The sequence below is a fragment of the Mesoplodon bidens genome (assembly GCF_964165515.1).
Source record: "Mesoplodon bidens genome assembly, chromosome: 7".
NCBI lineage: Eukaryota > Metazoa > Chordata > Mammalia > Artiodactyla > Ziphiidae > Mesoplodon > Mesoplodon bidens.
The window spans coordinates 102,990,135-103,557,743 of record NC_138164.1 but is presented as its reverse complement, the minus strand read 5'-3'; the positions used below and the strand labels follow the sequence as shown (position 1 = coordinate 103,557,743).

At 45.9% G+C, this 567,609-nt stretch overlaps 20 protein-coding genes and 2 long non-coding RNA genes across 108 annotated transcripts in view; 14 read left to right on the top strand and 8 right to left on the bottom strand.

Annotated features, from left to right (window-relative positions):
- Positions 1 to 9,701, top strand: part of MTCH2 (mitochondrial carrier 2) — a 21,178-nt gene extending 11,477 nt beyond the window's left edge. For 2 of the 3 annotated variants that reach the window (XM_081239524.1, XM_081239523.1), the window contains 8 exons: positions 952 to 1,009; positions 1,271 to 1,322; positions 1,997 to 2,056; positions 3,420 to 3,513; positions 4,489 to 4,536; positions 5,455 to 5,522; positions 7,463 to 7,538; positions 9,492 to 9,701. In XM_081239524.1, coding sequence (XP_081095650.1) covers positions 952 to 1,009; positions 1,271 to 1,322; positions 1,997 to 2,056; positions 3,420 to 3,513; positions 4,489 to 4,536; positions 5,455 to 5,522; positions 7,463 to 7,538; positions 9,492 to 9,578 — 543 coding nt within the window. In that variant the 3' untranslated portion in view covers positions 9,579 to 9,701. Of the gene's footprint in view, positions 1 to 951; positions 1,010 to 1,270; positions 1,323 to 1,996; positions 2,057 to 3,419; positions 3,514 to 4,488; positions 4,537 to 5,454; positions 5,523 to 7,462; positions 8,000 to 9,491 lie in introns of those variants that run through there. The other variant, XM_081239522.1, reaches the window with a different exon arrangement.
- A 17,666-nt stretch (positions 9,702 to 27,367) lies between these two features.
- Positions 27,368 to 31,701, top strand: C1QTNF4 (C1q and TNF related 4). Its single transcript, XM_081238565.1, has 2 exons — positions 27,368 to 27,637; positions 30,643 to 31,701. The coding sequence occupies exon 2, from the start codon at positions 30,648 to 30,650 to the stop codon at positions 31,626 to 31,628; it is 981 nt and encodes a 326-aa protein (XP_081094691.1). The 5' UTR covers positions 27,368 to 27,637; positions 30,643 to 30,647; the 3' UTR covers positions 31,629 to 31,701.
- Positions 31,702 to 32,252: 551 nt separating this feature from the next.
- Positions 32,253 to 34,718, bottom strand: FAM180B (family with sequence similarity 180 member B). 3 transcript variants are annotated; one of them, XM_081238568.1, is made up of 3 exons: positions 34,441 to 34,718; positions 33,540 to 33,610; positions 32,253 to 33,345 (listed from the first exon to the last, which is right to left on the bottom strand). In XM_081238568.1, exons 1-3 carry the CDS (start codon positions 34,511 to 34,513, stop codon positions 32,950 to 32,952), a joined length of 540 nt encoding a protein of 179 aa, XP_081094694.1. In that variant the 5' UTR covers positions 34,514 to 34,718; the 3' UTR covers positions 32,253 to 32,949. The 3 variants fall into 3 exon arrangements, with proteins under 3 accessions (XP_081094694.1, XP_081094695.1, XP_081094696.1); XM_081238569.1 differs by lacking the exon at positions 34,441 to 34,718 and adding an exon at positions 34,031 to 34,120; XM_081238570.1 differs by lacking the exon at positions 33,540 to 33,610 and having other exon boundaries at positions 34,441 to 34,526.
- LOC308619596 lies at positions 33,621 to 37,773 on the top strand. The gene is made up of 3 exons (XR_014016210.1): positions 33,621 to 34,051; positions 36,862 to 36,972; positions 37,639 to 37,773. It is a non-coding gene; the product is annotated as an uncharacterized lncRNA (long non-coding RNA).
- On the bottom strand, positions 36,274 to 41,086 carry NDUFS3 (NADH:ubiquinone oxidoreductase core subunit S3). Its single transcript, XM_081238564.1, has 7 exons — positions 40,960 to 41,086; positions 40,786 to 40,851; positions 39,538 to 39,635; positions 39,059 to 39,208; positions 38,036 to 38,161; positions 37,784 to 37,903; positions 36,274 to 36,525 (listed from the first exon to the last, which is right to left on the bottom strand). The coding sequence occupies exons 1-7, from the start codon at positions 41,030 to 41,032 to the stop codon at positions 36,358 to 36,360; spliced, it is 801 nt and encodes a 266-aa protein (XP_081094690.1). The 5' UTR covers positions 41,033 to 41,086; the 3' UTR covers positions 36,274 to 36,357.
- A 42-nt stretch (positions 41,087 to 41,128) lies between these two features.
- On the top strand, positions 41,129 to 46,758 carry KBTBD4 (kelch repeat and BTB domain containing 4). 2 transcript variants are annotated; one of them, XM_081238563.1, is made up of 4 exons: positions 41,129 to 41,212; positions 42,133 to 42,753; positions 44,328 to 44,434; positions 44,882 to 46,758. In XM_081238563.1, exons 1-4 carry the CDS (start codon positions 41,194 to 41,196, stop codon positions 45,740 to 45,742), a joined length of 1,608 nt encoding a protein of 535 aa, XP_081094689.1. In that variant the 5' UTR covers positions 41,129 to 41,193; the 3' UTR covers positions 45,743 to 46,758. The 2 variants fall into 2 exon arrangements, with proteins under 2 accessions (XP_081094689.1, XP_081094688.1); XM_081238562.1 differs by having other exon boundaries at positions 41,160 to 41,316; positions 44,882 to 46,757.
- A 139-nt stretch (positions 46,759 to 46,897) lies between these two features.
- PTPMT1 (protein tyrosine phosphatase mitochondrial 1) lies at positions 46,898 to 51,251 on the bottom strand. Of its 2 annotated transcripts, none has more exons than XM_081238567.1 (4): positions 50,795 to 51,251; positions 50,626 to 50,706; positions 48,540 to 48,678; positions 46,898 to 47,183 (listed from the first exon to the last, which is right to left on the bottom strand). In XM_081238567.1, the coding sequence occupies exons 1-4, from the start codon at positions 50,966 to 50,968 to the stop codon at positions 47,011 to 47,013; spliced, it is 567 nt and encodes a 188-aa protein (XP_081094693.1). In that variant the 5' UTR covers positions 50,969 to 51,251; the 3' UTR covers positions 46,898 to 47,010. The 2 variants fall into 2 exon arrangements, with proteins under 2 accessions (XP_081094693.1, XP_081094692.1); XM_081238566.1 differs by having other exon boundaries at positions 48,487 to 48,678; positions 50,795 to 51,243.
- Positions 51,252 to 55,812: 4,561 nt separating this feature from the next.
- CELF1 (CUGBP Elav-like family member 1) lies at positions 55,813 to 130,341 on the top strand. 22 transcript variants are annotated; one of them, XM_081239150.1, is made up of 17 exons: positions 55,813 to 55,989; positions 93,939 to 93,979; positions 98,284 to 98,350; positions 99,602 to 99,753; positions 108,209 to 108,396; positions 110,109 to 110,209; positions 110,561 to 110,609; positions 113,418 to 113,552; positions 114,097 to 114,176; positions 114,500 to 114,661; positions 117,105 to 117,180; positions 118,642 to 118,770; positions 119,479 to 119,592; positions 120,326 to 120,511; positions 123,262 to 123,405; positions 123,849 to 124,015; positions 127,367 to 130,341. In XM_081239150.1, the coding sequence occupies exons 4-16, from the start codon at positions 99,683 to 99,685 to the stop codon at positions 123,974 to 123,976; spliced, it is 1,563 nt and encodes a 520-aa protein (XP_081095276.1). In that variant the 5' UTR covers positions 55,813 to 55,989; positions 93,939 to 93,979; positions 98,284 to 98,350; positions 99,602 to 99,682; the 3' UTR covers positions 123,977 to 124,015; positions 127,367 to 130,341. The 22 variants fall into 22 exon arrangements, with proteins under 22 accessions (XP_081095276.1, XP_081095278.1, XP_081095277.1 ...); XM_081239151.1 differs by having other exon boundaries at positions 55,814 to 55,989; positions 110,109 to 110,191; XM_081239156.1 differs by lacking the exon at positions 98,284 to 98,350 and having other exon boundaries at positions 55,962 to 55,989; positions 117,117 to 117,180.
- An 11,958-nt stretch (positions 130,342 to 142,299) lies between these two features.
- Positions 142,300 to 151,956, top strand: RAPSN (receptor associated protein of the synapse; the record flags this gene model as incomplete). 5 transcript variants are annotated; one of them, XM_081239632.1, is made up of 8 exons in its annotated part: positions 142,300 to 142,491; positions 143,068 to 143,406; positions 148,681 to 148,839; positions 149,358 to 149,456; positions 149,533 to 149,655; positions 150,154 to 150,207; positions 151,236 to 151,435; positions 151,884 to 151,956. In XM_081239632.1, the coding sequence occupies 8 exons, from the start codon at positions 142,300 to 142,302 to the stop codon at positions 151,954 to 151,956; spliced, it is 1,239 nt and encodes a 412-aa protein (XP_081095758.1). The 5 variants fall into 5 exon arrangements, with proteins under 5 accessions (XP_081095758.1, XP_081095761.1, XP_081095759.1 ...); XM_081239635.1 differs by lacking the exon at positions 148,681 to 148,839; XM_081239633.1 differs by lacking the exon at positions 150,154 to 150,207.
- A 5,182-nt stretch (positions 151,957 to 157,138) lies between these two features.
- On the top strand, positions 157,139 to 163,097 carry PSMC3 (proteasome 26S subunit, ATPase 3). Its single transcript, XM_081240345.1, has 12 exons — positions 157,139 to 157,394; positions 157,656 to 157,739; positions 158,369 to 158,494; positions 158,936 to 159,040; positions 159,149 to 159,211; positions 159,479 to 159,616; positions 160,058 to 160,201; positions 160,312 to 160,460; positions 161,345 to 161,441; positions 161,665 to 161,810; positions 162,681 to 162,762; positions 162,909 to 163,097. The coding sequence occupies exons 1-12, from the start codon at positions 157,368 to 157,370 to the stop codon at positions 163,017 to 163,019; spliced, it is 1,272 nt and encodes a 423-aa protein (XP_081096471.1). The 5' UTR covers positions 157,139 to 157,367; the 3' UTR covers positions 163,020 to 163,097.
- A 2,177-nt stretch (positions 163,098 to 165,274) lies between these two features.
- Positions 165,275 to 173,270, bottom strand: SLC39A13 (solute carrier family 39 member 13). 4 transcript variants are annotated; one of them, XM_081238971.1, is made up of 10 exons: positions 173,063 to 173,264; positions 171,275 to 171,583; positions 169,286 to 169,399; positions 168,858 to 168,979; positions 168,368 to 168,472; positions 168,167 to 168,256; positions 167,339 to 167,389; positions 166,884 to 167,012; positions 166,609 to 166,708; positions 165,275 to 166,515 (listed from the first exon to the last, which is right to left on the bottom strand). In XM_081238971.1, the coding sequence occupies exons 2-9, from the start codon at positions 171,573 to 171,575 to the stop codon at positions 166,646 to 166,648; spliced, it is 975 nt and encodes a 324-aa protein (XP_081095097.1). In that variant the 5' UTR covers positions 171,576 to 171,583; positions 173,063 to 173,264; the 3' UTR covers positions 165,275 to 166,515; positions 166,609 to 166,645. The 4 variants fall into 4 exon arrangements, with proteins under 4 accessions (XP_081095097.1, XP_081095094.1, XP_081095095.1 ...); XM_081238968.1 differs by having other exon boundaries at positions 166,880 to 167,012; positions 173,063 to 173,258; XM_081238969.1 differs by lacking the exon at positions 168,368 to 168,472 and having other exon boundaries at positions 166,880 to 167,012; positions 173,063 to 173,270.
- A 23,476-nt stretch (positions 173,271 to 196,746) lies between these two features.
- On the top strand, positions 196,747 to 212,566 carry SPI1 (Spi-1 proto-oncogene). 2 transcript variants are annotated; one of them, XM_081239363.1, is made up of 5 exons: positions 196,747 to 196,941; positions 199,286 to 199,382; positions 210,354 to 210,541; positions 211,317 to 211,479; positions 211,853 to 212,566. In XM_081239363.1, exons 1-5 carry the CDS (start codon positions 196,897 to 196,899, stop codon positions 212,170 to 212,172), a joined length of 813 nt encoding a protein of 270 aa, XP_081095489.1. In that variant the 5' UTR covers positions 196,747 to 196,896; the 3' UTR covers positions 212,173 to 212,566. The 2 variants fall into 2 exon arrangements, with proteins under 2 accessions (XP_081095489.1, XP_081095488.1); XM_081239362.1 differs by having other exon boundaries at positions 199,283 to 199,382.
- A 1,947-nt stretch (positions 212,567 to 214,513) lies between these two features.
- Positions 214,514 to 232,793, top strand: MYBPC3 (myosin binding protein C3; the record flags this gene model as incomplete). The annotated part of the gene is made up of 32 exons (XM_081240718.1): positions 214,514 to 214,538; positions 215,690 to 215,956; positions 216,533 to 216,646; positions 216,724 to 216,798; positions 216,881 to 217,029; positions 217,982 to 218,099; positions 218,590 to 218,638; positions 218,837 to 218,866; positions 219,042 to 219,095; positions 220,360 to 220,380; positions 220,654 to 220,817; positions 221,721 to 221,853; positions 222,217 to 222,341; positions 222,422 to 222,527; positions 222,622 to 222,788; positions 223,142 to 223,307; positions 224,091 to 224,197; positions 224,296 to 224,325; positions 225,210 to 225,349; positions 225,606 to 225,686; positions 226,394 to 226,553; positions 226,870 to 226,974; positions 227,064 to 227,252; positions 228,566 to 228,700; positions 228,894 to 229,061; positions 229,804 to 229,892; positions 230,024 to 230,219; positions 230,475 to 230,614; positions 230,813 to 230,972; positions 231,074 to 231,210; positions 231,489 to 231,675; positions 232,783 to 232,793. The coding sequence occupies 32 exons, from the start codon at positions 214,514 to 214,516 to the stop codon at positions 232,791 to 232,793; spliced, it is 3,798 nt and encodes a 1,265-aa protein (XP_081096844.1).
- Positions 232,794 to 233,557: 764 nt separating this feature from the next.
- On the bottom strand, positions 233,558 to 274,896 carry MADD (MAP kinase activating death domain). 37 transcript variants are annotated; one of them, XM_081240515.1, is made up of 35 exons: positions 273,636 to 274,896; positions 270,220 to 270,379; positions 268,666 to 269,262; positions 267,946 to 268,249; positions 267,292 to 267,423; positions 266,534 to 266,647; positions 265,758 to 265,838; positions 263,708 to 263,886; positions 263,119 to 263,354; positions 262,763 to 262,919; positions 262,397 to 262,500; positions 261,630 to 261,820; positions 260,999 to 261,252; positions 260,608 to 260,747; positions 259,671 to 259,772; positions 257,719 to 257,778; positions 257,257 to 257,359; positions 256,488 to 256,674; positions 256,240 to 256,390; positions 255,681 to 255,887; positions 252,792 to 252,892; positions 252,097 to 252,207; positions 251,630 to 251,788; positions 249,046 to 249,154; positions 248,709 to 248,771; positions 248,350 to 248,470; positions 248,141 to 248,246; positions 246,952 to 247,062; positions 245,188 to 245,295; positions 239,684 to 239,848; positions 239,366 to 239,438; positions 239,122 to 239,228; positions 236,850 to 236,919; positions 234,977 to 235,023; positions 233,558 to 234,632 (listed from the first exon to the last, which is right to left on the bottom strand). In XM_081240515.1, the coding sequence occupies exons 2-35, from the start codon at positions 270,279 to 270,281 to the stop codon at positions 234,528 to 234,530; spliced, it is 4,917 nt and encodes a 1,638-aa protein (XP_081096641.1). In that variant the 5' UTR covers positions 270,282 to 270,379; positions 273,636 to 274,896; the 3' UTR covers positions 233,558 to 234,527. The 37 variants fall into 37 exon arrangements, with proteins under 37 accessions (XP_081096641.1, XP_081096652.1, XP_081096663.1 ...); XM_081240526.1 differs by having other exon boundaries at positions 252,124 to 252,207; XM_081240537.1 differs by having other exon boundaries at positions 252,127 to 252,207.
- A 149-nt stretch (positions 274,897 to 275,045) lies between these two features.
- Positions 275,046 to 292,785, bottom strand: NR1H3 (nuclear receptor subfamily 1 group H member 3). Of its 10 annotated transcripts, none has more exons than XM_081240557.1 (10): positions 292,695 to 292,785; positions 280,810 to 280,889; positions 280,108 to 280,296; positions 279,429 to 279,695; positions 278,959 to 279,167; positions 278,673 to 278,852; positions 278,407 to 278,506; positions 275,840 to 275,953; positions 275,527 to 275,621; positions 275,046 to 275,341 (listed from the first exon to the last, which is right to left on the bottom strand). In XM_081240557.1, the coding sequence occupies exons 2-10, from the start codon at positions 280,850 to 280,852 to the stop codon at positions 275,195 to 275,197; spliced, it is 1,344 nt and encodes a 447-aa protein (XP_081096683.1). In that variant the 5' UTR covers positions 280,853 to 280,889; positions 292,695 to 292,785; the 3' UTR covers positions 275,046 to 275,194. The 10 variants fall into 10 exon arrangements, with proteins under 10 accessions (XP_081096683.1, XP_081096685.1, XP_081096684.1 ...); XM_081240559.1 differs by lacking the exon at positions 292,695 to 292,785 and adding an exon at positions 282,167 to 282,243; XM_081240558.1 differs by lacking the exon at positions 292,695 to 292,785 and adding an exon at positions 281,992 to 282,013.
- A 115-nt stretch (positions 292,786 to 292,900) lies between these two features.
- Positions 292,901 to 301,029, top strand: ACP2 (acid phosphatase 2, lysosomal). Of its 2 annotated transcripts, none has more exons than XM_081240569.1 (11): positions 292,901 to 293,068; positions 293,665 to 293,760; positions 294,093 to 294,179; positions 295,287 to 295,439; positions 295,549 to 295,647; positions 295,727 to 295,816; positions 296,286 to 296,415; positions 297,210 to 297,292; positions 297,407 to 297,513; positions 297,601 to 297,776; positions 300,076 to 301,029. In XM_081240569.1, the coding sequence occupies exons 1-11, from the start codon at positions 292,955 to 292,957 to the stop codon at positions 300,207 to 300,209; spliced, it is 1,269 nt and encodes a 422-aa protein (XP_081096695.1). In that variant the 5' UTR covers positions 292,901 to 292,954; the 3' UTR covers positions 300,210 to 301,029. The 2 variants fall into 2 exon arrangements, with proteins under 2 accessions (XP_081096695.1, XP_081096694.1); XM_081240568.1 differs by having other exon boundaries at positions 292,905 to 293,068; positions 296,283 to 296,415.
- A 148-nt stretch (positions 301,030 to 301,177) lies between these two features.
- Positions 301,178 to 322,841, bottom strand: DDB2 (damage specific DNA binding protein 2). Its single transcript, XM_081240567.1, has 10 exons — positions 322,497 to 322,841; positions 321,226 to 321,359; positions 320,621 to 320,812; positions 305,806 to 305,951; positions 304,412 to 304,511; positions 304,142 to 304,319; positions 303,671 to 303,813; positions 302,003 to 302,167; positions 301,811 to 301,856; positions 301,178 to 301,509 (listed from the first exon to the last, which is right to left on the bottom strand). Exons 1-10 carry the CDS (start codon positions 322,621 to 322,623, stop codon positions 301,460 to 301,462), a joined length of 1,281 nt encoding a protein of 426 aa, XP_081096693.1. The 5' UTR covers positions 322,624 to 322,841; the 3' UTR covers positions 301,178 to 301,459.
- LOC308620681 lies at positions 302,164 to 304,627 on the top strand. Its single transcript, XR_014016354.1, has 2 exons — positions 302,164 to 302,920; positions 304,433 to 304,627. It is a non-coding gene; the product is annotated as an uncharacterized lncRNA (long non-coding RNA).
- A 13,946-nt stretch (positions 322,842 to 336,787) lies between the features above and the next one.
- Positions 336,788 to 345,120, top strand: PACSIN3 (protein kinase C and casein kinase substrate in neurons 3). Of its 3 annotated transcripts, XM_081241486.1 has the most exons (11): positions 336,788 to 336,911; positions 339,846 to 339,918; positions 340,164 to 340,250; positions 340,408 to 340,564; positions 341,322 to 341,557; positions 341,672 to 341,827; positions 342,419 to 342,594; positions 342,735 to 342,855; positions 343,029 to 343,165; positions 343,577 to 343,698; positions 344,336 to 345,119. In XM_081241486.1, the coding sequence occupies exons 3-11, from the start codon at positions 340,200 to 340,202 to the stop codon at positions 344,449 to 344,451; spliced, it is 1,272 nt and encodes a 423-aa protein (XP_081097612.1). In that variant the 5' UTR covers positions 336,788 to 336,911; positions 339,846 to 339,918; positions 340,164 to 340,199; the 3' UTR covers positions 344,452 to 345,119. The 3 variants fall into 3 exon arrangements, with proteins under 3 accessions (XP_081097612.1, XP_081097611.1, XP_081097613.1); XM_081241485.1 differs by lacking the exon at positions 339,846 to 339,918 and having other exon boundaries at positions 344,336 to 345,118; XM_081241487.1 differs by lacking the exons at positions 336,788 to 336,911; positions 339,846 to 339,918 and adding an exon at positions 337,086 to 337,607 and having other exon boundaries at positions 344,336 to 345,120.
- A 419-nt stretch (positions 345,121 to 345,539) lies between these two features.
- On the top strand, positions 345,540 to 356,483 carry ARFGAP2 (ARF GTPase activating protein 2). 2 transcript variants are annotated; one of them, XM_081241016.1, is made up of 16 exons: positions 345,540 to 345,659; positions 345,830 to 345,948; positions 346,468 to 346,540; positions 347,058 to 347,189; positions 347,274 to 347,354; positions 348,167 to 348,248; positions 348,539 to 348,595; positions 349,633 to 349,685; positions 350,133 to 350,269; positions 350,370 to 350,501; positions 352,900 to 353,028; positions 353,108 to 353,242; positions 354,175 to 354,301; positions 354,428 to 354,554; positions 354,653 to 354,771; positions 355,246 to 356,483. In XM_081241016.1, the coding sequence occupies exons 1-16, from the start codon at positions 345,588 to 345,590 to the stop codon at positions 355,264 to 355,266; spliced, it is 1,596 nt and encodes a 531-aa protein (XP_081097142.1). In that variant the 5' UTR covers positions 345,540 to 345,587; the 3' UTR covers positions 355,267 to 356,483. The 2 variants fall into 2 exon arrangements, with proteins under 2 accessions (XP_081097142.1, XP_081097143.1); XM_081241017.1 differs by having other exon boundaries at positions 345,542 to 345,659; positions 354,461 to 354,554.
- Positions 356,484 to 357,998: 1,515 nt separating this feature from the next.
- On the bottom strand, positions 357,999 to 558,701 carry CSTPP1 (centriolar satellite-associated tubulin polyglutamylase complex regulator 1). Of its 3 annotated transcripts, XM_081241019.1 has the most exons (10): positions 558,563 to 558,643; positions 537,908 to 537,974; positions 519,592 to 519,694; positions 474,376 to 474,506; positions 380,884 to 380,968; positions 364,342 to 364,427; positions 362,180 to 362,375; positions 361,405 to 361,514; positions 358,996 to 359,059; positions 357,999 to 358,740 (listed from the first exon to the last, which is right to left on the bottom strand). In XM_081241019.1, exons 3-10 carry the CDS (start codon positions 519,669 to 519,671, stop codon positions 358,566 to 358,568), a joined length of 927 nt encoding a protein of 308 aa, XP_081097145.1. In that variant the 5' UTR covers positions 519,672 to 519,694; positions 537,908 to 537,974; positions 558,563 to 558,643; the 3' UTR covers positions 357,999 to 358,565. The 3 variants fall into 3 exon arrangements, with proteins under 3 accessions (XP_081097145.1, XP_081097144.1, XP_081097146.1); XM_081241018.1 differs by lacking the exon at positions 537,908 to 537,974 and having other exon boundaries at positions 558,563 to 558,701; XM_081241020.1 differs by lacking the exons at positions 519,592 to 519,694; positions 537,908 to 537,974; positions 558,563 to 558,643 and adding an exon at positions 493,021 to 493,075.
- Positions 405,859 to 408,884, top strand: LOC308619978 (ubiquitin-conjugating enzyme E2 D3-like). Its single transcript, XM_081239308.1, has one exon. It carries the CDS (start codon positions 406,816 to 406,818, stop codon positions 407,257 to 407,259), a length of 444 nt encoding a protein of 147 aa, XP_081095434.1. The 5' UTR covers positions 405,859 to 406,815; the 3' UTR covers positions 407,260 to 408,884.
- Positions 558,702 to 567,609: the final 8,908 nt, after the last annotated feature.

Below are 567,609 nucleotides of genomic sequence, written 5' to 3'. Positions count from 1 at the left end.
ATTAAATAAAGCCTGACATTTGGCTAGTGTAGATAACAGAGTATCATAGTCTCTGAAATCACTCACAATGAGAGAGCAACTTAATAGTCTAAATAGAGGCCTTATAGTTGTTTGTTTGTTTTAATTTATATTTTTATTTATTTATTTTTGGCTGCGTTGGGTCTTCGTTGCTGTGCGCGGGCTTTCTCTAGTTGCAGCGAGCGGGGGCTACTCTTCGTTGTGGTGCACAGGCTTCTTATTGCGGTGGCTTCTCTTGTTGTGGAGCATGGGCTCTAGGCGCTCAGGCTTCAGTGGTTGTGGCATGTGGGCTCTGCAGTTGTGGCTCGCAGGCTGTAGAGCGCAAGCTCAGTAGTTGTGGTGCACGGGTTTAGTTGCTCCACGGCTTGTGGGATCTTCCCAGACCAGGGCTCGAACCCGTGTCCCCTGCATTGGCAGGTGGATTCTTAACCACTGCGCCACCAGGGAAGCCCCAAGCCTCATAGTTTTATTCCAGCTAGGTTACTGTTTGCTGGTGACTTCCCTGTTTCTTTTTTTTTTTTTTTTGGCCGCACCATGCAGCATGTGGGATCTTAGTTCCCGACCAGGGATCGAACCTGCACCCCATGCACTGGCAGCATGGAGTCTTAACCACTGGACCTCCAGGGAAGTCCTTTTCCCTGTTTCTTTGCTTTTGTTTTTCTCATCTGTAAATTTGAGAAGATAACAGAAACCTGCTTTGCAGAGAAATTTTGAGAAGTAACTATAACAGTATTGAAAACCCTGAGCGAAAGCTGTGCTAGAATGATCGTGTATTGTACTGCATCCCATTCAGGCTGCTGCTCCTGACTCCAGGAAGGGCAGGAGTGCTCTGTCCCTCACTCTCTTAGTCTGCAGTGTCCACCCACACGACTTCTCTCAGGAATTTGAGTGTCATTTATTTAGATTTCACAAGTGTGTGTTGATTGTTTCTAGACAACTCGAGAGATGATGGCTCGTTCTGCTGCTACTCTCATCACACATCCCTTCCATGGTATGTTTGCAGTTGATAACTGAAATCTGATTTTTTATCTTTCTTTTATATCACTATCTCTCCTGACTACTTAGATAGGTTGACATGGGAGTTCACTAAAGTGCCTTGCCTGTGTGTTTTTTGTTTGCTTGTTTGGGCTTTTATCCAATTTATCCAGATAGCAAAGTGTCTTTAGATGGGAAAACCTTTTTTTTTTTTTTCCCCAGGGCTATGAAAATTTATCTCGATGTAGCTTAAAAATCTTTTCTCTGTGTTCTGTAGTGATCACTCTGAGATCTATGGTACAATTCATTGGCAGAGAATCCAAGTACTGGTAAGTGTTTCTGTTTTCAAGTATTCAAGGAGATCTATTGAAGCCAAAGTATTAGAATAATAATACTTTACATTTTTATGATGCCTTAGAACTTACAAAACAAATTCATATATCTTATGTCATTTGATCTACACACAAAAAAAACAGTAAAATAGGGGCCTCCCTGGTGGCGCAGTGGTTGAGAGTCCGCCTGCCGATGCAGGGGATACGGGTTCGTGCCCCGGTCTGGGAGGATCCCATATGCCGCGGAGCGGCTGGGCCCGTGAGCCATGGCCGCTGGGCCTGCGCGTCCGGAGCCTGTGCTCCGCAACGGGAGAGGCCACAACAGTGAGAGGCCCGCATACCGCAAAAAAAGAAAAAAAAAAAAAAAAAAAAAAACAGTAAAATAGAAGAAAAAGGCCCAGACAGGTTTAGGAGCCTACCCAGGATCTCAGAGTAAGTTGCAGGACCACTGAAGCCAGAATTCACCCTGACTGCATGTGACTACACTCTTAGGTATTGATATCTTCACTTCTATCTCTAAATTCAACTGTCTTTGCAGAGTGAGGGTGGTAGAAAAGGGAGCAGGGGTGGAGGTATAAGTTTCACCTTGTCAAAAGTAGTAATTGAACATTTTTTTTTAATAGCTCCAAAATAATCTTAATGTATTTTATGTTTCTTTCTTCTGAACCTAGTGGACTTTGTGACTCCATAGCAACTATCTATCGGGAAGAGGGCATCCTAGGATTTTTTGCGTGAGTAAATTACTGATTTGTGCTTGTTATTTTTGTGTGAGTAGAACGCTTTAATGAGAACGAGGACATGACTCCTTGTGTAAACCTCAGAGAAAATGTACTCTCTGGGTTTAATTCATGTTAAACTCCATTTAGGCCCATCTGACTTAAATTCTCTTGTAGAGATCCCAAACTTCTGCTCTGCACATCTAAAATGCTTGAAATTAGGGTTTGTTTTTTTTTAACAAATAAATTCATTGAAGTTTCTACCCTTACAGTGAGTTCTCAATTACTATATAGTTGATAAAATGAGGAAAGTTCGTTTTGAAAAATGGAAAGTTATCTAACATGTATCTTCCTTATCCTGAGAGCATACGTTTCTGCACTGTATTCGTTCCCTTGAATTTACTTTGGAAGAACTTAGGCTACTACTCTTGTTCTTCTGCTAACAACAAAAACCGCATTATTAACTAAATGGTCCTTTTTAATTTTCAGTGTTTCCGCATAGTTGATTTTATGCTTGAGTATCATAAATACTCTGGGAAATAGGCAAGACAGCTATTATTATTCTCATTTTAGAGATTTAAAAAAAAGTGATGCTCTGGGAAGTTCATTTGCTGCCCGTCACATAGCTGATAAGTGGTAGAAGTGGCATTTAAACGCTGGTCTTCAGTCTGTGAGGTAATGTTTGTCCCACTCTTCCACACTGCCTCACCTCGGTTAACTAGGCCCTGGAAGCATGTTTTTTTTTGTTTGTTTACGGTACGCGGGCCTCTCACTGTTGTGGCCTCTCCCGTTGCGGAGCACAGGCTCCGGACGCGCAGGCTCAGCGGCCATGGCTCACGGGCCCAGCCACTCCGCGGCATGTGGGATCCTCCCAGACTGGGGCACGAACCCGTGTCCCCTGCATCGGCAGGCGGACTGTCAACCACTGCGCCACCAGGGAAGCCCTGGAAGCATGTTTTTTGATGCCTTTCACCTGTATCTGTGTTTGGGCCATTCATTTTGTAATTTTTCTCATCTTTTGCCCTGCCAAATTTGAATATCAAGTAGTTTAGCAATAATCATATTTAAGTCTCTTCTCCGAAATAGGCACATTTTTTGCCGCCCTGCTTATAGTTATTAATAGTAAGGTGAACCATTGGCCATATCTTAGAGGGGTACAGCCGACCTGCATTTTTTAAATGAGAATAAAAGTCCTTAGAGATTAGCCTCAGGAACAGTTATATTAACTAGAATGAATTGGTTAGGTTCTCGTATTCAGTGTCTTTTCAGTTCTCTAGAGTGTTTTGAAATTAATTCTTTGAGAAGTGTTTATATTGAGTGAATTATCTTTTTACTGATCACATTTCTTGGTGCTTATTTTCATTGTTTCTTCATGTAGCGGTCTTATTCCTCGCCTCCTGGGTGACATCATTTCTTTGTGGCTCTGTAACTCACTGGCCTACCTCGTCAATACTTATGCACTGGACAGTGGGGTAGGTTGTGCCCTTGATGAGATGTGCTGGTGCTGACTTCATTGTATCCACCTGGCAGCTAGGTTAGCTTTAAAGTAAGATGGCAGTTGGTTATGTGCCAGACTCATCATTATATAGCTATATATTAGTAGTCAAAAATTTAAAGGCTAATGGAATGACCTATAGTGTTTACTATAGAGAGATGCACCTAGAAAGTCCCTAGGGTGTGGCAGAGTGAGCCTAAGAGTCTACCTTTCTCCATGCTGCAAGGAGATCACTTCTTTATTGATGCCTAATGTTAGGGGACACCATGAAGCAGGATAGTTTTATAGTGTATGCAGGTGTTTCATCTAATCTGAAGTGTTAAGGGGACTCCTGTATTGGGCTTTCTAGAAACGTTAGCCTGGGGGCAGGGTGGGGGGTGAGAATCAGCCTTCCCTAAAAGCAGTGTTTCTCCAGTCTCAGCAGTTGTATACCTCTTTGAACACAGTTAGCCCCAGAGCATGGTGGGAACTGGGACACACCCAGGCCAGGGGTAAGACTAAAAATCCACGTGCTTGGTTTCTTGAGTACTGAGACTGATCTTCCCCACAGCATCTGGTACACAGCTAGGTGTATATGGAGGGAGTGACTTGTCCCTTAGTAGACCAACCGTCAGTGTTGTTTCCAGGGATTGTATCAATATTTCTAGGACATCGGAAAAGGTTACCAATCTCATTTCTGTTGTTTTTGAAATCCTGACGCTATTATATTTGTTCCTAAGCCATCCTTGTCTAATATGAACTTGTCTGTTAATGTTGAATCAAGTTGATCATTTTGACCACTGCCTTTTTATGCTCATAATGTTTTATGTTTTCATCCTCTAAATTAATTTTCAAGTTGTCAAAGAAACTAATAATGCAGAGATAGAATATATTAATATGGTTGGGGACAATTAGCTGTTATATCAGCTTAATTTTCTTACTCGTTCTAATAAAGGTTTTCTTCCTGGTCTAGGTTTCCACCATGAATGAAATGAAGAGTTATTCCCAAGCTGTCACAGGAGTAAGTTTTTAAAAATCCTTTTAGCCTTTTAGGAGTAGGTTTGTTTGTTTAATATTTATTTATTTGGCTGTGCCGAGTCTTAGTTGTGGCACGTGGGATCTTCATTGCAGCATGCAGGATCTTTAGTTGCGGCATGTGGGATCTCGTTTCCTAACCAGGGATCGAATCCAGGCCCCTTGTATTGGGAGCGTGGAGTCTTAGCCACTGGACCACCAGGGAAGTCCCTTTTTAGGGGTAGTTTTCTTTTCTTCTCTTCCCTTCTCTTTTCTTTTCAATTTCTTTGTTGTCACTGCTTTAAAGCAACCAGCTGTCTCACAGGAAAGTCTCTCAAATTTATTAATATTTTTCAGAGGTAAGAATAACCCAGAGTCCCTGCATCACAGTAACAGTAATAACAAGCCTACATAGTTTGGTGCTGTTGGGCTTTCAGAGGGGGTTAGTGGGCATTTCTCATCACAGATCTGCCCCTGCTTCTCGCTGTATCATGCTGAACCTATATTGGAAACTTCACCCTCTTGAATCATGTGGAGTCTTCCAGTAGTTGACTTTTGAAGTAGTTTCCATTGTCTTTGGAAGGATGTTCATGTTGTCTTGTTTTCTTCAGGGCTATTTTGAAATGCTTATTGTATTTAGTTGTATTTACTTTTAAATGATGAAGTTCAGTTTTATTTGAATGAGGGCTCAATCACAGAATAAGAGAAGCCTTCTGGTCTTTGGTTAAAAGGTTGCATGTAGTGGTATGGTAAGAGGAGGAAACATCTGCAGGCTCAAAAACGTGTAATTTAGTCTCTCCTGGGATGCTGAGAAAGCAAAACCAGTGTTGGAGTATTTGACCACAGTGGCACTAAGACTAAGGGAGAAGAATAAAGGAGGCTAGGAAGGACTTAGTAACTTAGCTGTCTTTTTACTCTTTTACAGTTTTTTGCCAGTATGTTGACGTATCCCTTTGTGCTTGTCTCTAATCTTATGGCTGTCAACAACTGTGGGTAAGTGCCTTGCGTTTCTTATCTTAGTAGTTGGCTGCCTGTATGCCTGACAGGTAGGGCAGTCCTGGTAGAAATTTGGGGATAGTACAGTTGATGCTGTTAATAGATTTCCTAACTTTTTTCTCTGTCTGCCCCATGTACCAACAGTCCCATCAATTTGTATTATAAGCAGCCACTTCATATCCTCTTTTGGAATAGAGAAGGGCACAAATAATATTTCTCAAGCATTTATAAATAACGTGTGCTTGCCAGTAGTCTAGGTTCTTTTCTGAAAAGGGTGGGAAAATTACCAAATTACTCTACTTTCCCTTTTTTTTTTTTAAAAAAAAAGAACTTTTTAATTTATTTTTAGCCACGAGGTGTGGCATGCAGGATTTTAGCTCCCTGACCAGGGATCGAACCCATGCCCCCTGCATTGGTAGCGCAGAGTCTTAACCACTGGACCGCCAGGGCAGTCCCTCCTTTATTTTAAGTCCTTATCCTCTCTCTCGAAAGTTACAAAAGGTATGTCAGGGATTGAATGACAATCTGTACCTGTTTTTCCTCAGGGCTTCATGGAGAAAGTGAGTTTTCAAGTAAGAAAAGTAGGAAATTTGGTTGAAAATGGAAAGTTTCTTGACCTTTCATGTACTGGCTGGGGAAGGGGTGGGTGTGGTGTTGGACACCACTGATTTCCAGCTTCTAGGCGCCATCTGACTCTACCAGGTTGGACAGAAGTTTTGCCTCTTTTTTTTTTTAATTAAAAAAAATTTTTTTTAGCCATGCTGCGCGGCTTGCAGGATCTCAATTCCCCAACCAGGGATCAAACCCGCAAGCCCTGCAGTGGAAGCGTGGATTCGTTTTTCTTTTTTTTTAATGTTTATTGATTAATAAATATTTATTGAGTATATATGGTGTACTGCTATAAAGTGAATGGTGTTTTTTGTTGTGTTTTTTTTAAATTTATTTTATTTTCGGCTGTGTTGGGTCTTTGTTGCTGTGTGCGGGCTTCTCATTGCGGTGGCTTCTCTTGTTGCAGAGCACGGGCTCTAGGCGCACGGGCTTCAGTAGTTGCAGCACGCGGGCTCAGTAGCTGCGGCTCGCGGGCTCTAGAGCACAGGCTCAGTAGTTGTGGTGCACGGGCTTAGTTGCTCCGCAGCATGTGGAATCTTCCTGGACCAGGGCTCGAACCCATGACCCCTGCATTGGCAGGTGGATTCTTAACCACTGTGCCACCGGGGAAGCCCAGAAGCACAAGATTCTTAACCATTGGACTGCCAGGGAAGTCCCAGAAGTTTTGCCTCTTGATTTATTTCAAAACTCTGTTCCTCTGGAGTACCTGCCACAATATGCCATTATACATGTCATTGTTTTCAAACAAGATATCAAATTGATAGCTGTGTGGAGTTTGTTTTGTGATTTGTGGAGCAGCTGCCACATTTCAACCCAGAGCAGGCTTGAAGGATTAGTTAAATGTGTTGTTGTTGTCTTTGTTGTTGTTACTATTATTATTTGCAGTTTTTGAGAGAGGAAGTGATAAGGGGTTATACCTGAGTAAGAGCATGTAGTCACCACCATTTCACACCACTGTCCATTGTCATGTTTGGAGTCTTTTGAATACTACTTAGTTTTTAAATTCCCTTTCCCTGCTTTTTAATCATATAATTACTATGTTCTAGGATTTCATTTGTCCACAAATTTAAACCTAGATGTTTTAGAAAGTACATAACTGGATGAAGTTTCTGTTTATGTTATGTTGATTCAAAACCTAAATGTAAGGGAGGGCGATCCGTTTTGGATGCTCAGTCTTTCCCCTGCTCCAGTAGAATTTGTTTCTTCAGAACTAAAATTGCTTTTCAGGGAACTTTCCAGGAAGAATATTTTGACAAAGATTTACTGAGCTCTTGAGAGAATGTTTTATAAATGTTGACTTCAGTAGCTAACCTTGTATTCTATTTCAGGCTTGCTGGTGGATGCCCTCCCTACTCCCCAGTATATTCTTCTTGGATAGATTGCTGGTGCATGCTACAAAAAGAGGTACTTCTCTCTCATTCTCTCTCTCCCTCCCTCTTTCCCTCCCTCCCTCCCTCTCCCCTCCTCGTATTTTATTTTGTTTTGTTTTTGTTTGTTTTCTTAAATGTCTCTGGAATCCCAGGTTAATTCTTGTAGGTTATCCTTTAGTTATCAATTAATGTACCCTTTTCAGTGTTCCATATGTCACTCTGGCATAGTAATAAAATGTGCTGCTTGGAAATCAGGAGAGGTAGTGAAGAATTAAGAATTCCTAGATGTGATCTGGAAGCCATTTGAGTGATCACATTCAAATTACAAATAAGGTCTGGGTAGACAGTTATCCTGGTTGTTAAAATGATGCCCTTGATTTCAGATTATTTTTTCCAACCTCACCTTTTTGTAACTTTTCAGAATCTCCTAATATATTCAGGTGTTTTCCTACAGTATTTAGAGAAGCTGAGAAATAAAAAGTTATTTATTTATGACATTATTTGTCACAATGTTGTTGAAAGGGCTGATCTCTTACTTCTAGAGTCATGTTAGTGGATGATTTTGTCCAGACTCCAATTGTGAGGTGTAGGTCATCTCCAACCAAAAATTCTTGATGAATCTAGGTAGAGCTTTATTAGGAACCAAAATGATAAATGGCTGTGGGCTAACTTTAACATGGAATCACTAAAATGGCCATCAGTTGAAAGCTGTTTTTGAATGGGAAGCACTTTTTAAAGGATTGTAGAAGAAATTGTATGAGGAAGCTCTTTGTTGCATTATATTATAGCACTGGTGACACATACGAGAAAGGCCTTTGTTCACAGGGCTCAGGCTTCCCAGCCTGAAGTCTGAATGCAAAGGCCTAAGTGCTGCTGGTGGGGTGGGTGGCTTTTGCTCAGCATGCCCAGCAAGCCCTTCTGTGAACCCGGGCCAGGACACTTGGATGGTTGCCAGACAGACCTAACATGAACATTCTGGGTTTCATTCTGAGTTTTACATTCTCGGTGTTACAGTCTCCTTTTGTGGTCCCCATTTAAAAGGAAAGGTGGCCCTTCTTTCCCCACTTCCTAACCAGCCCCCTGCTATAGGAAGAAAGCAAATAGAAAATTATTATTAGGGTATCAGACACCTTACCTAGGGAATGGTTAGTCCTTTAAACGCTTAAGACAACAGCAAATCTTAACTGAGCACTTACTGTATATGAGGCATTATGCCAAGAGTTTTTCATGTATCAGCTCACGTAACCGTCAGAACAGCCGTGTGAGGATAGGTACCGTTCTTTATCATCCCACCTCACATATAAAGAAACGGGGACTTTGAATGGTTAAATAATGCCAATTATGTAACCCAAGGTCACACAGCCAGTGTTTGGGAGAGCAGGATCTACATGCAGGCTGTCTAACTTCAGAGTGTACTCATTTAAACTCACAACATTACTACTTTAGTTATAAGATTTTATAAGTACTCCCTAGAGATCTACCATTCCATTCAAAACAAATAAAAGCTGGCACAGGGACTTCCCTGGCGGTCCAGTGGTTAAGACTCCACACTTCCACTGCAGGGGGCACAGGTTCAGTCCCTGGTCAGGGAACTAAGATCCCACGTGCCACGCAGTCAAAAAAACAAACAGCCAAAAGCTGGCACTTAACTGTGTGATAGGACTGTTCCCAACACTTTATATGAATTGACCTGATAATCCAGCTAGCTAGCAAGTGGCAGAGCCAGAATCCAAACTGGGAATTCTGTCTAAATAGGTAAGAAATACTTGGCTTTATCGGTGTTTCAGAATTATAGTTGATTCCACAAAAGCTCAGCTTAAGTCAGAGAATACAAATTGCTACTCTGTAGTGATAGTCCCGGTTTTATCCTGGTCATTTTAGTCATGTTTCTCAGAAATATGTCCAGTTGTCTCTGCTGATTTGGACTGGCTGACCTCATTTTCACACTAGACTTTATTTCTTTTTGTTTTTTTTTGTTTTTTTCCAGGGAAATATGAGCCGAGGAAATAGCTTGTTTTTCCGGAAGGTCCCCTTTGGGAAGACTTATTGTTATGACCTGAGAATGTTAATTTGAAGATGTGGGGCAGGGACAGTGACATTTCTATAGTCCCAGATGCACAGAATTATGGGAGAGAATGTTGATTTCTAAACAGTGTGGCACGCTTTTTTAATAATCATTTAATCTTGGGAAAATGGAGGTGTTTGGTGTCTGCCTTTTTTTGTTCTTTTTTCCAGCACAACATAATTTACCACTGATATTCCCCCTTTAATTATCCTGAAACATTTTTACTCCAGATTATTTTACTTAAAGAAAGAAGTTGCATTTACCTAAAGGTACAGGCAGGTTGTCATGCAATTTGAGTCTTAATTTAAGGCTTTGTAAAGTGAAGAGTACAGTCCTGTGAAGAAAGAGAAATAATTCTGTGAAACTTAAGAAAATTAATAAGGCAAATGATATGGGAGGTTAAAAGTTAACCTTTTTTTTAGTAGACCTTAAAAACTCAGCAGCATCCACCAGAATCTGTCTCCCAGTATATTCTTCTAAGCACATTTAATTAACCCTGTCTCTCATACTTCAAAGAAAGGACAATACACTGCTAATCTACCCTAGAAAATCTCTGCATGAGGCATCCATGCCTTCAGTCTATTATTGCAAAGCAATAAATTGTGTTGCCAACAACAACAAAAAAGGACAATTAGAATAAGCAAGATTTGAAAAGGAAGCATAATGGCTTTTTTCCCCAAAAGAAATTCTTATTATCATATAAAATATGAAAAGCAAATACTGCGGCATTAGTCCCCTTCTCTAAGAGCTAAGTCTTTGCCAATCCCTAAATTACATCATTATACAGTTCTAATTGTATATAATCTTTTGTGCTTCTGTTTGTTATTTTGTTTGCTTTTTGTTATTGCAGAAGGTGAGTAGTTTGTTTTTCATTCCTAATGACACACTTGGAAGGTATACTTGTAACTTCACGTCTGGTAATGCAGACGTTAAGTCCACAAGATTCTTAGGATATTGACCACCTCGCATGTCATACCCTCAGTTAGGCATGGTAGCATTCATAGGAGGGGGAAAAAATCATTTTAGAAGGGCATTAATTTCCACTCAAACATAAAGATCTTATTTACTCAGGCCTTTTTAAAGCAGGTTAAAATGCTCTAAAATGAGAAAGCATTTGGTTTCACTTACTTAAATCCACTGGGTTGTTGCCAAATGAATAAGCACTAAATTTGCTCTTTCTCAGAAGAATTTGCTACTTCCGTATCAAAGCTGCAGCTCCCACAATATTAGAGTGGGCGTGCAGGGTCTCCTCCCTCCCCCGGGGTTTAGGAATGTAGCCTGAAGCTCCTGAGTAGCTTACCTTGAAATGTCTTTGATGTCTCTTTGTCTTAAAAAGGAGTGTAAATTTTATATTCTATTCAATATTATCTGCATTTGTTTTAATATAAAAATGTTTTGCATTACCTACTTTTTTCCCCCAAAAAATCTTCAAGTAAAGATGATCTAGGAAAATGTGCCATGTTTATAATCCTGTGGCTTCTGTTCGCATACACGCTACTACGCCTGCCTAGTTGAGAAGCTTGTCTGACTGTGAGAACCAGTCTACCACCAGCGGGCGCCAAGGCTTTGGTTTTGCCTATGAAAGTCGGGCTGTGGAAAAATTTCACCAAGGCCTGGCATTGATTCAGAGTACTGGCTGATCAATCTAACTGCATCCAAGCTATAAGTCCCATAAGAGTGCTATATCCGTGGTCCTCCAAAAAATTTTATAAGCCGTTAACATACTCAGAGTCTGAAATTTATTCAGGGGCTAGTAAATGCAGGTAGGTAGTAGGTACTCTTAAGATACACATGCAAGAAATACTGAACTGACTCATTATATATGTAAATCATGTAAACCTAGATAAGGATTATCTAGTAAGCTGCACTTGTGAAACTGGGCAAGTGGTTTGCTTTGGCAGTACTGAGCTAAGTTGCCAGGAAATATTCCCTCTGGGGACTCTGCTGGTCATTGAAGCTTGACTGAAGAAAAGAATGTGGGGTTTCCTGGAACTTTGGGGTGCTTGTAAAAGTATCAGTGTATACAGGCAACCTTAGGATGAAAGAAACTTTAAACATAGTCCTATATCCCAGCTAAACAGACCCTACCTTGCCTATGATTTCCTACTTGAGAAATGTCCTCCTTTCCCTCTCCCCATTGAAATTTTTTTTTATGGTAAAATTCAGTTCTAGTGCCATCTCTTTGTGAAGTCTCTCTTAGTCCTCCCAACCAGATGAGACCTTTGCCTTCAAACTTCTCCCCTAAGTCTCGTAATTATACTGCAAACTAAACTGACAAAACAAACTACATCCAACACCAAGTTCAAGGCTTACACAGCAGTGGCATTACTTCTCTCTGATCTGAAAATCGGTGAAAAAAATTATATTTGGCCCTTTAAAACAGGCCCACCAAAACAACCTCACTGGGCTTTATAGGAAAACTAGCCGGTGAAGTAGCAGTGCATGAAGTCAGGTCAGTTGAAGGCACTATGGCAGGTAAGGGGGAGCAAGAAGAGAGAACAGTAGGGAGGAGTGACTGCCACACCTGTTGTATAAGCTTTAGTTCTCGTAATCTTTGGTAGAGTAGGTATACCCACTTTAGAAATAAAGAAAATGAGACTCAGATTAAGTAACTCATTCAAAATTATACAGCTAGTAGGTTTTAGAGGAGAGTTCAAACCTGAGTCTTTCAAATTCCAAGGCATGTTTACTGCTTCACAGAAGCAATGAAATGCTGAGAATAAAGTAGCCAGTGAACCAATGATAAGTGATCCGTCTGAGGACAAAGGCCCTGCATTTTAGTCAGATCAGTGAACCAAAGAACAAGCCTCCCACAGAATAAAGTAGAATGGTCTTCAGTCAGGAAAGATACACTTCACTTTTTGCCTCTGCAGAATGATAAGTAGGTGAAGCAACTGAAAATAGAGATGATCACCATTACTTCTCTATGTATTATGATTTATGTGGATGGAAAGCTAAGTTACTGTACGGGAAGGATTTTTTCCTAGGAGCACCATCAGTCCAATGTATTGGAACTCCTACTACATTTGAAGGTTAACATTTTTTGAAAGTGATTTACGTGTCAGCTCCTCAATGGATTCTTTTTTTATGGCCCTGCCCGGCGACATGTGGGACCTTAGTTCCCCAACCAGGGATTGAACCTGAACTGTCAGCAATGAAAGCATAACCACTGGACCACCTGGAAATTCCCTCAATGGATTTTTCTAGAACATCCTTGCATATTGGATGGGTTCATTCAGGCTGCCGCCCTAAGTGCCATAGTAATTTGTATCTTTGGAGATTTTTTTGTTTTTTTTGGGGGGGGTGGTTTGGTTCTTTTGGCCATGCCATGTGGCTTGCAGGATCTTAGTTCTCTGACTAGGGATCAAACCCGTGCCCCGTGCAGTGGAAATGCGAAGTCCTAACCACTGGACTGCCAGGGAATTCCCATGGAGTTTTTTTTGTTTTTAAATACAAAGTTGTGTGTTTTATCTCCCATGGAGAGATATTTTCAGGCTTGTTTAAGGATGTCACATTTTATGTTTTCCACCTCCATTGATCCCTCGTCTTATCTCTTCAGACTTGAGAGAATTAGAATCTTGAACTCTGATTTTTGTCCTAGAGGGAAAGTTGCAAATGAAAGGTTCTTTTGCCACCAACCAAAAAAAAAAAACCACACACACACAAAAACAACCTTTTTTTTTCAGGAGAATATCTTAGAGAGTAACAGCAATCAATTTTCTAAAGCAACTAAAAGTGTTTCCCATGGGCTTCCCTGGTGGTGCAGTGGTTGAGAGTCCGCCTGCTGATGCAGGAGACGTGGGTTCGTGCCCCGGTCCGGGAAGATCCCACATGCCGCGGAGCTGCTGGGCCCGTGAGCCATGGCCACTGGGCCTGCGTGTCTGGAGCCTGTGCTCCGCAGGGGGAGAGGCCACAACAGTGAGAGGCCCGTGTACCGCAAAAAAAAAAAAAAAAAGTGTTTCCCCTCCAACCAGTTTTGTCCATATGAGTCAGTTTCCTCATCTGTTTGCTGCCTCCCCAGACTGTCTTGGGAGGCAAGTCTTCCACACACACTGCCATAATTCCATGGCCGTGAGATGAAATGTTGAAAAGTCCATTTGCCTCGCTCTCGTAAGTGGATTCCTCTGCAGTTGGGGCCCCAAATCTGTCTGGGACCAATTAGCCAGATTTTGTATTAAAACCACAGTTGTTCCAGAGCCGATTTACTGCCACCCTGAAAAAGAATGTTTTCAAATAGATTCAGATTAGTACCACTCCAAAATATGGCTGGAGAAGTGCTTTGGAACGTGTCAAGGAAAAGGGGAAGAAACAAAAATGTGACCTGAAGGAGCTCTTGAAGACTTGGCAACTTCCCAAGAGGGAGAGCAAATAATGATACAAACCATGCCCCCTCCCAAACCCATTGCTGAGAGAACCTTTTCTAGCACCAGTTTTTAACTCACTAAGGCAGCCAGAAGAAAGGACTGTTCCCTGGTAATGCCACATTTCCATGGAAAAATCTATTAGGCTTTGCAGTTTATTTCCAAACTGAGGAGCCAAAGGTGAGATAAGGACAAGAAACAGAAGTGCGCCTAGTCGCTTTCTATCCCATCTGCACCCCTGCCCTCCTGGCATCCCAGAGACTGGTGAGAGTGTCCTTTGGCTGGAAACAAAAAAGGAGGGTGAAAATGGAAACAACAGAGCCGTACCTCACTTCAGACTGCTCACCTCCTCCTGGAATTCAGCATTTCATGCCCTTCCTCCCCTGAGGGGCCCACATTTAGAGTTTATAAATACAACCCTCAGTTACTGCGTGCAAAGCCCTGGGTTGTGGGCAGTGGAGGCTGCAATAAATCTCTGCGTCCTCCATGGCATTACTGGGAGCTGAGGAAGGGACGCAGTCTGGCGAGAACATAAAAACTAAGAATGTTGGGAGGATTAAATGGAACCATGTGTAAGAAAGCAAAGCCTGGTACACTGAAAGGGGTCTCACTGAGTCTCCCAGACACGTGCTGTGATGGGTGTTGGATAGGCAGGATGTGCCAGAAGTTAAAACCAAGCTCCCTGGGATCCACAAGAAGAAAAGCTGACATCCAGTTAGGGGAACTCAGGGAAGCCTTCATGAAGGAGTAGCACTTGAGCTGGTTTTCTAAGGACAGGGTACTGGGAGGCAGGATGCTGGAATGGGAACAATTTCCAGCCCTGTCACTTAGCAGCCATGCGACCTTGGACCAGTTATTTGATCGTATTAAGCCTCAGGCTCCTCATCTCTAAAGTGAGGGTAATACTTCTCTTATTGGGCCACTAAATTGAGTGCAGGGTCACAGCAGATATTTGGAATGTGGTAGCCGTTAATGGTTATTTAAGAATTAGAAGGTAAGGGGATACTTTATAAATATAGATAATATGGGCAAAGTCATGGAACTAGTAAAGGCCAAGAGTTGAGGGAAGTGGAATTGCATCTCTAATGACAGTCCTAACATTTCTTCAAAGCTGTTATCTGCCATATACTGAGCACCTGGAACAATACCTAACACATAGTTCTCAATAAATGTTTGTTCAGGATCCTCAAATTCAATTACATCGCAACCCTTCTCCCCAAGCCTGCAGTGGTGCTTGCATTCTCAAATTTTATTAAACACCTCATGATCACCCTGTTTCCCAAGCTAAAACCCTGGAGATGACTGAATCCCCTCTACCCTTCACTATTCTAAGAAGTCACTGCTAGATTCTCAGAAATGCCTCTTGAATTTGTCATCCTCCCTCCGTCCCCAATGCCTTGGTGCATCATCTCTGCTCAGCTGTTGCAGCAGGCTTCTATCTTGTCTTCCTGCCACCAGCGCAGGACAGTAGGCAGTAGATAAAGCTGGAGCTGTGTGGTATGATCTGGTTATGGAGGATGGCTACAACTTTTCTCTGCCTATACAAGCTTCCTACAGGGGATAAAATACTTTCTTCTTTTTTTTTTTTTTTTTTTTTTTTTTTTGCGGTACACGGGCCTCTCACTGTTGGGCCTCTCCCGTTGGGGAGCACAGGCTCCGGACGCGCAGGTTCAGTGGCCATGGCTCACGGGCCCAGCCGCTCCGCAGCATGTGGGATCTTCCTGGACCAGGGCATGAACCCGTGTCCCCTGCATCAGCAGGGGGCCTCAACCACTGCGCCACCAGGGAAGCCCGATAAAATACTTTCTGACCTAAGTTTCTTAAGACTTCTTGCTCTGACATCCTTAAATCCATGCACCTTAAGTCATGCAGTCCCAGTTCTCCTCCTACAGCCTCCTCTGCTCTGCATATTTTACCCATTAGCAGCTGCTCTTTGTTATCTTCTGCTGGAGCCTGTGCAGAAGGAGCCAAGCCGAGAGACAAGGATATTTATAAATAGAAAGTGGGTGTAAAGTTCTGCAGTTGCAAACGTTTTTTAAAAGGCTAATTCCATCTCTCCTCCATTTGAGCTTTGAAATTCCTGTCCACCTCCTCATCTTCCCTCTTTTCCCAAAAGTTCTTACCCTCTCCTTGGTCCCGGCCATGATAAACCTGGAAACCCTGGTGGTTAAGAGATGTCACCTGGGCTTCCCTGGTGGCGCGGTGGTTGAGAGTCCGCCTGCCGATTCAGGGGACACGGGTTCGTGCCCCGGTCCGGGAAGATCCCACATGCCGCGGAGCAGCTGGGCCCGTGAGCCATGGCCGCTGAGCCTGCGCGTCTGGAGCCTGTGCTCCGCAACGGGAGAGGCCACAACAGTGAGAGACCCGCGTACCAAAAAAAGAAAAAAAAAAAACAACTGCAACTTGATGAAAGAGAATTTGATTTTATAACAGTGAAAGGGTCAAGTTGTATATCATGGTTGCATACTCAGAAACCCAACAAACTGGCTTAATTAAGAAAAGGAATTTATTGGCTCAAGCAACAGAAATGGTCAGTTGTTAATCTGGTGGTTCAAAGGCATCAGGACTCCCACTCACCCCATCCCTTGGGCCCACCTCTGCCTGGTTTCCCTCTCAGACAGGCTCACTCCACTTGGCAACAAGATGACAAATGGCATCTTCACTCAATGGCTTTTTAGACCTTGGAATTTCAGAGAATGAGTAAATGTCTCTTAGGGAAGTTCCAGCAAGAATCCCCTGGAGGACTCTGGCTTGAAACACATCCATCTGTAAACCATTCCATTTGGTGTGTCTGGGGGATGGAGTACTCTACTGGCCAGACCTGAGTCAGGTCCAGCCTGAAGGTGTCAGGATCCAGAGTCAGCTCCACTGGAACCATATACGGCCCTCCATATCTGCAGATTCAACCAAACAGATTCAAGGGTCTACTGTACTTGGGGCTGCAGGGGCATGGCTCATCAAAGGAAGGTTCACCAGGCATAGACATACACTGCAGCGTGTCCAAAAGAAACAGCTAGACCAGAAAGGGAAAGAAAGCAGCACAGTCCGCCAAGAACATAACCTGTGAAAACCGTGAACCTGAGGTGAGCACAGGGGTTGATGGGTACTGAAACCTATGCACAATCACCCCATCAACCACATAATATCCCCATTTTTCAAGTCGGGACGGCCCCAGGCTGGGTGACTGCCCCCACCCTGCCCTGGCAGCCACAGTTCCACACAGCTTCACATGGATCAGCGACCGGTTCCTCTTTCAGTGGACAGACATGACTGCCAGGGAGCAGTTCCCTCGACCTTAGCTCTGACCGTGGGGAAGAACTGCCTGGAGCTGTCAGTGGCACAGGAACCACAGGGCAAAGTCGAATCAAGAAGGAAGGGCATGTTGGCCATGGAATGAGTGGGTGAGCGAATAAATAGTCCTAGAAAAATAACTTGAAGAGATTAGAGTTACTATCGCACGTTTAGAGACTTAGATGGGAATGTGGAACATGAGACAGGAGGCTCTGAAATAGAAAATGAGGGTAGCCCATTTGCAGAAAATCCTTGGACAGGAAAAGGGGTAGAGCTGAAGAAACCAGCGTGGCTGTACGAAGAGCTCCCTGACAGGCTCACAAATGAAAAGGCAGGTATAAGAGAAGAAAATTGAAGTCCTTGATAAAATGAGACTCGGAAAAAGTGCAGACAGTAAAAGACGTTGTTGGTTATGTTCAGAGCAAGAGGAATAAAGACAGGATAGGGTTCCACTTGGGGAAAAGGTGCCAGGTTAGCAGTTGTCGGAAAGCAGAATACTCAACCCCGCTTCTCCTCACTCTCCATCGAAGAAAAGCATTTCTAAACTGGAATGGGTCAAGCAAAACTTCAGATAGAGGAAATTGAAACTCCAAAGGGAGAGAAGAGAAGTAAACCTAAGCACCCAGCCATTTAAAATTAGTTGCAAATCCCAAGGTGTTAAACCTTTGCAGAGAAGATTCTGGAACCCTTGCCAATGTAGCTGATAAAGCTGTGGACAAAAGGAAAGGGGCCCCAATGCCCGATGGCTGCAAATGTCCCGGTGTTAGAAAAGAGGAAGAGGTAGATTCTGGAAACTCTAGGTGGGTATACTTCAGGTGAATTTCCAAATTTATTCTAGAATATCATATTAAACTGTGGGTTTGAGAACACCTAGAAAAAGAATTGGTACCTTCACTAAAAACAAGATAGAGTAAATAATAATGTCAACAATAATATAGTTTGTTATTATTTATTTGGAAGGCCACTAGGAAAATTTCCTTGGACATAGCATACCCCGTTTCCAGTTAGACATCAGGTGCCTCCCAACTGAGGAGACAGCCAGGAAAACAGTGACCTCCAAGATTGCCCAGTCGGGTGGATTTCTAGCCCGTTTAACCACTGTGCCCCTCCCCCCAAGTTGGTTATTCAGTTGATGTAAATCTGGGGAGAAGTCTTAAATTTCATGCTTCTAGATTCTGCATTTGGTCAGCTCAGTAGTTGATCATGTCTGCCACGCTCACAGTGCAGATGGCACCACTATTGGATGGAAAAGCTAATATTTGGATGTCAGAATCAAGATTGTAAAATACCTTGAAACAGTGGTCTGAAACCCACGGGATGAATTTAAAAGAAGTGGAAAGACCTGCATTTGTACGTATTTTAAAACATCAGCTGCACCAGCACAGGATGAAGGAAGTTTGGCTTGACGGTGCTTGTGAAAAAGGCTGAGGGCTTTCAGTCGACCTCAGGTTGAATAGAAGCCAGCAGGAACCAAGCAGCTGCTCAAAAAGATACTGGTTCTCCCTGCCTTTTTAAAAATAAATTTATTTATTTATTTATTTATTTTATTTTTGACTGTGTTGGGTCTTTGTTGCTGCGTGCGGGCTTTCTCTAGTTGCGGCGAGCAGGCTTCTCATTGAGATGGCTTCTCTTGTTGCGGAGCACAGGCTCTAGGGCACGCGGGCTTCCGTAGTTGTGGCTCATGGGCTATAGAGCACAGGCTCAGTAGTTGTGGCACATGGGTGTAGTTGCTCCATGGCATGTGGGACCTTCCCGGACCAGGGCTTGAACCCGTGTCCCCTACATTGGCAGGCAGATTCTTAACCACTGCACCACCGGGGAAGTCCCTCCCTGCCTTTTTTAATTTTAGGTGCAAAAGGGTAAAACAGTGGAAAGTGTGTCTTTCTCCTATAACCATTGCTCTTCCCAGGAGGCAACTGTTGTTAATGGTTTCTAGAAGATTCTCTCAGAGGTATTCTATGCACATAAAAGCAAATGCATACTTTAAAAAAAATAGAAATGGTAGCATACTGTACACCTTGGTTTTTTTGTAATCAAATCAATATTTATTTCATAATTCATGAACCTGTTTGATTCATTACTTAAATTTCAAAGATGTGGACCCAGTGCATACTCCGAAATGGTCGTAAGGACCTCTCTTGCCTAATAAAGTATTACTATTTACATTAGAATTACAAAAATAATTATTATACTAACTAACAGTATAGATATAACTCTTACAGCATGGTGCCCTGAACTTAAAGCAATTCTCAAGTAAGTTTTGAGTATAAAATGTATAACATCTAACAGATTTTCCAATATGTTGTAATGGATTGGTCCTAAACTCCTCTTCTTGTTTAAGTGTAAACTCAAGGGAACTCTTTCAATAAAGCATCAATGGAAAAATGGAACTCTAGATTAAAAAAATAAATTGTAGGGAATTTAAGAGTCAGAGGAGGGGGACTTCCCTGGTGGTCCAGTGGCTAAGAATCTGCCTTCCAATGCAGGGGATGGGAGTTCGATCCCTGGTCGGGAACTAAGATCCCATGTGCTGCGGGGCAACTAAACCCCCAGGCCGCAACTACTGAGCCTGTGCGCTCTGGAGCCTACGTGCCACAACTACAGAGAAGCCCGTGTACCGCAACAAAGAGCCTGCACGCCACAGCAAAAGATCCCACGTGCCGCAACTAAGACCTAACACAGCCAAAAATAAATAAATAAATAAATACATAAATAGAGGAGGAAAGAGGTCAGCTTATTGGGAAAGCAAAGGAGGTAAACTTACTTCCTTCCATGAAACTTTCTTTTCTCCATTTATAAGAAGCTATGGGGGCTTCCCTGGTGGCGCAGTGGTTGAGAATCCACCTGCTGATGCAGGGGACGCGGGTTCATGCCCCAGTCCAGGAAGATCCCACATGCCACGGAGTGGCTGGGCCCGTGAGCCATGGCCGCTGAGCCTGCGCATCCGGAGCCTGTGCTCCCCAACGGGAGAGGCCACAACAGTGAGAGGCCCGCGTACTGCAAAAAAAAAAAAAAAAAGAAGAAGCTATGACTTTGAGGGCCAAGTACAGTTGGAGTGGACTTATGGAAAAAGAAGCCTGATGAGTAGTCTAGTCTGTATGGAAGTTTAGATCTTACACTACAGTGGCAAAATTAATTTTTCAAAGAATACATAGGAGGATTATAGAGCAGAAGACTTAACCAACATTCTTTCAACAAATATTTATGGAGGTCATATTCTAGAGTGGATAGCTAAAAAATATGTTAGAATAATAAATGCCATAATAAATAGAAAATGGCAAGTTTTTTGCTTTATTTTTTTTTAGGGGAGATGGGACTAGAACTGGGTCATAGCCAGTTGTTAGGAAATATCCTCTCATATGGTGATATTCAAGCTAACACATAAAGGCGGTAAAAGACTCTCATGTAGAAAGCCAAGAGTAGAATAATAATGTATTAGACAGGGGAGTGAATTGTGAGGTGGAATAGAAAAGGTACATTTAGAATGAACCTGCTATAATCAGTGATTTGAGGGGTGCATAAAAACATCTTTGAGAGGCTTCAGATGGCTACAGCTTGGCTGGGCTTTATTTCGGCTACATTCCAATTCCCTCAAAACAAATGTACACCTTGTTTTTTTTTCACTTAACAGTAAATCTTAGAGATTATTTCATATCAGTATACAAAATGACTCCTCATTCTTCTGTAAAGGGTAGGTAGTATTCTATGTATCAGAATTTATTGGATGGGTCCTCTATTGCTATTACAAACAATGCTGCAATGAATAACGTCATTTCAGACATGTGGGCATATATCTGAAGAACAGCTTTTCAGGAAGTGGAATCATGGAGTTGAAGGGCATGCACATTTTAAAACTTGGTAGATATTGTCCAATTGTCCAACGGTACCAGTTGACCCTCCCACTAACAGGGTATGAATGTTTCTCCACCTCCTCATCAATAGAGTGTGTTATAAATCTATAGATCTTTGATTACCTGAGAGGTAAAAAAAACATGATGGCATCTTACTGTAATTGTCTTATTCTAACAGTTATTTGTATTTTTTTATTAACTGTTTATATTCCTTACCCACTTTTCTACTCAGTTGTCTTTTTCTTAGAGCTCTTTGTGATGTGAATTACAAATATATTTTCCAGTTTGTAGTTTGTCTTTTGACTTCGTTTCTGGCAGTTTTGCCATGTTAATATGTTTTTCTTTTAAGCTGTAGTAAAAAGTATCACCAATTTTTTGGAATGAATTCTGGATTTTATGTCATACTTCAAACTTCTTTACTCTGAATTTTTTTTAATATCACTTGATTTCTTTTAGTACTTTTTTGGTTTCATTCTTACATTTAAATATGTGATCCATTTGGAACTTGTTTTGGTATCAGGTATGATGTATGGATCCAACTTAAAGTTTTCTAGATGGCTACCTAGTTGTTGCCATACAGTTTATTAAATCGTATCTTTTCTCCTCTAAGTTAAGCTCCCACTTTTATAATATTCTAATTCTAATATGTATTTAGATACATTTGAAAGAAATTAAAGTTTTTATTGATATTTCAGATTACTTTTCACATGAAAGGAATAAATATTCATTGTAGAAAGTTTGGGAAATAGAAAACATTTTACAGAGAAAATAAATATCATCCCTGAACCTACCATAAATAACAATATTTTGGTGTTTATCCAGTCTTTTCCTGCATTTTGGTGTTTATCCAATCTTTTCCTGCATAATTATATTCCCTACCTAATTGATGACACTATGTAAGTCCCCCCACCCAGTTTTCCATCCCCCAAATCTAGTGTGATCTAAATGCCCAAAGTGGAACCAGTCATCATCGGACCCAGACTGAACATTCTTCCTTCCCCGTTCCCCCCCAGATCCCAGTGCAAGAGGTGGAGTAAACACCTTCTGACTCTTCCAGTTCCTTCACTCCCCCCTCTCATTCTAGTCACCAAGTCCTCTGTATTTTCCCTCCAGAGACTCACAGGCCCTAGATGATGAAGTCCTCTCAATATACATCCGAAGAAACCAAGACCCAGAGAGGGGAAATAACTTGTAAAAGTTGGAGTGCTTTTAACTGCAAGAAACAGAGGACTCAAAATGGCTCCACCATCTTCCATAGTGAGAGGTCCATAGGTAGGGTCTGGAGTTACCTGTTGCCTCCTCTGCCAACATGGGTCAAGGAGGACCAGCAACAGTAGCTCAGGGAATGAGCCTGGATTGGGGGGGAAACTCAGTAAGTGTACTGCATCTTCAGTCCAATTTTGACACATTCTGTTTCCCCCAGTATTCCAACTATCTATTGCTGCAGTAACCCAAAAGTTTCTGATTTAAAACAATAACCATCAATTCTGTCCCTAGTGGGTCTGGACATACACTGGGTTCAGCCAGGTAGTTCTCGTTCAGAGTCCTTCGTACAGTTGCAGTCAGACAGTGACTGGGCCCAGAGTCATCTTGAAGGCTTCCTCACTCATACTGCAAACAGTGGATGCTGGAATCTCAGCTGCGGTCAGGGCCAGCTTCACAGGATGCAACTTGTACAGCTACACAAGGTCCCACACTTAGAAGGGCTCTATGCATGGTTTAATGATGTTGTGACCCTCTAAATTCTTAATTTTTTTTTTTTTTTTTTCGGTACGCGGGCCTCTCACTGCTGTGGCCTCTCCTGTTGCGGAGCACAGGCTCCGGACACGCAGGCTCAGCGGCCATGGCTCACGGGCGCAGCCACTCCACGGCATGTGGGATCTTCCTGGACCGGGGCACGAACCCGAGACCCCTGCATCGGCGGGCGGACTCTCAACCACTGCACCATCAGGGAAGCCCCTAAATTCTTAATTTTTGAACAAGGGGCTCTACCTTTTCATTTTGCACTGGACCTTAAAAATTAGATAACTGGTCCTGACTGGGGCTGTTGGCCACAACATCTGCACATGGCCTTTCCATGTGGCCTGGGCTTTCTCACATCATGATGGCTGGATTCCAAGTGTGAGTTTCAAGAGAGAGCGCCAGGCAGAAGCAGCATCACCTTTCACGCCCAACCTAGGTCTTCCTCTTAGAGGGGAGTGGCATGGTGTAAGAAGAGCAGGGTGGGATGGGAGATGCTATCACGCTGTCTTTGGAAGATGCAATTTGCCACACCTGGTCAGGAGCAGGCCACCTCCGCATTTCCGGCCTCAACCTCCCCATCTGCAGAAGGGACCTGGGGGTTCCCTTCTGGGAAAAGGGCCAACAGAGGGGAACTTGCTCCTCACAGCCACTCCCAACTGCCCCCATTCGGCATTGTTTACCAGGTGCTCAGAGGGACTGGAACCAGGGACAGGGGGGCCAGCAGCCCAGCCCAGGAGCTCTCAATGTCTACTCCCCTGGAAAGCTGAAACCTTTAAGGAAGGCAGGGACTCAGCGCCCTGACATCTGCTTCTCCTGCCAGCATCTCTGCTTGGCTGACGATTCCTCCTGTTTCATTTCTCTCTGGGGCTTGTTGTTGTCCTTCTTATTAGCTTCCCTTCAACTCCGAGCAAGGTCCCTAGACTCTGAGCTCTGCTAATTCCCCTGTAAGCCCCTGGCAAGCCAGGAAGCTAATTAAATTGTGAGCTGGTGCGCGCGCACTCTGTCAGTCTCTGCAGCTCTTCTTAGTCTCTCTTCCATCTGTCTCTTCCCTTTCTCTTCCTTAGAGATCTCCCTGCCTCTCCTCACCTCTTCCGTCCCACACTTAGAAGGGCTCTGTGCATGGTTTCATGCTGCCTTTCACTCTGTTGTAGGAGTAATCTTTTTTTTTTTTTTTTTTTTTTGCGGTACACGGGCTTCTCACTGTTGTGGCCTCTCCCGTTGCGGAGCACAGGCTCCGGACACGCAGGCTCAGCGGCCATGGCTCATGGGCCCAGCCGCTCGGCAGCATGTGGGATCTTCCCGGACCGGGACACGAACCCGTGTCCCCTGCATCGGCAGGCGGACTCTCAACCACTGACTGCGCCACCAGGGAAGCCCAGGAGTAATCTTAAATACTGCTCTGAGCCCTAACCCCCTGCTGCAGGATAAACCAAGTTCCTTAGCTCAGCATTTAAGCCCTACAACACCTCACCTGCCAGGCCTCCTTCACAAACCCTTCCCTCCTCAACTGAGCCACATACAGGCTGATCTATGCTACCTCCACACCTTTACTCACACTCTTACCTTAGACTGGATCCCATTCCCTTACTCCTCTATCAGCACTATGTAAAATCCTCACCATCATTTTTTTTTCTTTGGCCATGCTGCGCGGCATGTGGGATCTGAGCTCCCCAACCAGGGATCGAACCCGCACCCCCTGCATGGACGCGCAGAGTCTTAACCACTGGACCGCCAGGGAAGCCCCTCCTAATAACTTCTGCTTACATCTCACTGACCAGGCCCAGCTGCTGGAGACAATGGCTACATTGCCTCTCTTCAAGCTCAAGAGCCCATTCCTCATTTTACAGATGAAAAATAAAGCCAGAGAGGATCAGAGAATTCGGGAGGCCGCAGAGCATGTGGTTAAGGACCGGGCTTTGGAGCCAGACAGACCTGGCTTTGAATCCTACCTCTGCATTAACCTCTCTATTCCTCATTTGTAAAATTGGGTTAGTGACATCTACTTCAGGGGATGTTAAGAAATTAAATAAGGAGACTTCCCTGGCAGTCTAGTGGTTAAGACTCCATGCTTCCATTGCAGGGGGACGGGTTCGATCCCTGGGAACTAAGATCCCGCATGCCTCACAGTGCGGCCAAAAATAAATTTAAAAATAAACAAACAAATAAATAGAAATTAAATAAGATAATGGGCGAAATGAAAAAGCACTTAACACAGTTAGCGTTCATTGTCTCAGTTCGGGTTCCCCCCAAAAGGCGACCCTGAGACAGATTTGGATACAAGTAGTTTATTTAGGAGGTGACCCCAGAAGCAGGGTGAGAGGGTGGGGGAGTGAGACAAGCAAGAGAGGAAAGCAAGCAAAGCATACAGGGATAAGCAAGCTTTCCCCATGGACAACTTAGGTTCCATTCTGCTGTAGTCTTTCTGAGACTGGAACAGGCCTGGGAATTGGAAATTGTCCCACTTTCAGAGGGACTGAAAGCTAGAGGATTTATCCACTAACTCTGGGCCCTCCTTGGTGGAGGGTTACTCTGGGGGCGTTAACTCCCCACTTCCAGCCTGCCCCACACTCGACGTCCAAAGCTGGGAATGCCACAGGAGAGACACAGGGAGCAAGTTCAGAAACTGTCTGCAGATGACCTCCGAGTAGGCCTGGGGGCTTGACTGGGGGCACTGGTAGCATCTGCTACACCCAGTGAAAGGAACTTGCTATGAAAATGATCACTGTGTTGTGGTAGGAGCAGACAGGAGCTACAGCCTAGCCCTAGGGCTCTTCTCTGAACCTTGCTGCCTCCTAACTTCATTCCGGTGCACCCCCAGCCTGCCCTAGATGCCCACCAGTACATGGCATCCTCCTGTTCTGTATGCCTTTGCCAGTGGCCTCCACCTTGTCCCATCCCTTGAAGCAAAAACCCTGCTGTCATCTGCCTCAGCCACCTGTCTCCAGAGAAATGAAATGAACATTTCATTTCTCTGCTGAAATGCTTTTGTGGACCCAGGGAAAGCATCAGATGGCTTTCAGCCTGAGACAGACCCCCACTGGCATTTAACTGTTCTGCCTTGAGAGTCCTGCCTTCTTCCCATTCCTCCCACTGTTGGAATCACACCTTCAAAATGCACCTTCAACATGGCAACCCCGATCTCCTTGTCCAGAAGAAGGCTTGTGGCTGCCGCGGATTGGCTTCCTGCCTTCCCCAGCCCTCCTAGGCCTCCCCCCACACCCCACCTAGGCCTTTACAGGCTGGTGAAGGAGGCAAAAGATGGTCCTGAAGGGCTAGACAGGTGCTTCACCCTCTGTCCCCAAATGCCCCCATGCCCAGGCCAAAACGCCTCCACCCATCCCTTTCTATTGAGGCACGTATCTATTCATTTTATCATTCCCTCAGCACCCTGGAGAACATTTAATGAGCTCATCATCACCGTCAACACCTTCAGGAGGACTAACCCATGTTAGATTAACTGGGGTCGTGTAAGTTTTGAGAGTTCCAGAAGGAGAGCTCCAGGGGACAGGGGATTTCACGGGGCACCAGGCTTCTCAGAAACCACACAGAGGGTCTGTGGCAGAGCCAGGACTAGAGCTCAGGCCCCCTGAGTCAGTCGGGGGTGGGGGGGTAGGCAGAGGGGTCCTGCTCTGGCAGCTGAAGAGTGGGGCTCTTCAAAAGCCATCCATTTGGTCAGCATCTACTGAGTGCCAGGCAGGTCGTCCCCTGCACAGCTGTCAGGACCGCAGCCTCCCTGGTGGTGCCAGAGCCCAGAGTGGAAGCCATGGAAGGGCCTCGGTGAGTGCTGCGGTGGGAAGACAGCTGTTCCCAGCCCTGGTGTCCTGCTGGGTCCTGCCACCGCGGCCCAGCTAGGCAGGGTGTCAGTGTCCCTCTGCAAACAGGCCCTTGGAGCCCTCCCATTGCCCTTCTCAGCCCTCTCCCTCCTTGCGGACACTGTGGAAGCAGCCTTTCTGCCAACACTCAATTCTGCCCCAAGGACTCCCCTCCTTCCTCACCCCCTCCCCGGGGGCACAGGCTGACCCTCTGATGTCTGGGGGTTTTGTCTTCCTCCTTCCTTCCTTATCAACCATAGGCATTTTCCGATTTGGAGGTGAGATGACGGTTAGGTCACTGTAAGCCCTTCCTTTACTGGCAGCATTGATCCATTTATCCTTCTCTTCCCTCAGACCCCCTCCCCCGGTGCCACTCAGCTTGGACATCTGTCCCAGCCAAACTCTCACCTTCCACTGTCCTTGCAGTCCAGAGGCTAGTCCAGTCTCTGCGCCCTGCTCCAGTCCCCTCTCCTCAAACCAGGGAGAAGGCTGGTCTGTAGAGTGCTCTGAGCCACCGCTAGTTTGGGCTCTGCCTCTGTTTCCCCATCTGCTAACTTGGATTAATGATGCCTGCTCTCCAGACCCAGAGGATGAAGCTTTAGGGAGGTCACGGAGGAGGAAGAGCCCGGTGCTCGCGCTGCCTGCGCGGGGGGCCTTCTTCGTGCGGTGCCCCTGGGCCCTGCCGCTCGGCTCCCCGGCCTCGGTGCGCCCCTCCCTCTCGCTTCCCCTCCCGCCTCTCCCCGTGCTCGGCCCTACCCCGCCTCGCCTCGCGCGGCCCCGGAGCCTCGCTCTTCAGCAGCCCTTTTTCCCTCGCTGCCCCGCCACCCCGAGCCCACCCCGGGGTCCCAGCGCCCCGCCCGCCGCCGCCGCCGCCGTCCCCGCCAGGCCCGGCCCCGCCGCAGCGCGGGCGGTCAGTGCGCAGCCCAGCGCCCGCCCGGAGCCCAGAGCCCGGAGCCCGGAGCCGGATCGCGGGCTCGGAGAGAAGCCGACCGACCGCCGCCCCCAGCCAGGTGAGAGCTGCTCTGGGGCGCAGGGAGCCAGGCTTTCTCCTTGACTGGAAGCGGGGGCCGGGGAATTGGGTCCTTTTTCCCTGAAAGGAGGACCTGGGAGCTTTTTTTCATGAAAGAGGCTCAAGGGCTTTTACTCCGAAGGGATGGATAAAAGAAGGTCTGGGGGAGAGAGGGTCTGGGGTACCGTTTTCCGAGGGTTTTGGTTTTTGGGGTTTTTTTTGTTTTTTGTTTTTTTTAATGAGAAAGGATTAATTGGCTTCGTCTGTGAAAGGGGGACTTATCTTCTTGGGAGCCTGAGGGGTTTTCAGGGTAGGTGGGGAGGGAGGTTTGGGCAGAGCTTGAGGGAGGGGGTGATTGGAATTGAGGTTTGGTAGGGAGGGGTCTCTAGAATCCCCTTAGCCTGACATGGCTGCACCTCCACCCTCGGTTCCAGGGTTCCGGGTCTGTCCAGCGCATGTGTCCTAGTTTTTTCTCTTTGAGGATGATTATTTTGAGCCTCACCTGGATGGAGCTAGGAACAGCCATTTCCTTCCCTGGAGCTGTGATGCCCACCTGACACCCGCTACCTCTGACCTGCTCCGGGAAGGGGGTTTAGGGAAGGATGGGGACCCACAGATCTGAGAAATGGGCAGTGGTGGGTGAAATGGAGGCTGGGTACTGGACACACAGGAGGACCCTCTGGCACTGGCAGGGTGCACCAGGCTTGGCAGGAAGATTACTGAGGGTCGAGTGGGCAGGTGCTCCTGGGGCAAGACCTGCTAGGAGAGCAGCAGTGTCAGGAAGAGTTGAGATGTTCCCAGAAGACAAAAACATTAAGAATATTTTTTTGGTTGGTTTTGCTTTCTTTCCCCTTCACCCTAGACCTCAAGACTCATTCCACTTCTATTTTTGCGAAAAGTGAAACTGAGGCAGATGACAGGTTGGCTGGAAATAGCTGTGTTCAGAATGGAAAGGTGGTGGAGAGGAAAGCTCACTGAATTTGGAGTCAAATAGACCTCAAGGCTTGCCTCAGTGCTCCATGAGTGGCCTTGGGCCAAAATGCTTCCCCTTTTTGGGCCTTGGATTTCTCCCCTATAAAACAGGAGAAGGCCTTCCTGTCTCGCAGGTTGGCTGTGACACCAGACGTGTCCACAGAGCTCTGTGAAAGGGATTGCACTGAATACCGTGACGTGTAATCTTCACTACTGCACATGCCCCCCCTCCCTGCCCCTGCCCTCACCAAGGGTACTGGCTAGCCCATGGGGCACCTTTGTAAGAATGAGAGAAGGTACTTCCTGTGTAAGGAGAGAATGTTCAGCTGGGCTAGGGACTTGGGGGTCTTACTATGAGAATTAGAAAAAGGCACACTTTCCCCCAGGGGCAGCAGTTCCACGCAGTTGGGCAAGTAAAATGTGGGTTGGACTCCAGCACCCACCTACCCTCAGGTGAACGTCCTTGTTGTGTGCAGCACATCACAGCTGCACCTGGCAACCCTTCTTGGCAGGTCCCTGGTGTCTCTAAGAGACACAAAGATACACACACTCCCCGGGCATTTCCCAGAGGCCCACGGCCTAGGCTGTTACCAGCTCATTTTCTTTTCTGCTTTGCCTCCACTTCAGGCCCTCAGGGTATTCAATCCCCAAAGCCTATGCCCTACTAGGAAGCATTATGTAATCCTACCCTTGGAGAGTTAGCCCTCTGAGTTAAGTAGTGCCTTTACCAAGTTTCCAAGGGTAGGAATTACTGAACCCTAACCCCTTATGTCAAGAACTTGATCTTCAACTATACTCCAATATAAAATTTAAAATTTAATTAAAAAAAGAACTTGATCAGATTGATTTTCTCAAAATATTGATTGCACTGCCATCCAACGAAGGTGTTCACACCTGCCTTCTCAGAGTATCCTCACAGTAAGCTTGTGAGGCAGGTCTCCTCCCCAATTACACAGAGGGAGCCACGCCCAGAGAAATTAAGGAACTTGCCTAAGGTTTCACAGCGTGTAACGGGTAGAGCCGGGACCTGGGCCCAGGTTTAGCTGTCAGTCCTCTCCACTCCACCACTACTACTGAGGAACCAAGCTGCTGACCTCACAGACTTGCCAAAGCCGTGCTGGAATTGTTGCTCTCCCACTGTATCCCCAGCAGCCCCTGGCTCTCTCTTTCCCCTCAGTGACCAGCCCACAAGCCCAGAGGAAGGAGTCTCTTTCTCTTACACTGATTTTACAGGGGGAGGGAACTACCTCAAAGCCCATCTGTTCTGGCCTCTTTAGTGCAAGAAGGGCCCCTGGAGAGTCCAGAGGTCCAGTGTGGGAGCTGACCCTTGACTGGGTCAGAGGCCAGGAAATGGGTCAGGGAGCGGCTATTTCCTTTCCGGCCAAAATGGGGGCTTAACCAGCAGCCATCATGGAGGATATCAGTATAGAGAGCCAGTGCCTGAGAGAGGGGCAGGCTAAGTAAGGACCATAGAATAGACACAGGAAAATGCAGCAAATCGGAGGCTGAAGGAAACTCAGAGACCCCCTGACCACCTTCTGCGTTTCCAGGGCCCCTGGGTGTCAAGGAGGAGGGGATGTGTAAGCCCAGCAGACAGGGCTATAGGACCCTCTGACCAGAGCATTTCTGCTTGCATCTATGGTATATGTCTGTGAGCTTTCACTTGAAAAAGGAGTTCGGTGGTTACAAAAAAAGAAGAGAGGAAAAAAAAAAAAAACTGGCCTAATCTAATGGTCCCCAAAGTGTGGTCCCTAGACTAGCAGCATCTCTGCATTACCTGGGAACTTGTTAGAAATGCAAATTCTCGGGCCTCATACTAGATGAGGTGGAGGTGGGAGCCAACAATGTGTGTTTTAACAGGGTCTCCAGGTGACACTGAGGCCCCATGAAGTTTTAAGAACCACTGACCTAGTCCAAGTGTGTAGGAAACTAGGAGTCCTAGTTGTGGGTCAAGGGCGGGTCTGTGAAGGGAACCCGTCTCCAGGCCGCCCCTGCCCAACCCTTGTCTCCTTCCCTTCGTGCCTCCCCTCCCAGGCGCCATGCTGCCTCTCCTGCTGGGCATGCTGGGCCCGGCCGCCTGCTGGGCCCTGGGCCCGGCTCCGGCTCCGGGCTCAACAGAGCTGCGCTCGGCCTTCTCGGCAGCACGCACCACCCCCCTGGAGGGCACGTCGGAGATGGCGGTGACCTTCGACAAGGTGTACGTGAACATCGGGGGCGACTTCGACGCGGCCACAGGTCAGTTCCGCTGCCGCGTGCCCGGCGCCTACTTCTTCTCCTTCACGGCTGGCAAGGCCCCGCACAAGAGCCTGTCGGTGATGCTGGTGCGCAACCGCGACGAGGTGCAGGCACTGGCCTTCGACGAGCAGCGGCGAACCGCCGCGCGGCACGCTGCCAGCCAGAGCGCCATGCTGCAGCTCGACTACGGCGACACGGTGTGGCTGCGGCTGCACGGCGCCCAGCAGTACGCGCTCGGGACACCGGGCGCCACCTTCAGCGGCTACCTGGTGTACGCCGACGCCGACGCGCCTGCGCGCGGGCCGCCCGCGCCCCCGGAGCCGCGCTCGGCGTTCTCGGCGGCGCGCACGCGCAGCCTGGTGGGCTCGGACGCGGGCCCGGGGCCGCGGCACCGGCCCCTAACCTTCGACACTGAGCTCGTCAACATCGGCGGCGACTTCGACGCGGCGGCTGGCGTGTTCCGCTGCCGCCTGCCCGGCGCCTACTTCTTCTCCTTCACGCTGGGCAAGCTGCCGCGCAAGACGCTGTCGGTGAAGCTGATGAAGAACCGCGACGAGGTGCAGGCCATGATTTACGACGACGGCGCGTCGCGGCGTCGCGAGATGCAGAGCCAGAGCGTGATGCTGGCGCTGCGGCGCGGCGACGCCGTCTGGTTGCTCAGCCACGACCACGACGGCTACGGCGCCTACAGCAACCACGGCAAGTACATCACCTTCTCCGGCTTCCTGGTGTACCCCGACCTTATCCCCGCCGGCCCGCCCGGCCTCCGGCCTCCGGAGCTCTGAGCCACGACCCGGAGAGGAGCCCCGGGCGGCCCGGGGCGTGCATGCCAAGCCGGGACTTCGGCCCGAATGTCCCGCCGGCGCGAGCATGACGGCCCGCCCAGCGTGGCTGGACTCTGCGAATAAAGTGGGCCTGCGCCGGCGCCTGTCTGCCAGGGTTCTGCGCTTTGTCTTGACTGCGACGCTTTTGTCTCGGGTGGGGCGGGAGGGACTGACTACAGCTGGCCCCGGGTGGGGGTCGGAGGGCAGAGGGCAGCATTCAGTCAGGCCTTGGGAGGGCGAGGAGGTGGGAATTTGATTGAACCCGAGTTGCCTAACCCCGTTGTGGGCCTCCCCTTCATGTCCCTTTCCAGTCAGTCCCTGTAATTCCTCCCCGTTGACCTACGACGTTACTTTTAGGGCCCATCTGGTCATTTTTTGTGACAAGGGACTTCACCCCGCTGCCTCACTGGGGCTACGGGATTGAAGGAAACGGTACATTCCTTTTCCCAGTAGGGCGTGCGCATGGGACGAGCAGCTGATATCTGGTTGCCCTGATTCCTGCCCTCCCGGGATGGGGAGGGTGGTTTGCCCAAGGCACGAGTTAAACAGCTTACTCTGACACACAAGGACACAGGGCTGCAGGAGGCTAGAACAGAACATTTTATGGGATGAGCTACACAGGATCAGGACTACACCAGCCAGCCTCAGTCCCCTTCCAGCCTTACTCCCTCCTCTGAGCCTTGTCGATATGGGCCAAAAAACACTTCTCACTTCCCTGCCCCGCAGAAGATAATGTTCCTCCACCGCCTCCCTCCATTCCTCCAACAGACTGACCTAAAGGTGTCCAGTCTATTCTCCTAGCCCACACGGGGTACTTGGAGGCTTAGGGACCCCCAGAACCTTGGCTAGGTTTAAAAGAGGTATCTACATTAGGACTGGGCACTGAGCACTTAGGAGTTTCCTGTAGATTCTGCCTCTCATGGGACTGCCAGGGTAGGAGTTGGAGGGTCTGACCTGGCCTTACTTGGGAGCTTCCCTTTCAGCATCTCTTAAACACACTTCTCAACCCTGACCCCTACACCCCCCGCCCCCCGCCTCACTCACACTGCCTGCAAGTCCTGCCCTTAGGTCTGTGCCTGCTGCATGGGACCCAGAGCCTGGGCCCAGGGAAGAAGATGGGGGAGGGGTAAGCTGGGGTCCGGGGTACAAGCCGAGCCCAGAGGCCCGAACACAGTGGGAAGAACCAGGTGCCAGATGGAGGCCCCTGGCCAAGATGGGTCTGGCTCAGGTAGGGGGCGGGGTGGAGGGGGCTGGGGTGGGAATGACAGGCAGAAGGGGAGGGTTAGGGGAAGGGGTCAAGGGTAGAGGCCAAGGGCCCCAGAGAAGGGGGCTGGCCCTGGGGGCAGAAGCCCTTGCACAGGTCCCAGAGTGTTTCCTGTGCCAGGAGGGTGAAGACCTGGGCCCAGCGACCTCTCTCCTCAGCCTCACTAGCCACAGGGAGCCGGTAGACACAGGACAGGCCTGTGAGGAGCAGATGTTGAAAGTCCCAAGGGCTAAGAGGGGGTCCCTTCCGCAGGTCCTGGAACTGCTGCAGCCGCTGCTCAGCACCCTCCAAGTCACTGGGCACATGGTGCTGCAGGAGGAGACTGAGCCGGCGGCCTGGACGCGTGGATGCCAGTTCCTCGTCCTGGATGTGCAGCTGCCCCATGATATCCAGCTCCAGCCCAGACCAGAGCAGCTGCAAGGGGAGCCATGTAAGGGGTGGGCTGGGGCCTAGGGAGCGGGGCCGGGGGGGCATAAGCAGGCAGTAGGACCCATGCTGGGTTGGCTCCCCTCCCCCAGCAGCCCCAGCTTGAGGCATCCCCCTTCCCAACCCTGAGCTTAGGGACATCTGGACACTCCCACCCCCATGTCCCAGGCTGGAGGAAAGACCTCAAACATCACTTCCGGGGCCTCTGGCTCCTGCAGGCCACCTCCCACGTTGGTGCTGTCCATGGGCTGCCCTGGGGCAGCAGAGAGGAGTCAGGGCCCTGCCAAGCTCCACCCTGAACACCCCAGCCTCCCAGGAATCCCCTCAAGCTGCCTGGTAGGGGTGCCTAGAGGTTCTTCTATCTACAAAAGAACAGGAATGCCATCCCATGTCCACCTCCCCCTACACACATATGCACATTGACATTCACTCTCTCATTCACAAGGCATAGGCCTTGTGATCCCAAAAGCATCATCCCAAACCCAGATACTGTCTTGGCAAATGTCCGGAACTCCTCCTTGAACTTCTACAGTTCACTTGTCCAAGAGCTCCATGCCAACGGGTCACAAGACACTTCACTTCCCATTTCCCCTCCCTATAATCATCTAGGGAGTGTGACCTAAAACAGTGCCAGTGACCCTCCCCAAAGTTCGAGGACCCCGTTGAGAAGAACCTGTTTCTTTCCTGCTCCTCGGTAAGTGACCGTGTGCGAGGCAGGGAGGCCAGGCAAGGCAGGATGTCTGTTGCAGCTTCCTTCACCCCTCTTCTGGGGTGCAGCCTAACCCTTGGAATGATTGTCCTAAGCCCAGAGCAGGTTAAGAGGTCCTCCTTTGCACACCAGCCAGAATAAGCCCCAGGCCCATTGAGAGCACCTAGGGCTGTCTCCCCTCACTTCACCCGGACCTTTCTGGTTCTGGGTGGGGCCCACACCTTTCCCTCCCCCACCCCACAGCACAGGTCAGCCTGCTACCCATCATGCTCTCAGTTCCTAAGCCCTGCTAGGCTCAGATAGGACCAAGTGTAACTGCTGTCAGCCAGCAGCCTTCCTTGGCTCCTGTCCACCCCACCCTAAGGCCCCGGTACCTGTACGGTGCTGGGTTGTAGTCACCCCAGGGAGGAAGCAAATGGCTACCATTAACCAAGCCAGGAACTGCATCGTTCCAGCCGTGGCGCACCACGTCCTCTGAGTCTTATTCTCCCCGGCTGCTCTCTGCACCTCTGTCCGCCTGCCACACACCAGGGCTCCAACTTTCCACTGCAGGCTCTAGCCGTTCCCTGCTTTGTGTGTCATTCTTCCGTGCTTAACGGAAGGGAGGGGCTGGCTCTGGCTTCCTAGGGGCCCTCTCCACCCCACAGAAATGTGGAATCTGTGGTTGCTGGCAGTAAGAGCCTGGCTCCTGGCTTGTCGGGCCCTTAGCCTATTCCTGCCCAGATGGGCGGGATGCTTAGTTAATAGGAAGAAGGTGTTTGGTAGCAAACAGCTGTGACTTAGCCCTCCCAAAAGGTAGGCGAGAGGGGGGCTTCCCTGGTGGCGCAGCGGTTAAGAATCCGCCTGCCCATGCTGGGGACACAGGTTTGGGCCCTGGTCTGGGAAGATCCCACATGCTGCGGAGCAACTAAGCCCGTGCACCACAACTACTGAGCCCACATGCCACAACTACTGAAGCCCGCACGCCTAGAGCCCGTGCTCCGCAACAAGAGAAGCCACTGCAATAAGCCCGCGCACTGCAACAAAGAGTAGCCCCCGCTCGCCGCAACTAGAGAAGGCCCGCGCGCAGCAACGAAAACCCAACACAGCCAAAAATAAATTTTTTTTTTAAATTAAAAAGATAAAAAGGTAGGCAAGAGCCCAGGCAGTTACACTACTATCTGTCATCACCCCCAAAACATTCTGCAGCTGAGTCCAGCCCCTGACACCCAGTCCAGCCCAGCCCAGTCCGGCCCAGCCTCCTGGGAGCCCCTCAGTAGCCAAGAGCAACAGCTGCAAAGCCTGGTCTTCCAACTGCCTGGTGTGCTGGCTGAGCGGCCCACTGACAGGCAGAGAAACACTTCCACCTCAGGCATGCAGCCAGGGGCTGAACAGACTGCACACTGGCCGGGTGCAGAGTGCTGCTTCCTGGCAGACAGATCTGCAGCTCCTGATTGTCTTGCCCCAGACTGGGACCCCCTTTGCTTGCTTACGGCATTCTCAGCTCAGGCCAGAGTGCAGGAAGATTCCCTCAGCCCAAGCATGATGGGCTGTCAGCTTGCAGGGAGCAGGACACAGGGTTCAAAATGAGCTGAAGCTCTTCTTGGCTCTGACTGTTGGCCCATGGAACCCTGTGATTGTTTGCACAGGATGAGGATGAGGGTGGGTGGAGGTTGCCCTATTTCCACCCAGGCCCCTGGATCCATCAGCTGCCACCAGACAGTATGCTGTGACAAGGGGCTTTCTCCAGCAGTTAAGACCCCTCCAATTCTCAGGAGAGGCCCCGCCACACCCATCCTGAGCCCTGTGGATTGTGAGAACTTTCAATTTCAGCTCCAGAATCTCTCTCTCAGAAGTATATCCAGGCCTGCCGGTCACCGCGTCTGCAACTGCACTATTTAGTCCCATTAAAATAGACTCCCTGTTTGGAAGAGTCTAAGGGAGTTGGCAAAACCCCTGCCTGCACCTCCCCGCTCTCCTGAGTCAAAAGCCTCACTTCTCATGAAAAGCACACAGGAAGGGCTTCCCTGGTGGCGCAGTGGTTGAGGGTCTGCCTGCCGATGCAGGGGACATGGGTTCGTGCCCCGGTCTGGGAAGATCCCACATGCCGCGGAGTGGCTGGGCCCATGAGCCATGGCCGCTGAGCCTGAGCATCCAGAGCCTGTGCTCCGCAACGGGAGAGGCCACAACAGTGAAAGGCCCGCGTTTCGCAAAAAGCACACAGGAAGTGGTGAATCTAAGTAGGATTTTATTTACAGGGACACTCAATGATAGATATGGCGCTTTCTAGGATACACATGCCTTCCCTGAAACTACTTGGTTTCGGGGTTCTTGTCTCCAGCTTCAAGCCTGAGACTCTCAGGGGGCTGGCGATAGGCAGGGAAAGTCTCCCAGGGGCTGTTCAGGTCAAACTTGCGGAACTCTTGGGCCAACTCCACCGGCTCGGCCACCACCCGCTTCACCTCATCGTCATAGCGTAACTGCAGAAGAGAAAGGCAGGCTTGAGCACTGAGGAAGACCTTGCTACAGCCACTAGAGGCCCACTTTCCCAAAGCCTTCCTCAGCCCCTTTACTTCTCTGTCCTTGACTTCTGTCCCAGCCTCTGTAAGTCTCCATCCTCATCTGTGTTACCCATCAGATCACAACCCAAACAGTCTAAAACGGCCTCTATCTCATGCCCTGCCATCACCCAGGCAGGCCCCCCTGCCCACCATCCCCACATCATGAGGTCTGAGCTCCTTTTCCATCAGAACTGACTTTGCTCACCCATCCACACACACTTTTTTTTTTTTTTTGCTGCACTGTGTGGCTTGCAGGATCTTAGTTCCCCAACCAGGGAATGAACGTGGGCCTGTGGCAGTGAAAGCGTGGAGTCCTAACCACTGGACCGCCAGGGAATTCCCTCAACACACTCTTATAAATTGACGGTAAGCATTTGCCCATGATGAGGGAGCAAGTCAGTGGCTGGAAACAATAAACCTAAGCTGGCAAGCACTCAAGTTCAGGCCCTGTGGCCTTGGCCTTATCACTGCCAAGATGCAAGGCAATAAATGTGGCATGGCTTTTCTTGTTATTGGACGATCAGTTGGATAAGGTAAAGACAACTGGGTGCTGGGAATGGGACCATGCTAAACACTAAGAAAACAGGAGCATTTGGGTATGAAGTGATGGGCTGGATTGCCACTATCCCAACATTTCTAAAAAGTTTCTTTGCTACAAAATCACGTGTGTGTGTATACAATAAACCATCTTCCTGCTAATAACCTGCAACATGTTGCAATGGTAAAGTAAAGCACTGAAATTCTTTATAAGGCTCTTACAGGCAATTGTTACTGGTCTTGCCTCTGGCCATTCTCAAGGGCTGAACATGTAGTGTCTTGCCTTCTCAGACATCCAGGGCAGGGTGAAAAGATACTCCAATTTCAGATCTTGGTGACAAACTGTGTCCTCAAGTCTGCCTTGGTCATTAAAATGACCATTAAAATATGGCTAACATCAACTGAACATTTACAATACTCCCCTTTTAAACATACATCAATTCGTTTTCTGCAAATCTACTATTGTTAAGTACTATTATTGTTCCTATTTTGCAGATGAGAAAACTGTGTCAGAGTGGAGCTAGGATGGAATCCAGTACTGATGCTCTTAAGCCACCACAATCCAATGGCCATAATTCCTGAGCAGGATCTCTACCAGGTCCTCCCTGCCCAAACTGCTGCCCAGTTCCAAGGCTCCTACCTCAACATAGCCAGACAGGGGGAAATCTTTCCGGAAAGGATGTCCCTCAAAACCATAGTCTGTTAGGATCCTTCTTAGGTCAGGGTGGTTAGCAAAGAAGACTCCAAACATGTCCCAAATCTAGAAAAAAGAGGCACTCAGGCAACCAGCCATCACAGCCAACACAGGGTGAGGGGCTGCACTGTATCCAGTAATTTCAATCAGTTCTGCAACTCCGGCCCAGAGGTGGGTCCACCACGTCCAGTAACTCACCTCCCTCTCATACCAGTTGGCTGCCTTGTACACAGACACAGAAGACTCAATGGGTGTCAGCTCATCTGTATAGGTCTTCACACGGATCCGGGAGTTGAAACGCAGAGAGAGCAAGTTGTAAACAATCTAGGGAGAATGGAGGGAGCTGGAGGACCAAGAGGACCACAGGCTGAGGGGTCTGGGACCGAAGTCCCCGAGTGGGAGCATAATAATGAGGATACAGGGTGGGTTAAAGTCCCACCCCGTGAACCTGCCTTCTGTCCCGAAGTTCAAAACCTCAAGATGCTCTTTAACTCGCAACGACTTCCAAAGGCCTAAGCCACACTATAGCTCAGCCTGTCAGGATGCTTGTCTTTGCTCATGCGACTGGATGCCTGCCGACCTGCCCTCCCTCACTGGCCTAATTCCTGGTCTCCTAGTTATCCATTAAGATTCAGCACAAACTCTCTCTCTCCCTTCATAAAAGCCTTCTAGACAGGGCTAAGTGCCTCTCCTGTGTTCTTGTAACATCCCATGAATTATATTATTACAGTAAACTGTTTTATGTGTCCTTCTTCCTCATTAGAGTGTGGGGGACTCCTGGAGGGCAGATATTGGGTGTTATTTCTCTCTCAATCCCAGGATCTGGCAAAAAGTAGATGACCATACTAACAATAACAATAGCTATATGTATTGAGAACTTATTGTGTGCTACAGGCTACCCGTACTATCTCATTTAATCCTCACAACCACCCTATCAGCTAGGATGGTTTTATGCTTTTTTTGTACTTACTTTGCACATAAGAAAACTGAAGCCAGAAAAATCAAACAAAATGTCTGAAGCCACACAGCCTACTAATGGCAAAGCTACAATTCAAACTCAAGGTCTGCCTGATTCCGAGGCCCTGGTTTAACTGCTGTGTTGTATTGTTTGACCTGAACAGAAACTAAGGAGGCTATGGTTCCCAAAAGTAGCTATCACCCTAAAACTGTTCTGTCCCCTTTCCCTCCTTTACTCTCCAAACCTCAAATCTCCTGACTGACCTCAAAACGGTTCTGCCGGGTGGGGATATCCACCGCTGTCAAGTCAGCCAAGGATTTGAATTGTGCATTGGTGTGATCCCTGAGGAAAGTCAGCACTGGGATGACTCCATCAGGATGGATACAGATCTCTAACTCATTGAAGCAGGACACCTGCAGACACGGAACAGGAGAGGAGAAGGAACAAAGCTACAAAGGGAGCAGCTAACTTCAGCTGGAGTCTCCTGGTTTAAGGCAGAGAAAAAAGACCGAGTTGGGATGGAGGAGTCTGTGGTTTGATTCCAGGCCGCCCACTTTCACATGCCCTGAGAACACAGTTCTTTCTTTTACTGTTTTTTGTTTTTGGCCATGCCACGTGGCATGTGGGATCTTAGTTCCCCAACCAGGGATCGAAAGTGCGGAGTCCCAACCACTGGACCGACAAGGAAGTCTCAACATGGTTCTTTCTTGACCCAAACCCGAACAACAGTAGTGAATATTACCTGAACTTGTTGGACATACTTGGGCAGGATTTCAGCCACATACTCTCCAAAAGCTGAGAGCTGCTTGTGGGCCACATCATTCTGTGGTCTGACAGTGGCTGGAAAGAGAAGGCATATTTAAGAAAGGAAAGTAGAAGGCAGCAGCCAGCCCTGCATTCAGTCTCTTGAGCTTGTAAGGGGTGCTGTTTCCCAGTCAGGACTCCCTACAGAACCTTGAGGAAGGTGAAGTGGAAGCTTCCTCTTCCATGGAACAGGAAGTGATGAAAACATAGGGAAAATGCCACCTACACAGTCCACAAAGACTCACCTTATTACTGCAGCTGGGTTGTTTTGACTCTTCTCAAAACTACTCCACGGTTCTTCCTTCACAATGCCTGCATTTCTGCTAAAGCAGCATTATGTCTCAGCTCTCTTACCACACTAGAAGCTCTTTAAGCATGAGGACCAGAACTTTTGCTTCTCTTTATCTCCTTAGCATCTGGCTCATAGCAGGTTCTCCAGCTAAGAACTTCAGGGCTGAAGAGCCATCACAGATTATGTAGTTGAAACCTTTTTTTTTTTTTTTTGGACATAGATGAGGAAACTGAGGCCCAGAAAGGGGGAAATGTCAGGTTTCCTGACTCCCACTTGTATTATGTTGACTGTAACTTATCTCCGTACCCTCATTCGTACAACACTAAATCACTGGGGAACCACACATCATAGGCTGCAGAGTAACCGTTAAGTTTTCTCTGCTTTTGGCAGCAGGCAGGCCTACTTTGTCACTTACTAGTGCTGTGATCCTGGGCAAGTTACTCCTCTGGACTATTTCCTGCTCTACAGTAGAAGAGCATAATACTGTCTACCTCATAAGATTGTTGTGAAGACTATAATCATTCATTAATCGCTTAGCAAGGTGCCTGGCACACAATAAGCATTCAAGTAACGTGGGCTACTATTATAACAAGACTCAGAGGCCCACAGTTTATGTTTCCTGCTTTCAAACAGCTGACAGTTTAATCAGAGAAAAAGGGAATCATGGAAATGGACAAGGGGCAACAGGACCATAACAGAGAGGCCTAAGGGCACAGGGAGGGCCCGATTCTGCCTGCAGAGTGAGGACCATTGGAGTCAGCTCTCTAAGGACAAACAGAGACTTGCCAGGAAACGCAGGGGAGGGCAGCCCAGGACAGGGGCAAACATCTGACAAAGGGAATGAACGGGGCCCCGCCTGTAGTCCCGAGAAGGGCCGGACCCGCACATACTCACGGCGCGTGTCTGCCGCAACGCTTTCCCTCCTCACCGGCAGCAACAGCACCAAGGGTCTCCAGGCCACTGCATGGGAAGATAGACACCGAAGCGCAGGGTGAGGCCTGAGGAACTCCCTGCGCTGGGCGTGTAGCCGTTCCTGCCCCGGGCCTCAGCCGGCTGTCCACTCCTCACCTCTGGCCAACTTAGCGGACCCCACGAGCCCCAGCCAACACCCCCGAGCCGCTGCCGCCGCCGCCGCCGCCATGTTCCCCGGATGCACTCCAGGTAGCCGAGGGCAGACCTATAGGACACGGAGCCCCAAGGGCACGGACCGGAAACGGAAGTGTACAACAGATCTTCTTCCGGGCGGACGCGGGGTCGGAAGCAGAGGTTCCGGGTTCCGGATTCCGGGTTCCGGGCTTCGGGATGAAAGGAGGGAAGGCAGGTGAGAAAGCGAAGCCAGCAGGTGGGGAAACCGTGAGGTGAACGTGCCCTAGCTTGGTGTGACAGAGGCTGGAGAGAAGGCAAGGATCCTAAGGAACCAGACTGGTGAGAGAAGAAGGGGCGAGCGGTCTGGGTTCCACATTCCACACCCCTCCCCCGCTCCCTGAGCTAAGCTTTTGATGAGGGCCGGCGGGCAAGGCTAGGGGGAGGGGGAGAGAAGAATGGTTTCCCTAGCGACCGTTTCCCAGGCGCCTCCAGGTGGAGCGGGAACACTGCACGTGGCGACGGGCTTCCTCGGGCCCCGTGCTAGGGACGGCTGGGCTCCGTCTCGAGTTCTGGGAGGAAGCCTTGGGGAGTCATTAGGACGAGCAGGGAAGTGCCGGGGAGAGGCTCACAAAAGAGCAAATGTGCATCTGAGAGATGTCCCAGGACAAACCTCAGATTGTAAGGTCTGGATTCCCTGCGCGGGGAAAGAGGGGCCTGGCCACAAGGACATGGGGATCTTTTTGTCAGGTTCTGCTGCCCCGAGCCTCACAAGTTTTATGCTAATAGTTATTTGGTTAGTAAGGTTTTTTCCCAGGCTTTTAAAATCATAGGCTTTCTCCAATCCCTCGCTTTCATGTGTTGACCTAAATACCAGGCCTTTTGTTACATAAAGGAAAGGAGTATTCCGTGTTTTCTCAGGGAAACACCCAGAGTATGAAATTTTTATTTCATTAGGAATGTGATGTCACTGCAAGAGAGTGAGTCCAGCTTTGGTTGAAGGAGAACATAGAGATGTCATTAACAGGGCCAGGACTAAGGCTAATCTGGGCCGACTGTGAGCTCACTTTTCCCTTCTCCCTCCCTGCATTGGACAATTGGATTCATAGACTGTGGCTATGGATTACTTAAATTATTCAGGGTGGTGGTGTTTTGCAGACAGCTGGCAGAGAGAGAAGTTGGCTACTACCATGGAATCACCAGAGGAGCCTGGAGCATCCATGGATGAGAACTACTTTGTGAACTACACTTTCAAAGACAGGTCACACTCAGGCCGTGTGGCTCAAGGGATCATGAAACTGTGTTTGGAGGAAGAGCTCTTTGCTGATGTCACCATTTCAGTGGAAGGCCGGGAGTTTCAGCTGCACCGATTGGTCCTCTCAGCTCAGAGTTGCTTCTTCCGGTCCATGTTCACTTCCAACCTGAAGGAGGCCCACAACCGGGTAATTGTGCTGCAGGATGTCAGCGAGTCTGTTTTCCAGCTCCTGGTTGATTATATCTACCATGGGACTGTGAAACTTCGAGCTGAGGAGCTGCAGGAAATTTATGAGGTGTCAGACATGTATCAGCTGACATCTCTCTTTGAGGAGTGTTCTCGGTTTTTGGCCCGCACAGTGCAGGTGGGCAACTGTCTTCAGGTGATGTGGCTGGCAGATCGACACAGTGATCCTGAGCTCTACACTGCTGCCAAGCACTGTGCCAAGGCCCACCTGGCCCAGCTGCAGAGCACAGAGGAATTTCTCCACTTACCCCACCATCTACTCACTGATATCATCTCTGGTAAGTTGAGAGAGGGGGAACATCATACCCAGCTACACCGGTATGATGTTCAGTGAATGTTCTAGTTTAGGAGAAGGGTACCCTCAGGCTTCCTGGTGTTAGCTTACATTATTATTCTTGATAAGAATTTAGATACCTTCAGAGAGAGAGTGAGTTGAGATTTAGTAGCTGATATCAGAGACAGAGTCCCTTCCAGACAAAGAGGCTAGGAAAACAAAGCAACATTTCACAGTATATACAAATATTGGATTGAAAGGAAAAAGAAAAAGCAGCACTTAGCCACAAAAGGTAGTGAGGAGCTATCTGCATTTATATTCTAATCTCTCTTGTGCATAAGTGGTCTCATCCATTCTGTACTTTGCATGTATTTGTGGGACTAGTTACGTAAGTAAATTGACAGTGAGTCAAGATACCTAAATAAGAAGCTTCTCGGGGCTTCCCTGGTGGCGCAGTGGTTGAGAATCTGCCTGCTAATGCAGGGGACACAGGTTCGAGCCCTGGTCTGGGAGGATCCCACATGCCGCGGAGCAACTAGGCCCGTGAGCCACGACTACTGAGCCTGCGCGTCTGGAGCCTGTGCTCCGCAACAAGAGGCCACGATAGTGAGAGGCCCGCGCACCGCGATGAAGAGTGGCCCCTGCTTGCCACAACTAGAGAAAGCCCTCGCACAGAAACGAAGACGCAACACAGCAAAAATAAATTAATTAATTAATAAAAGCTCCTACCCCCAACATCTTCTTTAAAAAAAAAAAAAAAGAAAAAAGAAGCTTCTCGTGATTTGCCAACTTTTAGGTAACAGTCCTGAGTCCACAAGCGAGGTAGAACCATACTTCAAGTTTGAGTTTTGTAGCCTAGTAGATTGCTTCCATGGCAAGTAGGAGAATATCAAATCATCCATTTTGATTAAAAGAAACAAGGCAGGGACTTCCCTGGTGGCGCAGTGGTTAAGAATCCGCCTGCCAATGCAGGGGAGACAGGTTCGAGCCCTGGTCCGGGAAGATCCTACATGCCGCGGAGCAACTAAGCCCGTGCGCCACAACTACTGAGCCTATGCTCTAGGGCCTACGAACCACAACTGCTGAGCCCGCGTGCAACTACTGAAGCCTGTGTGCCTAGAGCCTGTGCTCTGCAAAAGAGAAGCCACTGCAATGAGAAGCCTGCACACTGCGACAAAGAGTAGCCCCTGCTCACCGCAACTAGAGAAAGCCCGCATGCAGCAACGAAGACCCAATGCAGCCAAAAATAAATAAATAAATAAATTTATTTAAAAAAAAGAAACAAGGCAATTTGGGGGAATTCCCTGGCAGTCCAGCGGTTAGTATTCCACGCTTCCACTGCAGGGGGCACGGGTTAGATCCCTGGTCGGGGAACTAGAATCCCGCATGCCACATGATGCTGCCCAAAAAAACAAACAAAAAAAGAAGGCAATTTTATGTTAATTTCTCATACGCATACATATACATACATGGTGGTAGTCTGACAAAGATGTTCACGTTTTTAAAGCCACTTGTTCTAAATTTCCCTTTTGGATTGTCAGATTGCCATTGACCATACCTTTCCTCTGGTTTTTACAGATGGAGTTCCATGTTCCCAGAACCCAACAGAGGCGATAGAAGCCTGGATCAATTTTAATAAAGAAGAAAGAGAGGCTTTTTCAGAGTCACTCAGGACTAGCTTGAAGGTAAGGCAGATATCTTTAGGGTTGGGACACCATGATATCCATGCATTCCAGCCATTTATTGGCCTGGCCTCTTTGATGCTGGTAAATAAGTCTCTGGCTTGAAACTGATAAGAGCTGGGGAGGAGGATGTGTGTGAGAGACCAGAAGCCACCAGCCTCTGGGCTCCAAAGCTCCTTGAGAGAACTACTCTCATCATTACATTAATAATCCGAAGTACCAGCTCATGATAATTATAAAAAAGGCTGGAATGAGTGTAACAGGTTTTCTGTTCCAGCATAAGATGCCTGAAAGTGATTAGAGGAGAGTCAGGATGACACACAGTAAGTAGGGCAGAGTAGGTTAGAGCAAGGTACAAGTGTGTGGCCTAAGACCTTAAGGATATGTGTCTCAAGTGAGCCTTAGCCTAGAACTGATAGATACGATTTATACCTTTAATTTCACCAACAGGAAATTGGGGAGAACGTACACATTTACCTGATCGGGAAAGAGTCATCTCGTACCCACTCGTTGGCTCTGTCCTTACACTGTGCAGAAGATGACTCCATCAGCGTAAGTGGCCAAAACAGCTTGTGCCACCAGATCACTGCAGCCTGCAAGCATGGCGGAGACTTGTACGTGGTGGGAGGGTCCATCCCACGGCGCATGTGGAAGTGCAACAATGCCACCGTGGACTGGGAATGGTGTGCGCCTTTGCCCCGTGACCGACTCCAGCACACCCTGGTGTCTGTGCCCGGGAAAGATGCCATATACTCACTGGGTGGCAAGACACTGCAGGATACCCTCTCCAATGCAGTTATCTATTATCGGGTAGGTGATAACGTCTGGACTGAGACAACCCAGTTAGAGGTGGCTGTGTCAGGGGCCGCTGGTGCCAACCTCAACGGGATCATCTACTTACTAGGGGGGGAGGAGAATGACCTGGACTTCTTTACCAAACCGTCCCGACTCATCCAGTGCTTTGACACAGAGACAGACAAGTGTCACGTGAAACCCTATGTGCTGCCCTTCGCTGGCCGCATGCACGCAGCTGTGCATAAGGACCTGGTGTTCATCGTGGCTGAAGGGGACTCCCTGGTGTGCTACAATCCCCTGCTAGACAGCTTTACCCGGCTTTGCCTTCCTGAGGCCTGGAGCTCTGCCCCATCCCTCTGGAAGATCGCCAGCTGTAACGGGAGCATCTATGTTTTTCGGGAGCGATATAAAAAGGGGGATGCCAGCACCTACAAGCTTGATCCTGCCACTTCGACTATAACTGTCACTACAGGCGTTAAGGTGCTGCTTACCAATTTGCAGTTTGTGTTGGCCTAAAGCTGTGAGGGGAAGAGCAGCTGACTTTTGCCCTCCCTTTCTCCAGCACCTACCCATCCAAACTCAAAGTCCCAGAGGCCCCCATTCAGGTACTATGTTATTTTTTTGGCACATGTTAGAAAGGCAGCGCCTCAACCCTTGAACTCATAAGGGTGTTCCGTTTGGGGCTTTTTAGACTGCTGCTTCTCAGCTGGCTGCTTGAACTGAGAGTAGGCCAGCCTGTTCGCCATCCCCTTGTAATCCTGTGCCTCCCTGCAGAGCACGTAGAGCAAGCCTCTTCTCCGCCCTTAGGCACAGCCTCCCCTCTTCACCTGATCAGTGTTACATAGAAGCACCCCTGATCCCGGGACAGAAGGAAAGATGCCCAGTCTTCCTTTTTTTCCGTAGCCTGTTAAGTGGCTAATTGGTCATTTTTCCACGAAGAATTAGGTGTTAGAGTTCTCCTTCAGGCTTTGGTTGGGAGAATGGACTAAGCTGAAGGTGTCCTTCACCAGCAAGAGTCTACCCTAGAATTCAGGACGTTCGTCTATTGTTTTTCATCTATCTGTCAAGAAATGTATATTTTGGTTTTATTTTTGACTTATTCCAAGGAGTAAGCCAGAAAGAAGTAGAAAGGATTATTTCTGATTAATCGCAGAAACTTTTTTCAAACTCAAATATATGTCTCTACTCTTTTAAAAACTCTAAGCTAAGCCAAGAGCTAGGAACTTGCTTATTTCATACAAATAAAAGTTTTTGAAGGGATATGTGTGTCTGTTTTGAATTCTGAAGGGGTGACTTCCTAAGGGAAACTAATTACATACCTGCACATTTCTAAGTCAGTCACAATACTGATTGAATCCCATACTTCCTTGTCTGCATACAGGATGACTGCTCCAAGTGAGGAGAGCCCCATAGGGCCAGTGAATTAGGATTCTGACAGTGGCAAAGAGCCATAGCTGAGTACTTCTCTTCTCTTTTCCTAGTGTTAAATGTCTTTGAGTTGTGGGGTAAATACCATTAGGCACAACATCAGGTGCACGACAGATTTCTTTGACCTTTGGAAATAAACCCTTATCCCTGTCCCATATCCCCAGGCCCCACGAATAGAAGCCACACTAAATCTTCCTAGTCACACAACAGTGTTATTTCAAGAAAATGAAACAAGACACGGAGTGAAATTAACCATTACTTAGCACATTTCTATTATGTCAAGTTTGGGCTTATGCCCCTTTGGTCCTGTTAAACATTTTCATTCTGTAGCAAGCCAGGGTTGTCCTGAGTTCTTTCTAATCCATGTACTTCACATCTGTGATGTGTGACAAGTCCCATTCTTTGCTGCTCCTGCAGTGATCACCTTGTGGAACTCTTTGAGAACTTCCAGCTGGCCAGGTCTGATGTAGATGTGTGACCGGATATTGGTGATGGCTCTTACGGCCTCCTCTGGAGTCCAGTTGTACACCTGAAGTGCAGGGTTGGGAAATCAAAGAAAGGACCAGGTGTTAAGGTGTCCCTGACCCAATAATAAGTGCTAAAGGGCTCTCAGAATTTCATTTTTTTAAAAATTCCACTTTGCGGGGAGTTAAAAGCCATGCGCCACATATTATAAGTGGGAGAGCACTTTAACTCCTTCAATCAAAGTCCCACAATTCGATGCAATAGGCTGGGGGAGGTAAGGGGGGGACACAAATCAGTCTTTCTATCTAATTTTTATTCTGCCAAACCCTGGAAATAGAAGGTTGAACACATGAAGCTGAGATCCTAAATTCAAGCGGGCCTAGGCCTACTAGACGTCCTCTCTGAGCTAGGCTGTTGGTTACAAGAGTTTCCTGGAAAGAGTACACAGTCGATGTTTTTATGCAACTTGTCACCATGTCTAGAAAAGAGTACTTTTAAAATTTTAACTAGGAGGGCTGGCTATCTTTGTGTCCTCAGGATACTTACTGGTTTAGAACTCAATAGAACCAAGAAAGTATAGATTTTTAGCCTGCTGGTTCAGTTCTCACTGCCCAAAATATCTCCTGACACCCAGTTTCCAGCAAAACAGAGTCCTAATGACCAAAGCTTTAGTATTGTTAAATCATATATTCACCAGTCCACAGTAACACAAGGCCAGGCTGTTTATCTTTACATTTCTTTTTTCCTTAAACTATCTATATTACTTAGTAAATGCTCTGCAGGGGCCTCACAGGTAACAAAAATGAGCCGGGGGTTTGTAAAAGGAAAGGATGGACTAGAGTACTGGCTTCTAAAAGTTTTTAAAAGCATCCCACCTGCCGATCATAACAAATTGATAGGCAAAATTCTGTTGGAGCCACTGTTTCTAGAAATTAATGTCCAGAACTTTACTCTGAAATACTTAAAGAAACGTGAGTCCTATAGAGCTGTAAGTGACCAGCACTATTATCTACAGAACTAGATTTCCTGACATGTTTATAACAAGTGTTTCTAGGCTTTTGCTGGTATTAGCATCCTTTGCAACTCCATTTTTTGAGTGCTTGTTCTAAGTCGGTGCTTGACATACTTTCTCATTCAAGCTTCACAACACATTTAGTTTGAGGAAATTGAGCAATGGAGAGGGGAAGCCACTTTTGCCTAAGGTCACACAGCTGGCCGGTGACAAAGCCAGAGGTCATCCTGTCTGCAAAGTTCAGGTGCTTTCCACCTCCCAACAGCCTGAAATTGGGAACATGACTCCTAGCAAGGTCTGCCAGTAGACTGGAGATCTGCTGTAAAGGGGACCGGTCCAGAAAGACCTTTTCTACCTGAATCAGATATGCTGCCACCATAGTGGCACTTCTGGAACGCCCAGCCTTACAATGCACGTAGACAGACTGGCCTAGCGACTGGTACTTGAGAGCAAACTGGACTCCTTTCCGGAGGTTAGCCAAGGTTGGGACTCCAGTCATGTCTATCGTGCTGAGCCGCAGCTGCTCGACTCCTACATTCTTCCACTCCTGGAACGAGGTCCACCAGCATAGAAAAGAAAATGAAAAAAGCCTGATGTGAATGGTAGGAAGATGGGCTCCCAAGAGGCAGCAAAACAACAAGGAAGCTTCAGGGTTTACAACAATGTGAATATACTGTTTACTGTTTGCCTAAAAAGAAACTTCTTTTCAGAAAGGTCTTTAAAATGGCTGACCTACATGGCTGGTCTTTCAGCACACAACAGCAATGCTACTGAGTTAGGATTATGTCCAAGATTTAAAGTGTTCTTAAAGTACCATTAGTAGCTTTAGTACCAAAGCTAAAGTATTTGAATCTTTAGCTACAAAATACGAGCTGTATAAAATTCATCTACAAAAGCTGTGTAACTATTTTTGCATGATCCAGCTGCAAGGCTGGACTACTACGTTTTGCAAGAACTTTCTGTTTGTCCATAAGCCTCCTCTTTTTTACCACTTTTTTTGAGAGGGTATGTGGTAGAAAATAGAGTTATTTTAAAATTAAAATAATGCACCTACTTTTGTTAGTGAAATATTATCACTTAGAAGGAAGAAAAGAATAAACAGGAGAAATAAGGCCTCGGGCAAACTGGGCAACTTTATTTTTTATTTTGCCTTAAGACTTCAGGTAGGCTGCAGCTACTCTTGATATTAATCACTTTAGCAAACCAGAAACGTATGACTCTGAACTAGGGTCAATATTTTATACAGCTCATGAAATTAACAAAAAACAGCAAAATCTGGCAGCATGGGGCTTATACATCAATTACATCAGAAACAGCTAGGGAGCTTGCTAAATGTTCAGATTCCTGGCATCCCACCCTAAAGTTCCTGAGTCAGAATCTCTGGGGGTTGTACCTAGGAATCTGCTAGTTTAACAAGACTGCCAGGTAATTCTTAGGCATATTAAAATGTGAGAACCACTGCCTTGGAGATTTCTCTAGGCTAGTGGGATAAGATAGCTGCTCACAAATGTCAATTGCCTCACACCCAGAGACGAGCACTTTCTGTGACTTGCTCCACAGGACGGACCACGTTAAGGAACATTCACCATTTTGGCTAATAACTCCTGAGGTCTTGTGGCAAAATACTGTGGGAAATCCAAGGAACTGTTACCCATTCTTTAAAAATGTGATCATCATCACTGATCAATATATTTTAAATGTGAGTCACAATTTTTCAAGATTTCAAAAAAATCTACAGTTGAAAAAACTGCATGTTCATTAGGCTCTATCAGTACAGTAAACAAGAAAGATAATTGTGCAGTGCTAATAGAAGTCAAACACTATAAAGATAGGGCAACATCTAATAACCATTATGAAGAGTTCCACAAATAAGCATTCACATCTAATGAAAATTATGTTTTAGGCCTGAACTTTATTTATGGCAGTGCTTTGGAGTTCCACTATCATCTCTAACATATATATAAAATTCTCTCAAATCAAAACCAAATGAACCCTATGCAGTTTTTGCAATGGGTTGTTTTATGATAAATTTACCGGGGATTGGCCGTAGCTTTTCTTTTTACAGTTTATAGGGCCTTCATCTTGAATATCTAACAGTGTCTGATCCATACTTCGTGCTGAGTAAGTGTCAAATGAATGAAAGTAAGCCATAGAAAAGTTGCCTTTCAGTTCTGGTTACTGATTTGAGTTACCGAAATTAAGAATACATTTGTGCACAAAGGAATAATCAAAGTTTGTCAACTCTACTTTTAAATGCCTTTCACATCAGTTTTTATTTCACAATTAATTTCTACCCCCAGCCGCAGCCATTTAAGCTTAGAGGACCAGATCCTCCTCCTGAGGAGGCAAAAAAGCCTGGGACGCCTGTCTCTGCGGCAAGGTCACCTACAGCACCCCCTCCCCCAACCTCCTCCGGCTCGCCAGGCCCTGGGTGGTGGGCGAGGCCGGCGGGGCGCCTCGGCCCCAGTTCTGCCCACTGGCCCCGGCGCCTCACCTTTGGGGAGTTGCACAGGAACCTCGTCTCATACTCCTCGTTCATGGTGATCAGCCCTCGCACGTTCTCGTCCTGTACCAGCTGCCGAGGCAAAGAGGGGGCTCAGAAAGGGCCGCCGAGGCCCGGGCGGCGCTCGCCTAGCTCCCAGCCCCGGCGCGGCCCGGCTCACCCGACGAGTCATGTTCCGCAGCGGCAGCGCGCCCAGCAGCACCGTGTTGTCGATACGGTTGTACCAGTCGCGGTGCGCCGGGCCCGGCATCTTCCCGCGGAACAGTGTGTACAGCAGCGTCGGGTAGAAGAGCACCCGGGCCAGGCCGGCTTCCAGCAACGTGCCGGCCGCCATCCTGCCCTACCCGGCCCGGCGCAGCGACGACCTGCCCACTCCCGGGCTCGCGGGGGCGGCCGCGAGGAGGGCCAGAAGAGCGACGAGGCCAAGGACTGCGAGTCTTCCGCGGCCTCCAGCGAAGGCGACACGGCCGGCGCGGGCCTCTTGAGCACCGAGACCTCGGGCCCGGCCCCCAGGGACACTTCGGGAGAGCCTGGGCCCCGTGGGACCGGCACCATGTCTCGGGAGGAGGGGCCGCTGGCCTCGGGGGAGGGACCAGGGCTTCCCGGGCGGAAAACTGGGACCCCTGACGAGGGAGGGCGCGTCCTCGGTCCAAGGTTGTGAGTCTGCCGCGTGTGAAACTGTAACCGCTGCCCGTGCCATTGACCCCCCTCCCTCGGGAGGGGGCTGTGACTCCAGGTGAGGAGGTCTCTGACCCCTGCGTGTGAAACTGTGACCCCGATCGAGGGAGGCGGGGCCCTGGCCAATGGCCAGTGGGCCTGTGACACCTTCCCCAACTACCGGCCAGAGGGAGGGGACTGTTATCCCAGGTGAGGGTGTGACCCACCAAAGGGGAGACATGACAAGGAGACTCTCTGGTAGGGGGAGCCCTGAAGGGGAGAGTGGAAGGGACTTTGAGCTTTTAAGTAGAGAGGCTTGTTGGAGAGGCCCTGATCCTGGACAAACAGGGGACCTGGGTTCATCTGGCCCTTCCTTCCCAACCCATCCCCCATCTGCCTGAATTCATGGCTGCCTCCTCCTGCACAAACTGCAATCAGTGTGTGTGTGTGTGTGTGTGTGTGTGTGTGTATAGTGAAATATATATATATAAATGTTATCTACACTATTTATGAAAATATATTGATATTAAACATATTATGATAAACTTAAATATAAAACCCATAACCTGCAAATAGGCGAGAGGAATACTTGTAATGCTGATTATTTATATTTAAATAGTACTCTGAAACGTGCATCTTGTGCTTTTTAAAAAGGTTTATCTCCTTATAAAGTAATACATATTCATAACAACTGGAAAATACAGGAAAGTAGCATAATCCTACCACCTCAAATACATTTGTTTTTTCTTCCAGTTTTCTTTTCCATGTGTACCATTAAAATTTTTTTGTAACAGCTTTATTGAGATATAATTCACATACCATACAATTCACCCATTTATAGTGTACAGTTCAATGGTTTTTAGTATATTTGCAGAGTTGTGCAGCCATCATCACAATCCGTTTTAGAATATTTTCATATCCTCCAAAGAAACCCCATACCAATTAGTAGTCACTCTCCATTTTCCCTCAACCCACCAGGCCTAGGTACCCATTAATTTACTTTCTGTTTCTATAGATTTGCCTGTTTTGGACATTTCAAATAAATGGAATCATATAATATGGAATCATATAATCATTCAAATAAATGGAATCATATAATATGTGTCCTTTGTGTCTGGCTTCTTTCACTTAGCATAATGTTTACAAGATTCACCCATGGTATAGCAATATCAGTACTGTATTTCTTTTTATTGCCAAGTAATACTTCTTTGTATGGATATACCACATTTTGTTTCTCCGTTTATCAGTTGATAGGCATTTGGGTTGTTTCCACTTTTTGGTTATCTTGAATAATGTCCCTGTGAACATTCATATACAAGTTTTTGTGTTAACTTATATTTTCATTTTTCTTGGATATCTATCTAAGACCACTGCGCCACCAGGGAAGTCTGGAAACAGAAATTTAAACCACAGTAAAGTATCACTCCACCTCTACCAGAATGACTAAAATTAAAGAACTGATAATACCGAGTGATGATGAGGATGCACTGTTAATATTTTAATAAATATTCTTTCTGGGTTTTGTCTCTTTCAACGAACACATTCTCTAACAAAAATGGGATCGTTCTGTACCTGTTAATTTGTTACCTGCTTTATTCACTAAGCATGTGTCATGAACATTTGCCCACAATTAAATATTTTTCTGTATCATTATTTGAAAATATATATAATATTCTAGGCTATGGCTATATCATATACTTTATCAAGTATACGATATATTTGATAAAGTATATCAAGTATATACTTTTGTATCAGATTTTATGCTATTCCAACAGTGTTATGATCCATAATACATCAGTACATCTCTGCTTTTTTTTTTTTTTTTTTTTTTTGCTGCATGGTGTGGTGTGTGGGATCTTATTTCCCCGATCAGGGTTGGAACCCATGCCCCTGCAATGGGAGCGTCCAAGTCTTAACCACTGGACCGCCAGGGAAGTACTAGTACATCTCTGCTCTTATCCTGATTATTTTTCTTAAGAAAAGCTCCTAGAAAGATATGTAAGCTTTCAAATTCCTCCAAACAGACTATCTGAATTTTACTCCCACCAGCACTTTTAAAAGGCTTGCTTCCCTGAACCCTTGTTAACATTTTTAAGAACAAATCTTAATCAATTTGGAAGGCAAAAAATGAAGCAGGAAGCTTTTCATACTCATGTATGTCTCACATCAGGCTTTTTTGTATTTGGACTGTTTAGTGTTTTGTCTATATTGGGAAGCCCTTTGAAGTTAGAAGAATCTGTGTTCTTCATGTAATTGTTCTTCCACCCGACTCTGGGGTAATGGACTCTGGCCTTCCTTCGTAACTAGATGCAAGAATGACACTAGCGCCCTGCAAGGAGTGGCCCTAAGTCAAGGGGCAGGTAAAATGGGGAAAGTTACTGGTCGCCCTTTGAGAAATATCTGTTGAGCTGGACACTGTGAAAAGCATTGGAGAGACAAGAGGATAACAAGACAGGTGTGGTCCCCGCTCTCATTTAGCTCATGGTAGGTTGCAGGAAGTTTCTGGATGCTAAACAATTCATTCTCTTTTTTCATACTCAGCACCAAGATATGTCTATTCATTAATTCAGCAAGATTTATTGATGAATTGGGGAGTTGGATGAAGGTAGTCAAAAGGTACAAACTTATTGTTATAAGATAAATAAGTACTAGGGATGTAATGTACGACATGATGACGATAGTTAACTTAGCTTTACAATATATTTGAAAGTTGTTAACAGAGTAGATCTTGAGATTCTCATCACAAGGAAAAAAAGTAGCTGTATGAGATAATGGATGTTAATTAAACTTATTGTGGTAATCATTTCACAATATATGGAAATCAAATTCAAAAAAACCCCCGTATTTATTGAGCACCTACATGGCATTATTTTAGGCCCGGAGGATATAAAACAGACAAGATCCCTATCCCCATAGAGTTTACCTTCTGGTGTGGGAAGACTACAAATAAAATATGTAAAATATGAAGTACAAAATATACTATGTTAGATGGTGATAAGTGCTTTGGATAGAAACAAAGTGGCAAAGGGGGACTGGAAACACAGGTGTATGTGTGTGTAATTTTAAATAGGGTGGTCAGGGAAGGCCCAACTAAGAAGGTGACATTTAAGTCAAGACCTGAAGGAGGTGAGGAGGTGAACCACATGGATATCTGGATGATTCTATGGCACAAAAAGAACAGGACAGATTCTCTGCTTAAAAGGTTTTTACAGTCTACAGCAGCTGGGAGACAAATATAAAATTAATTGTGGTAATGTATGTGACAACATTCTATAAGCTATAATGGTCTATAAATGTAAGATGTTTTCAGTAAATTACACATAAAACTATTAACAAGAACAAGAGCATATATCAGTATTACAAATGTATATAAAATGATAAACTACACAGTACAACTAAGGAATATGATAGTGTACAATTTAGGGGCTAATTGTTCAGATTTATATGGTACCAGAAACACTGTGGTTAGTTTTTTTCCCGCCCGACAGGGGGAAGAGGTGCTTCCAACACACGGGAAAGCCTTTGAGGCTTCTGCTTGGGAGTCCACTTATTTTTTTGTGGTAGGGTTGGGTATAATCAGTATTTGTGGGTAGAAGAATTATTTGCTCTGAGAAGCCAGAGGTTACAGAGAAATCATTTGCAAACCTATGAGTTATTTGCATGTTTGAGGCCAAAAGGTCCCTGAACTAAGTTTGCTTTCTCTATCTGCATTTTACTGTCCCACAAGGTGTAGAACTTGTGGAATAAATGACCTTTTAAACGAACGAACGAACGAATGAACTACTGTACTGTTTGCATTCCACCTAGATCCTGGGATTCCTGGGTCACTCTGAAGGAGGTCTTCAGGGACCTAACCTCGGTTATTGAATTTTTTTTTTTTTTAGTCGGGGGAGAAGCAGGTTAGGGCTGGAATATCAGTCTCTTAACAGAACCCTTATGAGCTTCCGGGCGCTGCAAGGGTTTTTGCAAGGTTGTTAGTTCACACAGCTGATCATGCTGCTAGAAAGCATTCCCCTAACTCTGAAAGCTTGCAATACACTCGCATTCCACATCTCAGCAGAGAAGGAAGGCCTGGATACTGTTGCTTATCTGCTGGGGTAGAAAGGAGGGTGTGTCATGTGCCCAGCGCTGGCCAAGCACCATCCCATTCACTCATTCATTCATTCATCAAATATTTTATTATGCGCATATTCAGTGCCAAGTAGAGGTCCTTGCCCACTAGTTCATCCAGAGCTCCTGTGGAGAGCCGAGAACTTCAGGGTCTCAGGTCGGGGGTCTTCCTCCAGCAGAGCTCCGAGACAAAGAGATGTGCCCTTGCCGCTCCTTGAGCTGAGGTTTCCGCCCGAGGCCCCGGGGGCTCCTGCGGAGCTGCTTCTCCACTCCCCAGCCCGAGGGGGCGCTGCAGCGCCGGGCGCTCGACCCGCCCCTGAGCATTGCTCCGCTCGGATCGGCGCTGCCGGCCGCACCACGGTGGTACGTTCCCTCAAGCCGCCCTCCCCCTCCTCGTCGGCCCTCCCCGCCTGTGGTAGGTGCCGGAAGTGCCGCCATTTTGGGGTGTTCTGCTCGGGCGGCAGCGGCAGCGGCGGCGGGACGCGGAGGCTTCCCCGGGACTCGGCCTCAGCAGTGAGGAGGCGGCGGCGGCGGCTGCGAAGGCGAAGGCAGCAGCTGAGGCAGCGGCGGGCTCAGGTGCAGCCGCTGGTGAGTGCGGCGGCCGCGGGATAACGGGCCGCGGGTGGGAGGGAGGGAGCGAGGGAGCGAGGGAGGGAAAGGGGCAGGAGGGAGGCGCCGCGGGGCGGGTCCGGTCCGGGCGGCCGTGGGTCACAGGGCCCTCTGGGCGCGCCCGTTCCTGGTTCCCCGCGCCTCGGAGGCAGGTCAGCGATCTCCTGCCTTGTGTCGGGGTCCTCAGCTACCCGCGTCCCGTCGCGCCGGCCTGGCGCGTGCCCCCGCGCCCAGGGAGACCCGCCCTCCTCGTGGCCTTGCTCCTCTCTCCGCGCCCTTTGCCTTCATTCTCCGGGCTCTGAGGGCTCCGTTCCCTGCCCAGGGATAGCTCCGTCCTCCTTTTTCCGGCCGCCGTGCCAGACACAGGCTGCCTGCCCCGGACACCCCTTCTGTGCTCCTGTCGCCCCACGTGTTCTTGGTGCTTACCCTTGGAGGGGGTCCCCAGGACCCCCGCCTCAGGAGGCCTGCGCTTCTCCTCAGGAGCTTCGAGAGCCCCCCTTTCCTCGTCCCACATCCGCTAGGGCCTTGGCTTCCCCCCCCCGCCCACGTCAGGTGCTCACCCGTTATGGCCTAGTAGCGGGGCTGGATTCTCGCACCCGGGAGCGCGGAGAGCACGGTGAGGAGCTTTCTTCGCTAAGGACCTGGTTTTGGATTTAAAGCCTCTGGTGTCTTGGTTGTGGTCCTCGGAGCAGGATGTTGTTTTAATTCCCTCAGACGGTTGCACTGGCTCTGAGCAGCTTCTCCTTAGTAGTTGAGGGGAAGGTGGTGCGATTTTGGTCGGAGCCTGCTTTAGCAAAATGGAATCTTTTTCTCGCCAGCGAAGTTAATGCTGTAGTTTTATTACCTTCGAGGCAGAAGGCTGTATAATAGTGTCCGATGGTGTGGAGTGCTTTATAATGTCTGCAGTGTAAGAGGTAACAGGTACCCGATGAATTGTTTACAGGAACTTCACCCTTAAGAAGGGTCTCTTCGCTTTCTTTGATAATCTGTAGATCGAAGAGGTTTTAATTTCATTCGTTCACCTTTTCCACAAGTGTTGGGTTGGCTCTTTTCCACAAGTGTGGCATCTCTCAGAGTGGTACGCAGTTTCAGTTTCTCCTTAAATTCTTGCTGAGGAAGAGTCGTCTCTGAGAATCACCAAGGGTTTTTTCTGTTTTAACATTAATGAGTCCACTTGGAAAACCATCCAGTTACCATAGCGTGCATAAACTATTGCTACAGATCCCTCCCCTCCCCCCGTGTCTTTATATTCTTCTAGCTTTACTTACAGTATGTGGTTTCTAATCATGAGTTAGCCAGGATTGAAGCATTGCTGTTAGGAAAGCGAAGCAGGAGCTTTCAGCTGTTGTTTTAACCTGGAAGTTTATGGTTTCCCCAGCGGTTCTTTCGTCTTGACTACTACTGTCCACCACCTGTTTCCATTAAGAATGGCCCTTGGCCCAGAGCATAGGCCTCAACTTCTCTCCAACCATTCATTTTTGCCCACGGGGTTATTTTCTCCTCAGATTGTATCTAGACTTAAAATCCATTAGCTGGTGAGGCTAGATTAGCTGGTGAGATAGAATATCTTTTCCAACCACTTCACTTTTCAGATGAGGAAACTGAGGCTCCCGAGGTCATTTGCCCAAGATTATGTAGCAGGTGCTCTTAAAACAGTTTCAACATAGGGTTTTTTTTTTTTTTTTTTTTTTTTTAAATACAATATCATGAACAATAATGCAAATTGCCCTTTAAGATGTGATGGAATGGAAAAGGCCCCAGGCTTGGAGTTGAAGGCCTGAATTGTAACCCTTGGTCTGTTACTAGCTATAAAACCTTGACCAAGTCACTGTTTTGAGCCTCAGCTCATCCTCATCTGCAAAATGGAGGAAATCGTGTCTGTTTCACATGGTGCCAATTCAGCTTCAGTGCAGTAATGTGTGAAAGTGTCTGTAGTATAAGAGGTAGTGAAATTTTGAGCCAGAATGATTTATTTTTCTGAAGATTTCCTGTTATTTTTGTTATTACAGAAGTTACAAATTCATTATTAAAAATGCAGATAAGCCAGAAGAAAGAGAGAAACTCACCTTTAGTCCCACCACTCAGAGGTGATTGTTAATATTTGTGGTCTTTATCTTATTATCCTTTTTATATGCTGTAGAAATGTTTATTATTTTAATAAAATATGCTTATCCTAGTTACAGTTTTAGGATATGTTTTTAAGTTTAGTAGTAGGTGATAGGCATTGACAACCACATTTTAAATGATGCCCTGTGTTTAAGCTCCTAACATATATGAGTTAGGCCAGTGGATATCCCAGCATGGGAGCAGAGAATTTGCTGTTTTAAACATGCTGGGCTTGAAGAAGAGGAGAGGAAGGGCAGAGACCTAACGTTTATTGTACGTCTACTGTGTGATTTTTTTAAAAATTTATTTAATATTTGGGCTCTGCTGCTAAACGTGGAGTGTGAGTCGTGAATTCCATGCCCCCTCCTGTGACTGCCACTGCAGCTTCTTTAACTTAATTTTCCTGTGAGGCCAGAGGTAATAAGGAACTGGGAAGTTACAAGGTGGTGGTGGTGTGCCTTGGAAAGGGAAAGAGAAGAGCTGTCACCTGGAGGCCAGGGTGAAGAAGTTGGAAGAAGTAAGAGCATAGGCTCCTCTGCTCAAGGCTTTGGGTACTTCCAACAAATTGCTCTGTTTTCTGTAAACCAGTGAGTGAAGCTCACTGGATTTGGTGAAACTCTGTGTCCTCTGCCTTTTTTTTTTTCCTCCGGTATGCGGGCCTCTCACTGTTGTGGCCTCTCCCATTGCGGAGCACAGGCTCTGGACGCGCAGGCTCAGCGGCCATGGCTCACGGGCCCAGCCACTCCGCGGCATGTGGGATCTTCCCGGACCGGGGCACGAACCCATGTCCCCTGCATTGGCAGGCGGACTCTCAACCACTGCGCCACCAGGGAAGCCCCTCTGCCTTTTTTTTTAACAGCTTTATTGAGATATAATTCACATACCATGCACTTCAACAGTTTTTGGTATATTGCTTAATTAATTTTTAAAAATTGTGGTAAAATATATATAACAATTTTCCATTTTAACCATTTTTTAATATTTACATTTTTTTAAATGTAAAAAACACATAACCTAAAATTTAGCATCTTAATTATTTTTGAGTGTACAGTTTTGTAGCATTAAGTGCATTCATATTAATGGGAAACAGATCTCCAGAACCTTTTCATCTTCTAAATCTGAAACTCTGTACCCATTAAACAACTCTCATTTTCTCCCTCCTCCCACCCCAGCCTCTTATAACTACCATTCTACTTACTGCTTCTATGAATTTGACTACTTCTAGGTATGAGTGGATTCACAACAGTATTTGGCTTTTTGTGACTGGCTCATTTCACTTACTGTATCTTTAAGGTTCATCCATGTTGTAGCATGTGACAGGATTTCTTTCCTTTCAAAGGCTGAATAATATTCTATTGTATGTATATACCACATTTTGTTTATCCATTTATCTGTTGATGAACACAAGTTGTTTGTACCTTTTGGCCATTGTGACTAGTGCTGCTATGAATATGGGTGTGCAGATATCTCTTTGAGACCCTTCTTTCAATTCTTTTTTCTTTTTTTTTTTAGTATTTATTTAATTAGGCTGCTCCAGGTCTTAGTTGCAGTGTGCGGATCTTTAATTGCGGCGTGCATGTGAGATCTAGTTCCCTGACCAGGGATCAAACCCGGGCCCCTCTGCATTGGGAGTGTGGAGTCTTAACTGCTGGACCACCAAGGAAGGCCCCCTTCTTTCAGTTCTTTTGGATAATATTCAGAAGTGAATTGATGGATCATTTGGTGGTTCTGTTTTTAATTTTTTGAGGAACCTCCTCCATACTGTTTTCCATAATGATCCCACTATTTCACAATACCACCAACAGTGCACAAGGATTCTAATATCTCTGCATCCTCACCAACATTCGTTTTGTTTCTTCCTTTTTTTTTTTTGGCCGTGCCACGTGACATGCAGGATCTTTGTTCCCCAACCAGGGATCGAACCCATATCCCCTGCAGTGGAAGCTCAGAGTCCTAACCACTGGACCACCGTGGAATTCCCTTTTCTTCTTCTTTATTTTTTATTTTTATTTTTATTTTTATTTTTATTCTTCTTTAATAGTAATGGTCCTAATGGGTGTGAGGTGATCTCTCGTGGTTTTGATCTGCATTTCTCTGACTAACGATGTTGAACATTTTTTCATATGCTTGATGGCCATTTGTATGTCAACTTTGCAGAAATGCCTATAGAAGTCTTTTGCCCATTTTTAATTTTTTTTTCTTTTTTTTTGTGGGGCTGCATTGGGTCTTTGTTGCTGTGCGCGGGCTTTCTCTAGTTGCGGTGAGCAGGGGCTACTCTTCGTTGCAGTGCGCGGGGCTTCTCATTGCAGTGGCTTCTCTTGTTGCGGAGCACGGCTCTAGGCGTACGGGCTTCAGTAATTGTGGCACGTGGGCTCAGTAGTTGTGGCTTGCAGGCTCTAGAGCACAGGCTCAGTAGTTGTGGCGCACGAGCTTAGTTGCTCCGCGGCATGTGGGATCTTCCTGGACCAGGGCTCGAACCCGTGACCCCTGCATTGGCAGGCAGATTCTTAGTGCCACCAGGGAAGCCCCCTTTGCCCATTTTTAAAAATCAGATTTTTGTTGTTGTTCTTGTTGAGTTGTAGTTCTTTATATATTCTGAATATTAACCCCTTAATAGATATATATGATTTACACATAGTTTCTCCCATGCCGTTTCACTCTGTTGTGTCCTTTGATGTACAGAATTTTAAGTTTGATGGAGTCTCATTTGTCTGTTTTTGCTTTTGGTGCCTGTGCTTTTGGTGCCTTATCCAAGAAACCACTGCTTAGTCCAGTGCCCTGAAGCTTATACCCTGTTAAGCTTCTAGGAGTTTTATAGTTTTAGGTTAAGGTCATTTTAACCCCCCCACTTTTTTTTTTTTTTTTGGCCGTGCCATGCTGCTCAGCTTGCAGGATCTCAGTTCCCCCAACCAGGGATTGAACCCGGGCCACGACAGTGAAAGCCTGGAATCCTAACCATGAGGCCACCAGGGAACTCCCCCATTTTAACCGTTTTTAAGAGTACAATTCAGTGGCATTAAGTACGTTCACAGTGTTGTGCAGTCATCACCACTCCTCTGTTTGGAAAATTGAAGTTTTCTTCACCCCAGTCAGAAACTCTGAAACCATTAAGTAATAACCATCCATTGCTCCCTCCTCCTAGCCCCTGGTAACCTCTGGTCTGCTGTCTGTCCCTGTGAATTCTGGATATTTCATGTAATTGGAATCATAATATTTGTCCTTTTGTGTCTGGCATAGGTTTGTCCACGTGTAGCATGTATCAGGACTTCGTTCCTTTTTGTGGTTGAATTCCTCTCCTTATTGAGGTCAGGGATGACTCTTTCATCTTGGTATCTTGCCCTCTCTTGGTGCTCCATAAAGGCTTTTGAATTGGTTAGAATTCATGCCCTTCATGTGGATTGCCAATTACTGGGGGATGTCCACTGACATGCTCAAATCTCTGGAAAAATTCAAACGTATCAGTGTGCTTAAAAGTATGTAACAGTAACGCAGATCACGGTTAACAGCATCATTTCTAATTTCTAATCTAATGATAATTTCTAGTCATTTTCAAAATACAGATTATGTACAGAAGTGTCACATAAAGAGAAGGTATAGGCAAGTTTCTGCTTTTGCTGTATAATTAATATATGAGTATTATACAGCTTTTGCTGTATAATTAATATATTTTTTGTTAGAGGGGTGGAATGATATCCAGGTATTCCATATTGTATAAAGTTTATAAACCTGGCATTTAATGGCCTGCTTAGAATTAATAACGAATACTTTGAGGGTAAGAGCATTTTGAAGGTTATCATAAGCCTCCCAGTTTGTTTCAGTATATTCAGAGTATTCTCGTGCATGAAAGGCTTTCTTCTCTTTTTTTTTTATAAATTTATTTATTTTATTTATTTACTTTTGGCTGTGTTGGGTCTTTATTGCTGCACGTGGGCTTTCTCTAGTTGCGATGAGTGGAGGCTACTCTTCGTTGTGTGTGGGCTTCTCTTGGGGAGCACAGGCTCTAGGCACGTGGGCTTCAGTAGTTGCGGCACACGGGCTCAGTAGTTGTGGCTCACAGGCTCTAGAGCACAGGTTCAGTAGTTGTAGAACATGGATCTGGTTGCTTCGGGCATGTGGGATCTTCCCGGACCAGGGATTGAACCCGTGTCCCCTGCATTGGCAGGCAGATTCTCAACCACTGCACCACCAGGGAAGCGCCTCAAGGCTTTCTTCTTAAGGTGAGCTTTTACTTAATTTTTTGGAAGTTCATAACTGATTTTGAGCTGCTTGATTGTCTACTTTTCTTCTCTTTGCTTTTTGGACCTAGCCTCCAACTCCCATTTTCCTCCTCCCCAGTAAGTAATAAAGGGAGTTTAATATTAATCCTTGGGACATGGGATGAACTGAAAGTTTAATTTGGTTAACCCTTTTGTCCCAAAGAAGTATAGTAAATTCCCTACATACGAACGAGTTCCATTCTGAGAGCACGTTCTTAAGTCCAGTTTGGTCGTAAGTCTAACAAAGTTAGCCTAGGTACCCAGCTAACACAATTGGCTATACAGTACTGTACTGTAATAGGTTTATAATACTTTTCACACAATGCATAAAAAACAAACACAAAAAACATTTTTAATCTTTCAGTACAACACCTTGAAGAGTACAGTGGTAGAGTACAACAGCTGGCATACAGGGGCACGTTCACATCTTTGAAAGTTCGCAACTTGAAGGTTCGTACGTAGGGGATTTACTGTATTACAGGCCTCACAGTACTTAGCACATGGGATTTTATTTTAGTGTTAGGGAGGACTTATATACCTCTCTTTTTTTTTTTTTTTTTTCTTTTTTTGGCTACGTTGGGTCTTTGTTGCTGCATGCAGGCTTTCTCTAGTTGCAGCGAGTGGGAGCTACTCTTTGTTGTGGTTGCATGGGCTTCTCGTTGTGGTGAGGTAGCTTCTCTCGTTGTGGCATGCAGGCTTCAGTAGTTGTGGCTCACAGGCGTAGTTGCTCTGCGGCATGTGAGATCTTCCTGGATCAGGGATTGAACCCGTGTCCCCTGCATTGGCAGGCGGATTCTTAACCACTGCGCCACCAGGGAAGTCCCTGTATACCTCTTTTTCAAACAACGTGAACCATTCTTTTGTCCAGAATTATTCCTTGATTCTTGATTATTTTTGGTAATTAAAAGTAGAATGGGGCCTCCCTGGTGGCGCAGTGGTTGAGAGTCCGCCTGCCGATGCAGGGGATACGGGTTCGTGCCCCGGTCCAGGAGGATCCCAGATGCCGCGGAGCGGCTGGGCCCGTGAGCCATGGCCGCTGAGCCTGCGCGTCCGGAGCCTGTGCTCCGCAACGGGAGAGGCCACAACAGTGAGAGGCCCACGTACCGCAAAAAAAAAAAAAAAAAGTAGAATGTATCATGAAAGTTCAAGTGTTTCACTATACCTTTTTTTTTTTTTTTTTTTGTGGTACACGGGCCTCTCACTGTTGTGGCCTCTCCCGTTGCGGAGCACAGGCTCCAGACGTGCAGGCTCAGCGGCCGTGGCCCACGGGCCTAGCCGCTCCGCGGCATGTGGGATCTTCTTGGACCGGGACAGGAACCCGTGTCCCCTGCATCGGCAGGAGGACTCTCAACCACTGCGCCACCAGGGAAGCCCCTCACTATACGTTTGAAACAAGAATTAACTTTCTATGTACGCTTTCTGAGTGGAACTTATACAGATTCTGCTAGTTGGTTGCCATTAATATAATCCTGTATTTACCTGCACACTGTGCTATGGCATTTTGAAATGGTCAAAGAGCAAGTAAAATAGAAACAAGAAAATATTTTATGCTAATTTCTTTATTGGGGTATAGTTGATTCACAAAATTATATAAATTTCAGGTGTACAACATAGTGATGCACAATTTTTTAAAGGTTATACCCCATTTATAGTTATTATTAAATATTGGCTATATTCCAAAACAAGAAATTTTGAACAGAACCTACAGAATTAGTCTTCCCATAATTGAGAGTTGATTCTAGGATTTTCAAGTTCTTAAAATTGGTTTGAAACCTGTGGTTTGAAAGAATGATGTGACTTGACTGGGGTTTATAAGCATTGCTTGGGAGGGTAAGTTTGACAGCTCCAACCTTTGGGCTTAAAAATTGGTAATATCACTGAGTGACCTTAACATTTCTGAGTCTTTTTTTCCATCTTTAAAATGGAGATAACCAACTTGGAATGTAATGTGAGAATTAATTGAGATAACTTAAGCTAGGCAGTGAATAGTGCCTGGTACAGTGTTGATAATGCTATTTCCTTTTTTCATCTGTAAAAATGGGCCTGCTACTTATCTCATGGGTCAGTAATGCAGTTCAACCAAATAAGAGACACTGTTAAAATGAGTAGCAGTGCCATACATAGACAGTAGCTACTGTCAGTGTTCCTTTCCTTTCCCCTTTTAGGTGTATTTTGTTTTGCGTTTTCCTTTGTCCATTGTGGCTTAGGGATAAGATTGTTTCCTGAAGTCCAGTTCTTGCATCTGAATTGTTTTTGTTTTTGTTTTTGTTTTTGTTTTGCGGTACGCGGGCCTCTCAGTGTTGTAGCCTCTCCCGTTGCAGAGCACAGGCTCCGGATGCGCAGGCTCAGCGGCCATGGCTCACGGGCCCAGCCGCTCCGCGGCATGTGGGATCTTCCCGGACCGGGGCACGAACCCGTGTCCCCTGCATCGGCAGGCAGACTCGCAACCACTGCGCCACCAGGGAAGCCCCATCTGAATTGTTTTGCTATGAAGAGTGTCCTTTCCCATAGAACCTTTAAGCTTGTTGTTCCCTGTGGAATGCTCAGGTAATGTGGTTTCCTAGATTAATCTTCACTGTCTACACTTCACGTGGGAGTTTGTTGATAGGGAGTCTTCTATGTTCATAGGAAACTGAAAAATACAGATGAATATATTACTGGATTTGCTGTGGGGACACCTGGGTCTCTTCCTAGTTATAGGTAACTAGTTTTAGGCTTGGAGAGAGGGTGGGCTCTAATATTTAGAGTTGTAAAGTAGGTGAAAGAGTTAATCAGTTTTAGCTATTTGCTTTGTAAACTATATTGTATCAAGAATCTTTATCTGAGCTTTGTAATTTGATAAAGACAGTTTTCTTGATGAGATCTTTGTAATTGTAACTTGTCCTTGTCATGAAATTGGCTTTAGAATCTCCTTGAAGTACTGGTTTCCTTACAGAATTAATCAGCATAGCTGTTCTGTAGGGTTCTTTTTGTTTTGGTTTGGTTTCTTTTGGCCGCACCACGCAGCTTGCGGGATTTTAACTCCCCAACCAGGGATCGAACCAGGGCCTGCTGCAGTGAAAGCGCCAAGTCCTAACCACTGGACCGCCAGGGAATTCCTGTGTTCTGTAGTTACTTTTTTTTTTTTGCGGTACGCGGGCCTCTCACTGTTGTGGCCTCTCCCGTTGCGGAGCACAGGCTCCGGACACGCAGGCTCGGCGGCCATGGCTCACGGGGCCAGCCGCTCCGCGGCATGTGGGATCTTCCTGGACCGGGGCACGAACCTGTGTCCCCTGAATCGGCAGGCGGACTCTTAACCACTGCGCCAACAGGGAAGCCCTGTAGTTACTTTTTTAACCTCTGCTATGCTATGGAAGCCACGAGCATAAATTTGTTTATTTTTAACTTCTTTGAGTTCCAGACCTGTAAAAAATTTCAAGAACGTTTTATATTCATCATAAACTGCACATTGACTTATTAACACATTCTTTCTGCTAAGGAAATCTTTAATTCTTCTAAAAACATTATCTCACAGGCTAGAAGGATAAATACCAACATTTTCTCTGAGCCTTGGGACGTGAGCAACTTGTTTTTCTTCATACTTGCCATTGTTTTTAAATTTTTATACAGAGAACATGAAATTCATAAAAGTTACATTAAAATTAGACTTTGTGCTCAAGAGATAAGAAAGCCTAGTTAGGGGAGACTGTGATTATAAAATATCTTAATAAACGATTTAAAGCATTTTAACTCATAGAGCTTTGTGAAGTTCTGATGTGACCCTCAGTCAGCCAACCTTTTCCCCGCTTTACAAGGAATGGACTCACTTTCAGAACAGCTTACGGATTGTAACGTTTTGATTTTTCTGTTCCTCCACTTAGAAAATTTGGCAGCAAATTTGAAGAGGAATGGTGAGTTCTGGTTTAGAGGCTGCAGTGCGATCTCACTTAATTGATTTTAATATGCCACTTTTGGGATGTGTTCATAGTTAGGAGTGTAGCTTTAGAAAGAACTCTTCACTAACTTTCTGACTTCCATAGCTATGTTCAGCTTTGACAAGATGGAGTTAAAATCGCTCCCCCCCCCCACCCCATGTTGAAACTCCATTGAAATTATGTTCCCAAATTGGGAAATGTCTTTAGTTTGGGGAGTATACAAAATGAAGATTTTTGGTTCTAAAGCCGTTTAATTTTATAGTGTTATACTTTTAATTTTGATAGGTCAGTAGTTTTCATTTACATAACATTGCTACTTTTCAGCAAAGGAATCACTGAATTAGAAACTGTCACCACTTTTCTCATTGTTCTTTTTACCTTTTTGTTTCCTGTGAGATTGAAGCAGGCTCTTGCAGAGACTGTGGGAATGTGTGATATTTTGGTGATAATATGGGGTAACTAATTGTCTACTGTGAGTAGACTGTCTTTTTTAACCCAGTATTATTTGGACATCTGTTCAGTTTTTGCTAGTTTCTGTTTTGTACAGATAATTTACTGTAGACTTTTCCCAGTTTTTTTGTGCTTGTAGCTTTTGTGTGTGGGAAACATTCTTTTCTGCTCCAGTCCCCCCGCCCCACTACTATTACATGGCTTAGCTGGTGTTTCTCTCTTGCATGAGTTGTCTGCATGATGTTGCTAACTTAACCATGCTAGGTTGGGTGGGATATTACCAGGGAGAAACACCTTTGCTATCCCTGCTGGCTGCCTGCCTGATTCTGAACACTGCTGTCTGATCAGGAGTCTTAGCGGGTCCAGGGAGTGAAAGGAAGTCAGGGTGGTGGTGACAAGCACCTTGAAAATGTATGACTGACGTTCATCAGCGAGTTGGTTATTCCTGCACATTGAAACAGTACTGCTTTGTGGTTATATAGTCATTTTAAACCTTATAGCAGGCTTCCAACTAGGTATTTCACTGGAAGCTGTTTATGTGGTAAAAAGACTATGTATTCCTTAGGTCCATAATTCTTCGATTTATGGCCAAAGCAAGAGGAGCAGGCATTGCATTTTGTGTTCTTCAGCCCTTCCCTGCTCATGGTTCAATTTCTGTTTGTCATTTAGTGAGTGCCTAGCTAATCTTTGTCATGAAGCTTTTCATGTCCATTCATTCTAATACTGTATCATAGGATGTTATTTAGTATTAATGATTTTTTTTCATTTCAGTGAGATTTTAAGGTTTTTTTGAGGATGGAGATTGCCTTATTGCTTATTTAGTGTATTATGTATCTTCTAAGGAGTCAGGCATGCAGTCCCTACCCTAATTATACTCTGTGATCTAGCCCTTCTTGTAACAGTTCGGTGGGCCATGGCCCAAGCTGGGCACATCAGTTTCTTCTAGGAATTTGAGATTAGAACTGAGAATCGTGTCTTTAGGGAACAAACAGATCACCTCTATTCAGAGAACTTGAAACATATAGACTCAGATGCTGGGGCACAGCCAAGTTCAGGCTTAATACATGCAGAAGCAGTGAAGGCCAGTCTGCAGGGAAGGAGAATTAAGTACATTTATCCAGAAAGAAGCATTGATGAGAAATGTAGCTCTGGAGAGAGGCAGACTAGAAGCACATGCAGAATAGAAGCCTGGGTGCAGAAAGGCTTTGCAGGTGTGGCCCTGTTGTACTTTCTGCCTTTGGGTTCCATGAGATACTCCAGTATCTTTTCAATTAATGCCTTTTTTTTTTTTTTTTTTTTGCTTAAGCTAGTTGGGAGGAAGTTCTCTTAATTACAACCAAAAGAGCTTTTAATAAAATGCTTAGTGCAGAACTCTGCCCAACGTTGCTTAAATTGATTTGAATTTTAGAATAGTCAAGCCTGGGATCATGGCTCTTTGGAAGATTGCCCTTTTCCCCCAGCAGCCTCCTCACCCTCAGGCTTAGGCTGCTTGGGGTTTTGGCTTCTCCATCTGTAGTGTAGACATTCATCTGTGTTCTCCCTTTTGGTGCACAGAGTGCTTCTCTCTGGTGCTTTGCCAGCTCAAGATTGAGGGTTGGGTTTTTTTTTAAACAAGTTTCTAATGATTATCTGTGTACAACTAGTTCTTTTTAGGCATGTAAGACTGATAATAAAGTATAATACTATTTCAGGTAGGAAATTTAAAGCGAGCCATCATTTTTAAAGAATTTTGTGAGGCATGTGAATTAGGTCCTTTCTTTATTTCTAAAGTAGCACATTTGCTTGTTTCCTGATTGTTTCCTCTTTAAAAAAAGTTGATGGACTTGAGTGGAACACAATAATGTGGGTTGAACGGCAGTTGAGACTTTAAACAAAGGGTAATGGTGAATGGCTGTGTGCCCAGTTGATGGAGTCTGTCTGGTCTCAGCTCAGTTAGTAACTTCATGAATGATCTGTAATAGGAGCATCACAGTGGTGTTTTTCTCTTTGAGAAATGTTAATGAGGGAGAGAGGGAAGCTCTGAGAAGGACAGTTTAATGCTTCTAATTTGATTTTTTTTTCTTCCTGTGATCATTTGGTTTCTGTTAAGTTGAAAGACTTTATTCCAGAGAAATGTAAAATTTCTCTGGAATATTAAAACAGGAATTAAAAAGAAATGTGGATTTGTATACTACTAGGAAGGAATAGATTTGCAGGGTAGAAAAAGCTGGAAGTCGTTATTTTACATGGGAGGTCAAATTGTTGAGAAAATAAACCTAAACAGTGTTATGCCTTTGTACTGTACTGTAGTGTGTATATAGTATTGAACCAAGGGCTGTTCATGGAAGAAGTTATACGTTTTTACAGTCCATAGTGTTTACTGGTATGGGGCCCTTGCACAAAGTAAGTAATTGATAAATATTTCTTGAGTACTATATGTTGAATGGCACTTAATTTTATGTTTTGAGACAGTTCAGTACTAAGGACTAGGAATAGGAAGAAAACTTTTAAAATTGAAATTCTGTGAATCCATTTCTTCAAATCATTGTCTTTTGAAAATAATCAGTACTTTAAAGCTCCAAGGAGTTTTCTGGGGAATAAAATGTAAGCAGCTCTCCATTGAAAGACATTAAGTTGGCTAAGATTTGTACTGTAAAAGCCTTCATGTATCTTAAAACCTCATATTGTATATTGCCTGGACAAAATCAGAAGGCTCCTAGACAACCCTGATTCTGGCTCTGTTTTCTGTAGCTCCAGAAAATAAGAAAAGGAGAATCTGATACTACTGGCAGTCTATGCTCTCTTTTCTGGGCCAAGACATGCATTTAAAAATAAAATCAAGGAAATCGTAAACCAGTAGTAAAAACAAATAAAGCACCCAAGAGTTTGCCTCTTCTAATGTCCTGTGCCCTGAGTCTCTTAGACTGTCTAATATTAAACTAAAGTGACAAAACTATGCTCTGGGCTTGTCCTCTGCACTTCCTATTTAAAGCTTATGGGAAATAATCATGAAAAGACACCATATTTATTATATCATTATGATTTTTATCATATGCCGTTTTTGTTTAATAGCGTCTGCATACATTTACAAGTCCAATTTTTTTTTTTTAAGCTTGCAAACTTCTTTACTGAACGAATTTGGGTTATAGATTGTGGTGATGGGATTGGGAAACTACTTAAAAATAACCCTTTGGGACCTGCTACAGGAAAGCTTAGGTGAGTAAATATATGAAAACCAGATACAATATTTCTATGGAATATCTTTTTTTTTGATGTGGACCAATTTTAAAGTTTTTATTGAATTTGTTACAATATTGCTTCTCTTTTGGTTTTTTGGCCGTGAGGCATGTGGGATCTTAGCTCCCCGACCAGAGTTAGGAATAGAACATGCAGCCCCTGCATTGGAAGAAGTTTCTCTCTCTCTTTTTTTTTTTAAATCTTTATCTGTCTATTTATCTGTCTGTTTGTTTATTTTTGGCTGTGTTGGGTCTTCGTTGCTTCACGTGGGCTTTCTCTAGTTGCCTCGAGGGCTTCTCATTGCAATGGCTTCTCTTGTTGTGGAGCACAGGTTCTAGGTGCATGAGCTTCAGTAGTTGTGGCTCGCGGGCTCTAGAGCGCAGGCTCAGTAGTTGTGGCGCATGGGTTTAGTTGCCCGGACCAGGGCTTGAACCTGTATCCCCTGCGTTGGCAGGCGGATTTTTTTTTTTTTTTTTTTTTTTTTTTTGCGGTACGCGGGCCTCTCACTGTTGTGGCCTCTCCCGTTGCGGAGCACAGGCTCCGGATGCGCAGGCTCAGCGGCCATGGCTCACGGGCCCAGCTGCTCCGCAGCATGTGGGATCTTCCCAGACCGGGGCACGAACCCGCGTCCCCTGCATCGGCAGGCGGACTCTCAACCACTGCGCCACCAGGGAAGCCCCGGCAGGCGGATTTTTAACCACTGTGCCACCAGGGAAGTCCCTTTGTGGAATATCTTGATGCCTGTTGTTTACCTTTAGCTGACAGTATATCTTGTCTCCTTAGGTCCTTTTTTTTTTTCTTTTTAGACTTGTGAATTTGTGATTTGTCTTTTACTTTTATAGTATGGTTATGAATTCGGTTTCAACACGTTTTATCTTAGTGGCATTTATATTTAGAGTTTTCAGTAATTATTAGTTTGAGATCAGGGAAAGATTTTTATGAGCACAGAGACACTTCTTGAGCTTTGTTCCAGCTGCTTTCTAGCTCTCAAGTTATTGTGGATCAGGCCTAGGAAAGCTGAAGTTTTAGATTATTACTATGAAATCAAGTTCTGTTTTTATTTATTAATGTTAATTTGTCTGGTGTAACTTTGCTCTGGGCTAAGTAAGACATAGAGGAATGTTTTCTTTTGAATTCTGACTGCTCCACTTCTCTGAACAAACCAGATCCACAGATTAGACTTGTAAATGATCTGTTTTCTTAAGGTATCTTCTAACAGAATGGGTCTCAGGGGAGCTGAGCGCCAGCACACATTTAGCTGGGAGTGACAGTTCATCTCCCTGAATTACATCCCCTTTGTCCATACACAGCAATTTTGGAGGCAAGACTTGCAATTTAAACTCTGTTCTGGTCTAATCAGTGTGATTTATAGTCAGTTTTATTTATTATAATTATTTTGTGTGATATGTTTCTGACATAATCATGTAGGGAAGCTGAAATTTCTTGAGTAGAAACTTGCTTTGGAGAACTTTGAAGTCTTGATAGGAAAATACTGAATATAATTTATGCTGTATCATGATCTGGAAAGATACGGAAGCATACATAGGTCACTGAAACTTTATTGAGCTGTATTTATTTAATTGTTTTTATGAATAGGGAGATTAAAACTTGAATATATTTAACTCTTGCAAGAGAGTCACTAAAACAGTTAATATTTCTTCAGAATTGTATACTATATGGGAAATAATCATGGAAAGACACCAGGTTTATTATATCATTATTGTTTTTATCGTATGCCATTTTTGTTTAATAGCCTCCAGATGATGCACTTACAAGTCCTTTTTTTTTTTTTTTTTTTAAGCTTGCAAACTACTGAACTAATGTGGGTTATAGATTGTGGTGCTGGGATTGGGAAACGACTTAAAAATAACCCTTTTGGACCTGCTATATTTCTTGAAGGCAGCTTGCTGAAGAAAAATTAGATCAGGCTTTCTGGATTGCTAGATCCAGACCATCAAAAAATGCTCTGACCGGGCTTCCCTGGTGGCGCAATGGTTAAGAATCCTCCTGCCAATGCAGGGGACACGGGTTCGAGCCCTGGTCTGCGAAGATCCCACATGCTGCGGAGCAACTAAACCCATGTGCCACAACTGCTGAGCCTGTGCCCTAGAACCACAACTCCTGAAGCCCAGGCGCCTAGAGCCTGTGCTCTGCAACAAGAGAAGCCACCGCAATGAGAAGCCCGTGCTCCACAACGAAGAGTAGCCCCCACTCGCCGCAACTAGAGAAAGCCCGCGCACAGCAACAAAGACCCAATGCAGCCAAAAATTTTAAAAATGCTCTGACCAAAAGAAAAAAAAGCCTGCTGGATCCACCCCCAGGAATCCTCGTGGGTCCCCATGGTAACAACCTCCTTGCTTACAACTTGTCACTGTGTAACTGTCACTGGGGTTCAAAGAAAAGCCAGTATATCAAGAACTGTGTGGCATTAACTACTCCTTGGTAAAATGCTGTTGCACATTTGCAACAAGCCAGAAATAGAAAGTTAAAGTTTCTGTGTTCCATTAATTAGATGCTTTAAAAAGCTGCCTAATTATGGTAAGGTGCAGTAGTGGGAAGGTGGTGGGTGGCCAAGGCAGGCATAGGAAGAAGCCATAGGCTCCGAATGTTAGGACCTTCATTTTCTTCTCTAAACCTTTCATTTTGCAAATGAGGGAAGTGAAATGTGTTACTTAAGTTCACATAGAAGCAGAAGCAGGATTCCATCTCAGATCTTCTCATTTTCCAGGACGGTTCTGCTGTCTGTGGACGGTTCTGCCCACACCACATTTGCCATGCCTCTACTTTTCAAAAACCAAGTATCAGTTTCTGAGGTTAGGAAAAGACCTTAGAGGTCATGCAGGGGAATTTTCTATCCAGTGGAGGAATCCCTTCTACAGCATCCTGGGCAGGTGCTCTCTGCCTCTTCCCTCAGGTGGGGGTTACCTATCTAGTTAACAAAAACCCCACTGCCTGACTTCAAAGAGAAGGTAGTTTTACATTGCTTTCCCATTTAAAAGCTATAAGCTTTGTTTTTCTCCCCTTATAAATTAGCAATTGAAAATCAGACCGGAATGTTTTTCATTAGCCTGTTTATCTCCGTTTAAGTCATGCTTGTCAGTCATGACAAGGCAGATAATTCGTTAAAAGAATTATGTCATGCCTAAACTCTAGAACTTTGAAAAGATAATGCCATATTTGGAACAAGCTAGTCCTTTAACAGCTGGGAGGAAAGAGATGATAAATGCTATATTCAGCTTAAAGTATTTTATAGCGTGCTTAATAAGATGAGATGATGGTGAGCTAAAGAGTATCAAAAGAGGCCTCAAGGGGCTTCCCTGGTGGCACAGTGGTTGAGAATCTGCCTACTAATGCAGGGGATACGGGTTTGAGCCCTGGTCTGGGAGGATCCCACATGCCGCGGAGCAACTAGGCCCGTGAGCCACAACTACTGAGCCTGCGCGTCTGGAGCTTGTGCTCCGGAGCAAGAGAGGCCGCGATAGTGAGAGGCCCGTGCACCGCGATGAAGAGTGGCCCCCCCTTGCCACAACTAGAGAAGGCCCTCGCACAGAAACGAAGACCCAACACAGGAAAAATAAATAAATTAATTAATAAACTCCTACCCCCAACACCTTCTTAAAAAAAAAAAAAAAAAGGGCTTCCCTGGTGGTGCAGTGGTTGAGAGTCCGCCTGCCGATGCAGGGGACGCGGGTTTGTGCCCCGGTCCGGGAAGATCCCACATGCCGCGGAGCGGCTAGGCCCGTGAGCCATGGCCGCTGAGCCTGCGCGTCCGGAGCCTGTGCTTCGCAGCAGGAGAGGCCGTGTACTGCAAAAAAAAAAAAAAAAGAAAGCCTCAAAAGCTCAGCGGCCATGGCTCACGGGCCCAGCCGCTCCGCGGCATGTGGGATCTTCTCGGACTGGGGCACAAACCCGCGGCCCCTGCATCGGCAGGCAGACTCTCAACCACTGCGCCACCAGGGAAGCCCTCATGAGGTGTTTTTTTAATACCTTTTAAGCAAAGCATAAATGCATATTTTCTAATAAGGTATACAGAAATGTTTTCAGTTTCTTATAACCACAGATACTTTTTCCTCGAAGAATTTACCATATTTAAAAATGGAGAATTTGGCTCCAATGTTAATTTTTCTTTCTGTCTTACCGGAAAGTTAAAGTGAAAATGCTGTTGGCAGTCTTTTGCTGTCTTGACTTCAACACAGTAGAGAATGCTATAATGAAAATGTGGCTGAGTTTTTAATATTCTGGAATTTCATGACCACCAGCACTTCTTGTTGTGCAGCCAGGGTAATTAAGGTAATCAAATATTTTAGTCATTAGCGGGTGTGACCTGGCTCTGAAAGAAATCTCTAATTGTAGCCTCAACCCAGTGCCCTTTTCCCTCATTTACTCCAAAACATATTTATTATTTTTGTCATTATTCTGGTTCTTAATTTGACCAGTGAATTTTTGCTTAAAAGTTCATCATACAGTTTTTCTTGATAAGAAAGTATGCTGAATTACAGTGTAATGACGGAAACTAGCTGTTAGACTTCACGTTTTGGGTGGGAGGTGTGGGGAGTGAGAGAGAGAAACGAAAAGGAGAGGAAGGGAGGGAATGAGAGAGAGGAAGAGAGAGATGGTTTCATCCGTACCATTTTGTAGACAAGGAAACTTGAGGTTAGGAACCTCAGGGAGGATAGTAACTTATTGGGGGCATCCAGCTATAAAGTGGTAGGTCAGGGCTGGGCTTTGAGTCCACACTCCAAATTCTGTGCTATTTTCCTTTCCTTTTCTTGCTTTTAGAGGCTAAGCCTCATAAAAATAATGAAATAATTGGGCTTCCCCGGTGGCGCAGTGGTTGAGAGTCCGCCTGCCAATGCAGGAGACTCGAGTTCAAGCCCTGGTCCAGGAAGATCCCCACATGCCGTGGAGCCACTAACCCCGTGCACCACAGCTACTGAGCCTGTGCTCCAGAGCCCGCGAGCCACAACTGTTGAGCCCAGAGTGCTGCAACTACTGAAGCCTCGCACCTAGAGCCTGTGCTCCACAACAAGAGAAGCCACTGCAATGAGAAGCCTGAGCACCGCAATGAAGAGTAGCCCCTGCTCGCCGCAACTAGAGAAAGCCCGTGTGCAGCAATGAAGACCCAGCACAGCCAAAAATAAATAAGTAAATATTAAAAAAAAGAAATAATTTATTTTTGTAACCACTCCTTTTCATGTGGTAGTATAATTTTTAACTGTTAATCAGTAATGTAAATTCATTGTCTCATTTTAGAAGTTCTTACCTTTGAGTTAGGAAAAAATGGGCATATCTTTTAACTGCCCTGGTAAGATACTGTTTGTGTACCTTACCTAAACTGTTTACCTGTTTTCTTGTTGAAAAGTAGGAGTGATTTAACCCTAACGAAAGTGGCGTGGAAATGTGGTTTTAAAGTATGTAGCATTCATAGCATCTTTGTGTCTTTAAAAAGAAATTCATGGGGCTTCCCTGGTGACGCAGTGGTTGAGAGTCCGCCTGCCGATGCAGGGGGCACGGGTTTGTGCCCCGGTCCGGGGGGATCCCACGTGCCGCAGAGCGGCTGGGCCCGTGAGCCATGGCCGCTGAGCCTGCGCGTCCGGAGCCTGTGCTCCGCAACGGGAGAGGCCACAACAGTGAGAGGCCCGCGTACCGCAAAAAAAAAAAAAAAAAAAAAAAAAGAAATGCATGGAGTTCCTTTGGGCAGATAGGTGGGGGTATCCCTCCCACAGGTCATTTAGTAGGTGAGAAAACTGGATGTTACATCTTTATTTGGTTCCTTAGTGAGAAATGATGTGACATGAAAGACTGCCATCTCCCTTTTTTCACCCTTCTTCTTAAAGTCTGGTCCCCATCTTCCAACCAACTCCCATGCCCCACAGCCATCCTTTTGGCTCTGACGTTGCTTCTTAATTCCAAACAGCCATATTCCATGAGCTCCTAGAAAAGAGAGAGAAAGAAATCACCAATCTCTTTTGGCTGCCTTGCAGTCAGTGCCATTTTTACCAAATGGTCTGCTCTGTGACCATGTCCTCTTTTGACTGGGCCCACATTAAAGTGTGTCCCAAATGCTATCTTGATATATGTCCTCACTAGCAATCTTGTTTTTTAAGTCTCCATTTACAGGTTGATTCACAGTGGGAGGGAGAGCCATGTTCAGAAACTTTCTGATAGCCTGATTTTTCTTGTCTTTCATTTCTTTGCTTCTATTTATGTTCTTTGTACCTCTTCCTTGAGCTTGCACCTTCTGCATAGATGACTGTATTATATCATCTTTGAGGCTGCAAAATAAAAGTTGGAAGATTTTAAAGTTCCCAGAATAATGTTGTCGCCCACATTGCACATATGTCACATTTTGAGTTTACTAGTTAAGCCTCTAAATATGTACTTTATATACAGTATGTGCAGTGTGATGACTTAGGTTGCCATGAGAACCTAAAAATTTTAGGCTTAAATGGTTCAGTAACAGACACATTTTTTTTCCTTTATTGTCTTAGAGGAAGGCTAGGTTTTTGTTTTATCTAATACACTTTTTACAAATTGAGATATTAGGCAGTGGCTATTCTCAGATATCACGTCTTGCTGACAGGATGGGTAGCTTCTTTGTTTGCCTATTATCGGTCTTCTTTATTCCAATCTTCCATGCTCTAGTTTTTTCCCTCTCTACCTGTCTCCTATTACTTTCTGTGCTACAGGATAGAATTAGAAGTAGGAAACTGGAGGCCTTAGCTTCTTAAAAAAACAAGTACACCTGGTAAGAGAGGAAGTATCTAGTGGGATGTTCCTAAGCACATCTACAGAATTCCACTCTCCTGTAAGCGTCCTGAGATGAGCTGTAGTAGTAAAATTTGCTTGGGAAAAAAAAATTTTTTTAAATTGAGGTTATGGTTGATTTACAATAGCTTGAGAATTTTTTTTGAGAAATACTTATTTGTTTATTTAGGCTGCGCCGGGTCTTAGCTGTGGCACATGTGATCTTCATTGCCACGTGTGGCCTCTTTAGTTGCGGCACGGGAACTCTTAGTTGTGGCATGCATGTGGGATCTAGTTCCCTGACCAGGGATCAAACCCAGGGCCCCTGCATTGGGAGCTCGGAGTCTTACCCACTGGACCACCAGGGAAGTCTGAGAATTTTTTTAAAAAGGCATTATGTTAGTCTGCATCTAAAACAATTCAGGTTCTTTTGAATTGGGATATATTGTTTTGAATAATTTCTTGGCCAGGGTGACTTGTTTATTCTTGACTAGGTTTAGTCATGAAGATTCCCTTCTTATTGGACTAGGAAGTGCAAGAGGAGATGACAGAATGTTAGAGATGAAACAAACTATATATTGTTTAGTCTTTGGTTCTTAAACCTGTTTTGGATCATGAACCCCCTTTGAAAATCTGTTAAAAAGCTATGGACCCATTTCCCTATAAACATAAATTAAGTACATAAATATATTTTACATATATATAAAATTTTGCACATAATATAGTGGGGTTTATGGGATCCATGAAATATCCGTGAATTCTATAGGTCTGTGGACCCTAAATGTGGACTCCTGATCTGGTCCAATACCATTTTTCACTTGAGGAAGCAGGTAACAGGAAAGAAATGACTTGCCAATGGCCATGCTATAGGTGTGTATAGCCATTTTGATTTTGTGGTTATACTTTAACCACCCTTGGTGTATACAATTGTGGTGTTTTGCATTGTGTTGTTTATCTTTACGTAAGTAATCTTAATGGGTAATTAAAGCTGTGATCTCACCCAAAAAATAACATAGTAGTCCACAATAAAATACATTTTGGGAAATCAAAGTTGCTATAACAGGCCTGCTCAGAAAAATTAAATGTATTTTAAAAAATGTATAAGACACTAACACAGTTAAGAGATTTTAAATAAAATGTTGAACACTTGCATGTCTGTGTTTTGTGGGACATGAAAATGCCTCTACTGCTGGAATTCTGCTGTGCTCTTTTCTCTCTGTCTCTCTTTTTTTTTTTTTTTTTTTTTTTTTTGTGGTACGCGAGCCTCTCACTGTTGTGGCCTCTCCCATTGCGGAGCACAGGCTCTGGACGCGCAGGCTCAGCGGCCATGGCTCATGGGCCCAGCCGCTCCGCGGCATGTGGGATCCTCCCAGACCAGGGCATGAATCCGTGTCCGCTGCATCGGCAGGTGGACTCTCAACCACTGCGCCACCAGGGAAGCCCTCTTTTCTCTTTAAAAAAAAAAAAAAAAAAAAATTTAATTAATTTTTGGCTGCGTTGGGTCGCCGGTGCTGAGCACCGGCTTTCTCTAGTTGCGGCGAGCGGGGGCCACCCTCTTCATTGTGGTGCGTGGGCTTCTCATTTCAGTGGCTTCTCTTGTTGCGGAGCACAGGCTCTAGGCATGCGGGCTTCAGTAGGTGTGGCACTCGGGCTCAGTAGTTCTGACTCACGGGCTCTAGAGCGCAGGTTCAGTAGTTGTGGCTCATGGGCTTAGTTGCTCCGTGGCATGTGGGATCTTCCCGGACGAGGGCTCGAACCCCTGTCCCCTGCATTGGCAGGCAGATTCTTAACCACTGAGCCACAAGGGAAGTCCCTGTGCTCTTCTTTTTCAGCACGTCAAACAGAGTGTGGACAAGGCTCTGCCTTGCACCATGAGATCTAGGTGGTGGGATTGAGAGATCAGTTTTGCTATAATTTGGCATCCTTTGCTCATCATTACTACATTACCTACAAAAGGTAAAAAGAAAATTTCAAATGGTCAATTTGCCTATAAAATATACTAAAGTAAATAATTATGGTGAACCAATTAATTTTAAGAATTTGAAGTTTTCTTTTTTTCAGTTTTAGAGAAAGCGTTTTGCTGGGGTGCAACCTAGTATGTTTATTTATGCCCCATAAGCTGGAGGATTGTGCACACACATACACCAGACATGTCAGTGATGGAAAGGAACTAGGCAATGCTCTCCTCTCTGGAGCTCCCCTTCGTGACTGGGTGACTTAGCAAGTATTTTGTAATCAAAGATCTCAAATGCACAGTAAGTATTGGTTGATTCATTGAGAACTAAAGTACAGAATCATTTGAGCCCATCAACCACGTATTTTCTTTCCTTTTTTGATTCCCTGCCTTTTTTTTTTTTTTTTTTAAACCATGCATTTCTTATCTTTGGAGAGTTCACTCTGGCCAGAAATTAAGCTTTTCATATATTTCACATTGAGATGAATCTGAATGAATTGTTCCAAGCAAAGTAATTTTTAGAACATAAACATTTGACTTCTGATTATATAAGCCAGCATCCTGGGAAATATATTTTAAAAGTTGTATCAAATTTATTTTAACTTGTAAATCAGAAGAAAAGAAAAAGAGAGACCTAAAACTGTCTGAGAGTTGGAATGAGACCTTCATTCTGAAAGCAGCAAAGGGCCCGTGAAGTCTAGGACCCTTCACACACATGCGGAATAACCTTTTTTGCATGTTAAGTTCCAGGATTTAAATGATAAATTAAGCCTCATGGCTGCTGCTGGCCTGGTAAGAGTGCAGCCTGCTGAAGTTCTCACAGTGTCTTTCCTGTTTGCTGTGGCAGAGGGATTCTTGGTGTAAGTGACTGAAATTATCGGGAAGTTCCTTGGCCAAAATAGAATCTCAAACCTTTCTTCAAGTACCAGCCTGTGTGTTTCTGTTTTTTGTCTGGAGCATGTGAACACAGTGCATGTGTGTGAGATAATTGGGCTTTCACTAATGGCCCCCTTTCAGCAACCATGTATGGATAAAGCTGTTCAGGTCCCTGCTCCTCCCTCTCTGAGCAGGGAGGAGGACCTATTTTGCTGAAGCTGCTGTTCCACTTTTCAGCTTTCTATATTTGTACAGCAACAGCAGGAGCAGCCCACTAGCTCGGCCGCGTGGCTGCCCTGTGCGCCCATCCTAGCTCTGGCCTGCTCAGGCCTCAGCCAGGGCTTGCAATTTGTGTTCTTACGTGCGTCCATCTGTCTGTCTGTGTACATTGCTGTGGAGGACTGAGGTTTTCAAGTTGAAGAGGTGACCTGTTTGTCTTTTTTGTTTTGTTTTGTCAATTATAAATGGTAAAGAATGTTTCAGAATCTTGGGGATGGGGTGAGGAGACAAGATTTGTATTATTTAACAAAATATATTTTAGGGAGAGGATGCCAAACTGGTAAACATAGTGTCAGAAATGGTCTCTGGGTTCTCTTAGAAACTTTTCTCATTGAAGTAGTAGTGTTTTTTCCCTTTTGTTTTTCACTTGTCACAAAGCCCAGTTCTTAGGGGTGGAAATGAATTCCTTTCCTGGCACACAAATTTCCTGATGTAAGATTTGAGTAGAAGAGGCTGAGACACGTTTACCCCCTTAAGAAATGACCTCATACACATCTTTTTGGAAGAGGGTACAGTAGGGGCTAAGCCTCTTCCCTTGGCCTTTTGCTGGGAAAGGAACTGTGGGAAATGCCCCGTTGCTTTGGGCTTTGCAGTGGCCTATGCTGTTTGCACAGATTCAGAGTGCTTTGTAAAGTTTGGCCTTACCAGAGGGCTTGTAATGTTTTTTGGTGTCATGTCTATTTAAGGAATAGTAGGGGACATGACATGCAGACAGATTTCAGTTTATTTCCAAAGAGTATTGGATTTGTTACATTTTTAAGGAGTACTCTCGGGCTTTGTTATGAGATATTCTGATTAGACAGAAATGAATTGCTCGATCTTGATCAACTTAAGTCTAAATTCAAGTTGGTTTCTTTGTTTTACCCTTTCCTTTTACTCTCCTCCCCCATCCCCCCCATGAGTCATAAGCATGCCGAGTTGGGAATAGAACTTGTCAGCTGAGTAGGGATGAGACAGTTCTCTGCACATATTTGTAACTGTGGCCCATGAGGAGAGTAAAGGACTTAAAATGCTGGAGAAATACATTCACTGAGACAGCTTCTTCTGTGGCTGTGTGGTATGGTTGCAGGGTTCCATGTGACCATTTACTGATGTATTCTCCCTTTGAATCACTTAGGAGTCTGTTGTTCTGTGACTTGTCCATTGTTGGCTTCAGGTGTATGTGTTTGTGTAGGGCCTAGGACCTGGTGCTGAGTCTCTCATGGGTCCTGCATACTTGATGACTTTATAAAATACTGTTGAGTGTGGCATTAAGTGGGCTTCAGCTTCCCCTTGGCAACTCTTAGTGCCTGTCTCATTTTGCCATTCTACTAATGTTTTCTCATTTATACCATGAATCACTATACACCCTCTTTAGGGGCTATCATTGGAGATTAAAATCAGTGGCAGCTCTGATTTTACTGCTCAACCTCAATAAAGGACACTGTGGTTTTGCACATCTCTATTTCAGCTTTCCCTTTGTTCTTGATCTTTAAAAAAATTTATAATTTTCCTGGTCTCATTAGTTGTTATTTTTTTCATTGTGTGCTTTTTGAAAGCTTCCATAAATCCTTTTTTGATATGACGCAGGAGGGTAATAAATAAATGTTTATAAATAAATAAGTGCTCTTAGAACAAGTGGTTCAGTATTTCGTAATGAAGGTTACACTTACACTGGATGAGAACAGGCCCAGTTGAAGATTTATCAGCCAGTCATTGCCTTCTTATCTACACCCCTCCCTCTCCTTCTAATAGGAAATATTTCTGTATAATCTTAGGCACTCCATTTTGTTGGGATTGACATTTACACACTGCTGTATTTAAAGTAGATAACCAGCAAGGACCTACTGTATAGCACAGGAAACTCTGCTGAATATTCTGTAATAACCTTAATGGGAAAAGAATTTGAAGAAGAATAGAAAAAAATTAAAGTCTTAGGTACTCCTTTTTGAAGAGAAACAATCCTGGAATAATAATGACAGCAAAAGTTTATTGAGTGGTTTCTGTGTGCCAGGCACTGTTCTAAATGCTTTTACATACATGAGTTTTAAAATTCTAACAAACATCTTCTAAAGTAGATACAGTTACCATAACCATTTGGCAGATGAGAAAACAGGTATAAAGAAGTTAAACAATTTACCCAAAGGTAAACCTGGCTAGTAAGCTCAAAACTGGGATTCAAAAGCAGTGGTGTGGGAGCTTCCCTGGTGGCGCAGTGGTTAAGAATCCACCTGCCAATGTAGGGGTCACGGGTTCGAATCCTAGTCCGGGAAGAGCCCACATGCCACGCAGCAACTAAGCCCATGCACCACAACTACTGAGCCTGCACTCTAGAGCCCACAAGCCACAACTACCGAGCCCACGTGCTACAACTGCTGAAGCCCGCGCGCCTAGAACCCGTGCTCCGCAACAAGACAAGCCACCACAATGAGAAGCCTGCGCACCGCAACAAAGAGTAATCCCCGCTCGCCACAACTAGAGAAAGCCTGTGTGCAACAACGAAGACCCAGTGCAGCCAAAAATAAATTAAATTAAAAAAAAAAAAAAAGTCGTGTGACTCCAGAATCTGAGTGTAGGGTATATTATAGGCTTATAGTCAATATTTGACTATTAATTTTATTAATACATTCTGAATTTTATTTGGGGATTTTTGAATCATGAATCAGTTTAACCCAGTTTCATTTTAGAATTTCCTTCTGAAAATGACTACAGTATATGACTTTGGTTTTGCAGGTCTCTGTCAACTAATTCATTTTTTGATGATAAAAAGCTGGAAGGCAAATAGTCTGTGAAGCATTCCCCAAATTACTAATTTATCTCTGCTAGTGCCAGACTGTTTACTGAAGATATTGAAAGCAGAGTTAATTTTAGTTTCTTTAACTCTTGGTCCCTGTGCTACACATCTTCAGGAGAGGCCTTCATAGGGGAGCATGGGAAGGGAAGACTGGCAGATTTTACCTAATCCACTAGCTGTTATCTGTGTGAGTGTAACAGGATAATAGGGAGATGTGTTTAAAAGAAATGATGATGGGACAATTATTGGTAGGCTGAGTAATTTCAGTGGAGGGTAGCAAAAATGTTATTCCATCTTAGACAATGTGATTAAATAGCACAAAAGTTTGATTTAGACAAGGAAGAATCAGTTCTTCTAAGGTGTTTGTCTCTCTCAAATTGATGACAGATTTTCTCTAACCATAAGTGCTTTCCCTTGTGTATATGCTGTCCTATGTTTTTTGTTTGTGTAAATCTTGTCTTCTGAACAGGGATGGGGATTGGGCCTTTTTTGTACCCTCTGCTTCTAGGTATAGAGTTGGATGTTCTCTATGTGTGTTTTTTGATGGATAGATCTCCCATTTTACAGAGAGCTTGTTTTTGTAAAAATGAAATCAAAGCACTGACAAGTTTAATTTTGTGGAACAGTGGGATTTTTTTTTAGGAGTGATTTGAAGGAGGTGACAGAGATCATATAAATGGGTATTTAAATGTGAGAAGCACTTTTAGAAGCACAGTTTGAGAGTGATGAAAGCATGATAATTGAAGTCACTTTTTTTTAAAGTGACAATATTAAAGAGATATTTAGAATTTGCCCTAGGACTGCACATCCTTTGGGATGAATCAAGTCATGCTGAACATGCGCCCTGATTGGCTGAAGCCAAGGTGTAATTTTTGTATTTTCTGGCATAAAACCTAACTATCTCAGGAAGCGTCTCTACAGAAAGAAGTGGTTTCTGGTTTTGTAGAATTATGACCTTAAGAACAGAAAGAGATTGAGTAGAGTTTCCTGCTTTTCAACAGAATAGGACAAACCTCCTGAGACAAGACCATATGGAAGCATCCTGCTGAGTGCCCATGTGTTTAGGGTGAGGTTGGGGCAGATGGTACAGGCAGGGTTCCTGGCTGCTTGGTCAAAGATTTTGGAGATGATAGAAGTTAGATGTTAGGTACTGTGGAAGAACTGTTGTATGTTGTGTATACTGGGCATGTTAGCCTAAGAGTTGGAGTGAGCTCAGTGAGAGGATACTGATGTATTTGGTAGTGTTGGGGGTAAGATAAGGGAAGAGGTGGGGAGATGCTGACCTGGAATGATAACCTGCAATTCAATCTTAACCTCCTTCTGAGATTAAGGAGGGGGACACAAGATACGGTGTGAGAAACAAGATTCCAGATCCTTGGCCTCTTCTGTTCTCTAGAGCCTTCAAGTAAGATATTGCAGGACTGTAGGATTTTTCTATTTAAGCTTGAAGCTGTTTTGATTCCTTTTTGAGGTACTAGGCCAAAAGCTGTATTTATAGAACTTGTTTTGACACATTATCTCACCCTGTCCTTTGCCTTCCTTACTGGAATCCAGCTAATGTTGCACTCTGCCTGGCAGGAAAGGTTGATTGAAGAAATGTACACATAGATATACAGCTGAGTGATTGAAAATACCTCCAAACTGTGTAAATAGTCCAGCTGTAACGTTTGCCGTCAGTTGAGTTGCTGGGATGATTTCAAATGGTATAATATATTTACTCAGCTCACATGTGGTAGGTATACTGCTGGTTAACCTGGACATTGCCTGTTTCCACACACAAGTTTCTGGCAAAGCAGGAAAAAAAATACAAAAACAACGTGCTTGTTTTGTAACAGAGCTTGAATTGGGATTTTTCTTTGTCCCTCATAATTTCAAGAGTTTTCTTTAAAAAAAAATTTCTGTAGAATAGTTAACATATCCATATGTAGACAATTCAGTCAGTATTCTACTTCTGCAACCTTGTTAGCAATTTTTTCTTTATCCTTCCAGAGATATTCTATTTGTGTACAAGCCATGTGTAAACCCTTTCTCTTTTTTTTGGCTGCGCCACACGATGCTTGAGGGATCTTAGTTCCCTGACCAGGCATCAAACCCGGGCCCCGGCAGTGAAAGTGCTAAGTCCTAACCACTGGACCGCCAGGGAATTCCCAATCCTTTCTTATATAAATATATCCTCCTGATCAGTCCTTAGTGGTACATTGGAACTGCCTTTTTCTCTTTAATAGCTACAGAGTGTTCTATTATGTCTCTGTACTATAGTTTATTTAACCAACACCCAACTGATATGCATATATGTTTCCAGTTTTTGCTATTATAAACAATGTTCTTAGGTATGCCCCTTTGTGTACATCAGGTGCAAACTTATTTGAAGGCTGTATTTCTAGAACTGGAGTTGCTGAATTGCTGGATTCAAAGGGCATGTGCAGATTTCAATACTGATAAGATATTTAAGATCATTTTTTATATTTTGCAAGTGCTATTATCAATTGAAGACTAGAAAGATTTTTTTTAATTTTATTAAAGTATAGTTGATTTACAACATTGTGTTAATTTCTGCTGTACAGCAAAGTGATTCATTTATACATATATAAATTCTTTTTCATCTTCTTTTCCATTATGGTTTATCACAGGATATTGATTATAGTTCCCTGTACTATACAGTAGTGCCTTGTTGTTTATCAGAATAGAAAGATCTTAATGCGTGGCAGTCAAACTACTACCCCAGGGCTTCCCTGGTGGCGCAGTGGTTGAGAGTCCACCTGCCGATGCAGGGGACACGGGTTCGTGCCCTGGTCCGGGAAGATCCCATATGCCGTGGAGTGGCTGGGCCCGTGAGCCATGGCCACTGAGCCTGCGCGTCCGGAGCCTTGTGCTCCGCAACGGGAGAGGCCACAACAGTGAGAGGCCCGCGTACCGCAAAAAAAAAAAAAAAAAAAAAACTATTACCCCAAACAGTTACTGGAATGAATATATGACCTGAAAGGAAAGACCTACAGAGACTGTCCTGAGATAAGTTGAACTATCAAAACCAGCAACCATTATTGCTGGAGAAGAGGCATGTTGCCTAGAGGAGGGAAGAGTAGCCCCTCCTTTTAAAAATTTTTTTAGGGGACGTGGTGATGGTAGCTGAATCTGCAAGCCAGATATATTTCTTTTACTCTCAAAATGTTAGTTCCACCCATTTATGATCTCTGCCTTAGAAAAACATTTGTGGTCCATGTCTCATTCAGTCCTTTGCCCTTAAAACTACTCAGATGGATATCATGAGACCAGTCATCAAAATCAGCCTATAAATTCCAAGTACTTGTTATGCCTAAAGTTTAATAATCACCTCAGAAAAATAAAAGCAAACTAATATTTTGAGTTCCCCTCCAAAAAAGCATATTACAGACTGGTTTATTTTACCAAATAGAGTGCTGTGACTCCAGAAAGTAAAAATCTTACTGGCTGCTTGTGGAACCTGGGTCACTTAGTCCGGTATCTTCACTTTAGTTCCCTCATCTGGAAAATGGGAATGAAAATGCTGAAGAATCTCCTTTGAGCACTCAAGAGAATAAAGTCATTTCCAGAAGGTTATGTATTATAGAAATGACTCTTCAGAGACATCAAGATTATAAGGTAGTTTTAAAAGTAACTCTGACAGTGTTTTAGAAAAAAAAATTAGTCACATTCTGCCTACATGGTACTAACATATGGTGCAGCCCTGATGAGCTGCACAAGTGGGCTGAAATCAAAATGCATTTGGAGAGAGGAGCAGTAGTGACTCACTAGATGAGACAGATTTGGCCTTATGGCCGGGCAGTGAAACTAAGGCGGAACTGGTGGTCTTTGAACATGCCAAATTTTAGCAAATGATACATGAATATTATGGGAAATTGGAATGACTGAGCCCTTGGGTGTGGATTAGGTGCTTTGTCAGTGTCTCAATCCTTGTAGCCCTCTGTATCTTTAGAGCCTCCACTCCTGCCACACAGTGGGGAACCTTTGCTGCCTCTGACTTCTGTGCATGGTTCCCTGTGTCTTTGGGAGGTAGAAGCTGCTAGGCAAATATTTAACACTGATATGCCTGGAACATTGGGTTCAAACTAGAAAGATACATAGGACAGTTAGCAGTTCTTCCCAGAGAAAGCTGCACATTAGCTTAGCTACCATATGTAAATTGCTGCTGCTACATCCAGCAATTTTGTCGCCCAGGGCTGACAGTGCTGCCAAGGAAACAGGAGGAGCTAAAGACAGAATGAGATTCCTACTCCCCTCCCCCCACAATAGAGAGCTGTATGGGGAGGAGAGAGGGGATACTTAATGGGGATTTGAGAATTACTTGGAGAGTATAGGCATTTTGGGAGGAAGTAGGAAAAGAGATTTTTTAAAATGTATTTTGCATTCCCTGTCTGCCTCACCTGAGCACCTCCAAAATGGAATGCCTCTTAAGTGAGATGAACTCTTGTTTAGCTGTGTACGTAGTCATATGGAAAGATCATATAACTAAACAGGAGATGGCAGATCAGGGAAAGGAAGAAGAACAAAGTCCAACTCACCACAATTCAACTTTGTGAACCACTTTTTGTAGCAGTTTCAGAGGATTTAATAATTATGTTGGGGCTTCCCTGGTGGTGCAGTGGTTAAGACTCCGCCTGCCAATGCAGGGGACACGGGTTAGATCCCTGGTCCGGGAAGATCCCACGTGCCACGGAGTAACTAAGCCTGTGCGCCACAAGTACTGAGCCTGCTCTCTAGAGCCCGCGAGCCGCAACTACTCAAGCCCGCGTGCCTAGAGCCCAGGCTCCACAACAAGAGAAGCCACCGCAATGAGAAGCCTGCACACTGCAATGAAGAGTAGCTCTCCACTCGCGGCAACTAGAGAAAGCCCACGCCCAGCAATGAAGACCCAACTCAGCCAAAAATTAAAACAACAAAAAAATTATGTTGGCTTTGTCAGATAGGTGTTATATTTATTGTTTGTGATATACAGATAAGGATGATATTGGTAAAGTCAGGCTTTATGCCAGTTCTGACTCTTGATTTTTTTAAATAGATTTATTTATTTAATTTATTTATTTTTGACTGTGTTGGGTCTTTATTGCTGCACGCGGGCTTTCTCTAGGCATGCGGGCTTCAGTAGTTGCGGCATGCGGGCTCAGTAGTTGTGGCTTGCACAACTAGCCACAACTGTGGCTCTGGAGCACATGGGCTTAGTTTTTCCATGGCGTGTGGGATCTTCCCAGACCAGGGCTCGAACCCCTGTCCCTTGCATTGGTAGGCGGCTTCTTAACCACTGCGCCACCAGGGAAGCCCCCTGACTCTTGATTCTTAAATATGGGCTGCTCACAAGAAAATGTTTATTATTGTCACATGAAGAAAGTGTTGTCATTTTGCATAACAGTGTTAACACTACTGAACTGTACACTCAAAAATGGTTAGATAGTAAACTTTTCTCTCTTTTTTTGGCTGCACTGTGTGCAGCTTGTGGGATCTTAGTTTCCTGATCAGGGATCGAACCCGTGCCCCCTACATTGGAAGTGTGGAGTCTTACCCACTGGGCCGCCAGGGAAGTTCCTGTGTATTTTTAACCACGTTTTTTTTTTTTTTTTTTTTTTTTAAAGCTGGGGGAAAATTGTTGCCTCTAAAGAGAGGATGAGCATACTGGCCAGTGGCGAAGGAGATGAGGTTGAGATCTGTTTATAATCTTCTCTCCTAGGGTCAGGGAGAGAACACACGTATATGACCCAGTCAGTAAAGAATCAGAAGCCCCAGGGGCTTCCCTGGTGGCGCAGTGGTTGAGAGTCCGCCTGCTGATGCAGGGGACACGGGTTCGTGCCCCGGTCTGGGAGGATCCCACGTGCCGCGGAGCGGCTGGGCCCGTGAGCCATGGCCGCTGAGCCTGTGCGTCCGGAGCCTGTGCTCCGCAGCGGGAGAGGCCACAGCAGTGAGAGGCCCGCATACCGCAAAAAAAAAAAAAAAAAAAAAAAAAAAAAAAAAGAATCAGAAGCCCCAAACTTAAGAGTGAATCATGGAAATAGTAGCCACAGAGCAAGTGTCGGAAGATGGGGGGGGGAACGGTTTTTATATACCCCACAGAGGAAGTGTCACGTTTTATCCCTGCTGACCAAGACAAATCAGAGCTAAGCCTGATGTACAGGACTCAGGCTGTTTAACATGGAACAGTTTACTACTGTGGAAGGAGATGCTCTGGGAATGATAAGAATAGAAGAACGGCATTTACTGTGTGTTTCAGTGTATCTGTTTAATCCGCCTAATCACCCCCATTTTACAGATGAGCAGGACAGTTAGTAGTTAGTGTTTCAGTCTTGAGTCCACCTATTTGTTGCTGAATACTTTTACACATTTTATTTCATTTGATGCTCTAGTCTTTGAGTAGATTCTACTCACTATTAGTTGTGGAATCTGGTGGCAGCTGCCATTCCCTGGCTGCAGGTTCCTAGGGAAAACAGGTAGAGTGGCTAATCCAGACAAACTCAGCTGGATTTAGCACTAATCCCTGGTGGAGTTCTGCACATCATGAAGAGCTTGGCTAGCTAGGATAGCTTCCAAAGTTGATCCTTTTATCTGGTTATTTGGCTTTCTAGGGTATGGGGGTGGGAGGACATGCAGTTTTCCAAAGCAGTAAGCCCAACCTTCTTATCGAGCCAGCCATATAACAGGAGGAAAAAGAAAGGAGTGAGGGCGTTGCAAACAGTCTAAAAGGTAACAGACTTTTTTTTTTTTTTTTTTTTTTTTGCGGTATGCGGGCCTCTCACTGCTGTGGCCTCCCCCACCGCGGAGCACAGGCCCAGCGGCCATGGCTCACGGGCCCAGCCGCTCCGGGGCACGTGGCATCCTCCCGAATCGGGGCACGAACCCGCGTCCCCTGCATCGGCAGGCGGACTCTCAACCACTGCGCCACCAGGGAAGCCCCAAACATTTTTGAAAAGCACGATTTTCCTAAGTTATTCCTATTATTTGTCTCTTCCAGTTAGAGATTTGTACAGTGGCTTGAGTGTATTCTGGGCATCCATTTGGTTCCTTTTGAGATAATGTGTATAGTTAAGTCCCCTTTTACAGGTGAGGAAATTGACACTTAAGAGATGTTAATGAACTTGATCAGAGTCACACATCTACTGAGTAACAGCAGGAAGTTTTCACTACCTTTAATCAGATCTCTCTCAGGACAGTTGAGACTTTGGACATTTACCTGCTTACAAGAGTTGCCTAAGAAAAAAGATCAGATTCAACTTTATGGCGCTTAGCATTTTAAACAGTCTTTTCTGTGGTTTGTGTGCATTATCTTCCTTATAGACAATTTTTAACCTGATGTTCTACAGGACCCAGACTGTTCCTTGTAGAGCACCTTATTACAGTGTAAGGAGATGCTCTGGGAAAGATGTGGCTAGGAGAAGGGAGTTTACTGTGTGCTTCAGTGTATCTGTCAGGCTTTCAACCAAGGTTCCAAATGCCTGGCATTATATTCATTCCATCCAACTCGTTCATTGCCTGGATTTATGTGATCTTGAGAGTTACTTCATTGTGTCTTTTCTCATCTGTAAATGGAGATAAAATAGGTAGGAGCATTAAATATAAAGGACTGAAAACACCGCATGGCGTACAGTACTCAAAACATGTTAGCTTTTATAATTGTAGCCACTTGTAAATGACTGGACATTTCTCCCTACTTTCCGGTGATAAGGTGTGCAGATTTTAAATACCATATACCATCAATTTGAGGATGCACGCATTTACCATTGATGGCATCTTAAATTCCTTGATTTGTGATAACCTGTTAGATTCGAAGAGAAAAATCTGCAAAAAACTATTCATCTTAAAGCTGGATATAAAATCAGTGAATTATCTATTATTTTGAATTATCCAGGCCTGTTTTCAAATTTCCCAGGAGACCTATGGTTACCCTGAGGGCCAGGAGAGGCAAACAGGTAGGATCTGCCTTGCCCCCCTCTATCTTCAACCTGAACAGCTTCACCTTTGTGTTTACGGGAAAAACACTGCATTTAAAAACATTTCAAAAACCTCTCATCTGGATAGTTCAGTTCTTCTTTAGCTCCCTGCTTTATATCCAGGTATTATTGAGAGCACTTACTAACAATTGTTAGTAAGTTAGTGAGTCATGCTCATGAGGCTAGGGTCATGGGTTCAGGCCTTATGTAGGTCACTGAGAGTTACTGTGCCTGTTACCAGCCTCTGTATCTGGAGTTTGGTTCAGTGCATACTATGTAAGAGCTGTTGATGGTGACTGAGTCAGTGACCATCTATCTTCCTGTAAAGGACTGTGTTTTGTTATTTACTCAAGATACAGGCCAGCAGAAAACTCTGAAAAATAAGAAAGATTCATTACTTTGCCTACGCTAAGGGAGGTGTGTAGGAGATCTGAGACCTTTCCTATCAGCCCTGAGAGATGATACCGTTCATTCACTCTTACATCCTTGAAACATGTAAGTTCCAGGATATATTCCAAAACCAAATATAAATTAATTCCAGATTATTTATTGTGGCATAGGTACTTTGCCTTTCAGAGTCCCCTGTACCATTGACTTGCCAAGTACAATTTTAATACATCATGGCAGGTCATGTTTGGAACATCTAAACATATCAGGAGCAGACAGTCCTGCTCGTTTCCCTCCATCCTTGTCTGTTGCGTTGCTCCCCACCCCTCCTAACTTTTTGGTGCTCCTTTCCCCCCCTAACTCTTTTCACCCCTCTTTGGAACCGCCTTTATGCCACAGTGATTAAGAACATGAAGATAAGATTAATAGGAATAGACTCTGTGGAGCTCCAGGGAAGTACAGGACAAAGGGAGTTCAGGCTTCCTCACAGATCTTAATGCATTTAGTTTGGTTCCCCACAGAAATGAAAGATGTAAAAAACTCAAACCTGAAGCTTTTAGTTTCCATTTAGCTTTCCTCTCTTCCCAAAGCATTTCTGTTTTCTTACAGACAAGGCAACAAAATTTAGGAAAATTAAAGCTGGAATGACAAAACTTTTAAAGAAAATACCTTCTTGGGACTTCCCTGGTGGCCCAGTGGTTAAAAATCTGCCTTCTGGGGCTTCCCTGGTGGTGCAGTGGTTAAGAATCTGCCTGCCAATGCAGGGGACACGGGTTCGAGCCCTGGTCTGGGAAGATCCCACATGCCGTGGAGCAACTAAGCCTGTGCGCCAGAACTCCTGAGCCTGCGCTCTAGAGCCCATGCTCTGCAACAAGAGAAGCCACTGCAATGAGAAGCCTGTGCACTGCAACGAAGAATAGCTCCTGCTCACCGCAACTAGAGAAAAGCCCATGCACAGCAAGAAAGACCCAGTGCAGCCAAAAATAAAATAAATAAATTCAAAAAAACCAAAACACCATTCACTTAAAAAAAAGAAAAAGAATCCACCTTCCAATTCAGGGGACGCGAGTTCGATCTCTGGTTGAGGAACTAAGATCCCACATGCCGCAGGGCAACTACTACTGAGCCCGCGTGCCTCAATGAAAGATCCCACATGCCGCAACTAAGACCCGATGCAGCTAAAAAAAACTAAATTAAATTAAACTTTTTAAAAAAGAAAATACCTTCTGTGTTGTGTATTAGTCTTCCCATTGTCCTCTGCAAGTGACCTAGGGCCTGTGTGGAGGAAGACGGTGTGTCCTTTTTTTGTGTGCTTAAGTTTTCTTTAAAAAGTCATTGGGTGACTTAGTAGGGTGATTAATATCCTACTTATGTGTTTGTTTTTTAAATAAATAATTCACTTTCCTTTTTCTCTTGGCTATGCAACTAAGGTTGTTCCTTAGCCCCCTATATATAGGGCTGCTGTGTTCTCTGGGACTTCGATGTGTGTCCTTCATACTTAATATAATGGCCCTTCTTAACAACCCCAAGCCTCTCTTTTGCTCTTTGTATCCTGGAGATTCCCCAGCTAGCATGCAGTATGAGTCTGGTCTCACAGGGTCACACACTAGCAGTGTTTCTCAACTGTTCCATGCAACATATTGGGAGACATGACTCCTTGTTCTTTTATTTACCCTTTATATCTTCCAGAATAAAACTAACAAGTAGACATTTAACTTGTTCTCTACCCTCCAAGGTAACAACTACTTCAGAGCCCTCTCAAGACACACTGTCTCAGTAAAAGTTTATACTGCCTAGATGGTCACATTTCTCAGGAGAGATAGACCATGGGCTCTGGAGTTAGAATCCCTCATGTAGATTATTTTAGCATCTAAATTCGTAGAGTAATCCCCACCTTAAATGGTTATAATGATACAGGATTGAATGAGGTGTTGTGAATTTAGAAAATGTAAGTTCCTTTCCACTTAATAAGTTGATGATGGAGGCAGGTCCAAGAAAGTGCTTGTAGAAGTTTTTTTTGTTAGTGTAGACTTTGCATTAAAATGGTTGGGAGCGTCATTACTTCATTAGCAAAATTGAAGACCAATTAGGTCCATATGAAAAGTCAGATTAAGTACTCAAGCACCCATTTTATGTCAGTCAAGAAATGTCTTTGTGTTCACGGAGGGTAGGTAGAGTGCAGTGTCTCACAGTGAGTTCTGGTTCTAGCTTTGTCTTTGAGAATTCTTAAACTTTCCAGAGTAGACTTGGTGACTTTCAGCAGTTCTCTGTAGACAGGGCCAGGCAGAAAGTACAGTTGGCAGGAGTTGTAGATGGAAGTTTGTAGGAATTTGGGCAGCTTTTATAGAATCAATCTTGCAAGATTGTTCAATAATATTTAAAAATGAAACAGACTGGTTTTATGGTTCCTCTGTTTGCTTTTACCTTCAATTAACTTCCCCGTCTTCCGATTTTTTGTTGGTTTCAGTGGTTCACCACCGTCCTGGGGCCACCAATATGCATTTACAAGGCAGGAACTTGGGGTTGGCTTTGAAGAGCTTTATACCTGGCACCAGCCTATTCAGGAAGGTTGGTTTGGGGAAATATCATGGCCTCTTCACATTAACAATATGATCGTTAATTGCTAAAAGGATTATACCTTTAGCTTTATTGTAGTTTCCCACCCAAAAGCAGATGCTAAAAAATGATTGTTTTGGTGACCTAGCTGTGCTACAGTTCAACTTCATAAATCCTAGTCAATGTTTTGCTGTTTGTTGTGACATTTTGTGGTAAGCCTCTTCTTAAGCCTTTTAGTACTTTAGTTCTCCATTTTTAAGTTGATGGTGTTCTTAAATTAACTTTGAGATGTGAAATATAATTTATCGTTAAGGTATTGTATACTTTAAAAATGGGAGAGGGAGAGTTTGTTTTTTATCTTCAGTCTTGGTGACAAAGGGGCTTTTCCTTGGAAAGAAGTTACATATCTGGAATTATGAGAAGTATAGGCATGGGCCACTTATTTTTCTTTCCTTGGTTTTTTAGAGTGAAGACAATAGTCCAGAGAGGGAGGTGGAAAGCTACAGGTATGGGCTAACTGCTGGATGGGTGTGCTCTGTGGTTTTCTTTTTAACCTTCTTGCATGAGGCCTGTTTTGCAGAAGTGAAAGAATTGCCTTCAGAAAGGTGATGGCTTTTTTCCTACATTATGGGATAAATTTCCTGTTCCTAGGAAGCTAGATTTTTTTTTTTTTTTTTTTTTTTTTGCTCTTTTCGAACTCTTTCTCCTTAGCTGTTTCCCAAGGCAGGCTTATCTCCCATTTGAACTAGCTGCTGCCTAGTTCTAACAGCTGGGGCTGGACAGAGGGTGGAGAAGGAGAGGGGAGAGGGGAGGGGAGGGTATGTATGTGTATGTATGTACATCTACACACAGCAGCTGCCCAGCTAGCTTTCTTTCCCCTTTGCACTTCATAGCTGGAAGATCCCAAGTAAACAAGAACAAGGATGAGGACAGAACGTAGTGGATTTCACACAGATAATATTACCCTCCTGGAACCAGAAGTTGTTCAACATACTGATTTTTAAATCAGCACTGGAGCCTAAATAAAGCTTAAGCTTACAGTATATTGTTATCAACTAACAATTACACTTAAGTTCCAGAACTAGTTTGGGACCTGAAAATATGACCTGATTTGAATGGTGGTCACAATTTGACAGGACAGTTTATTTGGTCAGGGTTAGTTAGTCCCAGAAGCTCCAAGGAAGGCTCTGAGCTTAATTAACACTTTTGCTGAGAGCACTAAGCATGGAAGAATGTCTTTCTGCTAGTGCTTTGACACTGACTGGGGAGAAGATAGTAGTGATTAAGGATAGGGAGAGGAAATGGAAAACTTAGATTTCAAAAAAGGTAAATTTTCTTCCCTTCAACCTTGTTCTATCTTCTCATATACCATATATGATAATTTTACAGGCAAACCAACTTGCACACGATTACTAAACTTAGTGCTTTTTGTCTTACAGTGGTTTTAGATTTGGAATGGAAGTTTTTTTGTTTTTTTTTTAAACTGGAAACTTTATCCAGAGAAGATACGCTTTACAATTCTTGGAGGTATCTTAATAACCTAGAATGAAACTCCTGTCACAGAATTTGGATGCATTTGCTCACAATCTGGAAATAACATAAGCCCTAGGGAAGGAGGAAGGGGGCTTTCTGCCCACATCCTATCAGCAGGCCTTAATTACCAGAAGTGGTTGAGCCTAGCCAGCAGGGCACACAAGACCAAAAAGCAAAAAATGCAGGCGGGAGGCCCAGGAACAAAATCCAACTCGCAGAGATCCTTGGTGGGCACCAGTGTTTTTCAAAGTTTTTAATTTATTGCCAGGTTTTAAACATGGGGGGATTTCAAATAGAAATGGAACTTTAAAATAATAATAATAATAATTCTATTCCTTCTTTTCTTTAAAACCCTCTCCCCGCTTTCAGGAATTTTTTCATTTTCATTGTCTAGATAGATTCTCATGGAAACTCAACAAAGGTTTTTTGTTTTGTTTTAAATTATATTTAACTGTCACATTTTTGCAAAAAGTCTCCCACAAAGTGAGATGTCACAGAGATAATTAGCAATTTAGGTCAGTATATTTTTGCATATGCAAGGTACTAGCTTGGGAGTTTTAGGAGACCCACTAATTACATTAGAAGTACTAAATTTTGGAAATGAAATTCAAGTCCATAAAGGTTTTAGGCTAAATTTTAAGTTATTCTGGTTGGTTATTTTCAAGGGGTATCAATTGGTTGCTTCTTTTCTACATCCCTTATGTACCATTTAACTGCCAGAAGCTCGGGGCGGGGGGGGGGGGTTGGGGGAGGGAAGCCAGTCTACTTAACTGCCTTAGATAACCTTATGACTTTTCCCTAGGTTTTTGTACTTTTCCTTAAATAGACTAATGATGGGGATTTTTAATGACATAGGCTCTCTTTTCTAATTTAGTAGTAGGCTCTAATTTCCTTTATGCTCATATAACCAGACTTCAGATTTTTGCCCTTTAAAACACATTTAGATTATTGAGATGGAAGTATAAAATCCCTTCACCTGTCACTGAATTCCCTGGTTACATCAATCAAGATAGACAGCCTGTCGTTTGCACCTACCACCTGGGCTTTTTTGCTCACCTATGCTTTACTTTGCTCTTTCACTCTTTTAACAAAACAAATGCTGTGATTTCTAGCATTTCTCTCTTCTAATCCAGTTATTCCCTTCTGATATTCTTTTTTTTTTGGAATTTTTGAATTTTATTTTTATTTTTATTATTTTTTATTTTTTTGCGGTATGTGGGCCTCTCACTGTTGTGGCCTCTCCCATTGCGGAGCACAGGCTCCGGACGCACAGGCTCTCAGCGGCCATGGCTCACAGGCCCAGCTGCTCCGCGGCATGTGGGATCCTCCTGGACCGGGGCACGAACCCGTGTCCCCTGCATCGGCAGGCGGACTCTCAACCACTGCGCCACCAGGGAAGCCCCTTATTTATTTTTTATACAGCAGGTTCTTATTAGTTATCTATTTAATACATATTAGCGTATATATGTATACACTATGTATATGTATGTATATATGTATACGCAATCTCCCAATTCACCCCACCCCTTCTGATATTCTAAATGCAGGGTGTGCTATTCTTTTGAGGGTTTCCCTTATCCTCTGATCATTTTTAATGATTTGGGTTATTAATGTTGCAGCAGGCTGATTGCTCCTACCCTCATACAATTAGACTTTAAATTGTTTCCCTTAGAAAAAAGTAGAATATTCAAGGCAAAGAAAACTGAGACAGCCAACCAGGGACAGAAGAGAAAACCATGACTGTAAATTCACAGACGTGGTAAAAAGAGACTGAGGAAAAGTTAAGGCCTTCTTTTGCAGTGGACCCTGGGTTATAAGCCTGGAATGTGTTTCTGAGCAAGAAATTTTAAAAAACAACTACTTACGGACAGTTTTCTGTGAATAACTTTTTAATTTCTGCCTAACAGCTGCATTTTTTGTATTTCCATAATTGTTTTTTTTATCATCACTTAACTTTGTAACCCTTTTCTAAAATTGAGTGACTTGTGATTAATTTCTGTTCTTTCTTTCCACACAAGCATGTTGAATTTAATCATACTGAGATAATTCTTGTGACCTGCCTAAAGAGAATCACCCTCCCTCATGTAATAACATTTCCATCTTGTAGGTTTTAAAAACAGTGCAGGGCTTCCCTGGTGGCGCAGTGGTTGAGAATCTGCTTGCCAATGCAGGGGACATGGGTTCGAGCCCTGGTCTGGGAAGATCCCACATGCCGCGGAGCAACTAGGCCCGTGAGCCACAATTACTGAGCCTGCGCATCTGGAGCCTGTGCTCCGCAACAAGAGAGGCCGCAATAGTGAGAGGCCTGCGCACCGCGATGAAGAGTGGCCCCCACTTGCCGCAATTAGAGAAAGCCCTCGCACAGAAACGAAGACCCAACAGAGCCATAAATAAATAAATAAATAAATAAATTTTAAAAAGGGGAACAAACCACTCAAAAGTCATAAGGAGAGTGTGTTTCCTAAAAAAAAAAAAAAAAGTTTAAAAACAGTGCAGCCATATAAATCGTAAAATGAATTTTAAAACATTACAACCTTTGGCTTGGTAAAGATTACTGTAAGGAGCGCACATCTTTCCTACACTGAGCAGTGCTCTTGTTATAGATGTGATTCTGATTACAATAGAGATGTAATTAGTAGTCATGTATTTTTAGTGAATAATAAAAGCATAACAACCAGTGGCCTTCCTGAAAACTTGATTCCTTTTTAAAGGAATCCTTGAACTAAAAAATCTAATTTGGTTGTTAACTGGCCTCACAAAGTTGCTCCTTAGTCTAGGTAGTTTTCTCTAGGAAGAGGCTTGTGATCGACTCCAGTGTACTTAGAAACAAGGACTAGCCTAACCAGTAACTCAGCCAGCCCCAGCTTGGGTTAACATCTTCTTTTTGTCTGGCAGTCAGGGCTTGGTGAACTGTGTGTACTGTGTGCCAGTTGCACAGTCTCCTCTCACTTGCAGCCTGTTTTTGCTTCCTCTTTTAATAGGGTGGAAGAGAGCTCCTGTCTCTTCTGTCTCTAAAGTAGTAGATCACATGGGCAGGGTCTCTGAAAAAAACAGAAAAGCAGTTATCTGCTATTTTAGTTCTAAATTTTGCGTGGTTATGTCTGGATATTGGACAGAAGACACAGTTTCTACCTTCCTCAGTCAGATGCAGACAGGTGTCAGCCATTGTTACACAGACTAGAACATTTAGGCCTGTGCCATGACATTACTGCCTTTCATTATTTTTTGTTAAAGTCATTCTGTATGTTTAGGAGTTCATCTGTTTACCTCTTTACAGGCTGAACATAACTTCTTTTTTTCAAAGTTCCCTGTATTGTGAACTGAGCTTGAGTGAAGTCTTTGAGGTAAGGCAACCCTAATGATAAAAATGGAAAGAAGGCTTGTGAAATTTGGGAGCCTTCAGAGATACAGTTTTAGAGTCACTGCCTAAATATTGAAATGCCACCATTTGTTGTTTGGAGGGATGTGGAGCTAAATTGAGAATGGCAGTACCACATCTGCCTTGACTGCTAAATATATCCATCTCTGCTGCTCACCCATAATAGATTTTTTATGTGCACATTCATTAATCTTGGTTTTAGGAACAGTTTAAAAGAGGGCAGCCACTGAAGAGACTAGTCTACATTCCTGTTTCCTTCCTTTAAGTGTTTGAGTATTTGTCCCTGGTAGGCCCCAGTTCTTTTTCATTATTATCACTGTGGTGACTTTTGTTTAGTTTTCTTTTGTTTTTTGTTTCTCTAGAAAGGTCAAACTACTGAAAGAACAGTGTTCCTTAGTACTTTATCAAGAGGCAGAATATACTATTCCATTTTTTCACTTTTTAAATTTTCTGGCAAATTAAGATTCAGAATTAGTAAAGAAGTTTTGCCCTGTGCTACCTAAATGAATGTCAGTGAAACAGCAATTTTTAAAGTTTTCACTGTGATGAGGAAGCATTAGGTAGCATACTTTGCTCTCAAGACCATCAAGAAAGCAAGGCTGGTCCAGTGCAGGTAGTAGTATAAGAGCAGTGTGTTTCTGGTGGCCAGTTCTTCAGCCAGCTTGCCTCTGGCCTGCTTCTGATGGATGGTCTGAACCATTAAATGACTCTTCTGAGGTTAGTTTGGCACCCAAATAGTGCGTTCGTTGCTGTCTTTGGCACGTCGAAAATAAGCTCAAACTAAGGCTAACGACCCAGTTCTTTCTAAAAACATTTTCAGACCACATGAAGTGAACTTGTTTTTTCCCCCCTTTTCTTTTGCTTCAGGTAGTTTCAGGCTTTGGGGGTCCTCAAAAACTGATTCTCAGGGAGGAGTTTGGAAGATGTGAAACAAGCTTGTGTTTCTTCTGCTCTGTTAGCCACTGCTATCTTCATGGATCTGACACTATTTATCTGACAGTGCACTTAGTACTGCTTCGCCAGGGAAAATCACACAAAACAAGCCTGGCGCATCAGCACTTTCATTGTGTGCTGGGCTGAGCCTCCCTTCACATGGTCACATCCCCCTTTTAATCCAATACTCCCTTCCCCTTCCCCAGTCCTGCCTGTTTCTGTGGCACTTATTGCTGGTTTCCCTGAGCTCCTGTTTCCACTTTGTGTTTTTTGTGGGGCCCAGGAAGCTAAAGCTGTGTGTATTTGTGGATCAGACAAGTGCAGCAAGTTAATAACATTGGCTTCTGAAGGGGAGAGTGAGGTGATGGCTGCGTTTAAGTTGGATTTCCTTCCAGAAATGATGGTGGATCATTGCTCTTTGAATTCCAGTCCCGTGTAAGTATTTTTGTTGTCTCATTTTTATCATAAGTAGAGGAACTGGGCTGTTTTCTTTGTTATTTGATAAAACTGGTCCCTTTCCTTAAAAGAGGGAAGAAAAAATTGGGTGAGGAAGCCAAAGTCCACACTATTGTTATTTTCTGTTGTAGTCTGATTCTCTCTCATTACTGCTGATTTCCTCTAGCTATAAAAGTTTTGTACATAAGGATGCATTTGATATATGACCAGCAACATCAGCTCAAGTGTGCTGGCTCCAGTCCCTTTAAGCTGTAGTTTTCCCATCTGATAGATTACAGGGTATTTTTTTAAACCATAGTTTTATTACTTTGGGTTGGGTATACAACTTCAGATAATCTTTTGGGAAGCTATTTATTTGTATGTTTGTTTATTTTTAATGATCAAATTCTTAGACTCCTATCACAGAGGACTGGCAGCTAGGGTGTATTTAGTAGTATATACAGAACGCTGTATTGACATGTAAACTAGTCCTGAACCTTGACTTCCACACCCCCCAGTCTAACTGAAAATGCAACACAATACATGATTCTGGGGACATCAGATGTGCCCCCCCAAAGGGGGGCAAACTGGATTAATCTTGATTGGGAATTTGCCTTAATAAATTTTGAATGTGGAAATGAGAAACCTAATCAGTTTGCAGTACTACTGTTCAAGAAGTGACACTGCCATTGTATGCAGCTAAAACGCCAACCTGGCTCTGAGTTATACCTATAGGGGGCCTGAATTCTGGGCTTTGTAGAAAAGAACACACTTCTAACTCTTGATTTCAGTTTCTTTAACCAGGCTTCATAGTACCTTGGAACCTAAGTAAAAGAGCCTTAGGTTATTCAAAGCCAAGAATATTAGATGGTAGACTACTCCCTAGATAACAGTAGTGCAAGTCTTTGAGATTAGGCCTCCATGTGCAAATCAGTCTGCCCTGGGATTAGGTGTAACAGGTGTTGTAATAGCAGATTCTCAACAGTTCTTTGTGGAATAGTTTGGGGGGGGGGGACTCAAGGTTAGGTGGCTTGCTGATTTGGTATGGATCCTATGCCTTCTCTATAGTCTCCAAAATAATGGTAATTTAGATGTGTCTTTTTATGAGAGTTCTCTTTATTGCTAAAGTAAAACTTTAGCAGTAGATTACAGGTGAAATCACAATGAATCCCATCATAAAGACTTAATACATAATAAAAGTATTCCCATGTACCAGATATATGGTCCCTAGAAATAGGACTTTGTGGCTCAAATTATCTTTCATTGTAACACTTTCTTTCTATGCATTGCAACTGCCTAGTGTTCAGTCCTTAGATACAGCATTTTTCCTCAGCCTGTTTCTCATCTTTTACAAGATCGACCTAATTCAGTATCCCATGAAATCTGGATCATGGACCACTGTGTGAAAGTCACCTGGAGTATAAAAATGCAGGTTCTGGATCCATGCCCAGATATTCGCATGCTAGAATGGGCCCAAGAATCTATTTTAACAATGTCCCATGTGGTTTTTGTGTACACTTAAGTTAGAGAACTAATGGACTGAATATAATGCTCATTCTGAATACAAGTAATCAGGGAGTACACTGTTGTATTATTTTTTCCCAAGAGCTTTTGCATTTGTTTTAGTCATCCAGCTTCACAAAAGCTTTGTGAGGTTAATTGGGCATAAACTATTGCCCCTATTTTACAGATGAGAAACCCAGTTGAGAGAAGCTATACCTGACTTGACTGAGGACAGTTGGTATCAACCTTGGGCCTAAAATGCAAGTTTAATGATAGCCTCTTTATTTTTGCCCCCTAGACCTGGCTGCCTCAGGTGTCACTAAGCAGTTAACCATCAACACTTCTCATTATTGCAAGTCCTCTGGCCCACTCCTATGGGCACCACACACCCAAACCGCACAGAGTTGGGAAGAAGAAAGTTCTACAGAGTGGTGTGTGCTTGCCACCTCTTTCTTGGACTCTCAGCCCTTCTTTTCACTCATACTACTTTAGCAGTAAGCTTGATAATTATTAGTTTTCTCTCTGAAGTGATATTGCCTGGGAATATGATCTAGCAATGTATCTATTCCAAAATTTCTTTACAACAGAGAAAAATTGCTGGAGGAGCTGTGGAAGGGCTATGGGGACCTGATCCCTAGTTCCCTTTCTTATTTATAATAATAGATACTACAGATACTTATTATTTGTAATAAATAATACTCTTCAGTTTCCACTGGTTCCTTTTACTTTGCTTGCACACTAGGTCATAGGTGTTCTGTAGGGATTGTATCTCAGACCTTTTCCTCTTAGCTTTCCCATTGCTTAAGGGGGCACTGATGTGCTTCTCTGATTCTCAGATCTTTATCTATCCCCCAGATGTCCCTCGAGTTCTATGACTTTGTTCTAAATACTGCCCATTGGATACCTCCATCTGGAGGTCTCCCCATGTAAAAACAATTCCCCACACTGTCTGTAGTAGAATCCAAGAGTGGTCAGTAATTTCTTTTCCTCGTCTCCTTTATCGATTATCTCCAAGTTGTAGTGAGTCCTGCCGCCCAAATTTCTCAACATTGCGGGAATGGTTCCTAATCTTAGGATCTGGTTTGTGCAAGAGCCTCCTGATCTGCATATTTCCCCACTTTATTCATCCTCTCGATTATTGCCAGATGTCTTTTAAAAGACAAATCTAATCACCCCTTGTTTAAAAATCTTGGAATAAAGTTCAGGCCTATCAGTATAACATGGAAAGCCATTTCCTGGGTCTCTCCAACCTCTTTATTCTCATCAATTTTCTCTAATTTTAAAAAAATGTTTTTATACCCCCCCCCCCCGCCAACTTTCTCAAGTCCTTTTCCTACCTTTCTAATGTTATCTCACTCTTCTCTCCCTTCTGAGTCCTTACCATTTCCTCATCACCCCTTAGACTTTCATACCTCCATGCTACATAGCACTTTTTCCAGCTGCTTACTCCATTCAGCTTAAATCCCTGTGCACACACACACCGTGCCCCAAATAAATTAAACCATATTAGCCACTTTTTTCACAGAACTTTTATAAATCTGTTAAAGCATTTGTAGCATATTGTAGTTGTGTCCTTCCACTTGTTCAGTGCCATTGTCTACAGGGCCGGTATTGCTCAGTCCACTTTTATAGCCCCTATAGTGTGTAGTATCTGATACACAGCAGGAGCTTAGGAAGTACAGTTGAATGAATGATAAACCCTGTGAGGAGGTTTTCTTTCTTAATAATTAGAGATGATTACTGAGACATGGTCTTCAGACGTTCTCTTTCTTCCTCAGGGAAGAAGGCTGAAAACCTTCACAAGCAGATTGTTACTGTTCTGTTGTTGAATGGTGACTTAAAAATCTTTATTGATAGCTTTTTCTAGTACCTAACACCTCAACTAACAGGAAGATCTCCCTTTATTCAAATTAAAATTCCTTCCTTCCTTCTAGCATAGATGCATCTAGTCTTGTTCCCCTAGAGAACATCTGGTAAGTAACTTAGGCCAGTGTTTCTGGGTCCTTTTCATTCTGATGTTCTTCTGTGCCAGTTTTTCCACAGCACATTGTGAGCCAGAGGACCTGGTAGGGGTGGGTGGTGGCTGGAGATTGGGATGCAACAAGTATTTATGCCTGCTGGGGAGGTGGAGGGGTTGGTAAGTATTTGAAATTTTTCTGTTCGTATAACGAGCAAATGGAGGTCAGCAAGTAATGAGAAGGGGAGAGTTGAAATGAAATGAAAAAACTGAGTTATTAAAGGTTTTGGAAATGATTTTTAACCAGATGTGAAGGTAGTATTTGCCAACCCGTCTGACTGCAAGGAACAGATACCACTCAAGCTAGCATATATGAAGGGGTTTTCTTGTAAGGACACAGGTGGACTGGACTATAATATAATCAGGAACTCTACAGCTGAAAGACCCGGAAACTCCATCTTTTTGACCCAGGGCACACGTTCTGCTCTGTCTGCATGTGCTGCTGCTTCTATTCTTCATCTACCAGATAATTTTGGTTGCAGCATGGCTTGGCTTTGCCATTGCCCTTCCAGGCTGTCTTGACACCCCCCCAGAGCGTTTTCATCCCACAAAAGAAACCCTGTACCCATGAGTAATCATTCCCTCCCTTTCTCCCTACCCCTAATCCCCATTCCTAGGCAACCACTAACCTACTTTCTGTGTCTATAGATTTGCCTATTCATTTCACATAAATAGAATCACACAATATGTAGCCTTTTGTGATTGGCTTCTTTCACTTAGCATAATGTTTTCAAGCTTCATCCATATTGTAGCATGACTCCTATTATCTCTTGCCACTGCCCTTTCATCTTTGTCAGCTTAACTCGTGCTGTCCCGAGTTGCAGCTTTTCCTCTTCCAACTTCACCGCTGACTGCCTGTTTCTGTTAACCCATTCTAGATTCTGTAGAGCAGTCCTGTGCAATAGAACTTTCTGTGATGTTAAAAATGTTCTTCTGGGAATTCCCTGCTGGTCCAGTGGTTAGGACTCTGGGCTTTCACTGCCGAGGGCCCGGGTTCAGTCCCTGGTCGGGAAACTAAGATCCCCACAAGCCATGCGGCTAGAAAAAAAAGAAAAAAAAAAAACAACTTGTGTCTCTGCTGTCCTATGCAGTAGACACTGGTCATATGTGGCTAGTGCAATCGAGAAACTGGATTTTTAAAATTAAATTTGAATAGTCACCTGTGGCTAGTGGCTATTGTCTTGCTCACTGCAGCTATAGAGGATCTTGATTAGCCAGGCCTATCTTTCTGTTTTAAGCATAGGCCACAGTCTTAGGTTTCCAGCCAGCCAGTGAATCAGCTTGTTGGGTTAAGATCCACCTCCTGGTCTAGTCAGCTGGGGCCAAGGAATGGGAACGAAGTGGGATAGAACATTAACTCTGCCCTCTGAGCTGGGCCTGGTGCTGGGAAGTTTTGAAAGGAGAAAGAGAAGAGAGGGTTTAAGAGTTTTGAATGGAAGTGTGCTTTGAAAATAAAGCTTTGTTTTCTCTCCCCCGTCTCTTCCAAATTGGTTGTTTCATTTTCCTATGGCCTGTTCCATCGAGAATCAGGTAGACAAGGCAGCCTCTGGTCCTGATCCCTCATAGTTTCTCATTCTTAATGATTCGCCAGTTGCTGGGTCAGAAACATAAAAAGAAGTGGGTTGGTGTCATGCCTCTCCCCTAAAATACTTGCTGCCTTCTCATCTCCCTTCTTCCCTCACTGCTGCAGGCCATGCTTTTCCTCTCTTCCATCCTACTCCCAGTTTAATACTTCACTGAAGTACTGGCAGTACTTCCACAGAAGATAAGAATTTCCACAGACTTGTCCCTTAGGAATGACAGGGACAGTATAGATACTTCTCCAGGGGCTGCTGAATTCATTGGTTCTTGAGTGAACATAATAAATGTATATAATTTATGATCACTGACTGAGGAGCTCTCCATCAATGGGGAGGTAAGGCACAAATTTGAGAATGTGTCCAGTGATACGTAGGCTGAATGCCATACCCGGATGTTGTGGGATCCTTGGCATATCACACTGGGAGTCTTGTCCCCAGGTGACTCTTTTATGCAGTGGTTACTTTTAAGGACAGCATGCATACTGGAAGTATGTGTGGAAGGTTCAGAATGGAAGAGCATTGTTGCTCATCTCTTCAGACACAATAACAGTTTATGAGAAAGTTTGTGACTGCTTATTACATATACATAGGTACACATGTGGTTGCTTTTCTCTTTTTTATCTCTAGCTGATATTGGCACTAACTGTGTCTTCATGTGCTCCAAAGAAATACCCCATGTTTTCCTTATTCACTGATATATACCACATCTAACACAGTGCTTGGCCTGTATAAATAAGAGCTCAGTATTAATTGGAGGAAGAAATAAGTCAGTGTATAACTCCAGTTGCATGATGTCCACTGCGCCTTGAGCCTGGCCTGATCATTTGCTGTGCTGTAGAAGTGCTTCTTAAACTGGTGAAGGACCATGTCCTGTCCCTCCTGCCACCCAACTTGTTAAATACAATACGATAATTTCATAGAAAAAATAATGAGGTGTAAGCTTGCATTTTGCGTATCTTTTTAATATTCGATTGAACATACGTAAAATTATGCAGTGTGATTGCTGTAAAAGTTTCTAATGGTTAAGTTTGAAGATTGACCCTGGTCCTTGGGGGATTCTTCTGGCTCTTGAATTGGTATACACGGCGGGAAAGGGTGATTCATGGAGTAGGTGGACGTGAAGAAATGGAGAGGGATTTGGAGAGTAAAGAGAGAAAGGAAAGGCACTTGTCTGGAATGCTGAGTCTCCGCTGAACTTTTGGGTAAATCACAATTCACATATATTGACTGTGTTTATGCTTTTGCACTAAACAGTGATATATTTAGTTTAGAAACAGCACACAAATACAGAAGGAAGGGACAAATTGAGCACGGTTGCCTCCAATGTAATACAAACTAATAAACTCCTGCCTCTTTTCAGAAATAACTGTTTCCTTTATAGTCAAAACATTCTAAGCACCATTTATTTGGATTCTGTGTTAACCCTCCCTAGAATAGAAATGTGATTAAACTTAGCAACATTTTAATAAAATATTAAAACTGGTAATTAAAGTTGTTGGGAATGGGTTGTAGGGAGTAACTCCCATTTTTTCACTAGTCATAGGACTTTTTTAAAAAAATTCATGGTAGAATGATTTCTGTTAGAATGTTGGGATTAAGCTTCTAGAAGCAGCTATATTGTATTTGTGCAACAACTTACCATACATGGTTTTAAATTAATAAAGGAAAACCAATAAAACAGTGTATTCCAAAATACTTAAAAAGGAAAAAAAGAGTAGGTTCATCTTGTGACAGTCAAACAATCATAGGAGATGATATCTGCTCTTTAATTTGTGAGCCCTCTTTGTGCACAGCATTCATTTTTATCAAGGTTAGTTGCTTAAATGGGGGAATTGTTGAGAACAAGAAGTTCTTCCCACCCCACATCTGAGTAATTACTTTGAATCAGGCACCATACCAGGTGTGGCTATAAGAATGAATAGGAAATAAAACAGTTTCTGCCTTCAAGGAGCTCTCAGTCTTGTTGGGAGAGGTAGACAGAGCCAGATTATGCTAAAATGTGTTAAATACTACAGTGAAGTTGGAAATTTAGTACTATTTGAGTCCTGATGAAATTGACTAGTTAACCTGAAAGAGTATGAGGAACCTTCACAGACTTAGCAGCAAGGGTTGATCTGTATGACATTTGTCTTAAAGCTTTTGATGTTTAGTTAGTGCTAGATTCAGCACAGGTGACATGAGAATAGCCCTGTATTCAGTTACAAGAGATTTAGGAATTTAACAGGTTGAACTACTGGATTCAGCATTCTCAAGGATCTTCAAATACTATTCAAAGGATAGCAGTGGTGAAAAAACTATTGTTTTTCCTTTAAAGAAAAGTGGAATTTTATTTGGGATTGAATATTAGAACATGGCACATTGGAACATGATGATATGATGTCTGGATTTAGCAAACACTAACAAAAGTTAAACATGCTAACTATTTGGAATTTAAGTTGTTATTGGTTTGGATACATGCTAAGAATAAGATCCTGAAAGGTGGTAGGCAAAGGACTTTGATTCATTCTGAGTGGAAACATTTACAGTGCAGGAGTTCCCCATGGTTCTTGGCAGTGGCAGGGGTAGGAATGAAGGTATTTAAGTAGGAGTGTTAACAGGTTTGATGTGATGGGATTGGAGGAATTTGTGGACATTATAATGGTTACAGTTGGTAAGGGAATTAACTGGTAAAATCTTGGAGAAATAGCAGTAAATTGGATAACCTAGACACAAAAAACCCTAGAATGATGACATCATTGTTTTTGTTTATATAACAGTCATTTGTGAAAGTTTAAGAGGCAAAGCTTTGTTTTGATTTGGGGGCTCACTCAAGAGCATCAGGATTATGCATGAGACAGCAACATCCAAAGGCTAACATTCTAGTCAGTTCTTAGCTTAGGCCTTGGAAATCATGTGCTTCTGCTCTAACATCTACTGAAAGAAAACTTTTCACCCATCATCGTGTAGATTGAGAATCCTGAATCTTATCCATAAGCAGTAGTTCTTTGTGATTTTATGGACATTTTAAAAAGTTTTATTAGCTATGCTTAAAAATGATGAAAATCTGCTTTAGGAACTTTACTTCTTAAGTTCTTCTGAGACTTCTCTAGCTAGACAAGGAATGACTGACACGCAGTTCCTTAGTTAAAGCCCAGGGTGTCCTAGTCAGAATGGTGACTTTAGTTTGGGAATCTAGTGGAAGGGGTGGCGTAGTGAGGGAGGACCAGGGAACTCTGGTAAATTGAATGGAAGTAGTGAAAGGAAGTAGAATTTTTCCCCCTACTTTATCAGGAAGTAGTTGAGACCTTTAAGGAAAAGAAGATTCTCTAGGAAGCAACATGAATACATAATAGAAGTTTTATTTTATTTTACGCAGCTCAAAGAAAATGAACGGCACCCTGGACCACCCAGACCAACCGGATCTTGATGCTATCAAGATGTTTGTGGGCCAGGTTCCAAGGACCTGGTCAGAGAAGGACTTGAGGGAACTGTTTGAACAGTATGGTGCTGTCTATGAAATCAACGTCCTAAGGGATAGGAGCCAAAACCCTCCTCAGAGCAAAGGTAAAGGGCTTTGACTTTTATATGTATTTTCAATCATGTGCATGTTCTCTCTCATTGCCAGATACTCTTGTGGTCATATGGGGGGGGAAGAAACCCCTGTCATTTTGTTGTAGCTATATCTCCGAGTCCAAACACGTTTAATGGCTTAAAAGTAAAAAATTATGGTGACATCATGAGGATAATTTGTAAATTGGATCTTGGGCAGTCCTTTTTGAGATCTGTAAATTCAAGAGACAGACTCATGTGAGTCTCTCATTTGTTCTTGGGAGTGGAATGACAAAAATAAAGTTGAAGTAAACCGACCATATAGGTTTTCTTTAGTATTTTGGCTAGAGTAAGTGGAGAGAGAAAGACTGTCCAGGTACCCGTGGGTTTCTGTTAGTGTTACAGAGGCCTTCTGGGATGCCTTAGCAACTAGGAGCAACTTGTTTGTAGGTGACCTGTTATAGCCTACAAAATGAACAGGAAGACTTCCCTGGTGGCACAGTGGTTGAGAGTCCGCCTGCCGATGCAGGGGACACGGGTTCGTGCCCCGGTCCGGGAAGATCCCACATGCCGCGGAGCAGCTAGGCCCGTGAGCCATGGCCGCTGAGCCTGCGCGTCCGGAGCCTGTGCTCCGCAACGGGAGAGGCCACGACAGTGAGAGGCCCGCGTACCGCAAAAAAAAAAAAATAAATAAACAGGAGAAGAAAGGCAAGCTGCTTCCAGAAATACCCAGCAGAGTGGAAGTTTTATAGGCCTGATAGTAGATATGGTGTTAGCTTTGCCTCATACCACATAGACATACACTTGTTTTCCCAAATGACCCATTTCAGAGTAATTTTCTGTGAAAGCTGTTCTACAGTGCAGATGTTCGCAAGCATGATTTTATGTTTGAAACCAGCTTAATAGCAGAGGACCTAGAAGCTGAAGAATTATTTTCTCTTTGTGGCATTGTTAACCAAAAATATAAAGTATTATAGTCTCTGAAAATGACTGTCAGTATAATATGCAGTAATTTAAAATCTTAATTGCAGGGTGATTTTGAAAGAAATCTGTACCATATCTTATGGGACTATGGACTATGGACAAGACATACTTGCCCCCTCCGATCCCCAGTAAAGATACAGAGCACAGAATCTCCAGATCTTCTCAGTCAAGTGCCATGTGCTGTTAGACATGTGATTATATTTGATGAAAACCAGGAGTCCAAAAAAAGATATTGAGGTCCTTGCTCTTAAGTCATTTTATAATTTAATAAATGATAATTATATTTGAGGCATATGGTAGAAATTGGCTACAGTGTAAGGCTTGTTCTGAGAAAGAAAGATTTGTAGACTACAGGCTGCAAGAGTGCAAGACCTCTGTCTGTCTGGTTTGTAGCTCAGTCTTCTTGCCCAGCACACTACCTGGTGCTGCAGGTAGGGCAGGTTGAATGGCATGGTGCTGTGACCTTTGTAAGGAAAGTCATCTTTCCCAAAGAAGTTATAAGAGCAGTTAAAGAAGAATTTTAATAAAACCAGGAGACTATAGTAATGAAGAAAATGATAGAAAATCTTTTCCCCCCCATTGCTAGGTTTTCTCTATCTCCCTCCCTCCACCCCCACCCCCCAAGTTTTAATAAACCCAGCCCTCTCTTTTAATTTTCAATATATACCTGGAGGAGGGAGTTCTCTAGGAATTATCTGCTTTCAAAGGACTGGTTTGATTTCCTGAAGTGTTGTTTATTGCAGGGTGCTGTTTTGTTACATTTTACACCCGAAAAGCTGCATTAGAAGCTCAGAATGCTCTTCACAACATGAAGGTCCTCCCAGGGGTAAGAAAGCTCCTACTAGTAAGTGGAACTGTGGTGGTTTTGACATATGGAACATACTTATACATTTCAGGCACACACTGAAAACCATTTGGGGAAAAGGGTGACTGCCACAGGAATTGATGTAAAGGAGGACATAAAGGGAATGTTTCAAAGAAGATAGGCTGAAAGTAATTCTCTTTCAACCAAGAGAATTTTGACTTGTTGACTCACATTCTATTTTGATATTTTGTGGAGGGGAGATAATGAGGCAGGCGAGAGTTCAGAGACAACTCTTAAGGTCAGTTTTGGTATTTCCTTTAGAGTCTTCATTTATGTTTCTGAATTCCTTTGGTGTGTTCAATAGTAATATTCATGTGTTTTCCTTTTTAGATGCATCATCCTATACAGATGAAGCCTGCCGACAGTGAGAAGAACAATGGTAAGCAAGTATATAAAGCCCTCCCCTTATAAGGTTTCTTCTTGTGTATTTGCTGTTCTCATGGCATTTGGATTTTATTGTGCTCTAATTAATCTTTTGAGATATAATTGACATAGTAGTTTCAGTTGTACAAAATAATGGTTCAATGTTTGTATATATTGCAAAGTGACACTATAGTAAGTCTAGTTAACATCTGTCACCATAAATAGTTACAAAAATTTTTTTTTCTTGTGATGAGAACTTTTAAGATCTACTTTCTTAGCAACTTTTAAACATGCAGTACGGGGCTTCCCTGGTGGCACAGTGGTTAAGAATCCGCCTGCTAATGCAGGAGACACGGGTTCGAGCCCTGGTCTGGGAAGATCCCACATGACACAGGGCAGTTAAGCCCGTGTGCCACAACTACTGAGCCTGTGCTCTAGAGCCCTCGAGCCACAACTACTAAAGCCCATGCACCTGGAGCCTGTGCTCCTCAACAAGAGAAGCCACCGCAATGAGAAGCCCGCGCACCGCAATGAAGAGTAGCCCCCGTTCGCCGCAACTAGAGAAAACCCGCGTGCAGCAACGAAGGCCCAACACAGCCAAAGATAAATGAATAAATAAGTTCATTTTTTTTTTTTTAATTTTTTTTTTTTTAATTTATTTATTTATTTTTGGCTGTGTTGGGTCTTCGTTTCTGTGCGAGGGCTTTCTCTAGTTGTGGCAAGCGGGGGCCACTCTTCATCGCGGTGCGCAGGCCTCTCACTGTCGCGGCCTCTCTTGTTGTGGAGCACAGGCTCCAGACACGCAGGCTCAGTAGTTGTGGCTCATGGGCCCAGTTGCTCTGCGGCATGTGGGATCTTCCCAGACCAGGGCTCGAACCTGTGTCCCCTGCATTGGCAGGCAGATTCTCAACCACTGAGCCACCAGGGAAGCCCAATAAGTTCATTTTTTTAAAAAACAACATGCAATACTGTATTAACTGTAGTCACCATACTGTACCTTATGTCCCCATGACTTAACTTACTTTGAAACTGGAAGTTTGTGCCTTTTGACCCCCTTTACCCTTTTTGCCTACCTTCTTCCCCTTGCCTCTGACAAGCACCGGTCTTTTCTCTCTGTCTCGGAGTTCAGTTGTTTGTCTGTTTGTTTGTTTGTTTGTTTGTTTAAAAGAGTCCGTATTTAAGTGAGAGCAATACAGTATTTATCTTTCTCTGTCTCTGACTTAATTCACTTAGCATAATGCCTTCAAGGTCCATCCATGTTGTCACATATGGCCAGATTTCATTCTTTTTTTATGGCTGAATAATATTCATGTGTGTGTAAAATACCATATTTTCTTTATCCATTCATCTGTTGATGGATACTTAGGTTGCTTCTGTATCTTTGCTGTTGTAAATAATGCTGCAGTAAACATGGGGGTGCATAGGTCTTTTCAAGTAAGTGTTTTTGTGTTCATCAGATAAATATCCAGGAGTGGACTTGCTGGGTCATATGGTAGTAATTTTAATGTTTTGAAGAACTTCTATACTGTTTTGCACAGTGGCTGCACCATATAGTCCCACCAACAAGTGCCCAAGGCTTCCCTCTTCTCCACATCCTCACCAACACTTGTTCTTTCTTGTCTTTTTGATAATAACCATCCTAACAGGTGAGATGATATCTCGTGGTTTTGATTTGCATTTCCCTACAATGCAAATGATTAGTGCATTGATTAGTGATATTGAGCATCTTTTATGTCCCTGTTGGTCATCTGTATGTCTTCTTTGGAAAAATGTCTTTTTAGATCCACTGCCCATTTTTTAATCAAGTTGTTTTTCTTTCACTGTTGAGTTCTGCAAGTTCTTTATACATTTTAGATATTAACTCCTTATCAGACACATGATTTGCAAATACTTTCTCCTATTCAGTAGGTTGCCTTTTTTTGTTGTTGACAATTTTTGTTTGTTTTTTGCTGTGCAGAAGCTTTTTAGTTTGATATAGCCCCACTTGTTTATTTTTTGCTTTTGTTGCCTTTGCTTTTGGTGTCAAATCCAAAAAAATCATCGCCAAGACCCATGCGAAGGAGCTTACCAAGCCTTATGGTTTCAGGTCTTATATTCAGTTAATCCATTACTTACTCAGAATTAATGCATTTTGAGTTAATTTTTGTGTATGGTGCAAGGTAGTAAATCAGTGCTGTAAATAATCTGTCATCTAAATTGTCTGTCCTTTTCTTTAAAATAAGTATGGCAAATAAGTCAGATAGAGTTGACAGGGAAATATTACAAGAACATTTTAGAGTGAACTGGAATGCCTTTGATCAACATAATTTCTTTTGAACTGGAGTGAAATGGGGAACTGAACAAATTAGGAAGGAAAACTTAGTCCTCAAGAGAATAACCAGAAAATGAAAGTGGACAGTTACATTCACTGAGATGTGTGTTCTGTTTCTCTTGTCATATCAATTAAGTATGAAACCTCGTCCTTTGGTACAATAGTATTGCTAATGAGAGCAAACTTTGCTAAGTGCTAGGCAAGATGCTGTGTACTTGGCATTTAATACCTACAGCTACCTTTGAGGTAAACTCAGTTATCTCTAGTAATCACATGAGGAAACAGGTACAAAATGGTTAAGTAACTTTCACAAGATCATGAAGCTACTATATTTCATCTAAATGGTTCCAATTATAATTTTAAGATACCATTGATTGTAAGTGTAGGTGCTAAATTATGGGGAAAAAATGTGTATCTTAAAATCCGTGAAATCTGGTATAAAGGCACAGAGCTCTGTGCTGCACTACCTCTTGTAGTAGTAATGTTCAAGCCTTTTGTTCTTTACTGTCTTAGCAGTGGAAGACAGGAAGCTGTTTATTGGTATGATTTCCAAGAAGTGCACTGAAAATGACATCCGAGTCATGTTCTCTTCATTCGGACAGATTGAAGAATGCCGGATATTGAGGGGACCTGATGGCCTGAGCCGAGGTGGGTACATTTTTAGCCTTTAAAAGTACTCATCCTAAATTTGGAGTCTCTTTTTAATTGGATCAGTGGAAACCAGTGATCTCTAGCCAACATGGCACTGTCATGATGGAGAGGGTTGGGTTTGGTGTTGTATATTTAGGTCCTGTCACAACTCCTATCAGTTGATCCCAGTTCCCTCAAGGAGTCTACATTCTGCACTTAAGTGTCATGTATTAAAAGTCTCTGCTTCAGTCCTTGGAGAGCTTCTCCATGCCAAAACGGAAACACTTCTTTCACAAGAGAAGCTAGAGAATATGATTCCTCCTTTATCCCTCAAGCACTTTTTCCCCTGTGTGCATCCCTGGTTTCTCATTAAAGCACTTATCACTCTGTCATAACATATCTGTATTCTCCACTGGATCATGAACCCCTGAAGGCAGGAACCATGTTTGTATTGCTAGCATGGTACTTGGGCACACAGTAGGTGCTCAGTAAGTGTCAGTCAGATAAATAAATAAATAAATAAACAAATGAATGGACGAGTTATTGATTCTTCTCTTACCAGGTTGTGCGTTTGTGACCTTCACAACAAGAGCCATGGCACAGACAGCTATCAAGGCAATGCACCAAGCACAGACCATGGAGGTAGGGGCAGATGAATGAAAGGGGGAAGTTCCTTGGACCGAGAGCGGTAGGACAGTTGACAGTTGAAGCCCAGTAGCATGTATAGCATTTGATTGCCCTAAAAGTTAAGAAGGCCAGACGTCTTTAATTTAAAAACTGGTGCTTTCTTTAAAATTAGCATATTGGAACTAAACTGAATTATATCTTGCCACTTGTGCCTATCACGAAGAGAATCATTTGACAGTGAATGGAATTAGAATGCAGCCGACGCGTCACTAGAAAGGAGGATTTTTCCCTTCACCCAGAATGAGGATTTTGACCCTTTGATTTTGGTGTTTTCATAGGGCTGCTCTTCCCCCATGGTGGTAAAATTTGCTGATACACAGAAGGACAAAGAGCAGAAGAGAATGGCCCAGCAGCTCCAGCAGCAGATGCAGCAGATCAGCGCAGCATCTGTGTGGGGAAACCTTGCTGGTCTAAATACTCTTGGACCCCAGTATTTAGCAGTGAGTCTTTGTGGTTTGCTTTCTGCAGGCTGTGCAAGCTCCCAGCTGTTTCTTCTTCTGCTGTTCCTAGCTAACATACATAATGGCAGTCACAACTTTCAGCATATCAGAATTTTACATAAAAATTCAGGCAATGAAATGTTCTTTGTCACGTTAGTCTTGCGTGCACGCACACGCTCTCTCTCTCATCGCATATCTTTGGTTATATCTTGAGCTTCTGCTCAAATTACAGTGAAATCCTAATTTTCTAATAAAAAAATTTAGAAACATCTCATATGTCCTTGCCCCCAAGAAAAAAAATTCCTGAGGAAATCTTAGCTACCAAATATTCTTTCTCTATATCTCTTTCTAGTAGATTGTAGAGGGCATCCTTAAAATCCTTATTGAGTCTTCCCTGTAGAATATGATAGTAAATGTTTCCGCTGACTGAGAGATCAAGAGATTAACGTGGACATTATTAAATGAGTATTACAGGTGTATATTTGAGTTCACTAAATAGTAAATAGATTTCCTTTGATTTCTCTCTTGTTGAGTTTGGAGTCATGGAATCCAAAAGATGGGCAGACTCCAATTGGTTAGATATATTAGATCTGCAATGTATATTACGGGGGATTATCACTGCTTTAACCCTTAAAAGAATTGCAGATAGCACAAGACACTTAAAACTGTCTCATCTTTGAATCAGAAAGAACAAGTCATCTGTGAAGTTACCAAGGAAGGAAAATAAATGGTGAAACTACTAGATTAGTATGGATAGTTAGAAATATACACATAGAAGTAATTATAGCCATTCACTCCTCATCCTTTAAAATATTATTTTATATGGAAACAGAAGAAAGGCAATGTTTTCTATCCCCCAGTACTAGGTTTTGGCTAATTTGATGCCCTCTGGTTTCCATGTTTCTAAAATGTTAGAAGAAATCCCAGTTTACCCTCACTAGTAATTCTCTGAAGTCAAAAAGTATAGATGGTTGTTATATTCCTAAAAACTAAATTGTTTCTTGGTGCTAGAACATTGCTTGTAAGTTGAGAAAATTCAGAGAGATTTTAGGTCTTCTGCCAAAATGATAATGCCTTGAAAATTATCTCCATGATGCGCATTTGCTTTTGGAGAGTTTTGGAGCCTTCTTTTAGGGAAGACCCCCCATTTTGTTGTCATTGCCACATCTAGCAAGCACATGATGGTGTATGTTGAGAGCTGTGGTCTCTTCGTTTCAGTTAGACGTGATCCCCTCCCTAAGAGCTCTTCTCACTTAGGGAGGAAGTGAAGTGCCTGGTACAATATGCACAGTCCACCAGTTGGGACTGAACTCGTTGCCCAAGGTATTTAAGAAGACAGAAATGAAGACATGTGAGTGCTAATGGACTGTGAAAGTGATAGTATATCATCATTAATTATGAGGTACTGGACTATGTGGACTTAGAACTAGAGCAATTAGTTCTTAATCTTTGAAGTAGCAGACTCCTTTCAGAAGCTGGTAAAAATTCTGTGTATGGACATTTATTCATTCTGCCTCTGGAGGTTTGTGGACTTGCTGAAACACATTTGGAATAGAGAGATTCCTGATGACAGAGGAACCAGGTCAGATGTTTATGGGAATGAATAACAGATTGAATAAAGAATCCAGAAACGAGAATACCAGCTGTTCATAAGGAACAGTGATTGGGTTTGAATGGAACAAAAGGTTTCAGCAGGTTGGTTAGATGAGGGTTGCAGTTTGCTAAGATACAGAGTAAGGTCATGGAGGTCATAAGCTCATGGACAGGTCCTCTTGTTTTATTTGCTATGGAACAACCATTGAAAGAGAATGTACGCTGAACAGATATGGACTGATCCAGCACTCACTTGGTCATCTGCAACAGTGAGATGAATGGGGCTAGATGAATGTGTAGCATTCTAGTTATGACAAGATTGATCTAGTCATAGGTTCATTGTGGCTGGTAAAGGATGACTCCAAGAAATACTCTGAAATGGTTAGGTTTGGTATTTTAAATAGTTGTGTTGAAGCAGAAATTAGGTCTCCAGGTGGGAACAAGTTACAGAATAGGATGTGTGGACCTAACAAAGGAGAATTTGGGAGAGGAGCTAGAAATGGCAGTCACTAATATGCAGACACTCCTCTAAGTGGACTACATGGCTGCTTGAGTTGAGTTGAGTTCTCTCCTCTACCTCTGTCCTCTGCTGTGCTGCATTCTGTTGCCAGGGACTCGAGCTTGGCTTTGTACTCAACAAACACAACTGTCTTCTGGGCCAGGGCTTTAGCTGTGTTGTGTTGTCCTGTGCTGTCATAAGCCTTGTTTTTGTTGTGTTGGCTTGGGTTCTTGTCTTTAACTTTCTTCTCTGGGGGCCTCTGCACTCTCGCTTTGCTGTGCTGTAGAGTTACCCCAGATGCAGAACCAGCCCTCACTCTCACTCTTGTTCTGTTTTTGGTGTAATGTCTAGCTTTATTTGCAGCTCCTTCAGCAGACTGCCTCCTCTGGGAACCTCAACACTCTGAGCAGCCTCCACCCAATGGGAGGTAAGTGTTTCACTGCTGCGGAGGAGCAGCAGCAGCCAAGCCAACAGACCCGGCTGACAACAGTCTGAGGGTTTTCTACCGTTTGTGCAGAAAAAAAGTTTTTTTCCACTCATTACATAAACCTGACATAAGATGAACATCCTAGGATTCAACTACCTTGTCTGTAGAAGGTGGCTCTTTTAGCTGTTGATGTCATATTGCTCTGCAGTTGTCTGCTGCTCCCTACCCCCTTAAGTCTCTGTTAAGGAGGAAGATGGAAAAGAGCTGTTAGCATCTGCAGACTATCTGCAACTACTTTGATAAGGAGAAAATTGCAGGAATTCTTTATTTCCACAATAAAGTAACTTTTTCAGTGACTCTCTGAGGAAAAGTCTAAGATGGCTTCTATGTGCATGGCTTTCCGTGAAGCTGCTAGAACCCAGGCAGTTAGTGTCTTACACATGTTATTTCTTAGGTGAATTACCTTTTTTGGTGTTAACATGCACAGATAACTTAATTGGCAAATACCTGAGTTTATAACAAAAGGAGGCTCCACAGACAAACCTGAGCCAGGGGCTGTCAGGAAAGTTAAGGAGGCAGGGAGGGGACCGTTCCAGAGCTGCCTGCTTCTGCCCTGCTGCAGCGAGATAGGGATAGGCAGGTGCATCTGAGGAAGGGATGATCTTAGGAAAACTGCATTGTGCCATTGAGAAAAGTTTGACAGTGGTTCATTTTTGTCCCAGGGACTTAAAGTTTGCTGTGTTTTCAAAAAGTTGCTAGGTTGTAAATCTGTGTTGTAGCCTTTTTATTCTCATTAATTCTCCACCCTCACCCATCTGCCTTTCCATTATCTAGTAAAAAGCTTGCCACACATTGTCAGTGCAGTTCAGATTTCTTGCTCTCCTTCTACCTGTGTTGCCTAGGTTCTACTTGGAAGTCTTTTCCTCAGTGTTTTTTCTCTCTTCTTTTTCTGATAATTAATCGACTATTCAGGTGGTGATTTTTTCTTTGTTCTCTCTACTATTGCTGTTTTCACGTGTATCCCCCTGTCATCTCCTCCATTGCCTTCTGGATCTCTACTACCGTTTCTGCGTTTTCACCTCCATTGCAGAGAACAGATCCCCTGTAAAGTGTGAGCGAGGGGCTCAGTTGCAGACTCGTTCTCTGCCACAGGGTTTGGCATTGCTCTCTTAGATACTGGGCTCCATGGTAGAACACAGAATCCACCCCTCTTTTCTGGTTTCCTAGTTGCCCATCCATTTGGGCTGGCATGCTCTTGGATTAGACATCTGTTATCTGAGGAAATGTTCAGTTTCTGAATGAGTTGAGTTAGATCTGAATCTTTTTGGAGCTTTGTAGTATTGCCTGTATCTAGGACAGTTCCTCTTTGGGACCAGCCTTCTGCCAGTGTGCACGGTCATTGCTGGAGTGGATATGAGGCACCCTTATCTGCTGGCTGATCTCTTGCTTTGGATGTTGCAGGGTTAAATGCAATGCAGTTACAGAATTTGGCTGCACTAGCTGCTGCAGCTAGTGCAGCTCAGAACACACCAAGTGGTACCAATGCTCTCACTACATCCAGCAGTCCCCTCAGCGTACTCACCAGTTCAGGTAAGCATGTATAATAGGGGCCAGTGTGCCCTTGTGTGCCTTGGGCAGAATCCCAAGAGAGGAGTATGTCATTCTGGAGAGTAGTTAACACCCATTTCCAAAGGGGTCAGATCATGAACAGTAAATTTTCAAATGTCTTTTTTTTTTTTTAATTAATTAATTAATTTTTGGCTATGTTGGGTCTTTGTTGCTGCACTCCAGCTTTCTCCAGTTGCGGTGAGCGGGGGCTACTCTTCATTGTGGTGCATAGGCCTCTCATTAAGGTGGCTTCTCTTGTTGTGGCACACGGGCTCAGTAGTTGTGGCACGCGGGCTCAGTAGTTGTGGCTCACGGGCTCTAGAGCACAGGCTCAGTAGTTGTGGCGCACGGGCTTAGTTGCTCCGTGGCATGTGGGATCTTCCCGGACCAGGGCTCAAACCCATGTCCCCTGAACTGGCAGGCGGATTCTTAACCGCTGCGCCACTAGGGAAGCCCTCAAACGTCATCTCCTGACTTAAGAGAAATCTAGTAGTTTTTAGTTTGTTGTAATCATCACTTGCTTCTATGTCCTGCAGGGACAGTTATCAAAATCAGTAGCTGGGGGGAAATATCAGTAACTGAAAAACCTCTTTATAAAGAGAATACTTGAGTAACATAACTTGTGCTTTGGTTCCTGTTGACCTGAGAAGGTAAGTGTTGGTCTGAGTTTAACTCGTGGATGTCTGACAGCAGGGTCCTCACCCAGCTCCAGCAGCAGCAGCTCTGTCAATCCCATCGCCTCCCTTGGAGCCCTGCAGACACTAGCTGGAGCAACAGCAGGCCTCAACGTCAGCTCCTTGGCAGGTGAGGGCCAGTCCCTGGATGTCATGGAGCCATTCTTTGTGCAGATAGCACATTTTAAACAACTCTGGTAGGGGTGCCGTTAGAATGAATGATTGGGGTGGCCCAGTGAAGTTAGAAATGATCATGGGAGTTTGAGTCAGACCTGAGTTAAATCCCATCTCTGCCCCTTAACTACCTGTAACTTAAGACCACCTTTCTAAGGTCATTTTCTCATCTATGAAGTGGGAATAGAATACTTTGAGCGTTATTAAGTTAAATGAGAACATAGGTAAAGTGCTGAGCACATTACTTAGTACAGTGTCTGGCAACTAGTACATGCTCAATAAATGTTAGCAGCTATTTTGATGATAGGATTTGCCCACATCTTGTCATAGACTATATGTATCCCTTTTAGTCTCCAGTCCTGGGACTCTTATTTTACCACATTACAGCTCTTTGTGAGAAAATGGCAGCAAAGCCAAAGAAAAAAATGGGGCAAGTTGTATAAGTGGTATCACTTCTCGCACAGGTTGGAAGAAGATATTGGGGAGAGCCGCACCTGGGTGTGGCATTTTTGAATGTCCCCATTAGCCACAAGGCCTGGTGAGTGTCCTAAAATCTGACCAGTCAGAGGAATATTCCTCCTCAGGGAGAAGCTAAGGAGATGAAAGGGTGTACTTTGGCATTTGTCTTTGGCATCACTTGAGTCTTTCCAATCTGTTAATCCTGCTCTTCCTCCCACCCTCACCCCAAGGGATGGCTGCTTTAAATGGTGGGCTGGGCAGCAGTGGCCTTTCTAATGGCACTGGGAGCACCATGGAGGCCCTCACGCAGGCCTACTCGGGGATCCAGCAATATGCTGCAGCGGCGCTCCCCACTCTGTACAACCAGAACTTGTTGACACAGCAGAGTATTGGTGCTGCTGGAAGCCAGAAAGAAGGTGAGTGCCAAGGGAAACTGGAGTCAGGGACATGGGTGGGTGCTCCATCTGACCAGCTCTGAAAAGCAGGGCAAAGCCCCGGAGAGCCATGTAGGTGGTCAGGCCAACACTTCTCTCTCTTTTTTTTAAACACTTCTCTTTGGCAGTGTCAAGGGTAGAGTGAGAAACTGTGGTCTGCTTTCTGGATGCGGCTCAGGTCAGAACCTCTGTATTCTCTCCTGAGATGGGGCTGCAGTTCTTAGGTGAAGAAACATACTGGCTTTATTGTGTCTGACACCATTTGGCAGTCTGCGGTCTATTTTTTTGTTCGTTTTTGTTTTTTACTGGGGTGTAGTTGCTTTACAATGTTGTGCTAGTTCCTGCTGCACAGCGAAGTGAACCAGCCATATGTAAACACATATCCCCTCCCTTGTGGATTTCCCTCCCATCCAGGTCACCACAGAGCACCAAGTAGAGTTCCCCGTGCTGTACAGCAGGTCCTCACTAGTTATCTGTTTCATACCAAGCGGCGTACATATGTCAATCCAAATCTCCCATTTCATGCCACACCCCTGCCCCGCCCCCCCAACCGTGTCCTCACATTTGTTCTCTACATTTTGTCTCTATTTCTGCTTTGCAGATAGGTTCATCTGTACCATTTTTCTAGATTCCACATATATGTGTTGATATACGATATTTGCTTTTCTCTTTCCGGCTTACTTCACAAAAATGTGGAACACTTCACGAATTTGCGTGCCATCCTTGCCCAGGGGCCATGCTAATCTTGTCTGTATCATTCCAGTTTTAGTATATGTATTGCCGAAGCGAGCACTGGCAGTCTGTTTTTGTTAGGAAGTCTTCTCTGTGGATTATAAATCTGTCAGAGGATATCTTCTGTCTAGGTGTCCCTTTTAGCTCTGTCATTTGGCATTTTCCTCACTTTCTGATCTATGCTTTTCCTAATTGAGGACAAACTGAAGGGTGATGAGACAGGAAGAGTTATGGCCCAAGGGTTGATGGAGTGGGAAGTGTGTGCTTTGACATAAATGGTATTAATTCAGGAGAAGCTTTTTAAGCAGAAAGAGGCCTGAAAGTGGTTTGTATGAATAGAAGGTGCTGCCAACATCTCTGTGCTCATATATGACTGGGTTTTCTTAACCAGGAGCTGGCAAGATTTAAGCACTAATGTAGGAAAAAGACAAGTATCCTCTCTTGCTTTAGCAGCAAGGAGCCTTGGTGCAGTGCATCCTTACCGGCTCTGAATTGGACATTTATGTGCCCTAGGATGTGGTAGTGGGGGAACTGATGGAACTCTGGAGATAGACAGTAAACAGAAGCATGAGGTGTTCCAAATGGTGCTCTGGAGAATGATGAGCAGGAAGGAGGAATAGAAAGTGCCAGAAAGGTAGCATTTTATATAGAGAAGGAGGTCTCTCTGAGTTGACGTTTAAGTAAAGACCTGAAGGAAGGAAGGAAGGAAGCAAGCCATGCATGTATCTAGAGGAAGAAGAGTAATGGGGCAGAGGAACAGCAAGTGCAGAGACCCTGAGGCAGCAGTGTTCTGTCTGACAACAGCAGGGAGGCCAGGGTGGCTGGAGACTGGCTGGACTGCGATTTTCTGAAGATGTGCTACATATATACAATGGGATATTACTCAGCCATAAAAAAAGAATGACATAATGCCATTTGTAGCAACATGGATGGACCTAGAGATTATCATACTAAGTGAAGTAAGTGAGGCAGAGAAAGACAAGTATCATGTGATATCACTTATACGTGGAATCTAAAAAAATGGTACAAATGAACTTATTTACAAAACAGAAAGAGTCATAGATGTAGAAAACAAACTTCATGGTTACCAGGGGGAAAGGGGGTGGGGAGGGATAATTTGGGAGATTGTGATTGACATATACATACTATACATAAAATTGATAACTAATAAGGACCTACTGTACAGCACAGGGAACTCTACTCAGTACTCTGTCATGACCTATATGGGAAAAGAATCTAAAAGAGTGGATATATGTATATGTATAACTGATTCACTTTGCTGTACAGCGGAAACTAACACAACATTGTAAATCAACTATACTCCAATAAAAATTTTTTTTAAAAAAGGCCTCTTCTTTGGTCAGGAAATCACTGAGTGTAAATGGTTGAAGAGGAAAACATATTCTAGTTTTAAGCTTAGTTGTTTATCATAGGCACATTTAAAAAATATGTTTTTACTGAGGCACAATGGTAAATGGTAAATGGTGGCACGTAACTGCCACCACAGATGTAGAACATTTCTATCACCCCTAGAAATACCCTCATGTTTCTTTGTAGTAGGTCCCTGCGCCACCTGCCTCTGGCAATTACCAATCTCTTTGCTGTCCCTATAGTTTCTAGGCACAACTTTGAAACCTGTTTTATTTATAATCTCTACCTCCTTTTCTGTTGTTCCTCTACAACCCTGTAGTCTCTGGTTTTATTGCACCACACGCAAATCTGCCTACTTACTGTCCCAGCACACCATCCTCCCACAAGGTCGAATTCTGACCTTTGTCAATGAGACAGAGCGTGGGAATGGTGAACGGGAAAGAGGGCAGGAACCTGTTTCAGGGATCGCCCTTCAGCTCCCTGCTTTGTATTTAGAGAATCTGTTTAGTTCTCCAGGTGAATTTCTGTTTGTTGGGATGCTGAGAGTTTTAACATAGGTGGAAATGAGAGTCGGTGCAGGGGATGAGTGTGCTTGACACTGACCTGTTCAATCAATGGGGATTTTGAAGGTCCAGAAGGAGCCAATCTGTTCATCTACCACCTGCCCCAGGAGTTCGGAGACCAGGACCTGCTGCAGATGTTTATGCCCTTTGGGAATGTCGTGTCTGCCAAGGTTTTCATAGACAAGCAGACAAACCTGAGCAAGTGTTTTGGTATGTTGGTGTTTCTTCTGGTGTCGGGAGGGTTAAGTATTTTTACCAGCTAGAAAGAAAGAGAAGGGGCTGATAGCAGAAAGAGCTGAGTTTGAGTTTATAGTTTAACTTAGCCTTTGGCAGGTTACATTACCTCGTTTTGAGCCTCAGTTTTTTCATTTCTGTAGTGGGAATGATGATTTCTACCCACACTGTCACTCCAGAGGTAAAAATAATGTATGGAAAATGGCTTGGCCAAAAAAACTTTAAGGTACTGTGTAGATGTCAACTGCTACTGTTAGGAACCTGATTTATTTCATGTGATATAATTTCAAGAATTCTTGTCCCTGCTGAGAAAAATTGGGATTTGAGACTAAGCTCATAAGGTATCTCTTGCATAAGGAAGACTGAGAACCTTCCTGCCTCGTTATGCCCCTCACCTAGGCTTCTGCTTGGACACACAGGTTTTGTAAGTTACGACAATCCTGTTTCGGCTCAAGCTGCCATCCAGTCCATGAACGGCTTTCAGATTGGCATGAAGCGGCTTAAAGTGCAGCTCAAACGTTCGAAGAATGACAGCAAGCCCTACTGAGCGTGCTCCCCTCTGAGACTGGAGTGAGAGGGTCTTCTGGTAAGTGGGGGAGGAGCACCCTTAATGATTCGAAGCCCTAAGGCTGTGTGTTGACAGCCCTGGACCCTGATCCCTGCCACTCTCGCAGGCACAGCTTGCCCTGAAGACTCGGCTACTGCCTTCTGTGGGAATTTCGCTTCGTACAGAGGACAAGTTTGTGCTTTGGTTTCCAGTGTTTTACTTTGGAGTTTAGGTGCCATATCCTGAGTTTTTTTCCTTTATTTAAAAGTTTGCTGTGTTTGTAACCAGTGTGTTGAGAAGGACCAACATCAAACTGCCCTGGGGTGGGGGAGGGGGAGTGGAGAAACATTAAAGAAGAAGGTCGGAATTTGCCCCAAACTACCCAAAGAGAGAGGACTGAGCGAAACAAAAAAATGACCCCCAGAATCTTCCTGAGCACGAGAGTGGGTGAAATGAGAACTGACATCCAAGAGCTTTTAGGGGGTGGAGGAGGTGGGGTTGGCTTTGGAGAGTGACAGTGACTTGACACCCAGCAGCCCCGGGAGCTGGAGGCTAAAACTCCTCCATAGCTGCCTTCTGTGGAAATACTGAGTTCTTGCCACCTATTTTTTAGATTCTTGTCTGGGATTTCTGCCCCTCTTTCCTAAGAAGGGGCTAACAATTCTCTGGAAATAAAGCACCTGTTAAATTAGCCTGACATAGGCAAAAAGCAGGGATATATCACCCATTATCAGCTTTCCCAGCCAGCCGTTGGTGTTGGATTGGCCCTGCCCTCCTGGCTGGTGGCTGTTAGGAAGCAGCAGCCGGTCAAAGAGGTCGTTTTTAGTTTATTTCAACACCAAACTATTAGACCGTGGCCCATTTCTACCAGGTCCCTTTAAAGAAGCCCTCTGGGGAAGACACTGTCTGGTCTCTTCTTTATAGTTGACCACAGCAAGGAATGTCTCTTCCATCCCCGGCCACAGGTTTCTCACGAGGGTAGATCCAAGAAGGGTTTACAGCATCTAGTTGAAGGGAGCACCTCTCCTGAGCAGAGTGATCAAAAGCCATCAAGCTGGGGGAGGAGGAGCCTGCTTCTTGGTGTACCTGAATCCTAAGGTCCCTTTAAGCCAGTGCTGCGTTTACCAGTGGCCAGCACTCAGTACTTAAAAGGATTAAGAAATCCATGTTTGCCTCCTTGGTTGAGATGTCCCAGATGTAGTGTCAAAACGGAGGCAGGCCCCTCTTCTGCCCGCTCCAGCCCCACCTTCTGCTCTTGTCGACAGAGGAGACAACAGGACGTTTACAACCTCCATATGGATTTAGTGTTCATTTACCTCAGCATCACCTTGTTCGTTTTTGTCCTTGTGCTTACAGTTAGCTCCCTGCTGCCTCCCACAGGTCTCACTGCAGCCCTTGCCTGTGACCCACACAGCCTCTGGGCTCTGCCTCTGCTCCCGGAAATGCTGCGGGGGTGGAGAGCCAGAAGGGACACGCTGTTGGGAATGTGTACCTGGGCAGAGGTGGCCCTGTTAATATACGATCTTAGCCAAGGCCAGGGGCCGGGTCCCTGGGATCTTAAACCTCACAGACATCAGTCCTGACCCCTAGCAGCAGAGGTGAGATTAAAGGGGTTGGTTTGCTATTAAGTCAGATGGGGGCTCTCTCCTTGTCATGCTGTCCATTTGGGCCACAGACAGGGATTGACTGTCTTGCTGTTGTGCAGGTAGTTGGTGGTATTGGATTATCCCATTGAAGCTGGGACAGCTGTTCCCTTCTCATAGTGATAACTTGGGTCTGTTGTCCTCTAAGAAACATGATGAAACATACTTCTTAAGCTGAACCACGTAAACTTGAATTCCACGCACTGGGAGAAATGTGTCCTGTGTTTCAAGGATAAAACTGTTCCAAAGGCTTCCAGGGTCATGATGGGATTTTTTAAATAAATGCAAAAAATAAAAAGAAAAAAGAAAAAAGACAACAAAAAAAGAAAAAAATGCTAGGTTGGGGAGGCGCTGTTCTGAATCCCAACCAGCTGGAACCAAGAATGTCGTTTCTATTTTTATAGAAGTTTTATACAGCTCCGGGGTGGAGAATATTTATTACCTAAATTATATCTCTGGAAAAGGCCAGGATTTTGTAGAATCCAGAATGTGATTGTTGTACACACAGGGTGCTGTGTATGATTGAAACTACTGACTTTCTGTGGCCGTTTGCAGCCCAGCTAATCTGCCAGAGGGGGAAGGAGTTAATGCTGTGAATTGGCGGAGGAGAGAGCTGTGCTCCCCAGGGTGCTGCCGGTGCTGTGATCGCTGACCTGTTCTGTCTTCCTCCTTGGCCACTGTGGGGTTTTCCAAAGCCCAGAACTCCACTCTTCTTCCCACTTTCTTCCCTTTCTCTCCCCCCTCCCCCAGTTCACTATTATTTGTACACGGATTTGCCCTGGGCTCCGGGACCTTATGAAACCCCTTCCCTATTGACATGAAAGGTAAAGGTGTAATTAGCCCACTTTGATACCACACTTTGAGGTTTCATACCTGCTTGTGGGTTCTTGTTTCTAAAAGGAGCGTGCACCTCAGCAGGGCCCTGGGCTGCCACAGCGGCCAGCTGGTGATCCCAGCCACTTCCCTCTGTTCTCTTGTCCCCCGCCCAGCGAATTCCCACAGCAGTGCTGCCCTTGAGCACAGTTCTCTCCCTAGGCCAAAGATGGTTTTGTGAAGAAGCTGCTTCCCTACAAGTTTCATGGTGTGAAAGCGTCAGCTCGGAGAGTGGAGACTCGCAGTCAAGTCTTAAGCAGCCCTTTTCTGTTGTGTGGGGGTCTCACGTGTATAAGTGTGTTTTCTGCTGTAGTTCTGTTTCTTACTTGGGTTTCATCATGAAAGTGATTTGCCTTGAATGCAGCCAGACACTGTCTCCTGGGTCCAACATGAGCAGCCAGGGCCTGCATGGAAGCTAAGAGCTTGGATTTCTGGGAACAAAGGGCCATCCCCATAGGACTGAGGAGAAATCCTGGCCCTCTTCCCTGAAGAATTCTCCCCAGCCCAGCCTGCAACTTTGACTTTCTCCCTGAGTCTTGAGCAGGAGTTGAGGGAGAGGCTGAGGCTCTGCTGCACCAGAGAGACCTTTTCGGATGTGTTTGGGCGCTTCTGGGGAAATCCAAGCCTTAGGTTCCCTGTGTCTCTGGCAGTTGGATGTTTTCTTGGTGTCCTCCATGTCCTTTTTTGACTTTTCCCTGTGTCCATTGTTAGCATGTGCAAAAGTTCCCTGTCATTACCCAGCCCCTACCCCGCCCGCCTCCTCATTTCAGGGCTGTACAACAGTGAGTGTTCCTGTTCTCTCTCTCTTTGTTTAGATGTATTGCTCTGTGTAACTCAGTGGGTCTCCCTCTTTCTGGTTTGTTTTTTTTTCTAGATTCCTGCCGTTTGTTCATCGTTGTGCCTAAAGCATGTCGATGTGGCGTCAAGTACATCGTCCAAATCCCTGTCTCTTCAGCTTCTCTGATGCTTGAACTCTCACCTTTGACCTTGTGTTGACCTTTGATGCTGACGTGTATTTTTATTATGTTTGTTTCTTTCTTTGTTTTTTCTTTTTTCTTTCCTTTTTTTTTTTGTGCTGCCAAATTGGTTTTGCTAGAACGACTGCTGAAGGGGAAATATTTAAACTTGCATTTGAATATAAAAAAATCTATTTTTCTAGAACTTCATAAGATAACCACTTGATTTTGTGATTCCAATTCTTTGTAATTGTCTTCAGAGCAGCCCTACTAGCACATACCGCGTGGTGTTTGTATTTCTGTGAACACACAGCCAGTCTGTTTCTAGGCTTTGTTTCTCTGTGTGCTTAGTTTTAAAGACAACTTTGAAGTAAACAATGAAATAAAAGATGTCACTAAAACCTTTGAGGCTCCTGAGCACATTTTGCTGATCTAGTTTGTGGGGCTTGAGGAGACCGCATGTGTTCCTATTTTTGTTTTTCTGAGTTCTCAACTGCAGAAGACACCTGAATCCTTTTTGACCACCGGCTGCAGTTTGGGCCCCAGCCAGCCCTTTTTCTTTTGTGGTTCTTCCCTGGAGCAAGCCTGCCGGGAGTCTGCAGATCCCTTTGGCCCCTTCCCCTCAGCCCTGCTGTGCCCACCTCCATGCTTCTTCCTGCCGTCTCCACAGCAAAATGTGATGCTTTGATTTTTTTGTTTTTGTATTGTTTTTGTGTTTTTGTTTTGAATTTTTTCTTTTCCTACTAAGATTATGCCCAGAAAAAACAAGTTTTGCATGTTTCCTGCTGTTTCTTCACACCTTCGTATATATCACCTCCGCCTCTCTGTTTTCTATAGTTTGTGCAGAAACGGACCGATTTAAAAGGGTTTCAAAGAAGCTGTTTTAAATTGACGTGGGGTAGTTTTCCCCACGATGGTATATATTATGTTTATTTTGAAGTGGCAACTCTCTCCTCTATTCGCCCTTAGAGCGTTCGCCTGTGCACTTAGACTGTCACCTCATACGGCCTCCGGGTCTCGGCGGGGCCTTCAGGGGGCCGGTTGCTCTGCTCAGGGGCGGGGGGGAAGGGGGTCCAGAGAGGCACAGGGGCAGAGGTAGAACTCAGAAGGCGGCTGTGGGTGGGCGAGAGGCTAGCGAGCACCCTCAGCGCCGAAGAAGGAGGGCGCTCTTAGCCACTCGCAGGAGGCCGTCTGCGCCCGAAGTGGCAGCACACCTGCAGCGCTTCTCCTAGGTGACAAGCACAATACTACAGTCTTCACACTGTTTACAGCCCGGGGCACCAGCCACCCCACACTGGCTCCTCACTTCAGCTCGGCTCTTGGCTCAGCTAGTGGGGTGGGGCTTAGGGCGGGTTTGGTTTTGTTTTTTTGTTTTTGTTTTTGTTTTGTTTTGTTTTTTAATTGGGTGAAGAGCCAAATAGCTACTGTCCCTGGGTGCCAGGCAAGCCAGTTCCTTGGTTCCCTGAGGGGAACTTGCCCTCCTCTCTTGTGGCACCATCCAGCCTCAGGGTCTTAGGGACTTGAGTAAGAATGTGAAGGGCAGAGGGAGAGGTCAGAGGAGATGAGAGGTCACACGATGGATCTGTGGAGGTAAGAGGTTGCAGAGGGAGGAGTTTGGGATAGATCCCACCCAGGCCTAAGCTGCTGGTGGGTGAGAGAGCTGCGAAGTAGGATTTCCAGGGAAGGATGGAGAGGGGTAGCCGAGGGACTGGGGGGAGGGGGGTGGGAAGGTAGAAGCACTGTTAGCATCATCCATGCTGGAGTTGATAAAGGAAGGGATCTCGGCAGAGTTTCTGCTCTGGGACCTGGCGGGTTGCCTAGTGTTATGCTTGAAGCCACTCTTACTAGAAGGAAAGGGCGGCCAGGTGGAGACCCAGTGTATGGTAGGCTGCTTAATTTCTTCAAAGGGGTGATTGGATGGAAAGAGGCCAGGAACCCCAGCCTGAGCGAGACTGCCGTGCACCCCACAGTCTGACTGCACAGAGCTGCCTCTGTTGGCAGAAGGCGCTGAGGCTCCCCTTCCTGTGTATTCAGAACCCATGTTTGCCAATATATTTTGCTTTCAATTCCAAGAGGAGCTCTGGGAAAACCTGTGGATAAAACCAAATGCCAAACGTTGGACGTTGTTTCCTTTTCCTTTTCTCTCTCTGATTGTTTTAATTGTTCTGTGGTGGTTTTAATGGATTTGAGACCCTGGAGCGGCAGCTGCCTTTCTGATTTCCAGCTGCTTTTTGTGAATAATTTAAAAAGAAAAAAAAAAAGAAACTTTACATTTTGGAGACAAACCTGTGTGAGTTTTTTATTGGTACAAACGTTGTATTTAACACTAGGGGTTTTGTACAGTTTTTTGCCTTTTCTACTAGAAAACAATGTAAAGTGATTTCACAATGTGAAGAGAAAAAAATTGCCACTATGACCAAACGCACAGTCTGTTCTGCAGCAACAATGGGATTCAATCAACTCAAAGTCGTGATTCAGCCGTAGAAATGCTTTTTCTTTACCTTGTTTGAGCTTTTCCTTTCTTTCCTGTTTTGATTTGCAAAAGAAAATGTCTTTTTTGTGTGAACTTGTGTTGTACTATGTAGAAAATTATGAGTTTTACTTTAATGGTTTAAAAAAAAAAAAAAGGCAAGAAGAGCCCTTGTCGCTTTTCTGACCTGATCACAGAGTTTGTGTAGTGGATTAAAAAAGAAAAAAAAATTGTTACCAGTTTCGAGCAAGGGAGTATGTGTCTAAAAGGAATCTCCTTCCTTTTCTGTGTGTTTTTCCTTTTGTCCCAATGGGGAACCTAAATCTGTTTTAATTGCACAGACACACGGACAAAAAGTCATTTTGTATCTGCCAAGTGTGGTACCTTCCTTTGTTTATTTGCTATTAAACTGTTTGAGAAGAACTGACGTTGTCTTCAGAGTTACTGATTGTTGGGGTAGGTGGCAGCCCGGGGCTGGAGGGGTCGGCGGCACTCCTGAAGAAGGGGTGGGCGCCCCGGAATTACCCGTTAACATGCAGTGGGGCCACCCCAGGCTCCCGAAAGAGCAGAATTTCTTCTGCTGGCCCAGGGCTGTGAGTGCACGTCCCTTCCTGCTGTGGAGTTCCTGTACCTGGGGAGGCAGCCAGCCAGCACTGAGGCCCAGAGCGTGGGGCTCTTCCTCTCTAGGTCTTCAGCGCTCCAGACCAAAGTGCTGCAGCTCCTCTCCCCTCATTTGGACCTCAGAACAGGGTCACAGAAGGGCACTTCTAAGATTTCTTGGGTTTACAACTCAGTCATTCTAGGTCACTCTCATTGAGTGAGGCCCATACTTGGGCCTCCTCAAACCTCTCTGAACTGCAGATTCAGTCAGCCCCTGGGCCAGGAGTCCCAGGCCCTCTGGCTGAATTATAAGTTTGTCTGCTCCTTACCCGCCACTGCCATCCTCATCCTCCGGGAGGCCAGTCTTTGTGAAGCTGGTGCCTGTCTAGGGGCATGCAACCAGCAATGGCCTGTGGGTGGGCCAGGCCTCAACCTTCTCATCAGAGTCGCTCTGTGTGGGGTGTGTCTGGGGTAGCGTTTCCCAGTGGGGGTTGTACTGGGTACTAGCCCATGAAATGTTTATGCAGTAATTGTCCTAGCTAATGTTCATTGACTGTTCACCACCATCCTAGTGCTGTGGGAAACACTCGATACACATTATATGCTCTAGTCTTTATAACGCCCCTGGGAGGGAGCTACGGTTTTCATCCCCATTTAGCAGATGAGCAAGCTGAGGTTAAAAGAAATTGGGTTGTGGAATCCCGTGGTGGTCCAGTGGTTAAGACTCCGTGCTTCCACTGCAGGGGGCACGGTTTGATCCCTCTGGTCGGGGAGCTGAGATAACCTGCATGCTGCATGGCATGGCCAAATAAATAAATAAAAATAATAAAAATACTCTATTTGAAAAAAAAACGGGTTGTTTAAAAAACATTAATCCCAACCTCCCCCCCAAAAAATAGCCAAAGTTACTATTTTTTTATGCCGTAAGTTTATTTACAAACGTATCTGGTATATTGAGTTCAACAGTTTGATCCTTTTTTCAAAGAGAGTGCACCTCTTAAAATGCTCCTCTTCATATCTGTCTCATGGATTCCCCACCCCCCAACCCAAGGGCTTGTGGGATCTTAGCCCCTGGACCAGGGATTGAGCCCCAGGCCCTCGGCAGTGAAAGCGCGGAGTCCTAACCACTGGACCGCCAGGGAATTCCCTCATGGATTATTTTTTAAGCAGTTGGTGTCTTACTGTAAGGGTGCAGGGCTTCCCTGGTGGCGCAGTGGTTGAGAGTCCACCTGCCGATGCAGGGGACACGGGTTCGTGCCCCGGCCCGGGAAGATCCCACATGCCGCAGGGCAGCTGGGCCCGTGAGCCATGGCCACTGAGCCTGCACGTCTGGAGCCTGTGCTCCTCAAAGGGAGAGGCCACAACAGTGAGAGGCCCGCGTACCGCAAAAAAAAAAAAAAGAAAGGTGCAGTAAATCGAGATCCAAAGTACAAAGTCATCATAGCCAGTAACCGCCACTTGTCTTCCACTGAAAATGGCAAATTCTTCCCTGGACTCTCCTCCTAGTGGCTCCTATGGACCACAGAGGTTGTGAACCTCCAGATGCTGTATCCCAGGCGCGGAGACTGAAGGCAGAAGAAATGGCGGCAGCACACCAAGACCTCCTTCCCTCACGACCTTGTTTCCGTGTCCAAAGTTACTATTAGATTTCATTAAGTCTTTTTCCTACACACATTTTAAAAATAAGACTGGGATCAAACTAAAAAGAAGAAATTGGGTTGCTCCTGGAAAGTGGTGTGCACTGAGAGTCAAAGCAGGTCTGCCTGACTTCCAAGCCCTTTCTCTTAACTACTTACTCCCAAGGAGAAGTAACTCTGTAAAAGCAAATCAGTGTGCTTTAGTTAACCTACACAGTCTCATCACACACGGTTTACGTGCTGTCCTCTAGGCTCTAGGGAAGGGACCTTTGAGGGAGCCTACAACTCTGTGGCTCCCTCGGTGGTGCATCGTTTCAGCTTTGCCCTCAGAGTGACTGTCTCAGTGCTAAAGGGGTAACTCAGTGCTCCCAGTTGTTGGTGTCATGGTGCTCCTGCAAGGTGCCACTTCCCGTGAGGACTGGAGTGCTTCTTAAACGTCACTCCTGCCACACAGTTCTTTCCTAGATCTGTTGCCACCGAAGCTGTTCTTTACCTCGTGTTTATTTTAATTTTTTTTTTTGCATTGTGGTAAAAATACATATAGCAATTTTCTATTTTAACCATTTTTAAGTAAACAGTTCAGTGACATTTAGTACATTCAGTGTTGTACAACCATCACCACCTAATGTTTTAAATCAACTTGAAATCCACCTTTTTTAATTTCACCTCATTCTGACCATTAGTATTTGTGAAGTTACAAGTTTGGTGTCCTAATTGTAAAATACACAGTATTTTAAAATACACATTGGGGCTTCCCTGGTGGCACAGTGGTTAAGAATCCGCCTGCCAATGCAGGGGTACACGGGTTCAAGCCCTGGTCTGGGAAGATCCCACATGCCGTGGAGCAACTGGGCCCGTGTGCCACAACTACTGAGCCCGCGTGCCACAACTAGTGAAGCCCACACACCTAGAGCCCGTGCTCTGCAACAAGAGAAGCCACTGCAATGAGAAGCCCACGCACCACAGCGAAGAGTAGACCCCGCTCACTGCATCTAGAGAAATCCTGTGCACAGCAACGAAGACCCAATGCAGCCAAAGATAGATAAATAAACATTTTTAAAATGTAAAATAAAATACACATTAAGGGACTTCCCTGATGGTCCAGTGGTTAAGACTCCACACTTCCACTGCAGGGGGCACGGGTTCGATCCCTGGTTGGGGAACTAAGATCCCGCACACTGAGTGGTGCAGCCAAAATAAAATAAAATACACATTAAGCTGCATAACCATCAGTATGTATAAAATTTCCATGGGGTGGCTTCTCATATCTGTTTCACACTTCGGGGAATTGGGTCAGGGTGGAGAGTCAGGGGCTTCCCCATGGACTCCCTTCCTGTACCTGTTTCCTCTATGAGTAGAGGGTGGTTGAACCAGAGATAGTCTCCCACTTAGCACAGATGTTCTGTAACTCACGACTGAGGTGGTAGATCTTCGTCTTAGGACTCCTGTATCCCTGAGATAGAACTTGATATAAAAATAGAAAGAGGACTTCCCTGGGGGTCCAGCGGTTAAGACTGTGCGCTTCCAGTGCCGGGGACACAGGCTCGATCCCTGGTCAGGGAGCTAAAATCCCACATGCTGTGTGGTGCGGCCAGAAAAAAAAAATGCTAAGTACAATTTGAATATCTTCCAGTTTAACATCATACTTAAAGGCCGTTGTTTCTCTTTAAAATTTACCCAAAAAAAGGGACTATGCCAAAGGTACTATTTTTAACCTAAAAAAAATTCAGACTTATGCATCTTTATAATCATATATCTGTGTCTTAATTAAACTATTTCTTCTAAAAACCCACATGCAGTCACCTTTTATTTTTGAATAGCTTCCTTAGGCACCTAATTGCCGCACTCCTGGTTCCCGGCTTACTGGCTTTCTCAGTCAGTACACAGCCTCCCTAACTCTCCCAGGTACTTTACATGCTGTGCTCACCCGAGCATCTCAGTCCCTGATGAAGAAAAGCCATCAGGAAGGAAATGAAAGAGCAGGTTTGTTCCTTCACCTCTGGGAGTGTCAAACTAATGTCTGATAACATTGACCTTCCAGGAGGGATCATAGATGGCTTTTTTTTTTTTTTTTTTTTTTTTTTTTGCAGTATGCGGGCCTCTCACTGTTGTGGCCTCTCCCGTTGCGGAGCACAGGCTCCGGACGCGCAGGCTCAGCGGCCATGGCTCACGGGCCCAGCCGCTCCGCGGCATGTGGGATCTTCCCGGACCGGGGCACGAACCCGTGTCCCCTGCATTGGCAGGTGGACTCTGAACCACTGTGCCACCAGGGAAGCCCCATAGACGGCTTTTTCTTGCACCTTCTGCCTTTTTCAAGCTCTTTCCTTCTCTCTGGGGAGTCCTTTCCTACCCCCTCTGCCACCATCTGGTGTTTAATTTTTTTTTGCATACATTGGCTTTCTCTTTACTGGTAAAGGCTCCAGCTGTTGAGAGGACTGTTGTTCTTTTCAATCAAAGTCAGATCTTGGCATGGGGAAATGAACACATTTCAGCCGGGAACGGCTGTCCCAACACTCCTGCAGCCAAGTCTGTAGGACCTTGGCCCTGCTTCCCTCCCCACACCCCCATCCCCCCATGCAGGGTCCCAGTGACCTGAGGCCTCCTGAGGTTTGGGGTGTTCTTATACTGTCTGATTGAGGTATAATTCACACACTATACAATTTGCCTACTTAAAGCATCCAGGTCTGGTTTTGAGTGTTGTGCAACCATCACCACAACCTAATTTTAGATCATTTTCATCGTCCTAGAAAGAAACCCCATACTCATTAGCAGTCACTCCCCTTCCCCCCCTCATCCCCATTCCCAGCCCCTGGCAACTACTAATCCTTCTGCTCTGTAGCTTTGCCTGTTCTGGATTTGTCATATAAATGCAGTCATACGGTACATGCCTTTTGTGTTTGGCCTTCACTTAGCCTTACCTCCTGAGGCATTTTCTTCTTTCCTCCCCATGCTTGAAAACTGCTCACAGCAGTAGCCTCGGACCACCTGCTCCTGCCGTTTCTAGCCCTTTTGAGCTCGTCTCCTTGCAGACCAGCCGTGTTTCTGCAGCGCCCTGTCCCTTCTACTTCTCCCAGCCCCTCCTGTTACCTGCTGTGTCATCTGCCTCTCCCTGAGTCTGGCAGTCTTCTAGACCTACCTGCATTGTCCAGTACGATTACCCATTAGCCACTGTAGCTACTAATTAAAATTAAAAACTTCATCTCAGTTTCACCATGAAGCCACATGTGACTAGTGGCTATCATGTTGGACTGCAGGACAAAGAACATTTCCATCATCACAGTCGGTTATGGTGGTTGGGACTGCTCTGGAGAGTTACTTTCCTTTTAAGAAAACAGAATAGCTACCATTTATGAGTTGTAGCCCCTGTACTAGTGCACCCAGCAACTGGCAGCATAGGGAGATGGAGACTGAGACAGAGACACTGCAGTTCTTCTCTGTCACAGCTATACTAGGAGAGTTGGATTTTAACCCAGGTCACCCTGACTCCTGCAGAGCATATTCCTCTGGGAGTGAATGGTGGACCTTGGGGGCCCTGGTTTAAATTCCACCTTTAGAGTGGAGCTTCATGAAGGCGGGGACCATGTACGTATTGTTCTTCACAGGAGCCTTAGGGGCTGGTAGATAATAAGCATCAAGGAGACGTTTAATGAGTGAGTAAATGAACAAATAAATATCAAAAGATGACAGTTGCTTTTGTCCAAGAGCTTCCGGACATGCTTTTTCCCCCAACTCCATGACATTCGAGTTTTATTTAGAAATTTCCACCCACTCCAGAAAGAAAGGGAATAACTTATTTTCACGCCTGTTTATAGACTACTAGCTACCAGCCAGTACCCAAATTCTCTATAGGCCCTCAGTGGCTGTGAAACAAATGATGGCCAAGTCCGTTAGAGCCACTTTACAAGAATTCTGCTAATACAGCTTCCTGCCCCGTGAGGAAATTGGTGGAGGGGCACCTACGTGTGGTACTCCAGCCCTGAGAGTGCCACCAACCTGGTCATTCCTGAAGTGGATAGTGCCCAGAGCCTGGGGCTTACATGACACAATGACTTTTTTTTTCAAGTTAAGGTTTGAGGGGTTTTTTTTCCCCAAAGCATAATGTTATAGACGAGGACTTAGTGTGTGGTGGGAAAAGCTTGTGTTTAGGAGTCTCTTAATCTGATTATAATACCAGCTGTGTGACCTTGGGCAGGTGACCTGATTCAGCCTCAGATTCCTCACCTGCCAAATGGAAATGAAAACACCCACCCAGCAGGGCTGGGAAGATGAGAGAGTGTCTCCAGCGTTTAGCACACTGCCACCCTCGGCAGACATGCTCATTCAAGTCGCTAACGGCCCTAAGTACATCAGAGTTAGCAGTGAGCGTTTCCCCATCCCGTAGCCCGTTGATAACTGTCAAACAGGTGGGGGAGTACGCTTCCAGAATTTCTCTCTATATACAAAAATATGTACACATATAATGATGTTTGCTAATAAAAATGAGATCATGCCTTAATGTACAGAATGTTTGCTTTTTTTTTTCAGTTACTTTGTCACGGGCACCCTTCCATCTGGACATGTACACTGGAATCTACCATTTTCACTTTTAGAGACTACATAGCATTTCATGGTTTCTCGACTGTCCTATTGGACACAGGTTATTTCTAGATTTTTCACTATTATAAACTGTAAGAGCCAATTCAAGGAAGGTTCGGGGACTTCCCTGGTAGCGCAGTGGTTGAGAGTCCGCCTGCCGATGCAGGGGACACAGGTTCGTGCCCCGGTCCGGGAAGATCCCGCATGCCGCGGAGGGGCTGGGCCCATGAGCCATGGCCGCTGGGCCTGCGCGTCCAGAGCCTGTGCTCCGCAACGGGAGAGGCCACAACAGTGAGAGGCCCACGTACCGCAAAAAAAAAAAAAAAAGAAGGTTCAGGAGTTCCATTAGAGGGGCATTAGTGCAACATCTTGTTTTCAAAGCAAGTTCTTATTTTATCGTCTCATTTGGTTTTCACAGAAACTGTCAAAAAGGTAAAGCTCCATTTACAACTAGGAAAACGAATTTGTCGAGAGGGACAGATGTCCCAAGGATCCTGCTAATCGTGGCAGAAGGGGCCTGGGACTGTCCCCTTCAGTTACATTTGTTGTGCAGGGGCTATAAATGCAGGGGCCTTCAGGGGCCAGGCAGGTGATGCAAGCCTGCGAAAGGAGACCAATCTAAGATGACAAGTGACAATTGGCTCAGTGTCAAGGCAAGAATAGCAAGAGGTGGGGAATGTGGACGAATGAGAGACATTCTTGGTCTCTTGAGGCCAGACACCAACCACTTGACTTTTTGACATGCAGACTCATGGGCCCAGGGATTGCTTGAGCTTCCAGTCTTCAACAGAAGCAGGAAATGCCGATTCTTATATGAAATCTCCCAGATAACAAGTGTAGCCAACCAGCTTGGAAATCATCAGCCCTTGCACGCTGGATTGTGAGCCCTGCTTCAGGCCCAAACTTCATTTTCTACTTTCGATTTTAAAATGGGAATCTAAAGTGTACCAGGCCGCATAGCTGGTACCTGAGACAGCGGTCACTTGGAACAAGCCCCCAGGCTCCTGCTGTCCCATTACCCTGTGAGGTTAAGTGGCCCAGAAGAGACTCATTTTGTGACTCGCCCTCCCGGTTCCGGGGGCCTTTTGTCAGCCTTCATTGCTGGGCTTTGGTGAGCAGGGCTTGATTTTGTTCACCTTTTCCTTAGCCTTCTTTGTATACATTTCTTCTGCTCACCCAGGCCAGGGCCTTGGACAGCATTCCCAGTGTGCTTGGGTGTGTCCGTTGAAAATCACTGTGATTCCTGAAGACGGCTGTCCAGGTCCCCTTCACTTTTCTCCTTCTCCTCTTTTCCGGGACAGTGTCATGGTTAAGAGTAGGACCACTAGAGTCACACTGCTTGGGTTCAGTCTCTGCTCTGTCCCTAGGTCGCAGTGTGCTCTTGGGCAGGTCGCTCTACCTCTGCGTTCCTCCCAGTTATCTGTAAACTGGAAGAAATGCTCAGCTTAGGAAATGTTAGTTGTTACACTTCTGTTGGTCTCCTCTCACTTTGCCAGGGGCTGTGCAGGTGCTGGTGGTACAAAGACCACACCGTTGCCCTAAAGGAGCATGACCTTGACCTAACTGTGTGCAGTGGTCAGCAAATTGCTGACTCTGGGGCAGAGGAAACTGTCAAGTTTTTGAGTTTTGCAATCATTCGCGTTCCCAGGTACCCGTAAGGCTGTGGTTCCAGATTCCTTTGGGATGCTGAGGCAAACTGCCCACCTCCCTTCCCCCCTGTCAAAGACTCGACTCGAACACGTGGCTGGACTATATCTGGTCTACTAATGGGAGAGAATCTGCTGGCTCCTCAGCACTTGCCCTGTGTGCCCAGCTTCCTTCCCCTCTGGAGGTTAACTTCAACCCAGGACCCACCTTCCCAGCTGAGAGGAAGATCCCAGCCAACTCTCCTGTGCAAGTGGCTCCCTGACTCTCCCTCGCTTTCCCATCTTCCTGTGGTTCCGGTTCAAGAGCACTTCCCCTGGGGCATTCCGGTATCCTTGTCCAGTCCCAAGGGCCCCTCCTCCATCCCCTCGACCTATGCTGAGCATGCACCCCCACCCCACTCCCAGATTGCCCCACTCTGGACCCATTTTGCTCACAGTAAACAGGAAGTCATCTCTGCCTCTACTCAGGACGAGGCGGACAGGGCAGATCGGCTATAAGCCTGGAGCGGTTGCTTTAAATTTCAAAATTAAACTTTCACTTCTCCCCTTTTTCTCCCCATTAATTTAACATATTTATTGAGTGGCCACTGTGTGCCAGGTCTTGCTCTGGAGACATAGTGATGAATGAGATGAAGTCCCTGCCCACACATCTGAGTGGGGGAAACAGACACTAAGCCAATAACCTCATTAATGAATATGATAAATCTTGTATCAGAATGGAATGTAATTCTCTATGAGTGTAATAATAAGCTGATCCACCCCAACTAGGACTTAACTGGGCAGAATGTCAGGGTAGGGACCACGAGGGGCAAAGGCCCTGGGACAAACAGGTTGGCAGTTCCTCACAAGTTGAACACAGAGTTACCTATGACCCAGCAATTCTACTCCTAGGTATATACCCAGGAGATATGAAAACATATGTCCACATGAAAACTTGTACATGAATGTTTATAGCATCCTTATTCATAATAACCAAAAAGGGAAACAAACCAAGTGTCTATTGACTAATGAATGGATAAACAAAATGGTGTATTGAATACTATTCAATGAATAGTATTGAACCTTAAAAACATTATGCTGAGTGAAAGAAGCCAGTCACAAAAGGCCATATGTTGTATGATTCCATTTATATGAAATGTCCAGAATAGACAAGTCCATAGAAAGTAGATTGTGGTTGCAGGGTGTATTCGTTTGCTCAGGCTACCATAACACTGTGCAACAGACTGGAGGGCTTAAACAATAGAAATTTATTTTCTCACAGTTCTGGAGGCCAGAAGTCAGAGATCAAGGTGTTAAAAGGGTTGGTTTCATTCTGAGGCCTCTCTCCTTGGCTTGTTGATGACCCTCTTTTTCCTCCTGTGTGTGTCTATGTCCTGATCTCTTCTTATGACACTAGTCATATTGGATCAGGGCCCCCTCTAATGACCTCATTTTACCTTTTTCAAGATGGTGTCTCCAGGGAATTCCCTGGCCGTCCAGTGGTTAGGACTCCGTGCTCTCACTGCAGAGGACCCGGGTTCGATCCCTGGTCAGGGAACTAAAATCCCACAAGCCAGGTGGCACAGCCAAAAAAAAAGATGGTGTCTCCAATAAGGCACATTCCGAGGTTGGGGGGTGCGGTCTACATATCAACACCAACCTATGAACGGGGGCACAATTCAGCACCCCATAACACGAAGGAATGGGGGGTGACTGCTAATGAGCACAGGACTTCTTTTCAGGGTGATGAAAATGTTCTGATATTAGAAATTTGTGCTGATCAATGCACAAATTTGTGAATACAGGCACACCTCGAAAATACTGCAGGTTTGGTCCCAGACCACCACAGTAAAGTGAACATCACAATAAACCAAGTCACATGAATTTTTTGGTTTCCCAGTGCATATAAAAGTTACGTCTGTGCTATATTGTAGTCTATTAAGTGTGCAATAGCATTATGTCTAAAAACACAATGTTCAGACCTAAACTAAAAAATCTTTTATTGCTAAAGATACTAACCATCCTCTGAGCCTTCAGTGAGTCATAGTAGTAACATCAAAGATCACTGATTACACCTCACCATAAGAAACATAATAATAATGAAAGAGCTTGACATATTATGAGAATTGCCAAAATGTGACACAGAGACAAGAAGTGAGCATACGTTGTTGGAAAAACGGTGCCGATAGACTTGCTCGATGCTGGTTTGCCACAAATCTTCAATTTGTAAAAAACTAAATATCTGCAAAGTGCAATAAAATGAGATGTGCTTGTATACTAAAAGCCAGTGTCCACTCCGAAAGGACAAATTTGCCCTGGGGCAAGAAGGAGTCTGGTTTGCAGAGAGGGAAGAGAAAGATGGGGTGAGTCAAGCTGGTGGGGATGGCAGGAGCCTCTCTCAACCCCATAAGCCCCAGTACTTCACTGGTCTGCTCCCTATATAAGACTTTGCCCTTCTCCAGTGTGTCTGGCATTAAAACTCATTGTAAAGCACTCTTTCAAACTGGGACTGGGATTGGAATTGGGTATCTTTTAAACCTTCAAAGACCAACTTCTGTTCCTCATGGGCAGTTTGCCATGGAGCATACGGACGCAGCTCTAGATAACCTCTTGCTTATTGTCACATAGTGTTTCCTGTGTGTCAGGCAGGCACTGTTCTAAGTCCTTGTCAATTACTAAGTCATTTAGTTCCAGCAGTCCAGTAAAGGGACTTCCCTGCAGTCCAGTGGTTAAGACTTCGCCTTCCAATGCAGGGGGTATGGGTTCGATCCCTGGTCAGAGAGCTAAGGTCCCACATGGCTCGTGGGCAAAAAGCCAAAACATAGGGCTTCCCTGGTGGCGCAGTGGTTGAGAGTCCGCTTGCCGATGCAGGGGACATGGGTTCGTGCCCCGGTTCGGGAGGATCCCACGTGCTGTGGAGCGGCTGGGCCCGTGAGCCATGGCCGCTGAGCCTGCGCGTCCGGAGCCTGTGCTCCGCAACGGGAGAGGCCACAGCAGTGAGAGGCCCGCGTACTGCAAAAAAAAAAAAAAAAAAAAAAAAAGCCAAAATATAAAACAGAAGCAATATTGTAACAAATTCAATAAAGACTTTAAAGAATGGTCCACATCAAAAAGAAAGAAATCTTAAAAAAAAAAATCCAGTAAAGTAGGAACCATTATTCTCCTGCCCAAAGTCACACTGCCCATACAGATAATAAACGGCGGAGTCAGAATTCAAACCCTGGCAGCCTGGCTCCAGGGTCCACGCTGTTACCCACCACACTGTGGGGCTCATAGCAAGCCTGTGGGTTAGGGTTTATTAGCCTATTGCAGTCTCAATTTACAGATGAGAAAACTGAGGCCCAGAGAGGTGAATGACTTGTTGGCTGGGGTCGGACTGTGAGGACACGTTGGGATGGTGTGGGCATGTGCACGGGTAAGGGACCTCGGCGCCCAGTGACTCACAGGAACAGAGCCTGGGGTCGGTGGGTCTGGGGGGAAGGTTGTGATGGGGAGAGGCCCCAGCCTCCTGCTGCCTGTGTGCCCAGCCTCATCCCTGATTCTTCCAGCTCTCAGCCCACCCCTGGAGGCAGCTCCTTGGCAAGGCTGCGGGGACGGCCTGCCTGGCCAGGAGGCTCAGGGCCAGTGTCAGAGGTGCTGAAGAGACGCCCAAGGGGATGCCTGGGAGGGCAGGCACCTTCCTCCCAGCTCGGGAGTGGGTGTGGCAGAGGCCCCGCGTGACCTTGTGGCTGACATTCCTTGGCGGCCACGTGGCCCCAACTGGCAGGGACAGCTGCGGACAGCGACGGACCAGCTTTGTTCGCAGGGTGGCGCCTGCTCTCCATCCAGGCCCTGCTCCTTCTGGGGGCTCGGTGGGCAGCTGGCGCCGTGGGTCCCCCGCCATGAGTGTCTAGAGGCACGGAGCCACCAGGGTCTCTGTGGAGGGGGCTCGGGGCGCTGGGAGGATGGGGCAGGACCAGACGAAGCAGCAGATCGCGAAGGGGCTCCAGCTGTACCAGTCTAACCAGACAGAGAAGGCGCTGCAGGTGTGGACGAAGGTGCTGGAGAAGAGCTCGGACCTCGTGGGGCGTTTCCGCGTGCTGGGCTGCCTGGTCACGGCCCACTCGGAGATGGGCCGCTATAAGGAGATGCTGAAGGTGGGAGCGCCGCGGCCGGGCTGGGAGGGCGGGGCCGGGGCGGGATTTCTCCCAGGTCTCCCAGCCCCCCTCCCGCCTCCTCAGGCTCCCCAGTATCCCACAGGCTAGTGGCTGGGGCCTGAGGCTCTGAATCCACTGGGTCTCGGCTTTGGATTTGGGCCTGTGGCCTTGAACTCTGGTGTCTGAAGCTCTGAGACTGAGGTTCTCAGCCTCAGGGTTCGGGGAGCTGAAGGCCAGGTCTCAGAGTCGAGGTTCCAGCCTTCCTATTCGGGGTTCTGAGTCTGAGTCTAGGGGGCGCTGGCTCCAGGTTTGAGGCTGTGGATGGGTGGGTGGTGGAGACTGCAGACCTAGGCTCAGGATGGAGAGGTGGAAGCTGTGGGTCTGGGTTTGGGAGGTGGAGGCTCCTGGGCTGCAGCTTCTGGGGCTTCTGGGACTGGGGAGCAGGGAGTGCATCTGAGGCCAGGGGTGGACGCTCTGGGCCTGAGGCTTTGGGCTGTGCGGCTTGGAGGGACGGAGGCTCGGGTCCCAGGCTCAGGGTCCAGGCTGACGCTCCCGGCCTGCCACCCTGGCGGGCAGTTTGCTGTGGTACAGATCGACACGGCTCGGGAGCTGGAGGATGCCGACTTCCTCCTGGAGAGCTACCTGAACCTGGCGCGCAGCAACGAGAAGCTGTGCGAGTTTCACAAGACCATCTCCTACTGCAAGACCTGCCTCGGCCTGCCCGGCACCCGGGCAGCCACCCAGCTCGGAGGCCAGGTCAGCCTGAGCATGGGCAACGCCTTCCTGGGCCTCAGCCTCTTCCAGAAGGCCCTGGAGAGCTTCGAGAAGGCCCTGCGCTATGCCCACAACAACGATGACACCATGCTGGAGTGCCGTGTCTGTTGCAGCCTGGGCAGCTTCTACGCCCAGGTCAAGGTGGGCCCGGCCCCCCAGGGAGGGCGGTAGAGTCTCGGGCTCCCTGAGAGTCTCCCGTGAGCCACGCTCCCTGTTGCATCACCTCGTTCAATCCTCCCATTTAGGTAGGGATGAGGCAGACGGAAGCCTGGGAGGGAAAAGACAGCCAGGAAGTAAAGACATGGCCAGGCAGGGCAGAGCCAGAATTCAAGCCTTGATCTGTCTGACTTCCTGGGGGAATGGGAAGCTCCTATGTGAGGACAGGCCGTGAACCTGTACTGCCACGTGTTTGTTGTGTGATCTTGGGCAAGTCACCTCTCCTCTCTGAACCTATGAAATGAAGGAGAATGGAACCCACTTTACAGCGTGGTTGTAAGGATTCATTCATCAAATATGTACTGAGCATCTATGATATCCCAGACACTGTTGGCCTAGGGTGCAACAGTGAAAACAACAGCCAAGTCCCTGGGTTCATGAACCTTGCATTCTAGCTGGGGGAGAAAGACAAATAAATGCAATCAGCAAATCAAGTATACAGCATGGTGGAAAGTGCCTAGGAAAAAGGCGAGCAGGGAAAGGGGGTTGGAAGTGCTGAGGATGAGGGGTTGCAATTTCAAACAGGGTGGTTGGAAGGCCTTGTAGAGGTGATGTCTGATGTCTTGGAGGAGGTGAGAGGGTGAACCATGCAGAAATCTGGCAAAAGAATGAAAAAGAGGGCACAGTTAAAGCACAGCTCTGCCCTTGGGGGACCTTACCCAGTATGTTCCAGGAAGGATGGAGGCCAGCATGGCTGCAGCAGCTGTGTAAGAAGAAGGTAGGTGGTGGTGGGGTCAGAGAGGTAAGGGGGAAGGGAAATGGCAGACTGAGAAGAAACTGATGGGGTCAATGACCTCAGGCTTTTGGTCCTGAGCATCTGCTCTCTTTCCCCCTAGGCATCTAGGCTGTGCTTGGCCCATAGGGGATGTTAGTGCCTGGCACATAGTAGATGCTTAAAAAATCCTGGAGAGTGTAAATGCTGATGGATCAGAGGTGGAAGTATGAGGAAGTGAGGGTCATCCACGACCACACTGAGGATTTTGTTTTCAGCAACTAGATGTATGGGGAAGCCATTCAGTGAGATGCAATAGGATTGGAGAGGGATAGGGGTGTTTTATAACCTTTTTTATTATGAAGAAAATTAACCATGCAGGAAAGCAGAATAATATAATGAATCTCCATATACCCACTACTTAGATTTAACAATTATTAATATTTTGCCATATTTGACTTACATATTTTTCACTGAAGTGATGTGATGCAAAATTATAGACATCATGATATTTTACCCCAAAGTAATTCTGTATGCATTTCTGGAAAAAAAAAAAAAAAAGACCGTTTTCTAATATAAGGACACTTTCTTACATAATCACAATACTATTTATCACACACACCATATTGAACAATTATCTCTTAAATTTCTCTACTTATCCTGAAAATATGCCTTTATCCTCAGCTTGTTTGAATTGGAACACAAACAAGAACCACACACTGCAGCGGTTATTATGTCTCCCGAGTCTCTTTCTATAGAGAATTCCTACCCTTCCCTTTATTTTCCATGGTTTATTGAGGAAGCCGGATGAATTGCCTTGTAGAATGTTCCATCTCATTGTCTCATTGCTTCCTCAAGGAGTCATGTAAGTTGTTTCTTTGTCTCCATTACTCTCTATGAACTAGAACTTACATAATGACTTAGTAAGATTTAGGTCACACATTTTTGGTGAGAATACTATACAAGCGAGCCCGCGTGCTTCATATTACATCAGATCGGTCGTTAAGGGAGTGACCACCTGATCCCACTGTTTTCAGCTTTGCTGTCTTCCTTTCACGACCGGTAGGTTAACTTGTGGGGTGACACTTTGGCTGTGACTATTCAGTTCTGCAACAACATTTTCCGTAATGGTTTGAGCATCCATTGATGTTTGTTGCCTGAATCACTTCTTTCATTTCAGCTCTCATGAAATGGTGATTTCCAAGTTCTATCATGACTTCTGCAATTATTAGCTGGGATTTTTCTATAAGGAAGAACTTTCCCTCTTTAACTGGAGCTAGTGGATTACTCTGAAACACAGTTCCTTAAGGAAAGGCAGAATAAATACTTTTTCCTTTTCCTTTAATTACCACTTTCCAGAATAATGACTTGATGTGATAACTGCCTTCAATGATCACACTTACTTGTTTTGCTTCCTGTTTTTGTTGGGAAATCATGGATTTAAAAAAATATTCAGTACTCGTCAGGCAGTTGCAATCATTGTTCCTTTTGATGCTCATATTATCTTAATTTTAGTCAGTGGAATTCTCTTCAATATGGCTACTGTGTCCTATTGACGAGACTTCATTTAGCCTTTAAAAGAAAGCATTCTTGGGCTTCCCTGGTGGCGCAGTGGTTGAGCGTCCGCCTGCCGATGCAGGGGACGTGGGTTCGTGCCCCGGTCCGGGAAGATCCCACATGCCGCGGAGCGGCTGGGCCCGTGAGCCATGGCCGCTGAGCCTGTGCGTCTGGAGCCTGTGCTCTGCAACGGGAGAGGCCTCAACAGTGAGAGGCCCACATACCACCAAAAAAAAAAAAAAGAAAGCATTCTTGTTTTCTGGCACAATAGCCTGTCCCACACTCGTTTTGTATACTGTCGTCCCTCGGTATCTGTGGAGGATTGGTTCCAGGATCCCCCAGGACACCAAAATCCGGGAATGCTCAAGTCACTGATATAAAATGGTGTAGTATTTGCATAACATCTACATACATTCCCTCCACCCCATACTTTAAATCATCTCTAGATTACTTATAATACCTAATACAATGTAAATGCTATGTAAATATAAACTGGTGTGTGGCAAATTCAAGTTTTGTTTTTTCGGAACTTTCTGGATTTTTCCCCCCAATATTTTCAACCCTCGGTTGGTTGAATTCAAGGATGTGGAACCCTCGAATACAGAGGGCCCACTCTATTTCCTGCTCCAAACCTGGAGCCAGCCATTCCTCCGGGTCCTTTTTTTAGTAGGAAATGGTATTTAAAAACCAAACATGGGCTCTCAGGATGCTCGTGGCTACTGGGTTGTTGCTACTAAATCTCTTCCGCTGTGAGGACAACTGGACTTTATACTGATATTTCCAATTCAAATCCAATGTTTCAGGATTTTCCTTAATTTATTTCAGACTTGATTCTCTTTTCTCTTAGACTGAAAATCTTGGTTTCTAAATATTTACTTTATCCTACAAAGTACATAAAATAATTTCAAAAGACAATACCAATATTGTCTTACTCAAAAAAAAAAAAGAAATGACGAATGAGGTTTGATTTCTTTGCCATTCTTTTGTCTTTATAATATATCCCACTATGGCTGAACTGTTCAAGTATATATTTTAAGGTCCTTTGAAATAATAACTTTTCTGTATGGCTATATTAATATATAACATATATAATATAATATATAATATATTAATATATATTATAAAACAATCATAATATACTATGATAGAATATTATAATATACCTTGATTGTATTATAATATATACTTATGATTAGAATTGATTATAATATTAATATAATGATATACATTAAGGTCATTTGTTTCCATTTTCTATTTTTAGGGTTTTTAAAATTAAATTTAATATTTTAAAGTCTGTAAAACATTTACATGGCTTCAAGTTAAAAAATACATAGTAGGGACTTCCCTGGTGGTCCAGGTGAGACTCCGTGCTCCCAATGCAGGGACCCCCGGGTTCGAGCCCTGGTCGGGGAGCTAGATCCCGCATGCGTGCCGCAACCGAGAGCCCGCATGCCCCAATGAGGATCCCACGTGCCACAGCTAAGACCCGATGCAGCCAAAAATAAATAAATTAATAATAAATAAATTAATAAAAAGTACATAGTACAAATTAAGTATGTTAGGAACAGGTTTTTATTGGGGTTACTGAGAGTTCTCTTTTGGTCATATTAACTTGTTAGATATTAAATAAAAATTCAAATAGGTTTTCTACAAAGAAGAACAGAGAAGTGGGGCTGTAGCTAAATGGGACATGAGATCAAAGAAGGTTATCTGATTTTTATTTTTGTTTTTGTTTTTCAAATGAGATAAGAAATGCCAGGCTGTGATTTTACATTGATAGGAATGATTCAGTAGAAAGAGACTGGGGAGGGGGTTCCAGAGCCCACATGGAGGGGGTCATATTTAATTTGATAGGAGCAGGGAGTAGCAGGAAGGAGGCAGTGTGGGAACAGATCTGGTGGGTTTGACGGATAAGGTGGATAAGGGAGCTCCTCTCTGATTTTCTTCTCTTTTTTTAAAAATAATTAAGTTATTTATTTATTTATTTTTGTCTGCGTTGAGTCTTTGTTGCTTCACGCGGGCTTTCTCTAGTTGCAGCGAGCGGGGGCTACTCTTCCTTGCGGTGCACGGGCTTCTCATTGCGGTGGCTTCTCTTGTTGTGGAGCATGGGCTCTAGGCGCGCAGGCTTCAGTAGTTGTGGTGCACAGGTTAAGTAGTTGTGGCACGCGAGCTCAGTAGTTGTGGCTCGCAGGCTCTGGAGCGCAGGCTCAGTAGTTGTGGTACACGGGTTTAGTTGCTCTGCGGCATGTGGGATCTTCCTGGACCAGGGCCCCTGCACTGACAGGAGGATTCTTAACCACTGCACCACCAGGGAAGTCCCTCTTCTGTTTTCTTAATGGTGCATAAGGTGAGCTCATGTGCTAATAATGGACAGGTTGAGAAGACATTTGGAAATTTGAGGAGAAAGAAAGGTGAGAGGATGATTTCTTTGCCTCAGTGAGTCTGTGCCAATGTCCTTTCAGCTGACTGTGCTGGCAGTCACCGAACATTCAGTGATGACTGGGTGCCAGGGGGCAAACTCCAGTGGGGTTGGAGTGGGCTCTGATATCCCCACCCCCACCCTTCTGTGTGTCTCTGAAGCCGAGGGGCCCAACTGGGACTGGGTGAGAGGAGGAGCCAACTGTATTTTCTTCCTTCTCATTCACCCGTTCATTCATTCATTCAATAAATACTTACTAAGTGCCAGGAACTGTGCTAGGCTCTTGCCATTCATCGGCAAACCAGATGGAAACCCCTGTGTTCATGGAGCCCACACCCATGCACTGGCTGTTCCCTCTGTCTGGATCACTCTTTCCCTGGACACCAGAATGAATGAATGAATGAATGAATGAATGAATGAATGAACATGCAGTGGAGCGTTCCACTTAGGGGCAGCCCCTGCCACTCTGTGTGCCCCCTCCCATCCCACCCCCTCCCTGTGTCCCCTGCAGGACTACGAGAAAGCCCTGTTCTTCCCCTGCAAGGCTGCAGAGCTCGTCAACGACTATGGCAAAGGCTGGAGCCTCAAGTACCGGGCCATGAGCCAGTACCACATGGCTGTGGCGTATCGCCTGCTGGGCCACCTGGGCAGTGCCATGGAGTGCTGTGAGGTGGGGCAGCAGGGAAGGGGGGCAGTTAGAGGGTGGTAGAATAGGCGGGGTCTGGGCCCAGGGCCTCTTCCTGCCAACTCAGCCCACTGAGGCCCCCAAGCCTTGCCCCTGGCCCCTCCTCTCTACAGCTGAGCCCCTGAAGGATGTGTTTGTTCCCCAGTCCCCCTGCCCCAAACCTCATTCCCTTCTAGTCTGTTTTCAGGGGAGGGCACTTCCCTCTGCGCCCCCACCCCTGCCAAAAAAAGTGCCCTTATGGGGCACTTTAAGTAGGAAGAGAGCCAGTCTCTGGAGTTCCACTGATCTGGGTTCGAATCCCAACTTTGCCACTTAATAACCTGGTGACCTTGGTCAAGTCACTTCTGTAGTGGTTCAGTGCATGGGCCTCAGCACCATGAAAGGTGTATTGGGCTCTGAGGATGTTGGTGACCCTGGACTGCCCATCAGAGGGGCCCAGTGGGTGAAGGCACCCCAGTGGTGGGGGCAGACGAGCAGGTCTGAGTGACCGGCCTCTGTCACAGGAGTCTATGAAGATTGCACTGCAGCATGGGGACCGGCCACTGCAGGCACTCTGCCTGCTCTGCTTTGCTGACATCCACCGGAGCCGAGGGGACCTGGAGGTGAGGTCACCGGGATGCAGGGGGAGGTGATGCGAGCCTGGCCTGGCCTGACTCCACCCCTGACCTGGCTGTGCAGACAGCCTTCCCTAGGTACGACTCTGCCATGAGCATCATGACCGAGATTGGAAACCGCCTGGGGCAGGTACAGGTGCTGCTGGGTGTGGCCAAGTGCTGGGTGGCCAGGAAGGCGCTGGACAAGGTGAGGTGGACCCCTTTCCTGCAGCCCACAGCTCTCCCCAGTGCTCCCACTTGAGGCCAGTAGGTCAACCAACAATGTGTGGGTCTGGTTCTGGGCTGGGCTCTTTCAGACACTTCGTCTAACATCAGCCTCACCCCAGTCCCATGAGGCCAGGGGATTCCAGATCATTTTCCAGGCTCAGAGAAGGTCCATGACTTGCCCAGTCAAACAGTTAGTAAAGAGCCAGGCCTGGGGTTTGCACTCAGGACACTTTAACTGCCTCCTATGATTTCATGACACCTCGTGAAATAGGAATGTTCTTCCCATTCTATATCTGAGTAAACTGAGGCAGCTCTGGTGACTGTACCCCAGCCTTTTCCTCTTACCTTCACACACAGGGCAGCTGCCCAGAGGTGCTGCCCTCCCCAGACCCACCCCTCCCTACCCCTCCCTTCCCTGTGAGCCAAGGCCTCTGTCAGACAGCTCTGCCTGCAGCCCTGGCCTGTGCTCACCTTCCAGGCTCTGGATGCCATCGAGAGAGCCCAGGACCTGGCCGAAGAGGTGGGGAACAAGGTCAGAACTGAGTCCGTCTGCTGGGTCTGGAGTCAAGAGCCCAAGGTGGGATCTTGGGAGCGTGGGGAGGCCCCCCTGAGCCTGCTCATGCCCTGAGCCTCCCCTGATCTCCAGGAGCTGCCCCCATCATCCCCAGACCCTGGCTGTTTCTCTTCCACCCAGAGAGCACTTCGGAGGACAGGGCAAGAATTCCATAGCTCAGGGGATATCAGAATTCCTCAGAGGTTTCTTGATGGTCATTAAAACTCCTAACAGTGGGCTCCACTCATACAAAGGTGGGCATCACAGGGCTCTTCTAGGTATCGGCTCCAGGCCTCACTGGCTCCCTGCAAGGTGGATACAGCAAGCCCCATTTTACAGATGAGGAAAGTGAGGCTCAGAGATGTGCTCAAGGTCCCACACCTGGTAACTGATCTGTCTTAACTCCAAAGCCCGTGTTCCTTTCATAGTATATGTGGCCTCTCCTAATTTGATAATCATATCCAAACCTTTAAATGTTGAAAATAACCTCAGTGTTTCTCAAAGTCTTCTAGAAGATGTGCATTTCTCAGGGATCAGGTGCACAGTCCAATTAACATGCCAAATATCTGTGCCTTGGCTGGATGATACCTGCTCCAGTTTACTCAGATATCTCGGGCTCTTCAGAAGGGCTGATGAGCTGCTGTGTGTATTTAATTAACAAAAACAAGAAAGAAAATTAATTATTATGAAGTCAGTGCAGCAGGTTTGGTCAATAAAATCCTTCAAAAACATGGAGTCCCCAGCGGGTTCTAGGAGTAAGGATCACCCGTCTCACCTACCTCCTTTCTGCGTGAGGGGAAACCGAGGCCCAGAGAGGGCAGGACGTTTTTCCTAGGCCCACCAGCAAGGCAGGAGTGCAGCCAGGACGGGACCCCTGTGTACGGACCACCCGGTGGCCCCGTGGGGACAGCTTCTTGGGCTGGGCAAGGAGGGAAGCAAGGCAGCTGCTCACTAGCACCTACTTGTCTCATCCCCACGTCCCACTCTCCTGGCCGCACCGGCCCCAGCTGAGCCAGCTCAAGCTGCACTGCCTGAGCGAGAGCATCTACCGCAGCAGAGGTCTGCAGCGGGAGCTGCGCGCCCACGTCGTGCGCTTCCACGAGTGCGTGGAGGAGACGGAGCTCTACTGCGGGCTGTGCGGCGAGTCCATAGGCGAGAAGAACAGCCGGCTTCAGGCTCTGCCCTGCTCCCACATCTTCCACCTCAGGTGAGTGCCCCGCCGGTGGACACGAGGCACTCGGGGCCTCTCTGGGGCCTAGTCACAATAGTCATATGAACAGCAAAGACCTACACAGTGCTTTCGGCATCCCATGCCTGTTCTAAGCGTTTCCTATTAACTCATTGAATCCTCCCAGTAGCCCTATGAGGTGGATGTCCTAGTATTCTCCCCAAAGAGGACCAGAGAGGCATCTCAAAGGTCATGGGATTTAGATGCCCAGGGCCAGAGCTGCCTCCATCACAACCTCCTGACTTCCAGCCCAGGCTCTGCCCTGGAGGCCTCCCCAGGCAGAGTGCGAGGGGCCAGCAGGGCTGCTGGCAGGAGCCTGTGGGCTGTGGATACCTCCTGCACCTGCAGAGGAGGGGGGAGGAGACAGGGCCAGGCCCAGGATGGGAGGACAGGCCCGCTGAGTGGACAGGGCCCTTTGCTTCCCAAGGTGCCTGCAGAACAACGGGACGCGGAGCTGCCCCAACTGCCACCGCTCATCCATGAAGCCTGGCTTTGTGTGACCCCATCAGGTCGTGGGCTTCTGCCTCGCCTCCCCTGCTCCTTCTCTAGCCTCACGCTGGAGGCCGCCCTGACCGGCTGTGCCTCCAGCACCTGTTTACTCCTGGGGCAGCCTCCAGGGCCTCCTCTGGCCTCAGCCAGGGCCTGGGGCCTGCCCACTGCTGCTCCTCCAGGCCCAGCTGCCCTCCCCCACCTCTTTGTACTTTGCTCTTTACAGAAAAATAAACCGTTTGTACCTGGTCCCGGCAATTCTGATTTTCCCTGCCCGGGGTCTGACGGGTGGAGGAGAGTGGGAGTGAGGCTCCCCACGTGAGCTTCCTCAGACACACGTGTCTCTGTGCCTATATGTAGGAGTTCCTCCAGCTGCCCTTCCAGGTTTGGGGGCTGCCACTGTGAGCCAGAGGCAAGATCCTGCAGGTGAGGAACACCTTTAAATGCTGACATGCAGGGCTGGAGAGGAAGATGTGATGAACAGTAAACATAGTAAACCAGCAACGTAGAAAGCCTGTTAGAAAGATGTTATGGATGGAACTGTGTCCCCCAGATTCATGTGTTGAAGCCCTAACCCCCAGCATGACTATATCAGGAGACAGGGCCTTTAAGGAGGTAATTAGGGTTAAATGAGGTCATGAGGATGGGGCCCTAATCCATTAGGACTGGTGTCCTCATAAGAAGAGGGGGAAACACCAGAGAGCTTTCTCTCTCTCTGTGCTGCACAGAGGAAAGACTGTCTGAGGACACAGTCTTACTGCAAACATCTGCAAGCCAGGAAGAGAGGCCTCACCAGAAACCTGATTTCCTGGCACCTTGATGTTGGACCTCCCAGCCACCAGAACGGTGAGGAAATACATTTCTGTTGTTTAAGCCACCCAGTCTGTGGTATTTTGTTATGCAGAAACTAGCAGACTAATACAAAAGTGATAAGTGCTTTGGAACAATAAAGAATAGAGCAGCCTTCCTCTTCCTCATCTTCATTCCCTTCTCTTCTTGTCAGTCCTAAAACCATTAGGTGGGACAGAGCAAGACAGGCATCCATGTGGAGGGGTGGCCTGGTGTGGGATATCAGAGCCCAACTAGGTGAGGAGAGTGTCCACACAAGGGAAGCCCCAGTGTGGGGAGGTAGAGCCTGTGTGGAGAGAGAAGGGTCCCCACGCATATGGGTGCCTCATCCTGGAGTGTAAGAGCCCAAGTAAGGGGAGAAAGGAGTTCACATGAGGACAAGGCCTGGTGCTGGATATTGGGGCCAAGAAAGGTGAGGAAGACATCCATGCAGATGGGCAGTCTGGGAGCTGGAGCCTGGGCAAGGAGAGCAGCTATGCTCAGGGCAGCCTGGTGTGCTGTGTCAGAGTCAGAGCAGGGTGATGAGGATACCCTGGAGGAGAAAGGCCTAGCATAGGCGCCTGAGCAAAGTGAGGAGAGCATCCACATGGTGGTGGTGGGTGGAATATGGTCCAGTGCAGAGTGTCAGAGACCAAGTCAGGTAAGGAGGGCAGCTGGCACGGGCTGTTGGGGCCTAAGTGGGCTAAGGAGAAACCCAGGTGGGAGAAGGTTCGGTGTGAGGTGTCAGAGCTTTCTTTCTTTCTTTTCTTTTTTTTTATTTAACTTTTTGGCTGAGCCACGTGGCTTGTGGGATCCTAGTTCCCTGACGAGGGAGCGGACCCGCACCCTCAGCAGTGAAAGTGCAGAGTCCTTACCCCTGGACTACCAGGGAATTCCCTGTTAGAGCTTGAGTAGAGCAAATAGGGCATGCACATGGGGCATTTGAACAAAGACAGACTGAAGAAGGATCTGTGCCTGGAAGGGGGTGGCAATGAGAATTTGATTACATAGAAGGGTTGATCAAATAAGTAAACATATTAAAGGTAATGGGTGGCAGGTCACTATTGAAGAAGGGAGTTACAAATAAGGAAAGGGAGAAAACCAAAGGGACCCAGTCATATTGAATTGGAATTGTAGAGATCAGTGTGAACTATTGGATTTCTAAATATATAGCTTAATAGAGAAATAAATATAGTTACAAATGTGTGTGTGTGTTTCTGTGTACGTGCAAACACTCGTGCCTGGGAGTGACATGCCAGTAGAAATGAGTACATCTAGCGCCCAGATATTGGCTTCTAAATACCATGTTCCACTAATAGAACCAAGACTCTTTGGAGAAATGGCTGATTCTAGGCCTGGACCAGGGAAAGTACAAGATGAACCTGGAATATCTTATGTCAGAAAGCAAAGAAAGCTGAAAGAATGATGAAGATAACCCAAAAGGACACAGGAGCAGGAATGAATGGGCTCCCACTGGCCCATTAATAATGACTGTCTTAATTAGCTCAGGCTGCCATAACACAATACCATACACTGGGTGGCTAAAACAATTGAAATTTATTTTCTCACAGTTTTGGAGAATGAAAGTACAAGATCAAGGTGCCAGCAGGGGTGGTTCCTGGTGAGGCCCTCTTCCTGGCTTGCAGACAGCCACTTTCTCACTGTGTCCTCACATGGCGTTTTCTCTGTGCTTATGTATAGAGAGGGAGAGAGCAAGATCTTCCTCTCGTCCTCTTCTTATAAGGTCACTAATCCCATCATGAGGTCCCCACCCTCATGACCTAATTGAACCCTAATTACCTCCCAAAGGTCCCATCTCCAAATACCTTACATTGAGGTTTAGACCTTCAGCATATGAATTTGGAGGTGGGGATACAAACATTCAGTCCATAGCAATGATTTATTGGATAAAACAAGAATCCATACTGATGTAAATAAATAAATGAATAAATTAAAAATTTGATGAATAAGAATGGGATATTTACATAGTTCCAAAGTACTTCCCCACAAAATACTTATTAATTTCAAAGGGAAAACAATTAACCTCACGGTGGAGAAGGTTTGCAGATACGAGATTAATCAAGTGAGAAAGGTTAACATCTCCAGTAATGGGACAAAATGAAATCAACTGCTACCTGAATGAATGGAGTGAGAAACTCAGTATCTCTTTTGTGATATTCCTGCAAAGATGAATCACCTGAATGTAAAATCATGAGGAAACACCAGATGAACACAAATTTAGAAATATTCTACAGAATAACTGTAATCTTCAAAAGTGTCAAGGTCATGAAGCCAAGGAAAGACTGAGAAACAACTCCAGATTGAAAGAAACGAAAGAGCTACAACTAAATACAATGCCTAATTCTGGTCTTGATTCTGGACTGGATCCAAGTCCGGAACCAGTATGTCCTTTAATGCTGTGAAGGACATTATTGGGACAATTGGTGGAATTTGAATGCAGTCTGAGGATTAAATGGTAGAAACAAATCAAGGTTAACTTCCTGATATTGAAGGTTGTATTGTGCTTAAGTATGAAAATGTCCTTGATTGTAGGAAATTCCCACCAAAGTATTTGAGGTGATGTGGTATCCCGTCAGCAATTTTCCCTCAAATGATGCAAGAAAAAAAATTATTTGCAGTGTATTTGCAACTTTTCTTTAGGTTTGAGATTATTTTCAAACTAAAAATATATAATTAAAAAAAAAAGAGCAGCACAGGGTAAGGGGTTGAGGAGCGTGGGGACAGGAAGGACCCAGCAGGGCAGGCTGTAGCATTAAAAGGCTGTGAGTGTGGGTCTGGATGAGAAGGAGGTATTTGAGCAAAGACTTGAAGGAGCAAAGGTAAGGGAGTGAAGCAAGAAAATATCCTGGAAAGAACATTCCAGGAGAATGGAACAGAGTCCAAGATAGGAGCTGGCCTGGCCTGGTCATGGAGCAGCAAGGAGCCCTGAAACTGTGAGCAGGGAAGAAAGGAGTGGGAGTCGCGGTCCTGGAGAAAATCGTGGGAAAGCAAAAACCTGCAGGGCCCTGGGCCTTTGTAGGGACCTGGGGCCGTTGTAGGGACTTTGGCTTTTACTCTGAGTCTCGCAGCTGCTGCAGGGTTTTGAGCAGAGGAGTGACATGATCTGATGAGGCTTTAAAATAATTCCTTTGGTTGCTGTGTTGAGAACAGACTACACAAGACAACTGGCCTGGATGCTTCAAAAATGTTGATGTCATAAAAGACCAAAAAAGGTTGGGGGACTGTTCCAGACTAAAGGAGGCTAAAGAGACCTGACAACTGAATGCAGTGTATGATCCTTGACTTGATACAGGATTTTTTTTTAAAGGCTGTAAGGGATGTTTTGGAGATGACTGGAGAAATTTTCAGATGGATTATATATTAGATATTACTGCATCAATATTAAATTCTTTAGGTATGACAATATATTATGCTATAATGTGTTGTAGTTACATATTAGAAGGTCTTTACTCTTAGGAGACACAAGCTGAAATATTAGAGGTGAAGTGTCATGATGTTTTCAACTTACTTTGAAATGGTCCAGAAAAACACACATACACAAACAGAGCAAAAGCAAATGCAAAATGTCATCAATTAGTGAATCTAGGTGAAAGATGTACAGGTACTCATTGTCTATTCTTTCAACTTTTTAATATATTTAACACTTTTCACAATAACAGACTCTAAGAAGTATATTCATCAGGGTTCTCTGCAGGAACAGATCCAATAGGAGTCATATATAATATATATAAAGAGATTTATTATAAGGAATTGGCTCACACAATTATGGAGTTGGGAAATCTCCATGGTCTGTAGGGTAAATTGGCAAACTGGAAACCCAGGAATGCTGATGGTTTAGTTCCAGTCTGAATCAGAAGGGCTGAGAGCCAGTAGAGCTGATGGTGTAAATTCTAGTCTGAAAGCTAGCAGACACAAGACCCTATAAGAGATGATATTTCAGTTCAAGTCCCAAGCCTGGAAAAGACCCATGTCCCAGCTCAAGGCCATCAGGCAGGAGGAGGTCCCTCTATCTAGGGGGATGGTCAGGTTTTTGTTCTATTCAGGCCTTCAACTGATTGGACGAGGCCCATCCACTTTAGGGAATCCCCTAATTCCTAACTGGGCCAGATTTTGAGGTTGAAAACCCCCTTCAAAAGCACCCTTTCAGTTACCCGCCAGATTAGGACTACATTTCCCAAGGGCCCTGCGGGGCGCTCTCGTCTTTTCTCCCTCCCCTTTCCATTTGTTATCCAGGCCCCGCCCCGCTGCTCGTGCCAGCCAATAGCGAATTCGCCTCTCGCGCCGGCATCAACAGGACGGGGGCGGGAACGTTTCAGGAGCCGTGGGGGCGGATCCTGTGGCCTCGGCTTCATCTTTTAAGTCGGAGAAGCAGTTTCGCTGTGGCAACTGGCCCAAGCTAATTCCGTCAAGAGTCGGACTTGGAGAAGGAGTCTGGCACTAATCAAGAGCAGGCGTGAGGAGAGATAATATTAACCTTTCTCCCCGGCTACTGCCCAGTCTGATCTTCGGCCTTCTCCTGCAGGGGGTGAATCTGCTGCCGAAACTCGAGAGTCCAGTGACTCGGCAGGAGAAGATGGCGACCGTGTGGGATGAGGCTGAGGTGCGCGCCGGGAGAGCTGGGGGCCCTGGAGCCGGGGCCAGTGGAGAGACGCACGTGGCGGAAGCGGAGGCGGTGGCTGGGGGGGATTCAAGGTCTAGCCCGGTCCCGGGGTTGGGACCGCTTGGGATGTGGGCAGGCGTCCCGACTCCTCCATTCTGGTTTTATGGGCGGGGAGTGGGCTAACTGAGGCTGTGAGTGGGCTTACTCACAGTCCTGAGTTAACTAACCTGACTTTAAGAAAGAAAATTTTGTTTTTCACAGCAAGATGGAATCGGGGAGGAGGTACTCAAGATGTCCACAGAAGAGATCATCCAGCGCACACGGCTGCTGGACAGTGAAATTAAGGTGGGCGCACAGCCCCTATGTCAGGCAGTGAAGCCCTTACACAGCAGGCCCTGGTGATCCACCTGCCTCGCTCACGTCGTTCTCGGCCTCCCTAGGCGAGGCGTGGGGACCGCGGTTTCCTTCTCGGACCAGGAAAAAAGAAAACTAAGCTTTAAACGGGACCAGAAGAGGGACAGGGTGATGGGAAACCAGGCCTGAGAGAAGGAATCATCAGACTGCCTTTCCCAGCAAGGTCTTTAAGTATTCCTCTCAAGAATCCTTTTAGGAAATCCCCATTTTACAGATGAGGAAACTGAGGCTCAGAGAGTTTTTGTTTGTTTGTTTTACTGTGGTGAAGTACGCAGCCTGTAACAAAAGGCAGAACCTAAAATCTGTGTTTGCGTGACTCAAAGTCTTGCTCTTTTCCCTTTAGTACAGCTAATACTTCACCAGGAGGTTTCCACACTGGCCTCCCTGTTCTAACCTCTGCTGGTTGTGGACACAGGCGCTGAGCATTCAGAGAGCCTTAGAGCTGAGTGAAGGGGGGCAGGAGGGTCCCCCAGGCAGCCTGGATAAGGCTCACCAATTACAAGGCCCTAGGTTAAGCTGAGCTATAGCTGAATATTTGCCTCCAATCACCCTCATCCCAGATCATGAAGAGCGAAGTGTTGCGAGTCACCCACGAACTCCAAGCCATGAAGGACAAAATCAAAGAGAACAGTGAGAAAATCAAAGTGAACAAGACTCTGCCGTACCTGGTCTCCAACGTCATCGAGGTGTGTGTGTATGTGGAGGGGAAGAGAGGGGTCAGTGGGGCTTGGGACAGCCTGCGATGGGCCCACTGGGGAAAGAGTGGGTGGGTGTTTTGAGGCCTAAATTGCATGTAAGAGCTAAACCTCCTAGGGTTTCCTCTCCAGTGTGCATTTCCAGGGAGATATATAGGGCCTGAAAAAGCCTTGGAAGGTTCGCATGTTTCCTTTTCTACTGGTTATTTTTTCCTGGGGGTAGATGAGCTCTGCAGAGAAGCAACACCTGAGCAGAGATCTTACTAATCTGGTTTATTAACCACACCTTTGCTGGGCTCAGGGCTAGTCTGAGGACTGAGGTAGGGATGGCCAGCCCTGCCAGTGTTGAGATTGTCTCAGCCTCAGAAGCACTGGGCTCTGGAGAGTTCAAGGAACTGAGCTGGGCTTGATCTGAGCTTTTTCCTTTCCCAGCTTCTAGATGTTGATCCCAACGATCAAGAGGAAGATGGTGCCAATATTGACCTGGATTCCCAGAGGAAGGGCAAGTGCGCAGTGATCAAAACCTCTACACGACAGGTGAGGCTGGCCCAGCCATAGGAGAACTGAGGAGGGTGAGGGGTGGATGTGGGACAGGGAGCCTTACTAAGGCAGTAATTGAGGCTGCACCTGGAATCTCTCCTACAGACATACTTCCTGCCTGTGATTGGGTTGGTGGATGCTGAAAAGCTGAAGCCAGGAGACTTGGTGGTGAGTGGTGTCCCTGAGCCCAGGCTGGGCTTTTCCAGCAAGGTTTCTCCCACTGATTAGCTGAGCCCCTGCCCCAGGCCCAGGTCATTGTTGGTCCTGAATGTCTGCAGAGCAGCCTGCAGAGTCTGAGAGCTTGTCTGCCTGCTCTTTGACTCTTGTGTTGCCCACTCTCATATCTTTCCTTTCATTCTATAGACACCTGTCACCCAGCCACTCAGGTAGGCCTTGAGCTGAGACAAATCTGAAGTCTTTGTGCTGTGTCCCCAGGGTGTGAACAAAGACTCCTATCTGATCCTGGAGACCCTGCCCACAGAGTACGACTCGCGGGTGAAGGCCATGGAGGTGGACGAGAGGCCCACAGAGCAATACAGTGACATCGGGGGCCTGGATAAGCAGATTCAGGAGGTGAAGGAGGCATGGCAGCCTGACCAGCCTTTTGTATTTCTCTACTTCAGTGACCAGAGCACTTTCCCCCAGTTTGCCTCTTACCCTCATAGCATCCTAGGGAGGGAAGGAGGAGACCATGTAACAGTTTAGGAGACTGAGATCTCCTCAACTGAATGACTTGCCCAGGATCACAGAAGGTTAGGGCCAGAGCCAGGACTGGAACTCAGGCTCCTTTTTCTTGGCCCCGTGTCTTTTCTGCCATATCCATCTGTTCCTGGGGAGTCCATAGCCAGCCTTGGTGGGAGCGAGCATTCTGTGTCCTCTGGATGTGGGGGAAGGAGAGGGCAGTGTCTCTGTACTGGAGTAGGAGGGTTACAGATAGGGGTTGAAGCTATTCAGGGTTGGGCTGTAGGAGCCCACAGGGCTTCACTGTCCTCACCCCGGACTTCTTCCCGGCAGCTGGTGGAGGCCATCGTCCTGCCAATGAACCACAAGGAGAAGTTTGAGAACTTAGGGATCCAGCCTCCAAAGGGGGTGCTAATGTACGGGCCCCCAGGTACGGGGAAGACCCTGCTGGCCCGGGCCTGTGCTGCACAGACCAAGGTGAGTGCTTCGGGAGGGATGAGGAAGCTAAAGCTCTGCCAATGGGCTCAGGTCGAAGGGGCTTCTCATCGTGCCTTTGGCCTGATATGTCAACCCCACCCCCGCCCCAGGCCACCTTCCTGAAGCTGGCTGGCCCCCAGCTGGTGCAGATGTTCATTGGGGATGGTGCCAAGCTAGTCCGGGATGCCTTTGCTCTGGCCAAGGAGAAAGCTCCATCCATCATCTTCATTGATGAGCTGGATGCCATCGGCACCAAGCGGTAAGGGGGTGCTGAGTGCCACCAAGGGGAGTGTTCTCAATTCCAGCTCTCCCACCCTGTTCCCTACTCCCCCTGGGATGGTGGAAGCTCTGTTCTTGTGGTTGTACTTCTTAAATTCTCTTCTAAGTAGCCTCCCTGCTTCGTTTCTTTTCCCCTGACCATCCTTTCTCCTCACAGCTGCCAGCATGTTCCTTTCAAAACTTCACTCAGCTGCACCCACAGTCCCTCACGCAAACAGATCCTGCTTTCCCTTCCTGGGCCTCCCCATTGCTTCTTGGGATAAATGCTGGGCTTGCCATGGCCTGCAAGGCCCCTGTGTGGCTGCCCCTGCTCCCCTCCAGCTTCATCCTGTCCCTGCCTTCCCCTTCCCCTTCCCTCTGGACTCCCTCCACAGTGTCCCCTCAGTTTGCAGGCCCAGTCTGGTGGGAGAGATTTTGCATCTGCTGTTTCCTCTCTGGAATGTACTTTTCTTTTTCCCCTGTTCTCCATTGGCTGGTTGCCCAGCCGATGTGTTTTCAACCTTCAGATCTCAGCCTGAGGGGACACTTCCTCAGAGACGCTTGCCTGGGCTCCCCGTTATGTGCCAAGTCTGGGCCAGATCTCTGTATTTCTAGGTTTTAGCTCAGATATGATGACACGTCCATCAGGGGCATAGGCCAGGCAGTGTTTTGCTCACTGTTATATCTTAAACCCGGCACGTGATCCCAGGAGCTTCTCCAGTCCGTGACACCATTTCTGTGCTGGTCCCTGGGCTGGGGGCCCCAGGTTGAGTGCGACTTTTCCCTGCCCTGGATGGGTTGGGTTGGGCTTCTGGTGGTGGAGGAGAGGAGGGCTCTCCCTGAGCTGTGTCCTCACCCGTGTGTCGGGCCTCCTGTGTGCCCCAGCTTTGACAGTGAGAAGGCCGGGGACCGGGAGGTGCAGAGGACGATGCTGGAGCTTCTGAACCAGCTGGACGGGTTCCAGCCGAACACCCAAGTGAAGGTGAGTATTGTCACTTCACAGGTGAAGAACGTGGGGCTTAGAGTTCAGGGGATCTTCTCTGTCATCTAGCTGATGGAGCTAGAATTAGAATTGGGGTTGGTCTTGAATATTCCCTGCCGTTTCATGTGGACCCTGAGCTATCTCTTTGCCCGTCGTGGCTATGACTGTTGCCTGTCTGAACCCTTCCTTCTCAACTCAAGTTTCCGCTTCTCCTGTTGCTCAGGTAATTGCAGCCACTAACAGGGTGGACATCCTGGACCCTGCCCTGCTCCGCTCAGGCCGCCTGGACCGCAAGATCGAGTTCCCGATGCCCAACGAGGAGGCCCGGGCCAGAATTATGCAGATCCACTCCCGAAAGATGAATGTCAGGTGGGGAAAGACACAAGCAAGGCGCTGAGACCTAAAGGGGCAGCAGCAGAGCTGTCTCTGGCCTCTTTGTACTGACCTTCCCCAGGCCTAGGTTCTCCCCCTCTCCATGTCCCTTTCACACCGAGCGCTGTTCCACACGCTGGCCTCCATTTCTCCCCAGGTGCCCGACAGAGTCGTGCCGGGGCCCAGGCCCCAACTGAAGGTGCTGTGCTCCTTAGGGCCCACCTGCACACACCCCCCACAGCCCTCCCCCATGGTCAGAAGGTGTGCAGGCTGGAGGCCCTGTTTCCTGGCCACCCCTGCCCCAGCAGATGAACGCAGCCCAGCATGGCCCAGGGCAATCCTGCCAGGGGCCAGGTGGACCTGGGTTCAGATCTGTGTGACCATCAGCAGGTGGCGTGACCTCTCTAAGCCTCCGTTTTCTTATCTGGGACTTGGGGATAAGGGCTCCGACCTCACTGGGTTGAGGCAATGTCAAGTGCAGTACTTGGCGCATGAGATGAGTAACTGGCAGCAGCAGTGCTGTGCTGATGCAGGGCCCGCGCTGCTTGGGAGGCAGAGGGATGGCTCTTTTGTCTCCACAACCTCCTGTTCCCCTGCCTCAGGCTGAATTCCCGAGTCTCAGGTGCAGACTTCTAGAATGCTAGCGCTCAAGAGACACTAGGAGTAACTTGGTCTAATCTGCTTTGACCTTCCTCCGTTCCTCTCCCCCTCTTGTGTGGAGGAGAGAACAAGGCACAGTGGGGAAGGGAGTCGCCCGTGATGGCGGCGAGTTGACCTCGCTGCTTGACGAAGGCACGTGGGAGGACGTGGGCTCCCCCGCCCACTCCCGTCAGTGGCTGAGCCCTGTGATACCTCCCCACCTCCCAGCCCTGACGTGAACTACGAGGAGCTGGCCCGCTGTACAGACGACTTCAACGGGGCCCAGTGCAAGGCCGTGTGTGTGGAGGCGGTGAGTAGTGGGCCGAGCGGCTGGGCGCTTCATGCCTCCTCCCCTGGACAGGCTGCTAAGGGGAAGAGGCTGAGAAGGTGGAGGCCTCTGGGAGCCGGGCTGGGGGTCTGGGGAGGCACCCTAGAGCCTGTCTGTCCTGGGTGCAGGGCATGATCGCGCTGCGCAGGGGTGCCACAGAGCTCACCCACGAGGACTACATGGAGGGCATCCTGGAGGTACAGGCCAAGAAGAAAGCCAACCTGCAGTACTACGCCTAAGGGGTCGCCTGCCACACCTGTTCTCTGGCCTCTTGCTGGTTAAAATTCGTAATAAAGGATGGTTTCAGGTTCCCGCCACCACCTGTCTGGCTCGCCTTCCCTGGGCTCTGGGTAGAGGAGTGGGGGCAGATGCAGGAGGCCCCTTCCCCAGGTGCTGCTACCCGAGACAGCCGAGGGCCTCAAATGCCTTGTCGGGGTGAGGCCCTCTTGGAGGGGTGGGCGTGTGCCACAGCTGTTCTCGGGGGTCTTCTGCCTCCCCCATCATGTCCCTCCAGACCTCTCTCTCCACACTCCCTGACCTGCCTCTCTGAGCTTTTGAGGCCCGTGGTGCTGCAGCTCTAGTGTGAGGGGCCTGAAGGGAAGCCCAACTAGTTTTTCCCTTCTTTTTTGAATTTTGGTGCTCTGGCCCTAGGCCTCGCTTCCTTATAAAGCCCCGGCTCTGGGTCTTTGCTCCCTTGTTTCCTGGCCCCCAAGCCTCCTGTTTCTCTACACGTTCCTTTTAGCTGTTGGCCCGTTTCCTCTGGCCGAAAAATGAACGTTGAGCAAGATCTACTCTGAGAGCCCTTCTAGGCCTAACCGTGGTCACGCTGTGTTCTCTCCCACCCCCCAGTTCTGCCGGCAGCCCCATATCCCGTCAGCTTCCTTTACCATCTTGCTGGTCCTCTTCTGTCTACCAGCCTTCCAGCTCCCCGACCTGGAACCTGACCTGGTGGTTCACCGTTCACTGAGCCCTCACCCTGAGCCACGTGCTATGCAGGTCGTGTGCATGGTTTTATTGAGTTAATCACAGTAACTACCAATAGGGTGGCCCCACTTTATAGATGCATTTCGAGCAACTGGGCCAGGATTGCACAACTCTTAGACGGCATAGCTAGGTTTCAAACCCAGGACTAAGAATAAAGCCTAGTTTATGTTGTGCTGTCTTAGCAGCTTTAACCACCCCCTGAATGGCCTTTCAAAGCAGCAGCCCTTTAGAACTCTCCATCAGCTCTCGCCCCCTGGCAGAAGCCCTTTACCCTCCTTTTCCCATCACCTCCCCTGAAGGGACATGCCCACAGTCAGAGAGCTACTGACTGCCGGCCTGTCTGGAGTTCCCCTCTCTCTAGTCCCACCACCTCCAAGCCGCCATCCTGAGTGTCAGGGTGCACCCCCACTGCGCTCTCCTTGGTGATCCCACTGACTTCCCATCCCCCGGAGGAGCCCCAGCACAGCCTCAGAAGTGCTCTTGTTCTGGCCCTCTCCTGGGCTTAGCTGCCCCGGCTCCCGCATCTCTCACCCCGACCCCCCGCGCCCACCTGCATGAAGCTGCAAGCACCAACCTCACCCCTGACCTTGGGGTCCTCATTTATACATGGGGCGCCACTGCCTCCTTCGGCGGGCTGAGTGCCATGACTGCACGTGCATCTGTCATCCAACACACGAGGAGCCCCAGGGCCTGCTCGGGAGGTGGGGACTGCCAGGACAGCCCTGGGTTCCTTCCTCGCTTCTGTCAGGCCTGGACCCACCAGGTCCTGGGCGTGTCACAATCAGCTGAAGCAGCGCCCTTTTTGCTGAAAATACTGAGTCAGGCACTCCCAGCTGAGGATACAGCCCATCTGGGCTTCACAGCCCCCGTATCAGCCTCCGTGACATGGTGCGGATGCGCTGTCCGCCAACAGCCTGCTGAAGGTAGGAGAGGAAGTGGGACTCCACTTCCCGCATCTGCTCTCCTAACAGCACTGGGGAAGCAGCTCCCCCCGTGCCTGAGGCTGTCTTCATTCTCAGCATATTCACTGGCGGTGAGGGTATGGTTTAGAAAAAAGATCTCATTTTTTTCTTTTCTTTCTTTTTAATGAAAAATAACTATTTCATGGAGGCCAAACCTGGAGATGACTTTGTGGATGGAGCTCCCTTCCATGGTTAAAATTACTCGGGGCAGGCCAGGAAAAAGCCCTTGGTTCGTAGGTCTATGAGGACGCCACCCTTGGGGGTGACGCGGGCTATAATGGCCTAGAGCCAGGCTTGTTTTATTGGCGTAAAAAGCTAACAACAAAATAAACCAGGGAAACATGAAATGTATACCCTGTTCTGAGAAGCACCCCAAAAGTAACAGCTCAGAGACGAAGCAGAAGGCCCAGAAGGCGGGGATGACAGTGGAGACCAGCTGGGCGGCCTGCAGGAGCTGGGGCCCGCAGAGCAGCCAACCTGGCTGGAGCACGGGGTGGCCGGAAAAGCCCTGCTTGACCATGGGCTCTGGTATGCAGAACAGAGGCAGCCAGTTTGTGTATATTTATTTGCATCTCATCTATAGAACAGGTATTTACAGATAAAAATGGAACCACAGCAAAACTGCCGTAAAACCATTCAGACCCTCTTGATGGCTACTTCTCAAGACGCCCACGGTCAAGCAGCAGGGCTGGAGCCTGGTTGTGGAGTGGGCCAGCTGAGTACCTGGGCGTCAGCCAAGGGAAATAGCTGGGGATTATGGCTTCAGCATCCCCAGAGCACATTCCTGAGTGCTGACAATGTGGAGCCCTCGCCACCCCCGCCTAGCCCCACCCACAGTGGGACAGGAAAAGGGGCCAGAGCTGGGGGCAGGGGGGTGGGGGGGCAGCCACTGCTCACTCTCTTCCTGCCCTCAGAGTGTCTGCCTGGACCCTGTGCTGGCACGAGCATCCCTGAGCCGACTGGGAAGCCTCTGGCCCGGGGCTGCTCGCTGCCCTGCTGGCTGCTGTTTGGCAGCTGGAGGTGGCAGAGCCGCGGGCGTTGCCAGGGAGCATTCCCTGGGGGAACAGGAGCTGGGCCAGGGCAAGCAGCCACGGGGAAAAGGTCTTAGAAAGCATCTCCCGGCTCCATGCTGGGAAGGGTAGGACTGTCAGTGCTGAGTGGCGCTGGGGGCTACACGAGCACCTGCCTCTCCTTTCTTTGGCCTTGGAGCTGGTGAAGGAAGGGCCAGGACACTGGACACAGCAGAGAGGAGGCGCCCCAGCCTCGGTTCCTGGCTGCCCAGGGCTGGGTGCATGTGCAGAGAGGCCCCAGCAGGAGACAGCTTTGGGGCTCCCTGCAGCCCTGGGCTCCTTGGGCTGCTCTCACTCCTCCTGGCATCCTGGTGGGCAGAGGCCTCTGCTTGGGACCAGTGTTCTGCTCCTCACTGCCGACTCCAGGAGGTGCAGGGTGACAGGGTGGCAAGGAGAGAAGACCACAGTGTGGCTGGAGGCAGGTGTGGGCATCGGGCCCTGGGCCCAGTACACGAGGGATCACAGTGTCAGTCCTGCACACGGTCACATGTGCACACCACACACACACTCCGTCCTCTTGTCAGGTCGGAGGACTCGCTCGCTCTCTGCCTCACACACACACACACACACACACACACACACATGGTCACAGAGTGGATCTGAGTCTCTTATTGCTGTGCAGGGGGTGGGGCGTCAGGGACAGTTACTCGACGAAGACCGAGAACAGCACCATCACCACAATGCCCGTGCAGAGCAGAAGCACTTGCTGCAGGGAGCGCCTGTGGGGAGAGGGGCAGGGGCTCAGGGGGCGGCGATGGCCGAGATGCGGGGGGCAGAGGCCCTGCGAATGGCAGTGCCAGTGGGTAGCTCACCATGGGTCATCTTCCTCCAAGAGGTCGGGCAGCACGTTCACCAGGGCGATGTAGAGAAAGCCGCCAGAGGTGAAGGGCAGGATCCAGGCCACAGTCTCCTCTGCAGCAGGAGAAGCCCTGACTGGCTGGGAGTCCAGGGGAGCCATGTGTACTACACTCCCTCCCGCAGGGTGGACCGGGGGCAGAACCTGGCCTGGACACCAGGGTCAGGGCAGCTGTGACCTTTGGCTGGGGCCCCTCTGCTGACCGCCACCACCCACCACGCCCGTACCTACTCCCTTGGGGGACTGCGTACAGATGGCGAAGCAGGCGCCCAGCAGGCCCCCCAAGGCCGTTGAGAGCTGCAGCTTGGCTGCGCTCCATCGGTCAAAGCCGGCCCGGAGCAGGATGGCAAAGTCGCCCACCTGAGGGGAGGTCCAGACGATCACTCTGGGCCCCAGTGGGGCCAGATGCCCTGAGCATCGCAGGCATGGACACGCACACCAAGCCCCTTGCACCCGCCCCATAGCTGGGACCACCCCGTGCCCCAGCCCGCATCCCCTCGGCTGGGACCCCCGTCCCGAGGATGCTGGAGCACAGCTGAAACGGTGGCTGCAGCCTATAGGCTGAGCAGCTCCAGGCCTCTGTGGTCCAGCCGCCCAAGCCCACCATTGCTGGGTAGTCCCACCCCGAATCCCTGCCCCCAGCTCCACACCCACATGGCTGATCATGGGAACCCTCTGGCACTCACCTCATGGGGGATCTCATGTAGGAGGATGGCCATGGTGGTCAGGAGCCCGATCTGCAGGGAGGGGAAGGAGTCTGTGGGGTCTGTGCCGAGGGCTAGGGCACCCACTTGTCTGCTCATTCTACAAACGTTTGCTCTGGGTGCCCTGGCTGGGTACCATCTGGCTGCTAGAAATATCGTAGCGAATAAAACAGACAAGGAACCTGCCCCCAAGAAGCTAACAGCCTGGAGTGGAGAGGCAAGGACTGAGTAAACAGACAAAGAACCACGTGATTCCACACCATGACAGGTGCTGTGGGGAAAGGATGGGCTGGGTGCTGTGGGACATGATGGGCCTGACTGAGATGAGGGGTCAGCAAAGGCCTCTTTGAGAAAGTGCACTTTAAGCTGAAGCCTGAAGGATGAGGAGCCAGCAATTCAAAGAGTGGAAGAAAGAACATTCCAAGCAGAGGCAACAGTGAGTTGGAGGCTACCAGAGGGGAAAGAGGTTGGCCAGTTCAAGAGTAGGCAGACCCTGGGGCCAAAGCGCAGAGGGCAGAGGGAGGAGGTGGGGGGGAGAAGCATCTAGAAGCAGGCAGGGGCCAAGCACGGCAGCCTGGCAGAGGCCTGTGGTCCCAACAAGGAGTGTCCGCAGCAAGAACAGACCAGTCGGTGGTGGAGACAGGAGGCTGTGTCCAGGAGAGCAGCAGGGAGGCGTAGATGAGGGTGCTGTGATGGACGGGGCAAGGAGGAGACGCCTGGGACCTATTCTGGAGGCGGAGCCCACTGGTTAACGCAGGCACCACCCTTCCCACCGGACGGCCTGGGTCCCACTGCCCCAGCCCCACTCACCTTCTTGCTCACGAGGAAGCTGGCAGCCACAGCCAGCCCGTGGGTGAAGTTGTCTATGGTGTTGGCCAGCAGGTTGAGATAGCCACTGACCTGGGCGAAGGGAGAGAAAGCTGGGTTGAGCCAGGTGGGCAGGGCTGATTTGGGCCGGCCACTCGGGGTGGGGCGGCTGCAGGAGGAGGGGGCCCTGGGTGGGCCACTCACTTTGATGTTCCGGACCACGGCGCTCAGGCCGGGCCCTGCAGCTGGCTGGGCCAGATGGTGGCCTCCACTGAGCGCGGCCGCAGCTGCAGGGTCTTTGCTGGGGGCCTAGGGCCAGGAGAAGGAGGGAGACGTGACATTAGACGCCCCCCACTCGGCCAGGGTGGACAGAAAGGGAGTGAAAGATGGAGAACAGATACAAAGGGAACACCCCTTTATCTGGCTGGACTCTGCTGCTCAATCAGCCGGGTGCCCCCGGAGCCAGCAGACCCTCTGCCTCCCACGCTGCTCTCACTCTTAGTCTATGACAACAAGCCACGGCAGGGGCTGATGCCCAGATCCTTCCAAACAAGCTGGCCCAGCCTCCCAGAGCTCCCAGGAAAGGGCCAAGAGACACTCTTTTCAGGGCTTGACTCAGAACTTGGGCCTCCAGGCCCTGGCACCACCACAGAGCAGAGGCTGACCTGTGTAGGCTCTGGGGTTTGGGGCTCACCTGGCTAGTCTCCTCCTCCTTGCTGTCCAAGAACATCTTCTCCAGCGCCAGGAAGATCAGGAAGCCAGCAATGACCCACAGTCCCAGCTGCTGTTGCTGCTGCAGGCTCTGCCCCTCACCACCTGCAGGGGGCAGCACTGATACACCAGGCCAAGACAGGGCCACAGAAGGGGGGCTCCCTGGGATGGGACCTAGTCCAGGGCAGTGACAGGGGCAGGGTGCCAGGACTGGCTGGTGGGGCAGTTGGGCCCCAGGAACTCCCACTGGGACCAGGGCACTGGGACCAGGACAAGTTCCCTGCCAGACGTCCAGAACCCCCTCACAGTCATTCTACAGAGCAGGCAGGGTCTAGGCCATCCCTGGGCATGGGCACCAGTTCCCACCTATCGCCTGCCACCCTCCTGCCCCCGGCCTGTGGTCTCACTCACCAGGGCTGGCACTGTACGTGTAGGCCCACGCCTCGGGCAGCAGGTGTAGAAACACATTGCCCAGGAGTCCCCCCAAGGCAAAGCTGAGCAGCTGCTTCAGGCGCCGGGCCCCAGCTACAAGGCAGAGATGTGAGACCTGGGAGCTGGGGCACCAGAGCCCCTGGCCTGACCTCTGTCTCACCCAGCTTACTGGGCTCCTAGTGTGGTCCCAACCAGACTGCAAGTCTCCGGAAGGCTGGACATGGGCTGCTGGCCTTCCTGGGTCCCCAACCCTTCAGTCCCAGCAAGGGCTGGTGCCCAGCAGGAATACACCAGGACCTGCGGGCCGACTGTGGAGCCACTACTGCTTCAGGGTTAAGAGACTGGGCTTGGGAGGCTGACAGGTCCCAGCTCCCCAACCCACCAGCTGGTAACCTTGGGCAGATTACTTCTGGGACTCAACTTCATCATCTGTAAACTGGGGACAACTGTATCTATCTGACAGGGATCTTGTGTGAATTAAACCAGCGGTCCCCAACCTTTTTGGCAACAGGGACCGGTTTAGTGGAAAACGATTTTTCCACGGACGGGGGTGGTTATGCGTGTGACGGGGCGCGGCAGATGAAGCTTCACTCGCTTGCCCACCGCTCACCTCCTGCTGTGCGGTCCGGGGGGTTGGGGACCCCTGAATTAAACAACAATACATATAGCAAGTGCTTATTAAGTGGGAATTTTTCTCTTCTCAGCCACTGTTACTCTCAGAAAAGTGGCAGAGATTTGAGGACTTGTTCAGACGTGCAATATCCAGAGTTAGAAGTGCCCTAAGGGGGCCATGTCGAAACCCTTGGTTTGATAGACAAACTGAGGCCCAGAAGGAAGAGGCAGCTTGGTGGTGGGGTGGGATCCCAGGGGGAAGCTGCTGCTTCCAGGCTGTGTGACCTTGGGCTCCTCCAAGAACTTCCCTGTGCCTGTGCTTCCCCATTTGTAAAATAGAGCTAATAATCCAAGTCCTCCCTAGGTTGACCTCTCAGGGATGCTATGAGAGGGGCTGAACTGATACACAGGCAAGACAGCAGAAGAGGGCCCTGTTCACAGCTGGGGCACCAGCCCTCAGCCCAGTGCCTGGCACAGTTGCGTTCATAATCATCTGTTGAATGAACAGTTCCTGGAGCCTGGCAGGCAGCACGAGCCCCTGGGGGACCCTCACTTCAAAGACTCCCGGGGCCTGGTCCAGACCTACTATGTCATACTCTTGGGTGGGGGTGACAGGCACCTGCATTTTTAGCAGCTCCCCATCTGATCTTCTTTATCTTTCATTATAGCATGTCACCTATGGACACATGCACAGCCAAGGAAAAGCCTCTGCCAGGCCTGCACCCATCTCCCAGCCCCCCTCTCCAGAGGCAGGCCAGCTACCAGCCTCTCGTGTGTCCTTGGGTGAGGCCGCCCCAGGGGCTCTGGGTCTGAGCGCCCTCTTGCACTGTGAGCAGGGACTGAAGGGAGAGGCAGCGCGACGCCCAGCACTGGCTCGCGAACATGGAGCCCCGTCCCTGCACCGGGGCCGTCTCCTAAGTGCTTTGCCGACGTTAGTTCATTTAATCGTCACAATAACACCTGGGAGGTAGATACTATTATTATCCTCATGTTTCAGGTTGGGAGCTTAAGGCAGAGAGAAGTTAAGGAACTTGCCCAATACCACCCAACTGGTAAGTGGCAGAGCCAAGGTTTGAACCCAGGCGGCCCGGCATCCTATTTCCAGCCTTGTTTCTTGCCTCACAGTGAATGTTTGCTGACTTTCATCTTTCAGAATAAACAGATGCACAAACGAATGAACAATTGAGCACGGCGCACCCTGGCTCACTGGACCAAGGTGAGGAATTGTGCTGGGTCCCCACCCTCCACCACAGACACACTGCCACTTGGGATCAGAGACCCGGCTCTCCCAGGAAGAGCAGCAGCATGTTTCCCGCGCCATCGGCTGCCCCTTGGTGCCAGAGGAGGGTCACCCACCTTCTGAGCGCAGCATGGTCCCCATCTCCAAGGGAATGATGAGCAATGGGAAGACCCCGCTGAGCCCCACCATGAGTGAGCCCAGGAGGGAGCAGATCCACGTGTCTAGCCTCTCTCCGCTCAGCAGGGCCCCCCAGGACTCGCTTTCCTTATTGTCCAGGCGACAGGCTGCTGCCACCCCCCGGCTCCGGAAGGCCTGCTGGGAACCCCCAGCCCCTCCCAGGAGCTCCAGGGCAAGAGCAGCGAGGAAGAGGAGCCTCTGTCCCGCCATGCCACAACCAGGGCAGGGACATCCAGGCATGCCACGTGCTGAAAAACAAAGTTCACTTACGTGAGCTGCCACCCTTGGCCGCACACCTGCTTAGGAAACGTGGCATCTTAACCCTCCCCCCACTCCCAGTGGCCATGGCACCCGCCCTCCTGCTTGCCTCCCCCAGGGCCTCTGAGGATCCCAGTGATGGGTGCACAGAGCAAAAGGGCTCTGGTCCGCCACATCCCACTCCCGAGGAGCACACATTTTTTCCTTGGCAGCCAGTTCCAGGCTGTGTGTCAGCCTGTCCGCCTGAGGCTAAACTTTTCTTAATGACAGGGTGAGGCGCTGGCTGGGTTCCCCTCAGGCACCAGTAGGCCTGGCCCAGCTGGGTGTCTGGCTGCCAGGAGAGGCTTTGCTGCCAGGATGCGCCCCAGTGAGGACACCCCCAGGGATGGCGGCCAGCACAGTCTAGCTTGATGGGGCAATGTTAGGAGGTGCAGGTGGGGAAACCAAGCAGCTGAGATAGGTCAAGACCATCAGGGCTTCTTCCTAGGAAATGAGTCCAATATCCCTGGGGCACGGAGACAGACAGGAGGTGGGAATAAGAGAGAGGATTCTTCAGTTAGGAGCTGCCTCACAGATGTGCAGAGCACAGGCTTTGAAGACCCGCCCTTGACTTTGTGCTCTGCATTTACAGCTGTTTGACTGCGGACAAGTCCCTAAAGCCCTTCTCTGAGCCTCAGTCTCCTCATCTGTAGCAGGGAGATAAGTATTGCCTCCCTCACACAGTGGTGAAAATGAGATGAGCTTGCTAATCAGGTGAGCGTGCCTGGCATGGAGGAGGCACAGAGAACCCTCCTTATGTTGCGGGAGCCCAGGAGCACCAGGCAGCAGGAGTGTACCCAGCAGACGGATCACAGGATCTGGATGTGAGTCAACCAAGACGGAAGTTCAACCTGGAAACTCAGGCATGAGGTTTAAATGTGGTCTGCCCTCCCTCATGCTGGCTGTGACCTTGAGCCAGTGATGTCCTTGCCTCAGTTTCCTCATCTGCTGATGGAGGTGGGAGGGAGGGAAAGCAGCTGGAAAAGATGCTCGGGTCTAGGACCTCCAGGCCTTAACGGGACCCTGATGAAACCCTCTGGGCTCCACTGGGGACCAAAGGCAGGACTGCGCCAGGCCGGACTTGGAGGCAGAGGCGGGTCAGGGGACAAGTTTGAGGACAGGAGAGGTGAGGGGACAAGTTTGGGACAGGAGAGGGGGTACCGAGAGAGTCGGAGAGCAGAGGGAAAGCAGAAAGCAAGAGCGGGAGAGCCAAGAGTGAGACAGCCAGAGACGGATGCGGAGGCGGAGAGAGAGGGAGAGATGGGGAGCGACGCGTGGGGAGACAGGGGAGAAGAGCCCAAGGAAGTTTAACTCCCGGGCTCTGGGCGAGAGGCCCAGGTCTGATCTGGACAAGCCGGGTCGGGGGCAAGGGGATCGGCAGAGTCCGTCTCGTCAGGGGCTCTGGCCCTGGGGGTGCGGCGGTCACTCACCGTGCGGCGGCGACGGCGGCGGAGGCGCTCCGGACGGCCCCGGCCATCCAGCTGCGGCACAGCGCCCCGCCCCGGCTCTGCCCCGCCCGGCCTGGCCGCCCGGCCCCCGGCCCGGAGCCGCCCCCTGCGTGCGGCCACGTCACACGGGACCTGTCCGGAACCCGACGCGCCGAGCGCCGCGGGGTCGTGGGGAGCGGCGGTGGGAGAGCGCTTCCGCCTCGAGGCCATGGGGGACCCGGGAGGCTGGCGCACTTCCGCTCGGGCGGGCCCGGGACGGCGGGGAGGGTCGGGCGGAAGTGGGGGCCCCGTGGGCACCCAGCACAGTCCGGCTGCGCAGGGCGGAGACGGCGGCCCCGCGGGGACCGCGAGCAGTTGGGTGGCTGCGCTTGCGGGTCTGCCCGCCGCTTCCTCTCTCGGGCGGCAGTCCCAGCCGCGGCCGCACGGGGGCGCGCTCTGCTGCCAGACTGCACCGTCCCGGGACGGGGTCGGGGTAGGAGGATGGCTGCGGCGCTCCTGCTCTGAGTCAGCCCGGCCTGGCTCCTCCATGAGCAAGGGAAAGGGGAAGTGCCTGCCGCAGGGAGGGGCCTAGCCCCGGGAACCTCAGAAGAGGGAATTTTATTCTTACTCATCGAATTATTTTTATGCTTTGGTTTTTCACTGGGAACCTCAGGCCTTTGTCTCCAGGCTTGTAACCCTTTGGAGTCCAATGCACGGTGGCCTGACACTGCTGCTGGTAACCCCAAACCTGGGGGAGCAAAGGCTCTGTGCTTCCCTCACCTCAGACTGGGGCAGCAAACAATAGCATTATTATAACTGCAATTTACTGAACACCTACGAAGTGCCATTCACTCTGCGTGTATTGTCTCCCTGAATCCTCAGTCTATCCCATTGAGATGGATACTGTTAGCCCAGGGTCACACAATAGCACAGATGGCAGAAGCACGATTCAAGTCTGGGTGTCCTTGAGCCCAGAGCATGTGATAGCACCTCTCACTTATAGGGTCATGGGAATCTGCCTTGGCATTTACACTTTGCATTCTTCTCATCCAGGACCATATAATACTCAACAAGGGGCACTTGGGTACTCAGTGGGGCAGAGATTGTGATGGGGTGGGAGTCTCCCAGCCTCTGACCCTCATCTGCCTCATGCAGTAATTCCTTCATCTGTCCTGTGTCACTCTCCCTTACCAGGGGCTCTGAGGGCACAGGGCTCTCACAGGCTGCACCAGTTGCCCGATTCCACCTCACATTCCAACATCTGCCCTTCCTAGACCCCCAACTCCTACCAGGCGGGATCAGCTTTCCTCTGAAAGCCCCGTGTCTGCCTCACCCTCCAGGCCCATAGGTCTACAGGGACACCCTCCTGTTCTGCTCCCTGAGTTCTGAAGTGGAAGCCCTGAGCTGGTTACTTTGCAAAGGGAGGAAAACATTCAGGGATGCTGCTCAGGGATCTCTAAGATGCACCCCCCCCCCATATATGCAAATCACTCCATCATATGCAAAGCAATTCACAATATACAAATGATTTCACAATAACACAGTCAGCATTCCTGCCTCTAGGAGCTGAGGGCTGCTGGCCACCAGCAAGCGGATGGGCAAGACCCAGCTAGAAACACCACTTGCTGCCTTCTCACTGCCCTTTCCTCTCACCTGGCCTGGAATTTCCACCATCAGACTCCCTAATGTATTGGGGGGTGGGGATGGGACTCTAGAGGATGACCATGACCCGGGAGGGCCAAGTAGAAAGACAGTGGGTGGACTAGCGTGTGGCTGTTAAAAACAGCGAATTAGGGGCTTCCCTGGTGGTGCAGTGGTTAAGAATCCGCCTGCCAATGCAGGGAACACAGGTTCAAGCCCTGGTCTGGGAAGATCCCACATGCTGCGGAGCAACTTAAGCCCATGCACCACAACTACTGAGCCCGCGTGCTGCAACTACTGAAGCCTGCATGCTCTAGGGCCCTGCGTGCCGCAATTACTGAAGCCTGCACACCTAGAGCCTGTGCTCTACAAGAGAAGCCACTGAAGTGAGAAGCCTGTGCACGGCAATGAAGAGTAGCCGCCGCTCACCGCAACTACAGAAAGCCCGCGCACAGCAACGAAGACTCAACGCAGCCATAAATAAATAAATAGGTAAATAAACAAATAAATAAATAAAAAGAAGAGTTCTGGAGGAAAAAACAAACAAAGAAAACCAGTGAATTAGATCTGCCAGGGGCTTCCAAATATGGACGAGTGAGAAAAGAGAGATGCAGAAAATTTTTTTACTATAATCCACTAGTTTAAAATAACGACAAAAAGGAAACTTGTATAGGTACATGTGATTATAGGTATTAGCATATATAAGTCCATTTATAATTGTGAGTAAATAAAAAATATAGAAGATCTCACGTCAGCATGGTAACATGGATTCCATGGTGGGGGGAGAAAAAAATATAAAAATATTACAGGAAAATTTGTGAAAACATGTTAAAACATGTATATGATCATAATTTATACAATTATGTAAAAAAAGATATGTAAAAGCTTTTATATATATCATATGTAAATTAAATATATGATATATATATTAATTGACTCCCTATGCCTCAGTTTCCTCGTCTGTAAAATGGATTGCTATATCAAGTAGTTGTGCAAATTGAATGAACACAGAAAACACTTAGAACAATGCCTGGCACATGGGAAGTTCTACTTAAGGGTTAGATGTTATTATTATTTACATGTGTGGACACATGTGTATAAAGAAAGTATTACAGTAATGAAAAGAACAGATAAAGACACAGGGTGGGGGCCACCCCTCTCCACTCCTTGCTGAGCACAGATGAATGTTTTCCAACACATTTATCAACTGGTTTGAAGGCCTCAGGGTCTTCCTGGGTCGTGGCACTGGGCAGACAAACCACAGCAGGGCAGGGTGAGCCTGGACACTGCTTGGCTCTGCGTGGTTGGGAGGCATCTGGGATTGGAGGGGCTGCAGACCAATTTCTCTGCTCTGGCCCTTCTCAGCGACCAGGTCTCAGACCCCGATTTCTAGAAGGTGGGACTGCTTCTGGGCCTACTGACCAGGCGACGGCTGTGAGACCAGCACAGCCTGGCGTTGGCATTGCCGATGCTCTGACAACCCTCCCCCTCCTCTGGCGGTCAAGGGCTAGAGGCTCTGGGATGGGCACATTACTTCTGCTTCCAGAGTATGGCCTTCTGTGAGAAAGCAGGCCTTCACCTTCTCAGGGCTTTCCGTGGGGGTCTGCAGGTAGGCAGCCATCTCCTGTAGAAGGGCATCTGAGGCTCAGGGTGACCAAGGTCACCCTGAGGAGGTAAGGCAGAGCCGAGCGCTCACCCAGGGCCCTGCTGCTTTTACTGTGGCCTCCAGCTCTGCCTCTGCAAAGGGGACCTGCCCCTCTGGAACCCCTGACCCTAACCCTCTCTCAACTTGTTCTTCTCAGGGCAGCCTTAGCTCCCTCGTGAGTTCCTGGGGTGGTTTCTCCCTTGAATTTCCAGCCCTGGCCTGATGATGCCCCAGTGACTCCACAGCAGCCCCCTTCCCCCACCCTCAGCAACTCTTCCTTGGGCAGCCCAGGCTCACTACTTTCTGTCTGGCCTCTCTGCCTTTACAACCCCCTTTGTAACTCCCACCCCACCCCTGGCAGGCCTGGCCTGTGCTTCCCCTTCCACCGTCTCTGTGGATTGAAATCCCGCCCGTTTACAAGGCCGCTTCCTCTCTGAAGCCTTCTGGGTCTGTCCAGGCCCTCAGTGTTGTGTCTTTGGAGCCCTGAGCCCTGTACCCTGAACACAATGGGACTTCTTCACCCTCCCAACCCCCATTCCCGCTGTGGGCTTCTGGAAAGAAAGACAAGCTCTTGCCTATACCCTGAATAGAAGTCTGTCCAAATGAATTTAATGTCTCTCTTTCCTCTCTCCTGCCTCAGGAGCACAAAGTGGGGTGAAATTCCTGTGCACTATGCACAGTAATCTGTGCCTTCGCAGGGCTCTCTTTTATTTAATTTATGTGTATTCACAGATTTGCTTACCTGTTATCCCTTCCCCATCCCATCTCACTGCTTCCTTCTTGGGAGAATCGGAATGTTAACAGTCCTTTTTTTCCCCTAATAAACAGACAATATTCTGTCCAGTTTGGCCTTTCTTTTTAAATAAGGAAAAAAGCTCTTTTAAGGTTTTCTTTTACGTTATTCAGTGATGTTTACAATTGTTCTCATATAAGTCCTGCATAACTCTTTTTTTTTTTTTTTTTTTTGCGTCACGCAGGCTTCTCACTGTTGTGGCCTCTCCCATTGCGGAGAACAAACTCCGGATGCGCAGGCCCAGCGGCCATGGCTCACGGCCAGCCGCTCCGCGGCATGTGGGATCCTCCCGGACCGGGGCACAAACCCGCGTCCCCTGCATCGGCAGGCGGACTCTCAACCACTGCGCCACCAGGGAAGCCCCCTGCATAACTCTTAATAAGTTTACTTTTAGGTATTTTACATTTTGTGGGTATTTAAAAGAACATATTTCCCATTACATTTTAAATGTAGTGCACAGGAAGGCAAATTATTTTTATGTATCCCTTTGATACCTGGTAAGCCAACTACATTTTCTTACTGGTTCTAATCATTTCTCAGTATTACTCTTGAGTCTTTTAGGTGGGTAATCATGTCAGCTCCTAATAACAAAAGTATGAAAAGGAAGGAACCAACATTGTTTTTTGTAGAGGTATGGTTTGGCTTGATTTTGAACTTCATAGGAAGTATTTGTCTTCTGGGACTGGCTTTTTCACTCAACGATACGGGTACTAAGATTCATTCATGATACGGGATGAAACTGGTTCATTTGCTTGCACTACTGAACGATGTGCCACTGTGTGAATGAATCCTCTGTAATTTAGTTACCCATTCTCTTGTCCATGGGCATTTGGGTTATTCTCTAGATTTTTGCTGTTCAGAGCAGTGCAGCTTTGAATGTTCTCGTTTCTGTCTCTTGGAGCACGTGCCCAAGTTTCTCGTGATTTTAAGCCTAGAGGGGGATCTGCTGGGCCTCGGCTTTATAAGGCCAGATTGTTTTCCCCAGAGGTTGTAGGGAGTTGCACTCTGACTAACAACGCACTGGAGATTCCGTGGCGCCACCTCTTCTCCAGCACTTGGTGCTGTCAGACTCGTTAATTTTTGCCCGTCAAACGGTATAAAATAGCATCTTATTGTGGTCTGCATTTGCATTTCCCTCATCACCAATGAGCTTGTGCATCCCTTACATGTTCATTGGACAAATGGGTCTTCTTCTTCTGTAAAAAGGCCTGTTCACGTCTTTCATCTGTTTTTCTGTTGGATTACTTGTTTTTTTCCCATGGATTTCCAAGAGTCCTTCATGTGTTTTTGATGTTTATCCATTGCGGGTTGTACATGGCAGACGTCAGACGTCTCACATCTCCTCCAGTTTGTGGCTTGCATTTCACTTTCTCAAAGGTGTCTCCACTTCTCTCTTCCCTCCCACGCTTGGGCCTGGGACGCTAGTGCGCGTGTGTGTGGATGGGGTGGGGGGTCGTGCCCCTCAGAACGCCGTGCAGAGCAACCCCACCGCTCCTCCTGTTCCTTGGGGCTTTAAGGGACCCTCATCTCCCTCCCAGATTTGGCTGAGGCGGCCTGGATGGGGAGCCCCCGTCTGGTCTGCTTGGGGTGGGCACGCTGCGGCAGGGAGGGCCTCGCTGCGATGGTGCCCCCCTCCCAGGAGTTATTTATCACTTCCGGCTCCTCACCTGGGGGCCGGGCGCCTCTCTGCTCCGCTGGGCAGCAGCCCGCGGCAGCTCGGGCGCTCCCTGGGGGCGGGCGGCCTCGGGGGAGGGGCGCCCCGGGCCGGCCCCTCCGGAGGCGGAGGCGGGGGCCAGGCCTGCGGCGGGGGCTGGGATGGGGGGCGGAAGCTGCCCGAGCAGATAAGGGCCGAGGTCGGTCCTGCGGTGAGACTGTGCGGGACGCTACCTCCGCCGAGCCCGCCCCCGCACCCTCTGGTCCCAGCTCCCTGAGCTACGGTCGGCGCAGCGGCCCCCTCCCTGCAACCCGGGGCTCGGCATCCTGGGTGCTGATCCCAGAGAGCAGTGAGGGATGATGCTCATTCCGTTCCCAACCTCAGTCATCGCAGCTGGAACATGGGGGTAGGGTCTCCAGTTACGCCCCAGGGCCGTTAGGGATGGAACAGGTGCAGGCTGGTGAAATCCCTCTGTAGATCTGGGCCTTTTCTAAAGGATGGGTACCCTGAGTTCCTCGCATTGCCCCTGCTGTACCCGCTGACTCTCCAGGCTTCATCCCCGTTGTACAGATGGGAAATTGGGGGGGTCACAGAGCCAGCCAGCAGGAAGCAAGTGGGGAGAGGAATGGAACTCTACAATCTGGGGGCCCTCTTTAAGAAAAAGATTACAAAATCACAAATACAAATTTGCTGGGGCCTCTCCCAGGGCCTTGGAAGAGGCCCAAGTAAGTGAGAAGCGCAAGTCCAACTTCTTGGTTTCCTGGCCTCACCCTGCAGGCCCCCTGAAAGGGCTTACACCCCTCCTCCAGGAGAGGGTCAGACACCAACATAGTTGCAGGGTAGGCTCAAGGTAGTACAGCAGGGGCCTGGCGGAGTCCCCACTGCAGCTGGACCCAACCCCTTGCATATGCCTAGGCAGCCCTCCACCAGCCCAACCCAAGAGCAAGAGCAGTCAGGCATCTGGGGACTGCACCACAGCTGGGCAGGGCCAAGCCCTTGAGGACCAGCCAGTCAAGGTTCACTTGCCACTCAGGGCCTCTGACCCTGTGGGCTGGCAGTGGTAGGGAAAATTCCTAGGAAAAAAGGAAGGGGGAGCCTGCCTGAGACAGTGTAAGTGCATCTGACTTGGAGTCACACGGGACTGAGGTTTAAGCCACTGCAAGGCCATGTGACCTTGGGAAGACTCCTTCATTTTGGTTTCTTCATCTGTAAAATGGGAGTAATAATAGTATCTACTTGTCAGAGCTGTAATGAGGCTTAAATGAGGCCATGCATGACGAAGCTTGGCTTTTAGAAGCAAATTTCCCTTCTGTGAAATCTCCAGGTCAGGAGAGGCATCTTTCTCTCCATGTTAGGATTAAGTCACTTACCCAGGGGGTGGTCTCTTGATTGCAAAGTTGAGATCTAAACTCATGAATGTCTGGCAGCAATGCCCTGGTTCTAACCATCAGGGAACACTGCCCCCTTGGGCCTGTCTCCCCCGGGAGTTAAGTGCCACTGCTAGGTGTGCATGCCCAGGGCAGGGAGCCAAGGGGAGCATTTGATTCAGGAGGTTGCTCACCTTTCTGGATTTTATAATCTCTTTGCTCTCCTGGGCACCTAAGGCTGGAATTTTTCTAACTCTGGCATCCTACAACCTGGACCAGGAGAAGCAGGAGACTCTGGTGATGGAGACAGGGCAGGGGAGCTGGGAATAGGCCATGACCATGAGCCTGGGCAGCAGTGGCATCCCAAAGGACTCAAAGTCTTCTTCCAAACAAAGAGGTGCTGCTTTGCCTCATGGTTTGCATGGGATTTCTCCTGGGTTGGTGGACAAGAGAACTGAGTTCTCAGCTCAGAGATGCCCCTCTCTAGCCAGCTAACCCCACACCAGTCACTCCTCCCCTCTGAGCCTCAGTTTCCTCATCTGTGAAACGGGGATAAGAATACCTGCAGCTGTGAGGATTACAATATGTTGTGTACGTAGAGTGCCTGGTAAATGTTACTAGTTGTTAAAACAGGCGGTCTGAGGATGGAAGAGGGTGTCTTGGGAGGGCAGGAGGTATGCAAGCAGAAGTGGGGAGTCCTGCCAGGGCAGGAGTTTGGGCTTCTAAGGTCTCCGTCTCACAGATGGAGTGCCTTGGGGTAGGGCTGGGAACCCCAGCTCCGGTACTCTCCCAGATCAGGACAGGTCAGAGTGAGGTCAGGGGCCCTGGGGGTGCAGAGAAGAGCAGGGAGCAAAGGTTCTCAAGCAGGTGAAAGGGAAAGGAGGGAGGAAGTGGGGGCTTCTGGGAGGAGACGGGAGTGGCGGTCGCTGGGTGATGCCGGCCACACAATCACCCCGAGGCCCCATTCCATGACCTCCATTGTCCCTCATTGCAGACTTTCAAGTTAGGCATTTCCCACATGGGGAAACCGAGGCTCAGAGAGGTGAGATCACTTGCCCAGGGTCACACACTGCAGGCTCCCCAATCTGTCTGGCTCTGCAGCCTGGACTCCAACAGTCACAACCACTTTCTTATCTCATCTCCCTGACAAGGTTGTGAGTGAAGCAGCGTGATCTCAGAGGCTCAGAGGGATCCCAGACCCTGCCGCTGTCTCCCAGGAGCCCCAAGCTCTAGGCTGGCAGCTGTCCAGGAGACATCACCAGGAGACGCGGGACGGGGCCCAGGAGGATTTGCTCACGGTGAGAGCAGAGACCCCTGGAGTAAGGGAGCGAGCACGCCATCTCAGGGGGGTTCAAGTAGAGGCATCCTGTGTCTCCCCAGCAGCTGGGAATCTGGAGGCATGACTCATAATGGGGCCAAAGCTAGCCAAAATATTTCTGAAATTCCTTCTTTTTATCTTAAAAATTCATACAGATTTGTACCCTTTTAAATATGTGGGCTTCCCCCTCCCCTTTTTTAAAAATAAGTTTCCACTCTCGGTCTCTATCTGAATGGACACTCCAGGAAGACGTGGGGCCTCCACTGGCTGTGTGTATCTGGTGCCTGCACCGTGGACCCCATGCCCTGGGCCTCTGGTCTGGTTTGCGAAAGTTCAGGGACAGAGTTGCGGTCAAGGCCCTGCCTGTTTTCGGTCTAGGGCCCTCCCCACCCCTGCTCCACGCTCCTGCCTCTTGCTTTGGCTCTCCCATCTCCTCTCACAGAGGTTTGTCCATCCCAGTCCAACTCTCCCACTGGGAGTTCTCAGAATGTCCCACCCCCCTCTTCATGCCCTGAGGGTCCTGGTCCGGAGGGACACTACCCGTCTTCAGCCCTCTCTGCTGGCCAGTCTGACCCTTCACCTCCCCAGAGGAGCACTCGACTTGGGGAATTTCCATGCCCATTTGGAAGAAACGGAGGCGCAGAGCTGAGAGATGCTGGACCTCCAGGATGCACAATGAGAAGGGCTGTTGGATGCCCAGGGGGATCTCTGGGCAGGTGGGGTGCCTCAGCCTGGGGAGAGGGCACCAGATCTGGGCCCCAGCCAGGGATGCAGGAGGGAGGAGGGAAGGCCATGGGGTGCCGGGGGCTGCCGCCTGGCAGGTCCCTGTGCCCAGGGTAGGGAAGTTTCTTATTTCTCCTGCTCCGACTTCCCCCTTTGATTTATTATAGCCATGAAATGCTCTGCTCTCTTCTCGTTTCCTTGCTGTCCCCGGGGCTGGAGGAGCACAGGCCTCCCAGGCACGGGGCCTTGGCCTTGTTGGACTCCCGTGTCCTTCCAAAGGTTGAGCCTGGGGGGCCCAGAAGTGAGAGGTGAGTCAGGGCAGGCAGGGTGGGACGAGGAGGGGCCCCGACCCCCCAAAGGCTAGCCTGGGCAGGACCGCAGGGGCCGGCACAGTCTCGGTTGGGAAGGGCTGGGGCCGGGCAGAGGCTGTGGCAGGTTGACAGCAGACAGCTCCCTGGGGTTGTGGAGGTGGCGGCTCTGGGCCAATGAGGGCTGCGTACAGAGTCCTCGAATGCTACCCACCAGGTCAGAGAAATGGCTTCTCTGCAACCCCTGTTGCCATCTTCGGATTTAATGGTGGCCAGAGCAGGCCTGGCCCAGGTGCGTCTGCGGATGGGGCTGGGAACCCAGAGGAAGGCGTGAGGCCCCCGTGCCCAGACCTGGGGCTCCTCAAGGCCACCGCTGGACCTCACCTCGTGGCCTAGTCCAGGCAGGTGAGGGCTGGAGTCTGTCTGTCCGGCCCCTTGGCGGACCTGGCGGCCAGAGCGTTCCTGGCCGCTGCTGTGCAGCGCCTGTGGTAACGGGGCTGTTGGCGTTTTGCAATGGCCGGGGGTGGGGAGGCTGCACACACATGCTTCCTGTGGTGACTGGGCGCTTCCTGTTTTCTCAGGCGCCGGACTTGCTACTGCCGATGTGGAAACAGGGGCAGCTGCAGCCTGGGTGGCTCCAGGTCGGGCGCCTCGACCTTGCCCAGAGGGGCCTAAGTGGGCCCATCACCCCAGGCCCCGACCCAGGGCAGTGGATGGCCCGAGTTACCCCCCCACACAACTGCAGGCCCCCATCCTTCCTGTCCCCAACAGCTTCCGCCAAGAGGAAGGGGCCAGGCAGGGCTATCACTCAAGGCTGAGCAGGTGGTCCAGGAGGTCAGAGGTCCAAGGGTGGGAGCTCTGGTCTCAGCTCTGTCCTTTGCTCACGGAGTGCCTTTGGCCATCCCTGACGTGATCCAGGCCTTGATTTCCTCTTTTGTGTGGTGATCATGGCACCCGTTATCTAAAATCCCTCACCCATTTCTGCCCCAGTTCTGACCTCCCTTGATTTTTCCATCCCAACACCCTCAGCTTTGGGGACAGGGTGAGCACTAAGGCTGGGACCCTCAGAGGGGGGCTTGGCATAGGTCTTGACAGAGACGGGCTTGGAGAGACTGGGGAGAGGGAAGGGCACGCCAGGTGGGGGAACCAGACTTAGAAGAAGGCATGGAGGTGGGAAGGCCGGGACCGGGTTTGGAGATAGGGTGTTGATGGGACAGACGGAGAGTGGTAGGCGACAAGGTTGATCCGGAAGGATTCAAAGCAGGAGGAGAATTTTAGGATCCTCTTTATTCCTGAAAACGTTAGGAAAGTGTCTGATACCCCCTCACATTCCTCCTCAGAAGAAAGGCAATGGGGGTGGGGGGCAGGGCCAGCCCTTCCCATCCATTCACCAAGGAGATGGGTGCCCATCTGTTGTGATGCCAGGGCCTCAGGAGGGATGCGAACCTTTCTCCAGGTGTCAGGTGCCTGGAATTCCACCATCAGGGTCAGGCCTTAGGATTTGGCACAGCCCTGTTCCCGAACAGGTTTTGTTTTGTTTTTAAGCTGCTATTGCAAGAAGGGGAGGGGAGATGACTTGGCTTCTTGTCGAGTATGTTGACAGCATCTGACCTCTGGAAGAAGAGTTTCTTTGCAGGAAGGCCAAGGCCTGAGCCCCCTGGGAACTGACCAGTCCACGGACTGAGTTCAGCCACACGCTTGGCCCAGGAGGTTCTGAGGTGCCCACCTCACAAGTGGCTCCTCCTAAATCTCTAGGCCTGCCCATCATGGACAGCCAAGGACTGGTTCCAGCCAAAGAGGCCTTGAGGATCCCAAGACCCTGAGGCCCAGCCTGAGGGGCCATCAGGCCAGCCTGGCCCCCACCATCCTGTCCCCTGCCTTGGTGCCTTGGGTCAGCCTAAGTGCTGAGTTGGCGGCTCAGCAGCTGCTTCTGCCCACGGAGGCCCAGTTATAAATAAGCCCAGTGTGGCCAAGTCATCAAGTTCTGTCCCAGCTGCATTACCTCAGTGACCACAGGTTGGGGCTGCCCAGAACCAGGCCCACCAGAACCTGCATGCCCAGGCCAAAGGCTGGGCCAGCCTTGATGCCTGCAGGGGTTCTCAAATCCAGGGTTGGGGTGTCTGCAGCTACTCAGACCTGGACCGCCCTGGACACAGGCCACAGAAGGGGCAGGGCCCATCCCGCCTGCCTGGAGCCAGCCGCTATTTACAAACCGAAACCGGGAGAAGTGAAGCGGCTGTGGCCAAAGTGGCTCCAGGCCCCCAGCCCCCAGTCCCGCTCCATCCCCGGCAGGCCCATCCCCCCTCCTCATGGCTTCCTCTTTCCTTTCCCACACAGCTCCCCGACCTCCCACTGCCCGGCCAGGTCTCTCTGGACAACCTGCCAGTACTTCATGGTGACCCCCGGCCCCATGGCCACTTGCCTGGGGGGGATCCCCTTCTACTACTCACCCCCAAGACCCCATCAGTCTGGGCTCCTTGGAGCAGCCTCCTCCCACCCGGGCCCAGCCCACCGTGGCCTCCCCAAAGCACATTCCCACAGTTCTCAGTTCCCCTTCGTGGCTGGAAAAGCTCTAGCACCAATGGCCACCATGACGCTGCCCGGCCCTGCCTGAGGGTAGCTTCTCCAGGGGACCTTGACCTTCAAGGGGGGCGCCAAGTAATCTGGGGAGCTGTGGTGGAACTTGGGGGCACCTGGGGCCTTAAGGGGGCATGTTTCTGGGCAGGAGGCCCCAGCCATCACTCTCTTTGAGTTCGGTTTCAGCCCACTCATCCGGCTGGCATGGGTCACAGGCCCTTGTGCAGGTCAGAATGGAGCTGAGACAGACGGACACTGGGCCCGAGACCACGGCACACGCTGCTTAGGAAGTGGCAGGCAGGATGGTGCCGTAGCAGGGACCTGTTCCAGGGAGAGACAACAGGCAACGTAAGTAATACTCACTTCTAATAATAGACGAGCTCCCTCGCGATGGTGCAGAGGAAGTCAGTTCTTTCTGTCCCCCGAACAAGCTTGTCCCGTTACCTCCATCATAAATGGACATGGGCTCACAGGGGAAGTCACGTGTCCCAGGCTACACAGCTAGAAAGTGTCTGGACTGAGATTCAAGATTTCCTGACATCCAGCCCCCTTCTGTCTCCGTCTGACTGCCCCTCGCTCCATCTCGTCCCTCAGTCTCCTGCCCGGGAGGACAGGAGTTTCCCATGCTGTGACAAGGCAGGAGTGGGGCTGGCCCAAAGCTTGAGGGGGAAGCAGGCCTTGGACAGCAGAGTTACCAGATGGGGTTCGTCAGTGCCCAGTGCCGCCTCCCCTGCCCCATTCCTTGCCTCCCACTAAGTCCCAGCTGGGGCAGAGCCCTAGCCCCCCTCAGCCTTTCACCTAACTTCTCTGAGCCTCAGAATCCTCTTCTGTGAATGGTCGTTCCACAAACACAGAGCACCGACTCGATGCCAGCCCTAGGCTGGGTGCAAGCAACCTCTAGAACTAGGGCACGGCCCCTGTCCACAGTCTTGTGGAGAAGGCAGATGAGTTATAAGATCCTGAGTACTCCGAGAGGGAAACTGCGGCTGTGAGACACCAAGAACAAGTGATTAGTGCTGCCCGGGGTGAGGAGGGGGCCACTGGGGTGGGATAGGAAAGAGTTCCCCGGCCAAAGCCGGGGGACCGGCTCTCCATGCTGAGTCACACCTCTGTGCCTTGGCTCTGGTCGTTGCCACGGTCCGAGTCAAGTGCCCTTCCTCCCTCTGGGCCCGGTAAACTCCTATCCATCTGTCAGGACCCATGGACACACCACGGCATGACCAGGCCTGGCCTGGCCTGATGGCTCCCCACCTCCCTCTTCCCACGCAGGACCTGAGCACACCCGGAGGTTAGGCCTCCTTGGTCACTATGCCCTCACCAACCCCACCCAGGCAGGCATCTGCTCCCGGGCTCAAGCCCCCACCGTCCTCTGCTCCGAAAAGCACCGTTTCCCTTTTCTGGGTGACCACACGCCATACACAGGGAATTTCCATCTCAGCCTGTGGAGCCTCTGATTCACTCAGGCTCCTTATGCATTTAACTCCTTCCGGGTCCGTGCCTCCTACTTCTGCACCCTGGGCTGCCCCTCAGACCCACCCGGGACCCCTAGGCAGCTTCAAGCTAATCTTGGGCTCCACAACCTGGAAATCAAGCCAGCCCCTCACTCACTGGACCCCTCAGGGCCCTCCCACTCCCATCCTATGCACAGAGACCCCTGCTCCTGGCACACACGCTGGGGCAGCTTTGGGCTGAGAGCACAGGCTTTGGAGTAAGATAAGCCTGGTCCAACCCTGATTTTGGCCCTTTCTGCTTTGTGACCTGGAGCAGTTTAAGTATATGCTCTGAGCCCCATTTCTCATCTATAAAATTGTGGTGATTCCTGTCCCATAGCTTTGTTGTAAAGATCCAGTGTGCTGGGCCCATGATGGGAGCTCAATAATGATTACTTTTCCTTCTTTGCAAAGGCCCCCTCATCCTATCACAAGGTCCCTACTCCAGGCCTGGGCCCCCTTTCTCTGGCTGGCTTTCCCCTCCCGAGAGCTGGTTGCTCAGGCAGGGAGAAGGAGAGAAGTGTGGGCAGAGCAAAAGAGGGCGAGATGTTGCTGTCTCAAGGCTCTCCTCCGCCAGCTTCTCGACTCCTCACATTTCTCAGTTTTTCCAAGGAGGCTTTGGAGAGGCCAGGAGGCAGGAGCTCCAAGGGGCTGAGGGCTGCAGAGCTCCTGAGCTCTCGGGGACAGGGTCGAGCCTTCCTCCTCCCGGGGGATGCCGGGTGTGCACATCACACACGAACATCTCACATGTGGGCTCCTCTAATTCTCATGGCCCGGTGAGGTGCATCCTATTATTGCTCCCATTTTACAGATGAGGACGCCGAGGCTTTGAGAAGTGACTTGCCCTCAGCCACGCAGCAAACAAAGGGCAGGGGTAGGATCTGAATCAAGGTCTCTAGAGCCATACTCCTAAACTCCACAAGGCTCAGTAAGCATTTGTGGAGGCCAATGAGGGAAACGTGGACTAACTGAAACCCTACTGTATACAAAGGGAAGGCTCACACAGATTGTCTCTTTCTGCCCTCTGTACAATGCTGCGGGCTGGGTCTTGTTGGCCCCTCTACAGAATTGAGGCATGTGAGTTTCGGGGAGGGGAAGGAGCTTGCCCAGAGGCCACACAGCCAATCGTAAGGAAGGATCCAGGGGTACCTAGATAGAAGAGGGCGGTGTAAGGGGCTTCACAGAAGAGGGGGCCTGGAGGGGGAAAGTGGCTCCTGTCCTCAGTGAGTGAGCCAGGAGTGGGGGGGTGATGCCCGTGGTGAGCAGGAGGAAGTCGCTGTGGGTGGCGGTGGGTTTGAGGTGCCGGAGGCTGAGTGATGTGGCCGGGAGGTGAGCTCCCTGTCTGCAGGTCTGGTCAGCAAGAGACAAGGGTCTGGGCGGGGCGGGTGGCGGCAATGGGATTCGGGGCACGCAGGAGGTCAGGCCGCTCTGGAAATCTGTGCCTACTGGCCACTGGGGCTGGAGAGCAGGGGGCAGGAGCTGGCGCAGAGTGCAAGGAGGGACTCAGCAAGGCTGGGGAGAGATGGAGGTGAACCGGGAAGGGAGAATCTGGGGGGACAGCCTGGAGGAGGCGAGCCCTCAAAAGATGGAGGGAGGTCTTAGGGTGTGGGAGGCGGTGGGACTGTGAGCAAAGGCCGTGGGAGATTGAGAAAGAGGTTCTGGGAATGTTGAGTAGTGTCTTCTGGCTGGAGGTGGGGGTGGGGCTGGTCCACTTGGGGTGGTGGAAGGTGGAAATACTGACCGGACTCCTGGGTGCCGGGGGCTCCAGCACAGGCCTCAGAGCTTTGGACTTCAGCCTGTGAACAAGCCAGAGCCAAGGACAATTTTTAGGTAGGGAAACACCCATGGGAGAAACTCGAGATAGAGGCAGCAGTGGAAGCCCATGTCCCAGGGCCACTCAGAGTGGCAGTTACCTCCCACCCCCTGGCCAGCTGTGTGTGTCCTTGGGCAGCCCCCTCACCAGCTGAGCCACGCGACCCTTGCCATTAAAATGGCACTGATAGTAAATTCACAGGGTCATGGGAGGTGGGGCGAGTTAATGCTGGTTGACTGCATCACCTCAGCCGATGCTGGGCCTTTTGCCTTGCCTTGTCCTGGCTCGCGGCACTGGGTGAGAGCCTGCGGTGGATACCACCCGGGGTCTCCAGCAAACCTGGTTTAAGCCTCACCTGTCCCTCGATTGGCTGAATCATGGGCCCCTTCTGATCCTCGGTTTCCTCAACTGTACCACATGGATGATAACGGCCCCAACTTCAGATCTGAATAAGAAAATGAACTTTGCAGTGGTGCTCCTGTTCTCCCGGAATCAAAACCAAATTCCACACAACACGCAACGTCCCCCAGCGCCCTACCGGACCAGACCCTCACCTCCCTCACCTCCTACCACTGGCTCTTTTCACACTGGCCCCTTGCTGGTCTCCCTGCCTGGAGCTCTTCTCCCAGGTGTCTGCTTGGCTGGCTCCTTCACTTGTTCCCAGGGTTTGTTCAGGTGTCCCCTCCCCCGTGAGGCCTGCCTTTCCTGCCCTCTTCACTCTGCACACGGCGCCCCCTTCCCCAGCTGGGTCATCCTCTTTCGTAGAGCGTTTGCCGCCTTCTCACCTTCTCTGCATATCCCCTGCCTTCCCTGCTCCAGAACAAGCCCCAGGAGGACAAGGATTTTTGCCTGTTTTGTCACCTGGCCTGTAGAGGCCCTGAGCAAATATTTGTTGGATGTCCTAATGCACTAAAGAGCCAGCCCAGCGCTCTGACCAGAGCTCGAGGAGCTCAGAGAGGCCCAAGGAGCCTCTCCCAGTGTCTCAACTGTGAGAGGAAGTTGCAAGAAGGCCACTTCTGTACACGGGCTCAGCTCTTTTTAGTCAACTTGCCCAGATCACGCTCTGAGGCCTGAGTTTTCCCACACGCCCCATCAAGCCCCGTGGGGGCCGGTGGCTAGGAAGCGGGGGTGAGGGGAGTGCTGTTCCCTCCTTTTAGAGCTCTTTGGGCTGAGGTTGAGGGGCCTGTGTGATGAGGGGTCATGTCTCCCAGGTGGCCAAAGCTTCGAGGACACAGTGCCCATGTTTCCTGTTGCCCATCTACCCTGTGACTGAAATAGCACCCAGCCTACCCCATCAGCCACCCAGCCCAGCGGGGGCAAAGGACACCTGGTGCTCCACCACCCAGGCCTGCCTGACCTCCCTGTCACTCTGCAGGGCCAGCCCTACATGGTCACCCACTTGTCCAGTGGGGTGGGGAACAGCACTGTCATGTGCTGCTGGTAGGAGGGTAAGTTGGTACAACTTTTATCCAGGGCAACGTGACAGTATCTCTATATTTATCTATCTATCTACTTAAAAGTTTCAAATGCCGTACAGAACTTCCCTGGTGGCGCAGGGGTTAAGAATCCGCCTGTCAATGTGGGGGACACGGGTTCGAGCCCTGGTCCGGGAAGGTCCTTCATGCCGCGGAGCAACTAAGCCTGTGTGCCACAAGTACTGAGCCTGCGAGCCACAACTACTGAAGCCCGTGCGCCTAGGGCCCGTGCTCGGCAACAAGAGAAGCCACCGCAATGAGAAGCCCGTGCACCGGAACGAAAAGTAGGCCCTGCTCGCCGAAACTAGAGGAAGCCTGAGTGCAGCGATGAAGACCCAATGCAGCCAAAAATAAATAAATAAAAATTTAAAAATGCAGTACACAAAACTAATATAGTATTGTATGCCATTTATACCTCAATTTTTAAAAATATGTCTCCTTTGACATCAAAAGAGCTGAGTCAAAAATTTCTGTGACCCGGCTCAGCCAAATAAATAAATATTTTAAAAAATTCTGTGTATACTTCAATAAAAAAATAAAAATAAAAAATTTTAAATTAAAAAATTTCCTGCACCTACATTAGAGCACCTAAATAATTATCTGGTCTCTTTCCCAATGAGTTAAGACCGAAAGCTATGCCATTTTCTTTTCTTTTTTTCCTCTGTGTATTTGTTGTTGTTGTGCTTTTTTTGAATTTTATTTATTTATTTTTTATACAGCAGGTTCTTATTAGTTATCTATTTTATACATATTAGTGTATATATGTCAATCTCAATCTCCTGGTTCATCTGCCATTTTCCATATTACTTATAATTGAAGAACCTTTTTTTTTTTTTTTTTGCGGTATGTGGGCCTCTCACTGTTGTGGCCTCTCCCGTTGCGGAGCACAGGCTCCGGACGCGCAGGCTCAACGGCCATGGCTCACGGGCCCAGATGCTCCGCAGCATGTGGGATCTTCCCAGACCGGGGCACGAACCCGTGTCCCCTGCATCGGCAGGCGGACTCTCAACCACTGCACCACCAGGGAAGCCCTGAAGAACTTTTTATTTCTATCTTAGGTAACTTCTGATCCTATTTAGTAGTGTCTACAGGGAGGTGCACAAGGGTTTTTGACTCAGCCTGCATTTGGTTGTGGTGATTTTCTTTTCACTATCACTCTCTTAATAGTCAAAATTAGACTTGGAAAATTAAATATAGAGAAAGAATTTATAGCATTTTACTTTCTTTCCCTTTGAACATTTACTTCTGCAGAAGTAGGACTTTCTCCTACATAGTTTTCATTTAAGGCGGAAAAATATATTTTGTTCTTTACTGTTGAAGGATGTTTTTTAGAAGCAAGCAAACGTGAAAGCATGAGAACCGCCACCTGGAGCCAGTACTACAGTCCATCCAGCCCAGCGAACGACCTTTAACTCAAATCTTCCCCCAACTATTCCAGTGGACACTCCCCTCTAGTGTCCCTGGGGAAGAAAAACAAACATAAAACCACTGCTCTTTGACCCAGTATTTCAACTTTGGGGAATTTATCCTAGACATACACTTGCATATGTGTAAGTTAACAAATTTTATCTATTGCAGTATTATTTGTAATAGCAAAAGACTGGAAACAACCTGAATGTCCATCAATAAGAGACTGGTTAAGTAACTTTTTAAACAATGGAATACTATACAGCAATGAAAACAGACTGCGGCTACATGCAGCAACGTAGTGAGAAAGAAGAAGTGGGATACAAAAGAATATTTACACTATGATTCTCTTTGTATAGAGATTAAAATCTGTTAAGGTAAAAACTAAACTATATTGTTAGAGGTGTTTACATAAGTGAGAAAACTATAAAGAAAATGAGGACATAATTAATGAAAAAGTTAAGATAGTGTTACTTCTAGAGAGAGGGAAGGGATTTGGGGGATACTTCTGTAGTGCTGGCAACGTTTTATTTTTTGACCTGGTTGGTGGTTACATAAGTGTTCACTTTAATAATAATAATAATAATATATATATATATATATATTTTTGCGGTACGTGGGCTGGGCCTCTCACTGTCGTGGCCTCTCCCGCTGCGGAGCACAGGCTCCGGACACGCAGGCTCAGCGGCCATGGCTCACGGGCGCAGCTGCTCCGTGGCATGTGGGATCCTCCTGGACCGGGGCACGAACCCGTGTCCCCTGCATCGGCAGGCGGACTCTCAACCACTGTGCCACCAGGGAAGCCCTATAATTATTTTTTAAGCTGTACATAAGTGATTCATGCAGTCTTTTGTATGAATGCGGTCTCTCATGATGTTAAACTATCACAGTCCATCCAAACAGTGGAATACTATATAGTCATTAAAAAGAACAAGACAGCTCTATATGCATGGACATGGGATGGATTTCGGGGGGAAAAACAACCAAAGTGAAGTGCAATGTGTTTAGTATGCTACTTTCTGGGTGAAATTTTAAAAAGACTATATCTGCCTCTATGCCTTTGTCTGCTTAGACTATCTCTAGAAAAATACCCAAGAATCAGGTAACAGGGAACTGGACAGTTGTTTCCCTTTTTGTACCTTTTGGATTTCATACCATGTGCATATATTACCTGTTCAAAAAATAAAAGTAATTTAAAAAACTGTTTCACTTCTCATTCCCTGGAGCACCTAAGATTTTTGGTCTGAAACCAATTTCTTGCCCACAAGAAATGTGAACCACAAGCCAACTTGATGCTCCTGGGGACCTCCAGCAAGTTGGGGACCCTCTCTGGTCCTGTTTCCTCTGCTGCAGAAGGAGGCCAGGCCTGTGCTCCCCTGAGGTCCTGTCGCTACCCAGTCCCTGCTGTCCTGTCTCCTCTCTCCCTCCCTTGTCCTCCCCTCCCACCACCCCCGCCCCGTTCTCTCTTTCATTGCCTCACTTCTCTCTACTCCTCTACTACTACTCTCTTTCTCCTTTTATTTTCCTTTCTCTTCCTCTCCAGTTCTGGCTGCCTTTCCCCTCTCTGCCCTTCCTTGCTCTCCCCATATTTGGCTTCTCTTCCTCTGCCTCTTTCCCCTGCCCTAGGATCCAGCCCTTCCTAGAGCTCCAGAAAGCAGGTTCACGGCCCAGCTCTCCACTCACAGGTTGTGTGACCCCAGGTGAGTCACTGAACTCTTGGGCCTCAGTGTAACAGATGGTTGTCCTGGTTACATGAGATCACAAGGGTGGAAGCACTCAGCACAGTGCTGGGCACTCAGAAAATAATTTCCCCCCCTTATAAAAATTTTTTAAATTTTTAAAATGTTTTATTTTTGGCTGCGTTGGGTCTTCGTTGCTGCATGCGGGTTTTCTCTAGTTGTGGTGAGCAGGGGCTACTCTTCATTGTGTTGTGCAGACTTCTCAATGCAGTGCAGAGCATGGACTCTAGGCGCACGGGCTTCTGGAGTTGTGGCACGCAGGCTCAGTAGTTGTGGTGCACAGGCCTAGCTGATCTACGGCATGTGGGATCTTCCCGGACCAGGGCTCGAACCCGTGTCCCCTGCATTGGCAGGCAGATTCTTAACCACTGTGCCACCAGGGAAGTCCCTGTCCCCCCTTTTTAAGGAGCTGTTAGCCCTGGGGTTGTGGATTATCAGACCTTCTCTGCTCTGCTCAGAATTGCTTAGAATCTGGGTCCTACTATTCCAAAGGCTTAGGATAACATCAGGTCCCTAGGAATTCGAATCTTGGGAAGAGGGCTCTGGTGCACTTTGGGAGGAGGGGCGGTGGGAGGAAGGATGGGGAGGACTTGCTGTGTGAATAGACACAGGATGCTGGAGCTGCACGGAAAGTGGGAGCGAGTTCTGCCCATTTCCATAGATTTGGGGTCCTAGGCCTTTTATGGGTTTCCTCACCCAGGGCCCTTGGGCTTGGCCAGACTTGGGACAATGGAATCTCCTTCTTCTCCTGAGGCCCCTTGAGACCTAGGGCTCAGGAACACAGAGCCGACCTGGTCTGCTCCCTGTGTCCACGGAGGGGAGCACCACACTCCCTGCTTATAACCAGCAAAGGCTCCACAGTCCCCCCTGGATACCCACCAGGCTCCTGGGCTTGGTATTCAAGGCTCTTTGCCTTCCCGCCCTGTCTTGCTTCCAGCCACAAGGAGGGCAGCTCACTGTTCCCTTGTTCTCTCCCAGCTCCTTGCCTTTGCTCAGGCTGGTCCCTCAGCCGGACATGCTCTCTCCCTTGCACGCTTTCTTACCTGTGGCCCTGACCTGATTAACTGTTCGCTAATGCACCTGGCACCTCTTGTGCTCCTGCCTCCCAGAAGGACCACGCTGTCTGCTCACATGTGTGTTCTCTCTACAGGCCTGTGAGCTCCTGGAAGCCCAGGGCATGCTTCCTTCATGTCTGTGTGTCTGTGCCAGGCCAGCACATGGGAGACCCTCAATAAAAAGTTATGATTAGGGGCTTCCCTGGTGGCACAGTGGTTAAGAATCCGCCTGCCAATGCAGGGGACAGGGGTTTGAGCCCTGGTCCGGGAAGATCCCACATGTCGCGGAGCAACTGAGCCTGTGCACCACAACTACTGAACCCGCGTGTCACAACTACCGAAGCGCACGCACCTAGAGCCCGCGCACAGCAACGAAGACCCAATGCAGCCAAAAATAAATAAATAAATAAAGAAAGAAAGATTAAATGAATGAACAAGTAGATAAATAAGCACATAAACAAAACAAACTTAAATAGGAATGAATGAATGAAAGAATGAATGCACACATCAAGCAGGACCTGGTTCCCATGCAGTAGAGCCATCCCCACGCACAGCCAGTCAGCTGGGACTACGCCTTCTTTTTCTTTTTTTTTTTAAATTAATTTATTTTATTTTTGGTTGTGTTGGGTCTTCGTTGCTGCACGAGGGCTTTCTCTGGTTGTGGCGAGTGGGGGCTACTCTTCGTTGCAGTGTGCGGGCTTCTCATTGCGGTGGCTTCTCTTGCTGCGGAGCACGGGCTCTAGGCTCATGGGCTTCAGTAGTTGTGGCACGTGGGCTTCAGTACTTGTGGCGTGCGGGCTCAGCAGTTGTCACTCGCGGGCTCTAGAGCGCTGGCTCAGTAGTTGTGTCGCACAGGCTTAGTTGCTCGGCGGCATGTGGGATCTTCCCAGACCAGGGCTTGAACCCGTGTCCCCTGCATTGGCAGGCAGATTCTTAACCACTGCGCCACCAGGGAAGTCCCTAGGCCTTCTTGATGGGAAAGTGGGGACAGGGATGGAGCTGATGCCAAGTCAGCCCGCCTCTCCCGTCCTCTTGGGGAGGAACCTTGGTCAGGTACCTAGGGAGTCCTGAGGACCAGTGATGTGGACCCCTTGGAAAGTCCCAAGTGTGGATGCAAAAAATCAGTGAAGATGTAGGTGAAATAGATCTAATGGTGAACCCAGACCTGTGAATCCCTGGTCTTTGCTGCAAGTAAAGAAACACTTGGGCGTCTGGGATTCCACTGAGAGGAAGGAGGCTGGCTAGTCTTAGTGGGAAGGGGATATAAAGCAAAGGGTTAGACTACACAGGGGAGGAAACTGAATGCTCAAAAAGTTCTTCCCCAAGAGAAGTGGACTCACCAGAGATCAATGGATCAAAAAATGTCTCCGTTCATCCTTCTGCCCTCCAGACTAGATCAGGAATTCCCTGAAGGCAGGGACCTTGTCCAGTATCTTTCTCTTCTCCCAGCACTCAGCAGAAAGCCTGGAACTCAATTAATATTGGCAGGATACATGGATGGATGGATGGATGGATAAGTGGATGGATGGATGGATGGATGGATGGATGGATGGATGGATGAGTGGATGGATGGATAAGTGGATGGATGGATGGATGGATGGATAGATGGATGAGTGGATGGATGGATACGTGGATGAAAAGGACCAATGGATGAACAGATTGATAGCTGAACATCAAGTGGATAAACAGATGGAAATGTGAATGAATAACAGATGGATGGGCTGATATATGAACATATAGATGGCTACTTGGACAAGTAGATAAACAAACGGGTGGATGGATGACAGATTAACAGATAAATGGATGAATGAATGCACAGTTGGATAAACTGATAGACAAATGTATGACTGGCTTGGTGGGTGGATAGATGGATCGACAAACAGACAGATAAACAAATGGATGGGAAAATAGATGAATGGATGGACAGACAGGAAAAGTTTGTAAACTAGGAAGACTAGATTTATATTAAGGCATTGTTAAGGCGAGGGGACACAGAAATCTGGGCTGGTTGTAGAGCACCTAGGGATTTGGAAGAAGCGGTGGTCCTTAGGAAGCTGGGAGGGGAGGGTGTAAGAACCCTTCTGGTGGAAGGGAAGGGGAAAGCGACGCTGTGCTGAGGACCCTGCCTGGGAGCCCAGCCCCAGGCTGGATAGAACCCAGGGGTTGGGGTCCTACGGGCCCAGGAAGAGCCAGGCCTGGCACTCTGCTGGATCAGAGCCCTCAGCCAGCCAGGCTGACCCCAGAAAGCAGAGACCCCAAGAGGCCACCCTTAACAGCTCTGACCCCAAGGAAGTGACTGTTGGCCACGTGGGGGTCTCAAGAGAAGCAGGTATTTGTGGGGTTAGGGGTTAGAGGTTGGAGAGCCTCTGCAGGGCCCGGGCGCAGGAAAGGCCTCTGGTGGTGGAGCCAGCCTTCCTCCCTCCCACTCTTCCTCCCACCCTAGCCTTCAAGGCCGCCCCTCACAGTCCCAGCTTCCTCTGGGCAGGGGGCCTGGCCCCCATGGCCTCCCAGGCCAGCCCCTGGAGCACCACCTGCCCCAGCCGGCCAGAGACTTCCTGTAGCGCAAGAGATTTATGCAAACGGGCTGGGGTGGTGATGTCACCCCAAGGGGACTATCTCCCAGCGGCAGGCCTTCGATAAAATCAGGAACTTGCGCTGGCCCTGCAATGTCAAGGGAGGGGGCTCACCCAGGGCTCCTGTAGCTCAAGGGGCAGGCCTGAGCCCTGTACCCGCCCTGAGTCCGTCCAGCCCCCGACGGGGCGCCCCATCCCCAGGGGCTCCGCACTGGCCCCCACCAAGGCAGGGGACCTGACCGGCTCGGAGCTCGGCTGGATGTTACAGGCGTGCAAAATGGAAGGGTTTCCCCTCGTCCCCCCTGTGAGTATTGGGACTCCTCCACCAGCCCAACCTGTGGCCCTCGGACGACCACCCGCTTGCCTGCCAGCCCTCCGGCTGCCCTCCCACTATCAGTGGGAAGTTGGTGTTTCCTCCCTGGAGCTCCCGGCCTGAGACCCAGCAACGGGGCCATTGGCTTCCTCGGAGCGTGCCCTGGCGGGCTGAGGGCTGAGCCCATGGTGGAGCTGTGATCGGTGGGGCCTGAACGGTTATTTATAGATGGGGCTTGGGTGGCAGGCCGGAGCTCCACGGCAGGGTGCTGGGCTGAGGATGGTGAGGGTGGCGGCAGGGAGGTGGTGGCGGAGGAAATGGGGAGACTGGTGTGGGGGGCATGCCAGTCCCCAGGACAGTACGGGCTTGAGGGTGGGCGGCAAGAGGCCAGAGGTGGCCTGGGTGCTTCTGGAGACTGAAGCTGCCTTAAGCCTGGGTCCCCACCAGCCAGCCTGGGGCCTGGCACAGAGAACACGGTTGTTGACCCAAGGGTCTGGGGCTTGGGCCCTGGGCCCTGAGTGGCAGAGGCAGGGGTCGGGGCAGGCGCTGGGCCGGAGCAGTGAGGGGAGCAGAGACTAGCCACGCAGTTAGGGGTGGGCTCTGGCTGGGGATCAGGGAGTGGAGGGCAGGGGTTGGTGCTGGGGACATCCCGGGGCTGAGACTGGGGCTGGGGTAGGAGCCGGGGGAGGTCAAGGGGGGAGCCTGGAGTGGGGGCAGGGCTGAGGCTGGAGGTGAAGAAGCAGGAGTCCCAGGGGACCCCGGGGAGGGCAGGGCAGCCGTGTGGGGCAGACCTCCTCTGCTGCTGCCCTCAGTGACAGTTGCAGCCTTCGGCAGGTGTCAGGCCCGGGCCCCTCTGAGAGGACCCCTCTCCCTTTTCCCACCCTGTCCCAACTCAGCCGGAGTGGGGAGCCCTGGGGGGAGACGGGAAGGGCTTGGCAGGGCCTGCCCACCTGACTCAGCTTTCCCGGCCAGGAGGCAGCTCCCTTCCCCCCGCCCCACCCCAGCCGGGCCTCAGAGCCTGGGGGAGGCAACCCGGGCTTGACATCCCGCTGTGGGGTTGCGCTGCCTGCAAGCCCAGTGCCAGCCTCCTCCCTGGGCCGGACTCAGAACCAGCCAGCCCGTCGGCACCTGGCCCTGGCCCACCCTCCCCTGACCTGGAGGCTGGCAGTGGTGACAGAAGTGGTCCCGAGGAGAGCCAGCCCTGCCTCCAGAAAGCCATAGGCCCTGGGGTTCGGCCACCCTGTCTCTGACCCTTGACCTCTGAATCCCTGAACTCCAGCTAGAGCAGGGCAGGAGGCACATCCCCTTGGGCTCCCACACCTCGCCCCAGCCCAGGGGCTACTCGGAGTGGGTCCTTGGAGGGTGGGCTACCAAGGCAGCCCTGGTTGCCGAACCAAGCCCTGAGGGCCAGAGTTACTGTTGTGCAATCCTCGGGCACACACTGTGCGGGGGAGGAAAGGCCTGATGACTGCTGGGAAGCCTCCGGGTGTGCATTCCCTGTGCCAGTGGGGCGGGTGGTGGGGAAGAAGACCAGGGAGCATCCCACGGAGGGTGTCAGGAGGAGGGGGGAGGAGGGAGAGGCCCCCAAACCTGCCCCTGCCTGGGTGAGTCCTGTAAAATCCATCAGTGTGAACGGCCACTGGTCATGGTGGTGGCCCTGGGCGCCGGCTAAGAGAGAGAGTGGGTGTCAGGGCGGGGCTGTAACAGGAGGACAAGCGTGTGTGCCATGGGGTGAGTGTGTAGGTGGAGTGTGAGTGACCGAGGAAGGGCGTGGGTATGAGTGTGTGGGTTAATGCACTTGCAGGCAAGTGGGTGAATATGTGCATTAATCCCAGTGACCCTGCGTATGCCTGCAGGTGGGTGCATAATGGTGTGTGTGTGTGTGTGTGTGACAACAAGCGTGTGTAAGTGTGAGTGCCCCCGAGAGCAAGTGTTAGGGCTGTGAGTGGACGAGGGGGTGAGAGTTCGCATGTGGGAGTGTGGGTAGAAGTGTGTCACGGGGAGTATATGTATTTGGGGGGTGTAGGCATATCAGTGTGACCGTGAGAGGGTGCGTGTGTGAGGCTGGGATCTGGGCACACGCTGGAACGTGAGTATGAGTGTGAGGTGACGGGGAGCAGCTGGGCTGCCCTCTCAGACCTGGTCCTCTTTTGACCTCTGACCTCCAGGGTCCCTGTCACCCCCTTTCTGCAGGAGCCAAGGCTCTTGCTCCCCTGGGTCCCCCTCTTCCACTCTCTGTGGCCTCTCCCAGTTCCAAGCAGAGAGAGGGCTGTAAGCCTGATACAGACGGTCTCCCGGCCACATTCCCAGCCCTGACACCTTCGTCTCTCAGCAGCCATCGGAAGATCTAGTTCCCTATGACACGGATCTCTACCAACGCCAAACGCACGAATATTACCCCTATCTCAGCAGTGATGGAGAGAGCCACAGCGGTGAGTACCGGGCCCCGGCCCAGCCCCACTTCCCCAGCCTGGCCTGCGTGCCCAAGCATGCCTGGCTTCCAGGGAGAAGGGAAAGAAGCCTCGTTCCCAGGGCTGCTTTGGAACTCTGAGAATCAGATCCAGTTAGCTCTTGGGGATGTGAATTCACTATCCTGACCCCCCACACTCCTGCTTCTCAACACCCCACACCCCCAGCCTGCATTTATGGAGCATCCTTGGTGTATCTGGGCACGGGTTAGCTTCTTCCACATTTATCTTCTTGTCCAACCCTTTTGGCCTTTTTCTACACGAGGAAACAAGCTAAGCGGCTACAGGACTTGTACAAGGTGGCACAGCCGGTCAGTGGGATCCAGCTCTGTCGGTCTGCTCCAGGTCCAGTGCTTTTTCACCTTCCCCTCCCCCAATTCCCCATCTTCCTCTCCGTTCTTGTCTCACACACACACACTCCCCCCCATCTCCTTGCTGGGGCAGCCCCGCTGCCTGCTGTGTGTGGCTAGCAGAATTTGTCTATTGACATTTGGGCTGGATAATTCTATGTTGTGAGGCCTGTCTTGTGCATTGTAGGATATCTGGCAGCATCCCTGGCTTCCACCCGCTAGATGCCAGCAGTACTGCCAATCATGACAACCAAAAAGGTCTCCGGGATTGCCAAGTGTCCCCTGGGGGGCAGAACCCCTCCTATGTGAGAGCTGCTGAGCCAAAGGAAAGGCTCTGAGGACTCCCTCATTCAGTAGGGGCTGAAGCCCCCAGTCTGTTCAGGGTGGGGGCGAGGATGGGGCCTGGGCCAGGGGCGTTTTCCATCTGGACCTAACTGTGCTCCCCCAAAAAGGCCCAGCCTTGATCCTGAAGCAAATTCAGGGGAGGAGAGAGAGGCCTTCAATGCCTGGGACCTGGGCAGGGAGATAAGAGAGGTTACCTGAGGTGGATCTTGACATAGTGATGGGACATCTCTGAACCAAAGACCAGGTGGCCCCGTTAACGGGTCTTCACTGGAGGATTCTTCGAGGGGTCTGAGACCTGGGCAGACCAGACACTGGGGTTTCTGCAGTCCCAGAGGGACAGGCATGCCATGTGCCACAGCTGAAGAAGGTTTCACACCTGAGGGCCACACCTGGGAGCCATTCACACCTCCATTCTGGGGGCACATCTATGGCAGTTTAAACCTGACGGCCACACCCAGAGTTGCCATTTGTGGTGAGTCTTTATTTAGGGCCCTCACATCCAGATGTCAAACCTTGCCAACAGTTTCAACTGGAACTCACACCTGACAACTACGCTAAAGACTATACCTGGAAGCCGTGTCTTGGGAGTAGGTGGTGGATGAACTTCAAGGTCATATATGGGAACACACAGGCTTCTTTCAGAGCTCTACGGCTAGAAAGTCTTTAAAAATACGCTTTTTCTCATCCGTTTAAGCTTGTTTATAATTCCACAAGAAATGCATCCTCTCTGTGGAAAATCCAGACAATTTAGAGAGTGTCCCTCATCCAACTCTATGCCCAGATCCTCCCCCTACCAGGGTCAAGGGCTGGGTCTCCTTGATCCAGAGACCTGCACGCACACCCTTCCACCAAGCAGTTCGGGACCAGAAAAAGTCCCTGCTTGAGGACTGGCGCCCCCTGGTGGCTTCAGGCAACAGGACAGCTCGGGTCCCAGCAAGCTCAGGGCTACTTCTGACCCCTTCCAGCATTAGGGATCCTTTCTCCTCTGGCCTGACCCCTTCGCGGTTTCACTGGGTTTGGGTGCATTTCTTTTGGGTCTATTGAAGCCTCATTTTCTCCTCCTGTGATATGGGTGTGCTATGGGTTTATATATCTAGAAACCAGCTAGGCCTGGGGTGGGCTGATGGAGTGAGCACTTTAGAGAAAGCCAGTGCTTTCCTGGCTCAGTGATCAGGCAGATCCCTTAGATCTGGGGTGGGGCTCTAGGAATGACTCCTAATTGGATGTGTGAGCTCCCCATTTGGGTCCTTCAGACCCAAACCCTTCATAGACTCCTCCAGCATCCCCAGGTATTCTGGTCCCTATTCACCAGCCCCCGCCTCCCCGTTACACCCCTGCCATCACGGCCCACCGGGCCATCCGTTCTGTCCCTTCTTAATATCTGCTGGAAGGTGTTCTCTGAAGACTCAAGAGTAGAGACGCCCGCACATTCTTCCACCTGTTCCTGCGTGTCCTCTGCATCTGTAGTTTTAGGTGGTGAGGCTTAGTGAAAAGGCACTGGGGCCAGACCTGGGTCTAGTCCTGGCTCCATCACTCACTAGTGTGTAATCTTGGAGCAAGTGACTTAACTCCTCTGAGCCCCTGTTTCTTCATCTATAAAACTGAAGGTGTGAAAACACTCCACAGAGTTGCAATGATTAAATGAGGTTAACACATGTAATATATGAGGTAATATACTGAGTACAAGGCCCAGTAAACTTTCAGGACATAGTACGTTAGCTTTACTGAATCCCCCCAGGCGGGAGGGATGAAGCAGCTGAGAGAGTAGAGAAGCACAGAAGGTTCTGTGACGGATCAAGTGGGTCATTTTCCAACGGCCCAGATGACAGCCAGCCAGGCACCCACTCATCCACCCATCCACTCCCCTCCCATCCACCAGCCACCCACCCATCCTTCCAACACTTATTGTCCAACCCACTTGTCCACTCATCCCCTCATTTGTCCACCCACCAAATAACCTCCGATTATATGCCATGTGCCAGAAACTGCTCTAGGCACTGGAGGTTCCATGATGAACAGGCCAGGCAAGGCCATGGCTCTTGTAGAGCTTACAGTCCAGTGAGGGAGAGAGACAGTGAAAAATCAAACTAACAGACACGTACTAATAAGTCCTATGGAAAGTAGAGTAATGTGATTCGGAGTGTCTAGGTGGGGGACACCTTAATTCGGTGGTCAAGGAAGGCCTCTGAGGAGGTGGCAGTTGAATGGAAATCTGAGTGCAGGGAAGGAACATGAATGTCAAGGCAGGTAGGGACAGGTGTTCTAGGGAGAGAGAACAGCAAGTGCAAGAGCAGGAAGGACCTCCCCCGAGGACCAGAGTGGCCGGTGAGCACAGGGGGGCAGAAACAAAATGAAGCCAGAGGGGTCTGCAGGGGGCAGATCACGCAGGGAGTGATGGCCGTGGCAGAAGTTTGGGTTTTATCCTGCATGTAATGGGAAGCCATTGGAGGGTTCTGAGCAGGGAAATGACATGATCTGAATAACCTTTGTGTGTGTGTTTGTGTGTGTGTGTGTGTGTGTGTGGTGAAGATCTAAATAAATTGTGTTTAATTTTAATTATTAAAACAAGAAATACCCATTGCAAACAATTTTAAAATACAACAGCATATCAAGTGAAATATTACCCTCTTCCTATTCTTACTCTTCTCTGACAGCACCTTGGTCTATCCTTGCAGATATTTTATTTGACATGTGTAATCCTGTATGTTTGTAAGTGTATACGTCCGCATGTGCATTTGTCCATTCAAAAATGGACTGTAGTATCATGCTGTTCTGCAATCTGCTACTTTTTACATAAACTTATCATAATCATTCCTCCATGGCATACAGAGCAACCAGAGATAGATAAAAGCTATTTCTCCAGTCTCTCTATTACAGGGCTATGTAAGTGTATATATGAAGATTTGAAATAGAGACTTAGAACAGCATTTATTTATTTATTCACAAACATTTATTGAGTACTTTCTATATGCTAGGTGGAGATGAATCTAGCCTGATTTTTTACTTTGAGGCATCTATTCACTTGTACTATGAAAGATGAGAACTTGACTTTCTAGGTATTTATAACACACACACACACTCACACACAGTTCTCCACATATACCAAGATACTTATAGTAACTTTTTCCCTTCTTTTTCATTTTATTGCTGTAATGGGCATACAACATAAGTGTATAAGTTTAAGGTGTGGCAGCATAATGACCTCACACACATGTACGTTGTGAAATGATTACCACATAAGTTTAGTTAACATCCATCACCTCATATAGTTACAAAAGAATTTTTTCCCCTTGTGATGAGCACTTTCAGGCGAAACTCTCTTGACTTTCGAAGTTGCCACACAGCAGTTTTAACTATAGTCATCGTGTACATAACATCCCCAGGACTTATTTATCTTACACCTGGAAGTTTGTACCTTAGACCACCATCACCCAATTTCCCCTGTCCCTCTCCCCACCACTACTTCTGGCAACCACAAATCTGATCTCTTTTTCTGAATTTAGCTTTTTTTAGGTTCCACCTATAAGTGAGATCATACAGTGTTTATCTTCCTCTGTATTCTAACTTTTGTTAAATCAGTATCTGAATTTTCCGTTATTAGGACCATGTGGATATTACTCACAGCTGAGCCACATGGCGTACTTTGATTACCTGTACTTTCTCATTGCTGTGTTTCTGAGGGTCAGTGTGGCAGGGAGATGGAGCCCTCACACTGCAACCAGGCTGCTGGGAGCCACACCCCAATTCCTCACTACTGGGTGGGGTGACCTCGGGCAAGACATCTCACCCCTCTGTGCCTCAACTTCTTCTTTCTTTTTATAAATTTATTTATTTATTTTTGGCTGCATTGGGTCTTCATTGCTGCGCGCGGGCTTTCTCTAGTTGCAGAGAGCGGGGCTACTCTCTGTCATGGTGCGTGGGCTTCTCATTGCGGTGGCTTCTCTTGTTGCGGACCTCCGGCTCTAGGCGCACAGGCTTCAGTAGTTGTGGCTCGCGGGCTCTAGAGCACAGGCTCAGTAGTTGTGGCGCACAGGCTTAGTTGCTCCGCGGCACGTGGGATCTTCTCGGACCAGGGCTCGAACCCATGCTCCCTGCATTGGCAGGCGGATTCTTAAACACTGCGCCACCAGGGAAGTCCTTCAACTTCTTCTTAATGATACCTACTTCACAGGATTGCTGTAAGGATGGAATGAGTTACTACGGTTAAAATGCTTAGAACAGTGAACACTATATAAGGATTTATTACTCTTCTCATTATACTCGCCTAAGGAAGGATGTATGGGAGGTAGGGTTTTGTTCTTGTTGTTTGTTTTACCTGTTGTCTTTATGCTCTCACTTGACTAACAGTAGTTTGGCTGTGTACAGAAATCTAAGTTGAAAATCATTTTTTTTTCTCACTGAAATTGAAAGCATTTCTCTACTGTCTTCTGGTTACTAGAGTTTTTCTTAGGAAATCTGATGTCATACTATGTCCTCTTTTTGAATGTAACCATTTTTGGTGTGTTTTTTGTGTTTTTTTTTTTTTTTCCGTTTGGTTTGGTTTTGTCTCTCTGGAAGTTTTCAGTATCTTCTCCCAATACCTAGTGGTTCCACTGAATAAGCTTTTAAAAAGATCACTCTGGCTGCTGTGTGGAGAGTAGATGGAGAGGAGACAAGAGTAGGAACAAGGGGAAAGCACAGTAGAAAACCACTGGAATAATCCAGGCGAGAGAGGACGGTGGCCTGGACAAGGGTGGTGGCCAGAGAGACAGAAAGGAGCAGACAGGGACTTCCCTGGAGGTCCAGTGGTTAGGACTCTGTGCTCTCGCTGCTGAGAGCCCAGGTTCGATCCCTGGTCGGGGAACTAAAATCCCACAAGCCGCACAGCGTGGCCAAAATAAAAGAAAAGGAAAAAAAAGAAAGGAGCAGACAGATTTAGGATAGATTCTGAAGGTAGGGCTCACAGAATTTGCTCTTTATTATTATTATTTTTAAACTGTGATAAATGCACATAATATAAAATTTACTATCTTAACCATTTTCAAATGTACAGTTTAGTGGCGTTAAAAACATTCACGTTGTTGTGCAACGGTCACCACCATCCATCTCCAGAACTCTTTTCATCTTGCAAAACGGACACTCTGTACCAATTAGACAATAACTCCCCATTGCCCCCTCCCCTCAGACCCTGGCAACCACCATTCTACTTTCTGTTTCTATGAACTTGACTATGGTAACTACTCATATTCATGGAATCATGCAGTATTTCTCTTTTTGTGACTGGCTTATTTTACTCAGCATATAATATCCTCAAGGTTCATCGATGTTGCAGCATAGGTCAGAATTTCCTTCCTTTTTAAAGCTTTAAAAGCCATCGTATGTTTATACCACATTTTGTTTATCCATCCATCTGTTGATGGACACGGGACCTGCTTCTACCTTTTGGCTATTGTGAATAATGCTGCTGTGAACATGGGTATAAAAATATCTTTTTGAGATCCTGCTTTCAGTTCTTTGGGGATATATACCCAGAAGTGGAAATGCTGGATTATAAGGTAATTCTATTTTTAATTTTTTGAGGACCCACCATACTGTTTTCCATAGTGGCTGCACCATTTTACATTCCTACCAACACTGCACAGGGATTCCATTTCTCCACATCCTTGCCAACTCTTGTTATTTTCTGTTTTTTTCACCATTTTTTAAGTTGAAGTATAGTTAATTTACAATGTTGTGTTGGTTTCAGGTGTACAGCAAAGTGATTCACTGAGTTATATATATTCTTTTTCAGATTATTTTCCATTATAGGTTATTACAAGATATTGAATATAATTCTCTGCACTATACAGTAGGTCCTTGTTCTGTTTTTTGATAGTAGCCATCCTAATGGGTGTGATAGGATTTGCTATTTGCAGTGGAATTGTTGAAGGAAATGGAGTTCCAAAGTATGACCCTTCTCTCGTCCTTCTATCTTTCCAAACACTTATTCATCTTTTCATACAATAGACCATCCACCAATTCATTCACATATTCATCTAATCATCCATTCATTCACCTTTCCAAGTGTTCTCCCTTCCCCTTACCAAACCCTCCATGCATCTCCCACTGACTTATACATCTAATAAATATATGCTAAGCATCTTTTACATGCCAGGCACATTGCTAGGTGCTGTAGAGTGAATAAAACACAGGTCCTATATCTTTGTAACAAGGGAAATAACTAAAGCTTTAATAGTTAGGATATGATGTAGAAAGTAACAAGGAACATGAGACCCAGAACTCTCTGCTCTCTGGCCCTCAGTTTCCATATCTGAACAATTTGCAGGAGGGCTGGGCTTAAGGAGCCCTCATCCACCAGTCTGTGATTTCCTGTGAAGGTTTTCTTCTCATCTCTTGCTTTCTTAATTCCTCATCTTCCTTCTCTTATCTTGATCTTACTTCTCCCTCCCTGGGGTGAGCCCTGGCTTCAGGCTGGGGTTTCTGCTCTGAGGAGAAAAGGTCAACTGAATGACACTTAAGGCTTGAATTTTGTGTGTGGGGGGGTGGGGTGGGGGATTGTTTTAAATATCATTTTATTTTTGTCCTAGTGACATGCAGGTATTAGTGACACCAAAAAACTGAGTTAGAATAGGAATGTGTGGGCAGGACTTTGGTCCCAGATTAGGAGCTGGTTTAGAGGGAGGAAGTGAAAGATTTTGGTAAATGGGTAATTGTTGGCTGGATGAATGAAGGTTCAATGATGGATGGAAGGATGGATGGATGGATAATGGATGGATTAAATGCTGGATGATGAATGGGTGGATATGGGTGGATTATGGTTGGATGATGGATGGGTGGATGGATGGATGGATGGGTGGATGGATGGATGATGGGTGGATGATGTTGGATGATGAATGGATGATGAAAAATGAATGAGGGGTAAATGATGGTAGACAGACAGATGGATAAGAGCAGCCTGTAAATTCTCTCTGTCACCATGGGCCTTACTTAAAGCTTTCATTAGCAGTCTTTTTCCTCAGAGGTGGTATGGCATAGTGGTAAGAGTTTAGTCCCTGGAGTCATACATAGGTGGGTTTGGATCCTGACTCTACCAATGACTGTCTGTGGACAAGGGACTTAATGTCTTTGAGTCATAGTTTCCTCATATGCAAAAGGAAGATCATACTATAGTGGCCACCTTGTCAGAGCTAAGGTGAGGATTAAATGAGATAATGTGGATTAAGTACTTAGCATAGTACCTGGTACATAAAAAACACATTAAAAGTTAACGTTTATTGGTCACTTAATCAAATATTGATTGAGGCCTAGTATGCGTTGGGTGCCTAACAGGCTGTAGAAGGGAGGGTCCAGAGCTAGCTCCAGATATGCAAAGGACACTCTATTCTTTTCAGAAGCAGAGTCAAGCTAAAGGGGCATAAGTTGCAGGATAGTCTGAGTGACCTCTTGAAGTGACAGAAAGGGATAAAGCAATGCATTCATGAACAGTCATCCAGAAATGAGGTCCAAAGAGCCCAGGAGTGCTAACTTTTGCATTAGGATGGACTCCTGGCATTGTGTTCCTTCAGAGGGCCCCATCTTTGGAACGTCTCTGCCTACCAAACAGACAGCATTTATTACAATAAATGCCTGAGCCCTCAAATCAAGGGTAGAGGCAAGGTTTCCGTTGGGCTTTTTGAAACCTTAATTGTAGCCCAAGAGTCTCTGTTGCAGCTTTCAGGGGACCCTGGGCCAGGGTTCCAGAGCCTCAGTGAGCCAAGGAACCTCCTTAGAATCCTCTTAAAGGCCAGATTCCCAGGTCTCCTGTTGGTGTTGATGATTCCGTGGGTCTCCAGTGGGCTGGGGCTTTTCCAGCCCCCAAAGTGACTCTGATGAGGGTGTACTGAGACCTGCTATGGAAAGTGCTGGCCTCAGGCTGGGCCCACCAGAGTGAGCCCATGGGTCTCATGAGGATCTAGAACAGAGGTGGGGAGCAGGAGAGAAAGACAGAACACAGGGGCTCCCCAACCCAGAACTGGAGTAGGTGTGAGCGTGTGGGGTTGGTGGGCAGGTTACGGCATTCTATAACGATCTGGACACTTCAGCCCGGGCAGGAGAAGGCAAAAATGGGAAGGGCCAGGAGTGGGGCCGGAGGGCAGTTCTACAGCTAAAGAGGAACCTGGTTCCACTCACCAAATCCCAGGGCCCCAAAGAGGCCCTCGCTAAAAGACAAAGCCAACTCTGCCAAAGCAAGTGGAGAATTTCTGGGTCTTGTTAACTCACGGCAAGATGAAAGTACAAATTCAATGTTGCTGTGTTTTGTTTTCCCTTCAGATTTGGATAATTTTCTGAAGGAGAGTCAGAGTTCTTAAGAGGATAGGATTTACTCATTCATTCATTCATTCCAGAAATGTTTGTTCAGTGCCTACTGCATCTAGGCACTGGGAACACAGAGGCGAACAAAACCAGTCCCTGCCCTCGGTGCAACGCTGGGCCCCCAACTCCAGCTTCTGGGAGAAAGTGACAGCCAGGGCCCTCAAACTATTTCTCTGGGCCACAGACTAAGGTGGCAGGGAGCAAGGGAAGATGAGGAACTAACACATATTAAAGCATCTGCTCTTTGCTCAAGTGCTGATTTAGGCTCTCTGAAGAGAGCATTAAACATTAACAATACTAATTACTATAATGATGATGATAGTTAATGTTTTACTGAGTCTTCTTTTGTGTCATGTTCTGTTCTAAGTGCTTTGCGGGCATTAGCTCATTTAATCCTCACAGCAAACCTATGAGATGGGTGTAATTATTAGCTCCATCTCACAACTGAGGCAACAGGCATAGAGAAGTAGAATGACCTGCCCGGTGTCGCTCAGGGCTAAGTAGCAGAGCCAGGATTCGAACCCAGCTCTGGCCAAATCCTGTACTTTCTCTCTCCTATGCCATGCGGCTTCACAGAGGTAGGAGCCTGGATTGTGGGTTCAAATGATTCCACACGTGGACCGGACCTCAGTAACCACTCAGTTGGGTCCCTGACTTTTGCAGTGGGGAATCAGAGGCTCAGGGAGATAAAATGTCTTGTCCAGGGTCACACAGCAAAGCCACCACAGAGCAGGATTCGAAAGTGAGCCTTCGGATAACCAGTGCAGAGCCAGAACAACACATGTCATTTCTTAGGGATGTGTGAGTGAGTATGTGTTTGTAAGAAGGAAACAGAAAGAGGGAGACACACACACACACGCACGCACACACACAAACGCACACCAGGCTGGTGATGGTCCCCCTACGGGGCCCTGTGCTTGTCCTGGAGACACCAACCTGGCTTAGCACCCTGTACACTCCCTCTTTGGTCACACGAGAAAATCCCTCTTGTCACTTTATCACCACATCTTCTTTTGGACCCCAGGAAGTCCTCAGACATGTGGCAGTTTTTGTTCCTGGAAATGGTGTCCAGAGAAACCGTGTTGAAGGCCGGCTCCAGTCCCAGGCAGGGCTCCCAGTGGCACGTAGCTATTCCCCAAACTCAAAGCCACCCTACCACAGACTCTGAAAGCACCCACCAGGGAGTTTCTGGGAAAGCCTCGGGTCCCGGCAACTTTGCTGGACCACAGGTGGAGCTGCCCAAGGACATGGCCTTGAGGGGCAGCACCGGGAGCCCAGACAAGCTCTGGCGTGTGAGGAATGTCAGCCCTGTGACTTTGCAGTCACACCTTGGCCATGTGACAGGGCCGTGAGCTGTGACGGTGGGCAGCCAGTCAGCTCAGGGACCGCTGCTGTGTCTTAAGGGGAGGAGAGGGGGCTCAACGTTCCCCAAGGGCCGACTCGGGGGCTATAGGAGGCTTTACAACTGTGAACTCTTGTATACTCCCAGTAACTATTATCCCCACTTTATAGGTGAGTCAACGGAGGCCAGAGGGGTCCGTGCACGTGTCTGAGGTCACACACAAAGTAAATGGCAGAGCCAGGATTCGGACTCTTTGGCTCAAAAGCCTGCGTCCTTGCGATCGCACGCGTGGCAGGGTAGAACGGTTGTTGAGAACAAAGCCTTTGCCTCGGACCTGGGTCCCAGCTCTGCCAGTGATGAGGCCTTTGACTGCAGGCATGCTGTGTAGCTCTTCCAAGCCTCAGTCTCCTCATCTATAGAATGGGGGTCGGAAAACAACAGGGTGGGGGGTGAGATGATTAATGTCAACTTGCAGTCCAGCCTGGTCCGTGGTGATTATTATATGGTGACACAGCCTGGCATTATTATTCTTTAATGAGCATAAGCCTTTCCTGCCCTGCCCCCCAGACCATTACTGGGACTTCCACCCACACCACATGCACAGCGAGTTCGAGAGCTTCCCCGAGAACCACTTCACGGAGCTGCAGAGCGTGCAGGCCCCACAGCTGCAGCAGCTCTACCGCCACATGGAGCTGGAGCAGATGCACGTGCTCGACACACCCATGGCGCCCACCCACGCCAGCCTTGGCCACCAGGTGCGTGCGGGGCCGCCCAGCCTGGCCCGGCCCGGCCCAGCCCGCGGCCTGCGGTGAGGCCGGCGCTTCGCAGGAAGCTGACGCGGGCTCTTACTCAACTCGGCTTCCTGCCTCACAGCGCCAACGGCGGCCAGAGCCTCAACGGCCGCCTCCTGACCCCCCGACTGACCCCGTGACCCCACACCCCTTATCTCCTCTCGCCCCACCACGGACAGAGCCCAGGTCATCCCCGCGTCCCCGCTGATCCTCCCGAGCCTGAAGGCCCGGCCCTGGGCCCTCCCGACCCCCCAATCGCTGACCCCCTCACGGATCCGGCACCCAAGTCCCTGCGCCCTGACCTCTACTGACCTCTACGGCCCCTCCTCCTCCCCAGCGACCCGAACCCCAGTGACCTCCACTGACCTTCACGACCCTCACGGACCTCCACCGCCTCTTGGCGCCCTTGCCACTCGGCTACCCAACCCCGTTCGCTCCAGGCCTGACTCTCTAGCGCCTCGTCCCCCCAGGGCTGCTGCCGGTCCGTGCGCTTCCTTCCCCGGTTCACGCCGCCCCGAACCAGGGAGACGGGTGGGAATTCAGGGGCCCCTTGTCCCCGTAACCTGCCCCCTGTGGAGGGTGACCCTGCCTGACCTGCAGGGTGCCCAGCCTTCTCCCAAATCCCTCTGCCCCGCACCAGCACCCCCTCTTCTCTCACGCAGCCGACCCTGACCTGGCAGCCCTGAGCTTTGAACTTTGCCCCTCAGTGACCTCAATCCTCCTTCCGCCACCTCCCCAGGTCTCCTACCTGCCCCGGATGTGCCTCCCGTACCCCTCCCTGTCCCCGGCTCAGCCCAGCTCAGATGAGGAGGAGGGCGAGCGGCAGAGCCCCCCACTGGAGGTGTCTGATGGGGAGGCCGACGGCCTGGAGCCAGGGCCTGGCCTCCTGCACGGGGAGACAGGTAGGGGGCCCCGTCCCACCCCCGACCCAGCCTGGGCCCAGCCGTGACCCGGTCCGTCCTTGCGTCCCGTACCCCCCGCGGCCAAGGCCGACGGACTCGGCAGTCAAGCCACAGAGCTGAGTGCGTGTGTATGGGTGTGTGTGTGTGTGAGTGCATGAGTGTTTGACGACATGTGTCTTCACGTGTGTTTCGTGAGGGCGCCTGGGACTGTCTGTCCCCGCGCATGTGTCTGAGCACGTGTGCCGAGGCCGAGCGTGGCAGTGGGTGTGTGCATGCTCGCTGGCGACCTTTCCCCAGCGACCACCCCGGGGGTCCCACGTCAGGGGGAGGCGGACTGGGTCCCCACGTGGGCGCTGACCACCTCCGGCCGCAGGCAGCAAGAAGAAGATCCGCCTGTACCAGTTCCTGCTGGACCTGCTGCGCAGTGGCGACATGAAGGACAGCATCTGGTGGGTGGACAAGGACAAGGGCACCTTCCAGTTCTCGTCCAAGCACAAGGAGGCGCTGGCGCACCGCTGGGGCATCCAGAAGGGCAACCGCAAGAAGATGACCTACCAGAAGATGGCCCGCGCGCTTCGCAACTACGGCAAGACGGGCGAGGTCAAGAAAGTCAAGAAGAAGCTCACCTACCAGTTCAGTGGGGAGGTGCTGGGCCGCGGGGGCCTGGCTGAGCGGCGCCACCCGCCCCACTGAGCCCAGGCCCGAGCCCGCCGGGCCGCCAGGCCTCCCCTCTGGCCATAGCATTAACCCCCCCGCCCGGCCGGACACAGGGGGGAAGCTCCCAGGGGCCAGGGGCAGGACTGGGGCGGGCCAGGCCTCGCCTCCCCGCCCACCCCCTCCTCCTCCAAGCCCCCGCCCACACCTCTGCTTCGCCTCCCACCAGGACTCCAGCCCCGGCTCCAGAAGGCCACCTGGGCGTCTGGCCCCAGCAAGGGTCAGCTTCTTAGTACCAGTGGTGCTTCTTTGGGAGTTCGAAGTCATCATATTTGTGTAAATTGAACCTTCCTCTTTAAGCATCCCTTTCTCCCCACACCTCTCCCCCATCAGCTTCCTCAGGAATATCAGTTATTAAAGTTATTCTCAGTGAGTCCTCTGGCGGCCCAGAGAGTCTCTTTAAAAAATTTTTTTGTGCACCTTGTCTGCCCCCCCACCCCCCCATCTGATCTCTCTTTTTCTCATCTGTCCATCGGGCATTTACCAAGGATCCTACCCCATGCTGGTTGCTGGGGACGTGAGAACAGATGACACTTCTGTGCCTGACTAGGAGTCAGAGCCGGTGGAAGGAACGAATCCTCAGTTGTTCTTAGAGGGATAAATCATTAAAAAGCCCTCTGCGGGCTTCCCTGGTGGCGCAGTGGTTGAGAGTCCGCCTGCCGATACAGGGGACGCGGGTTCGTGCCCCGGTCCGGGAAGATCCCACATGCCGCGGAGTGGTTGGGCCCGTGAGCCATGGCCGCTGAGCCTGTGCGTCCGGAGCCTGTGCTCCGCAATGGGAGAGGCCACAACAGTGAGAGGCCTGCGTACCGCAAAAAAAAAAAAAAAAAAAAAAAGCCCTTTGCGCCTCATAAATTTTTTTTAATGCCTCAATGAGGCTTAAACTCATAACCTTTAGATTATGACCCCAGTGATGATGATATTAATTAATAATGACAACAACACTGGATTTTCGGGCCATTTATTACATGGTAAACTTGAGAAATGAAATCTAATATCATCCCATGTTATAGACCGGGAAACTGAGGCTCATAGAGGTCAAATAATTTGTCCAAGGTCACACAGCGAGGCTTCCTGTGTGGGATCCCTGATCCCACCCCATGTGGACCACCGTGGCAGTGTGAGGTGGGAAGCTTCACGTGTCTGGAAGGGGATAATGTGCAGCTTGGTCAAGAGCAGGAATTAAGCCCCGGAGCTCCCGTCGGCCGCAAAGCGTCCTCACGGCATCCATGCTGGCAGGACCCTGACATGGGTGAACTCCTCCCATGTACCCTAGTGTCTGGTTGCTCTGGCTTCTGGCGCACAGCAGGGGAGAGCCAGAGAAAGATGAGCAGGGAAACCTGTAAGCTTCTTGCTTCCAACAGTAGCAAGAAGAGGTGGCCGACAGCCTGGGAGTGAGGGAACTTCCCTCAGCAACCTGCAGATCTCAGAGAATCCAGATTCTGGGGCCATCTGTGTTGGGGCAGACACCCACACACACCTCCTCGCCCCGAGGGCTCAGACTGGGGAAGCTCAAACGTGACACCCACTACGTGGATCTCTGAGCCCCGAGAGAGGGAAAGTGGTGCCCAGTCTGCTTTTAAAGAAGGCCCAGGAACATGAGATGCGGTTTAAACATGGTTAAAATGGAAGAAAAGAATGGATTTCGGTGTTAAAAGGGATGGTAAGTTTTGACCATGTGGACAGTCCTTGTGTACAGAATTCCTCCCTCCCGACTGTGAGGGACAAATGACCTTCCCTGATATTGGGTCTTGCTTACGGTAGGTCACATGTAATTTGCTTCTTTCTGTGTAGCAACTGATGTTCCTGATGTGACCTGAGCAGGGGCAGGGGGAGGATGTGTGGAGGCAGTCACAGGGGGCAGGAGGTCACAGAGGAGCACTGATGGGGGAAGCCAGGACTCAGGGCAGCCCAGTCCAGGGCTGTGCATGTAACCACCGCCCGGCAAGGATGTGTTTGACCCATCAGCCTCAGGGTTATGGGTCCCATACACTCCCACCGCAAAATTTGCCTGTCAGAAGGACGTACAGACAGGGCTTGGGGTACCCCTGAGGTTTATTGAGGGTTGGGGGGCAGAAGCTGTCATATTGGGCTGGCAGGGGAGGGGATGGGGCCAGCCAGGAACAATGGGGTCCCGTGTTCTCCTGGAGAGCCCTTGATCTCTGGAATTTGTCTATATTTAGCAGGTGGCTGGGAAGGGTGCAGATAAGGAGGGCCTGGGGAGGGGGTGGCCCCTTATATAGTAGGGGGGACGGATCCCTGCTCAGATTCTCTTTCGGTGGCCCGTGCATGATCAGTTCCTGGTGTGACCTCTCCCAAGATGCCTGAGCCAGGGAAGAAACCAGGTAGCTCCAGGCCTGGGGTTGGGGCTGATCGTGGGGCAGGGAGGGCTGGGGACATCTGCAATGGGGGGTGGGCCTCGGAGCGAGTTCCTGAGGGGGTTGATGAGGACGAGGCCTCTGAGCCGCAGCACAGGGGCACCGTTGTCCTGGGTCCTTTTTTTGATTCTCAGTTTCTCCTTCTCATCCTTCTGATGAGAGTGAGAGTAAAGCAGGGTCAGGGGCACAGAGAGGGAGAGAGCCAAGGCAGGAAGTGGGCCATCACCCCACTCTCAGGACGCAGGAAGACCCCTTCCCTGCCTCCATGCCCATCTCCTGCAGCAAGGTTAGGCCTGGGCTTGCCTTTTGGGAAAAGGCTGCTGCAGGAAGGACCCCAGAATGACTCTAGACTTGAGCCAGGCTCCCTGAATGCTCTTGGACAAGTCCCTCCCCTTCTGGGTCTCAGTTTCCCCATCTATACAAAGAGGGGTTAGGTTGGTTCCTTCCAGCTCTGAGATTGTCTGCTTTATGAGCCTGCACCCCTGTGCTGTGGCCCGCACACCAGTTATGACCCCCGCAGTGGGGTATTGCAGCCCTTCTGCTCTGGGAGGGGATGGTCAAGAAGCCCCTGATCCCCAGCCAAGGGCAGAGAAAGTCACAGCCCAGAGTCCCAGTCCTGGCCTGTGCCCTTACCAGGGTTGTCCATGTCAGGGATCATCCTCCCAGCCCCAGCTCCCTCCCAGGCCAGCCTTATCTCGGTGGCTGATTCTCAGCCTGAAGCCCTTAGAGGACAAATTTAGCCACATCCAAGTAGGCAGAGTACTGGTCCCTTGCCAAGCGCCCCTGCTGGTGGGGTGAAAGGGGGATGGGCTTCCACAGGCTGAGAGGGTGGGGTATCCAGGGACACACCTAGAAAAATTCTTGTATGGAGGTTGGACCACAGGCCTGGCTCTCCTACCTACTGGCTATGTGATCTTGGGTAAGTCACTTAACCTCTCTGAGCCTCAGAGTCCTCATCTGAGAAATGGACACAATAACTGCACCTACCTCATAGAGCCATTGGAGCATTAAATGAGGTGATGCATTAAAGTGCTTATCGTCGTATTTAATAAGAAGCGCTATTGGGGTGGTGTGCATGGGCAAGCCAGGGGCCCCTGCAGATTCCGTTTGCCCCTCAGTTTCCGCCTTCAGCAAGAAGCCACGGTCAGTGGAGGTGGCCACAGGCAGCTCTGCCATGTTCGAGGCCGAGACAGAGCGGGCAGGAGTGAAGGTGCGCTGGCAGCGGGCAGGCAGTGACATCAGTGCCAGCGACAAATATGGCCTGGCAGCCGAGGGCACGCAGCACACGCTGACAGTGAGGGACGTGGGCTCTGCTGACCAGGGGTCCTATGCAGTCATCGCTGGCTCCTCCAAGGTCAAGTTTGACCTCAAGGTCTTAGAAGCAGGTAAGACCTTGGGCAGCCTTCCCTGAAGTTGGACCTACCGGGGGCAGGGGCAGCCCCTCCACCTCTCCCTCGACCAGAGTGCAGGAGATGTTTTCCCACTTTCTTATCTTTGCTTCGGCTGTGCCCTCAGCCAGCAATGGCCTTTTCCCGTTTTCTGTAGCGAGACCTTTCTGAGTGTCCCCACGTGGCTCCCTGGCCTGTCTCAGCCGTTGCGGAGGTGGGGGAAGTTCAGAGATGAATAAGACATAAGCTGCCTTCCCACTGGACATGCCCACACCGATGGGAACTTGGTGGGCTGTGTGTGCTGGCAGGGAAGCCCCATGAGCTTATGGGTGTGGAGGGAGCCCCAGCCCAGCCTGCGGGGCTGGACCAAGACCAGAGCCTGGGGAAGGAGAGGAGGGATGTTCAGGCTGACCCCCTGGAATGTGGGCACAGACGGCCGGTGGGGGCGAGGAGAAGGTGAGAGGCAGGCTGAATGAACCTTTGTACACACTGCAAAGGCGGAAAGGACCAGGGACAAGAGGAGGGGGTCTCTGGTTAGAAGCTCTCCACGACCCCCCATCTGATCCCCTCCAGGGAAGGCAGAGCCTGTACCAGGCCCTGCTCCCGCCCCTGCTGAGGCTCCTGGAGCCCCTGGAGAAGCCCTGACCTCGGCCACTGAAGTGGAAGGAGGCTCCCCGAGTCCTGAAGGTGAGAGGGGCGGGTCAGGGAGGCTGGGTCAGTGGATGGGGTGTCCCAGGGCAGGTCTCAAAGGCCTCTGTCCACAGGGTCAAGCTCAGCAGCCCCTGACGATCCCATCGGCATCTTTGTGATGAGGCCACAGGATGGCGAGGTGACGGCGGGTGAGTGCGGGGCTCCTGCCCCCAGGGTGAGGTGGGCAGGGAGGCCCCAGGGCATCCCCGATTGTCACCCCCCCTCCTGCAGGCGGCAGCATCACCTTCTCAGCCCGCGTGGCAGGGGCCAGCCTCCTGAAACCACCTGTAGTCAAGTGGTTCAAGGGCAAGTGGGTGGACCTGAGCAGCAAGGTGGGGCAACACCTGCAGCTGCACGACAGCTACGATCGGACCAGCAAGGTGGGACCTGCGGGGCACGGGGGTCACGGGGATGCATGGAAAGGGGACCTGGAGAGCCCCTGGAAGGCACGGGGGGCACAGAGAGGCAGGGGGCACCATGAGACTTGAGGCACAGAGGAGGTGCAAAGAAGGTCATGGGGAGCCTGGGAATCTGGTTGGGGGGCCAGGGGCACACAGGGAGCGTGGGGAGGCTCAGAGGAGGGCTATGGGGAGGCACAGGGGATCTGTGGGACGTGGGGGGCTCGGAGGGCATGATAGTCTCAAGGGGGCATAAATAAGGCTTGGGGGGCACCAGTCAGTGAGGGTGTAAATGCCCCAGATGGATGGGTATCAGAGCTCAAGGGACCCTCAATGATCAACCGTAACAATTCTTCACTATACAGACAAGGAAACCAAAGCTTGAGAGTTTATTGTTGCTGGTCCCAGGTCACTCAGAGCCAGGCCTAGAACCTGTGCTTTGACTCCCAGCCTTTGCTCCTCCCACTCTTCCACAGTCCCGGCCCAGGCAAGGGGGCTTCTGGCAGGGCAGGGTAGATATGTACAGTCGTGTGGGCTGTGCACTGAACAAAAGTGCCTCTTTTTTTTTTGGCCGAACCACGTGGATTGCAGGATCTTAGTTCCCCAGCCAGGGATCAAACCTGGGCCCACTGCAGTGAAAGCATGGAGTCCTAACCACTGGACCACCACGGAAGTCCCCAAAGTGCCTCATCTTAAGTGAATGCCATTTGCCTTGTAGCCACCCTTGATTTATATTTTATCACCACCCTGTGCCACAGATGGCGGTCAATGTACCTTGAGAAGGGGCCCCTTTTTCTATTTATACAACTGTATGGATTAATTTAAGCCCTGAGGGGTGAGAAGGTCGGTGGCCCTTAACCACCCACAGTCTCCTTTAGGGGTGAAGGGCCTCATCTCCTCGCTTCGAGTCTCCCCTGACACCTCACCTCCATAGGTCTACCTGTTTGAGCTGCACATCACAGATGCCCAGGCCACCTTTGCTGGTGGCTACCGCTGTGAGGTGTCCACCAAGGACAAATTTGACAGCTGCAACTTCAACCTCACTGTCCATGGTAAGGGGCCCTCTGGCATCAGTTCTGGGTTTGGGCTCCCTATGGGTCCTGCCCCCATACCTGCCTCTATTTCCCAATACTAAGGAGGATGCTGAGCCCTGGCCATGCAACCACTGACCACATGCCCAATACTGAAAGAAACCCATCGAGGCTTCCAGGGTTGGGGTGGGGCTTGAGCCCAGATCTCATCTGGGGTCTTAGTCATCTTGGTGTCTGGGATCCTGGCACAGGTGAACAGGTGAAGGGTAAGTTGAGAGATGGGCGGGAGATGAACCACCTCAAAGGTACTGGGAACGATAAACTGCCCCACGTCCCTGGTACCTCGACCCTGGCTGGGAAAGGCTGAGAAGATGGGGTCCTGGGGCAGATGCCCACTGTCAAGGGGTCATGGATGGGCAGGTCTGCAACACCAGGAGCTCCCAGGGCAGGACTTCTGGGATGGCCCCCTCTGAAGCCTCCTCCCCTGACTCATCCCCCTCTTTGAACCCAGAGGCCGTCGGCCCCGGAGACGTGGACCTCCGATCAGCTTTCCGCCGCACGTGAGTGGCCACCTCTTGTCAGGGCCTGGGGGAGGCCGGTGCTGGGGTCTGAGGCCCCTTGGGGTTTGGGCCAGGGGTAATGTGGGGGGACCAGGGGGTCAGGGCTTGGGGTGATGTGGACGGCCAGGATGAAGAGGATGGGGATGGAAGAGAGTAAGCTCCCCTGGGCAGGTGAGAAACTGAGTCTAACCCCCACAGGAGCCTGGCTGGAGGTGGTCGGCGAATCAGGTACCCCTTCCTACCCGCCTGTACATAGACCCCGGGGGTCTGAGATAGTCAGGGAGCAGCCGTTCAGCCAGTGTCCCTTCCTCTCACGTCCATCCCCCCACCACGACCCCACCCCCTGCTCCCAAACCCCTTCTAGTTGGCTCAACTGTGGCCTTATGGGGGTTCCTCTCCATAGTGACGGTCATGAGGATGCTGGGACTCTGGACTTCAGCTCGCTGCTGAGGAAGAGGTGAGCCCCTGGGTAGCAGCTCTCAGAGCAGGTGGCGTGGTCCAGTTTCAAATTCTGGCACCGTGGTTTTCCAGCTGTGTGGCCCTGAGCAGGTCACTGCACCTCTCTGAGCTGGTTTCCTTGTCTGTCAAATGGGACAATCCAGGTGTTGCGAAGAGTCAGAGGGCTCAGCAGAAGTTACATCCCATGAACTAACATCCTCACGCCGTTCCCATGACCATCCTACACTTGAGTCTGCGACAGCTCATCTCAATAGGCTCTGGGGACCCAGAAGCTGGGAGAAGGCTCCAAAGCCTCAGGAATTGCCCCCCCAGCCCAGTGCAACTGAGTTGTGTCCTCAGTGTCCTGTCCCTCCCTCTCCTGGACCCTGCAGTATGGCCGATGCTGCTGCAGCCCAGAAAATGAGCATTGGGGTCAAGTGCTTTGGGGCAGCAGGGCACTGGCAGGACCCCGTAGCCATCCCCACCAGGGCAGATGACAGATGACAGGGCTGGGGGTCAGACTGACCTGGGTGAGGATCCCTACTGACTGGGGAGAGTCTCTGAGCCTTGGGTCCTCCTGATACCCACCTGCCGGAGCTCAGGAGGAATAAACAAGGCCACGTGTGCCCTGTAAACAGAGAGGTGTAAGTGCAGGGCGGAGGGTGGAGGTGAGGACCCACGGGCTGCGGTCCATGGAGGGATGACCCATTCCTTCGTTACCAAGTCCAAGCTCAAGACTGCTTGCCACACGACAGGCCAATAAATCGAGAGACAAGGTGTTGGGGCAAGGAATAGCGATTTTATTCGGAAAGCCAGCAAACTGAGAAGATGGTGGATTAGTGTCCCAGAGAACCATCTTCCCCAAGTTAGGATTCAGGCTTCTTTTCTACTAAAAGGGGACGGGGTGTGGCTGGTTATTGAAGACTTCTTGGTGGAATCCTTTGTTCTTGCAGCCGGCCATGTAGGTCTGGTCACAGTGTTCCTGTAAACCTCCAACAAGACAAATGTTATTTTCTGTTCTGTAATTTTTTCTCTCTATACAAATGAAAAGTGCTATATACCTTTAAAGGTCAAGGCTGGGAGGCAAAGCCTTGAGAATGGGCTATCATATATAGTTTGGGCCATAGGCAACGTTCTTTTACAAAGGTGCAGAGCCAGCATGACCAAGCACAGGCAACACAGTACAAGGGTTAGAGCTAAAGGAATAGATTCAATATGGAGTCAGGTTTGGTCTTCTCTGCTACACCTCTAATGTGTCCACTGCTTTTCTTCCCCACCTGGAGCAGCAGCTTCCGGACCCCGCGGTGAGTGCCCCATGAAGCTCTGCACCTGTCACCCCTACTTCAGCCAGGAGCACCTCCCAGAACCAGGCCCCCCCCCCGCCGTGCTGAAGCCTTAAGCCCCCTTGAGCCCCAGCACTGGCCCAGGACCCACTCCAGCTCGAGCTGTCCCACCAGAAGGGAAGAGGCGGAGGGGCAGGGGCAGCTTCCGCTTGGGAGGGGAGGAGAGGGGGCTGCAGTTTTGTCTTGGCCATGGGGCCTGCCCTGAAGCCTCGCCACGTGGACCGTGTGACACAGGGACTCGAGGCTGGAGGCCCCCGCGGAGGAGGATGTGTGGGAGATCCTGCGGCAGGCACCCCCGTCAGAGTACGAGCGCATCGCCTTCCAGCACGGCATCACCGACCTGCGAGGCATGCTCAAGAGGCTCAAGGGCATGAGGCGGGAGGAGAAGAAGAGCACAGGTGAGACACCTCTGCCAGAGGAAAAGAGAGGGCGGGGTGAGCGCCTGCGCAGGCGCACGCACGCGCACGCACGCGCACGCACGCGCACGTGCCCACGGAAAAAGAGCGGCGTCCATCTTGGCTTGGAGACGCTCAGGAAAGGAGAGTCCAGGCGAATCCCCTCTCGTGTGGGGAAAAAGCGGGAGTGCCCAGGCTGGCACCTTGCCTCACAGAAAAAGAAAAGGGCCACGTTAGCCCAGGGACGCCACAGGAAGAGGACGGAGCCCAGGCCAGCCCTCCTCCCCCAGCCAAAGCCAGGCGGCCTCTTCCTCCCCTACCCGGCTTGGGAAAAAAAAGCCTGCTTATTTCTCCCCACACCCAAAAAAGGGGAAGAAGCCAGTTTAGCCCAGAGACCCCCCCGACCCACGAAGAGAAGAGCCTGGTTAATCTTCCTCACAGCCAAACAGAACAGGTGGGTGCAGGTTAGCGCCCCTCGCCCCCAGGCGGGTCCGAGGAGAGGGCTCAGGCCAGCCCTTCCCCATCAAGGGGTTGACAAGGAGCCCTGGAAACTGAGCTGGGACAGCAGAGGCGCCTGGTAGGAGGGCATAAAACCGGGGTTGTTGGTAAAACAGAGTGGAGAGGAGGAGAAGGCCCGTTTGTCCCATCACCCATTCTCCTGCCAAGCTTCTGTCTTTTTGGAAAGCCCCAGACCCTATCCCTGAGCTGAGCAGGTGAAGAGGACCCCAAGGAAGACAGGAAGACAAAAACAAAGAGACACGGAGGTGACAGACAGGGGTAAAGAGACAGAGTCACAGCGGAGGCACAGAGAGAGACGTGGGGAGGCAGGAGGAGGAGAGGGACAGGACCTTGCCCTCCTCGCTGGGCGGCCCCGGGAGCAGGGGCCTGAGGGGTGGAAGCGCTCAGCCTTTCAGAAGAAGCTGCAGCCGGCCTACCAGGTGAGCAAGGGCCACAAGATCCGGCTGACCGTGGAGCTGGCCGACCCCGACGCCGAGGTCAAGTGGCTTAAGAACGGACAGGAGATCCAGATGAGCGGCAGGTGCGGGTGGGGGTGGGACCCGGGGACACTGCAGGGTGAGGAGGGGCCCTGGGGGGGCTGCTCCCCGGCCGTGCTCTCCCTGCTTCTCCCTCCACCCATGCTTTCTGGCCAGCTCTGGATCCCTGTCTCTCTGGGTCTAACTCCCCACCTTTCTCTTTCTTCCCGGCTCTGTTCCCTGCTCATTTTCTCTTGGTCTCGCTCCTCCCATCGGGACGCTCCAACGGCCCCTTCTGCTCCACAGCAAGTAAGGCTCCAGGAAGGCTTGGGGTGTGGGCACGGGGGTCCCGACGGCAGTTTGAGGGGGCACCCAGAACGCAGGAGGTGCGTCCATGGCTCTCCTGCCCACACCCCGGCCCCGCCCAGGTACATCTTCGAGTCCGTCGGCGCCAAGCGCACGCTGACCATCAGCCAGTGCTCGCTGGCAGACGACGCGGCTTACCAGTGCGTGGTGGGCAGCGAGAAGTGCAGCACCGAGCTCTTTGTCAAAGGTGTGCCTGGCGCCCTGAGACCCTGAGAGGGGAGGGGAGCCACAGAGCGGCCCGTCCATCATGCTCTCTCTGCTTGACAGAGCCCCCCGTGCTGATCACATGTCCCCTGGAGGACCAGCTGGTGATGGTGGGACAGCGAGTGGAGTTTGAGTGTGAAGTGTCTGAGGAGGGGGCCCAGGTCAAATGGTGAGTGCCAGAGGTGGGGGGCTCAGGGCGGGGCCAGGGACCTGGGGGCATCCCCCGAGGAGGCCCTGGCACCTACTGCCCACCCTCCGGCTAGGCTGAAGGACGGGGTGGAACTGACCCGGGAGGAGACCTTCAAATACCGGTTCAAGAAGGACGGCCAGAGACACCACCTGATCATCAACGAGGCAACGCTGGAGGATGCTGGGCGCTACGCGCTGCGCACGAGTGGGGGCCAGGCTGTGGCTGAACTCATCGTTCAGGGTGAGGCCCTGGGAGGCCCCCTCAGCACTAGCCCCCCAGCCATGTAGGGGAATTGGGCAAACCCGGGATCGAGGCCTGCATGGCCTTGGACAAGTCACTTTGACACCTCGGGCCTCACCTTTCTCATCCATAAAATGGGGATGCTAAGTTGACCACCTGGAGGGTATTTGGAGGTTCAGATGGGCCTGGTTAGTGTCACCCACCCTGGCACACGTGAGATTCCTTTTGTACACGGCACCGTCACAGGCACACATGCATTGCACTCGTGTTTTCACAAGCCCGAGGGATCTCCACAGGGATTCACGCCCACACACACCCTCTCCAGCTCACTGGCTCTGCCCTATGCCCCCCAGAGAAAAAGCTGGAGGTGTACCAGAGCATCGCAGACTTGACAGTAGGCTCAAAGGACCAGGCCGTGTTCAAGTGTGAGGTGTCGGATGAGAACGTGCGGGGCGTGTGGCTGAAGAACGGGAAGGAGCTGGTGCCTGACAGCCGCATAAAGGTGTCCCACATCGGGCGGTGAGTGTGCAGGGTGTGCCAGAGACAGACACGCGGAGAGACAGAGAGAAACAGAGACTGACAGAGACAGGGAGAGACACAGAGAGAGAGACTGAGATAGAGACAGAGAGAAGAAGACGGTGACAAAGACAGACAGATGGATGGAGATAAACAGAAAGAGACAGACACTTAGAGACAGGACCGAGACTGAACTAGAGACAAAGAAAGTCAGACTGAGATTGAGAGACAGAGGGAGAAGCAGATGAACAGAGAGACAGGTACACAGAATCACGACAGAAACAAATAGAAAGAAAGATACAGAGAGAGACAGAAGTATGGAGAGGCAGATGCCTACAGAGAAGAAGAGTCCATTAGAGACAGAGAAGAAGGGAGACAGAGACAAAGACGAAGCAGTGAGAGATACAGACAGGCTGGGAGCCCCCCCCCACACACAACTTGTGACCAGGGTAGAGTAGGAGGCCTCGGAGGACGGCTCTGGCCAGGGGCCCTCACTCTCTCCCACTCCCTTACTCATGCCCCGAGCATCTGGGCCCAAGTTCACGGAGATTAATGAGACCAGCCCCTGCCCAGTCTCCAGTGGCCCAGCCGAGGGGACACATCTACACTGCTTACCTCTGAAAGCATGCAAGGGAGCTGAAAAATTCAAACATAGAGGAAGAGAGCACTTTAGAACACCACTGAGCTAAGGTGGGGTGAGGGCCCCCTGGAGCCCTGGCTGGGGTGTCCGGTGAGGCCAGGGGTGCATGGCCCAGCAGGGTCCCTTGAGCCATCACTGCCCTGCAGGGTCCACAAACTGACCGTGGACGACGTCACGCCCGCAGACGAGGCGGACTACAGCTTTGTGCCAGAAGGCTTCGCCTGTAACCTGTCTGCCAAGCTCCACTTCATGGGTGAGCAGGTGCTGAGGGGCATGAGGGCCCCTGCTGCTGGGCCCTGCTGCTGGGCCCTGCCTTCACCCCGGTGCCACTTGCTCTTGCATCTCTTGCAGAGGTCAAGATTGACTTCGTGCCTAGGCAGGGTGAGTCTTGGGCCCCTGCGTGCTGCCTCCCACGCCCTGCCCGTGTCTCCCTTCCACTCACAAGCAGAGGGGAGAAAGGAACCGGGAGTGGGGACCCTGAGGCCCAGCCCCAGCTCTGCCACTCACAACCACGGGCCACCTGCAGTCTCTCTGAGCCTCAGTTTCCTCACCTCTAAAATGGGGATCCTGAAGTGGCTCCCCTATGGGATGGTGGGAACAGTGATCTGACATGGTGTGTGTGAGCTTTCAAATGACATCACAGAGGTGAGATTTTATTATTAAATCTTTTCTGCTTTTAGAAGTACCTTTCCTGCTTTTAGATTAAACTGTGTAGGATCCTAATTTCAGGAGAATAGTCCAGGCTGAGGCATGCTCTGGGTCAGGGCTTTCTAAACAGGGTTCACTTAATATGATACTCCATTTTACAAGGGTTCCATGGTGAAATAAGTTTGGGAACCTCTTGTTGATTCAGAAGGTGCATTAGCATGTCAAAGGCTCTAAAACATCCTGCTTAACTTTGTTTAACCTAGGGTTTCCTAATTGTTTGTCCATGGAAATTTTTTTTTTCTAGGAAGGCATTCCCAAACACAAGTTGAGAAATGCTACGCTAGGTGACCTGATGTTATGAACCTCCCTGGAAACTTCCTGGGGAAATGGAAATGTTTTAGATCTTGACCGGGTGGTGGTTACACAGGGTGTATACGTTTGTCAAAACTCATCAAGCTGTATGCTCAAGTCTAGGCATTTTAGTGTGTGCAAACTATACCTCAGTAGAATAAATTAAAAACAAAACAGCCAGGGGCATGTGCTCCTTCTAGCTTTCCCCTCTTTCATAGGCCTTAGGCCCCTTCCTCTTTCTCTGACCTGTGCCATCTCCCTGCCAGAACCTCCCAAGATCCACCTGGACTGCCCAGGTCGCGTGCCGGATACCATTGTGGTGGTGGCTGGGAACAAGCTACGCCTGGACGTTCCTATCTCCGGGGACCCTGCTCCTACTGTGATTTGGCAGAAGACCATCACAAAGGTACTGTGGATCCCTCCCCCACTTCCCCACCTGTAAAATGGGTGCATGGGACTAGTGTATGCTGGGACCTGCTCCCCACCCCACATGTACACGCCCTGGCCACTGAACTAGGAGCACAGAGGCTCAGCAGGCTGAGAGGTCGGGGAAGTGGGCAAAGGAGAGACAGGGGTAGGGGTTGCTTGGCAGGGGTTCCCTCCAGGCTGAGCCAGACCCTCTTTCCCCTCACTCCTTCCTTTCCTTCCTGCTCTGTTCCCAGGGCAGTAAGGTCCCAGCAGGGCCAGCCCTCGATGCATCAGGGGATTCAGGTGCCAGTGATGAGTGGGTATTTGACAAGAAGGTGAGTGAGGCTGAAGGTGGCTCATTTGCCCTTAGTCATTTTCTGCCCATGTGGTATCCACCGTCAGGTGACGTCTCTGTGAAGGTGCCACATCTGGCAGGAGTTGTGCTCCTGCCCCTGGTAGGGTCTCCACGGGGCCCTCATGCCCCAGACAGACACACGTTCACACCTTCAACATTGCCAGGAAGTCCTCCTGCCTGGGGGCGCTCCCTGGCTCTTGTCTTCCTGAGCTGACCTTGACTTTGTGCTTCTTCCCAGCAAGGGAGTGGGGTCCCTGGCACTTTTCAATAGGAGTAGCTGCAGGGTCACCAATCAGGTCAGCTTCTCGTCCTCCACTCACTGATGGTTCCTCTACCCAGCTGAGGTCTTTCAGGATCCTCACAATAGCTCTGTGAGGTCATGTTATTCCCATTCAGCAGATAGGAAAACTGAGGCATGGAGCAGACAGGCGATTGTCTAAAGTTCCGTGACAGAGCTAGAGCTAGAACCTGTGACCCTTGCCCTGGTGTCGTGCCCATGGCAGGTGGTAAGGAAAGGGTCTTGGATTAGATGCTCACATGGGTGCAGTTTCCACGCAGGCTGTGTCTCCCCAGCAGACCCAGCGCTGAGCTCCTTTCCCGTCTCAGGGCTGTCAGCTGTTGCAGAGGCTGCAGAAGCCCCTGGGTTCTGACTTGGGTCCTTCCCCCCAACTCCTACTCCCCCGCCAGCTTCTGTGTGAGACCGAGGGCCGGGTCCGAGTGGAGACCACCAAGGACCGCAGCATCTTCACCGTTGAGGGAGCAGAGAAGGAAGACGAGGGCGTCTATGTTGTCACGGTGCAGAACCCCGTGGGCGAGGACCAGGTCAACCTCACAGTCAAGGTCATCGGTGAGGCAGGGCTCCAGGTGGGGAAGCCACAGGAGCAACCAGGGAGGACCCATGCATGCACTCATTTAGTCTCTAAACAAACACTGGGGGCCACATTCTTAGATGCATAGAGAGGGTTGGGACTAGGACTGGTGAATATGGGCAGTGGGGAGCCGTAACAGATTGTTGGCAGGCTGGTGATGTGATCAGAACTGCATTCTGGAAAGATCGTTCTAGGCTCTGGGGGCAGTGGGGGAAGCCTGTTGGTTGGGGTGCTGTGGGGATAGGCAACGTCGGCCTCGGCCGGGCAGGGCTGATGTGGGTCCCCTCTCCCCAGATGTGCCGGATGCTCCGGCGGCCCCCGAGATCAGCAACGTGGGCGAGGACTCCTGCACGGTGCGGTGGAAGCCCCCTGCCTACGATGGCGGGCAGCCAGTCCTAGGTGAGCCGAGGGCACAGGGGACATAGCCGAGGGCAGGGTGTGCGGGGGTGCCTGCGCTCTAGACCAGAGCTCCCACCTCCCCTCGCCAGGCTACATCCTGGAGCGCAAGAAGAAGAAGAGCTACCGGTGGATGCGGCTGAACTTCGACCTGCTGCGGGAGCTGAGTCACGAAGCGCGGTGCATGATCGAGGGCGTGGTCTACGAGATGCGGGTCTACGCTGTCAACGCAGTGGGCATGTCCAGGCCTAGCCCCGCCTCCCAGCCGTTCATGCCTGTTGGTGAGCCTGCCCTGCCTGCCCTGCCTCACGCCCTCCCGTTCAGGGGCCCCAGTAATAGCAGCTACGCTGTGGGTGGCGCTTAACACCCGTGGTCTCCTTTAATCACCTTCATTTCACAGGTGAAGAAAGTGAGAGGCTCTGAGAAGTTAGATGACTTTCTCGAGGTCACCAGCTGGCAAGGGGTGGAGCTGAGAGACCTCTCCAGCCTCACTTTCCACATCTATAAAATGGGGATAGCAATAATATCTACTTCATAGAATTGTTAGGATGAAATGAGGTCATGCAGGTGGAGCATCTGGCATACAGCAGCTCAGTAAATCATTGTTTCCTCTTCCCCACTCCCTTCAGCCAGCATTTGTTAACCAGGGAAGAGGGTGAGGGCAGTTGGGTCCCTCGGAAAGGGCCCTGGACCAGGAATCAGAGATGGGGTTTGCAGAGCCAGCTCTTTCATCCCCAGGAGGGATATCTGGAGTCGTCATCTTCCCCTGTGCCTCAGTTTCCACATCTGTATAATGGAGGTTGAGAAGGTAGAACAGACACCGAGGGTGTGGCACTCTCGAGGACACCTGTCCCTGTCGGGACATGTGAGTCTCGGGGGGAGGAGGGTGGCTGTCTGTGGTGGGGCAGACACACGGAGGGGGGCACAGTGTGGTGAGATGGCAGGAAGAGGGTGCCTGTGGGGAGAAGGGGCCAGGCCTCTCTTGAGGAAGTGACTTCCAGTTTTCTCAGCTCTTAGTCAACTCAGTTACTCATACAGGGTCAGGAAATTTCCATTTAGGCCAGTTTTTTCTTAAATTACATTTAAAGAATTTCCTACACTATCTGACGAAAGTGGCTCTTTCTAAGCATGTTGGTGGTGTTTTGGGGTGTCTTTTCCTTTTTAGGTCTCTTCTGTAATCGCTGATGCTGCTTGGGTGTGTTTGTTTGTAAGCCTGTCTACAGACATGTCTTTTTTTTTTTTTTTTTTTTTTTGCGGTATGTGGGCCTCTCACTGTTGTGGCCTCTCCCGTTGCGGAGCACAGGCTCCGGACGCGCAGGCCCAGCGGCCATGGCTCACGGGCCCAGCCGCTCCGCGGCATGTGGGATCTTCCCAGACTGGGGCACGAACCCGTTTCCCCTGCATCGGCAGGCGGACTGTCAACCACTGCGCCACCAGGGAAGCCCTAGAGACGTGTCTTTTAATGGAGCTGAAATATTTCTCAAAGTGCTTGAAAGCCAGTTGAAAGGGGAGGATTTCCCTGGATTGTGGTCCTTCAGCTGCCCTGGCTGGTGCAGACTCGCTCAGACCCCTCTCTGGCCTCCCCTTTGCCCAGGCCCCCCCAGTGAGCCAAGCCACCTGGCGGTGGAGGATGTCTCTGACACCACCGTCTCCCTCAAGTGGAGGCCCCCAGAACGCATGGGAGCTGGAGGCCTCGACGGCTACAGCGTGGAGTACTGCCGGGATGGCTGTGAGTGCTCCAGCCCAGCCCCGGGCCCTCTGCCTCCCAGCACCCTTCTCTGAACTGCCCTCCAGGCCAGGTCCCTGTCACCCTGCAGGGCCCCTGTCTGCAGTGGACGCCCCAGTCGGCCACCAGGGATGTGGGCGGCAGGATGCGGACACTGCCCATGGCCTTGCCTCTTCATCCCCACCCCCGCCCCCAGGCTCGGAGTGGGTGGCTGCCCTTGAGGGGCTGACCGAGCACACGTCGTTGCTGGTGAAGGACCTGCCCACGGGGGCTCGGCTGCTTTTCCGCGTGCGGGCTCACAATGTGGCGGGGCCTGGAGCCCCTGGCATCACCACGGAGCCTGTGACGGTGCAGGAGATACTGCGTGAGTGCCCCTCGTGCAGGGATGAGACCTGCCGCAGGCACCCTGGCCCTTGGGGTCCAGTGGAGGTGGGGACAGTCAGGGAGACCCTACTTGGAGGGGATAAATGCTGGGCAGGGACAGGAGGGGCTTGGTGCCTATACCCGTGCCACAGGCCGGATGTGCAGAGAGGGCCTCCCTCTTGGTTTTCCATGTCAACCCCAGTTCTGGACTAGGGAAAATGTAGGTCATTGTACCGTCACCTTCGAGCTCTGTTCTGTGGGTCTCTGAGCTCCAACAGGGAGGTATTGTCTACGTGTCAAGGACTGAGCAGTGAGGTCGCTTGTCAGATCGGCCCATGTGGGATCCACTTTCCATTATTTTGCCAACAAAGAGTCAGTCCTTTAAGGACTGGTTCTCAGGGTGGAAAGAGGCAGCAGACTGGGATGGAAACAGCAGGGGGCATGGAGTCCAAAAGCCTAGGTTTGCATCCTGGCCGGTGACTGGCTAGCTGTGTGACCTCAGATAAGTTCCTCACTCTCTCTGATCCCTGCCTGTTGTAGCAGTGTGGAGAGGCTCGGGTGGAAGCAGGAGCTTTGGGAACCTTTGGGGCTGGGGTTGGGGAGCTAAAGGAGAGGAGGGCCCGGTAGGTGGCATGTTTCCTAGTTGTGGCTCTCCAGGCCCTGCCTCCAGCGGAGGGCGCTCTGGCGCGCCTTGGGCCTGCGGCTGTGGGGGCCCCTGCCAAGCCCCTCACTCATACCCACAGAGCGGCCACGGCTCCAGCTACCCAGACATCTTCGCCAGACCATCCAGAAGAAGGTCGGAGAGCCCGTGAACCTCCTCATTCCTTTCCAGGTAGGGCTGGCTCCCTTCCCTTCCCCCACCACCGTGTGTTGTCCACGGCCAGCAGACAGATGTCTCAGCGAGGCTGGTGCAGTGGCCGGTAGGGAGAGCCAGGCTCGGGAGTGAGCTGTCCTCCCGCACAGGGCAAGCCCCGGCCTCAGGTGACCTGGACCAAAGAGGGACAGCCACTGGCAGGCAAGGAGGTGAGCATCCGCAACAGTCCCACGGACACCATCCTGTTCATCCGGGCCGCAAACCTCGCCCACTCGGGCACCTACCAAGTGACTCTGCGCATCGAGAGCATGGAGGACAAGGCTGAGCTGGTCCTGCAGGTCGTTGGTACGTGGTGTTGGGGCTTCCCTCTGAGTCCGAGCATTTTTAGTCCCTGAGCTGGGCTGCCAGGGCCCAGGGCTCAACCTGGAGCTTCTCGTCTTCCAGGCCTGGGGCCCCTCCTCTGGGATGCCCAGAGCCCCTGCAGAAGATGGCAGGCCAGGTCCTGGCAGGGGCGAGGGGGCCCCTGGAGCCTGGTGTCCCCTACTCACACTCAGGCGATGCCAGGAGGTTTGGGCTTCCCACTGGGTCTGTCTCCTGCAGACAAGCCAAGTCCTCCCCAGGATATCCGGGTCACTGACGCATGGGGTTTCAATGTGGCTCTGGAGTGGAAGCCGCCCCAAGATGACGGCAACACAGAGCTCTGGGGCTACACGATTCAGAAAGCTGACAAGAAGAGCATGGTAAGCCCGGGGCCCTGGGCCCCCCGCACGCCCCCTCTCTGGGTCCAGGCAGACCTGGGCCCCAGCTGCCCCTCCCCAGTATCCTTAGACTGGTTCCCTCCACAGAGAAGGTGCTGACACCAGGGGTACCCAAGAGAGGCCCCTGGTAGGAAGTAGGGCCTGCCCCAGAGAACCCCCTACCTTTCCTCCACACCACAGGAGTGGTTCACTGTCTTGGAGCATTACCGCCACACCCACTGTGTGGTGTCAGAGCTCATCATCGGCAATGGCTACTACTTCCGGGTCTTCAGCCATAACATGGTGGGGCCCAGTGACAGAGCCGCCACCACCAAGGAGCCTGTCTTTATCCCTAGACCAGGTGCTGTACCTTCACTCCCACCCACCGCGGGCAGGGGCTGGGGCAGGGGGGCGAGCCTGGCTAGGTGTGGCCCTGTTGGTACCGAGTTCTGTCACCAACAGGCATCACGTATGAGTCACCCAACTACAAGGCCCTGGACTTCTCTGAGGCCCCAAGCTTCACCCGCCCCCTGGTGAACCGTTCGGTCATTGCCGGCTACACTACTACTCTCTGCTGTGCTGTCCGGGGTAGCCCCAAGGTAGGGAGCTTTGGGCCCTGGTCCAGGCCGACCCAGGAGGCCTGGCTCGTAGGCCCCCGCCTCAAGCAGTCCTCCCCCCAGCCTGTCCCCCTGTTTTTTCTCCACTTTTGGGTATCAGGGCCCTGGCATTCCTCATTGGCTCCCTGTTCATACTCGGCCCTGGGCATAGTTTGGGACTCCAGTGGGATCCCCAGAGTAGAAATACAAATGCCTAGTCTCCGTAGGTTCCTGCCAGGTCCTCTCTCAACCTGAGAGATCTCCCTCCTTCCCACTTACAGCCCAAAATTTCCTGGTTCAAGAATGGCCTGGACCTGGGCAAAGACGCCCGCTTCCGCATGTTCAGCAAGCAGGGAGTGTTGACCTTGGAGATTAGAAAGCCTTGCCCCTTCGACGGGGGTGTCTATGTCTGCAGGGCCACCAACTTGCAAGGCGAGGCACAGTGTGAGTGCCGCCTGGAAGTGCGAGGTGAGGCACCCGCTGGGCTAGGGCCTGGGGTGGTGGCAAAGGCCGGGTGCCAGCTGGGACTCTGGGCTTTCGCTTTGCTGTCCTGGCCCAAGCAGCTGCTCTGGCTGAAAGAGCAATGACCCTTTCGTGTCCAGATGGTGTTGGCTTCTGGACTTTGTTGCCAAAGCTGCTTGCCTGAGCCTTCCCGAAGGCTGGGGTGGGGGTGGGGGGACACACGTAGTGCCGGGAGGTTCAACACGTGCATGACGTGGCCTTTCTCCCCTGCAGTGCCTTAGTAACGAGGCTGGCTTCCTGGGGATGGCCAGGTACGTACTCCGCATCACCCTGATACCCAGGGCCCAAATCAAAGGCTGAGCCCTGGCCCTTGGTCCAGGGGCAGCCAGCAGGAAATGGGGGTGCAGGTGGCTCTTAGTAGGATTTCAGTCCAGCTCATTCACAAGGGAGCCTGTGTCACAGGTGCAACTGGAGCCAACCCACGTACCAGGAGCCTGGAAGGAAGTTGGACAAGCCACCGTCTGCTGTTGGATGTGTATGCAAGTGTGTGTGTTGCAGCTGGGCTGGGGGAGCCCCAGTAGGGCAGCGTAGTTATGATGAGCAGGCATGGGGGGCACTCCGCACAGGCTGACCTGTCAGAGCTCCATCTGGAAGCTCCTCAGATCCTTGGGGTGAAAAGTGTGCGGGCTCAGGAAATGATGGCTGGGGACAGGCCTCTCTGGCCCGCCGTGTTTTCTCAGTGTATGAGGGCAATAAAAGATCGGTGCAGTCACAGAGAACTGACTCTTCTTGGCCAAGATGCTTGTTCTCAGAAAAAGCACAGGAAAATTTACTTGATCTTGAGAGCAAACTGAAGGCAGGTATTCTTTCTCCCAGATGAATTAAATGAGGACCAGAGTGGGATCCTAAGTTCCTAAAACATTAATACTAGAAGGAACCTCAGCCTTCCCCACCTTCAAATGAGGAAACTGAGGAGCTGTGACAGAAGGAAAGTGTATTATTAGCAAAAGAGCCAGAATCCCCAGGCTCTCCCACCTTTGTCCTGGTGACCCATGGTCTCAGCAGCCTGGATGGGGGGCAGTGCTAATCTCAGTGTGGTTCTGTGCCCATAAGGCCTGGAGTGAAAGTGTACCAGCTGCTTTGGGGTCCCAGTGGGCAAAAAACCCACTGCCCATTTATACCCATATCGCACAGGAAGAGAGTGATCCCGTCTAGACAAGGCACTGGGAACCAGGAAGGTGTAGGGGCCAGGGCCCTACTCTGCTCTTCCTTACCCCGTGGGGAGCCAAAATCCCATCACCAGTTCGCTTTTGGGAGGAGGAAGCCAGCAGGTCTCAGAGGTGTCCTGATGGAGTGAGAACGGTCCTTCCTGCCCAGGGAGTGGTTTCTCCATGGCCTAGAAAGATGTTCCATGAAGGCTGGTCCAAGGTTGCTTCTCGGAGTTCTACCCAACCGGACACTCCTGGCCAAGAGCCCAGAGCCCTGGGCTCCAGGCCCCGTGGGAGGCTCTGGCCGAGTCACACCACCTCTCTGGAGCACACCTGTAAGGGGCACCGGAAGCTGAGACCCTGGGCCTTGGTTTTTCCTTTACTACTAAATTAATCTCTGCTTAGGTGTCAAGCCCTGTTTGGCCGCTCCCTCTAGCGACCGTCCTGGGAAGGCCCCTCCCATGGGGCCTCTCTGAGAACACAGGAAGCTGGTGAGCTCCACTGGGCCAGAGGGGTGGGAAGCGGGTCCTTCAGCACACCAGAGATTGGATGGGCATGATCTCACCTCCCTGATTCCTTCAGGCCAAAGGTGTCTTTTTCGAGTCCAGGGTCAGCCTTCCTCAGCCCGGGCTGAGAGGAGGCGTCATTTAACGCATGACAGCCAGGAGCCCAAGGGGAGTTAAGGACCTTTATTTCACATTCACACATCTGTACATTTTCTATAAATAATGTGGAGCCGAAATATTTACAGTCATCTCTTGCCCACTCCCAGGCTCTCTCTCCCTCTGGCAGCCAGTGCTGCGATGCTACCCGCAGACACAGAGGTGGATACTGAACTTGGCCTCTCCCCACACCACCAGGTTCCTGGGCATGGCAGCCTGTGGTCCCTGGGACTCTCCCAGCCCCAGTCATTTTGCTCTCCCCTGCCGAAGGCCAGGCAGACCACAAGGAAACTGCTGCTCAGCAAACAGCAGCTGGTCAGTGCAGCCCCACCGCAGTGGTGGAGACCATGGTAGCAGCAGCCAGGTCTGTGCCCATGGGCAGTTGCTGCGAGCTTGGGAACTGCCTGGAAGTTCCAGGAAGGAACTAAGGAAGCAGGGAGGTTGCCACTCGCTCTGCTGCCCCTTGACTCTTCCCCCCTTCCTTTCCCCACCCACCCCTCGTCTAGGGGGACAAGCCTCAAGCTTCCCTCAACTCCCCACAGTGGGACTGCCCCAGGCACCTAGCGGTGCCGGATCACAGAGGACGGAGAGCCCAAGTCCTGCTCTGGAAGGTTATAATGTCAAGGATGAGAAACTACAACACTAATGTCTCAGTGACACGTAACAGTGGGCTCGCACTGGCCTGTACTCTGAGTTCTTAGAACACTGGCCCAACAGACAGACACACATGTACTTTTGAGCCCCGAGGGGAGAGGAGGATGGTCTTTGGAGGGTGGAGAGGAAGAAGCTGGAAGAGACTAGCTCAGCCCTGTAAGATACACTAAGACACTGAGACATACAGAACTGGGACCCATCTAAGCCTCAGCGAGGGGGCTTGCAGAGAACACACACGCATCACCCACTTCGCGGTCACAGCAGCATCGTGCACTTGGGAACAGCGAGAGGCAAGGGACGGCCCCTGGGCTGGGGCAGCCTCAACCCCTCTCCATCAGCTAGAGACGGGCCGGGGTGGGGTTCTGAGATCTTCCTCACTGCTACGAACAGCAGCCACGTATGAGAAGAGACACAACACAGAGTAGCAGATCTCGTGGGCCTGGAGGAGAGAAAACCAGTCAGATCAACGTCACGCAGATTCCTACATCTTCACACGTGGAGATCTGCCAACTGGGAAACTCCTGCCCTAACTCTGGGCTCAGGCCTCCAGACTAAAGAGCCCCAAGCGAGGCCCCAGGGCTGGCCTGTGGGAGGGGATCAGCATGTGTGCCTCTCCCAGGCTGAAGACCTGCTTCAGCTCCAGCTGAATCTCTGGCATCTACACTAAATTCTCTTCTCAACCATTCTTAACTGCCCCTCACCCTGTGCTCTCAGAGGCCCACCCCACTCCTGCTGGAACGCCCCCGGGGAGCCCTTCGCAGACTGGCCTGTCGGCACACTCACCATTGGTGTCTTGTACTTGTGGCTCACCACTTCTTTAATTTCAGGAACTAAAACCGGACGGGCAAGAGACAAAACAGAAAGTTCAAAACTAAGAGCAATAGCGCCACACTCCCCCAGGCGGCAGCGCCCGGCACCAGGGTCCCCTTCCCCTCTGGGCCTCAGCCCCCGGCCGGGTGAGAGGACACTGGCCCCGACTCCTCAGCCTGATATCTGAGGTCTGCGGTGGCTCCCGGCTCCATGGCCATGACTCTACCGACTTTGAGAGCCCCAGCACAGGAGCAGGCTAGTCTCTCATCAGCCTGGTCGTTGCTGCCATCCAGGGCCCGAGGACCACAGCTGATATTCCCAGGTTTCGGCTGGGAGGAAAGCACTGCCTCTAGCCTGTGCCTCACCTTGCTGAGACACCTGAGAACTCACCCCTGTCACCAGCCCCATGCTCTGGTCAAGTTAAACACGTTCCCTGTACTCCCAGCCCCTACACTGAGGGTCCTGAGGCCGGATGAACAAATGGCATGGTACTAAACCCACCAGACTTGGAAGTTTCCTTCCCTGATGGCAGGAGAGGCCCAGGCCTGCCTGTGTGAGGGAGAGCGTCAGAGGGCTCTGGAGCAGACACACCGAGCAGAAGAGACAGGTGAGTACAGCACCCGGGGAGGGAGGTGACAGGGAGCATCAGGCAAAATACACACGTGTCCACGGCCCGGAGTGCAAGACTAAGAGTCACCCCTGCCCCAGCCATGCAGGGGTTCTGCTCGGCCAGAGGAAGGAGTAAGGTCCCCCGGCCTCAGCCATCATCATGGCCCCTGGAGACTGGGAGCAGGGGGCGTGGCATCCCTGGGGGCCAGAAAAGGTAGGATGAGAGTTGGCCACACCTTCTTCTGACCCTGGGAGGTAGAATTCAGGGGGCCCCAGGGTTAACAGGGAATAAACTCATCAAAGGTAGAGCAATGACCCCAGGTCCTTCTCCTGAGTTGGAAGACTCCCCCAAACGTCTCTCTGGCAGAAGAGAGAAAGGAGCACACGGGAGAAAACTCGGAACCAGTGAGCCAGCGCGAGGGTGGAGGAGGTTGGGAAGGAAGAGGGCGGGGAGAGAAGGGCAGAGACAAGTTGGTGATGCGAGCAGCTGGCTTGGGCGAAGGGAGCCTGCCCACCCACCTCAGGGCCCAAGGCAGGGGCCTGGGGAGAGGCCGCACGGCGAGGTCACTTTACCTGCTGGAGAACGAAGGTTTTCATAGCAGCGATGAGGGGCACGAAAGAATGAAGCACAAACACAGCAGGAACTCAAAGCCCCAGGGTGAGAACCCAGACACCACTCAGTCAGCGCTTGGCTGGGGGGAGCCTAGCTCCCGGCTTCCAGCTACCACTGCCCTCCGCCTCTGAGGCCACTAGGCTTGCCTGCCCCCTAGAGTGAGCCTGCCTGCACCGCCGCACGCCCTCCTGCAGCCCAGAGGCTCGACGGACCCTGGCGTGGCCCCAGGGTGGCTGGACGGAGCCCTGGGCTGCTAGAGGGACCGAGGCAGGCGACGTGAACACAGCAGAGCTAAGGAACGGCTCGTCTGCCCTGCCCCACCAGCTGGCCAAACAAGGGAAGGTGGCGCTGCTTCGAGGAGCCTCTTCACTACCAGCGCTAACCTCTAAGCCCGGCGTCTAAACCACTGCTCTTCGGGCCACTCTCAGGCAGCCACTGACTGGCTAGCTTTCCCTTCTCCTCCCTTCTCTCAGGTCAGGACTCCCTCTTCCTCCCTATCACTCCTGCTTCTCCTGACCTCTCTGCAGAGGCTCTTCTTCTCTGTCTCTAGTCCCTCCTCTGGAGCTCCGAGGTTTGAGTTACTGCCATGTGAGTCCAGACCTAAGAGCAAAATAGTGTAATTACCAAATTCCTCCAGGACAAAGACGCCTCGAACTGTATTGCACTTTTTAATGTGATTCAGCTCTATGAAAACCTGCAAGAGAGGGAGGGGGGAGGGAGGGAGGGGGTAAGGCCCAGACGCTCCCCCACTGCCCCGCAAAGCCCACTCTCCCAGCTATAGCCCCACCCACACAGAAAACCTATTTCCCACAGGGAGGATGGAAGAATACACACACACACAACTCAAAAGCGCTAAGAAGCGAAGACAGCAGAAAGGGCATGTACCTTCCGCTCCTGGCCGGAGGAGAAAGCATGGGAGAGAAAGGAAGGTGTTAGTTTTAACCGTCAAAGCCAACGCAAAGGCCCCTCTGCTGGCCTGGGCTGCCTGCCCACACCCTCTGCCCAGGGCAGTGCTTGTAGGACACTGTGCCCCAGGGGCCCCCCCTCAGCCCATCAGCTCTCTACCCTTCCATGCATCCTCCTCCGGCGCAGAGGGCTGGCACGGGCGCAAAGCTCCCCTCAGACTGTCCTTGGGAGGGAGGTGTTGGCATCGTCCTTGAAACAGGATTCAGGCTCTCCCAAGAGGCTGTGGTGATTGACAGTACTAACAGCAACCACCTGTGAGCACCTCCTAGGGGTTCTACAAATACTATTTGTTTGTCCTTACATCTACGTGGCACAGGATATAGTGTCACCCTCATTTTACAGATGAGGACACTGTGGATCAGAAAGTTTATCTGCCTGCGGATGATGAAGCTGGGCTCCAAATCCAAGTACGTCCTGACTCCAAAGACCATGCTTTTCCCCTCTGTTACCCCACACTGCAGAACTCCACCGGGGGTCCAATGCTTCCTCAACTCCAGCTGACTGTTATGTGGTAGAAGATAGACCCCAAGGCCATTATCTCATCATCAGTCAGGGTTTGACTTTCTCTCTCTCTTCAGGATCTCTCTTCTGGGTCAAAGCCTTAAACTACAGACCAGCTTGTACATACTTTGTAACGGTTAGACGGTAGGTCAGTCCAAAGGGGGTGTACCAAGCGGGAAGAGGGCATCTGGGTGTCATTTAATGAGATCTCTTCTTCAGAAGGTGAGGCATCAGGGGAGGCCACAGCCCTAAAGTGCAGTCAGAAGCCTGGTCCCCGAGAAGTGCTGGCACCTTCATGGTCTAGAAAAGTACTTAAGTAAACCCCTCTTTGGGTGGACCCTAAGGTCTTATTAAGTATATACTATTTAATATATTACTGTGACTAATAGTAAATATACTACTGCAAGTATACTGCCAGGAAGCCTGGGCAGCTGTTTCCCATCACACCAAGTTGCCCAGCTGGATTCCTGAAAGAAGGAGAACTAAAATGGCAAGTGGTAGGAGGAAGCCCCAGAGTCCAGATGTTCACCACCCCTGAGTGTCTGCTGCCTGGCCAGGGGCCGTGGTGCTTCGCACATTCGGGTCTGGCTCAGGGCCTCAAGGAGACGAACCAGTACATCAGGGGAGGGGGAGGGAAGGCACTTGGGTGAAGAGTCAGGACTGGGAGCGGACCTGGGATGATGCGCTGGCCTCAGAGAGGAATTAGCTTAAGGAATGTCCACTGAGAGAAAAAGTAATGCTGTGTTAGAACCAAGAGAAAAAACAGCTCCAATGGTGGAGTCACAATGAGGGCAAGATGGATCCTGAAGCGCTCCCCAGTCAAGAGAAGGGGAGTGGGGCCTGTGGGGCTGGGGACAGAGTGGGGATGCTCAGAGGAAGGAAAAGAATAGGAAGAAGAATCGGCAGGAAAAAAAAGGCAAATAAACACACACACTCCAGATGGGACAGACACAAGCCACACACACACACACACACACACACACACACACACACACACGCACGTGTGCGCACGCTTCACGCGCACCAGAAACACGCGAGGGGATCAGCCGGTATAGACTCTCAAAGCAAAACCACCAAGCAAAAGCACACCCTGGGATAAGGGAAGGCGGACACTGCGCGCAGAAGGGCCAAGTGAGACGCTCCCACTCACACTGTGCTGAGTCTAATGGGCAGGGGCAGCCGGGCCACCGCGGCTCCCTCTCTCTCCCCTCCTCCCCCGCACAGGCTCCCTGCCGCACCTTCCAGGTGGTTGCCAGTGTCACTGAGCCCTCCCCTCTGATTGTTCTCTCGGTCCAGCTGCTCCGATTGTCTCACTAGCCCCGGAGGCCTCTCTCACACTCACTGGGGAAGCACTGGGGACCTGGACACTGATCCTTACTGCAGATGGAACACCGGGGCTGGGAAGCCTCATGCTGCCACTTGCACCTACCTGGTTGTGCATGAACTTGAGATTGATCCCTTCTAGGGTGACCTGCAGCAAGCCACCCTCGCCAGTCTTCATGTCCTGCACAGGGAACTCGCCACCCAGCTCTGGCCCTGTGGTGAGGGAGGAGGTCATCAGCTAACTGGGAGGTGGGGAGTCCCGTGGCCTGACCTCCTCATCAGGCCTCCCCCGCTCAGGACGGATGAAAACCGACAGAAGGCGCGCGCCCAGGGAGCCGCCCTCTGCTCACCGGGTTTGATGCTCTGCTGTCGGGCGGCGGCACGCTCCATGCTGTCCTTCACGCAGTAGTACAGCTCCCGACACTGCGGCACAGTGGGGAGAGCTGTCCTGTCATACAGGCTCTCCAGGCTCCCCACTCTCTGCTCTAGAATGGCTGCTGGAGGCCTGGGCCGATGCCAGGACCTCGGAGACAGCTTTATGTGTCCCACGCCACAGCCAGAGGCAAAAGTGGGGCTCCAGCGTGGATTCTGGAATGTTAACTTCCCTGCAGGAGCTCCGCACTTTCCCTCAACGCCCAACCCCCAACGCACACAGAGTTCACGGGTACCTTCTTAGTATAGAATTTGTTGAGCTGGGTCTCAGAGCCGTTTCTACGCCACAAGCATAGCACCTTGGTCTTGGGACAGTAGGTCATGTTGATGAGCTTCTCGTACCACCAGCGCTCGTACACGGTCCCAATGTTACTACGCAGCACTACGCAGTCGTCACACACCTGCAGAGGCACACGGGGCAGTCGGTGGCCCTGGTCTCTTCCCACCCCAGGCCACACTGCACGCTGTTCCCCACAGGGAAAGATGGGACAGCTGGTCCTAGGAGCATCCCCAGGGTCAGGTTTTCTGTCTTATGCTCAGTCTTTCTTACGTGGAGACACAAACACTGAACTGCTGCACACATCGTCCACTAGAAGGTTTACTGACAGAGGAGGAGCTGTCGAAAGGAACTTGTGGGCAAGGAAGGAGGCTCACTTCACTTCAGTCAGTGTTCATTACTTCTTACGTGTTCTGGACTTAAAGTACGCAGAGGACACCTTATGCCTCCACCTTACCACCTTAGGAATCATCGCTATTGACAAGCACAAAGGCAGGGCATTAGGGCAGACTTAACCAAGGAGAAAATAAATGGAACCAACACATTTTCTAATCCTGGCTCGGCTCTAGTTCTGCATATATCTTTTCAAAAATTAATTACACAAGTGACACACGGACATTGCTTATTGCAAAAGAAAAATTATGCTACACAGGATGATATAAACTAAAAGGCAAAGCTCTCCACATCCCCTTCTTGATCAACATTCTCCCTCAGGTGGACGTACCTGTTCGTATGCCTTCAATTGTGGTGGAGACATGACAGGACGATGGGTAAGAGCACAGGTCTGAGATCAGACGACCTGGATTCAGATTTAAGGCTGTCTCCTTACTTAGCTATGTCACCTTCAGCAAGTTAATCTCTGTCTATATTTCCTCATGTGTAAGATGGGGATAGTAATAACTTCATGGAGTTACTGTGAAGATTAAATAAGTTAACGTGCACAAAATTCTCAGAATCGGACTTCCCTGGTGTCCTTGGCGCAGTGGTTAAGAATCCACCTGCCAATGCAGGGGACATGGGTTCGAACCCTGGTCTGAGAAGATCCCACATGCCGTGGAGCAACTAAGCCCGTGCACCACAACTACTGAGCCTGTGCTCTAGAGCCCGCAAACCACAACTACTGAACCCCCGTGCCACAAGTACTGAAGCCCGTGCACCTACAGCCCCGTGCTCCACAACAAGAGAAGCCACCGCAATGAGAAGCCTGCACACTGCAACGAAGAGTAGCCCCCTCTCGCCGCAACTAGAGGAAGCCCGCACGCAGCAACGAAGACCCAATGCCAGCCAAAAAATAAATAAATCAGTTAATTAAATAAATTTTTATAAGAATTCTTAGGGCCTCCCTGGTGGCGCAGTGGTTGAGAATCCGCCTGCCGATGCTGGGGACACAGGTTCGTGCCTCGGTCCAGGAGGATCCCACATGACACGGAGCAGCTGGGCCCGTGAGCCATGGCCACTGGGCCTGCGCGTCCGGAGCCTGTGCTCCGCAACAGGAGAGGCCACGGCAGTGACAGGCCCATGTACCACAAAAAAAAAAAAAAGAATTCTTAGAATAAAGCCAGGCACATAGAATGTACCCTGGAGTTAGCTGCTATAACAACAATACTACTATGATATAAGAAATATAATAATAATTATTATGACCACGTTGATGATTCTCACATCTTTCTCCATATGAGACCTGTCTTCCTGAGTCCTGACCTCTCTCTATCCGGATGTCTGACTGGCAGCACTTCAACCTCATCATGTGCAAATCTGAACTCCACATCTCCTCCTTGGGCAGCTCTTCCTTCTAAGTTCCCTATTTCAGTAAATGGCATCACCGTCTTCCCCCACTGCCCAGGCCAGAAATGAAGGAGTGATGCAAGACTCCTTCCTTTCCCTCTAACTATACCATCAAGTCCCGCCATTCTACCCCAAATACCCCTGGAACACACTTCCCCTCCCCGACTCCAGCCATCAAGTCCTACTCGTCTTCAGGTCTAAGCTCAAAGGTCACTTCTGAGGGTCGCCCACGACTCCCAGACCCTCTGCTATGTATTCCCATAACACCTGCCCCCTGAACATCTTCTCGCAATGCTCATTATATTTTATGACCCTGGGTGTTTAATTATCTCACTTCCCCAGTGGCTCGTCAACCCTGTTAGGGCAACAGAAACTATGTCTCCCTTATTCACTGATATAACCCCAAACCCAGCAAACCCAGCAGAGTGCCTGGCTGTGATATGCGCCCCTTAAAAATTAGGTGAATGAATGAGGAATATACAAGATTACCAGTTTTAATCTACCATCTAAGACTTTACTGGGGCTCAAAAGCTTTAGGAAGAAGAGGGCCAACGTAGCTGAGTAGGAATTAGAAACGTGCGTTCTAGCCCCAGTTGAACTTTGTGGTTCTCTCCATGTGGAAAATGGAGAACACCACTCCACCTTCCATAACCCTCTAGGAACACGAGGGAAAGGAGAGGGACAGGTGTTTAGAAGCGCATATGACTTCTAGGCTAGAGAGACGATGGTAATAATGTGTCATCCTTGCCTATGCTGCTGGTAGAGGCGTAAACTGGCATAGTCTTTGGGAGGGCAATTTGGCAAAATCTATCAAAACTGTAAATGTATATAAGCTTGACCCAGAAATTTCACACTAAGAATCTATCCTATAGAAATTCTCATGTGAGTGTGCAAGGATTTATGTTCAAGGATAATCAGTGAAGCGTTGTTTAAAAAAAAAAGTGGGAGGGACCAGTTAAATAAATTATGGCACATCCATATAACACCTAATGGTTAAGCATCCATTTAAAAAAACAGGAAGAGATTTCTATAATATGTAGACATATTATAGATGTGCCTGTGATACACTAAGTGAAAAAAGCCAAATTATATAACAATATTTGTAGTTTGATATCACTTTTATAAACACTGAAACAAAATTCCATATAAGTAAGCTATATTTATACAAATATGCATTTTTTTAAATCTGAAAGGATTCATGCCAAATTCCTTAACGGTAGTTACCTCTGAGACATGGCACGGGAAGGAAATAAAGGAAAATTTTTACTTTTTACTTTATTTACTTCTATATGGTTTGAAACTTTTACGGCATATACTCTATTACTTTTGTAATTAAAATAAAAGGCAATAAAGATGATTTTTTAAAGTCTTTGCAAATTGCTATCCAACTACTCATGCAACCAGTAGGCTGTGCTGAGACCAGCTAAATCTGAGAGCATCACAGTAGCCAGGCACCGATGGAATGAGCAAGGTACCCTCGCTTTGCAGTACCGGGGGAGCATCTAGGAGATGATGGACCCACCCCATGCTCCAGGGCCCTCGTATGAGGCTCCCTGTAACAGTGGTGAGAGAGAATCCTATACTTCAAGGAATCCTCTGGAGAAATTTACTGTGGTGCAGATGTCCTAAGTAGCCCTCAGCTCTGATAGGCACCTAGCCGAATTCTAACACTTCAAGGCGACAGGAAAATGACTCCCTTCTCGGCTACATCATCATGTATGTTTCTGCCTCAGAGCAGAAATCCCACCCTACGTTTGACAAACTACCTCTTCAAAAAGCTGTGAATGTGAAAATCAAATTCAACTAAGCCAAAAGGCAGCAGAATATTAGCTAATTTCACTACTTTATAGAGGAGCAGTACTTGGTCCCTAAAATTACTTAGAAAGAGATCCATTTGAGAATTAAAAACACAGAAATGAAGAAAACATGGCCAATTTCCTTTACAATACTGGATTAAGAAAGGGTTGTTCTAACTATGACTCAAAATCCAGAAGCCACAAAAGAAATGACTGATTAATTTAACTACAAAAAAGTAAAAGAATCCTGCATGGTAAAAAAATACCATAAGCTAGGGACTTTCCTGGTGGTCCAGTGGTTAAGACTCTGTGCTCCCAATGCAGGGGGCCCGGGTTTGATCCCTGGTCAGGGAACTAGATCCCACATGTTGCAACTAAGATCCCACATGCCTCAACGAAGATCCCGCATGACTCAACGAAGACCGGGAGCAGCCAAATAAAAAAAAAAAAATATATATATATATATATATATATATATATATCATAAGCTAAATCAGAAAACTAATGAGGAACTTTGCAGTGGATAGGTCAAGTTGCCCACATGTGAACCCACTGATCACTAGGACAGAGCCAACCATATGAGGTGACAGGAAATATACAGCACCACCTCTTCTTGCCAAAATATTGAATCTGAAACTGACCAAATCTCTAGATTGAATTACTAGCTTGTACAAATACAAGTGATAGAGAAACATGTTAAACAACACTAAGGAGATGCAATCAGCAAAATATCTAAAATGTAAGATGCTCTATAGGGCACATTTCTTCAACAAAATAAATGGCAACATGGGAGAGAAACTATTATATGTTAAGAGATACTTTAGAGTCATATCAACCATAATTATAAATGCATTTTCCCTTTGACCCAGCAATTCCACTTCTGGAAATTCTTAGATAAGCCGGCACATGTAGGAAATGAAGCAGGCACAGCATCATCCAGAGTCGCGCTACTGGCAATAGCAAAAATTTGGAAGAAAATCAAGGGTACGTAAATACTGACTGGTTATGTAAACTATGGTACAGTCACACAGTGGAACACTATACAGCTATAAAAAGAATGAGAAAGCTCTTTCTGTACTGATACAGAAGATCTCCAGGATAAGTTTAATGAAAAAAAAAAAAGGTACAGATCAGTAGATATTATGTGCTACCTTTAGGTAAAAGAGTAGAAAAATAAGAACTTATGTTCATATTTTATTGTGTTTGCATAGAAAACCACTGGAAGATACAAAGTGGTTATAAATAAAAGTGGTTACCTCCAAGAGGAAGGGGTGAGGTGGATGGGAAACTGAGTGGAAGGGGATAAGAATGAGAGCAACACTTGCCAGTGTATATACCATTCTATGTTGTTCTGACTTATGGACAATGTGACTATATCATCTATGCAATCTATATATAAAAGCAATGATAGGGATGGACTTCCCTGGTGGCACAGTGGTTAAGAGTCCGCCTGCCAATGCAGGGGACACGGGTTTGAGCCCTGGTCTGGGAAGATCCCACATGCCGCGGAGCAACTAAGCCCATGCGCCATAACTACTGAGCCTGCGCTCTAGAGCCCGCGCTCCGCAACAGGAGAAGCCACCGCAATGAGAAGCCCGCTCACAGCAACCAATAGCCCCCACTCGCCGCAACTAGAGAAAGCCCGTGCACAGCAACGAAGACCCAATGCAACCAAAAGTAAATTAAAATTAAAAATAAATAAATAAAAGAAGTGATAGGGAATCATCTATTATATTATTTGCATAAGAGCCTGACAATTTAATGATAAACGAATCATGAAGATGAATGAGATAAGTGGGGGAGAATATTCTGGCATCAGTTCTAGGAGTTCCTTGTGACTCTCAAATATTGCTTTGGGCCCCTAGCATGAACCAGCACTTACCTCCATGAAAAAGATATCTCCATTTGTGTCTGTCCCCGCATGTACCACAAATGTCTGCTTCTTCATGTGCCGGCTGCCACTGGACCGGATAGAGAGATCTCGTCCGTTCTGAGGAAAGAGAGATCCTTTAGGGACAACCAAACATCCCTCTCACACAGCCCCCCTGGGCCAAGAATCCCTCATTCAGCAATTCAATTCTTATCAGCTTCCTTAGAGCAGCGCCATCTGCTGGCCACTGGCAGCCATGGCTGTGTTCTCAAACTTCCTGGTTTCAGGACTCCTATTCATTTTAACTTTATTGACGACCCCCAAGAACTTATGTCTTTGTGAGTTTTATTTATAGGTATTTACCACACTAGAAATTAAAACTGAAAAAATTTAAATGTTTATTAATTCATTTAAAAGGAATTAATAATTCATTAATAAATCCATTACATGATAATATAAATAACATATACTTTTTAAAAAACCGTATCTTCCAGAACAAGAAAAAAAATGTGGTGAGTGGCACTATTTTACATTTTTTGCAAACCTCTTTAATGTTTGGCTTAATGAAAAATAGCTGTATTCTCATACCTGCTTCTACATTCAATCTGTTGTGACATGTTGCTTTGGTTGAGGTATATTAAAGAAAATCTGACCTCACAGATATGTATCTGGGAAAGGGAGGAGTATTTTACTAGGCTTTCCAGATAAATATGCATATTCTTCTTTGATGCTATACCAGAACCTCAAGAAGTTTCTTAAAGTTGGTTGCAGTGTGTAATCGGAAAACACATCAATGCACACTTTGTACTTTGTTACATTAAAATCCATTTGTCTGCTTTACACTTGGGAGTGGATCTTTTACCCACAGTTGAATTTGTAACATCACACATCAGTCACCTGGAAAATACTGGTTCACCCAGTTATGCAGCTCTTCCAAATGTTGATGCATTTCATTACACAATATCAAAAAATCACATTCATCACCAATCTCACTGGAAGAGTCTTTAAATATTGGGAAGCTTCATGCACAAAAAGTCTGCCAAATACCCAACTCCAAATAACAATAATCTGTTAGTCATTCTTTCAAGTAAAAATGATGTCCCATGACTGGCTGCAAAGCTGTCAGTTCGAACACCTTGGAACTCAAATCGTCACAAATTCCCTTTCCTCGAAACAATCATATTTTCATTTGCAGCGATACGCTTTATGTATATTTCTCATTTTGTCACATAGAATACTAAGAAGATGTATAATCACTGATCAGATTTAATAAAACTGATGATTTTAACTGCTTCATCAAGGACGTTCACAAGTGAAACTGGCTTTTTGTTTTATTTTTAACTGAGAGTGTGTGGAGGTGGGGACACTAGCACAGGTTGGTGCCACCATCGTCACCGTGTTAAGGCACCAGTGGTTTCACCCACCATTGCACTTGCACCCTTAGTGCAAATGTCAACCCAGTAAAAAAGACAAATAACATTTTAGTATTATCATGAAAACAGTATTGACCTTGTGGATCCACAGGGGTCCACAGACCACACAAACATCGAAATGGCTGCACTGGGATGGTTTCAGTGCAGAGAATCCTATCACAGAACAGAAGGGCAAAAGCCTCATCTAGAGTCAAAGCCCTATTTTCAGAACTAGGGATTTTGGAAATATACGAGCCAAGAAATGACCTATGCGGAAGCCTCTGCGTGAGGCCATGAGGCCCACGCCTGGGAGGCTGACTAGCGCAATGGAAGGGAGCCTAAAGGATGGCCCAGGTGTGCTCACCAGGTTTGCCAGCTGGTCAAGCACTTCGTTGATTTGCTGGCTGTACACAAGCCCAATATGCGACTTTCCCATCAGGCGCCTCACCTTCTTCCGGATATCATTCTTATTTACCTGAAAAGCCAAAACAGGATCTTAATAACTTTCCTCCTGAGAAAAGAAGAATTCTAAAAGACCACATCGCTGAGGATAAAACATTCAAGTGTGTGTTCTGCCAACAGTCTGAGAAGAAAAATCCTGGTTCTGTCTCCAGGTGGCTTCTGCAGAAAAGTGGCTCTTAGAGAAGTTCTGGTTTAAGTGGACGGGGACTCACGGGGACACATCCTCCCTAACCCCCCAACCAATACTATAACATTCACCTCTAAAAACCCCTGGGGCTCCTCAGAGTGTGATTCTTAGATAGTAAGACTTAAGAGCAGCAATGTTCTATGCTCAGTTGTCACCAAGACACCATCTTAGGGTTGAAGATCACCACCCTTTCCCAACCAGAGTTAACTGGTACCCCTGGAGTTCAAGAGACCCTTAAACAGAAAAGGGAACAAACCAAGAGTGCCTGCATTTGATCAACTAATCCCTTCACATTTAGAGAGGCTGAGAGAACAGGAGGAGGAGAAACCCAGGAGCTCATTCTCAAAACAACTCTCTTCTACCCACCAAGTCCCTTTCAGAACAGGACTCTTCTATTTGGTAACACAATTCTCCCACAGCTATAAAAACCAAGTATAACCAAGTCAAACTAGAACCTACCATTGCTTTTTCAATGAGTAGCTCTTTTTACATCTATGGCAAAGCCTATATGATAAAGGACTAATGCTGAAAAGTAAATTCTGAGCATTCTTTCTAAGGTTTCAGAGCCTACTACGTAAAAAAAAATTTTTTTCCCACTGTATTCTGTGGGGAGCTCTACAGGCATCCTAAAACTATTCAGCAAAGGAAGCCCATTTAAAATTCCGAATAAACAAGTGGCATGCAATCATCAATCACCTTTACAACATTCCTTAGCACAACAGCCTGGCAGCTTCAGATAAATGGGTCGTGTGTGAGCTGCAGAGAGGCCTCAGACTTTCAGTGAAGAAGAGAGCCCCAGCAGGATGCTCTGACTGCTTCCCAACTGCCCCAAGATTTAGGCAACAGGAACAAGCCTTGCCTTCCAGTATCAGCAGTAGCTGGGCATAAGCAAAATAGACATTACCTTCATCAGCAGCATGTAGGAGATGAGGTTGTGCAGGAGCGTGGCCAGCAAACGATCCTCATCATCCTCTAGGCGCTTCCGGTCATGTTCTCCTAGGGACAGGTACCTGAGCAGGAGACCAGGACAAGTCAGCCCCCAGGTGGGAGAACACAGAAGTAACTGGGAAGAGGCTGAATCTGCATTTTCCCAAGGGTTTCTAAGCCTCATACCTGTCTATCATTTCCTGGGGACCCTGGTCCATACCCATCCCTTCTCTCTCCAACATCACAGCATCTAAGAACGCATCTTCCCAGAACTGCATTTGGTCCCATAAAGTAGAACGCTCTTTGCCTGTGTGGAATAGAGGTTTTTTTAGGGACTTATATAACGTTTAAAGAATATGGCTGCCAAACTAAAACAGAGTAAATTCCAGAAAAAAAGGAAGTCATTACAAATTCCAGGGCAAAGGAAACACGAGACTCTTCACCCCAGATCTAACATTCCTGCCACCAGCCCCAGCTGCCTCCAAAGTGAGGCCCAATCCCTCCCGAGAAGGAGGGATGAAGAGCACACAAAGAAAGGTGGTTACTTATAGAAAAGGTCTCCATGGCAGCATCCTCTAACTGGTCCCACATCGATCCTTTGTCCCTTCCTGCCGATTTGTGAGCAGGAAGGACCATGGTAGCAAGGAAGTAAAAGAAGACAGAAAGACAGAGGCTGTTGGTTAATACCAAACTTCAGTCTCTTCTAGTTTTCACCCACTGTTTTTTCCCCAGTAAGTCCCTTGCTTCAGATATAAAAATGTCCTCTAACATCAGCACTGAGATCAGCAATAAGCCAAGCAGCTACTTGTTCGGTGCCACCCTCTTCCCGGGCTGAGTCCAGCTTCCTTCCAGTGCAAGTGGGCTTCGCAGTCTATTTCTCACCTAGGAGTCCCTCGTAGAGATAGACTCGCTGGCTTACATCTTCAGAAAAGCGAACTGGGCTGCCCACCAGCTTCTCCTTTACACTTGGCTTCAAGCTGTGGGCTTTACCCTAGAGAGAAGAGGCAATAGGTCAGCTGCCAGAGGTAACAATGAATAGGGGCAAAGTAAACCAAGCAGCCCATTAAGAGGCTCACACACTGGGCACCATCATTAGTCACGTATATTCCAGTAGCCCTGCCTTTGCTACCTGCTTGCCTCAATCAGAAGTCAATCTGATAATCCTGCTTTCTGTTATTGCCTCCCAAAACATGCAATCAAGTTTTCATTTTTACTTACCTTTACCCTTTAGTCTGTAAGACTCTTTCCTCTTAAAAAAGAAAAAAATTAGGCAAATTCTCTGTAGCAGCGTGATGCAGTGAAAAGAACACTGGGTTTGAAGTCTAGACTGACCAACGTTCAGATCCCTGCCTCTTACTAGCTGTGTGATCTTAGGTACAAAGCTTAGCTTCTCTGAGAGTCATTTTCCTCACCTGTAAAAGGAAGGTTATAATACCTACCCGAAAGGACTATTCTCATTTAATATGAGAAAATACATATAAATCACTTAGTAGTGCCTGGCACATGGTTGGTATTTGATAAATGTTAAGTCTTCTCTTCTATCATCTCTTAGAAATATCTTCCCACATAGAAATACCACTAACTTCATCTACCACTTCTGCAATATTAGACTTTCTATTCATTCAAAAAAGATCTTTGGCTGAGTAAGAGGTAGTTTTCATGCCTGCTTCACAACACATGCAACAGCGTAAGCAGAGAAGCCACTGAACAAAGGTGATTATTAGGCAATACCTAATTAGTGTGTCCAAATGCCAGCTTCCTGGTTCACAGCGCAAGACTTTGTTCAATGAACCATATTAACTTAAGATAATTTATTTCTTACCAAAATAGCCCTTTTTGAGCCAAGAAATTTAGGTAACTGCTCTCAGCAACTCCACTGCATAAACAGCCTTGCCCAGAAGTACAGGAAAAGTAAGAATTTGTCCCAGGAAGGTGCCAGGAAAGGTAGCGCACAGCTGAATGGCTTCTTGCAAGGCTGCTACTCCATAACATCTATCTCAACCTCCAAAATGGAAGCACACTAGAAGGATTTAAAATACTCTTGGGGCTTCCTTGGTGGCGCAGTGGTTGAGAATCTGCCTGCCAGTGCAGGGGACACGGGTTCAATCCCTGGTCCGGGAAGATCCCACATGCCGTGGAGCAACTAAACCCATGTGCCACAACTATGGAGCCTGCGCTCTAGAGCCCATGAGCCACAACTACTGAGCCTGCATGCCACAACTACTGAAGCCCACGTGCCTACAGCCCATGCTCCCCAACAAGAGAAGCCACCACAATGAGAAGCCCACGCACCGTAACGAAGCGTAGCTCCCGCTCACCGCAACTAGAGAAAGCCCGCGCGTAGCAACGAAGACCCAACTCAGCCAAAAATAAATAAATAAAATCAATACATGTATTAAAAAAAATAATAAAATACTCTTAATTAAAAGGGTCTGTTTAGACTCAGGGAGAGTTAAGGTCCACTAGCTTGAATGGCTCCGCTGACTCTCAATCCTATCCCCTACCTCCACCTTGGCATGTCACTTGCTCTATCAGAAACATGTATACAGAAGGCTCTGGGGGTGGGAATGATCACCAGAATAAAATAATTTATCTCATTTAAATTTCATCTTCCACTCGCCCCACAGACCAAAGAGAAGAACCTATGAGCTCATGTAGAGAATATCCATTCTCAACTCCGCCTAGCCAAGTGGTGAGTGTATCAGAGTGTATCAGAACCCTTAAAGCTGCCTAAAGAGGCCTGTATACACTGAAGGGCACTGGGTCTAAAGGCAAGGACTAAAAAGAATTCATTTAATTCCAACTGATCACTGGCTTATTGTATAACCTAGGGCAAGATCTTTTTTTCCTAAGGCTTTGTTTCCCTCATCTGGCAGAAGAGACTAGTTGTAGCAATATACTGAATTGCAAACTTCTTGAAAATGGGAACCATGCCTTATCATCCCTGTTTCTTTAGTACAGAATCTGGCATTTAGTAAATCACTTAATAGATGTTTATTAATGAAGGAAAGCTTCAAATAACTGTTAGGAATATACTAAAATGAAATGCTAACTTAAGGTGCTATATAAATAAAGCAGTGACCAGAATAAAACTAGACTAGTCCATAAAAAATAGGTAGACTGGTACAAAAGGAGAGCTGCGACTGCCCTGACATTGCTATAAAGGCATCACTTTGCTTATTTTGAACACGGGGGTTACTGCCACATAGGAGTCGAAGCCCTTATCTGACCGGGCAGGAAGCCTAACTCATCAATGATTCAGGAGAAGGTTCTAAAAGCCCCAGATCACGGAGTCAAATGACTCTGAAAAAAGCTAACTTAAGAAACATTTTCTTTAAAGTCAGATATATGAAGGTTATCCGTCCCTTCCTTCCTCTTCTCCTTCTAATTGCCTCTTTTCATCCTTTCCTAACCCATCCCCATCCCACTGAAAAAATGGTCTTCTTTTGTTAGTAAACAAACTTACAAAGATGGCACTGGTGGCAGAGTTGGTTTCAATTTCACTATCAGACAACGTGCCTCTAGAGCCTGCCAAGTGGGTGCTGCCCTCACCGCCTGGTCCATCACCTGCATTGCTGCTCAGGTCACTGTCTGCTCCAAGGGTCTCTCCAGAGCTATTACTCACCTGGAAAGGAAAAAAAGGTGGTAAGGGATATTCCCCAGGATGTGTCCCAGAAATGCCAAGCTGCTAGAGCTCTCTGCTACCATAAAAAAAGTATCCAACTTCAAAGGTGTGTCAGACAGCCTCTGGAAGTACCTTCTTTACAAGATGAGGAGAAGCCCTGGGTGAAATCTCGGGGTCTGATCCCACAAACAAAGACCTATGACAGGTAGACATCTCCACCAAGAGAACCAACCTGGCCTGAGACTAAGAACAGCACCCAAAGGAGAGAGTAGCCCCCTTTTCCAAAGGGGGACCCACACCCCACCCACCAAGATGCCAGCGTGGTGTTCCCCTACCACAGTGCTAACTTCAGAGTCCTGACTTGAGCTTCGGATCATAACGGCTGGACTCACACCAATGACAGAATCTGGATCAGTCCTCTGAAACAAGACACACGGACTCAGACACATTAGGGAGGTGTCCAATCTAGTCTCAGTTTCCCTAAGAAATACTGTATCTTCTTCCTTCTCTCCATCCCCACCCTTCTATTGTCATCCCTAGATAGGTCATGAAAAACGAACATTTTTCCTGAATATAAAATATATATGACTTACAGAGTGAGAAAAATAATGAATGTTAAAGAAGTACATGTTCACTACAGAAAATACACGAAAGAATAAGGAAATAAAAGTAAGCCATAAACTTACCACCTATGTTAATCTCTGTTAAGTCTTTAGCATATTTCCTTTCAGTCTTTTCTATGTATGTTTTAAAAATAAAATTTGAATCATACTGTATATAGCTGTGTAAACACTTTCCCATGTCACCAAATTTTTGAAAATACAGTCATTAACGGATACTAATATTGTATTACATGGATATATTACACTTATTTCATCATTCCCCTATGACTGGATATTCATGTTGTTTCAATGCTGTCATTTTGTTCAGTTTTGATCTTAAAGAAGTATTCTGAGATAGCAAATTTTTAATGCTCGCAGTCCTCAACAAGGTTGTCACAAACCTGGGGACCAGATGTCAGGCTCACACCACTGTCTGCGCTGACTTGGGACTTCTTCTCCTCTGTCTCACCAAGGTCAAAGGTGGGTTTGGTTACTTCAGGCCCTGAGTAGGGGAAGACTTGTGTTACTCAGTACAAGAGGCTAGGGGCAGGCTGGCGAAGGGAGTGGGACAGCGGCACAGCCTGGTCCCGGGCCAGTTCAGCATGTCCCAGTCACCTTTCCAGGGACTGCCACCCACTCAGGCCACACTGGAAGAAGTCCCCAGATGCCTTAAGAACCAAGTAGGAAAAATTAAACCTGGTCTCAAGGGGTTCTGCAGCCATCTTCTCAACCTGAGAAAATTCTGACCAAATCATCCTAAAGCAGAAAAGCTCCACAAACAAACACCTGAACCACATTCCATTGTTCTCAGAATCAGAGCTTCACTCGTGCCTAAGACCCTTTAAGGGCCCCCAGGTCACTCTGCTTCCCAAACAAATACGTCTAAAGGGGCTAGAAAAGGAAGAGCCCAGTGAGATTAAAAAACACCAGCTGTTTCAGCGGACGCTGCCTACCCCCACCCTGCAGCTTCTGTGTTTGACATTAAAAACCACCCCCGTATTTCCCGCCCGCCCACAATGGTATGGCAGAAGGACAGAATGACAGAAAGCAAGACAGCGTGCCTAGGCCAGCCACCAGAGAGAGTTGGGGAGCTACAGACTCAACACGGAGGGACAGCAACCATCTCTGCCAACTGTGCCCACAGGCCTTCTAATGGGTGAGGGAGATATCAGCCAATGAGGGGCACTGAAATAGGCAAACATTCTCCCCACCAACCCGGAAGCAATAGAGAACCAAGCTCTAAGGGATTTTGCACAGTAGATGCCCTGATTACTGCCTGATTACGACAAGGGGAGGGGGAAAGAAGCAGCCGACAAGCATATACCTATGAGTCGCATACCACCTACCTGCTTTCATTCCAAATACCCCCCGCCAAGAGCAAATTTGGGGTGGGGCTGACAAAGGGAGCCTGCCCCAACTGGGCCTGGGGAGTTGGCAGGTATGGGAGACTTGGGAACGGGAAGGGGCATTTGTTCCTTACTCTGTTTTTCCAAAGCTTTTTGCTTTTTCACTTCCTGGTGCTTGTTCCACAATTCTACCCCAGATGCAATGTGAGCAGGAGAGAAAGACAGAGAGAGTCAGAGGCTGGTCAGACAGACGAAATGGAAACCCACCCACCCAAGCTGATTCAGTCTCAGGCACAGGATTACAAATCAAGAGATAAAAAGAGATCTTCATTTCGGGGAGGGGAGGTTAAAAAAATCAAGAGATCTAACGCCTTCCCCCCAGGTCAAGAACTAAATTCCTATCCTAACCTCAATGTGGCAGTAAAAATCTCACAGAATCTTAGAGCTGGCAGAGCCTTTAATCAAGCTCCTTCATTCTGGCGTGAGGAAACTGATCCCAAAGAGGCTGGAACACTTGCTCAAGATCAGGTAACTCAGGACCAGTTTAAACTTCCACCACACCACGCTCTCTGCCAAATGAGCTAGGCAACAGCAAATTTTAAAGATTCCAGATAAGACAGATGATTATTACCTCAAGCAGCCAAAGGGTTTCAGAAGCATGAGCACAAATCTGTTTGATTCACTGGATTGGAGAGAGGCCATTCAAGGTAGGCAGTTAGCATCCCTTCTTGTGACTGCAAAACACCCCAACTTACCCTCAGCATCACTGCCTGCCCTACCAAGAGACCCATCTTAGCCAGTCATCTGGAAAAATGCTTCCGGTAGAGGTGACACGAGAACACTAAATGGTCAAGAAGAGCATCTTAGGAGGGATTAAGAAGAGAGAGTACCGATCACAGCAATTCTCTTCCTGGAAGAACTTTAGAGTCTACTTAGTGCAATCTCCTTGTTTTCCAGATGAGGAGATAGAGACCCTGAAAGGGGAAATGATTTGCCCAAAGTCACTCTCCTAGTTGGGGGCAGATACAGGGCTAAAACTCCAGACCTCCAGACTGGCAGGTCAGTACATTTTCTAGAACATCACAACAGGTAGGAGAAAAGCATGGTTGACTGCCTCTAGGACAATATTTTGCTGGTTAGAGAAGCACAGCTCTCCTAAGAAGGAAACTGGTTCCTCATTACCATTTATGGGAGCAAAAGGCAACTGCTAATGGATGTGGCAAAGAGGCACCGGCTAGAAGCACATTGCCCAGGGACCTAGAACCCGAAAAAGAAAGACACAATCTAGGTGACTCAAGGTCAGGCTGGGAGTGAGTCAAACAGAGGTGACACCCAGAGAGCTCACCAAGGCTCTGCCTTAGTGGGAATGGAGAAACACCAAATGTAAGCAAGGTCTAATCAAGTCCAGTAAGGACATGTTTAAAGAAAAGCTGACTCAGAACTCTGTACCTCGAAGTCCAGAACCCAGGGAAATGGGGTTGCCGGACATGCCACAAAGGAGCAAATTTGAGGGCAGCCTAATGGTTGGATGGGGGAAAACTGGCTTTAGAGACCCAGACAGTCACAATTTTATAGCCCAAAGATGCATCTATAAACTTCCTTATAGCTTCCAGGAGCTCATGTGGCCTCTCCATTATGTGAAGAGACCCAGATGTAAATAAAGGAGAGGGACGGGGAGTACAGCTCAGACTCCTACACTAAGCCTCGCTGGGCCCTCTAAGCAAAACTTCCATTCTTCCTCTAAGATGTAGGTGAGGGTGGCTGTACATGAAGCATAAGGGATACAGAAGTATAAAGAAATGCCATTAGAAAAGGACACAGATCTATTTTCCTGTCTACAGAGCAAAGCATGGGGAAGAGAAAGGCGGGATTCTGGATGAGTTGAAAGGAGGGAGGGACATTAAGAAGACAGAACTCCTCTGCCATACCCAACACGATACACACCGATAGATGCTACAAAGTTCTCCTCCTTTAGACTTCTGGTGTCCAGTTCCTTGGGACTCCTTCCTGAGGCACTTGCTGCCCGAGGTCCCAGCTGGGGGACTCTCAGCTGTGCCATGGCCTTTGGGTCCCCCCGCCCAGCCAGGCCAGGATCCTTGCCAATTGGTGTATATACACTCTCTGTTGGACTTCTCTTCCGCTTGTCTGGTTCTGAGGAAAAGATCAAACATAGGAAGAGGTCAAAAGAGACAGTGAGTGAGAGTCAAGGTGTGGGAGTGAGGTGGGAGAAGCAAGGATAGAGGAGGAAGTGCAAGGAAAGAGAAGCTGACACCGTTCTTTTCCACGACAGAAGAACACCCACTACATACATACATGCACTAGAAAATAAAATCCCAAAGCCTAACAGGAAGCAGCTTGACACTGGGAAACTCGTCAAGGGGCCAAGTTCATTCTTTCAGAGAAGAGTGGGAGAGCTGTGGACGGCGTGAGCGGGAGCGCCGTGGGCGGCGCGAGCGGGAGAGCTGTGGGCACCATATGCTGTCCTTGCTGGTCCGATCCTTACCTTTACTATAGTAGTGGGTCTGGGCGATCTCCAGAAGTGCGAAGATGCTGGCCATGCCACCCAGACCTGCATGGGTGTAGGACTGCTCCAGACTGAGGACCGTGCACTTGAGCAGGTCTAACATGCCCTTGTACACCTTCCGACTGATCTCCTGCAACAGGAACCCAGGGGCGAGAGGTGGGACAACTGCCTCTGGCGCCCATGTCCCTCTTCCCAGTTGATTCCAACTCCCAACCTCCAGCACTGACCACATCTGGGATGATGTCCTGCCGGGCCTCGTCCTCTGACTGCACCGTGCGGTTCAGCTTGCTCAGGACAAAGACTCTCAGCTGCTCGCTCTCCAGCAGCCGTCGCACCTTCTTTGTGTTGAGCCAGCCAACCCCCTGGCCGTCCAGCACGCTGTGCACCACCTCCTTCAGGAACTGCTGGTTCTCACTAGAGGGTCCATATACCACTTCTGTGGTCACTGGCTCCTTTGCAGAGCATCTCCCCCTTTCACCAGACTAGATGTTTGCCTCCAAGGGCAAAACACAAAGCCACGTCTCCAAACATCCAAGTCCACTGCAAACCCTACCTCTCCAGACGGCCTGGTCTGCCCGAGTACCCACCACTGCTGGTACACTCTGCTCAACACCATGAGCTATTACTGCCACATGGGGATTGAGTCAGAAGGGGAAGGGATTTCATTTACCCACTGAGAGCTTCCCTCCCACGTTTGAGCATCCCTAGTGTCTGGTACAAGGATCACTACCTCTATCTGAGAACTTTTTTTTTTTTTTTTTTTTGTGGTATGCGGGCCTCTCACTGTTGTGGCCTCTCCCGTTGCGGACCACAGGCTCCGGACGCGCAGGCTCAGCGGCCATGGCTCACGGGCCCAGCCGCTCCGCGGCATGTGGGATCTTCCCGGACCGGGGCACGAACCCGTGTCCCCTGCATCGGCAGGCGGACTCTCAACCACTGCGCCACCAGGGAAGCCCTCTATCTGAGAACTTTTAAAACAGCTCTGCCATTTATTACCTAGAATTGCTGGATCGGCCCTGAGGTGATGGAGGCTCTCTTTTCACTGTTGGGCTGTGTTTAATGACCGATGACTTCTGGTCCACCAAGGCCCTCCTGTTTCCTACAGCCAGGAAGGTAGAAGGAGAGATATCACTACTGTAGTCCAGTAGCTGGTGTCAGCACAGCCCTGGGTGGCCGTGTTCCACACCCATTCCCTGGAAGGGCTGGGTGAGGGCAGCACTGGGGTGTCACACATAGGTAGAAACCAGCCACGGCAATGTGGAGGAAATGGGGGGTGGAGACTCAGGCCACTCCACATGCACCAGCAGCGCACCCCATGGGCAAGCATGGGCATCCCGGGGGACGGGGCAAGGCAGGTCGCTCGAGTGATGCCGCTTGCTCCATGAGGAGGATGGCCCTCAGGCAGGCACACTAGATGCTAGGAAAAAAGATCATGCATAGCTCACGGGCAAGACCCACCTTCACCACTCCCGGGGCCGGCTTCAGTAACAATCTCCATTAGAGTATTTAGCCCAAATACTGGGACACAAAATACACAATTAGTAGGTGCACCATGATACCACAACCCTTGTACCCCTCAATGGAGCTGTAAGTCAGATCATCTGAGCATTCTCCCAAAGCTTAGTGCACATAACCTTAGTTCTTAGGCACCTCAGAGCTGGAAGCCAAGTGGCCAGGAGACAACTGAGGCTCGAGGAAAGACCATCCTTAAGACTATGGCCTCTCAAAGCCAGAGGCAGGGTAATAACACAAGGAGCCTTTAGGTACTAAACAGGCACATGCATGAAAGGGGACCATTGGTTTTCATGAAACATCTAGCACAGGGGTCCAGGGGGGCTGCAGGTATGCAGAGGGAAGAGACCCAACTTGTAGATGCTGTCATGGGAAGGGGGGGTGGGGGTGAGGATGGGAGCTGGATGGGAGTGATGAGTGCAGCAAATGAAGTGAAGCATCAGCATGCAATGAAAGCATGTCAATTGCTCTCCCCTTTAACTATATCAAATGAAAGCCAGTGACGCTAACACCTTTCCACCCCTCACCTACTGAGCCTGTGTAGACTCACTCTACAGGGCTGGTGAGCTCCCTACACCACTAGCTATGATGTCCTTTTGCCCATCTATCCTATGTTCCCATCCCCACCAAAGGACATTCCTTAGATTCCTGACATTTTTAACACTGGGAAGAGAGGTCAGTTAAAAAAATACATGAAGCTGCTTCTCATTGTGCTTCCTTCTGTGATTAAATATTTCAGCACAAAATCCAGAGTAAACAAACAGAAGTCAAAGTAAATTCAGAAGAACCCTTCAGGGCTTCCCTGGTGGCACAGTGGTTAAGAATCCGCCTACCAATGCAGGGGACACGGGTTCGAGCCCTGGTCCGGGAAGATCCCACATGCCGCGGAGCAACTAAGCCCATGTGCCACAACTACTGAGCCTGCGCTCTAGAGCCCGCGAGCCACAACTATCAAAGCCCACGTGCCTAGAGTCTGTGCTCTGCAACAAGAGAAGCCACCGCAGTGAGAAGCCCACCCACCGCAACAAAGAGTAGCCCCCGCTCTCCGCAACTAGAAAAAGCTGCGCACAGCAACGAAGACCCAATGCAGCCAAAAATAAGTAACTAAAATAAATAAATTTATAAAAAAGAAGAAACCTTCAAACTGTCAGAGATCACATATGAAAATCAAATAAGGTCTTAATTGCCCCTAGAAGCCAACCAATGCTACCAGGCCCATTCATAGGGCCTACGTCGACATGAAGCCAAAGTAAGAGTCTTCTTGACTCTATAAACACTGCCAGGCTCTTCACAACCGTCCCCTGGGGGGGCCAGCTCTTTAGGACTGAGTTTGTCCTAAGTTCACGCGGTAGGAACCTGGCAGATGACTGGTGGCAGCTGATGAGCCCTATGTTAATTACGTGCCTCTGACAAAGGTTCCCCCCAGAAGCAGCAGCAATCCCCCCCGTTGCCGTTATCCTATATGATGTAACAGGGCCTTTTCTTTAGCTACAAAAGACAGTTTTCCGGGCTTCCCTGGTGGCGCAGTGGTTGAGAGTCCGCCTGCCGATGCAGGGGACACGGGTTCGTGCCCCTATCCCGGAAGATCCCACATGCCGTGGAGCGGCTGGGCCCGCGAGCCATGGCCGCGGAGCCTGTGTGTCCGGAGCCTGTGCTCCGCAACGGGAGAGGCCACAGCAGTGAGAGGCCCGCGTACAGAAAAAAAAAAAAAAAAAAAGACAGTTTTCCATCTGAAAACCAGCAAGAACTCATGATGTGCAGTGAAAGCCATGGGAAGCGATATGAGAGGCAAGGGCTGGATCAAAGGATTCTTCATACATGGGGCTCCTGACAAGCACCCACAGGCCTGAAATATTTCCCAGAGAATCTTGGCTTGGCAAAAGGAGGGCTGGAGTTACCTTTCAGACTGGGGAAGGGCGTGGTTTTCTCTCGCGCTCCTTTGGTAGGCAGTGTGAGATTTGAAAGACTGAAGCTCGTACTGTGGTTCCGATACAGGCTGCCTGTCCAGGGGAGCGAGTGAGAGCAGTGAGTCAGAGGGATAAAGAATCGGAGCATCATGCTCCAATGACCGTATCATCATCTTCACCCTCCTCCTTTTCAAATGCAACCCCAGAACCTCTGACCTCGCTCAGAAAGGATCACGCCTAACTCGGGGCAAACAAAGGGGCCACTGCCAGGACTGCTCATAACCCAGTAACAACTTTCTCTGACGGCTTCCCACGATGCTAACATCCAAGTCTCTCCTCTACTGCCGACCCAGCATGAACGCCAGCAGTTAACGCGCTTCCGGTCTGATGCTGGTGCTGTCCCTCCCGGGCTTCTAAAAAACTCACCATCACAATTATCCCCCATGTTGGCTTTCTCCGCTCCCTAGTCTGTCTTTAGTCTTTAAACGACACCACCCCTCATCTCTGGTAATATTCTCTATGCACAAGTCAATGTCACATAGATTTCAAGGCGCGTTCATGAAAAAGTCCTTTCCCAGGCAAAGGAGATATTAGATATATACCCAAAACAAATTTGACCAGAAGATTTCCACAAAATACATGTACAAGTGTATGATTTTTAATATAATGATTACTTTTCAGTTGAACAGCTAGCTGTCTTACCTGAAACAGACTAAAACCTCCAGGTATAAAGGTAACGACTCATCTGTCCCTGTTCTTCGCTGACCTCCCCTGAAAATACCTTATTCAGTATCACCCAAACGACCTGATCCGGAGCTTGATAATGCCAGCCCAGCCCTACATCTGAAGCTCTAAGCCGTGTCTGCCGTGGTCAGGCCCTGCTGGAGCGAAGACGGGACAGAAGCGGGAGAGAGCTGAAGACACTTACTGGCAAAAGACATGATGCCCCCGAAGCCCTCAGCGCTGTTGTTGGAGACGGTGGAGGTGGGCGAGCTCGCTCGAGAGTCTGACTCTGCATCTGAGTCACTTGCCAGTTTCAAGCTGTTGGGCCGCAGCAGCTTTTGAGCCCTTGAACGCACAGTGGCACCTATAAGCCCCAGGCAGGGGTACCTCATCTTGGCCGTGTGGGCCTGATGCTACACTGTGGTCACCTCTCCCTCCCCACAATTTCTAAATGCCTAGATCAAAGCATGACCCTCTGGGGACGCAGGGCCATGAGAGCCTTCAGACTGCTCAGACTTGCTGGTTAACCCTCGCCCAGGGTCCACTGTAGTGAGGTCCTTCAGTCACCCATCTAGAAGGCAACCCCAGGCTCTCACCGATTGCCACTGACATGTTGGCTGAATCGGGGAGTGTAACTTTCCCCCTGCTCATCATCATCTTCCTCAGGGGGAAAGCCATACTGGGGCTCGAAGTACGGATTGTCATAGGTTCGCCGGAGCACTGACCCCTCTCCAGTTTCTGTCTGACGCCTGTCCACGTCCGCTTGGCCAATGCTGGGAGGCACGCTGGGGAGGGACTTGGAGACGCCTACTGCTGCCTTATCATCCATCTCCATTGAGGCGGCAGGTTCCTAGGGGACATATTAAATAGAAAGGAGTCACCTGGGGCCCTGTGATGCCTTCCTATGTTCTCAGTTCAAGCCAGGCCTGTCAGGTCCCTAGCCTAAGGGGTATGTGAGAAAAGATCTTTGTTATACCCCTGTTCTCTATCTCCACAAATTATGCAAAGGGCATCTCGGCTAACCCCTGAACAAAGCTGGATGTCCTTCTGGGGTCAAACTGTATCTCGCAGCCTCTAAACTATAGGATCTACGGAGAGGAAGAAGGGGGAAATGTGGAGAAAGTAGCAAATTAAGTGAGCAGCTTCATCCTAGCTTTCCTAACGGAGCTGAGGCCCACGTCCCAAGTAACAGTCCTCACTTATCCACTCCTCCAAGTCCTCACGTACAGAACTGGCTCCATGGATAACGGTGCTGGGGCTACTGCTGGCGGTGGTGCTGGAGCTGGAACGCAGAGGGAGGTTTTCCTGAGAGTTCTCGCTGTCTGGGCCAGGTTCCTCTGCTTCCTTCTGGCTCTGCAGCTCATCAATAGCTACCTCACTGGCATCCCCCAGTGCCGCGTGTGTCAGAGGATCCACGTCTGCCAAAACCCAAGGATTATATGTATGGCTGATTCACTTTGCTGTACAGTAGAAACTAATACAACATAGTAAATCAACTATACTCCAAGGACTTCCCTGGTGGCGCAGTCGTTAAGAGCCCGCCTGCCAATGCAGAGGACACGGGTTCAATCCCTGGTCCGGGAAGATCCCACATGCCACGGAGCAACTAAGCCCGTGTGCCCACAACTACTGAGCCTGAGCTCTAGAGCCCGCGAGCCACAACTACTGAGCCCGCGTGCTGCAACTACTGAAGCCTGTGCGCCTAGAGCCCGCGCTCCGCGACAAGAGAAGCCACCGCAATGAGAAGCCCACGCACCGCAACGAAGAGTAGCCCCCACTCGCCGTAACTAGAGAAAGCCCGCGTGCAGCAACAAAGACCCAACGCAGCCAAAAAGATAAAATAAAATAAAAAATAAAAAAAGCTATACTCCAATTAAAAATTAATTAAAAATTTTTTTTAATTAAAAAAAAAACAAGGATGGCAGGTACAGATCATACCATCACAGAACCCCAAACCCTGTCCCAAGCTGGCCAATTTCTCCAAGTACACTTACTAGGAGTATCACCATTGATGTCACATTTCATCATCTCACTGACAAAGTCACCAAGGGAAGAGTAAGAAGAGCTTGAGTCATCATAATCCATACTATCACTGCCGCTGCAGAGTGAAGAGAAAAAAAATAAAACAGAAAGAAGGGGCAGGGAGAAGAATCAGCAATCAGCTTTACGAAAAATAAACAGAGGAGCACCCTTAACTCAAGGCCAGGGAGCCAGATAAAATAAGGAAACTAACACGGAACAATCAACCAAAATATAGCCCAAGGCTTCAGGGACTGATGTCTAAATCCTATGAAATTCTGCAATTGCGCTGAGCCTCTTAGGCTTCAAGAACTGTCTTGCTGCCATAGGGGGCTGCTCACCTGTCATCAGTAGGGTCAGAGTCAGAGTCGCGCTCCGGCGGCACGCTCAGCGCCTCGGCCAGAAGGGAGCTGCTCTCATACACTCGATAGTGGACAGGCTGCAGCTGGTGGGTGTACCACTTCGGCTTGTCGCCTATCAGGGCTGGATCGAACGTGTCTACCCACGGAGGAAAGAAGGAGAGAGTCAGCAATAAGGGAGAAAAGCAAGCAAAACCTAAAAGAAAGGTGGGAAAAAGTCTAAAGCAAAATCAGAATGGCAGGGGCAGGTGGAAGATTAGAAAGGGAAAAAGCAAAGGGAAGAGCCATCAGGAGGACAAACGCAGAAGGTGGGGCAAAGCAGAGGTAGGTGGACTCACTGTTGTGAATCCGCTGAAAGGCATAGTTGGTGGGGTTGAGGATCCATTCTCCAAAGTACTCCACAGCCTGAGTCCTGGCCAGTTTCTCAGCAAAAGGAGTCTGCCGGGGACGTGAGGCTAGAAAGGAGCCAGCTTGGAAAGCTACCACGGGCCGGGGGAAGAGACGCAGGGTACGTGTGTGCATCTGAAAGCCCTGCAGCACGTTGGGGGAGTTGAAGAAACGGACCATGGCCACTCTGGGGAAGAAGGGGATGGTGAGATGACCCGAGTCCCTCGCCCTGCACAGCAAGGATCCCTACGATCCAAGGCCTCAGACCACCTCCCACAGTCATCATTTAACGGGCTTCCAACAGCAAGCGGAGAGGTAGCTTAAAGAATCATCAATCCCCTTCTTCACACAAGGTCTAAGAGGCCTGAGAGTAGGATTATTTCTTCTGTTTGCTTTTACTAAGGTGGCAAATGTAACCAAATATTATATACATTGTATACATAAAGAACCTCTGGCTCAGGGAAGTAATCTGCCCCAAGGTCACTGAGTGAGCAGAGACCAATTTAAGAGCCTGTGACTGTGGGGATGGCTTGGCTGTACCTGGTTGCGACATCCACAGAATCCACATCGTTGCCATAGATGAGTGGGTTGAATTCAGTGGAAGGTGTGGACTGCAGGTCATTAGAAGGCCTTCCCAAGAGAAGAGGGATCTCCTGGCCTTCGTGGAATTTCTCCAGATTGAGGATGGGCTGGGTGTTGAGACTCATGCTGGCGAGGGCCTGCGGAACAATAAGAAGTCCCTCAGAGAAGGCAGATTTCTGGGGCAGCCAGCCAATCTCAATTCCTAGAAAAGAACCTTCATCTTTGAAACAAAAATCCAAATATTTTAACCTCTAGAAAACAATCTGAATTTTGAAATCTTCAGCTTAAGCCCATCTGACTCAAGGCAACTTGATCAAACCTGAAGTCCGAGGCAATAGTTTTCAAATTTGTTTTAGCTACAAAATCTTGTTTTTCAATTGAAATCCATGTAGAAATATCAACAATCGAAACATGTACAAGTAAAGCTTCTCTGAAGGACATATGGAACCCAGAGCCTCATATGCTCGGGGGTCCCAACCTAAATCAACCCTCAGAGGCTCCACGGGGCAGTTTGAAAACCACTGGTCTAGCCCAGCAGTGTTTCTAAAATGTTAACGAGCATAGGAATCACCTGGGGATGTTGTTACACTGCAGATTCTGATTCAATATACCTGAGGTGATTCTGCCCTTTTAACAAGCCCAGGTGATGCTAATGCTGCTGGTTCATGGACCACACTTTTGAGTAACAGGGGTCAGAATACAGGATCTGTGAGCCCCAAAATCTTAGCTCCTACAAACATTTAAACTCCAATATCATATATCAACCTCTTCATCTCATTAGTCATACTAAAGCAATCATCAAGAATGAAAAACACAGCAAAGGAAGACAGCTAGAGAACTTTCTGAACTTGTGATCCTCACCAGACTCTGCAGTAACAAGATATCATATTACATCAGTAGTGATGAAGCAAGTGAAAAAGAGAGAGGGATAATACAAAATCACCCATTTATATCCAAACAGATTTCACCTAGAGGCATTTTTCTTCTTTTTTAAAAAAACTTATTTATTTATTTATTTATTTAATTTTTGGCTGCGTTGGGTCTTCATTGCTGCGTGCTGGCTTTCTCTAGTTGCAGTGAGTGGGGGCTACTCTTTGTTGCGGTGCGCAGGCTTCTCATTGCGGTGGCTTCTCTTGTTGCTGAGCACGGGCTCTAGGCGCACAGGCTTCAGTAGCTGTGGCACGCAGGCTCAGCAGTTGTGGCTCGTGGGCTCTAGAGCTCAGGCTCAGTAGTTGTGGCACACGGGCTTAGGTGCTCCATGGCACGTGGGATCTTCCCGGACCAGGGCTCGAACCCGCATCCCCTGCATAGGCAGGCGGATTCTTAACCCCCGCACCACCAGGGAAATCCCCACCTAGAGGTATTTCTAAGAACTGAGACAACACAGAGAGAGATTCCTGAAGACCCCTCAAATGACAGATTCCTAAAAAGAAATACAGAGCTATCTACTGGTGGTCCTACACAACACATACAGCAGCGCAGAGGACCAGGGCCTCATCACACTTTACCTTCAGGTACTGTGTTCAGCATGCAGAAGAAGAAGAAAATCAATCAATGAAAAATGTATTTAAGGGTTTACTCAAAGAAAGGAATTTTTGAAGAAATGATTCTATAGGGACCAGAGATCAATTCAAGAGGAAAACATAAAAGGAGCCAGATTATCCAAACTACTAACTCCCTCCTGTAACACTGACAGAATGCTCCAAGGCCATTAAGAATGGCAGATGGGACAAGAAGCAGAAAGTGAAGGGTTGTTTTACACAGCATTACAAGGATTAGAGGGTGGGAGGGGGCATACAATGAATTAAAAGGAATCTAAGAAGCCCTTTTTGAGATTCACCCTGCAACCCAGAAATGGGATACATCTCTTTTTAAGCCCACCCAAGGCTAAGAAAATCTACTCCACTTGAAGTCTGAAAGGAAACTGGCTCTTACAATAACAGCTGTCTGCCTACAGCAGTCCTAGAGCTGCTACTGCTCCCCTTCCTCTTCTTCATTCTTCACCTACCTGTTTTAAATGTTTTTTCAACTCTAATGATTCTGGTTCTGGAAGGATAGGTAGCACTTCTGCATTGGTGGGGGCAATCACCTGCACCAGAAGAGAGATAAAAGGCATGACCTTAGAATTAGTTGCTCCAAAGCTTCTCTTACATAAAGGTAAGTAATAAGAATAGGAGGTTATATATACGGTATTATTATATATATGCAAACACATATATTATATACACACATATAAAATACACACATACACACATATATGACACATATACACACCTGAAAGGAAATATTATACCTAAATGTTATTGGTGACTATCTCTAGATAATAGGATCATAGTTTTTATTGACTTCTTTATACTTATTTGCATTTTCTAAAGTTTTACAATGAACACATATAAGGGCTACCTACCAAAGTTTGAATGTACTCACACTGCAGAATGTTAATATACTTTTTAAAGTCTGCAGTTTCTTACTAGAAACTACACTCCCAGAAAGCCATTAGATGACCTACACCATATGTAATAATCCTGCAACCACAACTGCCCTACTGCTCTTGGAAGATGTGGGGAAGCATTTAACTCCAGCAAAACTAAATCTTATAATTCTTTGAGTCCTAACCAAGGGCTTATTAAGCCAATAAAGTAAAAGCAGCATTTTTTAAAAAGTTGTTTCAATGAGTCTCATAACAGCAATCACCCACAAACTTAGGAACTTCCTGGGAGTAATCTAGAAAAACAGAACACAATCCTATTCTAGACCCTACGATGCCTCAGCCAAGAGCCTCACCCTACTGCTGTCCAGATCCACTAGCCATACATCATCAGGCATTTTGAAGTCCAGTTTGTAGAGGAAGAAGCTGGCAGGGACCCCGATGATGTACGGTGTTGGAGCCAACAGCAGCTGTGGAAGAGACAAGAAACAAAACCAAAATCTACTGCGATCACATATTGAGTCAAGATTTTTTTTTTTTTTTTTTTTTGCGGTATGTGGGCCTCTCACTGTTGTGGCCTCTCCCATTGTGGAGCACAGGCTCCGGACGCACAGGCTCAGCAGCCATGGCTCACGGGCCCAGACGCTCCGCAGCATGTGGGATCCTCCTGGACCGGGGCACGAACCCGTGTCCCCTGCATCAGCAGGTGGACTCTCAACCACTGCGCCACCAGGGAAGCCCGAGTCACGATTTTTCTAGATAAGGAAAACGCAGGTCCACAATCCCTCTTCCCAATCCTTGAAGGTAGATGTGTTTCAAAGTTCAGAATTTTTCAGATTTTAGAAAAGTAATAGTGCATATTCTACATATTATGTAGCACATGCAGTGGTGTAGCCAGCAGCCTATAATCATTGTATTAACTGTGATAAATAAAAAACATAAATAGCATAGGTTCTGCCACCAGACGGGTTCAGATTTTGTAGACAAATAAGTTATAACAAGGAATTCAGGACGAGTACTGATTTACAACTTCTCTGGGCATTGAGCCTTCGCCCTCAGAGCTGGACAGAGTTAGAACAGAGGTGACAAAGCCAGAAGACACCTTGAGACTCACCTGTTCTGCGGACGCCATGCAGGTGGGCAGCAGTGGGATAACAGGAAACATATACTCCAAGGGATAAATCATTGCCACAAATGCCATCACAGACATGGAGAGTGCATTGTAGTCTCGGGACTGCAGCACCACCTGCAACGAGCCACACCACAAGGGTTACCCGACAGGAGAAGGTTTGTGAGAAAACAGCTTCCCACACTACAATTTAGCTTCTGTTTCACCAAGCCTACGGCTCTGGAAGCTTAGTTTCCACACTTATCACTGCCTCACACCCCACCCTGTCTGCCGCCTCCCAGCGCAAGCACTGCAATAATTCTCCCTTGAATCTCTCCTTTGTCATCCTAGTTCTTGTACCCCCAAATCCCAGGGTCACTCATTGGAACAGAACGACTGAAATTTTCAGAGAATTAGGCTGGTATAGTTAAGGAGAATTCAAATGAGTGTCAAGCCCTCTGAATATATCCCACACGATACTAGTACCTTAATTCAACCCACACCAACTGAGTACCTATTGTATACCTGGTATCGTGTTATCTCCTGGAGACAAAATGATGCAAAAGATGTAGTCCCTATCCTCAGAGAACTCATGGGTCTAGCCTCTGCCACATTTCAAAGCCCTTTCCCTAGAACAGTCTAGAAAGCTGGCCCTCTCACCTTGTGCTCTAACAGGATGCAGGTTAGCACCTGAAGACAGGCATCCACACCCAGAAGTTCCAAGGGAAGGTGCAGTGGGAAATCCACTAGGGTGAATCGAGAGGGGTCTGGAAGAGCAAAGGTCAGAGCTTGCTGGAGCTCCTGGGGCAGGACCTCAATGTCCACTCGCTTCTGCCCTGAGACGGGTACTGGGGAGTGCAGCAATCGATAGATCCAGGCCTCAATCTCTCGAAGGTCGTGCAGAAGGGCACTGGACTTCTCCTCCACTAACAGAGATCCAGTAAAGATGCGCCACATGGTGTCCCTGAGCAGCAGACAGCAGGAAACAGACACATAAGCACTAGGATCTGACATCCCACTGCAGCCCAACGTAACCATAGAGGCTCTAGTGACAGAAACTGGAGAAGCCCACCCTTTGGTCTCAGCTAGGATCACAGGGTATACCTACGAATAATGACAAGTGCAAAAATGTATACATAGCAAGACTTATTGTCCTGCCCATCATGAAACACCAAATTCCTCAGCATCACTCCAAACACGATTATGGAAGGAAGCCTAACTCTGCAGTAGTCTTTTGCTTAGCACGGACTAACACAAAGTGCTTAAGGAGGTCTGAAGGACCTCAGGCTTTAGAGGAAAATTCCTACGCCCCTCACAAGCCAGTTACACCTCAACTCTAGACGCCTCCCCTCTCTCCTGAGCATCAGCAGCGAACCGTACCTTTGTATGCCTCGAGGGATGCCCAGTTTCTTGCCCAGCAGTCGCTCACTACAGCAGTCCACCAGACGTTTGAGGGTGTACAGACACTCTCGGAAGGTGGAGAAGAAGGGGTAATGGCTGAGCACACACAGGGACGTCAGAGTGCTGTTGCGGGAACGGCTCTCCGCCTTGGCCCGGCGTTTGCCCCGAGGAGACTGGTTCACATCCAGGGTAGAGTCGGCACGGGGAGGCTGCAGGGACGGGCCACTCTCCGAGCTCTCGGTGCCAACCTCTTCTGAGATGCAGGTGGCATGGGGTCCTTCCTTCCCACGGGACCCTGCCCCTGCCTCCCCCTTTTCCTTAGGCATGCGCTTTTGGAAGGAGCGGTAGAAGTTAACACAGATGCCATAACGCGTGACTCCGGTGTCCTTGTCGGTGAGAGTGAAGACAAAAGAGGTGTCCTCGCGCAGGCTCATGCGCCGTTGTCGCACACTCAGGCAGCCCTCCGGCTGGCAGAAGAACACGACATCCGGGGGCAGGGGAAACTCGGCGTGATCCTCTAACGGGTATCGCCGTAGCAATTCTGGAGTCTGGGCCACGCTATCACTGCTCGGGTGCCTGGAGAACAGAAAGACAAATTCAGCAGCCTCAAGGGACAGAACGCTCTTTCAAATTTTAACCACAGTCAAGAAATAAATGCTCTTTTGGATAAAGAAACCTAGCTGCAGGACCTTGGAAAACATGCCACATTTAGCTGTAGGCTAAATGAGGTCTGTGCTGCCATGAAGATGCCCACCCTGAAATAAAAGGAAAATGGCGACAATAAAATTATCACTAACACCTTGAGATGACTAGCATCTTTCTTTTTTTGCAGTACACGGGCCTCTCACTGCTGTGGCCTCTCCCGTTGCGGAGCACAGGCTCTGGACATGCAGGCTCAGCGGCCATGGCTCACAGGCCCAGCCGCTCTACAGCATGTGGAATCCTCCCGGACCGGGGCACGAACCCGCGTCCCCTGCATCGGCAGGCGGACTCTCAACCACTGCGCCACCAGGGAAGCCCCATAGCATCTTTCAAGGTGCGTTAGCTAATGAATTCCCAAAAGAGCATATGTAGAGAGAGAAGGAGCACAATGTACTTTTCCTTTGTACAAAATAAGGAAACTGAAGTGTATAGAGTATATTTGCTTAAAATATATCACAAAGATGCTAGTTAAGAGCAGAGTTTTGGTCTGTCTCTGTTCCTCCAGGCCAACACTCTCAATCTACCTGTTTTGTTTCCCTTACTGGCAGCAAGGTTCCCATCAGGGTGAAATAAAAGAAGAATGAGATATGCAGGGCTTCCCTGGTGGTCCAGTGGTTAAGATTCCATGCTTCCAATGCAGGGGGCAAGGGTTCAATCCCTGGTCAGGGAACTAAGATCCCATGTGCCACATGGTGTGGCCGGCGGGGGGTGGTCGGGGGGTCGGGGAGAAGAATGAGATATGCAAAGCAACGTGGAAATGAGGAAGGGAAATCATCACAGATTTTGCGGGATCCCAGATGACAAGACAAAAATCAGTCGCTTCTTGGTTACCTGGCCCCTACGATCACTAGGTAGTCAAGTAACCGAGGACAGGACTTCTTCTTTTGCACCATGGTTCCGATTCATCAGTTCATCTCAGAGAAACTTCAAGGCACCAAGCATGGAATCAATGTTCCCAGGAGGAATTCTGATATTATCTGAAAATCCAAGTCTAATAGGAAAAAAGTACTGATAAGATCCATTGCTGTGCCTAAGGGACTCATCCCTCTCAGCTTCATTCCAGCCAGGGACATAGGTCAGAAGATCTTCTTCCATTTTAGTACTAAAGATAGGAGAACATGACACTTTTCCTAGCCTAGAGCTCTGTCCAGGCTTATGAGCTCACAGAGTCAAATGTCAAGAAGTAGGATAAATAATGGCTCACCTCTCCGTCCCTACAAACCAGCTCATTTCCAGCCTCACCCCTGGGGCTGTTTCTGTTTCTGAAAAACAGGCCTAGTCAGTGTAATCTGGACTCAGTTATTATGATAACAAAAATTAAGTCACTGTCAGGACTGCTCCAGGGTGGATCAGGATCAAACCAGACTCTCTAATCAGAACTAATCTACACTCCTAGCTCTAGGTGGAAACCTAATTATTCTCTGTTCCAACATTCTGCATGCAGCTTGATGTGAAATTACCACAGTCTATACAGTTAATTGCACTCAGACAGTAACAACAGCTGGCTACTCTACCCCATGCGTTCTCAGATGAAGAATATCCATGCCCCAATTGCTTCATCTAAACCATTTTTCTCCCCTCTTCAAGCAAGAAAGGGGCCCAGTGGCTACTGCTACTAGCTCTGCCCTTGGTGCTGAATCATAGTCTTCCACTTATATTCTGGTCCCTGGATTCGAATTAGTAATACAATATACACAGATGAGGCCTTGTCCTTCTTTATCTTACAGAGATTAAGAATTAGATGCAGAAATAAGTATTCCTGCAAGGAAAGGAAGAGGTGCTCAGAGGAATTTCTAAGCCATAGTCCAAAAATTAGAAAAAGCTTACATGTCTTAACTGTTATTTATTTCCTGATGGGTCTCCATACACTCCTCTAAATAAAATGTTTCACTCCATGACAAGGTTACTTTCAGTGCTTCCAGTGTTCCACCTCTGTGCTCCACATGTAGCCACACTAAGACCTTGTTCACTCTACACACAGAGAGAATCCCATTACACTACACACACCCTCACTCTCTTCTTTGCTGCTGCGTGCACTCCCATACATACAACGTACACATTCCCTGTATGCTTAAGGCTCTATTTGATTTAGATGAGAAGCTCTATCTTTTTTCTCTCCTACTTATTAAAAAAAAAAAACTATTTACAACACCTCTCAAATCCTCAAAATACTTCTCCCTCCTTTCTCTTGCTCCCAACAGAGGACCTGCAGGTAATAGGATTCAGTTTTGTCTCCATAGCAACTCTGGCTCCAGCACTATTTATAGCAGAGCCACAGCCCCTCCCCTGCTTGGGGACCACACAGTGCTATCAGCTGCTACTCCAGAGTTGGCCAATGACCATAATAATTCATTCTCCTTGAACCTAGAGACACCTCTTCCACTGATAGCACCTACTAATTGTTAGGTTATCTTCTCCCCATGTGCCTTTAGTTTGCACTTTGTCTTAATTCTGGATTTTGATAGAGGTATCTCCTTTCTACACAACGAAAACGAAGTTCCCAAGCTTGCAAAATAACTCATTTCTAGGCAACACTACCACCCCAAAAGCCCTTTGGGCCTCTCCACTGCTACGGACTCATAAGCATACTGCAGAACGTGAGGCACTGCAGTATGAACTGTTAGGGAGCAGGGTTCAGCTCCTCCCAAGCAGAATGAGAAGGGTGGGGGGGACACAGAAATGAAAATGGGAGATGGGTAAAAGCCTAATTCATTCTCTAAAGAATTATATGGAAAATGCCTAGGGAGAGCCAAAGTATCTTAAAATAAAACAGAATTTACAGGACCAGAGCTCAAGGCTAAGCCTTGAAATCTATGTTTACGTTGAAAACCAGGAGCCCTTTCCAAATAAAAATCTCAAGGATCACACCTGAAGCATCTTCTAATATGTTAGGCATCAGGCCTCTATCCTTGGTGGGATCCCAGCCCCCTCTCCACTGAGAATCACCTGATAAAACTGAAATCATTATCATGCACTACAGTGCTCACCTCCCTCCAAAGCCACAAGGACCCAGAGATCTTGTGACTATTCTAGCCACTAGTGATAGGATGGATTTTTAGTCTCAATTTATATCTCATCAACAGCCACTGCCTTTGGTTTTTCAGATTGCAGAGACAACCAAGGCTTTTCTTCCCATTCTCTCCCCTCTCCCCTCCTCACGAAGACTCTAAATTCTCTCGCATTACCTATAACTCACACTCTGTCTTCACATCCACCCACTCTGCCTCTTGCCTCAGCTACATTTACTAACGTATAGCTCCTCGTTCCTAGCCCCTATATTCCAAAGGCATCAAGCTCAAAACGCATACCTATCTGCTGAAGTTCTACACAACTATCATCCACTCCATCCACAGACCTTTAAATTATCTATGTCTTTTCAGCTTACAAATGGCCACATTAACCAACCCTTTGGATTTGCCCCTCATTTTGGGCAGGATGTCATAGTAAAACCACAGGAACCAGACAGCGATATGACATCTTTGCTGACGTGAGCACAACAGGAGGCTCTCTCCCCTCCACCGCCTCCCCAGGCAGTGACCTTGCAAGCGCATCAGCACAGACTGGTCCAGCGTGGGGAAAAATAAGAGTAAAGAGGCAAGCAATAAGCAGGGCTGGGGAAGAGGGGAGGGCAGAAACAGGAGGACGAATTTAGAGGTGCACGAGGATGGGGAGGGAAGCAGTTGCAGGAAAAACTGAACGGTGTCTCCACTCTCCAACAAGCCAATTTTGAAACACCAAATTAAAACAAAAAAAAATTTTTTAAAGAACCAAACGTGCTTTTCAAACCCTAACCAAAAATAAGGCGCGCGGGTGCGCGCACACAAATACACACACGCACATACACACGCACACACACGCGCCATGTGGTTAGCACGGCTCGGGCCCCCGAGCTGGACAGCGCTGGCCGCCCCCTCACCTGCTGGACAGTTCTCCCACGCCCCCGCCCCCGCCCCGGAACCAGGACCGCCCGCCAGCCCCGCAGGAATCTCGCCCTGCAGCCGCGAGCTGCGCCTAGGCTCGCAGCCCGAAGCCCCCCGGCGGCCCGGACGCCCCCACCTCTAGCCCCACCCTCTTCCCTACGGACCCCTGCTGTCTCTCTCGAGACCCTGCACCCCCTCACACTCCTTTAGGGCCTCCTTAGAGGCCCCTTCGCCCTACAGCCCCTGTTTCCTCCCAGAATCCGTTTCTCCCGGGGAGCCTCGTCCCAAACACCCTTCCGGGGCCCCCAGCGGCCCAGACCCTCCTACCTCCCGAGCCTCGGGGGACCGGCCGGGTTCGGCCAGACGTCCCCCGGCAGCCGAGCGTCAGTCGCTCCTCGGCGCGGGCACCGCTCGGAGCGCACGCCAGTTCCGCGTCTGCACCGTGGGCCGTGTACCACTCCGACTCGGTGAAGGAGGGGGAGGCTGAGGGGCCAGGGGCCGGACCATTCACCCCCGGGGGGACAGGGCTGCACCAAGCCGAGCGCTGCAGGGTGGAGCCGGACCTCGGGAGAGAGACGGCTACGCACACACCTATGCTTGTGGGAGTGGGAACGCGATGGGGAGCGCTGGGCCAGCCCAGCGCCTCTACGTGACAAGGGGAGGACCCAAAGGAATACTTTTTGTTTGGGTTGCGCAAACATTTTAATTCGACACGGAAATAGAGCCCATTTCGATGAACTGCGGATGAAGCTGGAAGCGACGTCTCAAGATAAGCTGCCCTAGGACTTTCTCACCGTTCCCCTCACCTCATCTCCTCCCCCCGCTCGCGCTTTGGAAGTGCCCAGCCGCGTGGGCAGGAAAGCCGGCGGCCGCGGCGGTGGAGCCTACCAATTCAGGGGCGGCGGGGGGACTTGAGGTCGGAAGGCGCGGCCGCGGCAGCTCCTCCACTCGGTGCGCTCCAAGGCAGGGGGCGTGAGCGGTGCCGCGGTGCGCGCTGGGAGAGGGAGTCCAGCCATTCCGCGAGACTAAACCCGGGACACAGCAGCCTCCCCCTGGCCTCAGGGGACTTTCCTCGCTGTCCCACAGGGCCTGCAGGCCAAGAGGAGGGATTGTTGTACCTTCTTAAGTATCAATGGAAAAACCAAGGCATTATACCCGCACGCACGAACACAGGTGCACGACTGAGGCGTTAGTTCCGAAAATCCAACACCCCCTCCCTCACAGAAAGGCAACACGATCCCACCGGGATCACGGAAGGGGGGCAAGGGCGCGTCCCAGCCTCAGCACTTCATTGACCCTTACATCGCAATGGGACTGGTAAAAGGAGGTCCCCACTCACTGCCAAGGCTATCACTTGTGACTTGTTTCCCTCCTCTGAGTCTGGAAACGGACCCGCAAGGACACAAGCTTCCCTCCTGTGTTGTCGGGGCCCACCCCCATTCCAGAAATTGGTTTCTCTCATTCTGAATTCATTTTGGCCTTCCTGTACAAACAGTGCCAGGCCTATCGGTGAGGCAGCCCGGAGGCATTTATGGCCAAGCCGCAGAGTGACAGTGGAGAATTTATCTTGGGGCCCTGTGGGTAAAACAGGAAGTGGTAGAGGCAGGATGTGCAGGGCCCTGGAGAACCTTGTGCAAAGTGGCCCCCAGGTTCATCCATTGGGCCCGGTTAGTACAGTCTTCACATGGAGCACCGTTTTAGCAGGATCCCTACTACCCAGCAGCCACAAAACTCCCAACCCTTTGACTCTCCTTTAATGCCACTTGAGGATCTCCTTTGCCCAGCCCTCAGGAATGTCTGTCCTTCTCAGCCGGTTCCACCTCTAGGAGGCAGCCACCAGCCTCAGCCATCCAGCTCAGAAAACAGAAGATACAGGGGAAGATCGGTCACTCGTGCACATCCCAGATCTCAGAGAGCAGCGGGGGAAGCTTTTTATCCTGCAGGCGCAGTGCAAACACTTGCTCTGAATGGACACTGCTCAGTGTCCGGAGGTTCACCAGTTTCATTAGCATCCGTGGGAACATGAGTCGGTCCTGGGAAAGAAGGACAAGTATAGCCTTTGTCTCTCCCCAGGGAAGGGGGGCAAGGGTGGGGGTTTGTGGGAGAGGTAGAGAATTGTCTGCACGATGTAGTCAGGGAGGGATTCTTGAAGGGAAAGCAGATGTGTCAGGGGATGAGCCTGTGGAGAGGAGAAAGAGGGCACAGTGGGGAGACTCACATGGGGGTGGTGGATGGAGACGTAGGCATGCAGGGCCTCCACATATGTGTGTTGCAGCCTCTCTACCTGGAGCTGGTCCTGCACGTTGGGCCGGTCTATAGGTCACCAACAGAGTTGAGTAGCAGGTCTGGCCAGGGTCTCATTTCCATACCCCAAATCACAACCAAAAAATAGGGACATGCCCTACCCAACCTCTCCCATCCCAAAGTAACACAACAAGGGCCTCCACCCCCACGGTTCTTGCCCTATGGGGCCTGCAGCCCTCTTTGGTGTGAGTCTCTTGCTCGTTTACCCTCTTGCCCCTCCTCCACACCTGCAGAGAAGATGCTGATGGCAATGAGCAAGGCAAACTCAGCATCATTTAGTTGCAGCTCATTCATGGCTCTGGAGAACTCAAAGATGGGGTTGATGAACTCCACCTGCAGCCCTGGGGAGGAAGAAGAGAGGCTGGGTTGTGTGGCATGGGCAGCACTGCTCCACTGAGGAGACTACCAGGGACTCAGTACGAAGTCTCCAGGGCTCTGCTGTATAACCTCGGGTACGTTTCTTAACCTCTCGAAGCCTCATCTGTGAGGCGGGAATCATATCTGAACTTATAAAACTGTTGTGAGTGTTAAATGATAAAGCATACAGACCACTTTGCACTGCACCCAGCATACAGAATGTGCTGAATTAAATGACAATAATTCTGTTAGAATTCTTAGAATGCTTGAGGGCCCCACATTACTAGAAATAGAAGCAACCCTTATGTTTGTTTATAAAAAGACTGCTTCACTGGCAATTGGCCTTACTTATTTGAATACTAGCAATACGTTTCTTGTTTCACATCACAGGGGAAACAAAGCAATGTGGTTGAGGGTGTGGACCCTGGTGTCAGACTCCCTGGGTTTGAGTCCTAGCTCTACCATTTACTAGGCTTGAGTAAGTTATTTAAGCTCTCTGGGCCTTGGTTTTCCCATCTCTAGAATGGAGATAATAATAGCACCTACCTCATAATGGGTCCTTAGAATAACGAGTGGCACATATGGTAACTCCATGTAAGTGTTTGTTAAATAAATAATAAATTTTAAAAATAGAACCAGCCTTCTTACTGAGGAGACCGAAGTTCAACAAACCATGACCTGAAGTGGTGACATCTAAAGAACACTTCTCCCAAACACACTGTCGAAGTCTGCCCACCCCACGCCATCCCCTAGTTTTCTCAGATGTCTTTTAGCAACCATCTGCTAACTTTTCCATTCCAGGCTTCTTGATTAGTCACTTCCTGTGCTTTCACCCCGATGTTTATCAAGTGTGTGTTGATCCATTTAATGGACAAGCCCCATTTAGAAAGCATTTCTTGGTGAGGTGTCCAGCCTTGAATTGTGTTGAAGAGCCCCTTCATACAGAGAGGACGAGCAAGTTCTAGAGTTACGCCCCCTGTGAGGGTCGGCTACTGCTCGCTGAGTGGACGCCCCCAGTGTGATCGGTTCACATCGTTAGTCACCCACGCGAGTGGCATGTGGTAGTGGAAGTAAAGGAGGAGGGAGACCTGCCCAAAGAGCAGCCCTGTCTCTTCTCCCCGCACTGAAAAAGTGAGAAATGAAAAACAAACATCATGACATAAAAACCGCTTATATAAATGAATCTATAAATAGATACAGATTCAGACAGCACAAGTCCGCAAGTGCTGAAGGAACACGCAGACATGAGAACAGGGAAGAGTTCAGAAAGGAGGATGTTATGAAGGAGAAGGCCGTGGTTAACAAGGACTGGGGTAATAACCAGCTGGGGAAAAGGTGATTGGGTAGAGAAAGGGGGCAGGGCTGGGCTTTTAAAGCTGGAAAAAGTCATTACATCACTCCTATTAGGTGCCTGTACATTCAGGCAGCACACGGGGCACTACAGAAGGCAAGAGGTGTCAACACAGCCCTGCCGGACCCTATAGTGAAGGGAGGCCTACCTAGAAAGCTCACTGGGTGGCCTGTGATGGGACGAGAGCTGGCCTGAGTCACCGGAAGCCTCTGTGAGCTCTGCACTGGAAACCAGTATTCTCCAAACCCGAGAATGGAGTCAGCATCAGCCGTATTTTACAGACCCACTCACTCAGGTGTTAAACCACCAAGTCTCTTGTTCAGCCTCAGTCCTGTCCCTCCGAAACACCTTCCACCTTCCATCCTTTCCCAGCCCTCCTCCCACAACACAAACCAGCCATTGAATATGAGGAAACCAAAACTGCTTAGCCTGCAAGCAAATGTCAGATAGAGAACAGCATCGTGAACTAATTCTTGGAGAAAGTACTCCAAGATACGCCAAGATGGGGATAGAAGTGTTCACTCTTATCCTAAAACTGCCTCATCTGGGCACATCTGCCATGTTTTAATGCCAATTCCATGGCTACTCAGAAAGCACAGCTGAAGAGGAGGAAATCAGTCCACATGATCCAAAAGAGCACATCTGAGAAAGATTTTTCAATTTTGACTACTAAAAGGCTTGGTGAGGTTTTCAAGGTTTTTTTCCTAGCTGTAAAGTCTTTTTTTCAAGCAAAATATTATGCAGAAGCACAATATATAAACGCAGATTTAAAGGGAGTTTCTGCTTTGGCTGAAGTTAGGGTGAAGGACGTTTTTCCTCTAAGGTGACACTTCCATGGAAACCCCCCTCAGGTTCCTGGGAACACAGTTTGAGAACCACTGGCCTAATGCAACAGAGGACAGGAATCTATCTGGGGCAGTTAAGGGAGACCTATCAGCATTCCAACTTTCTGTCTTGGAAAAACAAGTGGATCCTTCCCTTTGTAGCCACTCAAACCCTGGGCCTGTAGCTCTGTAGTCACTATGGGCCCCATGACAAAATGCATCTGTTCATCCAACCCAGTCCCTTTGTGATCTCAGTTCTCACCTGCTTTGGCAAAGTCTTCCCGGTTATAACTGAAATCCTTGAGGAAGGTGATACTCTCACTCCCAGGGTTGTACCTCCGAGATGTCTCCAGAAGCATCACCTGCACACAAATATTAGGCTGGTCTCGGCCCAGGGCACCTTCAAGGGAAGGTCGAGCCCCTCATCCCTACTTCCCAGTGCATGTGGCTTCCCAGCTAGCTGGCTGGGGGCCCCTCCCACAGACATCCGGCTCTGGTCCTCCCTTCACCCTCGGCCTTGCCAGCCACCTCAATTGCAGAGGTCTTCAGGAGGGCAATCTGGTCCTCCCGGCTGAGCTGCAGGAAGCCCGGCAGCTGTTTGGCAAAATCAACGATCTCCTGCACAGAGACAATGGCCAGCTCCGTGAAGTGGGCAAAGCGTTGCTGACGGGCCTCCCGACTCTGGGGATCTGGTGCCATGGGCCAAGGCTACCCCGAAAAGCAAGGAGGAAAGAAACAAACCACTCTGAGTCAGGCATCAAGAAGCCAGCTGGTGCTCTGGGCACAGCGACCTCTCCCCAGGCCCCTCAGGTACCGTGACTCGAAGCCGGTCGGAGAAGGAACGTCTGTTACACTGCTGCTGGGCAGCCACCAGCTTCTCAATCATGCCCAGCTGCTCCGGGCTGAGCTGGGGCAGGACTTGGGGCGGAGAGGAAGCCCTCGGGGGCAGGGATGTGGCCTGAGCCTGTTCCTCCTCTTGCCGCTTCAGTTTCTTCAGACGGATCTGTTCTTCTGACAGAACACCTGAGAACAGAGCCAGACGTGAGGAGGGGAGAAGAGGGGGAGACAGGAAGTGGGGATGGGGCAGAGGCGTAGTTTGAGGCTCCAGAAAAGCAGAGAGTTAGGTAAAGACAAGGAAGAGATTTTAATCCACACTTAGGGACCGTGTAGCAAGGCCCATAGGCTCAGCTGCCTTTCTGCACCCAGACGCTGGCACCCAGACATGCCCTCTTCCCCATTGGCCTAACCACCCCCCTCCCCCAGCTCTAGTCCCCAGACACTCACACTCCTCCCGCATGCCGGCCTGGCGGCATTTGCGAAGGCGGCACTCCTGGCACTTGCGACGCATGTAGGTGTCCATGGGGCAGTGGCCCCCACTGTGGCAGACGTAGCGCGCCCCTTTGATGACACTGCGGCGGAAGAATCCCTTGCAGCCCTCGCAGCTCAGCACGTTGTAGTGGAAGCCGGAAGCCTTGTCCCCACACACACTGCACAGCTCATTCCCCAGCATTTTGGGGGCTGGCCCCTTTTTCCGCTTTTGTGGACGAAGCTCTGGGTACAGGAAAGAGCCTTAATGTTCTTCTTCAGGGAGAAGGCTAGGTGCCCAGCTGGCCACTGTCCTGAGCACTCAGTGACCTTCATTTACTTCACTGTACAAAGTCTATTCTAGTCTCTCTATTCTAAGAAAGTAGCTCTCGTAGGCAAAGTGCTCTTATGTCCTAGGTACTGTCTGAGCCCTTTATATGCACTGATCCTTACAACCATAAGAGATAGGTACTCTTGTTATGTCCATTTTACAAATAAGGAAACTGAGGCTCAGAAGGGCCTAAGAAACAAAATTTACACTCAGATCACTTAGGTCTAGTTGACTCCAAAGCCTTTGGACTTAACCATGATCTTATAAGGTAAAACCCCTCCCGGATCCAGGGAGCCCTTACCTCCTCCAAATCCAGCAGCTCCTCACCTGTGGACTCTGGAGGGGCCTCCACCTTGGGGAGCAGGGTTGTGGGCTCTGCTGCCTCCAGCCCCACCCTCGAAGTGCCCCCAGCAGATTGGGGTGTGCTACATTCCTCCCTGAGGATACAGTTGCTGCTTCCCAGAGGCTGGCTGCTTGCATCTTGTGCATCTGGCTCCCACAGCTCCACTGCACAGTCTGAACCCCGAAAGAGAGGCACAAGGGGGTCTCAGGTCCCCAGCATTCTCCTGGGAAACTGCAAACTTATCTCCACCCATAGAGGGCAGTAAAACGTCGGCTCCGGCTTTGGGACCCTGCGATTTGTGTGGGCGCTAGGGCTAATCACTTGTAGTCCCCTGCACCTCAATACCTTAAATAAGGATGTTAACCTTTGTCCCCTTGCAGGGCTGAAGTGCATCCATCTCAGAGATCAGACAGAACTCTTGAAAGCCAAGCTGGATAAGCATTGGACATGCCAAGCCTCCCCAGCAGCAAGCCCGGATTGAGAAGGACGGACGGGTATCTCCAAGGGCCAGGCACCAGAACCAGGGCAGAGACAGTCTGGGCAGAGGAGGCAAGCAACACCAAGAGCAGCTCTGGACTGCTCTTCAGGGAGGGGCAGATGGTAGGTAGTGAAGGAGGCTGATTCCCGCGGGAGGAGAGGAGTTGGGGCCTGGGCTCAGGGGAGAGGGCTGGAGTGAAGAAGCTTACCAGGAGAAACATCAGGCACAGGGGCCTCCAGCCACGAAGACATCTCTTCCTGGAGCCCTGGACATTACCAAGGGACTGTCCTGCAGGAATGATCCAGGTTACACTCTTCCCAAACTGGGTTCCCTCCCCTCCTGATCCTGCTTTTTATCTGTACTCGCATACCAGCTAACATTTACCTGCCATATATGTGTCCGCCTGTGCTAAGGCTTTCCATGCCTTCCTCACAATATCCCTATGAGGTCAGGGCTATTCTCAAGCCCGATTTACAGATGAGGAAACTGGGGTTCAAAGACATTAAGAAAATAGCCTATGGGCACACAGTTAGGCAGTGGTAGAGCCAAGACTCCGACTCTGGTCTCTCTGACATCGAAGTCTGAGTTCTTGGCTACCATGCCACCTTTTCTCCCCAGGACCCCCTCCAGGCCATCAGGGAATGTTTGGGCACAACTGCCTGGCTCCGGTCAGAGCCCCTTCCCCCTCACTCCAGCACTGGGGACCGCCAAAGTTGGGCAGAACCAGGACATGTGACCGAGGCTCCCTCCACCCAGTGAAACACACTGCTGGTTAGACAGCCTCACTCCTGCCACCTCCCAGGGTCCCAAGACAAAACTCTTGCCTCCAGAAGTCACCCCAATTCACATACAGGACCTCCTGCCCCGACCCCCTCAGAAGTTATCCTGGGACATAAACAGAATGCTGTCGCTGTCCGAGCTTCCGTCCCCATCATCCTTTTCACTTCTCCCCAGAGACCCCTTTCTAAATGCACAGGACACCCCGCCGCCCCCGCCCCCACCCGACCCGCGCCCCAGACACACAGGCAGAGCCCCAGGCCAGCGCTGAAGAGCAGACCCACCGAGTACCCAGGCCGCCAGACTCTGGCTGGGGCAGTCTCTGGAGCCCCCTTGCTGGGAGAGGAGGATGGTGCAGTCCCTGGTCCACAGGCCTCAGCGGCCGGGTAGCCGGAGCGGAGCAAGAGAGGGGCCGGGAGCCGGGAGCCGACCGACCGAAGCCCTGGTCTCCTCGCCCCCGCCCACGGGCCGCTTCCCCACCGCGCTGACTCCGCCCCCTGCCGGCCGGCCACCCCCTCGGCCCGGCACCACCCCCGGCCCCTACCCCCTACCCCCAAGCCCGAAGGCCGCATTTTCCTGCAGGTCTGCCCGGTTCTCCCCTTCCTCTCCTCACCCTGGAGGCTCTGAGCTGCTCTTACAGGCACCTCCCAGGCGCCCCCACCCCACTCCCGGCAGCCTCCAGAGTCGTTTCCTCCCTTCCACAGACACCTCGCGGAGCAAAGGTCCCGGCCCGGAATTGCGACACCGAGCCCCAGCTTGCTTTCCCGGCCTCCCTCCTCCTCCTGTACCTCTGGAAAGGGGCCAAGAAGCTAGCCCCAGGCCTCAGCCAAGCTGATAGAACTACAGGGGTGGAGACAGGCAGGTGCTGGGCCTTCCAGGGAGTCTCTGAACGTGGGTGCCCTGCGGAGGCCAGAGAAGGGAGGAAGCCGGAGCGGGGGCGGGGGGTGGTGGCGGTGGAAAGAAGTCGCTACAGCAGTGGATGGTCTGGGACGGGAGACAGCAGATCTGGGTGCCAGTCCAGGATGGGCCTGAGAGGGTATGCAGGTACCCTCATCTGGGGAAGGGTTCCGTCAGAAGTGAGGGCAGCCTCTGTCCAGCATCTACTGAGACTGTAGCCGTGCCTTCCCGCCTGAACATGAGGTCCATCCCTGAAGGTAGACACCTCGTTTTACTGATTTTATCTCCCCTGAAACAGGGCCTGCCATAAAGTAGAAACAGAGTAGGTGCTGTGGTTCTGTTTGTTGAATGAATAAGTAAACAAGAAAAATAGTATCATCCTCTTCTATACTTGTTGGCTCTAGTCAATTTCATCATTGCTTTAGTGCTTGGGCTCTGAGCTCAGATTTTGGGCTCAAATCCAGGCCTTGCCTCTGCCTCTTATTTGCTGTGTGATCTTGATTAAGCAAGTTACTTAATGTCTCTGAACCTCTGCTTCTCTATCTTTAAAACAGGTATGATAATAATGGTTTTTGCCACATAAGGTTGTCGTGAGAATAAACAATGTATCGGAGCACACAGTAAGAGTACTAGAAATGGAAGCAGTAATTAAACTCCCGATCCTTTCAGCTATGGGTCTTACCATCGCCTTGAATCTGTACACTGTTAACCTTCCTGTGCTTATTTCCATATACAAACCCCTCACTATCTCTTCTGGTCCTTAGAGCAGCCCCAGGAGGGAGGGAGGGTACAATAACACTGAGCTCATGGGAGAGTCTTTTCCAAGACCACACACAGTCAGTAGCCAAGCTGGGATCAGAATCCAGATGTCCTCACTCAGGTCCCTGTCCTCTTTCTTTCTCCTGTGTCAGAGTCCAGGAGACTCATCTTGTTGCCTCTCAGGTCTGCTGGACGAGTGAAGTGAGATGGACGAAGCTGGGGCTGGTGGGCTGCAGTGGGAGAGGCAAGGGGCCCTGGGGATGCTTCAGTCCAGATGTGGGAGGCAAGGAGCTGAGGTTACTGCTGGTTGTTCCCCCCCTGCCCCACTCCCAGTTTCCTGCTCACAGGCTCTTCCTGTTTTGCTGTGAAGTCCAGTTCCCATGGGCTCCACATGAAAGCACAGAAGGACAGGGGGCCAGGGCAGGCGGCCAGAGGCACTGAGACAGAGATGAACAGGACACCAGGGAAGAGGAGAAGAGAGGGAGTAGGGAAAGAGTGGACATGGGGTGTGGGGGAACAGGACGGGAGAAGGACAGGGAAAACAGAAATAGAAAGGAGCCTGGTGAAAGATGGGAGGAAGCACAGGGTGGGGCAGGAGGAACAGGCGGAGGTTAGGGAGCAAAACTTGAGAAGACAGCAGGCTGGATGGTGTTGCAAAATCCGTCCATGTATTCATTTTCACATTTCAGAAAAGCCCCTCTGACACCCCCATCTCAAAGTTCTGCCTCCAGCTTTTGCTCTTGTTCCCTCTCATCACAAGGTCATCCCCTCACAAGGCCCCCACCCTGGTCCGGGCATCTCTGAGTCATGAGCACAAGGCTCTCCATTCCTCTTGCTTATGTTCCTTCCCTGATTTTCACAAGGCCCCAGCTGTCCTGGGAAAGTCAAAACCAGGGACCATAGTCCCTGGGAAACTAGAACTGTCCTGTCTCAGCACCCATATCATCGCTCCAGCTCCCTCCTCCACCTTTCTGCATCCCCAGAAGCTCCAGCACAGAGGCAGAGTCAGCGATGTCACTGAAACACCTGGTTCAAGGAACTTGGGATGGAACATTGGTCTGGGGACTGATGCTCTATCTTCTGGGAGTTGGGAGAAGACCCATTCACTCCTGATCCTCAGCTCCCTCTCCTGACACCCTAGTCTCCCCACAGGCAAGGACCCAGCACTGCACACAAGCCGCATCGGGAGTCCTCTGACCCAGGCTAGAGCCAGTTGCTGAACAAGCAGGTTAGGGCGCCATCTCCCCCACACAAGGGATTCAGCCTCAGCCTAATCTCAAGTAAGGGAGGAGGAAGCATTACTGCCAGAGTTACCCCTTCAGGTTACGGGGGTTCAGGAGCCTCCCCCGCATGAAGATGGGAAGGGAGAGCAAAAGGGGTGAAGACCCAAACCTGTTGGTGGTATCTCCACAAAGCTTCTAGAGATTAATGACTGGGACTTCTTCTCCAAGCCAGGGCAAGTAGTCAGGTGATCTGCAGTGGGAATCACATGTCTCACTTTGCCAGACACCCCCCCGGCCCCCCACTGTGCAGTCCCACCAGCCCACTGGAAGTGTTAGGTGCAAAGCCTCCCAGCCCCATGGGGCCTTTCCTATGTTTTCTTGGCTCCTAGAAGAGGCAACATGCCTGGGAACTCCTTTTAGGGTCTTCCAGGTCACACTTCTGACCCCCAGAACCTCCAGAGGCTTCTCCTTGCAGCAAAGGGAATCTTGAAGCAAAGATAGGAGCGTTCACCAGCCCACAGTTATATGCAGTACTGGATGTCACTCCCATGAGGCAGGCCACAAGATACAGTTGGCAGGGATGGACTGGGGCAATGGCTTCTTGCTGCCTCCATCACCATTCTAGAAGGCTGCAAAGTATGGGGGTCATCTTGCCTGCTGCTCAAGTGACTCCTCCCCAGCCTCCCAATCACAGGAGAGAGAAGAACCCAGGAATTCCTTCTTCCCAGGTCTATGAAGTTCAGAGATGATACAGACAGTAGAAAGAAGAAAAGTAACATTTATTAGGCCCTACTACATACATTTATCTTCACGTGTATTATTTTATTTCTCCTCATATATAATCCTAGAAGAGAATACTAGCAAGGGGTCAAATATCAAATTTGAATACAAGTATAGCTGACTCAAAAGCTCAAAACTCAAACAAAAAATGCCCACCTCACCCCATTACACAAAACTGCCCTCCCAGATAGGAAAAACAGTCCACTCACCTGGATCTAGGTTTGCTTCTGCCAACACAGGGTACAGCAGTGGTTCCCAAACCTGGCCTCATTTTCAGAGATTCTGATTTATTGGTCTGACGTACGCCCATGTATCCATCTATCTAACTATCCATCTACACATCTATTCTTTTTGCATCTGTAGTTAGGAACCAAGGTGTGGGGACCACAGAATCATCTGGCAGAAAACATGCAGAAGCTGGGGGTCAAGAAACCAGGGCTCAGCTCTTGGCTCTCCCATGTACTTGTGGTGTAATCCTTACCCTTCCTGGGTTTATTTCTCACCATAAAAAGTGAAATAGGGGCTTCCCTGGTGGTGCAGTGGTTGAGAGTCCGCCTGCCGATGCAGGGGACACGGGTTCATGCCCTGGTCCGGGAGGATCCCACATGCCGCGGAGCGGCTGGGCCCGTGAGCCATGGCCGCTGAGCCTGCACATCCGGAGCCTGTGCTCCGCAACAGGAGAGGCCACAACAGTGAGAGGCCCGTGTACCGCAAAAAAAAAAAAAAAAAAAAGTGAAATAATATCTTCTCCATCAATCCTTCCTACATCGGATGCTTGCAGGCACAACGAATATAGAAATAGTTGAACAAGTGGGAAGAAAAGCAAACGATGAATTTAAGGGATTTTTGTTCTACTTGCTAAAATTTAATAAGCCCGGGATTTACATTCTGAAATCACAATGGTCTGGCTAGTTTGCAAGGAGAGTAAGGGGCATATTAAAACAAAAGACTCAAAAAGTCCCACTAATATGCAGAATTTTGCCAATTAGCCATGTCCCATTCAACCCCACCAAGGTGAAAAGGTTTCCTTTGCTAGAAATCTCTTAATTGAAAGTATGTGGGGGCCACTGAATACAGTTAAGCAATGCAGCTTGAGTAGCCTGTGAGAAATAAACCACTTTAAGGGCTATTTGACTGGAAATCAGAAAACTTGAGTTTTAATCCATTCTCCTAAACTGTGTGACCTTGGACAAGTCACTTCCTCTCTCTGGGTTTGTTTTCTTATCTGTGAATTAAGGGGACTAGGTTAGATCAAGGATTCAGAGGTGCTGATTTATGAAGCCTATGAATGGTCTTCATGAACCTCTTGGGATTGTATGCAAAATTCCATTTGTGTGTGTGGACATTTTTCTGGAGGAGAGGGGACTAAATTTTCATCTGATTCATAAAGGGGCCTGTAACGAAGAAGTACAATTCTGCAGCTCGTGGAAGGAAAACCACATTCACAGAAAGACAGACAAAATGAAAAGGCAGAGGACTTTGTACCAGATGATGGAACAAGATAAAACGCTAGAAAAACAACTAAATGAAGTGGAGATAGGCAACCTTCCAGAAAAATAATTCAGAATAATGATAGTGAAGATGATCCAGGACCTCGGAAAAAGAATGGAGGCAAAGATCAAGAAGATGCAAGAAATGTCTAACAAAGAACTAGAAGAATTAAAGAACAAACACCTAGAAGAATTAAAGAACAAACAAATAGAGATGAACAATACAATAACTGAAATGAAAAATACACTAGAAGGAATCAATAGCAGAATAACTGAGGCAGAGAACAGATAAGTGACCTGGAAGACAGAATGGTGGAATTCACTGCCATGGAACAGAATAAAGAAAAAAGACTGAGAAGAAATAAAGACAGCCTAAGAGACTGCTGGGACAACATTAAATGCAACAGCATTTGCATTATAGGGGTCCCAGAAGAAGAGAGAGAGAAAGGACTTGAGAAAATATTTGAAGAGATTATAGTAGAAGACTTCCCTAACTTGGGAAAGGAAATAGCCACCCGAGTCCAGGAAGCACAGAGAGTCCCAGGCACGATGAACCCAAGGAGAAACATGCTGAGACACACAGTAATCAAACTGACAAAAATTAAAAGACAAAGAAAAATTATTGAAAGTGACAAAGGAAAAAACAACAAAGTAACATACAAGGGAACTCCCATAAGGTTAACACCTGATTTCTCAGCAGAAACTCTACAAGCCAGAAGGGAGTGGCACGAAATATTTAAAGTTGATGAAAGGGAAGAATCTACAACCAAGATTACCCTACTGGGCACAGATCTCATTCAGATTCAAAGGAGAAATCAACAGCTTTACAGACAAGCAAAAGCTAAGAGAATTCAGCACCACCAAACCAGCTCTACAACAAATGCTAAAGGAACTTCTGTAAGTGCGAAACACAAGAAAAGAAAAGGACCTACAAAAACAAACCCAAAACAATTAAGAAAATGGTAACAGGAACATACATATCAATAATTACCTTAAACGTGAATGGGTTAAATGCTCCAACCAAAAGACACAGGCTTGCTGAATGGATACAAAAACAAGACCCATACATATGCTGTCTACAAGAGACCCACTTCAGACCTAGGGACACATACAGACTGAAAGTGAGAGGATGGAAAAAGATATTCCATGCAAATGGGAATCAAAAGAAAGCTGGAGTAGCAATACTCCTATCAGATAAAATAGACTTTAAAATAAAGAATGTTACAAGAGACAAGGAAGGACACTACATAATGATCAAGGGATCAATCCAAGAAGAAGATATAACAATTATAAATATATACACACCCAACATAGGAGCACCTCAGTACGTAAGGCAACTGCTAACATCTATAAAAGAGGAAATCGACAGTAACACAATAATAGTGGGGGACTTTAACACCTCACTTACACCAATGGACAGATCTTCCAAGCAGACAATTAATAAGGAAACACAAGATTTAACTGACACAATACACCAGAGAGATTTAATTGATATTTATAGGACATTCCATCCAAAAACAGCAGACTACACTTTCTTCTCAAGTGCACACAGAACATTCTCCAGGATAGATCACATCTTGGGTCACAAATCAGGCCTCAGTAAATTTAAGAAAATTGAAATCATATCAAGCATCTTTTCTGACCACAACGCTATGAGATTAGAAATCAATTACAGGGAAAAAAACGTAAAAAACACAAATACATGCAAGCTAAACAATACGTTACTAAATAACCAAGAGATCAGTGAAGAAATCAAAGAGGAAATCAAAAATTACCTAGAGACAAATCACAACGAAAACACGATGATTCAAAACCTATGGGATGCAGCAAAAGCAGTTCTAAGAGGGAAGTTTATAGCTATACAAGCCTACCTCAAGAAACAAGAAAAATCTCAAATAAACAATCTAAACTTACACCTAAATGAACTGGAGAAAGAAGAACAAACAAAACCCAAAGTTAGTAGAAGGAAAGAAATCATAAAGATAAGAGCAGAAATAAATGAAATAAAACAAAGAAAATAGCAAAGATCAATAAAACTAAAAGCTGGTTCTTTGAGAAGATAAACAAAATTGATAAACCTTTAGCCAGACTCATCAAGAAAAAGAGAGGACTCAAATCAATAAAATTAGAAATGAAAAAGGAGAAGTTACAACAGACACCGCAGAAATACAAAGCATCCTAAGAGACTACTACAAGCAACTCTATGCCAATAAAATGGACAACCTGGAAGAAATGGTCAAATTCTTAGAAAGGTATAACCTTCCAAGACTGAACCAGGAAGAAATAGAAAATATGAACAGACCAATCACAAGTAATGAAATTGAAGCTGTGATTAAAAATCTTCCAACAAACAAAAGTCCAGGATCAGATGGCTTCACAGGCGAATTCTATCAAACATTTAGAGAAGAGCTAACACCCATCCTTCTCAAACTCTTCCAAAAATTTGCAGAGGAAGAAACACTCCCAAACTCATTCTATGAGGCCACCATCACCCTGATACCAAAACCGGACAAAGATACTACAAAAAAAGAAAATTACAGACCAATATCACTGATGAATATAGATGCAAAAATCCTCAACAAAATACTAGCAAACAGAATCCAACAGCACATTAAAAGGATCATACACCATGATCAAGTGGGATTTATCCCAGGGATGCAAGGATTCTTCAATATATGCAAATCAATCAATGTGATACACCATATTAACAAATTAAAGAATAAAAACCATATGATCATCTCAGTACATGCAGAAAAAGCTTTTGACAAAATTCAAACACCCATTTATGATAAAAACCCTCCAGAAAGTGGGCATAGAGGGAGGCTACCTCAACATAATAAAGGCCATATACAACAAACTCACAGCAAACATCATTCTCAATGGTGAAAAACTGAAAGCATTTCCTCTAAGATCAGGAACAAGACAAGGATGTCCACTCTCACCACTATTATTCAACATAGTTTTGGAAGTCCTAGCCATGGCAATCAGAGAAGAAAAAGAAATAAAAGGAATCCAAATTGGAAAAGAAGAAGTAAAACTGTCACTGTTGGCAGATGACATGATACTATACATACAGAATCCTGAAGATGCCACCAGAAAACTACTAGAGCTAATCAATGAATTTGGTAAAGTTGCAGGATACAAAATTAATGCACAGAAATCTCTTGCATTCCTATACACTAACAATGAAAGATCATAAAGAGAAATTAAGGAAACAATCTCATTCACCATTGCAACGAAAAGAATAAAATACCTAGGAATAAACCTACCTAAGGAGGTAAAAGACCTGTATGCAGAAAACTGTAAGACACTGATGAAAGAAATGAAAGATGACACCAACAGATGGAGAGATACACCATGTCCTTGGATTGGAAGAATCAATATTGTGCAAATGACTATACTACACAAAGCAATCTACAGATTCAATGCAATCCCTATCAATTTACCAGTGGCATTTTTTACAGAACTAGAACAAAAAATCTTAAAATTCGTATGGAGACACAAAAGACCCCAAATAGCCAAAGCAGTCTTGAGGTAAAAAAACGGAGCTGGAGGAATCAGGCTCCCTGACTTCAGACTATACTACAAAGCTACAGTAATCAAGACAATATGATACTGGCACAAAAACAGAAATAGAGATCAATGGAAAAGTATAGAAGGCCCAGAGATAAACCCACGCACCTACAGTCAACTTATCTATGACAAAGGAGGCAAGGATATACAATGGAGAAAAGACAGTCTCTTCAATAGGTGGTGCTAGGAAATCTGGACAGCTACATGTAAAAGAATGAAATTAGAACATTCCCTAACACCATACACAAAAATAAACTCAAAATGGATTAGAGACCTAAATGTAAGACTGGACACTATAAAACTCTTAGAGGAAAACATAGGAGGAACACTCTTTGACATAAATCACAGCAAGATCTTTTTTGATCCACCTCCTAGAGAAATGGAAATAAAAACAAAAATAAACAAATGGGACCCAATGAAACTTAAAATCTTTTGCAAAGCAAAGGAAACTACAAACGACAAAAAGACAACCCTCAGAATGGGAGAAAATATTTGCAAACGAAGCAACGTACAAAGGATTAATCTCCAAAATATATAAACAGCTTATGCAGCTCAATATTAAAAAAACAAACCACCCAATCAAAAAATGGGCAGAAGACCTCAATAGACATTTCTCCAAAGAAGACACACAGATGGCCAAGAAGCACATGAAAAGCTGCTCAACATCACTAATTATTAGAGAAATGCAAATCAAAACTACAATGAGGTGGGCTTTCCTGGTGACGCAGTGGTTGAGAGTCCGCCTGCCGATGCAGGGGATACGGGTTCGTGCCCTGGTCTGGGAAGATCCCACATGCCGTGGAGCGGCTGGGCCCATGAGCCATGGCCGCTGAGCCTGTGCGTCCGGTGCCTGTGCTCCGCAATGGGAGAGGCCACAGCAGTGAGAGGCCCGCGTACCGAAAAAAAAAAAAAAAAAAAAAAACTACAATGAGGTACCACCTCATACCAGTTAGAATGGGCATCATCAGAAAATCTACAAACAACAAACGCTGGAGAGGGAGTGGAGAAAAGGGAACCTCCTGCACTGTTGGTAGGAATGTAAATTGATACAGCCACTATAGAGAACAGTATGGCGGTTCCTTAAAAAACTAAAAATAGAATTACCATATGACACAGCAATCCCACTACTGGGAATATACCCAGAGAAAACCATAGTTCAAAAAGACACGTGCACCCCAATGTTCATTGCAGCACTATATTTACAATAGCCAGGTCACGGAAGCAACCTAAATGCCCATCAACAGATGAATGGATAAAGATGTGGTACATATATACAATGGAATATTACTCAGCCATAAAAAGGAACGAAATTGGGCCATTTGTAGAGACGTGGATGGATCTAGAGACTGTCATACAGAGTGAAGCCAAAAAGAGAAAAACAAATACCGTCTATTAACACATATATGTGGAACCTAGAAAAATGGTACAGATGAACCGGTTTGCAGGGCAGAAATAGAGACACAGATGTAGAGAACAAACGTATGGACACCAAGGGGGGAAAGTGGTGGGGGTGGGGGTGGTGATGGTGTGATGAATTGGGAGATTGGGATTGACATATACACTAATATAGATAAAATAGATAACTAATAAGAACCTGCTGTATAAAAAGTAAATAAAATTCAGAAAAAAAGGGGGGGGGGACTTGTGACCAAATAAGGCTAACTTTTTGACTACCTAGTCTTCAGCTCTCAATTTCTATTCACTTCTCCATAACAATTCTGGAAGTAATGTTTAGATCCTGAGGTATATATAAATAATTCAATCTGGAGTCCTGGGGCAAGATACTGACCCTGCTTTCTTCCATATATTCTGATTACGTTTTATTTCTCCAGTGATCTGAGGTGATTTGCTACTAGGGGGCAGATCTGAATCAAAGCATCCCAAGGGCCTATGATCTGACCTCCTGGAGCTGTGAGTCCCTCCAAGCTGGTCACAAAGCCCTGAAGCCAACTGGCTGCACCTGTATCCTAATGGTCAGTGCCAAGAGGGCCTCTCTGATTCTGTGGAAATCCCACCTACTCCCACCGTATATACTCCTTCCCCTTACCCCTATATATCTCCCCACTGGTCTGAAATTTCTCCCCTACGGATTCACTGCTTTGGTTTTGCAAAGTCTGAACATCCTGTGCAACCCAACTCCTTTAAGAAGAGGCATGACATCTTGATTCTAATTAACTAAAACTTGGAAGTGGACGGGTGGGAGGACAGGGAAAGGACTGGAAGGGGGAGTGAGAGGAGTCCTGAAGCTTTGCTCAGGAAATGAGCATTGGCTACACTGGGACCAAACTCAGGGACACAGGGAGTCCAAAGGGCTGTTTACACGCTGTGCCCTACACCCCAAACAAGACTTCTTCCGGGGAAGAGAGCCAGGGCCAAGGCTCAAATTCCACGCGAAGGAAGGGGTGTGGAGAAAGGCGCCCTATACCACCCCTCGCCCCAATTCTGCACCGCTCTCGCTCTAGGTCAGGCCCGGCAGCACCCCGGCCCGAGGGGGTCGCTTGCTGTGCCGGCCACGGTCCGGCCCAATACAAGAGCCACCTTGGTACTGGGTCTCCGCGGGCAGAGGCAAAACCCACGCTCAGTGTTCTCTTTACCAAGACGAGGTCTTCAAGCCCTTTCTGCAGGGCGAGGTCGCGCTACATTCCCACGCTTCTCCGCCACGGCGGGATCGCGAACCTCCTACAGGAATTCCCTACCGGATTCCTCCTCCCACCGTCCCTGCCCCCCCCCCGCCCCTTTAGCAAGATGGTAGCGAGAGCACTTCCGGCGTGTGTCTTCAGGGGTGCGTCCGGGCGGCTGCTGCAAGTGCCACTCAGCGGGTTCCAGCCTCTTTGCTGCACAGACTACAGCGGTGATGGCGGGCAGACAGTTCGGCTGGAGCCGGGTGGCTCTTCTCCAGCTCTTCCTTGGTGTGAACCTGATGGTGATGCCACCTACCCAGGCCCGGCGTCTGCGTTTCGTTACCTTGGTAATGAGAGATGGGGTCGCCAAGGGCTCGCCAGTGCTAGGAGGGCACCGGCCTGCGGGTGGAGGGATGGGCGGGGCTTGCTGGGGTCTGGGGTCTGTTGGAGGAGGAGGAGCTGGTTTAAGAGAAGACGACCGGCCTGCGGGGTTGGAGGCCAGGGTTCGCAGTTTTTGTGAAGCTCTGGTGTATTTGGGGGGGGGGGGGAGGGGTCAGGGTGTACGGAGTTCAGTATTAGAGGATAGGTCGGGTGAGTCTGCCTTGGGACAGGGATGTAGCTGAATGGAAAGAGGCTCGCGAAGAAAACCTTTGGTGATTTTTTTTTCCAGTTTCCCCCACCATCTGCATTGCTTTTATTTCTTTTCCTTTCCCACCTGTACTTTTGATTTTCCCAAGGTCTCCAGTGGCATTGCTTAGCCAAGTTAGAACCTCTGGAACCTGGAGGAAGTTACTGACTTCTGAGTTGGGGTCTTTTGCAGTTGGTAGAGTTAAGGCTTCCCAGAGGGAGTAACGGCTCCTTCTCAACGTGGGGCAGAGTTTGGCTCTGTGTCCACATCGAGGGGACCCTTCTGACCTGTAGGCTAAACATTTTCTTCCCTCAGCTGTACCGACATGGAGACCGTTCACCCGTGAAGACATACCCCAAGGACCCCTATCAGGAAGACGAATGGCCCCAGGGATTTGGTCAGCTAACCAAGGTGGGTCAGAAGCCAGCTCTCTCTCAGGATGAGCTGTAGAACGAGTGACCTCTAGAGCAGGCTGCAGAGCTTGGGGCCTCACCAAACTGCTTTTTCCCATGTGGGTGCTGATTTTGACCACATTTCTTAATCTTACTTTCATCTGTGCCCAGATTAAAATGGGCATACATAATGCCACGCACAGTCGGCCACTTTAATAAATGACTCCTGGGATCAGATTAACCCACTCCTACTTTCAACCAGGAACTTGGAAAGCAATAGTGGCTAAGCCCTGTGGTAATCGTGAGCCATCCCTTCCCTCTGGGCCTCTTAACCCTTGGGTTTGCCCACAGGAGGGGATGCTACAGCACTGGGAGCTGGGCCAGGCTCTGCGACAGCGCTACCATGACTTCCTCAACACCTCTTACCACCGGCAAGAGGTAAGGCTGGGAGTTCTAGAGGCAAGGGAAATGGGAAGTGCCGTTCTCACCCTCTGCCCTCAGGGAGACTACGGGTGAGACTGGGCACTCTGGCCTCCCTCCATGCATTTTTTTTTTTTTTTTTTTTTTTTTTTTTGCGGTATGCGGGCCTCTCACTGTTGTGGCCTCTCCCATTGCGGAGCACAGTCTCCGGACACGCAGGCTCAGCGGCCATGGCTCACGGGCCCAGCCGCTCCGCGGCATGCGGGATCCTCCCGGACCGGGGCACGAACCCGTGTCCCCTGCATCGGCAGGCGGAGTCTCAACCACTGCGCCACCAGGGAGGCCCCCTCCATGCATTTTTAGTTACAGCACAACTACAGGACAAGACATCCAAGGGCTGTCTAGAACAAAACCCTAGAGGCTGAGTTGCCCCTGCTTGGCTTGGAGAGAGGCAAAAGTGATCAAGCATGCCAGCTGACTTAAGGATCTGGCAAAGTAGCTTCTGACTCTGTGAAGTAACTCAGGCTTCCCATCCAAGACACTTACTGAGCACCTGTTATGGGGCATTGCACAGAATGGTGCGCCATACAGATATGATCTTTGTCCCTAGATGTTGTTATTGTTCCCTTGAGGGCCAGCCGTATCCTGAGCTTGCCCTTTCTCACAGCTTATTCCGCCCTTTCCACAAGCAAATATCTCTGTCCCTTATTTTATTTCCTCTCCTGGTCTCTAAGACAGTTATAAAGGGGGGTGTGACTGAAGACAGTTTCTGCCCTCAAGGACCCAGGCCTAGATAGGGAGACAGGTGTTGTAATAAATCAGGCAAGCAGACAGACCTGAGAGTCTTGTTGACTAAGCACTTTGGGCTGGGAGGGGCATTTGAACTAGAGCCATTCCCACAGGAGTTCCTCACAGATGGGGGACAGCTACGCCCCCAGCTGAGTGGGCCTTGGCTGGGAAGAGGGAGGGGGAAGGCCAGAGAGGGGGAGAGGGCCAGAAGCATGGTGGGTTTATAATTTGCTAGGTGACCACCAAGAACAGGACCTCCCCTGGAGCCCCAGTGAGGGGCCAGAGCTCCCCCACCCCCCGCTCCCACAGGTGAGACTTATGTTGTCATCTCTGCAGGTTTATGTGCGAAGCACAGACTTTGACCGGACTCTCATGAGTGCTGAGGCCAACCTGGCTGGACTTTTCCCTCCCGACGGGATGCAGCGCTTTAACCCAAACATCTCTTGGCAGCCTATCCCCGTCCACACTGTGCCCATTGCCGAGGACAGGGTAAGACCAGCCAGCTCTTCCCTAGAGGTGGTGACAGGGACAATTCTGGCCGTTGGCCTGCTGATCCCCGACTCCTTCTCTGCCTCTGCTTCCCCGCTTTGGTCTGCAGCTGCTGAAGTTCCCATTGGGCCCATGTCCCCGTTTTGAACAGCTGCAGAACGAGACCCGGCAGACACCGGAGTATCAGAATGAGAGTATTCAGAATGCAGTGAGTGGGGCTGAGGTGGAGGTCACCACACTGTCCTTTCCCCCAGGGCAGGACTGATCCCCTGATCCATCTTTCATAGCAATTTCTGGATATGGTGGCCAACGAGACAGGGCTTACGGACCTGACACTGGAGACCGTCTGGAATGTCTACGACACACTTTTCTGTGAGGTGAGCCGGCTCAGGGTCCCCGGTGTGACCGCTCTTCTCTCATACCTCGAGAGGCCTAGGTGACCAGGCCAAGTAGAACACAGTGCCTGGACACCATGCTCACTGGGGAGGTCCAAGCAAGCCACCTCTTGTGAAACAAGGGAACTCCCCTCACGGGTGAAAAAGAACCTCAGAGTGGGAAATAGTTTATCAGTTGTCAGCAGTTCCTGCTTCTGTCCACCCAGAGCTCTCGTGGTATCTGACTCCATTCTGCTGAGTCACACTTCTCGCTCCCAAGCCTCCTTTCCTGCTCCCTGCAGCCTAAACACCATCCACCATGTCTCCTGGTTCCAGTCCCTCTGCCTCTCCTCTCCCTCCCCTCTCACACACACACACACACAGGTACTGTCCCACGTGGGAAGAGAGCTGCTCCCGGGAGAGGCTCTGGCCTAGGCTGGGGAGCTAACCTGCCCGCTGCCGTACACAGCAGACACACGGGCTGGTCCTGCCGCCCTGGGCCTCGCCCCAAACCATGCAGCGTCTGAGCCGGCTAAAGGACTTCAGCTTCCGCTTCCTCTTCGGGATCTACGAGCAGGCAGAGAAGGCCCGGCTGCAGGGGGGTGAGTGACAAAAGCAGCATGTCACTCCCCTGTCAGAACCCTACAGCATTAGACATCTGCTACTGGGGGCTTCTTACATGCTTACTTCTCTACCTGAAGTGTTCTCTGCTCGTTCAGAACCAGACCCCCCTAGTTATCCCGTCAGTCATCCAATCTCCCCAGTTCTCCAGATACTTAGCATGTTTGTCACTGTGTGAGTGACCACAGTTAGGTTTTTGTGCTTTTCTGCCATTCATATCCTTAAGTTTCACCCATGTCAGAAGACCCTCCCTTCCCTCAAATGACTTCCTACCTCCAGAGGACCACCGGGGGCCACTCTGAAAGGACGCTGAGAGTAATACACGTGCCAGTTTCTTCATCTGAGCACCCAAGGGAGTGCCAGCTGCGAGACCTTTCCAGCATCTTGAAAGTTTTCAGAGCCTGCACATAACAGAGTTCCCCTGACCTGGAGCCCCCATCCCGTGCATGTGCTCTGAAGCAATCTTAAGTTTATATTTATTCCCAACTGGAGTAATTCTTCAAACATGGGCGGGGCCTCGTAGCTCCTTTATAAATAAATGGGCAGGTTTCCACACCTGTGGGAAATATAGATATCTTGTTTTGTCTTGCTTCCTTCTGTACATTTGGAAGTTCTTAGAGAGCAGGGTAGAGTTTGCGTGGATCCCCTGAATCTAAAGCGTTCTCTGTGCTGGTGATCACACCTAGGACTGGCAGAGGGGGAGAGGACCTCAGATAGGTCTAGTCAGAAGACGGTGATGGCCGTAGCCACTGACGCTGGGGACTCTCTCCTTCAGGAGTCCTGCTGGCTCAGATACGGAAGAACCTGACCCTCATGGCAACCACCTCCCAGCTCCCTAAGCTGCTGGTCTACTCTGCGGTAAGCTTCCACGGTCCCCAGTGTGCTGACGTCATGTAGGAGCTGGATCTCTCCTCTCTTCAGCGCCTGGGGGTGTGGGGGGCAGTGCTGATGGGGAGCCCTTCTCTCTTACAGCACGACACCACCCTGGTTGCTCTGCAAATGGCGTTGGATGTCTACAATGGTGAACAAGCCCCCTACGCGTCCTGTCACATATTTGAACTGTACCAGGAAGATACCGGGTGAGTGGAGCTATGGGTCTGCCCTGAGGAGGGGCGCTCACGTGGGGACTGTGGGCAGCTCCCATCTTGTCTCCTGTCAACCCTCAGGAATTTCTCAGTGGAAATGTACTTTCGGAATGAGAGTAACAGGGCCCCCTGGCCGCTGATCCTGCCTGGCTGCCCTCACCGCTGCCCGCTGCAGGACTTCCTTCGCCTCACAGAGCCTGTTGTGCCCAAGGACTGGCAGCAGGAGTGCCGGCTGGCGAGCAGTCCTGCAGACACAGGTGAGCTGCTGCCTGCCTCCACGCTGGCCGTGTCCCAGAACAGCTTACAGTTCATATCCACAGGTCTCGAGAGAGCTGATGCACTTCCAGTCGTCCTGTTGCAGGGATGGCAGTCCTTTAGCCAGCTCAGACGCTGCATGGTTTGGGGCGAGGCCCATCCTATCCCTAGACAGTTAATTTCCCACCCTGAGACGTACTCCTCGTCCTCAGGCGATGCCCCTCTTCTTATACTAAGAGAAAATAAAAGCAACCGGGAGAGAACTGTCTTGTCCTCCCACCACCAGCTGTTCCAGCTTACTCGCTGGTACAAGCCACCACTTGGAGCCAGCCTTTCCACTTACACTCTGGGTCCATCTCTTCTCACCTCCACACGGACCCCGGTGCTCAGTGTTACCGCTCTACTGGATCAGTGTCATCTCAAAGCCTAACAAAAACCTCTTTGGCCCACGTCCTTCTCCAGCTGCCACTCCTTTTCTCTCTCCCCTTCTTGGGTGTAATCCTTCAAAGGGTTGCCTAGACTCTGGTCTCACTGCCTCACTGCCCATTCTCTCAGACTCACACTGGACAGTCTTATGTCACCTGCCACTCCATGGAAGCCACTCGTTAAGGACCAATGACCTCCTCTTACCAAAGCCAGTGACCAATTCTTAGCTTCTCTCACCTCTCAGCAGCATTACAGAATCGATCACTCCTTCCTTAAACACTTCCTTGGCTTCTCTGGTTTTTCTCCTAACTCACAGGCAGCTTCCTTTACTAGCTTCTCCTCCCCCGCTAACCAGTGGATGGCCCAGGGCTCAGTCTCTCTCCTTCCCCATCCACGCCTGCTCCCAAGGTGAGCTTATAGCCTTACATACCATCTCCATGCTAAGTTGTATCTTTTTATGACTCACAGATTCATGACCTCTTCTCTGAGCTGCAGGTTCACATATCTAGCTGCTGACTTGAGGTCTCTACATGGATGTCAACTAAGGCATGTCACAGTTGAAGTCTAAATCCAAGTGCTCAAAAATCAGTCAGTCAATCCAAATGCTCTTCCCCCAAATCTGCTCTTCCTCCAGGCTTCCCCCGCTTAGTAAATGCCGCATTAGCCACCTAGGTGTATAGCATAACCCAAAGCGCTATCCTGAACGCCCTCTTCCTCAGACCGCAGATCCTACCAGCCCAGCCCTTGCTCCCTAGCCCAGTCTACCATCACCTCTTGCCTGAAGTACTGAAAAGCTTCCTCACGTCCTTTCTGATTCTGTTCTCGGCCCTACCAGTGTTTCAGCACAACAGAGTTAATGTTTTTAAAACATAAATCAGTTCACATCACTACTCTTCTCAGAATCTTCCAGTGGCTTCCCATTACATTTGGAATAAAACCCAAGTTCTTGGGCTTCCCTGGTGGCGCAGTGGTTAAGAATCCACCTGCCAATGCAGGGGACACGGGTTCGAGCCCTGGTCCGGGAAGATCCCACGTGCCGCGGAGCAACTAAGCCCGTGCACCACAGCTACTTAGCCTGCACTCTGAAGCCTGCGAGCCACAACTACTGAGCCCGCATGCCACAACTACTGAGTCCACGTGCCACAACTACTGAGCCCGTGCGCCTAGAGCCCGTGCTCCGCAACAAGAGAAGCCACCTCAATGAGAAGCCCGTGCACCACAACGAAGAGTAGCCCCCGCTCGCCGCAACTAGAGAAAGCCCACACACAGCAACAAAGACCCAACACAGCCAAAAATAAATTAGAAAAATAAATAAATTTAAAAAAGAACCAACCAAAAAACCCCAAGTTCTTTACCATGGCCTCCAGGCCTTACTTGGTCTGGTCCTCCGCCCTCATCTCCTGTGCTCATGTATTCTGCTCTAGCGATACTGACTTTCTTGCTGGTCCTCGAACATGCCAAGCTAATTCCCTTTTGCATTTGCTTCCCGTCCACCCACCCCAACCCCCATCCCCGCCATCCCCGGCCTCAGGACACTCTTCTCTCAGATCTTCTGTATGTCTCAGTGACTCCAGGTCTCTGTTCAAATGGTCACTTTCTCAGTGACACCTTCCCTGACTGACCTACCTCTCCATCATTTCCCCCTTACCCTGCTTTGTTTTCCTTTATGGCATTTGCCACTAATCCATCATGTCTATCATTTGCTTGTCATGGCATCTCCTCTCCTAGAATGTAAAATCTACAAGGGAGGCTTTGTCTTGGCCACCTGTGATATCCCCATTGTAAGAACAGCACCTGGCGTGTGGTAGGCACTCAAATATTCGTTGAATGAACACTGACATGACCTTTCTCTCCCCCTCCCTGCCCCGCGCTCAGAGGTGATCGTGGCCTTGGCTGTATGTGGCTCCATCCTCTTCCTTCTCATAGTGCTGCTCCTCACCGTCCTCTTCCGGATGCAGGCCCAGCCTCCTGGCTACCGCCACGTTCCAGACGGGGAGGATCGTGCCTGACAACCACTCAGCCCCCTTCCCTCTGCCTCCTCGGGGAGGTGGGCTGGGCCTTGCTCCTGACTGTTGCTGCTCCCCACCCCGTGGTCAGGAGACCCTGGGTTGGGCCTCCCTCTGATCACCCCAACCTAGATGAACAAGTGGGGCTCAGCTTGGCCCGTGGCACCTGTCACTCAGCATTCATGTGCCTGACGTTAACCAAGTACTGTGTTGGACGCTGGCTTTCTCCACACGGGATTTGCCTCCTCCATGCTCCCTTCTAAGGACCTGAAATGCAGACGAGTAGTCAAGCTTCACTCAGGACCTAGGATAAAAAGGCTGAAGGAGTTGCTGCTTGATCTGCTTTGCCTCTCCATCAAGCCCTGCTCACTCTCTCTTCAAACCCAGAGTGTTTGGCAAATGGCCCAGAGGACACCGTCTTGCCTCTCAGTGCTCATTTTAGTGGGAACAACTGCAAAACACTGGGGGCACAAACACCGTCCACCAAGGAACCAGATCACCCAAGAGCCAGCCAGCGAAGTTTTCCTTTGTCCAGCTGAAGCCACCATTAACTGGAGTCGGACATAATGCTTCCAGCATCTTTGTCACCCCTGCCCCTTGAGCAGGTCGGAAGGATGTGTGTACTTGGGAGGGGGTTGGGGGAGGTGTGGGGGGGGTGAGTTGTGGTACAGAATCACGAAACTACTATCCCTCTCATCTAGGCTAGGATCTCCTGGGATCTGCCAGGGATCTCCAGCTGGCAGGCTGTGAGCTGAACAGCTCCTGACTGTGGTCTAGAATAGGGCTGAGACAGCTTCCAGAGAATGAAGGTTTTGGACTCTTAGTGCTGTTTTCTGTGCCTTTTCTTCATTTTGGGGACCTGAGAAGCCCTTTGACCAGGTCAGTGCTGGAAGATCTACTCAGAAGCTCAGTTGGGTATGGTTTTATTGGCCATGTGAATAGTGAACACATCGAAGACCACTACTTGATCCTCTGCCACTGCATGTCAGGAGGAGAAAAGAAAAGCTTGGCTCCAGCCTAGATATAGCAAGGACCCTTGGGGCAGCTGGGTCGCCAACTCTGGAGTTTCTGGAGCTACGTCCGGAACAGTACATGCCAGTGTCCCAGTCCCAGTGTCGCAGTCCCAGTGCCCCTGCTCCAACCCTAAGGACTCGGATACCTCTGGCCCTTTAACACAAAGCCGCCTCTTCTCGCAGAACTTGTTCTCATGGGGCTCCAAGCCCTTGCTTGGCCCCCACCTTCATTAATGTCTCTCATTTCCGCTTCCCAGCTTCCTCCTGGCTCCAAATGAGAATGTGATAACCTAGGAGGAGTGAGACCAGTCTGACTCTTACCGTCCGTTATCAGCCTCTGAAAACTTGGGGCTGGCGTGGGGAACCTAGGACTTGGTAAGGAGATACCCGGAAACTGGGCAGCAGCCAGGCATTGCTGTGACCAAGACAAAGCAAGAGGGATGGAGGGCCTAGGCCAAAGAGCCCGCTGTCCCCTGGTCATCATCTTTACTGACTACGACCCTGGGGTGAATGGAGCAGCACTAAGCTGAGGTTAACCTGCCCTGAACCTTGGGGAGTAGGGTGGGCTTTACCAGCCTGAGATTCACTCACCCATCACAGAGGCCAGTGTGTCCCCCATGGGATTGAACTCATTGAGCTGCAGAGACAAGGGGATAAGCATGAGGAGGGAATGAAGGTACTGGGAGAAGGGCACATAAGGATTAATTTCTGGTCGTTTTTGATCCAGTAAGGTAAGGTGAATCCCTGCTTCCTCCCATTATTATTTGAGGGCCCAAGCCTCACCGACATGATACCAGAAGATTCTGGGTCATACAGCTGATACATCATCTTTCCTGAGCTTCCATCAAACATATCAATCGTCCTGAATTCATGGGAGGTGCAACTTTTGAAATTAGGATCTGGGTATCGGCCCACGACAATGAGGTTGTACCGAGGATGCCAGGTTGCCTAGGAGATGGAGAGGCAGGTCACAAGAGTAAACGCAGAACACTGTCAAGAGGGACATCAAAAGTATCTTTGCCACTAACAACAACTGTTAATACAATTGCCAACAATTTAATAATGGAGATAAGACCTACATGAAACAACAAGAATGGTTTTCAAGTGCGTGTGCATCTACCGTTGTAAATTTAAAATCCCCAGCTGGCCTCCCTGACCCTTAGGACACCTTCAGGCCTTCTCTCTCCTTTGCATTTCCTGAGATCATACCAACTGATAAATGTTTTAACATCAGCCCGACCCAGACGTGAACCAAAGAGGTAAGCTACAGACAAAGCGAAAAGCCTCTGGTAAGCAAAACCAAATAGGACCTAGTAAGCTCTGAAGTAGTCCCGCTACTCTCCCTCCTCCATCAACGTCAATGAGTTGAGTAGAAAATGGCTGGTGACTGAAAAAGGGGAGGACACCTGTGTTCCTCAGATCACCCTGCTCAAAACAAATCTGGCAGCCATTGGAATGGCAGCACTTGATGGGATTTTCCCAAGAAAGCTTTTAAAGGAAGTTCTGAAGGAGAAAAGACATGGTTAGCAGGAAGGAAGAAGTGCTACCAGCAGTGGCTTGGAAATAAGTCACAAACAGGTCGCAGCTGGGATGCTGTTGGTTGGGCTGGCTGGATACCAAGTGGGAGATAAGGAAGGATCAATGGGGAACACCAACTGCTAAAGGACCCTGATGTTACTGAGAGCTTGGATTTGATTTGAGGTACGTGGGGGCCGCTCTACTACCAAGTCATCACTGTTTACCGAGTACTTACTAGGCGCTAAGCATGTTGCCACGTGCTTTAAGTATAAGGATTTATCCTCACAACAACCTTGTAAGGCAGATACTATTATTCGCTTTTTATAGACCAGGAAACTGGGATCCAAAATTTGAGTAATTTGCTCAAGGATTCTAACCCCGGGGTTGTCCGCCTGCCTGAACTATGCTATACTGACTAAAGAAGTACAGGCATGAGATCTGGAGGTCTGAAGAGGGGCGGTGGTTCTAGAAAAGAATATATACTAGCAAAGCAGAAGGACTGGCAGAGTTCAGACTGCTTGGGGCATGAGCAGGAAAGAATCACAGGACTCGAAGACTGTAAGCCTTAGGGACTGAGGCTAGAGAAGCCGCTAATGAGGGCTAAGGTTAACTTGCAGATCAGCTGCACACACAGGTAACTGAAACTAAGGGCAGAACAGAGGGTTAGGATCTCAGAAAGTGCCCACAGTGAGATCTGGGCTGCGTGGAAAAAACTCAGGGAAATAAGCTTATCAAAGAGACATGAAGAAAACTCAGCAAAATGGGATCACAGAGCAGGACAAAAGGTGGAGAGAGAGCCAGAGAATAAGAGATTGCTTTGTGTCCGCGCAGGAAGAGGTCTAGCATTGAAGGCTTCTGTATCTGCCCCCTCCTCCCCACCCTGGTAGACCTGATCCATCCCACGATCACAGCTCCCTTCCCTCCATTACTTACCTTGATGGGTGTCAGGTGCTGGAAGTGGCGATGAGGGTGTGGGATCAGGCTTGGGGGGCAGTCCCACTGGGAGGCAGAGTAAACCCGGATCTCACTCTTCTGGTCAGTGGTCAGGAGCTGGGCACCGTCGGGACTGAAATGAGCTGGCAAAGTGAAAAGCCCCTGAGCTCAGGGAACCACGGGCCCCCTGTTGTCCCGGCCCTCACAGGCCTCTTGCAGGGGCACCCTCCCTCCCTCTCCTTTCTAGAGACAGGTGGAAGGGAGGTGACTCTGGGCTGCGAACAAAAACATCCTAGAGGCTCAGCAGCTGATAGGAGCAGCTAGAGTCAGAAAGGCTTCAGGATTTCAGCTTGGCCGATGCTATCTGGGGTATAAAGGTTTGGCCTAGTGGCTTCTACACTTTGAGGGAAAACCCCTGAAGCGGTCAGGCCAGCAGGGTCTGCAGGAAGGACGAGGTCTGGTATATCACACCTGCGTTGACGGGATGCCTGTGCAGCAGCGAGTAGAGGAAGCTGGATTTCCCTCTAACCTGGCGCAGGTCCCAGATTTTCACCGTTTGATCTACGGAGGCTGTGGCCAGGAACCAATCACAGCACGGGTTCAGGGCCACGTGGGTCACTTTCTTTTTGTGCATTCTCAGATTCCAAAGCTGCAGAGAAGAGCTTGGTTCAGGTGGAGGGCGCAGAACCGAGGCTGGGGGTCAGGGAGGGAAGGGGAGGACCTGGGCTCCAGAGAACGCACCTCCCTGCCGTCCATGTTCAGCAGGATCACGTTCCCCACGTTATCTCCTGTGACCACCACTCGGCTTTTGACAGACACATCCAGGCTGCAAAACCAGAAGCTGGAGGGAGAGACTGTGCTGTAAGATTCTTGGGGACAGAGGCAAGTTCCATTTATTCCCTGTTGCAGCTCATGTATAGTAGACAGTCAATAAATATTTGTTGAATGAATGAATAACTTGTCATGGACTCCCAGTGAGGGGCACTCAGACTTGTCTACCAGCCCCACAGAGGTTATGGGGGTGGTGGGGCTCAGAAACCTGTCCAGTTACTGCTGGGCCCAGGATCCTCAGCTACTCAGAGTCCCTGAAGCAGCCAAAACCAGAGCCATAACGCAGGTCCCCAGGCAGGCTTGCCCCCTTCAGCCCTGGTCCTGAGGAAGACTCAGGTATCGCTTTCTCCCTTCACCCTCCACCCTTCGTCTGGCCAAAGGAGATGTGACACACCAAACAGGGACTGCCCAGCTCTGTTCCTCACAGCTGGCTAGAAAGGAACTTCTGCCCCCTTCTGAGCATTCAGGGGGAAAGGCACACACAACTCAGAAGCTGTATCTTGCTCTTTTGTCCCTCGGACTACATGATATGAAGAGATGGGGTTGGAGGGTGCTTCAGGGATCCCGATACCCAGCCAGGAGAGCTCAGATTCACATTTTTTCCCCTCAAATCCTTGCTACACTGCCTTTTGCATCCCTCGTAAACACCTTTCAGGGGGAGGGCTTCTTGTGGAAGAGTAAGTCCATTCTGTCACCTGTCCTATCGCTCTTGTATTTCTTACCCCTGTGGGGCAGCCCAGTGCTAGTTAGACCCCCACACCCCCAAATACTTAGGGGGCAGAGTCATGTCTCTGGCTAGAAATCAAAGTGACAAGCATTTTGTAATTTCTCCAGCCACTTGCTCTTGGGGAGTCCAAAGTGCTTTATGGACATGATTATATCCATTTAAGCTTCCATCAGGGAACTGGTCAGGTCATTACATCCTAGTGAATGCAAGGAATGGAATCTTAAGTTCTTCATTCCTGCTCCAGGCTTTAAGTGGCTTTCTAGGCAAATGCCATGTTGACTTGTCCAGTGAGAATCAAGGTCTAGTCTAATACAGGAATGACTGACAGAAGAGCTGAAGCTTCCCATGCTGAGAAAAGCTGAAGCTCCAGAACCGCTCCCTGAAGCAGTAACCCACCTGGCCCAGAGTAAGAGCAGCTAAAGAAAAAGTCTGAGAGAGAGGGAAGCATGGAAAGGAGCTAACACCTTTCCTTTCTTCCCTGTGCCAGGTTTGGGTAAAAGAAATGGGACCTGGATGCTCTCGCCAGAACTACACCGAGAGCCTAGAAGCCCTTTCCCCTCTGAGTTAAACTACTCACTTGCAGGTGCCTGAGCTGGCAAAAACTCGGAGGGTGTTGCCTTTAAAGTCTTGCAGCCTAGTTGTTCCCTCCATTGAGGAGGTGAAAAACTGGTTGGTATTGAGAGGGTTAAACTTCAGCCCAGTGATGCTCCCTCCAGCTCCAATCTAACACAAGGAAGAAAAAAGCCAGTGAGTGACAACGGCCCAGGAAGAGGACGAAGCCTGGGTGCACATACTCTGCTCAGACACAAGAGCCAGCCAGACCGCACTTGGGGCCAGGCCAGCTTAGATGCCTAGACAGTAGGATGCTCTCCACAGTACTGTTTCTTAAGGTTTTAGTTTTAATTTTATACTTTTTAATTAACATACAGTAAATTTGTTGTTTTTGGTATACAGTTCTATGAATTTTAACACGTGTAGATTTGAGTAACCACCCCCAAAATTAGGGTGCAGGACAGTTGTGTCACTTCCCCCAAAATCCCTTGTGCTCTCCCACTGTAGTCCCATCCTCCCCCCCGCCCCGACTCCTATCCCCTGGCAACCACTGATCCCTTCTCCATCACTATACAATAGTTTTGCCTTTGACAGACTGTCATATAAATGAATTATACGGTATGCAGCCTTTTGAGACTGGCTTCTTTCATTTCACTCAGTGTAATGCCCCTGAGTTTCATCCAACTTGCTGTATCTATAGTACATCCCATTTTATTGCTGAGTATTCCATTGTGCGGATATACCATAATCTGTTTAGCATATAAGTGCTCTTTTCAGAAGAGCTTCAGCTTGGAACAGTGGCTGGGTTAGGAGGGCTGATGTCAGATCTGAGCTCCTTCCTGTTTTTTCCAGACATCTCAGACAATGATGATGAAAATAATCATGATAACATCAGTAGCATAACCTTATTAAGTGCTTATTATATATCAAGCACTGTTTTAAGAACTTTACATCCTCAAGGCTCCTCCTCCACTTCTCCCGTATGCTGTTGCTGTCCCAGCCTTAGTTCTACAAGGCCTCTTACACAGCATCCACTTAACTCAATCAGCATACTAACGGGCACTTTCCATTCCCTCTCTGAAACATTCTCACTGATGCCCATGGTTCACCAAACCCTTGCTGCTGTAAGATAATCTGCTCCCACTAGCTGAGTTCTATGCTTACGAAGGGTTAGTTGTGTTTGTTCTTAAACCTACATATGCCAGTTGTAGTTTGTATTGTCATCATGTGACTTAATTTACATGATGTGATTTATTAAACATTTAAACTTTAAACACTTAAAACATTTCATCAAACATGTAATTTGGGCTTCCCTGGTGGCACAGTGGTTGAGAGTCCGCCTGCCGACGTAGGGGATACGGGTTCGTGCCCCGGTCTGGGAAGATCCCACATGCCACGGAGCGGCTGGGCCCGTGAGCCATGGCCGCTGAGCCTGCGCGTCCGGAGCCTGTGCTCTGCAACGGGAGAGGCCACAACAGTGAGAGGCCCGCGTACCGCAAAAAAAAAAAAAAAAAAAAAAAAAAAAAAATGTAATTTAATTAAACTGATGAAATATGTGCAAAAAGGAAAGACTATTGTTATTTCTGTGAAATCCATATGAACGCTTTGGAAAAACTAGATAAAAATGATTTGCTAAAAATAATAGTTGTTGAATTAAGCATGGGTGAGATACTTATAAACAATTAGGGTGGGAAACTAATAAAAATTTTAAAAGAATCTGCAATCAGATTGCTCCACAACTAATTTTAAATTATGTCTCCACTTTTGGGGAATGGAAACTAGACCCTATAAAAAAGGCATCATGGATATGGGTTATGTAAGACCAGGTGAACCCTAATCAGTCAACACTTACTCCAAGAAAAGGATTGGCCCTATGTCAAAGCGTTAGTAATAAACACACGTAAACAGTTTAAGGTAAAACGCATGAGTGTTCTAGCAAGGGTGGGCTAAATGGTTATGACCAACTCTTGCACTGAGAAGGACTAACCAAACCTGGACAAAATAGGAAAAAGAGATATGTTTGAGACTTCCAATTCCAGGGATGGTGGGTTAGCTGGTGTCAGGCCAACCTTCTGTCAAGAAAAACTAGAAAAGACAGATAAAATACATGTTTTCAAAGGCAAGTTTCTGAAGTCAACGAAGAGCTATCAAGGCATCAAGGACTTGAAGTCCAGCCTCCTAGAGAGAAGAGAAGCAGAGAGGTACGCCTGACATTGCGATGCTGCTTTTCTTCTTGAGGCGTTATGCAGATAAGAACGTGGTGGCTGAGAAGCTGAGCAGAGGTTCTGTCAGTCTCAAGAGGGGCAGAAACTGGAGTTCAGACCTGTCAAGGAGGAGAGGTCTTGGAAAAAGCCCGGCTTTTAGTTAGGATCCCCGAAACCCTAAAAATAAGAGCAAATTGGAAACAGACCATCCCTCACAAAGACTGAAGTCCAGATTCAAATCATTTCAATCACTGATCAGATTAAGATGATCTGATTCCACCTGACCTGCCTGCCAGAGGAAAAAAAATTCTTTCTGGAGGAAAATAACAGCACTCAAAACTTCAAATTATATCTCTACAAGTTTTTATATGCAATATTTTGCATCAAATCTAAAATTATCCAGAATATCAAATAACCAATAACTAAGAGAAAAAGCAATAGTTGAAAGACACTCAAAGGAGATCCAGGTATTGGTGCTATTAGACACAGGCTTTAAAATAATTGTAATTAGTATACATTTAAAAAATAGACCTAATTTAAAAATGGACAAAGGGAATTCCCTCGCGGTCCAGTGGTTAGGACTTGGCACTTTCACTCCCGTGGCCCAGGGTTCAATCCCTGGTTGGGGAACTAAGATCTGGCAAGCTGCACAGTGCAGCCAAAAAAACAAAACAAACAAACAAAAAAAGGACAGGATTTCAACAGACATTTCTCCAAAGAAGATATACAAATAGTCAGTGGCACATGAAAAGATGCTCAACATCATTAGTCATTAGGGAAATGCAAATCAAAACCACAATGAAATACTATTTCACACCCACTAGGCTGGCTATAATCAAAAAGACAATTACAAGTGTTGTAAGACAGCCTATGGAATGGGAGAAAATACTGCAAACTATATATCTGATCAGGGGTTAATATTAACAGTATATAAGGAACTCGGACAACTCAGTAGCAAGAAAACAATCTGATTAAAAATGGGCAAAGGATTTGAATACACATTTTTCCAAAGAATACATACAAATGGCCAACAGGTATATGAAAAGGTGCTCAACATCACTAATCATCAGGGAAATGCAAAACTACAATGAGATATCACCTCACACCTGTTAGAATGACTATTATCAAAAAGACAAGCGAGGGCTTCCCTGGTGGCGCAGTGGTTGAGAGTCCGCCTGCCGATGCAGGAGACACGAGTGAGTTCGTGCCCTGGTCCGGGAGGATCCCACATGCTGCAAAGCTGCTGGGCCCGTGAGCCATGGCTGTTGAGCCTGCGCGTCCGGAGCCTGTGCTCCGCAACGGGAGAGGCCACAACAGTGAGAGGCCCGCGTACCGCAAAAAAAAAAAAAAAAAATAGACAAGCAATAACAAGTGCTGGCCAAGATGTGGAGAAAAGGGAACTCTTGAATACTGCTGATGGGAATGTAAATTGGTAGAGGCATTATGGAAAATACTATGGAGGTTCCTCAAAAAATTTAAAATAGAACTACCATATGATCCAGTAATTCCATTTCTGGGTACATATCAAAAGGAAATGAAATCAGTTTCTCAAAGAGTTCTGTCCTCCTGTGTTCATTGCAGCATTATACAGAAACAACTTAAGTGTCTGCTAATGAATGAATGGATAAAGAAAATGTGGTATGTGTGTGTGTATAAATGGAATATTATTCAGCCTTAAGAAGAAGGAAATCCTGCCATCTGCAACAACATGGATGAACATGGAGGACGTCAGACACAGAAAAACAAATACTGAATGATCTCACTTACATGTGCAATCTAAAAAAGTCAAACTCACAAAGGCAGAGAGTAGAATAGTGGTTGCCAGGGGCTGGGGTGGGGGGAGGGGAATGGGGAGATGTTTGTCAAAGGGTACAAAGTTTCAGTTATTCTTGAGATCTAATGTACAGCATGGTGACTATAGTTAATATACTGTACTGCATACTTGAAATTTTCTGAGTAGATAAGTGTTCTCAGCACGCATGTGTGCGCGCACGCACACACAAAACTATGTAAGGTGATGGATGTTAATTAGCTTGATGGTGCAATCATTTCACAGTACATACATGTATTAAAACATCACGTGGTACACCTTAAATATGTACAATTTTTGTCAGTTAAGTATTGGTGAGGATGTGGAGGAATTGAAGCCCTCCTACATTGCTGGTGGGAAAGTGAAATGGAGCAGTTGCTTTGGAAAACAGGCAATTCCTCGAAAAATTAAACATAAAGTTACCGTATGACCCAGGAGATATATACACCCAAGAGATATATACTCAACAGAAATGAATATGTTGATGTACAAACTTGTATGCAGATATTCATAGGAGCATCTTCATGAGAGTTAAAGAAGCTAAAAATCAATGATGCAAACATCCATCTCAAGAAGCTGTAACACAAACAAGCTAAAACCAAAGAAAGTAAAAGAAAAAAAGAAAAGAACAGAAGTTAATGAAATAAAACAAATACACTGTGGAAAGAATCAACAAAGCCAAAAGTTGGTTCCATGAAAAGACTAATATAATTAAATGGATAAATCCCTGGTGAGAATGACCAAACAAACAAGAAGGCACAAATAACCAATGTAATGAATGGAAAAGATTATCAATATAAATCTTAGACATTTTAAAAGATAATAAGAGGACATCATAAACAATCTTCTGGCAATAAGTTTGAAAACTTAGAGTTAATAGTCAAATTCCTAGAAAAGTACAAACTTGCCAAACTGAAAAAAGATGAAAAAGAAAAATCTGAATGCTCTGGTATCTATTAAAGAAATTGAGTCACAACTAAAAACTTTCTTGCAAAGTAAAGTCCAGATCCTAATGGCTTCAGTGGTGAATGTACTAAATATTTAAGGAAGAAACAATCTTTTTTTTTAAACTTTATTTTCAAACTATCTCAAACTCATAGAAGAGTTGCAAGAATAGCACAAAGAACTGTTTTTCTGGAACCATTTGATAATAAATTGCCAACATGATGTCCCATCACACTCAAATACTTTATTGTGTACTTCCTACAAGAATATTCTCTGACACAGCCACGGTAAAACCATAAAACCACCAAAACTTAGTGGTATCTAAAGTAGTTCAAGCTCACAGAAGCAGAAAGTAGAACTGTGGTTGCCAAAGGCTGGAGGGAAGGGGAAATGGTGAATTGTTATTCAGTGGGCACAGTTTCAGTTTCACAAGATGAAAAAGTTCTAGAACTCTGTTGCAAAACAATGTGAATATAGTGTTAGTACACTTAAAAATGGTTCAGATGATACATTTTATGTTATGTGCTTTTCCCACAATTTTTAAAAGAAGCAGTATCGCTTGCTAGAAATAAAACTGTAAAGTAAAAGAGTGAAAAAAATATTTAAATGAAAAAATCGACTATAACTAATAAACCAAAACAAACAAAAAACAATCAGTGTACTTTACCACATTAATAGAATAGAGGAAGAAAATCACTGCTGACCTCAAGAGACAAAAAAGTATTTGATGAAATTCAATTATCATTCACGATAAGAGCTTCTGGCAAACTACGAATAAAAGAGGGACTTACTTAATCTGATAAAAGGTATTTAAAAACAAGTTTTAAAAACAAACAAGCTCTTAGGTATATACACAAAAGAACTGAAAACTGTTCTAACAAAAACTTGTACATGAACATTCATGGCAGCTGAATCATAACAGCAAAAGGCAGAAACAATCCAAATGTCCATCAACAGACGAATGGTGAAACAAAATTTGGTGTATTCATACAATTGAATATTATTCAACTACAAAAGGAATAAAGGGCTGATACATGCTATAACATGGATGAACCCTGAAAACATTATGCTAAGTGAAAGGAGTCAGACCCCAAAGGACAAATATTTATTGTATGATTTCATTTATATGCAGTACCTAGAATAATCAAATTCAGAGACAGAAAACAGATTAGTAGGGTTGAGGGGAGGGGTAATAAAGAGTCATTGTTTAATGGGTACAGAGTTTTATTTGGGGATGAAAAAGTTCTGGAGATGGATAGTGGTGATGGTTGCATAACAATGTAAATGTACTTAGTACCACTGAGTTGTACGCTTTAAAATGGTTAAAATGGTAATTTTCATGTTATGTATATCTTATCACAATAAAAAGTAGCAGAAACCTTATTTAATGACAAAAAATAAAAGCCTTCTATAATCAAGAATAAGACAAGGATGTCTGTTATAGCCAACATTCAACAAAGTAGTAGAGGTCTTAGCCAATGGAATAAGGCAAAAAAAGAAGTGAAAAAATGGTAAAGTAAGAAATCAAACTCTCATTTATTTGTAGATGACAAGACTGTGTAGGAAAAAAATTTAAATCCTCAGAGAAACTACTAAAATTAGTTAAGTATGAATTTCTACTTCCAGCTATGATGGAGTGTCAGAAACCAGATATATCCTCCTGCCTTACACAACTAAAAAAAAAATGAAAAAATACATGAAATGAGTTTTCAGACACTGGGCAACAGGCAGCACAAGACAAGAGGGAAAGAAATGAGGTAGCCCTGCAATTGTCCCAGCTTACTGCTTGGAAAGAGTATCCAGGCTGCAGCACAGGGAGGGAGGACCCAAACAGCCTAATAGTCTCATTAAGCTGAGGTGACAATTTGGGAAAGCCAACAGGGCAAGAATTTGTGGGGGAAAATGCTGGAGGGGGAGATATACAGAGAGAGCATTCTGGAGATTTTCAGAGGGGTCCCCTCAGGCCTTGGAGTAAATATTATTGGGTAAATGTGTATAAGGAAACTACATAAGGCTGAGGTAAAACCACCAGAAATGAATAGAAGGAGAAATCCTCAGAACAGTCTGTATTCTCACCATCCAGAATGAAAAAATTCTTAATATACAGAACATTGAGTAGAGTCCTCAGAAGGGTACTGCCTCAGGGTGAGGTCAACTCACATCTAAACTATAGGCTGCCTTAGACCCATGCTAACTGGAGTAGGTTGAATGATGGTCCCCAAGATGTCCATGCCCTGATCCCTGGAACCTGTGAATATTACTTTAGATGACAAAGGGACCATTTTTAAAGCAGCCAAAAGAAAAAAAGAAAAACCACATGAAGAGGAACATAAGAATGAGAGCAGACTTTGCATCAGAAATTATCTTTAAAGTACTAAAAGAATAAAAAAAGTCCCATGAACCTAGAATTCTATACCCACCAAAAATACCTTCAAAAAAAAAAAAAAGGAGGGGGGTGCAACATAAAGACTTTCTCAGACAAACAAAAGGAAAAAATGCATCACCAACCAACCTACATTACAGGAAACGTTAAAGGAATCTCTTCAAGCAGAAAGAAAATGGAAAATGTTACCAAAAGGAATTCTGGATCATACAAAGGAATGAAATGCCCTGGAGATGGCAAATATGTGGGTAAATATTAAAGTTTTTTTCTCATTTAAAAAATATCTTGGGACTTCCCTGGGTCCAGTGGTAAAGCATCCACCTTCCAATGCAGGGGACACGGGTTCAATCCCTGGTTGGGGAACTAAGATCTCACATGCCACGGGGCAACTAAGCCCATGCGCTGCAACTACAGAGCTCGTGCACCTCAACGAGAGAGCCCGCCTGCTGAAAACTAAAGAGCCCACGTGCTCTGGAGCCCACATGCCCTGGAGCCTGAGCGCCACAACTAGAGAGAAGCCAACGTGCCACAACAGAGCCTGCACCGCAATATCTCGTGTGCCTCAACGAAGATCCCGCATGCCCCAATTAAGTCCTGACGCAGCCAAAAACAAAATAATAATAATAATAAAGAAAGTAAATATTAAAAAAAATTAAAAATTAAAAAGATATCTTTAGGGACTTCCCTGGTGGTCCAGTGGCTAACACTCCACGCTCCCAATGCAGGTGGCCTGGGTTCGATCCCTGGTCAGGGAACTAGGTCACATGCTGCAACTAAGAGTTCGCATGCCGCAACTAAAGATCCCACATACCACAACAAAGATCCCATGTGCCACAACTAAAACCCAGTACAGCCAAATAAATAAATAAATATTTTAAAAAATAAAAATAAATAAAAAGTATCTTTAAAAGATACCTGCCCTGCAATCCAGCTATTCCACAACTAGGTATTTACTTGAGAAAAATGAAAACATATATCCACACAAAGACCTGTACATGAATGTTCATAGAAGCTTTATTTGCAACAAAAACTGGAAAAAGTCCAAATGCCTTTCGACAGGTGAATGGATAAATAAACTGTGGTATATCGATACACTGGAAAACTACTCAGAAAGAGAAAAAAATACTGATACATGCAAAAATGTAGATGAATCTCAAATATTTATACTGCATGAAAGAAGCCAAAAAAAAGAGTATATATTGTATAGTGCCATTTATATAAAAGTCTTGAAAATGATCAATAGGGATAGAAAGTGGATCAATGATTTTCAGGTGTCAGGACAGAGGGAAGAAAGGGATGGATTACCAAGGTGTGTGAGGAAACTTCAGGGGTGATGGATATGTTCATTATTTTAATTGTGGTGATGGTTTCATGGTTGTATACATATGTCAAAACTCATCAAATCGTACACTTTAAACATGTGCAGTTGATCATATATTAGCTATATCTCAATAAAGATTTAACAAAAAACAAAAACAAAAGATAATTGTGTAAAGCAAAAAAAAATGTAGGGTTTATAACATACGTAGAAGTAAAATGTAGGACAATGACAGAAGAGAGAAAACAGAAGTAAATATATAGTTGTAAGAGTCTTACAGTACATGTGAAGTGGTATAACATTATTTGAAGGTTCTCTCTTACATTAAAGATGTACATTGTGGGGAATTCCCTGGTGGTCCAGTGGTTAGGACTCCTCACTTTCACTGCCAAGGGCCCAGGTTCAATCCCTAGTCAGGGAACTAAGATCCCACAAGCTGTGTGGTCAAAGAAAAGAAATGTACATTATAAACCCAAGAACAACTACTAAAAGAGAGAAAAAAGAAAGGAAAAGAAGTGTAACTAATAATCCAATAGTGGAGATAAAATGGAATCATAAAAGGTACTCAACCAAAAACAAGACAAGAAAAAAAGAAAAATGGAGCAAAGCAATGGGACAAATAGAAATACAAGATAACAGACTTAAACCCAATTATATTTATAATCATATTAAATGTAAATGGTCAAATGGTCCAATTAAAAGGTAGAGATTGTCAGATTGGATTTTTTTTTTTTTTTTGGCTGTGCCACCATGTGGCTTGTGGGATCTTAGTTCCTCAACCACAGATTGAACCCGGGCCCTCAGCAGTGAAAGCACCAAATCTTAACCACTGGACCACCGGGGAATTTCCCACAGGTTAACTTTATTTTAAATGAAATTTTAAAGAAAATTACTGAGATATTGACATATAACACTGTATTAGTTTTAGGAGTCCTAACCACTGGACTGCCAGGGAATTCCCAGATTGGATTTTTTTTTACATGCTATCTACAGGAAACTCATTTATATACAAATACACAAATATATTAAGAATAAAAGTATGAAAAAAGATATACAATGTAAATACTAATGATAAAAAAGCTGCAGTGGCTACATTAATATCAAACGAAGATTTCAGAACAAGGAATATTACCAGGGGTAAAGGGAGACATCTCACAATGACAAAGTTGTCAATTCATCAAAATGACATAATTTTAAACGTGTAAGCACCTAATAACAGAGTTTCCAAATGTTGAAGCAAACACTAAAGGAAAATAGACAGAACCACAATTTTATAGTTGAAGATTCCAATATTCCTCTCTCAATAATTGATGAGACATAAAATCAATAAGGATACAGAACATTAAAAAAAAGATACAAAACATTTAAACAACACTATCAACCAACTTAACCTGACATTTAGAGAATAATTCACCCCAAAACAGGGACTTCCCTGGCAGTCCAGTGATTAAGACTCCATCCTTCCACTGCAGGCGGCATGGGTTCTATCCGTGGTCGGAGAACTAAGATCCCACATGCTGCACAGTGCAACCATAGGAAAAAAAAAAAATTCACCCAAAAACAGCAGAATACACATTTTTTTTCAAATGTATATGGAAAACTCACTAAGATAGTCCATATGCTCAGCCAAAATACAAATAAAAAATGTAAAATGAGTGAAATCATGTAAAATGTCTTTTGTTCATAACAGAATTGAACTAGAAATCAATAACAGAGATATCTCAACAATGCCCAAATATTTGGAAATTAAACAAAATACTTCAGAATAATCCATAGGTCAAAGAAGAAATCATAAAGAATTTGGAAAATAATTTGAACTGAATGGAAACAAAAACACAACAAAATCTGTGAGATGCAGTTAAAGAAATAGAGGGAAATGTATAGCATTAAATGGTTATATTAGAAAAGAAAGGTCTCAAATAAACAATTCAAGTTTCTATTTTAAGAAACCAGAAAAAGAAAAGCAAATTATACCCAAAGTGAGCATAGGAAAGAAAATAATACAACAAAAATCAACAAAAAAGAAAAGAGAAAAACAACAGAGAAAAAAATCAATGAAACTAAAAGCTGGTTCTTTGAAAATATCAACAAAATTGATAATCCTCTAACAAGGCTGATCAGGGAAAAAAAAAGAGAAGACACAAATTACCAATATCAAGAAATATGAAAAAAAAAAGAAATATGAGGGAGGACATTACTACAGATCCTATGGGTATTAAAAGGATAATAAGGGAATACTATAATCAACTTTACACCACTAAATTCAAAAATTTAGATAAAGTGGACAAATTACTTGAAAGAAACTACCAAGCTCCTTCAAGAAGAAATAGATAGGGCTTCCCTGGTGGCGCAGTGGTTGAGAATCTGCCTGCTAATGCAGGGGACACGGGTTCGGGCCCTGGTTTGGGAGGATCCCACATGCCGCGGAGCAACTAGGCCCGTGAGCCACAACTACTGAGCCTGCGTGTCTGGAGCCTGTGCTCCGCAACAAGAGAAGCCACCATAGTGAGAGGCCCGCGCACCGCGATGAAGAGTGGCCCCCGCTTGCCACAACTAGAGAAAGCCCTCACATAGAAACGAAGATGCAACACAGCAAAAATAAATTAATTAATTAAAAAAAAAAAAAAAGAGGGCTTCCCTGGTGGCACAGTGGTTGAGAGTCCGCCTGCCGATGCAAGGGACACGGGCTCGTGCCCCAGTCCGGGAAGATCCCACATGCCGCGGAGTGGCTGGGCCCGTGAGCCATGGCCGCTGAGCCTGTGCGTCCGGAGCCTGTGCTCAGCAATGGGAGAGGCCACAACAGTGAGAGGCCCGTGTACCGCAAAAAAAAAAAAAAGAAATAGATAACCTAAATTGCCTTGTATCTATTAAGAAATTGAATATATAGTTAGAAACCCTCCAACAAAGAAAACTCCAGGCCCAGATGGCTCCACTAGTGAATCCTATGAAAAATTTAAGAAAGGAATAGTACCAATTCCATACAACTTATTCCAGAAAATTCAAGCGGAGGGAATACTTCCCAACTCTTTACATGAGGTCTACATTACCCTGATACCAAAACCAAAGGCATTACCAAAAAAAGGAAATATGATATATATTTTAAATTTTTATTTATTTATTTTTGGCCATGCCCAGTAGCATGTGGGAATCTTAGTTCCCCAACCAGGGATCGAACCCGCGCCTCCTGCAGTGGAAGCATGGAGTCTTAACCACTGGACCGCCAGGGAAGTCCAGGAAATAAGATATTTTTAAGTGGTCGTCATCTGGTACAAGATGACTAAACTAGGATATGATCTAATAAGTAAAATACAACAGATTCTAGGATAGAATATTTACAAAAAAATATAAGTAGAAGAACGGATGTGTATAACAGTATATAAAGACGCAGATAAAGATGCCCCAAATGGGGATTTCAGGTAATAGTTACTTTGTTCTTTATACTTTTTTCTGTGTTGCCTGAATTTCTCACAATGAGCACAGGTCATTTTTACAGTGAGAATAAAATAATCTTCATTTTGAAACTGTAATACATGTCCCCTCGCCAAGGGCCTGAAAGATTAAGATCAGAGCCAAGGTCAGATGACTAAAGAAATGAGAAGATGAAGCACTGCTGCTCCCTCAGTCACTGCTCTCAAATCAACTTTCTGCTGTCAGCACCTGGGAGTAAAAACAGGCAGTTCTCCAGACCACACACCCTTCTCCTGCTACAACCTAGCTCCCTACTAGTCACAGAGTTCAAATACCCAGACCAATCTCCACAACAGTGTGTAAGGAAACTTCACTTAAATGCACATCATAATAAAGGGTGATATAAACCAAAAGCAGCTTCAGCCTGACACAAGTTTAAAGCAGTTATCATTCCCCTTTTAGTCAGGAAACTCTTCCCCTAGGACACTCTTAGGCTGTTTCTTAAATTTCTCTATTCCCATGTCCTGGATGCCTAGGAAAAAAACCAATCTCCTCCTGCCTGAGCTCTGGGTTCTGACTTCAACTTAAGGCTACCCCTCCTGGGGGTCCACCTGTCTTACCAGCTGGGTAGACAGACCACCAAGTAATCCCCTGGCTGCCTTTCTTTGGGCTTCAGGCACTTATTTTCTTGAACACTGATCTCATACCTTGAATCCTAATCTTCGAGCCTGCCTAACCTGGCCTTTTCTGATGAGCTGCTCTCCAAACCCTCCACTTAAAAGAACTCATGCTGGGTTTACCTTTGGCCTCTAAACCTGAGGTAGAAAAACAATGAGCTAAAGCAGAATCCAGTTCACAAATGTGTTTTGTTTAGCTACAGAGCATGTTCAATTTCATTTAGTTCCCAACATTAAAAACCAGGATATTTTAAATTGAAACCCTTGAGTACTGTTGGCGGGAATGGAAAATGGTACAGCCTCTATGGAAAACAGTATGGTGCTTCCTCAAGAAATGAAAAACAGAGTCACAATGTGATCCAGCAATTCCACTACGGGTACATAACCAAAAGAACTGAAAGCTGGGGCTCGAAGAGGTATCTGTACAACCGTGTTCACAGCAGCATTATTCACAAAAGCCAAAAGGTGGAAACAACCCAAATGTCCATCAGCAGATGAATGGATAAACAAAATGTGGTACATACATACAGCGGAATACTATTCAGCCTTAAAAGGGAAGAAAATTCTGACACATGCTGCAACATGGATAAAACTTGAGGACACTGTGCTAAGTGAAATAAGCCTGTCACAAAAGGACAAATACTGTCTGATTCCACTTGTATGAGATACTTAGTCAAAATCATAGAGATAGAAAGCAGAATGTGGTTGCCAGGGTCTGGAGGGAAGGAGGAACGGGGAATTAGTGTTTAATGGCTACAGAGTTTCAGTTTTGCAAGATGAAAAAGTTCTGGAGACTGGTTACACAAGAATGTAAATGTACTTAAAGCCACTGAGCTGTACACTTAAAAATGGTTAAGATGGTAAATTTTACATGTGTTTCATTACAATTTTTAAAAGTCAGAACATTTCAGTCCTCATTTGAAAAAATCAGATCTGATACCTCAGGACCTAGATTCTCACCTGTCAACCATCTCCAATTTACCACTAACCACCATCCTACATCATTCTTTTATCTGTCTGGCTTCTTTAGGCATGTGAATTTGTGGCTCCTGCTCTAAACCCAGAGCATCACCTTTCACAGTATAGCCCTCCAATGTCAGTCCCCAGCTGGGCAAGCCAAGGGTCTTGTCTTTGGTGGAGGGGCCAATACCCTCACCCCTCAGCGACTGATGACAAACACTAGCACAATTAAGACCATCCCTAAAAAGCTCTATGCCAAACCTTGCCCCAAACACACTCTCCCTTTCCTCCTTTTCTCTCCATTTATCTAAATATTCTTCCTCACTCCTCACTCATCCATGAAACCTCTGTTGACTCTAGTTCACAAGAGGTTCTTCCTTCTCTCATGTTCTGTAGCATTCAGCATCTGTACTGCTGTATTGTTAGTTATCTTGTAGGCAGACATCCCACCTATCCAGTTATACTCCAAGCCCCTCATTCATTCAACAAATACAAAGCAGCTATCTAGGCCAAACATTGTTTTAGGTACTGGGGAAACAGTGGTAAATCAGAAAAACAAGGTCCCTGCCATCATGGAGCTTACCTTCCAGTGGGTATAAAGACATACAAATAAGTAAAACATTTCAGGTATTGATAAACATTGTGGGGGAAAAGTGAAGCAGGATAATGAGATAGGGAGTCATTAGTGATTAGGCAGAGCGGTCAGTAATAGCCTTTTTGAAGAAATATATTGAGCCGAGACCTGAATGATAAGAGGGAGCCAGCCATGAGAAAACCATGGGAAAGAGCACTCCAGTCAAAGGGAACAGCAAGTGCAAAGACTCAGTTTCAGGAATAGAAATAGCGAGTATGGCTAAAGCATAGGAAATGAGGAAAGACAGTGGTACAAGATGAGGTCAAGGAGGTAAGAAAGGGCTTAGATTCTAGGTGGTTTACGAGGGTGATCAATTATTTCATACTTTCTAATATTTTAAGGGCAGGCGTTCAATAAAGAGTTGAGTATCATCACCATTGACTCGTTTGAAAATACCCACAGTTATTTTCGATCTCAAGTATCTCCTTGTTACCGGATGACTTTTCATCCCTTCAACAAACACTTCTTCAGCACTATTGTCTGGCACAGGGAACTGCTCACCCCTTTAATGAAGGTGGGTTTGTCCTTCATGCCAAAGTTCCAGAGCAAGATATCTCCCCCTTTGGAACCCACAGCCAGGGTGCTGGGGTGAGTTGGGTGCCACGCCAGGGATGTGGCCCTCCTGTCAAAAGGGGCAGCCTTTTGGAATATCCGGTAAGAAGCCAGAGAGTTCAAAAAGGACTGCTGGAGACCCTGATACAGAGAGAAAAAAATTAAGTTGAATTGAAACATAAGGGTAAATGGCCAATCTCTGACTCCCGCATAGATAAGTGGGGTCAGGCCCTCCCACTGAAGGAAAAATAACTGCCTGACTCTGTGCATAAAAATAGTTGCAATATACATGATCTAATCATGGAAAGCAAGGAGGCAGGGTGCATTCCTGCTGGGACCCCCTACAGCATAGGACTTCTGCATGGCTGAGTGCCCAGTAGGCACTTCTACATGGCTGAGTGCCCAGTAGTCACCAAGGTGGGGGTGATCTGACCACTCTGACAACCCACTGAACCAACCCAGCATCTAATTTTGGACCATCCAGCAGTAAAAAAAAAAAAAAAAAAAAAGGCACCATGCAAACCCTTGAGCTCTTCAGCCAGGAAACGCCTCACCTGCTGTAGTGATGGCCAGGCAGCTGTGCCCAGCTTATGCTGGTGGAGGGCCCTGACGATGCTGCATGGTGGCGGGACCCGCAGGCTAGCCAACCCCGCCCAAAGGCAGCCTGAGTCAAATCTTCTGCTAGGACCTGCCAAGCAGAACAGATACATATTTTCCGCTCCAATCTCACTCAAAGATTTTTCTGCTGAAACATCCCAAAAAGAACGCCTTGTTGCTTCTTTTGGCATAGCCAATCTCTCTTATCGTCTCCTAAGGTTTTTCTATGTTCTGCCCAGTCTCACCCAGCACAACAAATAAAGTGAGTAGGGATTCAGCCCCTTCCAAAAAACATTCCCCAAAATAGTACTTCTGAAGTGAAACGATGATCTTGCAAGGTTCCTGAGCCAAAGAAACACATGAGAACTGCAGAACTCTTCCCAGTTTGGGATGGACAACTAGTGATAGGGTTGGGTGACAATTTAAAATTATATATAAAGCACAATAAAAAGATTTTAGGACAGCATAGAAGTGACTTTTTGGGAAAAGCAGTTTCTTTAAATCCTATATTAAAATAATGTAGAGGTGACCAGTGGTTGGCCCTAAGTCCAATCTCTTCTCCTTAAAACCAGCAGGATCCATAGGGTCTGGTGTGGCGCTAAATTCGCTAGGCTACTTTTGGGAAGGTAGGTCCACCTAGAATAGGAATAAAGCAACTCTGGATTACCAACATGTATTTGAGGACCTGATCTCTATGAATCCCACCTCGTGACAACCAATTCTTTCTTCTCATGAACAAAAAAACACTTCATCAACAACCCCCTGTCTTTTGAGTTCCCTACATTCCTTATAGCCCCAAGTTCAAGCCCCAATAAACCCCTATGAATGAGTTTTCGAAGGAAGGAAGGAGGGAAATGGAGGGTTCCTGCAGTTAAACCAAGGACATACAGCTAGCAATCGTGACTAGAGAAATTAAGTACACACACCACTAGGCAAGGTAGGATTATCTTAAGCAGTCCTCAGTGTGTAAAAATTCTGGTACAAACAAGGAATTTGAAAAGTCCGTTGTGTCTGTTGTAATGGAGCTCATCTGCCTCTTCCTGTCACCTGAGGGAGGTTAAGCCCAAGCTCTAAGGTGTCAAAGGACCTGCAGACAAAATGCACAGCCTGAGGCGTTCATAATTTGGGACAGCCTCAGGGACCCAGGGGCACCCACCCCCCCACTCCAGCTTCCTGTGTGAGAACCCCAAATTGCGGAATTAATTAAAGCAGCAGGCGCAGGCAGTACCGGGGCCCTTCAAACAGAGCTTCTTGGCCTCGGGCTCCAGCTCCCAGGGGTTTCTGTTCCTCTTGCTCTTGGGGCGCACAACCACCTCAGGGGTCTTCTGGGTTTCTGGGCGTTTCCTGGGAGCCATGGCGTCCTCCGTGCGAAGGGGTACTATGCCTTATGCCGAGATGACCGAGGAAAGATTGAAAAGCTTCTGGGGAAAAACAAGGCGGGGACCAGAGAACCCGCTGAGCCACAGGTAGGCCAACTAAGCCAACTTCCCGCCAAACAGGCTCACCGGGAAGGCGGGGGCGCGCGCGGAGAGATGGGAAGTGTGTGAGGGGAGCACCTCATCCGCTCCCCAGAGAAAAGGGATACCGCCTACGTGTTGGCCCTGAGCTAGTCCAAGTCAGCTGACCTGCCAGAAATAAACATGGCCGTCGGTGCTCGGCCTCCCAACTTGAAGCCTCTTCAGACGCGGCGCTGCCAGGCCTCGGGGCCCCGCCCACCGCCCCAGACCGGACGCTAATCAAGGCTTCGGCTCCGCCTTCTCCGCCTTCTAATTGGTCACCACGCCCTATCGAGTTGTGTGATTGGATGATCCGTACAGTTGGCGTGAGTAGGCTTTATAGAAAGCAAGCCGCATCCCGGCGGTGGAAACCGAGCTGATTCTGCCTGCTGGCTTTGCGGTCGATGTTGATTGCTTATACTTCTCCAGCTTTACCGAATCCCAGCGTCTCTGTGGAGAGTGGTTGAAACTCGCAGCTTTTAATTAAAGTTTCCCCAAACCTGCTTAGTGTCCTCCTAAGGAGCAACCCGGGGCAGCGATGATGGGCCGGAGAGCGTGCGGCTAACTGCCCAGGCTGAGGTCTTGTGCCAAAGGCCATTGCAGTGAGCCTCATAGGCCTCCCACCCGGCCCGACAGGAGACAGTTCTGATGCACCCCGCTTTCTGCGTCGAGCCAAGCAGGAGATGGGGTTGGTCGGGAACTGCTGGTCCTTTCCTTCCATCGTCTAAGTCAGGTGCCAGGTGCTTTGGGAGAGTGGCAGGAGACAAAATGCATTAATGGTAGATCCTGCATTCAAGGAGCTTTCAGACAGGTAGGGACAGAAGAGAGTGCCAAAAAAAAATAATAATAATAACTCTTGGAAAGAAATGATTGCTCCAAAAGAAAAATTGGAAAAAGCTTTCCTGATGGGAAGATCAGCTCAGGGTGTTAGAAATGGCAGCCAGCAGGGGAAAGGGCAAGCTAATGGCTTCTCCCCTGCAGGCCTGTAGCTGTGTTTTCAGACCTGTGATACAGAAGCAAGCTGCCCTCTCCCCCTTACTCAGACCAGCCATTTGTTTCACCTCAGCGGGTGCTCATTTCTGGAGGATCCTGAAGTATGAGAAATGACCCTGCCACTAAATAAGGTTTACAATCTACTAAGAAGAAAAATACATGTGAGGGCTTCCCTGGTGGTGCAGTGGTTAAGAATCTGACTGCCAATGCAAGGGACACGGGTTCGAGCCCTAGCCCGGGAGGATCCCACATGCCGCGGAGCAACTAAGCCTGTGCGCCACAACTACTGAGCCTGCGCTCAAGAGCCTGCAAGCCACAACTACTGAGCCCACGTGCCACAACTACTGAAGCCTGTGCGCCTAGAGTCCGTGCTCCACAACAAGAGAAGCCACCGCAATGAGAAGCCCGCGCACTGGAACAAAGAGTAGCCCCCACTCACCGCAGCTAGAGAAAGCCCACGCACAGCAAGGACGACCCAACACAGCCAAAGATAAAAACAAATAAATAAATTTATAAAAAAAGATACATGTGAAACAAGTCAAACAATTCAAGCTAGAACACAGTTGAGTACTAAATTGTGGTATGCCAACCAAGACTTTTAGATGCATGCAGAAAAGATAATCTAATGGAGAAAGTAGTATTTAGGAAAGCCTCATGGGGAAGATGGGGTTTTGTGGAGTTTGCTGGGGGATGGAGAATAGCATCCTAAGAGGAGAAACAGATTGATGAAAGTTAGGAATGGGTGTGGGTTATGAGAAAGAGAAAAGTAGCTCCTGGCATCTGGGTGCTGGCGTGGTATTATTAGCTAGGCCTTAGTGTTCTGTAGAAATAATTTTGCAAAACATCAGCACCGACAAGGCCATTCTGTGACCATGAGAGATCAACACAAAAACATAATCACTGCCTGCTAATGCAGGGGACACGGGTTCGAGTCCTGGTCTGGGAGGATCCCGCATGCCGCAGAGCAACTAGGCCCGTGAGCCACAACTACTGAGCCTGTGCGTCTGGAGCCTGTGCTCCGCAACAAGAGAGGCCGCGATAGTGAGAGGCCCGCGCACTGCGATGAAGAGTGGCCCCCGCTTGCCACAACTAGAGAAAGCCCTCGCACAGAAACGAAGACCCAACACAGCAAAAATAAATAAATTAATTAATAAACTTCTACCCCCAACATCTTAAAAAAAAAAAAAAACATAATCACTGATGTTTGAACACAGGCAAAAGTATGAACATTGTCCAAACCACAGAAATGACCAAACATCCCCCTGTTATTTTGGCTAATATGAATGACTGCAGATTCTTTGTTAATCACAGCTTTAGCTTTGCTTCATTCTTAACTGATACCCAATCACAGAATCACCCCTGTTTCCTGACAGCCTCCAATACAGAGCAAAACCCCACTTCTCTGATCCGTTATACACACCATCCAACACAAGCCAATCCTATTTTGTTTTTTGGGTTGTTTTGTTTTGTTTTGTTTTTCTGGCTGCAACGCACAGCATGTGGGATCTTAGTTCCCCGACCAGGGAATTCGGGCCCTTGGCAGTGAGACCACGGAGTCCCAACCACTGGAATGCCAGGGAATTCCCTCCTATTACTTTCTAATACTTTCTTCCAGAGATGTCCCACCCTTTCCTATGGTATGCATCCTCTGTTGCAATGAGCAATAGACCCAGAGTTCAACTACAGGAGTGTCCCTGATAGTATTTGGCTTGGGGGCGTTTATAAGTAGGACAGGAGGCAGCTTGAAGAGGAGAAAATTAATCACCTTAAGGATTTGGGCAAAGTACGAGAGGACAGATAAAGGGGGAGGTTGAATGGCAAGCAGAAGAATTCATTCTATTGACATTTATCAAAAACCTACACTGTTCCTGGCATTATTCCAGTCAAAAAGAATGCTGACTTTGCTGTACAGTAGAAATTAACACAACCTTGTAAATCAACCATACTTCAATAAAATTTAAAAAAAAAGAATGCTGATATGAAAAATGTTCTTTTCCCCCATGGAGTGTGCCTTTTAACAGACAAATAAACGTAAAGCTACAGTATTGTGTGACAAGCTGGGTGAGAGAGGAAGCGTTGGATTCATGTGGGGTGGGGGGGTACAGAAAAAGGACGCTTGAACTCAGCTTGGAGTAGGGTAAAGAAGGGGCAGTGTTGGGACTTCCCTGGTGGTCCAGTGGTTAAGACTCCTCACTCCCAATGTAGGGGACGCGGGTTCGATCCCTGGTCAGGGAATTAAGATTCCACATGCCATACGGGCGTGGCCAAAAAATTAAAAAAAAAAAAACCAGTCAAGGAAATGTTCCCAGAGAAGTTGACACTTAAGCTGAATCTTGAGAGAAGACTGAGGGAGGGGAGAGTGGGAGAACATTCCAGGCAGAAGGAGTAGAAAATGGAAAGGCAGTAGGGTTATAGCCGTTCATGAGCAAAGGAAATGTCCTGCTTAATGCCAGATTTTCCCACGATCCCTTTTTAGGACTGAGGAGTCTTCCATGGTGGATTAAAAAAAAACAAACAAACCACGTGTGAGCAGTGAAAACCTGCCTTGCACATACCAGTACATACCAGTAAAGCGCTTTGCCTCAGGTTGTGTGTTGGGCCATTCTTACCCTGAGTTTTGCTGTTTCACTGCAAAGCAGCTGCTGAGGGATTTGATGTCATCCATTCCCATCTGATGAACCTTCGGGTGAAGGATGGATAAAAGTATTTAATACATTTTTTTTGACGCAGCTAATCTGATAATAAGGTGAATGGTGCAGTATTGCTCTGGTTTCATGCCACGGAGAGGCTGTGCCATGAAACCACGTTTATAGCTGTTTCGGTTCTAACTGTGACATTACTTTTGACATAAGGCAGCACGAGGCAATTCATTCAAAAGTTGCTGGTGATAACAAATCAAGGTCTCGTGTTTGCACTGGAAGCTGGGCAGACCATGAGCATGACCCTAAATAATGCCAGTTTCTTTGATCTGCAAAACAATATGTGGCTTAGGTGTTTTCTGGAATGAATACTATGGCACGGTGGAAAGAGCATTGTACTTAGACTGTGTATGTGATCTTGGAGTCATCATTTCATTTCTCTATGCCTTAGTTTCCTCATCATAAAATAAAGGGGAGAGAAGATGTGGTCTCTCAGATCCTTTCCAGTTTTAAAATCTGTGATCCTGTGACTTGCTGTTAAAGCAGCAGAAACCAGTGACTGCTTTCAACTCTGGCTTCCCTGTGCGAAGTTTCCATCTAGGAGGAATTATTTTCCTGTTGCAGGCTGATACATGACTCTGATTCTGATCAAGCTGTCAATGGATCCAAACACTCTGCTGAGTCTGCAAAACCATCCATAATCCACACGGATGGTGTGTGCAGGCTTTCCACACACAGTTACTGCATGAAGTGGTTTGCAAATGACAGCCTCAAGGATTCTGCAGCATTTGCAGGGAACTGAAGTTTAAATTCCTCCTAAAGTATTGGAAACAGACTGAATATAGCATCCAGAGTCCTTGTTGCTTGGCATCTCCAATACATATTTAACTGCCCCAATATGAATAGATTTGTAATAAAGCGAAATGAAAGCATGCTTCCCACCCTCTGGGAGCAGCATCAGTTTTCAAAAATATAATTTTGGGTAGCTTTGGAAGTGTCAAACAGCTGTGTAAATACCCCCAAACCCCACCTTCTGTCTCTGCTGTGTGGGATGAGGCACCATCCACACACTAAATCAATATCCTGTCATGAAATACCACTGGTGCAGGATGCCAGGAAACTTCTCTAGGAAGCCAGAGTTACAGGGCAGTTGCCAGAGTGCTGAAATAATATACGCAAGTGCTTTGCAAACTGTAAAGTGTTCTACAAATAGAAGTTGTTACATAATCTCCTGGCAGCATGTTATTTACTGACAAGGTTTGATAAAGGTGGTGAAGAAGCTGTTCTCAAGAGTTCTCACCAGTCACTAAGCCATCATGGGAAGAGTGGGGACCAGAGAATCAGAAACCAGGGGTTTGAGTTCTGGCAATGCCTTCTGCTCACTCTTTTCATGCCATAGGTCTCAAGGACTGCAAAAATCCCAAGTGGCAGAAATAAAAATGATTCTCTCTGTGGTACAGCCGAGCCAGTTCTCTGTGAGCAGATGAGTCACAGGCTGGTGGGACCGGGAGAGCTACATTTACATCGCTTTACATTCCGCTCTTCCCACTCGCCTCTCCACTGCCCTGCTTTGGCTCCTGTCTCTAGGAGCCAATGTCCTGTTATTAGGTCATTGTAACTTCAGCAGCATGTGACAAGAAGCTCGCCCAAGGAACCTCGGCTAACATTCTCCTTGTGGAGGAAGGTGGTGAGCTGCCCAGGTAGCTGTGGTTCTTGTAGGTGAAGCCGATAGCCTCGGGAAGGGGGTGTTTCTTGGTCTTCACACACAGTCTCCCCAACACTCCACACTCTGATTGGGCATCATTGCTGGCACATTTACTGTAATTCCCTTTTGTGCTCAAATATCCCTGTGTCTAAAGGCCCCAGAATCTGAGCATTTTGTCATAATTACAGGCAGTCTGGAAGAGCAAGCCACATTTGTGTTGGCAGCAGTTAGGCTGCTGATCCATTCCACAAAGAGGCACATTTGTGAAACTGGATGAAGAAAGACTGAAAGGCAGCCTATTTTTTAAGCTCAAGAAGCATTTTACTAGATTTCCAAGGCCAGCAGCTCTGGCCTCCTCTAGCCTCTTGTGGTGGGTTGAATGATGGCCCCTGAAAAGATATATCCATATCCTAATCTCCAGAACCTGTGGATGATACCTTATTTAGAAAAACAGTCTTTGCAGATGTAGTTAAGGATTTTAAAATAAGGAGATCATCTTGGATTATCCAATTAGACTGTAAATCCAGTGGCAAGTGTCCTTAGAAGAGTGAGGCAGGGGGGGATAAGACACAGACACAGAGACAGACACACAGAGAAGATGATGTGAAGAAAGAGGCAGAGACTGGAGTACTATGGCTGTCAACCAAGGGATGCCAAAGAAGCTACCAGATGGCCAGCAGCCAATAGCAGCCAGCAGAAGGGCAAGGAAAGATTCTCCCCCAGAGCCTGGGGAGGGAGTGTGGCCCTACCAACTCTTTGGTTTTGGACCTTTGACCTCCAGAACCATAAGAGAAGAAATTTCTGCTGTTTTAAGTCACCAGTTTGTTGTATTTGTTATGGCAGCTCTAGGATGCTAATATACTCAGTATCTGCCATGGGTGCTCAGTATCACCAAGAAGGAAAAAGCGTTGGTGAGCCCTCACATTCCCACTTCCTAGCTGTGTCCTAAAGCAGATCTGCACCTCTCTAGGTCTCTTTCCTCGTTCGTAAACTGGGAAGAATAAGTCCAACTGGATAGGGTTGTTACGAGGCTGAGGTGACCAAGTGCTGAGCAGCATACCTGCGATTCCACAGCTACTCCACAAACTTTCCCCCGACCCCCTTTGTCCAGCCTCACCTCAGGGACAGAGCTCTCATTCTGAGGTTGAGCTGCACAGTTTCTATACCTTCTTCCATGTCTCAGGCTCATCAGTGAGATTCAGGATAGTGCCTGGCCCTGCCTTTTTGACACATTCTCAGATCAACATCTCAAACCTAAACTGTCCAAAGTGAAGTCTGGGGACTTCCCTGGCAGGCCAGTGGTTAGGACTCTGTCCTTTCACTGCTGAGGGCCCAGGTTCAATCCCTGGTCGGGGAACTAGGATCTCACAAGCCCTGTGGTACGGCAAAAAAAAAAAAAAAAAAAAAGACAAAGTGAAGTCTGATCCTCCCCTCTCCTCCTGCCTCTTTACCATTTTCCCCATCCCAGTAAATGACCTGTCTATGTAGATACTCAAGCTGAAAACCAGGGGTCATTTTTACTTTGTTTTAATCTATTTTTATTTTTCAACTTCTCATTTTGAAATAGTTTCAGACTTACAAAGAGTTGCAAAAAGGTTACAAAGAATTTTTGTTTTAATGTTTATTTATTTATTTTGGCTGCGCCGGGTCTTAGTGGTGGCACGCAGGATCTTAGTTGCAATATGTGGACTTCTTAACTGTGGCATGCATGCAGGATATAGTTCCTCGACAAGGGATTGAACCCCGAGCCCCCTGCATTGGGAGCACGGAGTCTTACCCACTGGACGACCAGGGAAGTCCGAACAAAGAATTTAAATATACTCTTCCCTAATTCCCCAAATGTTACATCATACAGAACCACAATACAATGATCAAGGTGAGGAAATGAACAGGAATGACACTATTACCTAATCAACAAACTTTATTCAAATTTTGTCAAGTGCCCCACTAATGTCCTACTCTGAGTCCTCCAAACTTATGGGAGGGAGTCTTTTTTTTTAATATTTATTTTATTTACCTATTTATTTATTTAGGCTGCACCAGGTCTTAGTGGCGGCACACGAGATCTTTGTCGCGGCACGCAGGATCTTTAATTGCGGCATGTGGGATCTTTTAGTTGTGGCATGCAGGCTTCTTAGTTGCGGCATGCATGTGGGATCTAGTTCCCCGACCAGGGATCGAACCCTGGCCCCCGGCATTGGGAGCTTGGAGTCTTATCCACTGGACAACCAGGGAAGTCCCTGGAGGGTGTCATTTTGAAATGTCTCTCCCCCCTACCATGCACACTTGAGCAAATTGTATCGATTCTCTCCCCCAGATACTTCAGGCCACGCACTGAGCACCTCCATGGCTACCACCTAGAACAGGTCCCTATCATCTTGCACCTGATGACTACAGCAATCTCCTAATTGGTCTTCCTCTAATCCAGGAGTTGGCATAGTTTTTGTGTAAAGGGCTTGATAGTAGATATTTTAGGCTTTGCAGGCATGCAGTCACCATTGCAACTACTCAGCTCTGCCACTGCAGTGTCAAAGCAGCCGTAGACCATTTGTAAGCAAGTGAGCGTGGCTGTGTGCCAATAAAACTTTATTGAAAATTTTAATTTCAATAAATAATTGAAATTATTGACACTGAAATTTGAATTCCTTAAAACCTTCACATAACACATAGAGTATTCTTCTTCTTTTGATTCTTTTTAACCATTTAATGATGTAAAAAACATTCTTAGGGCTTCCCTGGTGGCACAGTGGTTAAGAATCCACCTGCCGGGCTTCCTTGGTGGCGCAGTGGTTAAGAATCCGCCTGCCAATGCAGCGGACATGGGTTCGAGCCCTGGCCCAGGAAGATCCCACATACCGCAGAGCAACTAAGCTCCTGCGCCACAACTACTGAGCCTGCACTCTAGAGCCCGTGAGCCACAAATACTGAGCCCACGTGCCACAACTACTGAAGTCCGCACGCCTAGAGCCCGTGCTCTGCAACAAGAGAAGCCACAGCAATGAGAAGCCCACGCACTGCAACAAAGAGTAGCTCTCGCTCGCTGCAACTAGAGGAAGCCCACGCGCAGCAACGAAGACCCAACGCAGCCAAAAATAAATAAATAAAATAAATTAATTAATTAAATGTCATTTAAAAAGAATAAACATAGTTATATTAAAAAAAAAAAAGAAGAATCCGCCTGCCAATGCAGGGGACACGGGTTTGAGCACTGGTCTGGGAAGATCCCACATGCCGTGGAGCAACTAAGCCCATGCGCCACAACTGCTGAGCCTGCGAACCACAACTAACGAAGCCCGCACATCTAGATCCCGTGCTCCACAGCAAGAGAAGCCACAGCAATGAGAAGCCTGTGCACCGCAACAAAGAGTAACCCCCACTCGCCGCAACTAGAGAAAGCCCGCGCACCGCAACTAGAGAAAGCCCGTGCACAGCAACGAAGACCCAATGTGGCCAAAAATAAATAAATAAAGTAAATAAAATTTTTAAAAAAAGGATGAGTTGTATCCTTCTTTAAAAAAAATAAAATAAAATAAAAACCATTCTTAGCTTGTGGGCCATCCAGGCTACAGTTTGCTGATCCCCTGCTCTAATCCATTCCTCACACAACATCCAGAAAGACACTCAGGTCTCTTTTCTGCTTAAATTCTGCACTCAGAATAAAACAAAGCCTGCAGTGTCCGGGTGCTGCCTGCCCCTCTTTACCTCACCCTGGCCCTCTCACCCTCTCACTCACCACGCCCTACCCACTCTACCTTCTTTCCCAGGTCAAGTTCCCATTTCAGAGACTTTGCACACATCAGTCCTTTTGCCTGGAATCCTGTTTTCTAGGTTCCCTCTTTACTTAGCTAACTTCCATTTGTCTTTTGGGTCTTTTGGGTCCTTATGGGGTAGAGAAGCTTAAACTTCCTGAGAGAGATATTCTCTGACCCCCTGACAATTTAAATTATGTTCCCCTTGTTATTATTCTCTCATAGCACTTATCTTTTTTATTGCACTTTAAAACACATATCACAATTTGTAATTATGTACTCAGGCCTTTGACTTTAGTGGGAAACCCCACGGAGTCAGGGACCATGTCTGCTTTGTTTGCACTGGACCAAGCACCCAGCATCGTGTCTTGCATAGTGGGTGTTCCCTGAAAGTCAGCTAGATTAATGGATCCCCCACTAGAACTCCTCTTTCACCAAAAAGGAGGTCCCCAGTGGACTTCGGGGAAGGGCCCCAATGAAGTAGAGCAGGCCTCCTGAGCAGAACCCTTGCCTGTGGAGCTGAAACGTGGACTATGCAACTGTACCTTCCAAAGAATCTGCCCCAGGCAAATTCCTGACCCTGGAGAAACTTTCTCTACGGTCCCTGCTCTGAAACCTGCTACACATTTCCACTCTAATGCCATCTGTCTGCTGTTCTTCCTGTGTTCTAACCCAGAGACAGCCTCCCCCACTGAGGTTAACCCTTCTCAATAGCTCGGTCAAGTTTTTCCACCTGGGGTTGCCTGAGATCTGAAAAATATAGCTGTTTAATCAGAGTACCTTACTCAGCTGCCCATCTGGAATGCTGGGGCAATGTCCAGAGGCCACAGAGACAAACAGTAGCCTCCGGAGGAGATAAACCTTGCCTGCAGCCCTCTGCCTCCTCTAATCTACACTCTGAAGGGCTGCCAGAGTTATCTTTTAAAAGGATAAATCTGATCTAGTCACTTCCATTCATACTCCTTACTGTCTATAGGATAAAACCCAAACTCCTTAGCCCATCTTGCAAATCACCGTTCAATCCCAACCCATCTTTCCAGCCACATCTTCCATCTGCCTCTACCCCATCCTGAACTCAATGTTCTAGATACTCTAGCTGGGAACTGTCCAATACAGTTGCCACTGGCCACACATAGCGGATACATTTTTAATTAACTAAAATTAAATTAAATTTAAAATTCAGGGACTTCCCTGGTGGTCCAGTGGGTAAGACTCCATGCTCTCAATGCAGGGGGCCCAGGTTCGATTCCTGGTCGGGGAACTAGATCCCACATGCATGCTGCAGCTAAGAGTCCACGTGCCGCAACTAAGAAGTCCGCATGCTACAACTAAAGATCATGTATGCCACAACGAAGTTTCCGCGTGTCGCAAGTAAGACCCGGTGCAGCCAAAATAAATAAATAAATAAATAAAATAATTAATCAAATTCAGTTCCTCAATCACACTAGCCACATTTCAAGTGCTCAATAGCCACACGTGGCTAGTGGCTACCATATTGGATAGCACAGCTATAGAACGTTTTCATTAATGCAGAAAATTCTATTTGGACAGCACCGTTTCAGACAATAAGACCCATCACCATCTCCTAAAACAAAACTCTTTATTTTAATGATATATTTTACACATAAGTCATTCTCATTGTTAATTTTCAAACATTACAAAACCCTCCCTCACCAATTCTCTCTAGAGAGAATCACCAAAATCAGGCTGGTGTAGAGTCTCTGAATATTTTGAGTGTGCTGCTTTTTCTTCAACAGTGTCTTGGAGGTTTTCATATAAGAACATCTCTACCTCCCCTGTGCTTTAGTTATTGCAGAGTAATCCAAGAGCATGAATGGACTTTAGGTTATTCAACCATTGCCTTCTTTTTTTAAAAAATATAAATTTATTTATTTTATTTAATTTATTTACTTTTGGCTGTGTTGGGTCTTCGTTGTTTCACGCGGGCTTTCTCTAGTTGCGGCGAGCGGGGGCTACTCTTAGTTGGGGTGCGCGGGCTTCTCATTGCAGTGGCTTCTCTTACTGTGGAGCACGGGCTCTAGGTGCACAGGCTTCAGTGGCTGCGGCTCGCGGGCTCTAGAGTGCAGGCTCAGTAGTTGTGGCGCACGGGCTTCAGTTGCTCCGAGGCATGTGGGATCTTCCTGGACCAGGGATTGAACCTGTGTCCCCTGCACTGGCAGGCGGATTCTTAACCACTGTGCTACCCAGGAAGTCCCTCAACCATTGCCCTCTTGATGGACATTTGTTTCCAGTTTTTCCCTTACTGCAAACAATACTATATGCAAACATCCTTGTACACTTTTCTGGACTTGTACATGTTTGTCTATGGTAGATACTGAAAAGTGGAATTGCTGGGTCACCAAGTCATATGCTAACACCTCTGGGGCTTGGCACACCCAGGTGCTCCCGCCTAGAATGCCTCTCCACATGACTAACTCCTGCTTATCAAGACCAGTCAAGTGTCATCACCTGGTGAAAAGCGGTCTCTTCTGCTTCTGTTTTCCCATAGTACTTCCTGTCCATATTGTATCATTGTCATACCCTTAGGACTCTGCCTTATTTATCTTTGTATTCAACATCCAGCATAGGGCTTAGCATAAAGCAAAAATTTTAATGTTTTCTTAACTGGATGAATGAATGAATAAATAAACACATGAAGGTACAGTGGTTAGGACATTCCAGAAACTCAAGATGAGTGAGTCTGTGAATGTTGTGAACTTGGGCTTTGGACCAACCTGCCACCTGGTGCCCCGGGCCAAGCTACCTCTGGGTTTCTGTCTATCCAGTCCTCTGACCTTGAGCATCTCATCTTGAACTCTGTTCAAGTTGGGTACCTCACTGATGGAGCCATGTGTGTGTGTAGGGGCTCTGGCCGCCGAGCACAGCAATCTGAGCACTGGGGCAGCACTAGCATGGGGTTGGTTTTCCAAGGTCAGCTCTGTGTCCTTTCACCCTTGAAACAGCTCAGTATGCTCGGGTTTGCTTTTGTGTTGTTTTTTTTTTCTCTCCCTACAGTACCTTAGGGGCAATTAAGATCAGCGGCAACATTTGTGCTCTCTGCCTCCAGATTTGAACCCAAGGGAAGCCAGATGTTTACCACTCCGCATTCCCTTCTCCTTGTGGTCTGATGAATAGCCCTGTTTTTTTTTTTTTTTTTTTTTTGTCTCTCTGTGGCCTGGCTTCCTAGATCCCAAAGCCTGGCTTGCAGTCTTTATTTTTAATAGGGTTTTAATAGGTGGCTCCTGTAATTAATTTCATTCTTGTGTTTTCACACTTTCTCACCAGGTGCCTAAAGGCCCCAGGCACTTGGTGGGATGTTAACTGATCTTGAAAAATACAAAACAGCATGGCTGTCATTAGATATTACCTCAGCTCCTCTCATTTGCAGTCGTTTTATAATCATTAATTGGCTGGGGCACATGCCCGTTTGGGAGGTCAGCCCAGTCACCTGTCATGTTTCATAGAGGTAGAAACAGAGATATGCAGAAAAGGGACTTGTCCAAGCCCCAACAGAGAGTGGGTGTTGAAACTTGTTTCAGAAGCTGCACCCTGAGAGCGCCAAGGCAAGCATCCACTACTCAGGTACGATTGGCCAAACGCGGCTTGTCTCGGGTGCCCCACAGGCGGTTTCACCCTCCCACAAGGACTGCGGAGCGAGTCCGCCCTCAGCGGCTAAAATTACCACCTGAAATTACCCGCCATTCTCTTCAGGGCCCCTTTCCATTTTACGAGCGGATTTATCTGCACAAAGAACGCATCCGTGATTCCTCCCGGATTTAGAAACTACATAGATTTGCTATTTTTAAAGTCGCCGTTTACAAATCCGTACACACGTACTCACACTCCTCGGGGAGTGGGGGTGGGATGGGCTTGCGGGGAGTGAGGGCGAAGAGTACGTGCTGGAAAGAGAACAGCGTGGCTCTTGGCTTCCCAGAGCGCCGCGCGGTCCCCTGGGGGCGCACTCCTCGGAGCGCGCGGCGGGGTTCGCAACCGCCAGCCATGTGCGCGGTCTAGACCCTCTGAGTGCCCCCGGCGTCGGACCGCGCAGACCTGCGCTCCCTCCTGCCTGCCAGGCGGAGGGCAAGGCCGCCCGGTCACCGGGCCCAGGAGGGAGAGGGAGGGGCGGGAAGACCGAGCAGGTGGCGATTAGGTCAGCCTCAGAACATTCTTGGACCGCTCCAGTGGATATAAATAACCGATGGACAGGCTCCGAAAAATCCCGGGGTGGAGGGCATGGGGGTGAGGAAGAGGGATTTATTAAGGGGCGGGGGAGTGGCATCGTGGCGATCTGCAAAGATCTACTAACAAAGGGGGTGGAGGGGCGAAGGGATTTAAGAATGAATCGTGGTACAAAATCTGGGAATAAGAACACGGAACGGGAGGAGCTCGTGCCGTTCTGCCCCACCTCCACTACTTGTCTGCCCAGTCCTCAGAATGGGCCCTCGGATTGGCAAGGAGGGCTGTGCAAGGAAAGGGCACGGCTTTGGAGTCCCGACCCTGCCCGACTACAGATCTTGTGCAAGCTACTAAAGGTCACTGAGCCTCAGTTTTTGCATCTATACAATGGGAGTCCTAATGCTTACAAGGGGATGGTTGTGAGTCTCGTGGGAGTTAAGAAAGGTGTGCTCAGCAAAAAGAGTAAGGCAGGGTAGCCCCCAGGCCTCCCTCCAAAGGGAGCCAGTCCAGGCCCGATCCCTTCGCGTTTCCACCGGTCTCCCAGGCTCTGCGGAGGCCGGGGAGGGGCAAAGCCGAAATCTGACTCCCTATAGCCGCGCGGCGCCACCCTGGGGAGTCGGCCCTGGCGCTTCTCAGGCGGGAGCCGAGACCCCACGGCCCGCGCCCCGGGAAGCGCCGGTCGCTGCTATGCCGGCAGCCCCTGCCCCGGCCGCTGGCCGGTGGGGTTGCGGCCGCAGCAGCGAGGAGAGGGCGGGGCCGGGGGCTGGGCTTCCCGGGGGAGGGCCCGGCGCGCACCGGGAGGCGGCGGCCCCGGCCCGGGAGCGGCAGGACTTGGGCCGGAGCGTGGCCGGACCCCCACCCGCCGAGGCGCCCAGGGAGGACGCGGTGAGTGCTGCCCGGGCGGGGCGGGGAGGCGGCGGCGGGAGCCGCGGCTCGAGCACGCCCTCTCCTCCTCCGGCTCCTGAAGTTTGTAATGGCAGTGACTCCCTTCCCGGGAGCCCCCGGCCACCGCGCTCTGCGGGAGGACAGCAAGAGCTGCCGCCGAGCCGAAGGGGTGTATTATCTGCGGCGCCGCGCACCCGGCGGGGACCTGCCGGGGAGAGGGAGGCGTCGGGGCTGGCGGGCCACACCATCTCCTGGGGCCCCTAAAAGGCCCCAATCCGCCCTGGGACCCCAGTAGGGGCCTTACTCCCCAGCGACCCCTCGCCCTTAGCAAAGATCCCCAATTCCTGGGGCCGCAGCCCCGGGCAACCATCTGGAGTTCGAGGCGGCGCCGGCCAAGGCAGGGTGCGCCCCCTCCCCTCAGCAATGACCGGCTGGCCCCACCCCCGCCGAGACCAAGTTCAACAAGTTTGCCCAAGAAGTCCTAGCTAGAGTCTCCATGGCTAGGCCTGGCCCGGCCGCCCCGCGTGGGCTCCATGGGCTCCGGGTCGTGCAGCGCCGGGCCCGCAAGGGGGCCAGGTCGAAGGGAGCCCTCCTTAAGGGTTGCGGTTAGAGACGGCAGCCCCTGGCCTCCGAGGTTTGGTGTGAGCGCTCCGGCTTTGGCGCGCGTCATCTGGGAGCAGGCACCTCAGGCGGCAGGTCGGGTTTCCAAAAGCGCCCCTTTGTTATGCCCCTCCCTGGCCCTGCCTCCTCTTCTTTCCCCGCGCCACCCCCTCCCCCAGCCTCCCGGGCCTCTCTGACTGCTGGTTCCAGTCGCTCTTGCCTAAGTACCCCTCTCTGGACCAGTCGACCGGCCCCTTCTGTGCCTTCAAATCCTCGGGATGCGGACGGATCGGGACGGGCGGCTGGGAGAAGAGGTCCTGAGGCCAAGCCTGTGCCTCAGGACAGAGGATGGGCAGGGCAGTAGTGCTCCCTCCCAGGGACATGCCCCCGGCTTCTGGAAAGGGTGGGGGCTGGTCTGGTTGGGGGTACATACCAGCCTCAGGTAAGGGAGTGGGTTCTTCCTTGAACTCCAAGACTCCCTACCTTGGCTTAGCAAGCTGTGAGAAGACCCTGCCAAGCCCCAGAGGACTTGTCCCAGCCCAGTAGGTGCTGGGTCCCTGGGCTGGGAAGGTTCATTAACTGCTTTCTGAGCGCTTGCCTGTGGCGGAGCGTGTTCTGGGCACCAATCTGGGTCTCTGCTGGGGTCAGGAGGCACAGGGTGCTGGCCCTTCTCCGCAGGGGCCAAGGCACAAGGCCCACCCCTGCTGCTAGGTCCCGTGGGGCAGTGGGGCCTGGCTGTGCCTGGGGCTTGGGCTTGTGTTTGCTCTGGGAGGCCGAAGGGAGCAGTGCCAGCCCTGCACACACAGCTTGCTCTGTTCTGGGGCCAGAGAGAGGGAACGGGTGGGGGGCAGCTCTCCCGGGAGCCGGGAGCACAGAGGCTGGAGCAGGCAGGGGGCCCAGGCCCCTGGATGCCTGACTGGGACAGCTCTGAGGCCCTGGGATTTACAGCCGCAGCTGGGTTTCTCTCCATCTGGTTGGCAAGTCCTTTCTGGGTAAGTGGGACAGACTCAAGAGGAAGCCAGGGGAAGTGCTGAGGACCCTGGTGAGGCCAGCTGCTCTGCTGCTCTGGGCCCAGGCACCTCCACTGTAGGCCTGAGCTCTCCCTCCTGCTAGCTGAGTGGTGGAAGCCCACTCAGGCCATGCTTTCTCAACGCTGCTATAGCCAGTGGGTTTCCTGGTCTTCAGGTGGATGTCATTTGTTTTTTCATTCAGCTACTCACTCACTCCAGTGCCTGCAGAAACACAAACTGGACCCTCAGAAAGTCTCTGCCAGTGACTGGGGACAGATCCTCTCCTGTAGTCATAACCCAATGGGATATAGAGGGGTGGGAGATGGGGATGGAGGAATGGGCGGGGGGCTGGAGAAGGTGCCTCACTCTGAGTTTTGAAGGATGGGGAGGGATTTATCAGTTTGGGGAGTACTGTGATAGAGCCCTGCTTTGGGAGCAACAAGCACACTGTCCTCCTGGGTCTGGCGGTGTCCCTTGGGCTTGCTCAGAGGAGGAAGTGATTTCCTTCTAGGGGCTTGAATTGATGCTGGGGACAGCTGAGACCCTGCCCAGAGACAGGAGGGGAGTGGCCGCATGCCACTGTGTCCTCTAGCCCCTGGGGGTGGTGGCTCTGGGGTTGGAATCTGCCCTGTCCTCCTCCGCAGTTCTGGAGCACACTGTCATAACTGGCTGATCACCTGTCTGACACCCCGCGCCTCCCCATACTCTGGGCTTTTTGAGGGTGGGGCTGAGTTACTCATTATCCACGGAGCCCTTTGGGACCTCATAGTGGATGCTGTGGAGCAGGATGTGTGTCCCTCGTGACTGTCGGGCCCCTCACATTTCTTGTTCATTGCCTGGTTTGAGTCTTGTACCAGCCCTGGCACAGAAGCAGACCAGGAGGCGGAATTTCCATCTTAGGAGGGAGCTGAAGCCCCTTAGGAGAGGACAGTCTAATGCACTTGTTCAAGCTTCATGGCCAAGATAAGACTCAGGCCTCTTGGCTCCCAGTCTGCTCTTCCCAGCACGGGGAGCTACTGCAGTGTGGCTGGGCACCCTCTGACCTGCCCTGGTCTGGTAAAGGGTCGCCATGTTCAAGGAGAGGCCACAGAGCCCTGGCTTGGGCAGGCGTCCTCTTGTCTCATCTGCGGTTGGGGCAGTGAGAGGCTCTCTGCCCACTACCCACCCCCGCCAGCCATGTAATCCCCAGCTGGACCATGTGACCCGACTGGCATTCTCCTGGTTGGAATCTGGCGCTTCTGACAGCAGTTGCTATATTGGGGGAGCTGGGCACCGCCCTGGACACTGTCAGCTCCACCCTCACCCCCTGCTTTGCTCTTGTTAGCTCCAAGGCAGAATCACAGTGGCAGCTTTGAGAGGTGGACACCCAGGTCCCTGAAGTGAGCTCTAGGCCCCAGGTATATGGAGTGAGGTGGTGGGGAGGGCAGACCAGGGTGAGAGGAGCTTTGCAACGACCATCTTTGCCCCCACCCTGGGCCCTCCTGGGGACTTCCAGACCCCTGCCTGCTAAGTCCTGGCTCTTAACAGTTCCTTGGGTAGTGGGGATGGCAGTGGGGGGCAAAAGCCAGGGATAGGAGAGGGTCTTTTCCTATCCCCAAAAGTGTGTGTCTGGCTTCCCTGCTTACCCCTCTGCCCTCTACAGCTCTAATCCGCCACCATTCCGTGCTGCGGGGACACCATGGCTCCAGAGGAAGATGGAGGGGAGGCCCTAGAGGGCAGTTTCTGGGAGGTGAGCAGCTAGCTGGGTCCCAGGTTTGGGGGTGGCACGGAAATGCTCACCCCTCTCTGGGCCCAGTCATCTGTCCAAAGGAGGAGCCTAGCTGTCAGCCCCGGCCCTTGCCGGGGTCTCCTCCCTGGTGACACCATCCTTCTCGTATCCTCCCCAGGCCGGCAACTACAGGCGGACGGTGCAGCGGGTGGAGGATGGGCATCGGCTGTGTGGGGACCTGGTCAGCTGCTTCCAGGAGCGCGCCCGTATCGAGAAGGCCTATGCCCAGCAGCTGGCCGAATGGGCCCGCAAGTGGAGGGGCTCCGTGGAGAAGGGTGAGCCTGTGCTTGGGCCTCACTGGGAGAAGAGGGCTGCCGAGGGTGGGGTGACCAGGCAAGGCAGCTTCTTTTTGCACCTCTCGTGGAAAAGTTCGAGGCTTCCATGTCTGCCTTCCCTTTAAAGCGAGATGATCCTCCTGGTTATTCTTACAGCTGTGCTGATAGAGTTCCCAAAGTACCGTCATGAGTCATTTTGATATTTCTAACAACCCTATAATGGAGATGGTCTTCTTCTACCCATTTTCCAGAGGAGAATGTGGCATTTCAGAGAGGCTAAGTGACTTGCCTGAAGTCACACAGCTAAGAAGAACTAAAGGTTGAGCCCAGGCCTTCTGACGCAGGAGCTTGAGATCTTTCCATCCAAACAAGCTGCTTTCCTTGGGGACGGACACTAGTTCCACCCTCTGAGGCAATAGAGTATAGTGGATTATACCACAGACCTGGGCTTGAATTTCAGCTCCAATTGTAGCTATAATGCTTTGGGCCATTACTTTCACTTCTCTGGGCTGCCTTTTTGCTTGTTCCATGTTGTTTGTGACACTGTCTTCACAATGGTGGATGAGACAAGGATCCAGTGAGATCTCGTATGTCCAGGTACAGATTAGGTATTCAGTAAGCAGCAGCTGACATTATTTGTTGTTCATCTTTGCATTTCTGCTCCATGTCTGGCACCCAGGGCAGCACCCGACGAGAGGGGGTGGGCTCATTGCAAGTGGCATCCCCGGCCCAGCCCAAGCCCCTTCCCTCCCTGCAGGCCCTCAGTATGGCACGCTGGAGAAGGCCTGGCATGCCTTCTTCACTGCGGCCGAGCGGCTGAGCGCCCTGCACCTGGAGGTGCGGGAGAAGCTGCAGGGCCAGGACAGCGAGCGGGTGCGCGCCTGGCAGCGGGGGGCCTTCCACCGGCCTATGCTGGGCGGCTTCCGCGAGAGCCGGGCTGCCGAGGACGGCTTCCGCAAGGCCCAGAAACCCTGGCTAAAGAGGCTGAAGGAGGTGAGCCTGGGCGGGATGGGCAGCAGAGGCACACGCCTTCCTGGGTCGGCCTGGGGCTAGAGGGGGCCAGAGCGTGGCATGCAGGGTCCAGAGTGGTCCCTGTGTGTGTGCCAGGTCGAGGCCTCCAAGAAGAGCTACCACGCGGCCCGGAAGGAGGAGAAGACAGCCCAGACTCGGGAGAGCCACGCGAAGGCAGACAGCGCTGTCTCCCAGGAGCAGCTGCGGAAGCTGCAGGAGCGGGTGGAACGCTGCTCCAAGGAGTCTGAGAAGGTACTGGCTGAGGGACTGGGCTGGCCTAGGTCAGGGCTTCCTGAGTGCCTTTTCCAGTCCCCAGCAGTTGTATTGCTCTCATTCTCACCTGCCACCTTCTCTCCAGATTATCAGTTAAGAGAGGAACCTGAGAAAGATGATGCTTTACTCAGGAGAGAAATGGTGTGGTTTCGGGCACTGGGATAATCTTCGCAGTTGCGGAGAACTTCCCAGCTCCTTGCCTTTCACAGTGTCCCACGTGGGACAAGTTCTCACATTGTCTACCCTTTCAGAGCGCCCTTCCTCCAGCTCTGCACATCGAGATCCTCCCTGTCCTCTGAGGTGCTGCTCAGTTTCCACCTCCTCCGGGAAGCCTTTTCTGATTTCTCCCACTGCTCCCCCTAGGTTGACCTCATCTCACTCTCCACCAGACTCTTAAAGCTGCTGTGCCTGAATGCCACCTCCCTTGTTAGGCTCCTGGGGTTTTTCGAGGGCAGGAGCCAGGTTTTGGGACGCTGGTGCCTAGCCCACGGTCTAGCCCACAGGAGGTGCTCAGTAAATACTAGCAATACAAGGTCTTGTCCTCACCAGACCCCCTCCTCTCCCACCCAGATGAAAACCCAGTACGAGCAGACACTGGCGGAGCTGCATCGTTACACCCCACGCTACATGGAGGACATGGAGCAGGCCTTCGAGACGTGCCAGGCTGCTGAGCGCCAGCGGCTTCTCTTCTTCAAGGATATGCTGCTCACCTTACACCAGCACCTCGACCTCTCCAGCAGTGAGAGGTACGGCCTGCAGGGTGGGCCTGCAGATCTGAGTGATGCTGGGTCTCCTCCATCTCCCCTGGGCTCTGGCTGGGCTGAATGAGATTGGGGTGCGCAGAAGCCCAGGGCTTCCCAGCCTGAGGGTTGTGCCTGGGGCACAGGTTCCACGAACTCCACCGAGACCTGCATCAGGGCATCGAGGCAGCCAGCGACAGCGAGGATCTGCGGTGGTGGCGCAGCACCCACGGGCCGGGCATGGCCATGAACTGGCCCCAGTTTGAGGTACGTGTTCCAGGCAGGCTGGGGCTGGGAGGTGGGGTGGGCTCCCACTGGGCTCAGCCTGGACCTCAGGAGGGAGGCTGGGGCTTGGGACGAAGGAGGTCAAGGCGGTCTGGGTGGTCCTGGCGGCCACCAGAGCCTGCAGCCCCGCCTGACCCCGAACACTGTCCCCACAGGAGTGGTCCTTGGACACACAGAGGACAATCAGCCGGAAGGAGAAGGGTGGCCGGAGCCCTGACGAGGTTACTCTGACCAGCATCGTACCCACAAGAGATGGCGCTGCATCCCCACCCCAGTGCCTGGGGTCCCCAGGGTGAGAGCCAGGATTCGGGCTGTGGGGAGGAAGCAGCTCCGCCCCCTGCTCTGCCCTCCTTCCTCTGTTCCTTCCCTTCGTTCCCGTCACACCTGAAGTGGGTTGAAAATCGGTGCCAGGTACCTTAGGACATGCTTATGAGTTGTAATGATGCCAGTTTTTATGGTGGTTTAGATTTGCCAGGCGTTTCCCACATTCCTTCTCATCTACTGCTCACGTCAGCTCTGTGTGGCAGAAGTGTGCCTGAGCTTGCAGGCGTTCATGGCAGAGGTCAGGCTAGAATCTTGCAGCTTTTCCCCACCTGCCTCTCCCTGGGTTCCTCCAGGAGGTAAGCCCTTGGCCCTGAGTCCTAGGCTCTCTCGCTCATGTTCCTTGTGCCCTGAGGCTGCCCCTTTGTCCTTCCCTCTCTAGCGGCGGGCAGGATGAGGAGTGGTCAGATGAGGAGAACCTCCGGAAGGTTGCTACTGGGATCCGGGTGCGGGCACTCTATGACTACGCGGGCCAGGAAGCTGATGAGCTGAGCTTCCGAGCAGGTACCCTGGAACTCCTTTCTTTTTTTGTTTGTTTGGTTTTGGTTTTTTTTGCGGTACGCGGGCCTCTCACTGTCGCGGCCTCTCCCGTTGCGGAGCACAGGCTCCGGACGCGCTGGCTCCGGACGCGGCCATGGCTCACGGGCCCAGCCGCTCCGCGGCATGTGGGATCTTCCCGGACCGGGGCACGAACCCGTGTCCCCTGCATCGGCAGGCGGACTCTCAACCACTGCGCCACCAGGGAAGCCCTGGAACTCCTTTCTTGATCCTTTCCAGACTTCAGCCCCTCCACCCCTTTCCCCTGCCCCTTTACTAGCCTGAGCAGGATTGTGGAAAAGGGAAACCAGACATCCACTTATCAAGGGCCAGTTCTCTGACTCTTAAGGCTGCTCTGGGTCCAGCCCCCAGGAGTCAAGAGTGTCCGCTTGGAGTCCTCATCTGCCTCTCAAAGTCATCAGCTGGGGCCTGACTGCTGCATTCAGGGTTGGGGGTGGAGTGGCTGACTTTGACCTCCCTGTGCCTGAGCCAGGTCTCTTCTAGCTGGGTTCTCCGAGTACCCCCTCCCCCTCAGTCCTTGACCCAATTGCAGGAATGGGGCTGGGCCAGGACAATTGCCAGTGACCAATCCCCCTTCTCGCAGGGGAGGAGCTGCTGAAGATGAGCGAGGAGGATGAGCAGGGCTGGTGTCAGGGCCAGCTGCAGAGTGGCAGGATTGGCCTGTACCCTGCCAACTATGTGGAGTGTGTGGGGGCCTGACCTGGCCTGGCAGCCCTTCTGCAACGTTTCTCCACCCTGGGTCAGAGCCCAGCTTGTCTGGACAGCGGGACCTGAGGGCCCTGAACCATCCTGCCCCTGCTGCCCCTCCGTCCCTTGAGGAGGGAGGAAGTCCTGGGACCCAGGGAATGGGAGGGGCCTGTGTCTAAGAAGGGACTGGTAGGGAAAGGCCGACTGAGTCTAGGCTGAGGGGAAGATGGGGAGGTCAGGAGGTGACAGAAGGGCCCAGGGGTGCCTGGGCCTCCCCAAGAGTCCTCCGGTCTCCCCAGGAGCTGTGGACGCAGTTCCTGATCTCTGTGTTTTGGGGTTCCTGGGGTTGGCTTGGGGTGAGTGTAGTTCTGGGCTAGCAGCACTCTTTTGTGGCTTGTTCTAGTGTGTATTAAACTTGGAAGAAAAAACAAAACAGGCTTGTATGCATCTTTTTCGCTATTCCACCCTTGCCAGGCTGCAGAGGGCATCTGGAGAGAGGCACTGAGGAGGTCGTGGGCCTGGAGTATATTGGGGGGCGGGGGTTGGGCGAAGGTCTGCCAGGCTGGTTCCTGTTCTGGGACTTCGGGACCCCAACCTGGGGTGGAAGGGACTCGAGATCAGAGTTGGTGTGAGCCATCCAGGCTTGGTGGAGGCTGGGCGCTGAGTTCTGAGCCAGGTGGGAGCCCAGCCAGTTTGTCCCGTCCAGGCCGGCGGGACTACGACTGCTTGGTAGGACTGTTAATCATTACTCACCGTTCGGGAACTGGCCTGAGCTAAGGCCGGGCGCCGGGCCTCGCAAACCACGTTTCTGTGAGGTGGCTCCACCTTCTGGGGATGGCGGGGCCTGTGGGCTGCTCTGCGGCGAGGTTTGGGCCTCTGGGCCGGCCGTCGCCCCGCCCCGGCTGCGGATTGGCCTCGGCGCGGCGCGGCGCGGCGCGGCGTGGATTCGGGCGACCTCGTGGAGCCCGGGACGCTGACGTCTCGGCGCCAGCTCCGCCGGCCGCCCATTGGTCCAGATCGGGACAAATCACCCCACCCCTCGGAGGGCCGGCCCCCGCTGAGGCCCACCCAACTGTGCCGCCTTCGCGGCCGCGGATTGGCCCGTGACGGGACCCGTCGATCGCGCTGGTGTCTGGGAAGGAGAGAAAATGGAGGCCGAGCCGAGCAAGACGGAGATCCAGACCATTTTTAAGAGGCTTCGCGCAATTCCGACCAACAAGGTGCGTGAGAGGAAGACGCGCGGCGTCCGGCGCCGGCCGAGAGGGACTCTCCCGGCTCCCCTGGGTTCTGAGGGAGGGAGAGGGGCCGGCGCGGGCTGTTTTCCTGGGGTGTCAGCGCCCGGCCTCGACGCGGGCCCCCTGACCATTCGCTCATCTCCTTCTCCACCCAGGCCTGCTTCGACTGTGGCGCCAAGAATCCGAGTTGGGCCAGCATCACGTACGGTGTGTTCTTGTGCATTGACTGTTCTGGGGTGCATCGCTCCCTGGGCGTCCATCTCAGCTTCATCAGGTGGGGTCTCCTCGCGGTCGGCCGGGACTGGGTGCTCAGCAGGGGAGAGTGGCTGCCTGGACTTGGAGCGCCCTGAGTTTGGTGTTCGCCAGCTTCTCACGGGAGGCAGCCGCCAGTGTGGGCCCCTTGTTACACAGGCGGTTCGTCTTCGCGTCTGGGTCAAAACTCCGTTATTTCCTGGTGATCAAACTCGACACTCCAAGCGTTAGTTTCAGGGAAAAGTTATCTGCGTTGTTCTTGTTGCTGATGCACTGGAGCGAGACTGTGGCTGTCCTTAAGGGAAAGGCCGAGTCCAAGCTTCGACCTCCTTTCGCATCTGGAAAATAATTAGTACCTTTTGGACTAGATGAATGAAGAGAAAAGTTTTCTTGGACAGGGTAGAGTAGAGGAAACAGGGAGGTGGCCGATGAATGTTTCCTGGGTGTCTACTGCAGCCCGAGGCCAAATGACAGGTGTGGGTCTGCCAGGGAAGCGTCTCCTGGAACCTGCTGGTAGGTGACACACAGCCCTTGCACACAGGTCCACAGAGTTGGATTCCAACTGGAACTGGTTCCAGCTGAGGTGTATGCAGGTCGGCGGGAATGCCAATGCGGTAAAGCTCCTCCTTACCATCCTCCTGCCCCCGTTCTTCTGCCTGGGTGCTGACTTCACAGTGACTGCTTGGAGGCCCTCTCAGTTTCTCTGTTCAGAGGATTCTCTGGTCTATGGCAACACTGTACACTATTCTCTAAACTTGGAGATTGGTCGTTGTTCTTTTCTAAGGGGCTTTGGATTCCAACTCAACTGGACAGACGTTCTTGGGGGAGAGGCCAAGGGCTTGGGGCCTCCACAGTTGTCTGGGTCTCGTGGGCCTGGATGAAGGATGGGCAGAGTGGGTACAGCATGCTGTCCTCAGGCAGAGCTGAGTGAGGTCTGGGCTTCAGTCATTCATCGTAGAGGATGGGAGGCTGTTTTTTGTAGGAGTTTCTGAGGAACTTTGTGAAAAACTGCTGGTGTCAATAGAGCTTATTGTCCTGTATAAGTAATGACCAGACTGTTAGAAGGAGGTGTCTGTTTTGCTCTGGGGAGAATCACCTGTAGCACGTTCTCCTCTCTTCTTTGCTCACCAGACAGCCTTCTTCCGCCAACACGGATGCACAGCCAGTGATGCCAACACCAAATATAACAGCCGAGCTGCCCAGATGTACCGGGAAAAGATCCGGCAGCTGGGGAGTGCGGCCCTGGCTAGGCATGGCACTGATGTAAGTGCCTGTTCTCCCGGGCTGGGGTCATGGGGTAACTGGGAATATTCAGAGTCCTGTGTTTCAGTTGTGTCTTCTTTCTAGCTTTGGATAGACAATATGAGTAGTGCTCCCAGTCACTCCCCAGAGAAGAAGGACTCTGATTTCTTCTCGGAACACACTCAAGTGAGTGCGCAGAAGGAATGTTTCCCACAGTTGTTCCTGACAGGTGGTTTACCTACTGAGGCCAAGGCCCACAGTCATGGGCATGGATTCCATTCGCCTTGGTGTGATACCTCATACAGGGAATGTTTGGGGCCCACTGCTGGATAGACCCAGGTGTTTCCTCTTCCCATGAGTAGGGGTGCAATGTGGCCCTAGTTAGGAACACACCCCTATAAGCTGGGGTGGTAGGGAGGACGAGAAGCTTCTTAAAGGCTCGAGGTATCAGGAACCCCAAATACCTTTTCCTGGATTCTTCCCCTATGAGAAAGGCACTGTGGTTGGGGACAATGAAGGGATTCCCTCCAAGCAGCCTACCCCTGGGAGGAGGTTTCCCCTCTACCCACCCACTGGGTGCTGAAGTCAGACTCTGTTTGAATCCCTGCTTCTCTACTTAGTCTTTCTAGAGTGGTGGCTAAGACACCTAACCTCAGTCTCTGAGATGGAGAACGTATCTACCTCATAGGCTTGTTGTGATAATTAAACATATTTACATGTAAGAAGCCCTTAGACTTGTACGTGGCACATGGTGAGTGCCCGATGTAATTATTAAATTAGGGGAATGGGTTCTGGCTCTAAGTAAACAGTGAAGGGATGGAGGTGGCTGCTAGTTTTGTGCTGCTTTCTTCCATAGTGAATAGCACCTATAATTTTGATTGCTAACCTCCAGTATTCTTTCCTCATGGGCTTGGAGTAGGGCCTTGTACCCACAAGGTATTTGGCGCTCTTTGCCAGCAGGAATGGCTCATCAAGGCTTCTGTCATCTGGCTTTTCAGCCCCCTGCCTGGAATGCACCAGACACGGACCCATCAGAGACCCAGGAGCCAACCCCATCTTCAGAGAGCAGTGGTCTGGCACGTGAGTTTAGCCCAGATTCCAACTATGTGCCTTGGTCCTGGCAAAGGACTTGGGGCTAGGAATGGGACACCTGGCCAAAGTAATGGGAGTGAGGGGTCTCCTACTATCTCTAGGTGGGCTGGGATTCACGTAAGTCCCTCGGAGGAGGTGGTGGGCATTCTTTCTCTATTTTGGTGGCCTCAGAAAGCTGAGGAAAGCCGGTGCCCCTACTTTTACCCCATCACTTCCCTTAAGGGGAGGTCATAGGAAGTTTTGAGTCTTCCACCTGATTCCCATCATTGCATCCACAGAGCCGGAGCACGGCCCCAACATGGAGCTGCTTGGCACCTCACCCAAAGCTTCTCTGGGTCAGTATGCCAGGTGGCAGGTGTGGGGTGCCTGGGAGAGGGTGGGCCTCGGGGGTTCTTTTCAGATCTGCTGCTGCCTGGTCATGTGGACTGAGGTCCCAGGAGACTGAGCATCTGATCTCTCTGGAGTGGGGCTTGGGATTGAAGTTGTGGCTGCAACATCGACCACAAGGACTTGAGAGCAGGCCCTTGGTGGCCGGTGTCCCAGGCCTGGGGTTTGCCTCTGGGGGTGGGGCTGGGGCTGGCCAGCGTGAGGCTGGACACCTAACCCTGGGGGCCGAGGCAGGATTGGCCTGTCCGGTCCATTTCGTGAGAAAGGGGACAAATCTGAGCTGCTAATGGCTGGAGGCAACATTGTCCTTTCTTGGCCAGTCCCTTGCTTTTCAGCTCTTTTTTACTCTTTTCTTGACGTCCTTCAGACTTAGTTCAGGGTGAATAGTCCATTTGCTGCCCTGGTTTGTTCTGTCGACCTTTGGGGATTGGGGCAGGAAGCCAGCAGAATAACCGTCAGTCTGACCCCATGGGAAGGCTGGCATGGCCTGGTCCGGAGTGAGGCTCTGTAGAGGCCTCTGGGCTTGGGAGCTATATGGAGGCTCTGAGGTACGACCCCCTGTTAGCCACAAGTCTGTTTTTCTCCAGAGTCCATGTATCTGTCACCTAAAGGGGCCCTTCCTGCCAGAGGTAACCAACAGCTGCTTGGGGAGCCCCTTGCACGCCCGCTCCCTGCTCTAGGAGCCGAGGCTGGTGTTTGGTGCTGCCCCTGCCTGGCGGTCTTCGTGTTGGGTCAGGGACTTTGGTGCTTCAGGTCTAGGTTCTTAGGTCCATCGGCTGGGAATCAGTAACCTCCTCTAACCTCGTCTGTCTTGGCTTGGACGTCCTGACACCATTGGTTGGAGCTGGTGGTGGCAGCTTTGCCTTCCCCTGCCTGAAGCTGTTCTTTGTAGAAGCTCTTGCCAGGAAGCTGCATGATGTGGACTGAGCTGCTGCCTCTGACCTCCCTTTGTCTCTGCTCACGCCCCACCCTCTTCCTCACACAGAACTGAAAACCTCCCTCATTGGCAAGAAGAAGCCAGCAGCAGCTAAGAAAGGGGTAGGTGGGGAGAGACAGTATGGCAGAGTGGTTAGGAGCTGGAGTCAGATGCCTGGGTTCCCCCTTTCCTGACCACTTACTGGCTGTATGACTGGAAAGGTGCTTAGCTTCTCTGCACCTGATCTGTGAGGGGCTGTCAAGATGCTTGTCTCTAAGGGGCTCCTGGGAGGAGTCGGTGAGATTGTGCACATAAGTGCTTGGCACATCCCGGGCTTGGTAGCGTTAGCCGTTGTCCTCCGGCCCCCAGGCCTCTGCTGGGGTTGTGTGGGCCACGTTATGCTCAGCTCCAACAGAACCACTGTTCTCCCTCTCCACCATGCTGACGGGGCTCCTATTTTTTTTACACTAAACTTTAAGAAGGAACCCTTTCCTTGTGGGTGTTTCCACGCCGGGGAGGGGATAGAAAGCATTGTGGTTGGCAAAGCTCTCATCACATAATTCTCCCAGCTGGGTGCCAAGAAAGGCCTAGGGGCCCAGAAGGTGAGCAGCCAGAGTTTCAGCGAGATTGAGCGGCAGGCCCAGGTGGCAGAGAAGCTCCGTGAGCAGCAGGTGGCTGATGCCAAGAAGCAGGCCGAGGAATCCATGTGAGTGTTTGCCAGAGGGGCCCCAGCTTGTATGGGGTTGGGTGGGCAGGTCGGACAGGTCAGGATGGTGCCGGCCTCTGACACGTTTGTTCCCTCTAAGGGTTGCCTCCATGCGTCTGGCCTACCAGGAGCTTCAGATTGACCGTAAGAAGGAGGAGAAGAAGCTACAGAATCTGGAAGGGAAGAAGCGAGAGCAGGCAGAGAGGTTGGGCATGGGACTGGTGTCCCGAAGGTGAGGCTCAGCTTTGGTGTGTGGCAGGGAAATGCCATTGTTCCCCTGGGAACCATTGAAGGTTCTTCCCAGCAATTTGGGGTTCTAGGCTTAGTCTTCCTCCAAGGCTGAATAGATGACTTTGCTTATTGTCTTCAAGCCCCTAGTATAGTGCTTGGCACATAGTAGGTACATGCTTGCTAAGTATTTGTCGAACAAATGAAACACAGGATCAGGTGCTCTTTCGATATGTCCAAGAGACTAGGGTGGTATTTCTTTTTTTTTTTTTTTTTTTTTGATATTTATTTATTTGGCCGCACCGGGTCTTAGTTGCGGCATGTGGGATCTTTAGTTGTGGCATGCGGGCTCTAAGTTGCAGCATGCGGGATCTAGTTTCCTGACCAGGGATTAAACCTGGGCCCCCTGCATTGGGAGTGTGGAGTCTTAACCACTGGACCACCAGGGAAGTCCCTAGGGTGATGTTTCTTAAAAAGGGTGCTAACGGCACTTTGAACGGCAGGACAGTTTTCTCAAGAGCTTCCCAAGAATCGCAGGGCTTTCAGCATTCCTAATACCTGTCCACTAAATGCCATTAGTGTTACCAGATACCATAACACCCAGAAATACCCCCCGATGCCCTTTGGTTGGGTGGTACCCTTCCTGTTTCAGGACCACTGGGTTTATGTTGCTGTGGTTTTCTTAAAAAAAAAAAAAAGAACAAGGGCTGCTACCCAGTTCTCTTATGCATTTTGTTTGCTTCACAATAAGAGTTAGCATCTAGAGATTTCAGTAACACTAGGTTTTTTATCTCTCTTAAAAATTGGAATATCTGGCAGCGCCAGGGTGAGCAATTCTGTCTACAGTGAGCTTGTGCTAAGTGGTGTCTGCTCCTTTCCAGGGGGCCTGAGCTTCGCCAATGGCCTTATTTACTTAAACACAGCAGTGTTATACAGGAGGTATTGTTTTCCCCTTTTACAAATGAGAAAATTGAGACTCAGAGCAATTAAGCAATTTGCCTAAAGCCCCTAAATCTAGTAATTGTTTACAACTAGATTTTGAACATAGAACTGTTTGATTTCATATTTAGTATTCGTAGCCATTATGTTCTACTTCTCTGGAAGAAGATACAGCCGGGTATTTCTACTTAATCTTTCAGGACATGGCCAGTTGGATTTAAGTTATTCCCTTTTAGTCTGTGTGCTACTAGTGTAACCCACAGTTAGTCAGGGAGACAGAATTTTATCCCAAAAGGACTTTCCTCTTCCCTGTTTTGGTCACAGGAATGACTGGATTAAACGGTATATTTAAAACTTTTTTTTTCTTTTTTGCACTGCAGTAGAATCGTTTAGACCCAGCCACCTTACTTAAAACCCTGTTGCAAACTATTCACTCCTTGGAGTTCTGCCAACCAAAAGCGGTAGATATTTTTTAATGAATTTATTTAAATGAAATTAATCCTTAAAAGCCTCTGTGGAGCTTAACACAGGAGGGAAGAGAGGCATCACGAGTTGGTACTGGCTGACAAATTCAATGCCTCTTCTCATTGGGAAACCAAATAGCAGATCCAGGTTTTAGTGCGTAAGGCCAGACTCTCTTCTTTGAAATGCTTTCTTCTTTAAAAAAAAAAAAAAAAAAAAAAATGGATGGGAGAATTAAGAACTCATCCTTTGATGCCATTAGACTCATTTCCCTGGTTCTGGGGCATTTTTCATCTTTTTTGTTTTATGTGTCTATCTTGGTGAAGGATGTGGCTCATGGTGCAGCAAGTTGAGGACAGAAAGCACTATTATTTGGTGCACATTATTGTTAAAATTAAAACAGGCCAAGCAGTCATTCGTCAGGGAAACCCTACTTTGAGAAAACAAAGCTGATGTGTTGACAGGCGAGGAGTGCTCTCCAGTTTCGCACAGTTGCTAGCACTCCCTGCTGGGTCTTGCCCAGCCCTGGGCACAGTCAGGGGAAGAAGGTTCTGGGTGGTGCTCAGTGAAGGAGAACCCAGGTTTCTGCCAGCAGCTGGGCATCTTCTCTTCTCTCTTTTTTAAAAAATAAATCTGTTTATTTATTTTTGGCTGTGTTGTGTTTTTGTTGCTGTGCTCGGGCTTTCTGTAGTTGCAGCGAGCAGGGGCTGCTCTTCGTTGTGGTGTGGGCTTCTCATCGCGGTGGCTTCTCTTGTTGCGGAGCACAGGCTCTAGTCGCACGGGCTTCGGTAGTTGTGGCTCGCGAGCTCTAGCGTTCAGGCTCAGTAGTTGTGGTGCACGGGCTTAGTCGCTCCATGGCATGTGGGATCTTCCCGGACCAGGGCTTGAACCTGTGTCCCCTGCACTGGCAGGTGGATTCTTAACCACTGCGCCACCAGGGAAGCCCTGGGCATCTTCTCTTGTGCAGTGACACTGAGCCTCACTCCTGCTTTTCTCCACAGTTCGGTCTCCCACTCGGTGCTGTCTGAGATGCAGGTGATCGAGCAGGAAACCCCAGTGAGTGCAAAATCCTCCCGCTCACAGCTGGACTTGTTTGACGATGTTGGTACTTTCGCCTCTGGACCCCCAAAGTAAGGCTGTTGTTGGGGTGCAGGCTGGGCTACCATGTTCCTCATCAAACTTCTCTGAGCCACTGTACTGTCTCCCCAGGTACAAGGACAACCCCTTTTCCTTGGGGGAGAGTTTCGGTTCCCGCTGGGATACAGATGCTGCCTGGGGTATGGACGGGATGGAGGAGAAGGAGCCAGAAGTGACTGTCTCAAGCGTCCGGCCCATTTCAGAAAGGTGGAGTGCTCCAGGGCAGCGCGGTCCAGTAGGCTGCTCTGTGATGCTGGCAGTGCTCTGTATCTGCACTGTGTGCTGTGGTAGCCACCAAGTGTGTGGCTAGCGAGTCCTTCAGAAGTGTCTAGGGTTAATTGAGGAACTGAGTTTTTAATTTAGTTTGAATACATTTGAATAGCCACATGTGGCTAGTGGCTACCAGATGAGGGAGTGCAGGAATCAGGCTTTGGTTTGAGCTGTGCTCTACCATTGCAGGAAGCCTCGTAGCCTCTTGTGCTTGAGGTCCATTTCTCTGGCAGGAGGAGCCTGATTTTACGCTTCAGTTCTGACCGCCCAAGGATTATGTGTCTCTGGCCTTCATCTAGTAATTTTTTAAAAGCATATTCCATGTTAATCGGGGTAGTCCTTAACTGATAAATTATCTGCAAATAATCCATTTGTAAAATGGGGACATAACTAATGACTTCAGAGCTGCCATAAGGATTAAATGTAATGAAACTTATAAAACACCTAGCTCAGTGCCTGTGGCAGTACTAGGTGGGAGTGACCGTACACCTTTTCAGCCACACTGGCATGCTTTTGAGAGTAAAAGGCGGGTAATACTAATAATTACACCAGGAGAGTAGGTATAAATCCAGGCAGACTGAGACATTTGATCATCCTAGTTGTTTGGGGCAGAAGCGTCGGCCCCTCCAAACCCTATTTCTATGCTACCTAGTGGAGGGAACATAAGCTCTCTGTGCCTTGGCTTCAGTGTGGAGAAGAGAGGGCCCCTGGGTCCCAGAGCCGTAGTCACATGGGGCCATGGTGAGCATCCCCAGAAGGCCACTGGTGCTTTTTTTGGCCTCCGGTAGGAATGGGATAGTAATGCTATAGTGATACTATTGCCTGGTAGCCATGGAAAGAGTCAGAGCTGTCCCACCTCCACCCCTCAGAGTCACAAACCGGAGGGAAGTGGAAAGCCGGAGCTCAGGCCTTGAGTCGAGTGAAGCACGACAGAAATTCGCAGGAGCCAAAGCCATCTCATCTGACATGTTCTTTGGGCGGGAGGTGGATACTGAGGTAAGTAGAGTTGTCCGCTTACCTGAGCCTGGAGGCAGCAGGTAGAAGCAGAGTTTCTTCCCTGCTGTTTTGGGCTTTGGCACCAGGGTGGCTGGGCCTGGATGAGTTCTTGGGTCATTGGCCCAGAGGCCCCGAGGCCTTGCCTTTTCTTCACCGCAGCATGAAGCCAGGTCCCGGCTACAGCGGCTCTCAGGCAGCAGCGCCATCAGCTCTTCGGACCTCTTTGGGGACATGGATGGCGCTCATGGAGCAGGTAGGCCCCAAGCGAAGCCTGCGAGCAGAGCTGGGGCCCCCTGGACTAGGAAGGGCTTCCTGCTGGGCTCTGGGTCACCCTTTCCCTTGCTTTGACAGGTAGTGTGTCTCTGGGGAACGTGCTGCCCACAGCTGACATTGCCCAGTTTAAGCAGGGTGTCAAGTCTGTGGCCGGGAAGATGGCTGTGCTGGCCAATGGTGTGATGAATTCTTTGCAGGTGAGGCTGGGACTGCTTGACCTGGGGTGGGAGGAGACCAAAGGGTAATGCTTGGAAGTTGGCCTTCTCCACCAGATCCAAATGTAGCTGCACGGTAGCCCTCAGCCCGAGAGAGCATTTTCTTTTCCTGAAGGGCAGCTTCCTTCCTTTGAGCTTGGTGCCAGGGCTGGGCCTCTCCCTAAGACGGTGCCATGTCTGCAGTGATTTCCGCCCCCACCTTGTCATCTGTACTGTTTCTCCTCCCTCTCCAGCTTCTGTGAGATCAGGCAGGGCTTCCCCCTTGGGATCTGGCCACAGCCCCTTTCCTGGGTCACAGTAAAATAGAAAACAGTCTCTGCCAGGGTGAGATTGGTGCCTGATTCCCCCGCCTGCCAGTACCCCAGTCCCGTGGGGTGTGTTGGGGGAGGGTGTGCATGCTGGAAAGCCGATGCAGGTTAGAGATCCTGACTTTGCTTTTTCTTTCCCCATCCCCAGGATCGCTATGGTTCCTACTGAGCCAGGCTCCATGGCTCAGACATACGGTGTTGACAGCAGCAAAAACCTCATGATTCCCAGGCCTGGGATGCTTGCCTTGTGGAAGCTGGGGAGGAATTGTTATTTTATACCTGTGGTGTGTGAGTGGGTGGCCTTTGAGGATCTCGGGTGAGGGATGGGCAGTATTAGCCCCTGACCTCTGCCTGGAGATTGAGCCCTTTTATTCTCTCCTTCTCACACTCCCACCCCTGTGTGCTAGATTATTGTTAATCCAGTCCTGCCCCCAAAGCTGCTGCTCACTTGTCCTGCCACACTGGGAGTGAGGGGGGCGGAGTTCCCTCAGGATGGCTTATTCTGGGTCCAGGCCTTCCCCGAGTAGGGAAAGTAAAAAGTATAAGGCTTTTTTGCTGGCTCTAGGATCCTTCCAGATTGTCTGGGGGTTTGGCCCCTGTCCTCTGGAACCAGCAAGGAGGTCTAGAAAGAGTTCTGCTGTAGATCAGCCCCCAGGGGAGGGAGGTTCTGGACTTGGCTGCTGCTGTTGCTGCTCCAGTGGTCTCTTCTGGGCACCAGGAGAGGGCAGGGGAGGGGAAGGACCTTCTTCTGGGCCTTACTGAGCGCTAAACACTTTACCTGGTACCTGAAGGTTTCATTTGGGGTCAGACTGGAGGCCCGAGTGATCTTCTCCTGTCTCACGGCCCCTTTTTACAGCGATCACTTGGAGGGTCACTTCTCCTCCTGGGTGTCTCGGAGGCCTCCCACACCATCCATTGTGGACCACAGGACCCTGTGTCCCTTCTTCTCTGGCTTGGTGGCCATGGTGGGTCTCAACTGCCCTGTGCTCTGCTCTGGATGCTGTGAGTGTAAAGCTGGCCAAGAAAGCAGAGGACGTGAGGGACAGAAGCAGGTTCCTGGGGCTCAGCTTGCTTCCTCCGCATCACGTGGGTCTTGGGGCCTGGACAGCACCCCACCCCTGAGAGCGTGAGGCGCCTACAGAGCTGCAGGTCTCACCCCTCTGGGCCACACACTCATCCTTGGTGCCATCGTCCCCTGCTGCGCTGGCAGCCTGGGCCCGCCCCACCCCGTGGTGGAGGGTTGAGGTCCCAAGCAACACAGACCACTGTTCCCACCACCCCCTCACCCAAAGGGATGTGACTTTCTTTCTGGACTGTTTGTATTGAAACTAAGTGGTGTCAAATAAAGCCCCGATGGGGCCCTAGGCCTCTGTTGGTCTGAGTGAAGTAGTGTCCTCTCTGGATCCTGCCTCCCTGCCCCGTGCAGGCCCCTCACCTCACTCTCTGGGCTCCCATCAATATAGGTAGGGCGTCGGTGCCGAAGCTGAGGGCAATCTCTCCGGGGCCTCCAGCTTGTCCCTTCTCTGAAAGCCAAAGGCCCCCGGCTCCTTGGCCCTGTCCTGCTGTGAGGTCCGGTGCAGCCTCGACCTCACCACCCCGTGGCACGCAGAGGGCAGAGCTGGTATTAGTTGGCCCTTTAACTCACCCACTGAGCCATATGGCTGCAGGTAGGCGAGCGACTTCGGCAGTGTACACCTCATCCTAACGGTAGGCTTGGTTGGTGGGGGGTGGGGGGTGGAGTGTCTCAGTGGAGTTAAAAAAAAAAAATAGACCTTAATGGATCTCTTTTAAATCTAGGAAGAAAGTGTGTGTGTATGCGCAAACCCCTGGCAGGAAGAATATGTGTGTGTAAACCCCTGGCAGGAAGAAAGGATTGTGTGTGTGTGTGTGTGTGTGTGTGTGTGTGTGTGTAAACCCCTGGCTTGGCAACCGTTTTCCCCTATAGGGGCTCTTGGAACATCTCTGTGCCACCTTAGGGGTCTTCGGGGTACAACTGTAAACCACTGGTCTGGGAGATGGGTGATTTGAAAGGATGGGTGGAGGGAGCCATGGGGGCTCTAAGCCAGTGATTTCCAAAGGGGGGATCTTGGAGCTTTGGAATCATCTGGAGTGTTCATAATGGAGATTTCTTTGCCCCACCCCAAGCTGGAGCTTGGTCATTTGCGTTGTAAGCAAGCTCCCCAGGTGACTGATGCATGTCAGGATTTTTGAACTGCTCTCAATCAGCTGGAGGCTGGAGATGGCTGGTCCTGAGTCCTCACCACATGCCTAGGAACTTCCAGTCCTGGCCCGGGGCTGCAGAGCTTTGGGAGCCAGTCCCTGTAACTATCCAGGGGTGCTGGTCTGGGCAGGGAGGAGCCCAGGAAAATGTGTGTGCCCAGTGGCTTCAGAGGAAGCATCCTGCTCTGGGTCCCTAGGTGGGTGTTCCTGCCCAGTTCAAGGACCCCTGCCCAATTCAGGGAAGTTGAAGACCACCTGCCTTACCTTCCAGCCTTGGCTGGAAGCTGGTACTCCTTGGCCTGTCTTGTTCACAGCTGCATCCCCACTGACCTAACCCTGAGCAGGTACTTAGAAAATGCTTAATGAAACTCTGGCTGAGAGGCTCTGCAACGCTAACCCTTCATGGCCAAAGTCTCTAAAGTTACGGGAACCTGGCCTTGAACCATCTGGGCTTGTTCCCTGAAGGTCCATTCCAGCTGTGAGGCACCTTTCCCATGAAAGGCTGAGGACGTGCAGGAGGTAAGCCCATCTTTGCCATTATCTGAGGCAGTTCTCCAGGCTTGAGTGGTCCTCTGGCCCCCACTTCCCAGTCCTGCCAGAAAAAAGCTGGAACTTGGCACCAAAAACTCAAACTTGCTCCTTCCCTTCACCCCCTCAATCTAGTGGCTTTAGACTCACCACTTACCAGACACAAGGGACTTTATTCATTTCACATATTTAACAGACACAGAGGAGACGAAGCAGTATTTGAAAGTGAAATTTGTCCTTTCACCCACCCTTCTCCATCTTATGGCTAGTGGCTATTCCTCCAGCAGAAGGCCACTATGGCTGTATCCTCCTAATACTTGCATCACTGGGTGTCACCCTTTACCATGCAGGGTCCTGCATGGTTATGCACGGTCTCCCTCTTTCTGGAGTTGCTGTGAGGAGATGGGGACCGTCAGCAAAAGGCTAAAGCCAAGTCACCTTTCTGGTGGCCTCAGCTCAATCTGCTGTCAGCTTGGGGGCCTGATGAAAGGCTGACAGAGCCAGGAGAGTAGGCTGTTAACTTGCTAGGGTCACTGCTTAGAACCCCTCTGGCGGGTCTCTGGGCTGGGGCCATTATTCGGCCTTTTCACCAGCAGAGGGCAGCATGGTACGGGGGTGGGAGAGGAGGTGGCCGGGAGTCCCAAGGGACTGGAGGGGAGCGGGGGAGGTGGGGGCGGGGAGCTGGGTACTGGGCGTTGTAGACAGGACCCTTCAGACTCCTCAAGTCTCGGACTCATCTGTTTCTTCGGTGGAGCCGTCGCTCTCTGCATCCACTTTGCGGGCGTGATGCAGGGGTCTCCAGGGGGAGCCAACCCGGGGAGGGGTCCGGGCAGGCAGGCAGCCGGCCTCTGGACTGGCAGTGACCGAGTTGACCAGGCCTGGGATCTGCGCCAGCCTGAAGAAGGGAAGAAGCCCAGGGGGCAGCGAGGTGCCTCCCGTCCGGAGACCAGGACCTCTGCACTCACTCTTACATGTGGATGAAACCATGGGCTGTATTCCCAAAGGACTCAGGATCCCTCAGGCCTCTGCTGGCCCCCAAACCCCTCCCCGACCGATGGACAAGTGCTGTGTGACCCATGACGGGGCACTACCGTGTCTGACTGAGGTTTTGTCCCCACAAGGGGGCAGCATCTTCCCACCCGACACTTACAGCCGTTCTAGTTCCTCATCCAGAGCCGGGTCGTCCATCAGGTCCCCTTTGTCAGGCAAAGCTCCTAGGAAATAATTGGGGACACAAAACTTAATCTGAGGATCCTTCACCCGGGCTGCAGTCACACGGCCCCATGCCCAGCAGATGCCTATGTGCCCCTCACCTTCATGTCTGCCTATTCTGCCAACCCTGGGAGAGCTGATCTAAAAGCTTTGGGGAACAGAAGTTTAAGAGATCTGCTAGGGGGGCAGTAAGTCCTAGGTACTGCTGGAAAAATTTAGTGAAGCCCACTGCCTACCCTCCCCAGTCATAGCTACGAGACATCCCCAAACCTCAAAGTCATTGCACACACAGGACGATCTCCTTCCAAGACTAGATGGTGGGTTGTGAGCAGGTACTGAGGGTTTGGTCCTTTCTTGAGGACCCAGTTACTGCGCTGAAAAGGAGTCAGAGACACAGGATACAGCCCAGGCCCCAAAGACCATAAGTTATCTAGTTTTGCCTCTAAATCAGGGTGACCCCACTTTGGAGACAGAATGGTCAAAAACGCTGCCTCAGCCTCTCCAGGGAGGGTCCCAGGGTGAGAAGAGAAGGCGGGGTCAGGATCAGACCAAACTCTCCTCTGCGTGGCCAGAAGCCACCGGGAGGGCAGCTGTCCCTTCTCTGCCACAAATCTCTTTGAGCTGGTTTCCTCAGCTATAAACTAAGGGAAGTAATTTTTGGATACTGGGGAAAGGTGAGAGGAGAGGGTCTAGGATGCTCTTTGGAGCAGTTAACAGTGGGAGGGAAGGTAAAGCTGAAGCCTGCAGATAGAAAGATTTTCTTAACAGCAAATTGTTAGAGAAAAGAGCTTCACTGGTGGTCAGAAGCAAGATGTGGCTGCTAACCGTGCTAGTCTCTGGAAAGCCTCAAGCTTAAAATTATCCATCTGGCTCTAGTTCAATTCCTGACTTTTTCAGATGATGCCTCCTGGCCCCTTTTGTTCTAAGTGGTGTTTAAACTATGGCCCGATGGAACCCTCTTGTTGTTTTGTGTCTGTGAGTGGGTGGGGTGCCTTGAGGAGGACTAAGGGAACAGGACAACCCCTCCACAACTGGCTGCACCTGGGGGACCTCAGGTCTCTATTTCATACACTGGAGATGCAGGTGAGGGTAGAGACCATACGCTTCTTTCCGTCTCCCACTTGCCCAACGTTAGTGCTCTGTAAGGGAACTTAAATGAATGACTGTCCTTCTTAAAGGCCCAGAAAAAGTGAAGGCATGACATTAGTCTACGCTGTGACCCAGATGCTACTTAGCTTTTCCTTTTTCTTCCTAGTGGCTGACTTGTGGACAGGAAGGGAGGGTCAGTTACATAGGAGTGTAAAAGAAAACCTAAGCCAATTCCCCACTCCCTGCCCCCTTACTCTTGACTCCTATTTGCCACATTTGTATTCCTCCTCCAGCTGGTGACCTTGGCTACCAACCTCATTCAGCTGAGGGGTCCCCAGAACCGTGCATTGTGCCTGACTGGACCCTCAGTCAGTCCTGCTGAGGTTTGTGCTCCTGTGCACCCAGGCCACCCCTAGCAGGCTCTCTGTCCTGTAAGATCTAAAGCATCTAGCCCAGCACTTGGGCTGCTGTGGCTGGCATTTAACGAATGTTCAGTTTCCTTCTCTTGACCCCATTCCCGCAACTGGCAAAAGTCTTCTTTTGAGACTCAGGAACCTGGGATCTCAAGCACACCTGGATATCTCTTGAGGAGAGAGACTAATAATAAGAACACCTCTCAAGCTCTGTGGAGATGACAGCCTGGTGGCCCCTCCCCTGGGAGGGCAGCAGGTGTGGGAGGGGGAAGAGGAGGGTGGGTGGGAAGGCCAACCAGGGAGAGTAAAATGATGGACAGGAAAAACTGGGCCAGTGCGGGCCTCTCTCCGCCCCCGCCCCCCTTTTTTCCCACTCCCTTTCAGACTAATAAGATATTTTTTCCAGATGGGAAAAAGGTCTCCCCAGACACACCTTTGCCCTGTTTACAAATGGGATTCAGGTGCCTCTGATACATAAGCTCCAGAGCCACTGATTAAATAGCCCTGTGTCTGCCCAACCTGCAGGCCACTCCCCAAAGCAGAAATGAGGATTCCATGGGAGGGGCTGGGCACGCCTCTGCCATGGAGAGGCTGCTTCATGTTGGGGCAGGACCTCGGGCGGGGAAGGCTCTCCCTCACCACGGGAGGGTGAGAGGCCTCAGAGGGCACATCTTGTGTTATGCACGTTCTGGCTCCCTAGGCCTCAGAGTCTGGCCCTGAGAAGTCAAGGCAGACATGGTGAAGCTGCCTCCCCCTTGGGATTCTGTCCACCAACATGGGCCGGCTCCTATGTGGCTTTGCACTGCAGGGGCAGGAGAGGCTGGCCACGGCTAGCTCTGGCTTACCTAGGGCTTGATTGATCCCATGATGCTTTGAGAGGGCCACGAGGAATCCATAGAAGGTCAGTCTCTGAAAGTTGCTCAGGACCTCTTTGACGAGTGCTGGGGGTGGGCAGCTAGAAGGGAGAATACAGATGCCAAATTCAAAGACTAGTGAGTCTGAGTGCCATCTTTTCATCCAAACCTTCAGGCTTAGGGGGATGCCCAAAGCCAAGACCGAGGGATCTGCCTACCCTGGGAGCCCTAAGACCCTGGGGAGCATAGCAGATCTCCAGGAGCAAGGCCTTGACTGTGAACAGAAAGGCTGGCATGTTCCCTAACTGGTGCTTCACTGGCAGGGGTGGGAGTGGGGGAGACAGCGCTGGGCAAGGCCTCCGCTTGGAGGAGACCAAAACTGGCTGCTTTGTCCCCAGGGGGACTTTGTGCTACACAGGACAGCTTAACCCTCCCTTTCTGTAGGGTGAATTCCTCGCACAGTGAATATTTTTTTCCTTCTCTCTAAAAAGTCAAGACCAATCTATCTCCTGGCAAGGAGAAGGGGCCCAGGTTGGTCATCTACAGCTGCTCTTGCCCAGGTGAAAGCAATCCTTCCTGTGAGCCACCTGGGAAGACTTTCAGTCAACAGCCTGGACTGGGGGCAAATGGCACTGTTCTAATTTATACTATGACCATCAGGGGCCTAAAAGCCCTGGGCCAGTCAGAACAGCCTGCTGGAGATCTGTTCTGGGCCAGGAGCCTGCAATCCTGGGGCTGAGGTGGGGTCTGCGTGCCTATTTCTCACCTGTACTTGTGCCGGTCACACAGGTTCTCCAGGCACTGGTAGAACAGTGACGCCTCCACGCCCTCCAGCACGCTGGCCTCGCCCAAGGTAGGCCGCTGGCGGTGCTGCCCACTGGACGATGTCGGCACAATCACCGTATTGGGGTTCTTGCCTGACAGCAGGTCCTGATAGATGGCAGCCACGCTCTCCAGGAATTCTGGGTACAGGGGTAGAGGGGCACAGGTCAGGCGGGGACGACATACTTGGTCCCCTCACAGTGCCCTCCCTTCTCTGTGTGTGAGCTCAGCTCCACACCAGCCTCAGTCCTCAGCACACAGTGTCCTGGGAGCAGGGGCCCTCGGCCTCATGTGACCACTACACTCATGAGAGATGACACTAATATGTGTTTCAGCTCAAATGTCCCCTCCTCTGGCAGTTGTTCCTAGACCAGGTGAGACTCCCTGTGACATCCTTTCATGCACCCTGTACTCCTCTGTAGTGCTTATCCAGTGAGGGGTTTTCTGTGTAACTACTTGTTCACTCTGTCTCCTTGCTGGAATGGAAGATCTTGCATAAAGGCCTGGATCATGCCTTGTCAGCCTTCCTGTCCCAGCACCTAGCACTGTGCCCGGCACATAGAAAATGCTATAATTTTTTTTTTTTTTTTCGCGGTACGTGGGCCTCTCACTGTTGTGGCCTCTCCCGCTGTGGAGCACAGGCTCCGGACGCGCAGGCTCAGCGGCCATGGCTCACGGGCCCAGCCACTCCGCGGCATGTGGGATCATCCTGGACCGGGGCATGAACCCGTGTCCCCTGCATCGGCAGGTGGACTCTCAACCACCGTGTCACCAGGGAAGCCCTGCTATAAATATTTTTTAAAAATTTTGAAGGGTGAACGTGTGCACACTCCTGCTGGTAAGCCCCATCTTGCGAGCCACCTGCCTCTCTGACTCCAGAAAGCAGGTTGGAATACCAGTGTGGGAGAGAAAGCTTGCAAGCTGCTAATTTAGTAAACATTTGAATTCGTTTTCAAATGTTAGTAGCTGAGCCCTCGTAGGTAAGCAGAGACTTATGGCCCACCTCCCCGCTGCTGCTCCATCCTGGGAGCACTGTGAGGAGAGAGCCCCGACAGACAGCCAAGGGAAGAGGGTCTCCACACGTGGCTGCTCCTTCTCTAGGGCCCAAGAAACTTCAGAGAAATGGGAAACAGACGCCTGGAGCTGCTAAGAGCAGGTGGCAAGACCCCAGGCTCCAGCCCCTGCCTGACCAGGCCCTTGGGCCACCATCAGGAAAACAGAATGTGGCGCCTGAGTGAGGCCAGGGCTGGCTGGGGCCACCCGCTGGCAGGAAGGCCACGTCCAGACTCCAAGGACAGCCTTCTGTTTACTGGCAGAGCCTGTTTTAAACAAGTTTGTTTATGGACATAGCCAGCAATTTCTAAATCCAACATTCCGTTTGATGTTGCTGTGTGTGAGCTGCTGGGCACTGGTGTTCATTCATCTATTTTTATTCCACCTGAGCCCAGAAGGTATTTCAGGGCACAGCTGGTGAGCACTGGGGGGCAGGGTGGGAGGGTGAGAGAGGACTGGTGTGCGCTTATTAAAGGCTGTGTGGGTGGAAAATGTGTGCTCACACGTCTGAGTCAGGGCCCAGGGAGAGACCCCCGATCGCAGTGACACAGCAGAGTGGCTGAGCACACTGGCTGTGGAGTGGGCCCTCTGCAGGTGTGGGCTCCACCCCCATAAGCGCTGTGTCTCTGGCAGCTTTACCTCTGTGCGCTCCTCTCTTACAGGACGTAGCTCTCGGGGCTGCTGTGAGGATTAAGGTGCTTAGTGCCGTGCCCGGCACAGTAAGTGTTCGACAGTGAATTTATCGGGTGTTGTTCCAAGGGGGTGTGTATTGTTGTCACTGGCACATCACGTAAACCGATGCGTCGCGCTGCTGGCTAGAAGCACTGTGGCTTCCTGTGTCTTGAGGAGGCCCAGGGAGTCGGCGCTGCAGACTGAATCTAGTGATCACCAGCGAGAGCTAGACATCCTGCTAGTGGGTGACCGGCTGTGAAGCACTCCACGGAGGGAGGAGGGGAGAAGTGCATGCGCCGGGCGCCCCGATGGAAAGGGCAACAGGGTAGGAGAGGGCACGTGGCCCTGACAGGAGCCACAGGGGTCCTGGGAGGCTCTCACCTGAGTAGTAAAACTGGATCTGGAAGGCAAAAAGGAAATCTGAAAAAGACATCAAGCAGTCCATGGCGTCGTCCATGAGCACAATCCTGAGGGGGAAAGAGAGAGAAAATATGAGAGAATGCGTGTGCGTGTGTGTTTGGGGGAGCATTCGAGCGAGCCATTCCTGGGGATCCAGTCTCCCTTGGGACAGCAAGACACTGGGGAGAGGGCTCCCCCAGACAAGGTCCTCCTGGTTATGCCACTTCTCCATCGCTTGGACTCTGTCACCAAACTGAACTGAAGCGGGAGGCAGGCTCCCGCTTCAGTGTCTGTGGCACCAGCTGGAGGATGGGACATGGGTGGGTGCTGACAAGGAGAGGGTGAAGCTGCAACGCAGCCAAGACCCCTTTTCATACCTATAAGCAGTAAACATTTCCATCCTGCAGTGAGGACCATTTAGTTCAGAATAAATACAGCTGATCAGAAAAGGCAAAAAGAACAGCCAAGAGGTTTAAAGGGGTCTTGGCAAGTGGCACTGAGATTTAATAAGCTACCAAGGGCCTTCAGAACGGTTACAGGCATCTCCGTGCTGGGACACAGCTGGCACCAAGAGCAGAGGGTACCGCTTGGGGTCTGCACTTGACAGGGTCCAAGAACACACCCCCTCCTGCGGTGCTGCGGGTCTTCCACGCACGCCATCCGCTCTCACAAGCTGGCCACCTCCTGCTGTCTGCTCTCTCTACCCCTCCGCCTGCGCACTCACCTCGCAGGAAGAAAACCATGTGACCACTAAAGGGCTCAGACCGAGGCCACGTTCATACTCTGCTCAGGGCCTCACTGGACAGGACAGGAAGAGAAGGAAGTTAGCACTCGCTGGACTCCATCCATGTTCCAGGCAGGGTGCCAAACTCACCTACTGGTGGGAAGCTGGGCCCCCCATCTGTTTCTTTTCTTTTCTTTTTTTTTTTTTTTTTTTGACTGTGCTGTGTGGCATGTGGGATCTTAGTTCCCCGACCAGGGATCGAACCCGCACCCCCAGCAGTGGAAGCACAGAGTCCTAACCACTGGACCACCAGGGAAGTACCCACTCCCACCTCCCCATGTGTTTTTGACTGGGTCCTATCTTTCCTTTAAAAACAAAAAACCTTTTATTTTGCTCTCTCGTGCATTTTTCTAATTCTCTCTCCACCTCCCAGGGTCCGAGAATCCCCAGACTGGCAACTGGATCAGCTCCAGAGAGAGCAGGCATTGCTCACCTCTGGGGAAGGGGCCTCAGAGAGAATACAATGTGAGCGGTGCCCCTGGAATTGTGCCAGGCAGCTGCCCTGGTTTCAGGTCTCCCCGAAGAGAGAAATGGTTCCTACCTCTAGTCTTCAGTTGTAATAATGGTAACGATAGAAACAGGCAATACTGACTGAGTACTTACTTCATGGCAGGCACTGTATAAGGTATTTTACTTATATTAATTAAAATTTATTCCCACAACAATCCTATGAGGTAGGTCTTGTTGATTATTCCCATTTTACAGGTGAAGAGATCAAGTCTCAGAGCAGTCAGCTTGCTGAGGTCGCACAGCTGGTGAATTTGCTCTACACATCATGTACTTACTTTCTACTAGGTCTCACTGCCTCTTTTAAAATAAAGATACAGAATATGAACACTTGCACTTTACTTCTTCGTTTATTAGCTGCCTAACTTATCTTTTTTCTTCTCACCTATATCTTAGGGCCTTAACTGTTTCTCATGTATCTCTTGCGGAAGACAAAAGCTGCCTCAACTACCAGAATTCAACATTAAAATTCCAGCTGGAAAAAAATTCGAGGCCAGAGTGGTAGGAAGCAATGCTGCCAACGGCCACAGGAGGGCGTCCTGGCCTCTCCGGCAGAGGCTCCTGGGCCCAAGCGTTGAGCCGTTTGCCAAGTAGTTACCCACCCCGTTTCTCATAACCTCAGGCAGGCGAAAGGGAAGAGAGGGGGCACAAAGCCCAGATTCTGATATCTGGAGGGGTAGAGAGAGGGCAGGTAGCAGGGACTGGGTGACAGAGACACCCAAACTACAGAGGAAGAGTGAGCTCTCCCAGAGCCCCAGGGAGGAGGAGCCACCAGCACCTCCAAGTCTTTCCTTCCCAGGCTCACAGGGAAGGAAAAGGCCCCAGAGGAGAGAAGGCAGTGACCTCTCCTTCCTGCCCCCCTCCCAGGACAGCTGAGAACCCGAATGGCTTGAAGATAATTGCTAGGGAAGAGTGCCGGGCTGAGAACACTCCCAAGCAGGAAACCACGACGGGAACCAAAGCCTTTGAAGGTGTTACATGGCTTCTCTTGGTTTATCATCAACCTGGGACCTGGTGCTCCTGTTTATCGCAGTTACGTCCATTTACTATTTCTCTCTTTACCTATTTATTCATTCATTTCATACAGATGGTCCCCGACTTACGATGGTTCAACTTAGGTTTTTTGACTTTACAATGGTGTGAAAGCAAGACGAATTTGGTAGAAACCATGTTTTGAATTTTGAATGTTGATCCTTCCCTGGCCTAGCGATGCACAGGACATACTCCCTCATGATGCTGGGCGGTGGCAGCTCCCGGTCAGCTACACGGTCACCAGGGCGGACACAGCCATTCTGTACCAGACTACCATTCTATTTCTCACTTTCAGTACAGTGTTCAATCAATTACATAAGAGATTCAACACTTTATTATAAAATAGGCTTTGTGTTAGATGATTTTGTTCAACTGTAGGCTGATGTAAGTGTTCTGAGCACATTTAAGATAGGCTGGGCTAAGCTATGACCTTTGGTAGGTTAGGCGTAAAAACGCATTTTTGACTTTTGATATTTTCAACTTACAACAGGTTTATCAGGATGTAACCCCATTGAAAGTCGAGGAAGATCTGTATTGCAATATAATTCAAATACCACAAAATTCGCCCTTTAAAAGTGTACAGTGGTTTTTAGGGCTTCCCTGGTGGCGCAGTGGTTGAGAGTCTGCCTGCTGATGCAGGGGACACGGGTTCGTGCCCCGGTCCGGGAAGATCCCACGTGCCGCGGAGCAGCTGGGCCCGTGAGCCATGACTGCTGAGCCTGCGCGTCCAGAGCCTGTGCTCCGCAACGGGAGAGGCCACAACAGTGAGAGGCCCGCGTACCACAAAAAAAAAAAAAAAAAAAGTGTAGTGTTTTTTAGTATATTCACAAACTTGCACTGTTTAATTCCAGAAGTTGTAATTCTTGCTGATCATCATGCTCCTGAGACAGGCCCTGCCACGCCAGGGCTTCCAGCCAATTGCCATAAGCATCTTCCTCTCCCAGCCGCAACAGGACTGGCAGCTGCAAGCAGGGCCCGCCCTTCCAGCCCCAGACCCGGCTGCAGCTTTCTGTCGGCAGCCATTCTTGACTAGGAACGTTAGCTCCCTCTTTTGAGAGGGTGGCAGTCTCCGGGGGAGCAGGGCGACCCTGCGTGTGCTCTGGTTTTGGCCCCTGCTCCTCGGTGGGCTGAGACTCAGATTGGTCAGGAGGCACCAGCAGGCTAGTTGGGGGAGGCAGACGGGCAGCAGGGCCTTTCTTTCTGAGGGACAGGTGGCTGGAATCCCAGCAGCACCTGTGCCTAGGACTGAGGGGTTTTCTTGATTGCAAGCAGTGAGACGGGCTGCCAGAGAAGCCGACTGGATCTCAGCTGTCATTGACAGCAACACTCCTCTGCTCAGCCAGAAACCTGGAATCCTCCTCACATCCTGGAAACTCCCTCCCTTGCCTGCCCCACATCAGTCGATCACCGAGTCTATCAGTCCTCTTCTGGACATTTCTCTTGAATCCGTCTACTTCTTTCCACTTCCACAGCCCCCATCCAATGCCCACCTCCACCTCTTCTTCCTGGACAACGGAATGACCTCCTAACCAGTTTTCTGCAACACTCTTGCCTCCTTCTAATTGAGTATCCATACTGTGGTCAGAAGGATCTTCAAAATGTGAATTTGACCATTTTACAACTCTGTCTGAAACCCTTCATGGGCTTCCCATTGCCCTTAGAGCAAAGTCTCCCACCCTTATCCTGGCTTATGAGCCAGCATGACCTGCCCTCTACCTCCGCTCACCTTTCTAGACTCATCGGAGGCCCCAGGCAGGGTCCCTCATGATGTTCCAGCCACACAGATCCTTCAGTTTTTCCTTCCTCCTGCCCTCCATGCCCTTCTCCTCATCGACCTGATTGATGCCTCCTCACTCTTCGGGGTGCAGCCACAGAGCACCCCTTTGGGAAGGCGAGGGTAGGCCTCCCTGCTCTGGCTTCCACAGTTCTCTGTGACCCCCTCACACTGTTCGTGTTTGTCTTTGCCCCAGGACTGTAAGATCCACGAAGTTGGGCTTCCCTGGTGGCGCAGTGGTTGGGAGTCCGCCTGCCGATGCAGGGGACACGGGTTCGTGCCCCGGTCCGGGAGGATCCCACATGCCGCGGAGCGGCTGGGCCCGTGAGCCATGGCCGCTGAGCCTGTGCATCCAGAGCCTGTGCTCCGCAGCGGGAGAGGCCACAACAGTGAGAGGCCCGCGTACCGCAAAAAAAAAAAAAATCCACCAAGTTACACCCCTGTCTCTCGGTTTGCTGCCTGACTCAAGCGCCAGCGTGGTGCAGGGCACACAGTAGGCACTCGGTAAATATTTGTTGAATGAAGGAAAGAGTGAACAAATGACTAAGAGAGGCTGCGGTACCCTTTTCTTTTCCCCTGGCATGGTGACATCTGGATACTACATTCAGCTCTGGACAGTCCATTTAAGGGGAATAAACTAGAGTCACGGAATAGGGAGGTCAGAGTGGTGGAGTCTGCAAACCAGGATATCAGACAAATGACTGCCTTTAGATCCTTTAGCCTGGAAGAGAAGATGAAGGAGGAAGTGAGGCCGAGGCCCGGCTCTTGAAGGGCTGCCTCTGAGGGAGATGTCACAGGGATCTAGAGTTTGGCTCTAGAAGACTTGAAGATGCCCATCTCTGGGACTATGGCTGCTTTGTGAGGGAGTGAGCTGCTTGTTGCTGCAGATATTCAAGCAGAATACTTCCCAAAAGTATGAAAGAGCTCCTTCTAGCTCTGAGAGAGTGTCATCCCAAGGGTGGACAGCACTAACAGCTTCTCCTGTTAATGCGGGTTCTGCTGGGGGGAAAGTTGGCTTTTCAGAGGACCATCGCTGCAGAAAAGTCTGAAAGACTTACAAAAAGGTGCTTTTAGAAACATCATATGCTGCACTGTCCATCTCCAGACTAATGCTCTGACCCATAAAAGTTCTGGGCATCTGGCATTGGAGTCTTGGCAGAACTGTGGGGAAAGGCAGGCAGGATGCTACAGGTCTGTCTTTGCCTTTGGTGACAGGGACAACCCCAGGCTGTAGGCCCTACAACCCACCGACAGCTGCTTCACCCTGAACTCAAACTTGTCACCAGCCCCAAAGGGCTCAAGAGGAGTTTCTTGAAGACAGGTCATCCACGTGTGCTGTTTTCCAGTTGATGGCAGCTGGCTCAAAATCCCTTCCTGCCAGAGGCCTCCTGCTAGCCTGCCAGCTGCGTCTGACACCTGGAGGAGACAGGCCGCCCCTGCTTTGAAGTGGAGCCAGCAGGAAGCTGCTGCCAACGAGAGTCTGTGCAAATCCATTGGATCGCGGAGGGATCCCTGCCGGCCAGGCCTCAGGACTAGAGAGAGGAACTCTGGGGGAGAAGTAAAGGCACTCTAGTTCAGGCTGGCTCTGAGCAGAACCATGTGAAGGGTGGAGTCCAGGGCAGCGACTGGAATGGAGAAAGAGCACTTGGCAGGGTCTGAGCTACTCCCAAGGGGGCTGGCCGTGCTCTCACTCCCATGCTGACTTCCAACAGCTGGGATGGGCTGGCTGCCTGGAAGTTAAGTGGGTGCCAAGGAAGCAACAGCTTTCAGTCCGAACCTACTGACTTGCCAGCTTCCTATTCCCCCTTAAGGGTCAGTATCTCTGGTCTAGTGGCATGAGCTGTACCTGCTTTTTTTTATGTGTGTTTGCAGTTCTGGGTTAGCAGCCCTGGGATCAAATCCCAGCTCTAGAACTGACTGGCCAAGTTACCTTTTCTTGGGCGAGTTACTTTTTCTCCTGGAGTTTCAGTCTCCTCATCTGTAAAGAGGGGATAATTATAGTTCCTCTTTCACGGGATTCTTGTGAAGACTCAATATGGTGATATACTGTGCCTATTCTATTATTATATACGAGTAATCACTCAAAATAAGTGTTAGCTGCTATCAATAAGTGTTCTAGCTGGTTTCAGGTGATGGAAGAGCTCAAAATAGCAAATAAAAAATATAGCTCAGAGGAAGTAAGTGTTGCCAGCACCCGGCTGGGCAGAGGCTCTCAGGCGGAAGCTAGCTATCCTGTTTCAGGTCCACTTTTGGGGGAAGCCAGGCCTAAGCCAGGGCCAGGAAGAACGCTTCCATGAATGCACTTCCTTTGGGAGGTCACACGAGCAGCGTCTTTCATGGGTGCAGCTGAAGCGTGTCTCCGAGTCTGTCTGGGGTCTCGGGACACCTCTGTGGACTATGTCACTATGTCTTAAAGTCAGGGCCATGAGTGAAGACGAAACTACACCCTGGCCACCTTCTCCAGGTGTTGTCAAGGTTTCCTGTGACACTTCCTCAGGGTTGCCCCTCTTCTGGACTGTGTCGGAGGCACCCTTGTGCCTCACAAGCTGCCTCCAAGTTCAGGCCCTCAAAGCAGCATGGGCTCTCCCTGGGCTCTGGCCTGCACCTCCAGGGGCTCCCAATCCCACCTGCCCTGTGGTGCCTGAGAAGCTGGATCCAGAGAGTGTGGGAAGCAGCAACTACAGCAACACGGTATTCATTAAGGCCTTACTTGGTCAGCGCCATATATCTGTCATTGCATTTTCTTCTCACGTTAATCCTGTGAGGTGAGATCAGTGGATATCTTTACCGAGAACATGGAGGCTCAGAAACCTGACCAGGGTCTCAAGGCAGAAGCAAAAGAGCTGTAATTCAAACACAGGCCCCTCTGACTCTAACCACAGTTCCCAGGCCACTGCAGCTGCTTCCAGTAAGAAGTGGCAATAACACCTCCTGCCGGTGGCGCTGTCCCTCCTCCCACCCTTGGTGTAGAGCCGTGGCCCTCAGGAGGGCTAGAGGCTTAGGTCCGGATGCTGCTTCTTCCCTGCAGACACCGTGAAGGCCCCACTTGGCCACTTCAGCTCCATTATCCTGGTCTCTCCCAAGAAGCTTTATAGATGGTGGGGGTGGGGGAATGTTCCATGATCGTAGGATTAAAAACCCAAATCCAGTGCATGGCCTGTGAGGCCCTCTCTTCTCCCAGTCCCCAAACTCCTCAAACTCCAGGCCCACTGACTCCCCAGTTCCCCTAGGGCCTCAGTGGAGAAAGAGGGGCTTCTTTCCAGGCTGCTTACTCCCTAGACAGCCTTTCCCTCTCCCTGCTCCCTCCCTAAATCCTACCCACCCTTTTCACTTTTTTACTCTTTTGGCTGCATTGGGTCTTTGTTGCTGTGCCCGGGCTTTCTCTAGTTGCGGTGAGCGGGGGCTACTCTTCGTTGTGGTGCGCAGGCTTCTCATTGAGGTGGCTTCTCTTGTTGTGGAGCACGGGCTCCATGCGGGCTCAGTAGTTGTGGCTCGCGGGTTTTAGAGCGCAGGCTCAGTAGTTGTGGTGCACAGGCTTAGTTGCTCCGCGGCATGTGGGATCTTCCCGGACCAGGGCTCGAACCTGTGTTCCCTGCATTGGCAGGAGGATTCTTAACCACTGTGCCACCAGGGAAGTCCCCTTTTCACTTTAAATAAAATATTTAAAACATCAGAACAATTACACAGACTAAGATAACAAACATTTGTATACCCACTAGCTAACTTCATCAAAACTTCACATTTTGCCACACTTGCTTCAATGTTTAAAAGCTTTGTAAAATATTACACATATTGATTAAAACACCTGGACACCTGGACACCCTCCCTCATCCACTTCCTCTACCTTCCTCCTCAGAGATTGTCACTGGGGCTTGAGGGCTTAGCATTCATTCATTTAAACGTGGGCTTGGCATCCCTCCCATGTTTCCATACTATATTAACTCACACAAATGTCTACATTGTTAAAATATTATAGAACTTTGTTTTGCTTGTTCTCAAACTCTATGCATCATTTGGTAACTTGACATTTTGAGATATATCAGTGCTGATGCATATATATCTCCCTGCATTCATTTTAGCTGCTGTATAGATTTCCACAGAATGGAGATAACACACTTTGTCCTTTCTACTGCATAGGGACGGGCAGAGGGTTCCATTGGTAGCTATTACAAATAATGCTACATGTCTCCTTATAACCAGGCACACTTCTTGAACTTTTTAAGATGTGCTCAAATTGCTTCAGAGTGATTATACCAATTTACACTACCACTAGCAGTTTATGAGAGTTCCCACTGTCCCACATTCTCACCAATACTTGTATTATCTCACTTTAAAATTTTTGCCAATTTGATGACTGTGAAGTGGTATCTCAATTTAATTGGCATTTCCTTGATACCAGTGAGTTTGGCCACGAAAATATGCCCAAATGTTTATTAGTTGTTAGGGTTTTCTCTTCTACATATTATCTGTTTGTATCTTTGGACTGTTTTTCTACTGAAGTTCTTCATCTTTTTCTTATTGATTTGTAGGAGTTCTTCATAAGCAATTCTTTTTTTTTTTAAATAGCTTTTAACTCTTTTTAAAAAAAATATTTATTTAATTAGTTAATTTGGCTGCACCAGGTCTTAGTTCCTGCACGCAGGATCTTCATTGCCGCGTGTAGGATCTTTGTTGCGGCGTGCGGGATCTTTTTAGTTGTGGTATGCAGGATCTTTAGTTGTGGCATGTAGGATCTAGTTCTCTGACCAGGGATCAAACCCAGGCCCCCTGCATTGGGAGCGCGGAGCCTTAGCCACTGGACCACCAGGGAAGACCCCCTTAAACCATTCTTGAGACTAAAAAATTCTGCAGACTAATCTGTTGTTAGTTACATATGTAATAAATATCTTCTAGTCACTGGCTTGTCCTTCAACTTTGTTTACAGCATCTTTTGTTGAATAGAAAATTTTAATCTTAATTCTCCGGTAGTCCTGTGGGTTAGGGTTCAGCACTTGCATCGCTGTGGCGAGGGTTCACTTTGCCATCAGGGAATTTGTGCTTCCTAGCAGATACTTCCCCTTTCTCTAGAATGTCAGCTCCACGAGGGCAGGGGCTTGGTTTTGTTCACTGCTCTGTCCTCAGCACCTGGAAGAGTGCCTGGCACAGAACAGGCACTCTCCACGAACACTAGCTGAATGATTGAATAAGTGAATGCAATTTTGCTTGTGGTCAGTTTATCAACCTTGGTATAAATCAATGATACTTCAATAAAAAATAAGTAAAATAAAAAATTTTAAACTGGGCTTGGGCTTTAAGAATTTTTATCTTGTTTAAGAATTTTTTAACTACCTGGTGGCCATAAAAATATTTTCTCCTAATCTCTTTTAAGAGTATTACAGTTTTGCATTTTACACTTAGGTCTGTAATCTATGTGAAACTGACTTCTGAATATGGTCTGAAGTACGGATCTAATTTTATTTTATCCTATGCGGATAAACTGTCGACTGAAAAAAATGCACAACGTGAGAGTTTTGAGTTAAGTTTTTTTTTTTTTTTTTTGCTATACGCGGGCCTCTCACTGTTGTGGCCTCTCCTGTTGCAGAGCGCAGGCTCACCGGCCATGGCTCACGGGCCCAGCTGCTCCACGGCATGTGGGATCTTCCCGGACCGGGGCACGAACCCGTGTCCCCTCTATCGGCAGGCGGACTCTCAACCACTGCGCCACCAGGGAAGCCCATTGAGTTAAGTTTTATTTGGGGCAACATGAGGACTACGGCCTGGGAGATAGCATACCGGATAGCTCTGAGAAACTGCTCTGGAGAGGTAGGGGGGAAGGTCGGTATATATGTGATTTTGGTGAAGGGGACGTACATACAATCCAGCACACATTTCTGCAGAAGGCTGTCGCTAGTCTTGTGAAGTTTACTGCTGGTCACGAGGAGCAGGTGTCTCCATTAATGATTTTAATGCCTTTTTAGGTATGAGGAGATGCAAGAATTGGGCTCATAAAATCTTCCCTTGAAAATATCTAACTATCTGGGACTTCCCTGGCGGTCCAGTGGTTAAGACTGTGCACTTCCACTGCAGGGGGCATGGGTTTGATCCCTGGTTGGGGAAGATCCCGCATACAGCGTGGCCAAAAAAAAAAAAAAATCTAACTATCTGAAGGCCTGTTCTGCCATTTTTCCCCAGAGCACAGAGCGCTTCATTCCTGATCTCCACTCTGAATCCCACTCAGGGTGTGTTGAAGGTCAGCGGCTGTAGTGGCTTAATCCTTGTAGAGGTAGATGGCAAGTCCCAGATTTTTAGCTGGCATTATGATGGCCTTATAATCAGTCCTAGTAGTTGATAGGGCAAATTCATCTCTTATTAATCCTTCAGGTCTCAGATTCAACATCTCTGTTTTATGGACAAGTTTTTCATGATTCCCCAGGTTAGGCTGGGTATCCTGTTTATATGTTCCTATAGCACTTAGCTCTTCATTTATTTAATGTCTGCTGCTCTGTCAGTTTGTAAGTTCTTCCAGGGCTGGAGCAACATTGTCATAGCCCCTCCACAAGCACAACTGGCAATATAACAGGCACTCAATAAATATTTGGTAAATGAAAGAATGGGGAGGGAAAGGATAGTCTGTTTAGGTGAAAGACCTTTGGGGCAACAGTGACACTGTCAGATGACAGGTCAGATCTGGGGAGGAGATCTATGCAGGATGATATTGCAGAGGAGAGGCATGAAGAAAGAAAGACATCAAGAGAGCATAAAGCTGTATCTTCAGGGCATGGCATGAGGTCTGACAGAGAGTAGATGCTCAGTAAACATTTGAAAAATGAATATAGGAATGAAGTATCACTCCCCACTTACTAATTATAATTATATTCTTTAAAAATAGGTAAGGGAGGGATTTTCCTGGTGGTCCAGTGGTTAAGAATCCGTCTTGCAATGCAGGGGACGCTGGTTTGATCCCTGGTCGGGGAATGAAGATCCCACAGGCCGTGGGGCAGCTGAGCCCATGGGCCACAACTAGCAAGTCCATGCACCACAACTAGAGAAAAGCCTGAGTACCGCAACGAAGAGCTCACATACTAGAATGAAAGATCCTGCGTGCCGCAACTAAGGCCTGATGCAGCCTAAACAAACAAACAAACAAACAAATAAATAAATAATAGGTAAGGGAATTCCCTGGCAATCCAGTGGTTAGGACTCTGTGCTCTCATTGCCAAGGGTGCGGGTTCAATCCCTGTTCAGGGAACTAAGATCCCACAAGCCATGCAGTGCGGCCAAAAAAAAAAAAAAAAAGGCTTTGTGACAGGTATTTTACGTACATTATCTCATTAAATCCTAAAATCACTCTATGAGGCAGGTGCTATTATATTTCCATTTTAAAGATGAAGAAATTGAGGCTCAGAGGAGTTGCTCAAGGTCACAAGCCTATGAGTGAAGGAAGTGAGATTTGAACCCAGGGCTGTCTGGCTCCAGCACCTGAGTCCTACACCATTAGGTCATTCAACCTTTGTGATACAGGGACCAGCTGAAAAATGACTCTCTTAAATGGAGGTGACTTGTTAGGTCTAAAACTAGATTCCTTAGAGGAGTTTATGTGCTTTAGAAGCACTATATGTATTCATCATATAACCATGATAAAAGAGCTTTTCCTGTTAAACATATATTACTCACTAGGAAATCTTTAAGTGAGGGAGAAGTGAGTTAAATAGTGTTTCAGATGACAAGAGTGAGAAGGAAAAGGAATTCCTTTTAAAGCAATCAATTCTAAAATTCCAGAAAGAGATTGGCATGCAATGCTCTAAAGTGGTTCTCAAAGTGTGGTCCCAGACCATGAGCATCCCCTGAGAACCTATAAGGACTATGGATTCTTGAGCCCCACCTCAGACCCACTGAACTCTGAGTATGGGGCTGGGCCATCGCGGTTTAGTAAGTCCTGCAGGTGATTCTGAATCACACTCAAGTCGGAGAACCACTGCTTTAAATCTTCACCCTTGGAGGGAAGCTTCCCACCCCTGTGTCATTTGGGCCTTGAATGGGTTACAGGTGTGATGGTCCCCCCGGCCCAGGAGGGAGGAGACACAGGCAGTCCTGTCTTTACCCTACTTTTTGTTATATATTATTTTCTGAACTTTGTGAAGGGAAAAAAGGCCAGAAACCACTGCCTTAGGGAACCCAGGAACTTCTCACTTATTTAATTTAATTTTTAAATTGAAGTATAGTTCATTTACAGTGTTGTGCTAATTTCTGCTGTACAGCAAAGTGACTGTTATACACATATATACATTCTTTTTTAATATTTTTTTCCACCATGGTTTTATCCCAGGAGGTTGGGTATAGTTCCCTGCACTATACGGTAGGACCTCGTTTTTTATCTATTCTAAATGTAATAGTTTGGGACATCCCTGGTGGCTCAGTGGTTAAGAATCTGCCTGCCAATGCAGGGGACATGGGTTCGATCCCTGGTCCGGGAAGATCCCACATGCCGCAGAACAACCAAGCTCGTGTGCCACAACTACTGAGCCCACATGCCGTAACTACTGAAGGCTGTGCATTCTAGGGCCCGCGTGCCACAACTACTGAGCCTGTGTGCTGCAACTACTGAAGCCTGTGCGCCTAGAGGCCGTATTCCACAAGAGAAGCCACCGGAATGAGAAGCCCACGCACCGCGATGAAGAGTAGCCCCGGGGCTTCCCTGGTGGCGCAGTGGTTGAGAGTCCGCCTGCCGATGCAGGGGACGCGGGTTTGTGCCCCGGTCCGGGAAGATCCCACATGCCGCGGAGCGGCTGGGTCCGTGAGCCATGGCCGCTCAGCCTGCGCGTCCAGAGCCTGTGCTCCGCAACGGGAGAGGCCACAACAGTGAGAGGCCCGCGTACCGCAAAAAAAAAAAAAAAAAAAAGGAGTAGCCCGGGCTCGCCACAACTAGAGAAAGCCCAATGCAGAAAGCCCAAAGCCAATGAAGACCCAATGCAGCCAAAAAAATAAACAAATAAAACCAACCAAACAAACAAATAAATATATGTGATAGTTTGCGTCTACTAACCCCCATCTCCCAGTCCATCCCTCTCCCTCCCCCGCTCCCTCTTGGCAACCACAAATCTGCTCTCTATGTCTGACTTCTCACTTATTTAAAAAAATCTGGTAATAACAATAATACTAACATTACTTTAACAGCAGAAATTATTATTTATTGGATTATATAATGTGCTAAGCAATTTACATATAATTTTTTGTTGAAACCTTACAACCACCCTGAGTTAGTTATTGTTATTAGCCCCATTTTACAGATAGGGGAACAGGGCTTGTAGAAGTTAAGAGAGATCCTCAAGGTCATCCAGTTAACAGCACAGGTGGTGTGTACACCCATGTCTTTCTAACCCTATGATGCCTGTGCTCTTAAAGGTCAAGGTTAATACGACTGCTTCTAACATTGCTCTGCGCCAGGCATTATTTTAAGCACATTATATGCTTCTTCAATTATTACAACTATGATTATTCCCACTTTACAAGTGAGGAAACTGAGGCTCAAAGAAATTAAATAACTTTCCCAAGGGCACAAGCTGGTAAGTTGTGGAACCAGGATTTGAACTCAAGAATTTTGGCTCTAGTTGAATGTTCTTAACCGTCAGGAAAGCCTCCCAGTCCTTGGAGGGTGGAGACAGAGATGCTATGGTGACCACTTAGGGATAAAATTACTTAACGACTCCCACTGCTGCAGGAGTGTGTGCGGTGGAGGGGATCTCTGGCTGGGCGCTGTCATGGAGTCTGTTTGCTCTTTGCTCTCCTGTTTCTGGCTCACACCTGCCGCTCCAGAGCCTGGCCACGGTGCTGGCCGCACATAAGTCCGGCGCATGTGGAGCTGCTCTGCCACTGAACAGGCTCTGGCGTACAGCTGTCCGTGGATTACATTCTTTTATGCACACAGCATCAGAGACTGGAGCCTCCTCCTGCGGCCTGTCCCCAGACCTCAGGGCCATGAATACAGTGAAACCAGCAGTGAGACAGGAGAGGGCAGTGCCTCTTCCAGCTAGAGTAACTGCCTTGGAGGCCTAACCACCCCCATTTGCAGTTCTGGTCAGAAGCCTGGGTTTGTGTGTGAGGAAGTTGGGATCCTGGCCTTCAGGACAAGATGAGAATAGCTTAAACAATCAGAGGGCACTTTCTGGGATGTATGCAATTTTTCCACACACACACCAGCTGGAGTGGAGTGACGAAAGCAGGGCACTGGGGAGGCGGGGTTGACACAAAAGCCTGAGTCCTGAGTTCATCTCTAATTTTGTAGCCAGTATCCTGAGGCTCACCTGGTGCCCTTCTGTTGTTGATACTGGCATCCCCATCATCCCCTCACATTCCCTGCTATTGACATGGACTGGTTACCTTGCTTCCTCTTCCTCAAATGGAAAGGTCTGAAGTTTCTATTGAACAGTAGGCCTCTTGAGGGGGAGGAGGTAAGCTTCTGACACAGCTAGGGGAATGCCACTCCAGAAGCCCCTTGGTATCAGTAATTGTACGAATCTGTGGATCTTAGAGGGTTCCATTCCTTCTAGTCTAATCTTGCCATGCTTACACACATCAGATTGTTTGGAAGGGTCTGGGAGATGGGTGGGGCAAATGCAAAAACGGGGCTGGTGGGGTTGAAAATCATACAGAAGGCTCACCCTCAGACTCGCCCGCTACCTTTCAGGAGTGGGACAGGACGACGGAGGCTGCTGTGCAGTGACAGAAACCAAGGTGATGTGACACAAAGTGGTGACAGGCCGTGATCGGTACCCAAGGGCTCCACTTCTAAATCAAATGGCAAGCTCCTTGAGGGGCAGGAACTATATCTTATTCATCATTGTACCCCTAATATGCAGAATAGATCCTGGCATAAAGTTGGCACTCAAGAAATATTTGATGAAAGGAAGTACTGAGACCTGCTACAACGTGGATGGACCTTGAAAACATAAGGCTAAATGAAAGAAACCAGTCACAAAGGACCACCATACATCATATGATTCCATTTATTTTAAATGTCTAGAATAGGCAAATTTATAGAGACAGAGTGTGGTTGTCTAGGGCTAGGGAGGATGGGGGGATTGGGGAGTAATGGCTAAGGGGTGCTGGATTTCTTGGTGGGGTAGTTAAAATGCTCTAAAATTGACTGTGGTGATGGATATGAATATACAGTTGACTCTTGAACAACCTGGGTTTCAACTACACAGGTCCACTTATATGTGGATTTTTTTCAACAGCAAATACGCAATCTGCGGTTGGTTGAACCCGCAGGTGCTGAACCCACGGATGCAGAGCCATGTATATGGAGGTACTGTGTATATGGAGAGCTGACTGTAAGTTATACTTGGATTTTCCACTGCACAGAGGGTCGGTGCCCCTAAGCCCCTCCCTGTTCACTAGTCAACTCTACTCTGTAAATATACTTGACTAATTGATATAGGGAAGCTGGGCATTTAAAAAATTATTATTTAGATTTTACTTTTTTAGAGCAGTTTTAGGTTCACAGTGAAATTCAGGGGAAGGTGCAGGCATTTCCCATATACCTTCTGCCTCCACACGTGCTCAGCCTCCCCCAGATCAACATCCCCCACCAATGGTACCTTTGTTACAATCGTTGAACCTACATTGACACATCATCACCCAAAGTCCACAGTTTAGATTTACGATTCACTCTTGGTGTTGTACAGTCTATGGATCTGGACAAATGTCTAATGACACGTATCTGTCGTGTCTGATATAATACAGAGTATTTTCCTAAAAATCCTCTGTTCTGGCATTTTTCAGAAAACAAGATTTTTGCTATACTTCCATTTGCTGCCTTAGCTCCGGTTTTCAGTTAAATAAGTAAAAGTTAACTGAGGCATAGCCCAACTACCTCATTTGGTTAAAAAATGTGAATGACAGTGAAACCAAACACAGAAATTAGAGGGTTCTAACAATTTCTACCAAGTCTTCCTGGTTCTGGACTAATCTTGAAAACCTTCTTTTAGCATAAGTAATACAATTTATCCCTCCCTCGGTTGGGCTTTATCACCTTCATGTTTTCCAGTCTCGAACTTCAACCCCCTTCATCACAAGTCACTGTCAAACTTGCCCCATATTTTCTCAGAATGTCCTCTAGAGATATTTCTTTGTGTACGTGCCTGTGTGTGTGTGTTTGTGTGTGTGTGTGTGTGTGTGTTTGCCTCTTCATCTCACCACCTCCCAACTCTATCTGCAGACCATAAAACTCCCTGCAGAAACCACCAAAGATCATTTGGCTTCCTTTTGGAAATGCAGACAGTATTGTTTTGGGGCAAATCCCAAATAGACCCCTCTCCAAATGCCAGTTTCTTCCCTATCAGTTTTATTCTTCCCTAATGGTATGTTTGTTTGTATACATTTCAGGTTTCTCTCAGAAGCCCGGGCCAAAGAGGCAGCTGAGTTGACTTCAAAAGCCCAGGAGACATACCTGGCTGCTTTCTGAGTGAGCTCCAGCGGGAAATCTGGGCACAGTAATTGCAGCAAGCAGTGATATTCCCTCATGGTCAGCAAATCTGGAGTGGAAATGGATAAGAACACATTAGGTCTCTGCATGTGAAGTCACTGCTGTCTTTTTGATCATTTCATGGGTTTCAGACCTACTCTCAGTAGAGCTGCTCTTTTAAAGGTGAGTCAGTGTTAAGGATGCATTAGCCACTAACCCTCCAAGGGTGAGATTTTAAGATCAATATTTCTACAAAGTTTTTCCTGGATGGGAGGCACCCAGCTACAACATTTTGGCCTAAGGAGCTTCACTGGTTTGAAAGATGGTCGGGTAAGAAGGGGGAATTAGAGGGGTAACTTTATTAGCCTTCTTATGTATGAAAATCCGCAAGAATGAGTCATTTCAGAGCTGGCTAAGTTTGCTGAAATTCTCTGGCATGGTAACATTCACCACAACATGCCCAAAGACCATCCACAGAATATCTGCAAGCAGTATTAAGGCAAATGCAGTCTCGCAATGTATGGAGGAGAAGAATAGAGCATAGCAACCCACAGACCTTCTCAGTCTGTCATCCAGTATTGTGCAGGCTGGCTCCTTTTGGATGCCTGCACACAAATCTGGTCATCCTATTATAGGAAGCCAAGACAAAGGTCCAAGATATACAATCTAGGCAACCAAGTGACTCCTGATAGACAGAAGCAGTGCTTTGGGAGAGATGAGCCAGGATGAGGCTCTGTGGCCCAGTAGATAAACCCAGAGAGGTAAATCTCAGGGGGGTTTATAGAACGCCAAGGGAGAGGAAATACACTGATGTTTAAAAGTTGTTTTGTTACTGCATGTCCCAAAGCCAAGAGATTTTAGATCAGTCAGGCAGCTGCAGTCCACAAGTATTCCATATACCAAAGCATTTCAAATATGGAACGACGTGCTGATGGTAAAGCAAGATCAAGCAACCCAGAAGCCCTCCTAACTGGGAGCATGAGTGAGAGAAGGGAATTCAGAGGGCATGGCCACATTTGGGGAATGAAGATGATGATCATAGGCACTTGGTTTCTTTGGACCTAAGTTAGCTCAAGCCACAGGAATCCAGATCTCCTGTCCCTGATAGTTTGGTTGATGCTTTTCCAAGATAAAAACCCCAAATCCCCCGGGACAGGCCTGGGTTCCTACTACTTTTTCATCAAGGCTCAATTCAAGGTGGGGGCATAGAGTTAGACTAACCACACTGCCAAAGTCAGGGACACCAAAGCGACAGACTCAGCGTCAATGTAGGTCAAAGGATCAAGATGGCTTTTGTGGCCTTCGTCTTAGCCACAGTGGGGTGTGCACTTTCCTCTCCTCACTCGCCTGACCTAGGGCACAGCCTAGTAGGAGGTTTTGTTCTTCAAGGGAAGGAGTAATAGCCACTTGTGGGCTCGCAGACTTGGGGTGAGGGACAGGAAAGACGAAAGGGAGAAAAGCCACTGAATCTAATATGTTCCCACTTTATTCTCACTTCAAAACCCCCTGTATAGAGAGAAGTGAGTTCTGGCAGGAACTAAATAAAGGAAAGTTCTATCTTTGAATCATTAGTGCTTTTTTCCCTTTCTTTCTTAAAATTAATTAATTAATTAATCGATTTATTTTGGCTGCTCCCAGTCTTAGCAATGGCACGCGGGATCTTTGTTGCGGCATGTGGGATCTTTAGTTGCAGCATGTGGGATCTTAGTTGCGTCATGAGGGCTTCTTAGTTGCGGCATGCATGCGGGATCTTAGTTCCCTGACCACGGATTGAACCCAGGCCCCCTGCATTGGGAGCTTGGAGTCTTACCTACTGGACCACCAGGGAGTCCCCAATTAATGCTTTTCTAGGCTAAGATTTGGTGGATGGATCTGATACCATTCTTAGGGGGAGTCAAAGTATTTCACAGTTATTCATATATATCCCCCAAATTATCTACAAGATATCCTTGGGAAGACAAACAGGGTAAAGGAAAGTGAGAAGCCAAGAGAGTTGTATGACCCCCTTCTTCAATCAAGAAAGACAATGCTGGAAATCGATCTCCTGGTTTCCAGACCCTCAGCTCTCTTTAGGTTCTTGATGATATTCTAACTCATGTGCTTCAAATACCTGCTTCCTAAGTGTAGAAGAATGATTTACAAAAATAATTTTGTACTTCTCCAATGCAACAACAGTTCTTGGAAATACTAAATACATCAGAAAAACAGAATACATCCTGTTCACCACTTCTGGAACTTGACTATTCCCAATATAAAGTGAGGAAGATAGTCAGATAAAGAGATGAATGGGAAGTGCAGGCAAATAAACAACTTAGGCCAGTTTAATTGTGGAAGACAGCAGTTCTATTAAAGTAGAAGTAGGATAATATCAAGGCCAGATAATTTCAAGGGAGAGGCATCTGCCACTTGGAGACACTCCTGGGTTTGGGAGAATGGTGAGCACTAAGTGTTGTTCCAAAATCAGAACACTGATGAACAAATGGGAACTGTCCTCCTCCTGTCCCCCTGGCTTGGGTTCAAATCTTGGCTCTGCAATTTCCCAGGTATGCAACCTTGAGCAAATTGCTCAGTCTCTCTAAATCTCAGTTTCTCATCCGTAAAATGGGAATGATGACACCTACCTTTCAGGGTTGAAGTCAAGATCAAAAAAGATGATGTCTATAAAGTACTCAGCAGAATGTCTAGAACATAGTAACACCAAACAACAGGAGCTATTTGGTTTTGTTTTTAAATCCTGGGGGCAAAGGCAGGAGAGGAGGAAGGTGCTCCTTGCTGAGTGTAAATGCTTAAACCCCTTTAAATTTTTTCTGCCTTGAAAATTCAGTCAGGTTGCTTGAGCCGAACCTGTTTCTGAATACTCTTCTTCAGTCTGCATTCATTTAATGCCGCCTCCGTTCCCAAGAAGCCAGCGGTCTCCCCAGCTCCAGAGGCTCACACTCAGGCATTGGTTAACCCTAAATGCTCCTGCCTATTTTGGGTCTTTTGGCTTTAAGAGATCTCCAAGATCTGCCTTCCAGGCAGCCCTTGGTGCTTCAGGAATAACGGTAGTGAGACTGACTAGTCACTGAGCTCTGTGCTCAGGCTTTGAATTAGCGTCACTCAACCTTCACAACAACCTTACAAAGTAGACTCTAGTATTCCCAGCCGCATTTCACAGACAAGGATGTGGAGGCGTAGAGAGATGAAATCAGCTGGTAAGTGAGGAGAGAAGGGTCCAGAGCCTGGGGGACAGGAAGGGGACTTGGCTTCCCAGAGCAAGATCCTAGGCTGTGGTCTAAGGGCTGGATGGGCTTGATAATGATAATAATACTAACAGTTAACATTTATTGAGCACTTACTATGGGCCAGACACTGATCTTCCAAGGGTTTTACCTGTGCCATCTCATCTTATCTAATCTTCACTATGGTTATCCCCATTTCACAGACACAAAAACTCAGATCATGCTTAACTGCTGGAACTGGAATTCAAACTCTGGCAGTCTGGCTCCAAAGTTTACCCAACTAACATTTTCCGCACCTTGATCTTATCAACCGTAATGTGTGAAGGCTTAATAGCTTGTTCTCCTCCCCAAACAAACTGCAGGAACTAAATAGCTCCAGGTGAACTGGATCAAGGAGACAATTCAAGTGAATTGGGATTTTTTCATGTAAGAAATTAAGTCTGAAAGGTTCTAATTACTGTCAACAGGAAAGACTGCAGCTCCAGCACCACAGCCTTTGCTGAGCCGGAGGCCATGGGAAGGTGGGGGATGAGTACACCTGTGCTGGTGGCTACACAGCCATTTCTCATCCCCGCCCACCTGCCAGTGCTCTCCATCCTGACAGGTGCAGGGAAGGTAAGCGGTGTGTACCAACAGATGCCTTCTCTAAAGGAATCCCCCCACAATTAGGAAAGCTTCAGCCAGCACGTTCTGAAAGTTCAAAGGCAAAGACATAAGACGATTTTGGTATAAGACCAAAATCAGAACACTCCCCACAAATTGGTGCTTCTCTTTTTGTGGGTGGTCAGAGCTGTTAAATTTTCTTATTCTAAACCTTGTAATAGTCCCATTGACTGTGTGGCTCTGGACCAGAGGTTTCTACACCCTCAATCCTATCATCTCAGGAGGCAGCACAGTACAGCATTGTGGCTCATAGCATGGACTTTAGAGTTAGATTGCCTGGGTCCAAATCCAAGCTTTGCCACTGATTTCAAATTACTGACCTTTAAGTGCTCTATGCCTCAGTTTCCCCGTCTATAAAGTGGTTATAATGGTGGTACCAACATCATTCAGTTGTTGTGAGCTAATGTTAAGAACTAAGAGTAATAGCCCATCATAAGTGCCCTGTCAGTACCTGCTATTATTATTTTAGAAATAAAGAAACTAGGGTTTCTTTAAGGTTAATTACTTTTTCAAGGAGACAGAACTAGTAAGAAGAGGGAGGACTGAGATTCAGACATATGCCTGTCTAGCTCCAAAGGTCCTGCAAGTTCTACTCTAGCAGGTGTGATCTGGCTGGTTAGTGGGGGACTTGACTTCTGATGATAGGATTGTTTATGCCAGGTGATTGACAAACTTTACATCTAAGTTAAAGACTTATTGGGTTGACCAAAAAGTTCGTTTGGGTTTTTCTGTAACAGTTTATAGAAAAACCCCGAACGAACTTTTTGGCCAACCCAATATCCAAGTTAAACATACAGATACCCTCCAGTTGGGCAGGGCAGTTGTGTTAGTGCAGAGCGCAGACTATGTAATCAGATGACCTGGCTTCAAAACCTGGCCTCCACCACTTACCACCAGTATGACTTGGACAAGTTAGACAATTTTTCTGAACCTTGGTTTCCTCTTAGAAATGTGACTAATCACAGTACCGACCTAATGTGATTGTTGTAAAAATCAAATGAGGTAATTTCTATATAAGGAGCTTGTCTGAAAAATTAGCAAAATGCTCAATAAATGGGAGAATTATTTAATAATTATTAACTGATTAAAACTTGAAGTCCTGAAATTAAGGCATCTTTGGCCTTAACTAAAGCCCTCAGCACAATGCCTGGCATATAGTAGTAAATATCTGTTGAAGGAATGATTGAATAAAAACATGCACCGCACAGTGACCCAGATGAAAATTCGGAGGGGCGAGTTTCTGGTCACTGTGTGAACACAGAGATGGGGGATCTCCAGGCACAGGAGGCATGACTATAAGTTTAGGGCGGTGTGAGGAGCTGCCGGGAGCTGTAAAGTGCTGAAAGTGGAAAACGTCCTGGTTGGTAGTTACCACAGCTCTCAGTGAACTCAATACATTATGGAAGGTGTAACTACATTCCATGGCCTTGCTGACTCCTAGCACTTTCTTATCAAGGGCTCAATCCAATCAACTCGAGTATTTATTTTCATTGGAACAGATCACCAATTTTACCGTGAAAATCAGAAGCCGCTTAGGGTTTACTTCTTAGTGATTCACTTTACTACTGTTACAACTCTAGCTGGAGTTTTGAATACTGGAGTTTTCAAGATAACCAACCCCTGACTCAAAGTGTTCTTTTCGGGCTTCCCTGGTGGCACAGTGGTTGAGAGTACGCCTGCCGATGCAGGGGACACGGGTTCGTGCCCCAGTCCGGGAGGATCCCACGTGCCGCGGAGCGGCTGGGCCTGTGAGCCATGGCCGCTGGGCCTGTGCGTCTGGAGCCTGTGCTCCGCAACGGGAGAGGCCACAACAGTGAGAGGCCCGCGTACCGCTAAAAAAAAAAAAAAAGTATTCTTTTCTTGGCTAGCCCTACTCTAATCCTAGAGAGTGATGGATGAGGTTATTTTGTCTAAGTAAACTAATCTCGTCACAAATTACTGAGGCCCAGTATATTCAAGGGCTAACTCTTTCTCACTTCCTCCTTTCTTGGAAAAGAAGGATTGAAGACCTTCTCATCTTTTCTACATCTGGTCTGCCTTCTTGCTGTGGAAATTCTGGTCTCTGAAGCTCTGTGGGGGTAGCCTAGTCATCTCTACATCCTCCTCTCAGACCACCACGTGTGTCCACACATTTGCTCAGAAGAACTGCGGCAGTGTGTGGTTGAAGATTCAGATGCTTCCTGCTCTTCCTAGGAAATGGTGCCTTTTCCAGGGTCAGAGTGGTGTCACTAAAAGAGATCAGTGGAGGAGTGCCAGGTGGAAGGAATGAGGGCCATACCTTTGTTCCTTACTCAGAGAAGCCCTCCCCAAAGCCTGAATCAAGGGTTTTTACCTCCAAAACTCTGGAGGATGAACTGGGGTTTAGTCTGAGTTCGTTTGCATGACTGCCTTCATGCTGAGGGCTGAGTGAGCTAGTGCTGAGACTGGAGCTGGAGATAATGAAATGCTACCAAGCCACGGAGAATCCCAGAGGACTGAACAACCTCTAGTTGGCTGGCTGCATCATCTCAATAGGAACTACCACAGAGGCCAGAGAACACCACAGCCCATGAGTGGACTCTCCAATTTTCAGCTGCAATTGTTTTTATATTCTTTTATGCAGGGGTTGTGAAGGCTCATTCCAAATGACACTCACCCCCAGCCAGGCTGCTCTGCCAAGAGATGCTCGGAAGGACATGGATAATTCAGGGCATGACCATACCACCCCTTCCTTTCCCCAGGGCATTGAGGCTTTGGTACCAGTCCACAGCTGAGTAAATATCTCAGTGCTACTCTGCAAGGAGGGGAAGGGAGAGAGGAAGAGTTGGGGGAGGGGAGAGGAAGGAGGCAGACATCTGACAGCTTCACTCCCCACGTGGCACTTTGTACCAAAGTCACAGGAAGATTGCTCACATCCTAGGGCCATGTTCCTGTCAAGCAAAACCCCAGAAGAAGAGCAGACTGTGTTCTTAAATTTTATCTTCTTTGACAGCACTGTTGTTTTATATTGTAAATGGAGGAAAATGATAATTAGTTTACTGAAAGGGAAATGATTTTATAAAAGGAATGAGAAACAATGGCTTCCAATGACACCTGTGGGGCCATTATTAACACTATCCTTTGCCAACTCATTACTCCCCAGAGTATGTGTAGTGTGTTCAAACAGGGGCAGAAAGCCAGACTCTTTAGTTTTTATATTTGATTATGACTAAGCCCAACATCAAGTGACTATTACTTTTTGGCCAGTATATATGTTCTAGGCAAAGTACTAAATCAGATATAATAACAATTTCATGGCAATTTTTAGAATGAATAAAAGAAACTTCCCAGGAACTGTTTATATTATACAAAGGTTTAAAGAAATGTGAGCATTTCTAATCAGGGTCTGAAAACTCTTCCCCAGGGATTGTGTGTGGCACATAATGGCAATCCGATCAGGTTTTGGGGCTAACCATGGCCATCTCTAGCCACCACTGTGGGACTGAACCAGTGGGCTGGGCTGATATGTAAGAACCCTCTATACTGTGTATACACCTTGGGGTGTTACCCTCTCTTCTGTACATCCTGATAGGCTCCTGAGAGTTGGAGGACCAAGGCAAGGCTTGGTTCTGGGGGGAGGCACTGTCTTAGACAGCTTTGATAACATGAAACACAACAGGCTGCACATGCCCAGGGTGGGAAGCCACGTGGCATTATAGAAGAAGGCCCCAGCCAGGAAGAAAGAAAGTCTCTCTCCAGTAGCAACAGGGCTAGCTACTCTGGCACAGGCACACAGTCTCCTGACAGTTTACAGAGGAATGGAGGCAGCTTTGGACACTAAAATGTAGAGCAGGATCTTGGCACCATAAGCTCCCAAAGGGCCCAGCAGCCCATCGAGGGAGTTATTTCAAGCCTAGCATTGCACTACCATTTGCACTCTAATCCAGAGACCAACTAGTCCAGCCCTATCAGGTGTTGCTCCTTCACATTTTTGTTTAGAAATGGGAGGATAGGGTGTGCCCTTTGAAGCAGAGATTTCAGAGCTAAGGTGTAAATTTTTATCCAGGAAGAAGCAGGTGCTGCCATAACCTCCTGTGACCTGCTCCTGTTCTTAACTGAACAGAAACGGTCAAACAGGCACAAGAGCTGGACAATGAACTTCATTTCCCCCTCACGGGAAGTAAAAGTGAGAGGAAAATCCTGCCCTCTCAGTGGTGGTGTATCTGGAATACCTCACTCAATTTTTGAAACAGAGGTAGCATTTTAAAAAGAACTTGGTCTGAGTTCTGCAAAGAACTAATTACATGATACTGGCCACAGGTTTTCTGGACCTCCATTTTCTCACCTATAAAATAAGGATGTTGTGGTACGTGAGGGCTGAACAAAATTTTTGAACGGTATACTTTTTGGAAGGTTTTTTTTTTTTTTGCTGTACCGCATGGCATGCAGGATCTTAGTTCCCCGAGCATGGATAGAACCCGGCCTCCCTGCAGTGGAAGCATGGATTCTTAACCACTGGACCGCCAGAGAAGTCCCTAAACAGATATACTTTATAAAAATGGAAATTTTATAAGGAACCTTAATGTATAACATAGATAAAAACAAACCTCTTCTTACCCAACTTTGTCCTCAATAGCCTTCACCGAGGCTAGAGGTGTGGGGATGAGGAGGCTGCGGGAGAAGGCCTGAGGCACTGCTTTAAACTCTGGGCTCTATAGAGGACTGTTTAAAAACCACTGGCCCAGGACTTCCCTGGTGGCGCAGTGGTTAAGAATCTGCCTGCCAACTCAGGGGACACGGGGTCGATCCCCGTTCCGGGAAGATCCCACATGCTGTGGAGCAACTAAGCCCGTGCGCCACAACTACTGAGCCCACGTGCCACAACTACTGAAGTCCGTGTGCCTAGAGCCTGTGCTCTGCAACAAGAGAAGCCACTGCAATGAGAAGCCCGCGCACCGCAATGAGGAGTAGTCCCTGCTCACCGCAACTAGAGGAAGCCCATGCACAGCAACGAAGACCCAACGCAGCCAAAAATAAATAATCAATAAATTAATAAATAAATAATAAATAAATAAATTTATAAAAAACAAACAAACAATCAACCTGCCAATGAAGGGGACACAGGTTTGATCCCTGGTCTGGGAAGATCCCACATGCCGCGGAGCAACTAAGCCCGTGCACCACAACTACTGAGCCTGTGCTCTAGAGCCCGCGAACCACAACTGCTGAGTCTGAGCGTGCTGCAACTACTGAAGTCCGCGTGCCTGGAGCCCGCGCACCACAACGAAGAGCAGCCCCCACTTGCCGCAACTAAAGTCCACGTGCAGCAACGAAGACGCAACGTGGCCAAAAAAAAAAAAAAAAAAGAAAACCCCGCTGGCCCTGACCCCTAAGTGGGTCTTATATAGTCCCTCACTAAGAGTGCAGGCTCCTGAACCAGCCGACGAGGATCTAAATCCTGGTTCTTAAACTAGCCATGTGGCATTGAGCAAGCCAATTAGAAATGAAAGTGAATAATAATCATCATCACATGAATATGAATAAAGATGATACTAATACTAATCATGAAGAGTTTTTGAGAGGATTAAAAGAGACGATTAAAAAAAAAGAGAGAGAGGGCTTCCCTGGTGGCGCAGTGGTTGAGTGTTCGCCTGCCGATGCAGGGGACACGGGTTCGTGCCTCGGTCCGGGAAGATCCCACCTGCCGCGGAGCGGCTGGGCCCGTGAGCCATGGCCGCTGAGCCTGCGCCATGGTCGCTGAGCATGCGCGTGCGGAGCCTGTGCTCCACAACAGGAGAGGCCACAACAGTGAGAGGCCCGCATACGGCAAAAAAAAAAAAAAAAAAAAAAAGAGAGAGGTAGTAAACTTAAAGTGCTAGAATATGGCACAGGGCAAGCATTCAATAAAGAGTACCTACTCTTGTTATTACTCTCCCGTGTTTGAGGCACACAGGTGGGATGGCACCTGCATAACAAAAGGCACAGTTCATGGAAGTTCTCCAGCTCCAGCCAGTGGGTGGCTAGAATAATCTTATTCCTTATCTCGTAATTATTTTATCTTGCTTCCTTTGTTCTTATTGACAAATGAATAACAGACTTCCTGCCTGAAGGCAGGTGTACACCACCTTCCTTGAGAGTCAGTGCACTGCCAATCCTCTCTTCTCACTATTAAAAGTAATGATGAGTCATATTTATAAAGAGACTGTACAATTATGCAAACTGTTTTCATATGCATTATCACTTTTGATTTCCATAAGAAGCTTGTGGGGCGGAGAGAGGAAAATGGGAATAAAAATATTCCCATTTTTATATAGGCAAGGAAAATGAGCCTCAGTAAGGGATAAAATCACCAAGTAAATGTTAGAGCCAGGATCAGATCAAGCCTTCCCATTCCAGGGCAAGGCCTCTTTCTATTACACAGGCCAGTTCCCTGTGATGTCTTTTTCTTTCTTGCCATATGGTCCCTGGGACCCTGGGAACTCAGCCTGCTTTTATTTCTTCTATGGATGAAAAACACCTAGCATAGCAAATTCCATAGTGAGAATGCAGTAAATGTTAGCTGCAATGCTATTATTATCATTATTGTTACTATTGAAATCTGCCACCAGCTATTCCACCTCTTTCTATCATCTTTCTCCTAGGCTGACTCCAGTGTCAGATGTAGTCTATCTGGCTCCCAGCTTCCTTTTTGCCGTCCAAACAAACTGACAGAGGCTTTCTATTTTTGGTGACTTGTTGCTAATCTCTATAAGAAAATAGAGAAGGGATAACAAAAACAATAAACACTTAAAGTCATTATTAGCCTGTATCTGCAATGTTAACAGGACCAGACACAGATTAGCAAGAGAAAAGTATATTTAACGTACATAAAAAATACTTCCAACTATCTTTTTCCTTTCCAGTTTAAAATGAGGCTGATAGTTGGCATGGAGTTTCATAAGCTATCAGCAAAACTGTCTGATGAGGACTTGTCTGAGAAAGCAAGCCACAGAAAACAAAAACCAATCAAAGTTATTATTTCTCTGGGCTTTCCACTGTCCAAAGTAGACATAGAATAAATAAGAAGTGGAACAGATTATGCATTTGTTTTGCTTCAAATGCATTTTCCTTCTCTTCTAAATAAACATAATAAGAAGCAGTGGCTAACAGAGTTACTCACTGAGGGTGAGCTGAACCAAGACAGACTAAAAATAAAAAACAATCTAAGTTCCCTGGTCCTCAGTGATTGTGCGAGTATGGGAAGGCTGTTGCCAGCATGTAGGCGTATTTATAAAGACCACAGCCTGTTCTCTTGTCAGAATCCACTAACTTCCACCAATGATGATGGATTTATGGCTACCCATCAACTAAAAAAATAGACTTCAGAAACAAAAAACAGCAGGAGCCAGATAGAGGGTTGGATGTAGATAACACATACATTTCTTCAGATGAATCCACCTTTGTCTTTCCTGCTGTCTTCTGTCGTTTGTGGGCATATATAACGTAACATATCTATAATTATATGTATATGTGTGGGTAAGAGAAAGAGGCAGCTAGAGACAGACAGTGTCTGACTTTTTTGGGACTGGATGGGAAAGGAAATTGATGTTAGCAGTTTCTGTTCCTTAAAGCCATTGGCTTTGTTTTTCAAAGTATGGTTTTCCTGGTAAAAGATTCTTTGCCTGTAATGTGAGTGAATCACTCATCTTACTTTAATGAAAATGTGAACCAAATGCTAGTGGCTCTCCATCCTGGGAAATGACACAGTGGTTAGGCTTTCTCAACCTGGATGCTTATCTTTCAGTGGGACTGGCAGGCATACAAAAGGAAAGGAAAAAGATAAAAAATACTCTAGTGACATCAAAGGATAAACCTACCCAATTTCTTTTAGGCATAAGTATTCTATAAGACAAAGTCTGGTCTCACTCACCGGAGTTTGGATAAGGTACTTGGTTTGCCCATTGATGGGTGGCCTTCAACTGGGCACCAGCTCTTTATGCCTCAGTTTCTTCCTCTGTCATGCCTCACATACAAATGATCAGGGTCGATTAGACTAAGTTAAATATATTTTAAAGTATGTAAGATTTATACCTTTTGAATTTTGTCATGTTCATGTATAACCCATTTAAAAAATTAAGAAGACAAAAGTATGAGCAGTGGGAAGACATCAACGGGTCTTAAAAAAGCAAGACCGTTCAGAACTATAAAAAAATTGCAAATTTTTTGTCTCAATAATCCTCAGGGTTCTATTTGGGTCTAACATTCTAGGATTCTTTAATTGTAATTCTCTGTGGTTAAGGCAGTAGCCTAAAGAACAGGTAGGACATAATTTGCATCTAGGTAGCACATAACTTGCTATAAGAGTGGGGATGCTATGAAACCCATGTTATTGTCTGCTAGTGCAGTACACATAATAACTAAGGACATGAGATTTGGAATTAAGACAGGCCTGGGTTCAAAATGCCTCTGTTGGGACTTCCCGGGTGGCACAGTGGTTAAGAATCCGCCTGCCAATGCAGGGGACACGGGTTTGAGCCCTGATCCGGGAAGATCCCACATGCCGTGGAACAACTAAGCCCGTGAGCCACAACTACTGAGCCTGCATGCCACAACTACTGAAGCCTGTGCGCTCTAGGGCCTGCATGCTGCAACTACTGAAGCCCGAGCACCTAGAGCCCATGTTCCACAACAAGAGAAGCCACCACAATGAGAAGTCTGCATACCGCAACAAAGAGTAGCCCCCGCTCGCGGCAACTAGAGAAAGCCCGAACGAAGCAACGCAACTAGAGAAAAGACTCAATGCAGCCAAAAATAAATAAAATTAAATTTAAAAAAAAAGCAAGCAAGCAGGCCAGCCAGCCACCCAGCCAGCAAGCAAGAAGATGCAGCCAGTCAACTCTGCATCTTCCTTCAGAAACATATTTCCATGTCCCTCATTCTCAGTGGCTCTATCTGCCCTCTCTAAATCACCTTGTTTTGTCCATAATGAAAAGAGTTTGAAAAGCTGATAATCATCTTTTAAAATCCTTTACAGGCTTCTGGATCTTATTATGATGTCCCTTGGCCCTTCCTTATATCAATACATGCTCACAGTTCGGGCCCAAAGGGGGCACAATAAGATTATACATCCCTTCAAATGAGGGCAGGGGTGGGGGGAAAACACCTATCAAAGTCAGGGCTAAAACTGATTAGTTACAATGCTAATCAGACTTCATTTTTCTTTAGTCATAGTTATTGATGGTTTTCCTTCCTTTCTACAACCTAAGGCGATTCTCTGTTTCCTCCTGGGAACAGTGTGCCTGAGCAGAAGGGAAGGCTCAGAGACCTGGAACCCTGCCTTGGCTCTGCTGGACTACCTCACTTGAGCAGGCTATTTATGCTTTAGGCCTCAGTTTATTTGTCTGTAAAATGGAGATAACCATCAGTTACCTACTTGACAGCAAAAGGCCAGATCTATGATCCTGTGATTCCCAAGGCTCTTTCAAGTTATGGAGCTACAAAATGGACTAACTTCCAAGGCTGAGAACAATGAAAATGGATTTTCCAGGTGTCTGTACCCTACACAATAATACCTAACGTATTTAAAACTTAACTAATAGGCAATCTCAAATATCTAAATGCCAATAAGCCTCTAAGTAGGCAAGACAGATGTCACAAAGTTCGCACACTAAAGCTTATGTGGTTAACTTACAGGCTTCTGAGAAATGTCCTGATCATGCTCACAGTTTTAATAAGCTTGGCCATCTAGCTTCTAAACCCAATACAGACTAGACAAAATAACCTAGGAGAGGAAAAGGAACTATAAAAGGCACGTGCAAGGACAGCAATGAGAAATTAGGCATTAACAGCATGATAGAAACATGATAGAGAAGGAGGAAAAAATATTTAAAATACAATTGATGCTTTTAGGGTACACTTCAATAAGCTCTGACGGCAGCAGTGTTTTCCGGCATAACATAATTTATAAGCATATACTTAGATGCCAAGATAAGTTCTATTTAAGAATGCAGGGAACAGTATTTTATACCTATATCTATATCTGTATCTAGATATATATATAAATATATTTTGAAAAGATTTCCATGTACATTACAAACAACAAAAATTTTTGGTACTCTAAGTATAAAACAGTAGGCTGTAAAACTGTAACTCTTCTTCTGAGTTTTTCTATGTTTACTGTTTCTGAGCCATTTATTTATCCTGGTGCTGGTTATTTGTTTTTAAGCTACCTTCCTGAGTCCTATACACCCATTACCTCATTTAATCCCTCATAACAGTCCTATTAGGTAAATATTATTGTTTTCATTTTACTTGCAGATGCAGGGAGGTTAAGTCATTTGCCCTTCAGGCCTTGAACCATGGGTCTGCCTGAATCTAAAGCATGTGCTTTTAAGTATTCCATGATTTATTAATGATATATGTGTCTGTTTGCCTCATTATCACCAAAAGATTGAATCTTGAGAGTGAGGACTTTTATGTGCCACAGGGACTGGTACATAGTGGGCACTTAGAAAATGTTCCATGGACTTTCTCTGTGCCTCCTTACATAGATCCCAAGCCCTTAAAGGCAACATAGTATATCCCAATGTATCTCCAAGGCTGGTTCATAGATCATCTATATCCCAGACCTACAGAATCTGAATCAGAATCCTCAGGGTTAGGATGTGTGAATGTGCATTTAAACAAATAGCTCAGGTGACTTTTATGTATATCAAAGTTTGATGGGACTTCCCTGGTGCTCCAGTGGTTAGGACTCCATGCTTCCAATGCAGGGGGTGCGGGTTCCATCCCTGTTCCGGGAACTAAGATTCCACATGCTGCTTGGCATGGCCAAAAAATTAAAAGAAAAAGTTTTTGAGAACTATTGACCTAGTGCTTGAAAGCACATTCTTTGGAGTTAGTCAATCCTGGCTTCAGATCCCAGCTCCACTACTTAATAGCTGAGTGATGTGGGGCAAATTAGTTACTTAAATTCTTTGAGCTTCAATTCCATCATCTTTAAAATGGAAATAACTGAAACACCTACCTCACATGGTTCTTGAAGGGACGAAGTTCACCAGGAATTATAGAACATCTATTGTGTGCCAGATACTCTGCTCTTTAAGGTGCTTGGGATGTATTCGGGAACAAATAGACAAGTTCTTTGCCCTCCTGAAGCTTACCTTATATTGGAGAAGACAGATAAACAAAATAATTAACTATAGAGTAAGTTATTGATAAGTTTAACGGAAAAAATAGAATAGAGCCAGTCGAATAGGGAGTGTGAGGTAGTAGTGGTGGCATCATTTTATAGAAAGGAGTCTAGTTCAGTTTCATGAAGAAGGTGATGCCTAAGCAAAGACTTGAAGAAAGTTAAAAAGTAACCTAGGCAGACATCTGAGGGAAGAGCAGTCCAGGCAGAGGGAACAGCCAATGCAAAGGCTATATGGAGGGAACTTACCTATTGGGTAAGAAGTACAGCATAGAAGCCAGTGTAGCTACAGCCAAGAAAACAAGAGGGAAAGGACTAAGGAATAGGGTTGGAGAAATAACTGGGACCAGTTCATGTGTGGCCTTTTTGGCCTACATGAAGGATTAAATAAGATAGTCATGTTAGGTGCTTAGAACAGTACATGGTACATAGTAAACACTTAAGGGATGGTATCTACATCTGTATTTACACTAACATCTTCTGGTCCCTAAGCAGAGCTAGTCTGGAAGGTCAGGCTACAGGGACTATAGCAGGTTTTATGTACTTTGGTGGGGTTACAGAATCCTTCAATGTTTCCAAAAGTACAGAAATCAAACAGATCAAAGGCCTGGGTGATCCCCAGCAGCAAGTAGAGATGGTTAATTCTCTGCAGGTGCTCAGAAAACTGAACTAACAGAGACACACAAAGTCAACATAGCATCAATAAAAGACAGGGAAAGAGTGGGGTGTGGATGGGGTGGGCTTGGCTAAAGGCTGAAACCAACAGAAGAGTCGTTAGTAATGTAAGAGAAAAAGCAGTGGAGCATGCAGCATCACAGCAGATGAAAAACATTCTAATATCAATGAGACCACAAAGTCAGGAGAATAATGACTACAAACTGCTGGGGAGTAAGCCAGGGAGCCCAGCAACATGAATGCACTTGTATGGGGGGGAAAGCAAATTAAGAGATTCAGGCAAAACTATCCCGTTTCCTGGTGGAGGAGGCTCTTTAATCTTTAATATCTCTCTCCTGACACTAGGCACTGATCTTGCCCCAACAAGACAAAGGATAGCCTCTGAGAAGCTATTACTTCTCGATTCGGCAAAGGACTTCTGAGGAGATGAGTGCCATGTGGCTGCCAGGCTAAAAGGATGTGTTCTCTCAGCCCTCCTGTTTCACAGCTGGCGATGTCGGCACTAAGACACACCCACCCACCCTCCAGGGCTCTCCCAGTGGGAAGAGCTGTCTGCAGGACCCCGGAGCTCTGGAGAGGGATGTGGTCTTTTTGGGAACTGGAGGCAGGCAAGAGTGTAATAAAGGCCGGATAAAGATACCCAGGCTGGGGGCTTCCCTGGTGGCACAGTGGTTGGGAGTCCACCTGCCGATGCAGGGGACATGGGTTCATGCCCCGGTCTGGGAAGATCCCACATGCCACGGAGCAGCTGGGCCCGTGAGCCATGGCCGTTGAACCTGCGCGTCCGGAGCCTGTGCTCCGCAATGGAAGAGGCCACAACAGTGAGAGGCCCGCGTACCGCCAAAAAAAAAAAAAAAGAAAGAAAGATACCCAGGCTGGGCTTTAAACTGCTTTACATTTTTGTGCCAGTTTCTTCTGGCACCTGCCCTCAGGAAAGCTAAGCCAGGTACTATCCAGTGGAAATCTGGAAGTGGGCCTCCTTTGTGGCCTCAGTTATGCCAGCTTGCCAAGGAAGGGTGAAGTGCTTGGTCTCCATGACCCTGACCTAACCTACTCAATAGGTAACATAGGTGTCACTTTCAGTTTAGTCTGGGTCAGAAGAAGTGAAGAGCAACTCACTTTATGTGATGTTCAACTCAGCACATTCAGTTTGGAATTGAAACCATTATGAAAACCAGTATGAGAAACCTTGTATTTTTATTCCATTCCTCAAACTATTTGTCAGTCTGCTTTCACCATCTCCTGATAGTAACCATATATTTGCTTTGGGGGTTCTTAATTGCTACATTCTTACCTATTTATTCAGTTAATAAATGTTCAGTGCCAACTGTGTTCCAGGGGCTATGCTAGGCTCTGCAGAAACAGCAGTGCATACGACAAAAATCCCTATTTTCATGGAACTTACATTCCAGTATGTGTGTGTGGGTGAAGAGATAAAGAAAATACTTGTAGAAAGTGATAAGGGCGATGACATAAGTAAAACAGGGTGGTGTGATGTGGAGTGACTGAAAGTGAGATACTAGATGGGGTGGTCAAGGATAAGCTCTTTGAGAAGGTGTCATCTGAGCTGGGGTCTAACCGGATGAGAAGAAGCCAAGCATGCGATCTGCGGAAAGAAGAAACAGCACATGCATGGGAACCAGCAGCAAGAGTGTTTTGCTTCCCATTTCCCTACTCTGCACACACATACTACTTCTCTGTCTCTGGCATGTTACAATCTGTTAAAGAAATTGCTCCATGAGGCCTGGGAAAGGAATGATATTGAACGAAACGTAATTCCAAGGCTCACTGATTACTGGAGACACGTAGTGGCATTGGCAGAGGATTGGGAGCATAAGTAGGTACCCTGATCCCAGAGGAAAGATAAGGCAAGGACTCTAGAAACGGCTCTTTCCCCCTTTGTTGCCACATTTCCCTACTATGGTTAATTGGCAAAGCAGTCCGTGTGAATGAGTGCAGGATGTCCAAATTGCAGCACTGTTTCACACATCATCATTTCAAGTCACCAGCTGACAGGATTTAGCACTCTGTGTCTGGCAGCAACCAGCAGTGAAGCGGAGAGAATTCCACTGGATTATCCAAAGCATCTGACCCGCAATTGAGGAGTGAGGAGAGTATTAAAAAAAAAAACAACAACTCCTGAATGGTATAATGAGCCAATTCGACATTGAACAGACACACACAAATATCCAGCCACCTCTGAGGCAAAAGGTCAATTTCTTGTGCTTGTCCCTGATCTTCAGAATCCGTTCTTGATCTAAGCTCAGTCCCTCATTTCCAAGCAGAGTCAGGCCAGATGGGCTGCTCTAGGGCAATACTCCCTTGTCTGACTCCAGAGGAGCGTTAGAGCTGAAGTGGATGATAGCAGGGTCAGTGGGAAAGGAAGAGGGTACAGTCAGAAGGCAGGACACGTCCTCTAAAGATAAAGTTTTGATAGATTGGTTTTTCAGCTGAAGAAGCTGATATTTGGAGCCAGACCTTTATCTTCGGCAAGCCCACCACAGATCCCAGGTTTGGGATGAGAGGGTAGAATAAAGAAGCAAATTTCCACCTACCAAGAAGTAGACAGTACTGAACTGCCCCTGCTTTGTGGATTTCTGAACATTCTAATTCCCTTAATCAAGTCCGAGACTTCCCATGCCTCATCCTTCTCCCCTCTAAGCCCTCCTCACACAGCTGTTAGGTAAGATTTACTAGATAGAATGTGTTTGCAAAATCTGTTTTATTCATTGGAACATGTTTATCTAGAAAGAAAGAAAAAAAAACCGGTCCCTTCTCACTATTTACTTTTTGGTGACTGTCTTCTGGGATTTGGAACTGGATAAACAGATGGCCTTCACAGAAGGAAGCAGGCGGAACGCCAGGGTGTGTATATATATCTTGATCTCAGTGTATATATCACAAAGAGTCCTCATCCACACAGCTGTGCTGGTTTTGGAGGGAAGTGAGGGGACAACAACCTCTGGACGAGAGGACTCCCACTGCCCCAAGGTGTAGTGCTCCAAGGGCTCCCTCCCAGGAGCACCTCCCTGGTGGAATCTTGGGCTACAGGATGCCAGACGGTTTCTAGAGTTCCAACCCCAGATATATGACCCCCATTTCATTTTCTGGCCTCTGGCTGTGGTAATTAAGGTTGTGCCAGATTCAAAACTGTTGCTTATGATTTGTACTGGGTTTGTTTGATATATATGGGTGCCCGCAATGTGCTGAGTGTTTGCATCGTCTATAGTGATTAGTGAGCTTCGAGCGCCTCTGCAATACATTGGATGCCTCTGTGTTAAGGGCATGCCTGTGAGGGTTGTGGTTGTGTGTGTGTATGTGAGTGCACGCACAAAAGTCATGGAAGGCCTGAAATACAATTATTTTCCAGGCCACGGGAAAAGTATAACTGCTAGAGGGAACAGGGTACAGCGATCCCTCATGTGACGGCAGACTGCTGCTGACAAGGGGTTGGGAGGGTAGTGGAGAAGCAGTTTCCTCCTAATTTTTTGACCTTCTCCGACATAAATGTCTACTGTGCGGGTTGGTGGTGGAGGAAGTAACTCCATAATCGATATGTTTTAATTCCAAGGTTTGAAGAAACCTCATTACATTTCAGGGGACTCTTCTAATAGCCAAAAAAAAAAGAAAAAAAAATCTTCATTTGCTTCACAGAATAGGGTTCAGGTGTATGTTTTCTTCACCCCCCGGCAAAATACCTTTAAATAACCATGAAAATAAAAGATGACTGTACTGCCCAGACAGAGAACTGGTGCCCAACAGAGCCAACTCAAACCCCCCAGAAATCCCAAACAAAAAAACCTCCCTGAGATAAAGTGGTTGCATTCATCAGGTTCAGGTAGCTCAAAGACAAGAACATGAAATGATTAGACTCTAACAGACCAAGGTGCTGGAGGTAACGGGACCTCATAGAGACCGAACAAAAGATTCTGTTTCTAACAAAGGTTCTGCAGACCTTTATACTACAGTGAGCAGTGAGCGTGAGGGATGCTGCCCAGGAAATGAAAGGACTCAGTCGTTCCTCTTCAGTGAGCGGAGACCAGGAGGAGTGTTCCAGGGCACTCTCACAAACACTCTTAAATAATACCATCCAGAGCCTTTGATTCAAGGAACATGCTGAAGAATAAACAGCCTATTAATCGGAGTTTTCTGGTGCGCCTGAGTATACAAAGCAGCAATGAACTAACCCCTTGGCTCTCGCCAGTGTCCCGACGGCGCCCCATCCGCTGCTCCACGGCACTGTTCTGCTCCCCCTCTCCACCGCTGCATGCAATTGGTCCCTGGAAAAGCTTCAGGTTTGGGGGCGCTGATGGTTTCAACTAAGGATGCCCAGGCCAAACCCAGGGTTCAAAGAACTGGAAACAGCGCATCCTTGTTTGGCCATAAGTAGCATAACCATGTGACTTCAGGCTCAAATGAAAACTGTGTGGTAATGTGACTGGGTGAGGAGACAGTCATCAGTCTGCCTCTTTCTGAGCCAAGTTGACAGCCACAGGCCTGGGAAAGGAAGGCCCAGTTTCAATTGCTTCCCAGTCTTGGTTACCTTGGTGGCGGGAAGGGCTCCTGCATGGGTGGGCTTTGGGTGCTATTCTGTGGAAACATTCCTGGGCATTTTGCCTAAGTACAAATTACCAAGTAAGGTCCCCAAGTTTTCAAGGAGGAAAGGAGAAGAAACATAAGTGGCTGTTTCACTCTTAGACTCTTTCACTGTGAGTTGTTCTTTAAAAACAATCAGGTATAGCTTTTGTGATAACAACCATTTGATGAAGGATCAGGGTCTCCTTTCCGCCCTTGAGGAAATCATAGATAAAGAAGCTGATAGTATGAACACTGAGAAATAAACCAGGGTTCAGTTGTTGAAACAGTGTAATTGAGGCTAGGATCATAGGCTCAAATCAGTCCTGAGAGTCAGGCGGCTTCTTTGTGTCCCACAGTCACTGATCTCACACAGGTGTGTGCTTAATCATAAAAGGAACTGGCCTGGTGAGCTGGATAAATCAGTATCAGTGCTACCCAACACACACACACACAAAATCTCAAAGTACACATCCCACTGACCTCAGATTTATATACACAAGGAAACACATCTAGTGAAAGTTTCCTTTCTAAAAATAATTTCAAAGAGGTGCGCTGATTAAAAAAATTAATTCTAAAGTCCTCTGATTCTACTTTCAGAGAACTACTTTGTGTTTGGTCTGTTGAACTAGAGAAAAAGGGCATGGCTCATAAATTTATTTATTTATTTATTTATTTTGGCTGCACTGGGTCTTCATTGCTGCGCGCGGGCTTTCTCTAGTTGTGGGGCAAGGGCTACTCTTCGTTGCGGTGCGCGGGCTTCTCACTGTGGTGGCTTCTCTTGTTGTGGAGCACGGGCTCTAGGCATGCAGGCATCAGTAGTTGTGGCACGCAGGCTCTAGAGCACAGGCTCAGTAGTTGTAGTGCTCGGGCTTAGTTGCACCACGGCATGTGGGATCTTCCCGGACCAGCGCTCGAACCCGTGTCCCCTGTACTGGCAGGCGGATTCTTTACCACTGCGCCACCAGGGAAGCCCAAGGGCACGCATCTTACAAAAGAGAAGGAACAGCACAGAAGCTCACGTATTTTCCATGATTGACTTTGAGATGCCATAGAATGCAGTGATTAGACTGGCATTTGCAGAAAGCATGGATCTTGCAGTCAGACAGATCTATTGTAGATCTGTCACTTGCTGCGTGTAATCTTAGACATGTCACATAAGATCAGTGAGCTTCAATTTCCACACCTGTGAAATAGGAATTACCCTCATGGGATTATATGTGGATTATATAACATATGAAAAATGTTTAGTGCAGTGCCTGGGACACAGTAAGTGCTCAATAAATTACAGCTGTACTTATTACTCTTTGAATCTTCTAAATACAGGCACAGGAATCAAACATGGCTCTGGGGAGGGACCTAACTGGTAGTCGGCACATGAGCTACATGAAACATAAGTTTCTTCATCTCTTTATTGGACTGGGCTTAGAAGGTCTCCAGATCTTCCCTCAGTACACTGGAAACAAGAGTTTGAGTTTCATGGGGTTATTGATGAAAGGACCATGAGAGATTAAATCCTAGTACTCTGGGGACCTCCATTTTGACTTGCAGATGGACCTGGCATTTTCCCATCCCAGTCTGGCTGAGCAGATACAGCCTTCTTCCTCTAGGCTTCCACCTGTTGAGACAGACAGATGTATTCTGAACACAAGAGGGGCCTTGCAAGCACAGATCTGGTATCAGACAGCCTTTCTCGGCAGCATTCCTGGGGCTGTAAAATGACAAACATTCCAGCAGGCTGAATCTAACCCTTCCTGCCCTGTAACTGGGGGCCTTATGAAGCTGCTTCTTGTGATTAGAGCCATCAGTACCTCACTCCAAGACTGTGAGGTGGACTTCATTAATATTGATGAGTTGCAGCTCGTTAACCTCATTTGATGTTTATTTACAACCATTCTTCTCATATGCTAATGAGTGACACTGGGCTCTTCAGATAGAAAGGAGAGAACTGGACCCCCTCTGCCAGCATCTCCTTGGCAAACTCCTGTCCCTTGAAAGAGAAGTTTGCACAGAGGGAATGATGCCAAATGGAGGGAATGCAGCAGAGAGGACAAAATGATGTGAAAAGAATGTCTGCAATGTGATGCGGGAGAGAGAAGCCCAGCTGCTGGGGCCATGGTGTGACTGAGGTTTGGTTACACCCACCTAGTGGGTAACAAAAAGAAGCTGAAGGGTGGGGATCTGAGGAACTATGAAAGGGACAATATGTTAGGTTTTGGAACTGGGGTGGGAAGTGGAGATGAGTGGGCCCCCTGTGGATCAGGGGGCTTGAAGGCCTCTCTCCAATTCATTTCACTTTCTTCTAAGATCTTAAGGAAATCGACGAACAGGGGATTGGGGTAGATTTCTGTAAGACAGTTAAATGCCCACAGCAACTAATGCTTAGCAAATGCTTGGCTTGGAGAAACAGTACTCATTGTCCAGAACATCACTGTGAAATGGGTAAGGAGGGAGGGAAAAAAATCACTGTTTCTCTTTCCTCCAAGTTATGGTTATGTTATGTATATCAAAGAATAGTATAATCAAACAAGGAAGAGTCAGAGACTGGGGGAAAATATTTTTAGAAAATATGGCCATTCTATTGTTTCAGGGATGCTGAGCCTACAGAACACAGGGCCTCTTCCAAATTTCATAGTACGTAGCAAGTCAATTTTGAGACGTCCCATCCATTAAAGAGGTATGAAAGGGGCTTCCCTGGTGGCACAGTGGTTGAGAGTCCGCTTGCCGGTGCACGGGACGCGGGTTCGTGCCCCAGGTCCGGGAAGATCCCACATGCTGCGGAGCGGCTGGGCCCATGAGCCATGGCCGCTGAGCCTGTGCGTCCGGAGCCTGTGCTCCGCAACGGGAGAGGCCACAACAGTGAGAGGCCCACGTACCGCAAAAAAAAAAAAAAAAAAAAAAAAAGTTATGAAAGACTATATAAGACATATGAGGGGGATGGAAGGATATATAAATGTTTATTAATATCAGCAGCAACATCAAACTTCAAATTTCTTAAACATTTAAACATCAATTCCCACTATATTTCTTGTCTTCGCTCCTTTGAACTTTACATTGCTATTTAGACAATTATTCCCTTCCTGCCTGCGGGGTCCATACCCTCCCTTTTCTCTCAATCTGATGTTTTCTGTGAAGCACTTTGAAGATTGTTCCTATCCTTCATGTGCCTTTCTGTAAGGCTAAAGAGGCAGGAGAAAAAAGGAGTCTCTTACCTTAAGGATTTAACCACATTTAAGTACAAAGTATTGGTTCTAAAAGGGTAGATTTTATGTTTGAGTTGTTTGTGTGAGATCATTATCCCTTAGGGTACAAATTTAATCTCTTTCAAGTTTCCTATGAACTCAGTTTCTGTTGGAGTGAAGGAATCAATAGCAATCTGCATTCAGCCTGACAATGTGCAGCTCACCTATACTTAGGGACAGACATGTCCAGAAGAGTAATTGACAACTGTATGCTTGTTCTAGACTACAGCAGTGTTTCCCAACCTTTGAAAATCCTGCCCCACCCCAGCATTTTCATACATTTTTTCCAAGTGCCCCACCCCCCGCCGAGAAATTTTCATACCATAGATATACTGTATGTCTATTTTTTTAAGTGGAGGGCCACAAACCACTGTAATATTTAATTTTTTTGCCTCTCAAAGAACCAATATTATCCCCCTTCAGAGCAATATTGCTCCCACTGAGAATGCATGTTCCAGAGACTTTTTAAAAAAGTATATCATCTGATTTCCAGGGTTGAACCCAACGTTCTCCCAAAGTGAACCACCAAACACAATTACACCACTGTTCTGATTTCAGAAAAAGAAAGAAAGAAAAAAGGATATCTTTGTGCCTATCTAGTGATAGTTCTTCCAAAGAAGAGAGCAAAATCCTTTTTTTCACACTGGACCTGATCTAGCCACTGAATAATGGCTTACTTTTTGGCTGTGTGTTAACTTTTTACAATACTTCTTTCTGAGTGCTGGAAGAGGTAGTAGATTGTCAAGTCCCTTAGGGACCCCCAAATAGTTCACTCTCCTAAACATCAACAATATATTCCCTTGTAAGAGTAGAATTAAGTTCATTATCCAGAGGAAGACAGTGATTGGTATTGCTATTCCCCTTTTACAATTAGAGAAATGATATCATCGAGAGATTAGGTAGCTTAATTTAGGTCACAGGGACTGACATTTCTTCATATAACTGTCTTATCTGTCATATAAGGTCACTCTGAGGTTTCTAGACCTCATGTCTTCTGGTTCCTACTTTAATCTAGGATCATGGTACTCTGCTAGAGAAAAGTTTAAGAAGGTTGTTCTGCCTCTGACAACCCCTTTTCTCCATCTGATGACAGAAAAGCAAAAGAAGGTGCTAACAAATAAGAACTGACTGATGGGGAGAGAGGAAGAGAACTCAGGCTATTGTCCTAAAGGTTTCTATTTCACAAGCAAATGGCTTAGGTAGCATAGTACACTGTATAGGGAGGTTCAAAAGTTTTTTCTTTTCTAAGATGAATACCATCATCTTTGTAGGGTTCAGATGAGACAGAGTAAACCATGATATGTTCCTCAGAAGATACAAAGACTCAGATCAAGAACTCCCACAGAGGATTTCCCTGGCGGTCCGGTGGTTAAGACTCTGCGCCTCCACAGCAGGGGGCGTGGGTTCAATCCCTGGTCTAACCAAGATCCCGCGTGCCACGCGGCGCAGCCAAAAAATAAAAAGAAAAGATAAAAACAACTCCCACAGGCAGTCTTCAAATAACATGAGAAATTCATATTTTATTTAGTAGTCGTGGAAACTGACCACATCGTAGAACTATCCATGCTTGAAACTCACCATAAGTGAGTGAGAGTTGGCAAATCAAATAAAAAGTACTATCTAAAACGGCTCTTCTCTGTAAACTAGGCTTAGGCTCATTTTAATTTTCCCAATTAAATCAGTGTTAAAATTCCCTCAAAATAATATACAACTTATTCGTTCTAAAGAATAAGTGACTTCAAGAGATAAAGTCCATCTCATGCCTTCAAGTAGATCTGTATGTAATTAATTCCTCACTACCAGAGTCTACTCTATGAAAACAAAACAAAGACTTCAGGGAAGGTTATTCTGCAATATTGCTTAGGAACGTAACACGACATTGAATAACATTATCTCTAATAAATTTCCCTCATATGTGACCTCTGTCCCTCACATTGCCATAGTTCATTCCTTTTTGTTTGAAGAGGTGGAGATGAGCTAATGGTGGGTTAAATGCTTTAACTTTTATTCAGAATGCCCAGAACCAAAAGATACACCCTAGATCAACGCAAACACATTAAGGAGAATTTCAAAGTAGTATACACATTTAGCTCAACTAGCTTCTGATACAGAAATGTTATGCTAGCCATTTCTTTTGCTATAAACCAGAACAAATTTGAGAGAGGGCCAAAAAAAAAATACAAAAAACAAAAAAACAAAAACGAAAACAAAAAAACTTCACACTTGACAGCTCCTGTTAGCCAGCCACGAGATTCTCGCGAGATTCGCCTCCTCAACACCAAGCGCCTCTGTCTGGCAGAGCCGGTGTGAGACCAAGAGACAATCCTTCCCAGCCGCCAGGATAATCAAGAGTTTAGGCCGGAACGTTGAACACACACCGAGATAGTAAGGAGCCAGATGGAAAGCACAGACTATGGCGCTGAAACGGATTAATAAGAAACTTAGTGATTTGGCCTGTGACCCTCCAGCACAATGTTCTGCAGGTCCAGTTGGGGATGATATGTTTCATTGGCAAGCCACAATTATGGGACCTAATGGCAGCCCATATCAAGGTGGTGTATTCTTTCTGACAATTCATTTTCCTACAGACTACCCCTTCAAACCACCTAAGGTTGCATTTACAACAAGAATTTATCATCCAAATATTAACAGTAATGGCAGCATTTTTTTCGATATTCTAAGATCACAGTGGTCTCCTGCTTTAACTATTTCTAAAGTTCTTTTATCCACTTGTTCACTGCTATGTGATCCAAACCCAGATGTCCCCCTAGTGCCAGAGATTGCACGGATCTACAAAACAAACAGAGATAAATACAACAGAATATCTCGGGAATGGACTCAGAAGTATGCCATGTGATGCTACCTTAAAGTCAGAATAACCTGCATTATAGCTGGAATAAACTTTAAATTATTGTTCCTTTTTTGATTTTCTTATCCGGCTGCTCCCCTATCAGACTTCATCTTTTTTAATTTTATTTTTTGTTTACCTCCCTCCATTCATTCACATGCTCATCTGAGAATACTTAAGTTCTTCCAGCTTTGGACAAAAACTGCTTTTAGAAACTGTAAAGTAGTTACAAGAGAACAGTTGCCCAAGATTCAGAATTTTTTTAAAAATGGAGCATGGGGCTTCCCTGGTGGCGCAGTGGTTGAGAGTCCGCCTGCCGATGCAGGGGACACGGGTTCGTGCCCCGGTCCGGGAAGATCCCACATGCCGCGGAGTGGCTGGGCCCGTGAGCCATGGCCGCTGAGCCTGTGCGTCCGGAGCCTGTGCTCTGCAACGGGAGAGGCCACAACAGTGAGAGGCCTGCGTACCGCAAAAAAAAAAAAAAGGAGTATGTGTATTATGTGGCCAATGTCTTCACTCTAACTTGGTTATGAGACTAAAACCATTCCTCACTGCTCTAACATGCTGAAGAATCATCAGAGGGGGAGGGAGATGGATGCTCAGTTGCCACATCAAAGGAAGCAGCATTATTCTAGCAGCATCCATTCTTGTGTAAGCCTTCCACTGTTAGAGATTTGAGGTTACATGATATACTTTATTCTCATAACTGATGTGGCTGGAGAATTGGTATTGAATTTATAGCATCAGCAGAACAGAAAATGTGATGTATGTTATGCATGTCAATAAAGGAATGACCTGTTCTTGTTCTACAGAGAATGGAAATTGGAAGTCAAACACCCTTTGTATTCCAAAATAGGGTCTCAAACATTTTTTAATTTTCATTTAAATTGTTAGGAGGCTTGGAGCTATTAGTTAATCTATCTTCCAATACACTGTTTAATATAGCACTGAATAAATGATGCAAGTTGTCAACGGATGAGTGATCAACTAATAGCTCTGCTAGTAATTGATTTATTTTTCTTCAATAAAGTTGCATAAACCAAAACCAAAACAAAACAAAACAACGTCACACTTTGCCTCAAAAAATGAAACTATAACTATTTTGGACTAAAATAAAAACTAGAGAACACAAGGTATGGAAATCTAAAAAGTGATTCTGGGACTTCTCTGGTGGCGCAGTGGTTAAGAATCTTCCTGCCAATGCAGGGGACACGGGTTCGAGCCCTGGTCCCGGAAGTTCCCACATGCCGCAGAGCAACTAAGCCCGTGCACCACAACTACTGAGCCTGCGCTCTAGAACCCACGTGCCGCGACTACTGAAGCCCACGCGCCTAGAGCCCGTGCTCCGCAACAAGAGAAGCCACCGCAGTGAGAAGCCCGTGCACTGCAGGGAAGAGTAGCCCCTGCTCGCCGCAGCTAGAGAAAAGCCCGCGCACAGCAACGAAGACCCAACTCAGCACCCCAGACCAAAAAAAAAAAAAAAAAAATTGATTCTTTTGAGGGATTTAAGTGAAAAATCGTTTCCTACCAGGTACCATAAAACAGGAACGAAGCGGGGAGGGGCAAGTCCTTTAAAGTCTTGGACATCAGAACAAAGGAACCAACTGAAAACACTCCGACTTAGAGTAGGTGAGGAGAGAAAGAGAGCCCCACCGAAATCCCATTGGTTGCAGCAGCTGTCAGTGAATTGGAAAGGGCAGTGAGCAGGAATGAGCACCACTGTGCTCCAGTCTTGATTTGCTAATTTCAGAAGCATTTGTCTATCTTGTTCTACCTACATAACTAGTTAAAGAAATAATCCTAGTTTCAGGAAAAGGCTAATTTTATTCACTGGCAGGTGACCAGAGAAAACACATTCTTCAACGAGCTGTATAATAAGGCAATAAAAACAAGACGGTACTCATCAAACATTTTTATCTGAAGTGCTCAAAACATATGCCAATGTTATACCCAGTTCCCAGTTCCCCTTCACCATCTTCCCACAGCTGTGGGGGAAAAGCAAACCTTCTGTAGGAAGGATGTCTCCTCTGCCTATTGATGTAAGTCTGAATACAACTTTAGGAAAAGGACCTCCCCAAGAGGTTGTGGATGGGGACTTATAGGATTCCTCAGGGTGCCAGATCCTCCAAGCCCTCGGTAAAGACCTTGCTCTACCACTTCAAAGGCAGTGCGGGTAAAGTCCCTCTTGGTAGCCACAGATGCTGCCAAGAAGAACAATTCTGCATTTGGGCCAGGTACCAAAAGGGAGAATTCAGAAGGAAAAGTAAGAAGGCATTTTCCCATCCAGAGATAAGTAAGGAAACAGACCCACTGACTCACTAATCTCTTTTTCTAGAGGTGGTATTGTTATCCTGGTTTTATGCTCAATGAACAGCGGTGTGGAAAGTTAAGTGTTCAAGAAGTAATTCGCTCAAAGTTGCAAAGTAGGTCTGTAACAAAGAGCATTATAGAATCCAAGGGTCAACTTCAGTGATAGATGTAGGTTATCAGAAGGGCCCTTACAGGTTTGAGAATTAGAAGTTGGAATACTTTTTTTTTTTTTTTAATGGAGAACAGGAATGTGTAGGAAGACCTTAGGCCAATGATTTATCACGATACAGTGGTCCAACCCCATGGGGACAGAGATCAAAAGCAATTTTATAATGCAAGCTTTAAGTAATTAACAGGTTGTTCCATAGTTTTGCACAAAACACATAATTAGGTTACTATGGATCAGACTTATACTGTCAGACAGTGAAGGTCGTGAGTATGTCACAGATACTTGGTCTTAAAAGTTTGAGGAATATGGTTAAAATAAACATTCCAAGTAGTGGCTATTTACTGGGCCTCTGGCACAGATGTCTGAAGTCCTGCTCTGGACAAGATGAAGAGACTTTCTCCCCAGAGTAGTATGCTGAGCACATAAGATGTTCTTTGCTTCACTGGGATATCTAGAAGAAGCCAGTAGGGCTGCACTCAAGTACTAAATCTTGTGGACCGGATGACTTGAAATTTCAAATTTTTGATGGTTTGAAGTAGATAGATGCCTTTTATAAAAAGAGTTTAAAAAGTCCTAATTCCTCTGTTTTTGAACTTTGGAACAATTTTAATAGTAATATTCTCCTTATTTTTTTCTGCTGGGCCTTGATATTACAGAAAAATCTTAGAACAATGTAATTGAAAGATGCTTATTAATTTTTAGAGAAAATCAGATAAATATCACCAACTAATCAGTAACCATCTTGAATGAATAGATTTTATAATGAACATAAGTCACGATAAAAATCATTAGGATAAAAGGAATCTACATGATTTCATGAAACCAAAGTTTATAAATATAATTTTCTATTGCTTGAGATAAATCCAATAAATCTGAATGCGACCTTGGCTTGTCATGTCAAGGCACCCAATTAATGTTTGCTTCATCTCACCCATACTCATGCCTCCAGGCAAGAAAGCAATTAAACTTAGGTTAAAAATCAGTTATCTGTCCACTTTTATGAGGTGCCTAGAAGAGGCAAATTCACAGAAAAAGAAAGTAGACTATAGGTTACTAGGGGCTGAGGGTGGGGTAGGGAGAAGCAGGGAGTTACTGGTTGATGGGTACAGAGTCTCAGTCTGGGATGATGAAAAAGTTCTGGAAATGGATAGTGGTGATGGTTGCACAATACTGTGAATGTACTTAATGGCACTGAATTGTACACTTATCAATGGTTAAAATGGTGAATTTATTATGTATATTTTACCACAATAAAAATGATATCTTTTTAAAAAAAAATATCCAGATAAAGGGTTCTTCAATCATCCTTTTTTTTTTTTTTTTTTGCGGTACGCGGGTCTCTCACTGTAGTGGCCTCTCCCGTTGCGGAGCACAGGCTCCGGATGCGCAGGCCCAGCGGCCATGGCTCACGGGCCCAGCCGCTCCGCGGCATATGGGATCCCCCCAGACCGGGGCACGAACCCGTATCCCCTGCATCGGCAGGGGGACTCTCAACCACTGCGCCACCAGGGAGGCCCCCAATCATCCTTTTATAATAATGTGGCTTAGGCAGTTCCCCAAATTTGTCTGTTCATCAGAATCATCTGAAGTGCTTGCTAAAGTTACAGATTCTCTAGCCATACCTCAAAGTGGCTATTTGGGAACTACTGGACCCCAAGGATCATGAAGACATAATTGGATGCTGTCTGTATTGGGGCACCATGGTGCCAATTCAAGAAGCTTATTAACCCTTAGACCTATTCCTCCGTCCTGTGTTTTCTTTTCTTTTTTTTTTTTTTTGCGGTACGCGGGCCTCTCACTGCTGTGTCCTCTCCCGTTGCGGAGCACAGGCTCCGCAGGCGCAGGCTCAGCGGCCATGGCTCACGGGCCCAGCCGCTCCGTGGCATGTGGGATTCTCCCGGACCGGGTCACAAACCCGTGTCCCCTGCGTCGGCAGGCGGAATCTCAACCACTGCGCCACCAGGGAAGCCCCACAAATTTTTTTATTGTGGTAAAATACACATAACAAAAAAATTCATCGTAACCATTTTTAAGCGTACAGTTCACTGATGTTAAGTACATTCACACTGTTATGCAACCACCACCACCATCCGACTCCAGCGCTCTTTTTATCTTGCAAAACTGAAACTCTATACCCACTAAACAATACCCTCCCATTCCACCAGCCCCTGGCAACCACTATTCTACTTTCTGTCTTTATGGTTTTGATTACTCTAAGTACCTCACATAAGTGGAATCATACAGTATTTGTGTTTTTGTGACTGGCTTATTTCACTCAGCATGGTGTCCTCAAGGTTCATCCATGTTGTAGCATGTGTCAGAATTTCCTTCCTTTTAAGGCAAGTGATATTCTATTACATGTATGTACCGCTGTTTGCTTATCCATTGATCCACTGATAGTCATTTTGGTTACTTCCACGTTTTAGCTATTGTAAATAGTGCTGCTATGGGCATGGGAGTACAAATATCTCTTTGAGACTCTGCTTTGGAGATGTACACAGAGGTGGTAATTCTATTTTTAATTTTCTGAGGAACCATTATACTGTTTTCCATAGCAGCTGCTCCGTTGTACATTTGCACCAACAGTGCACAGTGGTTCCAGTTCCAGTTTCTCCACATCCTTGCCAACACTTGTTCTTTTCTTTTTTTAATAGTAGCCCTCCTAATGGGTGTGAGGTAGTACCTCACTGTAGTTTTGATTTTTATTCCCTAATGATGAGTGATGTTGAGCATCTTTTCATGGCATCTTTTCATTTCATGCATGGCTTATTGATCATTTGCATATCTTCTTTGGAGAAATGTCTATTGAGTCCTTTGCCAATTTTTAAATCAGGGTTTTTTTTTTTATGGTTGATGCCCTTGTGTTTTAACAGTTGTCAGATTTATTTTACATAGAGAAGGATATGGTTTGAGCTGCCAATACAGAAGTCATTTTTGAGAGATAGTATGCTGTTGTTTAACTAAGGTTAAACAGTCATTAAGAGCCCTCTCTGTACCAGGCTAGGCACTAGGATTAAAAAATTCAATAAGTTATGGTCTTTGTGCCCAAAGAACTTAAAGTCTAATGGAGAAGACAAAAACTGATTTCAAAACAATCTTGATAAAGTAATGACAGGGAGGACAGGGTTTAGCCTCCTTGGTGGGTTGAGGTAGAGGGCTGCTGAGGGCAGGTGTTCTAGAGGAGGTGCTACCTGAGATGAGTACTGAAGCGGGAGTTTATCCAGGCGGAAAGATGTGGGTGGCAGGGCTACAGGCAGAGCCTCAACAAAGGCATCCCCATGGCATGCAACATGTGAGATGAGAGGAACTACCAGTACTTGAGTTCAGTATAATTGGAGAGTAGCTTTTCAGGCAAGGAGTTGCTGGAAACGAGGCTGAAGAGAGAGGCAGAGATCAGGTCACAGAAAGTCTTGTGTGCTTCATTCTATAGATGGTGTGGGCACCTTTAAATGGTTTCAAGTAAGAGAAGAATAATAGCAGCACAGTCAGATTTTCTTCGTATATAGATAACTTGACTGTAAAGGGAGCAGAATTTCAAAGGTTCAAGCAAGAACCGGAGCAATGATAAGGCGAATCAAGAAGAAGGGTCGGGAATCAAGAACTATTTTGAAGGGGAAAACAGTGGGACTTTTTAGCTGACTGAATGTGAGAGGAAAAGAGGAGTCTAGAATGATAGAGTATAATTTTGGGGAACCCACGAGGAGAGGCAGATTCAAGGGCGAAGGTGAGGAGTTCTGTTTCTGACATACTGAAAATTCGGTGACTGTCAAACATACCAGTAGTGATGCCTGAGGCTGATAGCACACTGCATGTGTGGGTCTGGTGCTCAGGGAGAGTTCAGGGCTAGAAAGTCATTTGCCTAAGGTAGTAGGAAAAGTCAAAGGAGACAAGACTGCTCAGTAACCATGTGTAGTGAGAAAAGTAAGGAGCCAAGAATGGAACCCTGGGATATACCAACATTTAAGACGAATACAGGAGAGTAACTTTTTTTTTTTCTTGCCCACCTCCCCTCCCACTGCCAAGAGTAACTTTTTTTTTTTTTTTTTTTTGCAGTACGTGGGCCTCTCACTGTTATGGCCTCTCCCGTTGCGGAGCACAGGCTCCGGACGCACAGGCTCAGCGGCCATGGCTCACGGGCCCAGCCGCTCCGCGGCATGTGGGACCTTCCTGGACCGGGGCATGAACCCATGTCCCCTGCATCGGCAGGCGGACTCTCAACCACTGTGCCACCAGGCTAGCCCGAGAGTAACTTTTTTTTTTTTTTTTTTTTTTTTTTGCAGCACGCGGGCCTCTCACTGTTGTGGCCTCTCCCATTGCGGAGCACAGGCTCCGGACGCACAGGCTCAGTGGCCATGGCTCATGGGCCCAGCCGCTCCGCAGCATGTGGGATCTTCCCGGACCGGGGCACGAACCCGTGTCCCCTGCATCGGCAGGCGGACTCTCAACCACTGCGCCACCAGGGAAGCCCCCGAGAGTAACTTTTTAAAAGACACTGAGGAGGACGTCAGAGAAGTAGGAAGAAAGAGGTAGTGGAAAGGGCATAACTTTGAAGCCAAACAGACTGTTTCGAATCTTTTCTCCACTACTTATTGTATGGCCTTGAACAAATCAGTTGTGAGCCTCTGTTTTCTTGTCTATAATATAGAGACAATACCATGCAGATTGTGATGAGGATTAAATGTGATACTGTAGGAATCATAACTTTGAAAAGTGCCTGTCACAATGCCTACCTCACTGTAGGCATTCAACAAATGTTATTTCCTTTTTTTGTTAGTCTGGCCCTTTTATGTTTCTTTCTCTGTGAGTAACAGGAAGTAGGGTATCCTTAGTTTTTATATATTTTATATAGCTTTTAGGTTAACTAAGGGTCAAATTGGAGACAGCTTGACCTCTGTCCATCTACATTTACTCTAAACTGAAGCCACAAAGATGCAAGAAATTCAAGTTTGCAATGGTACTCTCAATGTTCACATAACTACTGCTAATCTATTATGTTATTTCTGTTTTTCCAGGACACTAGTCCTTGGGAGTTACTTTGCAATGAATAGAATGGGTAAATAATAACATATTTGAAAAAGACTAGGAATTCTAACAGTTGTTAGAGGTGACACCAGTTTCATTTTTGGCTCAAGGAAGATATAGGAGTTTTAAGTATGGCAGTTAGTGAAAAGGTGCTGGAATGCTCCAAAGCATTAACATTAGAAAAGGAAAAATTCTACATGACTCAAAGATTAGTTTGATAAGAGATTTTTTTTCTACTGGAAGCTAAAACACTCTGTCAGGCCTGCTTTTAATAATCGGTAAGCTTCAATGAAGCAATTATCATTTAAAGCTTTGAAGGGAGAGAAAAAAGGGTGTTTCAAGTCCCGCAAACAATTTACTGCTCCAGTATTCCTAATAATCACATGAGTATTTTTCCTTTTGACTGGAGAGCAAAGGAAAACGGAAACCTGTGGAAACTGGAGTTGGACAAGAAACAAAGTTCATAGATGAAATCCTGTGTAATACTGGCAACTGAAACAAGACTAACCCCTTACGTCCTTTGCAAAACTGACCCAGCTCAGTCCCTTTTTTTTCCCCTCAGTGATTTTTAAGTGTCACAAAAGGCTCTTCAGGCTGAATGAAACAATCATGGGAAAGTTCTTTCAGGAAAAAGATGCAATGATTGTTGCACTTTGTCTTGACTATGCCCTTGGTAGGCCATTTCCAGGTCAGGAATTTATTCCTCTAATTAGAGTGATGAGCTCAAAAGAAGCAATTTTAAATCAGTCAGTAAAAAAAAAAAAATATCTCCAAATAACACAATAGTTTTATTTCTGAGATAATTACCTTCCTTTATTCCAAAATGAAACTGTGACTATCTCTATTTTTTACTGCACGGTTAAAAAAGATGACCTTCAAGAATCTATAAACTAGTTCCTGGGATACAGTAGGCACTCAATAAATTTGTTGAATGAAAGAATGAATAAATAGAGCAAAACAATCATCTTCTCCTTACAGCCTCTGTTATTCTTGTATTAATCTAAGGCTAATTTAGGTTCATGACAGTCACATCATCCTGTTGCCCAATACTCAACTTAAGTCTCTTGTAGTCTTACTGTTAAGTTGCTTGTCACTATGCCTCTTTTTTTTTTGGGTGCACCTTGCAGCTGGTGGGATCTTAGTCCCCCCCTCACCGACCAGGGATCAAACCTGCGCCCCCTGCAGTGGAAGCACAGAGTCCTAACCACTGGACTGCCAGGGAATTCCCATGCCTCTTGTTCTTTTCTTTCTTTCTTTTAAAAAATATTTATTTATTTATTTATTTGGTTGCACCAGGTCTTAGTTGCAGCAGGCAGGCTCCTTAGTTGCAGCTCACCAGCTCCTTAGTTGTGGCACATGGGCTCCTTAGTTGTGGCATGTGAACTCTTAGTTGTGGCATGCATGTGGGATCTAGTTCCCTGACCAGGGATCGAACCCAGGCCCCCTGCATTGGGAGCTTGGAATCCTATCCACTGTGCCACCAGGGAAGTCCCCCATGCCTCTTTTTCTTGACCAGCTTTTTCAACTGGGTATTTTTCAAATTCAATTTTTATTTATATTTATTATACTTATATTTTCCTATTTGATTTGTAAAATGAGCCTGTTGCTGGAACACATATCCCTGGAACACAAAGGTAACAGTTAACACACAAATAACAACAGATTAGATTCTCAGCCTCTTTGGCATCCTCTAAATCACCTATCATGACACTCATTATACTTGTATTACTTATGCATTCACTCATCTATTTATTCAACAAATATTTACTAAGTCTTAATAAGTGCCAGGCCCCATTCTCAATGCTGAGGATATAGCAATGAACAAAAGGGACACAAATCCCTGCCCCTACAGAGTTTACATGAGAGTGCAGGCAGGGTCAGGCAAAACACAAGAAAAACAAGTCATGAAAAACAAAATAGTACAGTGTTTGTTCCAGATTAAAAGAAACTAAAGAGACATTACCAAGTACAATGTGTAAACCTTGATTTGACCCTGGGTCAGAAAACAAACAGCTATTAAATATATTTGAGAACAACTGGGGAAATTGTAATTTGCACTGGATGTTAGATTATGTTATGGAATTATTATTCATTTTCTTACATGTGATAATGAGACTGGGGTTATGCAGGAGAAGAGGGGAATGTTCTTACTTTTAGGAGATTAAGTATGTAGGGGTTAAGTGTCATGATTCTTGTGTTAGTTTCACATTATCTATCCATCCATCCATCCATCCATCCATCTGCCTATTGTGCACAAATGTAACAAATGTTAGCATTTGCTGAATCCAAGTTACTCCCATAACTTTCTTGTAGGTTTGAAAATTTTTTAAATGAAGAGTGGTGGGTGTAGGGGAAATCTATTGTATTTCTAGTCAGAGATGTGGGACGATTAATTGATTTGACTTTTGTTTCTCAGTATTTTTCCATAAATGTGTTACTCCCTCATCTTGAAAAGATTTCCTTTCATTATACATATAGCAACACTGGTCCCATCACTTCCCCTTTTCTATTGCAGCCATAGGAGAAGCTGGGATATGGGATAGCCATAGGATAGGATATTCTCTCAAAATAAAATACCTCTTTGTTATGACTTTGTTAAATCAACATTTCTTTCTTTTTTTTTTTTTTTTTTTGCGGTACGCGGGCCTCTCACTGTTGTGGCCTCTCCCATTGCGAAGCACAGGCTCTGGACGCGCAGGCTCAGCGGCCATGGCTCACGGGCCCAGCCACTCCGCGGCATGTGGGATCTTCCCGGACCAGGGCATGAACCCGTGTCCCCTGCATCGGCAGGCGGACTCTCAACCACTGCACCACCAGGGGAGCCCACATCAACATTTCTTAAGTGGAGCATAGGGTACAGGATATTATCTTGTTCAGCAACAGGCCACAAGATAAACTGAAATAGAGATGTTTATTACGGACAGGTCCTGGAGGAAGCACAAAGCATACCTTAAGGGGCCACAGGGGGAGGTCAAGGCAGAGTGAAGACAGAGAGTGACAGGACCTGGGGCAACAAGGCTTTATTAGGGTCTGTGGGTGGAGAACTTTGGGGTTCCTGGGCTAAGGCCAGATTGGTCAATTCAAACCAAAAGAGTGGGCTTTTGGTAAGCTCCCATGGGGGTCTTATCTAAGGGACAAGGTGAAAGCCCTGGGAGGCAGGGGAGACTGCTAGTGGTAAAGTCATATCAGGAACTTATATTTGTTTGTGACTTTACAGGCTGTTATCTAAGGCATGCACTTGCTGAGGAAGCTGGTATCATTTTAAGGTCTCTGCAGGCCAAACAAAATGGACTGCAAGGCAGCAAAAGCATGGAGCAGCTTAGCTAAACTCTCAACACTCCTCAAACTTGATCTGAAATAATGCTTTTATAACTGAATTCAGAAAAGTAATATAATAATTGCAAAGTGTAGGAAAAATATAAGGACAAAGTGCAAAGGAAATAAACCGTGAAGCCAGTAATATGGGGTGTATATTAGAATCTTACGGTTGCTTTAACAAATTACCATAAACTTGGTGGCTTGAAATTACTGAAATTTATTCTCCTATAGTTCTGGAGGCCGTAAGTCCTAATTGAGTCTTAACAGGGCTAACATCAAGGTGTCAGAGGCCCGATTCCTTCTGCAGATCCGGGGAGAATCTATTTCTTTGGCTTCGCCATCGACTAGGGGCTGTCCTCACTACTTGGCTTGTGGCCCCGCATCACATCACCTTCCCCTGTCCATTGCTTCCAGCTTTCACATTGCCTTCTTCCTCTTCTGTCATAAAGTCTCCCACAGTCTGCCTCTTATAAGGATACTTGTGATTACATTTAGGTCCACCTGGATAATCCAGGAAAATCTCCCCCATCTCAAGATCCTTAACTTAACCACACCTGCAAAGTTCTTCTTGTCATATAAGATAACATTCACAGGTTCCAGGGATTAGGACCTGGGTATCTTTGGGTGCTATTATTCAGCCTACCACAGAGTGAGAGAAAATAAAGGGTCACATGAATAAGTAAGAAATAAAGGAGGCTGGGACTTACCTGGTGGTGCAGTGGTTAAGAATCCGCCTGCCAATGCAGGGGACACGGGTTCAAGCCCTGGTCCGGAAGATCCCACATGCCACGGAGCAACTAAGCCTGTGCACCACAACTACTGAGCCTGCACTCTAGAGCCCGCGAACCACAACTACTGAGCCCGAGTGCTACAACTACTGAAGCCCGCGCGCCTAGAGCCCATGCACTGCAACAAGAGAAGCACTGCAATGAGAAGCCCGCGCACCACAATGAAGAGTAGCCCCCGCTCGCCACAACTAGAGAAAGCCTGCACGCAGCAACAAAGACCCAACGCAGCCAAAAATAAATACATAAATAAAAATTTATTTAAAAAAAAAAGAAATAAAGGAGGGAATCTTCAATCATCCTTTGAAAATAAATTAGAAGGCACAATGTCATTCCTCCTCAGAAAGGGTATTTCTCATCACCATAAAACACTTAGACTGAGCTGGGAAACACGAATGGATGTATTCAGACCTTGGTTTGATTCTGTTGCACTAATTATTTAACTGCTATACCTCAATTTCCTCATCTTTAAAATGGAGATAATAATAATACTTAAATGGTGGTTGAGAAGATTCAATATTATAATGCATGTAAAGATTTAACACAGTTCTTCACACATGGTGAGTGCTCATTAAATGATGGCTACCATTATAATTATTTTATTATTCACAGAACAGGCTGTGCAACCCTCATGAGGCTGAATCAGTACACAGTTTTTCCAGAGGCCTCTAGTGACCCCTTCTTCTATGTGCATTCTATATAAGTCAATAAATAAAGCTTACTCAAGTGTCAAAACTTAAAAAAAATTTTTTTAAGCATATCTTATCTCTAACTATATCACAAACTTCCTTGGCTTACTAAAAAGATGATAATAAACACAAGTAACCTTTTGTTTATCAACTCTGGTTCAACATTATGACTATTGCTTACTGCCCTGGCCATAACAGAAAGATACCCTCGATGAACAAAAAGATTAATAAAGCGTTTACATGTCCCCTATATGGTAAATTACCTTAAAATACTGTTTGCTTGTTTTAAATATGGATTTTCTCTTGTTTGTCTTTAATATGGATTTTCTCTTCACTGGTTCTCTAGTGACTTTCTTTTCTGATAACATTTATCACTGTCAGTGTGTGGCTAAGGCAACACTTTAGACCCTCCTCACTACTTTTTTATCTGCTGCTGCTGATCAGTACTTGAAGGTTATGCATTTATAAGTAAACGGGTTCTCTGTCAAACTCTTGGGAGACTTTCTGCCTCTCCTACAAAGACACATATAAACTCTGTAAACACTGGCTCCTCAGGGGCCATTTTTACTTACTTTCAAATCAGTGACTATGTTCTGAACATGTTAGAAGTTTGATTGCTATGTTGGTGAGTTGCTAAGTAGCGTTCTACCACATCAGACATTAGCCTGAGGATCTGTCTAATGATTAATACAAATCAAAACACTAGTAAATGAACCAGTTTAGGGTGTAATAATATCTTCAATTTAATGATCTTATCTTACAAAAGTGGCCCAGTGAATTACTCTGTCCACCTGGGGGTTCAAGAGTTCTTATGCTTTTGTTTACAAAGAACTCTAGACAATCCTTGAGGCTAGTATGGATGCTATGTATCCATATGTATATGTAAACAGAGGAACTCTAGGTTACCCAGTGATTTAGCCATATTAATTCTTTTTTTTTTTTTTTTTTTTGTGGTATGCAGGCCTCTCACTGCTGTGGCCTCTCCCGTTGCGGAGCACAGGCTCCGGACGTGCAGGCTCAGTGGCCATGGCTCACGGGCCCAGCCGCTCCACGGCACGTGGGATCTTCCCAGACCGGGGCACGAACCTGTGTCCCCTGCATTGGCAGGCAGACTCTCAACCACTGCGCTACCAGGGAAGCCCCATATTAATTCTTGTTTCTAAATTTTTACTGTCAACATCAACTCTCTGGCTTAATTGAGCCCTTTGTTGATACACTTTTTTGTTGGTTGGTTTAATTCCCCCCTAAATTACTCCTTGCCCTCAGGGAAGGTGTGTGAACTAGCAAGTCTTCTTATCTTTGCTGCAGACTGGGGCCTCTCAGTCTTAGCTGTGGCCCATTTCTAGATGGAAAGGAGAGCAGGACTCATACAAGTTGATGTACTACACAGTTAAAATTTGAAGAATTCTCGTATTTGTTAAATATAAATATAGGTGTTTATATTTTATCTTAACAAAACCAAACAAAATCAATTTTTGGATTAACTGTCATTTAAACTATCCGTGTCACTGGTATTTGCAGGCTGACTATACATTTTAAGTATGCCTATTAAGTGTTAAATTTTTTTTATCAGTTATGTTCTTAATGCAATATATGCAGTACAAAAATAGTTCATTCATTTTAGTTTACAAAACAGATATAATGAATATTGTGATATATGGTGCTTCCTTCTCTGTATTTTCCAGGAATCTAAAAAACCATGAGTTTTCCTTGTCCTGCTCACAATAGATTTATAGTAAGGACCATGTGTATTAGGTGTATATTAGTAACAGTATAAAAGCAACTGCCATTTATGGAGTACCTGCTGCGTGCTAAGCGCTATACGGAGCACTTTGTATAATGTGGTGGTTTTACGGTCCACAAAATTCTGTGATACTCCCCTCCCTTCCCCTTGAGTATGGGTTAAACTTACTGATTCCCTTCTAAAGAAGAGAATAAAATAAAAGCGACAGTATGTGACTTCAGAGACTCGGTCATAAAAGGTACTGATGCTTCCTGTTTGCTCTCTCTCTGAGATCACTTTTTCTGGGGAAGCCACTACCATATCACGAGGAACTTATGATGAAGAACTGAGGCCTCCTGCCAACAGTGATACGAGTGAGTTTAGGAGCAGACCTCCCAGTCCCATTCAAGCCTTCAGGTGGCTGCAGCCCCGACCCAAATCTTGATTTCTACCTTATGAAGGACCTTGAGCCAGAACCACCTAAGTGAGCTGCTCCTGGATTCCTGACCCTCCGGACCTGTGTGACATACGTATTTATGGTTTTAAGCCTCCACGTTTTGGGGTAATTTATTATACACTGATAGATAACTAATACATATATATTTAACTAGTACACATATATTATCTTTTTTATTCCCACAACCACCATGGAAGAGGTGGTATTATCTTCATGCAAATTAGAAAACAAAGGCTCAGGTGGTTAAGTAATTTATTCAAGGTCATAAGCAAGTAATGGTAGACCCATGACACCAAGCCCATATTCTTTGTACTATATTATACTATGGCTTTTCAGGTCCTGTTTCTTTCAGGCAGCTTATTAGCTACCTCTCCCACCTTTGATTAGCCTGCTATCAATGCTTTCATGCAAATAACGGATTAGAAAAAAAAGACAGGCTTAAGAATAGTCCAGAATCATACTTATGGACTATTCCCTTCAGCATGACATGAACTCATTAATTAGCACATTTTGATACGACTGTTCAACCAGTTTTATGTTGTTTAACCAGCCTGTATTCTTTCTGCTTCTTCACAAGGATATCATGGAGATGTTGTCAAGGTCTTGTTGAAACCCAATTAAACTATACCAATACAATAAATATAGCTAAATATTAGAATAATCTTATGATAAGTACAGCTAAAACTAAGTACAGCTTTCTCCTGATTTGTCTGGTAATGCCTTCAAAAATGGAATAAGTTTGCATCAACTATTTCACTTGCTCCTCCTTCAGGATTATTGCCATTACCATCATTCATCTTTTATCACTCCCGTCACAATCATCACTGATTTTGATAAATAAGTGCCTTACACACATTATTTGATTTACAACTCAGGACAACCCTATGAAGTAGGTTCTCTTATTATTTCTGTTTTGCTAATAAGGAAATTTGGCTTATAGAGATAAATAATTTGCCTAATGTCATTTTACTAAGAAGTGAAACCTGGGGTTGAAATCGGGCCTTCTTTACCCACCAAGCCTGGGCTCTTTTTCTTTTCCTTTTCTTCTCTACTCTACTCATCTCTTCTCTCCACCCCTTCCTCCTTCCCTCATCCCCTCCCACCCCCTTCTTTTTCAATAAACCCTGATAGGCTTACAGTGACTAAAACTTCCTTTTCTAAATACCTACAATTTATTCTTTTTAATAAATAGTTGAAGAATATCACCCAAGATGGATGGCAAGGTCATCAGCCTTCAGTCTGCTGAAATGACCTTCTGACTCCAATCTTCTGGAACTTCTCCTCTCCACCTGCCATGCCACCCTCCCCCTGCCCATCCCCCATCCCCTCCACACAACGTGCACACTTTCTGCTTTCTCAAAGACTGCCAGCAGTGGTTCAGCCAGTTTATCGACTGGGCCTTAGCACCTCAGAATGTAAATTAGGCCCAGAAACTTGAGCTCATTAAAAGCAGCTAGGTGATCTCTTATAATCTCAGTTATATTTGATTTCATTCTCTGGAACCAGTGTTTATTTTATCTTTTCCAGTCCAAAGAGCATCCTCTTTGACTGAGAAGACTAAATCAAAATAAGAGGTTTTGCTTTCTCACTTTCATTCATTAATATTATACCACCCACCTAGTCTTCATTGTTCTTTTTGGCTCTGATGTAATTTTTTTAAAAGGAAGACTTTTTATATCATCTTCAGTATTTTGTCACAATTCTCAGTTTTCCTAGTCTCTTATTTTCCCTTTAATTTAATACAATATAAATATAAACATTCATTTGTATATGTAGTTGATCTTTGAACAATTTAGGGGTTAGGGGAACCAGCCCCCCATGCAGTTGAAAATCTGCCTATAACTTCTGACTCCCCCAAACTTAACTACTAATAGCCTACTATTGACCTGAAGCCTTACTGATAACATAAACAGTCAATTAACACATATTTTGTATGTTATATTATTATATACTGTATTCTTACAATAAAGTAAGCTAGAGAAAAGAAAACATTATTGGGCTTACCTGGTAGTACAGTGGTTAAGAATCTGCCTGCCAATGCAGGGGACACAGGTTTGAGCCCGAGCCCTGGTCTGGGAAAATCCCATGTGCTGTGGAGCAACTAAGCCCGTGTGCCACAACTACTGAGCCAGCAAGCCACAACTACTGAAGCCCACGTGCCACAACTACTGAAGCCCACATGCCTAGAACCTGTGCTCCGCAACAAGAGAAGCCACCGCAATGAGAAGCCTGTGCACTACAATGACGGGTAGCCCCCGCTCGTCGCAACTAGAGAAAGCCCGTGCACAGCAACGAAGACCCAATGCAGCTAAAAATAAATAAATAAAACAAACAAAAAAAGACATTATTAAGAAAATCACAAGGAAGAGAAAACACATTTACAGTACTGTACTGTTTTTATACCATTAAGTTTACATAGTCTGTTTATAAGTGAATCATCTGTCAGTATCTACAACAATATTGTCTTATATGATACAAAACACTGTTACATGTATTACTAACACTAGACATCAAAAATGAAAAGATAATGTGAAAAAGAAATTCATATTTATTTCCAGGTATAATGATTCATGTATTGATAATTAAGAAGCAGCAATACGATTACTGTACAGTAGCCTAGCCTATACACAAATGAATAAATCATTATAAAATTTGTATGGCATACAGTATTATGGTCATATTCATAATACAGTACTGGAAATATTGCTACATTTAAAAAAAAACCACTTACCTGTGATGACAGGATGATACAAAGTTTCTCCAATTACAAGAAAGAGAGGCATACTGTACGGTAATGTAATTCTTTGGAAGCAAAGTTATGAAACAGGAAGAAAACTAACAGATTGTTAACTCTGTATTAAATATCACTCATGTTATGCTGTGTAAGGATAGACTAACCACCTCAATACCAGTCCTGCACACAGTGTTCTACATGATGAATACTTAGGTGATAATGATGGTGATGACACAAAAACATCTCATACAGTTCTTGCTGTTCAGTTATTACATTTTCACACGAAGATACCCACACATACATACACAACAGATAAGTTTATTACATGATTATTTACTCTTCATTAAGTGGAAGTCTTCATGTTGAGTAGGCTGAGGAGGAGGAGGAAGAGGAGGGGGCGGTCTTGCTGTCCTAGGGGTGGCCGAGGTGGAAGAGGAGGCAGCAGAGGCAGGCACACTCGGTGTAACTTTATGGAAATAGATCATAATTTGTCTGACATTTTTGCCTTTTCATTTCTCTAAAAATATTTCTATATAGTACTGATCCTTCTTTTACTGTTTTAGTTTCAGAGCCTGTATCATAGAAGAATAACTGGAACCCTTCTGCCAGACTATCTAATGTCAGTATGTTTTCTGGAGCTACTTCTAAGTCTTCTTCCTCATTGCCTGGCACTGGTTCAAAAGCACTCAACTCCACCAGGTTATCTTCTGTTAATTCCTCTGGTGTGGTGTCTATTAGCTCTTGAATTTCTCCAAGATCCATACCTTGAAACCTCTCAAACCAACCCCCTCAACTTTTTTTTTTTTTTTTGCCATGTCTACAATCTCTTTCATGATTTCCTTGATTGGCTCTGTTGTGAATCCTGTGAAGTAAATGTACAACATCTGGACAGTTTTTGCCAGCAGGAATTTTTGTTTTGGGCTTGACGGCTTTCACGGCTTTTTCTATAACAAAAATGTCATCTTCAATGGTGTAATCCTTACAGACTTTCATGATGTTCTCTCTACTGGGGTTCTCTTTCATAGTGCTGACAATCCTTTCCATAGAGTACCATGTGTAATGAGCCTTAAAGGTCCTTATTATCCCCTGATTTAGAGGCTGAATTAGAGACATTGTGTCTGGGGGCAAGTAGACCACTTCAGTGCCTTCAGTGTTGAATTCATGGGGTTCTGGGTGGTCAGGGGCTTTGTCCAATATCAAAAGAACTTTAAAAGGCATTCCCTTACTGGCAAGGTACTTCCTGACTTCAGGAGAAAAGTGTCGATGAAACCAGTCCAGAAAAAGGGCTCTCGTTGTCCAGGGCTTCTTGTTGTACAACCAAAAGACTGGCAGCTGGTGTTTATCTTTTTCCTTCAAGGTTTGAGAATTAGCAGCTTTACAGATGAGGGTAGTCCTGATCATGCACTTGACTGCATTTGCAAAAAACAGTAGAGTTAGTCTATTTCTTTCTGCCTTAAATTTTGGCGCTCACTTCTCTTCCTTACTAATAAATGTCCTTTATGGCAATTTTTCTAGGATAGGGCACTTTCATCTGCATTAAAAACCTGTCCAGGCAGATATCCTTTCTCCTCAATGATTTTCTCAATGGCTTCTGGGAACTCATCTGTTGCCTCCTGGTCAGCAGAAGCCCCTTCTCCTATTATCTTGACATTTTTTTAAGCCAAACCTCTTTCTAAAATTATCAAACCGTCCTTTGCTGACATTAAATTCTCCAGCTTTAGATCTTTTACCTTCCTTTTGCTTTAAGTTGTCATGTAACAACTTCACTTTTTCTCAAGTCATATTAAAGTCTATAAGCATGCCTTTCTTATAGCAATCCTGCACCCAGATAAAAGCTGCATTTTCAATGAGATAAAAAGTGCAATATTCCAGGGAGATCAGCTCGGTGCTTTGTAACCACCTAGAGGGGTGGGGTAGGGAGGGTGGGAGGGAGATGCAAGAGAGAGGAGACATGGGGATATATGTACATGTATAGCTGATTCACTTTGATATAAAGCAGAAACAAACACACCATTGTAAAGCAATTATACTCCAATAAAGATGTTAAAAAAAGGTCCAATATTCAATATTTCTCAAAAAGAGCAAGGTTTGTGCGACTGCTGACCTAGCTGCAACGATGACTTTATGAATTTTCCTTTCTTCTTCTTTTTCCTTTTTTTCTTTTTTCTTTTTTATAATAGTCCTTATATTGCATTCATTTATCTTGAAATGGTGGGCAATTGCAGCTGCAGACCTCAATCTATGGTACATATCAAGCAGTTCAACTCTTTCTTGTCATGTCATGACTTTTCTCTGCTTCTGGGGAGCACTTCCAGCATCACTAGTGGCACTTCGTGTGAGTCCACTGGTGTTTTTCAAGGTTTACAGTGTTGTGCTAAACATGATGAAAAATACGTGTGATCTGCAAGAGGTCACCTTTTACTGTGATAAGCAGTACTGGAGATATGAACTGCCCAGGTGGAGATGATTAGTGTCACATTTTAAGTGGATACTCATGATGCTTAAGCTCATTGCAAGAGCAACAGGAGGTGGCTACAAAATTATTACAGTTGTACAGTATGCACTAGAGTTAATTTTATGCAGTTATGATTTAATATTGCATCTTTATGTTTGTTTACATTTCTCTAGAAAGTGAATGACGCCATATATGGTCTGTAAGTATGTGCATAAGTTTTTATAAATTTTAGCTTTTTATAATATATTTGACTATTTTTATGGTAATAAATGATAAAATAGACCACCATCTACATTTATTTTAGGCATTTGTGACATATTTAATTTTAAAAGAATTTTTTTAGATACTTCTAGGATACATTGGTTCATCTGTGAGTCTTTTCAAATTGTTGCAAATCTCTAAAAAAATTTCCAATATATTCATTGAAAAAAAATTCGTGTATAAGTGGATCCATGCAGTTGAAACCCATGTTATCCAAGGGTCAGCTGTACTCTGAATGAGGCACTTTGCTAGATGCTAGGAACCCAGGGGTAAGCAAGACAGAGAAATGTTCTCATGAAGCTTACAGTCTAATGAAGAAGACAGGATTTAAGCAAACAGTTATATGTACGAAAAATGTAGGAAAAGAGCTTATAAGAAGCATATTAAACCTTATTTAAAAGTTCAGAAAAGTCTGCCTAGAAAAAGAGACACTTAAAAAAGATATATTACCAGTATTACATAAATGCCTTCAGAAGACAGGAGGAAATACTTCCAAACTCATTGTATGAGGCCAGCATCATCCTGACACTCCAGACAGATATTACAAGAAAAGAAAACAGCAGCCTAAAATACATTATGCAGATAGATGCAAAAATCATTAACAAAATATTAGTAAAAGGAATCCAATGGTAGATATATAAAAATGATAATAAATCACGACTAAGGTGGATTTATTCACATCATAGCATAAGGGGGAAAATAATATGTTATCTCAATAGATGCAGAAAACCAATTAAAAATTGAATACCAATTCACAATAAAAATTCTCAGCAAACTAAGAATAAAAGTAAACTTCCTCAACCTAATTAAGGACATCCATGAAAAACCTCATATTTAATATGAAAGATTGAAAACTCTTCTGCCATGATTGGGAACAAAGCAAAGATATCTGCTCTCACCACTTCTATTTAACATTGTAATGAGGTCCTACTCTGTGCAATAAAGAAAGAAAAAGGAAAAGAACCCACAGAGACTGGAAAGGAAGAAGTAAAACTGCCTCTGATTTGCATATGACATGATTTTGCATGTAGAAGATTCTCAGGAATCTACAAAAAAACTACGAGAAATAATAAGTGAATTTAGCGGGCTTCCCTGGTGGCGCAGTGGTTGAGAGTCCGCCTGCCGATGCAGGGGACACGGGCTCGTGCCCCGGTCCGGGAAGATCCCACATTCCGCGGAGCGGCTGGGCCCGTGAGCCATGGCCGCTGAGCCTGCGCATCCGGAGCCTGTGCTCCGCAACGGGAGAGGCCACAACAGTGAGAGGCCCGCGTACCACAAAAAAAAAAAAAAAAAAAAAAAAGTGAATTTAGCAAAGTCTCAGGACATAAGGGGAATATACAAAAAGGAATTATATTTCTATGTTCTTGCAATGAAAAGTTGGTAAAGAAAATAAATTTTAAAAATAACGCTATTTAGGGCTTCCCTGGTGGCACAGTGGTTAGGAACCCCCCTGCCAATGCAGGGGACACAGGTTCAAGCCCTGGTCCGGGAAGATCCCACATGCTGCGGAGCAACTAAGCCCGTGCGCCACAACTACTGAGCCTGCGTGCCACAACTACTGAAGCCCGCACTCCTAGAGCCCATGCTCCACAACAAGAGAAGCCACCACAATGAGAAGCCCACGCACCGCAACAAAGAGTAGCCCCTGCTCGCCGCAACTAGAGAAAGCCCGCGTGCAGCAATGAAGACCCAATGCAGCCAAAAATAAATAAAACAAAATAAAATAAAATAAAATAACTTTGAAAAAAATAACACTATTTAAAATAGTAGCACAAAACATGAAATATATAAATTTAATAAAATGTGTAAGATCTGTATATTAAACACTATAAAGTATTGCTGAGAGACATTAAAGAAGACCTAAGAAAAAATTTACTATGTTCATGGATTGGAAGAGTCAATATTGCAAAGATAACAATTGCCCCCAAATTGATCTACAGATTCTTCATATCTCAATCAAATTCTTTTTTTGTAGTGAGTTAATAACTTTATTTTAGGTAGAATTAATTCTTTACAGTTTTGAATCTGAACCTGGAACACAATACAGTATGCCTCTTCTTTCTTTCAGGTCTCCTAATACTTCCTTCCTTAGGTTATTTCTAGAGAAATATCCCCAAACAAAATCTGACCAAACCAAAATTGAAAAAAAAAATCAAACGTAATATCACAATAAGCCACAGTCGAAAATCAACCACAAACTTAGAAATGCTTTTCAATGGATATGTCAATCAAATTCTTGTTAGGCTTTTTTTTGTGTGTAGAAATTGACATTTATTCTAAAAGTTATATGGAAATTCAAGGGACCTCTAATGACCAAAACAATCTTGAAAATGCAAAAGTTGAAGGGCATACACTACCTTTCTATAAAGATAAAGTAATCAAGACTAAAGTTCAACAAATAGATCAATGGAACAACATAGAGAATCCAGAAATACACCCACACTTATATAATCAACTGATTTCTTTTACAAAGGAACCAAAACAATGAAGTGGGAAAGGTGAAGTCTTTCAGAGTGGTGCTGGAACAAACAGCTAGCTATCCATATGGAAAAAAATAAAATAAAACCCTGACCTCAACTTCAAACCACACACAAAAATTAATTCAAGATGGATTATATATCCAAGCATAAAAGCTAAATTTCTAATGCTTTTAGAAGAAAATGTAGAGTAATACTGTTACAAACTTAGTGTAGGCAAAGATTTTTTTAGAGCAGACCCAGAAGGCCTAACCATAAAAGAAAAAATTGATTTTTAAAACTTCTGCTCAATAAAAGACTCCACTAAGGAAATAAATAAACAAGCAAAAGAATGGGAGAGAGATCTGCAATACACATATCTCCTTGCATCCAGAGTATATAAAGAACTGCTGCTCAATGATTAAAATAAACAACCCACTAAAAATTGGGCAAGGGACTTCCCTGGTGGTCCAGTGGTTAGGACTTCACTTTACAATGCAGGGGATACGGGTTCGATCCCTGGTCGGGGAGCTAAGATCCCACATGAGTCATGGCCAAAAAACCAAAACATCAAACAGAAGTAATATTGTAATAAATTCAATAAGGACTTTAAAAATTGTCCACATCAAAAAATAATTTAAAAAAAATTTTTAATTAAAAATGGGCAAAAGATTTGAAGAGACATTACATAGAGGAAATGGTCAATAAGCAATAAAAAAGTGTTCATCATCATTAGTCATCAGGAAAATGCAAATTAAAACCATGAGATACTAGAAAGGTTACTTCATACCCATTAGAAAAGCTAAACTTAAAAAGACTATGCTTGCTTCAGAAGCACATGTATTAAAATTGGCACAATACAGAGATTGGCATGGCCCCTGTGCAAGGATGACACACAAATTTGTGAAGCAGTCCATATTTAAAAAAATAACATTATTGTGGTAATTATTTCACCACATACACATATATCAAATCATCACATAGTACACCTTAAACCTACACAATGTTATATGTCAATTATATCTCAAAGCTGGAGGAAAAAAGAAGATTGAGAACAACAAATGTTAGCAAGGATGTATAACAACTGGAATTTTCAGATATTGCTGATAGAAGTGTAAAACAGTACAACCAATTTGGAAAACAATTTGTCAGCAATTTCACCCTTAGATATTTACCCAAGAGAAATAAAAACATATATCCACAAAACTCAGCCTCCTTTTTTGTTTTTTAAATTTATTTATTTAATTTACATATTTTTGGCTGTGTTGGGTCTTCCTTGCTGCTCGCGGGCTTTCTCTAGTTGTGGCGAGCGGGGGCTACTCTTTGTTGTGGTGCACAGGCTTATTATGGTGGCTTCTCTTGTTGCAGAGCTCAGGCTCCAGGTGTGCGGGCTTCAGTAGTTGTGGTGGGTGAGCTCAGTAGTGGCTCACGGGCTCAGAGGGCAGGCTCAGTGGTTGTGGCACACGGGCTTAGTTGCTCCACGGCATGTGGGATCTTCCCGGACCAGGGCTTGAACCCGTGTCCCCTGCACTGGCAGGCGGATTCTTAACCACTGCACCACCAGGGAAGCCCCAGCCTCCTTTCATGATTAAAAACTCTGAACAATTTGGATACAGAAGGAATGCACCGCAACAAAATAAAGGCTGTATATAACAAGTTCACTGTTAACAGGATATTCAGTGGTGAAAGGGTGAAAGCTCTCCCTCTAAGATCAGGAACAAGACAAGGGTGCTGATTCTCATCACCTCTATTCAACATAGTACTGGAAGTTTTAGCCAGAGCAATTAGCCAAGAAAAAGAAATAAAAAGCATCAAAATCAGAAAGGAAGAAGTAAAACTGTCTCTGTTTGCAGACGATATGATCTTACATATAGAAAATCCTAAAAACTACAATCTAATCCAAAAAACTGTTAGAACTAATAAATTAATCCAGTAAGGTTGCAGGACATAAAATCAACATACAAAAATCAGCTGCATTTTTATACACTAACAACAAACTATCTGAAAAAGAAATAAAGAAAATAATCCCATTCACAATAGCATCAAAAACAATAAAATACTTAGGAATAAACTTATTCAAGAAGGTGAAAGATCTGTACATTGAAAACTGCAAGACTTTGATGAAAGAAATTGAAGACACAAACAAAGGCAAAGATATCTGTGTTCACCAACTGCAAGAATCAATAATGTTAAAATGTTCATACTACCCAAAGCCAACATAGATTCAACGTAATCCCTTTAAAAATTCCAATGGCATTTTTCACAGAAATAGAAAAAAAAGATCTTAAAATTCATATGAAACCACAATAGACCCTGAAGAGCTAAGGCAATCCTGAAAAGAAAGAACAAAGCAGGAGGCATCACACGTCCCGATTTCAAACTATATTACAAAGCTAAAGTAATCAAAACAGTATGGTACTGGCATAAAAACAGACAGAGCAATGGTACACACTCGAGAGCCCAGAAATCACCCCATACATATATGATCAACTAATATTTGAAAATATAGCCAAGAAAGAATAGTCTCTTCAATAAATGATGCTGGGAAAACAGGATACTCACATGCAAAATAATGAAATTGGACCATTATCTTACACCATGCACAAAAAATAACTTGAAGTGGGTTAAAGACTAATGTAAGACTGCAATTATAAAACTCCTAAAAGAAAGCATAAGGGAAAAGCTCCTTGACACTGGTCTTGGCAACAAGTTTTTGGATATACGACACCAAAATCACAAGCAACAAAAGCAAAAAATAAACAGGAGGGACTACATCAAACCAAAAAGCTTCTCCACAGCAAAAGAAAGAATTAATAAAATGAAAAGGCAACCTACAGAATGGGAGAAAATATTTGCAAACCATGTATCTGATAAAGGGTTAATATTCAATATATATGGGGAACTCATACAACTCAATAGCAGAAACCCAAATAATCCAATTAAAAAACGGGAAAGGACCCGGACAGATATTTTTCCGAAGAAGACACACAGATGGCCAACAGACAGATGAAAAGATGTGCAACATCACTAATCATCTGAGAAATGCAAGTAAAAACCACGATGAGATATCACCTCACACCTGTCAGAATGGCTATCATCAAAAAGACAACAAAAATGTGGAGAAAAGGGAAACCTTGTGCACTATTGGTGGTTTTGTATATTGGTGCAGCCACTATGGAAAACAGTATGGAGGTTCTTCAAAAAAATAAAATAGAACTACCATATGATTCATCAATTTCACTTCTGGGTATTTACCCAAAGAAAACAAAAACACTATTTCAAAAACATATGCACACCAATGTTCATTGCAGCATTATTTACAATATCCAAGATATGGAAGCAACCTAAGTGTCTATTGATAGATGAATGGATAAAGAAGATGTGGTGTAGATATATAATGGAATATTAGCCACAAAAAAGAAATCTTGCCATTTGCAACAACGTTGATAATCTAGGGGGAATTACGCTAAGTGAAATAAGTCAGACAAAAAGACAAAGTGAGATCTACATGATCTCACTTATATGGGGAATCTACAAAAAAAAAAAAAAAAACCAAACAAGCAAACAAAACAAAATGAAAACAGTCTCAATAGACACAGAGAACAAATGGGTCATTGCCAGGAAGGTGGGGGGACAAATAGATGAAGTGGATTAAGAGGTACAAACCTCCAGTTATAAAATAAACAAGCCACAAGGATGTAATGTACAGCGTAAGGAATATGGTCAATAATACTGTAACAACTTTGTATGGGATCAGATGGATATTATGCTTATAATGGTGATTACCTCATAATGTATGCAAATGTCAAATCACTATGTAGTACTCCTGAAACTAACATAACATTGTATGTCAACTATATTTAAAAAAAAAAAGACAAGTGGTGGCAAGAATCTGGAGAAATGGTAACCCTCATACATTACTGGTGGGAATGTAAAATGGTGCAGCCATTTCGGCAGGCAGGCAGGTAGGCAGGCAGTTCCTCAAAAAGTTGAACATAGAATTATCATATGATCCAGCATCCCACTACTAGGTATATACCCAAGAGAAGTAAAAGCATATGTTCACACAAAAACTTCTACATAAATGTTTGTAGCAGTATTACTCATAATAGCCAAAAAAGTAGAAACAACCCAAATGTCTGTCAGTGGATAAATATCCATTAAATATCCATAAAATGAAATATTATTTGGCCATAAAAAAGAAATATGGTATGGATATGATACATTCTACAACATGGATGAACCTTGAAAACATTATTCTAAGTGAAAGAAACCATACAAAGAAGCCCACATATCGTATGGCTCCATCTACATGAAATGTCCAGAATAGGCAAATCCATACAGACAGAAAGTAGACTAGTGGTTACCTAGGGCTGGAAGTGGGTGGGTGAGTAGTGGAAAGAGTAGGGGTAAGTATTTAGTAATTAGAGTTATTGCTGAGTATTTTTTGTGTGGGGGGGCCGAGAGTGGGTGATAAAAATGTGCTAAAAATGATTGTGGTGGGAATTCCCTGATGGTCCAGGGGTTAGGGCTCTGTGTTTCCACTGCAGGGGGCATGGGTTCGATCCCTGGTGGGGGAACTAAGATCCCGCATGCCACGTGGTGTGGCCATAAATAAACAAATGCAAATTATTTTTAAAAATCTAATCCTTTAAAAAAATAAAATAGAGTGAAGTAAGTCAGAAAGAGAAAAACAAATATCGTATATTAATGCATATGTGTGGAACCTAGAAAAATGGTACAGATGAATCGGTTTGCAGGACAGAAATAGACACAAAGATGTAGAGGACAAACATGGACACCAAAGGGGAAAGTGGCAGGGGATGCGGGTGGTGGTGGGATGAATTTAGCAACTGGGATTGACATATACACACTAATATGTATAAAATGGATAACTAATAAGAACCTGCTGTATAAAAAAAATAAATAAAAATTAAAAATTTAAAAAAATAAAAAATAAAATAAAATTGATTGTGGTAATAGTTGCACAACTGTGAATATACTAAAAACCACGGAATTGCATGCTTTAAGTAATTGAACTGTATGTCATGTGAATTATATCTCAATCAAGCTACTGTTAAAAAAGTATTTTTAAGAATGGTTTATACAATCTTTTGCTTGAATTTTCTGTTTGTTTCCTTCATTCAATTTTCTACTGAGTTTTTATTATTTTTATTATTGAGTTTTAGGAACTCCATATGTAAGGAAATTAGCACTTCACCTGTGATATACGTTGCAAATATTTCTCCTTGTTTGTTGTTAATCTTTTATCCTTATTTATAGGATTTTTTTTTTGTCAAGCAGATTTTTCATCCCTTTTATCTAATGAAATATATCAATCTTTTCTTTTATGGCTTTGATGTTCTCAGTCATATTAAGAAAGGCTTTGCTTTCTGTTAAACTATAAAAACACTTTTCTGTGGTTTCTTTGAGTATGCTTATGGTTTCATTTTTTTTACACTGAAATTTTTGATCCATCTGGAATTTATTTTCATGTAAGGTGTGAGGAAGGAATCCCTTTATTTTTAAAAGATGGCTACTAGTTATGCACATTGATTTAAAAGGTCCTCCCTCCCCCAACGCAGGTTAACTCCATTTTCATATTTGGGTCAATTTCTAGGCTTCTCATTCTGGTCCATTGATTTTTACTTATCTATTCATGTTCCAGTAATGAATGTTTGTATAGCATGGTGATGAAGAGCATGTACACTGGAGCCAGAGTACCTGAGTGTAAATTCAACCTCTGCCACTTATGAACTCTGTGAGCTTGAGCAAGTTAATCTCAATGAGCTGTTGTGAGGATTAAATGAATTATTATAGTGAAAGAGCTTAGAACAGTACCTGGCACAGAGTAAGTGTTTTGTTTTAGTAATTATTAGTAGAATTATTATAGCCTTATAATAATTTCTAATATCTGGAAGAGCTACTACTCTATTATTTCTTTTCTTTCTTTTTGAATTGTATTTTTTTTTATACAGCAGGTTCTTGTCATCAATTTTATACACATCAGTGTACACATGTCAATCCCAATCACCCATTTCATCACACCATCCCCCCACCCAGCCCCCCATCACTTTCCCCCATTGGTGCCCATACATTTGTTCTCTACATCTCTGTCTCAATTTCTGCCCTGCAAACCTGTTCATCTGTACTATTTTTCTAGGTTCCACATATATGCATTAATATACGATATTTGTTTTCCTCTTTCTGACTTACTTCACTTTGTACTACAGTCTCTAGATCCATCCACGTCTCAACAAATGACCCAATTTTGTTCCTTTTTATGGTTGAGTAATATTCCATTGTATATATGTCCCACATCTTCTTTATCCATTCGTCTGTCAATGGGCATTTAGGATGCTTCCATGACCTGGCTATTGTAAACAGTGCTTCAATGAACACTGGGTTGCATGTGTCTTTTTTTTTTTTTAACATCTTTATTGGAGTATAATTGCTTAACAATGGTGTGTTAGTTTCTGCTTTATAACAGAAAAAGTGAATCAGTTATACATATACATATACATATGTTCGCATATCTCCTCCCTCTTGCGTCTCCCTCCCTCCCACCCTCCTTATCCCACCCCTCTAGGTGGTCACATAGCACTGAGCTGATCTCCCTGTGCTATGTGGCTGATTCCCACTAGCTATCTATTTTACGTTTGGTAGTGTATATATGTCCATGCCACTCTCTCACTTTGTCACAGCTTACCCTTCCCCCTCCCCATATCCTCAAGTCCATTCTCTAGTAGGTTTGTGTCTTTATTCCCATCTTGCCCTTAGGTTCTTCATGAACCTTTTTTTTTCTTAGACTCCACATATATGTGTTAGCAAACGGTATTTGTTTTTCCCTTTCTGATTTACTTCACTCTGTATGACAGATGCTAGGTCCATCCACCTCACTACAAATAACTCAATTTCATTTCTTTTTATGGCTAAGTAATATTCCATTGTATATATGTGCTACATCTTCTTTATCCATTCATCTGTTGATGGACACTTAGGTTGCTTCCTTGTCCTGGCTATTGTAAATAGAGCTGCAATGAACATTTTGGTACATAACTCTTTTTGAATTATGGTTTTCTCAGGGTATATGCCCAGTAGTGGGATTGCTGGGTCATATGGTATTTCTATTTTTAGTTTTTTAAGGAACCTCCATACTGTTCTCCATAGTGGTTGTATCAATTTACATTCCCACCAACAGTGCAAGAGGGTTCCCTTTTCTCCACACCCTCTCCAGCATTTACTGTTTGTAGATTTTTTGATGATGGCCATTCTGACTGGTGTGAGATGATATCTCATTGTAGTTTTGATTTGCATTTCTCTAATGATTAATGATGTTGAGCATTCTTTCATGTGTTTGTTGGCAATCTGTATATCTTCTTTGGAGAAATGTCTATTTAGGTCTTCTGCCCATTTTTGGATTGGGTTGTTTGTTTTTTTGATATTTAGCTACATGAGCTGCTTGTAAATTTTGGAGATTAATCCTTTGTCAGTTGCTTCATTGGCAAATATTTTCTCCCATTCTGAGGGTTGTCTTTTGGTCTTGTTTATGGTTTCCTTTGCTGTGCAAAAGCTTTGAAGTTTCATTAGGTCCCATTTGTTTATTTTTGTTTTTATTTCCATTTCTCTAGGAGGTGGGTCAAAAAGCATCTTGCTGTGATTTATATCATAGAGTGTTCTGCCTATGTTTTCCTCTAAGAGTTTGATAGTGTCTGGCCTTATGTTTAGGTCTTTAATCCATTTTGAGTTTATTTTTGTGTATGGTGTTAGGGAGTGTTCTAATTTCATACTTTTACATGTACCAGTCCAGTTTTCCCAGCACCACTTATTGAAGAGGCTGTCTTTTCTCCACTGTATATTCTTGTCTCCTTTATCAAAGATAAGGTGACCATATGTGTGTGTGTTTATCTCTGGGCTTTCTATCTTGTTCCATTGATCTATGTTTCTGTTTTTGTGCCAGTACCATATTGTCTTGATTACTGTAGCTTTGTAGTATAGTCTGAAGTCATGGAGTCTGATTCCTCCAGCTCCATTTTTTTCCCTCAAGACTGCTTTGACTTTTCAGGGTCTTTTGTGTCTACATACAAGTTTTAAGATTTTTTTGGTCTACTTCTGTAAAAAATGCCATTGGTAATTTGATAGGGATTGCACTGAATCTGTAGATTGCTTTAGGTAGTATAGTCATTTTCACAATGTTGATTCTTCCAATCCAAGAACATGGTATATCTCTTCATCTGTTGGTATCATCTTTAATTTATTTCATCAGTGTCTTATAGTTTTCTGCATACAGGTCTTTTGTCTCCCTAGGTAGGTTTATTCCTAGGTATTTTATTCTTTTTGTTGCAGTGGTAAATGGGAGTTTTTCCTTCATTTCTCTTTCAGATTTTTCATCATTAGTGTATAGGAATGCAAGAGATTTCTGTGCATTAATTTTGTATCTTGCAACTTTACCAGATTCATTGATTAGCTCTAGTAGTTTTCTGGTGGCATCTTTAGGATTATCTATGTATAGTATCATGTCATCTGCAGTGACAGTTTTACTTCTTCTTTTCCAATTTGTCTTCCTTTTATTTCTTTTTCTTCTCTGATTGCCGTAGCCAGGATTTCCAAAAGTACGTTGAATAATAGTGGTGAGAGTGGACATCCTTGTCTTGTTCCTTATCTTAGAGGAAATGCTTTCAGTTTTTCAACATTGAGAATGATGTTTGCTTGGGTTTGTTGTATATGGCCTTTATTATGTTGTGGTAGGTTCCCTCTATGCCCACTTTCTGGAGAGTTTTTTTAATCACAAATGGGTGTTGAATTTTGTCAAAAGCTATTACTGCATCTATTGAGATGATCATATGGTTTTTATTCTTCAATTTGTTAATATGGTGTATCACATTGATTGATTTGTGTATATTGAAGAATCCTTGCATCCCTGGGATAAATCCCACTTGATCATGGTGTATGATCCTTTTAATGTGTTGTTGGATTCTGTTTGCTAGTATTTTGTTGAGGATTTTTGCATCTATATTCATCAGTGACATTGGTCTGTAATTTTCTTTTTTTGTAGTATCTTTGCTTGGTTTTGGTATCAGGGTGATGGTGGAATTTGGGAGTGCTCCTTCCTCCACCAATTTTTTGAAGAGTTTGAGAAGGATGGGTGTTAGGTCTTCTCTAAATATTTGATAGAACTCACCTGTGAAGCCACCTGGTCCTGGACTTTTGTTTGTTGGAAGATTTTTTTTTTTTTTTTGCGGTATGCGGGCCTCTCACTGTTGTGGCCTCTCCTGTTGCGGAGCACAGGCTCTGGACGCGCAGGCTCAGCGGCCATGGCTCACGGGCCCAGCCGCTCCGCGGCATGTGGGATCTTCCCGGACCGGGGCACGAACCCGCAACCCCTGCATCGGCAGGCGGACTCTCAACCACTGCGCCACCAGGGAAGCCCTGTTGGAAGATTTTTAATCACAGTTTCAATTTCATTACTTGTGATTGGTCTGTTCATATTTTCTATTTCTTCCTGGTTCAGTCTTGGAAGGTTATACCTTTCTAAGAATTTGTCCGTTTCCTCCAGGTTGTCCATTTTATTGGCATAGAGTTGCTTGTAGTAGTCTCTTAGGATGTTTTGTACTTCTGTGGTGTCTGTTGTAACTTCTCCTTTTTCATTTCTAATTTTATTGGTTTGAGTCCTCTCTTTTTCTTGATGAGTCTGGCTAATGGTTTATTAATTTTGTTTATCTTCTCAAAGAACCAGCTCTTAGTTTTATTGATCTTTGTTACTGTTTTCTTTGTTTTTATTTCATTTATTTCTGCTCTGATCTTTATGATTTTTTTCTTTCTGCTAACTTTGGGTTTTGTTTGTTCTTCTTTCTCTAGTTCATTTAGGTGTAAGGTTAGATTGTTTATTTAAGATTTTTCTTGTTTCTTGAGGTAGGCTTGTATAGCTATAAACTTCCCTCTTAGAACTGCTTTTGCTGCATCCCATAGGTTTTGGATCATCGTGTTTTCACTGCCATTTGTCTCTAGGCATTTTTTGACTTGCTCTTTGATTTCTTCAGTGATCTCTTGGTTATTTAGTAACGTATTGTTTAGCTTGCATGTATTTGTGTTTTTGACGTTTTTTCCCCCGTAATTCGTTTCTAATCTCATAGCACTGTGGTCATAAAAGATGCTTGATATTATTTCATTTTCTTAAATTTACTGAGGCTTGATTTGTAACCCAAGATGTGATCTATCCTGGAGAATGTTCCGTGAGCACTTGAGAAGAAAGTGTAATCTGTTTTTGGTTGGAATGTCTGATAAATATAAATTAAATCTATCTGGTCTATTGTGTCATTTAAAGCTTCTGTTTCCTTATTTATTTTCATTTTGGATGATCTGTCCATTGGTGTAAGTGAGGTGTTAAAGTCCCCCACTATTATGGTGTTACTGTCGATTTCCTCTTTTAGAGCTGTTAGCAGTTGCCTTATGCATTGAGGTGCTCCTATGTTGGCTGCATATATATTTATAATTGTTGCATCTTCTTCTTGGATTGATCCCTTGATCATTATGTAGTGTCCTTCCTTGTCTCTTGTAACATTCTTTATTTTAAAGTCTATTTTATCTGATAGGAGTATTGCTACTCCAGCTTTCTTTTGATTTCCATTTGCATGGAATATCTTTTTCCATGCCCTCACTTTCAGTCTGAATGTGTCCCTAGGTCTGAAGTGGGTCTCTTGTAGACAGCATATATATGGGTCTTGTTTTTGTATCCATTCAAAAGCCTGTGTCTTTTGGTTGGAGCATTTAATCCATTCACGTTTAAGGTAATTATCGATATGTATGTTCCCATGACCATTTTCTTAATTGTTTTGTGTTTGTTTTTGTAGGTCCTTTCCTTCTCTTGTGTTTCCTGCCTAGAGAAGTTCCTTTAGCATTTGTTGTAGAGCTGGTTTGGTGATGCTGAATTCTCTTAGCTTTTGCTTGTCTGTAAAGCTTTTGATTTCTCCATCGAATCTGAATGATATCCTTGCCGGGTAGAGTAATCTCGGTTGTAGGTTCTTCCCTTTCAGTACTTCAAGTATATTATGCCACTCCCTTCTGGCTTGTAGAGTTCCTGCTGAGAAATCAGCTGTTAACCTTATTGGAGTTCCCTTGTATGTTATTTGTTGTTTTTCCCTTGCTGCTTTCAATAATTTTTCTTTGTTTTTAATTTTTGCCAATTTGATTACTATGTGTCTTGGTGTGTTTCTCCTTGGGTTTATCCTGTATGGGACGCTCTGTGCTTCCTGGACTTGCGTGGCTCTTTCCTTTCCCATGTTAGGGAAGTTTTTGACTATGATCTCTTCAAATATTTTCTCGGGTCCTTTGTCTCTCTCTTCTCCTTTTGGGACCCTTATAATGCAAATGTTATTACATTTAATGTTGTCCCAGAGGTCTCTTAGGCTGTCTTCATTTCTTTTCATTCTTTTTTCTTTATTCTGTTCCGCAGCAGTGAATTCCACCATTCTGTCTTCCAGGTCACTTATCCGTTCTTCTGCTTCAGTTATTCTGCTATTGATTCCTTCTAATGTAGTTTTCATTTCAGTTATTGTAGTGCTCATGTTTATTTGTTTGTTCTTTAATTATTCTAGGTCTTTGTTAAACATTTCTTGCATCTTCTCTATCTTTGCCTCCGTTCTTTTTCCAAGATCCTGCATCATCTTCACTATCATTATTCTGAATTCTTTTTCTGGAAGGTTGCCTATCTCCACTTCATTTAGTTGTTTTTCTGGGGTTTTATCTTGTTCCTTCATGTGGTACATAGCCCTCTGCCTTTTCATCATGTCTATCTTTCTGTGAATGTGGTTTTTGTTCCACAGGCTGCAGGACTGTCTTTCTTCTTTCTTCTGCTGTCTGCCCTCAGGTGGATGAGGCTATCTAAGAGGCTTGTGCAAGTTTCCTGATGGGAGGGACTGGTGGTGGGTAGAGCTGGCTGTTGTTCTGGTGGGCAGAGCTCAGTAAAACTTTAATCTGCTTGTCTGCTGATAGGTAGGGCTGGGTTCCCTCCCTGTTGGTTGTTTGACCTGAGGCAACCCAGCATTGGAGCCTACCTGGGCTCTTTGGTGTGGCTAATGGCAGACTCTGGGAAGGCTCACGCCAAGTAGTACTTCCCAGAACTTCTGTTGCCAGTGTCCTTGTCCCCACAGTGAGCCACAGCCACCCCCCCGCCTCTGCAGGAGACCCTCCAACACTAGCAGGTGGGTCTGGTTCAGTCTCCTATGGGGTCACTGCTCCTTCCCCTGGGTCCCGATGTGCACAGTACTTTGTGTGCGCCCTCCATGAGTGGAGGCTCTGTTTATCCCAGTCCTGTCAGAGTCCTGTAATCAAATCCCGCTACGCTTCAAAGTCTGATTCTCTAGGAATTCCTCCTTCCGTTGCCGGACCCCCAGGTTTGGAAGCTTGACATGGGGCTCAGAACCTTCACTCCAGTGGGTGGACTTCTGTAGTATAAGTGTTCTCCAGCTTGTGAGTCACCCACCCAGCAGTTATGGGATTTGATTTTAATGTGATTGCACCCCTCCTACCATCTCATTGTGGCTTCTCCTTTGTCTTTGGATGTGGGGTATCTTTTTTGGTGAGTTCCAGTGTTTTCCTGTTGATGACTGTTCAGCAGTTAGTTGTGATTCTGGTGTTCTCACAAGAGGGAGTGAGAGCATGTCCTTCTACTCTGCCATCTTGGTTCAGGGCCTCCCTATTATTTCTTTTCTTTCTCAGAATATTCCTGGTTATTCTAGTCTATTTAGTTTTTCTGTATAAGCTTTAGAATCAGCATGTCTCACAAAACATAAGCAAGCAAATAAAATTAAATCCTCTTGGTAGTGTTTCTGAGATCATGGTAATTATAAATTAAATTAGAGAGCACTGACAGCTTTATGATTTTTAAGTCTTCCTTTCTAAGAACAGACTATGCTTTTCCATATGTCCAAGCCTTCTTTTGAGTTCTTCAGTAGTGTTTTAAGGCTTTCTTCATACAGTTCTTACATATTCTTGTTAGGTTTATTCCTAGGTATTTTATCTTCTTTTGCTATAAAAAGGGACTTTTGTTTTTGTTTGAATAAATAAAGGCTATTTTTTTAAGATTTTTTTTTATGTGGACCATTTAAAAAATAATAAATAAATTTATTTATTTATTGGCTGTGTTAGGTCTTTGTTGCGGCATGCGGGATCTTTAGTTGCGGCTTAGTTGCTGGCTTGTGGGACCTAGTTCCCTGACCAGGGATCAAACCCAGGCCCCTTGCATTGGGGGCATGGAGTCTTAGCCACTGGACCACCAGGGAAGTTCCAGCAAGTGTTTCTTTAATGATTAGAAAGTGATAAGCAGGAAAAAAAAAAAAAGAATTAATCAAGTATACTGTTTTTTGGCTGAATGTGACTTGGAACTTATGTCCTGACATTTGAAATCCCTGTTGCCATGCTGTCCTGACTCAGGCCAGTTTTATGATCTAAATCAAGAATGCTTTATCTATTTCTTCCATCTGGCTAGCTAGCCTACAGTGTAATCCCACAATGATGTCACTTCTCTTCTGCTCTTCTTTTATCTGAATCCAGATGTTCTCAAACATGCTCCCACCCTCAGATTTGTGTCTAGATACCCATGCAGCTATAGATCTTTTTGATACCAAACTGATTTGCTTCTCTTAAGTCTCTTAAGTATATTTCCTTTTTTTTTTTTTGCCCATGATTCTCCCCACAAGACTTCTGAATGACCTACAGAAGGAAGTATCCCACAAGCAAACCTGCTCTTTGGTATTCCTAAGCATTAACTCTCCTTGAGCAAGCATTTTTCTAAAGTTTTTGAACCCTGGGATGTCTCCTAAGACACTCCAAGGAAACCCTTCTCTAGCCAAGATGATGACTTACACAACTTTTGGAGTCATAGTGCTCTTGGAGGAAGTCCAGAAACCATACTGATTGGCTTTATTACAAATTCATACAGTCTAACCTCAACTGGATGCTCTTGGCTACCGGGTAATCCTTTCAGTCATCTCCTTTTAACTTTGTATTGCACTCCTTGCAGCAGCTGCCCCAGACATTTTCCATTCTCATATTTCCAAACTAACCCTTTGTTAGTTAACCCCCCAACCCCCAACTCTCAGCAGATAACTTATTTTATTAAGATCGAAGCCATCTGATTTTTTAATCCTTCAATTTCCTTCCTCTACACCTTAATATTTCTCAGTGTCTTCACTTATCCTCACCTCTTCCATCCCTCTCTTAAAGAAAGAAATCTTTCCCTTCTCTTACTAAGCTTAATCTCTCCATCTGTGCTCTTGAGTCCATGTTCTCTCAGTTTCTCTGGGATCTTGCTCTGTCAATTATCCCCCTTACACTTGCATCCTTCATCTTACCTTCTCCATTAACTTCTTGCTATCTGCCCACATATGTTTAAGTGGTCCCTTAATCTAAAAAAACTTTCATAGTCTACTTACCAAAGCCAAATTTCTCAGAAGAGTGTGCTATATTCACTATCTCCTCTTTCTTACCACTCATTCATTCACTCAGTAGCCCCTTCAGTGTTGCTTCCATCACATCAAAACTGTTCTCTTGAAAGTTACAATCTCCAATCACCATAGATTCAAAGGACATTTTTTTAGTTCTCCACCTGTGACAACTGATACAGTTGCCCATCCTATCCTTGAAACTCTCCTCCTTTGACTTATGTAATGGCATATTATTCTATTTCTCTTCCTACATTCTGCTTCTTCCCTCTTTTTCCTTCTCTCACCCTTTAAATATAAGCATTCCCCAAAGTTCTGCCCTTATCTCTCTCTCTCACTACACTTTCATCCCTCAGTGATCTCATCCATTCGAATGATTTAAATTCTGACTATATCTCCACTTCCAATCTCTTTATCAGACTTGAATCCCTGCTGGACAAGTTCCTTTGAAAGGTTCACTGGTTTTTCAAACTCAGTTGGTTCCAAACCAAACTATGGTAGCAACTCTTTTAACCAACTCCACTTGTCTTCTGTTTTTCATTTTTTAATAATATGCTTATGCTGCTATTTCTTGATTTAAAAATTTTACATTATCTTTGGACTCTTAGTTGAAAATGACAGATTATCTTTTTCACCACCTATACACATTTCCCATCCCTCCATCTTTCTAATATAGATATAGTAACAATTTTAGCTTAAAATATTCAGTATTTATATATATATATATTTTTTTTCGGTACGCGGGCCTCTCACTGTTGTGGCCTCTCCCGTTGCGGAGCACAGGCTACGGACGCGCAGTCTCAGCGGCCATGGCTCACGGGCCCAGCCGCTCCGCGGCATGTGGGATCTTCCCGGACCGGGGCACGAACCCGTGTCCCCTGCATCGGCAGGCGGACTCTCGACCACTGCGCCACCAGGGAAGCCCTGTATTTATATTTTTATACCACATAAATATTATTCACAGCCAATCCACAAGGTATATTATTATTACATTTTCTTTCTTATACAACATTTTGTTTTTCTTGGAATTACCTCTTCCTTGGTTTGGAGTTTCTAAGTATTAATCACTATTTCTTCAACTGAAGTATTAATCTCTAATTCTCCAACTGAATGTAATCTAACACAACACTTTTATCAGTTCTTTTTAAAAAATTTTCTTGCAGACATTCCTCCTGGATGTTTCTGCTGCTGCAGTCTGAACTGCTTGCTATCTAACTCTCCTGCATAAATGACTGTCCGGGGACTATCCTTCATTATCATCCTAAGAATTCCTTTTACTTCTCTCCTGTGTTGGATCCCTTTTTCTAGATCGCATAATTTCATCTTTTTAGATTTATTCCCATTTTTGGGTGAAACACATCCTCCAGTAGTTTCATGAGAAAAGCTGCATGGGAGTTAAAATTTATAAGGTCTTGCCTATCTAAAAATCTATATTCTATTCTCATTGTTGATTATTAATTTGGTTTGGTACAGAATTCTAGGTTGGAAATAATTTTACTTTTGTATTCTGAAAGCATTGTTCTATTGCTGTACTGATTTTTAGCTTCCAGCATTGCTGTTGAGAAGCCCAGTGGCATTCTAATTCCTTTATCTCTTTCTGGAAGTCCAATTTTTTAGACGTTATACTTCTGGACTAGGCCTCTAATTCTTTTGTATTTTTCTCTTATTTTCTATTTCTTTGCCTCTTCTGGGCCATTTCCTCAATATTTTTAAATTCCAAGAACTCTTTCTTGTTCTTTAAAAAAATACAGACACACACACACGCACACAAACACACACACACACACACACACGGCCATATATGGCAGGCTAGTCTTTTTTTTTCTTTTTAATTTTTGGCTGCATTGGGTCTTTGTTGCTGTGTGCAGGCTTTCTCTAGTTGTGGCGAGCAGGGGCTACTCTTCGTTGCAGTGTGCGGGCTTCTCATTGGGGTGGCTTGTCTTGTTGCAGAGCACAGGCTCTAGGTGTGTGGGCTTCAGTAGTTGTGGCACGTGGTCTCAGTAATTGTGGCTCGTGGGCTTTAGAGGGCAGGCTCAGTAGTTGTGGTGTACGGGCTTAGTTGCCCAGCAGCATGTGGGATCTTCCCGGACCAGGGCTCGAACCCATGTCCCCTGCACTGGAAGGCGGATTCTTAACCACTGTGCCACCAGGGAAGCCTGGCAGGCTAGTCTTATTTAATGGATCCAATACCTTCTCTGTTTTCCCTGAGGCTATTAATGACAGCTTTCTTAAAGTTTTCTTCTGCTCCTTGTATTGTTACTGCTTCTTCTGAGTTCCCCCCTCCTGTACCTTGTTTGTTTGGTCTTCGTTTCTGGCTATCATGTTAGAGACTTCTCCAAATGCCTGGTGATCCTTGAATATGTCCATTCATATTTAGAGTGAGATGTAAAAAAGCTGGTTTTCTAAATGGATGGAGCTTGCTGACATTGAGCTCCATTGCAGAATGGAGACCTGGTCATTTTACAGTGGAACTCCTAAATGTCAGATCTGTAGGGACTTTTCCTGGGGCTATTTAAGTTTCTCCAGGAAATATTCTAGACTTGTGCTTGGGGAGTATCCATTTGGCAGCCAGCATTCTGAGAGCTAAGCAAGGGAAGGGGGGAATGAGGTATCAACATACAGCATGTAGACGTTGGCTTATTTCCTTGTTTTCATGAGGCCATCTCACCTCTGCTCTGAACCTGGTATTCTTGAGTTGAGACTTCCTTCAGTTTAGTTGCTCCAACTTTCTACTGGACGGAGAAGGGAGTGACCTTGATACTTAATGTGGGGAAGAGGATCTGGGGATCTAACCATTCCTTAAAAAGACTTGCAGCAAATCCTGTTTTCAGCTCTCCTCACACTCCCAATTCCAGAGTACCTGACACTTCCAATTCTTGAACCCTTCTAGACCTCTGTGGCATAAAGAGATACCTTTCTCTTTTGTAAATTAGTCATCAGCTTTCTTTGCTAAATCACTTCCTATTTATCCATCTGTAGTCCATCTTGTAAAATTTAGTTGACACCTACTACTTACTGTCATCTCTTGTTCTCTTTTGGCTTTATGCCTTTTTTTCCCCCTTTATTATAAATTTAGTGTGTTTTATAGAGAGAGTGCAAATAAATATGTGTATTTGACCTGACACTGTCTACCAGTAGTCTATAACTATTTATTTACATGTCAATTTTCTCTCCAACTAGACTATGAGTTCCTTAAGAATAGAACTATTTCCTCCTTATCCTTTTAGTTCCAGCATCTAGAATAATACCTGGCACAGAGGACACTCAACAAATACTGTTGAATGAATGAATAGATGAATGAATGAGTTCTCTGCTTACTTTTCATCACCTAGCAGCACAGTGCTTTGAACACTGAAAGTACTTAAAAATACATGAATTCAAAAAGGAAAGCTTTATAGTTGACATTTTGTATTTAAAATTTCAAACATATGGTTCTCTGAAAGACTTGTTTGCATGGTAAGTAAGTACAGTTTACATGGCCACAGTATTTAGAGTGTATAGCACACATTTCATGTAGTCATGTTAACCAAGTAACTAGTAAAAGCAAATCCTGACTCCATTGTTTGAAAAGCCTCAATCTTAATGTCTTTTTTAAAAATAATCTTTCGTTTATTTTTAAATAAACTTTTGGCCTCCATCCTTCATACCTTACTTTTTGACTTTTAATACAAGAAAGTGTAGGAATATATTAATCATAAATTAAAAGCCTATAGAAAAAGCCACTGACTGAATTGAGACATGGATAGAAATGACAGGATTATAGAGCACATGGACTGAAGTCTTCCATTCTCAATACACTAAAATAAAGAAATGTTCATGGCAGTCATAGTTTTTGTGTCACTTTAGAGTCAGTATTCAGAATAATTATATTTATTTTTCTAAGATCTGATTTTTAAAATGCTCAAGTATACCAAAATACAATTTGCAATGTATCAAAATAAAGATATGGAATAAACTTGGCAATAAAGCAAATTTCTCTATCACAAATCATATTTGCTTATTACTCTATATAAGCTGGTTTCCTCATTGTCTTTTCAAACACCATTATTATTGCTTCAGTGCTCAAGCTGCCTAAAATGTCCTCCTTCCCTCCTCCTCGTCAAATTTTGTCCATCTTTCAAGGTCCAACTCGAGCTTCCTCTTTCCAATGAAAACTTCCACATGACCTCTCCTCTTCCTGGTAGCCTCCAGCACTTCTCTGAACCACGTATGCTGACACCTGATTACACTACACTCCACCACCCTTTAGGTACCTTTCCAACTAGAATGTAAACATACTGGTGGCCAGGTCGAAGCCTTCTTTTCTAATCCTTGTAACTCCTAGTACCATTTTGGGCCCATAGCAGATGGTCAAACAAAATTTTCTTTTTTTAAAAATAAAAATAGCTTTATTTTTATTGTGATTATAAAAATGTTACACAGGCATTATAAAAAACTCAAACCATATAAAAAAGTGCGAAAAAAAAGTAAAATCCTAGCACTGAAAGAAAACCACTAATAACATTTTGGTAAACCTCTTTCCAAACATTTTTGTATGCACATAAATACATACAGACATAAAAATATATAATTTTACATAAATGGTATTATACCATCCTGTTGTTCTGCCACTTGAGACAATAAATGCAGATTTTCAGTGTCTTCCTAAAATTGTATTACTTCCTTGTTCATCATTGCTTCCTGAAGTTAACTTTATTTTAAAAGTAGAAATGCGGGACTTCCCTGGTGGTCCAAAGGCTAAGACTCCGCACTCCCAATGCAGGGGCCCAGGTTCAACCCCTGGTCAGGGAACTAGATCCCACATGCTGCAACTAAAGATCCCGCATGCCTCAACTAAGACCAGGCACAGCCAAATAAATAAATATTTTTAAAAATAATAAATAAAAGTAGAATTTTGCTTCCAAGGAATTATTGGCCAATTTGCATGACAAATAAGGTTTCAAACACTGGAATTATATATTTTTCAGACTACTAATTCTTTTGTCATCAAACCCATTTTGATTATAACATGGTTAAATTCATTTATTTGCTCATGTTTTAAAAGATATTAGTTACCTGGTAAACATTTTCGTGGACTACCCATTAATCTTCATATATTTTGTTACACACCTTTAATAAGGTTTCAATTAGCTAAATATATTCTTATATTCCTCCTGCAAGTGACATAGGTGGTGATAAATACTCCCTGGTATCAGTTTTATCTCACTTGTACAGCCTCTTAGCACTAAAATACCCTTGAATGACAGTGGTGATGGCAGAGCCTACTTTGTATAATTTGTTCATGCACAATCTATCAATACTGGGTTTTTGAGAAATGATAATTTAAAGCTCTAAAGGTCCTTCTTGGTCCTATGTATCTAGAAAAACAGCATCTCCATGCCAGATAAGAACTTCTCGAACTGTTTTTAAAATCAGGGCAAGGGGAAAAGAACAGGGCAGGGAATCCTTGGCAGCAACAGCCGGATTCAAAGAATTCAGTGTGCTGGGAACAACAGCTAACTGGGTGCGACTGCCTGCACCCTTGCACCAAAGCCAGAGAACAAAGATGAAGGGTGAGGAAATTAAGGAGATTCTTAAAGTGACTTCCCAGGAGGAATCTCAGACCAGCCACACCCAGTCCCTTCATCTTAGTAAATAATTCAGCAAAGCTGCAAATGGGTTTAGCTGAGTCCCTGCAGGAACCTCTCCCACAGAGTGGGGGATTTCTTCTTCACTGCTCCTACTTGCAACTTCCCAGACCCAAGCCTGCCTGCGGGGGAAGTGTGTGCTCTCCCCAAGTCATGGCATGTTTATCTGAAGATGAACAAACAAACAGCAAATAGCTCTTGGAGGGTTTTCCCTATTTCCTGGCAGCAGAAGGAGAGCAGCTGTTGTATGGTTAAACTGGGGATCCGGGCTTTTTAATATAGTTTTTAAAGTTTGTAGTAAAAACCCTACTTTCTGTCTATCTCTGATGGTTAAACTGAAATTTGACTGCTTCTTCCAAGATAGGCCAAACTTACTGGAAATGGAATATGAATAAGCCTGGCCCATCCAATCATCCAGCAGACATTCATTAATTTATTCTTCCAGCATTTACTGAGCACCCACAACAAGCAAAGGTACTGAATGGGGCTTCAGAGATAAACTATGCTGTCTCTCCCCTCAAGTGAACTAACAATGATACCTATCACATGACACAAACAACTGGCATTGATGAAGCAGTTATTATGTGCCAAGATTAACAGGTGCTTTAGTCCATTATCTCATTTAGTTTTCACAATGTTGAAGTAGTATACTCTCCACTTTACAGATGAGAAAACTAAGGCCTGGAAAAAGTAACTTAACCATGGTTACACAGCTGTACCCAATTTAAAGTCTTCTCTTTAGTGCTTCACATGGAGCTTGATATTACACATTTACAAGCTGAATGGAGAGGTAGGAAAGACAAAATCGACTTATTCTTAACCCCGTGTGATATCTTAGGAAAGAGATTATATGTTTGCCAATAACTAATATAAATATGATAGAATAAATGCCATAAGACAGATCACTTGTGGAGGTAAGGGAGGGCAAGGAGGGGAGGAAGTGGGAATTACGAGGACTTTTAGAACTGGGTTTACTTGAAGATGGGCAGGAATGTGACAGACATGCAAGAAAGTGCTACACAAATAGAAAAGCAAAAACAAAGGTGTGCTAGGGGAAAAGCATAAGGAGTGTTTGGGGGAAAGTGAATGTCTGTGTGTGGTGAGAGTGTAGGCTGTGAGTAGGAAAGTAGTGGCTGGAACGGCTGAGGTTAGATCATGAGTGGCCTAAATGTAAGGTAATGGAACTCATATTTCATAAGCAGGCAATACCAATAGAACCTTTGATGTTATAAGCAGGGGCGACAAGCCCAGGGCTATGCTTTATAGAATTATATTTATAAAAGGTCTTGCAGTAGTTCTCAAGCTTCAATGTACATCACAATCACCTGCAGAGCTTTTAAAATGCATGGGCCCCACAAAAAGTTCTAGAGCAACAGGAACTCTCATAAACTGCAGTTAAATGTGGAAAATGGGGCTTCCCTGGTGGCACAGTGGTTGAGAGTCTGCCTGCCGATGCAGGGGACGCGGGTTCGTGTCCCGGTCCGGGAAGATCCCACATGCAGCGGAGCGGCTGGGCCCGTGAGCCATGGTCGCTGATCCTGCGTGTCCGGAGCCTGTGCTCCGCAACGGGAGAGGCCACAACAGTGAGAGGCCCGCGTACCGCAAAAAAAAAAAAGTGGAAAATGGTACAATCATTTTGGGAACATATGCTAAAGCTGAACGTACGCATTCCCAACAATTCCACTCCTAAGTACATACCTAACAGAAATCTATACACCAAGAGACATATAAAAGTATGTTTATAGTAACATTGTTTGTACTAGCTTGAAACTGAAAACAACCCAAACACCACCTACTGTAGAATGGATAAACTGTGGTTTATACATAAAATGGAATTCTGTACAATAATAAAAAAGAACAAACTGTAGCTAAACCCAACAACAAATCAGAAATATGTTAAGCAAAAGAAGCCAGCCCCTGAGGAGTGCAGGCTCTATGATTCTAGCTACATAAAGTTCAAGATTAGGCACATCTAGTTTATGGTGATAAAAGTTAGACTAGTGGTGACCCTAGAGGGGATTCATGACTGGAAGGGGACCTGGGAGAGGCATCTGGGGTGCTGGTAATGTTCTCTATCTGGATGGACATTACATGAGTATGTTTATTTTGTAGAAATCCATTAAGCTGTACATTTATTATTTTGCACTTTTCTCTAAATGTTGTACTGCAATAAAACCTTTTTACTTAAAACATTAAAAAAAAAAAGTATAGGTCCCAACCCATAAGATTCTGATTAAATCGATCTATGATGGGGCATGGGCATCGGTAGTTTTTAAAAGCTCCCTAAATGAACTTGACGTGCAACCAGGGTTGAAAACTGCTGATGTAGAGTAAGGACTGGAGCAAAAGAAAGAAGTTAAGAAGTTATTCAATACTTCCCACACGAGTGATTTTAAGCGTCACCTGATGCTTGTTAAAAAATAAATTTCCGGGGGCTTCCCTAGTGGTGCAGTGGTTGAGAGTCCGCCTGCCGATATGGGGGACACGGGTTTGTGTCCTGGTCCGGGAGGATCCCGCGTGCCACGGAGCGGCTGGGCCCGTAAGCCATGGCCGCTGAGCCTGCGCGTCCGGAGCCTGTGCTCCGCAATGGGAGAGGCCACAACAGTGAGAGGCCCGCGGACCGCAAAAAAAAAAAAAAAAAAAATTCCCAGGGTCTGGAGTCAAGATGGCATACTAGGAGGACATGGAATTCGTGGCTTCTCACAACTAGGGCACCTACCAGGGACCAGTGGGGGACCACAGACACCTAAGGGGACGGAAGGAAACCCCAGCAACCAGAGACATGGGGAATGGGGGGAGTGAGGGGGGAGGAGAAGTGGAGGCAGGACGGGACTGGTGCCCCTGAGGGGCGGCTGGGGGAGGGGAAGGGATCCCATGCCCGAAGGGGGAAATTGGGGGACCACTGGGAGGGCAGAGGATCAGAAGGGAGTGTGGCCAGGTTTCCCTGCCCACTTGGGCCCCCAGGAACCTGTTGAGATCCGGGCCTGATCCTTTGCCCACTGAGGCCCTCTCCAGCCGCACGGGTCCTGAGGGAGTGGAGGAAGGGAAGGGGGAGTAAAAGTAAAGGCCGGACTTATGGCACCAGCCTCCCTGAAGGGCGGCTGGGGTAGCGGAGGAGTTCTACACCCAGCAGAACCCACCCACAGTTAGGGGTCTGGCAGCGACAGGGGAGACCCCGGGGGGAGATGGTGGGGGAGGGGCACGAGGTAACAGAAGGGAACAGGACCGGGGCTTTCCGGGTCCACTTAGGCACTGAGAAGCCTGTTGGGCTCCCTGGCCTAATCCTCTGTCCTCAGAGCCTCCCTCCTGCCATGCAGAGCCCAAGCCCCACCCCACACCCTCACTCAGGGCCCTACCTCCAGACTCCGCAACTCCACACTCCAGAGGCCCTCCTTTCCACATGCTGCCGCTCCCCTTCTGCACAGGTCCTAAGCAGAGGCTCCACCCCACACTTGAACGTCGCCCCACCTAGGCCCCACCTCACGCTCAAACGTCACCTCCCCACCAGCCTAGGTCTGGCCCCACTGTAAACACCCCGCCCCTGCCTAAGTTCCAATCCGCCCCCATAGTCAAGACTTTCATTTTTTCTTTTCTTTTTTCCTCTTTTAGATTGGGGTTCTGTTTTACCTTGTTGATCCTTTTATATTTTTATTCTCCTAATAAATCTTCTATTTTTCTAATTTTATTTTATTCTTTATAGTTTGTTAGTGATCTCTCCTTTTGGCTTGTCCCCCCGCCTTTTTTTTTCTTTTTTCTGTTGTTGTTTTATTGTACCTTGTTGCAGTTATTTCAATTATAGTTTTAGTTTTCCTAACATCTTTTATCTTTCTAATTTTTTTTGTTTCTTTTTTTTGTTTGTTTGTTTCTTATTATTTGATATTGTACTGCTCCTTTTTTCCTTTCTTCCTTTTTTTTCTTTTTTTTTTTTTAAACTGTGGCACAAAGCTTGTGGGATCTTGCTTCCAGGCCAGAGGTTGGGCCTGAGCTCCTGTGGTGGGAGCTCCGAGTCCAAACTGCTGCACTAACAGAGAAGCTCAGACCCCAGGGAATATCAACTGGAGTGAGGCCTCCTGGAGGTCCTCATCTCAGCACCAAGACCCAGCTCTATCCAACTGCCTGCAAACTCCAGTGCTGGATGTCTCAGGCCAAACAACCAGTAAGACAGGAATAGAGCACCACCTACCAAAAACAAAAAAAAGAAAGAAAGAAATGACAAAAAAATTTGTTACAGACGAAGGAGCAAGGTAAAAACCTACAAGACAAAATAAATGAAGACGAAATAGGCAACCTACCTGAAAAAGAATTCAGAGTAATGATAGTAAAGATGATCCAAAATCTCAGAAACAAAATGGAGAAAATACAAGAAACATTTAACAAGGATCTAGAAGAAATAAAGAGCATACAGTGATGAACAACACAATTACTGAAATTAAAAATACTCTAGAAGGAATCAATAGCAGAATAACTGAAGCAGAAGAACGGGTAAGTGAGCTGGAAGATAAAATGATGGAATTAACTGCCAGGGAGTAGAACAAAGAAAAAAGAATGAAAAGAATTGAGGAAAGTCTCAGAGACCTCTGGGACAACATTAAACGCACCAACATTCAAATTACAGGGGTCCCAGAAGAAGAAGAGAAAAACAAAGGGTCTGAGAAAATATTTGAAGAGATTATAGTCGAAAACTTTCCTAACATGGGAAAGGAAATAGTCAATCAAGTCCAGGAAGCACAAAGAGTACCATAGAGGATAAACCCAAAGAGAAACACACTGAAACACATATTAAACAAACTATCAAAAATTAAATAAAAAGAAAAAAATATTGAAAACAGCAAGGGAAAAGCAACAAATAACATACAAGGGAATCCACATAAGGTTAACAGCTGATCTCTCAGCAGAAACTCTGCAAGCCAGAAGAGAGTGGCAGGACATATTTAAAGTGATGAAAGGGAAAAACCTACAACCAAAATTACTCTACTAAGCAAGGATCTCATTCAGATTCGATGGAGAAATTAAAACCTTTACAGATAAGCAAAAGTTAAGAGAATTCAGCACCACCAAACCAGCTTTACAACAAATGCTAAAGGAACTTCTCTAGGCAGGAAACACAAGAGAATGAAAAGACCTACAATAACAAACCCAAAACAATTAAGAAAACGGTAATAGGAACATACATATTGATTATTACCTTGAGTGTAAATGGATTAAATGCTTCAACCAAAAGACATAGACTGGCTGAATGGATACAAAAACAAGACCCATACATATGCTGTCTACAAGAGACCCACTTCAGACCTAGGGACACATACAGACTGAAAGTGAGAGGATGGAAAAAGATATTCCATGCAAATGGGAATCAAAAGAAAGCTGGAGTAGCAATTCTCATATCAGACAAAGTAGACTTTAAAATAAAGACTATTACAAGAGACAAAGGACACTACATAATGATCAAGGGATCAATCCAAGAAGAAGATATAACAATTGTAAATATTTATGCACCTGACATAGGACCCCCTCTATACATAAGGCAAATGCTAACAGCCATAAAAGGGGAAATTGACAGTAACACAATAATAGCAGGGGACTTTAACACTGCACTTTCATCAATGGACAGATCATCCAAACTGAAAATAAATAAAGAAACACAAGCTTTAAATGACACATTAAACAAGATGGACTTAATTGATATATATAGGAGATTCATCCCAAAACAACAGAATACACTTTCTTCTCAAGTGCTCATGGAACATTCTTCAGGATAGACCATATCTATCCATTTGGGTCACAAATCAAGCCTTGGTGAGTTTAAGAAAATTGAAATTGTAACAAGTATCTTTTCCGACCACAACACTATGAGACTAGATATCAATTACAGGAAAAAAACTGTAAAAAAAAAATACAAACGCATGGAGGTTAAACAATATGCTACTAAATAACCAAGAGATCACTGAAGAAATCAAAGAGGAAATCAAAAAATACCTAGAAATAAATGACAATGAAAACATGACGACCCAAAACCTATGGGACGCAGCAAAAGCAGTTCTAAGAGGGAAGTTTATAGCAATACAATCCTACCTCAAGAAACAAGAAAATCTCAAATAAACAACCTTACCTTACAACTAAAGCAATTAGAGAAAGAAGAACAAAAACCCCCCGAAGTTAGCAGAAGGAAAGAAATCATAAAGATCAGATCAGAAATAAATGAAAAAGAAATGAAAGAAACAATAGCAAAGATCAATAAAACTAAAAGCTGGTTCTTTGAGAAGATAAACAAAATTGATAAACCATTAGCCAGACTCATCAAGAAAAAAAGGGAGAAGACTCACATCAACAGAATTAGAAATGAAAAAGGAGAAGGAACAACTGATACTACAGAAATACAAAGGATCATGACAGATTACTACAAGTAACTATATGACAATAAAATGGACAACCTGGAAGAAATGGACAAATTCTTAGAAAAGCACAGCCTTCCGAGACTGAACTAGGAAGATAGAAAATATCAACAGACCAATCACAAGCACTGAAATTGAAACTGTGATTAAAAATCTTCCAACAAACAAAGCCCAGGACCAGATGGCTTCACAGGCAAATTCTATCAAACATTTAGTGAAGAACTAACACCTATCCTTCTCAAACTCTTCCAAAATATAGCAGAGGGAGGAACACTCCCAAACTCATTGTATGAGGACATCATCACCGTGATACCGAAACCAGATAAAGATGTCAGAAAAAAAGAAAATGATAGGCCAATATCTCTGATGAACATAGATGCAAAAATCCTCAACAAAATACCAGCAAACAGAATCCAACAGCACATTAAAAGGATCATACCCCGTGATCAAGTGGGATTTATCCCAGGAAATCAAGGATTCTTCAATATATACCAATCAATCAATGTGATACACAATATTAACAAACTGAAGGATAAAAACAATATGATAAACTCAATAGATGCAGAAAAAGCTTTTGACAAAATTCAACACCCATTTATGATGAAATCTCCAGGAAATAGGCATAGAGGGAACCTACCTCAACATAATAAAGGCCATATATGACAAACCCACAGCCAAAATCATTCTCAATGGTGAAAAACTGAAACCATTTCCACTAAGATCAGGAACAAGAAAAGGATGCCCACTTTCACCACTATTTTTCAACATAGTTTTGGAAGTTTTAGCCACAGCAATCAGAGAAGAAAAAGAAATAAAAGGAGTCCAAATCAGAAAGGAAGAAGGAAAATTGTCACTGTTTGCAGATGATGTGATACTATACATAGAGAATCCTAAAGATGCTACCAGAAAACTACTAGAGCTAATCAATGAACTTGGTAGAGTAGCAGGATACAAAATTAATGCACAGAAATCTCTTGCATTCCTATACACTAATGATGAAAAATCTGAAAGAGAAATTAAGGAAACACTCCCATTTACCACTGCAACAAAAAGAATAAAATACCTAGGAGTAAACCTACCTAAGGAGACAAAAGACCTGTATGCAGAAAACTATAAGATACTGATGAAAGAAATTAAAGATGATACAAACAGATGGAGAGATATACTATGTTCTTGGATTGGAAGAATCAATATTGTGAAAATAACTATACTACCCAAAGCAATCTACAGATTCAATGCAATCCCTATCAAACTACCAATGGCATTTTTCACAGAACTAGAACAAAAAATTGCACAATTTGTATGGAGACACAAAAGACCCTGAATAGCAAAACAATGTTGAGAAAGAAAAATAGAGCTGGAGGAATCAGGCTCCCAGACTTCAGACTATACTATAAAGCTACAATAATCAAGACAGTATGGTACTGGCACAAAAACAGAAATATAGGGCTTCCCTGGTGGCGCAGTGGTTGGGAGTCCGCCTGCCGATGCAGGGGACGCGGGTTTGTGCCCCGGTCTGGGAGGATCCCACATGCCGCGGAGCGGCTGGGCCCATGGGCCATGGCCGCTGGGCCTGTGCATCCGGAGCCTGTGCTCCGCAACGGGCGAGGCAACGGCGGTCAGGGGCCCGCGTACCGCAAAAACAAAACAAAACAAAACAAAAACAGAAATATAGATCAATGGAACAGGATAGAAAGCCCAGAGATAAACCTCCTTTGATAAAGGAGGCAAGAGTATACCATGGAGAAAAGACAGCCTCTTCAATAAGTGGTGCTGGGGGCTTCCCTGGTGGTGCAGTGGTTGAGAGTCTGTCTGCCGATGCAGGGGACGTGGGTTCGTGCCCCGGTCCGGGAAGATCACACATGCCACGGAGCGGCTGGGCCCGTGAGCCATGGCCGCTGAGCCTTAGCATCCAGAGCCTATGCTCCGCAACGGGAGAGGCCACAACAGTGAGAGGCCCGTGTACCACAAAAAAAAAAAACACACAAAAAAACAAGCAAACAAAAAAATAAGTGGTTCTGGGAAAACTGGACAGCTACATGTAAAAGAATGAAATTGGAACACTTCCTAATACCATACACAAAAATAAACTCAAAATGGATTAAAGACCTAAATGTAAGGCCAGACACTATAAAACTCATAGAGGAAAACATAGGCAGAACACTCTATGACATAAATCACAGAAAGATCCTTTTTGACTCACCTCCTAGAGTAAAAACAAAAGTAGACAAATGGGACCTAATGAAATTTAAAAGCTTTGCACAGCAAAGGAGACCATAAACAAGACGAAAAGACAACCCTCAGAATGGGAGAAAATATTTGCCAATGAAGCAACTGACAAAGGATGAATCTCCAAAATATACAAGCAGTTTATCCAGCTCAATATCAAAAAACCAAAAAACCCAATCCAAAAATGGGCAGAAGACCTAAATAGACATTTCTCTAAAGAAGATATACAGATTGCCAAAAAACACATGAAAAGATGCTCAATATCATCACTCATTAGAGAAATGCAAATCAAAACTACAATGAGGTATCACGACACACCAGTCAGAATGGCCATCATCAAAAAATCTACAAACAATAAATGCTGGAGAGGGTGTGGAGAAAAGGGAACCCTCTTGCACTGTTAGTGGGGAATGTAAATTGATACAGCCACTATGGAGAACAGTATGAACGTTCCTTAAAAAACTAAAAATAGAATTACCATATGATCCAGCAATCCCACTACTGGGCATATACCCTGAGAAAATCATAATTCAGAAAGAGTCGTGCACCGCAATGTTCACTGCAGCACTATTTACAATAACCAGGACATGGAAGCAACCTAAGTGTCCATCAACAGATGAATGGATAAAGATGTGGCATATATATACAATGGAATATTACTCAGCCATAAAAAGAAATGAAATTGAGTTATTTGCAGTGAGGTGGATGGACCTAGAGACTGTCATACAGAGTGAAGTAAGTCAGAAAGAGACAAACAAATACTGTATGCTAACACATATATACGGAATTAAAAAAAAAGTGGTTCTGAAGAACCTAGGGGCAGTACAGGAATAAAGATACAGTCGTAGAGGATGGACTTGAGGACATGGGGAGGGGGTAGGGTAAGCTGGGAGGAAGTGAGAGAGTAGCACTGACATATATACACTACCAAATGTAAAACAGATAGCTAGTGGGAAGCAGCTGCATAGCACAGGGAGATCAGCTCAGTGCTTTGCGACCACCTGGAGGGGTGGGATAAGGAGGGTGGGAGGGAAACGCAAGAGGTAGGGGATATGGGGATATACGTATGCATATAGCTGATTCACTTTGTTATACAGCAGAAACTAACACAGCACTGTAAAGCAATTATACTCCAATAAAGATGTTTAAATAAATAAATAAATAAATAAATAAATAAATAAATAAATAAATAAATAAATTAATTCATTCATTCCCAGGTCCCTCCCCTGCTGACTCTGATTCAGTTGGTTGGAGATGGGATCAAGGAATCTGTCTTTTTGACAACCTCTCCGATGTGGTTAGTTAGGGTTCTAAATTAGGGCCCAGTGGCAGCAGTGGGAATGAAGAGCAGGCTATGCCAAGCAAAATAAAACTGGAAAAGATTAAATTTTCAACACTACTTATACTTGCTTTTATACACTTCCAGCTTAAAACCCACCAAAACAACCAAATTTGAGTATGGTTTATTAAACTGACATTTTTAACCTAAGGTGGCTTTATTTTGACTCACAGTGTATACACTTTAATTTAGTCTTTTACTTTTGTTTTTAACTGAATCATGAGAGCAAGCGATTTCAGAAGCCTAAGAGGTACCATTCTGTTTTTGGGTACATCTGCTTTAGAGAATGGGTTTAATAACATCTCATGGTAAAGTCTCACTTTAGCCTAATTTTTAAAAAACCCTTGGTTGTATTTTCAAAGAACTTCCAAGTTCTGCTTGTTGTCCTTCAAAGTATGAAATATGCAGTAAAGTAAGTACTATACTTCCCTCAGTAATAAGAATCATGATTTTTTATTTTAAATAAAAGACGGAATAACATAATTTTTTCTCTTGAAGACAGGTAGAGTGGAACTTAAACTTTCCTCCATTTGTTAAGGCAATCAAAGAAGATAGAAAATCACACACAATTGCAATACATTCTTAAACCTTAACTAATCTGATCACATTCTGGGCTAGAAAATTATACATTGATCTCAGAGGCTGAATGACATAAACTATATTGATGTGCATTAAGCATCAGGGCAAGAGCACTTGATGCTAATAGCAAGAGCACTTGGTGAGAGTCAGAAGACTCTCTGGGAGACCTCAGGCTTCAATTTTATACCTGTGTGATGGGGAATGGGTAGAGAAACATCAGTAGTTTTCAAACCAGAAGGCTTGAGTTTTTCAGAGGCATTGGTAAGTTTCTACAAATGTTTAATATTAACAGTTTTCTTATTAAAAATATACCTTTGTTTAAAATTTATAAGAAAAACAAAATGCACACTAAATAGGTTACACAGTAAATTTGAACATATAGACACTACCAACCTGTGCTCTCAGGTTAACTCATCGTGGAGCTTCTCCTGCTCACAAATATATGTATTTGAACTTGTAAATGTGTCACTGACTAGGAAGCTTTTTATCTGCTCTAGCCTTTTTCTTTTTTTTTTTTTTTTAATTTATTTATTTATTTTTGGCTGAGTTGGGTTTTCGTTGCTGCATGTGGGCTTTCTCTAGCTGTGGTGAGCAGGGCCTACTCTTCATTGCAGCGTGCGGGCTTCTCATTGCTGTGGCTTCTCTTACTGAGGAGCATGAGCTCTAGGTGCATGGACTGCAGCAGTTGTGGCACGCAGGTGCATGGGCTTAGCTGCTCTGCAGCATGTGGGATCTTCCCAGACCAGGGCATGAACCTGTGTCCCCTGCATTGGCAGGCAGACTCTCAACCACCGCACCACCGGAGAAGCCCCTCTTTTCTTTTTAATCCAGGACAATATTGGCGTAAAGGCTGTGATTACATAAAATCTTTAAATTCTACTGGATGAGAGTACAGATGTTATCAACCCCTCCTTATACTTGTTCCTATACGATGTGGTTATGGAACAAAACAAAGTAGATTTATTACTCTATAAAATAGCTTGATAATTACAAAATAGAAGTATTTAAGTGTTAAGATACTAACAAAGTGGTAAAAATGTAATCGTTTTTATACTGGGACTGGAAAAGCAATGGCAGAAAAAATTGATGGAATAGTGGATCACAGAAAACACAGGCCTTAAAATGTCATTAGATGTTGTGTAGATAAACACTAGCAGTTAAAATTATGTAAGCATTTTTCAAAACACTATTGGATAATGTTATACAAATTGATACATGCTGTTAATTTCATTAGGATGAAGCTTTTAAATTGTAGACCTTTCAGAGTCATTTGCAGACATATCAGTAGTGATACCAGAATTTATTCTTTTACACTAAAGTTTTCTGACTGATATAAGGCAGTTGTCAGAACAACAGTCAAATAAAATAAGAAATTACTATTATTTCTACCTTAAGTACATCCATTAAATGTAAGTTTATCAACATGGAAATCTTACTGATATTTAAATAAACTGAACAGCTCAATTTAGGCTTATAACACTGCCATACTTACCACCTCAGATAAAATATTAGTGATGAATCAAAACAGGATTTAGATTCAAAATGCAAAATAAAATTAATTTTTCTGTGTGAAAATTATGAGCAAAAATCTGGCCTCTGTATTAGTCTGCTCAGGCTGCCATAACAAAATAGCATAGACTGGGTGGCTTAAACAACAGAAATTTTTTTTCTCACAGTTTGGGAGACTAGAAGTCCAAGACGGAGGAGCCAGCAGGCTCAGTGTCTGGTGAGGAATCTTTCCTTTGTTGTAAAAGGCTGCCTTCTCACTGTGTCTTTACATGGCGGACAGAGGGGGAAGGCTCTCTGATGTCTCTTCTTTTATTTATTTATTTATTTATTTATTTATTTATTTTATTTTGGCTGCGCTGGGTCTTTGTTGCTGTGCGTGGGCTTTCTCTAGTTGCAGCGAGTGGGGGTTACTCTTCGTTGCAGTGTGCGGGCTTCTCATTGCGGTGGCTTCTCTTGTTGCAGAGCACAGGCTCTAGGCACACGGGCTTCAGTAGTTGTGGCATGTGGGCTTCAGTAGTTATGGCATGTGGGCTCAGTAGTTGTGGCGCACGGGCTTACCTGCTCCGTGGCATGTGGGATCTTCCTGGACCAGGGTTCAAACCCATGTCCCCTGCATTGGCAGGAGGATTGTTAACCACCGCGCCACCAGGGAAGTCCCTGATATCTCTTCTTATAAGCACACTAATCCTATTGGAGAAGAGCCCTACCCTAATGACCTCATTGAATCTTAATTACATCCTTATAGGCCCTGCCTCCAAACGCAGTCACAATGGGGGTTAGGGCTTCAATATATGAATGTGGGGGGGACACAATTCAATCCATAGCAGCCCCTGGGGTACCTGATCTTTTAAGAAATAACACTATTGAACAACTCATATGAGATATTATAAGATACATTTATTTTTCTCCAAACAATGCAGTTTTTAAACTAGCTGAGAAAACTCTTCATTGATTTCTCCAAAGTGATTACACATCAATTAGGAAAGTAACTCAGCTTTGGCACAAAAATTTACTATCACTACTTTTTTTTTTTTTTGGCCTTGCTCTGTGGCTTGTAGGATCTTAGTTCCCAGATCAGGGATCAAACCCAGGGCCCTGGCAGTGAGATGGCCGAGTCCTAAACACTGGACTGCCAGGGAATTCCCTATCACTACTTTTTTGAATATGTGGATCAGTATAACTAAAAAACTTTTTTTGACCAGATGTCAAGATGTTAAAAATAAATCTATTAGTATTTGCAGCTACTTATCCATGTTAATCACAATTTTCCTGACATACTTTTATCTTAAAACCAAATACTAGAAAACTTTCCCCCCAAATCAGGAACAAGACAAGGATACCTGCTTTTGCCACTTCTCAACATAGCATAGGAAGTTCTAACTAAAGCAATTAGGCAAGAAAAAGATATAAAAGGTATCCAAATTGTAACGGAAAAGGTGAAACTATCTCTATTTAAAGATGACATGATCTTCTATGCAGAAAACCATAAAGATTATACACATACACAAATACACAAACTAGTACAGCTAATACATGAATTTTGCAAAGATGCAGGATACAAAACCAACATACAAAAACCAATTATATTTCTATAAACTAGCAATGAAAAATGTAAAAAGGAAACTAAGAAAAACAGTTCCATTTACAATAGCATGAAAAGAATAAAATACTTAGGGATAAATCTAACAAAGGAGGTGAAAGACTTGCACACTGAAAACTATAAAACACTGCTGAATGAAATTAAAGAAGACCTAAATAAATGGAAAGACTTCCCATGTTCATGGATAGGAAGACTTATCATTGTTAAGATGTCAATTCTACCCAAAGCAATCTACAGATAAAACACAATTCCTACCAGAATTCCAACAGTTTTTTTCCCACAGAAATAGAGAGCTGATCCTCAAATTCATATGGAATTGCAAGGGGGCCCAAATGGCCAGGACAATCTTGGAAAAGAATAAAGTTGGAGGGCTCAAACTTCCCAACTTTGAAACTCAATACAAAGCCACAGTAATTAGAACAGTATGGAAATGGCATAAGGACAGACATATAGACCACTGGAACAGAAGAGAGGGCCCAGAAGTAAACCCTCACAGTAAGATCAATTGATTTTCAAGAAGAGGCCAAGGGTACCATTCATTGGGGAAAGGACTGCTCAAAAAGTCTTTCAGTAGTGGTGCTGGGAAAACTAGATATCCTTCTGCAAATGAAAGAAGTTGGGGGGACTTCCCTGGTGGTTCAGTGGCTAGGACTCCATGCTTCCACTGCACTTCCACTGCGCATGCCATGCAGTGGGAAATAAAAGAAAAGAAAAGAAAAGAAAGAAGTTGGATCCTTATCTCACACCTTATCTAAAAATTAACTCGAAATGGATCAAAGACCTAAACTTAAGAGCTAAAACTATAAAACTCTTAGAAGAAAACAATCCAACAGCTTCTTGACATGGATTTGGCAATGATTTCATGGATATGACACCAAAAGCACAGGGAACAAAAGAAAAAATAGATAAACTGGACTTCATCAAAACTAAGAACTTTGGTGTATCAAAGGATACTGTCAAGAAAGTGAGTAGACAACCTACAGAATAAGAGAACATATTTGCAAATCACATGTCTAATAAGGGATTCATATCCAGATTATGTAAAGATCTCCTACAACTCAACAACAACAACAACAATAAACAACACAATTCAAAAAAGTGCAAAGGACTTAAATAGACATTTCTCCAAAGAAGATATACAAATGGCCAATAAGCACATGAAAAGATATTCAACATCATGAGTCATTAGGGAGATGCAAATCAAAACCACAATGAGATTCCACGTCACACCAATTTGAATGCCTATTATCAAAACAACGAGAAATATCATGTGTCGGTGAGGATTGGGAGAAACTGTGCATTGCTGGTGAGAATGTAAAATGGTGTAGCCACTGTGGAAAACAGTATGGCAATTCCTTAAAAAGTTATACATAGAATTATATGATCCAGCAATTTCACTCCTAAGTACATATCCGAGAATCAAAGACAGGGACTCAAACAGACAGTTGTACACCCACGCTTATAGCTGCATTATTCACAACAGCCAAAAGGTGGAAACAACCCACGTGTCCATTGACAGATGAATAGATAAACTAAATACGATATACACACAGTGGCATATTATTCAACTATAGAAAGGAATGAAATTCTGATACACACTACAACATGGATGAACTATGAAAACATCATGCTTAGTGGAATAAGTCAGACACAAAAAGACAAATATTGTATGATTCCACTTATATGGGGTACCTAAAATAGTCAAACACATAGAGACAGAAAGTAAAACAGTGGTTATCAGGGGCTGGAAGAGGGGGGAATGGGGAGTTATTTTTTTAATGGGTAAAATGCTTCAATGTGGGAAGATGAAAAAAGGGAGATAGATACTGGTAATGGTTTTAAAACAATGTGCATTTAGTTAATAACACTGAACTGTACACTTAAAATGGTAAATTTTATGTTATTTATATTTTACCACCGAAAAAAGATTTCTCAATTTAAAAAGTGGTTAAAATAGCAAATTTTATGTAATGTATATTTTACTGTAAAAAAGAGAATATTAAAAAAACCTAGATTTAGTTTCAAGATGAGAGGACTTTATGGTCCCTTCTAAATATAAAAAATTTTGAGACATCATGATAACAAGAAGAGAGAAAGAGCATCTAGTTGAGGAATAAGATCCTGACTCCTTGTTCTGAATTATGAGTGTAACCTTACCTTTCAAGTGGTTATAAATGGACCAAGAAGTTCTAGCAATGATAGCAAACTCAAATGCCTATAGAGGCCAGGCAGGAGACGTAAGCAGGTGAAGCAAGGCAGCTGGGGATGGTGGTAAATCTGAGTCTACATGCCCTGTCTAAAGAGAGCAGCTGTACCTCTGTCCTGGCGGTAAATCTGAGTCTACATACTCTGTCTAAAGAGAGCAGCTGCACCTCCGCCCTGGCAAACTGTCTTCTTGTTAGAATGTGGTCATGGTATTGGGAGGACTTTCCATTTTTAAGTGAAATTGAATTGAGATTTTTATGTTAAATGTTGGCATCTAATTTAAAATGTGTATTTTTAACACCGCAAACCAAGAAAACATATCTGCAGGCCAAGGCACGTGCAGTCAGCTGACCACTAGTTTGTGATCTCTTTCATAGCATAAAGGCTGGACCGGAATACAAAAGAAGGAAAGGAAGTACTACTAATCAGATCCTCACCAATGGTTAAAGTTTGCGGGACTTCCCTGGTGGTCCAGTGGTTAAGAGTCCGCCTTCCAGCACAGGGGACGTGCGTTTGATCCCTGGTCGGGGAACTAAGATCCCACATGCCATGGGGCAACTAAGCCTGCGTGCCACAACTACTGAGCCCACACCACAACAAAGGACCCCGCATGCTGCAACGAAGATCCCACGTGCTGCAACTAAGACCCAACGAAGCCAAATAAATAAATAAATAAAATATTTTTAAAAATTAAGTTTGCGGGCTTCCCTGGTGGCGCAGTGGTTGAGAGTCCGCCTGCCGATGCAGGGGACACGGGTTCGTGCCCCGGAACGGGAAGATCCCATATGCCGCAGAGCGGCTGGGCCCGTGAGCCATGGCCGCTGAGCCTGCGCGTCCGGAGCCTGTGCTCCGCAACGGGAGAGGCCACAACAGTGAGAGGCACACGTACCGCAAAAAAAAAAAAAAAAAAATTAAGTTTGCATACAGATCATGATCTAAATCTTTCTAATCCTTGTTTAGAAGCACCAGTGGGTATTGAATATTGTTTTAATTAGGTGTCATTTAAAATAGTATAGCTTTGAATGGGTCAGTTTTTAGTGGGACACTTAGAACATGAAGTTTAGTGCCTTGCATATAGTAGGTGGTCAATAAGTGGTAGCTACTATTATTTTAAAACAAGGCTCCTACACAATATTGAAAAGTTAGTGTAAAACAGATTTTCAAAACCAACCCTCCACCCAATAAAAGAAATGATAATATAACCCATTCAAAAGTCTATCCTCTTGTAGTGATTGGGAAATGGTGAGCCTTCATATTAAATAACAAATCATTTACATATGTTGGGTGCTAGGAATAGTTATTGGCAAAACAAGGTTCTTGCCCTCATAAAGGTTACAATTTAATAAGGGAGATGGACATTAAGTAAACAGTCATCCCAAAAATATTTAGTCAGAAACTGTAATAAATGATGACTGAAAATTACAGGATGCTTTGAAAAGAGTAATGAAAGGATTTAATTCAGATGAGGAAGGGTCATAGGGAAGCCCCCTTTAAGGAGCTGACCTTTAAGCTAAGACCTAAAAGGATAAAGAGAGGTCAGCAGCCTAAGGGTATTATGTATGGAGGGTGAGGAGGGTTGGGTGGGAGAGGAGGTTGTGACAAAAGCATTCCAGGAATGCTTGTGTGACATGTGTGACACCTCCAAATAACCAAAATAGAAAAAAGGAAAAATTAAATAGAGGGAGGACTTCCCTCGTGGCGCAGTGGTTAAGAATCCACCTGCCAATGAAGGGGACATTGGTTTGAGCACTGGTCCGGGAAGATCCCACATGCCGCGGAGCAACTAAGCCCGTGCGCCACAACTACTGAGCCTGCGCTCTAGAGCCTGCGAGCCACAACTACTGAGGCTGAGAGCCACAACTACTGAAGTCCACGTGCCTAGAGCCCGTGCTCTACAACAAGAGAAGCCACCACAATGAGAAGCCCGCGCACCACAACAAAAGAGTAGCCCCCACTCATGGCAACTAGAGAGAGCCCGCATACAGCAACGAAGATGCAACACAGCCAATTAAAAAAAAATTAAATAGAGGGAAAGATTAAAGTTATTGGAGGTAGAGAGGGGACAGATTTGAGGGGACATCAATTGTCAATGTTGTCCCTGGAGAAAAGATTCTGAAGAAAGAAGTAAAAATGAAAAAATAAGAGAACATTAGGAATAGAGAAGAAATAAGTAAAATGGGAGCTAGGAAGCATGAACTTGAGGCTGAAGAAATTATTTGTTTACTTATTTAACCTGGCCACATCAGGCTTCCGGGGAAAGTGATGAGAGGTGAAGCACTGGTGGGAACAAGTGGAGAGAACCAGCTGCTAGAGGAGACCTCAGGAGTGAAGAGATCACACTGAAGGATTTTTGTTTGTTTGTTTAAAAAATTACAAAGGAAACAAATGCTCTTTAATATTTCGGACAAGACAGCCACCCCACTCCTGCAGTAAGCACTGTTAATCCTCACAGAATGGCTTTTAGTGGTGAGGATGAGGATTAGTGACAAGCAAAATCAAGTGGAACTTTGAGGCAATTACATAGAGAAGTCAGACCAAAAGCCTTATTTCAGCCTAAAATGTCTGCATTTTCCTTTGAGATCACTTCACCCACTATAACATTCAATATTTTAAGTAATGAGTTTTTATTCTATGGTCATAAAGACCCACAGCAATTCCCTGATTCCTGGAATGTGAATTCCTTTTATAAAAGCAGGGATTTTCCCCCCAATCTCTGATTATGAGACCAAACACTCCATGAGAGCAAGAACTTCTGTCTAACCCACTCACTGCTTTATCACTAACAACCAATACATAACTGTTTATTGAATGAATAAATACACCTAGACTATGAAGACAAAACCACAGCAAATTCAGAGTAAAACATCAAAGGTGCAAGGGAAAAAACAAAAAAAAAAGGAAAGGAAAAAAGGAGGGGAGGGATGAAATTGGAAATAGTTTAGCTTCCAGCATTCATTTTTGACTCTTTTTCTCCCACACACTATACTCAATAAATCTGTAAGTCCTGTCAAACCATCTCTTTAAATAACTTTTCATCTCCATGGCCACTACCTGTTTGATTACAATTGTCTCCTACCTGGTCTCTGGCTTCAGTCTTACTACCTACCTTCCATTCTGGTTTCCATGCTTGTGCCAACGTCATATGTGAAAACACCACACAGATTGATAGGGTTCTACTGTCTTTGGGAGAAAGCATAAACTTTAGAGCACACAAAGCTCTTCGTTACCTGGGGTAGCATGTGTTCAGTCAGTCTAACAGAGTTGTTATGACTGTGGCCTGGGTTTCCCTGGTGGCGCAGTAGTTGAGAATCTGCCTGCCAACGCAGGGGACACGGGTTCGAGCCCGGGTCTGGGAAGATCCCACATGCCGCGGAGCAACTAGGCCCGTGAGCCACAACTACTGAGGCTGCGCATCTGGAGCCTGTGCTCCACAACAAGAGAGGAGGCTGCAAAAAAAAAACAAAACAAAAAAAACCAAGAGAGGAGCCCGCAATAGTGCGAGGCCCGCGCATCGCGATGAAGAGTGGCCCCCGCTTGCCGCAACTAGAGAAAGCCCTGGTACAGAAACAAAGACCTAACACAGCCAAAAATAAATAATAAATAAATTAAAAAAAAAAGACTGTGGCCTCTGTGAATGAAATAATGCCATTTGCAGCAACATGGATGGACCTAGAGATTATCATATTGAGAAGTCAGAAAGAGAAAGACAAATGCCACATGATAGCACTTATATGTGGAATCTAAAATCTGACACAAATGAACTTATTTATGAAACAGATTCACAGACACAGAAAACAAACTTATGGTTACCAAAGGGGAAAGGGGGTGGGGGAGGGATAAATTAGAAGTTTGGGATTAGCAGATATACTACTACACATAAAATAAACAACAAGGTCCTACTGTATAGCACAGAGAACTATATTCAATATCCTGTAATAAACATAACAGAAAAGAATATGTATTTATGAATAACTGAATCACTTTGCTGTACACCAGAAACTAACACAACATCGTAAATCAACTATACTTCAGTTAATAAAAAATGAGGCCTTTGTGAAGACAAGTTTGAATATGAGCTGTGCTACTTATAAACTATATAGCCTGTGCAAGTCACTTAACTTCTCTCTCAGTTTCTTTATGTATAAAACAGGATAATAATCACATCAACTCATGTTTGTTGGGTGAATGAAATGAATGAATACATGTATAGCATTTTGCTCAGTGGCTGGCACAATAAGCATTCGGCATCATTTTCTGTTGCCACATTGTTCTTCTTACCATTTTCCAAAGGAACCATGATGTTTCATGTCATCACACTTTCAAAAATCTTGTTTTTTCTTTTTAGAATGTACTCCTTCTTTGCTTAACAGCTTTCTACTACTCCAAGATCCATCCTAATTGTCTTTACTTCTTTTGAGCCTTCCCCAACTTCTGCAGGAAGAACTATTTCTTTCCTTGTGCTATTACTGACTCATACAGGCTTTACTAATCACTTATACTCTAAGGAAACTACTTCTAGGATACTCTGTTTCTTCTCTCGGAATGTGAGCTCTTTGAGGGCAAGCATTGTCATTTACTTATCTGTATTTCCAGCATTTCATACACTCTCTGATGGAGAACACATTACACATTAAAAACCTAATACTGTCTCAAGTCAGCTCTCTGGCTTCTGTTTTTTGTTTGTTTGTTTGTTTTTGCGGTATGCGGGCCTCTCACTGCTGTGGCCTCTCCCGTTGCAGAGCACAGGCTCCGGATGAGCAGGCTCCGTGGCCATGGCTCACGGGCTCAGCCGCTCCGCGGCATGTGGGATCCTCCCAGAATGGGGCACGAACCCGAGTCCCCTGCATCGGCAGGTGGACTCTCAACCACTGCGCCACCAGGGAAGCCCCTCTCTCTGGCTTCTTTGTCATTCATTGGTCACACACTTACAGGTGTGTGACCTAGACCAGTTATTATTATTTTTTTTTTCTTTTGCGGTACGCAGGCCTCTCATGGTTGTGGCCTCTCTCATTGCGGAGCACAGGCTCCGGACGCGCAGGCTCAGCAGCCATGGCTCACGGGCCTAGCTGCTCCGCGGCATGTGGGATCTTCCTGGACTGGGGCACGAACCCATGTCCCCTGCATCGGCAGGTGGACTCTCAACCACTGCACCACCAGGGAAGCCCTCTAGACCAGTAATTTAACTTTCAAAATCTCAGTTTTATTTTCTGTGCAAAGGAGATAATAAAAGTATCTACCTAATACACCGGATTAGAAAAATGAGATAATCTACATAGGAAGTACTTAATAAATATTAACTGCTATTATTATCTTTATTTTCATTTCTGATGCTGTATTTCATGTCTAGAAATTCCATTTAGATCTTTCTAATATCTTCCATTTATCTCCTAATCATATTCATATTTTCCTTTACATACTTGAGCACATCTATATGACTTAAAATAACTGTCTAGGGGCTTCCCTGGTGGCGCAGTGGTTGAGAGTCCGCCTGCCGATGCAGGGGACACGGGTTCGGGTACCGGTCCGGGAGGATGCCACATGCTGCGGAGCGGCTGGGCCCGTGAGCCATGGCCGCTGAGCCTGCATGTCCGGAGCCTGTGCTCCGCAACGGGAGAGGCCACAATGGTGAGAGGCCCAAGTACCGCAAAAAAAAAAAAATAATAACTGTCTAAAAGTCCTTGCTAGCTAATTCCCCCATCTCTGTCTTTTCTGAGCCTGTGTTTCTATTGATTTATTTTTCTTCTGGTTATGGGTCATATCTTCCTGCTTCCTGTAATTTTTAGTTGGATGCCAGACTTTGTGAATTTTATGTTGTTGAGTGCTGGATTTTGTTGAATTCCTTTAAGGAGTACTGAATTTTGTTCTGGTATATGCAGTTACTTGAGGATCAGTTTAATGCTTAAGCTACTGAGGACTCTATCCAATGCCCAGTGTATTTTGAGGTTTCTCTACTCAAGATGGTAGAAGTGTGAACTAGCCTTGTGAGTACTCCAGGAATTGTCCGGCCTACTGTTTTCTAGTGGTTCTTTTTCCAACCCACACATGTGCAGAGTTTGTAGTCAAAGACTCAAATACCTCCTTGCAGCTCTCTGGAGCTAAGTGTGCAACGCCCTTCTCTCTGGTACTTGGCCTTGCAAATACTGGCCACCTTGGCTTCCCTAAACCCCAGCCTCTGCCTCTTCAACTCAGTAAGACCACCAAGCTCTTTGATGATCTCCCTGTACTGTCACTTGGTAACTGCCTCTCAGGGACCATAGTTCCACACTGACTCTTGGTCCAATGTCTGAAACAGTTGTTTCAGATACTTTGTCTGATTTTCTAGTTGTTATAGCAGAAGGACAATTCCCTTAGTATCATTATTTTATTAAATGAAATATATATATTCATCGGTAAAAGCACAAAGCTCAAAACTAAATTCTCATAAACTGAAAATAAACTGTGGACAAAAGCTCTTTTGAGTCAATATCCCTAAATAGAAGTAAAGATTTACTTCAAGGGAATTTCAATTTCTGCCAACTTGGAAAATTTAGATTAATATTTCTGTATTGAAAAAAATACCAAAGTGAGAAGTTGAATTTTAAAGGCTTATTACATTTGAGTAGATCTTTTTGCTTCCAAGAGTCTAAAGTTGTCTAGATAGCAAGAGACTCAGTACAGTTTTCATGAGGTTATTTGAAATTCAGACACAGGGAAATTAGCATCATTCAATACTCAGTCATGCAGGAATGACACTGCATCTCTGTACTTGCTAAAAACTGGGAAAAAATATTTCTTGCCAGAAGGGATCAAGGTCCTTAGTTTTCAACAGGTAGCTTCACTTTTAGATATGTTATGCTGGAACCCAGCTCATCTTTTGCTACCTCCCAGAAGAGTTAGTTTCCTCTTGATAATGCTACAATATGTACATGATGTTCTAAGGAAGTTATCTGCAGGAGAACAATATAATAGCAGCTCCACTGAGTAGGTGTCTGGTACTTGGCATTCTAATTGAAAAAATGGGACTTAATAAATACTTTCCTTTGGAATCTTGCCTCTGAGTGTTTTTGCTCATTCTGGATTAAAACTGGAGACTGACACATTGTGGGACTGAAAGATGTTCTGAAGTTTCCTGGAGGAAACTGAGAATATATTAAAACTATTTAACCAAAGATCTTAGGATCACCTAGACACAAATGTTGCATTTGGTATTTAAGAAATCAGAGGCTGTCTGATTAAGAAGCATGACAATAAATATCCAGCATAAAATCTAGGTCCTACTGGTGGCACAGGAGAAAGGGAGAACTTGGAGCTGCTTCCTCTCAGCAGCTGGATGAATCATTGGCAGCTGCTATAAGAAAGATAAAGCAAACCACATCTGCTTAGAGTCCACCACTATATGGATCCCTTGTGATAATAAATGAATTACTGAAGAGGGCCCACTTGTAAGTCATGAAAAAAATTAAGGATATCTGAAGATTATTTTCCATAGTTATCTCCATGTGCTATTTCACAGAAACCAGCTCTAGCTATATGCACCATTCTTCGATATAATGAGTATTTAATATATATTTGCTGACTGGTTAAGGGACAGAGAAAGGATTAGGAAAGACAGGTTCTGATGAAATAGTACAAAATTCATCTATACACTCACAGCTCCCAGTTTTGTTTATGTGGAGACCAACAAGATAGTTTTTCTGAGCTAGTTCACTTAAAATTGAGTTCACACTGATTTTCGACCACTAGTCATATATTTTGTAAAGAAGATGATGCTATTCTCAGTACACTTGCACAATAGTGTAATTGAGATGGATGATCTCTAGAGTTACTTGTCATTAGTAGAAATAGCATATTAGTAAATCTGGGTTCTATTTCCAACTTTGCTACTGTGCAATCCTTCTGCAAGTTACACAGTTTTGTTATTTACAAAATGGGCACAATAATATCTACCATACCTATTTCTTAGGATAGTGAAATGATCTAATCAGAAACTAGGTAGAAGGAATTTTAGCAAAAAAGTTTCAGTAGCTATATATAAAGTAGCAGTAGCATCAGTTACAGCAGTGTAGGGGATCCTGCGAATTCAGTGAAAGCAGGGAGCATACATATTTTCTTACTATAACCCCAGCACCAGGCACATGGTAAGTCTACCAGATATATTTGTTGAATGAATGAGGAAATAGTTTAGGCCTTCCTCTACTTTAAGTTAGGTTTACTATAGAGACTGTCAAAGATATTCGATACTTATTTGGAAAAAACATAATATGAAGATGGGAATAAGAACAGGCCTTTGAAAACAGACGTGAACAAAGGTTTTGATGTAGAGACTCTATATCTGAAAATTTTGGAACAATTTAATCTATTTTAATATTCGGAATGTAAGAATTTAGTGCCATTTTTTAAAAAGAAGCTCTCAGTAAGGGTCTTTCACCCTTCACGTCACCAAAATAAAGTCTCAGTAAACACATTTTTGATCAGTGTATTTTTTAATATTGTCCTTGGGTTATAATCATAAGATGCTGAACCAACAATATGCAAATTGATCCTAAGTTTCATTTGTTATAAAATGGGAATTATAGTATCTACCACAGAGAGACGTTGTGAAGATTAAATGAATTACTGCACGTAGATCTCAGAGTTACACTTGGATCTTAATAAGTGCTTCAGTGACAGTGATGGTGATGGTGATAATAATATTGATGGCAGTATCTCTGACACAAGACAGATAACTCCTTAAAAGGTGTTCCTAGAGCCTTGAAGAGTATGCACTACAACAGTATCATACTGAGCAAAAGAAAGAAGTTTGGAGGGAATAAAGGAAGGCAAAAAAAGAATTTGGGAAGACTTACCACCATTTTTGCCTACAGTTCGGAAGCATCTCCAGAAGGCCCGTAAGAATGATGCCCTATTGTGAGGGGTGGCTTGGATGAAGCTGAATTCCCGAAAAAGAATGTGAGTTCCCTGACATACACTGTTAAAACTGTAAAGAGAAAAATCAAGAAATCATCATTAGATGGATAGTTACAGAAGGCTGGAATTAGAATGAAAAGTCAAGAATATATAGAACAACTGCCCAAAAGGAGAAAAAATTTTTTTTCTCCAAAAAAACTCTGAACTATAGATTAGACCAAGTCCTTCTATGAGAAATTCTCTTCACATAACTATATCTCTTTGAAAACTCTTGGAGTCCAATTCCTCTGAGTGCTTCCCACCTCCTACACACACACACACACACACACACACACACACTGAGGAAGTTTTAATCAGTCATTAGAGCATCTCATATAGTGGGAAATATTTGTCTTTAGCTGGGTGACACTGGCACTCATATCTTTTTGGAGAATACTTCTCCCTCTACCCCACTTGAAATTTATGTTTCCTTAAAGATATTCTTTTTGTATTCTCTCTGACCTGTATCAGCTGTCTTAAGAACAACATGGCTTATGGGAACATAACTGGATTGTCCGTTCCAGTTTGGGGGTGGTGTTGTATACCTCTCTGACAATAACGTTAGAGGAAAATCCATGTGCCAAAGGATATAAAAGGTTCCAGACAGACACTAAAGGCAAATAAGAAAAACAAGGGTAGAAAGCGGCCCCTGAATGAGAGTATGAAGTAAAGCCCTAGGGCCCAAGTGAGTCATTGTTTAAGCTGGGCTGGGGAAGGGGAAAAAATATACTCCATTGCCTTTGGGTTCTTCTGCCAAAGAAATAAAGGCTGTAGAGCCTGATGTAATCTAAAAATGGAAAATCCACCAAAGAATAGGCAATTATCCAGTAATCATCACTACCAAAGGCAGACTTCTGGTTCCAGAAAACTCCTAAAGTCCCTGACAAGTAAATCATGAGTGGAAAATATGTTAATCTTTGTAGAGAAGCAGACATTAAACTGAAGATGGCAAGCAACAGAGGGATAGTGGTAATTCCAAATGTCACTTTTCATTTGTTTAGCATTTAAAGGGGGAAAAAATTCTGAATCTCTGAATTGAACAAGAAAAAATTTCAGGAGCCATCTAATCCATTTTCCTTTTCCCTGACCAAGTTCAGAGGGAAGTGTTTAACCTGTCTTTAACAGAGAGTATATTATCACTTAGGATAAAATTAGCCTCCTTCTGTCAATATTAACAACACTGTACGAAAAAGCAAATTACATACCCTTCTTCCCCCATGGAAGACTAGCATACAAACCTAAGATACTATGAGGAATTCTGAGGCAAAGAATTAGAAGAGAGATATTTAAAAAGCAACGAAAGTGTTAACCTAATTACGCAGTTTGCAGTGCTGTTGTCTTGAGTAAAGGAAAATGAAAAACAAAGCAAATGAGCTGTTACAGGTAAATGGAGTAGGCCACATTTCTAGCAAATGAAGTCTAGCAAATGATAACATTCTAGCCTAAATTTATGAAGCTACCCAGTAAAGAATTAGTCCCAAAGTGTGCTACACAACTCCCAGGGGAAAAATGCTGGTGTCTAGGTCATGGTCTAGGCTGTAAAGGAACTAATACTAGTGAAATTATATCCTTAGTGTAGCTTTTAAAAAATATCTTTTTTTAAGCTAGGGTGTAATTTATGCATTGAAGAATCTAGCTGAGTCTCATTGTATAGATGAATAGAATATACAGAAGAATTTATAAAATAGGAATTTTATACAACAAACTGATAGGGCAAAGTCTTACAATACTGAATATAAAAAGACATAATGGTATTTACACTGCTGCCTTTAGATAATTCATACCAATAAAATTCACATTTAATTAAAAATAAAATAATTAGAAATGTTTGATTAGTATGGAGCTAATCAGATGATCAGTATGGAGATCAGAATCACTACCTAAAGAATTAATAGACAATCTTAGTATAACCAGTGAAATTCTTTTAGATAAGATGGCTGTAAAGAAAAAGCAGAAAATGCGATTGCTCAAAGCTTTACTGTTTCTCTTCAACCTGAAATATCTTTTTCCTACCTCCATCTCTTAAAATTCTATCCATGTCAAATACCATGTTTTGCATGAAATCTTTTCCTGATTCCACCCACCACAGCCAATTCCCATCATATCTCACTTATAACTCTCTAATGGTACAATTTGCTGCCTTGTTTTAAAGTTACTGGATGTATTTCCTCTATTAGACTCTATACAGTAATCAATTAGGCTGCACTCACCTTTGTCTCCATTGCATTACCTAACACATAGTAGATACTGCTCCATAAATGTCTGTGGTAGTTGATTTAGAAAGAAAAGAAAAAAACAGATGAATAACACCAGGCAGAAAGTATCAGGATTTATGTTTGTAACCAGCCATACTAGTGATACTGAAAGTCAAATTTCTACCATCTTTTTAAAAGTCCAGGACTTTGGTCTGATATTAGTATTGTAATACTGCAATACCAGCTATTTTTTTTTTTTAGTATTTGCCTGGCATATCTTTTTCTATGCTTTTAATTTCAATCTTTTTGGGTAATTTTTAAATGATACTTCTTGGGCTTCCCTGGTGGCACAGTGGTTAAGAATCCACCTGCCAATGCAGGGGACACGGGTTCGAGCCCCGGTCTGGGAAGATCCCACATGCCGCGGAGAAGCTAAGCCCGTGTGCCACAACTACTGAGCCTGCGCTCTAGAGCCCACAAACCACTACTGAGCCCACGTGCCACAACTACTGAAGCCCGTGTGCTTAGAGCCCATGCTCCACAACAAGAGAAGCCACTGAAATGAGAAGCCCGCACACTGCAACGAAGAGTGGCCCCCGCTCGCCACAACTAGAGAAAGCCCATGTGCAGCAACAAAGACCCAACACAGCCAAAAATAAAAAAAAATAAAAAAAATAAAAAGATACTTCTCTTGTGAGTGCTGTACAGCTGGATTTGGTTTTTTACCCAATCTTACATTCTCTGTATTTTAGTAAGTTTTTTAAGATATTTGATTAATTTCTGCCATCTTATTTTGTCTTTTTTTTTTTTTTTTTTTTTTTCTTTTTGCGGTATGCGGGCCTCTCACTGTTGTGGCCTCTCCCGCTGCGGAGCACAGGCTCCGGACGCACAGGCCCAGCGGCCATGGCTCACGGGCCCAGCCGCTCCGCGGCATATGGGATCCTCCCAGACCGGGGCACGAACCCGTATCCCCTGCATCGGCAGGCGGACTCTCAACCACTGCGCCACCAGGGAGGCCCTTATTTTGTCTTTTTTTAAAATTAATTAATTAATTTATTTTTGGCTGCGTTGGGTCTTTGTTGCCGCATGCGGACTTTCTCTAGTTGCAGCGAGCAGGGGCTACTCTTTGTTGTGGTGCGTGGGCTTCTCATCACAGTGGCTTCTCTTGTTGTGGAGCACGGGCTCTAGGTGCACAGGCTTCAGTAGTTGTGGCTCGCAGGCTCAGCAGTTGTGGCTCGGGGGCTCTAGAGCGCAGGTTCAGTAGCTGTGGCGCATGGGCTTAGTTGCTCCACAGCATGTGGGATCTTTCCAGACCGGGGCTCGAACCCATGTCCCTTGCATTGGCAGGCGGATTCTTAACCACTGTGCCACCAGGGAAGCCCTTATTCTGTCTTTTTAAAAAATATTTATTTATTTGGCTGTTCTGGGTCTTAGCTGCAGCACACGGGATCTTCGTTGCCACATGGGGGATCTTTGTTGCGGCATGCAGGATCTTTAGTTGTGGCATGCAGGATCTAGTTCCCTGGGATCACACTGGACCACCAGGGAAGCCTCTTATTTTGTCTTTTCTGTGAACTGTTATTCTTTGACTTTTTTCTCTTTTCCTACTTTTTAGTGTGTTAGTAAAGTTTTTAAAAAATATCCCCCCCCATTAGTTTGGAAGCTATGACAGAATCTGTAATCTTTTAGTATTTCTCTTAAATTTAACATACATATTTAGCTATACTTTTTTTTTTTTTTTTTTTTTTGGCAGTACGCGGGCCTCTCACTGTTGTGGCCTCTCCCGTTGCAGAGCACAGGCTCCGGATGCGCAGCCTCAGTGGCCACGGCTGACGGGCCTAGCCACTCTGCTGCATGTGGGATCTTCCCAGACCGGGGCACGAACCCGTGTCCCCTGCATCGGCAGGCGGACTCTCAACCACTGCGCCACCAGGGAAGCCCTAGCTATACATTTTTTAAATGTCAAATTAATCATCTTTATCACTCTCCAAAACAAGGAACAAAGTACACTTAAATAACTTATTAGCACTCTTCTCATCTTCTGATAACTATTTTCTAGAATTTGAATTCTACCTTTTTTTTAATTGAAAAACTTTTTTTTATTGTGGTAAGATATATGTAATATTTATCATTTTAACCATTCATAATATTTATCATTTTAACCACTGTAAATGTCCAATTCAGTGGCATTAAACATATTCACAATCTTATGTAACCATCATCACTATCTATACCCAAAACTTTTTCATTATCCCCAACAAAAACTCTGTATCCATTTAAAAAATTGCTTCCCCTTCTAGCCTCCTCCCAGACTCTGGTAACCTCTATTCTACTTTCTGTCTCAATGAATTTGCCTATTCTAGGTACCTCATTTAAATGGAATCATACAATGTTTGTCCTTCTATTTCTGGATAATTCGCTAAGCATAATGTCTTCAAGGTCCATCCATGTTGTGGAATACTTCAAATTTCATTCCATTTTAAGACTGAATAGCATTCCATTGCATGTATATACCACATTTTGTTTATCCATTCATTTGTCAGTGGACACTTGGGTTGTTTCTACGTTTTGACTGCTGTGAAAAATGCTATGGACTTGGGTGTACAAATATCTGTTCATGTCCCTCCTTTCAATTCCTTTTTGATACATGCCAAGGAGTAGAATTGCTGCATCAAAGAGTAGTTCTAAGTTTAATATTTTGAGAAACCACCAAACTGTTTTCCACAGTGTCTGTACCATTTTATATCCTCACCAGCAATGCAGAATGGTTCCAATTTCTTCATGTTCTTGTCAACGTCTGTGATTCCACCACCTCTTTTTTATTTTTGGCTGTGCTGTGTGGCATGCGGGATCTTAGTTCCCTGACCAGGGATTGAACCCACGTCCCCTGCTATGGAAGCATGGAGTCTTTTTTTTTTTTTAATAAATTTATTTATTTATTTACTTATTTTTGGCTGCGTTGGGTCTTCGTTGCTGTGCGTGGGCTTTCTCTAGTTGTGGTGAGCGGGGGCTACTCTTCGTTGTGGTGCATGGGCTTCTCACTGCAGTGGCTTCTCTTGTTGAGGAGCACGGGCTCTAGGTGCGCGGGCTTCAGTAGTTGTGGCTTGCGGGCACTAAAGCACAGGCTCAGTAGTTGTGGCGCATTGGCTTAGTCGCTCCACAGCATGTGGGATCTTCCCGGACCAGGGCTCAAACCCATGTCCCCTGCATTAGCAGGCAGATTCTTAACCACTGTGCCACCAGGGAAGCCCTGGAAGCATGGAGTCTTAACCACTGGACCGCCAAGGAAGTCCCAACCACCACTTGCTTTTTTAATACCTCTCTTAGCAGGTGTGAAGTGGTATCTCACTGTGGTACTGATTTGCATTTCCCTAATGACTAATGATGTTGAATATCTTTTCATGGGCTCATTAGCCATTTGTATATCTTCTTTGGAAAAATGCCTATTTAAGCCCTTTGTCCTTTTATGAATTGTGTTGTTCACTTTTTGTTGTTGCTGAGTTGTAAGAGATCTTTACATAATCTGAATATGAATCCCTTATTAGATATGTGATTTGCAAATAGGTACTCTCATTCTGTAGGTTGTCTTCTCACTTTCTTGATAGTATCCTTCGATGTACAAAAGTTCTTAATTTTGATGAAGTCCAATTTACCTATTTTTTCTTTTGTTCCCTGTGCTTTTGGTGTCATATCCATGAAATCATTGCCAAATTCAATGTCAAGAAGACATTGGATTGTTTTCTTCTAAGAGTTTTATAGTTTTAGCTCTAAGTTTAGGTCCTTGATGCATTTTGAGTTAATTTTTATATAAGGTGTGAGGTAAGTGTTCTTTCCTTTGCAGATAGGTATCCAGTTTTCCCAGCACCACTTGTTGAAAGACTTTTTGAGCAGTCCTTTCCCCAGTGAATGGTACCCTTGGCTCCCTTCTTAAAATCAACTGATCTTACATATGAGGGTTTACTTCTGGGTTCTCTCTTCTATTTCAGTGGTCTATACGTCTGTCCTTAAGCCAGTTCCACACTGTTCCAATTACTGTGGCTTTGTATTGAGTTTCAGAGTTGGGAAGTTTGAGCCCTCCAACTTTATTCTTCTTTTTCAGGATTGTTCTGGCTATATGAGGCCCTTGCAATTCCACATGAATTTGAAGATTGTTTGTTCTATTTCTGTGAAAAAAAGCTGTTGTAATTCTGGTAGGGATTGTGTGGTATCTGTAGACTGCTTTGGGTAGTACTGACACCTTAACAATGTTAAGTCCTCCTTTCCAAGAACATGGGATGTCTTTCCATTTATTTAGGTCGTCTTTAATTTCATTCAGCCATGTTTTACAGTTTTCACTGTGCAAGTCTTTCATCTCTTTGGTTAGATTTATTTCTAAGTACTTAATTACTTTAGATGCTGTTGTGACTGGAATTACTTTCTTAATGTCCTTTTTGGATTGTTGATTGCTGGAATAAAAACACAACTGATCCTGCCTCTGTGTATCCTGCATCTTTACTGAATTCATTTATTAGCTCTAGTAGCTTTTTTTGTGGATTCTTTGGGATTTTCTATACATAGGATCATGTCATCTGCAAACAGATAATTTTACCTCTTCCCTTCCAATTTGGATGTCTTTTATTTCTTTTGACTCTACTTTTTTTTTAAATGTAAAAAATAGCTATTAGGGCTTCCCTGGTGGCGCAGTGGTTGAGAGTCCGCCTGCCGATGCAGGGGACACGGGTTCGTGCCCCGGTCTGGGAAGATCCCACATGCCGCAGAGCGGCTGGGCCCGTGAGCCATGGCTGCTGAGCCTGCGCATCCGGAGCCTGTGCTCTGCAAGGGGAGAGGCCACAACAGTGAGAGGCCCGCCTACCGCAAAAAAAAAAAAAAAAAAAAAAAAAAAAAAAAAAAATAGCTATTAATTTTTAGTCAATAGTTATTTAAGTTTACAAACATTTCATACCAATTTTCATCCTCATTACTATTTTTTGCTCCTTCTCTCTTGGTTTAATTATTTTCTTGCTAAAGTTCATCCTCTAAGAAATGTCCATTTCAATTTTTTGGATTTGACACCAAAAGCAAAGGCAACAAAAGAAAAAATAAACAAGTGGGACTATATCAAATTAAAGAACTTCTGCACAGTAAAGGAAACCAGCAACAAAATGAAAAGGCAGCCTACTTAATGGGAGAAAATATTTCAAATCATATTCTGATAAGGGATTAATATCAAACTATATAAAAAACTCATACAACTCAATAGCAAACAAAAACAAAACAAAAAAACAATCTGATTAAAAAATAGGCAGAATAGACATTTTCCCAAAGAAGTCATACAGATGGCCAACAGGTACATGAAAAGGTGCTCAGCAGCACTAATCATCAGGAAAATGCAAATCAAAACCACAATGAGACATCACCTCACACCTGTTAGAATGGATATTTTTAAAAAGGCAAGAAATCGCAAGTGTTGGCAAGGATGTGGAGAAAAGAAAACACTTGTGCACTGTTGATGGAAATGTAAATTGGTGCAGCCATTATGGAAAGCAGTGTGGAGGTTCCTCAAAAAATTAAAAATAGAACTACCATATGATCCAGCAATTCCACTTCTGAGTATTTATCTAAAGAACTGCTCAGAAAGATATCTGCACCCCCATGTTCATTGCAGCATTATTTATAGAAACCAAGATGTAGATGCAAGCTAAGTGTCCACTGACGGATGAAGTGATGATAGAGAAAATGTGATACATATACACAATGGAATATTATTTGGCCATAAAAAAGAAGTAAATTTTGCCATTTGTGACAACAAGAATGGACCATGGGGGCATTCTGCTAAGTGAAATAAGACAGAGAAAGACAAATACTGTATTATCTCACTTATATGAAGAATCTGAAAAACAAAACAAAACAACAAAAAAACAAGCTCATAGATACAGAGAACAGACTGATGGTTGCCAGAGGCAACCATTTTGGGGGATGGGCAAAATGGGTGAGGGGGTCAAAAGGTACAAACTTCCAGTTATAAATAAGTCATGGGGATGTAATGTACACCATGTGACTATAGTTAATAATACTGGCACGTTTAAAAGCTGCTAAGAGAGTAAATCTAAAAAGTTCTCATCACAAGAAAAAAATTCTGTAACTATGTGTGGTGATGAATAATAACTAGGCTTACTGTGGTGATCATTTCACAACATATACAAATACCAAATCATTATGTTGTACACCTGAAACTAATAGAACGTTGTATGTCAATTATACCTCAAGGTAAAAAAAAAAAAAAAAGAAAAAAAAATTGAAAGAAAAAAAAGAAAGGTCCATTTCACAACATATATGTATGTCAAGTCATTATACTGTACACCTTAAATTTATATAGTGTTGTATGTCAATTATATCTCAGTAAAACTGGGGGGAAAAGTTGGAAATTATTCAAGAAAAAAAGTAAAGAAAGAATGGTCCACAATCACTTATCTGAAATCCTTGGGACCTCTCTGTTTTGGAACTGACAAATTTTGGGGTTTTATAAAGGCAACATGTTAGACAAACTAGCTGTGGTATAACACAACCACTGGGGCTGGGGAAGCAGCCCAGAGTCAAGCATATTAAAATTTCCACAGTGAAACATATAGTCACACTTGGTAGGATAAATAAAGACCAAAGACAGCCTCATAAACTAGTTCAGGTCAAGTGTGCCCACAAATGAGTTTGCTGAAAACTTACCGAAGAAACCTTGTTTTTTAAGCTTTTTTGATTTCTGAATTGTGAATTTCTGAATACTCATAGACCTGTCATTTACACAAAAGTCTGTGGGTGGTAAATACTCTTGCTTTTCATATGCCTGAAAATACCTTTATTTTACCCTCTGGAGTTATGATTTAACCAGGTGGAGAATTCTGGATTGCCATTTATCTTCCCTCAGCACTTTAAGGGTACTACTCCATTGTCATCTGGCACCTATCATTGTTGTCAAGATGCCACCAGTCAAACTCCTGACATTCTTGATGGAGTTAATCATTCTTATCATTCATATAAGCTATATTCTTTATTGTTAATGTTCTGCAGATTCTACAATGTGTCTACCATGTAGGTTTATTTTTGTTTATCTTGCTCAGGACTTTCACCTGACTTATGTGTTTTGTCAAATATGTAAATTTCTCAGCCAGTATCTTTAAAAATATTGCTTCTTTGCCATTTTCTCTATCCTTTTCTTCTAAGTCTCCTATTAGATATACATTGTTGTGTCTCAGTGTCTCTCACCTGTCCTTTTATAGTTTTTAGCTCTTGATCTTTGTGTTACACTTAATATTATCTTCTAAATTATGAATTCTCTATTCTATTATGTCTGGTCTAGAGTTCATTCTCTCTCAGTTTTTAAAAAAATTCAATTAACTTTTTTATTTCTAGAACTTTCAACTCATCTTTTAAGGCTTATACATGGCTTTGTTTCATTTTGCCTGTTCTTGTTTCCCAATTTTTGTTCTCTCTTAATTTTTTTATTGAAGTATAATTGATTTACCATGTTGTGTTAGTTTCTCATATACAGCAAAGTGATTTAGATATATATATATGTATATATTCTTTTCTATTATAGGTTATTATAAGATATTGAATACAGTTCCCTGAGCTTTACAGTACAACCCTTGTTGTTTATCCATTTTTTGTTCTCCTTTTATATTACTACTATTCCTTCCTTTTTCTCCCTGAGGATCCTAAACTTCATTTCAAAATCAATTTAAAATAATTAATTAACTTTATTTTCTCTGGAGTAAATTTATATTTCAATTGCTGGGTTTATTGGCTCTTTTTCTTAGCATCAGTTTTCCTTATATGTTTTGGAATTGCAGTGTGCAAACTCATCTTAAGTGGCAGGCTTTATTCTCTCTACTTGTTTATTCTCTCACTGTCTCCTGGAGACAGATCCTAGTTCAGAACTAGGTATTATATTGGATGACTTAAGACTCCATTCCTGATGATACTGGGGATATCACAGAGACCACAGAGACTATCACTGAATCCCTGAGTAGCTTAGACCTGAGTAGCAAGACTAAGTCCTGACTACAAGGGTGTCTGCTTCCTCTTGTACTCCCAGGTTTTATATAAGCCATTTCCCAGATAGCAATAATAAGTTTTTTTTTGAATCCCCTTTAAAGGGGTGGAAGAAGAAAAGTCTGGCTTTAGTCTCTTGCCCTGTGTGTGACACTTTTAGTCTTTACTATTCCACGAGAAATGAGCACTTAGTTACCTATGCTTCTTCTGAACCCAGAGCACAGGAGGCCTAAGGTTTTAGTCCAATGAACATTGTGGTTTTGTTTAGTTCCTGGTCTATAGGTGAATTTATTTTGATTTTACACATGGCTATATCCTTTAAATTTTCTCTCAGAAAATTTTATCATTACCATGTGTTTGGAATGGATAGGAGGACCAAATCACAAACACTGCAAACCATTATGACCAGAAATCCAAAAGAAACTTTCTACCTGCATAAAAATGTACCTTCTTGGGGCTTCCCTGGTGGCGTGGTGGTTGAGAGTCTGCCTGCCGATGCAGGGGACACGGGTTCGTGCCCCGGTCCGGGAAGATCCCACATGCAGCAGAGCGGCTAGGCCTGTGAGCCATGGCTGCTGAGCCTGTGCGTCCGGAGCCTGTGCTCCGCAGTGGGAGAGGCCACAACAGTGAGAGGCCCGCGTACCGCAAAAAAAAAAAAAAAAAAAAAAAAAAAAGTACCTTCTTATTAATTTTTCATTGTATTTAACTAAACTGAAATGTTCTTTAATAGTCATGAATCTTGAGAACAAATTAGTGGTTACCAGAGGGGAGAGGGGTAGATGGAGGGGCAAAATCAGTGGAGGGGATTCAGAGGTACAAACTACTAGGTATAAAATAAATAAGTTACAAGGATGTAACGTACAACACAGGGAATATAGTCAATATTTTATAATAACTTTGTATGAAGTGTAATCTATAAAATATCTAATTACTATTCTGTACATCTGAAATTAATATAATATTGTAAGTCAACTATACTTCAATAAATAAATAAAATTGGATCACAAATTTTGAAAAAAGAAGTTATCAATCTTACTTGTAAAATCAAACAAAAAAGTTCCTAAAAATATCTTAAAGGCCATACAAAAGTATATCAGATGCCTGCCTCAAACAGAGTTCTCCAAAAAACAGTATTTAAACTTCATTGAGCAAATTCTTTCATTTTCCTTAAGTTGTTGGTTTTATTCCCTTGAGATGTCAATTTTTTTTAGTTTGAAATAATATCAAATTTACAGAAAAGTTACAAGAATAGCACAAAGGATTCCTGTATATCCCTTACCTAGATTACCTGAATGTGAATATTTTACTACATTTGCTCTCAGTACAACATTCTTTCTCTCTCATTCTCTCTCTACTCTGTCACACCCATACATATATGTATAAATATAGATATTTATATATATTATATTTCAGAACTGTTTAACAGTAAGTTGTAGACATGATGCTCCTTCACCCCTAAACGCAGTATGTATTTCCTAAAAAATAAGTAATTCTCTTATGTAACAATAGTACAATGAACAATATCAGAAATTAAAATCAATATAATACTTTTATCTAATCTACAGACCTTATTAAGATTTCACCAATTGTTCCAGTAATGTCTCCTTTATAGGAAAAGAAAATTCAAGATGATACATTGCACTCAGTTGTCATGATTTTTTAGTCTCCTTTAATCTGAAACAGTTCCTGGGTCTTTCTTTGTATTTCATGACATTGACATTTTTAAAGAGCACAGATTGTACTCCAATTTGGGTTTGTCTGATGTTTCCTCATGATTAGATTCAGGTTATACTCTTTTGGCAGGATTATCACAGAAGTGATGCTGAGTTTTCCCAGTGCATCATATCAAGAGGCACTTGCTGTGGATTAGTCTAATTACTGGTGATATCAACTTTGGTCATTTAGGTAAAGCAGTGTCTGCTAGGTTCACCCACTGTGGAGCTATCCTTTGTAATCAGTAAGTATCTTGTGGGGAGATACTTTGAGGCTGTGGAAATATACTGTTACTCTTCAAACTTTCATTTGCTACTTTCAGCATCTACTGATAATTCTTGCCAGAAACAATAAAAATTATGATGGTTTTGCCAAATGGTTATTTTTCCCCTAATTACATCATTTCATCTACCTTTATAAGTTGACTTTCTACAATAAAGAGAAGATACATGTAAATATTTTTATTTCTTGTTCCTTCTTATACTATAGGTAGCATAATACAGATATTCTTTTGTCCAATTCATAGGGATCTGATGATTTTTTTTAAGCTGTCATGAATAAAAAGTTCAAGAACTCTCTGTTTGGATCCTCTGGCCACAAGAGAACCAAAGATATCAAAATTAAAATGTCTCTGAATTATATCATTTTTATCTTAAAAGGTACAAATAAATTTATTAGAATGAAATTGAGAACAAATGTCTCAAATTGATTTTAACAAGAAAATAAATTATTTAAATTTCATAGTTTTCGCATTTTATTTGCTTAATAGTTAATTCTAGAGTAACAGATCAAGAAAATACAGCAGAAGCTGTGTTTAAAATTAATGACTTTATAACCAGACATTTGTAAACATGTTAAGTAATGAGTTCTTGATAAAATTTCATTTTCTCATTTAATAACAAAGGCTGTTTACACAGAAAAAAGTCAACAGACTTCTATTAAATGGTATCTGTTTTCTCCTGAAAAACTAAAGAAGTTCTAAGAATTCGTTTATGGTATCAATTCCACATAAACACCTCAATTTTGGATATTAAAAAGCAAAAAGTCAGAATTGATTTAAATTACTTTGGTGAAGTGGCCAGTAACTCAAGGACTACCAAAGAAAGAATTAAATATAAATGTCATCGTAGTACATTTACATACATAGCCATTCACATTCTAGATAAAGAAATAACAAAGAGCAAAAGGACCAAATTAAAATATTCCAGTTCATTTTCAATGTGCCAAGAGGCAAAAGTTCAAAATTCCTATAGTATTTCATATCTTCCAGGTACTCCTTGCTCTTACTCAAAATGAAAACTGCCAATGAGCACTGACCTACACAGTTAAATTGGATTGCAGCAGTTTGGTCTTCTTAGGCCAGTCTCTTATCTCCTTTTTTCTTTCTAAAATCAGGCAAGCTCATTAGAATATACTATCTTTTGTTAGAATTGGGACTGTTTTTTGCTGTTTTGAGATGAGCTTTATTTGCAAGAAATCCTAAACAGATCTACCAAAAAAGTAAAATATGAGAACAGATCACACCCAATTATGCAGCACAAACTGGCCACACCAAGGTGATAAATACACAGGGTAGAGATCAACCTCTGAAAAATAAATAAGATCAAAGGTCCAAACATTTTAGAAAGAATCATGATTTAAAGTAACCCTTTATTGCTTCTTGAAGCAGAAGGAAAAAAGATATTCCATATAGAGGGAATAGAAAACTTTTGTGGCATATTTCCCATTAATGGATTGGAAAAATTAGCAGACTGGCATTTTGTGCTGCAGAAAGTCACCAAACCCTAAAGGTGTATTCCTGGGGCATGGTTTGGTCCCCAGAACTAACTAAGCCTGGGTTTGTTCTTTCCTTCCTTGTGAAGTTCAGATGAAGCCTAAGCTCTTAAATGTTTTCTTTCCATTGCCTATCTGCTATAGAATTTTGCAATGCTAACTTGATGAGAGAAATCAGTGAAGCATGTCAGCTTGGTCTATGTTGCAGAACCCCAAAGTATTATAGTTTCGGCAACACACTTGAATAGAAGTTACCTCACACCAATTTCTTTATTATAGTACTACAAAGAAATTTCTGCATTAAAGTTCAATGCAGAATTTCTAAAACCATCTAACTCTCTACTGAGCTGTTATAATCTATTGTTCAAACATACAATACACCTATAACAGGAAAAAAATAAATGAACATCATGACCCTGTATCCAAGGAGAAATTTGACCAAGTGTGTGTGTTTTTTAAAAATTAATTAATTAATTGATTGATTGATTGATTGATTTTTGGCTGCTTTTGGTTCTTCGTTGCTGTGCGTGGCTTTCTCTAGTTGCGGCGAGCAGGGGCTACTCTTTTTTTTTTTTTTTTTTATGGTATGCGGGCCTCTCACTGTTGTGGCCTCTCCCGTTGTGGAGCACAGGCTCTGGACGCCCAGGCTCAGCGGCCACGGCTCACGGGCCCAGCTGCTCCGCAGCATGTGGGATCCTCCCGGACCGGTCACAACCCCGTGTCCCTTGCATCGGCAGGTGGACTCTCAACCACTGTGCCACCAGGGAAGCCCCAGGGACTACTCTTCGTTGCGATGCAAAGACTTCTCATTGCGGTGGCTTCTCTTATCGTGGAGCACAGGTTCCAGGTGCGCGGGCTCAGAAGTTGTGGCTTGTGGGCTCTAGAGCGCAGGCTCAGTAGTTGTGGTGCACAGGCTTAGTTGCTCCGCAGCATGTGGGATCTTCCCAGACCGGGGCTCGAACCCGTGTCCCCTGAATTAGCAGGCAGATTCTTAACCACTGTGCCACCAGGGAAGCCCACCACGTGTGGTTTTAACATATGGTACATTTGGAATATGGTTCTGCTCATAGATATGCATCCGGTGAATCGACTGCAGGTTATCTTCTCTGTTGGCCAGGAAGATATAAGTGCAAGCAGTACAGAAAATAGAAAGCTGCCATGCCGCAGGTGGACGCTCACAATCCTCTTCACCTTCTCATTCTCAGCACTGGCTAAACCAGAACTAGAATATCTGAGATCATTGGCTTCTAAAAAAAAAAATCTCCAATTTAGGAATTAACCCAATAGGGACTAATCAATCTTCAGTCACTGTCTAGGGATAGGTGAACAAACTTGTGAGAACTGAGCTGCCCCTGTGGTGGATGAGATTGGTAATTTCTGCAACAGTAAAACAACTAAATCAGAAGCTTATCGGTTCACTCTAATGCCTTAGCGTTGGCATTTCATACCAAGGTTTTTTTCTGCCTGACTGAGTAATCCTCAGTAGCAGAGCTAGTTTTCAGACCATGACATCAGTGAGATCATATTCTACTGCATTATGAAGTGAAAAACTCATGAGACAGCCTCAGGCCCCGAGAGCTATGAAAAGCTTCTGCAATGGGAAGCATAAGCAGTTGGTTACTTGGTTACTTCACGAAGTACTCTTCTGTCACCAAACCCCAGAAAGAATCTTCTTAAAGCAGTGGAAGAGAGCACTTGTCCCATCCTGGGCAGATGCCAAGGGGAAAGGAGAGTGTTTCCAGATAGGGTGATCACCAAGCAAATTCTCCCCAGAAGACTAAGCAAAGGACTTCGTTCTCATATGCTGCTTCTCTGAAAGTAAACTGCTCTCCTCTGGATCTTTATTCATAACTCAGTTAGGCCCCTTGCCAGAGTTGAAAAATGTCTCAAACTCCCTTTTCAAGCCTTCCAACTTCAAAACTGATTGCCGAAGGCCTGGCATGCTATGGTAAACTCTCAACTGCATATCAATTCCTTACCCACTTGTATCAGTAGAAAAGCAAGATGATTCATTAACATCTGTTTATCCCTTGCAGTTTTAAGTGTTAAGGAACATCTCTTTTATATTGCTCTTTACTCCATGCCAATAGAAACAGGCAAATACATATACCTCAGGATGGGAAATCAATGCACAGAGAGAGCACTGGGAGAAAATTACTGCATACATACTCTTTACAGCATGCTAGAAATTTAAATTACAAAAAGACAACGTAGCAATTTAGAAAATGCTTTTCATATACTATAAAAAAACAGGAAATAAAATTATGTGTACATTATAATTTTAACTACAATAAAGTAGGTCTACAATAAGGGAAATGATTTAAAAAATTTAAAAGAATTATATTTACTCATTGTATTAGGATTGTTAGCTTCTAATTGATTTCTTTGTCTTCCATATATTCTACAATATTATTATATGTTACATTTTTGTAAGAAAAATATTTTTTAACAACAGTTACCATAAATCTCTAGTTTTTCTCATTCCTACAAGGCCTTTAAACACAGGTCTTGATAACAGAACTTCCAGGAGCTTGCCTAATTTCACTTGAAATCAAGAGTAATTGTGTTTCCATGATTTCTCTGGGGAAACATCTCCTAGCCTTACAGGAAAAATGTCTGGACAAAGAATGTTCCTCCTTAGAATGCTGCAGTATTTCTGTTATGTCTTACCTCCTGCTACATGTTACATCTCACATATTTTCTTATGTGGTCTCTAAACCTGTTACCTGTTCTTTCTTTCTCTTTGGCTCTACCTTTCAACTTCTGTATCTCTTCTGTCAACAGGCTCATCCCACCGGTACTATTTTTTTCTGCTACTGAAGTTAAATTTAGTGCCGCAGGTAAGGCTCTCCTTAGTCATCCTGCCATTCCTTCCCTACAGTGTGATCACTCTCTACCTCCAGACCCCAAAACAGCTTTTGTCTGTTTTACTGCCAGATCACATATCATATTCTTATCTAGTTTCTTGTCAGTTTTCTTCTTTAGCTTTTTCAGCTCAATACTAGTTTCCTTCCAGGTTTTTCCCACCCATTGCATATCTGAGCTTTGTACAACAGTAGATGACATTTTAAGGAACATTCTCTTTTCTGCCTACAGCTATAGCTTCTAGGATTTTTTGTATCATCCTTTTGTTCTCACTAGGATCCCCAATATGGTCGCATTAGCATCACCTGTAGATCTCATTGAAGACCCAACCCTATTTTTTGGGTCCCTTAAATGTTAAAAACACTTTCCCTGCTACCACACCCCCCCCGCCCCCGCCACCCCATTCAGGAGCTGGAGGCGTTACAGTTATCAGCTCTCTCGGTTCAAAGCCAGCAAGTAATTCTCAAACCACCATCCTTTGTTCTTGTTCAAGATGATATGAATTAGGCTGAGAAAAAAAATGCTTCATACAAATGCTTTAGTCATAGGCCAAAGTCTTGGATTTGATTATAATTCAAAATGATAATAAAATTGAAGAGGTGTTGGAAACAAAGCAAACAGGGTTTGTTCTGTTAGAGCCACACACATCAGTCTTGCGGCTGCTGATTCCATTCTCTTCTAGGTTATTATTTCATCTTATCATGTCTTGTGTTACACTATTACCATTATCTCCAGAGTTACCTTCTTTGTGTTGTTTTTTGTTTTATCTCCAAAGTTGGTCTCACTTTTTAGAAAATAAATGCAGTTTCTTTTGGTAGCCATGTATACTTATTTATTTAAAGCTACTGGTAAATCCATTTATATTTTTAAAATACTCATTTTCCTGACTTTAGGTGAAAGCTATTTTGTTTTCTCTTACCTTTCCAAGTTCAAGTCCATTCTTTTCAATTTTTTGCATTAGCTAGGAACTCCTAAAATGAGAGCTCCATGCATACATGATTAAAGTAGCCTTAATGATTCAGTAGTCTATGATGGAAATAAGTCAGTTTCTTCCTGATACCTTTATAAAAATCTCTTCAAATTTTCTTATTAACTCATCAGATTTCAATGTCACTTTGATTTGTTTTCTTATTTCCAACAGAGAATTTTATTTCTAAAGATATATGAGGGAAGCACATGCCGTGGAGCAACTAAGCCCGTGAGCCACAACTACCGAGCCTGGGCTCTAGAGCCCCCGAGCCACAACTACTGAAGCCCGTGCGCCTAGAGCCCATGCTCCACAACAAGAGAAGCCACTACAATGAGAAGCCCACGCACCACAACAAAGAGTAGCCCTGGCTCACTGCAACTAGAGAAAAGCCCACACGCAGCAACAAAGACCCAATATAGCCAAAAATAAATAAATAAACAAATAAATAATAATAAAAAGATATATGAGGGAAGAACTCTAGATAGTAGGCAGGTTCTTACACAAAACTTTTGTAAACACTGAGAATCTAATGTGTTATTTGGTTAAAGACCTCAGAGAAAGAGGTGCCACAAAGTTTCTGAAGATCCTAGGATAGTTACTCCAGGAAATCTTAAAGAAAGAACATAAAAATTTAACAAGGGCCTCCCCGTTCCCCAAACACCTGTTTGTCAGGTGAAGTCTTGAATTCATTCACATAAAACTTTCTCTGTGACATAAAACTTCTTAATATTGACTTATTTTAGAACATTACCACTCTCTAATTCTTTACTTGGTGCCATTTAACCAACTACCAGTCTTCTAAAAAACAAAGGACATTTTTCAATATTCTTTTGTGATTGATTGAAAATCACAAAGCAGCTATAGATGACAGAACCTAATGAAAATCTATACTGAAAACTCACTTTTCCTGCCAAACCTTTAAAGATTCACTTTAAGTAAGAAATATTTTTTCTTTTTTTTTAAAAAAGAGGGACACAAACAATAACTTGGACATAAACTTGTACCTTAGAAAGTAAGATATTGGTAGAATTACCATATAATCCAGCAATTTCACTTCCAGGTTTATTGTCAAAAGAAATGAAAGTAGGGTCTCAGATATCTGTACACCCATGTTCATCGTAGTATTATTCACAATAGCCAAAAAGTGGAAGCAACCTAAGTGTCCATTGACAGGTGAATGAATAAACAAAATGTGATACATGCATACAATGAAATATTATTTAGCCTCAAAAAAGGAAGAAGATTCTGATACATGCTACGACATGGATGAACCTGGAGGACATTAAGCTAAATGAAAAAAGCCAGTCACAAAAAGACAACTATTATATGATTCCACTTATTATATGTGGTATCCAGAGTAGTCAAACTCATAGAGATAAAAAGTAGAATGGTGGTTATCAGGGCATAGGGGGAGGAGGAAATGGGGAGTTAGTGCTTAATGGGTACAGAGTCCCGGTTTGGGAAGATGAAAAAATTCTGAAGATGGATGGTGGTGACGGCTGCAAAACAATGTGAATGTACTTAATGTCACAGAAATGTAGACTTAAAAATGGTTAAAATGGTAAATTGTATGTTATGTATATTCTACCACAATAAAAATAAAGAAATGAAGATACTGGTTAAGATAATAGTAGTAACGTAACACAAAAACCCAGTATGTATATTTATAGAATTGCCTGATGGAAGGAGAAATTGGAAGTTATAACCAAAACATTTTTTAGAGTGGGTTTGAAGTAAGAATGTCTACAGCTTTGTTACTGAAAGTGTGGACCAACGACGGCAGCATGGGTGTCCCTTAGAAGCCTCTTAGAGATCAGAATCTAGGCCCCACCCCAGACGTAATAAACCCCATTCTGCATTTTAACAAGATCTCCAGGTGATTCATAGACACATTAAAGTTTGAGAAGCACCAGTCTGGGGCAAATCTTACCACTTTTTAGCTGTGTGACTTTGGGCCAGGTACTTAACCACTTTGTGCCTCAATTATGTTTTATCTGTAAAATGGTGATAATAGGAATGCTTACTATATAAGGTTGCCAAAGATTAAATGTGATAATAATGCCTGTGGTATAATTCTTGGCACATTCAGGGACTATTAGCTATTATTATTACTTTGCTGTACAGAAAATCTGTGAAAGTTGATTTCAGGGACTTTTCTAAAAATAGTAAATTTAGGAAGTCAATATTTTCCAGATGATATGAATGGTGCCTGGCTTTTAAGAGATAATTGTGAAAAAGGATATATGGGAGGTAATAGTTTTGACAAAGTATGAAGGGGTGGAAATGACTTTCTTCAGAAGACCCAATATAGTAGAGAAAAGGTGTCAAATTCATTCACAGTGGGGGAATTTTTTTCTTGTTAAAGTATGTGAGGACCAGACAAACATTATTTACAAAATATAAATGGAATAGAAATACCTTTTGATGACAATGTCATATTTGAAAAATATTTTAGGGGATAAATGGTATGTTTTTCACATGTCTGAAATCCCACTGTGGGAGATAACCTTTCAGCTGAAATATCACAAATATATTTGACTTATGTGATAAAGGACCAATATTTGGCTAAGGAGCAAGCTGGAAGAGAGTGAAATAGTAACAAGGTGGAGAGACAAAAAGGACAGCTACATAGGCGTCCATGAACTTCTAGCACCTGGGTCACAATTCTCAGAAGATGTCACCAAGTTCCTAACCTAATTTCTCCAACTGGGGATCTTTCCTTGTCCCAGAAAAGACTTCTGAAGACAGAGAGGATTAAAAAAAATATATATTGTTAAGAAGCGAGGTTGCTGGGCTTGCACTTTACTAGCCGGAATCCCTTTATCTTTCCTGAGAGCCCCCCAGATCTCTTTTATTCTAGGTCAGTAATTTAACACTCTCAGCTCTCAATTCAAAGCCAGTAATGACCTTGCTGTGCTGAATTATTAGCTTAGGATATAGAAAGAGAGAGAGAGGGAAGGGGGAAAGAAAAAAAAACCCTAAAAACAACAGAGGCCTTTTGATCAGAGCACCAAACTGCAGTTCGCTGTAACTCAAGCTGCCCATTCTTATATGGCAGGTATTAAGGACTCCCCCTGCCAGGCAGGACCCTATTAAAAGACAATAGCTGTTTGAAAAGGGTAAGCAAGTTGATATGGATATAATAGGCCACATATGGGGGCCCTTTTCTACTCTGAAATAAAGCTCCTTCTTAAGAGTTGTGAGCTGGGAAATCCAGTATTCAGTAAGGCAGGAGGAGGAGGAGATATAATAGAAGAGAGTGGGTAGCCATGCAGAAATGCTTGAAGGTGCTTCAGGAAAAAGGGACGAGGGCTTTGGGGAGCCTGCAGCGATGAGCATCAATCAGTGAGCGTAGAGGCTTTCAGAATGGCCAGGTGCTCTTAGGTCCCCAAGAGGTTTTTAGGACCAGTGATGACAAAGATTTGGCTGGAACTAATATAGTGGTTAGTTTCTCTAATGGGTTAACAACAGCAACAAAAAACCAAGCAGCAAACTAGTAAGCTCTTGCCAGGAATGATGCAGCTGGCAAAAAGTAATCCTTTCTGCCTTGTTTTAAACAACCTAACATGCAAACATCCTAAACTCCTGATGAGTACCATCTAGTGCCACTAAATGTTCTTGTTATCTCTAGGATGATATTTTTAAAAAAAGAAAGAAAGAAAGAAAAAAGTCCTGCAGAACAGAGACAGTGAACTCCAAAGAAATTGCCTCTTGCCTGCAAACTACACACTTCCTCTGATGCAGAGAGGTAACCGCAGGACCTGGGACTTCTCACTTTATTAGCTAACCCATACTTGCTTATCTATCACCAAAACACTATGCCCATTAAAGGATGATGCTTTTTGAGGATCTTAAATCCACAACAGAATTTCCCAACTGTTTTAGCTATCTCTAAGATCTTGTATGTTACAAAACAAGGAAGGATTTAAGAGCGATTCAAGTGAAGGATTTAAGTGAATTAACAATTCAAAACAATTCAATTGTCTGAATTGAATTCAAACAATTCAAGTCGTTTATGACTAAATTCTGAATCCCTAAATTCCTAAGCAAAAATATCAGAAAGGTATTTTTCTTTCATCCACCACCCTTTGCTAATTGCCAAATGAACAGCTCTCCAATTCCCAACCACTGTAATTAATGGGCTAGCTTGATGGAATTTACAACCAAAGAAAAAACACAAGGGATCTCTTAACACTTGCTTGTTCCACTGAGCGGTCAACAGGGCACAAAACTGATCTTTAGCAAATTAAAGGGTTTTGCTGATTAAAGAGAAAATCTGGATTCCTAAGAAAAAAATTCTGTCTTACCACTAGGCTTAAAACTCCAAAATAAACATACGATTTTTACAAAAAGTTATTACAGATAATTGTTTCCATAAAATATCACAATTCTAAACTACTCTCCGTTATGTAGACTCATCTCAGATAGGGTCATCATGTAAGAAAGGAGGGACGAGCAATGGAGAGCAATGAAAAGAGTAACGGGGAACATCAAACACCACGCTCATTCCCTAATTCATGCCATAGCATATGGTGACCGTATTGTCGGAAGTTCAAATTGGGACACCTAGTCTAAAAAAGTTTTTATTTGGTGTGTGGGCCACTTCCAGGTGTGAGAAACAGCCTATAGATTTTTTATATATAGATATAGGTATAATGATTATGTTTAAATGCCATGCTAATTGATAAATATTAAATGTCATATCATTTGATAAATCTTAAAAGATATACAGCCTATATAATATGAAAAATAATATTCATTATACAGAACAGCATGAATAGTATGATACCATTGATATAAAACTACATGGGTGCATATGCAAGTAGACAAGATGTTTGAAAGAACAGAGAAAACGAAGGTAAGAAAAAAAATTAAAGAAAATTTCTCAGAACTGAAAGACATGAGTTCCCAGACCAAAAGGATCCTTAAAAGCCCAGCACAGGGCTTCCCTGGTGGCACAGTGGTCGGAAGTCCACCTGCTGATGGAGGGGACATGGGTTTGTGCCCCGGTCCGGGAGAATCCCACATGCCGAGGAGCGGCTGGGCCCGTGGGCCATGGCCGCTGAGCCTGCGCGTCCAGAGCCTGTGCTCTGCAACGGGAGAGGCCACAGCAGTGAGAGGCCCGCGTACAACAACAACAACAACAACAACAACAACAACAAAAAGCCCAGGACAATGAATGAATATAGATGCGCACCAAGGCACATCACTGTAAAAAAATTAGACTCCACCATTTTTTTCTTTAAGTGAACAAGCCAGTTTCTTTTTGTTTGTTTTTTTGTTTTTTTAACTTATTTTTTGGCCGTGTTGGGTTCTCGTTGCTGCTCGCAGGCCTCCTCTAGTTGCGGCTAGTGGGGACTACTCTTCATTGCAGGGCATGGGCTTCTCGCTGCAGTGGCTTCTCTTGTTGAGGAGCACAGGCTCTAGGTGTGTGGGCTTCAGTAGTTGCAGCACGCAGGCTCAGTAGTTGTGGCATGCAGGCCCTAGAGCACGCAGGCTTCACTAGTTGTGGCATGTGGGCTCTAGGGCACGCGGGCTTCAGTAGTTGTGGCACGCGGGCTCAGTAGTTGTGGCTTGTGGGCTCTAGAGCACAGGCTCAGTAGTTGTGGTGCATGGGCTTAGTTGCTCTGCGGCATGTGGGATCTTCCTGGACCAGGGATCGAACCCGTGTCCCCCTGCATTGGCAGGCAGATTCTTAACAACTGCACCACCAGGGAAGTCCTAGACTCCACCTTTTATGGAGTGTGGCAAGATCACTTTGTAGAAGAACATGTAGGATAGGAGACATTGGTGCGGCTATCTTTGGAAAATATAGTCTGCCACAGTTTCCCTCCCAAATTTACATTCCTCCCAAATGCAAAATACACCCTGCTCTCCTAAACCCCTAAAGTCTAACTCCATTTCAGCATCAACCCAAACTCCAGGATCTTGTCATATAAGTCAAAACCAGGTGCAGATGAAGTTCCTCAAGTACAACTTTTGGGGTACAGCTCCACAGTCTGATTACTCATCTAAATACCTGTAAACTGAGGAGATAAGTTATACGTTCCCATATGTACAATGATGATGCAGGCATAGGATAACCACAATAGACCTCCATTCAAAGAGAGGGAGAATAGGAGGCAATATGTAATCACTGGTCCATTGCAATTCTGAAATCCACATAGGCACATGTCTTATTTCCTTGATTTGGGCCCAATACCTCTTCCTGGTAATGATTTTCCATGACCTTTGACTCTATACTCTGAGCTTTTGGTTCCATCTTCTGAATCATACTTTCATTTCCATGAAACATTGCTTCAGTTTGTAGTGGAGGAGCTTTCTTGGCTTGTTTCCTGCCCATAGAAGTCTAGGGGTCCTAAGGTAACTTTTTGTTTTGTATTATCTCTATCCCCTTTAGTCCAAACTAGTGGTACTTCCCCCAATACAATTCTCTTGAAAACATAGGTTTTTCTTCATCAGACAAAAGCTGTACACCCAAATCTCCCTGAGACAGGCCTTATTTGGGTTTTCTTAGGCTGCAATGAGACAACACCCTTAAGATCTTTAGGTCTTTTGTCTATCTGAAAGAGTCTAAGAAGCTCCACCTTGAAATCTTTCTGAGGTTTTAACAAACAGTACATCTTTACTCTAAGACCACATTTTTCTGACAGCACTCTGTATTGATCTTTGCCTTGAGGCACTTTCTTACTTTGAGTATTTTTTCTGGTTAGAAAGACTGTCCCAAGCTCTCTATATTTCCTCTAAATCCTACCTGAAAACCAAACAGTTCATTTACATTTCCTATTCTTTCACATTACCAAAGGTAAAAAACAGTATTGACAAACTTCCTGTCACCGTATAACAGGGGTCCTCTTACCTCCAGCTTCCAATAACACTTTCCTCACTCTTTATTAAACCTTCATTGATAGCCTTCTTGAGGCCCATCAGACTTCTACTAACAGCCTCCTCAAGGTCTTTCTGATTTCTGCCTGCTGCCTGGTCTCAAAGCCAATGATGCATGTTTTAGGTTTTTGTTACTGCAGCAACTCACTCCCAGGAACAAATTTTGTTCAGACCTCTACTGCTGCGTAACAAACCACACCAAACTTGCTGGCATAAAAAATAAAAATTTTACTATGCTTGTGCATTCAGTAGGTTCAGGAATTATACAGAGTGCAGCAGAGACACCCTGTCTTTACTCCATGATGTCTGGGACCTAAATTGGAAAGGCTTGAATGGCTGGGGTCGACGCAAAGGGTTGGGGATAGAATCACCTGGAGGCTTCTTCACTCACATGCTGGGTGCCTAGACTGGGATGACTTGAAGACCAGGCTTGTGGCTGGGCTTCTTACACATGGCAGCTGGTTAGTAAGAGGGGTCCTGAGAGGGAATTTCTGAAAACCGAGATCCCAGAAACAGAATCCACATGGTCTTTTGTGACCTAGCCTTGGGAAGTCACAAAGTGTTACTTTATTATATTCATATTCAATGGGAGGGCACATAGACCCCACTTCTCCATGGCAGGAATACCAAAGAATGTGGGGTCCTTTTTTAAAACTATACACCAAAAACAAGGAAGAAAGAAGACAGGGAATCTGAAGGGTAATGGTGAAAGTCCAGAGATCCCTGATAACTGCTGTATAGCATATAGAGAGATAAAATAATAAAGATAAAGCAGATCAGAAGATTCTGGAGGAGACTTCTTTAAGGAGATAAAACAGAGAGAATAAATACATACAAATATTAATGTACTTGCTTCTGTCAGAGTCCTGGCAGTTAACAGATAATGCATTTAAAAAGGATAGCTGAGGAAAGTTTTTTAGAAAAAATATTTACAAAGGTGTGGACAGGGCTAAGGGAAAGTGGATTACCTAAGGGCCAGCAACAGTTAGGATCTGTTTTTACCCCTAGGCCTGAAGAGACAAGCAGAGGGAATGCTTCCTTGAATCCAGAAAGAGTAGGGACCATTCGACTTGAGCGGTGACCTTCAGTAGAGGAACAGAGCCAATGCAGCCCACAGCAAACTGGTAGAAAGAGAAACAAGTGAATAGATATCCCAATCTCACTCTCTCTCCTCCTGCCCTTCAATCTCCTGCCAGTACCTCCTACTGGCTTTAGCCCAAATGGAAGCCACAGGGCAAGGGAGCCTATGGATTAAAATCCATACAGATCAGTCCTCCAGAGCAGAGAAATGTAGAGAGTGGATCTGGAGAGGCAAGTGGAAAATAAATAGCACAATACTAAAGGGAAATTTACTCAAGTGGGTAGAATTTGGTTCAGTTGGTGATAAGTCTACAGGAAATTAACCAAACAAGAAAAAAGAGGGAGGGGGGTAATTGTAGGGGCGAGAAGATTGCACAAAATAGTTCAGGGGTCAACAGTGTTTGCATAGTTATAAAATATAAACACTGAATAATGATACAACAAAAACCTTGATAGGAGTATACTGGGAGTTGTGGTGGGTGAGCAAAGGCACACATGTGCAGTAAAGGGTGTTAAAGGGCATTAGGGTTATATCTTACACAGCAGGAAGTCAATAGATAGTGCCTGGATTTGAAAAAAATCAAGAAGTAGCAACATAAGCTAGTCATTTAGAGGTCTAGAAATAAATGCCAAAAAAATCACTCTGAGTTGAAAGTGGTTATCTCTGAGGAAAGGGAAACTAAATTGAGAGTTGGAGGAATGCTTTTTTTTTTTTTTTTTACAATTCTTATAGAACTATTTCACTCTTTAAACTGTATGCATGTATAACTCTGATTTTAAAAAATAAATAAATTAGGAAAAGAATACTCAGCTTAGAAGGCTACCTGTTCTGTGACACCTTCCCTGACCCTTCAAGCTTAATTAAGATATCTGTCCTCTGGACAGTCTTATTCTTAGCACCTTAAACCTCTAGTTAGCTCAAATCACAATTAATTTAATCATTGGCTTATTTGACCGTGAGTACCCTCAAGGTAGGGACCATGCCTTATTAGTCATTGTTTCTCCAGCACCTGTCATAAACCAAGGCATAACAGGTATGTAAGAAATATTTCCTGAATTGAATGATCTCAGTCAATGGCACCAATACCCTACCAGTCACATAGGATAGAAAACTATCTTTCTAACCCCTCACTGAAATATCTTCCTGAGCTCCATTACCTCACTTCAATAGGCTGAATATTTGTGTCCCCTTCAAAATTCATATGTTGAAACCTAATCCCCAATGTGATTGTATTTGGAGATGGGGCCTTTGGGAGGTAGGTCATGAGGGTGGAGCTCTCATGAATGGGATTGGTGCCCTTTTTATAAGAGGCTCAGAGGAGCTTCCTCGCCCCTTCCACCATGGGAGTATACAGCAAACAGATGGTCATCTATGAACCAGGATGCAGGGCTCAGCAGACATGGAACCTGTCAGCCTTGACCTTGCACTTCAAGCCTCCAGAACCGCAAGGAATAAATTTCTGTTGTTTATAAGCCACATAGTCTATGACAGTTTGTTATAGCAGCTCGAACAGACTAACCCACTGACCACAGACCTTCTGTCATTCTCTAAATACACCAAACCTCTGTGCCCTTGCTCATGCTGTTTCCTTGGCTAGAGATGCACTCCTTGCTCAGCTCCCATTCTCCATTATTCATCTTCTAAGGACCATCTGAAGCTCAAAATTCATAGTCAGAATGAATCTCTTCCACTTATCCCAAAACATGAAATTCTACTTGGTACTTATTTAATAGCATCTTGATAATTATGCTTACTTCTGAATTTTCTCCTTGAGTTCATAAGCTCCTCGAGTTCAGTTGGCTTATTCATCTTACATCCTTCAATAGCATGCTGTCTAGCATACAGTGGGTCCACAAATATTGTAGAATAATAGCATTTTTCTGGTATGTAAACTGCCATTATTTCTACTTCCCGTAAGAATGACAGTGAATTCCTTGAGGACCATGTCTGACACAGTGACTGGCATTTAGTAGGGCTTAATAAGTTAAATTTTAAAATTCAAATTTAAAAATTTTAAAATTGAATTTTAAAAATTAAAAGAAGACCAAAGGCTTCCCTGGTGGCGCAGTGGTTAAGAATCTGCCTGCCAATGCAGGGGACATGGGTTCAAGCCCTGGTCTGGGAAGATCCCACATGCCGCGGAGCAACTAAGCCCTTGTGCCACAACTACCAAGCCTGCACTCTAGAGCCCATGAGCCACAACTACTGAGCCCACGTGCCACAACTACTGAAGCCTGTGTGCCTAGAGCCTGTGTTCCGCAACAAGAGAAGCCACTGCAATGAGAAGCCCTCGCACCACAACGAAAAGTAGCTCCCGCTTGCCACAATTAGAGAAAGCCCATGCACAGCAATGAAGACCCAACGCAGCCAAAAATAAATTTAAAAAAAAAGACCAAGCAGTGAGTTTACTTCTCAGCCTTTATAAGGTATTTTTACTTTGCCTTTCTTCTTATCTCAATATAATTGAGGCTTCCACAGACTGACCCTTTCCTAATTATATATTTCCTGTTTGTTGCTTTTCAACGTGTACTGGTCCTCCACAAGTCAAGTTAGACTCCTTTATGACCCCTCGCAGTGTATGATATTATCTACTTCTGCTAATATAATTATATTCCACTAGAATGAAAGTTCCAAATACTTCCTCTTACAATAAAGGTAGACTAAGTAATTTAGACCAATCCTCCTGGCTGAGAAAAACTGGATGAACTACTAAAAGCATCTATCTGAAGTCATCAGAGAGCCACCAAGTCAAATGAAGAACGACAAGGCCAGGTATAAGAGGAGAATAAAATCCAAAGAGGTGAGCCCAGTGTTTGGTGCCACTCTTCCCAGTGGGCAGGAATTCTAAACAGAAGCGTCCATGGATTGAATTCAAGGAATCTACAAACTTGGATAGGAAGAAAATTACATCTTTATTTCTACTAACCTTTAACTGGAATTTAGTATTTCCTTCAACTATGAATGTAAACATAGTAGAATTAGCAGCTCCTGTGATATTTTCAACAATAGAAATCTCAGATATTTTCATATCATATTAAAGTTGTTACAGATATCTCACAATATCATTTATAGTCATCACCACTTCAAAAATAAGGTAATATTATACCCACTAGTAGTTCCGAGGGCCTCTGCTAGTCATGAAAGAGGCAGCTGATAGACTGAGCAGGTAATGGTTTTGAATTAATGTTAAGTTCTTGAGTTTTCAAATGATTTTTAAGACTCAGCAGCCAAAAAACTGGAGTTCAGGACCCACCAAGGCTGGGGAGAGGGACTCTGGTAAATCCTTCAGGCTCTGGTTGGCACCATGAAAAGCTATATCTGGAAATATTGATAGATCAGCCCTCCCTGATACTTAAGCCCAGCTTCAAATGATTTCAACCCCTGATTGAACTGAGGTAATCCAGGATTGTGAGTGCTCAAGCCATCTGCCAAACGCAAATGTAAATCCTCTCTGAAGAAAGATAACATCATTCTAGGCCTCATATTATCTCTATAGTTTTTCATATATTGATAAAATATACAACACTCAATTAAAGGGGGGAAAAGTATACTACAAGATAAGACAATGGAGTAAAAAACCAAGAGACAGAGTAGGTAATAGACAAACACCCACAGAGAATCCAAATAATGAATGACAGACTGTTTATAACCATGCTTTACTATGGTCAAGCAAATGAAAGATAAGATCTAGTAAAGAAACCATTAAAAAAGAACTGAATGACAATTCTTTTTTAAAAAACTTTATTGAAGTATAGTTGATTTACAATGTTGTGTTTATTTCTGCTATACAGCAAAGTGATTCAGTTATATATATATATATATATATATTCTTTTACATATTCTTTTCTGTTATGGTATCCTGTTAGCACAGGATATTGAATATAGTCCCCTGTGCTATACAGTAGGACCTTGTTGTTTATCCATCCTTTATACAATAGTTTGCATCTGTTAACCCCAAACTCCCAATCCTTCCCTCCAACTCCCCTCCCCCCTTGGCAACCACAAATCTGTTCTCTATATCTGTGAGTCTGTTTCTGTTTCATAGATATGTTCATTTGTGTCATATTTTAGATTCCACATATAAGTGATATCATATGGTATTTGTCTTTCTCTGACTTACTTCACTTAGTATGATAATCTCTAGGTCCATCCATGTTGCTGCAAATGGCATTATTTCATTCTTTCTTTTTTTTTTTTTGCGGTATGCGGGCCTCTCGCTGCTGTGGCCTCTCCCGTCGCGGAGCACAGGCTCCGGACGCGCAGGCTCAGCGGCCATGGCTCACGGGCCCAGCCGATCCGCAGCATGTGGGATCCTCCCATACCGGGGCACAAACTCGCGTCCCCTGCATCGGCAGGCAGACTCCCAACCACTGCGCCGCCAGCGAAACCCCTATTTCATTCTTTCTGATGGCTGACTATATTCCATTGTATATATGTACCACATCTTCCTTTTATCCATTCATCTGTTGATGGACATTTAGGTTGTTTCCATGTCTTGGCTATTGTAAATAGTGCTGCTATGAACATAGGGGTGCATGTACCTTTTCGAATTATAGTTTTGTCTGGATATATGCCCAGGAGTGGGACTGCTGAATCATATGGCAACTCTATTTTTAGTTTTTTGAGGAACCTCCATACTGTTTTTCATAGTGGCTACACCAATTTACATTCCCACCAACAGTGTAGGAGGGTTACCTTTTCTCCACACACCCTTCAGCATTTGTTATTTGTAGACTTTTAAATGATGGCTGAATGGCAATTCTAGAACTAAAAAAATATAATGATCATAAAAGGCTACATATTGTATGATTCCAATTATATGACATTCTGGAAAAGGAAAAACTATGAAGACAGTAAAAATATCAGAAGTTGGGGTGGGAAAAAGGGATAAACAGGCAGAGAATTTTTAGAGCAATAAAAATACTCTGTATGATACTATAATGATGGATATATCATTACACATCTGTCCAAACCCAGAGAATGTACAATACCAAGAGTGAACCCTAAGGTAGATTATGGACTTTGGGGGAAAATGATGTGTCAGTGTAGGTTCATCAATTGAAACAAGTGTACCACTCTGGTGGGATGTTGGTATGAGAGAAGCGTGCATTTTTAGGGGGCAGAGGGTATATAAAAAATCTCTACCTTCCTCTGAAATTTGCTGTGAACCTAAAACTGCTCTAAAAATAAGTCTTTAAAAAACAAACAAGAAAAGCATATTTGAACTACTATTTTAAAACGAAGGTTTTCACAATAAACCAGAGGAATAAACTATAGAAAGTAAGCTAATTAAAATCCTCTTTGCTGCTGGAAATAAAGATAAGAAAGAATGAAGATGAACTGTAGGGGAGGCAAGACTAAGAAAAGTATGAGAAATACTAGTAAACAAGTCTTAAGGTTTCTTCAAACTAACTTTCAACCATTTACAGTTTCTCCAACTTGCAATTTCATTTTTTTTAAACATCTTCAGTGGAGTATAATTGCTTTAAAATGGTGTGTTAGTTTCTGCTTTATAACAAAGTGAATCATTTATACATATACATATATTCCCATATCCCCTCCCTCTTGCATCTCCCTCCCACCCTCCCTATCCCACCACTTTAGGTGGTCACAAAGCACTGAGCTGATCTCCCTGTGCTATGCGGCTGCTTCCCACTAGCTATCTATTTTACATTTGGTAGTATATATAAATCCATGCCACTCCCTCACTTCGTCCCAGCTTACCCTTCCCCCTCCCCATGTCCTCAAGTCCATTCTCTTATGTCTGCGTCTTTATTCCTGTCCTGCCCCTAGGTTCTTCACTATTTTTTTTTTTAGATTCCATTTATATGTGTTAGCATACGGTATTTATTTTTCTGCTTCTGACTTACTTCACTCTGTATGACAGACTCTAGGTCCATCCACCTCACTACAAATAACTCAATTTCGTTTCTTTTTATGGCTGAGTAATATTCCATTGTATATATGTGCCACATCTTTTATCCATTCTTCTATCGATGGAAACTTAGGTTGCTTCCATGTCCTGGCTATTGTAAATAGAGCTGCAATGAACATTGTGGTACATGACTCTTTTTGAATTATAGTTTTCTCAGGGTATATGCCCAGCAGTGGGATTGCTGGGTCGTCCAGCTTGCAATTTCTTTCTTCTTTCCTTTGCATTTAAAAGACTGATCACAAAGAAAAACAAAACAATACTTGGAGTTAAGAACTCAATAGATGGGTTTAACAGCAAATTAGACATAAATGAAAGGAGAATTAATGAACTGTAAAATAGTCAGAAAAAAATATTCACAATGAAGCATGAAAGACAAAATGATGAAAAAATGCAGAAAAGTGCATAAGAGTGGATACCATGAAAAAGTCTAATGTTTGTGTAATTAGAATCCCAGAAGGAGTGAACATAGTGGAACAGAAGTAATTTGAAAAGCTAAAAATTGAGAACTTTCCAAAATTGATAAAAGATGTAAGTTACACATTCAAGAAACACTGAGAGCCCCAAATAGTTTATAAATATAAAGAAAAGCAAACCTAGGCACATCATAGAAAAACTACCAAAAACCAAGGACCAAATATCCAAAAGTAGCCAGAGATTATTGTAAAAGGACAGATTATTTTCAAAGGTGTAAGAATAAGACTGATAGCTGACTTCTTAACAGAAACAGTGTAAACAAGAAGATAAAGGAATGGTATATGCAAAGTGCTAAAGGAAAATAAATGCCAACCTAGAATTTATATAAGAGAAAACTGGCCTTCAAAAATGAAGGTGAACATTCAAATAAGGTCTACAGATAGTTAATAGTTTTCAAGTAATAAGTCTCTGATTTTTGTAATTATACTATGGTTATAGAAGACGTTAACATTGATGGAAGCTGGGTGAAAGGGTTATAGGCACTCAATAATATTTTTGCAACTTTTTTGTCAGTCTCAAATAATTAAAAGAGAAGAAAAGTGAAATAAAGATAGTTTGAATGATAGCTAACTTCAGAATGGAAGCTCCCTGAAGGGTGAGATTTCTTGTCTGTTTTGTTCACTTCTATCCCCTAGTGTCTAGAAAACTAACAAAATGCGCTCACAAATATTTTTGAATGAATGAACAGTAGCAGTTAGCTATCATTTATTCAACACTTAGCATATCTTAGGTAGAATGCCAAGCACTTTACATTCATTACCTCATTTAAACCTTCTATCAGTCATATAACATGGAATTTTATTTTATTATATGAGTCTCCCTATTTTATAGGTGAGGCTAAGCAGCCTGCCCAAGGTCACGTACTATTAAGTTAAAGGGGCTCTCGAACATAGATCTGATTCCAAAGTCTGTGCTGTTAACCACCGCACTACAGTGTTTTCATGTCACATAAAAATACTTCTTTCTTTTTCATTTATCCCTATTCTACTCACCTTTCCAGGTTATATTAGTCAGTGTTATGCAGAGAAACAGAACCAACAGTATATATATCAATATATGTGAGGAGATATAGCTTATCTAATTATGGAATTGACTCATACGATTATAGAGGCCAAGAAGTCCCATGATCTGCCATTTGCAATCTTGAGAACAAAGAAAGTTGGTAAATTCAACCAAATCTAAAGGTCTAAGAGCCAGGGAAGCCAAGAGTATAAGTCTCAGTCTGAGTCCAAAGATCCAAGAATCAGGGGGGCCAATGGTGTTAAGTTCTAGTTCGGGTTTGGAGGCTTGAGAACCAGGAGTGCCGACGTGCAAGCACAGAAGGAAATGGAAATCCCAGCTCAAGCAAAGAGAGCAAATTTACCCTTCTTGACCTTTTTGTTCGAATCAGGCCCTCAGGGGATTAGGTGATGCCCATATGCATTGGTGAGGACAATCTTCTTTATTCAATTTACTGATTCAAGTGCTCGTCTTTTCTGAAAACACCTTCATAGACACATCCAGAAATAATGTTTTACCAGCTACTGGGGCACCCCTTAGCTTGGTCAGGTTGACACATAAAATTAACCATCACAGAGGTCAAAACAAACTCCTCTATGATGTAACTACTGTAGTACCCATTATTTCACCTTACTCTCAGATCTCAGAGCACAATTTAATGCCATTATATAAGGTCTTGAATTGTTCTCTAGCTGTTCATCAGTAAGCATTATCTCCTCAACCAGATTACACCCCCTTAGGCATGTGACCATATCTTATATTCCTATTGATATAGGCCACATTTGAAGCTCTATAACAATACTTGCTATTTCGGTAAAGGCATGAAGAAAAATATTTAGTTGGAAAAACCATGCAAGGAACAGTGTTTTGGGATGCTTTAGAGATAGGACCTGTATGGTTTAAGATTCTAAACAACAAATTTGACTCAGAAAAACACTACCTTAAAAAGGTGGTTTGGGTGGGCTTCCCTGATGGCGCAGTGGTTGAGAGTCCGCCTGCCGATGCAGGGGACACGGGTTTGTGCCCCGGTCCGGGAAGATCCCACATGCCGCGGAGCGGCTGGGCCCGTGAGCCACGGCCGCTGAGCCTGCGCGTCCGGAGCCTGTGCTCCGCAACGGGAGAGGCCACAACAGTGAGAGGCCCGCGTACCGAAAAAAAAAAAAAAAAAAAAAAGGTGGTCTGTGGACTTCCCTGGCGGTCCAGTGGTTAAGACTTCGCCTTCCAATGCAGGGGTTGTGGGTTCAATCCCTGGTCAGGGAGCTAAGACCCCACATGCCTCAAGGCCAAAAAAGCAAAACATAAAACAGAAGCAATATTGTAACAAATTCAATAAAGACTTTAAAAATGGTCCATGAAAAAAAAAAAAAAGGTGGTTTTTACATCAAGTTTTCTATAATACCTTTTTTTCCTTACGGCAAGTTAGCGGATGTTCAGGGCAATTTGGACAGAGCTGCACAGTTCTCTAGGTTAAACCCCCTTGAGAGGGCACATATATTACATAGAAGGTGAAGTCTGAGAGGGTGCAGATGAGCAATTACCCCCACACGTGTAAATTGCAGCTTGTATGGTGTAAATATATGTCTCTGCCTGGACCTGCCGGTGTAACATTCTCTCTTTGGGCTCTGTGGTTTCTCAGTACATCCAACTGTTTGGAGGCTGGAGCTTGGCTCAGCAAGCACAGATAAACAGCTTCCTGGAGCAAGCTGCCAGTGTGACGAGCAATGACCTCAGCAGAGAATGTCTGCTTTTCATTACCCTGAGCACATCACTGTACTGCTAGAGCTAAGAGCAGGAACAATACAAGCTGGATAGCCCTGACTAGCTCAGGTCTCCCATTACACCTTGAATTTTTAAAATCTTGGCAACCAGAGGAAAGAGGGTATAGACAGGAAGTGAGGAAATGGCTTTTTTGTGCAAAAAAAAAAAAAAGAAAAGAAAAAAGAAAAGCTTTCTTAGGCTATTCTCTGAATAAACTAAATAATGAGTGAAGTGGCTAACACTAAATGGCTAATAGTCGTGCAGAAAATCATCAAACGTCTTTAATCTCCAAACAGTGCAGGGTAAGCAAAAAGAGTTACAGAAAACAAGACAGACTAAAAGTCCTCAAGGTCTTCAACTTTGATACCATTTAAAGAGAAAGAAGAAGACTATCACTTTCCAAAAACGCCATGAAGTAGGAGCGAAGCAAAAATCCCAGAAAACTGGAGCTAAAGGGGAATGAGACTTGATGAAAATGAATTACATATAGTCAGATACTTTACACCTGTCATTTCACTAGATTTGCATAACAACCCTATGAGACAGGTATTTTCATCCCTAGCAATTGTTTTGACTTGGAAAATATAACACAAGTGGGGCTTCCCTGGTGGCGCAGTGGTTGGGAGTCCGCCTGCCGATGCAGGGGGACACGGGTTCGTGCCCCGGTCCGGGAGGATCCCGCATGCCACGGAGCGGCTGGGCCCGTGAGCCACGCCCGCTGAGCCTGCGCATCCGGAGCCTGTGCTCCGCAATGGGAGAGGCCACAAGAGTGAGAGGCCCACGTACCGAAAAAAAAAAAAAAAAAAAAAAAAGAAAATATAACACAAGGACCTTAACAAAGGCATTTGTTATTAATGCTATTTAATGACAAAGGGATAAATTCAAGGCTGCTTCTATGGCCACACCAGAAATGGCATTACCTACTGTGGCAGCCCCAGAACTCAGTAATCCTGTAATGATGAGTCTTCAAATAAATTTACATGCTCGTAACATTTTCTGATAAGGTAGTTTCTACCGTGCTGCTCAGAGCTGCATTTGTTAGCTGAAGAAAGAAATCACAGTTGTAGCCTCAGACAAGAACCTGGTTGGATATGACCCCTCTTGAAGGACCCTGAGAATTTGTTTTGTGGGGAAGTTGGAATGCAAAGATGCACCTGCCATGGGGCCAGAGGCTACGGACAAACATCTTAGTAAATCACAGTAACAGAGAGAAGCTTCATTTGACTTTCATTTCACTTTTCTCAGGGAAGAAGGACCTTTGTGTGGCTGCCAAAAGTCTAACTGTCCATCCTCCTTCCCCTTTCTCCCCTCTGGCCCCATCCCAGGTCATTAACAACCCTCTGGTTAAAGGTGCCAGATTGTGTCATTCTTTCCTGCTCTCATGCCAGGCCTGTGCTGCCAGCGCCACAGATCTTCGAGAGTTCTGAGCAAATTTTGGAAGAAATTAAAAGCACTGATGAATTTAAATTGCTCTATTGTTGATGAGGTAAAGTTTCTTAACTTCTGATTAGCTATTTTACATCGCTAATAGCACTACTGACATGTTACTTCAGATTTGTGTGTGTCTACCTGATTGCCAGAGGAGTACTCAGGGAATTATCAGAGTGACAAGGAATATCAGGGCTTGGATTGGACCAAGTAAAGGTTCTTTATATTATTTATAGATTAAAATAAATCAAGTAATTTCTCTAAGGGGAAATATTTTAGTGTGGAGAATTATACCTAAAATTTATACTAGCTAGCTGTAAAAGCAGCTCCCATGAAAACAGTAATAATATCGCCGGGTCTTGAGAATACTTCAGCCAAGGATGGAGTTCCTTCATTTCCTCTTATTGAACAGTTTCACAACAGCTAAATTTCTCTTAACTTGTAGCAGGGAGGGTGTGGGGAAGTAAGGTCTTTCCTGACAGGGAGACTCTGGGCCCAATTATTACTTCCATAACCTTTGACTGCAACTTCTAAATGTGTCAGGGGACCAGTGGGCTGTGAAATGGCTTCCTCAATTACCAGGTCAAGTGCTGCTGGATGGTTTCCTATAATCAAAACATGAAGGGACTGAAGAAGAGAGATGGATTCTAAGCAAATAAGCAGCTTCTTATGTCCTCAATGAACCTGGATTTTTAAGTTTCAAAATAGATTTTGGTGACTCTCAACTCACCACTATGTTTCCCTGGTGTCCTTTTGCTATAAGATACCTCTGGTAATATGGAAAAGAACCAGAATCCTCTATAGATTTCACAAATGATGGCTTAACAGAAATGCCTGGGCCGATAACAGTGAGGATAGGATTGCTTCAGCTATGGCAAAATCTATTCCTGGCAATTATCTGAGTCTGAGAATCCAGATGTTGACAATGAAAAATGGATAATTTTCTGTTACAGTGTGTCAACTCCAGCTAAGAACTGAACTATGGAAAAAAGATGGGGGTGAGGGGTAGGCCGGGAGAAGCACTACACCTTTTGAAGAAGACAATGATAGGATTAGTCACCATTCCTTCACCATACCACATTTTGACTCAATTTAACAACAATAAATTGGGAAAACATGGAGCAGAAATGGCCCAGAGAAGTCTTAAGTCCACCCCCCATTCAAAGCTATGAGCCTGGAAATCAGTGAGTTCCTAGTTTGTTCTGATGTGTTTCTTGTTGCTCCAAATCCACTCCTCCGTTACCATGGGCACAAGAAGAACCCAAAACATTACTTATATGCTGGGTGGTGGATAATCCTAAAAAATTTGCCAATTTTAGAACTGAAAGTTTACACCCTGACCGTTCTAGATTACTGAGGAGAGAAGTGGGTCATCTTTCATAGGGCTTAGAGCACCTGTTTTAAAAAAGAAGAAATAATACATATTTTATAATCTGCATTGCTTTCATTAAGTTACATTTTAAGTGATTTAAGAATATGCACTATTGGAATCTCCTTTTTTTCTCCAAGAGTGAATTAATGAAGTTCACATTTCATGGACTTATTCTAATTAAAACAATAAAAAAAGGAATTTGAGGCTGGTACCTTTTACTACAAGAGTATATAAAAAAGCATGTAAGTTCCCAACTGAATTCTGATAATTAATATGTATCACAATGGAATTATTAATGTTCTTTTTCCAAAGATTGATAAATACTTCCATCTCCATATTTATACTATATATTAGATAACACAAATAATTTTATGACTGATTATTTTATTATTTTTACTTATTATATATGAGCAATGCATGAGGGAGGCCAATTACCTGTAAGATAGCTTTCTTTTTTTTTTTGCGGTACGCGGGCCTCTCACTGTTGTGGCCTCTCCCGTTGCGGAGCACAGGCTCAGGACGCGCAGGCTCAGCGGCCATGGCTCACGGGCCTAGTTGCTCCGCGGCATGTGGGATCTTCCCGGACCGGGGCACGAACCCGTGTCCCCTGCATCGGCAGGCGGACTCTCAACCATTGTGCCACCAGGGAAGCCCTAAGATAGCTTTCTATGACTACTGTCTATTAAGGGTATTCCACTCTGAGAAGCAGCACATAAAATCAATCAAATTATCTTTTTTGGACACAGAAAGCCTAGGTAATAAAGGTGGACAAAAAGAAGGTAGGTCACCTGAGCTGAGATAACTTATCGGCTCTCAAATGGGATGAGCCAGTCATTCCATGGGATAAGCCCTCAAATGCCATCTCCTCCAAGGGGCCTTCCCGGCCATCCTATATATCACATTATCCTAGTTACTTCCTTGTTGTTTATCTTGTTACACTTATCAGCTGTGTAACCTCGGGAATGTTACTTTTGTGTGCCTGAATTTCCTAACGTATAAAATGAAGATAATACTAATATTCCTCCTCATAGTATTTTGAGAATTAAATGAGATAATACATGTTATATGCTTAGAACCATGCCCAGCACATAGCAAGTATTTATTAACTATTAGCTATTGTCGTCATCGTCAGTTTACTTGTTTATTGACTATCTCCCTCACTAAACAGCTAGGTTCATGAGGGTAATTACCTTATTTGTCTTGTTCACCACTATATCTTCTTCACTTCCAAATACACACAGGCACACAGTAGGTGCTCAAAAATAATTACTGAATGAATGAATTCATGAAGGAATGCTGTCTTATATTCTCACATATCCTTAAAAAAAACTTCCATCAATGAAGGATATCTGTATACGTACTTGAAACCAAAACAGTCATCATGAAAACTTCCCTAGGAAGGTAAAATCATCATTTAAAAAAAACAAAAACAAGACACTTGATTATAAAAAAAGAGTCCTCCTGGGCCCACCAACCAAGACCACAGAGTATCATTCTTTTCTATATTAGTATGTGGAGGTCAAGCTCTCTGATGCCACAGTGTTGTAACTAACAATTCAGCCTGGGAAGAAGGGTTCCCAAATGTGATAGGAATTCTCAGATTTCAGCCTGTTTTTCCTCTCATCATTATTTTCCAATGTCCTAAAAAACCACATTTCTCATTTTATCTTTACCACAAGAACCTGGTCACACTCTGCTGTGGTTTCTAAGTTACAGCTACTCTAGCCTCATTTTCTTGTCTGTACTTCTTCAGAGGTCCTGACCCCGTGCCGACACTTGGTCTATTCTTAGAGCGGCACCTCTAAATATTAAGTCCTTTTACCTTTCATTGGTTGAAAGATGGCATTCAGAGGTAGAGGTTACACACAACATGCAAGAAAATCCTATGGGATTTCGTATACTTCTTTCAAGAGCGTCCAGAAGGACACGATCTGAAGAGCTCACAGTCTTGCAGACACGCACACGCACACACACACACAGTTCAGCTTAGCTCCTCATGTTTTACAGCTTATCCAGATTTGCTGGAACAATCATGGGTTTGTTGGAAAACACCAAGCACCAAGGAGTGACAGCACAGGTGAGAGGGCAAAGCCGATCCACAGAAGAAAATCAGCAGAAAAACCTTCCAAAAACAATTTTTTTTTTTTTTTTTTTTCTTGCGGCACGCGGGCCTCCCACTGCCGTGGCCTCTCCCGCTGCGGAGCACAGGCTCCGGACGCGCAGGCCCAGCGGCCATGGCTCACGGGCCCAGCCGCTCCGCGGCAAGTGGGATCCCCCCGGACCAGGGCACGAACCCGTGTCCCCTGCATCGGCAGGCGGACTCCCAACCACTGCGCCACTGGGGAAGCCCCCCAAAAACAATTTTGAAGAGTATTTTTATCATTGTTCAAAGGTAAATTATCCACCATTACATGTATGAAAATCTCAATGTCTGAACTTGAAACTGAGAGATGGAAGTGCACACTTAACACATTTTAAAGAAAAAAATTATGTTTCCTATTGTTTAGAGACAGCTCCAATTGTATCCCCTCCAAAAGGACAATATAAAACATTTAAATGGCAATGAACTGAGGTCGCCAGACAAAGCTATGTGATAAACTGTATGAAGTACAGTCCATAAGGGAAATTTCAAAGAATCCAGAAACCATAGCTAGAAGAGATCTCATATTATTATCTGGTTAGGCCTCCAGCAACATTAGGCATTATAGCGACTTGGAGACGGTACAGAATAGTGGCCTTTGTAATACTGCAGATGAGGCTTGGTTCCTAATTCTGTCCTGTGTTAGCTTGTGAACTTAAAGAAGCTGTTTTAACTTTTCTGAGCCTCAGTTTCCTCATCTATAAAATAGAGATAATAATATTACCTACTTCAAAGAATTATAGCTGCTGAAACATAGTATGAGTTTAATAAAACATTTTTTATTATAATATATAATTATTACGTTATTTTTATTAGCACATTAGAGTTTATTATACTCATTTCACAGATGAGGCAACTGAAGCCCAGAAAATTTCAGAGGGACTTCTCTGGTGGCACAGTGGTTAAGAATCCACCTGCCAATGCAGGGGACATGGGTTCGATCCCTGGTCCGAGAAGATCCCACATGCCACAGACCACATGCCACAGAGCAACTAAGCCAGCGTGCTACAACCACCGAGCTGGCGCTCGAGAGCCCACAAGCCACAACTACTGAAGCCTGCGTGCTCTAGGGCCCATGCTCCACAACTACTGAGCCCGCGTGCTGCAACTACTGAAGGCTGTGAGCCTAGAGCCCAAGCTCCGCAACAAGAGAAGCCACTGCAATGAGAAGCCCGCGCACCTCAATGAAAAGTAGCCCCCACTTACTGCAACTAGAGAAAGCCCATGTGCAGTAACGAAGACCCAACACAGCCCCCCCCCAAAAAAAAGAAAGAAAGAAAATTTCAGAAATTTTCCCAAGATTATGGAGTGAGGACTTACAAGGATAGGAGCTCTTTTTCCTCCCAGGGCAGAGCTCTTTTCACTTCATTATGCTTCTATAAATCAATACAAAACTGAGGTCTGCAAAAAAAGGATTTTCAGTAGATAAATTCACAATCAAAGGAAAATCAGGAGCTTCTACCATTCAGGTCTCCTTGTCTACCAAATACTACTTCCTATTCAATCATATACGCACACCTTTCAAGTTGAGTTTTGTTTTTTGGGGTTTTTTTTTAAGGATTTTGGAGCTTTGATGCTGGCTCACCTCTTAAAATAATTTGCCTCAGGCCAATATGGTGTTTTAGAGTCATAGAAACGTCAGGTAGAATGGCCATTACCAAAAAATCTAGAAACAGTAAATGCTGGAAAGGGTGTGGTGAAAAGGGAACCCTCCTGCAGTGTTGGTGGGAATGTAAATTGATACAACCACTACAGAGAACAGCACAGAGGTTCCTTAAAAAACTAAAAATAGAACTACCATATGACGTAGCAATCCCACTTCTGGGCATATACCCTGAGAAAAACATAATTCAAAAAGAGACATGTACCACAATGTTCATTGCAGCAGTATTTATAATAGCCAGGACATGGAAGCAACCTAAGTGTCCATCAACAGATGAATGGATAAAGAAGATGAGGCACATATATACAATGGAATATTACTCAGCCATAAAAAGAAACGAAATTGAATTATTTGTGGTGATGTGGATGGATCTAGAGTCTGTCATACAGAGTGAAGTAAGTCAGAAAGAGAAAAACAAATACTGTATGCTAATGCATATATATGGAATCTAAAAAAAAAAAAGAAATGGTACTGATGCGGCAGGGCAGGAATAAAGACACAGACATAGGGAATGGACTTGAGGACACGGTCGGGGGGCTTGGGAGGGGGAAGCTAAGGCGAAGTGAGAGTAACATCGACATATACACACTACCAAATGTTCAATAGCTAGTGGGAAGCAGCAGCATAGCACACGGAGATCAGCTCGGTGCTTTGCGATGACCTAGAGGGGTGGGATAGGGAGGGTGGGAGGGAGGCTCAAGAGGGAGGGGATATGGGGACATGTGCATGCATATGGCTGATTCACTTTGTTGTACAACAGAAACTAACACAGTATTGTGAAGCAGTTATACTCCAATAAAGATCTATTAAAAAAATGTCAGGTATGTGCCATTCACATAGATTATGTAATTTTTAGTTTTCTAAGGACAAGAAACTGCTCACTTGGCAACTAGATTTCTATCAGCACTGTGGAAAAAAGTTTTAAGATTTTTTTCCCAACAGTGTAATGCTAGATAAAAGCAGTAAAAGATAAAAGCTATAGTCAATAGCATTTGGAAACAGTTATAAGCCTTACTAGAGTTCGGTATTAGTTACATACACCAGCGGGTTCACTTTTGGAGTGCTATATACATGGTATGCAGCTTTTTTTTTTTTTTGCTGTGCCGCGCGGCATATGGGATCTTAGTTCCCGATCGGGGACCTAACCCGTGCCCCCTATAGTGTAAGTGTGGAGTCCTAACCACTGGACCGCCAGGGAATTCCGGTATACAGCTTCTTAAATGGCAGGATATAGAACTTTATCAAAAAGAATCAAGAAAAAAGACAGAAAGAACAAGGGACGGTCCTTATTCATAATAAGACCAAGAATAAGAGTGGATAATATACAATAACCTAAAATACAGATACAGCTGTAGATTCAACATTTACCTAACACCTATCATATAATAAGCATCATGCCAGGTATTGGGAATACAGGGCTGAAGAAGAAATGATGCCTACCCTCAAGGAACCAGCACAGTAGGGAAAAGACTTATAAAGGAGACGGGGGAGGGAGAATAGAGTAAAATGAAAAAAGCCAGGATGAAGCATTGTCCCCAGAAGAATCATATTTCATTTGGCAAGGAGCCTCAAGGGTGCTCGTACAGATTAAATAGCCTAGAAACTTGACCCCTAGGCTTGTCAGTTCTGTAAAAGCAAGCAAGTCTATTCCATCTCAGTCTTTATTCCCAGCCCACCTCATTTGCTTCAGCCCATACCTCGAGAACAAGCGAGATTCCTTGCTCTACTTCACCCTCCTTTAGAAGACTGGGAGAAGAGAAGGGACCAGCTCTGATCCTGGAAAGCCTGTTTTTCCCAGGAACTTGAAATTCTAATCCATAAGAAATCTAGATTTTGTTTGCAAGACTTATAGCTCAGCAAAAGAGCTAGGGGGAGTCAAGAATTCCCCTAACAGCAACCCAAGTTAAGGCCATTAGAAGAGATGTCTGATCTTCAAGGAACCTCTGGAGAACAGAAAGGAAAAAGAAATTGTTTTCAAGGAGGATGGACTTGAGCTCATGATGCACCATAAGTAGAAGCCTATAAGAGGCTATTCTTCCTTTTTTAGAATGCTTACAATAAACCAGAAAAAAAGGAAAAAGAAGACATTTGTCTTCTTGTATTATTCAACATATTATATAAACATATATATAACGTATAACATATATTATTATGTTATATATAACATATGTGTTTATATATAAACATATATAACATATAACATATATTATTATGTTATATATAATAACATATATATTATTATATAACATATATATTATTCTTATATTATTCAACATATTATATAAATATGTTGGCATTTTGGTAACAAAAATAATTTTTTGTATTTCTTTAGCATATCCTTTCATGAAGACCAAGGTATTTTAAACTGATTATTTCATTCAGCCTAAAAACAGTTCTGTGATACCAAAAAGAAAGAAATAGGTAAGAGAGATTAAGAGATTTCAGTTGCAAAATAAATGACTTATGGGTATGAAATGTACAGTGTGGGGAATATGGTCAATAACTATGTAATACCTAAAAAAGAAACAAAAACAAAAAACTATGTAATATCATTGTATGGTGAACTATCACAACTAGACTTATTGCAGTGATCAGTTTCAAATGTATAGAAGTATCAAATCACTATGTTGTGTAACAGGAGCTAACAGTGTTATAGGTCAATAATTCAAAAACAAACAAACTCATAGAAAAAGGGATCAGATTTCAGGTCATCAGAGGTGGGTGGGGGATAGGAGGAATTGGATAAAGGCAGTCAAAACTTCCAATTATAAGGTAAACAAGTACTAGGGATGTAATAATGTACAAGATGATAAATATAATTAACACTGCTGCATGTTACAAATGAAAATTGTTAAGAGAGTAAATCCTAAGAGTTCTCATCAAAAGAAAAAAGTTTTTTTCTATTTCTTTAATTATCTATCTATATAAGATGATGGATGTTCACTAAACTTATTATGATAATCACTTCATGATGTATGTAAATCAAATCATTATGCCATGCACCTTAAACTTAGACAGTACTATACGTCAATTATGTCTCCATAAAACTTGAAGAAAACAATTTTTTAATAAATTAAAAAATAATCATTTTGACTTTTACACACTCCAAGCATACTTTTTTTTTTTTGGTACACGGGCCTCTTACTGTTGTGGCCTCTCCCGTTGTGGAGCACAGGCTCCGGACGCGCAGGCTCAGCGGCCATGGCTCACGGGCCTAGCTGCTCCGCGGCATGTGGGATCTTCCCGGACCGGGGCACGAACCCGCGTGCCCTACATCGGCAGGCGGACTCTCAACCACTGCGCCACCAGGGAAGCCCTCCAAGCATACTTTATAAAGAAACACTACTCCTCAAAGATATAATCTGTGAAAGATGTCCTGCCTCTAGAAATAATCTTAAATCATTAAGTGATTGACACAGCATCCTGTAGAAAGAAAACTGCAGAGGAATATCATCCTAAGCATTTCCATGAAAAAAGCCAGCCAAGAAAAACACAGGCTAAAGGAACACTGACTAAAGGAAATCAGAGTGAATATTCTGAATAACAGGGAAAGTTAAAAATTATACGAGGAACCTAAAAAAAACAGATCTAATAGATCAAACAAGCAGCAGTTGAACTTTTATAGTTAACACCACTCATGAGACTTATCATTGGACAAAACTAGCTGCACCAAAGGCATGTTCCAAAACCTGTTTGGGCAGCCCTCAATCAGTCTACCAAAACTAAGCATTCACTGCCACTACATAATCAGCATTGTCCTGCTCTACTTTTCATGTATCTTGCCTGCTTCCAAAAGCCTCCTCTGGGCCCACGCTATAGGCAAAGCACTCATGTACTTACTATTCAGTGAAGAACCTGGCAATGCCATATTGGCTAATATCTTCCTTGTTCTCTAGCAGCTGGCATACTGCATCCTCCATGTATGTGAGGACATGGCGCTGGGCTACAAAAACAAAGACAGAAAGAGAAAGTGAGAGGGATACAAAAAAAAAGTCCTTCCAATCCCAGTAGGCCATGAAAGTCAATCAAGGTGTTGGTTCTGTTCTAGGAAGTGGACTGGAATAGGCAAACCAAACTTGCTGGCCCTAACTGAGTTGGTCTCAATGGGTAGAATGGGAGATGCTGTAGAACATAACCTATTGCCATGTGATTGGCTGTTAGTATTAATATCAACCCTTCACTCCTCATTTCAGTGATTAGGGTGAGGAGCTTTAGCACCATTTAGCAGATGCACCTGGGAATTCTTTCTTCGTACCTCCTTCCACCCTCTTCCACTTCTGCATGTCCCAGAAACTTATCCCAGGGAGTAATGATTCTATGCCTGAAACATGGATGATCTGACTGCAAGGAAAACTCAATTCTTTAATTAAAAAAAAAGTCACTGAAAAAGTTTAAGGACCATGAAGATTTCAGTAAAGCTGTCATAAGTTATTAACCTTAGTAAATAATAAGACCATGAAATCTGTGTGGCCCGGTTTATCAGAAATCATGTTTTCTACATTTGTTGTGACGGGTAAATGTGTGACTTAATCATGGGCTTGTAATACAGGGTGTGATGAGTAGTAGAATTAGACAGACCTGGGTTGGAATGATGGCTCTGTCTGATAGCTTAATCTTGGATAGTTATTTAATCTGCACCTGTTTTCTTCTTTATCAAGTGTGGAAAGAAACATTATTTAGTTTAATTAATTAATTTATTTATAAATTGAAGTACAGTTAATTTACAGTGTTGTGTTAGATTCTGGTGTACAACAAAGTGATTCAGTTATATATATATGTTCTTTTTCATATTCTTTTCCATTATAGGCTATTACAAGAGATCGAATATAGTTTCCTGTGTTATACAGTAGAACCTTGTTGTTTATCTATTTTATGTATAGTAGTTTGTATTTGCTAATTCCAAACTCCTAGTTTATCCCTTCCCCCTTCCCCTTTGGTAACTGTAAGTTTGTCATCTATTTCTGTGGGTCTGTTTCTGTTTTGTAAATAAGTTCATTTGTATCATAATTTATTTTACTTTTTTTTTTAGACATTTATTTATTTATTTTTTGGCCGCATTGGGTCTTCGCTGCTGCATGCGGGCTTTCTCTAGTTGTCGCGAGCGGGGGCTACTCTTCGTTGCGGTGTGCGGGCTTCTCATTGCAGCGGCTTCTCTTGTTGTGGAGCACAGGTTCTAGGCCTGTGGGCTTCAGTAGTTGTGGCACGTGGGCTCAATAGTTGTGGCTTGTGAGCTCTAGAGTGCAGGCTCAGTAGTTGTGGCGCACGGGCTTAGCTGCTCCGTGGCATGTGGGATCTTCCCGGGCCAGGGCTCGAACCCATGTCCCCTGCATTGGCAGGCGATTCTTAACCACTGCACCACCAGGGAAGTCCCTGTATCATATTTTAGATTCCACATATAAGTGATGAAAGAAACATAATTTAATTCTTTCTCAAAACATGGTCAATCAACTTCTTGATCTGAATCCCTTGAGACACCCTGTTAAAATACAGATTGATCATCTGACAATATCTCAGACTTGGTGACCTTAAAATTCTAACTGGAGCCCAGTAATTTTTAACAGGTACCCTTGATGTTTCTGATGTAGTTTAAGAATCACTGGTTAAGAACTTGGGCTTTGGAGTTCCAAGACACTTGAGTTCCATTCTCAGCCCCACCAAATGCTAGCTGTGTGACCTTGAGCAAATTATTCTGCAAGCCTATTTCCTGTGGATAATAATACCGTTACTATTCATAAACCACAATACCTGGTTTTCTCGATAACATATTTTATTAAAAGCCTATGTCAAAGGGCTATTGGAGGTTTACTTCAGTAATACAGCAGAGCTTCTAATAGAGCAGGTGCTCACCAAATGCCTGTTCCCCTTCCCTGAGTTTTGTCTTTAGGTATAACAGTGGTATCCTGGCACACTTCATATAGAAACTTCCAATTCAGTACTTCCATTTACCATCCTATTTTTTTAAAAAAAGCAAAACAAACAAAACAACTTTCGTCTGGAACAGTAAGAACAAAAAACCCAAAAGTAATAAATATCCTGCCAAAAGCAGCTCCACAGAGTTGTTACTGAGATGGCCGTTTGCCTCTTTCACATTTTCATCCTTCAGGAAAATATGAAAGAATTACCTAAAAGTTGTAAAAATAGGTACTTCAAAAAAACATTCCTGAAGTCCTGGTAGTTTAGTAAGACTTATAAAGCAAATAAGTTTATCTACCCAAGCTGTACTCAAGTGAGTCTTTATTTGACAGTGGTTACCTAAAGTTTCACCATGTTTACACCAGCCTAAAGTCCAGATGAATGACATGTTTACATTCCATGACCTATTCTATCAATATGAGTGCTTCCCAAAGCTAACAACTATCAGCTACCACAAACATTCTCTAACCCTGACCTCAGAAAAAGATGTGAAAACAAAACCAGTGCTTCATCAACAGTTCATCCAACTGGAAAACTATTTCGCTAAGAAATGACCAAAACTGACAGTGAAGTCGTGAGATAACACATGACAATCTCTTGGGACTTCCCTGGCGGTCCAGTGGTTAGGACTCGGTGCTTCCACTGCTGTTGGCCCTGGGTTCAATCCCTGGTCAGGGAACTAAGATCCTGCAAGCCACGTGGCATGGCCAAAAAAAAAAAAAAAAAGACGATTTCTGGCATTAATTGTTTTATAATTAAGCATATATGAAATTGGGAAGAAAAAAATGGCCAAACCAACATTAAAATCAGGTATACTTTCACCTCTGAGTTTCCTTCCCTTATTCCACTCACTTATCCTGGTCTTACAAAAAGATTTCTTCCTTGAGCTATGTAGGCTTTTATGACTTAGATCTACCTAAGGCTACTACAAGATTAGGGGTGGTTTTGTTTGTTTGTTTGTTTGTTTTGTTTTTTGGTTTGGTTGTTTGTTTTGTTTTTTGATGGTAGAAATGAAAGAGCTCTACTTAGAAGCAAATCCTGCTGCTTCTCCTCCCTTAGCTCCAGGGAGTAAAAGTCAATGTGAAAGCTCTTTAAGGGAGAAATGTTTTCAGAGCAGTTAAAATCAAAGTACTTTTGTCCTCCTCAAAAAAAAGAGGACTTTTCTGGAAAACAGACTTTGCATGAGAAAAAAAAAAAAAAAAAAAGCAGGGGGGGAGAGGGGAAAGGAAAAAAGAAAACAAATATAAATAAAGGACTATATTTATTTAACATTCAGCTACCAATCAGACATTTAGAGTTTAATATTACATATAATAATGATAATAACAGCTCTACCAATTTTGAGGACCTGTGCAACTTAATGAACAACAATGGGCCAGAGACTGTGCTAATTGTTTTACATGAATGATTTTATTTAGTCTTCACAACAATCCTATGATAGATATTTTGATCATGTTTCTGTTTTACAAATGGGAGAACTGAGATTTATAGAATTAAAGTAACTTGCTCAAGATCACACAGCTAGTGAGAAGAGAAGCCAAGATTCAAACCAAGGTGTGTCCTACCAAGAACCCATGCTCTTAACACTATACACCACACTGCCTCATCACTGACACTTTATAAAATCAGTTTTAGAAATAAATATGATCTTCATTTTACAGAGCACAAAAGCAGGGGTGTATGTTGATAGTAAAATCATCTGAGAGATGTGGTCCACTTGTGTCCATGTGAATTCATATGTGTGTATGTGAGTGTGTATGTGTATATCCTGTCCCCACCCGCATAGGTATGCATGCTAATCAGCATTTGTGTGAAGTTAAAACTTGTCCCCAAATTTCAAAGTTTCTTACAAAGAACCACCCCACCACAAAGTATTCACCCCACCCATTCCTAGTTCGGAAAGTAGAAACAGAAAGCCCTAGTGCTCTTTTCATCTGTGCGCGAAGCGAAGGAGCTAAGAAGAGCCAGCAGAGGTAGGAAGAAGTTCCTCCCTGAGAATTTCACACAAGCCAAGTGCAAAGAGCTCTCTCTAAATTGCTGCTCCCTAGTGGTTTCCTTCATGTGCAGCTCTTATCATTCCAATGTTCCTTCTGTGGTTAAGGGTACCACCCAGCCATGGAAAATTCCTTGTACTTTACCAAACTTCAGCGAGACAGAAGTTCAAAGCTCTTGTCTGGCAATAAAACATGGAGGGTGTCATTTCATGTTACTTTTTAAATGCAAAAGAATAAGCTTTAATTTATGTGAATGATTAAAGAATAAAAACTGCACACCTGCACCCCTGGAAGGCAAAGATATCTGGGCACCTTAGCTGCCCTCTTGGAAAAGGAAAAGCATTTCAGATTGGCTTTTTCTCTTCTGCTTTGCTGTGATTTCCACAAGACCAGGATTAAGTTTTCTGAGATGAACCAATATGCTCTATTGTTCTGAAATCCACACTAAGGCCCAAGAGTCCATGTCTTGCTCAGATAGCATCATTCACAAGGTTCATAGAAAGATCATACAGTGTTTACTTATCTTTTACTTAGATATTTCAGTGCATTGTACTGAAGCTATAAGTGCTTATCTCAGACTGCACTGCACTGCACTAAGTAAAAGATAAGTAAATAGGGCTTCCCTGGTGGCGCAGTGGTTGAGAGTCCACCTGCCGGGTTCGTGCCCCGGTCCGGGAAGATCCCACATGCCGCGGAGCGGCTGGGCCCGTGAGCCATGGCCGCCGAGCCTGCGCGTCCGGAGCCTGTGCTCCGCAACGGGAGAGGCCACAACAGTGAGAAGCCTGCTTACCACAAAAAAAAAAAAAAAAAGATAAGTAAATACTGTATGATCTTTATATGAACCTTACGAGTGAAAGCAATTGTGCATCAGAAACTTCTTGGTTCTCCGTTGAATCACTTCCTGCTGATCACTTAATCTCTATATACCAGTCACTCTTGCTATAAAATGGGTATGACATTAAGACTATGTCTAATAATAAACTGCTTCTTTAGAATACATTTGATATACACAGAAGGTAACATATTAATGATTATGTTATTTTTGCTACATACTAATTTTACCAGATTAAAACAACATAGCAATTTATTGCAATGGTTAAGAACATGGGCTCTGGAGTCAGGCTGACCTGGATTTGATTTCTAGCTCTGGTACTTATTAGCTGTGTGACTTGAAGCAAATTACCTAATCTCTCTGCCCTTTTCTGTAAAACTGGGAAATAATACCTACCACCTAAGGTTGTAGTGAGGAGTAAATAACTTATGTAATAATCTTAGTATAGTGCTTGGCACATAGTAAATATGCAATAAACATTACCTATTATGTTTATTATTGTTGTTTTATAACAGTTGTTACTACATATCCCTCCCAAACATCGCAACTCACAAGACATTGGGTTTCAACATTAATGAACACCCAGAGGCCAACCTACTATAGCCCCCTACTCACTTATTTAAAGTTCTGCTCATCTAACCAAGGATGTTTACAGATTATCTTCAAGGATTCCTGGGCTATATAAAACCCTACACATATGATAATACACATAATCTATACCCATTTCAGCTATAGCCTTTAAACTTGTGGGAAGCATTCACTTATTAACCGTCAATTACTCAGGAGGCTCTAATTTATACGGGTAAAGTCCAAAACTATTTCTTTTTACTCTCTTCCCAAGCCTAAATACCATCAAAGCATTAGCTATTTATTTTGCAATTAAATGATAAGGGGTCCCATTTGAAAATTTTTGCTTGACAGGCTACCTACATCATTTAGACCACTCATTTTATTATATTATTATTTTATACAGAGTTCCTGTATTAGAATAAACAAGTTTCCCTAGAAAATATTCACATGAATTACAATATGTGATATTAATAGATACAAGAGCAAGAGCAGTGTAAGTGAAAAGCAGAGTACATACATATATTCAACTTTAAATCTGACTTCCTTCTCCCTTACCAGAGTCCTTCTGAGACACATTTTTGTCTTTGAAGCCTCTTGAGATTTAGATGCTGGCTGGCACAAATAAGTGCTGAATTAAATTGACTGTTCTCTGAGATTAGAAAAGTAACCCTGCTAACCAACGACCTGTCATGTAAACTGTTTAGAAGCTTCAAGTTTAATATCATATATAAATCACTAACATGATAATAGTATTTGATCTTGTGAAGTACATATAGATAGCTTAATGGTTTAAAAAGTTAATAAACCTCTAAAACTAATTATTTACCTCCTCCATCTTTACTAGTATGTCCTGATCCAGGGACACAGTATGTTCTGGTAAAATATTTTATCACCCATACAAGACCATCTTTGATCTTAGACCACACTAGACCAATTTCCTTTGACCAAAGGAGATGGGGAAATGAGGAGAACCAGCATATGCAATACTTATACAACCCAATGAGGTAGGAAATAGACTTTTTTGAAGCTCAGAGAGGTTAAGGAACCTGCTCAGTCTTAAAAAATGGCTGAGCTAGAATTCAAACTTAAGATTTAACTCCAAAGCCCATGCCCTTCCACTTCAACCCTAGCTCTCAAAAACAAAAACAAAACAAAATAAGAAAAAGCCAAGAACCTACAATGTGTCCCATTTTATACTGTATTATCTAGAAAATGCCGGCTCTCCATTGTTAATACTAGAAAAGAAACTTCAATTGGTAAATCAGATAAAGTATTGGCATGATCTTTAAACTTAAAAAAATGTTTATTTATAATTACATACTTAATTATTTTTAAAGATTCAAACACTATAGAAAAAGTTAAAAACCAATCCCAGTTCCCAATCAGTTTGGTACTCATACTTTAAAAAATATATAAACACAGTTTGTGAGCTTGGTTTTGTTTTTAAGTAAATGACATATACTTTTCTGTACCTTACTATTTTCACTCAACCATGTTTGGAAATCTTTTATGAAACAATATGGAACCAACTTATTTGCCAATGGTAAATACTTCTCTATTGATAAATACTCAGGTTGTTCCCACATTTTCACTATAGCAAACTGTGCTGGGTTGAACATTGTTGTACTTGTTTTCCTGTGCATACGTGCAAGAGTTTTTCTAAGGCAGATATCTCAAAATTGAATGGACATGTCACAGGATGCACATATCCTCATAGTTTTTTTTTTTAGTTTTATTGAGAAACAATTGACATACATTACTGTGTAAGTTTAAAGAATACAGCATAATGGCTTGATTTACATATACTATGAAATGATTATCGCAATAGGTTAAGCTAACATCCATCTTCAAACATAGATACAATAAAAGAAAGGAGAGGGCTTCCCTGGTGGCGCAGTGGTTGAGAATCTGCCTGCCAATGCAGGGGACACAGGTTCGAGCCCTGGTCTGGGAAGATCCCACATGCCGCGGAGCAACTAGGCCCGTGAGGCACAACTACTGAGCCTGCGCGTCTGGAGCCTGTGCTCCACAACAAGAGAGGCCGCGATAGTGAGAGGCCCACGTGCTGCAATGAAGAATGGCCCCCGCTTGCCACAACTAGAGAAAGCCCTCACACAGAAACGAAGACCCAACACAGCTATAAATAAATAAATAAATAAATTTAAAAAAAAAAAAAAAAAAAAAAAGAAAGAAGAAAAGAAAAAAAGAAAAATTTCTCCTTGGATAAGAGCTCTTGGGATCTACTCTCTTAACAACTTTCCCATACATCATACAGCAGTGTTAACAACAGTCATCATGCTGTACTTAACATCCCCAGGACTCATTTACCTTATTCCTGGAAATCTGCACCCTGTCCTACCATCACCCCCACCATCCTCCTATTCTCCCTCCCCCAACCCTCTGCCTCTGGCAACCACATGTCTGATCTCTTTTTTCAGAGTTTGGTGGGTTTTTTTATATTCCACATATAAGTGAGATCATAGAGTATCTGTCTATCTCTTTCTGACTTATTTCATTCAGCATAATGCCTTTAAGGGCCATCCATGTTGTTGCAAATGGTAGGATTTCCTCATTTTTTATGGCTGAATAATATTCCAGTGTGTGTGTGTGTGTGTGTGTGTGTGTATTTTTTCCACAACTTCTTTATCCATTCATCCATCAATGGACACTTAGGTTGTTTCCCTATCTTGGCTATTGTTAAGTATGTTGCTATGAACATGGGGATGTAGGTACCTTTTCCATTTTGTGCTTTTGTTTCCTTTGGATATATTCCCAGAAGTGGAATTGCTGGATCACATGGTAGTAGTTCTATTTTTAATTTTTTGAGGATTCTCTGTACTGTTTTCCATAGTTGCTGTACCAACTTACAATCATAACAACAGTACACAAGAATTCCCTTTTTTCCACATCTTCATGTTTACTAGATATATATACACAGTTGCTTTACAAAGCGTTATTCCAATTTATATTCCTCCCCACCACAAGAAAATCTGTTTTCACTATGACTGTTTTCACTAAGGCTTTGTGATTTTTGCCAATTTAACAGTTATAAAATAGTTTCTCACTGTTGTTTAAATAGTTTAGTCTTCTTAATTACTTAATTAAATAAAGTTAAGCATATTTTCATGGTTACTTGTATTTCTCTTCTGTGAATAATCTGCTAATATCCTTTGCCCATTTTCCTCTCTGGTTGTCTTTTTTCTTTCTTGATTTGGAGGTTTTTCTAATTCTCTATATGTGCAAATATGGGTTTTCTACCTTATGGGTTTTCTTCTCATTTGTTTTTGGTACCTTTCATTGCACAGAAGTTTAAAATGTTGATATAATCAAAAGTATTTATCTGTGCCCTTTGTGCTTTGCGTCTTGTTCAAACAGGCCTTCTGTACTCCAAGTGTATAAACTTATTACCCTATATTTTGTTCTGGTACGATATTTAATTTAAGCTAATTATGTCCCTTACCAAAATTGTGAGTTCACAATTAACATAGTCAGTATAATACAAAAAGAAATTTAAAACTTGTGGTGGAGAAAAATAAAGTAAAAGTGTTAACCCCAAATCAAGCTTCTCTAAACACTAACTAGCTCTGAATATAAAACAGCTGCATGTCAAGTTTAACTTTGGGCCCCCAGAAAAAAACTGTAAATGAATCACAACTTCCAGATCAATATCTTGAGAAATATCCTTTATATAAATGCAGGAGGCCTCGCTCTTTTAATAGCTCTTGATCATTACAGAGTTTGCTTAATGGTAGCTAAACCTATAAATATAATAAAATGACAGCCAACATTTATTAAGTTCTCTATGCAAGACAGCATTCTAAGCATTTTATAGGTAATAATTCATTTACTGCTCAGAACAATCCTATGAGATGGGTACTTTTATTATATTTCCATTTTACAGGTGAAAAAAGGAAGACTCAGACATGTAATTTACCTAAAGGTTAAAGGGCTGGTAAGCAGCAGAGACAGGATTTGAATCCAGGCCTTTGGTCTGCACTACACTATATTGCAGCCCTTAAAGAGCTACGGAGCATACGTATCAAATGGAATTTTCTAAGAACAAATGTACAAATTAAGGAAAGATCTTTTACATTAACAGTTATAAAACAGACAAAACTAATACATTGCATTTGGACACCCAAACCACCACAGTGCTGCTATACAGCTAGTCAAACTCAAATACTAAAAGATAAGCCAGGAGCAAAGAAAGCATTACACATATGTTAACATCACCTGTGACAACCAGAAAACAAGAGGTGACTAAAGGTCTTTATGTAAAGTAGAAGACAAAAAACTAAAGTCTACTTCCTTCAACCAACGGTGGTATTGTACAAGTTAACAGCTGAGTCCCTTGATGTTCAGTTTCTAGTCAACCATTAATCCTCCCCTCTCCCTTCTCCTTCCTAAAACTGGTGGGGTTTTTTTGGGGGGGTGGCGGGGAGAGGGGCAGATGTCAATTAAGGCTAAGTACTTAAATCTTATTGCTTCAGTATTCCCAGCCTAAATCTCATAATACAGAATTAGTACGTTTGAGTCTTGCAATTTCAAGTGCCAGAAACTACAGAAATCTTTTTTCTTTTTTTTTTAAGGAAGCTATTACAGAGATCCAAACTTAAAGCACTCAGATAGCTGACCATAACAAAATGCACTGCCTAAATGCAGAGAAATCTAAAGTAGCACTTAAGTTTCCCACAGTTACGACCTATGGGATACATGAAGAATCCAAGTATTGTCATGACAAAAGCTTTGCAAAAATAGTTACTCATAGAGCAGTATAGTTATCAAATCAACTCCATAAACATTCACAATACCATTTTCCAGAAAGCAACATGAATTAAAAAAAAAACCTATAAACTGACAAACATGGAGAAATCATAATGTCATAATGTGCTACTCATAATGTCATGTCAGGCAGGGAAGTATTAATGTTATAGGGTGAAAATTAATTGTGCTACATAGTCATTAAAGGTTGTAGCCATGGGCTTCCCTGGTGGCGCAGTGGTTGAGAGTCCGCCTGCCAATGCTAGGGGACATGGGTTCGTGCCCCGGTCCGGGAAGATCCCACATGCCGCGGAGCGGCTAGGCCCGTGAGCCATGGCCGCTGAGCCTGCGCTCCGCAACGGGAGAGGCCACAACAGTGAGAGGCCCGATACCGCAAAAAAAAAAAAAAAAAAAAAAAGGTTGTAGCCTTTGTGGCAAACCATGCATTTAACAGATTATCAGCAATTATGTTTGGTAATATGCAATTTAACTATGAACATACAGATTAGTGATATTAATGCAGCAAGGTACTAATGCAACAACTTATCAATTACTTGACATTTTACATTCAAACTATTTCATAAAAATTAGTTGGCACTCACAATAACTCATAAAACAGCAACAGGGTCTCATTTAATCTAGTGGCAGAAAGATACAGAAGAGTTCTAATTAAAGGCAGCTGAAGACTCATGGGCTTAGAATTCCCAATCGTCTCTCTTCTGATTGATACTGCTTCTGTATGAAGGTGGAGATTCTTTTTCAAATGAGAGTCTCACATGTCAAATCCCCACTCAGAACTATGTCTACACCCTGCTTACGGGATATGGCTACAATAATGCTCAATAATCCCTTTGAGTTTCTATTTTTGTTATGAAAGTAAAGGATGCTAACATAGATATTTATAGATGCCTAAAGGCCTAGGCCAAAGCGCACAAAAGTCATATGCGGTGAATGACTGGAACAGCATAGGCTAGACAGAGAGGCCCTAGTTTAGTTTACACAGAAAATTCATGCCATCATTTAACATATCATCTAAATTAATGGTGTGGGGACTTCCCTGGTGGTCCAGTGGTTAAGGGTCCACGCTTCCACTGCAGGGGGTGCGGGTTCAATCCCTAGTCAGGGAACTAAGATCCCACATGCCACGGCCAAAACTAAATTAATTAATTAATTAAACTTTTTTTAAAATGAAAAAGAACAGGTGGTGTAAAACACCAAAGTACCCTATAAAAATATGCTTTGGATCTATTTTACCAGAGCCACATAATTTTTGACTTATTACTCAAATGAGTAATGGAATGTTGCAATGTTGCCATGTCCAAGCCTACCTTTCCTGCCAGGCTCAACTCAAATGCCACCTGGTCAGGAAGCTTTCCCTGATTATCTCCCAGCCAGAAACAACCTTCCTTTTCCTGAACTTCCTAAATACCTATCCTAAATATTTCCAATGGCACTTTCTACTTTGATATAGAGTTATTTCTATTACACGTGTTACCTCCTTTGTTAGACTTCCTGCTCCTTAAAGACAGATAGGTACCATAACTCATTTGTCTTTTATCCCCTATAACACTCAGGATCATTCAGTGTCTTCCACATAACAGTCATTCAAATATTTACTGAATGAGTACATAAAATGTATCACTATTTATAAACTGCGGTGTTATTCTTTATTCAACTCAACCATTTCAGGACTGTGCCTTCCAGGTGGGAAACACTAAGTGCCAAAACACATTCTGTTACAATATTAGGGTTCTTACAGGAAGCCATTTTTGTCCTGTTCTCAACCCTTCTTTCTGTTGCCTTTTTACTGTTCTGTCTCTCTATTCCAGTGAGAAAGTACTTGTCTCTTCTATTGTTACCAAGAGCCTCATTATGTTCAAGGTAAAGTGAAAAAATGCATTCGATGCAATTACCAGTTCCTCACACATTTGGGGGCTACTTGTCATTTCAACATTCAACACTTGAATAAAAGAAAGTCCAAATTCTTTTCACTCCTAAGAACTATTTTCTTTTTTTCTTTTAGACAAAATGGAAGCACACAGCACAGGAAGCAGTTCTCAGTAAGCCACCGTTCATAAACAGCTTTGCTCAAAGCGTAACAAAGGTTCTGTTGTGCTCTTGCATGGCAGGGCCAGTAAGCAGCAGGAGCAGATGAACTCTTGAAGAAACAAAGGTTCTGTCTTCATGCAAATGTTTGCATTAATAAAAAATGAAGGAAAAGATATAGAAAATGCAGGCTAGCTGGACATAATGGGTCTCTAAACGGGAGGTTTTTCACATTTTTCAGGCGGAGTCAGCAGGTCTTTTAAAAACTTTGTCATTCTGAACATTTCACAGACATCACAAGAAAGACATGCAAATAACAGAAGCAAATCAAAGGACATCCCGCTGCTCTACTGGCGCCTCCCTCACCCATGCCTGGTTTGTCATTTTCTGTTAACCCTAGTGCCGGCGGCTGTTTCGTTGAGGAATGGAGTCCCTAGACTATGTGGCAGTACACGTCCAGCCAGCTGGCCCCTGCACTGATGACATTACAATGCAAGCCATGTACTACCACTCAGGGACACGTGCTGCCAGGCAACAAGTCCAGTGTCTGACTTTTATACACCCAGCTTGCAAATCTACATTGGAAAGAGCCTCTAGACTAACCACTTAATATAATCTTGAGTGTAAGCATCACTGAGTAGTTCTCTGAAGATGGACTTACTAAGGACCAGCCCTCCCCAGTGAAATCTACAATAAGGGCCTTAAAATAAATATAGAAAATTTAAAACTTTGTGGGGGCTTCCCTGGTGGCGCAGTGGTTGAGAGTCCGCCTGCCGATGCAGGGGACACGGGTTCGTGCCCCGGTCTGGGAAGATCCCACATGCCGCGGAGCGGCTGGGCCCGTGAGCCATGGCCGTTGAGCCTGCGCGTCCGGAGCCTGTGCTCCGCAACGGGAGAGGCCACAACAGTGAGAGGCCCACATACCGCAAAAAGAAAAAAAAAAAAAAAAAAAAAACTTTGTGAGGGGAAAGGTTTACCAAATGCTTACTATGTGCCAAGCACTATACTATGTGCTTACCATGCATTATCTCATTTAATCTTCATATCCACCATTTAAGGTAGCTACTTATTATCCCCACTTTACAGCTGAGGAAATTGAGGTTTTTTGAATGAAGTTATTCACTTGCCCAAGGTCACACAGTTAATAATGGCAAGCCGAGACTCAAAGCTGCCTAATGACAAATTTCTCTCCATTCTTTGCATTTTTCTCACCCCTTACTTCTGTGTCTTTTGTGATTGAAATCCAGCTTACTCTGAAAATATCACAATGACTATATTCATCTACTGCATGACCACTGAAGTGTATTATTACTTTTTCTCCATTTTAATTACTTGGAGTCTTTATCACTCATATTTCAAGGGTGAGCGGCTTTTTGTTAGGTCATGATAAGAATCTAATTAAAGCTGCAAATGCTTCCTCAAAGAAAAATGCATATAATTTAATATGCTGTGTATAATTTTAGAACATTCAAGAACCTCCTAAGGCTCATCTATAGCTCCCCTGAGGTTTCATGGCCTACACGTTAAAAAAAAAAATCCAGCACCCAAATCTCTCTTCCTAGACGCACATGGTCAGTTTTCTTTCACAATGATGACCTATCGAATTCCAACCCGAAAATTCCTTGTCCTCCTCAACTTCTACTGAACACACTATTCCTCTTCACCAGGACATGAAATCACTTATGTCCTTCCACAGATTGTTCCATTGGCCTCTCTTTTTGTACTTAACTTGCAATCAGTAGCCAGTCACTTCGTCACTATTCTCACCACTGCTCCTGAATTATAAAAGCTTAAGGAGTAGAAGGACTTTAAGATCGTATCATTCAACTCCAGTCATTTTAGAGATACAGAAATTGAAGTCAATCTTCATTCTTTTTACCCTTGATTCAGTAATAGACAGTCCTTGGGCTTGCTCAAGTGCATCCCTTAAGTTCTCCATATTTCCATCTATAACCACATTGCCAAAGTTTTTCTTTGTACAAACAAACAAAAGGAGGGGCTTCCCTGGTGGTGCCGTGGTTAAGAATACGCCTGCCAACGCAGGGGACACGGGTTCGAGCCCTGTTCCAGGAAGATCCCACATGCCGCGGAGCAACTAAGCCCGTGCGCCACAACTACTAAGCCTGCGCTCTAGAGCCCGTGAGCCACAACTACTGAGCCCTCACGCCACAACCACTGAAGTCCACGTGCCTAGAGCCAATGCTCCTCAACAAGAGAAGCCACTGCAATGAGAAGCCCGTGCACCGCAACGAAGAGTAGCCTACGCTCGCCGCAACTAGAGAAAGCCCGCGTGCAGCAACGAAGACCCAATGCAGCCAAAAGTAAATAAATAAATTAAAAAACAAACAAACAAAATGAATCATGGTAGCAACTGAATTATTTTCAAATATTTTTTTCATACTCCCTGAATGGACCTAACTTTTTAAAAGTAATGGTCAAATGATATTATCCAGCCTTCTTTTATCCTACTGATAGTCCATTCAGGCCTCTGGTACCAATCATAATTCAGAAACAATTATAAAAAAACTGTTTTTGTCCTATAATAAGTGATATAATAAGTATAATAAAGTATAATAAAGAAGGTATTAACTTTAATATAACGCTGGGCTGAAAGATAATCTAAGTACCGATAATCAGATTACTGAATTATACTGAACTCTTAACTTGAAGACAACCAGATGAGGCAAATTATTACATGCCTTTATGATAAATGGCAGGAAAAGAGGTTATTCTAGAAAAAGTAAAGAAGGAGGCTACTTCAGGGGGAAAAAATGGCAAACCTCAACAGTACTGGAAACTTGGAGAACCAAAATATAATCATATCAAATGGATTTAAAAGAGTTGGTTGAATAAAATAAAAGCAGTTGTCTACAGAACATATGAGGGGGGAAAAGGGTAAAATGTGACAGGGTGAGAACAGCTCCTCTCAATGTATGCCTTATTATATATGTTTTGAACTATTACCTAGTCTATACTATATATATATATATATATATATATATATATAACATTTATATAATAAACACATATTAATACTGTGTATGTATATACACACTCTAAAAAGATTACAGGTTGAGACAATGTTGACTCTTATAACTGATATAGTATTATTAATAAAGCATTTATACGATAGGACTTTGATTTCCTCAGAGATGAGAAAAGGCTAAAGTAAAAGGAACTAAAGACATTTACAGATAAGAGGGTTGAAAATTAAACCAATATACCCCTTGTATTTCCTAGGGTTTTTCCTTCCTCATTTTTCTTTCCTTTTTTATTTACTTATTATATTTTTCAAAATTTAATGTTTTGACATTAGAAATATTGCTTTATACAAATATTGCCAAGTATAAAAATATATCCCTAGAATTTTCAGTTTTCCCTGCCCAAAGAACTTTGCTATCTCCCTAAGGAGATATACTCATTTTGATTCCTTGACTAATTCCTCCAATCCCCAGTGATCTCCTTTTTCTCCCGAACTACTATTACTTCTTACATAGCACTTGATTTCGTACTGACTTAAAGTGTTCCACTTATTTCATCTGTGAGTATCCTCAACTCAATTACAATACAGTTGAAAATATTCCTTTGTTTAATAATTATTTAATACCTAAGCATGGTCCTTGCCCTTGAGGAGTTTATTTACCATCTACTGGAGAAGCAGACATACAAATTAACAATGACAATATAGTATGATAACTGTTATAAAGGAGATATGTAAAAAATGTAAAGAGAAAGAGTGCCTATATCTGTCTGGGAGAAAGAGTGTTTCAAAAGATCTGAAAAAATTTTCCAGGTGAACAAGTGGAGGGAGGAGGGACTTCCCTAGGGGTCCAGTGGTTAAGAATCCGCCTTCCAATGCAGGGGACCCGGGTTCAATCCCTGGTCGGGAAACTAAGATCCCACATGCCGCGGGGCAACTAAGCCTATGCACTGCAACTACTGAGCCCCGCGTGCCACAACCAGAGAGAAGCCGGCGCGCCACAACTAAAGAAGCCTGCACGCTGCAATGAAAGATCCTGTGTGCCGCAACGAAGATCTCGAGTGATGCAACTAAGACCTGATACAGCCAAATAAATTAATTAATAAAAAAAAAGTGGAGGGGAGATATTTAACACAGACATATCAGCACATGCAGAAGCATCAAGATGTGAAAAGCATGGTAGATCTGGAAAGCTAAGAACAGTTGAGTATTGCTAAGAGATAAGGCTGGACAGCATCATCACCATAAAGGGTCTTATAAAAGAGCACAGATTTCAGGAAACCACTGAAGGATTTTGAGCAAGAGAGTGACAATCAGATTACTATTTCTGAAAGATCACTCTGGCAGCAGTGTGCAAGAACTGAAGGGAGGAAGATTAGAGGTACAGGTAAGAAGTAGGGCAGTTGTTGAAACAGTCCAGGTCAGAGATAGTAAAGGCCTGAATTAGGGAAGTAGCAATGGGAATGACAGATAAAAGCAAAAGAGGAAAAATCAATGGAAGTTGGTAATTGATTGAATATGAGAGGTAAAGGATGGGAGGGAATTTAGGATTATTTCTGGGTTCCTTTCTTGGGCATTTGGGAATATGATGGTTCCATTCACTAAGACCAAAATACAGGAAGAAAAGTCTGTATTATACCCGCTATGCATATTTTGCAGTATCAAGCATAGTGCTGAGCATACACATAATCAATTCATTCCACTGGTCAACTGGCTGTCTTGAAAAAAGGCCACAGAACCTTTTGCTTAATGACCTCAACTGGTTACTCTTCTAAAGCTGGCATCAAGCACTATGCATTGACATGATTCCTGGGCACAGGATAACTGAAGTGGACTAATTTACCCAGGAAACAAGCAAAATGAAATAGGCAGCACTTACGTAAATGTGAGGTACATGAGAGTGTGTGTGTATGTGTGCGTGTTGGGGATGGGGTTGGGGGGGGCAGTTCATAACAGAAAACACCCATATATTTATATAATGCTGTGACAGAGACTGCTAGTTGCTGACTCTAGTAACCTTTTTCTCTAGAAACGTACTCCAATTTTTACCTGGGTACATGGCCACTGGCATAAAGATCACATTTCTCAGCTCCTCTTGCAGCTAGGCTTTAGTCATGTGATTAAGCCATAAAATATAAGCACAATATGGCGTGGGTCTCCTAGAAAGTCCTTAAATGGAACTAATTCAGCTGAAAGATGTCCCTTATTTACCTCAGAAGATAACAGAGAGCTACTTCAGTCCTCATGGATCATGAGGCAAAAGATGGAATCTATGGGTAGGATGTTGGAGTAAAAAGACCGAAACCTGAGTTCCTGATTACACCTTGGAGCATACCATATCAGCCGTGGACTGCCCATTTTCAGAATTCTTTTCCACAAAAGAGAAATAACCTTCTAACTCAATCAAACCACGTTATTTTAGGTTTTTCTATTGTATTCAGACAAACCTAATATAAACATAAAACATCCATGTATTTGCCCAAAAGTATAAATGAAGGGATCAAACTAACATACCAATCAGAAGGCTCATTGGCCTATCCATTGATTTAGGTTAGTGCATGCTAGGCTAGCGTAAAATGTTTCCAGACATTATCCTAGCATGTGAAGAGATGTACTGTTCTCTTCAATGCTGGACCATTGTTGTAAACACGGTAAGGTCTTACTGATTTTTGTAACTTGAACAGTAACATCTGTAATGCCCCTGAAAGTTTACTAAATACTTTCACATACATTATCTCATTGAACCTTGCAACCAACCTAGGAGTCAGATAAGGCTGGGATTATTCTCTCCATTTTACAAATGATGAAATTGCCCAAGGTCATTCAGTTTATAAATGATAGAGCAGAAACTTGAACTTTAATCTCGTAAGTGTAAACATAACCCACTGAATCACAGTGGATAATTCTTCGAGATATTCAGAAAGTTTAAAATGACCATGATTAATAATAATTAATATGAACATAAATACCTTGATTGCAAAATAGATCACAAATCAATATCTTAGTATTTCATAGAACTTACATAAAGACATTTTAAAATAAATGTTTCCATTTACTAACCGAGGAAGCATTCTGTTCAATTTCTGAACTGCTGAGAGCACCATTTCCTTCGATCCTGCATTTTGCACTAGAGAGGAAAATGAACAAATGAGGGGTGGCACATGAAGTAAGTAAGTAGCAGAGGGGAAGCAGAACTTCTCTCTAATGGCCCCTTCTCTTTGGACAGCCTAGGTCAGATTCCATCTAGTTCCACCTGTTGGTGGTATAAGCCACTTCTACAATTGCTTCCAGAAATCTCTTATCAGGAAGTTTATACTGCTCAAATAATTCAACCCTTCAAGGAAAGGTGAACTGACCTTTAGTCCAGCTCTTAAACAGTGAATTGATCCCAGCCCTGCACTGCCATCCCACAGAGAGGCCCCCAGGCTAACAGCCTGAGCAAAGGGTCTTGTTACAGGAGCCCAGGTTTCTAATCCTTGTCTCATAGATGGCTCCATGGGGCATTATGCAAGGTATTTAACCCCCCTCCAAACTGAATTTTCCTCATTAGATTATGGGGGAGAAGGATACTCTTTAGAACTATTTGGAAGCCTGATTAAGCATAAGTGAACATTTTGCTTTTGTAACAGTTAATATAAATAGATAGGGAGAATGAAATTACTGCATTCTCTTCTACTTCTCTGAATTTATACTTTGTCTTCCCAAAACAAAATGACTCAGTGCAGAGACTCATTAATGGGCCTGGTTTAAGGAAAATATTAAACTAAGGACAAAGATATGAATGGTGCTAGAGAGAGAAGGAAAAGATCAAAGCAACATGACTTTCAATTTCACTTCCTTAAGATTATAAAAGGGGCTTCCCTGGTGGCGCAGTGGTTGAGAATCTGCCTGCTGATGCAGGGGACATGGGTTCGAGCCCTGGTCTGGGAAGATCCCACATGCCGCGGAGCAACTAGGCCCGTGAGCCACAGCTACTGAGCCTGCGCGTCTGGAGCCTGTGCTCCGCAACAAGAGAGGCCGCGATAGTGAGAGGCCCGCGCACCGTGATGAAGAGTGGCCCCCGCTTGCCACAACTAGAGAAAGCCCTCGCACAGAAATGAAGACCCAACACAGCAAAAATAAATAAATAAATAAATAAATAAAACGAAAGTCTTAAAAAAAAAAAAAAAGATTATAAAAGCATAGAGCTGACAGCAACCTTACTAGGCCGTCTAGTTTAATACGTTTTTAAACTTAGAAATCAACATTGTTATTGCATTTTAAAACATTATTGAAACACAGAATTCCTTTATCTTAAAATAGCAAGAATTTACATACCTCTATGGTCCCTTCTCATTTTCACCAAAATCCATAGGTTTATATTTGAGTTCTACTTTTTAAAAAAATTTGTACATGCTTTTTCACACACACACACACACACACACACACACACACACACACACACACACAAAGTCTTCTTAGGAATTATTTAATGATATAATAATATAATATTCCACTGTATTAATCTACCTCAGTTTGCTTCTGGATTATTTCCAGTTTTTTATTAAAAATAATGTAGCTATAAACATTTTTATACAATTTATTTTCTCTTTTGAATTACTTCCTTAAGATATCTCCCAGAAGTAGGGCTTTAGGATCAAAAGATATACTAATTTTTATGGCTCTTGGTATGCGTTGCCAAACTGTTCTCCAGAGAGACTATGCCACCTTCAAAAAAAAGAAGACCGATTTCTTTGCAGACATCCCAGTATAAAGCTTTTTGTTTTAACTAACTCAAAAATATCTTAACTTGCAAAGCTTAAATTATTGTTAATCTGAATATTTAGTTAGGTTATCTTTCCTCTTATTCTACATCCTTCCAGAACTTTTTCTATGTGTAATCATACATATATGTACAAACGTTAACTTGTTTTTTACAAAATGTAACCACTTTGTACACATTCTGTAACTTATTTTGTCACTTAATACTTAATGTACATCTTTCCATATTAGTCTAACGCATTCTTTTCAACGGCTGCATGGTAATACCTATTATAAAAATATCATAATTTATTAACCATTCTCTTACTGATGGGCATGCAGATTGACTGTCATTTTTCACTTTAAAATTTTTAAAAGTATTTTAACACTTTAATTCAACTAGAATTCATTGCACCACATGGTATGAAGTGTGAATCTAAATTTATTTCTTCCATATTCCTTCCAATTATCTCAACTAATGAATTTTTCACATTATTTTGTTACACTTAGTTTGTCACAAATTAAATGGATATGTACTTTGGCATCTATTTCTGGGACCTCAGTTCTATTTTACTTGCGTATCTTTAGGTTAAAAACTAAGTAACACAATTTTTTTAAAACTTTCTATGAAAGTATCATAGTATACAGAAATATATGAATTTGCACTTATAATCAGTACCCTAGAAAACCTCCTAGAGTCTCCTTCCAGCTGTAAGCCCCCCAAGGGTAAATACATAGACTAATTTTTCCTGTTTTGGAAATATGAAATCATGCAGTATGCAGTCTTTTGTGTCTGGCTTCTTTCATTCAACATCATATTTGTGAGGTTTGTCCATACAGCTGTGAGTTCATTAATTCTCACTGCAGCATAATATGCCGTTATTGAATATACCACAATTTATTTATCAATTCCCTGTTGACAGCATGTTTTCAGTTTCTAGTTTGTGCCTATTATGAATGGTGTCACTATGAGCACTCTAGCATAAGTCTTTTAGTAAACTTATGTCTGCATTTCAGTTGGTTCTGTGCCTTGAAGTAAATGACTGGGCCATAGGGTATGAGTATGTTCAACTTTAGTATATAGTACCAAAGAACTTTCCTGGTTTACAGATGACCACCTTCTTCCTCAGGGTGAAAAGAGCGATTATCTCTCGTGTCTCTTCATATAATCCCATGATGAAGGCTCCACCCTCATGACCTAATTACATCCCAAAGGCCTCACCTCCAAATACCATCACATTGGGGATTAGGGTTTCAACAGAGGAGCAGGGCATAAGGACACTTTCAGGTGATGAAAATGTTATATCGTAACTGAGGTGATAATTACATGGCTATATACATATATCAAAGCTTATTAAATCTTACCCTTATAATTGGTGATTTATGGATGATAAATTACACATCCATAAAACTGACAGAAAAAAGATGACAGTTTTTTCTGAGTTAATGACAAACTTTGTAATTTATGAACTATTTGTTTATGAAAGCTCAAAAAAATCACCAACTTGTTTGTGTTCTTTTAGTTTTATTATTTAATTCTATTTTATATTTTCTTTGGTTTGCTACTTTGCTCCTTTTCTAAATTCTTTAAGCTTAATTACCTTTTTATTTCTTATTAATTTATAACAATAATTTTTCCTTAAAATATTGCTTTTTGCCCATAGATTTTAATTGTGCTGGGATCAAAAAATAGTTTATTTCTCAAATTTATTATCTAACACAGTTGTAAAGGAAAGTAATTTTTAAACTATCCTTGTGGTTAGGTAACTTTTAAATTATACTTTCATTATCTCTAATTTTATTTTATTATAGCTTGAGGATGCAATATATATAATTTCTACCTTTTATTAACCAAAAACTTCTTTGCATATGATAAATGTTTGCAAAAGATCCATATATTTTTTATTTCCAAATTTTCCCCTTTAGTCTTTTCCTAAATGTTCTAATTTTACCTTATTGTTTGTACATGTTGTTTGTACATACCACATGACTAATGTATACATAGCATTTCCTTAGTGATGATAAACACTGAATATTAACTTAAGCAAAAATCATAGTTTTATTAGAAAGCTGGGAGGAAGGAAATTTAGAGGATATAAAAGCACTAAATCCATCATAAGAAGTCATTAGATAACATCTATAACTGAAAAATCAAGGAGAGTAGTTTAAGCATGTTACTTTAAAATATGTAGCAAAATATCAAAAGACATGGTGAAAAAATCTGTAAGTAGTCTTCTCTGAGGAGTGGGATTTAGAGGCGAGAAGTTTGGGTGGTATGGTACTATTGTGTTTTGTTAAAACTTCCATAAATCCATTTGACTGATAAAATTCTGTAGCTAACAAAAATATACATTAAATTAAACAGTTTTTGTTCTATTTGGATTTTCCCTCTTTACCCATTATTATTATTTTTTTATTTTTTTTTTTTTGCGGTACGCGGGCCTCTCACTGCTGTGGCCTCTCCCGTTGCGGAGCACAGGCTCCGGACGCGCAGGCTCATTGGCCATGGCTCACGGGCCCAGCCGCTCCGCGGCACGTGGGATCTTCCCAGACTGGGGCACGAACCCGCATTCCCTGCATCGGCAGGTGGACTCTCAACCACTGCGCCACTAGGGAAGCCCTACCCATTATTTTTAACATGTTGTTTTCCTAAAAGTTTTTCAATCATTTCATCTAATTATTACTTTGCAATATTTTTGTATTTTTTTCTTTTAGAATTTACATAGTCAACTTTGTTCCTATTTACGTTCTTTGTTGCTTCTTTTTTCAAAGGATTTATTTATACATCCTTACTTCAAATGTCTTAATGCTGCTCAGAATTCTTATATTTGTCCCTAGTCAAGCTATCTTTCTTCCTTCCTACAGCAACTTGTTTCTTCTTTTCCTCAGCAATACAAATTTTCTTTGCTCTCTTTTATGCCTTTTACTTTTGTTTCCCTAAGTCTAAGGAGATAACCTTGAATCTTACTTCAAAGACAAAGACGAGGTTAAATGGTCAGGTAAAGAACATCAAATTTCAGCTCCATTTCTAAGCTTAACTCTGTCCTTCACAATTTTTTTTAAATTAATTAATTTATTTGTTGTTGGCTGCGTTGGGTTTTCGTTGCTGCGTGCGGGCTTTCTCTAGATGGGGTGAGCGGGGGCTACTCCTCGTTGTGGTGCGAGGGCTTCCCACCGCGGTGGCTTCCCCCGTTGCGGAGCATGGGCTCTAGGCGCGCGGGCTTCAGCAGTTGTGGCACGTGGGCTCAGTAGTTGCGGCACACGGGCTCTAGAGCGCAGGCTCGGTAGCTGTGGCGCACTGGCTTAGTTGCTCTACGGCATGTGGGATCCTCCTGGACCAGGGCTCGAACCCACGTCCCCTGCATTGGCAGGCGGATTTTCAACCACTGCACCACCAGGGAAGCCCTCCTTCACCATTTTTACTTGCTGTCTGTTGTTCAAATACAATTATTCTTTGTAGAGTCAGGGTTTCTTTCCTTTTCTTTTTTATTGATATATAATTGACATATTATATTAATTTCAGGTGTACAATATGACGATTCAATATTTGTATATATTGTGAAATGATCACCACAGTAAGTCTAGTTAACATCCATCATCACACACAGTTACAATTACTTTTCTTGTGATGAGAACTTTTAAGATCTACTCTCTTAGCGACTTTCAAATATACAACACAGGATTATTAACTACAGTCACCATGTTGTATATTACATCCCCAGGATTTATTTATTGTATGACTGGAAGTTTGTACCTTTTCCCCACCTTTACCCATTTCACCCACCCTCCACCCTCCACCTCTCTGGCAATCACCAATCTTTTCTCTGTATCTATGAGTCCAGGTTTTTTAAAGATATTAAATATTACCTACATATTAGTGAGATCATATGGTATTTGTCTTTCTCTAACTTATTTCACTTAAAATAATGCCCTCAAGGTCCATCCATGTTGTTGTAAGTGGCAGGACTTCCTTCTTCTTTATTGCTGAATAATATCCTTGTAGAGTTGTTTTAAAGCCATCTTAGGACCTGATTTCTCACTTGGGAATTCCTGCTAACTGTGAAAAATCTTACCTATAAGCTGCTTTCAAATATAATAAAATGTTTGTCCACACTAAATATAACAATAAAAGTGACATTATACTATGTTTTATAAACGTATAATTAAACATTTACCTATAGTTTAGGGTCAATAAATATTTTATAGGTATCAAATATTTTCAAAGATCTCAAAATAGTTTATAGATTAGGCACAATGCCTATAGTGCCCAATGGATAAATATAGCCCTGATTCCCACCTCCAAAAACAAGCTTGCTCCTCTGCCTTGATCCTGGAATTCCCTCCCACCTCTTCTGAAAAAGTATTTTATCATTTAATCATCTTGTTCTTCTCTTGGATCCTCCCTCTCTCCTCTGCTATGGCTCCCTTTCCTTCAGCCTATAAACATACTCAAGTTTCTCTGCCACCTAAAAACTTAAAAACAACAATAAACTCTCCCTACTCTTGCTATCACCCCCCCTCCTCCTTCCCCAATCCACCGAACTTCTGGAAACAAATCCAGCCTACCTATTGTCTCTAATCCCTCACCCTTCCCATTTACTCTTCAATCCAGGAAAATCTGGCATCCTACCACACTACTCCACTGAAACTTCGCACCTAATGCCACTAACAATCTCTTCTGCAGCTCTTATCTTATTTGACCTCTCTGAGACAAGTGATATTACTGAACACTCCCTCCATCTTGAAACTCACTCCTCCCCCACTTTCTGTGGCACCACATTTTCCTTGTTTTTCTAAAACTCTCACTCTCAGTATAGGAAGATAAATATCTTTACTTATTGTAAAACTAGCTCTCTGGAAACAAGATTTAAGTTCCTACAATGGGTCCAACTCCCACTCAGAGAAGTTTTATTTGGCAGCAAAGTAAGCCCCAACACCCAGCAGCCAACACAACAGTAGAGAACTAAAACGCTAACATTCCATGTGCTCACTAAAGTGTAGAAAGGGACTATTCTGATCAGTTGGAAATGTTTACAAAGGACAGAGAAGTGTTCCAAGAGAAATGACAGGAGACACAGAGTTAAGAAAGAAAAGAATAATAAAAAGGGAGCAACCATGGGCTTCCCTAGTGGCGCAGTGGTTGGGAATCCGCCTGCCAATGCAGGGGACACTGGTTTGAGCCCTGGTCCGGGAAGATCCCACATGCCACAGAGCAACTAGGCCCATGCACCACAGCTACTGAGCCTGTGCCCTAGAGCTGGAGTGCCACAACTACTGAAGCCTGCGCACCTAGACCCTGTGCCCCGCAACAAGAGAAGCCACCGCAATGAGAAGCCCATGCACCGCAACGAAGAGTAGCCCCTGTTCACTGCAACTGGAGAAAGCCTGCACACAGCAATGAAGACCCAACACAGCCAAAAATAAATAAATTTATTTTTTAAAAAAAGGGAGCAACCAAGCTCAGTAGTAGCATAAGGCAGAAGAGTGGAGAACAAGGACAAGGGATAAAATACTCTATACTTAACAGAGGTAGAGGTAGGGGAGGAAAAGTCAAACACCCACTGATACATCTGTGCTTCGCTTCTGAATAAGGGCAAGCACCTACTAACAATACACATACCAGCTATGGCAGGTTATTGTTTGCACACCCCAAAATATGTGCTCCTGTTCTTCTTACACACAATTATCTGGTTGGACTTCAATTCCCAAGCTCCTCTGCAATTAGCAGGGGCCTTATATTAAGTCCTCACCTATGAAATGTGAGCACAAGTGATGTTTGCAACTTCTGCCTTACTTGCTTAAAAGGTGTTTGCCCTGGACTTGTTCCTTCCCCTTTTCCTTTCTATAACTGGAAATGGCTACAATGGAGGCATCCTCAGAAACCATGGGTTTCAAATGGCATGGCTGCCCTGCTAACCTGAAATCCTATGAAATCCTAGAGCAGATCCTGCCTTCTGCATCCTGGACTCAGGTTAAGTTAGAGAGAAATAAAATTCTCTCTTGTATGAGCCATTGCACTGGAGGGGCAGTTGTGGTGGTGGATCTTTTTATAACAGCTGCTCAACCATCACCCTGAGATCAGTGGCACAAAAGCACCTAAAGTACAAAATCTCAGTATACCTCAACATCTTACTGACCAAGTAGGAAACATTAGTCTGGAGAGAGGGGAGTTTTGAGCATAGGGGGAAGTTCTTATCATTAATTAATAATTATAAAGTCAGATTTAACTAACATTGCTTGAATGGCACCCAAACCACTAAATTTGGAACCAGAAGTACTAGAGTCAAATCTTAGCTCCACCTACTGCTATCTATTATATATAAACATTGGAAATTTTACTTAAGTTCTCTGAGTCCCCGTTTCCTAGCATCCACCCTCATGAGTAAATGTCATAACACATCTACAGTACAATATAATAAATGATGTCTCAAATAATGACACCACAACATAAAGAAATGTTAAATTATGTTCTATTATACCAGAGAATCTGGGGAATATATCATATATTCTGTAGACATTTCTGTTAAAATATTAAGTTCTAACCCTTCAATCCTTGTGAACTGAATAGGAAAGAGGGCCTTGAGAAATCAGACATAAAAGCAAAGCAGCTAACAACACAGGCTCTAGGGTCAGATAAACTTCATTCAAGCTTCACCTCCACATTTACTAGCTTGGTGACCTTGGGCAAGTTACATAACCTAAATTTCAGTTTCCTCATGGAAAAGTGAGGATCAGGCTGGTACCTGCCTCACAAATATCTTGTAAGGACTGAATGAGATTGCTGTCTATCTCCAGTCCTCCTGTATATGAGAACGACTCCAGCTGCCATACCAAGAACATCTATTTGAATATATTTCCCACTTAAGACAATATTTGGGGGGCTGGACTTACTTAGAAGTTGGAATATTATCTCTGTATTTTAAAAAATATAAGAGAAATAATCTCTGCTATGGATTTAGAATTTAAATGAAATAGTGTTTCCCATTTAGTGTCATCTAATAGAAAATTAAATCTAGGAAGTGAGGTTACCCAAGTGTTACTACACTTGGAAACAACAGATGAAATTTTAAACTTGAAAATTACATGAGGGGGTCTTCTCAGGTTTTGTTGCCTAAACCCTTATGAAAATACCAATAAAAATGGAAGCAGACAGGCTTCCCTGGTGGCGCAGTGGTTGAGAGTCCGCCTGCCGATGCAGGGGACGCGGGTTCGTGCCCCGGTCCAGGAGGATCCCACGTGCCGCGGAGCGGCTGGGCCCGTGAGCCATGGCCTCTGAGCCTGCGCATCCGGAGCCTGTGCTCCGCAACGGGAGAGGCCACAACAGTGAGAGGCCCGCGTACCGCAAAAAAAAAAAAAAAAAAAAAAAAAAAAAAAAAGGAAGCAGAGATGTTAGCGATAATTTTGTCAATTAAAAAATATAAATTCTCTTCTGGTGTCCCCTCTCCTCTAAAGATAATAACTAAAGCTGGTTTTATTACTTGGCTGAGTTTAAGGACTTTCCAGTTAGGGAACTCGATGTCAGGTCCTTCAACAATTATTTTCTCTTAACTACTAAGAAATATGATAAGAAAAGTTCACAGTGTGAGACAAAACAATCACTTCTTTTCCTTATGAGTTTGTTTCTTTAGAAACATGATATCAAAACCAAATTCTTACTGGAAGAACAAAGGTCAAAACAGTCTCTACCTATGTCCAGACATGGCAACAAAAATTAGTAAGACTCAGACTTCCCTGGGGGCGCAGTGGTTAAGAATCCGCCTGCCAATGCAGGGAACACAGGTTCGAGCCCTGGTCCGGGAAGATCCCACATGCTGCGGAGCAACTATGCTCGTGTGCCACAACTACTGAGCCTGCACTCTAGAGCCCGCGAGCCACAATTACTGAGCCCTCGTGCCACAGCTACTGAAGCCCGCACACCTAGAGCCCATGCTCCTCAACAAGAGAAGCCACCTCAATGAAAAGCCCGTGCCCCACAACGAAGAGGAGCCCCCAATCACCGCAACTAGAGAAAGCCTCCGCATGCAGCAACGAAGACCCAGTGCAGCCAAAATTAAATAAATAAATTAATTTAAAAAAATTAGCAAGACTCCAAAGACTATTCATAGGCATAACCTTGCAAAGAAAAAAGGCAGGGCCATTCTTCCTGAAGACCTAACCTATTGTCTTCTACCTGTATATTCACTATCCTCTACCATGCCAATCCTTGAAGACAAGGCAAAAGATTGATGACACATATAAGACTTTATAAGTTAATCATGTGTTTAAATATCAGGTTTGGTGGCCTAGAGACTATCAAGAAAGACAATCAATTTTAGGTCTCATTAAATAGTTTACTTTAAGATACGTGACATATATTAATTAATTCATCCTCTCAACCTCCTATGAGGTAGCTTTTATCAACTCCATGTGTTGGGGAAATTTGATGAAGGAGAATAATAATACTATTTTCTATTTACAAAATACCTTTCTTATAAAGAGCTCCACATGTTTTATCTTCTCAGTCTTCTAACATCCCTGTGAAGTAGGTGGTAATATTACCTTTTCCTTTCTTATAGGTAAAATGCTAGGGCTCAAGAGGCTTAATGACTTACTCACATGGTAGCTTGTATTTTATCCACTAATTAGAACATACTGCTTGGGATTAACACTAGACCATGGACTCAAGTCTAAACTGCACATAATTCAAAGGTGTCAAGCTTCTAGTTTTCTCTACAGCCGTCTTTCAACACATCACATTCCAAAAAAGAGTGGGGTCATGCTTGCTGTTTAAGCTCATGTGCTCACTGTTTATAAAGCTTATTATCATTTCTCTAAATTGCACTATTTGAGTTTTGTCTAAATGCCTGAAAGCTAAATTATTTTTTGTTTACTCTCTGTGCACTAGCATTATAAATGATGTCATCAGGAATATACAAAACTGTTAGACAAAGCTGCAGGGCCAATAAAAGCAACTCACTTGGGCAAGAGTGTGCTTCTTCTTCTCCCCCCAGCCCCCGCCCTCCTCCTTTTTTGAAGTAGGCATCACACAAAAAGATGACTCATTAAGCCCAAAAGAGTTGACTATGCCATGTAAGGGCTTCTTATGCAGCCCTCCACAAAGAGACCTGAGTGGCAGCATAAGGCCTCCTCTTCTGTGCATTTTCCTCCAGGCAGAATGTGCATTTGTGTGGCTACATACACAATTATAATCTCCCCTGAAAAGCAATTCCTTCCATATGACAGGCTGAACAGTGGCCTGAGTGCTAGCCTCATGTTGCCTGTGCAGTTAACATGCTGAAATAGCAGACACATTTAATCTCTCCTTTCTGAAAAACTAAGATAGGACAGAAGAAGCAAAGCTGGAAAGAAATCCACACAGAGAGAAAGGAAGCCAGCCCAAGCGCCCAAACTCACTTTCTCATGGGCTGAGCTTCTTTGTGTGTTGTCTACTTACGTGTCAATTTGCAGGACTTTAGGGCATGAGAACCATGGAGCCGAGTGGTTCTGGCAGCCTCTCCATTTGACAAGCAAAGCCAGAGACATGCGGCCTTTTGGTACATTTCACATTCAAAAGTGTTATTGTCTCAAGCATGCTTATTTTAAAATATATAATTTTCCCATTTAGTGCACATGTTATATGTAAGTTGGCCACAGGAGGAGTTCTGCCACATGATCTTTAAAGAAAAAAAATGGCAATGGCTCTAACGCAGCCCCATCCCTGCCAGATACCTTTGTTTACTGTGGGGGGCAGTGGGCTATCCCAGGTGAGAGAAGTCTGAATTTAACAAACACCTGATACAAAGGCCAGTGCACAAACAGATTTCTGTCTTAGATTACAGAAACTGAAGCCTGTGTTTTACCACAACTACCTGTAATCTCAGGGCCAGATAATAGTATTAACAAGACCTTGAGCTACACAATAGGACAGCTGGAAAAAGGCTCTTACTCTCTCCAAAGAACGGTGCTTTTAAAAAGCTAATTCAATGAAGAAAAAGAAAGGGCTCTGAAAGTGCCTTCTCAAACAATATTTACTTTTACTGCGTTCCTGCTAATCAAACAAAACTTAGTCACAAGCTTTTATGAAAAATCCATTGGATGATTTCAGCAGTAATTACTTTGTTTAAAGAAAGGTGCTTAAGAGAAAACATAGCTAATGGGATCTGTAATTTGGTAAGTTCAGATGTGTTTGGGAAAATCCCTCCTCTCTTTGATAAATCATTAAAATTCTGCTCAGATAAATGTGTTTTGACTTGAAATTCCAATCATAGAATGAGCAATTTCCTAAGGCCCGTAGGGAAGTAGCGCAAGGGCATCCCAACACAGTGGACCCAGGGATTAGTTGACAAGGGTAATTCCAGTCTTAGAGCATATTACTCTGCCCAACTGAAGATGGAATCTCAAGGAGATGCCCCCAAATTGTATAAAATCTCCTTCCTTCATAAAATATCATTTTAAAAAATGAATTAAACCTTACTGTTGTGTAACCGAAACAAAGAAAATGTGTCAACCATGAAATTAAATTTACTCATTTAGCAAACATGGTATTTATGCAAATAATAGTGATCCCCAACTTTGGGACAGCATTCAGAGGAAAGATTTTAATCAGTCATCCTTTTTTTTTTTTTGTCAATGAAAGAAGGAGAAAAAAGCTGTGTCTCTCACACAGTAGGAATTCAATAACTATTTGTTGAACTGGAGTCCTTTCTCTCATTTGAAAAAAAAAATTATTTTGCTACTTAAAGCAGACTATTCATTTAACAATTGCGCACTTAACTTGGGCCAAGCACTGTGTTAGATTTTGGAGATACTGAGAGAATAAGCCTGCCCTTATGGCTTACATTCTAGTAAGAAACAGACAGTAACAAAATATACAAATAGATAAATAAGATAATTGTGATAAGTGCTAAGAAGGCTATAAACAGGATAATGAACTAGAGATAAGCTAATGGCTCATTTTGTCTCTTCTGATCTACTATTATTAGTTTTTAAAACTTTAATTACCTACTCAGCTTCCTAAATTTACTCATTTAGCAAATGTGGTATTTATAACAAATAAAAGATATCCCCAACTTTTGGACAGCATTTGGAGGAAAGATTTTAAGATTAATTGAATATATAAATGATAAGCAAAGTAAATAATTTACAGAACCCTAGAATTTAAACCCTAGAATAACACTGACATCACCTGCAATCAGTTACCTTGGAGAAATGGGGATGGGTAAGGGTCAACAAACAACATGCCTTAGAACTCACTTGCTCTTTTTTCTCCCCAGCAAAAACATTATTAGGGCTTCCCTGGTGGCACAGTGGTTAAGAATCCACCTGCCAGTGCAGGGGACATGGGTTCGAGCCCTGGTCCGGGAGGATCCCACATGCCGTGGAGAAACTAAGCCCATGCATTACAACTACTGAGCCTGCACTCTGGAGCTGTGAGCCACAACTACTGAGCCCACGTGCCACAGCTACTGAAGCCCGTGCACCTAGAGCCTGTGCTCCGCAACAAGAGAAGCCACTGCAATGAGAAGCCTGCGCACCGCAACAAAGGGTAGCTCCCGCTCACCACAACTAGAGAAAGCCCACGTGCAGCAATGAAGACCCAACAGAGCCAAAAATAAATAAATAAAAATTTAAGGAACACATTGATTACATTTACTAAGTAGTTTACAGAATTCTTAGAAAGGTGAAAGAAACAGAGTCTAGGCTGAATTTCCAGGAACAAATCCCAAAGTCACATCCCAGAACTGGGCCACCTAGGGAACTGCTGCCCCTGTCATGACAATTTGTTTTTTTGCTTTTGGATGAATCCTGATAAGCAAACTTATTTTTGTTTGAATATAATTAGTGAATCTTCCAAACCCAACCCTATGCTAGGAAACATTGCTATTTACAGTAAGTCAACAGAAATACTGTTAGGACTTTAGAATGCTTGGGTTGTTGCAGAAAGAAAAAGAAATATTACAGATGTTATGCTGACTTCCTAAATCTTTGGAAACTAGGTTTATAATATATAAAGCTGGTCACTTAAAAACAGTAATGAACATGTTCACAAAACCATCTCTTTCCTTTCTTCTTCCCCCCTTCCCCTTCCTTTCTTTTCTTCCTAATTGTTCCTTTCTTTCTTTCTTCCTGAATACCTTCTCTAGATAAAGCAAAGCATGAATATAAAGTGTTCCTCCCTACAGGAAACTTATGCCAGAGATGGGAAATAACTGTCGTTATAGAGCAAGTGAACTGTACGTATGCAGGTGTCTTGGCAATTTCCCAGTTTGGTTGGCACTTATTAACACTGTCACTTTGTGTTACAGTCATTTATGAATATGTCCCATCTCCCATCTTTGGCATAAGTTTCCTGTAGGGAGGAACACTTTATATTCATGCTTTGCTTTATCTAGAGAAGGTATTCAGGAAGAAAGAAAGAAAGGAACAATTAGGAAGAAAAGAAAGGAAGGGGAAGGGGGAAGAAGAAAGGAAAGAGATGGTTCTGTGAACATGTTCATTACTGTTTTTAAGTGACCAGCTTTATATATTATAAACCTAGTTTCCAAAGATTTAGGAAGTCAGCGTAACATCTGTAATATTTCTTTTTCTTTCTGCAACAACCCAAGCATTCTAAAGTCCTAACAGTATTTCTGTTGACTTACTGTAAATAGCAATGTTTCCTAGCATAGGGTTGGGTTTGGAAGATTCACTAATTATATTCAAACAAAAATAAGTTTGCTTATCAGGATTCATCCAAAAGCAAAAAAACAAATTGTGTCTGGCAGTAAAACAAGTAAATATCATGTGCTATGATATCAGCAAATGCAAAATAATAAGATTAGTTACACTTAATAATCTTCAACATAGAAAGAATCATATGTCAGAACCTTTGTCAAGGCTTGAAAAAACTGTATCATCCTCATGACTGGAAGGGACTATATCAGTTACTGTTGGATGTTGTCTTAGTCCAGGTACTCTGAGAAGCAGACAAGAAGACAGGATCAGACATGCAAGAGATATACTGAAAAGCCCATGAGGGAAAATGGGGAGGGAGCTGGAAGAAGCTGGGAGAGCCGACAGACCACAATGCAGGGTTGACCCTTGTAAAGAAGAGCGAGGGAGTGAGAGTATTAGACTGCAGTGCAGTGGGAGTCCTCAAGCCAAAGTCACCATCAGAGGAGTCACACTTCTCATAAAAGTGGGTCTTCCCCACCCAGTCAGCCACTGGGAGCAGACTGTGGGAAGTGTGACCTCAACGTGAACAAGGTGTTGGATTGAGAGCTGGGCTTCAGAGTTAATTACCCTCCCCTCCACATAATAGGGGATATGAGAGGCACAATTTCATGGCTGCCACAGATGTATTACATTTTTGTTAAAATGTAGGAGTAATAATAGCAGCTAATATTTATTGAGCACCTACCCAGGTGCTCTAGAAGGAAAGGTATCTTACTCATCTTTGTGTATCCTCTTTTCACAATGTAGCAGCCAGGCATTGCTCTAAAAGCTTACATGTATGAGGTAAGTACATTTTGCGTATCAGGAAACTAAGGCACAGAGAGGTTGAGTAACTTCTTCAAGGTCACACAGCTACACAAAGTACATAGATTATTGTCATTAAAACTCTCCTAAATGGTTTATTTTTAGAAGTTATCTTCCTTATTGCCTGCCTTTGAGAGATGAGTCCAGTGGCAAGAGGGAACTGGAATTTTACTATTCCCTGATCCATCCTGGTTCCTAGGATGCCCCCTCCTGGCAGAAATGTTAAATTAAGCCCTTGGAGTCACCTGAACTTACTCCAGAATCCATGCAACCATTATAAGCAGGTCTATGCAATAGTTGGAGCCTCACTGTTGGAGTTGCTCAAGGTAGTCATAGCATGGAGTTTAACAATGTGGACTCTGGAGTCAGATTGCTAGATTAGAATTCTGCCTCTAGGACTCACTAACTAGTTATTTAATACCTCTGTGCTGTAGTTTCCTCATATGTGAAATGGAGATAAAAATTGAAACTATCTTCATGTGCATTACTGTTTATAAAGCACATAAAATGTTACCTGGAACAGAGTAAGTACTTAATAACTCTTAGTTATTGCTCACATATTGCTCACATTTGGGGGACCCTAAGGTCAGATTATTCATGTTCAATTTAACACATATGTACGTATAAAGTGTCTATATTGTGAAAGGTAGGTATACAATGATGAGAAAGATACAATTTCTGTCTTCAGGAAACTGATTTGCAACTAATGAACTGTTTAAGAACTCCATTCTTAAAAGGGAAGCAAGTGGGCTTCCCTGGTGGCGCAGTGGTTGAGAGCCTGCCTGCCGATTCAGGGGACACAGGTTTGTGCCCCGGTCCGGGAAGATCCCACATGCCGCCAAGTGGCTGGGCCCGTGAGCCATGGCCGCTGAGCCTGCGCGTCCGGAGCCTGTGCTCCGCAACGAGAGAGGCCACAGCAGTGAGAGGCCACCCCCACAAAAAAAAAGGGAAGCAAGGATCACTGCCCTTTACAGGCAATAGATACTTTGGTTTGTTTATTTTTATCTTATTGGTAGAGAGGAAAAAACAGGCATGGAATCCAGTAAACCTGGATTTGAATCCCTGCTTTTATGTATCATCACCTATGTGACTTTGTACAAATCAATTAGCCTTTCTAAGCCTCAGTTTCCTTATTTGTAAAATGAGGAGACGATACTAATAACTACTAAATAGGACTAATAATAATACCTACCTGTATGGTGGTTGTGAAGATTAAATGAGTTAAGGCACAGTGCTAAGCATAAATGAAGTGCTCAAAAACTATAGCTTAAAAATAACTATCCAGTTTATTGTGATTCCTCTAAAACTATAGCCTCCAAAGGACAAAGACCATCTCCGATTTCCTGGAGTTATCTATTATGCCAATCCACTACCAGTCTTAGTGAGAATAGGCAGTAGCCATAGAAACAGAAGAGGCAAATTGAAGCATAAGTGAAAGCAAGCACCTCACCAATTTAGGTGGGGTAAAATAATAAACCTCACACCCTCATGCTTACACTCAGGGCAGCACGTAGGTAGTGTGTTTTGCAAACTGGGACCAGAACAGGCTGCCCTTCAGCTCTAGAGAACTCTCCACACCCAACCAGATACACAGACACACCTCAGCCTCTGGCAGAAGCTTCCAATAAGTAGCTTTCATAAAGTGGAAACCTTTCAAAGGCTGTATATTTATTTCATCTCCTTACCAGACTCTCCTCTCTCTGTTCACACCTGGGCATTAACACAGTTCCTATCACTCCATTCTGATGACTGCAGGCATGAACATCATGGAGTCAATTCTGTAATGATGATCTTAAGATCCTAAGCCATTCCAGGCCATGATTACAGGTTCCTAATCCACAAAGTCAGCAGGGAATGGATCAGTTTACCCAACAAGATGAAAGACTGTTTTCTTCACTAGTAGTCAAAAAGGTAAATATAAGCCCTGGCTAGCAGGTAGAAAGGAAAATCTATGGATATTCACTGAATAGGTATCCCTGTCATTTATACCATAATACTAAAAAGAGGTCTCCAGACACACTTACCAAGGGATATTGAGCTTTCACTTTTCTGATGCACTGAATACCTAGAGCTTTCCTATCTATGCAATTTTCTTTTTTTCTATGTGTATTTTCTTCTCTAGGCCTACACATGTGACTTTATAATTTGTTTAAAAGAAAAAGAAGAAGAAGAAGGAGAAGGAGAAGGAGGGGGAGGAGGAAGAAGAAAAGCCAAGCGAAAAATAACCTCCGGGGCTTCCCTGGTGGCGCAGTGGTTGAGAGTCCGCCTGCCGATGCAGGGGACACGGGTTGGTGCCCCGGTCCGGGAGGATCCCACATGCCGTGGAGCGGCTAGGCCCGTGAGCCATGGCCGCTGAGCCTGCGCGTCTGGAGCCTGTGCTCCTCAACGGGAGTGGCCGCAATAGTGAGAGGCCCCCCGTACCGCAAATAATGATAATAATAATAATAAATAATAATAATAAATAACCTCTGTAGGTATTTAAATTTTCAAATCAGAAAATATTTTATTAGATTAATCTGTAAGGGGTGATTTTCAGTGGTCATTATATTGAGGGTGAATGCTTCAAAACAGCAACAGCATGCTCTAAAAGAGACCAAATTGTAATGGGCAGGGTTGTTCTCAACTAAAGACAAATGCATTTCAGCAGAGGTGTATGGTCTGAGGAACCATGAGGAAGCCAATGAGTAGTATGACCCTGCTTAGGGCAGTATGAACGTCCAGACGGTGAATGGGACAGGGAGTTAAGGCACTTAAATATGCAACAGAACCTGAAGGAGGTTCAATAATCCAGGGTTCAATAATTAGACAAGTGGTTGGACATTGAAGCTTTTACAACCAACCTGAAATTTTGATTCTGTTTATAGATTAATTACCAACATTGCCACTGAATTAGTGGCTGAAAAAAGTCACTTATGGAGGGACCACCAACTTCTACTCACCAAAGCACCAGTATATTAAATATGTCAAGACTTTGAGACATATAATTTAAATATGTTAAGACTTTGACGCAAACATCCAAGGAACTGAACAATAGACTAGGCTTTTCAAATATTTCACAGATTCATTAGTACTGAGTAAATAAGATAAAATACATAAAATCCTTAGCAAAAGTCTAGGCATCGTTAGACATTGATATTATTATTCATTGGATGCAAAATTATCTGCGATATAACAATGCTCTTTATATATATATATTATATATATATATATATATAATATATATATATACACACACACACACACCTTTCAAAAACCACACAACCCTTAAACCTGGTAAAAAGATGCTCAACTTCAGAAAAGAAATGTACATTAAATCTACCCTGGGACTACTTGTCACTTAACAGGTTGAAAAACTCTGACGGTTTGAGTTTGATATACTTTGTTGGAAAGACTATGGGGAAACAGGCATACTTTTACATTGCTAGTGCAGTGTAAAACGGTACAACCCCTGTGAAAGACGATTTGGCAATATCTGTCAATATTTAAAATGCATATGTCCCTGACCCACCAATTTCACTTTGTGGAATTTATCCTTGCAGATATACTAGCAATGGCACAAAATTACAGGCTATTCAGTGGGGTATTTTCAGTAATAGCAAAAGGCTAAAAACAACATGTGTACCAACAGAGAATTGGTCAAATAAATTATTTAAAATACTATGTAGCTAAACATTTTTTTAGAAGAATGAGAAAGCTCTCACTGACACAGAAATCACTCCGAGATATACTGAATGAAAAAAGTGTATTCTCCCTTATATACATAATAAACTAAACTCTGGAAGGATACACAGGAAACCAGAAATAGTGGTTACTAGTGGGGGGCTGAGGATGGATGGAAACTGGCAGATGGGGGAAAAGGGGTTGGAAGAGACTTTTCATTCTAAACTTCTTTATGTTTTTTAATCTAGTTTCCATACTACTAATTCAAAAATTTAAACTAGAATTGTTTTTCATAAAAAAATGTGTATAGTACATCCATATTGAATATTATTCAGTGATAAAAAGAAATGAACTATCAAGCCAGGAAAAGACATGGAGGGACCTTAAACGCATATTGCTCAGTGAAAAAAGCCAGTCTGAAAAGGTTACTTACTCTATGATTCCAACTACATGACATTCTGGAAATGTAAAACTTTAGAGACAGTAAAAAGATCAATGGTTGCCAGTGGTTGGGGGACAGAGGAAAGGATGAATAGACAGAGCACAGAGGATTTTCAGGGCAGTGACACTATTCTGCATAATACTATAATGGTTGGTACATGACATCATGCATTTGTCAAAACCCATAAAACTGTACAAAACAAAGAGTGAACCCTAATGTAAACTGTGGATTTTAGTTAATTATAATGTATCAATATTGGTTCATCAGTTGTAATGAATGTACTATATTAATGTCACATGTTAATAATGGGAAGCTCTGAGTGAGAGAGAGAGGGAGTATATGGGAACACTCTATAATATCTGCTCAATTTTCTGTAAACTTAAAATTGCTCTAAAAAATAAAGTATATTAATTTTTTTTTCTTTCTTTTTGCGGTACGCGGGCCTCTCACTGTTGTGGCCTCTCCCATTGCGGAGCACAGGCTCCGGACGCGCAGGCTTAGCGGCCATGGCTCACGGGCCCAGCCGCTCCGCGGCATGTGGGATCCTCCCGGACCGGGGCAAGAACACGTATCCCCTGCATCGGCAAGCGGACTCTCAACCACTGCGCCACCAGGGAAGCCCTAAAGTATATTAATTTTTTAAAACATGTGCATATGTGTATGTATATACATACATACACACAACATACATATATCCTTCTTTCATCCAGTAAATGCCTTACACACTGAAGGTGTTACAGTGTGTGTAAAGTATTACAGCCATAGCCTTAATGGTCAAGAGCTCAAGCTCAGGAGTGGGCAAATTAGGTTCTGATCCTAGCCCTACCATTTTATAGCTGTGTGGCCTTATTTGTGCAAGTCACCTCTTCAGCCTCAGTTTCTCCGTCTGCAAAATGGAAGAAAAACACAGCCTCCTCCTGGGGCTGTTATGAAGATTCAATAAAGAATGCACATAAAATGCTTAGCATAGTGCCTAATGTAAAAGAAATGCTCAAAAATGTTAGTTGCCGCTATAACGGTTAAATGATTGTTCACAGAATGACTGATTTGGCACTTCAAGGTTCCAAGTTTACTCCACTGGCAGCATATCAGTAATACCCCCAAAGGCTCCTCAATTCTCAACTCCAACCTAGCCCACTTAGGGCACAATCCACACTGTCTGAGCTCCAGCGGGTACACTTCAGCATTCTTTACTCCCAGATGCTGTTTTCCTCCTCGCTGGGCCTTACAAGTTCAGGCCCTGGCCCGCCCCCACCCCGCCCCTCCCTAGCCCACCCTACCCGTTCCCACTCAGACCTCGCCTCGGCCTCCTCCCCAAACCCTGGCCTAATTCGTCTGCACTTCTTTCCTTCCCCGAAGCTGAAGGAAGTGCCTACCCAGATACTCGTAGTCCGGTAGGGCTAGGCGTTCCGGACCCAGCATCCTTTGACCAGGGTAGCTTCAGAGATCCAGCTCTCCCGCTTCCGGAAGCCAGGTCAAGGGCTCTCTCTGTTGCCATGGCACCCACGCGGCGGGAGGAGAGGCTAGAGGCGGAGGGGGTGTCACGCAAACAGTCTCCGTATCGCAACGCCAAGTTGGCCACACTAGTTCCGGGAGCTGTCTCTTCGCGGCGGTCATAGTTTCTTTGGAGTCCCTTTCTTGAGGCGTTGGTTTTAGAGGAATTTGAGGTGGAGAGTTCCTTTGAAACCATCATATTTCCCGGTGTCGAAAAATTATTGCCAGCCCTCCATATACCCGCAATTTCTGAATTTCATAACTACTCCTGCTTTATACAACTGTTATCCTAAATCACAATAATAACTCCCACCCCTAAATTCCCATAAACATTTACTATCCCATTACCTATTTTTATCTTATTATCATCTTAAATTACTACAAAGTGCTTTCACATGCGTATATCTTGGCTGCTTTTTGAGGTCAGGGATGTGTCTTTTCTGCCTGTGACAAGGCTGGGCGTCCAGAAAGTGCTCATAAATTCTCTATGACTTCATTGACATTTCCTCTCAAATTCCCCTTTATCTTTATAGCCCCTCCTTCTACTTCTATCCTTTACTATTTGGTACCCTTCCCAAGTGTCTTCTCTTTTCCTTTTTTTTTTCTTACGAAGACACTTCACTTCTTGGGGGGATGGGATGCACAAACAAAGACACCTATTGGATTTTTTCCCTTATATCCCTAATTGCTCACTTTTCCTTTAAGAGGGGAGAGCGTTCATTGGTTTTCAAGTTCCCAGATATCTGGATATTTCTCTTTTTGCACCTCTCCACGCCCAACAACGGGTTAGTGGTGTGTACCACTTGTCACAGTTCAAACATAGTAGAAAAGGTCACTGGCCTCACTTTTTAAGTTAGCTCTCCCCCACATGAGGTGAGGTTTTGTGGAAAGAAAGAAAACAAAAATCATTCTATCAAAGGAATGATTGGGAAACCAGTGGACCACCTACACTGGGAGAAAAAGGAAAGAGGAGGTTCTTCTCTTTGTGTTCTGAGTGGTCTATTCTTAGCCTTCTCCAGCAGAAGCTTCAAACCTCCTAATTCTCCGTTTCCCTTAAAATTGTATATGTGTCTCATTTCTAGGCTCCGGTGAGTCACTCTGAGTTTGGATGTGGTAAGGATAAAGGGAGAGAGCCGAACTCAGAGCAGCATTTATTATCTTGAGGTAATAAGTTAACTAATTTGGTATTTGATGTGAAGTCCTGCACGTAATAAAAAAATATTTGCCTTCTACCTCCACCCTTGCCTCCCAACCCCTCCCCTACCCCATGCACCTTGAGAGTTATGCGAGTTTCATAACTTTCACAGCTGTGGCTTTTTACTATATTATTAATAAAGTAATAAGGGGCTTCCCTGGTGGCGCAGTGGTTGAGAGTCCGTTTGCTGATTCAGGGGACGCGGGTTCTTGCCCTGGTCCAGGAAGATCCCACATGCCGCGGAGCGGCTGGGCCCGTGAGCCATGGCCGCTGAGCCTGCGCGTCCGGAGCCTGTGCTCCGCAATGGGAGAGGCCACAACAGTGAGAGGCCCGCGTACCGCAAAAAAATAAAATAAAATAAATTAATAGTAATAGGATGGTAATAATGAAAGATTACAATTTCATTTTATTTCCAAGCAACCTGAAGCTATTCTCAGATCATTTCATTTGTCCTCATAAAACTTTCTAATGCACTTCTCCCTTTTCTAAGTAGGGAAACGGAGGAACATGTCGGGAAAATGACTTGTCTAGCATCATCCAGCCAGTCAGTGGGAGAGCTGGAACAGGATCTCAGCGATCTCAACCTCCAGGCTAGTGGTCTGACCGCTAAACCACACAGCCTCTTTTTTTAGGGTTTGTTGGCTTGGGTTTTATTTATTTATTTTTCTTTTTGCTCTGCCCTGCCAGCAACTGGAAGCTCCCAGACAAAAGAAGATAATTTTGAGTCCAGGCTGAACATTTGACATCCCCTTATTTGTGGAGCATTATCCTGGGACTCGGACGGTGCTGCTGTTGGGGTCTGTGTGGTGGAGCTGGGAACCAGCCCCAAGAATATAGCTTTGTTTGGGCATTAACCCATTTGTGGTTATAATAATGATAAGTTTCAGCACCAGTGGCGCCCGACTGTTAATGACTCAAAGGAAGCTAAATAAGAACAAGATGTCATCTCTGGAGCAATTTGTAGGTTTTTCCTACAGCTCCATCCCTTCCATAAAAATCCTAAGGGCCCTTATATTTAAAGTCAGTCTTCCACTCAATGTCCTAAACAGTCTATTGAGGAGGAAGACTTAGAAAAGGGCAGGTGGTCGCTAAGCTAAGGCTTCAAGAAAATTTGGGGTTGCACAGAAATAGCAGGTAGCCTTTTTAATGGTGGTGGAATTACTGCTTACATTTTTCTTCTTTATACTTTTCCATATTGTTAATTTTTTTTCTATAATAGGCATGCATTATAACCTGAAGACAAACAAACAATAAATGAGTGGCTTAAAAATCTTTAAAAAATTTTTTAGCAGAAATGATGACATTCCATATAGTGTTTGTTTTTCCCAAGAGGGAGCCATTACTTTTAGATTTCTCTTCTGCCATACATTACACAAATAGGTTTTGGCAACCTGTCAGTAGTGAAGGAAGTTTTTCAGTGAAACATACACAACATCAGGTCTTAAGAAAAGGGGAAATACACAAGAATTGTTAAAGTCAAGTGTATTTCTGTGACCCTGTTGAATGTAAGAAAAGAAAAACATGGCAGCCTTCAATTTCGATGTGCTTTTCAGCTTCTTAAATTATCATTACATATGTCTGAAATTTTTACCTAAACAAATAATCATCCAGATAGACCAGTAAATCAGAAATCAACTCCACAATCCTGAAAATAAGCAAGTGTTATGAAATTGGTCAAAACATAGAGAGTGCTTGAGATGCCACAGTACTACTGCATAAGGAATGGAAACATCAAACTCAAAACAATAGGAAAAATACTCACAAAAGAGGATATGCTGAGACACCAATTTATCAGATTGTAATTTCTAATTATAAAGAGAAAATTAATAGACATCTCTGGCTCTGCAGAGGACCTATGAAGAGATTGATAGGGAAGAACATCCTCCCTGGAATTGAAAACCACAGAAGAGCCAATATAAATGTACCAAAGAGTTTTAAACTTCAAGGAAACAATAGAAAGAAAAAATGCAGTCTGACTTATTCTTACAAAGCAGATTCAAGAAACTAGGACAAGCTTTTATCAACTCACCAAGCAGAAAGATGCTAAAGGCGAAGTAGCTACTAAGAAATGCAGGTCATGAAATTCATGCTGAGCTACTAGGCTCTTCTTCAAAGACTTATCTTCCATAAAAGCAAAGCAGAAACTACGTGTGATGCCACTGTATGAGATTTACATGTTTAGTTTAAAATGCTATTTACAGACAAATCATTTTGGACTGCCACAGTGGGTCAACAGACCAGAGCTTTGGGAGGATTTGCAAGGAAAAATAAATGTTCCCATTTCTTGGGCAGTTAAAGAAAACTAATGCATTTCGAGAAAGTGGTTAAGAGGACATGGCTTAAATTGAACTGGAGCTCAGAGACAATTACAGACTTGTACCTTCTTGTTATTTTATATTTTCAGTGCTGCAAAAAGAGTTGGGAATTACACTTTCATGTAGTGTAAAACAGAGGAGGATTTTCTGATCCTTCTTGGTAGCCCACAAAAATTAGCTGTGCCTTCCTCTGTCCTGGAGTATGCACAGCGATAACTATTTGTGTCATTTTCACTAAGGGAATAGTAGGACAACACTACTCATTTAACATATTAGGTAAAATGGAAAAATTCCTTGAAACCCAAACTAACAAGTTTCACTCAAGAATAAACAGATGGGCTTCCCTGGTGGCGCAGTGGTTAAGAATCTGGCTGCCAATGCAGGGGACACAGGTTCAAGCCCTGGCCCGGGAAGATGCCACTTGCCGCGGAGCAACTAAGCCCGTGCGCCACAACTACTGAGCCTCTGCTTTAGAGCTCTGCAACAAGAGAAGCCACCACGATGAGAAGCCCACGCACCGCAACAAAGAGTAGCTCCCACTCGCCGCAACTAGAGAAAGCCTGCACTTAGCAACAAAGATCGACCTGCAAAGCTGTATATTTATAAAGAAATGGAATTTTTAGTTAAAAATTTTCCCACAAAAAGAACTCCAATCTTCAAAAATGTGATTTTGTACTTTTATAAACATTTAAAATTATAAACTAAAATAGAAAACTTTATCTAATTTTCCTTTGGAATTCTTCATTGACCCATGGGTTATATAGAAGTGTATTATTCAAAATTTCCATATATTGGGGGATTTTCCAAAGGTGTTTCTGGTTTTTTTGTTTGTTTGTTTGTTTTGGGTTTTTTTGTGCAGCTTGTGGGATCTTAGTTCCCTGACCAGGGATTGAACCAGGGTCCTTGGCAGTGAAAATGTGGAGTCATAACCACTGGACCACCAGGGAAGTCCCTGATTTCTAGTTTAATTCCACTGTGGTCAGATATACCTGGAGAAACCTTATATGACTTGAATCTTTTTTGCCTTTATTGAGAATTGTTTTATGATCTGGAATATGGGCTACCTTAGTAAATGTTCTGGGTGCTCTTTGAAAAGAATGTATACCCTATTGTTGGGTGGAGTGTTCTATAAATGTTAATGTACACAGGTTATGCATGTGGATAAGGACTGGAAATGAAATTGAACCCATATATTTAAAAGTAGACTTAAAAAATATTTATGTCATTAAAAAAAACAATTTGGGGCTTCCCTGGTGGCGCAGTGGTTGAGAGTCCGCCTGCCGATGCAGGGGACGTGGGTTCGTGCCCCGATCTGGGAAGATCCCACATGCCGCGGAGCGGCTGGGCCCGTGAGCCATGGCCGCTGAGCCTGTGCGTCCGGAGCCTGTGCTCCGCAACGGGAGAGGCCACAACGGTGAGAGGCCCGCGTACTGAAAAAAAAAAAAAAAAAAAAAAAAACAATTTGAATTATCCTACTAGATTCTGAGTTCCTGGAGGTCAGAGACAGTCTTCATTCATCTTTAAGTTTCTAGAATCATGCACAGTGCCTGACAGAATAAATGCCTGTTAAATAGACTTTTTTCCCCACTTTAGACTAAAAGTTTAGAAAATGAAAGCCATCCAATCCACAGGACTTATGGTTGCCTCACAGGAACCAGTTCATGAAACAAATTTATTAAATAAAAAGGCCAGCAAATGGCAAGGCATCATTGAGAAGGAGATTAAAAATCAATCAGAAAGCATTGGCATCCCCTCCTTACACCTAAATACTATGTGTGACAGATCACCATATCTTAAGAAATACCCAGAAAAAAAGCAACTAACTCAACAAAAGGCATAGAGACGATGCTGCAAGTAGACAAGCTAAGATAACTAGTTCAGGAAGATGAGAGGGAATCTACTAGGAATCATTAAATAAACTTAGGAGATGAACTGGATGAACTGGAAGTTCCCAAGCTTTAGAATATTAGGACAAAAAGCTGCAGTCTAGGGCTTCCCTGGTGGCGCAGTTGTTGAGAGTCCACCTGCCGATGCAGGGGACATGGGTTCGTGCCCCGGTCTGGGAAGATCCCACATGCCGCGGAGCAGCTGGGCTCGTGAGCCATGGCCACTGAGCCTGTGCGTCCGGAGCTTGTGCTCCGCAACGGGAGAGTCCACAACAGTGAGAGGCCCACGTAGAGCAAAAAAAAAAAAAAAAAAAGCTGCAGTCTATGTGTCTATTTTTTCTCCAGCAAGCCATCCTCTACATTGTTACAAGAGTTTATTGTTCTAAATGTTAAATTGGACCATGTTACTTCCTTACTTTAAAAACATTGCTAACTCACCATTACTAGGATGAATCAAAAGTCCTTAACATGCAGACATATATATTCCTTCACAGTTGGGTCCCAACCTACTTTTCCAGCCACTGTGCCATTTACTCTTCCCTACACACTTAATTCTCTAGCTATACCTTTCTACTCACTATTGCCAAACATACTGAGCTCTTTCACACCCTCTTGCTTTGGGATAAGCTCTTCTCTCTGCCTAGAATGTACCTCTCCCACATTTTCTGCCTAGTAAACTCTTACACGTCCTCTAAGACTTTGGCAAAATGGCACCACCTCCAGGAACCCTTATCCAATCTCCTATATAAAACAGGGTAAAGGCTGAGTGAGAACAACGCAAATGCAAGATGGTAAGCTCTGAGGCTATGACATTGGGCTGGGAGAGGCCGTGGAAGGGTCTGGGGAAACAGCATTCTAATCAGAGGAGACAGCTCGTGCAAAAGTTGTAAGAAATGATAGCATGTTACAGAGCTGAAAGAAAACCAGTGTGGCTAGAGTAGAATGAGTAAGGGGAAAAGTAGTCGAAGAATTAGGCAAAGGCCAGCTCATGAAGGACCTCAAAGGACATGTAAGAAGTACAGCTATTATTCTAAGTGCAGTAGGAAGCCATTGGAAGGTTTTAAACCTGGTAATAACATGATCTGATTTGTTGTTTAGGAAGTCACTGTGGCTGCTGTGTAGAAAATGAATTATAAAGGGGCATGTGTGAAACAGACCATTTACATAGATGCTTGAGTCATGTTTGTTACTAAATGAGTATTTATTCATTGATCCATTTGTTTATCCACCATTCTAAACTCTTCTTTGCTACTGAAATAAGCAAGACATACTGAGACGTTTGCTGCAAAAGCTCTACTTATACGTGCCGGATGTGTGACTATCAAGCTTCCAGGAGATTAAAAAAAAAAAAAGAATCTAGGAAGTCTCACTTTTCAGGGTGTGCCCCAAGTTATGCCAGGGAACTGAATCAGCCATGGTACCCAGATCCTGGCTCAAATACTACTGCTGAGCTGGAACGTGAAAAGTGTTGGTACTTGAAGTGGTGGTATGGAGGGTTTGCAATTAAAGAAAGCACAAAAATGCAAATCAGACTATTCCCTTATACTTTCTTTTTTTTTCTTTTTTCCTGGTCTCCAGTAGTAGCCCCCTGAACCTAGATAAAAGCATACCGTTGCTAAAAGTTAATTATATTTTTCTATAAATCTTTCCTGGCTCAGGGCCTTTGTACATACTGTTCCTTCTGCCTAGAAGACCCACCCCATCCACACTTAGCCTGATGAACTCAGCATGCTAGTGTTAGTGCCTCTGACAGGCCTTCCTTGAACCCCCAAATCTAAATCAAGTCTGTCCTTTCATAGAACCCTGTACTTTTCCTAGAATGCCCCTATCATTTGTAGCTTTAAATTCATTTGTGAGATCATTCTTTTAATGCCTCTGTATACTTGTAGCCTCCCCAACCATCAGACTGTAAGTTCCAGGGACCCAATATATCTGTTTACTACTGCTTCTACAGTGTCTGGCACATAATATACCCATAATAAATATTACTCCCACTAAGTGAGTTAATACTGGAAATAGGCATCCCTAGGCAGATAGGTATAGGACTCTTTTAGCTCCTTTAGCTGTGCTTTCTCTTGTTTCTCTTGTTTTCCATTCTGTAGCTTTAAGAACTCCTTCCTCCATTCACACAAGAAAGTGATCCTAGAGATGGAGTAATTCTTTTTTTAAGACTCATGTTTTTAATTTTTTAATCAGGGTCTCTCAACCTCAGCACTATTAACATTTTGGGCTGAATAATTATTTGTTGTGCGGAGGGATGTCCTGCTTATTGTAGGATGTTTAGCAGCATCCATGGCCTCTACTCATTATTTGCCAGTAATACCTACTCCCAAAAATGTCTCTAGGCATTGCCCCATGTCAGCAAAAATCACTCCTGATTAAGAACCACTGTTTTAAAGTGTGGAAATGTCAAACCTTTTACTCTTTTAGAAGAATTATGTTTAGAATTCAGGCTGTTGAATGATGCCTGGGTTGTAAGAGGATTCCACCAACCCAACTGGATCAAAATAGTGCCCATTTCTGTCTTGTTTCTGTAGCACCCCCAGGGTATCCTTTGAAAAGGCCATTAGTGATGGTCTAATTCAGGGCAATATTCTGATCTTAGAAATTCAGTCCCCTGGTCTGTCCTAGAAGGATGAAGGAAAGGGGTGGTGTTTCTGAGGAAACGAATGTCTCTGAGACCCTTCTGGAATTGGTAATCCCCTACAATTTTCCTAGGGGCATGTCCCAGGGGACAATAAAAGGGAGACAAACAGCCCATTCTGGCATGCTTTTCAGGATCTCTTACTCCAAACAAGACAGTCTGAGAGGCCTGGTAAAAATAAATATGGCTTAGCGCTCCTGGCACAAGAGCAGTTTCTGACAGCCAAGACTTAACTCACCCTAGGGGGTGACCCAGCCAGGGACTATGCATGAAGTTCATTTCTACCCATTGATATTCCCAGTGACTCACAGCAGCCAGGGATGGCTCTGTGCACCAGAACTGTGTTGAACCATGGAGGAGGAGGACTCGGGATGCACACAGAAAATTCAGTCTCTTGAGCCTGAGTCAGACAGGGACAGCCAGCTTCCCTGTTCCTCCTCAATCCCAGAAAAACAACACAAATCATGCCTTCTGGAAAGGAACCTGTCTTTTGAATACAGAGCGGAAACTGTTTATAAATTCTTAATCCCCTGACATTGAAAGTATGGTGACTGCCTGTTCTGAATTTGTGGGGGCAAATGTATTAATTATACCACATGTCCTTAGTTTTCATTGTGGGAAAAAAAAAATGGTCTCCAGAATCCTAAGGTCTTCCTCAACAGGTCAAAAAGCAAGTCTTCGTAAGCAACATATATTGAAACCTTGAGACTGACGAAGGCTGTATCAATAACGTTGTGGGGAGGAGGGATTGAGAATCAGCCTCTACTTTTTCACCCTTTTCTCCTTGGATTTTAGGCTAAGATGACATAGGCCTTAAAGGTTGACTTTTTCCTAGCAGTAAGATCAAGTAAGCCTGACCTGACTCGACTGCCGCCTTCAGTCAGCGAAA

Excerpts from the sequence above, each read along its gene's own strand:
- SPI1 (XM_081239362.1), top strand. The coding sequence starts at position 196,897 with ATGTTACAGGCGTGCAAAATGGAAGGGTTTCCCCTCGTCCCCCCT. Across the intron at positions 196,942-199,282 it reads GGTTTCCCCTCGTCCCCCCT|CAGCCATCGGAAGATCTAGT; the intron begins GTGAGTATTGGG and ends TTCGTCTCTCAG. Across the intron at positions 199,383-210,353 it reads TGATGGAGAGAGCCACAGCG|ACCATTACTGGGACTTCCAC; the intron begins GTGAGTACCGGG and ends CCTGCCCCCCAG.
- NDUFS3 (XM_081238564.1), bottom strand. The coding sequence starts at position 41,032 with ATGGCGGCGGCGGCGGCGGCAGCGGCTCGGGGGTGTTGGCTGGGGCTC. Across the intron at positions 40,852-40,959 it reads GTCCGCTAAGTTGGCCAGAG|TGGCCTGGAGACCCTTGGTG; the intron begins GTGAGGAGTGGA and ends CTTCCCATGCAG. Across the intron at positions 38,162-39,058 it reads CCCGGCAGAACCGTTTTGAG|ATTGTTTACAACTTGCTCTC; the intron begins GTCAGTCAGGAG and ends CATTCTCCCTAG.
- NR1H3 (XM_081240557.1), bottom strand. The coding sequence starts at position 280,852 with ATGTCTTCGTGGCTGGAGGCCCCTGTGCCTGATGTTTCTCCTG. Across the intron at positions 279,696-280,107 it reads GGCCCCTCCAGAGTCCACAG|AGCTTCGTCCACAAAAGCGG; the intron begins GTGAGGAGCTGC and ends TCCTGTACCCAG. Across the intron at positions 278,507-278,672 it reads TGAAGACCTCTGCAATTGAG|GTGATGCTTCTGGAGACATC; the intron begins GTGGCTGGCAAG and ends ATTTGTGTGCAG.
- PTPMT1 (XM_081238566.1), bottom strand. The coding sequence starts at position 50,968 with ATGGCGGCCGGCACGTTGCTGGAAGCCGGCCTGGCCCGGGTGCTCTTC. Across the intron at positions 50,707-50,794 it reads TGCGGAACATGACTCGTCGG|CTGGTACAGGACGAGAACGT; the intron begins GTGAGCCGGGCC and ends TTGCCTCGGCAG. Across the intron at positions 48,679-50,625 it reads TCCTGTGCAACTCCCCAAAG|GAGTGGAAGAATGTAGGAGT; the intron begins GTGAGGCGCCGG and ends ACCTCGTTCCAG.
- SLC39A13 (XM_081238968.1), bottom strand. The coding sequence starts at position 171,575 with ATGCCTGGATGTCCCTGCCCTGGTTGTGGCATGGCGGGACAGAGGCTC. Across the intron at positions 168,980-169,285 it reads CACGTACAGTGCCAGCCCTG|GTGGTGAGGGGCAGAGCCTG; the intron begins GTGAGTGAGACC and ends TGCCCCCTGCAG. Across the intron at positions 166,516-166,608 it reads TTGGAGGAAGATGACCCATG|GCGCTCCCTGCAGCAAGTGC; the intron begins GTGAGCTACCCA and ends CTCTCCCCACAG.
- LOC308619978 (XM_081239308.1), top strand. The coding sequence starts at position 406,816 with ATGGCGCTGAAACGGATTAATAAGAAACTTAGTGATTTGGCCTGTGAC.
- ACP2 (XM_081240568.1), top strand. The coding sequence starts at position 292,955 with ATGGCGGGCAGACAGTTCGGCTGGAGCCGGGTGGCTCTTCTCCAGCTC. Across the intron at positions 293,069-293,664 it reads GTCTGCGTTTCGTTACCTTG|CTGTACCGACATGGAGACCG; the intron begins GTAATGAGAGAT and ends TTCTTCCCTCAG. Across the intron at positions 294,180-295,286 it reads CCTCTTACCACCGGCAAGAG|GTTTATGTGCGAAGCACAGA; the intron begins GTAAGGCTGGGA and ends TCATCTCTGCAG.
- ARFGAP2 (XM_081241016.1), top strand. The coding sequence starts at position 345,588 with ATGGAGGCCGAGCCGAGCAAGACGGAGATCCAGACCATTTTTAAGAGG. Across the intron at positions 350,270-350,369 it reads AAGCAGGCCGAGGAATCCAT|GGTTGCCTCCATGCGTCTGG; the intron begins GTGAGTGTTTGC and ends GTTCCCTCTAAG. Across the intron at positions 354,555-354,652 it reads GGATGGCGCTCATGGAGCAG|GTAGTGTGTCTCTGGGGAAC; the intron begins GTAGGCCCCAAG and ends TTGCTTTGACAG.
- C1QTNF4 (XM_081238565.1), top strand. The coding sequence starts at position 30,648 with ATGCTGCCTCTCCTGCTGGGCATGCTGGGCCCGGCCGCCTGCTGGGCC.
- FAM180B (XM_081238568.1), bottom strand. The coding sequence starts at position 34,513 with ATGCAGTTCCTGGCTTGGTTAATGGTAGCCATTTGCTTCCTCCCTGGG. Across the intron at positions 33,611-34,440 it reads TACAACCCAGCACCGTACAG|GGCAGCCCATGGACAGCACC; the intron begins GTACCGGGGCCT and ends CTGCTGCCCCAG. Across the intron at positions 33,346-33,539 it reads CCCCGGAAGTGATGTTTGAG|CTGCTCTGGTCTGGGCTGGA; the intron begins GTCTTTCCTCCA and ends CTCCCCTTGCAG.
- CSTPP1 (XM_081241018.1), bottom strand. The coding sequence starts at position 558,608 with ATGCTGGGTCCGGAACGCCTAGCCCTACCGGACTACGAGTATCTGG. Across the intron at positions 380,969-474,375 it reads AACTGTAGGCAAAAATGGTG|ATTTGCTGACCATGAGGGAA; the intron begins GTAAGTCTTCCC and ends TTTCCACTCCAG. Across the intron at positions 359,060-361,404 it reads TGGGATCAATCAAGCCCTAG|GAGCTTTGCCTGACAAAGGG; the intron begins GTAAGCCAGAGC and ends ATTATTTCCTAG.
- KBTBD4 (XM_081238563.1), top strand. Across the intron at positions 42,754-44,327 it reads ACTCACTGATATCATCTCTG|ATGGAGTTCCATGTTCCCAG; the intron begins GTAAGTTGAGAG and ends TGGTTTTTACAG. Across the intron at positions 44,435-44,881 it reads CACTCAGGACTAGCTTGAAG|GAAATTGGGGAGAACGTACA; the intron begins GTAAGGCAGATA and ends TTTCACCAACAG.
- DDB2 (XM_081240567.1), bottom strand. The coding sequence starts at position 322,623 with ATGGCTCCCAGGAAACGCCCAGAAACCCAGAAGACCCCTGAGGTGGTT. Across the intron at positions 304,512-305,805 it reads GCCAGCTCAGGCACCTGCAA|CTTCTGGTTTTGCAGCCTGG; the intron begins GTGAGTAGTTTA and ends CTCTCCCTCCAG. Across the intron at positions 303,814-304,141 it reads CAGGCATCCCGTCAACGCAG|CTCATTTCAGTCCCGACGGT; the intron begins GTGTGATATACC and ends TCACTTTGCCAG.
- MADD (XM_081240515.1), bottom strand. The coding sequence starts at position 270,281 with ATGGTGCAAAAGAAGAAGTCCTGTCCTCGGTTACTTGACTACCTAGTG. Across the intron at positions 262,501-262,762 it reads TCTGACCCTACTGATGACAG|CGGCAGTGATAGTATGGATT; the intron begins GTGAGCAGCCCC and ends TTCACTCTGCAG. Across the intron at positions 257,360-257,718 it reads CGGCCCCGGGAGTGGTGAAG|GAAACAGGAGGGCCTTGGTG; the intron begins GTGGGTCTTGCC and ends TCCTGGCTGTAG.
- PACSIN3 (XM_081241487.1), top strand. The coding sequence starts at position 340,200 with ATGGCTCCAGAGGAAGATGGAGGGGAGGCCCTAGAGGGCAGTTTCTGG. Across the intron at positions 340,565-341,321 it reads GAGGGGCTCCGTGGAGAAGG|GCCCTCAGTATGGCACGCTG; the intron begins GTGAGCCTGTGC and ends CCCTCCCTGCAG. Across the intron at positions 342,595-342,734 it reads GACCTCTCCAGCAGTGAGAG|GTTCCACGAACTCCACCGAG; the intron begins GTACGGCCTGCA and ends CCTGGGGCACAG.
- CELF1 (XM_081239152.1), top strand. The coding sequence starts at position 99,683 with ATGGCTGCGTTTAAGTTGGATTTCCTTCCAGAAATGATGGTGGATCAT. Across the intron at positions 110,210-110,560 it reads GGGTAAGAAAGCTCCTACTA|ATGCATCATCCTATACAGAT; the intron begins GTAAGTGGAACT and ends TTTCCTTTTTAG. Across the intron at positions 120,512-123,261 it reads TGCTGGAAGCCAGAAAGAAG|GTCCAGAAGGAGCCAATCTG; the intron begins GTGAGTGCCAAG and ends GGGATTTTGAAG.
- PSMC3 (XM_081240345.1), top strand. The coding sequence starts at position 157,368 with ATGGCGACCGTGTGGGATGAGGCTGAG. Across the intron at positions 157,740-158,368 it reads TGCTGGACAGTGAAATTAAG|ATCATGAAGAGCGAAGTGTT; the intron begins GTGGGCGCACAG and ends CCCTCATCCCAG. Across the intron at positions 162,763-162,908 it reads AGGCCGTGTGTGTGGAGGCG|GGCATGATCGCGCTGCGCAG; the intron begins GTGAGTAGTGGG and ends TCCTGGGTGCAG.